This window comes from Ursus americanus, chromosome 11, assembly GCF_024610735.1.
Source record: "Ursus americanus isolate L20-20 chromosome 11, mUrsAme1.1.p, whole genome shotgun sequence".
In the NCBI taxonomy this organism is placed as follows: Eukaryota; Metazoa; Chordata; class Mammalia; order Carnivora; family Ursidae; genus Ursus; species Ursus americanus.
The window spans coordinates 31,689,678-32,138,417 of NC_142137.1; the positions used below are offsets into that span (position 1 = coordinate 31,689,678).

Here is a 448,740-nt window from a genome sequence, read left to right on the forward strand (position 1 = left end):
TTATACGCCAACAATGAATCATGGAACACTACATCAAAAACTAACGATGTACCGTATGGTGCCTAACACATCATAATAAAAGCAAAAAAAAAGAAAAGAAAGGAAATTTTATTTTCAGGTATTTTTCTTAGGTAAATAACTTCCCTGAGTTCTGATTTGGGGTCAGTCCATTTTGAAGTCCATCAAGGAGACTCCAGAAATAAAGGGACAGGGAAGAGGGTCACCTGATTTTAAATTTACAGTTTTGAGACCGTGGAGGTAAGATGAAAGCCGACTGTGAGCCTCTGCCAGCCCCAAGAACACTCAGAAGAAGATGAGGTGATGGAGGAAGTGTGACGAAGCTCACTAGGATTAGAAGATTGCCCCCCTCTTTCCCTCTCCTCTGCAGTGGAGCGATGGTTCTCTTCCTCTTCCCTTATGTACTGTCATTATTACACAGTCCGCGTTTACACCGTGTAATGTATTCCTTCTCACAGACTTTACATCCACGCAAGCAATGAGTGTAATCATTCTGCTGAAAAATGAAAAAATAGTGCAAGTGATTTTCACACATTAACAAGGGACTTAGAGAAGAAAATGAGCCAGAATGAATGAAAACTGGAAAGGAGCTCCTCCCGTCACAGGTCACAGGGTCAGTCAGCTGACTTCAATAATCACCAGGGAGGAGTCAGGCACACCTCAGAGACTGTTTCTTGACACAACCCTGAGTCTGCAGTCTTACATTTCCTGTTCCTTCCACGGGCATCTTGGCCTTTGGCGACTCGTGACACAGCAATGAGTGTTCTCTAGAGCCCAACCCAAGAAAGGAAGGAATCGTAAGGAAAGGAGAGACAGGTTTTGAAAGAGAGAAAAATGCCAGGGTCATGATCATTTGCCATTTCCCATCCAAACTTTTGTTCTGAAGTGTTTTCATATTCAGACTATCTTGTGGTTTGTTAGGAAGGAAGGAAAGAGCACTGCAATAATGGCAGTGAAGATTTCCAAGTACATTTATATTCAAACTAAGAGACATTCTCAGAATCTGATTTGTAAACAAAAGTCTGACCGATGCTCTCAAAACAACACTAAGACTATCAGAAGTCTACACTAATGCTATCAGTTGCTCTATGTGTCTGTTTTCAAGGTTTATACTGTCTTTCAAGCACATGCATATGAAATACTAATAAATATGTGGTTTTCAGCTCTTTATGTCTGTATTTTGTAAGTAGAAGGAGGAGGAATTAATACGTCATAACTAGAGAATGATGCAAAAAATAATTTATACAACTTTCCATGTGTATATATCCTGTACCGTAGAAGAAGTACTAAAAGCTATCTCATCCCATCTTCCCCACTCATTTTAGGTAAATAAATAGCAATAATGAACTATATATTTTTATACAACCTTCCCTCCAAAGACATAACAAAGGAAGTTGTGCCTTGAATGTGGTTAATGACTATGAACTAAAAGTACAAATGAAGAAACTTCTAGAAAATAGGATTGCTAGATAAAATGGAGGGGGCCCAGTTAAATGTGAATTTGAGATAAACGACAAATCATTTTTCAGAGTAAGTACGTCCCAAATATTGCATGGGATATATGTTACTTTTTTAAAAATATAAGTTGTGTTTATCTGAAATTCAAATTTAACTAGGAGTCCAGTTTTGTTTTGTATTTTCCTAAATCTGACAGCCCTATTAAAAATCTGAATTTGGGGCTACACTGTTGTATCTCAGAGAGCCACCAAGACATTGCCAAATTGATCATTTGCATGGGACCTTGTTGCTGTATCATGTGTCTATATTTGAACAGATAGGTTTTATCTGCTCCATCATTTGAAAATCAAACTTCTCTTGAAGCACAGTTTGGAATCAACTCATAGCACCATGCATGCTGTTGTAGGATTAGGATCCCATTACTTCCCATTTCTTTTCCTCTGTCTTCGTACTTGCAAAAATTAAGATAATACATACCTCTAAGTACCATGAAATCATTGAAATATATCCATGTCATGCATAGTACAATACCTGACATGTATGAATTTAGTTAGGTGTAGAGATTAAGACAGAGGGCTCTGGCACTGGGTATCTTGGATTCAAAGCCTGCATGTGTCCCTCCTTAACCACTGGACTAAGGGAAGTTACTACACCTCCCACTGCTTCAAGGTCTTCATTTGAACTTAGGGATAATGATAGTAAATTTTTATTGGGTCTTTATGAAACTTAAAGAATCATTGTGCATACAGCCCTGACTTTGAAGTTTATAATAATTTGATGATGATGAATTTAAATAATTAATACTCTTTAGGAATTTAATAAGTACTTGTTAATTAATGAATTAAATGCACATTTGCAGCCTAACATTACTAAATGCATTGGATATACATTGCATTCACACTCAAAATTATTGTGTCAAAGTTTTGCCTTTTACTTTGAATTTTGTGTTAAAAATCACTTCCTGGGGCACCTGGGTGGCTCAGTTGTTAAGTGTCTGCCTTCGGCTCAGGGCGTGATCCTGGATCCTTGGGATCGAGCCCCACTTCAGGCTCCTCCGCTGGGAGCCTGCTTCTTCCTCCCCCACTCCCCCTGCTTGTGTTCCGTCTCTCGCTGGCTATCTTTCTCTCTGTTAAATAAATAAATAAAATCTTAAAAAAAATCACTTCCTGAATACTAAGCTCTATCAGCATTAGAATAAAAATGCACATGTAAACAGCAGCTATGTTTACTAGAACATTTGAAATATAAATTTCCCAGGATCATATACTCTCTCACTTGGCTTGAAATTAACAACCCAGTCCCTGTTTATAAACTGTCAGATCTTAAAAAAAAAATTGTTCCCATCTCTTTCATAAAAAATGTAGTATCAACCCTGAAGCCTATAAACTGATTTGACTGAAAGATGTTTCTACCTTAGGAAGTAAAATGTTCAGCTGATGAAGTTACTTAAAAAAGTAATGCCCTGGCAGAAGGGTTCACATTTTTACCTGTATCCTGTGGTATTGACTATGATCCCATTAAACAACTGAAACAAAAACAAAAGCTCTAAAATGAAGTTGAATAAAGAGTTAGAAACTGGGGCACCAGGTGGCTCAGTCAGTTAAGCTTCTGCCTTCAGCTCAGGTCATGATCACGGAGGCCGGCAATTGAGCCCCACATCCTGCTTCTCCCTTGGACCCTCTCCCCTCTCGTGCTCTCACTCTCTCTCTCAAATAAATAAATAAAATCTTTAAAAGAAAAATTTTAAAAATAAAAATAAAAGAGTTAGAAACTATTGCAGTTGTCTTCGACTCTCTTCACCTCTCTAAAATATTTCTGGTTTTAAAAAGTAAAATGAAATGCTCCAGAAGATGATAATGGAAAAATAAAATTAGTATAAAGTCCAAATTAACATCTATGTGGTCATGTTAATTAGTATACACCGATTTATGCCACCGTCACAAATTAACCCCCAAACTTAAGTGGCTTCATACAACCAAGATTTACTTCTGATTTACCTAAAGTCAGTGCAAGTCAGTGAAGGCTTCTGCTCCATAGAATCCTTTCCAGGTCCCAGCAGGCCATTTTCCACTTTGGTATTCACAGTGCAGAAGAGTGGAGAACTTATACCTGTCCAAAAATGCCTTGGCCCAGAGTGACAAGGTCACTTCCTCTCCAACCTGTTGGCTAGAAAGTCATATGGTTGCATGTAACTGGAGGAGAGCACAAAATGGGAGACAGCACAAGGATACTTAGTGAACAATAAATGTCCCTGCTAAGAGGCAACTATCATCAAATAGTCAAGTGTAACTCTCACCATCACAGCTCTTCTGAAAGATATGAAGTTCTCAGTAACAAAAGCCTGTCCTTGCTTCACAATATACAGTGTTCAATCCCCCACCCCAGTCAGTCAAGATAAAAAGTGAATGAGCTTATGGTTCAAGGAATTTAATTATTTTCTTCTAACCAGCTGTAGTTGAGCTTGTCAGCCATGTTGATATTGAGTGATTGCCTATATATCTTGTCTTTCCTCACAATTTGATTTCTTTTCATAATGAAAGCTCAAGGAATTTGTTGTTTCCTTTAGTACAGATGTTCCTCATTTGATGTTATAAATGTGCTACTGAAAAGTTGTGCGTAAATCAGATTTTTATAAATCGAATCACATTCCCATTAACTTTATCTTTGCTTCTGCTTCACGGTAGCTCCGGACAATTTATCTTTAAATTAGTCTCAGTTTTATAGAGAAGAGTGACAGGTCAGAGGGTATTTCCCAATAGGCTGGGATAAGAATAGACCTTCCATCACGAGGATATGGACTAGTTCTTCACACTGACATGTTATCAGAGTCCACTGAGGGGAAAGGTGCCCAGTTTTTGAAAACAAAAACAAAGAGGAAAAGGAAAGACTGTGAGAGAAACAGGTATGAGGGGAAGGAATTTCCTTCCACTTCAAGAGTATATCACCCAATAAATATTACCCCAAGTTCAAGTGACTTCTCTGTATCGCAACATGCTAGTACAAAGCATTGAAATCTTTCTCATCAATAATGAGTCCTAGCGTCCTAGTCAAACAAATTAGCAACCCTATTTCATGGACTCACTTCATGAAAAAGAAAAATCCACATTGAAATCAAGAAAAGGAAAGAGAGGTCAAAAAGAAGTGGGCAAGGATTTAATAATTTGCCCAAATGTATGTTCCTGCACTAATTTTATTAACTAAACCCCGAAAAAAAATTGAACAATACTTTTTACTGAAAACTGAACAGTACAATTCTCTTTTCTTTCTTTGCCTTTTTCCTTCAAATGATTTGCTACGGTCTCTAGTGGCTTGGAGAATAGTCAGTACAGCATGAAAGAGCTTTCTTTATCTGTTATGTTATTCTGAGTTGTTTTTTTCTTATAGCTCAACTTTATTCCAATGGTCATTCACTGATCCATAGCAATCACAGACTCATAAAATCTTAGGGTACAGAAGCACCTTTAAAAAACCACTAATCCTCTTTTGTGCATTCTGAGCCATATCCCACAAAACTAAGAGGAAATATCAGTGAAAAATAAAAAGACCAGAGGATGAGTAGGGCAGAGCCCAAATGCCTTTGTGGGAAGAGGGAAGAGCTAAGAAGAGAGTGAATAACCGGAATTGGAATTAGGATTAGTAAGTCTCTGTTTTGCTTTTCCAGTCACATTGTTGTTCCATGTATTTCTCACATCTATATTGCTCACAGAATGTTATGACACAGCCTGCTCTCCAGGTACATGTGCATAAACTATGCTACTGTTTTCCTGTGGGACATATTGCTATCTGATACGTGTTAAATGTAATGCAGATGCTTGAGAATGGGATTGTCTTATCAGGATCAACACCCAGTTTAAGAGATTGGTATACACATTAAAAGGGAGATTAAAAAACAGAGATATCTTTACAAATTAGCGGAAATTAGGCAAATAATTACCAAGGATTAAATTGTTTGGTTAAGACCAGAGATCAGAGAACAATTTTAGAAGCAAAGGAGAGGGGTAACTTGTTGAAGAATGAGAAACTCAGCATGTCCCTAAGGGCCTAAGAAGTTCCCTGACACTCGGGACAATACCTTGAGAACCCTCGGATTTGTACTTTGCTACTTTATTTAAGGAATATAAAACAATACACGTTGTGCAGGAGTATAAACACAGACAGCAAATGCATATTAAACATATGAGAAAGGGGGCAATAAGGGCTCAAAGGCAAGCAATCCATTCAATCATTTCATCCGAAAGGGACCTCCCTGAGTCCTACGGTTGTGGGAGGACTCAGAAACCCTGGTGGCTTCTGATGGCTGAACTGAGCAGATGTGCAGAGCTGTTTGCTGCAGGAGTGATGGCAGATCCCATACAGAATAGATTGCCAGCAGCTTCATATGGGTAGTAGAAAGATCAGGGGCCCTAAAGACTTCAGGGGACAAGAGAACCTGAGACAGAAGAGAAGAGGTGTCTGTTACATGCTCTTATGAACCACTCAATCAATTAGGGGCATATTAAAAATACAGACCCCAACATACTGCTAAACATTCTCATTCGGAGTTTGGGGAGAGCCTAGGAACTTGCATACTTAACGAGTTTTGTCAGTGACTGTGATGAGGTGGTCCATAGAGTAAGCTTTGAGAAGCACAGCTTTGAGGAAAGTGGCGTGAAAATAGCTTCTCACCGCGTTCTAACAAGAGATGTAGGGCCAGAACATAACAAGGGAGAGCAACAAAGCCATGTCCACAGGTAGGCCTGACCTGGATATTTGTAACGAACCAGACTTCCAAACACATTTGCCAGATTTTGTAGATATCTTCAGGCTCACTCAATACTATAATTATATAAATATCTAAACGAACTAGGCAAAGGTATGAAGGGCTTTGAATTTTCCTAACAGTTATATCAAATCTGTTATGACGTAGCTGTAGAAATCACCTAAATTAGGTGAGAATATCACTTTGTATATAGAAACCATTCACACAAATGCGTTTTAAAAATGTTCACATTCTCACAGCTTCAAAAGGCATGCTGCCCTAGTTTGAATTTGTTGAAAAACATGTCTGTGCAAGCGACATTGATAGTCTCAGGAAACATAATGCTATGTGTCCTAAGGTGTGCGAAATATTTTTCTAACTCTATGTCATCCAGTTGTGGGACCTCAAGTTCATGCACCTTCTTTCCCCATCAAGGAAATCTTCACAATACTTCTGAAAGTCATTAAATCCTTTCCATCTTCAACATGACGTCGGATTCCTTCTGCTGCAACAGTCCCGACAAGCGTCAGGACAAGTAGGGCACCTTCTCGGTGTCCCTCCCGCTGCTGGTGCATGGGTCACCCCATGCCAGTACCACGAGGCACAGAAGCTGGCCCGCTGATGGAGAAAGAATCACTTCCTCCTCTGCCCTCAAACGACTTTGTGCCATACTCTGTCCCAATTATGCCAAATGTTGAGGCACAGGGCAAAATTTTTTCTCCAAATATGGTGTGAAAGCCGCTGTTGCTGTTCCTTCTTGCATTTCCACACTCCCTCGGTCTCAGACCAGGAAACATGGAGGTTGGCCAGAAAACTAACCTCAAAAAACACTCCCTTCTCTTCCAAATAGCGCATCCCAGAGCAGAAATTGCCTTTCTCTGTCCTCTTTGCTATCCTTCCTATGCTACCCACATATTCATACCGTCTGTACACGGGGCTCTGGAGCCTTCTGCCTCAGATCTCCAGAGCTACTTGTGAAATAGGCAGACTCCCAGGTCCCACTCCAAGCTGCTGGCTCAGAATCTCTGGGCTGGATCAAGGAATTTGGCTTATGAAAAAGCATCCCAGGTAATTACTCTGCATACTAAATTTTATGGTCCTTTAGAATTGTACAATTAGCTCATTCAACACGAGGGTTTATTTCACTTGGAAGCTTTAGATTAAATGAGCAATTAATGTCTCCTCAAAATTTGAGACTTCAATATAATTGCAGCAGTCTCCCTGAACCATTTAGTCTCAAATGGGGTTGGCCAGGAAGAATCTAGAAATTTGAAAAGGCTTTATTTGTACTTGAAGAAAAACATTATTTTATAATTATTATTTGGTCAGATGTTGTTTCTGTCATATTTGCTTAGAAAAAGTGGTAAAAAAAGAAAAATCTGAGTCTCTCTTTCAGAATACTACAATAGACATGGCATTAGACTGGATTGAAAGTTTGTCTACTTTATTTCTTAGAGTAAAACCACATACCAAAATTAACAGTATATCACCAAGGATGTAGCTAATAAAAGAAAGAAAGCTGCTGTTGGAAAAAATATGGCGTCTTCCAATTAGTCAACAGCATAAATACTGTCCGAGACTGGGGAGGATGTTTATGCCTAAAACCTCTTAGAAAACATGAGTGCTATGGTTCTAGCTCAAGAGAGATGTGGTAGCATTGCTTGATATATAATAAAGCTTCTCCAGGGCTCTAGCAACACAAAATCTAAAGCTCCCTGGGACCACATCAGACAGAATTTAGGAAGATTGAATAAGGTGGACCCTCTTTAGAAAGAATCAGCATTTCATAAATTGACATGTTAAGAGGATGCTTAGCCTTACACGGATGGCATCCATGGCTGATGGACCCCATGTGAACCAGGGCACTGCAGTGGAGGTTCTAGGGCAGGGAAAGATAGAAAATCTCAGTTTCGGGTAGGTATCCAAGGTATGGGACAAGAAAGTTCCAGGTTCAGGGGCACCTGCCTGGCTCAGTCAGTAGAACATGTGACTCTTGACCTCAGGGTTGTGAGTTTGAGCCCCACCTTGGGTATAGAGATTACTTAAATTAATTAATTTTTTTAAAGTTCTAGGTTCAGTTCCCTGACAAGGAAATAAAGTTCATAGCAAGAACTAAATAAAGGGGAACCAGGATGAGGTCCCAATTTCAAATGGAATGAGAAGCGTAAGCAGATAGTCTGTCATGTGGTAAAGGGTGAGTAAATAAGAAGATCTGTTTTCAGAGGAGAGCAAGGAACAGTGGCATAGAAGCAATTGTCTTCTTCTAGGATCTCCCAACTAATGAAGATGGCGTTTCTAATATGAAGCCAAGCACTGTCGTTGCTTTCTGGCTCAGGGATTGCACACAGCTATGCCTGTAGGGAGTGAGTGCTTCATTTTCGATGCTTTGGGGTTGTTAGGAGGTAGGTAGGTGGATACATTATTCGAAATTAAACATAACTTACTGGTGAGAACAAAATTTCCAACACCAGGAAGATTTCAAAGAAAATTTTTTAAAAAGAGAAGACAAGGAAAACTGGAGAAATATTTCCTGTGTGTTGCAATATTGAGAATTGGGTGAAACATTGAAACATTTGTCAATGTTTGCATAACACTGTCCAAAAGAGATCGAGTAGCTAATTAACACAATATTTTTATCATCAGAACAGTGTTAAGACACATGAAAATATTTTTGTAATCTAGAAATCAACAGGTTTTTTAACTATCTTTCATATTGCACAGACTTGTGCCATGTAATAGAGCAAGGCCTTTCATGGATTTCTCAAAATGGCTACTCCCTTCAAATACAAGCTCTGGTTATTAAAGTCTTTTCCCCAGGTGTCTTGTTACTTCAGATGTAGCTAACATTTCTTATGTATTCTTCAAACTCCAGGGATTCAACTAAGGATTTTTATATACGTTATTTCATGTAATATTCTAGACAGTGTACTTTATTATGTATTCTTTTCTATTCTGTTCAGTAATAAGTCATACTCTATATTACAAATTAATAAATTGTCATGATGCTTTATAAGACCGACCTGTTGAATTTGAAAAGTGAACCTGTTCCTTGGGACCTAATTACTCCCTGAAAACTTGTGGATTCTACCCTGTAGGGAAATGAACTCTGAAGCACAACAATGTCTCAAAAACACCCAAACCAGCCCACCAATGATATCCATACTTCTACTATATTTACCCCTACAAAATGTGTCATTCAAAATAAAAGCTCAATTTGTATCAGAATAACTTAAAGCCTATCTTTGAAACATAAAAAAAAAAAAAACCCACTCATCCTTCTTTTTAAAATGGTTCAAAGTTAATTTCTTTTCCAGATAATTCTCTGTGGATTGTATGTTTCCTTTCATCTTCCTTTAAATGAGGAGCAGTGTTGAGTATTTCCCTGAAGCCAACGGAGAAAAATCTTCATCTTGCCTTTACTATCCTTTACTTACCTTTACTAGCAAGACACTATCTTGGGAGAAACATAACAACCAGAGGTAATGCACAGTAGAAGGACATGATAGGATAATGGAAAGAGAAATGTTGTCTATCCATCTCCAGCAGAGAAAGACAGAACATATTAATAAAGCACCATAAAACACTTTCAACTTCTTCAAATGAAAGAACTGTAAGAAAAAAATGTGATTTAACGAAAAATCTTTTAATAAATACCAGCACTGGATTATTAAGATGGCAGATAAGAGCACTTAATAAAACACATGTCAAGCAAAATCCAGGCCAGGATCATTTGAGATAAAATAGTCTTATTATCATACAATCTATAAAAGATTAATGAAACCTTTAATGCAAAGCATTAATGGAGCTGGCTGCATCCTGACCTTACCTAGACTTTCTTAGGACTTTCGCAGTTTTAAGTAGGAAGAATAGCTTTATTCAAGAAGGTTTCTTTTCCTTCTAAAATTTGTTCACATTTAAGAAAATTCAGATATATGGGTTTTTCCCTTAACATATAGTGCTGTTATCATTCATATATAATTGTCCATAAAACTCCTTGAAAAGTCTATTAATCTCTTCAGTATCCATGAACTTAATACCATAATTGTTCTTAACTGTAGCTATAGTGGAAGAACTGCTTGCCTGTTTTCTTGCTAATAACCCACTGGTTTTATGACTGAATTGAAATAAAGCCAGTTCTTCTAGCAATAAAGGTGAGGGTGACCCAGATGAATTAGATAATTGCCTTCACAGCCTATTGATCTTCTATTTGAGGTCCTTTAGGTCTGAATATTTTCTCTTTACTAATAGAGCTTCACATTTTTTTCAGTTGCTAAGAGATGTATCTGGAGTCTAAGGAATATTAGGGGGGAAAATTGAGGGCAGGATAATATTAAAACATGCCTGGGTTCAAAAGTTCTTTCATTTCTGACATCAAGATGGCATTTTCTATTACAAAACATGGGACATATAGCTTAGAAACAAGTGACTCAGTCACTCACACAGGTGAATCATTACCATGTGTTTTTCACTATGTTAGACCTGCAGACTGAAAAAAGAAATCTGTCCTGGAAGAAACTCAGAGTTTGGTGAGAAGAAAGACACATGTATAGATACTTCAATATCAATCATACATAGAAGAATGAGCAGGTTATTATGAGAGCAGAGATGAGAAAAATCCAGCCCAGCCTGAAGGAAAGGAGTAGAAAAATGCAGATAATGCTTTGCAACCTAAAATGCAGTCTCAGGTTAAGATTTTCTGCTACGAAAAGTGAGAATCCATTAAGGTTCCTTGCCTTCGCACGGGAAAAAGGACACCTCATTCACTGAAACTAGAACAACAATAATCAAGATATTAGTGATGGGGGGCACCTGGGTGGCACAGCGGTTAAGCGTTTGCCTTCGGCTCAGGGCGTGATCCCGGCGTTCTGGGATCGAGCCCCACATCAGGCTCTTCCGCTATGAGCCTGCTTCTTCCTCTCCCACTCCCCCTGCTTGTGTTCCCTCTCTCGCTGGCTGTCTCTATCTCTGTCGAATAAATAAATAAAATATTAAAAAAAAAAAGATATTAGTGATGGAAACAAACGAGCAGCTAAAGTGGGCATTTTAAGGAATTAGAGTGCTGGTGTGATAGGAACAAGAGGTAAGAGGGTAGGAATTTAAAATTTCAGGGCAAAATTGCAGAAGAGTAATTGGAATTGGAATCACAAAGATCAATCTAGAAAATGCAGTAGACAGGGTTGTTACAACCAATCTGACCTTCTGCCTGTCAGACCACTTTCCTTGAGATCCGTAATTTGCATTTCTGTTCCAACCTTGATGTCCGTCTTACTTAGGAATTCCTTCCCCTTCTTTTTCTCCAACAATCTACTTCCTGTATGAGATATTGTGATTTATAATAATATAGAGTTGGTCTTCCACCCGATTCTGACATAAATCCCTTGAAATTTCCTAAGTGATGAGAACTATAAAGGTATCTACTGTTATGCTAATGAGGTGACTCTTGGGCCACTCCTAAGGAGGGGGCTGGTTGTCCAAGGAGGCAACCATCTGATTAGCACCTCCCCTGGGGATGGGAGAGGGGCTTGAGGTTAAGTTCAATCACCAAAGGCCAATGATTTAATCAATCCTGCTTATGTAAGGAGATTTCCATAAAAGCCCAAAAGGATGGGAGTCAGAGAGCTTCTGGGTTGGTGACCACATGGAGATTTGGGCAGCGTAGCACGCTCTGAGGGCAGGGAATTTTCACACCCCTTCCCACAAACCTTGCCCCATGCATCTCTTACATCTGCCCATTGATGCCTATATCCTTTTATAATAAACCAGTGATCTAGTAAGATGTTTCCTGAGCTTTGTGAGCCACTCTAAAAAATTAATTGAACCCAAGAAGAGAGTCATGAAAACAACTGATTTAAAGCCAGTCTGTCAGAAGTCCAAGTATCAACATAGACTTGCGATTGGCATCCTGTGTTGGAGGAAGGTCATTGGAACCTCTAATCTATCACTGGTCAGTTGGAGAACCTGGGCTTGTAACAGGTGTCTGAAGTGTGTGTGTTTGGGAAGGAGGGAAAGGGGTCATTTAGTAGGACTGAGCCCTTAACCTGTGGACTCCGATGCCATCCCCAGAGCGGTAGTGTCAGAATTGACCCGAGTTGTAGGACACCCAACTGGTATCTGAGAATGACTTGGTGCCATGGGGATGCTCCACACACACTAGAAACCTGGGGCAGAACCCTTTACTGTACTTGTTGATGACCCAGCCCTAGACTTACCTTTTATTCTGTTTGGGCTGCTATCACTAAATACCGTAGACTGGGTAGCTTATAATCAACAGAAACTTATTTCTCACAGTGCTGGTAGTGCTAGAGGCTGGAAAGTTCAAGATAAGCTTGCTGGCAGATTTGGTGTCTGGTGAGAAGCCTTCCTGGTTCATAGACACCCATCTTCTCGGTACGTCCTCACATGACACAAGGGGTAAGGGAGCAATTGGGATCTCTTTTATAAGGCTCTGCCCTCATGATGTAACTACTTCCCAAAAGCCTCACCCCCAAAGATTATCACATTGAGGATTAGGTTTCAACATAATTCTTGGGGTGGGTGGTACACAAACATTCAGTCTATAACACTTACCGTTCCCACAAAGGCTGAAGACTGTTCCAACCACCAGTGATCTTTCTCTAGGGCTGTCCATACAACCCCGCCATTTGAATCATGAGATTTTAGAACTGGCCCAGGAGGTCATCACATGCAGCCTCCTTATTTTACTCTTAGACTGAGAAAACAGAGTGAGTTTTGATGACTTGTCCAAGACATGCCCAATCCTGCGAAAACCTCCTTTAAGGAAATGTTTTATGTGTTAATTCCTTTGTGGCAGGCTTACAGGGAACTAACTGAACTGAAAAATGTATTTCTCCTAGTATGATTTCATGTATAAGCCCACAGAACAAGGAATATTATGGGGTTCACAGGATCTGTTTAAAAACTCAAAAGTCACATTACATATATACTTGTACACTCTACTAATATCTGTCTGCAGTTTTGGATTTTTCCACCCTCTCTCCAAAAAATAATTCCCAAGTTACCAAGAACTTTATTTTCTACTTTCATAATCGACAGTGCCTGGTAGAGTTAATGCCTAATAAATCAATAATTTTGTTCAACATGGCTTTTAATAGAATAACATGTAGCCAGAAGCCTTAATGTGTATTTACACTTACCTCCCCTTTACCTATTCAGGTGGTTTATTTGTTTAAACACATGAGCACTCACTTTTCTGAAATTAGGAAAAAAGAATTTCTGTAGAGATGGTCAAATTTAATGACAGAATTTCGATCAGAAATTGTTGTCCTCGTGATGGTAACGGTATTATCCTGTTACATTCTAGTTTTATAATTTACTCTTTGAGCCTGTTGCTATCAAGGTCGTTGTGCCCGTCCAGCCTTAGGCCACACTGCATCCAGCATGTCTGAGACCAGTCCACAAAAGGAAGAGAAGAGCAATGCTTCACGAGGGTTTGGAAGGGATGGCAGATAAGAGTAGGAGTCAGGAAAATATGACTTTCTGATGTTAGTGTGGCAAAATTGTACCAACCCCATGTCCCCTGTCAGTAACATCTAGGAGACAATGTGGCCTTATAAAATGCTTAGTACATAAAAGAAATTTAATCAAAGGTAGTCTGTTTTGAAAGTATTTATTATTGAACAAATATTTATTGAGAATCTAATATGTGTCAGACACTGTTCTGGGCACTTGGGATCATCCTTTCAGCTGTAAACAAACGTCCCACTACGTGATGACAGCAAGCTCTGTGAGAGAAGGACCCTATCTGCTCTGTTCCGTGTTGCATCCCCAGCAAACTCACGCCATCCGGAGCACGTTGGGTATTCAAAACACATTTGTTGAGTAAGTGAAACTAATTCTAAATTGTCTTACGTCAGACGGAGTCACTATGTTGTGTAACATGTGAGTTTTCTCCCGCCTCCTCAGATAACGTCTACTCTTATTACCATACAAGGACTCAGATAGAATAATAAGATAACCAACCCCCCTTTTTTTGTTTTTTTTTTAATCAGCTAATTCCCATTCTATATGCAATTTTTAGGAGGAAAAATTTTTTTATACTGGATTTCCTGTCTGCATTCCTAAGATTGTATAAAAAGGGTTAAACAAAAATCTTCACATACCACAGGCTGGTGAATCACAGATACATCTGTTTCACGAGACATTTGATGTAACACACGGTGTCACTGAGTCACATCCTGCACAAATCAGTTAGGTTAAATACGGGTTAAGAGACCTCAGCCATCAGTGGAAGAAAGGAGTTCCTCCACCAAAGAAACCGTTTGGCTCTGTTATCATAAGCAGCTACCTAATCAACAACTAAAATTGTAACATGTTCCATTTCCTTCTAAGTTTTCTCGCTAAAAGAAAGGGTAAAAAGGATGAGAACCACATCAAAAGAGCTGGCTGTCCTCAGGTAATTCCCTCGGGGTGCTGAGCAAGTTAGCATTCCTTGGGAATGACAACAAAGTATCCACTAGTGGCCCCAAGGACTGTTAAACCCTCCAAGGAAAAAAAGGAATTCAACCACTTCCTTTGATGAGAATAACCCTGAAGGAACTAATAATAGAAATTGAGTAAAATATACTACTGATGTCAAGAAATCGATGTAATTTAGATCTTCTTTAAAGAGGAATATTAATAAAATATACCCTGAGATCACAGGGTATATTTTTTATTACTTTGCAAAGTTAAAACTTCATTAACAGGGACATAAAAAACTATAACAACATGTCAAGGAATATGGATGTAATCAAATTAATTGAGATTATTTCACAATAGTGATAAATCAGACACAGAACCTTACTAACCTTCATTTTATTATTTACCCTATATTTTTTATGTACAAAGTCAAAAGTTGCTATTCTCACAATATTTCAGAGAAAGGTCATTAATATTAATACGTTTTGTCAATTGAAAAAAACATATATGCGTTGAGCTTTCCACTCTCTGCAAAGAACAGGGCAAGGTAGTACAGAAGCTTCGGGAAAGAGGAAGCAGTCCTTTTACTCCAGGAGTTTGCCACCTAGAAGCGGGGAACAACCTTTGTGAAAATAAATAAAGGAAACCTCATTTAAAACGGAGTCAGGAGCCCTGGAAGGCGAGCTCTCACACAGTACCAATCATTGCAGCCTGCATAACCAGCCAGAGGAAGGAAGACAATTACTCTGACAAAGGAATTTTCACATAGGAATTTATTTTCTGCCTTGAAGAAAAAGAAGGAAGATCTCTCCCTGCCCCAGTAACAACACGCTAACCACCACTTGCAGCCAATGAGAAATCACTGCTACCTTGAACTCTTGCTCTTCTCTAACAAGACTTTGTTCAGAACGTCCCTCCCCAATTTCTTCCTAAAACCTCATAAAAACTGACCTTTCCCTTGTCTCTTTGGACTTGGTCACGGTTCACCATACCTTGCTTGTCCTGAATTGCAACTCCTCTGCTATTCCCAAATGAACCCTTTTTTTTTTTTTTACTTAAATAGAATTGTTCTTTGTTCTGTTTAAAGTTAGCACTTGTAAACCACAAAAATAATTGCTAAGCAATATCATTTAAAAAAAAAAAAAGAGTAGTACGGATTGCCATAGAAATGTTTTAAGGATGAAAGGAGTACATACAACTAACGAAATTAGGAAAAAGTTTGAACCAAGCGGTGGTGTTTGAGGGACACCTTGAAGTCAGGATAAGATTTTTGTATTCATAGCTGAGAAACGTTCTAGGTAGGACCTATTTCAGCAAACATGGCTTGGAAGTTAAGATCAAGTGAAAGAATAGATGTGAACGTGTTCTGATTCTCCATGCGTTGCTCTTACAGAGTTTGGATTTTACACGCATTGCTTTTGTAGAGCACTCCCGCCTCCAAGAAGTCCGTAGCACATTATCTAATTTTACCCTTAGAATATTCAGGAATTACATGCAATCAGAAATTCGCATCTCCATCTTACAACTAGATACAGGAGACACAGCCAAACCGAAATTCAGAGAGGACAGGAAATTTGCCAAAGGCTGTCATGCTAATGCGCGCACATCCCAGATTCAAAATCCCTATCACTGCCCCTTTACCTAAGTAAGCATGTGTGTGAACCACGATTCTTTGTCTCTTCCTAAAATTTTAGTTGTCACCGAGTAAAAAATGTGGACAGATAAGATAAAGTCATCTCTTATCTTTGCCATGAAAACATTAAGGAAATGCTTTTCCATTTCCATAGTATTGATTTGGTCTTTGTCTATGATGTGAAGGATTAGTTTTATTTTCAAAGAGAACAAAAGTTTCAAAAAAAGCAGCTCAATTATCATGAGAAAGATCATTTTATCATCTATAAAAATGTAATTAAAAATACATTTTTCTCAGCGTTGCTTTGTGGGTTAAATGAGGTAATGAGTGTGAAGATCTAGCACAAATCAATGCTCGATAGTATACTTCTTCTCTATCTGAAGATAGTCTTAAAAAGCAAGTTTCTGTAACACATTTCTGGAGCAGCTTCTATCATGTTATATCTACTAACAGATAACACTTTGGATGGACCTAAATAAAATTTATTACTATGTACTCAGCTACACTGAAAATTGTTAAGAATTCTAGAATATATCAAGGTAATACTCCATTCACTCAAATACAGACCAAAAACTTTAAAAGTTATTCAATTCATTGTTTAGTAAATATCTGAGTCAAAACACTTCTGATAAATTTACAGTGAAATAAACCCTGCCTATAGTGCTTAATTTTTGAGTCGACACTGACAAAGTTTTTGCTTTCCTTTAAAAAAGTTGGGAAAAACTTAAAAACCAGGCAATTAATTAACCAAATAGCAGATCAAATTAATCATTTTATTAAGCTGTCAAAGGAAAGAAATGTAAATCCTTACATTAGTAAGGAGAAACAATGTGAAGGGGACTCTTGCAATAAGGCAAGGAAGGGAGTTATTGCAATAAGGAGAAGGCTCGAACCACAAGATCTGCAAATGTCTTCCCGTGAAAGCAGAATAGGAAGGAATTTCTTTCACGGAGAGAAGTAAAACACCCAGTGGAAAGAGCTGAGTGTGGGGGAATGGAGTGAGCAGGTGGCATGATGAGACAGTTGAGAAGGAAATATTTTTCTCCACAGTCATCAGATGCTCAGGAGGGGCCATTAAGGGAGGGTTACTCCATTTTCCAGTGCTTGTTTAAGCTCAAACATAGACAATAGTTCTAAGGCCTGGGGAAGTCAAAAGTTGCTATTAGCCTGACTAAAATTTGGTCAAGTCAAGTCAACAGGCATTTTATCCATATTGGTCAGTGAAGATAAAGAATTCTACTAATCATTTATAGGCCTGGGGAAGTCAAAAGTTGCTATTAGCCTGACTAAAATTTGGTCAAGTCAAGTCAACAGGCATTTTATCCATATTGGTCAGTGAAGATAAAGAATTCTACTAATCATTTATAAGACAAAGAATGGGAATTTAGGGGGTCTGTGTCTGGCCTCGTCATAGATAATAATCTGTTCACCACAGAAGGCAAGCAAATAAAACTAAACAAAGAAAACAAACAAAAAAACACCAACCATCCATGAAGAAAACATTTCCCAGAATACAAAAGGGTGAGATTTATTAACCATTACTGTTTTCCAAAAGCACAGGGCTTGGGCAAAATTCAACACTTAATGTGCTCATGGACTCAATGGGTCAGGAATCCGGGGAAGATATGTCTATGCTCTATAATCTCGGAGGCCCAGGCAAAGATTCAAAGCCTAGAAGTGGCTTGATGTCTGGGGACTGGAATCATCTTAAAATGTGTTTACTTAGCCTGTCTGGTCCCTGGGCTGCTGACTTGAAGACTAGGACTGACAACTGGAGCTACTCTATGTGGCCTTTCCATGTAGCTTGTTTCCTCACACAATGACAACCTCAAAGTACTCAGACTTCTTACCTGGTGGCTCAGGGGCCCAAGCACCAGAGTTCAGATGAATACACCAGAAGCTGCAATATCTTTTATGACCAGCCTCAGAAATCACGGAGTGTTACTTCCGTAGTACTCTACTGGCCAAGTGGAAGCAAATTAGCCACTCCTTAATAAAGGAATGGCAAGGTCACATCATAGAATAGCATGTGAGTGGAGATTTTATTGCTACTATATTGGAAAATACAATCTGTCACAATCTTCAACTCTATATAAATACCACAGGAATATTTATAGGTAAAATATACAAGAAATTAGCATTTTAGGTGAATATTGGGAAATAGAGACCATTATAAAATGCAATGCCTTTTACCTCAGACTCAATCGAATTTAAACACAATTTTAATATATATTAAATTGTGTTCAATTATTGTTGAATTATTATTTGACTACTTTAATCATTATAATCTGTTTTATAGATATATGTTTTTATAAAAATATGTAAATGTACATTTTCTCCTAAGAATAAAGTTTTACTGAGAGTTAGTATGTCATAGCCAAAAGAAACAGGCTTGGCATTAAGACAGATACAAATAAAAATTCCAGCTTAGTCACACTAGTTATCTCTAGATGCATTTCCTATGAAGAAATAAGGAATAGAGTAGGATGCCCACTATCATCATAATAATTTAATTTTTTTTTGCATTTTATTTTTTTATTATGGAAATGATATTACTCCCTTTAGAAAACTATAAATATGAAAAAATATAAAGAAGATAAAAGTTATATGCAACTTCTCACCATCATTAACATTCTGAAAGCTTTTGCTCCTCCGTTTTCTGTGTATATTTACTTATCACATATTCTCTTTTTTTTTTAATTTAAATTTTAGTTAACATACAGTGCAATATTGGTTTCTGGAGTAGTCACTGATTCATCACTCATATACAGCACCCAGTGCTCATCATAACAAGTGCCCTCTTTAATACCCATCACCCATCCAGCCCATCCCCCACCCACTTCCCTCCATCAACCCTCAGTTTGTTCTCTATCATTGAGAGTCTCTTGGGCTCCTGGGTGGCTCAGTTAGTTAAGCGCCTGCCTCTGGCTCAGGTCATGATCTTAGGGTCCTGGGATTGAGCCCCACATTGGACTCTGCTTAGTGGGGGTCTGCTTTTCCCTCTCCCTCTGTGCTCTCTCTCAAGTAAATAAATAAAATCTTTAAAAATAAAAAAAAATTTTGAAAAGAGTCTCTTATGGCATGTTTCCCTCTCCTTTTTCCCCCTTCCCATCCATATGTTCATCTGTTTTGTTTCTTAAATTCCACATATGAGTGAGATCATATGATATTTGTCTTTCTCTAACTTATTTCACTTAAAATAAGACACTCTAGCTCCATCCACATCATTGCAAATGGCAACATTTAATGCTTTTTGAAGGCTAAGTAATATTCCTTTAAATATACAAAGAAGATATACATCTATATACCACATCTTTATTCATCAGTTTGGCTGTTGTTGTTAATGCTGCTATAAACATCAGGGCGCACGTAGCCCTTTGAATCTGTATTTTTGTATACTTTGAGTAAATATCTAGTAGTGCAGTCGCTGGATCGTAGGGTTTTAACTTTTTTAACATTTTGAGGAACTTCCATACCATTCTCCACAGTGGCTGCACCAGTTGGCATTTCCACCAACAGTGTAAGAGGGGTTCCCCTTTCTCCACACCACCCATTGTTTCTTGTGTTGTTAATTTTAGCCATTCTGACAGGTGTGAGGTGGTATCTCCCTGTGGTTTTGATGCGTGTTTCCCTGATGATCAGTGACGTTGAGCATCTTTTCATGTGTCTGTTAGCCATCTGGATGTCTTCTTTGGAAAGGTGTCTATTCATGTCTTCCGCCCATTTCTTAACTGGATTATTTGGTTTTTGGGTGTTAAGTTTGATAAGTTCTTTATAGATTTTGGATACTAACCCTTTCTCAGGTATGTCATTTGAAAATATCTTCTCCCATTTTGTAGGCTGCCTTTAATTTTGTTGATTGTTTCCTTTACTGTGCAGGAGTTTTTTATCTTGATAAAGTCCCAATAGTTCATTTTTGCTTTTGTTTCCCTCACCTCCAGAGACATGTCCAATAGGAAGCTGATATCGCCGATGTCAAAGAGGTTGCTACCTGTGTTCTCCTCTAGGATTTCCATTTAGGTCTTTCATCCATTTTGAGTCTATTTTTGTGTTTGGTATAAGAAAGTGATGCAGTTTCATTCTTCTGCATGTTGCTGTCCAGGTTTCTCAACACCGTTTGTTGAAGAAACTGTCTTTTTTCCATTGGCTATTCTTTCCTGCTTTGTCAAAGATTACTTGCTCATTTGGTTACAGGTCCATTTCTGGGTTTTCTATTCTGGTCCATTGATCTATGTGTTTGTTTTTGTGCCAATACCATACTGTCTTGATGACTACAGCTTTGTAATACAGCTTGAAATCCAGAATTGTGATGCCTCCAGTTGTGTTTCTCTTTTTCAGGATTGCTTTGCCTATTTGGAGTCTTTTGTGGTTCCATACACATTCAGGTTTATTTGTTCTAGCTCTGTGACAAATGCTAATGGTATTTTGGTAAGGATTGTATTAAATGTGTAGATTGCTTTGGGAAGTGTAGACATTTTAACATTGTTTGTTCTTCCAATCCATGAGCGTGGAATGCTTTCCATTTCTTTGTGTCTTCTTCTATATCTTTCAGAGGTATTCTATAGTTTCCAGAATACAGATCTTTTAGCTCTTTAGTTAGGTTTATTTCTAGGAATCGTATGGGGTTTTTTTGGTGCAATTGTAGATGGGATTGATTCCTTGATTTCTTTTCATGCTGTTTCATTATTGGTGTATAGAAATGCAACAGATTTCTGCACGTTGATTTTATATCCTGCAATTTTGCTGAATTCCTGTATTAGTTTTAGCAATCTTTTGGTGGAGTCTTCTGAGTTTTCTACATAGAATGTCATGTCGTCTATAAATAGTGAAAGTTTGACTTCTTCCTTGCCAATTTGGATGGTTTTGACTTCTTTTCATTATCTGATTGCTGAGGCTAGGACTTCCAGCACTATGTTAAATAGTAATGGTGGGAGTGGGACATTCTTGCCTTGTTTCTGACCATAGGGGAAAGGCTTTGAGTTTTTTCCCATTGAATATGATATTAGCTGTGAGTCTTTCTTATATGGCCTTCATGATGTTGGGGTATGTTCCATCTATCCCTACTTTGTTGAGGGTTTTTATCAAGAATGGATGCCGCGTTTTGTCAAATGCTTTTTCTGCATCTATTGACAGAATCATATGGTTCTTATCCTTTCTTTTATTAATGTGGTGTATCATGTTGATTGATTTGAGAATATTGAACCACCCCTGCAGCCCAGGAATAAATCCCACTTGGTTGTGGTGAATATTCCTTTTAATGTACTATTGAATTCGATTTGCTAGTATATTATTGAGAATTTTTGCCTCCATATTCATCAGGGATGTTGGCCTGTAATTATCCTTTTTACTGGGTCTTTGACTGGTTTTGTAATCAAGGTAATGCTGACCTCATAGAATGAGTCTGGAAGTGTTTCTTCTATTTCTATTTTTGGAACAGTTTAAAAAGAATAGGTATTAACTCTTCTTTAAATGGTAGAATTTCCCTGGGAAGCCATCTAGCCCAGGACTTTTGTTTGTTGGGAGATTTTTTATTACTGATTCAATTTCTTTGCTGGCTATGGCTCTGTTCAAATTTTCTATTACTTCTTGTTTCAGTTTTGGTAGTTTGTAAGTTTCTAGGAATTTGTCCATTTCTTCCAGATTGTCCAATTTGTTGGCATATAATTTTTCATAGTATTCTCTTATAATTGCTTGTGTTTCTGCACCGTTGGTTGTGATCTCTCCTCTTTCATTTGTGATTTTATCTCTTTGGGTCATTTCTCTTTTCTTTTTATAAGTCTGGCTAGGGGGGGTTATCAATTTTATTAATTCTTTCAAAGAACCAGCTCTTGGTTTCATTGATCTGTTCTACTAGGGTTTTTTGTTTGTTTCTATATCATTTATTTCTGCTCTAATCTTCATTATTTTCCTTCTGCTAGCTATAGACTTTATTTGCTATTCCTTTTCTAGCTTCTTTAGGTATAAGGTTAGGTTGTGTATTTGAGATTTCTCTTGCTTCTTGAGGTAGGCCTGTATTACAATATACTTCCCTCCTTTTTTTTTTTAAGATTTTTATTTATTTATTTGACACAGAGACAGCCAGTGAGAGAGACAGCCAGTGAGAGAGAGACAAGCAAGGGGAGTGGGAGAGGAAGAAGCAGGCTCCCAGCAGAGGAGCCTGATGTGGGGCTCCATCCCAGAATGCCAGGATCACGCCCTGAACCAAAGGCAGATGCTTAACGACTGAGCCACCCAGGCACCCCAATATATTTCCCTCCTAAGACTGCCTTTGTTGCATGCCAAAGGTATTGGACTATTGTGTTTTCATTTTCATTTGCTTCCGTGTACTTTTTTATATTTATTCTTTAATTTCCTAGTTAACCCATTCATTCTTTAGTAAGATGTTCTTTAACCTCCGTGTATTTGTGGTCTTTCCAAATTTTTTCTTGTGGTTGGCTTAAAGTTACATAGCATTGTGGTCTGAAAATATACATAGTACGATCTCAGTTTTTTTGTACTTGTTGAGGGCTGATTTGTGACCCAGTATGTAATCTATTCTGAAGAATGTCCTGTGTGCACTCGAACAGAATGTGTGTTCTGCTGCTCTAGGGTGAAATGTTCTGAATATATCTGTTAAGTCCATCTGGTCCAGTGTGTCATTGAAAGCCATTGTTTCTTTGTTGATTTTCCGTTTAGATGATCTGCCCATTGCTGTAAGTGGGGTGTTATTTTTTTTAATAATTTTTATTTTGTTATATTAGTCACCATACAGTACATCCCCAGTTTTTGATGCAATGTTCCATGATTCACTATTTGTAAGTGGGGTGTTAAAGCCCTCTACTGTTACTGTATTATTATCCATGAGTTTCTTTATGTTTATTATTAGTTTATATATTTGGATGCTCCCAAGTTAGAGGCGTAAATATTTACAGTTGTTAGATCTTCCTGATGGATAGACCCCTTACTTACAATATAATGCTCTTCTTCATCTCTTGTTATAGTCTTGTTTTAAAATCCAGTTTGTCTGGCAAAAGTATGGCTACTTCAGCTTTCTTTTAATGTCCATTAGCATGATAGATGGTTCTCCATTTCTTCACATGCAATCTACAAGTATCTTGAGGTCTAAAATGAGTCTCTTATAGGCAGCATATACATGGGCCTTTTTTTTTTTTTATCAATTCTGATAGCTTATGTCTTTTGATTGGAGCATTTAGAATGCAAATGGTTACATTCAGAGTGATTCTTGAAAGATATGAATTTGGTGTCATTGTGTGACCTGTAGAGTTGGTGTTTCTGGTGATGTTCTCTGATCCTTCCTCTTCTTTGTTGCTTTTGGTCTTTTTTCCCCACTCAAAGTGTCTCCCTTAATATTTCTTGCAGGGCTGGTTTAGTGGTCACAAACTCCTTTAGTTTTTGTTTGTCTGGGAAACTCTTTATCTCTCCTTCTATTCTGAATGGTAGCTTTGCTGGATATTCTAGGCTGCATATTTTTCCTATTCAATACAATGAACATACCCTGCCATAGTCTTCTGGCCTGCTGACTTTCCGTGAACACATCTGCTGTGAACCTGATCTGTCTTCCCATTTAGATTAAGGATTTTTTTTCCTTAATGCTTTCAGGATTCTTTCCTCATCTGTATATTTTGTGAATTTGACTATGGTATGCCTTGGTGATGGTCGGCTTTTGTTGAATTAATGGGAGTTCTCTGTGCATTTTGGATTTTGATGCTTGTATCCTTCCCCAGATTAGGGAAGTTTTCATTTATAATTTGCTCAAATAAACCTTTGCCCCTTTTTCTCTCCCTTCATCTTGTGGGACTCCTATGATAAAAATGTTTTTCCATTTTAATAATCTGCTGAGTTCCCTAAGTCTACTTTCATGATCAATTATCTTTGTTTCCCCTCTTCTTTTCAGCTTCATTATTTTCCATAATTTTATCTTCTATATCACTGGTTCATTCCTCTGCTTTGTCCATCCTCATTTTTATGACATCCATTTGGTTTGCATCTCGGTTATAGCACTTTTAATTTCAGCCTGACTAGATTTTAGTTCTTTTATCTCTGTCGTAAGGGATTCTCTAGTGTTTTCTATGCTTTTCTTAAGCCCAAAAAGTATCCTTATAATTGTTGTTTTAAATTCTAGTTCAGACATCTTGCTTACATCTGTATTGATTAACTCTCTGGCTGTCATTTCTTCCTGTTTTTCCTTTTGGGGTGAATACCTCCATCTTGTCATTTTGGAGGGGAAAAACAAAAAGCAAAATAAAACAAAATAAAAATTTTTTAACATTTTTTAAATAAAATGAAATAAAATATATTTTATTTGAAATAAATTTTGATCTGCTTGTTATAAGAACCTTGAAAGAAAAAAAAGTAGAAAGAAAGAGAAAAGAAAAAAATTAAAACTTAAAAAAATATATAAAATAAAATTTTAAAAAATTAATAATTGCTCTTTCTGTATCAAAAAAAAAAAAAGACAAAATCAAAAACAAACAAACAAAAACCCAAAGAACACTGGATCCTGTTTCCCCTAGAGCTGAAGCTTTGCAGCACTCTGTGACCAGTACATGCTGGGGGGGGAAGGGGTTTGTGCTGGTCTTCTGGGGAAGGGGTCTGCTGCTCTGATTCTCAGGTGTACTTACCCTAGTGGAGATGTGATGCAGGGCGCAGAGGGGCGGGCTTGGGGTAGTAGCTCTGTTTTCCACTTGGTGGCGCTGTTTAGCTCACTGAGGTGGATCAACCTGGTGGGCATGAGGAGAAAATGGTTTCACCCCTTTCTCTCCTCTCCAGAGCCAGAAATGCACGGCACCCCTCTTCAGTAAGCCCTCTACAGATGGACAATTACCACTCCTGTGTCCCTGGTTTCTGTCAGATCCTCACCTTCATGCTGCCTGTGTCCAAGCTGTCCACCTGCTGAATGCTGAAGCACTCCTGTGTTTTATCTCAGGCGTGGTTGTGTTTCAAAACCCTACACTTCGGGGATGCCTGGGTGGCTTAGTCAGTTAAGTGGCTGCCTTCACTCAGGTCATGGTCACAGGGTCCTTTGATCCAGCTCCAAGCTCAGTAGGGAGCCTGCTTCTCCCTCTCCATCAATTGTGCACTCTCTCATGTTCATTCTCTCTCTCGCTCTCTCTCAAATAAATAAATAAATTTTTTTTAAAAAAATTAACTGACTAAATAAATACCCCCTCACAGTTCCGAGCCCCCCGCAGCACGGACCTGCCCTGATCCTCTCTGGAGGAGGGTCTCTCTGCACTGTGGCCGGTGCTGGTTTGTCCCAGTAAAGAGTCTCCTGACTGGACAGTGGTTCAGAATTTATGGTAAATTGCAACACACAGCCAGCGCCAAGGATTGCTGCTGGGCCAGGCAGTCCATGGTACCCACAGTCCTTTGCCCAGGAAGAGGCCATATCACCTCTACCAGGAACACTCCAAGCAGGGGAACTGCTTCTCCTCTCATGATCCTGGGTATCCTCAGGCTGCCCACTGCGGGGGCTCTGCCCTGCTTTCCCACTGGAGCACAGCTTAGCACCCCAGGCAAGAACCTGGTTACGTCCCAGACATACCAAATTTCAGACTGGCTCCGCTGTGTATAGAAAACGTGGTATTGTAACCCTCTCCTTTATCCCTGGCAATGGTTTTAGGGAAATAGTTTTCTTGTGCAGTCCCTGCCCTTGTTTTCACTCCCCCCCCCCCCCCCGCCCCGCACTTTCACTCTCTCCTCCTTCTCTCTTGCTACTCCCTCCAAGATCAGGCCTCCCTCTCCAAGGCAGTGCCCATGGCTCTTTTCTCCCACAAACTTCTGCAGTTCCTACCTTCCATGGATCATTTTTTCAGTTTGTAGACGTGCCGCTTTGCTCTCTAAGACTTCCGATCAATTTCTTCGGTGTTCAGAATGATTTGATATTTATCTAGCGGTGTTGCAGAGAGGAGGCAAGCTTAGGGTCACCCTACCCCTACGCCATCTCACCTCTCCCAATAATTTAACACTTTACTGGCAGGAAATGTGTGAGACTTATTGTTCAAAAAATGTAAGTCTTTTAAAGGACAAAAGTAATATTTAAGTAATAAAAAAATTATATCATACTCTCAAGTAGAAAGATGTAATAAAGACATAAATTACCCTAAGTTAATTCATGAATTTAGCACAATAGCAACAAAAATATAAGATTTCAAGGGGGGAAAAAAACTAAACAAACTGATTTGAAGGTCTATGTATAATAAAAAAAAAAAGAATGAGCTAAGAAAAAAATAAGAAAGCTAAAAGCAAAGGGAGAAGAGGAGAATTTGTCCTACAAAATATTAAAACATATTAGAAATCTCCTAATATTAACAGCAGAGTATTAGCTAAGCAAATAGTTCATAAAATTAGACTTTCACCTTATAATAGATTCAGTCAATATAGTTTATTTGGGGTTACCCTGATATAAGATGCAAGATGTTTCATCTATATGCCTCATTTTGAAATTATATTGATATAGTGTTTCTTTATATAAAGAGCTAATGTTGACTAATTTAAGCCACTTTCATTCACAGCTGATCACACTTTCAGCATCCAACTCCTTGAAATATCACAAATTTCTGTTAAATATCCCATACTAAATATAACACTCTCCTACCCAAAATAACAAGGAAAAACTCTCAAATTAAATACATTTGCACTATTTGTAGGTTACCAAATAGCCCTGACAGCTGTTGTAGCTTTTATTTGAAATATTTTTACATAAAAATTCAATACTGGTTTACACTCACGTAGTTCAACATTTCTATTATCGTGCATAGAATATAGTGGAATATATGGGAACATACTACCTTCCTCCCGAACTATTAAAAAAAATTCGACTTTCTCTCCTGACTTCCATATTTCTGTTCATCATAATTACAGTTTTCTAACCCAGAAATTTTAAATTTCTGTTTCATGCCTTCATCTCCCTCACACCATGTCCCCAGTCACTTTGGCTTCCAGAAGCACGATGGACCAGATACTTCAGTATGCTCCCACACCACAGAGCGAGTACCACCTCCATAAAACCCATTCTTTAGTGCATTAGTGAACTGCTCCAAAGTGAAGAAATTTCCACCCCCAAAAGAACAAAACAAAGCAAAACACACACATGAAAAACTGAAACTAGAGAAAGGATTGGAGAGCAGAGAGCAATGACCACTAGGCAAATCAGAAAGGTAGTGCTGCCATCAGTGTGACGCGGTGAGGAAGAGTGGCTGGCCCTAAGACACCCGCACTGAACTCGGGATGCCAGGAAGGAGCTCAGCTTGGCCAAGTTCCCAGCTGCTGTGGGCACATCGGGGATCCTCTCTGTGGAGAGGTATCTCAGTTCTGGCACCTGGATTCCCACAGATTAGGATCAAGTAAACACAGTCTCATCACCAAATATCATGAAACACATGATGAACCAACCATCCTTGGTGAGAGCCTCGGGAAACAACAAACAATGGATCTACACACTAAATATTTTAGATATTTGAAATATTGGGTAAAGGACATGCTTAAAAGTAAACATGTTTAAGGAAACGTTAGGAAATAAAAACAATAAAAAATGAGCGCGCAATAAGAGAGGGTAAAAGTTACCTAGAACAAAATAGAACTTGTAAAAGTAAAAAATAATTTTGCAGTAAGAAAGCTCCCCTTGAAACGCGTCTCATGGCTTACAGCTTCCTTTCCAATATCATTTGTACCTTAGACTAGCTTCTCACTGATTTACCTGCATTTTAAGCAAAGGTATGTTTGCTTAAACATGTGCCACGATGTGCCACCCGGACCCCCCTTGCCAGGACTGCAGCATCCATTCTTTTTTTTTTAATAATTTTTTTATTATATTATGTTAGTCACCATACAGTACATCCCTAGTTTTTGATGTAAAGTTCCATGATTCATTTCTTACGTATAACGCCCAGTGCACCATGCAATACGTGCCCTCCTTAATACCCATCACCAGCCTATTCTTCCAACTGCCCTGAGGATTGGCTGCCTGCAGGTGTCAGCTAATGTCTCTCTGGGACGTATCCTGGGCTGAAGAAACATGCCTCCAAAGGTCACATCCCCTTCTGGGAGCAGCTCATACCTAATAACCTGCTGCTGTCATAATAAAAGACCTACCACCTTCACCCCAAATCAGAACATCCCCGAGGAGTCCTCCCAGCTGCACTCCCCACAGGATTAACTGAGATCTTGGTTGTGACAACTGAGATGCAGGTTAACTTGCTCTCCATGCCCAACCCTGTTTCCTTCACCCTCTCAGTAGGTGTCATTCGGAAAGCTCTCCCCAGTAAGTGGCTGCATGCCATTCTCCTCAGAGTCTCTTCCTAGGGGCCTCGATCATGATAGGGCACACACTCTTCTCCGCACGTCAGCTAGCTCACTCCCTCTGCGCACTCTCTTCCAGCCTGATCTTCACAATTCACTACCTTATCATCTTGACTTACACCTGACAAAAATCTTCAATAGTTACCCATTACATACAGCAAAAATACTACCTGGTATCATTTAAGAAACTATATGGGGTTTGCAGTCATCTTATCTTTTCAACTCTACACCCCTACATCAGGCACCCTTTTCCAGACCACTCATTCTGTTCTCTTCACTCACAAGCATTTCCAATTCTCGTCTGGGCTCATGTCCACTTTCCTACCCGGATTAACGATCCATCACCCCTCCCCCAAAACCTCGGTTCATAGTTTCTATCCCTTCATGCTCAGCCCAATCTCCAATTTTTCCAAACTGCATTTCTTGGCCACAGAGGCACGAAGCAATGTCTGAGCCAGTGGTATGTTGCAGCAACTCTGGATAGATTTGTCATAGCCGATTATAAATGTTCATGAATTTTGATTGGTGGTCCATTTCATACCAGCAGTTTAAAATTAGCTGTGGTGGGAGTATCTCCCACGACAGGAATCAGCAAACACTACCAATGAGGGCGCCTCCTTCCCCCTCCTCAGAGAGCCCTACGTAAAAGATTTACCAACCCGCCGCTGAATTTTCCTTCCTGTTTCACAGTATGGCTGTGCCTTCATCTGGCAATAGATTTGAATCCTGAACTGCTTTCTGACTTACGGGTTTGGGGAGCCGTGATACCCCAACTAGACAGGAGTATTTGTATAACAGAGAGGATATTTTATCCTAACTCATAAAACTTTTCTCAGACCTTTCCACAGTAGTAATTCAATCATTGTTTTTGTAAGAACAATGTACCCTTCAGATTCATCTTGCACAGAAAACTCGGGGAAAAAAACAAACAAATGATAGTCATGTGTATTTTTATGGTCTGAATATCTCTCTCCTTTATCCTTTAAGTTATTCAGTCCCAGCATTCTCCTATATTTTTATTTGAGGCAGCATATTACAGACTCTTCTCAAACCCAATATAAAAGCACTCTACAATTTTCCGTTTATATTACTTTTTCCCAACAAGTTATTTTCTTCGCATATATATTTGCTTCTTATTTAATAATTGAGCCTTCCCTGAAAAGACCTTCCGAAAAAACTTACTTTGTAAAATGTATGACTCAAGGCCTTTTTCTCCCTAGACAATCATTCTTTGCTCAAAGATGTCACTGGTCACACTCCTCTTTCACCTTTTGGGAAAGCCACTTGGGAATAGATTTGTAATACAACTAGAAACATTCTTTACTTATTGTTTAAGAGAATTAATACAAAAGAACAGTTGACTTCAGTTATTACGGCCTTGGGAGAGAACACCAAACAATCAAGAAATGCATTTGCCTTTCTTTCCGCTGACACTCTGCACTGTTGAGCCGGCACTGGGCACTGCGGAGACAGGAGACGGCCTGCAGATCATTCTGGATTCCTGAACCTTGTCAAGGGAGCTGCTTGTGCTGCAGGTGCTCACGCACTGCGGAGTCAGCATGGTGACTGAACGGCTCTTCCTTAGCTCACTCGTGGGACGAGCTCTGTGTGACTTAGAAACCGGGTGGGACTTGGGGCTGCAGGCACCCTGGCAGCTCTCTCTTCACTGGTACTGCGCTCACCTCTTTCTGACTCTGTAGCAGATGACATTACTGATACTCACTGTCTTGCCCCTTAGACAAGCTGCTTGGCCCGTATCCCCGCTTTTCGTACTTAGTTCCCACATTGATGCTTAAGCGCTCACACCAGGTATTAGAGGATTTGCAGGGCGCACTGAGTGTATCAGCGCACATGTGTTTTAAAGCCGCAAGCTGTGTTCCCACACAGCCATGTTGATCAAATCCCCGGTAGATAAAAGTCTTGCTTGAGATTTCACTGTTGTGCTTTTCTGGAACAGCACAGCAGCCCTGGATCATTTGGGATTAGCGTATGAGCAGAGACAATGTGTTAGAATAAGTGGTGCTGTGGGGTGCCTGGGTGGCTCAGTCCGTGAAGCGTCCGACTCTCGACTTCTGCTCAGGTCATGATCTCGGGGTTGTGAGATCGAGCCCCAGCTTGGGCTTCTCGCTGGGAATGGAGCTTGCTTAAAATTCTCTCTCTTTCCCTCTCCCTCTGCTCACACTTTCTCGCTCTCTCTCTCTGTCTCTCAAAAAATAAATAAATAAATAAGCAGTACTGTATGTGTCAAAATTACTGCAGCTTAGCCCAGGGCCCCTAAATCTCACTTCCATAGTGACATATAGGACCATATCTTGCTTGTATTTAGCGTCAGTAAAAATTGAGGGAAAGATTGCATCAAGAAACTACACTTGACTATGTGTTGAGTCTCATACCTGCTTTTGCTGTGATGCTTTTATATCACCTTTGACAAGTGATTTAAGTTTTCTTTGTTCCAAGATAGTCCCCGCTCCACAGTTAGAATGATTTTCTTTAATTCTGCACCTCAGAGTGATTGCAGGAGGAGTAAGATAACATTTAATGAACATTGCTACTGAGCTACTGATATGAGACCTCTGGGAGAAGAAGTTCTCACTCTGAATTTTATTGGTTAAGCCATTTACATATAAAATAGTGTTGGTCTTCTGGTTTTATCTCCAACATGTAAAGAACTTACCAGTTGTCACTCCCATCATTGCAACAAGAAAAAGCTGGATAAACAGAAAATAAATGACTTTTCTTAGACCCGTCGGAGAACTGAGGCTGCAGGGCAAACTGCCACAGGAAAATCTGAAGAAGCAATCTGTCTAGAGTCCCATCTGAGATCGGTTCACATGGCCCCAGAGCTGCAGAAGCCACAGTGGGTGGCAATACTTCAGTGGTAATTTTGATGAATTGCTGGAGGCTGAAATCCTAGGTGCCACAGTCTTAATGGGGCCCACTATGCTGTCATGGGTTTTACCTCCAAGAACCTCTCGGGGTTCATAGTGAATGTCCAAAAAAAAAAAAAACAAAACAAAACCTCATAATGCTTGCAGAAGGAAGGGGAAAATGTTCGTTATGAAACATATCAAAAGTCTATTCTCAAGGGGAAAAGAATTTACTAGAGATTTATCCCATCTGGGGGAAGGGCGTTCTTCCCATTCCATCCTGCTCTAGCTTTCTTGAGAAAAACATACTCAACAGGGGCCATAGCTCAAGGAAATAGATGCCGAATGCTGAAGCCAATGAAGAGAGTAAGGGACAGGAACAGGTTTGGTGGCAACTATAGCACCAGAGACACAATAGTGAAGATCATATTTGCTGTAACTATAGGTGACCAAGGCTTCAAACTCCCTTGGTGTCCCTGCTTTTGTGTCTCTTTGTGTTCTCAGCTTTGGGCTTCCCTAAGTACTCCTGCTCTTGGAGAGTCTGGATCTTGCAGCCCTTTCAACTGTATACTGTGGTATATGAGCTCTGTTATTGTCATGGTAAGTTGTGGCCAGTGCAAAGAGGAGGCCTTCTATAGTCCTCTGGTTAAATCCCAATCATTTAGTCATCTTGTGTCTCAGGACTATGATCTTCACTGCCTCACAAATATCTCCAGTCGGGGAGCCTGGGTGGCTCAGTCAGTTAAGTGTCTGCCTTTGGCTCAGGTCATGATTTCAGGGTCCTGGGATCGAGCCCCGGGTCAGGCTCCCTGCCCATTGGGGAGCCTGCTTCTCCCTCTCCCTCTCCCTTGTGCTCTTTCTCTCACTTGCTCTCTCTCAAATAATCAATAAATAAAATCTTTTAAACAAATGCTCATTTAAAAGGAGAGAGAAGAAGAAGAAAAAGAACAAATACAACAAATAGAAAACAGTTACAAACATGGTAGTCCAAAGTTGAGAAGAGAGACAAAACAAGTTCAGTAAAGGAATTAACTACATCAATAAGTCACTTTAAATGTGAATGATCTAAATAAACCAATTAAAAGGCAAAGATCGTCACACAGAGTGAATTAAAAAAAGCACACCCAAATACATGTTGTCTACATGAAACCCACACTGTATAAGAAGACTAAGGTTAAAAGTAAAAAGATGGAGAAAGATATGTCATGCCAGTAAAAATCAAAAGAAAGCTGGAGTAGCTATTTTAATTTCAGACAAGGAGCAAGCATCAAAACAAAACCAGTTACAGGAATAAAATGGGGTGCTACATAGTGATAGGAGCGAAGTCTCCAAGAAGACCTAACAACCGAGGTGTGTATGCACCTAAATACAGAGCATTATAATGTGAAGCAAAAGATGATAGAACTGAAAGGAGAAATAGACAAATAGAGGATTCAACACCTCCCTTGTAGTAATTGATACATCCAATAAGCAGAAGCAGTAAGAATATAGTTGACATGAATAGCACTATCAATCAATTTGATCTAATTGACATTTATAAACTACTCCATCAACAACTGCAAAATCTACATCTTCTAAAACGCACATGGAACTTTCACCAAGATAGACCACATTCTGGGCCAGAGAACATACCTTAACTTTAAAAGAATAGAAATCATAAAAAGCATGTTCTCTGACCAAATGGAATTAAAGTAGAAATTATATATTTCCTCTTCCTTATGATTATCTTAGTAACATTTTCTTTTCTCTAGCTTATTTATTGTAAGAATACAGTATATAATACATATAACATACAAAATATGTGTTAATCGACTGTTTATGTTATCGGTAAGGCTTCCAGTCAACACTAGACTATTAGTTAAGTTTTGGGGAAGTCAAAAGTTATACATGGATTTTCAACTGTGCACAGGGACAAGGGTCAACTGTATTAGCAAAGAAAAAAGGTCTAAAATCAATAATCATGGAATAGACTTCAATGTATTCAAATTTTTAAAAATCATTTAAGAAGTTAAGATAGAATATAGAATGTGAAAAAGAATCTAACTGTATTATAAATGTATAAAACAACCTCACTGTTAGGGATGGGTAGGGACGGTGCTGACGTAAGTAACTTTGGAAATGAGTGGAGTCTACAAAACTAAAGGCAAAAGGAACTCTGCATCAGCATTGCACTCTAGTTAATAAAGTTATTTCCCATAGGAATACAGGTTAACAATTCTAATACTGCTATCCATATATACAGTAATTAAACAAGTAAACGGGAGGCAAAGGCAAATGGTGGGAGCCATGTTTCTAACCGCTGGAATGGGAGTTTACTGATAAGCAAGGGGAGAAGGTTAGAATAATTCATGTGTTAATGGACCAGAGTTGGAGACATCAATACGAACTAATTTAGTCAATTATAGCTATTTTTGTTTATTTAGATATAGGTAATTGCATATAGAAATGTTTATAAATATACATATACATACAGGTTAGTATACACATATATATTTCTTCCTCCATGAGCTGAGAAGTCCTGGGAACAAGGATATCCCGATAATTACTAGAACACTTAAAGCCCAGATATTTATTTCTAATACCATTCTCAAATAAGAGTAACCAGAGATTCTTGGAAAAAATGACTGAATCTGGAACTGAGGCAAAAATATACAGGATGAGCCTGAAACATCTTGTAATTCCAGAGTAAGGAAGTACTTTATTTTATTTTTTTTTTTAAGATTTTATTTATTTATTTGACAGAGATAGAGACAGCCAGCGAGAGAGGGAACACAAGCAGGGGGAGTAGGAGAGGAAGAAGCAGGCTCATAGCGGAGGAGCCTGATGTGGGGCTCGATCCCAGAACGCCGGGATCACGCCCTGAGCCAAAGGCAGGCGCTTAACCGCTGTGCTACCCAGGTGCCCCAGGAAGTACTTTAGATAGGTAGATGATAGACGATAGATAGATAGATGATAGATAGATAGATAGATAGATAGATAGATAGATAGATAGATGATAGAAAATAGATAGATAGATGATAGATAGATAGATACATAGATACATAGATACATAGATACATAGATAGATAATAGAGAGATAATAGAGAGATGATAGATGATAAATTAGATAGATAGATAGATAGATAGATGATAGATAGATAGATAGATAGATAGATAGATAGATGATAGAAAATAGATAGATAGATGATAGATAGATAGATAGATAATAGAGAGATGATAGATGATAGATAGATAGATAGATAGATAATAGATGGATAATAGAGAGATGATAGATAGATTAGATAGATAGATAGATAGATAGATAGATAGATAGATAGATGATAGATGATAGATAGATAAGGCAGAGGTATATCAGTGACACAAGAGCCACTGAAGGGACTCTCAATAGCTGAGCAACAAAATAGATAAAGTAGCACTGAGTTATAACTCCAAGTATAAAAGAAAAATCCATACATCCATACTGATATAAATGATTGAACAAATTAATAAATGGGGAAGACACAAAATCTCCCATGCAAAATAATTCCACATAATATATACACATACTCCACCCTCAAGAAGGGAGCATAACTCTCTTTAATTGTGTGCTGCTCATAGTAAATAAGTTAGAGAAGGTTGGGCCGGGGGGAGCCTGATCAAAGTGACCTCTGCCAAGTAATTAAAAGTCCACATCAACAATGATAAGTTGTGTGACGATTATGTACCCTTGATGTGATGTGAGGAAAATAGCACTTTATGCTCTGCCTCCCAAAAATGCACAACCCCAGTCTAATCATGAGAAAAACTCAGATAAATCCTAATTAAGGGACATCGTACAAAATACCTGACCAGGACTGCTCAAACGTATCCAGATCATTTAAAAAAAGAAGGAAAATTTCAGAAACTATTAGGAAAGCTCAAACTGCACCAGACAAAGTTAAACAAGCACGAAAGTCTTCAATAGGGAAGAACTCGAGTTCATGGAAACAAAAGGCAGGAGGGTGTAAGCGCTGGAATGCACTAGTGGAAAAGTACCAGAAGACATTAGGGGAGAGATTGATCGATGGGATGTGTCAAGCGCATTGAGTTATCCCTGAGTTTGCAAATGTTTTTCTCTGTGATTAGGCCATCTGTGTTTACTAATTGGCCCCAGGAAGTGAGGTTCCTACCCTCCTAGAGAGGCTGGGAGATAGAGGTGCTGTCTCCCAGCTTATATTTATATATCAGCTTGTCTTCAGTTTATATGTATATTATATTTATATTACATTGATATTCAGTTTACATTTGTATTTTAGTGAATGCTTATATTTCAGAGATGATTCCCAGGTCCTTAAGAAGGACAATACTAGGCTGGGAAAGTGGCAAGAGGCCGGGAGATTTCCATACATCTCAAAGAGACAGGCATATAATTTACAGTTGCATGTTCCCTAAAGAAAACGCTCTAAGAAAAGGGATATCATGGGTTTCCCATCAAGAAGAACCTTGTCTAAAGTATAGTTAAGCTGAGGAGAATGTCGAGGCCATCTGTGTCACTGTCAAAGCCAAGAAGAGCTTATGAAGACATGACAAGTCAATTTAATGTGGTATCCAGATACCACATTAAATTTTGGGAACAGAAAAAAAAAGATTTTTGGTAAGAACTAAGGAAATCTGAGTAAAGATAGGCTTTAATTAATAATATTGTATTGATGTTGGTTCATTAATTGTGACAAATGTATCACAGTAAAGTGAGATGTTAATAACAGGAGACACGGGTGTGAGGTTTATGGAAATCTCTCTACATACTCACAATTTTTCTGTAATTCAGAGACCATTCTAAAAGGAAAAGTTCGTTAAAAAATAGGAATAGCTCTTTACTGTTCTGGACCTGATTTTCTTACTGTTTAAAGAATATGTTTGTTTCATGGCAGCCATTACTGTGGCAGCCACAGAATAATATGACATGGGTTGTTCTCCCTGGGGCAGATATTTGCCTGGTGGTTTTATAAACAGGAGCTTGGAAGGGAAACTGTTGATCAAAGAAGGAAGACTGCATGGGTTGAGTCCATGAGGTCTTGTTTGAAGTAAGCACTAAAAGATAAACTTCATCCTAGAAAGATCCTACGTGAATTTTTGGTCTGTTGAATATTGGGGTGAAGCATTGGCAAAGCAGGATTTTTGTATCCATTCACCGCCACCACCTTTCACCCTGCCTTAAAAACAGACATCCACTGACCCACACCACGGTTGCAGCCCGGGCGGATGCCAGAGCAGTGCTGGTAGCTTCCGCTTCCGGGAAGGCTGAGCTTCGGTTCTAGGAAGCTCAATGAAGACAGACACAGAGAAACTGGAAGGATGCCAGGTTATGTTGCTAGATGCCAGCTGTAGGTATGCTCCGAGGAAGCTTAAGGAAAGCAGAACATGAAACGGATAATTATGCCTAGAGACAAATAAACTAAGAAGTATTTGCAAAAAATGCCTGTTGGCCTGGGCAAGGCTTGATGGGGCTGTACTGCACCGGGGTGGGCTGGGCTGGGGTGGGCTGGGCTGGACTGCCTCTCAGCTCCCCCCGGAGTAACTCCCTGAGCGCTTGAAAAAGCTCAGACACAGGCTACCTCAGCTAAAGTGTTCACAGAAGTTTTGTTTGTTTACTTGTTTGTTTTTAAGTAACAGCACATCGTTCCTTTCAGAGTGTCTCCTATAAGAAATGGTATACACATAAACTGTAATGGGTTTTTGGGGGGAGCGGGGTTTGTTTTTTAAATTTTTTATTATGTTATGTTAGTCACCATATAGTACATCCTTAGTTTTTGATGTAACGTTCCATGATTCATTGTTCGTGTATAACACCCAGTGCACCATGCAAGACGTGCCCTCCTTACTACCCATCACCAGCCTATCCCATTCCCCCACCCCCCTCCCCTCTGAAGCCTCAGTTTGTTTCCCAGAGTCCATAGTCTCTCGCGGTTTTTAAAGAATCATTATATCACAGTCATGTCTCAGGGTTCCATTGCTGACAGCGTAACATGCAACTTTGACACCTTGAGCTGAAGGAAGCTCGGTTGAGGTTAATTATGAAGTGCTAGCAAGTTAAATTTTGTCAACATCAGGACATTGTGATATATTTGCATATGGTTAATGGAGTCGAAAATTATGCACGAGGGCATAATGCAATTTTAAGAAGAGTGATATTTTAGCAGTTCTCCTGTAGAATTCTGATACTATTTGGTCATAATTTGATTGTAGCATTTACAACATTGTGTTTTGCAGTATTCTTTTTTGTTTGCTTTTTTTCTTTTTGTTTTATTTGCTTGCCTCCTGCTCTGAATAGACTATTAACTTTGAGTGGGGCCACTGTCTCATTCACAAAACTGAACATCACAATGTATCTGTTGTTAGAACAAAATCAGAAAAAAATGTGTTCTCGGTCAAAATTGTTTGATATTTAATATTTCATGGAACCTCTGACCTCTTTCCCCTTTTTATATCCTATTCCTCAAGCCCTCTTCTTTCTATAAATATGGTACCAAGTACAAATATAATCTATTAGTTCTAATAATTTTTTGAATTAAATCTGATTTATATCATGACCTTATTTCATATTCCTCCAAATATTTAAAGGTAATTAATTATTTACTGTTTATTAAGCCCTCCTCGTGTGCACACAAGTGATCAGCATTAATTAAAACACACAGGCATCTCAATGAAGTCCATAAGCACTTCACAGAGATCTTTTATCTCCCTCTAAATGATACGCCACTTAATTATTTTATAAGGACACATACTTCCTCAAAAAGTAAGAGTCATCCAAAACACAGTCTTGTAAGAAAGCAAGAAAAATAAAATTCATTAAAACAGAATGAAATTACTATAGTACATGTCAGATTTATAATTTATACTTCCAGGAATATTTTTTAAACTATTTTGGAGATCCAAAGTTTCAATGTTCACATTTCAAGTTTTCATCTTTTCAGAAATCATTTTGAGCAATGCTGTGAGGTTTCTTGTCAAAAAGAAATTGAGCAAACAGGAATTTATATAACAGAATATAATCCATGTGTTCTGCCTCCCTGTTCACCTTGTTTGTTGAGTGTCTTCACTTTTACCAAGAGCTTTCTCATCCAGCACTGGGAGAGAAATCACAGTGGAAAATTACAAAATTTTGACTGTTAAGTTCACAAATGCCTCCATCCAGGCTTTAGGGAGGCAGGATGTGAATGAAATATTATCTAGCAGAATCAACTGGCACTCCCCTCTCTGACGTCCTACCCAGCTAGATATATATTAGTGACAGAAGAAAAAAAAATGAAATACAAAATGGACAGTCCTGCATCCTGCCAGGTACCCCAGGACAGAGAAGAGGGAAGCTGAATTTTCAGATGTGTTTGAGCAATCTGGAGTACAGGAAACCAAATATAAGGCAAAGCAAACTCTTCCCTTCCATGTTGATCTCTGACAAGATAGCAATCTCCTCAGATTCCCCCACTGCGCGCACATTGAAAATAAGAGAGGGGGCTGCTGGGGAGCCATCCTGCCCCTCCCATGGAGCCAAGAACAGCAGAGAAGTGACACAGGGCTGGCTAAAGCAAAAGTCTCCTAGTTGGCACAGAGGGACACTGCAGCGGAACTTGATGTCAGTGTGAGCACCAGATCAGGGTGCAGGACCCCTACGCAAACCACTAGAAGGAAAAGAACAAGACGAGAAGATTGAATATCCCGGTGTGTGACCATGGTGGACACAGGGTACCCACGAACCAGATGCCCCCTCCTCACCCACCGACACACATTTGCATGGCAGAAAGCCTGGCATTCCGCGATGCTTTTGCAGAGGAAAAGGAGGGAGAAATTTTAATTGTCTAAGTTAAATTCGAGATTACTAAGACAAATTTTGAAATGTTGGAATTTCCTCAGGAGATCACAGATCAAGTGTTCTTCCATTAAAGGGAAAGAAAACTCCCGGAAGTATTAAGTTCAGGTGTAAGAAAACAAACAAACTTTGTAATTTTGCTTGTGAGCCTATGCTGTGTAAATTGTAGCCCAGCACTTGCATAGCAATGAGAACAAATATTATGTATTAGAAACACAAAACATTTTAACTATTTAACAAATTCGAGGTGCGCTCTCTCTCTCTCTTTCTATATATATATACATGAACATGTAGCTTATATACATAGTTTTATTTGTTGCTCCTGACAACATGGCAAGGTAATTAAAGAAGAGAATATTAAACTGTGCCCTAGGGTATAATGCAGGGCTAACAAGTGATTTCCCAAAGGTCAATCTGTTAATCAGTGGGGTGAGACAGACCTAGAACTTTCATCTTTGACCACAAGTCTGGTTCTCTTAATACTTCACCAAACCGTCACCTGAATTTGAAAGCTTAAAAAAAAAAAATTCACTGGAGAAAACTGTAAAATAAATTGAGACATATGCCATCCCTGGAGGTAAATGATGCTTCTGACCAACTCCAGGGGGAGATGTCCTGGACACAGCTGTTCCAGGGCAGGCCGGATCTGATTAATCACTGTCCAACTAGGAGTTTAGATCTGCTCATTCATGGCCGGGCACAAGAGCACATGTAATATTTTACTCTTCTGGGTTTCCAAGGACAAAGGAGTGTACAGAAGAATTAATCAAACAAATCCGCAATGAATTATTCATTTTAAGTAATATATTATACACATTAATAGAAAATTATTTCCAAATATATGTTGCAACAATACTAAACATCTTGTCTCTAGAAACCCTAAATTAGGTATATAATTAAATTACAGATTTATTAAAATTGTCTAAAATTACTGCTATTCCAAAGCTTAACAATTTTTCAATTGTCACAATAGTTTCAGTTTCAAGGTCAGCGAATCTATGTGTCCAATTGTCAGACTCAAATCAAGTTCTATAAAGCCACTCCATCACCCCAAAAATCATCTCCCTCTTTCCAAACAGAAAGAATAAAAAGTATTTTCCTTCTGGGAGTTGGTAAGGAACCATACTCCATAAAACCAATTCAACCACAAAAAGAAGTAAATCTGCATATAGTCATAAAACTCATTCAGAATGCCCCCTAAGGAAGATACTGGCTTTGTCAAATTTGAAAATCCTGTTTTAAGAGCTGAGGAGTCCCCGAAGGAGTAGAAATGACAATATTCAAACAAACTTCAAGAGCCAGAATATTCACGTTCTCCGGGTTAAGTTTCTCTTCCTGGGCTGATACTGAAGAGCACTGCCCATGTTGGACTCTGTAACTCTTTTTATTTACGGTCCACTGGAGGACCAAGCCCCTCCTTCAGGTGATATCCCTTCACTTTACATATGTTCATATATTCATTCAGATTACATTCAAATTTTATAGCCTTGGAGATTCTTTATGCTTACACGTTCTGGTCTTCCTGTATTCATTTTCCAACTAAACTCTCAGAAGACAATCGTGTTTTTCTTATTTCCATAGAAAAATCTCATTGAAATCCCCTACACTGATCATGGCAATACTAGTCAGAATTCTAGTTCTAGGAGTAAAAGGTCATCATGGTTTTGAAGAAGAAAGAAGACAATAACAACAATAATAATGGTGATGATGGTGATAACAATATTAATAGTACCTACAAATTATGTTTAGTTCTTAATAATTGATGGAGAGGTATTCACACATTATCTCATTTAGGAGGAATAAAATGGAGCTACAAATCTAAGGACTACTCAGGGCATCCAGTTACCTCAGAACAGTACGTGCTGATTACTGGGAGACAGAACACGGCTGAAAACCTCACCTTGTAACAAGCTAAACAACACCCCAACCTGTGACCCAGGGAAAGGGAAAAGCACTAAGTGTAGAAAATGAAGTCTCCATTTATCTGGCAAGAAAAGACTTAGTAACCAAAGATGCACTTTCCAGTCCTGGTTTGGGCAAAGGGAGAGCACCAGGGTTCCAAGCAAAAAGAATGAGATCTCTCAACACTGGATGAAGCATCATGATAATAGGAAATCCAGGGCAAAAGTACATGGAAGTGCACCAGTTTGAAATGGTTTTTGCTGCAGATAGCAAACCCATGTCAACTATTTGTAGCTCTTATTATGTATTCAACTAGAAATCCAGAAGGAGGCAGTTGAAGTATTGGTTCAGGCACTTGGCCAAGCTGTTTGTCATCCTCGTATTGGCTTGTCATCCCCAAGCTTTCCCTTTCTGCCACCCTATGGCTTCCCCAGCTTCAAATATCATTTTAGTGTTCCAAGAAAGAAGGAAGACTTAGAGGAAGATCTTTTCTTGCTGTTATTTTGGAATAAAATCACCTCAACCGTTTCTGTGCGACTCATTGATCAGAATGAGGTCACATGACCAACCCAGACCAATGACTGGCAAAGGGGAATGAAAGTATTAACTGATTTAAATCAAATATTACTCATCCCCTAGATAAAAGAGGACAGTAGAAGAGTTGAGATAAAAATTGAAAAAAGGAGAGGAGGTGAAGAAAAATCTTTCCCTTTTCCTTAGGACCGAAGTTTTGAAATAGGTGAGCTCCCTGACGTCAGGCTTCCTGCTGTCTCCGTTCCCCACCCCAGTCCCTGTTGTCTGATGGTAGCCGGAACACTGCTCCCTAGAAGTGCAGGGTGGATGCCTGCTCTGGCCCTCAAGGAAATTAATGTTTGGGAGAAGTGGTGACATTTTGGATCAATTTTGAAAGCAGAGTATTTAGTGAAGGATTAGATCTAAGGTGTGAAAAAAGGAAAAGAATTGATGATGAGCCCCATTTGGGGGCCTGAACAAGAAAGCCAACAATGAAGATGGGGTAAATGATAGGAATAGACATTCATCTTTCCCTCCCTTTCTCTCTCTCTCCCTCCTGCCTCCCCCTCCTTCCCTCTTTCTTTCTCTCTCTTTCTCTCCCTACAGAGATATGAAGTTCTGTTCGATTTGTTTTTCTTTATTGAAGTTCACAAGACACCAATCATTTGGGGATGAAACTCAGACCAAGGAAAGCAGCGATTATCTGTTAAGACTGCTGAGACCTTGTAAGCCAAGATTTTGGAGAAAAGAATAATCCATGTAGACAAGGTCCTGAGATGAAGAATAAGGGAAAAAGTGAGTGAAAATATTTAAACTTTCTGGCAATTAGTGGTAAAAATAGACAAAATAATGAATGCACTTAAATTGTTTCAAACTCTCCAATGCCCCGCCGTCAGTTCGGCCTGCATTATTTGTACTCTAAAGGGAGCTCCTTATTAGGCATTTCCTGAAATCGAATCTAAAAACAGGGCAAATAACGTCTTTTAAGGCTTTAATCTAATCTTAAACAATTGAGACTTTTTCCCCCACTATTGTTCTTTTGAAATAGAATAAAAGTGAGGGAAGTCATATTTTGAAGTCCACAGGGAAGCAAGAGGGAAACAATATCCTTTTATCCTTTCTCTATCTTCCAAAAGTTATGCTGTACCTGTTACTTCCGATTCTCTGAACGAATAGCACCAAAACAGGGACTCCATAAAATCAGTAAAACGTACACTGCTTAATTCCTGTCAGAGGCACCGTCAATACAGGAATATATTACCATCCAATGAGGTTTCAACTGCCAGCCACTGAGATGGCCAAGATAAATAGCCAGCATCCTCTTAATCTTCAAAGGTACTTGTTCCTACTGTCATGAAAAACTCCTTCTCTCATCTGATGGAGTTTACCCTGTAAATTAAATCTCTCAAGTAATGGAAGAAATAACCCATGACACTAGTGAGGGAAATTAAATTAGAGTCACTAATAGCAGGTCAGCACAGTCTGAGCAGAGGTAATGGAAGTGACCACATAAATGATAAGCAGGTCCCCACGAGGCGGTGACAAGTGTCTCCCGGCGAGTATGACGAGCATTCATCTAGGTGGCAAGCAATTCACAGTCAAGACACTCACATGTTTATAGTGTGGCTCAGCCCCCATCCAGGCCAGAGCATGTCAACCTTTCTGAGCAAGATGTTCTAATTCCCTCGTGAAGGCCATTAGGAAGAGCTAAAAACGAGGCTCCTTGTTTCCTGGGTAAATCAATTTCTCATCGCCGGGAAACCTTTCTGGCCAGAGCAGATGACCTTTAGAGACAATAAGAATCCCAGAACTATCCTTAAATAACTTTATTTTCTAGAGGGCTAGAGAGAAACGAAAGCAAAATTGTTCCACAGTTGAGCAGTCAGAAAGTGGCTGAAACAAATGCACTCACTGGAGCTTCGTTATTAAGGCGTGGGGAGCGTGGTAATGCCAATGACAAAGTAAGCTATTATGTGGGAAAGGCAAAATGGTACCTTGCACTGTACAGGTAGCCTTTCTTGGATCTCAGCTGTGATTTACTTTCTAATGCCCGATCGAGATCACTGGACTTCTGATATCAACATAATAACCAAGTAAATAATGCAGCTGCTGAAAATGCGAACAAGAGCAGGTGGACAGGTGGTGGCCGGGGCAAAGAGAGCAGTCAAGAGTCACTTCTAGCAAACCACTGAATGATCCGATGGCTGCAATTTAATATAGGCAATTAAAATATTTTTTACTAAGATCTGGGATTATAAATTGTAGGATCATAATAAATGACCATTTTTAAAGAGAGAAATGTCTCTATTGCCTGACAGATTATTTGGAGTATTAACTGAAACGTGCACTTAAATCATTACGTATCTCAGATGGCAAAGCTCTGTTTATTTCAGTGCAAAGCTTTTAAGTGTAATGTCCTTACGGTCACTGACTTACAAAAACAAGTCACCTTCGCATGCTCTCTGCTTTAGTCAGATAGTAATTAGGCATTGTTGGTTGTAATATTCAGCAGTTTTTATTATTTGCATTAAAAAGAGAAAATTAAAAAACACCAAGGATAGAAAGTCATTTGCCCCAAGTTAATTTTCTACTTTTAAAATAGGAATATGTTTCTTGATACATAAAGCAATATGAAAATTATCTTTATTTTCATTTTTAATAACTCAATCTTAGCACAACTAATCAAGAAAAGTACTAACTAGAGTTGGATAATATTACGCTTCGCTGGTATATGAAGTCAAGTCAAAACACAGCCCTGGAGTCAGAAAAAAGAAAGCGAATGGCAAGTTAAAACAGTGTTTAACAGGGTGCTCAGGTGGCTCAGTCTGTTAAGCAACTGTCTTTGGCTCAGGTCATGATCCCAGGGTCCTGGGATCGAGTCCCACATTGGGCTCCCTGCTCAGTGGGGAGTCAGCTTCTCCCTCTGACCTGCTTGTGCTCTCTCTTCTTCTCTCTTAAATAAATAAAATCTTTTTTTTAAGTGTTTAATAGAATAGAAAGCCTAAAGAATATTTTGGAAAACACATGATCTGCACATTCTTTGAAATTTAGTAAACCAGGCAACGTGGGCTTCTGGGAACATGGTGATTTAATGGCTAAACAGTACATGGGACTATGCCTTCCTGCTAAATTCCCATGTCATTTGGTCAAAATATTTGTTTCTCTGGGTCTGTTTCCTCATCTATAAAATGAAATTATAAAAATTAAAAACTTATCGAATGTGTTTAGAAACGGAATTTTACATGGGTTTTATTGGGTGTATTGGATAGAACTCAATCATTTCATAGCTGACACGATGATTAGCAATAGAGTGAAGCTGTGAATTTAAGTGCTGTGAAATGTGAAGGAGCCCACACTTAGCTCCAAACATACACACGGTCAAAATTTTCCCCAAATCTTACTAACTCGTTCTTCTGCTTAATCAAATGAAGGAAGAAAGGGGACCCTATTTAGCAAAGGATAACATAATTTCTTTGAATTATTCATTTTCAATTACTGTTCTGTTTTTACCAAAATAGAATATGGAAAAATGGGAATCTTTCAGATGTTAGTAGCAGTTTTCTTAAAATAGCATGTCTTGCCTTTCTTTCATAGGGTAAAAATATCTCTAAGTCTTGCTTACAATGCCAAATCAAATCAGAAACTTAGTAAAGAATATAGAATGAAGAAAACAAATCTTTACTGCTTCGTGAGCAAATATTTATTTATTTATTTATTATGAATTTTTGCTTTTCTTTATAGATCTTTCCCCTTCCAAATGAACTGAGCAAGACTGACCCTAACCAGATTACTTTTAAAATTAAATGAAATATTGTTATTTGTTATAAAAAAAAAATTCACCTATTTCCTCTCTCAGAAAGGTCTACTAAGTTTAGTGACATAGGAAATTATTGACAACATATTGAAAATGAACAAATACTATTCAAAATACTAATATTAAATGTTGTTTTTAAAAACTAGACAATATAACTATATAATTTTTATGCACACTTGGATATGTATAGTCACACAACACACACAAACCCCTCCCACACATACACATATATACCCACTATTATAATATAGTCAGATTATGGGTAATTTTTGTTTTTCTCTGAATTTTTCTGCATATAAATTTTTCTACTCAAATATGTGTAGAATTTGTAATGAGAAAATGTTACAAAATAAATGTAAATTTTCATTCACCAATATGGAAGAGATATGCTAATATATTCTAATAATACTTTTGCATTGATCATTTTACTAGGCAATCTTAGGTAAAAGAATGTGTCAGATTAATACCACTTAACACAAAATTGGGCCAGTTTTTTAAAAATACAAGATTAATAATATTATCTTGTATTATTGTATAGTTAAGTATCTCAAATTTTCAAGTTACCTTTCAATTTAATTCACAACTGTGCAACATTTTGTGCCAAAAATATACAATCTTTCTTGTTATTAAGATGGGTAGAACAATTTCATATTTCCCTAGTATGAATTAGGTATTATTACTATTGACTATCATCCAGAACAGATGAGATTTGACAATACAATGTATACATGGCAGAGGCAGGAAAAACAAATGAGTGAAGTGAGAAGCTGACTATGTATTGAACAATAGGGGGTGGTGAAGAGATCAGAAATTACTCTGCTCAACTCGTTGCCATGAGGCTTATTGAAGGACGGATATTCCATCTCTTTGAGAGAAGACAAAAATCTGGATTTTCAGTTGCAATCGACCAATTTTTAAAACATTGTGTAAGTTAACCAAAGCAATAGTGCTAACCTAATATATCTTATTGTAATCCTGATCAGTGCTAGACTTGAGTGTTTCAAATATACTATATTTCTGATCACTAATGTTTGTGGCCATGTCAATTAGTTGCCAACTAAGATTTTATAAATCCTCTCACCAACTCTGTAAAGATTGATTATCCATATGATCGATTTATATTTATAAAATCCTTTGATATTTGCCAGTATGTGAATTACTGTTATTTATCGAGAATTAATTTCATTAGTCAGAAAGGATAAATAAACCTCTGGGAGAATCCTCCTCAATGATCCCCAAAGCAGTAACACATAGACACTTCTTTTAAGGATTTTTAAAAAGAATTGTTCAACCTAATTAAATGGTATGAGTATTAGCTTCTTTTATCCCAGTCATTTGAAATAGATAGTTACCATTAAGTGGTTTCATTCTTATTTGTTTCGATATTTAAAATGCTACAGATAATGAATTAATATGGTATTCATGTAAGCCTCAAGGCCTAACCCTAAACATACATTTATCTATGTAACGCACCATCAAGGAAAACACCATCATCATAAAACCTTCTAAATAGGAACCTCTGTGACACATGAAGCAGTCCATCGATCTGGCAACTTCTTTGTTGGCGAATCATTTATTCTTAGTCTTTTCTCTGATTTAGTTAGAACACACTGATTTACTGCCCTTCCAAAAAAAAAAAGATATCAGTTTATAGAAATAGAATGTGCTTCAAGATCCAGACAAGGTCAGAAAATTGAGTCTGCTTGAATATGTAGCTTTCACTCCTCTATTAGCATTAATTCAACACATTTATATATAGTGACTATTACGAGCTAGCCCATGTGTCCAAGTGCTGCAGATAAAGTGAAGGAGCTAATTTCATGATTCTGGCAGAATGAGACAGACAATAAAAACTAAATGAGAAAATGTCCTAGAATAAATGTTCTGTGAACAACTAGAGTAATGTGATATAGTGACAAGGGTTACCTTAGATTGAGTGGTCAGGGAAATCCTCTCTTGAGGACATCTAAGCTGAGACCTGAATTACCAAAAAGAACGCTCACCGTGAATAGATCAGCAGAAAGAGAATTTTAGGAACAGAGAGAAGACCAAAGTTTCTGGGGACCAGCGGCAAAGGAGAGAGTGTTGAGACGTGAAATCCAAAACAGAGGCAGAGATCAGTTCCTGTTAGGCTTTGTAGGGCATGGGAGAAATTTAGAGTTTGCTCTAAGTAAACGTAGGAAGTTAAGCGATCTAATGTCTGTTTACAAAGATCCCTCTGTGGACTCTGTGGAGAATGAATTATACAGAGGCAGAAGAGCAAATAGGGACAAGTATTCCAGGGAGGGGTGATGAGGGGTTGGACCAAGTAGAGGTGGAAATAGAGGAGATATGTTTTTGCAGGTGGAAACAATGTTACTTGCTAATGATTTGGAGGTGGGAAGTGAGTGAAAAAGAGGAAGTCCAGACTCACAGCTTTTGATTTGAGCAATGAGGTGGGCAATACTGTTATTGGCCAAGATAGAAAAATGAGGGAGAAACAAGTTTGGGTTTCGGAACAAGTTAAACATGTGGTGCCTTGTAGACATCCTGAGAGAAGCAGAATGGGCTAGATATCTGATTCTCGAGTCCGTGTAAGCAAACTGTCAAGACTAAGACATTGACCCAGGAGGCATCATCATAAGGATGGTATTTAACATAATAGAGCAGGAAAATATTACCTAGAGAGAAGGTGTCCAAAAGGAAAACAAGAAGTCCAGCCCAAACCCTCAAGTACTCCAACTTTTAGACATTCGAGAGGAGAAAGCAGCAAAAGATAAGGAACATCCAGTGAAGTGGATAAAAAACAGAAGCCAAGGGAAGAAAGTTTCAAGAACATTGCTCAGGTCACGTAAGGTACAGAAGGAGAAACTTGCCACTGGGTTTGGCAGTATGTTGATCAGGCACAGCAGAGTATCCGAGGTGGAGCAATAGGACTGTGTCGGAGAGTGAACTAGAGGGGACTTATCAGAGACAGTTGACAGTGAGCAACGCTTTCCAGAAGTTGTGCCTTGAAGACAATCAGAGAAATAGGGCAGTAGCAGCAGAAAAAAAAGGTTTTACTTTATTTGTTTTCTTCTATGCCATGCTGATGTTACCTGGTGACCACCATGTTTTAAGGTCCCCTCAGCTTGATTAAACTTCAACCTTTTTTTCTGATAGGCCCCTGACCTCCCTTTTCTGAGGGCATTTACTTACACACCCACCCACACACGCACACACACACACACAACACAACACACCTTTTAATTATAATTCTTTCTCTGACCCTTTGAGATATAAATCTTTTTAAAGGGTTCTTGTCAATTTCATAATATAAGATTTCTTTCTCAAGGATCTGGGAGCCAGCTCTTTAAAATGTAATCAAGAAAGATAGTATCCCAGGGCGCCTGGGTGGCACAGCGGTTAAGCATCTGACTTCAGCTCAGGGCGTGATCCCGGTGTTCCGGGATCGAGCCCCACGTCAGGCTCTTCCGCTATGAGCCTGCTTCTTCCTCTCCCACTCCCCCTGCTTGTGTTCCCTCTCTCGCTGGCTGTCTCTATCTCTGTCAAATAAATAAATAAAATCTTAAAAAAAAAAAAATGCTTAAAAAAAAAAAAAGAAAGAAAGGTAGTATCCCAGTCTCCTTAGTTTCCGAGGGGAGGGAATCACCTAACTTTGGTGGGGCCTTGTTCCAAATTACAAAACTATTTCTTGTCATAAAGATACACAAGGATTATTAGCAAATACTGTTGGCCTACGGCCTCTTCCTAACAACCTCCAGCGCTTTTCCAGTTGCTCACCCTAGCCTTTATAACTCCACCTGGCTGGCTCTGTTGGTAGAGCCTGTGACTGTTGATCTCAGGGTCATAAGTTTGAGCCCCACATTGCAGGTAGAGTTTACTTAAAAACAAACAAACAACAAAAAGCATTAAGGGCACCTGGGTGGCTCAGATGATTAAGCGTTTGCCTTCAGCTCAGGGCGTGATCTCCAAGTCCTGGGATTGAGCCCCACATCGAGCCCCACATCGGGCTCCCAGCTCTCAGGGAGTCTGTTTCTCCCTCTCACTCTGCCTCTCCCCATGCTTGTGCTCTCTCTGTCTCTGTCTTTGTCTCTCCCTCCCTTTCAAATGAATAAATAAAATCTTTTAAAATCTTTAAAAATAAAAAGAATAAAAATTAAAAATAAATAAAAAATTTTAAAAAGCATTAAAAAACAAAACCCTACTGTTCTTTGTTTCGGTGGAGTTGAGTTCTAGTCTCAGTCTCCTATTGCAATGGCCTAGAATAAATTCTTCCTTATTTGTTTTATTTTATCTAGTGCAATTTTTGCTTTGACACTGACTCACCCTCCACATTCACTCTTCACTTCCTTCACCTACTGAATGTGCTCTCTTGCCCTCTGTCTGCCGGTGGAGAACACAGACAGGCAGGACCTTCTAGAGGGAAGGAGAGAGAGGAAGAAGGATTTTATGGCCCCAACCCAAACCCTCCCCATGAGGTCACAGGGGTTGACTGTGCCCATCCCTTAAACAGGAAACAGGTGCCCTTTTAGGCATCTTTTTCCACATAGCTCTCTCTCCGACCCCAGGAAATGGCTCACTCCTCTCATCCTTCAGGCCTAGAGACTAAAAGTAGATGTGGGAAGTTGGAAGAGTCTTACTTCACTGGTACCACACTCCCTGTCACGGTGGCCCTACTACACCCTATCCATACCTGTGTAAATAGCCTCTTTATCAATACTTTCTTGAATTACCCACATGAAATACGCCATCTGCTTCCTGTAGCAATGCTAATTGATACGTAAGCTGAAAAGAAAGATCTAGTATCTTTATGATGCTGAAGAGCTATGAGATAATTATAGGAACAAAGTCCTTGAGAAGATACCATAGAATGGGATACAGAACACGTGTGGAAGGACTGGCCTTTAATGGGAGTAGTGCAATAGGAGAAAAGACAGTTTGCAGGGTTAGATGAAGACTGGCCAGTCGGGTAGATCTAATAGCAGGAGATGAGGAAGTTCAAGTCTGTAGACGTGTGAGGCAAGGTCACAAATGGTGAGTGAGTCAGGGTAAAGGTATAGGAGCTTTTAAAGGAAGTATAATGTAGTCTTCATGAGGCATAGAAGGACCAAAGCATGTTCGGCAAGCAAACTACAAATGCAGGTGTGTGTGTGGTGCCCTTTTAGATCTATGTTCACGATTTTGATGGAGGGCAATCAGCAGAATTGGTAGTTTTTTCTCCTGGACATGGATTAGACAGATAGTTGGGCTTAACTAGGGTTCCAGTTTGACTCAAACTAGTCTGATATTAGGAAAAAGAGAGGAGAAAGTTAAGTGGCTGTCAAGGTATTGAGAATAATAACTAGTATCACGGAACCTGCCCTGGATACAGTGAAGGTGAGGACCCAATATCACTAAGGATATCACAGACCAAGTCGAGATGCTTGCAGTTGGATAGAGAAAGAAATAATAAAAGTCTGCCCACAAAACAAACATTAATATAGATTTTCTTATTTCAGGATAAAAAATGAACAAATTCACTTTTTCTTCTAACATGGGTAAGATGTGAAACCAGATAACCCCATATACACTTACTGATCATTTGTGTTTTAATAGAAATGTGCTAAGCATCAAAGCAGGGTACAAACAACTCCAATAAAAGAAAAAGAATATGGGTCTTTCCGTTCTCTGACTCCATCCAACTCCAAAGAAACAAACATGAGTGGATGGGCCTGAGGCTGCTGAAGATACAGAGTCCCAGTTAGGTCTGTAAGAACCCTGGGAAGCCCGATTACATCACCATGCGCCACACCTGCTTGCAGGGAGAGGGCTGGGGGAGGGATGAGGAAGGGCTAAGGCATTCTTCTACCTTTGAAAAACACGCCCTAAGGAAATATGTATATGTGGGTATGTATATATTTTAAATGTATTTTCATATATCTTATATGTATGTGTGTATCTGTATTTCCATACACACATATATGCACACATACATAGACATATGTAAAACAAAATAAAGAACCACCAGAATCAGGACTTGAAGATTTTGTTTCCATGCCCGACAACCAATGTTCAGTGTACAGTGCTCGGATATGATGCAACCGTGCTCTGGTTCACTTCTACCATCTCGATGTAACATCAGATATACACACGTGCTTTCTCGAGGCTTCAGTTCCCTCGCCTGTAAAATAAAAAACTAGATTAGATTTTGTGTGAATTTACTTCCACTCTAAACGCTTGAATTCTCAGTGAACCAATATTCAGAAATGAAGGAACATTGATGTTTATGATGAATGACAACACTTGGTACCTAGGGGTGGCTTAGGCTCAGACTAGAGGTAGGGTCTTTGACCAACTGCATGGGTCGGAATCGCTGCTACACCACTTGCTTGCTTATGGGCTTGGAAAAGTTACTTGACCTAAGTTTCAGTTTCTTCCATTGTAAAAATGGAGTAATAATTATATCATGGAGTTCTAGTGAGCATTGTGTTAGCACATATAAAGTACAAAGAATAGCAGCGTCTGGCACACAGTAAGTGCTCAGTAATATTAGCTATGATTATCACTATTAGTATTAAGTTAAAAAAAGTAGGTATGTATTATGTAGCGATAAGTATTTATGTGGTCATAAAATTTTAGTTACTGTTCAGGGTGGACAAAGCATTAATATTCTTAGAATGGAATTCCGTTTCTGACTCAGAGCCAACACGGTCTGCTGCAGACAAATTACCCTCACCCATTCCAGCTGTTCACCATGTGCTCTCCAGCGATAGCCCAGCGGTATTCAGATTAGGCCTCAGGCATAGTCCGTTTTGGAACTTCTTTCCCAAACTTCTCTTCCCCAATTCCAATCCCTCCCCTCCCCCTTGACTCTAATCACCCTGGAAATTTTACACAGCATCAACCACAAAGGTCCACATTAGAACTGGTTAGAAGAAGTTCAACCACAATTTCAATTAGAATTTAGTAACCCCATTAGCCTTACGATGGGGTAGGATGATGTTAGTCTCTGATCCTGGAGAAGTGATACAGTTGTTTTTATAGCTAAAAACACAAACGTGTTTCAATGCCAAGTGTGATCGTTATCTCCTTCTAGCAACTGAATCCTGAAGTCATACCTTCATTAGGTGAATGTATTGGGTGCCTATGTTTCTCCTTTTTCTTTAAATAAGTAGGTAATTCCTAAGAGCAAGTCTGTGATCTGTTGAGCCAATAATTTTCATTTCTTCTGTAGCTTTTAGTCCACCCACATCAGAGCAATTAAAAGTAGTAGTTTCATAAGAATAGAGAGACAAAAGTAGCCTGGATAGGTAGAGAAATAGCTGATTATAAAGGATCTCATACATCAAGCAAAGAATACGGTTATTTCTGATACTAATGAGCACATAAAGCTATGGTTTATTTTTTTTTAAGATTTTATTTATTTATTTGACAGAGAGGCAGAGCACAAGCAATGGGAAGGGGCAGAGGGAGAGGGAGAAGCAGACTCTTTGCTGAGCAGGGAGCCTGATGCAGGGCTCGATCCCAGGACCCTGGGATCAGGACCTAGGCGAAGGCAGACGCTTAACTGATTGGGCCACCCAGGAGCCCCAGGCTGCAGTATATGCAAAGGAAGTAACACGATCAGATTTTCATCTCAAGATCTCACAGACTCCTCAGTTTTGCAACCCATCTGCATTAAAAGATGCAACTTTGTAGCTAGATGTGTGTGACTCTGAATCACTCAACTAGGTTGCAGATGTCCTTTTCATCCTATCTTCTTCCTCTCACTCCTTCCTGTTAGCACCTAGTAGAGTATTCAGGGAGCACTAATCCACCGAATCTCCCTCACTCTTAAAACCCACAGTAGACCCAATACAGCACCAAGGACACAAAGAAGCAGAAAATATGACTCTTCCTCTAAAATCATTTAAAATGTTGCTGGACATAAAAGATATTTATTGAACTTCTATCACAGACCCAAAACCATCCTCTGGGACAAATATGAATAGAGAACCATCACAAAAAATGAATAAAACTAGCATGGGAGTTTCAACTAGAATCTGGAATCTAGAATCAACAATCTCTCATGTACTTTCCTTATATCCTGATACGTATCGTCAGATCGCTTTACAGCTTATAAATATATTTATGCATTGGTTTGAACTGTATGCATATTAGGGCAAAGAGAGTCTTCCAAAGAAGAAACGCAAATGGACAAAGGTTATGACCGACGGAAAATTCATCACCTCTCCATTTTGCCCCTAAGCCATGGCACGAAGGTCTTAAAGCATTAGATTAGGACCATTTACGCATTTATAATGGAAAGCTGAACGGATACACAGAGAAGGAAATAGAACTAAATGATGGCTAAAGCCCTGGGGAATGAATATTCACAAACACATGTGGGAAGAAGAAAAAGAGCCATCCAGAGGAACAGAGAAAGATCATTTTTTAACCTAAGAATGAAAAGGTAATAACCAATGATTTTACATATTATTTGCTTCCTTTGGAGACCAATTTTGATGTCTTATTTTTGACAGACTATCTCTGTAAGAATTTTATCCAGTCATCAATTGCTATCTCACAAGTTAATATAATACATGGCACTTGATACAAAATGCTAAAAAAAAGACAAGAAAAATTACTTTTTAGATAACATTACAATATTTCTCAATGTTTGTAAAACACCTCTTCTACATAAAAGCATATTGTGACTTTTTTCATCTACACCCTTCATGTGCATTCTTACAACCCATCTGGGACACCATTAATATGGGAATCGTGTTCACAGATCCAGCGATAATACTTGCTTAGCGTCACAACATCTACCCCTCAGGGACAAAAGTGTACACATACACACACACGCACACGCACACACACAGACACACACACACACACACACAGAATAATAGAAGGTGAATGTATTTCTAGCAAGCAGATCGAAAATGTTTTGTTGAACCCAAATCAAATTGCACTGTAAGCCAATACCTCTGGAAACACTGTTTGAAATGCCAGCATTGGTGTTGAAGAAATCATTCTAGAACAGACACAATAAATCTTAAATTGTAGCATCCAGCCTCTTAGACACTGGTCATTTAATCCTCCAGCATGGCATTCTGCTCCTATAGGGTGTCTATCTCTGTGCCCATTAAGTCCCTACCTCCACTGAGCCTGCCACTCTGGATGTCATTTACAGCCATCATTTGGGGGCTTTCCAACCATTACTTACACTAATTTCAAATATCCTGGGACTTAGTCCAATGTTAAAAATGTATTGTTTTCTAAAAGAACCTCTTAATGAGTCATCAGAAGACTAATTCTCTCTAGAAGAATAATTAGCTAGCCCAGGGGCACAGAGCAGAGGTTTGATTCCAAATAATAAAGCAAATTTAACTCCCCAAGCATAAAAGCTGTTGCTGCTTTTGAATAAAAGCACAGTTTTGGATCAGAATCCAGTTGCTAGGGGGCGCCTGGGTGGCCCAGCGGTTAAGCGTCTGCCTTCGGCTCAGGGCGTGATCCCGGTGTTATGGGATCGAGTCCCACGTCAGGCTCCTCCACTATGAGCCTGCTTCTTCCTCTCCCACTCCTCCTGCTTGTGTTCCCTCTCTTGCTGGCTGTCTCTGTCAAATAAATAAATAAAATCTTTAAAAAAAAAAAAAAAAAAGAATCCAGTTGCTAGCCCTTTTTATTTGACCCACTGGCTGATCAGATCTGAATTCCACTGGAGAGACACAATATAGAACTCAATAAAATATGAGCTTAACTTTTCTCCTTCTGATTCAGTAAAAAAAGAGCAACATTTGGTGCCCTTCTGATAGCTGCAAGGCTTATTATGTGGGCATCTCAGGATTTCTACCTTCTGTGTGAGATCCTGGAAGCATTGATCTAGCCAGCAATGGAAATAAGAGCTCTAGATCTGTGAGTGCTAACTTGAAAGTTAAAAGCCACTTGACTGTCACATGCATTTTATATGAATAGCTCAGTGTTCTGGAAAAAAAAATTCTATCCAAAGTTCCATAAATGGAGCACACATTTCAATCTCCAAGTCTCCTCAGTACTTTATTAATTACACGTGCTCGATTATACATGAAGTATTGAGTTTGCAACGATTTGTGTTTGGTGGAGGGAGGAGTACTTACCTGGGTTCTAGAAGGGGCAAAATGTGCAATTGCCACCTGTCAAGTAGGGAGAATCACCTTCAATCCCTGGAAAAGAGTGAAGGCCTTTTCCCACCTAAGGTCTCTGTCTCTGACACTCACAGTTCTTAAAAGAGCTGCAGTTTTCTTTTATTTTAAAAATTATTTAATGTTTGCTCTCACAGGAATCATCTTATTAAAGAAAATTTGGAAAGACAGAAAGGTAAAAAGGAGAAAAGAATATCTACAGCTTTCTTTACCAAATGCAGTCACTCTCAGTGTTCTGAGTTATTTATTTTTGGTCTTTTATTTTATATGCATAGGGCGTGTAATTGACTGTATACAATAATTGTACAATCATACAAATTGTACAATTTTCATCTTGCCTTCTTCATTTACTACCTGTTATGTATTTTAATTGTCTGCTTTCCATGAGCAATATTATAATAAGCAATATTTTTCATAAACATTGCTTTTTATGTGCTAGGCATATGGTAGTTTCCATCAGAAACAAACATTTAGTCTGTTTCCAGTTTTTCGATATATAAACTATATATCCCACCATGCTTCTGAATAACACATTTTTCCATATTTATTTCCTTAGTATTAATTTTCAGGAGAGTGAAAGATCATTTTAAAGTTCTTAACACATGTCACTTGTATTACAGACAGTCCCTGACTTACAGTGGTTTGACTTACAGTTTGTTTTTTCTTTTGAGAGAGAGAGAGAAAGAAAGCACAAGTAAGGGGAGGGGCTGAGGGAGAGAGAGAATTTCAAGCAGACTCCATGCTAAGTGTGGAGCCAGACGCAGAGCTCGATCTCACGACCCCAATCACAACCTGAGCCAAAATCAAGAGTCTGACGCTTAACTGACTGAGCCACCCACGGCCCTCACAACCTAACAATTTTTTGACTTGGCAGTAGTGAGAAAGCCATATACGTTCAGTAGAAACCATACTTTGTTTTTTCTTGTTTTTTGTTTTTGTTTTTTAGTAGAAACTGTACTTTGAATTTTGAATTTTGATCTTTCCCCAGGCTAACCATACGAGGTGTGATTCTGTCTCACGACGCGAGGCAGTGGCGGTGAGTCAAAGCTCCCAGACCGCTACTTGGTCTCTAGGGTAAACAACCGATAACACTTACAACGATTCTGTACTCATAGAGCCATTCTGTTTCTCACTTTCAGTACAGTAGGCAATTAATTACATGAGAGAGTCAACACTTTATTTTATTATAAAATAGGCTTTGTATTAGAAGATTTTGCTCAACAGTAAGCCATTGTGTTAGGTTCTAAGCTCTTTTAAGGTAGGCTGGGTGAAGCTATAATGTTTGTGGCACGTTAGATATATTAAATTCATTTTTGACTTAATGAGATTTTCAACTTACAGTGGACTTATCCAGACGTGACTCCATCACAAGTCAAGGAAGATCCACTTGGACACATTTCCATAAGCACTGATGCATTCTCAGTGCCACTTGCAAGAAGTGCAGTATATACTTGCTAGATACGGGTATTACTAAATTCTAAACATCTTTAAAATGTGATATGTAAGCAGAGCAAATGTTTAATGAGCTATTTTCTTATGTGAACTTCTTCCGGTCTACATTTTTCCAGAGGTTTTCCCTAAATTCAAAGAAATTTATAATTGAGTGAAACTCCCAAAATCATCTATTCTGATGCTTTCATTCAAAGATTTGGAAATTGTAGGCTAGAATTATGAACTGACTTGTTGGATTTGGTCTTTTTGGCTTTATTTTTAATTTAAGATATCAAGCTTCAAAGAGTGAAAAAGGAATGCAAGCATTTCTAGTTCATAAGTTCCAGCTGATGGAATAAGTCAGTGAATTCATTTATGGGAATACCTTTTGTCTAGAAGCTACTAACCAAGCCAGAGTAGGAACTATCACACTGAAATGAGCTATTTTTTCTTGACTCCAACCAGCTCTAATGTTATTATCGGAGTCACCTTCACACAGCTATTCTCAACAGCTTCATTTTTGCTCACATCTCAGGCAACCCACCATTTCTATCTTCTGTCAGCCTCCCCAGTTCTTGGCCTGCTGAGTGTCTTTGCTCTCTGCTTCTTTCTGAATCTCTTATTCTCTCTTTAGTGTCCCAGCACAATCTTGATGAACTTTTCATCAGGTTTCGATACATGACTCAGTCTTCTCTTCCCCCCAACACCATCATCATCGCTGACTTACAATGAGAACATAAAATACACTGGACTCTCCATTTCTTTACTGCCTTACTTCATGAACCTTCTTCCTCCCTTCCACCTACCAATTTTTCTCATGGTCATGCCATAGAACTCATCATCACGAGAAATTACAATACCAATTAAATTTAAATTAAAAACAAAAAACATGTTCTTTGACCACTGCTCCATCTCCTTGTCTTTTTTTTCCCCCATTGTCCTCCTTTAACAGTGATCTCCAATCCATTGACAGACTTCCATCACTTTCCATCAACCTCCTGCCATCTTCAATTCCCTCACTGCTCAGTTTAGATCATATGACATATCATCATAATTAAGCCTTTACACATAACCTCCCTATCTTTCCATCAGCCTTTACTTGACTTTATTTGCCTCTCTCCATTCTTCCATCAGCCTCAAAAACCTGAATCTTGTATAAACCCGACCATCTGCATTCTCCATGCCTGCACCCAAATAGCAGAACGCTACTGGACAAAAGTCACACAAGCAAGTAATTGATTTCACTTTAAATGTAAGGGCATAGCCTGTCCAGACTCTGTCCAGACAACCATGCACTCTTATTATGTTTCTCTGATGAACTCATGTTCTCCCTCTCCCAAACATTTCTTACCTTAAAAGGTAAAGCTTTGCTTAAGTCTCAAAAACCCCTTTCTTTTAGTTCCAGTTTTAGCCAGTAAATTCATATCAGACTTCAAATAGAAAAAAAAAAAAAAGCCATCTAAATCCCAAATCACCAAGATACCCACAGCTGAACCCACCCTCTTATTCTTAGGTTCTTTTTAAAAGCAAATCCATGTTATCAAATGTAATCTCCTCACAACTTCACAAAGACTTTGTTCCTGCAATTATCTCCTCTTTCTTTTTTTTTTTTTTAAGATTTTATTTATTTATTTGACAGAGATAGAGACAGCCAGCGAGAGAGGGAACACAAGCAGGGGGAGTGGGAGAGGAAGAAGCAGGCTCATAGCAGAGGAGCCTGACGTGGGGCTCGATCCCACAACGCCGGGATCACACCCTGAGCACAACGCCGGGATCACACCCTGAGCCGAAGGCAGGCGCTTAACTCCTGTGCCACCCAGGCGCCCCAATTATCTCCTCTTTCTACTACCCTAGCCATCTCCTCTAGTCTTCTCAAACACTTCCATCAACATGCAAATACGTGGTTGTGTTTTACACAAAACAAAGCGGAAGCTTCCTTTAGCCATACATCCTTCTCAGTTACTATCTCAATTTTCTGCTTTGTTAAAAACAAGCATATTTCGTATGCTTCAAACAAAACAGAAAACAATAGATTAAATTCAGAAGCAGATATGAGAATCCAGCAATCTTCCATTAAGCCAGCCTTTAAAGAGATTTGCAAAACTGTAAAACAATGTCATTGTTCTCGATATCTTTTGTTTTGATATAGTTATTTTTCATGAAAGTGTGTTATTTATGTTAATGTGAAATTGATCCATTCTGTTATTTTTAAATTAATAAATAAACACCTTAAACTCTTCTCAGCTTTAATTTCTGACATGGTAAACATTGATAGACATAATTCACAAAATCAGAAGCCCCTGAGGTTCTCCAAAGTTTTTAGGAGTATGAACGATTCCTGAAACCAACATGCTTGAAAACGTACATTGTTCTAACTCATCCTCAGCAATATAACTGACATTTTCCTCCTTGCTTTTATAGCAGCAGGCTGTACTAATTGTCATTATACTTCCCTGATTTTCTCTTTTTTCTATGTAGATGAGATCCTCCTTGTTTACCCAGTCTCTAAATTGCAGAGTTACTTGGAGCTCTATGCTAGATCCTCTATCTTCTCCTTCCATATTTTCCCTCCTACAAGATATTAGCTGTTATTGTGGCCTTAAATTCCATCTTTATAAGAGTAACTCCCAATTTTCAACTTCACTGTGTTGTTCTCCAACTTCCCTGAGCTCCAGATTTGATAAACAACCGCACATGATATTTCCAACTGAATGTCTCTAAATTATCGTGTTCGAAACTTAATGCTTGATTCTATCTCCCCCCAAACCATTTCTCCTCTGATCTTCCCACATAATAACCTCAGGCTAAGGACCTAAGGATGATCCTTAAATTTTCTTTCCTTTTATCCTCCACACTCGATCTAATAGCGAATGCTATTGTTTCTTCCTCTAAAATACAACAAAGAGCTTTCCACTTCTTCCTATTTTCACTCCCACTAATTTAACACAAGTCATCATCTTTCCGGACATGATCCCCCAGGAATAGACTCCTCTCTGTTCACCAAATTTTGACTCTTGCCCTACCTACCTAATGCATTCTCCAGTGTAATCATTCCTCTATTATTCTGTTATCACGGCACCTTATAACTCTCTTTGTGCATTTCAAAATTGTAACCATTTTTGTGTTCTTGTTTGCGGTTCATTTGAGGGCAAGGATCTTGTCTGTTTGGTCCACCGATGTTTCTACATTGGTGTCTGGCATGTGGCCCGCTGTATTTGTTGACCTCAACCATCAGTCCACAATGTCTTGGAAACCCCCTGTGGTGGCTTTAGATCAACCTAGATCAGCTGGAATTCCATTCCCTGTGTGGTTCAGAGTTCGGGTTGACCACTAGGGAAATGTGAGATCTCAAAGGCAGAAGACAGACAGTAGCCATTAAGCTCTGAAACCTGCAGAGAGTGTAAGGCAGCAGCACAGCTCGCACACCCTGTCATGAGCTGATGGCAGCCCCTCCAGCTCCTGCTAGATCCCTCAGTAACTCTGAGTCCTGAGTGAATGGCAAACGAACACTAGCTTTTCCCGCTGGCTATCTGCATACCTGAGGTGCAAGGTGTTGGGAAAAACAGATATAGGGCCAAGTTTGTCCACACTCTCCTCCTGGCTTGCAGCACGTCCTTGCTGTTGCCCGTTTCGTATGCAGCTCTTGCACCTGGCCAGCCCCCCTGTGGACCTGCAGTTACTTCAGCCCATATCAGATGCAGAGACAAGAGCTTGCCAGAGAATTCTTCACCACCTCAGACAATACGTATAATGTGTAATGTCTAAACCGCGTGATAAATTCCTTTCGCCATATCACCCAGAGAGGTTCCGCTTCTTTAACCAGACTCTAACTGATGCTTCCCCCTAACAAAAAAAATTCTCAGATAACCCGATTGGTCTAGCCCGCTATCACCAATAAACTTCAGCAAATTGAAAATTGAGAGAGAGAAAAAAAAGTCTCAAAAATCTCTCTTTATCAATTACTCATTTTCTGAGGCCTTTGGAGGTTTTTGCTCAATCCCAAAATAGAAACAGTGAAAGATAAGAGCCCAAAATGTAAGCATACAGGAAAAACTCCTTTATAACCAGAATCCAAAGGATTTTTAAACGTTTTTTGGGTTTGTTTGGTTTGTTTTTTGTTTTGTTTTGTTTTTTGACAAGCTGACGATCCAGGAATATTTATTTAGTTGTTTGTTTAGTTCTTTTTACCGAAACTGCTACGTCGGCATGGGTTAGTGTGGGAAAGCAGAGCAGCAATGTAAGTCACGTGAGAGACTCGCAGGGAAAGAAGACACATTTGTATTATTTTACCAGCTTCCTCAAATACTAAGCTCTGAATTGAAAAAAGAAGTATAAAATCAGATGTAGAATCAGATAGCTTTTAAAGCCTAGTGGAGTCAGCTCTGCAATGACCAATTTCACATCCATGTAAGAGATTTTATGCTCGAGTCTCCAACTTGGCAGCCATCCAGCAGATACAAGCGAGCCTGCGAGCCCTCACCAGTCACCCTGAGAAAGAGTTGTTCTCCAGGTTCAAATTCTCTGCCAGCCACTGACAACAGCACCAATTATTTTGCTTCCATATTCAATCAGGGGTGTGTGGATAAGCCCGAGCCTCACTGACAGAGCCACAAATGTGTAGGTTGTAAAGATTTCATGGCAGGACCCCGCTAGCGATGGCTCCATGTGTGACACAGACGCTCTCACAAGAGCTGATGGAGGTCTGGGGCTCAGGGTCCAGTTCGGTCCTCTTCCATCTTATCATCAGCCTTCCCACACTGCTCACTGTGAATTCAGGGAAGATTTAATAACAGTATTCCCAGAAATAAGATCGAGTTTAACATTTTCCTGATAGTCTATCCGTTTGGGTTTCACTTTAGAAATAACACTATTACTCTGAAATTTATAGCACTTTTCTACTAAGAGGTAGTCTTACATATTTTCACCTCCTCTGAAACCAATGAAGAGGAGTTATCATAGTTTAGAAATGAGCACTCTGAAATCAGAAGTATTGAGCCGTCTGCCTTCAGTACCGTAGGAGGTAGGATAGAGCGGTCCGTAATGCTCTTCTCTTGAACCCAGTCCTTTTGCACTTCTGCGTTGTTGTTGGTTTGTTTTTGGGATTTTTTGGTTGGTTTTTTTTTTTTTTAAGATTTTATTTATTTATTTGCTAGAGAGTGAGAGTCAAAGAGATCACAGAGGGAGAGGGAGAAGCAGACTCGCCGCTGAGCAGGGAGCCGGATGTGGGGCTTGATCCCAAGACCCTGAGATCATGACCGAGCTGAAGACAGGCGCTTAACCGGCTGAGCCACCCAGGCACCCCTGTTGTCGGTTTTTTTAAGTTAGTTCTCCTCAATCTTCTTTAGCCATAACAAATTGTCATTATCTTCAGCACCGGCATTTAGGGAGTACATGGCAGCTTCCAAGGCCTTTCTGGGTCTGCCCTCCCACAACAACCAGGTGAAGGTTGAATACGTGTTTATCTCTGTGTGTTGTGGCAGCAGAGCCCAAGCATCGAGGGAAGAGTAGGCTGGCATAAACTTGTCTTGGAAGTTTTCACGTATGTTGGACTATCTCTAGAGTATACCCCTGAACAGGAAGATGCCTATTTATTATAGAGAATTGGAGTTTTATCAGAAATCGTCATTTAATCATCACTGTTTACAGAGTACATTCTAGCACAGCGTCCAGCACTGTCCATCACAGGCTTACGATCTCCCACGGAAGCAAAAGTGTACTGCAAGATAACATGCACAGCCAAGGCCAAAGGGCCAAAACACAGAGCAGCCCGGAAGCAAACGGGAATTTGGAGGAAGCAAAGTGTGCAGACTGTTGATCAGAAGAGCTGTGGTTTGGTGAAAGAGCATGGGGTCTGAAATCATAGCAAACCCACTCTGACACAGTGTGCTGGACCTTTGACAAGCTTATTTTCATGTCTGTGCCTCAGTTTACTCACCTGTAAAATGCATCTAATGATAGCACCTTGTGAGGTCACCAGAATTCCACCACAAAACAGCCACGTAAACTGCCCAGCACGGAGCAGGGGCTCTGTAGACCCCAGCCCCGAACCTTGCAGGAGACCGCGTGGAAACTCTCGAACCAAAAACCTACTCAGTCCATGAGTCAGCCTCAGACTGGCAAAATCCTCAGCGTCATAGACGCAATGGATCATCGTGGGTATGCCAGCAGAGTTAGAGATGATTACAGATTGCAAAACAAGAAGAAACCAGTTAATTAATATAGTCAGTGAGCCGCAAAGTGCTGAGAGTTTTAAAAGTCGCAGCAGCTTAGAGCAGAGAAGCTGTGGACACGTGAGTGCCCACTAATGGGGGAGCTGATTGCCGAGAGAAGCCCTGAAACTGGGAATTGCTGTGTTCAGATTACAAAGACCCTCCTGAGTAGGGGTTCGATTGCATGCCAAAAGAATCGCTATGGCCTATAATCAAAGGGTACACTCCCAGGCAAACAGGAAGAACCCGGCTTCAGGGAACGTGCTCTGTTTTATCTGAGAAGTAGAAGGTAAAACAACTCCCACAGTCTCAACTGGGCTATCATGACTTAATTTCTGTTGGGTCTTTACTCCAAGATGTTCTCACCTTGCAGGAAAAATGTAAATGCCCATCTAAGCATAAATTCCTAGACTAGATACCAAGGAGGGAAGGTATGGTAAGCCAAATGCGGACCCCTAGGCCACAATCCCCAGAGCCTGTGCCTACGTTACGTTACACAGTAACGCTCCAGAGTCAAGGTTGGCTGCTCTGTGGCTGGTGTCCCAGCAGCTGCGCTCCGTTGTCCGAACTCCCCTGCCCCTTACCTGTCTACTACAGCTCCAACGTTGGCTGACTCCCCCAGAATAAACCTCCCCAGGCAGGCCTGTGGAGGCCCCCCATGCCAGTCCCATTAACTCTTCAGGATAGAACTTCTGGCTCTTCGAATGGAGTTCATGGCAGACCTTTCTGGATTAGCCAAGTTCTTGCTTTACCACCTGCTGAAGAGCCGCCCTATCTGGCGCTGCCTGTATTCTATGATGGGTGACGTAATATAAAAGTGGTTTAGGGCACCTGCGGGCTCAGTCGGTTAAGCTAACCATCTGCCTTCAGCTCAGGTCATGATCCTGGGGTCCTGGGATCGAGTGTCACATCGGGCTCTCTGCGTGGCGGGGAGTCTGCTTCTCCCTCTTCCTCTGTCTGCTGCTCCCCCTGCTTGTGCTCTCTCTCTCCCTGTCAAATAAATAAATAAAATATTTTTTAAAAATTTTTTAAAAAGTGGTTTAAAATGTTTTGCTATTTCAGTAATCATGCAGCCCACTGGCAGAAACACCTAAGAAGCTGAAGTCCACATGATACAGCACAGGACTACAGGAACTTAGCCTCCAGATCAAAAACCCGACGTGGAACGCATGAACTATGATCCAGACAAAACGATCACGGGAGGGACAGCGATGCTATTCTCATGCAATTGTATTACACAGAAATCCCAGGGCCACCGATGCTGATGAATGGCTCAACACAGCACAAATGGTGAATTGCCATTTGAATGTCAAAATTTCAGGTTCCAAGGCAGAAACTATTATCTCTCTAACTCGTCTGAAGGACCCCAGAGCACCCATCAGACTCACGAGTAAGCCATCATTCCACGGCTTCGGGCTCACAAAGAGCTTCAAGGTTGCTCTTGCCTCACAGAGCGTGAAATATTTCACTGATTATCACTTTGTGACAGATTTAACATTTTTAATGTAACTTCTAATACACAAGATGAATCTTCCACTTTGAAATTCACTAATAGAATCAGAGATTCCTGGCCCTGCAAGGCTCTTAAGAGGTCATTGGATCCATCCCCCGGCCTACAGGCAAGTCCATGCTACTCTCTCTGTCACGTGAAAATCTCCCCGATGTTAGAAGCCCTTTCAGCCAGGATGATTTAATAAATTCTCTCCATGCCCATGAAATGTTAACAGCTCTCACTGCCAGGAAATTTTTTTTGCCTTTAACCTAAAGGCCTTATGCTGCCTTTTCAGCACACAGTAATGAAATTACATGTACTCTGATTTTATGGTTTTCTGTATTCCTTTTTCTCTCTCCACCTTACACAAAAGTAATTTTCTTGTAATTATCAATCTCCTCGTAAACTGCTAACACTGGAGTTCAGGGATTGGATCTCTTTATAGATGCACCTCACTTCTAGAAAGATCCTAAAGCTACTACCTTCTAACACCTTACTTAGTCCCATTATAGCACTCAGGACAGTGATTACAATTCCCTCTTTAGTCTCGTGACACTGTCTTCCCCGTCGCTGTCAGAAATGGGAATGTATACCCAAATATTAACCAAGCCCGTGTATATTTGTAAAGCTCTTAGGAAAGACTTTCTACTTATAGGCTATGCAACCAATAGACACTGCAAATTGTTTCCTTTGGTGAACCCGCAAAAGGAATCTCAAATGCCTTCACGGGGTGGGGTTTGCCCGGCTTCAGATCCCTCAAGACCTGCTCATCGATCACATCCTCTGACGGCAAATGTGACCTGAGCCTCCGGTCAGGCGGCCGCAAGAGGCTATTGATTAAAACAGAGGTAAACTGTTTGAAAACCTGTTTTATGATCACTCATCTCTGACTTAAAATTGGGCATTCTAGTTAAAGCAACCAAACTGATTTATGCAGTTACGTTTCCAAGCAAGAGGAAAAATGACAAACGTTATATGTCATGGTGCTGCTTTGGTGGGCGCCATGTCATTCCAAAAATGATTGACACGACTTGAAGACATTCCTTCCAGGATGACTACATTAAAACTTAACGGGGGGAAAAAGAAGCCAGAAATCCATACAGAGACAGGGACGTATATGGAAATAAGAATGAGAGAATTACTACCATGAGGAATAAATCTAACTCATGGGAAAGTCAAAACAAAAAGCCATAGGTTTAGAATTTCTCAATAGTGGGTAACCTGAACCGCATTAATGAGTGAAGGAAAGCCTACAAGTACATCCTAGAAGAAAATATTTCCCCAGAATTAAATTAGAAGAGGAATCTATAAGGGAATGTCTTATTTTTAAAAAATGAATAAAATATTTGACAACGTTTTCAGCAACTGGTGTGTGGAAGTTGTAGAAATATGCTTCAAATGGTCATTTCATATATTGACTCCCAATAGAAGATAACAAATTCCATTATATTAAAAACATTGGGTTTGAGAATGACTACTTAGATAAAAGGCCGAAAGCATAATCCATGAAAGAAAAATTAATACGTTGGACTTCACTAAAATTAAAAATATCTGCTCTGCCAAAGACACTGTTAAGAAAATTAAAAGGCAAGACCCAGAAAATATTTGCAAAACACATACCTGATAAGAGACTATTATCTAAAATGCACAAAGAATGTTTAAAACTCAACAGTAAGAAAGTAAACAACCCAATTATAAAATGAGTTGATATATAGATAGCAAATAAGCATTTGGAAAGATGCTTTCTGTCATCTGTCATTAAGGAAATGCAGATTAAAACAACAATGAAATACCACTACACATCTATCAGGGTAGCTAAAATCTAAAACACTGACAACACCAAATGCTGACGAGGATATGAAGCAACAGGAATCCTCGTTCATTGCTGGTGGGAATGCAAAATGACACAGCCACTTTGGAACACAGTTTGGTCATTTCTTACAAAACTAAACATACTTCTACCATTTGATTCAACAATCATACTCCTTCACGTTTATCCAAATGAGCTGAGAACTTGCACACAGAAAAAATCCTGCACAGGAATGTTTATAGCAGCTTTATTCATAATTTCTGAGACTTGGAAGCCACTAAGATGTCTTTCAATGGATGAACGGATAAAAACCTGTGATGCATCCACTCAATGGAATATTACTCAGCCATAAAAGGAAATGAGCTATCAAGCCACGAAAAAGGAAGAATCTCAATTGCATAGCACAAAGTGAAAGAGGCCCATTTGAAAAAGCTTCATAGTGTATGTTGCCAACTATATGACATCCTGTAAAAGGCAAATTATGGCAATAGTAAAAAGATCAAAGGTTCAGAAGGAGAAAAGAATGGATGAATAGGTGGAGCAGAGGGGATTTTTAGGGCAGTGAAACTATTCAATATGACACTATACTGGTGGATACCAATCATTATACAGTTGTCAAAACCCATAGAATGTACAGCACAGAGTGAATCTTAATATAAACTATGAACTCCAGTTAATACTAGTGTTTTGCTATTGGCCCATCAGTTGGAACAAATGTACCACATTAATGCAAGATGTTAATAGAGGAAGCTGGGATGGGTGGTGGGCAGGGGTATGAAAAGATATAATGGAACTTTATGTATTTTCTGCTCAATTTTTCTCTAAACCTAAAACTATTTCAAAAAAATAAAATCTATTAATTTTTTAAAAAGTCATTAACAGCTAAGCTGACTTAGAATAAGTACTTTATTTTAGCGGTGCCTGGGTGACTCAGGTGGTTAAGCATCCAACTCTTGATTTTGGCTCAGGTCATGATCTCATGGTCATGGAATCGAGCCCGGTGGCTGGCTCCACACTGGACGTGGAGTCTGCTTAAGATTCTCTCTATCCCTCTCCCTCTGCCTCTACCCCCTGCTCGTTCCCTCTTTAAAAAAAAAAAAAGGAATAAATATTTATCATGATCTAACTTGACACAGAATAAAATTTAAACAACCTTAAAGAATGGCAGTTATGATCTTTCTAAAGAAGACATTCTCAATCTCAGGACTATTAACATTTTTTTGCCTAAGAATTCTTTGTTGGAGGTAAAGGGCAAGGGGTGCTGTCTTGTGCATTGAAGGATGGTTAACAAAATCCCTTGCCTCTACCAGCTAGATGCCAATGACAGGTCCCCATCCCAGTTATGACAACCGAAACTCTCTCCAGACCCTGCCAAATGTGCCTTGAGGGGCAAAATCACTACCTGCTGGAACCCAGTTCTAATGCTATCTCTTCCAAATATCTGTTGTATCAAGCCCACTTTCACCAAGAGCTGAATTGTACATAATTGAAGACTCGGTGGGCAGATATTCTATGCACTTGACTAAAAGATTCATATAGTTTAGATCCTAGACAATCAGATGAAAGAGTTGGCATTCTGTTATAAAAAATAAATAGTTTATTCTTGCCAGTTTCTGCTTGTGTTCTAGTCTTTGCCTCCTTCCTTCCCCCATAGTGGTCATTTGTCCCTCTTCTGTAGCTAATCACCCCTCAGTTTCCCGGCTCCCATCATACTTACTTTGTAGTCTAGACCAATGAATAGGCTTCTGTTCCTTCCTGAAGGAACTTTGCTTAGGATTCCAAAGCTGAGCACAGCCCAATATTTACCCACACTGCTGAAAATATTAACCTGCTTGATAGGTTTATGCATTATTGTCCATTTGCACACTAGAGGAAAGCTTTCTCAAGCAATTTTTAGAAGATATTAAGATCTTCTTTCTGATTATGATAAGTCAAAAGATTGAACTGGTTCCAAACTCCTGATCCTTTTCCTCTGCCCAAAAACAAACTCAATTTTCTCTATACAAGAAAAAATAAATAAAACTCTCCCCATGCCCCAATATAGCCCTCAATTCACTTTCTTGTCTTCCTTATTTTATTTATTAAGACCTTCTTGAAAGAGTAGGCTACTTTACTGTGTCTATGTTCTCAATTCCTTTTGCCCCCCACCCCATTTTATTTGTCATTCTCTTCAGTTCAAGGAAACTGCCTCACAAATATCTTCAGTTGGGATGCCTGGGTGGCTCAGTCGGTTGAGCAACTGCCTTCAGCTCAGGTCATGATCCCAGGGTCCTGCATCAGGCTCCATGCTCAGCGGGAAGCCTGCTTCTCCCTCTCCCATTCCCCCTGCTTGTGTTCCCTCTCTCGCTGCCTTTCTCTCTGTCAAAGAAATAAATAAAATCTTTAAAAAAAACAAAAACAAAAAACAAAAGAACCTCCAGGGGCTCATTTTCAGACCTCATTCTATTCGACCTCCGCCGCTATTATTTTCCTGTCACCTGTGAAACTTTATCCTTTTTTTGGCTTCTAGAACACTATTCTATCGTCCTTTTCCTATTTCTCCAAATATTCATGTTTGGTCTTTTTCACTAATTCCTTCTCCTCTTCACACAGTTTAGATGCTGTCTATCAGGTTTCCACCATTGGTCGCTTTGATCCTTTTCATGCACGTGAGCCTTCTGGGTTAGCTCATACATCTTACTCGATCAGCACCAACCTCATCCACTCTGCCACCTCCCAAACCTGTTAACGATAAAACCACAAAGGGAAAAAAAACTTTGTTCCTTCTTCTCATATCTTCATTCACAATATGGGTTAATGAGGGAGTGCCTAGGTGGCTCAGTTGGTTAAGTGTCTGCCTTTGGCTCAGGTCATGATCCCAGGGTCCAGGGATCGAATCCCACAGCAGGCTTCCTGCTCAGTGGGGAGTCTGCTTCTCCCTTTCCTTCTCTGTCTACCCCTTTCCCAGCTTGTTCTTGCTTGCTCTCTCTCTGTCAAATTAATAAATAATATCTTTTTTAAAAAATAAACAATATGGGTTAATGTTATCATGTTTGCCTAAAATAGAAATGTTTGAAGGTTGGGTTTTCTTTTTTATGTTTTTTTCTCATCTACAACCATCACGCACAGCCATCAAATCCTGTTTCAAAATTCCCTGTTCCCTTCTTTTTGTTTGCATTGACTTGACAGAGATTTCTGCATCTCTTGCCTAGACTATGGCAACAGTATTATTACTTACCATTCAACCATCACATGATCTTGTCAGTTACCTACCAATTGTTCTTCTTTGACTTCCTGTTACCAAGTTCAAAACTTGTATCATGCTACACAAGGGTCTTTGACCATCAGACTCCCGCACATGCAGAGCACTTCAGTCTCCTCCTGCAGCCTTCCCAGCCATGCAACCCAGGCTCTGGTCACATTCTATGCCCTCGACTGGAAGTGCCCTTCCTTGTCATTCTCTTTCAGGAAAATTTCTACTTTTAAGAACTCACATGTTAACTACTCTACAAATAGCGTCCTTTTCCTTACAAAGTCTTCGTTGTTTCTCCTCTGTTTCTCCTCTCTTCCACCACACCATCCCAGACTTCTTTGTACGGTAAGTATTGTCATTTTATTTTACTGGTTGCTTTCTCCCAGTAGAACATGAGGTCCTTGAAGGTTATGTCTTTTTTAACTTTGAATCTTTCTGCCTAATGTGATATCGGATAATACTACCCCCTCAAAAAATACTTGCTGAATAACCACTTAAATAATAACATCATTATAAAGTAAACTAATTTCTCTCCAGCTTGCCCTGGCAGAGGGCATGGATCCAATTAATCGAAAGTGTAACCAAGTTATTTACGCACGTGTTTAAGATATGACAACCTGGGACAAAGTCATCTCTTACTCTGCTTAAGATTGAAGACCACTCCCGCCCACACAAGTTCTATCAATAATTGAGCATAGGAGTCAAAATAAATTTATAATTTATTCTACAACAAGATCATTGGCTTTGGAACATAGACAATTCCTTTCTGTGGAATCAGCAGTACATACCAGATCAATAAATGCAGAAAAATTCTTACCTTGTTTTTAATTGACCTCTCAGAAAGATAAAATAATGTGACAGTGTTCCTCTGGAGAACTGATATACTTACGATGTTCTTCTTCTGCATAAAAGATATAAGACTGAAAGATTGAGTTTTATAAACTGGTAAAATTTTAAGATGTCTAAGCAAATAAGGGGTTACTAATTTTGATCAAAAGTTTCTTCTTTTTGGGGGCGCCTAGGTGGCACAGCGGTTAAGCGTCTGCCTTCGGCGCAGGGAGTGATCCCGGTATTATGGGATCGAGCCCCACATCAGGCTCCTCCCGTAGGAGCCTGCTTCTTCCTCTCCCACTCCCCCTGCTTGTGTTCCCTCTCTCGCTGGCTGTCTCTATCTCTGTCAAATAAATAAATAAAAATCTTAAAAAAAAAAAAGTTTCTTCTTTTGGAAAAGGTGATAAACTCTTCTTCAACTCCATCCCTCACAGATAGACGCTTTGTCTTAGTCATCTTGAAAGGTCAGGGCTAATCAAGGTACATGGAACACAGGAGGGGCTAAGTGAGTGTTTATTGAGTCTGTAAAGCGAAAGAAAAAGAAGTGAAAGTAATTACACTGTGTGTGTAAGTAAATATGTATCCTTCTAATTAAGGTATCAATATTTTGGGTCCCCAAAGATCCTCTCAGGTAGCTTTTTTCCCTTTAACTTATTTTTCAGTCATTCATAGTGAGTCTACATTATGTTAGGTGAAATGAGTCAGTTACAAAAAAAGAGAGCAAATACTGTATGATTTTACCTGTATGGAGTAACTAACATAGTCCGAACCATGGTGACAAAAACGAGAATGTTGATGGGTAGGGGCCGGGGTGGGGTGGGGGTGGGGGGTAATGGAGAGATATTGCTTAATGGGATAGAGTTCCAGTTTTACAAGATGATGAGTTCTGGAGAAGGGTGGTGATGATGGTTGTACATTACAAATGTGTTTTGTATCGCTAAACTGTACTCTTCAAAGTGGTTAAGACAGTAAATTTAATGTTTGTGTATTTTAACATAATAACAACAACAACAAAACTGGCAAAAAATGCTGAACCTTCTACATTTAAGTACTTGCACTCAGCTTCAGCAAAGCAAAAATGAACAGGACATAATCCTTACCTTCAAAAAACTCACACAAACTCGTAAGGGAAAGAAAGGATCAATGCCTTGAATGTGGAACATTTTCCAATGTGTTCTAGAGAACACTAGCTTCTGAGATGCTGCACACCAAACCCCCCCCCCCAAAAAAAACCGGCCCATGCCCTGAGAATGAGAGTGGGAAATGGTCTATACTCTTAGAGGTTCACCATGACAATAGCCAATTACAATGTCTGAAACAACATGCAGCGAGGAAATAATGTTTAACCCCAAAATTCCCAGGCTTCCTTGATGGGGACTTTTCTTTGCATAATGGATATAAATACACCAGCTTCACAGAGAACACTTTGGAAAGTGATCAAACAGCATTTGAAATTTCTATAAGGCAGGAGAGCTTATAAAAGAGAGAGCAGAAAAAAGAGGGGCCTCTAACTCAGCCCGGTCGGGGTGAAAGCTGAGGGAGTTGGGGGGGGGGGGTTAGACAAGCCACTTCACTGTGGGAAAATATCCATACAGAATTCCAGGTTGAGAAAAACCCACAACCATTAAGTCTGAAGCAACAAGTCATACAGTCGCCAAGACAAATTACACTTCCGTCATTCCTGGTTTACAACCCTTCTTGACCCCAGCTACACTTTTAAGCTTTTGAAACTAAGAAATATCACTTCGTATGAGAATATGAAAACATCTGGAACTCAGTTGCAATTCCGTCTAGAGCTAGTTTCGTTGTTCTGATAACCCTCACAGAGCAGGTCTTAGAACTGTACCTTTGCCCTGTCTCTGAGAAGTGAACCCTCATAAGCTGAGTTTAGGGACTTAAATCCTATATTATTCTTTGTGTCTCTGAACCTGGAGTAGTGACTTTCCTTGTATCTTAAAAGGATTTTGACTTTCTTGTAACGATGGTGCCTTAACTCGGCACTTTCTAGCCAAATTCGGACCTAGGCCCCGCTGTTCCACCCCCACCGAGCTGAAACCGTGCCACTACACAGGGACAGAGCTACCCACCAAATGCAACTTGCTTTCTTTTACCTTTTAAAGCCACTCATACCTCATGTACCATCAGAGGTCCTTTGTCCCACTCACAGACTGAGGACCCTGTCTTCCATGCCTCCCTTTCCTTGCTGAATTCCAAGAGCATGTCTTCTCTGTTTTTCTAGGATTTTATTCCTAGCTGCTGTGAGGAGTTGCTGACAGAACCAGTAGAAAAGAACAAGCATGAGATAGTGACAGTGTCTTAAAATTTGTTACAAAATTCTTAAAGTCATAGTATTGACTGTGTGGGTAACAATACAACATGCTTTGTATAGATCATCTGCACACATTCTCAGAAAGAAGCACGTGTCTTACATCCCGGAAGCCAAATCAATGTAGATTAGTGTACATGACGGGACATTTTCAATGACTGAACCAACGGCAATAGAAGAAGACAGGTTATCAAGAAACTGTTGCCAAATAAAAAGTGGCTTAAATAGTAAATATTTTACTTCAATGGAAGTTTGTAAAGTCTGAGTGTTCAGAAAGACCACAAAACATTTCTTATAAAAGTTAAAAGAAAAAATATTAAACCAAGCTACCTTTAAATGTTCAGGTATGTATCATGAATGTAAATATCTCTCTCTCCATGTGTGAGTGCGTGTACCTTATCATGAAGCCAGAGTAAGATCTGGAGAAAGACATCTTATCACACATGGTACAAAGTTCAGAATTAATCCCTCTGTTATTATCTAAAATCAGAAGAGCACGCTCAAATTTGTTCCTTGTGAAGTTGGATTTTCATAAAGGATAGAATCAACTAGAAGCATTGGGTGTAACAGAAACTCATCTCTAAAAGTCAGGACTTCAGTAAACCAGTGATTTTAAATCTCCTTTTCCAAGAAAATATCTTAGTGATTAGGAGGCATTGTTCCAGAATGTTCTCCGTGCCAGTTAAATCCCATCATTTGCCTTTGGGCACTGAGGGTTAAATGATTCCATAATTGCTGATTTTCTAATATTGCCAGTGCTGAACAGAACTAGTTTATTTAGACCAGTTCTTCTTAGGAACAGAATTTATGGGTTTTATATACCAGGCCATCTGATGAAAGGACAAATTTGATGAGGAATCCGTCCATGACAAAGAATTATAAAAACATGAAAATGGCTGTAATGAGTAAGACTGAATGGGGTGAAGATAATCAAGATCATCTTGAAGGTCTGAGACATCAAAGAGGAGAGCTATGTGATGAAATGGGGAGGCGGGAAAGCATTCACAGCAACAAGCTACACTGTATACATAATTATCAAGCAATCGAAGAGGCAGAAACGTCTCCATGTTCTCAAATGAGTAAATTCTGAATTGAAAATTAAATTTAGGAACCAACTATTTAATAATATTTATTAGTTAAAATGCTATCAGGTAGAGAGAATTCATGTCAAAATTAATTAACTGATGCACACCAGTATGTGAAAGCTACAGGAGACCTTACTCCCCGGGGTCCGTGTAACTCACAAGATTCCTGTAAGAGCCAAGATATGGCCCAAATGGGATACAAGAAACCGTGAAGCTTCCCTGTGGCTCATGTGGTTCGTGTACTTTATACATACCTCAGTCCAAAATAATATGTTAAGTACAATCCCAAATTTAGATAATTATTCTATTTTTCTTGAAAATAGAATGAAGATGGGGAGAACACCCCATAGGATGCATTTCAAGCCCTGAACTGAGAATATAAATCCTTTTGATCAGTTTTATCTTATAGACAGGATAATGTGCAAGAATTTTAACAGCGTGGTATGGATTCCCTACTGTTCGACCCTTCAAGGATTTTTACCTGAAGCAACAAAAGTACCTATTCATTTGAACATCCCCCAAAATCAACCTATAAGAGAGGCACCTGGGTAGCTCACTCAGTGAAGAGTCCAACTCTTGATTTAGGCTCAGGTCATGATCTCAGGGTCATGAGATCAAGCCCTGCCTTGGGCTTCTGCACTCGGCCCAGAGTCTGCTTGATTTTTTTTCTCTCCCTCTCCTTCTGCCCCTCCCCCAGCTCAAACTATAAATAAATAAATGAATAAATAAATAAATAAATAATCTTTTTTTTTTTAATCAACTTATAAAAGCCCTTTTCACCTGTTTCTCTCCAAGTTCAGGGTGGAAGATGTTTGGCCATTTACAAGAGGATCTATGAAGATCGGGCACTTTAGTTTGCTAATTTCTTGCATACATAATACTAGAAATATGGCAATAGCATCATTACAGTAATTTTGCAAAGATGTCTTTCAAGTCATGACACTTATTCCTAGGATAAGGGTAGAAGACAATAGTTTAGGAAAACTCAGGTAGTAAAAGGTGTCATTATTCATATGTCAAATGAGACAGCTTTTTAAGGTTTGTGAATGATTGAGAGATAACCATATAATTCTGCAGTGAAAACTATGTACAGCGACGCCTAAAAAGAGAGAAAGGCAATTACTTTATTGTCAACTAGAGTTACAGGTTAGTGGAGTGAGTAGCAGTGTCGATTATTATGTGCTAACACAGCTGTTTAGGGAATGTCTCTCAACCACTGTGCCATTTTATGAAGGATATTTAAGAAATTAATAGGATTAACTCAGCTGAGTGAATAGTAAATAGTAAATAATAATGGTAATAATCATAGTAAGAACTTATTAAAGAATTAAAACAAAACTCCTTTGCCCGGAAATTCAGCTCTAGTCCCTGTCCATCTCTGACTACACCTGACGATAAGCTGTGCTCCTGTCACCTGACTCCCATCTGCTTTATGGCGTCTGCACCCGCTTGCTCACTTGCCTTGACCACGTGTGCCTTCTTACTGCCCAACGCCCTCAGAATCAGTTACCTCTTTATTGAATCCTCCTTGACCCGCAGGCAGAGGGAGTTGTCACTCCCTGCAAGCTCCCATGGCATAATATATTGCAAACCCTTGTATAACTGTGTATGATGATTGCATCATTGTGCTCTCAATAATTCCAGCTAAAAATGCCTCATTTAATTTTTTCCCACTTCTCCCTTTTATTTATCTCCTGTACTCAATTTTTTATGCAGTCCTTCATTCAGCCAAAACACACGGACCATAATGCCTAGAGGCTCTGAGACCTGTGTGTCCTCTACCCAGCTACACCACATCCTTCCCAGTGCACAGCTCCCTCTCTTTCCTCTCTGACTTTAACCCCCTCCTCACTCCCCACGAGCCCACAAGTCCAGTCATCACTTCCTTAAAGTAGAGTTGCTGTCATTTCAATTTTCAAAAAGGCTTAGTTCTTTCCTATTCTCTAAAGAAAAAATTCAGAATTTCCCAGCCTAGCATAGAAGGTTGTTGATGATCTGGTCCTGAATTTTATACCTTTCAAACCCAGTCAAATTCATCTACTCACTTCTCCCTAAACACCCTGCACAAGTCCACACCTTTCATGCCTGCTTATAACCACCTTAATCTGGGCTGCCCTGCTTTCTCTCCTGCTGCCAGATTTCACTGTTCTTCGAGACCCACCTAAAATGCTGCCTCTCTCATGAGGCTTTTCTCTTCATCCACGGTCAAAATCAACCATTCCTTTTTCCATGTTCACAATGTTTTATCACTTCCCTTCTTTGTACCATGTTGTTTGATAAATAAAAGAAATAGGTCTATATACTATACCACCTTCCTCTTTCCAAGTAAGTAATGTGTTAAAAAAAATTTAGTGTTACAATGATTACTGTGATAATAAGAAGTTTATCCTAAAAGTTTAAAAAATCAGATTCTGCAATAATTACAATAAACAGAAGAGATCAAGTAAAGTTTTCAACACCAAAGTAATGTGTTTTGGGTAAGAATTGGCTTTTTTTTTTTTTTTTTTTTTTGAGAGACAGAGAGGAAGAGAGAGTGAGCGGGAGGTGGGAGGAGAGGCAGAGGGAGAGAGGAAGAGAGAATCTCAAGCAGGCTCCGTGCTCATTGCAGGGCCCAGAGCCCAAAGTGGGCTTGATCTCATGACCCTGAGAATATGACCTGAGCCAAGAACAAGAGTCAGATGCTTAACCAACTGAGCCACCCAGATGCCCCAAGAATTGCCATTTAATTCAAATGGGAGTTTCTGTTTCAACAGGGCAGAGAGCCTTCTTCCTAAGAGAGATTCCTAACTCCAGGCATTCCCTCAAGGACAGATAGACACAGACAAAAAATAGATTACACACATACACGACTACACATAATGTGTATGCTTTATGTATGTATATTACATACATATTCAGTCCCAAACATATAATTCATCCCCTCTGGAAAGTCCACACCCACCTCATCTCATGCCTATTAATGGACTCAATCAAGAGCTGGAAGGATGGAAAGAAAGATTCTTGACTGCAGGGCCACCTCCTAAATACGTCAGTCTGGTGACTAAGGCAACCTTACCATTCCCCTCAGCTTGACTAAATTCTAGACAGACTTCTTCCTAACTGTAGACCCCTGACCTCACTTTCCTTAAATCATTTACTTTGGAAAGCTTGCAATTGTAAATTCTTTCTCTGCCTCTTTGAGATAAAATCTTCTCAGGCTCTTGCTGCTTTTACAACCCAGGAATGTCTTTCTGGAGGCCCTGGGAGCCATCCCTTTGAAATGTAATCATTAAGAAAGATAGCACCCCTATCTCCAGGTCTCTGTGGGAGGATAGGAGCCTAACTTAGATAAGTGCCAATTAGCAAACACAGATGGCCTAATCACACTGACAACCTCCCCCTTTTTTCCATTAGCTTCCCCAGTGCTTAAAAACTCTCTGCCTTTTGTTTCAGTCAAGTTGAGTTCACTCTCTCTCCCCTATTTCAATTGTCTTGACCTCGATTGCAATAGTCTTGAATAAAGTCTTCCTTGCCTGTTTGTCTGGTGCAGTTTCTCTTTGACATGACAAGCTGAGCGAGCTAGTGCATTGCTGCTGACCGTTTAAGTGAGGCGAGTTTCAATGTGTCATCCAAGATCATCTTTTGATAAGAGTTAAACTGGGATGACAGGTTGTTAATGTTCCCCACCTTTATGATCCCATGGTCATATGCAAAGGGTAAATGGGAGAAAAGGCATCCTATTTACTGCTTCTGGGGATTAAGGTTTGTTGAAAAAATAGTCTTAAATATATAAGTGGACATTTTTTTCTGAAAGAATTGGTCATTTTCCTCTCCTCCCCTCTAACTTTCCACTGCAGAGTCCGCTGTTAATATAACCATCCATTTCTTATGATGACACCGTAATAATTGTTCACATCCAGAGGCTTTGATTAAACGAAGTTTGATTTACTCTTGACTGGTTTTTGCAGGTTAGGGATGAGAATGACATCATTAATATATCTAGACAGCATACGTTTGTGACTTTTTAGCCAGTCTGAATATCTACAAATTAAGACAAGTATGAAAACCATCTGTAGCTTCCCTTGAACCAGTAGTGTATTCAAGCTTCTAAAATGTATTTTTCCAAACATTACATTAGACTATTCTAGCCCATTTTCTTCTGTCTACTGTATCAAACAAAGAGCAAATAGTAAGTCATGAGAACAGGCGTGTCAATACTAATTACCAGCGATCCGTAGGAGCGTGAGGATAAAACCGACAAAGAAGATGGAGACAAAATATATTCAGAGCGACATTCAAGAAGTCACAAAAGACATCGGGGCACCTGGGTGGCTCAGTCGTTAAGCGTCTGCCTTCGGCTCAGGACGTGATCCCGGCGTTCCGGGATCGAGTCCCACATCGGGCTCCTCCACTGGGAGCCTGCTTCTTCCTCTCCCACTCCCCCTGCTTGTGTTCCCTCTCTCGCTGGCTGTCTCTGTCAAATAAATAAATAAAATCTTTTTAAAAAAAAAAGAACTCACAAAAGACATGTTCTGTGAATCACTTTATGAAATGTATTTCATTCAGATATACTCTCCTCTTTTAAATCATTCTTTGAATGGCTCTCCCTTTGGACGTTTCAGGATAATTTAGCTACAAAACACGACATACAGAGGTGACAGTTTGTGATTTATTGCTTGTGGTGCAAATAAGGTAAAAATATAAAGGGGAGTTGGTTATTTCAGTTTGGGGAAGAAATCCACAAAAGATCTCCCATGCCTCTCATCGGAATTATATGTCTGAATGGGGCTACAAATGTAATTCTACATTGGATTGGGATTTTAAATTTTTAATTGTATTTCTTTTGAATTTGAAATAAAATTCTCATGAAGGCTTTTTATCTTCTCAGAGTTCAATGCTAAGGACATATGCCCGATTACAGTGAGTGCAGTTTTGAAAATTTGAACCAAAAAATAACTGCATGCCAAAATATTCACAGTGGCTGTCTCTGGGTAGTGAGGTAATAGGAAACTGTATATTTCTTTCTCTTTGCTAATTTTCCTGTATTAATATGGATCAATCGTGCAGTGAAAACTAAACATGCTCAAATAAGTTAGTAGAGGGTTATTCATCAAAAAAATTTAGGAACATCTTCTAAAAATTCCTAAGAGGACTCCCGTAAATTGCCAGCTTCCATTTACTATTTAGTACATGAATCATCTTGGTTAAAGTTGCTTTTTATATCAAGTTCACAAGGCCACATTATTTTCTACCAAAACAAACAAACAAACAAACAAGGTATAGTAGCTAGATGAGACATGGTGCTCAGACATTACCTTGAGTTATGCAAAATGAGGGTGATTTTCAAGACATGAACTGCTGACTCAAAAGCAGCTTCAAATCCCACAATGGTTCTCCACTGCGCCCGGAATGAAATTGAGAAGTCCTCACTAAGGCCCGTAGATTATGGTTATTGTAATAACGATAATAAAAACAGGTGCTAACGTTCATTGAATACTCTGTTTCACCTGTTATACCAAGAACTTTGCAAGCATTAACTCATTTAGTCTTGCAAACTGCTCACCGTTGTAGATATTACTGTCCCCCTTTACCAGATGCAGACTCAAGCCAGGGGGATCTAGGTTCTCCCATGCCATTTGTCTGCCAGGATGAGATTACCATGGTTCAGTAACAACTTTTATTCTCTCCGTGATTTGCAAACTCTGGGCCATGGTTACAAATGGAGGAATAAGGGTGAGCTCTCAGAAAAAGTTTTCATATGGAAAACTCTGCTAATAGATACCAATATCTGTACTACTCAATCTCTGTACTACCCGATATTTATACCCAATGTTATGAAAATACTTGGGGCCAACAGGCTGTTGATCTTGTCAATTAATTAACAGGAATATGTTAAATTGCACGGTATTTCACTGTTCACCAATCACTGTCGTTGCATGAATTCATTTATGCCTCACACCACCTACATGAGACAGGAATTACTTTACAGATGAGAAAACTCAAGCTCACAGATTAAATAGTTTCACGGTGGTTATACAGCAGAAAAGCAGAACTGACACTCAAATTCACATTCTCCTGACTTCTTTTGGTGTTTTCACTCTATTAGGCTTTAATATTAACATTTACCCTGATTCACTGTATGATTGTCAGGAACCAAGGAACAAAAGAATTACACTTTGGGAAAGATGCAACAGTGCCCATGAGATGACTCTACTTGTCGAAAGTGAGCTCGTGGCATCACGGCGACATCACATTCAAGCAGATGTCCCCGTCCCCACTCTCCCGTTGATCCACGTCCCGACGGGGCTTTGGAAACTGGAGAAGTCACACAAATGCCCAGGGGGCCAGGCAGAGGCCAAGTTGCCCAGGGCAGCTCCTCCTCGAATACGGAGCCAAGCCCAGCATCCCTGAGGGGGGAATTGAATTATCCTTCTGGGTTATGCGTGTTCTAGGAATAAAAGCAGTGGCATCTTTAGGCTAAAGCTCCAACGATGCATTTCAATCACAAATTGCAGGTTTCCACTTTGTCGTTGGGTCTGAACACTCGATGTGAAGCTAACACCAAAGAAAGCCATCTGGGGACGAGCTGGCCGGCGCTGAAGCGGAGAGCGAGCCCGGAGTGACATTTCAGCAGCTCCGCACACCCATCTCTCCGTAAGGGCTTTTACTGCCTTAGGTCAAGGCCTGTTCCAAATTCAGGTCACCAGAGCCTCCTAAGTGCCAGCGGGACTGAGCGCTGAGTTTCTGCGTGTGTCACTCACACAGTGGCTCCCGGGAAGCAGTCAGAGGAAGATTTTACTAGTTCTCGCCAACAGTATGCAGTGCACTCAACAGCGCCAGAAAATGTGATTTTCTAACTGGCAGCAAATGAAAATATAACATAAAAGCAGCATGTACCCTGAAGAATTTTAAAAGCCCTGCAAAAGAAAACCTCTCAGCTCCTCACAGGATCACGTAAGACCTCTGTTAATCTGAATCTGGTCTGCTTCTCTGCCTTCCTTGCCCAATCCTCCCCGACCCCATGCTCAAGCCAAATGCATATTCTCTCCGTTTCACTTTCTTGCACAACTTGTGCACTGCAGGTGTATCTTAGGGGCTAGTGCCCTGCCGTGGCTCTCGTTTATGGACCTACCACGTTCCATTCCGCAGAGAGAAAATTCCCAGTCTTCTTCCACCCCTCCGTCTCTCCTAGGGCGAACTTCTTTTGCCTGTCACATGAAATCATCATCATTCGTTTACACGTTTGTAAGCACTCCACCAAACACGAAGTTCCACTCCCGGAGAAGATCCTTACTCCTGCCCTATTCGTTTTGATAGCTCCAAGGTCTAAAAAAAGCACCTAACATGGAATGGAATGATTGAAATGAAACAATGAAGAAATAAATCCCATAAACACTTCAGTGATATCACATTACTGGTTAAAAGCACAGATCTGAAGCCAGTGGTTGAAGTTCAAGACCTGGCCCTACCACCTAGTAGCTCTGTGACCTCCACCTGGTGACCTCACCTCTGTGCCTGCATTTGCACATCTGTAAAATAAGCTGCGTGTGACTTCAATACGTTCATAGTAATAAATGGAAAAGCACTTGAGACAATGCCGGGCACACTATAGCTTCTTGATGAATGTGAAATGTCTTCTATCTCATCGTATTCCCATGACATGGCTCTGTAACCTGGCGGCCAGGATTTTGAGGCGTGCAATACCAAAGGGCCACATTCCAATGACGTTCCTCCACCTTCTAGTTCTGTGACCTTGGGGAACTTGCTCAAGTTCTCTCTACTTTGGTTTTCTTATCTCTAGAAAAAGGATAACAATATTTCCTGCATCATAAAAACTCTGATAGTACAATTCAACAATGCGTATTTGCTCCAGAAAAGGAAGCTACTCAGTACTGTGAGGTTTTGGGGGTTTTGGGGGGTTTCTTTAGTCTTAAATCAATATCAGTATAAAATCCCTTGGGTATTGCCCCATTAGCTTTGGCGGAGCAGATAAAGTCACCAAAGAAGTAGAAAATGTGTCCTATTTTGGACAAAAACAAGATATGTTAATACTCCTGGTTCAAGTTCTCCAGAAATAGGATGCACGATTTGCTACTTCTGAACAGGTTAGACCATAGTTACTTGTACCAGTCCCGGGCCTGTATGCCCTTGGATCTGTTTCCAATCTTTCCTACTGTGCTCGGTATAACCTAAGTAGGGTGAGCGGAAAACCAGCGCTTGCAACGGAGAGGCACCAGCAAGAGACTGGAGGGTGAGGAAGAAAGGAAGAGAGAAGCCAAGCTATCCCTCCTCCTCCTTCTGCCCACGGCAGCTTTCTGTCTCCCCCTTCATGGTTCCAGCTCCCCCAGAGAGGCCCATCCTGGTGCCGGCTTCTCGCGCAGTGCCCCTGATCCCTGAGCACCAGGCAATAGCAGCCCTCTCTTTGTCTCCAACTCGGGGTAATGGTTGTTCATCTCTGCTTTCCCTTGCGGTTCTGTTTCTAACTCTCAGCTCTACACATGCCCAGCAGAACCAATGCTCTGCATTTATTCCCTCGTGCTGTCTTCCTAGTTAAACCCGGCTTGATCCAGCGATCCTCTGTATTATTTCCCTCTCTGCCTTTCATCTGCTGGGTTTGGAAAGTGACTCCCTTCGCGCCTACACGCATGGACCCCGATACACCGCGGTGCTGTCTCCTGTGTTAAAGAAACAAAGGCAGGTCTTCTGTGATCTGGAACAAGCTGGCCATGTGAGTTGATTCTGAAGTGACTTTATCATCTAATGCAGGCTTTCAAATGGTGGCTCTTTTGCCCCTCCACCACCTACAGGGAACAATGTCTGGAGACGTACTTGCTTGTTACAGTTGGCAGGGAGGGGGGTGCAGTGATACTGGAATTTAGTGGGTAAAGGCCAGGAGCACTGCTAAGTATCCTCCAACGCACAAGATAGACCTCCCCCCCAAAAAGGATTCTCAGGTCCAAAGTGTCAATAGTCGATCAAGAAACCCTGATCTAATGACACGAAGTCCACACTTCCATAGTGCAGCACACTTGGCTGTAGCTTCCAAGCCACCAGGTCACAGAGAGACTATTTAGGACCCAAAGCTGTTGATGGTGATCCCGGAGCGGAGGTCTTGCCCTTGGTTGTAAGTTGCAGTATACAATTTACATTCCATTGATTTGCATAAACTTGAATGTCACTACAGATTTCTTGGTTTACATGCATACTGAGCAGACAAAGAAGCTACATGTATACAAAGACAACGAATTCTCAGCTAGGGAGCTTTGTGTTAAATAATTTTTTTTTAATTCTACCACTTGATTTTCCCAGCCAGCCTGTGTAGCAAATGATAGATTTTTCACAAAATAGTTTTTCTTTTTTTAATTTACTTATATAGGGCACCTAGGTGGCTCAGTTGGTTAAGTGGCTGCCTTCGGCTCAGGTCATGATCCTGGTGTCCCAGGATCGAGTCTTGCATCAGGCTCCCTGCTCAGCAGGGAGTCTGCTTCTTCCTCTGACCCTCCTCCCTCTCATGCTCTCTCTCTCTCTCTCTCATTCTCTCTCTCTCAAATAAATAAATAAAATCTTTTTAAAAAAAGGATTTCATGGGGACAGCAAAGGACAAAGGGAGAGGGGGAGGGAAACTCAAGCAGACTCCTCACTGAGCACGGAGCCCTATTCGGGGCTCGACCTCAAGACCCTGAGATCACGACCTAAGCCAAAACCAAGAGTCGGATACTTAACTGATTACACCATCCAGGCGCCCCCACAAAGTGCTTTTTTTTAAAAAGAAGGATTCTGGTCCCATGTGTTCTACTAGAATATTTGTAACATTTTCCTTCACAAGGGGAAGCTGGCTAGTCGGCTCTCAACCACACTTCTCCTCCCAGTCGTGTATTAACTCATCTGTGTTCACCTCCAGTGTGGTGTCACACAGACTGAGGGCCTGGGGCTGGGCCCCCCCTAAACTGTGTACCACCCGCTGTGTGGCCTTGGGTGACCACTTCCTTGGCTCAGATCTCAGGCTCCTCATGGGTCAAATGAGGAAGTTGAGCTAGTTAAAATCTCCTTTCCTGTCGTAAAAGTACATTCAATTATAGATCTTCAATACTCAAGTCACATGTTCATACACTGGCTCTTCAGGGAGAAAATTTATACAAATGCAATAAAAGTTTCCATCTGGGCCTGGTTCATTCAACACGCAAGCCCTAATAAATAAAAGTGAAGTATGGAATGTTGTTAGCCCCATGTTCCATCGTCCTAATCCTGTTAAAATATGTATGAGTGTCTCTGAGAGGTGACAAAGGACAAATCTGTCATAAACAGAACCCAATGTCTGCTGCTCTCATTCTGACAATCTGGGGTGAGAATGTACCCCATGTTGCAGAGACTGAGCTCCAAACAGCCCAGGGATTTCCTCTCTGCCCACTGAGGGGAAACGAAAAAATATATCAATCTAGTCCCTCTTCCTAAAACAACAGCTAGAAGAGGCATGGGCAACTATACTCACCTGCATGTAAAAAAAGGTTGATTTCTTTTTTAAGAATAAGCTTAGCCTTAGAAGGAAAAGCCTCAGGGAAGCCTTTCCTTTATTGGTTGAAAATTCCGAAAACAGCTGCTGACAGATGTGTCAGACTCTTTCAGCCAGAGTCCCACAGGCAACCCTCTTCCGTGGTGTTCCCCCTCCACCCTCCACTTTCTAGGGGTCTGGCCTGTCTCTCTGCTCTGATCACAGGGTCGGTGGGGAGAGATCATGTCTTAATTCTGCTCTCCATGCAGCCTCCCCCACACCCCCTGTCCTCATTAGTTATTAAATCAGAAGGTAGCTAAGGTGAAACCCTAACTCTTTTTGAAAAGCTGCAGCAAATCCCACAGATTTCATTCCCAAGGTATCTGTGTCCCCAAATGATCTCTACCCTCTTGGCACACCTCCACGAAGCTGTGGTAAGGCAGGAGTTAGAATCCAGATCCAAGCCGTCAGAGATGCGAAGATATCTCAAGGAACAAAGTGGGGGGGAAGTACTAATTTTTTGTGGTATGTTAATGAGCTCATCCGTTCCTGTCACCTTAAAAAGCCTAAGACACATTTCTCTCTGACTCCTCTTTCTCTTCCCTCTCCTCCTCCTCCTTCACCATCCTCCTCCATATTTAAAGATGAAGGTTAATATTAAGCATCACATTAACAGTTGTCAAATCAATCATGATTTCCTCTGAGTTATGTTACACAGAGCAACATGCTTTATCAGAAATCAAAGAAAGGACAGCGCCAAAAGTGGATGAGCTAATGTAAAATCACTTACATGGGCACTCTGGGGACGGAAACTCGTTTAATATTTAATGTAGTCATTAACCTGAGAATGCGAGGGAGACGGTAATGGATGGTCCGCTCCCTTCACGGACGGGACAGGGCACTGCCGTGAGCTGTCCCTTCTGGGATCAGATCCACACGAGTTTAAAACCCATAAAGTGGGTCACAGGTGAAGGGAATTAGAAAAGTCTCAAGTCTCCCCGATGTATTGTTCTAAAAGCACAGTCGTGCTCGCCTGTCCTGCCTGGACTTCACCGCAAGGCAGGAGCCAGAAGCCGTATCAACTGAATTGCCCAATTAGTTCGTTATGGCAACAGACATGCGGTCCCCGACACATATGGTCAAACCACAGCAAATAATCAATTATTGAAGGAAACCAGCTCCAAGAAACATTAATCTCTCAGGATATTGAAGGGTTTGTTTTTGTCTCGACTTCGAGTTTGTTATCGTTGGAGGTGTTTCTCTGCTTGACAGCTACCCAGAAATGACCCTGAGAGTTCAAATGTCAAAACCAATTGAAAATGAAGTGGGGAAAAAATACAGGAAAACTCTCTACTACTGAAAGTCATCTGAAAAGGAATGTTTTCTACATGTGAATATTACATTGTAAGGAATGTTCTATTTATGCAGTATGAATGCCAGCCAGTATATTCTTTTTTTTTTTTAAGATTTTATTTATTTGCTTCGGGGGTGGGGGGGAATGGGATAGACCGGTGATGGGTAGTAAGGAGGGCACGTATTGCATGGTGCACTGGGTGTTATACGCAAGTCATGAATCGTGGAACTTTACATCAAAAACTAGGGATGTACTGTATGGTGACTAACATAATATAATAAAAAATATTATTATTATTAAAAAGCATAACTAATAAAGGAAATACTGATTAAAATAGTCTAAAAAAAGATTTTATTTATTTGAGAGAGAGAGTACAGACAGGGGGTGGGGGAAGGAGGTGGGTAGAGGCAGAGGGAGAAACAGGCTCCCCACTGAGCAGGGAGCCCAACTCGGGCTCGATCCCAGGACCCTGAGATCGTAACTTGAGCCGAAGGCAGCCACTTAACCCACTGAGCCCCCCAGCCGCCCCCAGCCAGCACATCCTTTCCATCGTCTTTTAAGCAGGTTCACTAAGCAAGCAAAGCCAGGATCATTGCTTTGCTTTCACTGCAACATTAGTGTTTGATAAGATACAATTCACTAATACATTAGTGTTAACCCACACTTACTGTTTTATTGCATTTCATTTCTTCTGTCACATATTATCTTCTGAGGTGTACATTTCCAGGGTCTCTGAGAATTCCACCCTGCCAAGGAAATCAATTACTGTATCTTCATACACATGAAGGACCTCTGTCTCTACCACCCAGCCACCACACTTCTTTCTTTTCTTTTCTTTTCTTTTCTTTTCTTTTCTTTTCTTTTCTTTTCTTTTCTTTTCTTTTTTTTACCACAAGTTAAATCTAAACCCTTTCACCCTATGGAGTTTTTACTTATTTATTTTTAAATTTATTTATTTGACAGAGAGAGAGTTAGTGCAAGAGAGAGCACAAGCAGGGGGAGTGGCAGGCAGAAGCAGAGGAGGGAGCAGACTCCTCACTGAGCAGGGAGCCCCGTGCGGGACTGGGTCCCAGGACCCTGGGATCATGACCTGAGCCATAAGGCAGACGCTTAAACAACGGAGCCACACAGGCACGTCTATGGAGTTTTTAAAATAGCCTTTCATGAAAATAAGTGATTTCTTAATCTGGGAGAAAGTTCCAGGTAGGCTGCGTATCTCAGACTTGAGCATAGATACTGACCTCCAGAGCCAGGTGCCAAGACCCCCTGGCCCAGGGAAGCAGTGCCCAGGCCACAACACCTAAAAAATATTTTTTAATTAGGGACAATGTTTTCATCTAGTTTTTAAATTCACTTGTTAAAAGAACATTTTACTTCATGTAAGTCCATTTGATTGAGTACACCAACTGGGATAATGAGCAGCTGTTATTATCTCCTTTGGTTGACATCAACAACTCTCTTTTAAAGAAAAAAAGTTCTGCCCTGGTTCATCTGGCTTCCCCAAGAGGAGTTAGTTTAAAAGAGCCTACAGTTACAAATAAAGATTTTTAATTTCAAAAAAAAAAATAGGATGCTGTCAGTTGTAATGAAGCTCCTCAGTAAAATTGGCTTCTACCTGTCCTAAAACATTCCCTGGAAGAACACGAGGAAAGAGGCAGTGAGAACTTATTTGCCGAAGACTCCTTTTAAGTCCTTATTAATTGAGCTGCTTGTACTTCTCTTCGCTTTCTCTCTTCTCTCTGAAGAATTCAGACCACTGTTCAAGATGAGAAGCGGCAAGGCCATCTAGCAGGAAGGTAAATTTTAATGCATTCATTGCCTTATCACAGGCATTTAAATATTATACAGGATTTGACCTAGATTTTCCACTTCTGGAAATTTGTCTTAAAGGAGAAAATAATACGCAAAGTTACCTATAAAAAGATGTTTATTATAGCTTTGGTTATAATAATGAAATACTATGAGGTCCATAAAAATATATGTATGAAAGAATATTTGATGACACACTGCACAAGCTGTTCTCCGGGCCCGGAAAGTCTTCACTTGCTGTTAGCCAAATGCCAAGGAGTGACTGGGCCCAGAATGATTTTCAAACTGCCCCCCAATCTTTTTCCTCACTCAACCCATTCCTGACGTGGCCCGTTGATTCACATCACAGAACCCCAGAAGGGGTAAAGTGAAAGGTAGTAGTTACTTCTGATGGTGGCTACGGAGTGGGCTGTAAACTCAATCGTTGGAAGTCTACACTTAGAAGCACTTAGACCCTTAGAAATCCTCCACCTTTCATATTCACATGGCAAGTTCTCTTTCTGCCCCAGCTGAAGACTTAGGGTTTCTCCCTGGAGAGAGGTCTTTTGCTAAGGATTACTAGATTCACCAGACTCAGCTGCACTGAGGACACTGTCCTGAAAAGAGGGGGATTAAAGAAAGAGAGGTATCAAACAGGGAGGTGCTTCCCTCACCCTAGCAGATGATTGGAGGATTTCTGTCTAAGAGAAAGAACAAGCCAAGAAAACTCCTCGCAAATACTCACCATTTAGAGAACCAAAACAAAATGCCCCATTTGGATTACCCGTCTTACAGTGAAGACTACCGACTGATAAACCCAAACTACATAATTGCACAAATCAGCTTTTTAGCACTATAATCTTAAAAATGAAGCAACAGTAACGATCGTCATCAGTTTAGGGAAACTTTTTTTACAAGCAGGGGGAGCAGCAGACAGAGGGAGAAGCAGGCTCCCCGCTGAGCAGGGAGCCCGATGCAGGACTCGATCCCAGGACCCTGGGATCATGACCTGAGCTGAAGGAAGATGCTTGACTGACTGAGCCACCCAGGCATCCAATTTAGGGAAACTTTAAAATGTGGGTCAAGTTTAAAACATATATATATAAGAAAAAAAAACCTGAGAAATAAGAGACACTGCAAGAAAGAGTAAAAAACTATTTTTAAAACTACAAGAATATCCACAGAGAGATAATAGAAGATATTTCATTCATAAAACAAAAACAGAAGGATAATAAAAAGGGCCAATCAGAAAACACAAAAGAACTCTTGGAAATTAAAATTAAACAATTTTTTAAATATCATTAATATAGTTTGAAGATAGAATTAAGAAAATCTCCCAGAAAGAAGAGAAAGGATAAATATAAGAAAAGAAAACAGAGGATCAGGCTAAGAAATCTAACATGCAATTAAGAAGAGTTCCAGAAACAAACATTAGAGAAAACATAGTAAAGAAAATTATCAAAGAAGAATCAGTTGGTTAAGCGACCAACTCCTAATTAGCTCAAGTCATGATCTTAGTGTCGTGAGATCGAGCCCCACCTCAGGCTCTACATTGTGGAGCCTGCTTGAGATTCTCTTTTTCCTTCTCCATTTGCCCCTCCCCCACTTTCTCTCTCTCAAAAAAAAAAAAAAAAAAAAGGATCTATCAAATTCCCAGCATGAAGGATGGAATGAGACAATAGCAAAGGACATCATCGTGAAATTTCAGCGCAGTGGGAACAAAGAGAAGCTTCTAAATGCTTCCAGAGAAAACAATCTGTTTACATGAAAAGAACAATATTTCTCAACAGCAACTCTGGAAGCTACAAAGCAAGAGAGCAATGCCTTCAAAATTCAAATTTCTAAAATCATTCCCAATGTAAAATGTAATATATAAACTTGCTATCTTCCAGTAGAAAGGAGAAGATAAAAGTTAATTTTTTATCAAATAATTAATTTGAAATGTTTACTTCCCATGTACTCTGAGGACTCTGCCCAGGAAAAGGAGAGCATAAGCTAAGAAAAAAGTACGACATAGGTCCCGGAAATAGGATAGTCAACACAAGAGAGAACACACGAGAATCCCCGGAAGGACGGCAGGAGAAGATTCTTAGTGAACGTCATCAGCAAGTCTAGACAGAAGCAGTCCAGACAGGAGCAAGAAGTTAATACTGTCTGAAAGAATATTTCTTGGAAGAAAAATATATCATTTCACATATTTGACAGTATTTGCAGGGATCTCGAGTTCTATCATAGAGTTTGGGGATGAATTGGTGATACATGAATTGGTGAAACCAAAACAGTATTTTTGAAGTGGAAGAAAATTCTTAACTCCTAGAAAACCGAAAGTTTTGTGCGACATAGGAAACCCTATCTTAGTAGTTTAGTATGTGGCTCAGTTGCAAAAAATATTCACGTCATCATGGTAAAGTAGCAGCTGAACACAAATCAGTCAAAGTTGTGATATATCCATCCCAGAAGGGTGGGGGGGGTGAATACATGTGTGTAGGGCGAGGGAGGAAAGAAAGCGAAGTCCTGACCTTCCACAGTAAGAAATCAAATCCAACATTAAAAATTGCAAAATAAACAGTTTTTCTTTTTATTAAGTTGGGGATAAATTCCAGAAACAGCAGACAAAAACACTGAAAATTGTCCCTGAAATTCATCATTAGGGATAGGGAAGGGTGGGTGAGAGAACAAATACTTTTTCATGAAATGCCTTGTAAAACGACTTGACCTTTTAGGTTTAATACATAAATAACTATAATATAAATACAAATTTAATTTAATTTAATAATTTAATTTTAAATGCAAACAAATATATTTGTTCCTTCAATAAACATTTATTGAGACACTAGTGTAGGAGACAGCAAACATAAGTGGTGAGGCAAGCACACTGTGATGCTGGAAATGCAAAGATAACATACAGCCTTCCCCATCTTTATGTCTGTCTAGCTATTTGACCTTGGGTACTTAATCTAACCATGTATGTGCTTCAGTGTCCACATCAGAAAAAAAAAAAAAATAGGAAGGTTAAGCGTGATAATGTCAACAAATCATGGCAAGCTAGAAAAATAATAGTAGTCTAATAAGGAGACACAGAATCCTAACAACTTCAATATGATTTGATCCTTATTACTCTGAAATTACATATCTGGTGAAATCAGAATAAAGAGGAAGAATCCCATTAAACCCATAGGGATTCAATTACCGTCCATGAAAGCAAGGCTTCCAGCAAATGCCAGGCCCTGGTGACAGCAGGACTAGACTACATAAATTTCTAAGTTCCTTTTTAACTCTCTAAGCCTATGGACATACTGTGAAGATACAGCTCAGTGGATGTGCAAACGACTAATTGCTTCAGACAATTCATTGATTTGGAAAGTTAACAATTCTATTTTAGTAATACTCTTTTAATCCTTCCTTTAAAAAAAAAAAAGTATTTATTTTGAATTCACTTATGTGTAGAAGACACAGTCCATGCTAGGCCCTCAAATGAATTTCAAGAAAGACAAGTTGTAGGGGCGCCTGGGTGGCACAGCGGTTAAGCGTCTGCCTCCGGCTCAGGGTGTGATCCTGGCGTTGCGGGATCGAGCCCCACATCGGGCTCCTCAGCTGGGAGCCTGCTTCTTCCTCTCCCACTCCCCCGCTTGTGTTCCCTCTCTCGCTGGCTGTCTCTATCTCTGTCAAATAAATAAATAAAATCTTAAAAAAAAAAAAAAAAGAAAGACAAGTTGTGGAGACTCTCCAGAGAACTACACTAATAGAGTAGATAAGTGTCCTCAAACTATATAGGAAAGGATTAATGAGTATGTGAGCAACCCTATGAACATTTAGAAAAGAACCTGGATTTGTATACCTTGAAAACTATGAAGTAAGAAGAATGGTTGTAGGAATAACTGATATACTGACAGTGAGTCTACATAGAGCTAATTTCAAATCTCCGAAATAGTTGTCACGTGGGAGATGCAATAAGCACAGTCTGCCCGTGTCAGGGCGCCAGACTGGGAGCGATGGGCAGGAGTAGGGGAAAGATGGAGGAAGCTTTGGCTCATAATAAGAAGGAATATATATAACCATGAAATTCACTGTCCCCAGAAGAAATGAGAATCACCATGCTGGAAGTGTTCAATAGAGCCCAGAGAGCGTTTTCAAAAACGTAGAGGGAATTCGTGCTTAGGAAGCGAGTTTTCAAACTACAGGAACTCTGAATTTCCATTCTTCTCTAGGATTCCGTTTACGCTACAGATTACAAGCCCAGCAAAGTTCAAACGAGAAAGAAAATTCCATCAACTGGTCAGCTGAACAAAAGGAAAGCAATCATACCAGTTAGGCATACCACTGGGGAGTGGGGGGGGGAGCCGTCAAACAAGCACACAGAGCAGCGCGCACCTCCAGTGTTAGAGTATTGCCTTTTACATCTAATTGTTTCAGGATTGTACCGATGCAGACATATTAAATTATAATGGAAACAGGTTGCCTTCTTACCCTGAGGGAAAAAGCAAAGAAAAGATGTGTTACCTAAAAATATTGGACTGGAATGCTAGTTAAAGATATTGAACTGTAGAAAGATGAGCCACCTACTGAATCAATAACAGCATTGTAGTTAGGACCTTGAGGGTGTTTGCCACCTTATTGAGTGGCTGGTTCCATTCTCTTTAACCTGTGACAGCTAATGGGACTGGAGCCTGGGGCAGAATTACTACCCAATTCATTCATGATGCTTATTGAGCACCTACCAGTGAACGAGACCCTGGAATGGTCTTCTTAATGCTAAGCTATTCGAATGAGGGAATTTAGTGTACCTATTCTTTTTATATCATGTGAACTTTGGGTCTTTCCAAGCAACTCTTTACAATACTTGACCATAGGAATAGTATACAAAGACAGGGGGAACACTGAGTTAGAAATTACTTTAGAGCCCCCAAAACTGTCATTACATTTAGCCAATACATCTGATGGGCAGTAGGTGGAGGGAACTTCTAACACAGATTCTATCCATTTATGAAGTGTGGTGTGTAAGCCATGGGTAAAGTGCTCTTAAACCAACTGAAAAACTTGTGTAACAATCATTTAAAAATGGATCTGGGAGAGTAAAACTGACTGGTGGATCATAATACTAAAAGAAATGTTCAAGAACAGCTTTTCATCTATAGCCAGAGGAAGCGTTGGTAACAATGAAGTGAAATACTTAACAGGAGAGTACTTGGAGATGAACTCTAGATGAGACAGCAGACCACGGCTGTTCGAGACACTAGCATGATATATTTGAACTCACTTTTTAATTGATGGTAACTTTGAATGCTACGAATGCAGCCAGAGTCTTCTGCTTGTCCAGTTTTCATGGCCTCTTAGCATCCCTATCTGCCCTCACACCCACCCCACCCCTCCAGCCAAAGAGCCCACGAGCAACTTTATTTACAGCATGGTCTCTTTATTCAGTTACGGGAGAAACATGGCGGTCCCAATACTGTCGACAAACAAGAAGCTGCGTATTTAAGTAGAAATCAAGTGAAAACAGAAATAAAAGATAAACTAAAAAATAGATATTTAAGATACTAGATTTTTCATAACATCCAGGAATCTAAAGTCATAGCCGAGGTCCACATTTTATAAGTGAAAGCTGCTTTAATTATTATTCAGTCCTTCTTCTTTTGTTTCAGGCTAATTTTTTTTTTTTTTACCTTGTGGAGAAATGCAAACCCATCATTGTAGAAAAACCACAGGAAACAAATCCTTAATAATTATAGTGTAAATACGCACTCTAGTCTCTCGAAGATGCCAAGCAGTACTTGTGTTCGTTTGCTCAGTGACGGTAAACAAGGAGCATCTGCCAGTCCCACGTTTCGAGGTTCCCATCGCAGGTTGAAAGCGTGCATAATCGGCAGAGAACTACACAGACTCGAAAGTTCTCACAGAAGAAAAATGTTTTTATATTGTGAAAGGAATCCTTTTCCTAAAACCGACGCTACAGCTTTTCCCAGGCATTTTCTTGTGTTGTGGTTTACTCTCACCTCAAAAATAAAACCCAAGGAAGAAAAAAAAAAAAAAAAGCAGTTTATGCTCATAGGTGACGTTTACCTTACATTAAAGTGCTCTTTTCGCGAAGATTACAGGCAGCTTTCGTAGCACTAGAGTCAATATGGAAATGAATTCAAACAGTTTTGAGGCTGAAGTCGAGATTTGGTTTAGTGATACCAATAAAACAATAAGCTCTAATTCTACACAAAGAGAAAAAGTGTGCTTAATGGGAATATGTCCCATTTTATAATATGTTGTATGTGCCATTGGTACCACTGAGTGCATGATCAAACCACTTTCACTTGCTCATTTATGTATTCAAACTGTCTCTGGTTCGGAGTTATCTGCAGGGCACGGAAAATAAAGATGAGATAAACTGGTCATTGCTCTGACTTCCAGATCGGTAGGAAAGTTTACATCCTTAGCTGTGGAGGGAGGCTCTGGAGAGAGAAGTTCAGGATAGGGAAAAGTTTGTCCTCAGAGGCAGTGGAGGAAACTTGCATCGTATCTGTTCTCCATCCCGGGCTGCAAAGGGCGTGACGAGGAAAGACACGAGAGCTTTTGTATAATCCGGTCAGGGAACCGTGAGTCATGGAGAAAAGCTAGAGTCCTACAAAATCAGAACAATGTGTCTTCAGTACACGAGCTCAACAAAGTCTTCAGCGTTGGAAATTAAAAAATATTATCTTTCTAGCCACGGAGCTGTGGGTCATCCATACCTAAGCAGGTGTATTAGTTGTGATGGACATTCCCAGAAGGGGTGTGGTGAAAGAGAGGTGCCTTGCCAATGAGGCAGAGCCAGGAGGAAAAGGGGGGATTTTGCTCACTTGCATGTCAATAGTAGAACTTCCCCAGAAATGGAAACTTCCTGTCCAATTGGCTGCTTTCTGCTGAGAGATTCACAAGAATGCTTGTCATTCACCCTATTTCTCAGCCCTGGCAAGAAGGGATGTTCTAACTAAGTGATCCAGCAGTCAGCAAATGTCTCCAGTCACGCTCAGGCAGAAACCACACTCTCCTGGCCCTCCCCCAGTCCCTCCAACAGCTCTTGCTCCTCCAGCCCCATTGTTGATTTGCCAACATCCTGCTCTTCATTCTCCTTTTTTCTTACCTGAATGCCTCTGTGGACAATCTCAGTAATATCTATGGCTCCCGATGACACCCGCATGGAAATGCTGAAAACTCTCAGCTCCACATCGGCTTCTCAGAGGTCTCTTCTGAGTGAGCTCCAGAGCAATATATGCAACTGTCTACTAAACATCTTTACTTGAGAAGGCAACTGAAGGGGCCCCTGCATGGCACAGTTAGTTAAGCCTCCAACTCTTAATTTTGTCTGGGGTCAAGACCTCAGGGTCGTGGGATGGGTCCATGCTTGGCATGGAGTCTGCTTGGAAGTCTCTCTCCCTCTGCCTCTCTTTCTCTCTCTCAAATAAATAAATAAATCTTAAAGAAAAGAAAAGACAAGAAAAGACAAGACAAGACAAGACAAGACAAGAAAAGAAAAGAAAAAAGAAAAGAAAGAAAAGGCGACTCATACCAAAAAAGTCCAATAAATATACAACCAAAATAATACATTTTCCTCCTTAGCCAGCTCCTTCTTCTGTTTTCTGTCTCAAATAGTGGTACCGCATCCCCCTAATCACCAGTGAGTTCCTGTCTGTCTTGCATCCAATAAGAAACAATATTATACGTCACAGACACTTTTCTAAATGCTTTCACATGTTAACATTTTTTAGATATAAGTGACATATAACATTGCATTAGTTTCAGATGTACAGCATAATAATTCAATATTTCTGTATATGGTGAAATGATCACTACAATAAGTCTAGTTAACATTCATCACCATACATAGTTATAAAATTTCTTTCTTGTGATGAAAACCTTTAAGATCTACTCTCTTAGCAACTTTTAAGTATATAATACAGTATTATTAACTGCAGTGCCCATGCTGTACATAACATCCCCAAGTCTTATTTATTTTATAGCTGGGAGTTTATACCTTTTCACCCATGTCACCCACCCTCCACCCACTCCCATCCCGCCCTGGTCTCCAGCAACAACCGGTCTTTCTCTGTATCCATGAGACTGTTTTTTGTTGTTTGTTGCTGTTGTGGTTGCTTACATTCTCACTATAAGTGAGATTGCACAGTATTTGACTTTCTCTGATTTCTTTCACTTAGCATAATGCCATCAATGCCCATCTTTATAGTCTCAAATGGCAAGATTGCCTTCTTTTTTATGGCTGAATACTATTCCATTACACACACACACACACACACACACACACACACGCTCCTCACAGCAGCACCCCAATGACGTAGGTTCTGCTATTACCCCCATTTGACAGATGAAGAAACAGAATCTCCAAGTTAAGCAGCTGCCCAGGTCACATAACTAATAAGTACAAGAACCAATTTTGAGCCTAGCCCGTCTGACACTACAATATCAAACTACCCCTTTGTAAAGCTCGTCAATTCTACCCCTTAAATATCTTTCAATTTCTTTCTCCATGCTCTCATAACCACTGTTACCTTTTAGTTAAACATGTACCATCGAGACAATAGCAGGGATCTCCTAACTGGTTCCCTTCCCTCAAATTTTACCTCAAACTCATCATCTTCACTGCATTTTCTAAAATGGACATGTAAAAGCATGACTTCCTGGGTGTCTGGGTGGCTCAGTCGGTTAAGTGTCCAACTCTTGCTCTCAGGATCTTGAGTTCAAGCCCTGCATTGGGGCTTGAAATAAATAAATAAGAAATAAAAAATAAATAAAAGCATGACTTCCCTGCCTGGCTCCCCTTAACTGATAACAGTGTTTCCAACTGTTTTGGGCAGAAATCAGAGACGTTGCAAGTTAGGTTTCTAATGTACTAAGTCATTCCTGGTGCTCTACTCCAAACACACCATATGTTTTGGGCTCTTTCATCTGCATAGAAAGCCCTTCTCCCACCTTCACTAGGGCTAATTCCCAATTATTCTAAGAGGTAAATTTAGGGGACAACACAGGAAAGCCTTCCCTGCCCTGTGCTCCCACACACTCCCTTCCAAATGTCTAAGCACACGCTCTCCTTCACTAAGGGAGGGGCTAAGAGGATGGAATTCAGTGTCAGGCACCCTGGGTGTGACTCCTGGCTCTGTCACCTACCAGCTTTGTGACACTGGGCATTCACTACCCTCATCCCACCATACCAGACTGATCTCTTAACTTGTCTTTCTCACCAGACTGTGAACCAAAATGCAGGGCTTTCTTCTCCCTGCTGCCATCTCCAGCTCCTAGTACAATGCCTAGCCCATATCAGGTGCTCGAATAATCTTAAACTAAACTAAAAATAAAACACAGAGTCCTACTTTATACTGAGAATAATAAATATACATGACTTTATACGGGAAGTTTTTGAAGTAATTTCTAAAAGAGTTTGAATTGATCTATGAATGTAAGACATAACAGACGACCGAAAGATGATGGGATTGGCCTCACCTTTCCCAGTGCCATTGGGAGAAGCATATCAAACCCTCTTGCTCAGCTGACAACAGAATATAATATATTTGACTTAGTAGAGCAATTCTGTGCTCAATGTTTGATGGTGCATGAACATCCCAGAAAGAAGCAATCAGACTGAAGAATAAATTTAGAAATGGCATAGAACAATTTGGTATTTCCTTTGCAGGAAAACTGGTTATCTTGACTTCCACTTTATATTTTGTGTCATACTATTATTCTAACAACCTCTGTTCAGGGCTATTTTTCTCCCTGTGTACCATCTTTTTTTGTAATGACCCTTCAGATGGGTTTGGTTGTATGTTAGTGTTAGCAGAGTGGGCAGACATTCAGCTGTCATCTTAATCAGTTTAAAACCAGGGATCCGAAATACAAATACATTGTAATGAATTATACTTTATCACATTATCATTCCATTTTTAACGAAATTGGTTTAATTATGCTTTGGAGCAAATGTTTAAAATTTATTAATCTAAGACATCTTCTCACAAGTTGTAATAATTGTTTAATTTTTAATCAAATAAGCATTGGTTTGAAGTTGATACAAATGTTCTAAATCCAGCCTGGAAAAATAATAGTAGCCACTGAGTCTGAGCCCCACGTCCTAAAAACAATTAGACTTGAAAAGATTCTGTCAGTACATCTAATGAATTTAATGAACTCATTCTCTTACTTTAAACACTATAGTGCACGGGGGTGGCTCAATGGGTTTAGTGTCCAACTCTTGATATCAGCTCAGGTCTAATCTTAGAGTTGTGAGATCAAGCCCTGCATTGGGTTCCATGCTAAGTGTGGAGTCTACTTAAAAAAACAAAAAACCAAAAAAACTATAGTTAGGTATTTTTCACAATTTTTTGTTTTAGTGGAAGGCTACTGGCTGTCTGAGTTTGAAATGTTCTGTTTTCACTTAACATAATTGTCCAGGGAACACCAGAAGTCTGCCACCAAGCAGCCCTTCAGCTATTAGAAGGAGCTGGAACCAAAGGCCGTGGATATGGGAAACAAAGGCAGAAGGAAATGTAGATAAAATTAAACGTCCTTATAACCTGCAGCCCATTGACAAACACTGGAGGCAGGCAGAGTACAACATTCCTCCAGGAAGCTCCCAACTGTCTTAATGTTAATGCCTGGCTAGAAGGAAAAACTACTTTAGTGTGATAATAGCAAGACCTCCAGCATCCTGTAAGTCTTCTTTAGCATATGAAAATCGTTTTGGAAATTCCCTTATCTTACTTTCCCCAACCCCAAAGCATATAATCAGTTGCCTCTCACAATCCTGGGGCGCACAGCACCTCTTTCTGCCCACAGGTCCTGTCCCTGTGCTTTAATAAAACCACCTTTTTGCACCAAAAACACCTCTAGAATTCTGTCGTGGCCATCAGCTCCAGACCCCAACAACACTACTCCAAAATCACACCACCAAGACTGAATCATTCCAAATCATTTCCTACCTTGTCTTGTGTGTCTCCACAAAATGATTTAGATTCCTGGGAAACAAACTGGTTGGCTGAGCCTGAGTCATGGGACTCTCTTTGACCAGGGGGCAATCTCGTGATTTGTGTGTGTGTGTGTGTGTGTGTGTGTGTGTGTGTGTGTGTGTGTTTATCATGCCACTCAGACTAGACTAATGAGATGTACGTCCAAAACCGTTATAGGAGCTTGTGAAAAAGACGTCTTCTCTTTCCACTGGAATCACTAAGCTGGTAGGATATCAACCTGGAGCCACTGGTGGCCATTTTGTTACTTCGTTACCTCTCGGGAAGAACCTCCCTTTCCTGAAAATGGAAACAAAAGAAAGGAGCCAAGAGAGAGAAAGCTTCTGTTGTGAAAGTCTGAGAGTTGGATCCATGTTTTCTACCAAATAAAACATTAACCTTTTAGAGCCTTGGCACATGGCTTCCACTGGAAGAGGCAGGGTTTTTTTTGGGGGGGGGGGGCTTTCAATCTCTCCGAAACATTTGCACAAGTAGAATGTCACCCTAAGATTTTCCCTGTACAAACTATTGGGAGAGGTTGTTACCACCTAATACCTCAATCAGAAAAGAACTTCAGTGAGACCTCTGAACATAAACTAGACCCTAAAATAAAAGGTCTACTTTAATAACTTGCTTCTTGATGAATCATTCAAACAGTAATGGCTCTAAAAGGTATCCTGGCACCAAGTAAGGAATGGTAGATATTTATTTGATTAAGATAACATTTATCTCAAGGAAAGAAGATTCAGAAAGTATCTTAAATTACAATGACCAAAGTGCAAGAGGGATATTTTGGGAATTGGACTAAGGTGGAGGAGAGGGGAGGGTTGAGGTAACCACTATTAGCCATACCTACTAGGAAGTATTATATCTCCAAAGAAATGGCCTGCTAGTTAATGTGCCAAAAAACCACACTCTAAAATTGTATGTGGTCCTATACGATAAAGGTTTTAAGAGAAGAGAGAAGACAGCAAGGAAATGATTAAGCCATTGACAAATGAAATAACGTATAATGAACTCGTTCAAAAATACGAATAACTAAGGCAGAAAAGCAACTGGTGCAAAACTGGTGCAAAAAAAAAAAAAAGGCATTCATGCAGGGGGGAGCATGAATCACTCTCTGCTGATAAGGATACCTCACAATCTCAGTGCAAGGCTAGTGTAGCGAGAGATAACCACACCGGAACCCTCTGAACACACAGCTCCATCAACAAAGATGATTGTGTTTAAACTGTATCTGTGATGTGTTTATTATTGGCTGTGCGAGCTGAGAGCCCAGAAGGTTTTGAGACTGAGCAGAAAGCATCCCCGTCTGGGGGTGGGGGTGTTGGGCAGAGGAGAGAGACCCCGCATTGGAAGAGTTGGGTGTGGCGCTGGAATGCACCTGGATCCACTCACCAGCCTTCCCTCTCCCACCTTTGCAGGACTGTCTTCTTTCCCCTCTTCTTTTTCTCTAGCATTCCTTTCTTTTCCTTTCTTCTCCTACAGCCCAAAACGTCAGAAACGCTGGTCATGTACCCAAGATCACACAGGTAGTAAATAGAAGAGCCAGAATTCAAAACTGGACTGATCCCAAAGCTTCTGCTCTTCCCACAAAATACAAACCTATGTTGCAGACTGAAAAAATTGTAGTGAAATATTATGCAACTGTCGCCGGAATTCACTGCCTTTAGTGCCCACGCTTCTTAGTTATGCGGCTTCAAAGGATGAAGAGGTAGACCAGACGAAGTGTGGTGGACTTCAAAGCAAAGTTTATTGAGTAATAGTGTAAAGCTCCCGGAGGGGGGGGGGGGACCCAAAAGGGTTGCCCCCGGAGTTCCTAAGCGTAGGGGATATCATGAGCTCTTTTGCAGAACCATCTAAGCAGTCCAGGTGTGCTGAGTCTTGCCAATCACGGCTGTGATCACATATCTATCTACCCATTAGGTTAATGTCTCTATGCTGACGGTCTTTTTTGGGGGGACATCTGGGCCTTATGTCTTAATTCCCCCTTGCCTGTGATAGAGACAAATACCTTGTGGTTAATTGTCTTACTTTAGACGTTTTACAGAAGTCACTTCTGCAAAGGCTGCAAAACAGAATGCTAGTGTGATCTTGTCTAAGCTGCAAAACAGGATGTTAGCACTGTTTTGTCTTAGCTGCCCTGACTCCCTATCTTCTTCTTGTTGGGGACCCTGGCCTTGACTACCTAACTGTCCAACTAACTCCTAATACAGCCATTACAACTGATGATATCCATCTCATATTTAAAATGGGAAAAATTAGGTTACATAACTATATGTGTATATGTAATAATTCATTTTTTATAATTATAATCTCTTTTTTTGTTTTATGTACATAAGAAATACATTAAATGTTTAATGGTGATTCTCTCTGGGTGATTGAACTGGGAGTGATTCTTATTGCCTTTACTGTACAATATATATATGATAATTATTTTTGCTACAAACATTCCTTATAGTTACAACTTTAAAGGAAGATACTTTATTCATTTATCCGGCAAATTTTTATTGAATACCTAGTAGGCACCATTGGAGGCATGAGAGCTATAGAACCGGCACATTAAAAAAAAAGCTGTTCCTGACATCTTGGGCCTTCACTTTTGACTTGATTTCTACTTGACTTGGGTGGGAAAGGAAAAAGCAGACAACAAACATACAAGATAAATACAGAATAGCAGGTGGTGATAAATTCTGGGAAGATACTAAAAAATCTGCGTCTCACATTAGCTCAAATATACAGATTCTTTTTGTGAAAGTGTCCTAGACTGCCAAATTCCTAAAAAGTAATTCAAATGCTTTAAATTATCCATTAAATTATTTAACAGCTATTTTTTCTATCTGTCTTACACACTGCACAAGAGTCTTGAAAGTGAAAATAAATAAAATAATTATTGGCCTGAAGGGGATAACAGTCTCGTCAGTAGCAAGTTGTAGAAGGAGGAAAATTGATAGTCCTCAGTAAATATTACGGTGGCATCATCTTTGGCAAAAAGATGCGTTCAGGCTACTCACAAAAGAGTTGACTGCTGTGTTGTCCATCTCCCCCAACCCTACCAAAAGCACTGAGTAGTGATATGGTTGACAAAATACGAAGATGACAGCATGTGGGAAACACTGTGTTGTAAATACGGCACTGTATATATACTTCTGTTACCAATTTCATTTCTTAAACTTAGGATTATGAAAGTATTTCTTTTATAACTATAGACTAGCATCTTTCAATGCTCATGGAGTGGAAAATTTGGAACTGAAAGAAATATTTCTAAAAGCAACAAAATTACCCATAATTTTACCAACCAGAGGCAATCCCTGTTCATACTCAACTTCTTGTCTTCTGGGTAGATGGACAATACTTTTGACTGAACTATGTGACTTGATTGTATGTCACGAAATATAGATACCCAAGATGGTAATTTTTATGAAAAGATAAGTTGGGGTCCCTTTTCATCTATCCAGTTTGGTTTTAATAATCTTCAAGCTTGGCACTCTCATGGTAAAATTTTATTTCTAGTGATCTTCATTTTCCCTGTTTCCTAATCTCTTAATTCATTTTTTTTTCTACCTGGTCCATAAGGTGACACTCCTACATGGCTTAAAGCAAAAGTGAAATGTGAACCAATTTCCAAAAGCGTCTGTCAAGGAGGTGACAAGTGTAATGTTGATAGGTGCAGAGGAGTGACGAGGCTGACAAGATGTGAATGCCCATGGCAGTGCACTTGAAGATGACGAGCAAGTGACGACGGCAACAGACTGTGTGTTGACCAGCACAGAGGGGGCCCGGCAGCTTCCAGCAACAAAGAAGACAGGAAGTTCACGACGACATTGTCAAAAGCACATAAAAAGAATGAGCATCCAAAGACAGTAAATGGTGTGTTGAATATAGGAGCTCCCCAATTTCTTCACCACAATATGTACAGGAAATGACATCTCGCTTTGGGGTTTTTCTTTTTCCCATACCTCCATTCATCCCTATTTCTCTTCCCAATGTGTCCATTCTCCAATACTTGCTCTTGTTTTCTGCTTTGTGCTCTCTGGATGCTCCTTACCAAGCCTCAGGGAAGTCCACACGCCCTCCTCTCGACTGCTCACATGGAAGCAAGAGCAGAAATGAAGGAGATCCACAGTGTCCCCCCTTCCAGAGCACACAGACCAGCAGTTTCTGGAATCTAGTTTGGCAATCCCTTTGGAGGTCTTCGCCAAGTCCTGACTGTCTGTATCTCCTGGAATGACCCAACTTACCACATGTTGTCTGTCATGAAAACTTGCTTCTCCTTTCAAAAGAAGAAAAAGAAAAGAGAAAACAAAAACAAAAATAAAAAACAGATGTCTCTCTCTATAGGCTTAAATTTTCATAACAAGGACTAGATAGAACAGAAGAGATTAATTTAGGGATGTGTTGCATTATGCTAACCACAATAGATTAGAATGCAGTTTGGCTCGGGCCAGGGCTGGGAAAAAAGTTCTGCGGCAACAGGGCTGCTAAATTTGAGGCGATTTGTATTTTGTTCTTCACAACAGTGAGTGAGAGAGCTGTAAGAGCATGGTACGGTGACAGATGGTAGCCGCACTTGCGGTGAGCACGGCGTGATGCATAGACTTGTCGAATCCCTGGGTCGTACACCTGAAATTAATGTAACATTGTGTGTCAACTACACTTCAATAAAAAATTCAATCCATCAATAAATTTAAAAAGTGAATAGAAGTTCCCCGCTACTCTTGAGCAGAAATGGATGTGATTGAATGTTGATTTTACTCCCTGATGTTTAGGTCTCAGAGCTTTACCCTCAGAGCTCTTTAGGAGCCCCTTGTTCGTGAAATTTCTGAAAGAAAACAGTGACTTCATTACTGTGGGTCTAAAGCACTTAGCCCTCTCCCTCTTTTTTTCATTGAAATAATTATTTTTTAGAATGCCATTTGTAATAATTTCTGTTCTCCTGGAAATGCCACAATAGAATTGTGTGAGAAGACAGCAGTGCAGACAGGCTGGGTCACAGAACCCAGGGGAGGGCCCCACAGGATCCACCAAGAGGGTACTTGGCTTTGTGTAGGATATAGAGATCAAGCACAAGCCAGAGAAAGTGGAAACAGAGTTTATTGAATAGGGTGAGTGACAGACAGAGAACAGCAGATGGAACGTCTGGGAAACTCCGAAAGGAAAGGACAATGAGTCTTGTCCTTGCTTGGGGTTAGGATTTATGAAGGAAAGGAGTCTAGAGCATGTATTCTTTGGGAAGTTAGGGTAGGGTCCAATCAAAGGTGAGTGTCAGGTGAATAGGTTGTATTTGAAACATTACCAAAGGTTGGGGTACGGATGCCAGTGTCAGCCAAGGTTTGTTTGAAGCTAATGTCCTGGAACATATTTGGGATCCGGCTCTTCTTAGGGGTTATCAGGTGTTCGGGACCAAGGACAAAGTTCAGAGAATGTTTAACTTTCTTGCTTTCCCCTTGAAGTGGGAGCATAGCTTCTTTGGCTTTATTCAGAGGCAAAATATGGGGCAGGAGTAAATGGGCCCCAGCAGAAAACCAGCAGAGACGGAGCCTTCCTGAAATGGAGACCCTTCAGCTTTCCCACTTCAACAGTGGGACATTTTTTGAAGAATTAGAATTTTTTAAAACACTCTCAACCCAGTTAAGCAAAAAGATTTCACATGTTTATCAAATATTTTATGAGCTTCCAAGAGGAAAGAAGTATTCTTTTTCAAATACTCCAAAAATGTGCCCAGAGTGAGGACATGGAGTAGGTTGTGTGCTCATGGAATTGATAGAAGGTGGCAGGAAGGGCCGTTCCCTCCCCACCGCAGCAGGACCTGTTTCCGTGTGTCATGTGCTCATGTACGTGTGTGTGTGTGTGTGTGTGTGCGTGTGTGTGTCTGTGATTCATTCCTCTTACCTATGTATTGTCTTCATTTTGGTCCTCTTTAACAATCAAAATAATCTCAGTTTCATACCTCCTGTTACTCCTTGTCAGACTAACGTCCGTGTCAGATTCCTCTCTGTGATTTTTAGCACCAAGAAGGTGCAAAGGCAAAAGACATTCAATAGATTAAGAAAGAAATGCAAGGTAGGGGCTCCTGGGTAGCGCAGTCGTTAAAGCGTCTGCCTTTGGCTCAGGGCGTGATCCCGGTGTTCTGGGATCTAGTCCCATATCGGGCTCCTCCGCTGGGAGCCTGCTTCTTCCTCTCTCACTCGCCTGCTTTGTTCCCTCTCTCGCTGGCTGTCTCTCTGTCACATAAATAAATAAAACCTTTAAAAAGAAAAAAAAAAGAAAGAAAGAAAGAAATGCAAGGTAAAAAGGTTTTCTATCTTGGCCAGGCCTGTCTCTAAAAGCAAACCTCTCAGGACTCTATAAGTATGTTATTAAATCTTAGCATATGGGCAACACCACACACATGTTACTTTAAATATCCCATTTTGTTGTGGAATTTGTTTATAAGATCATAATTACTGTTTTATTTAAATAGTGTGTAAGACATTCAAGAAAATAATATAATTAATATGCCTTTTAAAATGTGCGACTTTAAAATAGAGTTGCCAAATTTTAATCACATCTTTGTTACTTCTTTACGATTAGAGCACAAAGTATTTCCCAGAAGAACTCACATCCAATATATTAAGGGTGGACGGTTGGGAAAATAGAATTCAAACCCGAATCTCACTATAGAGCACATCTTTCAAGGGCATATCTGAACCGCATGTTGCTGAATAGCATATGGTAAAAGAAGGAAACAACACAAACATAAAACAAGGAAGAGGTGATACATTTTGATTTAATGAAGGCAGAGGTCCTCGGGCAAGTAAAACCTCCATTGACCTGCTAGGGCTTGTGTGCTTTCGTAGCATGTTGTAAAACGAGAAGGTTAAAATGTATCTATTGTTTCCACATCAGGACAAAATGTTCATCTTTGCAATCCCACTGACACTGATCTCAGCGGGCCCCTTATGCCACCAAAAGAATAGCTCTCTGCCGCCGTTAGCACCTAATTGGCCCAGCAGCTAACCCAGAAGAGACCTTTCCTTCGGTGGTCACTGCATCACACCCGCCCGGACCCCCGCCGTGATTTGCACCCACTGACACCGGAGCAGCTAATTCACCTTCACGACCTGTCAGCTCCCACTCAGGTCACTTTAATTCTGGCTCCTTCATGACATGGATCTGCTTTTAAAGCGGTGATAATCTAGGAAGCATGCCTCTCGGGATTCAGCTGTGATTATATAATCTGTCATTGACCCGAAGGAATTCTAAATACAGGAGGGCATGGAGATTTCACCAGGGAGAAGGCACTGGAAGCCCTTGTGTCAAATAACTTACTTGCTTCCCTTTGGAAGAAATTCTGTATTTTTGTTCCTGCACAAAAGCATACAAGGAGGCCAGCGTTGTTATCAAATGGAGGAGTAGGGGAGAGCCCTTAGCCATTAGCCAAACATCATTTTCCAAGTTACCCTCTGATCCAGGCGCTCAAATCAAAAGCATCCACTTTGGAGTGAATGGTAATTGGAACCCTAAGTGATTTGAACAGTGATAATTGGTGTGTCGTTGCCCGATATAAGCAAAAGGGAATACACAACTAGGACCGATTCAGTGCTAGCCTATACAAATCTCACACATGGAAGTGATGAAGCTACCACTACCCGTGGTCCTGGAGACCCTGGCACTGCGATTACATTTGCTCCCTTCCACACAGCTCCAATTTCCACTCTAAGCTCACAGTTCACTTTCTTGCAATTTTTTAAATGTACGTTCTTCATGCCAGCAGCTCTGTAGATGTAATCTGGTAAGGAAATAGTCATCTTGGCCAAATGCCAGCCACCATCGTATGCTGGCCTGAAACCAGTCATGCTGAAAACGGGTTCTCACCTTGTCTTACACAGGAACTACTGACATAAAGTATATTCGTCTACACCCACCTGCATCCCCACCCCATGGAGTGACAGACACATGCCCCACGCAGGCATCAATCCACATGTACGGATAGGGTGCCGATAGAATAGTGCCTCCCACGGCCAGACACTGAGTATCGATATATGTATGCATGCGTGGCCACACACAGTCCCCTATTGATACGCGCAGAGGTCCTCACACATATGCAACCACGTCTGTTTTCAATCAATAGGACAAACATGGCGTTTCCCAAAATCTCTACCATGGGCCACTGCTATGAAACATTCAAAGCCAGAGAAATGCCCCACAGACAAGATTCCTATGGGCAAATATACGAGGGAAGCCTGGGTGGTGTCCCTCCACCTCTTAGCGTTTCTCAACGTACATTAACCCGTCTTTCATTAGAAGAACACATGTAAATAAGTATCATTCAATATTTCCCACATTGAACTGTTCTTTTCCCCAAGATTCTTCTACTCCTGAAACACTTTGCATATGAGGACAATGCTAAGCCGTGGGCTTTGCCGCCGTCATGTGTTGGATAGAATGAGCAAGTGGGGCCAAAGCAAAAGAAAAGAAAGTAATATATTCCTGGCTGTTGGTAGGATATGGAGTATACACAGAATACCTCAAGAAAACAAAGTATTTATCATAAAACTGCATTAAATCTGTTCAAAACCCATATTTAAACCAGACCATTTTAAAAGCTATTTTTAAAATCTAGTCCTATAACCAGAAGCTCTGTGTCAGAAAGTAGTTTGCTTCTGAAAAGTTTGTGACTAAGAACCTAACTCAGTGTATACGAACTTCAGTGCCAGACAGTAATACACACACACACACACACACACACACACAGAGTCTAAAGATATTTCTTTCTTAAAAAAAAAAAAAAAAAAGAAGAAGAAGAAGGGAGGAAAACTTGGCAGTGACATCCTGAGACACAGAGTTCCACTGAAATGAAGTATCCATTTTGCTTCTAGTTTCACAAGCAGAAAAAACCAAAACCACACCAAGTGGATTTGAGGATGCATTACTAGTGAAGGAGGAGCCACATCCTTCTTTCTCACCTACTTGTGTGCCTCGTGGGGCAGAGTAGCTGAGGGACAAGTGTAATTACAGGGAGAAGTGAACAAAGGACCCCCACACACCAGAGCCACACACGCTCCAACCAAGTTCAACAGATGAGCAACTAAGAAAGAAAAAAGCCCAAAATGTCTCTCTTTGAAGCCAGGAGTGGAGAAGAAGAACAGAAATCTCCACAGTAAAGAATCAGAAAGAAAAGCAGAGAACTGGACAAAAGCTGCTGTTCTCCTTAGCCTGTTTCAAGGCCTGCCTTATTTTTAAAACGTTTGGCAACAATTACATTTTGATACATTTTAATAAAGGATTCTACTTTTTATTTACAAAAGCTACACATAGGGGGAAAAATAACCAGATTAAAGCACGCTCCTTATCAGCTCCATGGCCCAGAGCACCAGACGTCCCCTGTGGCCCCACATCCTTATCAGAGGTTCCGCTCGTGTGGGTAATTCAGCGAACTAGCACACGCGGTAATGAAATACATCCCATGAAGAAAGGCCAACCACAGTATCCATTGAGGCATCTCTCCATTTTCTGTTGACAAGATCTTGAGCATAACCCTGTTGCACAGACCACTGAGCCAAGGGCTGTCCACCGAAAACACACTGAATGATGAGGTCAGGTTATTCTGTGCAGTCATGCTTCTCGGCTCTGATATAATGCTGAATCTCCAGGCAACACACTCTATGGCCTGTTCCCCAGGCTAAGAGTCTGTGCCTCTACAAAAAAGAACATGACGCCATCTCCATATCTCACTTTTGATTTTAAGCAGTACCTACCTAACTCTAGAGGCGCCGGTAGACTCCACATTGTCGGCGATAGGGAGCATGTCCAAACTGCAGTATTTGAGAGTGTAAAAGGATTACAGGGCAATGGGTATCAACTGGAATTGTCTTGGGCAAATGGAGATGTCACCCAATAAAGAGGGGACTGAATCCCAGATCTTAACCCAGCCTGGTACCCCCAAACAATGCGTATGGAACTTCAGATCAAAGGCATCAGGTTAAACTTCCCCTCTGGGTAGTTTGGGAATTCTCCTCATTGTTTCTAGGCGTCTTACACATTCCTGTCCTCTCTGGCTATGATGTTACATGTAGACTCTATATTTCATCCAAGGGAATCATACAATATTTTACTAAGTTTTAGCTAAACTACCCACATAGTCAATTCAAAGTTCAAAAGGAACATCATAAAAAAATTCTAGTAACAAACATGTTTTCAAAAGATGTCATAAGGTCACAGAACAGCTCCGTTTTTTCTACTCAAGCTTTTTAAAAAGGGGAAGCCACGATGTTCCGTTTTTAGATCTGTTCTGATTTCTATTCTAAAAATAAAAAAGTAAAGGCATCGCAGTGAGAACATGTAAAGAACGAAAGAAAAAGTCAGGAGACTTACAGCAAAGAAGTGAAGCCCAAGGTTATGATCATGACAGGTTCTGTTGGCGGTGCTGGCAGCAGACCCAGGGGACACTCCGAAGAAACATGAATAAAATCAGTACTGTGACTTAATGATTTTATTTATTGGCTCTTGTTCAGGGGTCAGGTACTTGAGTTCAAGGTCATGGACTTCAGATAATTTATTTTCAAAGTTCAGTCCTAAGTATAGGACAATTGCCCTCATTGTGTGATTTGACATCTTCCAAAAATTTTCCCTGCTGAAAGATACATCCCTGTAGTTTTTGCTGGAACCTGGTGACCCCTGGTACTATGCTGCCTGCCATCTTCTGTAACAGTGGTTATTACTTGTCAGGGCCACAAATCTCTTTTGAGAATCTGACAAAAGCAATGGATCCTCTCTTCCTTACCCTTACTACCGAAAAAAAAAAATGCACACACTAATTATGGTGAATAATTGCAGGAGTTTTCAGGGACTTTGCCCACCCCTCCCCATCCCCACCCATAGGCAGGTTAAGACCTCTGCTCCTTTAGGACTTCAGGAGAAATATGTTTTTTAAAAATGAACTAGGAATTTTGCCAACTTGAGGGCGATATGTTCACAGGTTAGTCCTTTTTTACAGTTTAGATAATATATTTCAAACTACTACGGTATATTTTCATCTGGTAATTAGTAGCATCTTCAAGAATTAAGACACTGAAAATGTGAAAGGTAATAAAACTAAGAAAGTCCACATTTATAGATAATTCAGACTAAACTTTTCTACATTAAGCCAATAATTATTAATCATCAACTATGTTTCAGACATTGTGCTATGTCCTGGGAATAAAACAAAGAAAAGTTAAAGACTATATCACCTAACGCTTATAGTAAAATGTTAAGGGCTTTGGAAGGAGAGTTGATTTAAAAAATCTTTGAGAACTTGCTATATGCCAGGCTCTGTGATCCAACTATCTTTACAGCCAAATGTAGTATTTTTATTTAAAAATTGTTTTACAATGTTTTATTCTAACCCAGAGAGCGAAGGTCATGTTTGCATTATCTAGTTTTACTTTTTTCAAAGCTAACTCTAGAAGGCATGTGGAGGGTTAGACAGAAGAGTAAGACTTGGTTAGGAGCATACCACGGGCAGTTGTCTGAGTTACTGAAGGTTTGAACTAGCACAATCTTGATATGGTTGAATGGGAAGTATATTTGAGAAATTGGACTTAGTGACTAATTAGCACAAAGAGGTTAAAGGGAAATAAAAACCAAGGATGGTTCCTAGATTTCTGATTAAGTGACTCGGAGAATGTAAGGGAAGCAGCTTGGAGGAAGGGAAGGAAATGTGGTCACTATTCAATTAAGATTCTTGAGTTCACAGTGCCTATAGGATATCTTGTAGACCATTGAATATATGGGTCTACGTCTCAAGAAAGGGTGCAAGCCTTCTCAAAGTGTGGTCCACTGACCCCGAGTGCTCTCTGTGACACTTTTAGGAAACTCACAAGGTCTATTTAAATAACATCCCTAAAACATGAACACATTTGCCTTTTTCACTATATTGGTATTTGCACTCATGATGAAAAAGCAGTGGTGGGCAAAAATGACCCCTTCGCTAAGAACAGCAGCTGATTTCACTTTATTTGAAAATCTAATGAAAGGAAGCAGGCAACAATGCTTAAAAGGGCTCAGCCTGGCACCTACATAACTGCATTGACACTGAATCGTTATAACATTCAACAGCCCTCAAGGATCGAGAGAGAAATAACAAACTGGCATCTTGAATGCAAACCTTTAAAGACCCTGTGGTGATGTTTCTATGGCATCTTGGTGTCCAGTGAGTATTGGTCTGATCTGACACTTGCTCGTCTAGACAGGAATTTCTACACTCAAATCCAGTGATGCAGGGTAACAGTGAGTAAGACACAGTAAAGCTCAAGGACATGTTTCGTTCCATGAATCTTCCTGGGAAAACAAGCATCATTCTGCGTGACCAAAAGCAATCCTTCAGGTCCTAAGTTCATTAAGTTCCACAGAAAGCGTTCTCTCTACTAAAACCAAGTGTCTTCAGGTTTTTGTGAAGGTTTGTTTTAGAATGTGTGTCTGTGTGTGCGTCTGTGTATGTGTGTTTGTGAGTGTATGTGTGTGTGTGCTTGTTTGTGAACAATGATTTATCTTCTGAGTTTGTTCCCCAAACTTAAAATATATGCAGAACCGCTCTCTTTTGTTCCATTAGGACACTTCAAAGCTTAGAAATATCTGTGAAGCATCACTTCCTCCCTTGCAAGCAGGACTATCCACATTCTCCATTCCAGAGAGGCAAGACAGCCAGGCCGTAAACCCACTGTGGGAGCCGGCCATGTCACGCCATTGCAGCTCAATGACACCCTCTAGTGGGTACTCTCCCGCTATAATTTTGATGAGGGCGGAAAAAAATGTTAAGTCTTAGTTTCTACTTCATCTTTAATTGTAATACATGGCATTCTGGAAATGTAGACATTTCCTAAGAATAAAAAAGTTTTTTAATGGCGAATATATTCTTAGTGGAAGACTGAATAAAAAATAGAAATTGGGTGCCTAAGATGGACTTAGAATCCTATAAAATATATTAAAAAGCAAACTGACTTCAGAATGGCAAAAGGAACTTCTTCCTCAGCTGTAATGACCCACTTAGAGCCCCCAGAGATCATTTTCTCAGTACAGCCTGACTGCAGTGACCAGAAACATCCTTCCTGCAGAGACATATTCAAAGTAAAAGCAAGGAAAAGTCTATTAAAAGCACAACTAAGCCAAAAAGTCTATGTGAAAAAGAGAAAGAAGAGACGAAAGGGAGGTATTTTTGTATGTCAATACATCTTTGCTAGGGCAAAAATCCCAGGTGAGCTTTCTTTGGTTAGGATATGAGAGAATACACAGACAAGCTGAGAAGACAAGAGGGTCTGTAAGTCATTCTATCTTGGCTAAAGGGTTGAAGGACATCTGTGAACATAAACCACACAATTTAGGGCATGATAGGGAATAAATGCGTGTTGCCAGTGTGTATGTCACCGTTGTGGGAGTCCATTGATCAAGACCCAGTACTCAGTTCTCTGCAGTTGGGTCCATTGCAAAAGTCAATACTGAAACTTAGTCAAATGCCCTGGAACAGCGCCGACCACACTCCCAGGAGTGGAATCCCTGGAGTACATGGCGGAGGGTCCACGGGACCAGCTGCCGACAAAGCTCAGCCACAAGTGACAAATTATCAGCAACCCCTTTATGAGTAAAAACTGAAGACTGATATCAGAGCTTACTGCATGTTTGTTCATTGTATATGTCTTTTGATTCTTTCCACTTCTCCTTAGTGATTATAGGTTCGGGCACTGCAAAATGATCTTTTGGTAAAATGCTCAAGCTGATACCCATAAATATCTGAATTACATTGACCTGATCTGACTCTGCAGAGACAAGCTTCTGGTCTCCAGGTAAGAAACCATTTCTACACCTTTTTCGCTGTTTTACTTCAGTCTGGATGTGTTCTGTAACACAGTTTATATTCTAGATTAGTGGCACAAGGTCATCTCAAGGCCGTGTAGCGTAAGAGAGGCAACCGGTGAGAACACTCGGATTAGAAGTTTAGATTCTTACCCTGTAAATGAGAAGCTGTGCAGCCTCAGTCAAGTCATTAAACATCCTGGATGCTGTTTCCTTGGCAGAAACACTGGGGAAATTGTCCGTGACCTTTACGTCTAATGAGGTTTGCTGAAGGATTAACAAGATCACGTAAGCAAAAGCACCAAGTATGTATGGTACTCTATTAGTGTTTGGTTTCCTAAGTGATTTTTATAACTTTTTTCCCTTTTTAATAGTTATCTTGAGTTTTGTTTGTTGTGTTTTTTTTTTTTTTAATCGCCAGCTATTCAAGTGAAGGGTCTTTTTCCCAGTTATAAATGGAAAAGTATGAGTAAGGCTGGTTAAGTGCAGGGACTCAAAATCTTCAAAATAAGTGTGTCTCCTTGTTGGTATGTGCCCACCACCCCTTTCCCAACAAATTCTTGTTTTCCCGGAGGTAGGACCACACGTTGGTTCATAATAGTCACCCATCTACCACATCTTACTCTGCAGATGTTCACTGATGCCCAAGAATCAACATAAGTTGATTCCTTTTATCTTGGAACAGGACATCTTCCTTTGCATTCTTAAATAAAAATACAATGTAACAGCATGATGGCTATAGTTAATAATACTGTACTATGTATTTCAAGTTTGCTGAAAGAGCAAATCTTAAAAGTTCTCATCACAAGAAAAAAAAAACTTAGTAACTATAAAACATGTATTCTAGGTGGATTCAGAACCATGAAGTTGGACATGCTTTCGTACTTGAAAATGTTTTGACTTCAAAAAAATTTTTAAAGAATTTTTGTATGTTGTGCTTCCTTTCCAACCAGGGCCCAGCAGAATGGCTCCTGCAAAGAAGGGTGGAGAGAAGAAGGGCTGTTCTGCCATCACCGAGGTAGTGACCAGAGATCCAGAAATTTGTCATGAAGGAAATGGGAGCTCCTGATGCGTGCATTGACACCAGGCTCAGCAAAGCTGTCTGGGCCAAAGGAATAAAGAATATTCCATGTGCAGTTGTCCAGAAAACATAACGAGGATGAAGATTCACCAAACAAACTCTGTACATTGGTTGCCTATGTGCCTGTCACTACTTTAAAAACTACAGTTCATGTGGATGAGAACTAGTCACTGATTGTCATAAAACTAAAATGTGTGTGTGTGTGTGTGTGTGTGTGTGTGTGTGTATCACTTGGTTGTTCTTAATTAGGAGTCTATCAATATCCATAGGGAAAAACCGTGAGCTAGAAAAAGAAAATAACCACCAGTGGAGAAAGATACATTTTTTGCTGTTGTTGTTGATTTTTTAAAGCTGTATTTATTTCCGGAAGGCCTTCCGGAACCAAGGACCACGAACTGGGTGGCATAAAACAACAGAAATGTATTCTCTCAAAGTTCTGAGGCTGGAAGTCTGAAGTCAAGGTGTCAACAAGTTTGGGTTTTACTGGAGGCTCTGAGGAAGAACCTGTTCAGGGTTTCTCTTCTAGCTTCAATCTTTGATGTCTTTTGGCTGTAGACACATCACTCTAATCTCTGCTCCCATCTTCACATGGCCTTCTCCCCTGAGTGTCTCTATGTGTCTGTGCCCAAAGTTTCCTTTTCTTATAAGAATAATCATCACTGGGGACGCCTGGGTGGCTCAGTCGGTTAAGCATCTGCCTTCAGCTCAGGTCATGATCCCAGGGTCCTGGGATCGAGCCCCACATCGGGCTCCCTGCTCAGCAGGGAGCCTACTTCTCGCTTTCCTCCCCACTCATGCTCTCTCTTGCTATCTCTGTCACTATCTCTGTTGCTATCTCTGTCTCTCAAATAAATAAAATCTTTTAAAAAAAAAAAAATAATCATCATTGGATTAGGGTCTGTTCTAATCCAGCATGACCTCATCTTAATTTGATTAACCGTGCAATAATTTGATTTCCCAAAAAAAGTCACATTCACATGTACTAGGAGTTAAGACATGAACATATATTTTGAGGTGGTACGATTCAGCCAACAACAATATCTGACTCAAATATACGGAATAGACTCAAAATTTAAACTCTTGTGTAATCTTTCTGAGGAAATACTTTCCATAAATTTTTCAGAAGTCATTTACTAATTGAAACAGCAGCTCATTTAAAAAGGATAATCTCAATGTAACTTGAAGCATTTATCTACAGTCATTAAGATATGGAAGCAACTTAAGTGTTGATCAGTAGATGAACAGATAAAGATATGGTGTGTGTGTGTGTGTGTGTGTGTGTGTGTGTGTGTGATGAAATATTACTCAGCCATAAAAAAGAATGAAATTTTGCCATTCACAATGACATGGATGGACCTAGAGGGTATTATACTAAATGAAATAAGTCAGACAGAAAAAAATAAATGCCATGTGATTTCATTTGCATGTGGAATCTGAAACACAAACAAAAAACAGACTCATAAAGACAGAGAACAAATTGGTGGTTGCCAGAAGACAGGGGGTTGAGAGGATAGGCAAAACAGGTGAAGGGGATTGAGAGGTACAAACTTACAGTTATAAAATAAAATAAGTCCTAGTTATCAAAAGCACAGCATAAGGAATATAGTCAATAATATTTTAATAGCTTTGTATAGTGACAAAGAGTAACTATATTTACTGTCATTAGCATTTCATAAGGTATATTCTTGTAGAATCACTATGTTGTACACCTGAAACTAATGTGTCAATTATACTTCAATTAAAGAGCATTATACAAATTTTAATTAATAAATACCAAATTTTAAGTAAAATTATTACAATAAAAATGTTTAAAAGCGTTGTAACTTTAGCTAAGTGCTTTAGAATACTGTTTAATCTAGTCAATAATATTCATAGCTAATAAAATAGTATTGGTCACACTTCAGGGGAACAAGTGTATAGGTTTCACATAGTGACTCCTGCTTTTGGGTCACAATTCTCTAGGTCAGAGAGAGAATCTGTAAAATCAAAATTACAGTTATTTGCCACACTTCTAATTTTAGGCATTTGTTTCAATTTCCTCATTAGCAAAACTTTTTATAAAAGCTGTACTAAGGGAAAAGATTGATACATTTTAGATTCTGCCTTGTTTCATTTTCCCAGGAGCAGGTAACTAACAAGAAGCTGTGAGCATGTCAAAAGTATGAGAAACTCAAGCTCTAGAAAATCAAGTGTAGTAAAAATCCAAGTAAAATTGAGTAATGGGAAGGTGAGGGGAGGGCGTCCACTCAGAGAGCTGAGTGCAAATCCCTGCCCATCCTTGCATTAACTGCATAACCTCAGGCAAGTGATTCAATTCATTTAAAACCCTACATCACGGGGGAGATTGCAGAGATTAAAGAGCAAGCAAATACAAAGCAATGGATACAAGTTAAGTGCCTGGTTGGTGCCTTCTACTGATTTTCAAGTGTTAATTATTTCCAGCCTGCTTGGACTTGCCTCAGTTAATGAGAATCTTCATGTCTATCAGCGCAGGCCTTTAAAAACATTGCCCATAAAGCAAATATTGCCGATGATGCAATTTTGCTTCCAAAAAGCACCTTTTTTTATCTACCCGGCATAGTTTAAGAAATGAGGTTTATTGCAAAATATGAAAGTATCATATTCACTTTGTGCAAAAATGGGGAGCAGGTGATAATACATGGCATAGCCGGGGTAGTAGGAATCACAGAATCAGCCCTTGAACTCCATGTAGCTAAATGAACGAGACTTTCTGTAAAAGAATGCGCCGTCAAACAAGGATGTCCTCTCAGATTGGTTCCCTCCTTGCTTGCGTGAGAACCAAGGGCATAGATACTTCCTCCGTGTTCTCACAACCTGACTTTCCCTCCCTCAGACCTCTTCCCAGCCACAACCCCAAGCAACTGACTGCCGCTGACTCCGCCTTCCTCGACTCTCACTTTGGTCTCATCGAAGCGATGATTTCTTCTAGCGAATGGCAAGTGATGCTCGCAAAGTTGATCCCACCGGCCGAACCGCCCCAACGCTAACCCAACTCAGCACCTCGCCTAAGGGGTCATTCTCCCCGAAAGCCATGCATTTTTCATTTCTGGGGATGTTCCCATCTCCTGCTCTGCACCTGTCACCGTAGCGAAGGAGACGGATTCTGTTATAAAATGTGGAAGTGGTATAATAACCCTGTGCAAAACTAGAATATACCAAAGCGATCATGCGCACCGGTGCGCAGCAGAGTAGACCTCCCCCCAAACAAAACAAGCAAAATATAAAATCACAGCTCTTGCTCCTTTCGAGCTCTGCCTTCAGCGCTCCTCCACGGAGGCTTTCTAGACACTCTCCTGCTGGCTTCTCTCCCAGACGTGCCCCCCTCTCTACAGCAGCCTCTCACTTCTGCAGTACGTAGCACTGACTCTGGCTACAGCTGTGGTTGGTGGGCTGTGTGCTTCCATACAGCCTGCAGGTACTTTTCTAGACTGTCTTTTCTACACTGTTCTTATGGACCTTTCCGGACTATCCCCGATAACATGGGAAAAACTTGTTTTAAATTATATAGCTATAGATACCTCTTTTGCCTGTATCTGGTACATAATATTTGCAGATTCCTAGATAATCTGCACCTCTTCTACTGGTTGTTAATGTGCCCAGATAAATATGGGCTGCCCGCCCTAAACGACGTTGATAATCGAATGTGGCCAAATATATTATAAACAATAGGTAGCTGTCAACAAAGTCATTATGTTTCAGTCATAAGTAGCATGTTCCCTTGATCTGAAATAAATCTCTAGAAAGTAACCTCTAAGGGAAAGAACAAAGGAACATAATATTTCCCCATTTCATAGTTTGAAAAGCTGTGCACCGTCTTTCTTTTGGAATTGCCACCCCATCATATTTGAGAAGAGTTGGCTGTTCTGCGCTTAGCTCCATTCATTTCCCTGACATCCTTTGATTCTGGGCTGGCTCCCCAGCCACCATCCTTCCTTGTCACTGAGGTCCTGCCAGTGCAGCTCATTCAGTAGCCATCATCACAGTGAACTATGTCCCAGCAGCTCCAGATGGAAGATGGGGGTAAACAGCTCCCCTAAGAGTGTTCTCCGATGCGGTGCCATCAATCAACTCACAGCTGGGACCAAACCGCTCGGTGACTGAGCCAGCGACTTCCTGCCAAAAGCATAGCACATTTCTTAGTGCCCAGCTTCCTTCAAGAGGGAGATGTCACAACTCCGTGTTTTAGTATTCAAGAAGCCCTTGATACCTAATATTTATGCCCCGTTGTATTTTTTTTTGTGACTGCAACCATTAATACTCTTCATCAAGGTTTAATTTTTTTTTTAATTATAACAGATACCCAAATTGGTAACCATATCCCCTCTGCTTCCCTCTGGGAAGGCAAAGCCTCTTGTTTGCTTGCCTTTAATAAATCACATATAGAAAATGAAACAATCAGTTATTTTACCTTAGTTGAAACGTGAAATTACTTTTATGGCTCATGCCCAGTTAAAGACAGTAGTAACATCTGCGGGCTGGTGACCTGTGGCAATGGTAAGCGGTTCGTTTTTTTCTGCAAGTGGCAGACGGGGGGGTGGTCCTGCTTTAAGCCAAGATCAAAATTGAGAGTGAACAGTTGGAACTGTGCGGCACAGAGATTTGGCGTCCGCATCCTGCAAGATAAACATCCTCGTGATGACTGCCAGGGACGCTTCCCCTCCACCACAATGTGAGCGGGAGGGCGGTGCGGTGAGGCACCGGCGCGGACTCTGTGAGTGACAAATAACCATCAGTGAGATGTAGGGAGCTCCGTTTATAATCACGTATTCCATTATAAACATGGTAAGCTCAAGTCACGGCGCGTGCATCTACTTGGTAACATTATTTCGGTTAAGCTGATAGACGTGGTTTCCTTGGAATAAAGAATGATACTTGCATCGCTTATTTTTAAGAAGGACATCCTCCCCCTCCCCTGCCCCCAAATTGTATATAGTTTCCTATTCTCGGTAACTGTCCTCTCCAAGATACTGTGGGTCTCCCGTGTCTCAGCTTCTTCATTTGCAGATAAAAGGGGAGTTCTCCAGAGCTCTGCAAATCACCCTTTGCTGGTTCAATAAACCCATTTCCTTCTCTTCATTTAGATAAGAAAACTCTGTCCACGTACACGTAATGTCTATTTTTACAAACATCTTTCTTTCCATTTCTGTACACACACACACATGAATGCTCGCACACGCACACACACACTCCTGCCTCTGCCTGATTTCTACTTCAAAGGTGCAAGGAAATTCTAGGGAAATGAGATACAACAGCATGAGAATGGAATAATTTCCCTATGATCTCGTGTGCGTACTCGTGCACGAGAGATTCCGGGTAGGAGTGATGGCATATAAATCAGGGAGCTGGCATTGAGCTGAGTGATGAGGAAGACAAAGGGATCCATTTATGGTAACTTGGGAATTGTCCTTGTCAGTGTCTTCACTTTACAGGTAGGAAACGGACACCGGCAGACATGAAATCCCTTGCCTCATGAATTCACACCCAACAGGCTCAAGAGTTTAGATGGCTTTAAGTCATGCCATCATATTAGCTGAAAGGAAAATATTATGAAAATCATTCAGGAAAGAATCATTCTGTCAAGACAGTACGTGGTACAGTTCCTCGTACAAGTATCTATTGAGCAACTCATATGTTCAAGCAGTTGTGTGGCTTATGAAAACGTGATTGAGGCTCTTGCAGCAAAGGAGAGAGAAGCCCAGAAAGAACCATAACATAAGGCAGCCTGTAAATGCAAGATGTATGTAAGTTAAACCTCAGTACTTACCATCCCCGCATCAAGACAATAACCCATTTAGTAAGGGAGATAATAGCATGATAAGAAATAACACTGGCAAACCTCTCAGACCCTGCTATACACAAACCGTTGAGGTTCAGGTCAATTAAACACACCACAAGATTCGAGTTTATGTATTCAAGTTTATATACTGTTTCCATTATAGACACTTAGTGCCATATATAAAAATAATCTCTATGCAAAGTAAAACTCCAAGTAGACATTCTCAAAGTGGAAAACACAGCCCTCTTAGTGCGTGCTAGATCTTTGTGTTATAAACTCTGAGGCTTTAGATTCTGCACAGACGTGAACCTGCTCTGGAAATTGATCCCCAAAGAAAAGTATATGCTCCTATTTTAAAAAATGTTTACCAAAAGACCGATAAGGCTAAGATTCTTTAAAAAAAAAAAAAAGTATGTGCCTTTAATATCTCAGAATGAGAGTTTAGAAAAGGGTGACCAGGCCTTGGTATAGGGCTTCCTTTTATGGGAAGGAAACCAGCAGAAACGGTTTCTCTTACATAACCCCTTTCATGCTCTTGGACAAAAGATTGCAACACGCTGTGCTCGTCCTTGTTTGGGAGGCATTCTAACATTTCCAGAAGCCGTGGAGTTGTGCTCTTGGACACCCGCTGATTCAGAGCACGAAGGCCTAGCAAGGTGGTTGATAGAGGCCCAAATGTGTGATTCAAGAGTCATTTATAGACTTGAGAGGACCTTCTATTTATGAAACATTTACATACAGCATCTCATCTGATCTTCACACAGTTCCTGTGAGATGTCAGACAAGTACTAGAATTCCTGCCTCCCAGACGAAGAAACAGAGATCCTTGACTCTGATTCCAAAAAAGGTCAGGGACAAAACTAGAACTCCAGTTGAAGCCTCCTGACTGCCAAGCCTTTCTTTCCACCGCATCGTATTTAAACCAAAGGCAAATTTTGTTCATGATAATATACTTTTCAAAGACTTTATTTATTTATTTGAGAGACAGAGCATGAGAGAGAGAGCATGAGAAGGGGGAGGGTCAGAGGAAGAAGCAGACTCCCCGCCGAGCAGGAAGCCCACCCTGGGGTTCGATCCCGGACCCCAGGATCATGACCTGAGCCGAAGGCAGACGCTCAACCGACTGAGCCACCCAGGCGCCCCTCGTGATAATATTTTTAAATCTTAAAAAATCCCTGAGGCTTTATTGTGTCAGATTTACATGAATATATCAAACCGGCACAGAGGAAGTATGCATTCTCTTCTCGGCCAAGACATTTTCATTAAGGCAAGAAGCTATTTATGAATGGAATCCTTAATGAACATTTAGTATAAAATATGTTGCTTATTATGAAGCACGGTGAATAAATCCAATAGGTAAAAACAACTGTGAAAGTTGAACTACCGAATAAACTTGAAGCATCGCCCCCTGTGTGCGGACAGATTGATGGTTCCCACCAGCACTGGAAAACGGAAATGGCTTGACTTTTTCATTTAAGGGGGGAAAAATAGGATGAGAAGTGAACAAAGCTCTAGAGACAGATACGCTCCTAGAAGCCCTATTGCTGTCTGGTGTTTCACTGCTGAAACTTTACAGACACCAGGAAAAGTAGAGCAAAAACACAATGTAAATTATTGACGTGCTCTTGCCGTTTCCTGAAGCAGCTGGGGTAGTCTGTCCATAAAACATGAACTGGACACTTCTGAGCTTTGGCAGGTCGTTGGGAAGAGAAAGGGTAAAGAATGCAGAGTTCCTTCGGTGAGAATGGAGACATTTGTTCAGGTAGAAACAAACAAGCGCTGCGTTTGGTCGGCACACCTGCTTCCACTGAGAAACAGGAAGAGAACATGAAAATGTAAAGCCCAGCACGGAAATGGATTAAACTTGATTGGTTCCCTGTAATATGAAGAGGCAGGATTAGGACCAGCTACTGCTTTTCTCCCCCCCCTTTACTTTCTTCTAGAAAGAAAGACGCCCTGCTGCCTGAACTATTGCTCAGCGTTTAATTTATGCCTCTAGTAAATAATTGAGCTACATGTCCTTTGCACACAGTGAATTAATGTGTTTATCCATCGTGACCGGAGGGAGATACAGGATAAGAAGTATTAGTTTCCTCAGCTGGCAAAAGGATCATTCCTTTTTCTACTAATGGTTTTTTCCACAGTACTGGCTTGCAGGTAAGGCCTACCTTCCTTGCAAGAAGGCCATCAGGAAGGACAGTGGCAGAGGACCACCTGCCAGAGAAGCTGTCCGTCCTCCACTGAATTATCACCCCTAGAAACCAGAATGCAGGCACCCAGGTGCCAAAAAATCCCCATCTTTAATGATAATGTATTTATTGTCAATAACATACCACGGGGCTCTGAGTATGAATTCATTGGTCCCTAGGCCCATTTCTGTATAAATGATTTATGCCCATATATACAAACCAATCATGTTATGGTTTCTCAAAGGAAAGTGTTATTAATGCCGAAGTATCTTCCTTTAGAGGATGGCCCGTAAGAAATGCCACGTCAGGGTGTTTATAGAAACAAACCTGAGGACATGTGGTGAAATAATTTTGCAGATAAATGTGTTGCCACATTGGCATTAAAATGGGCAATAGGGCAATGCGATTCTTCAAGTGCTTCTTACACAAATTTTAAAAGTAAGGCAAAGGAGAAGTCAAATTCCAAATCAGTGGGTTAGTAGTGGCTATGATACTAAATACTAATGCTCTATAGGGAAAAATTTTTATTTTGTTTTTTGTGGTTTTTTTTACAAGCTCACTTAAAAACACAAATTGATAAACTCAATTAGATTCATGGTTCCTCCATTTGGGCATATTTTTCCAAGAGGGACACCAAAATGGATTCATGGGAGGTGTGAGTGTTCCGTAGATATCGGCTCCAAAAATGTCACTGATACATTCCAGATAGTTTCAGCTTCCTTAAGTTACTTACTAGGAATCCAAAATGATTCAACTTATTTAGACTTTATGGGGAGTTATTTGTATTTCATGTTTTCTCTTCTCTTCGAAACGGTAAAGAACCAGGAATGTTCACGAATTGCAGATGCAGATGAGGCCATACTTTTCATCCAGGATTGTTTTCTGTATCATTTCCCGCATTCGGTTGCCTGCTACGGTGGCTCTCCCCGAACTGGACTTGGGGCCAACTACAGCGCACTATACGCTCAGCCCTGCTCCAGCCCAAAGCAGGGATGATGGCATGATCTGGGCACCAGTATTCAGATCCTCAGCTAACCCACCCTGTTCTTGGAGTGTACACTCCAGTGGCAGTATGTACTCGCCTTGTACCCCAGTTCCAGGGCTGGGTCTCCCTGTATCCTTTCCCTACCCAGCTCTCCATTCTCTCCCTTCACCTCTTCCCAATTCTGTCCTGGCCCTGGAGACTCGTTTCTTAACTCCGGTTCTTAGAACGCTGTCTGCTTCTCCTCTGCCAGTAGCCCCATGGAGTGGTGTTGGGCTCACCCAGCTGTAGTCTCACCTGGTACGTCCCATTGGACCTTACCCTCAGCTCTGTCCGAGCTGAGAGGAACCCTCTGGTGTCCAAGTTCCAACCTTCTCGGGTTCAGTGCTGAGACACATACGCTAGTTAGGGCAATGAGTTCTGTATGGACATCACGGACATCCTTCCATCGTATCCTTACATTTACGTGGAACTTCTCGATCAGCTTAAAATGGACAACCCCTTATACCTGGGATTGGAATCTGATAAACAATTCCTCTTCACGTCCTTTAAGGTGTTTTGGATTTGAGCTAATTGTCCTTTCAGGTTGGCTGACCAAACTAAACAACCCCAATTCTTCCTAAGTCCACCCTCCCATCCAGCCCTCTTTAGCTCCCCTTTTGTAGTCCTTATCCAATCCCCTTACGTTTCCTTGAGTTTTAATAGCCAACATTGCACATAAAATCCAAGGACAGATACCCCAAGTATACATGGAAGATTATGCTCCCTACTGCTTGCAACTTACCAATCGGTGTTGCCAAGCACTTCGTTGACCTTTCCGTATGTAGCAGCACATCCGCTCCTCCGATGACTGTTTCCGAAGTAACTGCTATGAGCCAGGCCTTGTTCTAAGCACTCAGGATACATCAGTGAGACAGGGTTCCCAGCCCCAGCAGAGATGATATTTTAGCAAAGAGAGACAGACAATAAACATAAAACAAAAGAAATTATAGAGTAGCGAAAAGGGTTAAGTGTACAGAAAAAAAGAGAAGATAGAGCAGTATGATATAACTGAAAGTGCTGAAGGATGGGGAAGAAATCTTGAGGAGATCAACTGGATTGATCACATATAAATGATATATGGAATACACGTAGTCTATGTACACACAGAGATATATGTGGTATAGTTTTTCTGCTGTCACGCAGATGAAGGCATCAGTGCAGGGTTGGTGTGGAAGCCCTATGGTGTGTTCAGTACCCGAGGCTCTCTCTCTCTCTGCTTGCCGTGCTCATGGCCCCAATTCTCAAAGCCACCTCGTGGTCACAGGTAGTCACTGCTCTCCATTCATCACGTCTACATTCCAAGTCCAGGTAAAAAGAAAGAGGCACAAGAAAGGCTCCTACCGCTGAGTACGCCCCCGGCTCAAGACCTGGGTTTATATCTCACTAACACCTCTATCCAAAGGGAGACTGGGAAATATTTTCTAACGGGGTTGATGGTTATTCATTGATATTGAGGTTCTTTTAATGAAAAAAAGAAAGGACAAGTGGATATTGAGTAGGCAACTCACAATTTCTGCCACAATAGTTTTAATATAAAGTTGTAATTAGTCTTAGCCTCCCCTAAGAGAATCTTAAACTAATAGTATAAATTTTAGTTTTAAGTACTTGGGATTTTTCCCCCTCTATTTATTTCCTTAAACATTCACACAAAGAACCTAAATCGTCATTTTCTCACTCACATGGCCAGTTGACTTCTTGTTGAAGTTTATTCTACTCACTTGGCATTTTGTTCCTGGTTTTCCCTAATCACTTAACTATCACAAACTTTCTATATTTTCCTTTAGTAAAAAACATGGGCGGGCCTGTCATATTACTATCTATTGAATTTGTAACTGATTTTTAACCACAAATATCACTGTGTATTGTGGACATTTTCCATACATTTTTGACATAACATTTATGTAAACGGGGCGAAGTGCCAAGTTTAGTGACTACCAGATATCCAGACTTCTATAACGAAGGATCTCCTCAAATGAATTTTGTCTAACGGGAGGCAGACGTCTTTCAGCATCCCCAGCCTAGATGTTGTGCTTTCTAATTTTCTTATTAAGTGTTCAATTTTTTACGTCCACCTATTATTTATAAGTGTCATTACATCTTTACCTGTGTTACAGGTCCTTGGGGAAAATAAGAAAGAAATTGTTACTTAGATATGTAAAACCAAAAGAGAACTCATCGTTTTCTTTTTCCCATTTTGGAGGAAAGGAGAGTGAAAGCGAACAAATGAGCCGGAGAAGGAGAGAGAGGGAGAGGGAGACAGGGATACATGGATATGTAGATGAAGATAGGGAACTAAAAAGCAAGATGAAGGAGAGGCAGTGCCAGTGGCCCTGGGGATGGAGAGAGAGAGAACCCTGACTGCCCGCCCACGCTAGCGAAACAAGCTGTTGGTAAAAGGAAGAGGTACTACTGCTTGTGATCACTCGACACGGACAAGCATGACATGACATTGTGGCCACTAAGCTCTTGGCTTCTTGACTGTCTGTTAAACAAAGCCCAGGATCCTTTCTTCTACCTGGAGCCAAGGACATACTCTCTCTCCCAGTGCCTCACAGAGACTGACAAGAAAATGGAAAGGGCAAGAAATTCACAGAACCGGTGAGGGGAGAGAGCTGGACGCTGAGGAAAAAGCAAAAGAGAAGGAGGAGTGGGGAAGAGAGCGAGTGGGAGGGAAGGTGGGAGGAGGGACCCAGGGAATTCTGGGGGATTCCGGAAAGTTTTCTTGTCACACCCCACTCCATTTAGGAGGTGGGTTGCTTATCTTTCAGCTTCTCCCCATTTTTATCATGTCTTCCAGAGTCACCAAAAAAGCCAACTCTCAGAGAAATGGTGCTTCCACCTGCACAGCAATGAGCAGAAAATATTCCTGGGAGGCAAAAGGAATCAGTCCAGGCCCACCCCTTCCAGATACTCATCTACTCCCATCTTCCTCTAGAGTCCTTCATTCCTCTTCTCCCCCTAGTTTTAAATAGCTGTACCCGAAGCAGCTGTAAATAGGGAGGACAGTGACCTGTGCCGGCGTTCCTAGTAACTGAGATAAATGTCTCCCCCTCAGAAAAGCGAGAGAGCGCCATGACTGAAGCTCCAGACAAGAAAAAATCAAGGGCCAGCTTCCATCTGCCACCTGCCAACCTGCAAGGCACTCAGCTTCCCTCAGCTATAGAATGAGACTAATTATTTTAATGAGCAAATAACTTCTGTGTGAAAGCTCTTTTAAATGTATATGACGCCATAGCAATTTGATGATTAAAAAAAAAAAGAAATGTTGAGTCAAATAGTGGTTTCCAAATGCATGACTTTTAATCCCTTAGCAGTTGTATAAGGTCTTTGAGGTTAGCAACATGAGAAGAGATAAAACTGAATGTTATCAGAATTACAACCTCAGAAAAACTAAAATAAAAGTTCTTGAAAAGTCATATTTTTTAGACTTTTTTGTAGAACGAACATAGAGAGAAAATTATAGCTATTTGAAGTGAAACCAACTTTGTGGGTTTTATATTTGCTTTTTCTACTAATTTGTTTGAGAGAGAAGTTCAAGAAATTATGGCTACACGGTGACGTTGCTGCAGAATTTGCAAGCGCCGTCACTCAGGTGAGTAGAGAGGAAATAACATACATAAGAGGAAAACACCCAAAATTGCTTAAATTGTATTCTTGGAACCTCATTAATACAGTCCCATATGTGCAGAGTATCGCTGCTTCTCTTAGGAGGTAAAAAAGCGTTCACCTCAAGTGTTTGAGTATAATGACCCACATTCAAAAATGCCAGTAATTAGTATAATCACTTTTGCCAAAGAATGAAACACATGCAAGATTGTTTCCAGTGTATTTATAACTATTCACATCAAAGGAAGTGCGGGCCAGGCGGCTGAGTGCTCTGAGAGACAGCGTCCTGCTGGGAGGTGACAGTAGTTTGGATCTTTCCCTTTCAGGGATAGCTGTGCCCCAGTTGGTATCAGAAGGGTTCCTCATTGTTAGTGCTTGTCCCTGCCTCCAGGACAGCTCCTTCCACAGCCCCCCGCTGTGGGGCCCTCCACCCTGCAATGAGCCATCTGGAGAGGAAAGGCCGGGCCCCAGCTCCCTCTGGAAGTTGTTAGCTCTGTCCCATAGTTGGCACCCAGGGGCTCCCGGGAGTTGACCTCTTCACGGGCTTTCTTCCCATGTCAGGAAGCTGATTGTCCCCTTTTCACTACACTGTCAGCTTCTACCGGTTCTCCAAATTACAGGACAAATCTCTAAAGCAGACATGGGCTTCCCATGGGAAATGCACGCTGCTACCCTGAGCTTCCTTCCTAACAAGCGTGAGGACCTTGTGGTTTAATTTAAGGGGAAAGTATCCCACCTTGTTTCCTTTCTGTAGCTTTTGAAAATAATTAAAATTTGAAAAAAACATAGAAAGAGAATGAATCATAAAACCAGCCGAATAGGTCTCTCATTACTGTAGTCTGTGACCTTGAGCTTGGGAGTTAGAAAGGCTTGTGTGCTCCCCCACTGACTGCCACTAGCCGTGTGATCTCAGCCAAGTTAGCACACCGCGCAGCAACTCAGCTTTTGCACCTGTAAAAGGTGTGTGTGTGTGTGTGTGTGTGTGTGTGTGCGCGTGTGAACAGAGTCACAGAACTGTTAGACATTAGAATAAACATAGAAGACATCGATGCTCCTCTACCACATTTATTTATTAAAAGAACATTTTTAACGTCTCCGCTAGGTAGCGAGACCCTGTGTTAAGTCCTGGGGAGCAAAGGCAAACAAAAAACCTTCCTTCCTCTCCAAGAGATCCTTTCTCTAGGAGTGATAGGAGGCTGTATCGTCCTAAGGCAGATTGAACAGCAATCCTTCACATTACTGAACTCAGGACTATAAAGTTTCATAAATGACCATCTGGTCCAACCCCTTAGAGCAAGCCTAGATTCTTTCCCTTTACTATCCTTACTGAACAACAGAAAATCAGCCCCTTTGTAATAAGACAGATCTATATGACCGTCCTTAGGGAAAATTCAAGCTTCCACAAAATAATAGCTGTTTAATGCTTTGCTGGCTACAAGACCCTTTTCAAATGTGTGTTATCATCACCCTTTGCAAACAGCCATTTCCAGGTTTACTTGCTTCAAGCTCCACCTTCTCCCCACTGCTTAGTATCATGAGGACTCCTCTCTGCTCCCTGAGTGTCATGGCGCCTCTCTTCCCCTGCTAACCAGCAGGCAATGGGGGAGGTGATCAGAAGCAGCACTTGTAGAAAAGAACATCTGCAATTTTGCTGTGTCACGGAACTCAGGTGTAATGGTCCCACCCTCCTTTTTTTCCTGCAATGCAGTTCTTTTAAAATCAAGGTTCTATTTTAAATTTTGAGCCCTGCTCTTTTATTTTCTACAGCACTAATAAGTGGTCCTGTCACCTGCCTGGGCTTGAACGTGAAAACCTTTATTAAGGCGCATTCCCTCTCGAGCTGAGGCAGCCTGTTAGATACATCTCTCTTCTACTGAGTTCAGAGTTGTTGGCGTACCTTTCTTGTCCCATGTCCTGCCATCGCTGCCTGACAGCTACACTCCCACCACGATGAACTGCTAGATGTTTCTCACAACACACTCCACTCTTCTCTGCCCCAAGTCTCTGCTCTCCAGTCCTCTCTCTGCATTACCCTTCCTTTCTCCCTTTCCCTGTCTCCCTTCATCTTAAGATTGAGCTCAGGCCCGCCATTCTCCAGGACACTAACTCTGACCTCCCCGAACCCACACATACACCTTTCTGCAGGTGTCTTCAGCACTCTCCAAACTTCCGGTCTGTCCTCAGCATTGTGAACATTTGCTTAGAACCGTCATGATCTTTGTACCTAACACCCTGATTCGAAACTGTGAACCTCACGAAAACTTCAGCCATTTCTTATTCCACTTGATAATCCCAGTACCTGCTACAGAGTCGTCCCTCCAAAATGCTTCTTGAAAGAACGAACTGGTTTTTCTACCTTCCTGTAACCATTATTCATTCTTTCTACTTGGATCACATAGAACTGAAAACAGGGCTCATTCCTCTTTGAAACAAGAGTCACTCATACATTTAAGGAGAGATGTCATCTCGTGTCATGTCATTCACATTTTCATTCATTCTTCGTTTGACCAGCGAATATTCGATAGCCTTCTACATGGCAAGTATTACTGAAGATACCTATGGAAAAGAACAGAGAAATGAAATGCAAACCCTATCATTAGGAAGAAGATGATTTTGGATAATGTCCCTGGAACTTCTCCTTTGTAAATTTAACCAACCACCAGTGTCATTTTTAAAAATAATTTTTAATTTGGCAATTTATTCATGTGGTCAAAATAAAATGAAATGTAAAAGATTACATTGAGCAACTTTATTCCTCTCCTGTCCCTGCCTACTCCATTCCCACTCTGCCAACTATGGGTAACCATGTTCTTTAATTTCTTTTTTATTATTTTGGAATTTTGTTTTGGAAATAAAAATAAATACGATCATATATTCTTATTTCCTCTATTTCATACATAAAAGGTAGCATGAGACATATACTATTATACACCTTCTTTTTTTTTGCTTAACAATACATCCTAACAATCTTTCCCAATTAACACACAGCATCTTTATTCTTTTTCATAACTGCAAAGTATTCCATTATGAGAATGTATCATCATTTATTTAGTTAGTGCCCTAGTTCTGGGCTGTTCCATCTGTCTCAATTTTACACATTGCACATATCAAATTACAGACTCTCCTGAGCTGGACCCTATACTCTTCCAATTCATTAAACTAGGTTTGTATTGGCTTTAAGGCAGTCATGTTACCCTTCTGGCATCATTAATATGTAAGCTTTTTATCAAGTAAAAGCTAATCCTTTCCACATGAAGAGCTATTAAGTCTTTCTCCTCCCTTCTGTATTTTAAATTATTTACTTTAGTATAAAGGGAAAATTTTGCATTTATCACCACTAAACTTCATTTTGTTTGTTTCAATTCATCACTCCCACATTCCAATATGGCTTCTTGAATCTTAACTCTATTATAAATCATATTAGTGACTCCTCACAGATTAGTAGCATGCATAGATTTGATAAGTGTGTTTTCTATTTTTTATCCAAATAATTTATCCTCTCCCTCTACCACAATAAATCTCTTCCCCAGAGGGTGAGATCTCCTTCTTCATTCCCACGACTTTCCCTTCTTGCTGGGCCCTTGGCTTCATTCTTTCCAAGTTCCCTGGTTCCATATTCCTTAGTTAGTCCTGTTCTCTACAACATCTTCACTCTTTCCTCTCTCCTCACACTATTCCTATGCTGCCCTCAGAATCCTTCCCTTCCCTCTTATACCCACCTTAAAGAGAATCCGCTGGACCTTGCACACACCCTAATGTATTTTCTTCCTGTCACAGGCAAATACCTCAAAGGCACAATCCGCACTTCGGGTCTTTAACCCCCGCTCTTGTCCTGGCTACCATGCGACTGAAACGTGACCGTCCATGGTACCAGTCACCTCCGAGCCACCAGACTCCCTTGCATTCTCCACAGATTTTGAAATAGTAATGATTTGGCAACACGGGGCTCAGAAGTGTCCCTGACAACAACTGGCTGTTGCTGAATAGCAGCTGTCTGCTGACAGGCTCGTCCTTAAACTCACCACACTTCCTGTTGTCTTCTTCCCACCCCAAGTCACTCACTGAGCTAATGGCCCCTGCTCTGTGGTAACGAGACTGAGTTCTACACGAATACACCAAAACACGCCCTGAGACCCCTTCAGAGCCGTCAGCTTGGCATAGTACACATTAATTTCAGTAATTTAGCTACTGCTCAAAATATTTTAGCAACCTGTCTACGGTGCATCCTTCTATGTATTCTTGGTGCTAATACGTCTTTTTCCCCCCTTGGAGGGCATATTTCAATTCACCTTTTCACCAAAATTTATTTGAAAAGGCAAATATTTTAATTTGGCTAATCATGCTTTTGGTCAAAAACAAAGAGTGAGCAATTAACCTTGTAGAAAATTTTCTTGTGAAATTGTTTTCGAAGGCAATTCTGAAAGAGGAAGAAACAATGTTATTTGAAAAATGGAGGGGTACCTGGGTGGTTCAGTTGGTTAAGGGTCTGCCTTCGGCTCAGGTCATGATCCCAGGGTCCTGAGATCGAGTCCCACCTTGGGCTCACTGCTCAGCGGAGAGCCTGCTTCTCCCTCTCCTTCTGCCTGCCCCTCCCCCTGCTTGCGGGCTCTCTCTCTATATATGTTTCTCTCTCCCTCAAATAAATAAAATCTTTAAAAAAAAAGAAAGAAAAGAAAAATGGCATCATCCTTATTAAAATATGCATAGTTTTATAAGGAGACTATCTTGAAGATCAACAACCTTTTAATGTATATGGTTTGGTTTGTTTCAAATAAAGTCTGTTTACTTACCTAACTGGAAAAATGAAACTACCATCCCCAGCTTCCCGAACACCACCTCTAACGGGGACTTATGGATTCAATACAACATATGAAATGATGGCCCTGGCCTTCAGGCATGTCACGAAGGACCTCATGCCATTGTTTTGTTTTATTTTGATTTAAAACAGAACTGAGAGGGGTGGAGAGACAGAGACAGAGAGAGATTGAGAGGGAGAAAGAGGAATTGGCTGCTTCTACAATAATGGGCACAAGCTGGAGACCTAGGGGAGCCAACGGTGTAGTTGCAGTTCTGGTTTGAAGGCCTGAGAACCAGGAAAGCCGATGGCACAAGTTCCAGTCTGAAAGCCAGCAGGCTTGAGACCCAGGAAGAGCTAATTTTTCAGCTTGAATTCTAAAGGCTTGGAAAGATCAATGTCCCAGTTCAATCAGTCAGGCAGGAAGAATTCCCTCTAACTCAGTATCTTTGTTCTATTCATATTAGGGATGGAAATCTGCCTTACTCAGTCTACTGATTCAGGTGTTCATCTCATCTAAAAACACCCTCACAGACACACCCAGAATAATGTTTGACCGAAGGTCTGGGCCCCCCGTGGCCCAGTCAAGCTGACCCATAAAATCAACCATCGCAATACTGAAGATTCATTTATTTTCATTTTAAAAATAGGGGCACCTGGATGGCTCAGTCGTTGAGCGTCTGCCTTCGCCTCAGAGTGTGATCCCAGCGTTCTGGGATCGAGCCCCACATCAGGCTCCTCGGCTAGGAGCCTGCTTCTTCCTCTCCCACTCCCCCTGCTTGTGTTCCTTCTCTTGCTGGCTGTCTCTCTCTGTCAAATAAATAAATAAAATCTTTAAAATAAATAAATAAATAAATAAATAAATAAAAATATGGATTTCTGGCTCCTCAGACATAATTCCAATGGTCTGGCAACACTGGAGACTTGTTCCCAGGTAGTAACAAAAATGGAGATATTTAGAGGTTGTCACAGTCCCTCTCTCTCCCTGTGACACTGTACCCCCACACCCACTTGATTTTCCTGACTGGCCTCAACGCACATTTGAATTTGAGACCCCCTAGCTTAAACTGTATTATCTATGAGAACTGATGTTGGTCTTTGGGACGGGTGTGTGTGTGTGTGTGTGTGTTCCTATAGTTACTATTTCAGACAATGAGAAAAACTAAGAACCACATACACAATTTATATTAACGGAGAGACATCAAAAGAGAACAAAATTGGGGTGCCTATGGCCATACCCATGACTTCTAAAGGACTTGAAATACCAAGATCCCTTCTTCCCCTGACTACCCTGAGATGCAGAGAGTGACAAAAGACACCACAGACTGTCTTACTAGCATTCCAGGGGCACTTTTCTAGACTGAATTATGCAGACACAAGAACATGTCATTGGGGAAAAGGGACTCTATCTTGAGGCAGGACAATCTATCCTAGAGCTTTTGCATTGATTGAAATAGAAGTGATACTGAAAGTGAGTGAATACCCTAGGAAACTGGTTACTATGCACTTTTTTAAAACATTGATTTCTCAATCTTTAATTTCAGACAAATATTGGCTGGTTCTTATTGCTAAGAGGCATAAGTGAAGATTAAGCACTGAGCCAGAGAGCAACTTTGGACTAACAAGAAAGAAACTTAAACTCCATTACAAAGTGGCGAATCTAAGCAGTGAATCAAGGAATGAACAGTTTCTACCTACACCTGGCTTCCTACCTCCTTCCACTGTTCACCAGGAACCCTCCAGGTAACCTGGGGTAAGCTTAATTTTGAACTCTGATGGAGTTTAAGTTCCTGTATGGGGAAAAGCATATATTTTTATATTCCCTGTGACTCTGAAAACAGGATTTTCACATGATAATGGCTCAATAAATACATATTAAATGAATGGACTGAGTGTCCTTAAATATATTCTTCATAGTTGAATATAACATTCAACTGAGCAAAAGAGCTGCTGTAAAGAAAATGAAATTGTAAGAGATAATCACACACACACACACACACACACACACACACACACGACCAGTTTAAACACTCTGCCTTGTTATTGAATCAGCATGGTGGATGCGGGAAGAGGAAGTTAGTTTGCACATTTATAAACATGTTTCAGTCACATGTGTGCAATCCCTTTATAATATATAGTAATTGAATCTTCTAACTATAGATTCCTGAATTAACACATTTTACCCCATAACTAACATGTTCACCTAAGGTATACTTGAGGGCAATGGTACACATGGAATTTCTGATTCCTCCACGTGCAGAAAACAGTAGAGAAATTGGAAAATCAGGTACAGAACACCCACACTGAAAAAAACCAGGAGATTAGGGATAAAGAGCATAGAGCTAGATTGTAAAACACTCTAATGATGTGTCCTTTTGGTTGGAATTATAAGGACTGTAGTGGTATTTCAAAAGGGGAAAAATATGGTGAATTGGTTTTTTAGGAGGAACTAATCTGCCAGCTTCTTCAGACTCTCCCCTTCTAAGGCAAGGAGACAGTCAGAAGACGCTGGAGTGATGTACTGGTCCAGGAAGGAGGAAAGGGCTCGCATGAGAGCATCACTGAGAATGGAAAAGCAGTGACACACAGAAGAGACGTGTTGAAGGGATAATTGACACTCATTCCTGCTCGGTAAAGGGAATGAGAGACGAGGGGGAAAGAATCAGTGCAATATCAAAGTTTCTACCCCATGGAACTGACATAATGAGAATTCCATTGATATAAATAAGACTGATAGAATTAGAAGTCATAAAATTGGTCCTGCCAAGTCCGAGGTGACCATGGGCTGTATCTTCTCTGTGCCACAGCTTCCACTTAAAATGGCATCTGTTTTTAAGATACTCATGAAGATTAAATGCGATCATATAAAGCACTTAACAACAGTGCCTGGCACGGAGCTACGATCCAGGTCTTAGTTCGATACATAAAAATATATATCTATAAACAGTTTCAGATGTAAGAAGAGAATTTAAAGACGAGGCCTTCTACTTAGATAGAGAGGTAAGTATCGCCAACCTCCTTGCCTGCCTCAGGCCCTTTGTATTTGCTGATTGTCTTCTCCTGTCCTTCAAGTGGCTATTATATTCGTCCCTCATTGGCTACCTCCACAGGAACAGATTTTCACGCCTAAAGTAACACACTCTCCAAATCCCCACACCTGTCTGAATGTGAAGCCCCCCTCTTGCTAACATAAATTTTACCACAAACAGTAATTTTTTTTTTCTACTGGCTTACCAGTCTACTGGCTATGCCCACACGCTAGGATGTAAGTTCCACAGAGACAAAAGCATTACCTGTTTTGTTCACCACTGAAACTCTCACACTTAACATGATTCCTAGTACCCAGTGAGAAGCTGTCTCTGTTGGGGTTCAAAGTGTGGGCAGGAGGAAGGAACTCAAAAGACAGAGTGAGTCACGCAAACTGGCAACAGAAGGAAGCTGCATTGATTCCAGATTACAAAGGAGCAGGAGGAGGAAGTGATGTGCTACCCGAGCCCAGTGGGGGCTGCCATGCTAGAGAAGGGCCAGCCAGCAAGAGCTGGAGCCAGAATCACCATTCAGCAGCGAGAAGGGAAGAGAAATAATTACCCAAATTCCCTTTCCTCTCAGCTTCCCATTGTCTAAATCCAACCAGAGGCCAGAGCAAGGAGCCAGGGCGATGCCATCTGTGGAAATCAGCCAGCCCCTCATGGCACAAAGCAGGGCAGAGAAAAGCCTGAGGGCAAGCAGAGAATAACCAGCCCAGGGCTCAGTGAGCACGCACTGTTGTTCACTCTACATAGAGATGATAGTTAAAGCCAAAAGAGTGAACCCAGAACTCTAGCAGAAGTGTCTTTAGAGATGAACAGAAAACCTAGGAGCAAATGGAACGCCTGCATTTAGGGAGCGAGAAAAGAAAGGGAAGTTTAAAAGAAAGGATATGACATTTGCTGAAGGCCACCCCATTCTTTCACTGCGATTTTGCATGTGCTGATCCTATGTTACTAATGAATATTTGCAGTAGCCAACTTTCCTATCCCACATTTCAGCTGAGACAAATTTCTTACCCATTTTGAGGCTTACGGTGTTCATTTGACTATATTAGAATGTAGAGGGGCCCCTGGGTGGCTCAGTCAGTTGTTAAGCAGCTGACTCTTGGTTTTGGCTCAGGTCACGATCTCATGGGTTGTGGGATCGACCCCTGCATCAGGCTCCATGCTCAGTGGGGAGTCTGCTTGAGATCCTCTCCCTCCCCCGCCATGCCCCCCCCCACTCTCTCTAAAATAAATACATAAATATCTTTAAAAAAAATGTAGAGTTCTGCTTTTGTGACCACTGGTAAAAAAATAAATGATAAATAGGATAAAAAGAGGGAAAACATCCACTGGCTGCATTCACCATCACACTAAGCAAATTACTTTATTTTTTTTTAAGATTTTATTTATTTGACACAGAGAGAGACAGCCAGCGAGAGAGGGAACCCAAGCAGGGGGAGTGGGAGAGGAAGAAGCAGGCTCCCAGCGGAGCAGGGAGCCCAATGTGGGGCTCGATCACAGGACTCTGAGATCATGCCCTGAGCTGAAGGCAAACGCTTAATGACTGAGCCACCCGGCACCCCAGCAAATTACTCTATTAAAGGCAAATTTGTAAAGGTAAAGTAAGTCGATATCAACATACCCTGCTTTATGGAAGAAGTCAGAAAAGCAGGGGAGTAAATGGATGAAAGACCTCGATGTGAGACAGGAATCCATCAAAATTCTAGAGGAGAACATAGGCAACAACCTCTATGACATCGGCCAAAGCAACATTTTCATGACACATCCCCAAAGGCAAGAGAAACAAAAGATAAAATGAATTTATGGGATTTCATCAAGATTAAAAGTTTCTGCACATCCAAGGAAACAGTCAGAAAAACTAAGAGGCAGCCCACGGAATGGGAGAATATATTTGCAAATGACACTACAGATAAAGGACTGGTATCCAAGATCTACAAAGAACTTCTCAAACTCAATACACGAGAAACAAATAAACAAATCAAAAAATGGGCAGAAGATATGAACAGACACTTTTCCAATGAAGACATACAAATGGCTAACAGACACATGAAACAATGTTCAAAATCATTAGCCATCAAGGAAATTCAAATCAAATGAGATACCACCTTACGCCAGTTAGAATGGCAAAAATAGACAAGGCAAGAAACAACAATTGTTGGAGAGGATGTGGAGAAAGGGGATCCCTCCTACATTGTTGGTGGGAATGCAAGTTGGTACAGCCACTCTGGAAAACAGTGTGGAGGTCCCTCAAGAAGTTAAAAATTGAGCTACCCTATGATCCAGCCATTGCACTACTGGGTATTTACCCCAAAGATACAGACGTAGTGAAGAGAAGGGCCATATGCACCCCAATGTTCATAGCAGCAATGTCCGCAATCGCTAAATTGTGGAAGGAGCCGAGATGCCCTTCAACAGATGACTGGATTAAGAAGTTGTGGTCCATATATACAATGGAATATTACTCAGCTATCAGAAAGAACGAGTTCTCAACATTTGCTACAACATGGACGGCACTGGAGGAGATAATGCTAAGTGAAATAAGTCAAGCAGAGAAAGACAACTATCATATGATTTCTCTCATCTATGGAACATAAGAACTAGGATGATCGGTAGGGGAAGAAAGGGATAAAGAAAGGGGGGGTAATCAGAAGGGGGAATGAAACATGAGAGACTATGGACTATGAGAAACAAACTGAGGACTTCAGGGGGGGGGGGTGGGGGAATGGGATAGACCGGTGATGGGTAGTAAGGAGGGCACGTATTGCATGGTGCACTGGGTGTTATACACAACTAATGAATCATCGAGCCTTACATCGGAAACCGGGGATGTACTGTATGGTGACTAATATAATATAATAAAAAATCATTAAAAAAAAAAAAAGAAAAGCAGGGGAGTGAAAAATCATGAAAGACGTAACAGACAAAAGATGGATATCAATTTTAAGCCTGAAAATTTTAAGGTGTTAACCTTAAAATGAAAACTGCCAGTATTTTTACCAGCAAAAATGGGTGTATTCGGGAATACAGGTAATCCAGGACGAGCAAGCAACAGCAAAAACCACAGGTAAGTCCGGAGACCAAAAGAGAGGACCACTCTTTTACAGAGGAAAGGAGGGAGTTTGGAGGGGCTGTTAGAAACTAAAAGTCCAGTGGAGCAAACTAGGAGCTGAAGTGGAGTGGCTTTTCATTGGCTGAGTTGGGACTGTCTCTCACTGGCTGGGCTATGGCCTAGCAAACTTCTTCCTCCTGCTGAGATAATAAAGTGTTTCCAGAGCAAAGCCCCTCTCTTCCCCTTGGATCTGCAATTGATGAGCGGTAGGGGATGAGAGCTCCCCCTGCTGGCCTCCCAACTCCATTCTAAATGAGGTTTCTTTTTATTAATTTTCACAAAGGAGATGCTTCTCTACTTGGGAGATGGAGCAAACTATACACTGAGTCATTCTAAGGGAATCATACCTATGGAGCACAATTGTTACCTAGAGTACAATACCTACACAGAGTTAATTAGAACGTTTGCAAAAGTTTGAAGATCCATGATCCAAGGTAGGATTGAAGTCTTGGCAACAAGAAATCTCATAAGGCTCTTCTAAGCTTTGGTCTACTGATCAGATGTTTAAAAGAACAAAGGATTTTGTGGCTGTTGTTGTTATAGCTACAGAAATACTGCAATTGACAAAACTCAGATGGCTTTTCACAGCAGAACTGAGGGAAATGTTTGTCCAGACATCAACGGGATTTGGATTTGCAGTTTCTCTTTAAAAAAAATCTACCATTGCCAACAGTACCTATTGTCATTCCCCTAACGTGAATTATGATAATCTAAGCTTGAAAATTACAATTTTTTGCACAAATATTTAAACGTGGGCACTGAGGTCATTTCATATAAATTCTACCTAAAATGTCTCTAGAAAATTTCTAGAATAAAAAAAAAATCTAGAAATTATTATTTAACTAAGAGATGGGATTGTTATTTCTGTTTTCCAGGCATAGAGCAGTTGAGACTGGCTTCAAAGCATCACCAAGCCTTTGGTATTTAGTTTGAAAAGGAGCTCAACCATATAGCAGCGGAAGTAGACAACTGGAGTCTTTAAGAACTTTGAAGATTAACTACATAATGAGAAGCATTTTAGCTCCATTTCATCCCTATACACCCATAATATTGCCCTTCTGGTTATGGAAACTGCAGGATTCAGGCAGGAATACTGGGTCAGGATAAGGTTAAGGGTGAAATCGTACCTCAAATATGGGACAGAGGCTTGTTCTGTTTTGTTTGCCTCATTATCCCCAGGGACTAGAAAATACCTGGCACATAATACTCGATTACACTATAATATTAAAAATCTGTTTGACCTGAAAATTTCCTTTATGATTCAGGAAGCTCTTCTTCTAGACCCAGCCCTTAGTGTGGAAACTTCTCAGTCCAAGATTTGCCAAAGCATTTCCTATCCTGACATTCAAGTTCCCTCAAATTATTAAGTCACAAGCCTGACAAACTGATCACAACCATAGCAGACTTCACGTGTACTTAATTTTTGTCTTAGCATAGATGACAATTGAGACAGTAAAAATTCGTCTCTTATCTGGTTTATGTGAGATGAGACCTCGTCGTACTAAATTTGGTCTCTATTGATCCCAACCGCGGGTAGCTTCTCTGAGTCTACATTGACAGAAGAGAATGGGGATAAAGAATTCCTCAAAATTCAGTCCTGAAGGAAAATAAACGTAATCCATTCGGTTTTGCTTATTCTGGAAGCAGGTATTCTAATCAATCAATCAGGAACCCTATGCCGTGCTTCTCCGCAGAAAGCTTTCAGGGAAAGATTCAGCACCACGTGAGTTTTTGTAGAAACGGAGTTGCGAGGAGAGGACTAGTGGAGAATACCTTTGGACTTGGCTTCAGGCTCATCCTGAGCATTTACCGTCTGGCTCCCGCGGCACGACAAGCCAGGCGGTTGATGTCTACACGTTTACCTCCTAGCTGGAGACGGACAGTTACCCCACTTGACCACCAGGCACCCGCTGATCTGGGTCTAAGCAAACCATGCAATCTTCAGGGTGCTCTTTGGGGAATGTTTAACTGGCTACCTGCTGAGAAGCCAGAAGCCGTGATTTTCGTTGTGGAGTTTGGGGTGATCCATTCTTTTATTTATTCGTGCACATAATTTATTTTGTGTGCGAACTGTGTGCCAGCACTGTGCTCACATTAAGCATTTGCGATGTAGAAGCCAGCTCCCCCTGCGACAAGCAAATCCTTGTAAACCTCGGGGTGGGTTCTGTTCCTGAGCACGAACTAGATTTAGCTTAGATTGTTCAGAATATTCTGTATGCTGGCCATTTCCATAGTCCTTATTCCATGTGATACCCATATTTTAGAAAGTTTTCTAAATGAGTTGGAGTAATTAATGAGTCAGCTCAAGGTCTCAGAGGTAAGGAACAGGCCTCCTCCTCCACATGCAGAGTTCGCTCTACCAAACCCCATTACGCACTGGAGATACTGCCCTGGAACCAGCCTCCTAAGTCAGTGCTTTCTCTTCTTAATATCTGCCAGACCTGAAGAAAAATGTGAGGCAAATCACTGTATTTTATAAGGCCAGGAAATTCCAACATTCTCTAAAGAAAGAGATTAAACATAGGAATAAAATGCAAAGAGTAAGTAGTAATTTGAGAAATATGGCTAACGAAGGTAGATAAAAATAGGTTAAACATAAAACTAATTTTTAAAATTTTGATAAGATAAAGAGATCCCTAAGAAGCCAAATCTCTGATGGACTAAAAGGGTCAATGGCTAAAGACGTAAAACTAAGTTCTTCCATGTCTTAAGAGAGGGGTCGGTCACAGGTTGAAAACCCTAATTAGAGTTTCTTGGACAAAGAGCTCCTGAGTTTGGGGGCACCTGGGTGGCACAGCGGTTAAGCGTCTGCCTTTGGCTCAGGGCGTGATCCCGGTGTGCTGGGATCGAGCCCCACATCAGGCTCCTCCGCTATGAGCCTGCTTCTTCCTCTCCCACTCCCCCTGCTTGGGTTCCCTCTCTCTCTGGCTGTCTCTATCTCTGTCGAATAAATAAATAAAATCTTTAAAAAAAAAAAAAAGAGCTCCTGAGTTTGAAGCTCAAACACTGTATACCAATAGTTTTTCAGACTACAGTATAGGTCCTTGGCTTAGCACACAATTCTCTTCAAAACCCGGTGTTAACATCCTTTCCCAACTTGGCCCAACCCTCCAGACGAATTTCTGTGTGTCTCCTGAGCCCTTATAAAGGCCCGTGCAAGTTTGGGTTTCCACGCTGTGTTACAGTGATTCATTCCTTACCCACAGTCCCCGTTAGATGGAGGGGACTTGGAGGTCGGAGACCGGATCTTCGCCGATAACGTGTACTGAGTACACAGCCAGGTGCCCAATACTGCTCAAATTGCTCTTCTCACTTAATTTTCAAAACAAGTCTGTCACCTAGGTAACATCCCCATTTTGCAGATAAGAAAACGGATGTCTATGACTATGACATAGTCTATGGACTCTGAGAAACAAACTGAGTGCTTCAGAGGGGAGGGGGGTGGGGGAATGGAATAGGCTGGTGATGGGTAGTAAGGAGGGCACATATTGCATGGTGCACTGGGTGTTATACGCAACAAATGAATCATCGAACTTTATATCGGAAACCGGGGATGTACTGTACGGTGACTAACATAATATAATAAAAAATCATTTAAAAAAAAAGAAAAAGAAAACAGACGAAAGGGATTAAATAACATGCTCAAGGCTAGCACCTAGTAACCCAAATCTAGATTTCAAATCCAGAATGCCTAACTCCAAAGCCTTATCACATAACGACACAAGGTTTCCTCTTTTAATCGTATTTTCATTTCCAAACCCTAACTTGGTCTCTAGCATGGAGCAGATGTCCAATAAGTGTTGAGATGATGATTGAATGAAAGCCCAAAACAGTTGCTCCTCACTCCCCACCCCACCTCCTTGTATCTCAACCTTCATAGCAGAAGATTTACTGTCCAGACTGAAATTAAATTAGATTGCTTTCCTTAACTACATACTGACAAACTTATAAAAGGAGACAGCTCAGAAATATATTATGTGGCAAGAGGATATCCGTCCAGAGCTAAGTTCTCCACACATAATCCACTAAGTGGGATTTGAGAGTTGGCTGTATCTGGTAACCATACTTAGATCCAAATATCTCAAGATCTTCATGAAATATTCATGGCTTTATGTTTCTGAAACCCTCACTGCAATTCATAAATACTAACAATAATATCTTTAAAAGAGCAAAAAGGATGGGGGGAGGGCTTCTGGAATTAAGTGATTTGATTTGGAAAGATCTGTCAGTAAATCTCTGGCTAAGACTGAAATAGATACTATAAATCTGACTATGTAGTCTCAAGAGGGAAGAGCTAGTTTTCTCCCCCTAGCTCACCATCTCGATGCTTCACTACATTATTTCTTCTTTCTAGGTCCCTTTTTTCCTTCTTTCCCTCTTATCTCATTTGCGCCCTCTGCCAAACATAGGGAGTATGAAGTAGGGAAAAATGGGACAACCCCTGTGGAATGCATACAGAAGAAAATTCCTAAATTTCTCAGAGAATATTCACCCTTTTCCTTTCTGCTCTCCTGGTCTTTTCCCGAAACTAGTATTTTATAAAACTGTTACTGAAAACTTGCTTCATAGGTAAATCAAGTGTTCTCTTAAATGGTCCCAGAGGCAAATTTTCTCTGAGCACAGCAGTCTGTCAGAACCATACTGGGATTCTAACATTCTATATTTTTTTCATCCATCTTACTGCAGGAACAATAAGACCAACCAGATATGAAGTCAACCTTCCACTGGCATTCTTCCAACATTAATCAAGTAATGCTTTCTTTTCTTAAAACCTTCTCATTGTGGAAGAGACCGCCAGAATTTAACCAAGGAATGTCAAAATGAAAAAAGAAAATATAATTGTATCATTTACATGGAAAAAGTGCATGAATCTCTCTAAGTCTTATCACAGTATTAGAAATCTGATTATCATAATAGAATGGACCTGAAGGACATAATTTTTCTTTAGTCAACAAATGAACTTAAAATCATAATATTGAGCAGATAATAAAGTACACATCAACTGGTTTTCAGATCCACCAAAAAGTATCAATGTGATTTAGATAGCCTTAAAATGTTAACACAAAATCAATACTTGACATATTAATATATTTAAATTTTATGCTGAAAGTGCATTAAAGATTTAATGGAGGAAAATAAAATTATTCTAAGGTTCCAAATTAAGTGGAGTTAATGCCACAAACAACATATCATTTTCACTGTTTCCTAAACTAAAAGTTCTAAAGCACAGTAGGGGAAAAAATGTGCAATTTTTCACTGGTATAAAAATAATTTAACTCTCCTGTGATTGAAAAAAGTGAACTATGATTAGTTGTCAGTTTTGCAAGGTAGTATTGAAAATGTTTTGCTTTTTGTATTAATAACAATCAAAATGCCTATAATTTTTTAAAATTAATTTCCCAGAAGTCTATTCATACCTCTTTGTTGTAAGAGTGAATAAGCAAAGCAAGCAAGCAATGCTATATAAAGAGTATGTCAATGCTTTTGAATTATAATTGGGCATGTGGGAAGATATTCAGGGTATATCATAAAAATACATATAAAAACGAGAGCTAAAATATTAAAATCTATATATCAAAAAAGGAACATTCATGAAGGCTATGTGCCATTAACTCTACTTTGGTTAGCACTCAAAGTTACTTGGATTATTAGAGTTTGGGGAGGAGTGAACTATACAATTGTGCATTTCTTGAAATTGCGGGATAACTGCATTGTCATCCATAATCAGCGTCTCCATTGCCGGTCTGAGCATAGGGACTTATGATCACGCGAGCTTACCTCCACTATCTTTACGTAAACTAAATATTAGATGAGAATTGTAGATTATTTTCAAGGTTCTTTTCTTCCTTTCCCCTCCAATCCCCAACGGCCCTCTTCAGCAGCGATCTGGGCCCCCATCTGCTGGTCAGCTTGAGAACTCATGAACTTCATTTATCCTGTTGGTTTGATTTCTGCTATTACTTGATGTTGGCACCCATTCCCATTTGCACAAACATTGCACATCTTGCGTGCTTTCAAATATTTTTAATGTGCAGCCACAAAATCAAATCTTGAATTTTATCTTTGGTTTTCTCTAAATTAAGTGCCCTAAGTTTCTCTAAAACACAGGAGAAAGATAATTAACTTGAGGCAATCTTATTTATGCTGAGTCTTTTCTTGAAGATTTGCAAATAATTCTGCAAGGATTTAAAGAGTCTAGGAAGCATTTTCACTTGAAGAAAACTATCTCTCAAATGACTCAATACCCCTTGTTTTTTATTATTTTTGCTTCTGAGTTTTCATTTCAAAAGAAGGAAAAGAACTCCTGTGAGACCAACTATATGATCTCCAAGGTGCCTACCAGCTCTACAATTCTGCAGTTTTATGAAAGTAGGTTGATGAAGATAATGCCCAAGAAAGATTTTATTCTGAAATCACATCTGTCTGACTCAAACCCAAAAACCTAGGGTTTGAACTAAGGATATTTTAAAGCCAAATAAGTAAATTTCTGCATTATTCATTATCTGGTTAACAAGATAAATGAAGAAACATTTCTCCTAAGATTTTGATGATATGTTTTCTTAAAATAGCCTTGCTTTTCTTTGTCGAATTTTCCTTTTGTTTTCCCTTTTATTCTTTCTCATGATTATATTCTTTAGGGGTGGTTCAAATGTCTTCCCCCTGAAATATTAACACTCCAGCTTCTTATCACCACCCTGACATTATTATAACGTGCTCTTAAATGGATTTCATAATTCATCTGCAATGAGCCATAGTGTTTCATTTTGAACAATTAGAACAGACATTCACATCCAAGGAAAATGAATAGATATTTTACTTGGGATTACTTGAAATTTTTTCTTTTTTTGTCTGTTTCTCTAATCCAGTTAAAACTTCTATTTCTAAAGAAAAGCCATCTATCTACTCACAGAATATTAGCAAAGTAAATCAGTCTTGGAGAAACAGGTAAGAAAATTTCACCATGAAATTTTCATTCAAACGAAGTTAAATGGTTCTGGAATAAGAGAGGTATCCATTCAAATATGTTTTTACTACATTCCAGACCTTAGTTCCCTTAAGGCAAAGATACTTAGCTTAACTAAATATCCACATTATAGAATCAGTACACACATTCAGTGAGCAAGGCAGCAGTTACGCTTTCAGATTTATTTTAGTTGCAAAATGTTCCTACACTACATTCTCACTCCTGCTACAATAACCTCCAGAAACCATCCTGACAGCACTCAAACAAGATCCAGCCTCTCTGATTTTTAGAAACGCACACACCCACACCCACCACTGTTCGATACTCCCTGTCTCCTCCTGCATGCACACCGCCCTATGGAGAGACGGTCAGGCCCTAAGTGTCCTCACCCATCTCGTACTTGTGCCTCAGTCTCCTACAGTCTCACTTTTTATCCCACTTCCCTGGTGAACTTGCACTTTCGAAGGACCGCTGTGTTTCTAAAAGCTCATGGAAACTTTTGCTTTCCCAGGTCTTTGACCCCCCATTAAGGTCTAGTACAACCGGCGCTCCTTATTCTCGGATTTCTGTAATAACACACTCCTGATTTTGCACCCACTTCTCTGGCTTCTTCTCCACCCACACTTAAATGCCCCAACTCCTCAGAACTAATCCTCTTTGTTTCTCCTTCTCTGCTCTCTCTGCAGGGGTTCCCTTCCCTTACATGGTTCCCTTATACCAAAGTCCTCCTAAGTTTATGTTTGGCTTCATACTTCACTTCAGGGCTCCAGGTCCAAATAGCCAACTCGAATTAAATCTCAAGTTGGATGTTTCATGACAACTGATGAGCTAACCAGCTCCTCCAATCGTTGTTCCCTCAACATGCTTCTGTTCTACTCTTTCACATCTAGTTGCTCCTAGAGGATACATGAGGTCATCCTTGATACCTAATTATTCCTTCCTCACATAACCAGTAATCAAGAGCTGCTTGTTTTACCTCCAAACGTCTCATGTGTATTCAGTTTTCTATATCTCCTGCCATCCACTCATCTGACCCACTACCATCTCTCTCCCAGAAAATTGGACCTCCTAAATTGTCTCCTCATATCCATTCTCCATATGCTAGTGAAAATAATATTTTAAAAATCCAAAATAGGTCATGCTACCAATTTAAAGATGTCAATGTCTGCCCATTAGGATTAAAAATAAGATTACTAACCTGGACTACACAGCCTCCATTACAGGGATAGAACTTGCGTGGCCGGCCTTAACTTGTGAGCCTTTCCCCCTCACTCCACACAGTCCAGGCACACTGGGTTTCTTTTAGTTCTTCAGTTGTCCCATGTTCTTTGTCTTTGCTGCACCAGCTCTTCCCTGGAGTCAGCAAACACCTTGTCATCCTTCAGACCACAGTAAAATATCATGTCTCCATTTATCCCCAACTCCCCAGACCTAGTTATGGGGACATGTATTCCGTCACAGCACCCCACATTTCTCCTTCATGATACTCAGCACAACCACAGTCAAGTAATTATTTATGTATTTTGTGTTGAATTTGCATGTGTGGCAGGATACTATTAAGATATTAATTTATGTTTTTTCCAGGTATTTTCTATTATGCTTTGGTCCTCCATATCAGGCAACTAGACAATGAGACATTTATTATCTGGGGGGAAAAAAAGATTATTACAGTGGAAAACAGGAAAACAAGAGTCAAATTCTTGTCTTTTAAAATCCAAGGCTTTCAGGGCACCTGGGTGGCTCAGTTAAGCATCTGCCTTTGGTTCATGTCATGATCTCAGGGTCCTGGGATCAAGCCCCATGTTGGGTTCCCTGCTCAGCAGGGAGTCTGCTGTCCCTCTGCCCCACTCCTCCTCCTGCCAGCTTGTGTTCACTCTCTTTCAAATAAATCAACTCTTTAAAAATAAAATAAAAATAAAATCCAAGGTTTTTGAAATGCAATCATCAGCCTTCTGGTCTACCCCATCCAACCCTACTACATTAAAAGACTAAAGATTCTAAGGACAGGGGAAGAATGGAGCCAGAGGGACGCACATGAGGTTTGTAGGGTCCTATTGTGATATGTGAGGAGGGAGTATGGGAGGACTTCCAGGTAGTTTGGGGAATCTGAGAGCAGAATTCCCAAGTAGAGCCTGGAAAGGAGGGAAGCATTGGAATACTTCCTGACACATGTCCTGATGAAGGAGAGAACAGTTCCTGCTGGTGGGAGCATCTGGACAGATGGGTCAAAAGTTTCTTTTAGACCCAGGAAGAGCATGAAAATAGATGAGAAAGAGCTGAGACCAAGAGGTCACCACAGATGGGAGAAAAGATTATCTCAGGGGATGATCACATGGACAGCTGATGACCTGATATCAGCACCAAACAATTACAACTCTTCCCAAACCTTATCCTATCATGAGCACCCAGTACTTAGGAAAATATCCGCGCAATACCCGAGGAGTCATTTTCTAGTAAGTGGTGGAATGGAGGTTTTAAGTAGACAATGTGCCATTCAGAAATTGGCCGTTCCAATCTCTAAGAGTTGCTTATACAGCATAATGTTCTCTTGTTCCCTCTCTCTCTCTTGTAGTTGAATTTCTGAGGTCAGCCATCCAAGGCAAGGATGGCAGCTGCCCTCTTATCAAGAACCCAGACCCTACTGAGAAGTGACTACCATCTATAAGGTTTCTTCATGATGTAAGATGGTTATTGAATTTTAGGCCTAAAATAGTACAAAAGGGGAAAAGACAAGAAAGAACCCATGCCAGTTCTCTGTCCACCTCTTATGGAGTCTTCCTAGAAGTCCCTCTAAGCAATTTTCTCTTAATCTCCTAGCTACAGAAAAGGCTGAGAAATGGGAGCTTTTAGCTGGGCTCCAAGAAAATAGGTTCTTCTATTGAGAAGCAAGGAGAGAACAGACACAGGATAGTAGCTTATAGACAGTAAGTTCATTCTGAGGAAGAAAATGGGAAGGTAAAATTGTGCACATAGATTTGTGAGCTGGGAGTCACATACTCCAATCCATCTCCCCCGATAGACTGTAACCTGAGAGAAAGCAGGGTCCGTTTCTCTCTTGTTCACAATTTCGTTCAATTATGTAGCCCAATGTCTGCTACTCACTGGCAATCTACATTTGCTTAATGAATGAATAAAATAATTAGGGAAAGAAATGAGTAAATAGGTATGTGTGGCCTTCCAACACTCAGCGTCATGTAAAATTTACTTGATGTTCTAATGTGGTGTGATAGTGTTAGTGCCGTTCACTGAGTATTTCTGGTGCCCCTTCTCTGGGTCCGTGGTAGGATTACACATCTAGTGCTCCTTGTGTCTGAGTGAAGCTATGGGATTATGGTCAATGAGTTAGTTGTGGGCAGAAGCAATGTACCTATCTTCTGGGCCCAAGGATTCAACTGCCAACATGAGACCCACCAGGGCTCTCATTCCCGCTGCTAGAGGAACTGACAATGTCAGAGCTGGGGTCTCTCCATCAGCTTGGGTCTCTGATAAACGTGACACGAAGCAGGGGAGTGAGTATGTGGCATAAGCAAGGTCTATTTCCTGGATTCACGACTTACTTTCCCCATCACACAAATGTAAGCCCTTTTAATGTAGTCAACTGAGGAAACATTTTAAATACTAGAAAATACATTAAATTTATGTCATGGGTCCACAACCAACGTGATCTCTGAAACAGTGAAGTCAACTTTTAAAAGTCAAGTTAAAAATAATCATTTTGCTATGACTGGCATAATGAAAAACTCCAGCGCAGATGAAGATAGAACACTTAGGGTAAAATGTATTTTCAAGAAAAGCCTTTGCCTTAGTGTTTTAAAGAACCCAGATACAGAGATTTTTTTTTAAATTAGTTGCATTTAAACCAAGATAAGTCATAGCATTGTAACAAGTGGCACAATTAAGTCTTTTCTTTTTCTTTTTTGTTAAGTAGGTTCCACACCTAACGTAGGGCTTGAATTCACAACCCTGAAATACAGCTGCATGTGCTACTAACTGAGCCAGCCAAGCGCCCCTGAAAGGAGTCTTTTTTATCCTTTTTGGTACATATATTAATCACATGTAAATACATTTGCATGTAATTGTAAAATATAAGTATTATTAAGGCGCATAACATAGAAATATTCGTTTTTTAGAGAAAAACACCTCACCGTGGCACCTTTAAAGTATAGGATCTGGCTAATCAGCTTTGTTTCCCACTTTCTAAATCTATAATTAAATGCAGATTCTGAAAAACGATTAAAAGCTATAATATCCTTTACCCTGAAATTGTGTGTACCATAAACATTAAACGCCAATTTGGTTAATATCAAGGAACCTTATCTTTCACATATAGTACAATCAAACCCCTATTCTAAAACCCCAGAGAATTATTACAAGACAATGTCTAGCTTCTTCCAAACCAAGCAATTCTAGTTGCTTTTCACCATTTTCCCCTAACTTACGATTTCAGGGTTATTATGTTCTATGACTTGAATCCCCTGCATAGAAATATCCATAACTAGATACTTAACGCAGGTTTGAGATTTGTTACCCTTTTCTGGAAGAGCTGATTATATTCCAGGAGGATGAAAAAGATGTTACATTGCAGTCTGTTACTTCCGATGAGGAATGGATAAACTACTCAGGAGAGAAGAGTAAATGGAAATAATTGGGAGTTTCTTTCCTTATAACTGAATCTTCTAACTCCTACGTAGATAGTTCACCCAAGTGCAGATCGAAGCTAAACTTGGAACAGGCTCTGAAATTCAGGGTTTGCATGCTACTTTTATTCTCCGGTTTATGTCTAAATGTAATAAATAATTTAAGAGATTTACCATCACTTCTTTCATATAAAAAAGGAAAAATCTGAAGGAGTTTAATGGTGTAGTGTAGGCAGTAAAAAGATGACACTATGAAAATTAAAATATTACTGGAGCCATGGGTTTAAAAGATTTATGAGTATTCTCTCTCCACCAAACTACCCAGCTTTTTTTTTTTTTTTAATGCTACAACATTAAATTTTTGGATCATGTTGGAAACTATAGGCCAAAACTTCTCCCTAACGATGCCAAGGAAATACCAGAGAGCTGAACATTTCCAGATGAGCCCACAGGAAATTCCAATACCCAGGTATTTGAACCTCATTTACTATTTTCTTGAGAGTAGGTGCTTTCAATGGGAGAACACAATAACACAAGGTGAGTAAGTACCCGTATTATTACCGTTCTAGTTCACAGAATGTATTGTTGCAGGGTCCTTAAAAATCACCATAGACACACTATCAGACAGGCTTTTTAGTCCAGAAACCATATGCTCAACTAGACTATGAAAAACCTTATTGCAGATAGGACATATGCTGGCAAAGCCACGAATCACCAGCTGGGCGCTGCTTCCTCAAGGAAGCTCCAGCTGGGTGACATTATGGCATCCTTCCAAGGGCAATGGTTCCCTTTGGGCCATCAGAGAATCAAAAGAGTTTTGGCCCCTTATGGTTCAGTTGATCCGTGTAGTCACTATGCAGACATGTGTTGTGAGAAGATGTTGTGAATGCACTCAGCCTGATGCTTTCCCATGTCTGTTCTTTGGTGTCCTTTGAGACACCCCCCCGCCCCACGGCCCAGTTTGCAGATTGCTGGTCACTTCGATTTTACTTTCTGTTCGATGATACACTATTCAGTTTCCACAGCTATTACGAATCCACTCTGTGCCTCTTTTGACCTTAGGTAATGTAAACCTATATCCTTCCTAACCTTCTTAAAAGAGGCTTAATGGAATTTTGAATTTTTCCTATTGCAAAAATTCTTAGGTTTTTGTCAAAAGAGATTTGAAATACCACATGAAATGATGTACTCACATCCTTCACCACCACCTCCAAATAACTGAATTACATAAATAAAACATTACATAGAAAGTGCTTTGCTACAATTTATGGGAGGTAAATTTAACAAGAACTGGCTCATTGTAGGAAAATTCAACTTATCTTTTCCCAATCTTTTTATTCTATACAGGGAAAGAAATTTATGTCAGCTTAAAAAAAATCTATTACTGCTTCTCATAACTGAATCCATTATTTTTCTCTATGATCCATCAGGCAAAAACAAGAATAATAGATTGCTTTGACAGAACCTTGAACATAAATGTCTCCAAGAATCAAACGTAGTAAGTTAAACTGGTTTCAGGTGTTATTAAAACAAGAATGGATAACCTTCTCTATACATTTCAAAATCAGGTCTTACTAAGAAAGTTATTATTATTAGCTTCTACAAAAAAGACAGATTATATAGTAGTTGAATTTTCACAATTAGATTCTGATTTAAACAAATAAAGCTGTCCTATACATAGTCAACTGATTTATAAACAATTAGTGTTGACCTTACCTTATAAATCTTTCCTGTTTATAAAAAAAAGTCAAGGGGCTCTATTATCAATAGGTCCACATGACCCATTTCAGTTTCAGAGAAGTCTGAATGTATGTACACACACCTACCTACATCTGGGATTTTCTCCTTAATGGATACCTATTCCAGCATCTAATTTTATTCCAAAAAGCCAACCTCCCAACTTGTCTCCAGGAAAAATGGCCACATTTCTAGCTTCAGTGGCAGAACTTATTCTAAGCCAATCGGCACATAACGTTCACATTAAGTCTATTATTCATCGGCGTATACCCCAATTTGCTAAAAGAGAAAAACGAATGATTTTCTTTAAAGATTTATTTATTTATTTGAGAGAGAGAGAGAACAGGGGGAGGAGAGCAGACGGAGAGAGAGAGAGTCCTAAGCCGACTCCGTGCTGAGCACAGAGCCCAACACAGTTCAATCTCACAACCCTGAGATCACGACCTGAGCTGAAACCAAGAGTCGGAGGCTTAACTGACTGCACCACCCAGGCGCCCCCAAAAAGAATGATTTTTATGCAAGGTGAAAATGCAGAGAGAGCGGTTTCCCATTTTCTGCTACTAGATGAGGAGAAAAGAACAGGGAGCCCCAGCTGCTACTGAGCCATCTGTGACTTTGAGAACGAGGACAATGCTGGTGACAGAGAAGACAGATGGAAGGAACGTGGGTCCCCGTCACTCTCACTGAAGTGCTAATGGTATGGTACCTAGAGCCCTCCCTACCTTCAGCCTTCAGTTAGACCTCACGCATGTATGCTTAATGCTTCATCCACTTCGAATGCGGGTTTCTGTAACTCTTTAGATATGTCCTTCTTCTCCTTTAAAGATGAGAGAATCTTCTGTTTCCTCATTGCTTGTTTCATCCACATTGCTTTACAGTAGAGATCTTTGAATATATACCTGATTCTGAAACTACCTTTGAGAATCTTCCCTAATCATCCTAATGGGGCACAAAATTGATCCACCCGTTGCTAGAGATGACAGTAACATTCTTACAGAGGTTAATGCACATTTAAGATGAGTAAAAACCCTCTTGTCCTACCAGACAGAAAATACAGCTTCATAATCAAGGTCAGACACTATTCCTAGCCTCTAGATTTAAAACTGAGCTTGACCTGTACTGTAATCAATTTAAAACTCCGGCCTATATGCCAAAGGTCCATCTTTTTAAAATTATTCAGAAATACAAGCCATAGACATCCTACTGCTCTCTTCTCATTTTCCTAAACTATTTCATACTTATTTCTCAGATTTTGCAGGCTATTAGGTGTTTCTCGCATACTTCCATAGATAATAACTCATCCGCTTTGCAATCTGATTCTTAACATTAGGAGATTAAAACTAATGTAGATGATTCTCAGATGACACATACTGAGGTACAGAAAATCCCATCATTTCCTTCTACAAAATGAGAGAAATTTTAATTCTTTTTCTCAACAGCTGCTTCATTTTTTTATGCATAGGAAAAAATATGTGCAATTACTCCAAGTACAATCAAGTCATTTCACATGGCTTTACCATCATTGTAGTTACAGGATATTTTAAAAGAGGAAAAAAAAATCTCAAAGCACAGGTCCTGCTGTGCAGCAAAGCAATCAGATTCCTTCATAATAACAGCCTGATGGGATTCAGCAATCCGAGGAATAATGAATAACCACTTTAATCAGTAAACAGGAAAATGCTACAACAGTCACTGAGTAAAAATGGACTATCATCTGTTGATCCTCTTGATCGGTATTGCAAACAATAAATAGAAATGTAAGTATTTTTTAAAAAGAAAAATAACTGTGTTTATGTGTTTGATTTTTGCCAGGCAGTGATAAAATATTATCTTAGACTGTCCTGCAGTGTTGCCCAGTCAATGAAATGCATATATATTTTTTTCAGAATACATGGCCAACTTGACCCTATCACTTGAGTATGTCAAGGTAAGCTCTTCTGGCAGTTGATTAATAAGGTTCTATTTCTGGACTGATTATTGAACTCTCTCGTTACTTCATTATTTAATGTTCTTCTTCAGTGTTCATCTTACGAAGTTATCTGTATCTGCAAACGAAAAGTCTGTTTCAAAATAGTCTTCAAGTTTCCAATGCAGTTTCTCAAATGTTGGCCGTTCCTTAGGCTCTGCGTTCCAACACTCCCACATGATGTTGTAGAATTGTGGTGGACAGTTAGGTGGCTGAGGGAGTCTATAGTTTTGACCCAACATCTGGATTACCTGAGCACCTGTCATGCCTAAATAACATAGAACGGAACCAACAAAAAACAAGGTAAAGATCAGGGTCTTAAATTCATAGATAATTATATTCAAGAGTACAAAGCAAACTGATTTCTTTGGTGGAGCTATGAGGTCTACCATCCCCTTCCCAGGCTGCAGAGATTAAACTAAATCTTGCAGCAAGTAATGTCTATAAGACTGCAATTCAAGAGCAAAGGAGAAAGAGGCAATAAACTCCCTCATTAATGCAAATCATCATCATCAAATTTTATCTATTATGCTCCCACAGGCACATGGTGTGGTCAGCCCCATAACTCTGCCCTCTAAGTCTGGGCAAAGCAGTTAAAGTCACACCTAAGTAAGTGACCTGCAGCAGAAAGGCCCACTTCAGAATTAATTACTCACCACTATAAGGCATTTTGCCATAAGTAATGATTTCATAAAGAAGGATTCCAAATGACCACACATCAGACTTAATGCTGAATTTATTAGCGCGAATGGCTTCGGGCGCAGTCCACTTCACTGGCAGCTTTGTTTCGTGTTTGGATTCATAGATGTCTTCATTATCTACCTGTTAAGGCATTAAGGAATCAAGCCAAGTTCAAGTGACATATATATATATATATTTTTTTTTCTTCTTCCTTTTTTTTTTTTTTTTGCTACCTTGTTCATCTGTAACCTGCTTCACATTAAAATTTAGAGGGAAAAGGTTCAAAAAGAGCTTAGTTCTGGGGCGCCTGGGTGGCACAGCGGTTAAGCGCCTGCCTTCGGCTCAGGGCGTGATCCCGGCGTTCTGGGATCGAGCCCCACATCAGGCTCCTCCCGTAGGAGCCTGCTTCTTCCTCTCCCACTCCCCCTGCTTGTGTTCCCTCTCTCACTGGCTGTCTCTATCTCTGTCGAATAAATAAATAAAATCTTTAAAAAAAAAAAAGAGCTTAGTTCAATTGATAATTATGGTAGCAAATTTCAAATCTTGCTTATAAGACTGAGAAACCTATGAGAAGTCGTTAATAAAATATTATTTAGGAGCCTACTATGTGCTAAAAACAGCACTGACAGGAGCACTCTACTACATATGGGAGAACTCACGTGTGATGGTCTTCAGCAAATTAAAAAAAAAAAATGAAAGCGAAGTCTGTTTCCAGACTTACTGCTGGTATTGGAGAGCCACTGACTTTAATAATTACCATGTTGCCACTTTCTAAAACTGAAAAGTAGGATCCAAATGATTTAAATTAATATATCAAGTCACTGGGGTTCTAATTAACTTATTTAAAAAAGAAATAATGAATTCATGAAAATAAAAAGAGAATTACTTATATGTCGTGTTTCACGTTCCACACCCACATTGTAGGGCACAATGTAGAAATTAAAAATTAAATTCAGAGTAAAAGATTTATTAATATATCACTTATGTCAGTGTCTTTTGGCCTGATGTCATGACACGGGGAGAGGGGCAGGAATTAAAAAGTCGATGATTGCTGAAGAATTCTGGCAGCATGAATATTAATTTGGCAGAAAGTGAGCAAAGGTGGCTGGGGTAACTATACAAAATAATGCTGCTTTTTGTAAGGAAAATGGGGGCGAACCAGCAGAGGCTACTGTACTGAAAAGCAGACCACTAATCCAAGCACAAACTAAATCATGTACTTTTCCATCTGGTTAGGCATCATTTTCTCTGTTTCCTTCTCCTTCGTGAAGAAATAGAAGTAGGAGGTCGTTCATCCATAAGACCCTGGGCTACTGAAGTGCTCTAGGGACCACAGAACTTGGAGAAACATTATTTTGAAGAATAACAGTATATTAGTCTGCTGGTATGTTAGACTTTTGACCCGTGACAAAACCTAATTAAAACAAAACAAAATTTACCTTAAAAACCCTTGCAAGTCCAAAATCTGCAACTTTGTAGATATTATGTTCGCCAACCAGGACATTTCTGGCAGCCAGATCTCTGTGAATGTAGTTCTGGGACTCCAGATAAGCCATCCCAGAGGCAACCTGCGCGGCCATATCTACCTGCTGAGTCAGATGGATTTTTGTTCCAGCGTCATCTGAGCAATAAGAGAAATAAGAGACTGACTGGAGAACATGTGAATTATTGAAGTGAATTCTGAGGATTTTGGTGAATGAGCTGTCAGGGGGATTAAGTGCCATAGCACTGATCTGTTGAGCAAAGAAACATAATCAATACAGACCATTCATTTCCTGTGAAGGGTTAATGAAGCAGCAATTTTCAGAGTCCAAACACATTCCGAAGCTGTGGCCCTCACTCCCCTGAAGGAACGTTACACGGAGAAAGAAACAACAGTACCACATCATCCGAACACAGCTCCAAAGATCTGAAAGAGTCCAGGTATCGCCATTTTCCATAGCACGCATCACTGACTCAACTCTTCATGGAAATTGTTTACTCGGCTGCCTCTAGATTCCTTCGAACATTTCAGAGTTTGTTTTAGTCATTGAAGCTATAAAATAATACTAATTTGCATGGCTGAGCCGATGAAAAGTTCTCATTCTTCCAGTATATTGGGGGTTTTTTTCCCTATCACATTGTTCTTAAAAACTAGCTCACTAACAAAAATGAAGGGTCTATCAGTAGTTATAAAATGTGTAAATTACGTTTGTACTCCATTAAGCCTGATATACTTTTTATTTTATTTCCTTTTTTAAGCCTATTATTCTTAGAAATAATTCGCTCATCTCTCCGGGAATGGACATGCCTTTAATAGACATAGTTTCCACCACTACTCATCCTACGTAATTAAGTATAGGAAAGTTAGGCAGTAGACTCGGTCTGAGCATTAGTAGAGAGGGTAGTGTTATTCTGTGCTGACTCTGTGCAGTGGGGTCAGCCTTCCCTGGATACTGTTTCGCTGCCATACTGTTAGTAGATGTCTTCAGATTTCTGGAGAATTAAAAAGGTCTCCTATAAATCCAAGCTATCATATCTCTGACTCAATAAGCCAAATATTACCAAAGCTGTGTTGAATTCATGGTCAAGAGTCTTAGATGCAACTTGACTTGAAAGGCAACAATAGCTCAGGGTTAGAAAACTGGCTTGAAGCTGGAGTGCCAGGATCTAGATCAGAGCTTTGCCTCACGTTTCTTCCTGATCACAGGCAAGCTGCTTAACATTCTTTTTTTTTTTTTTTTAAAGATTTTATTTATTCGACAGAGATAGAGACAGCCAGCGAGAGAGGGAACACAAGCAGGGGGAGTGGGAGAGGAAGAAGCAGGCTCATAGCGGAGGAGCCTGATGTGGGGCTCGATCCCACAACGCCGGGATCACGCCCTGAGCCGAAGGCAGACGCTTAACCGCTGTGCCACCCAGGCGCCCCAAGCTGCTTAACATTCTTGTGCCTCCGTTTCTTCATCTGTACAGTGGTCATTGTACTTACCTTATGGTATTTGTTGTTAAAATGAGAATTAAAATGAGTTAATACATGTAAAGCACGCAGAGCCTGGCACCTAGAAAGAACTCAGTAAATCCTATTTTATGTCATTTTATTGTCATTGCTGCTGCCTACACAGAGCTAAACAGTGTAGGAATTGTTAAGGTAGAGATGCATATGGATTACCCAAATGGAAATGCCTAAATGAAGACAAACATTTGGGTCTGGCGTTCACATGCCGCTAAAGATATCAACTTAACAGTCATTGTTTATGGGTAGGAGTTAAACATTAAAAGTGGGTGAGACTGTTAAGAAGTGACAGAATCATGAGAAACACCAATATTTAGGGTGAACAGAGGAAAACAAACCTACAAGAAGACTGAGAAGAATCAGCCAGAAGAATGAAAGAAAAACCAGAAGACATCATCCTAACAAAGGTTTTGAGAAAGTCACCACCATTGTCAAATTCCACAAATAAGTCCAGCAAGATAAGGTCTAAAAGGTATTTATTAAATATTACTAGGGAGTCACTGGTGACCTTAGTCGCAGGAAGAGCATTTTTCACTGGAGATGGGGGATGAGGGGTTGAGGGCAGAACGGGAGCTGAGGACATGGAGACGGCAAGAGGAGATGTCAATTTCCAAACCCTAGCCAAGAAGGGAAGACAACAGGGAGCTGGCAGAGTGTAAGTCGAGGGAAAGCAATTAGCAGGAAATTCATGATTGTGAGGGGCTGTCAATGATGTGGTACTCAGGGGGTTTCTGGAGTGCTAGCCACGTTCTCATTCTTGATTTGTACAGTGGCCGTACCGTTGTTGACTTGCTCACTTTTAAGATAAATTATATTATATAATGTACGTTCTTTATGTATGCCATCTTTTCAATAAAAAATGAAATAAATGGGGCGCCTGGGTGGCTCAGTCAGTTAGACATTTGCCTTTGGCTCAGATCATGATTCCAGAGTCCTGGGATTGAGCCCCTCATCAGGCTCCCTGCTCAGTGGAGTGTCTGCTTCTCCTTCTGCCTGCCGCTCACCCTGCTTGTGCTCTCTCTCTCTCTCTGTCAAATAAATAAATAAAAATCTTTTAAAAAATGAACTAAATAGAGTTGAGGACATTGTTTTTAAATGGTATAGAGCTAAGCACTGTGTGTGTGTGTGTGTGTGTGTGTGTGTATGTGTACATACATATATATTTATTTTTTTAACACAAGCAGCATATTTAAATACAACATATGGTGAAACTAAGTGCTCACTGACCCATTTGTCCTTTTCTTCCTGGGCAAACATAGATGACTATATTCTCCATCTTCCCTAGCAGTTAAATTGGGCCATGTCACTAATTCTGCACACTGCAACGTGTGCAAGCGAGGACGCTCGTCACTTACAGGCCTGATCCTTAAAATCTCCCACATTTTTGTAGCTAGAAGAAATACACTTTGAAATAGCAGAGCCACATGATGAAAGGGGTCTAAATCCCTATGTCATCATTTAAAGAAAGCCGTGTAGAAAAGCAAGTCTAATGCATATAAAAAATGCATATTTTTGTTATGTCACAAAATGTTTGAATTATACGTTATAGCAGCTAACAGTGATTATTCAGTCTAAAATGAGATGTAAGCCAAAAGACAAAACATAACTTTTTTAAAAAAGAGCCACCTGGGTGGCTCAGTTGGTTAAGTGTCTGCCTTCTGTTTGGGTCACAATCTCAGGGTCCTGGGACTGAGCCCCACGTTGGGGAGTCTGCTTCTCCCTCTTCCTCTGCCCCTCTCCTCTGCTTGTACCCTCTCTCTCTCTCTCTCTCTCAAATAAATAAAAAGATTTTATTTATTTACTTATTTATTAATTGAGAGAGAGAGCGGAGGGAGGGGCAGAGGGAGAGAGAGAATCTCAAGCAGACTCTGCACTAAGCATGGAGCCCATCACAGGGTTCGATCTCACACCTGAGATCATGGCCTGAGCCAAAATCCAGAGCCAGACACTTAACCAACAGAGCCACCCAGGCACCCCAAAGACAAAGCATAACTTAGTGTGTGGCATGATGGCAAAGCACTGCTGCTGTATTGGCCAAAATAGCTATACCTTTTGATACCAAATTAACTCAATATGAAAAGAAATGTAAAAAAGTTAAGATAAACTAGTTCTAGGTCAAGTGATAGGCAGTTTCTAAAATGGCTTCTGATATTCTCTATCTCCTGGTATTTGTGCTTTTATGAAATTCCCTTCCATTAAATGTGGTTTGGACCACTGACTCACTTTTAACAAATAAAATATGGCAGAAGTGATGGGGCATCACTTCCAAGATAAGCTATGAAGGACTGTGGCTTCATCTTGCAGGAACTCTCCTCTCTCTTGCTCTCTCACTGGCTCACTCTGATGAAGCCAGCTGCCATGTTGTAAGCTGCCTTGTGAAGAGGTCCATGTACCAAGGATCATAGGGCAGCTTCAGGCCAACAGGCAGCAAGGAACTGGCTTCCTCAATCCAACAGCCCCGGAGAAACCAATTCCTGCCAACAATCACATGAGTGAGTTTGGAAATAGATCAACCTCCCCTTGAGCCTTCAGATAACTGAAGCATCTGCCAACACCTGACTGTAGCTTTGTGAGAAACAGACGCAGAAGACCCAGCTCAGCTGTACCTGGATTCCCGACCTCAGAAACTGTGAGATAATAAATGTTTGCTGTTTTACGCCACTAAGTTTTGGGTAATTCGTTGTGCAGCAATAGATACTGAATACAGGTTCGCGTTAAGAAAATAATGCCAGTGCTATGTATACAGTTAAAAGCATAGACTAAGTACAGAGCCAGACTTCCCGGGTTTGAATTCTGGCTCAACCACCTCGGATAAGTTATTGACCTCTCCATCCCTCAGTTTCTTCCACCCTAAGGTGGAAATGATAATAATAATAATAATAATTCTCATTTCATCCTGTTGTTAGAAGAATGAACTAAGTGAATATTTGTACAATACTTAGAAAAACGCCTGACAGGGGCGCCTGGGTGGTTAAGCAGGTGATTAATCTTAATCAGTCGATTCAGCATCCCATTCTTGGTATCAGCTCAGGTTATGATCTCAGGGTCGTGGGATGGAGCCCCACATCTGGCTCCGTGCTCAGCGCAGAGTCTGCTTGTCCCTCTCTCTCTCCCTCTGTAATTCCTCCCCTCCCCCTGCCACTCACGTGCTTTCTCTCTCTCAAATAAGTAAATAAATAAATACATAAATAAATACATCAAGAAAGATAGAAAGACAGAAAGAAAGATAGAAAGAAAGAAAGACAGAAAGGAAGGAAGGAGGGAAGGAAGGAAGGAAGGAAGGAAGGAAGGAAGGAAGGAAGGAAGATAAAGAAGGAAGGAAGGAAAAGAAAGAAGGGAAGATAAATGCCTGGCATATAGTAAATACAGTGTTTTTTTAAAGAAAAAAAATTGAATATATATGCACCTCTCCTACCACTATTCCATATGGCTGATTTTCACCACATCACCTCATTTTATACTCAGAACTCCATGAAGTACTATTGTTATTATTTGCCCCCTTTCATAGGAGTTTCTGCTACTTAGAAGAACAGGTAATAAGTTGTAGAGTGGAGACTCAAGTTCGGTCATGTTTGAGGTTGAAATCTCATGCTCTTAAAAACTATTCCATCCTCCTCCCTAAAACTTACCTTATACATGATTCCTGAGCACGTGAATGTTGGGGCTACAGCTGTAGTCAGCTAAAGAGTATCTCAATGAAAACACTCCTGTCTACTTCAGTCCATTTACGTGAACTGTCCATGAGATCGATGAACAACATGCTAGGACTTTATTTATTTTAAAAAAATACGTATGCATGTAAAAAAAATGCAGATATTTATCCTCTTTAAATTTCAGTAAAAAATACCTGACATCAAATACCCTCAATGCTAAAGTTTTTTGACAAGGCCTCTTCCATTTTGGAGAAATTCATTACAAAAAAATATTTAGCCAAGCTTAGGGACTACAAAGATGGTTCTATGGAAAAATATGTATGTCATTTCAACTATCAAATATGGCATCTAATCCTATTACAGTGATATAAAAAGTTTTCACTGACAGGCACAATAGAGAGGAAAATTGAGTAATAACACATTTTCTGCCCTGAAAGACTGCAGTGGCCTAGGAACTGCCTAAGTAAACCTCAGAACACACTTCTGATACAACAGCCAGTTGTCAGAACTGATATAAAGGTTCACAGGCCTGTGACAATTTACATCTGCAACAAGAAAACATTTTCAATTATGTTCCATTACTCAAGAGTCTTTCATCTTATAACAGGTATCATGATGGGCTGTTTAAGAGTGGCAGACTCATTTTAAGATCACTTTGTTGAATTTAAGCCCTCTTGATTGGGAAGGGATTGTCTGTAACGAGCATCTCTACATTACTCCTCATGGCTACTAAGTATCTCAACAAATGAAGGCCTTGGTAAACTTGACCCTGAGGGTCCAACTCAGAACATGACCGGGTTTGTGCTCATCCCTGAGTAAAACACAAAATCCTCAATGCCAAAGGAGTTCGTCATTAATACGTGGATCTTGTCAAGCTGACACCAAGGGTCTCAAAACAAGCTCAACTCGAGTCTTGATATTAGGGTCAGAATAGTCCCACTTAATTTCTCCATTAATTTTCTCATTCAGTCAGTCAACACATAATTAGTGCACACCTTCTAGGGGCCTGACACTGTTCTGTCACTAAGACAAAGAAAAGTCTCTGTCCTCATGGAGTTGTATTTTAGAAGATACTTACAATAAGCCACATAACAAAGTCATACATTGTAAGATGATGAGCAGTTAAGAAAACAAAAAAGCAGGAAAGAAGTGTACAAAGAGACAGAAGAAGCAGATTACATTTTAGAATTCAAGGGTGACCAGGGAAGGACTCACTACAATGGGAATGTCTGAGGAAACACTTTACAGAACTGAGGAAGTGAGCTACATGGATATTAACGGGGGGCAGGATTTCAGATAGAGAAAGGAGCAGGTGCAAAGGGCCTGAAGGAAAGCACGCGTGGGAGATATAAAGAGTAGCAAACGGCAGTGCGGCTGACACAGCGTCAAGAGAGACAAGGGAGAAGTTGGGGGAGATGTGAAGACAAAGGAGAGAGGTAATGGAGAGCCAGGCCATGTAAGACATTAGAGGTTGGACACAGAGAACCAGTGGGAGTCACTGAGGCTTTGAACTGAGGAGGGACACGATCTGATTTACACTTTAACAGGATCTCTCCGACTCCTGTGTTGAGAAGAGACTGAGAGGAGCAAGAACCAAAAGAGGGAGACCACTTAGGAGGCTGCCGCACTATCTAGGAGAGAGCTGATGATGGCTTGGACCAGGGTGGGCAGGCAGAGAGGTGGCAAAATCCTGGATATACTTTGAAAAAAGTCAATTGGATGTGCTGACTGGCTAGACGGAAGCTGTGAGAAGAAGTAGAGATGATCCACGAGATTAGGCTGAGTGTTGACATCATTAAAGAAGGAAAGACCAGAAGAGTAGCAGATTATTGAGGATAATATAAGATCAGTTTTGGACATGTTGTTTTGACATTTTTAATGGACATATGTGTAGAAATTCTGGCTGTTCACATTTATTTTTTTCTCCTTTCAACTATGTTAGAGGACTGTACTTCCCTATTCCCTCTGACTTGATTTGACCAAATAAAAAGGCACAGAAGTTATCTCTGCATCTCCTGGTGGGAGCTCTAAGAGCCAGAGTGATTTTAGCCCCATCCCAAGGTGATCAGAACACCTGAGCCACCAACCTATCTATTTTGCATATATAGCATGGGCAGGAAATAAATGCCTCGGGGATTTGGGAGAGTGGGTGCTGCTGCATCACACCTATGTTATCCAGAGAAGCAGTCAAGTAGTCAAGAAGGCAGGTGGATTTATGATTCCGAAGTAATGGAGGGATGTAATTTGAGAAATCTTTGATACATAAACGTTATTTAACCCTGAGACTGACTGAGATTAGCAAGGTAACTAGTGATGTTGCAAAATTTCAAGATATTGAGAGGTCTGAGAGATGAGCGAAATCACATAGATGGGAGAAGAACCAACAAGAAAGGAGGAAAAGCCATTGAGTAAAGTGTCCTGGAAGCCAAATGAAGGACGTGTTTCCATTATTTCAAGTCCATTGAAATAAATGCTGCGAATAGGTGTGAGGACTAAGGACTATTAGATTTACCACGGTGAATGTTACAAGCGCCCCTGACAAAGCATTTTTGTTAAAGATGACCCAAGATGGCTACTGTACATTTGTCCCTGGGAATAAGGCAAAAGGGGTCAATGGCTGAGGTTAGTCTTTCGCTGGTGGCTAATATATTCTGATACTGTTAAATTTGATAACTTTATGCAAAGGAGCTAGGCATGTTTTTTAACAGCATTTAACAGGCCCAGTTCTTTGTTCCTCTTCTCCACTTTTGCGATTTAATACCACCAGCTTCACAAGTCACCCTGAAATCAGAGAATACTCTTATCTTTCTAATATCTTTGTTCTATTTTGCTCACCTCCCTTTACCTGTACACATTCTATCAATCCCACTCTGACATTTCAGGAAAGCATAGAAAAAGTCTCTTTTTTAAGCATGAATTATTCTCTCAGTACTTGATCTCCAATACTTTGAACATCTCATTTTAATACTCATTATATTGTTGCGTATTAAATTATTCATTTGTAATAAACATCAAAATTTCACAATGCCCTTAAGTCTTCTCTGACTACAGGAAGCAGATGTAGAAATAAAGCAACAGTACATTTCTGCTTTTTAGTCTGAAAACTCTAATGTTGCCTAGCAGTGGAAGTATTTTAAACACCAACAAGTACGATGCTGTCAAACACTGGCAAAGGAGAAAGAATGAGGGTACCTCTCCCTCTATTCCTCCAAAAGTATTCCACGTCCCCTAATTCTGGACCATAGAACAAACTGGTCCATGACTGATAATGTTGCATTAGTTACTGTAGGAAACAAAACACCATGTAAAACATCCATTCTTCAGTTTTCTACATCACATTTACGTACTCCAATATGTCTATTATGAACAATTTATTCTTGACTACATAAACAGTTTTCCTCCTTTTGGTACACAGTATATATCCTATTAAAGTGTAGTTGAGCCATTCAATGTTAAGACATTCATTCTCACAGATATACACATAGTAAATATCCTTTGGGTTATAGAAGTCTTGCTAAATCGACATTTATAGGACTAGCTAAACTAAATTCCTCTTTTTTTCCCCCATTATTAAGTCTTTAGCTTACTTTGGAGATATTCTTGCAGACTTCCATGTCTCATCAACTCTGTAATAATATAAATTGGATCTTCTAAAGTGCAAACAGCATAAAGCTGGATAAGCTTTGGATGTCTTAGGCTCTTCATTATCTGTGCTTCCCTCAGGAAGTCATTTGGATCCATTGAACCTGAAACAAGAAAAGGAGGAAATCACTTTATGTTATTGAGGCATTCCTATCCTCACAGCAGTCTGCTGGGAATCACCAAGATTGCTTCCTGCTTCTCAGTAAAGTATAAGCATTGGTGTCACAAATCTTCAGATTTATCAAAGAGGAGAATCAGTCCAGCCAGGGCAACCTAATAACTGAAGTGTTGGGGCATCAAGGGGGTGTGATTTATGTGTTATGACCTATAGGTGAAGAGAGGTTGATCCAGATCCATACGAAAAATGAAGGGAAAAGGAGTGACTGACAGTCTAATTGATAAAACAAGGCCAGCAAATTAAGAACACAAAGAGAAGACATTCTATTACCATGAATGCTGGAGGACACTGAATGTTTAATTACTGCAGCCAGGGCTTTTTGGTCCAGGATCCAGAGAAGACTGATAGCTGCCCTGTCCTTGGTACCCACTGTGGGAACAAGCTGGATAACAATCCCGAAGCAATGACATTCTACCATATTTATGTCCTTAATTCTGTAGGGATGTCTGGTATAGGCCAAGCAGAAAACATTCAAGGACCACACCCAAAACTTAGTTGTTGTTGTTGTTGTTTTTACCAGTCTTATATGTCTAACTTGAATTTGATCCTCAACATTTTCTCCTATATTAATACTTCTGTAGTCAGACTCTTACGAGCTTACAAAATAATAAGGGAGACAGTATTGGGACCTATTTTGAAGACTCACCTACAATTAAGTTGTATTTTAATGGCTCAACTCTTACCATGCAAAGTGCCAAGCAGTTAACAACAAAGAGGTCTATAAGAAGGAAAGATACCTGGAGTTTACATTTCATCAGCAATCTTTAAAAATCTTTCAATTTTTTTTTTTTAGGCTATGGTGTTTCAGAGACATTACTGTAACTGAAGGAATACTGTCATTTCACATCTCAGTACTCACTATGGATAGTGCAAATATCATTTCCACTGATGCTCGGAGAGACTGTCTGTCTCATGACGAAGACTTCACGGCTGATATTTGAACCCAGGCATGGATGAGCTTTGACACTCTAAGGTAACACTCCGACTTGTTTATTAATATGAAGTTAAGAAGAGTTACATGTGACTTACAGATCATTTCACAGAAAGCATTTAGGCAGTCCATCCTTTGGTATTCCCTTGTGAGAGTAGAAGTTCAGAACACAGGCTTGGTCAAACTCTGGATTCTGATCAAATCCTAGCTCACTGTGTGATCTTCAGCAAGTTACCAAATGACTCCGAACTTCAATTTCTTCATCTGTAAAACCCTACTAATAACGCTACTGATATCATAATATCATCACCAGGAAACAGCAATACCTGGCATATATAATTCAATGTCTACTGGCCATTATTTGTATTATTGTTAATATGCATCCTCTATGAAAAATCAAACACATCAACGATAAGTATTTTCTCACTAACTGAGGAGAGGAAGAAGCAAGGACTCAAAGAGGGAGAATAGAGAAGAATAACCTATTCTCATTTCCATCATGATTTTCTGTGCTTCCTCCATTCCATCCCTACCATTGGTTTGCTCCACATAATCAAATAGTGGCAAAATGGAGCTGAGAAGAAAAGACGCACCCAAAACATAATAAAGGACTTGCTTCTTGTTACAATCAGTTTGGCCTATGCTCAAATATGGATATAGTGGCCCTACTCCACCCCAAAATAATCTGATTCATGAAGCTTCCAGTGATAAAAGCAATACTGATCACCATTCAGGCAATTTATATATACAGTATATTTCTACCCTAATGCTTTGGTAGACATTACACTCGTGAAATGCAGGACACCCAAATCATTGCCAAATCAGTCTGCGCACAAGAGCTGGAACCCCGGGACATCAGAAGCCTCTGCAGGTGACATTTGCTCAGAGCACTCCATAGCTACGCTGGTTACAGCTGACCAGCTGCACAGCAGAGACCTAATTTCAACTCAGCTAGTAATGCAACATTAAATATTAATTTTTGCCTGTCAAAGCCACTGTGGGAGTTGATTTCAGGCTCGTCTTTATTGCGTGGTAGTCTGCTAAGCAATAAATAGCTGCTAAGATTGATTAATGGCCCCAGTGAAGTGAAGACATTTAACCAATCACCAAAGCTGTTTGCTGCTATTACACTGTAAATCAATAATAATAATTCCTGTTGGAGAGAAAACTATTGTGGCTTTTTTTTTTTTAATATAAGAAATGTGATTTTTTTTTTTTGGTTTTCTTTTGACCTCTAGAAGGCCTTCTTTAATGTTAGGATGAATAGCTAGCTGCTTTGTTTTTGGAAAAGAATGATTAGATTGGGAAATTAAGCTTAGGTTCAATTGTCAACAAGATTAGGATTCAAAATAATATATATGCAGTGATCGGGAGACGCTCAGGTGCTGGAATAGATCGTCCTCACCTGGACGGCTCACGTGACATCTGGCCTCTCAGAAGTGCTTCTCCACCACTTCCGAAGGCAGTACGTAGATGCTGAGAATGAAGTCCTGCCCGAGCGAGTCTGCACCTCAGTGGACACCTGTCGGCAGCCCCACTGAAGCTAACGGTTACTAAGAATTCACTGCATATATTTATACACATGGACTCAATTTGTCCTCATAAACCCCTGTGAAGTAGGAACTATTATGGTTCCCACTTCCAGATGAGGAGATTCAAAAGATTAATAAACTGTCCAACGTCACAGGCCAGAGCCGAGGTTGAACTCAGGTCTAGCTTAAAACCAACTGTGTGCTTCTACTATTACACCAGGGCCGCCCCGACTTTCTCACATCACGGCACCTTCACTGTCTCAGGAACTTTTTTCATGATGCCCCTTAAGCCAATATCTAATGGTTTTATCGATTACTTGGTTAAATCAAAGCAACTTTAAAAGTATTTGTGTCCTAACAACTTAATATCCCTTTTAAAAAGTAATACAGATAAATCAAAAGAAAAAATAATTTTTATTTCATTCTTAACCACAATTACTTACGAAAGAGACACATGCATCTATGGGGCACAGCACAATTCCTCAAGTCTTGGAAGCAGATAGAACATGGCTCCCCTCATTTCCTGCCCCACATGGATTTTTGCTTGGATGTAGCATGTGATCCCAGTGCCCACCAAAAACCCATTTTCACAAAGATATGATGTCAGTAAAAGGAATGTAACACGATCTGATATTGAACTGTGTGGTATTCAAGCTATTTACCTCAAAAACGTTTAAATATCCTGTGATATCCCTGTGAATTCACTGTGGTGTCCCATGTGCCTTGGCACACAGTTTGGGAACCGTGGTGTCATACCAGATTGCTACCCAGCAGCACCCAGATGCTCAAGTCTGCCACCAGGAGGCTTTCCAAACCCTTAAGGATTCTGGGTTAGGTAAAGAATGAAGGTCCAGCAGAGAACTTATATTCTAGCCTCCGGTTATATTCCTGCCTATGTTATTAGAAGTAGATGTAAGGCGACTACAGTTATGTCACAGTGTCATAGAATGTCACTTCCCTGGGGTGATGCAACAGTGGTAGATGTGGGTTCAAATTCCAGCCTTGCCACTGACTGACCTTACAGTACTATAACAATAATAATAATAATAATTAAAATGAGAAGTTTTTCCTGGTCACTTACTATGAACGAGACATTATTCAAAGCATTTGCACCAATGACCCTCTTTTTTGCAAATGATAAAACTGAGACTTAAAGTAGTTTAAAACTTTACCCATGTTTATATGGCTAGTAAGTTTTAGGAAAGTTACTTAATCTTTCTAAATTTTCTTATCCTGCTTTTAAAATGGAGGGCATAATGCCCAGCTGAATAAATATGACTTTAGTGTACTTTTAATTTCCATGACAGGAAAAAGGAAGATGGAAGAAAAAAATAGCTCCTACATTTCCATATATGAAGGCTTTTAGATGGACCCTTTTACCTTTTAATCATAAACAATTAGTATTTCGTAAAATTGTTTCTCCCTGAAGATCTCCAAGGTTCCATTGATTTGTTTTAAGTATTTTCAGTAAAGTCAGTATTTTTAACAAAGGCTAGGAAAAAATGGGAAGAGGGATAATCCTAACTCTGGAGAAGAGACACTTTGTTGAAGTCTTGCACTGGGAATATTTTAAGCATTAGTTGATCGCAGGCACCGGCTCTTGCCTTTACAATCTAAAGTATGTTACACTTTATTGTCACCTGGTCCAGAGAAAGTGATCACAACACCTGCTTGGCGCCTGCATTGGCTCTCCTGTGACCCCTTGGACATTGACAGTAGCACGCTGAGCTTCTAAAAATCAACATCTGACATTTAAGCTTTGACATTCTCAGTCTCATACCTGGTTTTAATGTTTTTACTGCTACCGAAGTGGTATTGTTCCATAGGCCTTCCCACACTTCGCCAAACTGACCAGATCCTAATCGCTTCAGAAGCTGTACGGAGTTGCGGTCGATCTCCCATTGGTCCACGGTTTTATACGACAAATCAAAAGGCACTGGCACTTGTATCTGTTTCACAGAATAATTCGAATAATTATAAGAAAAAGGTTTAACATTTTTTTGGTTGAAAATAGTAGTCTAGGCACTTTTTTAAAAAGACACCGTTTTTTAAAACCAAAATATTGTAAATTTTATTCTAATTACTTTAAAATGAAAAGCAATCATGGCAGAATCTATATCATTGCTCTTTGAGCTGCCCTCCCCCTCAAATCATGCTACATCAGGCACCCTGCGGTCCATCTGCCCCACCCCACACCAATGCTACCCTTACATAGGTCTGGCGTGATTTTCCTCTTTTTGCCTAGCTCAATCCTCCCAATTCTAAGGTCCACTTGAAGTTCCACCTCTTTCACAATTACTCCCCACATTCTTTGGCCTGTAGCATTTATGTATCATATATTTTTGCGTAAGTAAAATGTTCATCCATTCACGTACTTGTTCCTTTAGTGAATACATATTTTTCAAGCACCAGAATGGCAGGTGCCATTCTGTAAGCAAAACAGACAAGACCGCTGCCCTCCTAGAGTTCATCTTCTAGTTCATTACTGACCATCAGAAATTATCTTAGCTCCTCTGCCAAATCATCAGCACGGTGAGTACACAGAAGGTGAATGTTTCTCTGTGAACACTTGTCCCCACCAGAATTCAACAATATTCAAAAACTGAGTATTTTTTAAGCCACACCTTGTATCAGGTAAGCTATTCTTCGCATGAGCCTACATATTTTTGTGGGGTCATGCCAAACCATCCAAGATGCACATACTTATACCAAAAGTGCATATTCACTTGGTAAGATTTAAGTCAATGAATTCCCTACATAGTGGACAAAATTCTTCGGCTTCTCCCTGTCTATAAAATTTTGGTCAGATGTTCCCCGGAACCCTTCACTGATCATCCAGACATAAACCACAGGGCTGGCTGTCCCACTGACAGGACATGAGACCTAAACTCTGATGAGGAGCTGAGGTTTTGCCCCATGACAGTGCAAGACCACTACACAACTTTAAATAAGTGGAGGTAACACATGCAACAACTGAATAATGATAGATGTAGATAGATGCAGAATAATGACAGATGTATAAATGTTGTTTGGTCTGGTCAAACTGTTAGAACAGTTAGTTAAATGACATCTCTATGCGGACAACTCAACCAGATAATGAGTCTAGTAATTTCATATTAATATTCTTGAATACAGATCTAAGTAAGAATTATATTTGGGCACCACTTTTTTTTCCCTCGAGCCATATCATTAAGCGCTCCAGTGGCAGGATACCAGATTAATTTCCTAGTGCAAAGGATGAATGTTTTCTGCCTTTAGTGAGTGCCTTAGGTCAGGGGTTGGCAAACTTTTTCTGAAAAGAATGAGATAGTAAATATTTCAGTCTTTGTGGGCCATGAGGTTTCTGTTGCAACTATTAAACTCTGCTAGTACAGAGAAAAATCAAAGACAACTTGTAAATGAACGCGTATGCCCATGTTCCAATAAAATTTAGTATTTAAAAAATAAGAGTGGGACAGTATGGGCTCATAGGCCATAGTTTGTCTATCCATGCCTCAGGTAATCGAATGGTATTTTTTTTTCCTGAACAGACAGATCACATGAGAGATACTCCAATATCTGAAGGAGAAAAGTTAACTTTAAAATGAAGACAGCTTAAAAGCATTTCACCTTTACACATGGTTTTCCCAGCTGGACACACAGGCCATTACTTGTCTTGGTGTAGTAGTCTACAAATTCATTCAACGATGCAAAGGTTCTTCTCTGGGTAAGGAAAAACCCTCCTTCATCCAGTCTTCTGATTCTGTAGTGTTTCACAACCTTTTCATCTAAAACTGGAACCCAAAATAAGTCCTATTAATACACTTCTTGCCAAAGCCAAGCAGATTTGATTATTTTGCGGTGATAGTTTCAATGCATGGAATAACATTTTCCTAAGTTCTACTTATTTTGCAACTTGGTCTCAGAAAAGACTTCAGGAAGTTTACAAAAGATATACAGCAGAATAAAAAGGAAAAAGAATTGGGAAATCACATTTTAAAGGAAATATAAAACAAAAATAAAGGAGTGAGGTCACCACTAAAAAACCTAGCCTTTGAGGCCTATTGGACTTGATTAAAACAAGCCATAAAATTGACTCTGTTATTCTAGGGGCGCCTGGTTGGCTTGGTCGGTAGAGCATGCAACTCTTGATCTCGGGGTCGTGAGTTCAAGCCCCCACTGGGCATAGAGCTCACTTAAAAAAAAAGTTCATCTATCAAACTAGCAATGCAAAGAAGGAATCATTATCAGTTTCAGAAAAACCATAAGATAAAATCACAAAAGTTGTTTAGAAACAGTTCAACTCTTCCTGGTACAGACACCACGGAGAATTTTCTCCCACGATATCCTATAAAGCGGAAATAGAATAAAACAGTGTCCTCAGTACTACCCGACAATAATATAAGGAATTCTGCAGGGCAGCTCATTATACCGTCTCTAAATGCAGGCCGGTAACAGAATGTCCAAGCACAGTTCAATAAAAGCAATTCTACAGGGCCCCAAATAATGCAATCCATGTATACAACTTTCCAGCACTATTGCTTGATCCAAGGCCAAGTCCTGAAACAGCTAAAGCAATAAACAGACTGCACACCCTTTTTCAAATCATCTGACTTAGAGTAGATATTTTGTTGCTTTTGCCTGCCACCAACCATCCTCCCTTTCTCTGGTAATTGCACCCCAATTTTCTTCAGAGAATCATTGCTCCTCTAACAGCATGTGGTTCAGAGGCACTGGTGCCCACCCTGCGCCAAGGAACCGACAATCAGAGCCAAGAAGACTCAATTCCAGGACTTGTGCTAGAGAGCTCTAGGAAAACAGGAAACAGTCTGTTGTTATGGCTTTTGTTTTGGTTTGGTTTCTGTTTAAAGGCTGGAGTTTCCCAGCGCCTGGCAAAATCTTGCCCCCAGGCAGAGAAAGAGCTTGCCTCAGAAGCTCTTTCCTTCAACTGGAAAGCGAAGGTTAGCCCCTGGAGCCCACAAAGCTTGGCTTCTCAGCTAAAAGAATCAGTCAACTTTTTTACTTAAATTAGTTTGAATAGGGCGCTTTTTTAAAGCACTTGCATTCAGAATACTGTCCAGTGCATTCCATAAGCTTGTCTTTCATTTAGCAAAGTTATTGGTGAGCATTGAGCAGCATTTACCAGGGATAGAGATACTCTGAATTCCCAGCTAAATATAGAAACTTGTGTTCCAGTCATCAGTCAAGCTGGAACAATGCTCTCATGAATGGAAAGAAGACTGAGTAGAAGACAGCTCAATCCCAGCGTGGAGATGTCCTGAGGGCACAATGCTGGTGAGGACAATGTTTTCCTCACAGAATAATCAGCGTACCCCACAACGGCTAAAATAAAAAACACAATAGCAAGTGGTGCCAAGGAAGTAGGGTAACTGGAAATCTCATACACAGATGATGGAAGTGTAATTTTCATAATCACTTTAGAAAACTGTCAGGATCTACTAAAGTTGAACATAATTATCTGTGGTATAGTAATTCCACTCCAACGTATGTAACCAACAAAAGGCACAACATATGCACCACAACACATGTACAGGAATGCTTAGCAGCATTGTTTGTAAGAGTCTAAACCTGGAAACAATCCAAATGTCCATCAACTGTAGAAGAGACTGAGAAATTATGGTGTTTGTCCAGGGAATACCATACAGATATGTAAATAAACAAACTATAAATGCACACATCAACATGAATGAATCTCACAAATGTTATTTAAAACTATTATTTAAAAACTAGCAAAACTATTGACATTTGGAGTCAGACTGGCATGTAGGTATGATTCTCTTTCTTGACTGGGGGCTGGTTTACATGGACATATTCACCTTCTGAATGTTCATCAAACCAAACTCTTATAAATTGTGTACTTTTGTTACATATGTCACACATCCATTTAAAACAATTTTTTTAGGGGCGCTTTTGTGGCTCAGTGGGGTTAAGCGTCTGCCTTCAGCTCAGGTCATGATCCCAGAGTCCTGGGATGGAGCCCTGCGTTGGGCTCCCTGCTCAGCGGGAGTCTGCTTCTCCTTTTCCCTCTGCCACTCCCCCCGCTTGTGCACACACACATGTGCGCTCTCTCTCTCTGTCAAATAAATAAATAAAATCTATTTTTTTTAAAGAACTTCAATGTTCTCTTACCAAAAAAAGGTAAATATGTGAGGTGATGAATGTGTTAATTAACTCAGTGGGAGTAATCATTTCACAAAGTATACGTATATCAAATCATCACATTGTACACTTTAAGTACCTTACAATTTTCTCAATTTTTCCTCAATAAAGCTGAAAAAAAGAATCACATCATCTGCATACAGAAAAATATTTTAGTTTTTTATAATACAGAGGGTGGGAGGACATTGCGATTCTCCAAAAGCCATATAAGTTTCTTAAATCACAATTTTTTTTAAAGATTTTATTTATTTATTTGGCAGAGAGAGAGACAGCCAGTGAGAGAGGGAACACAAGCAGGGGGAGTGGGAGAGGAAGAAGCAGGCTCCCAGCGGAGGGAGCCTGATGCGGGGCTTGATCCCAGAATGCCGGGATCACGCCCTGAGACAAAGGCAGACACTTAATGACTGAGCCACCCAGGTGCCCCTTAAGTTACAATTTTTGAAGGATCTGCAACATACTCTCATACTGTCTGATCTGTCAAGTTACCATTCCCACTGACCGTGACTCTTGGGACAATGTTAGTTGCCCTGTATAATCATCACCAAATGGAAGGGTTTTATCAGGATGTAGTGCTAAACTCATAATAATTCCTATATATGGATTAAAAGGCTAACAGAAAAATTAAGGAGAGCTGTCAACAGTATCAGCCCAATTCATTTCTCCACAAAGTAATAAAAATATTAGAAGTAGAAAGGTAGCTAAACAGAAAGCATACCTGCAATTTATATAAATGATTGGCCTGAAAATTCAAGCTTTGCCATTTATCAAACAGAAAAGTACATAGATTATAGCTGAGATGTCTAGCAAGCTGATAGGATTATAATTGGAAATGATTGCAAGCAATAAAAAAAATTCCCCTCTTTTACACAAGATGGACAATATCTGGTTTCAAACTGAAGGGGAGTGTGTGGAAAATAACCATAAACAGGAATTCCTTTTTGATGCACCACAAAAGACCTAAAGATTTCCAAGCTGGAAACTAAAATCAATAAATGACTGAAGAGTTAAAGGACTCCCTGTAATTTTCTTAATAAGGGATGCAAATCACAATGACTGATACGGCTTTGGCAACTGTTATTGATTATAAAGAAAGCCTAAATAAATGTTTGCCAACTCTGTACAGGTTTCAACTCTCAACTGTAAAAACCAATACTCTGCAATACATTCAGAGTTCTCAAGCACAATAAAAGTAATTTTGTGTAATAGAAAAAGCAGTAAATCTGGAAATGGGAGACCCAGGTTACAATTTAACTTGTATATGACCAAAAACACATCAATCTCACCAGGCCTCAGTTTCCCCACCATTAAAATAAAAGAGCAGGCTTTAAGAAATCTCCAAATTTCCAATTGTTTCCATCTTAGTAATCAAACATTTCTGATGGCTGTTGTTTTCTCTCCCTGAATTCCCATTACTTGCTGTAGTCCTTTCAAAAACTTAAGTAATGGGACGCCTGGGTGCCTCAGTCCGTTAAGCATTTGCCTCTGGCTCAGGTCATGATACCAGGGTCCTGGGATTGAGGCCCACATCGGGCTCCTTGCTTGGTGGAGAGCCTGCTTCTCCCTCTGCCTCACACTCCCCCTGCTTGTGCTCTCTCTCTCTCTCTGACAAATAAGTAAATAAAATATTTTTTAAAAATTAAAAAAAAATAGGGGCGCCTGGGTGGCACAGTGGTTAAGCGTCTGCCTTTGGCTCAGGGCGTGATCCCGGCATTATGGGATCGAGCCCCACATCAGGCTCTTCCGCTATGAGCCTGCTTCTTCCTCTCCCACTCCCCCTGCTTGTGTTCCCTCTCTCGCTGGCTGTCTCTATCTCTGTCAAATAAATAAATAAAATCTTTAAAAAAAAAAATTTAAAAAAATAACTTAAGTCATTCTCCCCTCAGAGTGTTGGACACCACTTGGATGCTTTCCCTACGAATCTGAATCTTCTCAAAGCTGGCCCCTTCTTTCAGATCTCAGTTTAATTCCTCAGAACCATCCCTCTCCACCCACCCTACCGAATGCAGCCCTCTCTATCTCCCTCCTATCACCCAGTTTAACTGTGAAACTACTTATCTCAATAGAGGCAGCTCCCTGATGGCAGGGGCTCTGCTCTTTTGACCCACTATCTAATCAGAGCTCAGCACAGAGTAACAACTAACAGAAACATCTGCTACATGAATGGAAGATGATTCACCAACTCTTGAATTTGAAGTGAAATGTAAGCTGCTGAAATGTCCACTGCAAAATTAAATAGGTCAATACACAAATATTTCAAGACAAACTTCCCTGGAGTTTTATTTTTAAAGGGAGGAAAATACACTTAGCCCCAGAACATAGATACTATGAGAGGATAGTCATTCAAATTTATATATATGTATGTATATATATATATATATATATATATATATATATATATATATATATATATATTTTTTTTTTTTTTTTAATTTCTGCAGCATAGCACAGAAATAACTACTCCATCTCTAACTGACAGCATGGATATTTATATTTGGTTCATTCAAGTTTTCAACCTAAATAAGACTGAAAGACTATCTATATATCTATGTGTCTATGTATATATGTACCTCTCCCTCTCCCCCTCTCTCTACATATATGATGTACAAATTAGACCACAGAAGCTACATCAGGGAAATTCAATACATTTTAGTCAGGAAGAAGGCACTTTTAATATTGTATTCTTGAGTAATCAAATCCAAAATATATGATTGTTTTTTTAAAAGTGGTCTTAAACTGTTAGTAGTGAGTCCAGACATTTTCAAGTTGTCATTCCTAACAAAGGTTGAATTGAGGGGGTCTGAGAACTAGGGAGAAATGAATTTTCTATTCCTTTTCTGGCTCGCTGTGATCTTTATTATTGTACCAAACCTACTTCGAGGTCTACAGACTATAAAAGAGAATCATAATGTTTGTGCCATTCTTATTGTGAATGACTGAGTTCAGACTAATTAAGCATTCTAGTAGTTCATTGGCAAAAACCATAAGGCTAACTATAAAATATAATGGAACCATCCATCAACAAACTCAGGAGCATCATGATTGAATGAATTTAGCTAAAAGGCCAGGCATCCTGAGTTTACATCTTGACTCTCATTTATGCTGTTTGACCTAGGGGAAAATGTTTCACCTGTCAACAGATTAATCTACCGGAACATGTCGAAGAATCAGGATATATTGCAGAGATGTAGGTAAGCATGTAGGAGGAGTACAATAAAGGTCTGAATGTTAAATGTTGAAAGAATTCAACGATTTCTCCCATGAACTTCCGTAAGGGCTGTGACACAGGTCACGTGATTATTTGGCCCCCTTCGCTTCCAGAGTAACTAATTCTGGGGGAATCTCTGTGATAGGGATGGAATCTTATGATTGCAGTCCTGTTTGCCAGACTCCAATGCTTTTCTAAGTGGTCGACAGCAGATACAGAGTCCAGCTTTCTCCTAAGGGGGGGGTTCTTACTTTATATCATCTGTGCTGGTAAGAAAAGTGTTTGCTGTAGGAGGAAGTGCTGTGAGCTTTCAAGGAGTTCTGTCCCCATTTTACCACATCACTAACATAGTATTCAGTGCATATCAAATCATTATGAATTCCAAGATATTCCAAAATTAGATTTTTAAAAGACAGAACCTCCAGAAATGAGATTTAGGATACAATATGAACGTAATGTTAGAGACTATGTCTGCAAGACACAAAGGCAAGCTAGTAGCTCAGTGAAAAATATCAGCGAAATGAGTAGCTTGGCATTTTATAGATAAACAAATGGTTGATTGAGTCGATTTTCATTTTTCAGCTGATCTTCTGGCATCATCTGGGCACAGTCTTATTCCTCTTGACTGATAATAATCTGTTCCCATACTGAGTATAACACTATGACTTAGATGATTGAACAAAGGATTGAAAATCAAGAACTCACTGCCCTAATCTTATTCTGCCAGTGATTTGTTCTTTGACCTTAGGCAAGGAATTTCATTTCAGTTTCCTTATCTAGAAAATGAGAATAATGATCTTATCTATATATCCCCATAGGGATAGTTTGAGTGTCATTATTCACAAAGGATGATAGATATATCTAAATGTGCAATGGATGAGTACTATATTAGAATATCAGTATTATCAAATAGCTTTGTCAACAAAAGAGAGCCACTTCCAAAGTAAAATTTTCCACTCTTTGCACATGATGGCTACATAACATAGTGGGCACCAAATGTATTAAGTGAAGAAACTGCTATTAATTCTGCATAAGAGAGCTCCTGCACTTGTAAACTCCTTTTTATTAGTACTTTGCAAAACTACTATGAAGATAGTCATAACTCCTCCAACACTATTGCCTCAGAAATCACGCTAAGATTGGTCTATAACAATAAGTAAATATACATTTAATTGAGTTATTCTACTATATTCCCATTAAACAATTCAAGACACACACTCGTTTTACACTCTATTTTGTTCTACAACAGATATAGTAGGATCCTAGTGTGAATAGTTTTGAAAGGAGAAAGTACATCTGTCTTAAAATATTAAAGCAGTATCATGCAAAAGAGTCGTTACCTCTTTTTCTGGGAAAAAACACACAATACAACCAAGGGAACAAACAACTATTTTTATGCATACATTTCAACTAGTGGATCCCCTTGGTCACCTGCCTTCCAGCCAGGCATATTTGAGAGTGCTGTGGACATTGGTCAGTAACTCTATTAAACTGGCAGGCTAAGTGAAGACCGATTAAGAGAATGTTTTCATTAGCTGACTCAAAAAAAACTTAGTAAAAACTCTATTTGAGGACACATCCAATCACTAGCTACCTTTATAAGTCAAAGACGATATAATCAGTTACCCTTATACACAAAAGTCGACAGTCTGTCCCATATTATATAGCACAGAAATCATGAGCCTGAACCATATACTGTACAAATACTTAATGAATGACATTTTTGAGAAAAATGTTGATCTTATCCTCAAGACCCCTATATTGTCTGACTCTCTCTAAAAGTAAACCAACTCCCGATCAAAGCTGGCTCTTATATTTTCAGGACAGAATGTCAATTTTACTGCTTATACATGTGTTATCTTAAGAAGATGAATATCTAAGGGCACCTGGCTGCCTCAGTCCTTAGAGCGTGCAACTCTTGATCTCAAGGTTGTGAGTTCAAGCCCCACATTGGGTGGAGAGCCAACTAAAAACAAAAAACAAAAAACAAAACAAAAAAAACCTTCACATGCTGAAACTTAAAAATAAAAAAGGAGAAAAAGAAAAAAAGAAAAGAAATGAGTATCTCTTTAATTAATAGTACATAACTGTAACATTGAATATTATGCTAGATAACCGGGAAGTATCTCCCACAGTTTCACATGAAAACGGCATTTGCAGCAACTAATATTGCAGAGAAAGTCTCCATGAAACAACTTGACTCTTTATTCCTCTCGGGACTCTAACATCTCACTCAGTATTACATCTGCAATAAATCACCAGGAATTTACATGCTTGGATTATATTATCTCAGTTTCCTACAGAAAATCTTTCACTGGTCTAAGATTTAATGTGACATGAGAGCCAGTGCTTCCACTTTTCAAAACTTACCCTAAGGAAATAATCCAAATATTGACATGCATTTATTTAGCTCTATCCCTGCTTTGTTCCAGAAAGACTCAAAGGCTTGCATAAATTATCAAAATAAAAGAAAACTTAGAATAAGTGGGTAAAGGAAAGAGGACAAAAGGTTAAGGGAAGGACGACCCTCTAGGAACAAGGCCGGTATGCTTTATGTAAGGTATTCTTTACATTCCAATCCAGGTTTGCTAGATGTATGCCAACGATTTGGCTCTCTACATTTCTGGCAGCTCATAGGCCTGAGGGAAACACATCCAGTTACCTGATTCCCTGAAGAACATAGTAACATTAACGTTACTCAAAAACAAAAGCAAAAGCAAAACAAAACAAAACAAAAAAAACCACAACTATCCCTGGAATTGAAATGAGACAGAAATTTCTCATGTAGGACCTCATAAAGGAAACAAAGAACGGGAAAAAAAAGAAAAAGAAAGAAAGAAAAGGAAAAAGAAACACAGAAAATGCAATGAGTAATAGCAGCAGCAGCATTCGTAATATAAATACACCGACACATTGCAAAGGGGTGGCTCTTATCATGTCCATTAATGTGGGTCCATTTCCAACATGAAATTCAATAAAAGCATTTATATGGGAAACTAAACGCAGTTCATCATCCAAAAGAGGAAAAGCAGTATGTATAAGGATGTTCACTGCAGCATTTTTACAGCGCTAAATGACTGTTAAATTGTAGTAAATCTGAAAACTGAGAGTTAAAAATATAATCATAAAAATTATGTAGTAACAAGAAAAAACATAATGTGTTAAGGAAATAAGTGGGATACAAAATTAAGAGAATAGTATAATTGCAAACATGAGGATGTGTCTGGCAGCTCCCATATCCCGGGGCCCTTTACCGCTAAGGGAAGCCAGCTGAGGTTCTCTGTGAAAACCATAATTGCATAAGGGCAAAGATGATTACATTTGCCAACATGAAAAGACTGGCAGATCTGTGAGTATTTTACTCCCTGTTTTCCTAACCAACAGTAATAAAGGTACAGTGACTTTAAAATAAAAACAAATACACAATGTTTCCAGCTTCTTTAGAGAAGCCATGTAAGAATTAACTCTGTAAGACAAGGTTCACCCATTCAGCGAAAGACTGTCCATTCTGATACTCGGCAGTCTTTGAGACCCCCATTTCTCTTTGAACTTAATGCTTAAAATGAGAACGCATCTCCTCCCACGGAAGCCAGCGAGAAGTACAACGTGCTTCCCTTTTTGCCTTATCTGCCAGAGAATCCTTGGCTAAACTGATTTCTAAACTGTGATAATTATCTCCCATTAGAGGCTCAGCAAAATCTATTTCTCTTTTCTTTTTCATTGATTTTGTCTTTTTTATGTTTAGCTGTATTTTACCAACTTAAAACCTTTTGTAGAAGTAAGCAAACACATGCACATATGAAATGATAATCAAAGAAATGGTGCATCTACCGAACCTAAGAAGAAATTCCTAAGGAATGAACTGCCCAGCAATGGAATAGGCTAGTTCTCTGGGGTTTCTGTCCATGGGAGGTTTGCAGCTGCTTTTCAAGCTGTAAAAGATTCCTCAGAAAGAACAATATTAGACTAGACAGTCTTTACAAATTCTACTAGTCTTACCAACAAAGAGAATGTGATACGTGAACAAGAAGAAATTTTAAAGGTGATTTAGTCCCAATCCCTCCTTTACTGAGGGGAAAAACAAAGGCCCGAGTTCTGAAATAAACTTCTAGTTGTTTGCAGGGCTGGAAGTCAACTCCAGCCTTCTGGAGTGTCAACGAATGATAGTAGGAACAGCAAAACTTTCAATCTCTTATTTCCTCATTCCTGGTTTTGTTTGTTTTAACCAAGTAATAATTTACTGGTTTCTCAGGAGAATGTTTTAGATCTCAAAGCTTTTTGAATGGCATCTTTCTGTCCCCTCCTCGTCAAAACTCTCAGGAAGCTTTCCCCATGCTGGAGAACTCTGGCCCTGAACTCCTCCTCTGTCTCCCTACCCACTTTCAGTAACTAGCAGACATAATGAACGGAGTGAACATGAAAGTCACCGTGGAATGTAATGAATGATAATTAAAATACTTTGAAATCAATTTTTATCTTCTTGCAAAAATACAAAGGACTTCCTCATGTATTAGCTGATTTATTTTCATAGCAGAATATCGTCTCCTTCCACTTTTTTTTATTGTTTTTACATACGCATGACAACTATTGGTGATTTGCTCATTATTCATTCACATTTCCAAGAGGCAATAGCTCTCATTCTTAGAACTTTGTATTGAATGAGGACCCGTGATATAAGATATGTTCCCGCTGTTTATTTCAGGTAAGTATTTGATGACGGTTACACAAGGCTCTGTCTGGTTACACTTCCTTTGTCATCGCTCAGTGCTCCCATAGTTCAGGTCACATTCAGGTAAACACTTCACATAAAGACAAACCATCCCCTAGTCCCAGGCTGCACTTGGAAGGCTGGCCAACCATCTTCCTGACGACTCACTAGCTCCGAGGTGCAGCAGGTGAACAACTGTGAATACTCAGCATGAGCCATCACGACTCCCGGAAAAAGTTCAAGGCACATGTTCCAGTGCAAGGTGGGCCAACACCTCCATCTTTCTGAACAAAAGGCAGCACTCTTTATGCATAATAACAAAATGCAATTGGATCATTACTGAGCACCTGCCTTAAGCAAGCAGTGTGCTCAGTGTTTTTTTATGTAATATTTTATTTAATCCTGCTAACAATCCTGTAGGATATGGGTATTATTTTCATCATATTACAGAGGAGAAACTAAAGTGTACAGAGAGATTAAGTAATTTGCCCCTGGATACAAAGCAGATAAATATTAGTGCTATGATTCAAAAGCGGGTGATGAAACTCTGAATCCCACACTCTTATACCAACTGATCTTTACACCAACTGTCTCCCTCGATTGTCAAACAGTATTTTCAAGCAGCTCCCAAAAGGCAGTGATCACAGCTCCGGAAGCAAGTAAATGTATTGCCGCTCTTGAATCACGAGATGATGATAATGTTGCAGATAAGGCCTATTTCTGCAATTGACATCTTTTAAAGGGAAACATAGGTTGCACGTTCCCTCCTTGAAACATTGTACTCCATCTAATACCATGATTATACTTTCTCATTCTCACTGCTCCATCTCCATCTGCTCCTTCAACATTGGTTCTAACCCCATCATATCATCTGTCACAACCCGTTTTTGGTGTTACTGCAGACATCTAGGTTCTGATGACTATAATGAGTATTGGTGACCCTCTCTACAATGCTGCCCTCACTCTTGCCTTCTAGATCCCTCAGGCATCTCAAAGGTACCAAGTCGAAATTTTAATTCACATGATCTTACCTCCCAAGTTTCCTCCCCAGCTGGAATACTCTATCTCAGTGAATGGCACTGCCATCCTGAAACCCAGTCAGTTAAACTAGAGATTTGGGGGTCACCCTGGTTTCCTCTCCCCTCCAGACTTCTCATCTCTTACGGAGCATTATGCCTGCCAATCCGTACTCCCCACCACCACCACCTTGTGAAGTGCCCTTCAATTTCTCTCTCCTGGACTACTGCAGGAGGCTCAGATGCTGCTCTCCCTGTCTTCAGAATCACTGTCCTTCTGCCACAGTCACCCCAGTAGTCTTCTAAAACCTAAATCTGAACTCATCATTCTCCTTTCGATAGCTTTTCAAGTGTTTCCCATCACCTAAGTTCAGACGCCTCAAGACAGTTTCCTGCTACACCCTATCTTCAAGTTTTTAACACTTATCTGCAGTTTCCTAAATGCACTACACTGTTTCCTGTTTCTGTGCATTTGTACAAACTATTAACCCCAACTAGAATGCCATTCTATCTATGTATTAGAGACAGATTCATTTTTTAAGGCCCAGCCCAGGCATCTCCTCTTCTGTTAAGCCTCTTGGTCTAAGCAAGCAGAGTGGCTCACTTGGTCCTTCTGTACATTGACTTCTACTATTGAATTCATTCCACAGTGTTACTCCCATATATTGTTGGGGGGCAAGAATTCCTATCCTCTCAAAGGTCCTTCCAGCTGGACTAAGAATCAAATTGACATGAGACAGATTAACAGGAGAAAAACAAATTTAATATCAGCATACATATGGGGAATTCATGCAGACATGGAAATTCCAAAGACAGCCAAGCTAAATGAGGTCTAAATGTCATTCTGAACTGAACTAAAGAGAAGGGGGTAGGGGTCTGGGATTTCAGAGGAAAGAAATGTACTTCACAGGCTGATAAGAAGAGCAGATGTTTAGTAATTAGGTGTTTGCCCTGCCATACAGATGCGTCACCCAGATAAAAAGTACCTTTGTTAATAACCCGTATTGTGGAAAGGCCCTAATTTAGATTCTTCTGTGTGCTTAAGGGAGGGACAAAAGTTTCTCTTGAGCCCGAAGTGTCTCGAGTGCCATCAGCTCAACAACCCACATGCCAAAGTGGAACACTGGGGGCGGGGGGGAGGGGGGGACCTGTCCTGAACCCCTTCAATATTTACAGTGTACCTCTTCTACTGGATTCTGAGCCCTTTGATTGCATTTATTTACATAAGGTATGTCAATGAATCATTCTTTCTTGGCCTTTGCCATGGCTTCCAACAGGTGTAACATCCTTCCCCATCTCACTGACTTCAGATGTGGCTGTGTGATTCCTTTGGAATGGGGGCAACCACAACCTATGGCACATCCTGGCAGAAGCTTTATTATTATTATTATTTTCCTAGCAGAAGCTTTAAACAGTCTGAATAGTTTGCCCTCCTCTTCTTTGCTCTCCCCCCAGCTTCTGCTCTCCACCCTGAGAGTGCCTTCCCCCAGAAAGCCACCGCTGCTCCCCTGTCCTGAGTCCCAGAATGAAAGATACATGGAGCTGAACGTAGGCCTGGTACGACCGACAGAGCCTCGCCAAGTACAACCAACCAACAGTCCTCATGCAAATGAGTAAACCACTGAATTTTAGAGGTAAAAACTGACTAACAGAGGGCATTTTAAAGAAAGCAGCATGATTTCTGAGTAACATTTAAAAGATGTCAGAAGATCCGATTTTAAAGGTAGCTACACATTACTCACACCTACTTGTATTACCGTGGCTGAGTTACTTAGCTATCTGACCTCCAATTCCTTCAATTATAAAACGAGTGCTTTGACTAGATGATCTGAAAGTCCTTTTCAGTTCAAATGCTCTAATTCTACTGTTCTAGCAAGGAGCTTTATAGAAATAAATATAGTCATTGCAACATTTGAATGTGGTGGAGAAAAATTATGATTTCAACTTTCTGAAAGAGAAAACTAAGACACAAACTTAAACAGTTAGATGAAACGTGAAAATCTGGGGGTTCAGCATAGTGACAAAAGCCCATCGAGGGAAACATGATGGGTTATACGTATTTATATGTGATGATAAATGTGCTTGATACTTGAGATCCTACCCTATTCACTGGGCATCCCTCCCACCCCTGATAGCAGTGCCATTATCGTACCTAACCCTTGTTTTTCACAACCGAAATTACCAAAACTAACAAAACAAAATGCTGAAACTACACCACAAATTTTAAAGAGAAAAGAACAAAACCAGTATCTTCTTAGGTCCATCCCACACAGCAATCAACATAGTTTCATGGTCCCTTTGTTATCCCATGACAGCAAGCTGCCACGATGGGCCACGTAATCTAAAGGCTCATTATTGCTCAGGTCTGAATGCTAATGACAATGGCAAATATATTGCTTGCTTTGTGCCAGGCAATGTCCCAAGTACCTTTCCTGTACTATGTTAATTCATCTAATCCAAAGAATAGCACCAAGAGGTAGATACTATATATTTTTTAAGATTTTATTTATTATTTGAGAGGGAGAGAGCATGAGCCATGGGGAGGGGGGACGGGAAGCAGACTCCGCACTCCTCCACCCCCCACTGAGCAGGGAGCCCGATGTGGGTCTGGATCCCAGGACCCTGGGATCATGACCTGAGCCAAAGGCAGACACTCAACTGACTGAGCCACCCAGGTGCCCAGGTAGATACTATATTTAATCTTCATTTTGCTGAAGAGGGAACTGAGGCACAGAGAGGCTGAGTGATTTGCCAAAAGCCACACTGTATAAGAGGAAGAATTCAAACCCCAAAAACAAGGCTACAGAGCTCATAATCATAAACTTTAATACCTTTAAAGGGAGAATCCAACTGAGGTTCTGACGACCTCATCTTCCCAGCCTAGATATTCTTCGCATAAAATTCTGCTTCCGATTTCTTTCAAATTGCCAATGCAAGAAAGCAATTTTCATTTCTACTCCAAACCATCATTATTCCGTTTAGTAAAACAATGCGTTTTCCTTGATTTCAATGTTTGCTTACTCTTGTAGAAACCAGAGTAACACAGCAAATATATAGATATCTTTCCTATGTGCGTGTGCCTTTTAGATTTAGTTGACACTTACCTCCCACTGCCAACTAGACTACATACTTCATGAGGTCAGAGACTGTTTGCCATTGTAGCTCAGCCCTCTGAATACTAACCGCACATAGTGGGCATTAAATAAGTATTGAATGAATGAATGAATGAATGAATGAATCACAAGTTCCTGAAGGCCTGGGTTATCATTTTTCAGGATTATACACATAAGAGATATATAGAAAATGATGCTTACTAAAATTATATAAAAATAGGAATATAATTTTTGTTTTTCTCCTTTTATGCTTTTGCCTCCTTCATGTTTTACTTCTAGCAAAACATTTTTAAAAGCATCTGAAGGTGATAAGGATCTAGTTCTGCAGAAAGAAGGGGCTTAACGAAAGTCCCTGTCCTGCTAACACAAATAGGAAAATAAATTTAGTACCTGCCACACGTAGGCTTTTAAGACAACAGAATACGTTCTCAGGTTGTAGCTCCTGTGCCAAAGTTTCTAATAACATAATGCAAAGCACGTTTCTAAAATGCATTAGAAATGACTTCGTGATTGATGCAATGCTGAAAAATAGTTATAAAGTAGCTGATATGCATATATCATTTTAAATACACAGTTGAAAATTAGAGCTGCTAATTTATTAAATTGGACTGTATTTATTTCATTCACTTATTACATCATGAACACATTTTGTGTAACTATCACCACATAGTAACTAGATATCTGAATCATTAAGAAAATTCAAACCTTGGTCAATTTTTTGACATGAATAAAGAATTTTACTGCCAGTCGGACGTGTTTCCATTTATAGCACAGGATGCTAAAGATACTTTAAAATGGTAAACTTGTTTCCAACTAAAATCAGATATTCTTCCCCTTCCTATAAATTAATGGGTCATGAAACCTAAAAACAAAATCAAAACAAAAATCTCCTGCATTGTTTCTGAAATGGCATGTTATTTCCTGATATGCCACAAGAGGGAGCAAAGCCCCAAAGCAAAGGTCTGATTGAAAGCCCTCCAATGGCCCATAGTTGCAGAGTGTAAGCAGAAAGTAGAAGCCAGCATAGGGTAGACATACAGCATTCAGCATTGTAGCCAATGTGGCTGTTTACAAACACCAGATGAAAGCTGGTTAGGCTTAATTCTACAGGATTTTTTCAAATATTTTTTTGCCACTTATGAGTAACTAAAAGAAATTGATTGGATGCTTAATTGAAGAATCAGGCAGCCTTGAAACGCAAACATTTATTTAGTTAGTTATTGTTTCCCGGAAGTATAAACTGGACGAGAATGCTCAAGACCAGTGGAAAAGAGGAAGAATCAGAAGGCCTGAGGGTCATTTCCAGAGCCAAGATTAATTTCCTGTTCCGTCCAAAACTCAACACCACGCCCTCTCAAATGTTCTCTTTGCCTCCTGCTGTCTTCCACTGCGCAAATTTTCTTTTAATCTTTCCCCTTTTTCCCAGTTTGAGATCATTAAGTTTATGTTATCTGGGCCCAAGATCCAGAGAGACCTGGGTTCAAATCTCAGTTCGGGCACTATCTTGCTACTCAAAACTAAAACTCCTATTGAATTGATCATGATCACATTTATAATAAAGACAATCTACTACCTTGATAGTTATTCAAGCACATGGGTAGTAATATATGAACGATTTACAGATCTCTACTTTGTTTGTCAAAGTGCTCAAAATAATTCCCATTTTCATCTAAGGAGCATCATCTGATTTTTTCAAAGTAAGAAGGTTCTTAACAATGGCCATTATCTGAACAAAAAAAGTAATAATTTTGAGCACACTAGTTTCCGTTTACTTCTACTCACTATTAGGTAGTGTTGACTGTTGTCTCATTATTCCCTGTAATGCCCTCCCTCATTAATCCAGGAAATAATTGTTCTCTTCTCTGGGTTCTAAAAGCACTTTGCCTGTTAAGTGCTTTATATGCATAATAATCAAATGCTTGTTATAATGTGAGCTAGTTGTTTATACAATTATGCCACATAACGTACACAAAAGAAAGGTTCATGATGAATGGGTGAATGAATCAATGAATAAATGATTAAAAATAGTTCAAAATAGGGGCGCCTGGGTGGCACAGCGGTTAAGCGTCTGCCTTCGGCTCAGGGCGTGATCCCGGCGTTATGGGATCAGCCCCACATCAGGCTCCTCCGCTATGAGCCTGCTTCTTCCTCTCCCACTCCCCCTGCTTGTGTTCCCTCTCTCGCTGGCTGTCTCTATCTCTGTCAAATAAATAAAAAAAAATCTTTAAAAAATTAAAAAAAAATAGTTCAAAATAAATATTCCTCCCAATATTTTTTAAAATTGTTTCTCTATATCAAGAATAGCGAAGGACAGCTGAGTGGCTCAGTTGGTTGAGTGTCCAAATCTTGATTTTGTCTCAGGTCCTGATCTCAGGGCCCTGGGATCAAGCCTCTTAGCGGGGAATCTATGTGTCTCCCTCTCCCTCTGCTCCTCCCCCCTCCCCCCTTCACTCTCTCTCAAATAAACAAATCTTTTTTAAAAAGAAGAAAAAAGCAAGGCAAGAAATAGATTAGTAGCAAACTATTAAAACGATTCAACCTTTAGTAAACAAACATTAATCAAAAAATTTTTTCTACATGCAAGACACTGCTAAGTAAGTCCTGAGTACCTTGCTCATTTCAGACAGTAAAAAAAAAAAAAAAAAAAAAAAAGGTTAGGAAGAGGGGAAGTACAAGGGATGGTCATGTAATAGCTGGTGTTCAGCTTGCAGGAAGCACAGTTTGACTACAGAATAGGAAAGATTAGGCTGGGAGATGGCCTTGAGCAGTACTACAAAGGGCTGAAATGTCAAGGTAGATAAGAATTTATGGGGTATGCAAAGGAGAGTAATCAAAGGCTTTGACTCTTCTAGATAAAAGAGACAATGAGATACAATAACCAAATGCAAAGCATAATACTTTACTGCATCAAAACACAAATAAATAAACAAAGAGCTAGCAAGGACATTAGGAGAGATTTGAGTATATACTCTATAATAGATAATATTATTCTATCAGTGTGAAATTTCTTGAGTTTAATAATGGTATTGTAGTAATGTCCAAGTGTGTCCTTATTCCTAGGACATACATACTAATACCAAAGTTTTTAAAGGTGAAGTAACATGATATCTGCAACTTCTATGTAAATGTCTATATAAAGAGAGGTATCAATATATGAATGATGGCGAGAAAATAAATGTCACAAAGTATTAAAACTGGTGAATTTAGGTGAAGGTACACAGTTACCTTTTTAACTTTATCAATAAAATTAGGGGGAAAAAAGACTTTATATGGTGGGATTTTATTTATTTGTCTTTCATCAGTGGTGAATTTTTCTTTTTTAAAAATGTTTATATTGAGTTTGGGTGTGGGAAAAGAAGGGTGTAGAAAAGAATTCTGAAACCAACTCGATTTTCATTCTTTTGAAATTATTTTTTTCCTGGATGCTCACAGAATTCTTCATTTACGCTGATACTAAATTATTTTGAGAAGACACACGAGGTCTGGATCTTTTTGCCGGAAACAATGTGAGTCCTTTTAACCAACAAGCACAGATTTCATTTTTTAACTCAGGAAAGTTTTCTTCTACTACATATTTAACTGTTGCTTGCATTTAATTATTCTTATAAATTTCAAGAAGAGTCTCCTGTTTGCGCATTATCTGCTCTCACAAATTTTCACGTTTTTCTTCTGTTTCTGAGAGCATCTCAAGTCTCTCTTCACATCCCTAAAGTGACAATTCTGCTGTTTGCTATCTCCATCTTTTGCCTTTTTGTGCCGCTTTTTATGCGTAATTTCTTGGAATTTGTATTTTCTTGAATTTTATAATTGCAAATCAAACGCTTTAAAAATTTTTCTTCTGTTCCTTTTAGAGAATATGTCTCCAAAGGATGACAATTTTCTCTACATCTTCAGATTATCATTTATCATCTCTTATACTATTATTTTTTCCCCAAACCACATTTTATAGAAAAAGAAATGGTTCTCTAATCAAGTGGTTTGGGAAACTCTGGGTTGAAAAGCTAAGTTTCTTTGCTGTAGGACTTGTAAGACTTTCATGTGCTTTGTCGAGTCACGGCAGAGACAATGTAATATGAGGTGTTCTTCAAATGCATTTAACCCCTAAACCTGCTCTATGGGCCACTTTCAGCTTATCAAAGACTTCCTGTTCTGCAATAATAAGTTGGGAAACTTTGTTATTGAGTATACAGAATCTCATTACTTCTATTTTTTCCCCATTATACTCAATGAAAAGAAACGTGGCATTTTGAAGAAAAAAAACATATGCACCGGTCCTCCTCTCCATCCAGCTGAATGAGTGTGCATTTCCTTCTCTTAGTGCACGCACAGCAGGGCTGCTAATGTACCAAGCCTCCGAGCACATTGCCAATGTTCAGCAATTGTTCAGCCCCCAAGGCTTTGCTGGAAGAAGGGTGGATCTTCTCCTACCCCTTGGCACACCTGCTGACAGTAAGGAACAGAATTCAGTCCTTGAGTGATGCCTGTCTCCCCTTCAAATTCATCTGCTGAAGCCCTTATCCCCAGTGTGATGCTTTAGGAAGTGGGCTTTTGGGAGGTGCTTAGGTATAGATGAGGCCATGAAGGTGGAATCCTCATGAAGGGATAGGGCCCTTATAAGGAGAGGAAGAGACCAGAGCTCACATGCGATGTCTCTCTCTCTCTGCCATGCGAGGATATAGCAAGAAGGCAGCCGGCTACAAACCAGGAACGCTCCTCATCAGACTGAATCTGCTGGATGCTGATCTTGGACTTCCCAGCCTCCAGCATGGTGAGAAATAAATGCTTGCTGTTTTAAACCACCCAGTCTATGGTACTTCGGGATAGCACACCAAACTGAGACAATAATGCTGAGTTGTTTGTTTAACCAGAAGAAAGTGTGAAAAACACAATCACAAGACAGCAGAGTTCTCATTTCCTTCTTTCTATAAGGTTAAATTCACCTAGTTTGCAACACACTATCATTGCCTGTCAACTTCCATCTTTATAACATTTTCTGTGTGGGAAGCGGCTGTCCCATGTGGAAGCAGAAAAGGAGGGGGCGACCAATGGATGCCAAGGGAAGACCCAAACCACTAAGTCATTCCACTCAGGACGGCAGGGGCTGCCTGGTTTTCTGGTAGCTGCATGTCCTGCCTCTCTTAAGACGGAAACACACACCGAGCACAGGTCAAAGCACCCCCCTCCTTCCTCATGACTAGCCCTGACTTGATGTAAAGTCAAAATCTGCTCCAGCCACTTCTATGTCAGTTCACCTACATTCACACTGAAGTCAGAAGAATATCTACCCAGAGTCTAACAAATCATCAATTGACAGACTCAGTTTACAGAGCTGCTCTGATTCTGTATCTCTTATGTATGTTCTTTTTTAAAAAAAGACTTTAATTTATTTGAGAGAGAGCGACTGAGCATGAGTAGGGGAGAGGGAGAGGGAGAAGCGGGTTCTCCGCTGAGCAGCGAGCACAAAGCAGGGCTTCATTCCAGGACCCTGAGGTCGTGACCTGAGCTGAAGTCAGCTGCTTAACCTACTGAGCCAACCAGGTAGCCCTCTTATATATATTCTTGAATAGAAAACAGGAGGATGCTAACTCAAATAATTCTTAGCTAGCCACTATCTCCAACTAGAAGTACAAAATGGGACAAAATGTAAATAAAGAATCAGTTTAATTTGGCAACTAATGAAATGAAAAAAATAACAGAATGGAATACATCATGAATCACAAAAAAAGTAGCAATTTCACCAACCTCCACATGACTTAGCAACTTCCCACTTATTTACTTAATATCTGGAATTTATTATTACAACATTACATTCAAAAAGCAACAATAAAATGCATCGTTTCTTTTTGTGTGTGTTTTCCTCCAAATAGCTCAAAATATTCATACAGAAAGGTTTTTTTTTAATAAATAAAACAAGGTAAGCAAAACCAGAAATGAAAATTAAGATGAATTAGTATGTGGTGTTCAGAGACAAGTGAAAGAAAAAGGAATAAAATAGAATGCAAGCCCCCTAAAGAATACTGTGGCTTCTAGAAATGCTAGTCATAGATTTTCAATAAGACAGAAGATTTTTCCATAAGCCAGTGCTCTAGAGGAAAGGTTCTTTGCTTGTTCATCTCTGTGTGTGTGTATATGTACAGACATAAACACAGATATATGTACTACATAATAAAATGTTAATTTAACTTTATAGAGTATTTAAAACATTTGAAATATAATTTATCAGTAGTAATGTTAAGAAAAGGAAATGTTAAGAAATGCCATAACTCACAAAAAAAAAGCCACTCGCTATTACAGGCAATGATATTTGCAATTAAGCTGAATACAACTAAATTATGACTTTAATTAAAAGGCATTTTCTAAGATGGCACCAACATGTTTAAAATTTAATATATTTTATATGAGATACTGGAGTTATTAACATAAAAATTTCTTTCTGCAGCATGTGCACTTTTTGAAAAGCAAAACATCTTTAACCAATATCAAAATGCTCCCAGAATCCATAGAAGTTTCATTGCATAATAAATTCAAGGAGCAATTTTTTTCCAATCATTTAATACTGGCTCCTACTTGGGATATACGATGGTATTTACATTCATGGTTAATAGTAGCAGAACTGTTGACACACTCTTGTGGCCACGATGCCCGCATTAATTTTAAATGAAGAATGAATGGATGGCTCAGGGGACTGGAATGAAACACACGGCCTCTTGCCATTGGGCCAGTAACAGACGAGCATGAGTCAGCAGATCTCAAGATGTCTGGGTGTAATAACAGTATCTCAGTGGTCAGTGGAAGTGAGTTTGAGTTTGAACCCTGTGCCAGGCAGAGAGACAGAGGCCACACTACAAGTGATGGCCTTTTCCAATTTTGTCTCGTCTACAAAAGTCTTATTACCTGGAAACAACTAACCTGTCAGGGTGAGAAATAGTCCGTCTAAAATAAGCCTGAAGCACAGCAAATAGGATTCTTTGTGATCCTGCATGGTCCAGACTTCAGAGGTGTAAGCAAGTGACAATGGCCTTGCTTATCTCTGCTCCTGGTGGACTGCAGGGTAAAGAGGTGAGTGTTTGAGCGTCGCTGGCTTTACAAATGATACGGGAACTGTGGAGATAGGAAGAATATAACAGAAGCAAAACACGTGTGTGTCTTCTGTTCAAGGAGTTTACAATCTAGTTTGAGAAGTACATTTTGACCTACAGTGAAAGAGGCGCTCATAAATACAAGTGACTCTTGGAACAGGAAAGTTCAACGTGAAGGACAGACACAAGGGTCAACACCAAAGGGTGCGCATCTTCCCTGACGAAGCTGCTGTTGTTCTCATTAGCCTTTGAGTTACCCTCAGAATTAATTCATAAGACATGCAGAAATATTTACAAAGTCGTATCACTTTGTACCCATGGTATCACTCAGATTCATCATCCATGTTACTCAGAAAGTTGCTTCAGATAACTCCAGCCACTTTCAAGCATCAAAGCTATCCTCAAGGAGCAAATACATAGTCGCCCCAGCCAAGAGCCTTTAACGAAAGTGATATCCTTTCTATAAGACCCTTCTACCCTTGTGCAGTACTTGAAGCAAGGGCAATCTATTACTTTGAAGGGCAAAAACATTGACTTGGTTCTCATTATCTCTATTTACTTTAAAATTAAAATATGTCACTGCAGAGGACTATCTTACATTCTTAAGAAGGGATTTCAGAGCAATCACAAAGTATCATAAAAGTCATGCATATTCCATGGGACCAACATGTTCACCATAATGGAAATTTATCATAGTAAGTACTCTGCTCAAATTCAGCAGAAACAAGTAAAAAATAAATAAATAAAAGAGAGAGAGAGATAATGGCTACTTGTATGTCTGCCATATGTCTATTGCCTCAAACATCTTTAAGCATTCTCGCCTTGGTCTTTTCTCCTCTCTCATTGTAAGCCATCTCCTCCTATATACCTCATCTATGCCCCCCGCACTCAAGTCAGAGATCCGAGAGTCATCCTAGATTCTGCATCCCCACATACCCCATTTCTGATTCGCCACCCACTCCTATCAGTTCTGTCTTCTAAATATTTCTCACCTCCCTTTCCTACTCTCTATTTGCCATACCTCTTCCCTGCTTCAGGCTCTCATCTGTGGAGATAAGCAGAACTCTCTAGTAAAGAACCCTAGAAGCTCATTCTTGCTTGTGTGGCAAGGACCCACTGGGCCTGTTTCACTGTCACCCTCTATCAGGAGGAGGGGCTGCACCTGAACTCAACTTCCAGGAGATCCCATGGTTTCCTTGGACAAAAAGGGAGCTGCGGTTTCCCTTTGCAGTGCCCAAAGCCCATAGGTGTTCAGTTTGCCAAACAACCTGAGAAATAGTTGATATCCAAGCCCAGACTGCACAGCACCAAGACAAAGACTGTTGTTATAATTCCTCGGGCGATTCCCACACTTGCCCCATAAGAAAAGCCGAGCAACAGACAGGCCCTGTGGCTTCTGGGGACGCCCTGTGCCAGAGCAGAGCCTCAGTGGGATGAGCTGAGCTTGGGTCCTGTTGCCCCTCCGTGCAGAATGTTGAGGAACTCTGCTGCCATGCACCTAGGATTTCTAACAGGGACAAGAGATGCCACTGTGTTTGCCCCGTCGCTCCCCTGTGGATTATCATCTGTAAAGCCCGTCCCTTCTCCACATGCTCTCCAAGGTCAGACCAGGTCACTTTCTGCCTAAAACTTCCCCCTGTAGAACAAGGGCCAAATTCCTCACATGGTGCACAAGGCCCTGAATGGTGTAGCTCCAACTTTCCTTTCCAGGCTCATTTTCTACCATTCCTCCTCTCCTCTTCTCCATCCCCACTACACACACACACACACACACACACACACACAGGCATTCAACCCTGTGCATTGCCTTCCCACACAGCTACCTGGTAACAGAAACTGGCCCAGAACACAAATGCTTCCTCCTCTGTGAAACCTCCTTGCCCACACCTCAGAGACCGGGGCCCTGCCCCCATTGCCTCTCACTAGATAGCTGTATTATAATCTTCCTGAAGACTGGGTCCAGGGACTGTGCCTTGCTGTCTTCGCAGCCCTTCACCTAAAAAAGCCTGGCCCATGGTAGGCACTTGAAAGTTTGTTGAAGAAATAAGCAAATGCATAAATAAATGATGTCAACTCCTGAATACTACTGATGAGCTTGTTGGCCACGTGTCCTTGATGTCATCGTTTTTCAACCATCTTCAATCTGTTATCACTTGCTCTTAAGTGTTTCACTGAGGACGAATCTGGAATTCCCTCTACTGCTCTGGAGGTTTTTAGATGCAGAGTTGCATAAAGTAAAATTACAATGTGCAATGCAGAATCTCTTCTGAAAAACCTATCTGCAGCTCAGTGTTAGCCCTCAAAGTATACTTTCTTGTACTTTAAACAATAATATAAATGCTTATAGAACTCCAAACATCAACTTAATATTAATGGTAATAACAATAATGATTGCCTTTAAAGGACTTGAAGTCAAAAAATAGCCAAACAAGTTGACCTGCAATCGAAATTTTGTATTTTTTATCAGAAAAACAATTCACTACCAATGACAAATAACAGTAGGGCTACTAAAACTACCTGTCATGCATCTAATGAAGACAGATTCTCTGGCTACCACATATAATATGTAATATCCAGAAGTGCTGCTGCAATTCACAGCTAATTAGTGTCTTGCCATTATGAGAAGTGTCATGGCCTTAACTCTCTTTCCAGATCTACTCAGACCTCATAAGAGCCGACAGCCACGCAAGGATCACAACAAGCCAATTAGCACCCATCCCAACCTTGGGCTGCTGCTTCTCCAGCCCGCCCCAGCATCCATAAATCATGCTCCACCATGAAGCTCTTCTCTGACAGCTGCAAGCCATTGTCGCCCAAGGAATAAAGACAATACTTTTAAGGAAGACGCATGTGGGAAAGACAGAGATAGAAAAGGAGTATTATTTGCCTTCCTTTGGCAGCATAGCAGTCAGCAAAATGGAAGACCATCAATTCAGACTGATTAAGGGGACAACTGCACTGAGAAATAAATCCATAGTATATCTGAAGATCCTTAGTGGTAATCAACAGTCAGCAGTTGGGTGGGTTGGTTGTTTATTTGTTTGTTTTAATGTGGACATACTGAAGACCTTTTTCTTTCCATTTTTCTCTTGGATAGCCCTCCTTCTGGCTAATAAGAAAATTTTCCTTTCAGTAGAATATAATGGTCTGCATTTACTTTGTCCCCCAGTGAATACACAGCAATCAGATAATTTGTGTGAAAGACTCTAAATTGTTTGACTTCATTCAGGAAGAATCTGTAATGATATGCTGGTTTCCAAGCAAGGCCTACAAAGCTTCCTAAATCCATAAGCAAGCGCTACAGTATTCTCAGCACATAAAAGCCAATATCCTTGTAATTTTGCTCTAAGCCTGTAAAGCTGTTTTGTTCCATAATATTCTACTTAGAGAGTGTTCAGAATAGTCACTGCAGCCTGGGCATTATTCAAAGATATGACTCAAGCAATCCTACTTTTAGTTTGTTTTCCTCATGGAAATATTCTTCTTCTATAAGTTTAATGTTAATCTAAAACATTTAATCTAGCTTTTAGCTCAATAATGATTACCTAATTTTGCATAGAAGTACTGGGAAAGCTAAATAGACAAACATGGATGCATTTAAATAAGGGATTCTCTTCTATCTCTTATTAAGGGTAGAGATTTCCAAAAGACTCGTTTTTCTTCCTCTGAGTACGATATTCTCATGGAAGTCTTCAAATATTTATCTACAAGGATGTTCACTGCATCATACTTTATAACCGCAAAATAGCTAAAAATACCCAAAACATGAAATAGAGTAAATGACGACATACCCATACAATGGAAGGTTATATGGTTTCTAAAATAATGATGTAGAAGAATATGAAAGGACATGGAAAATTGTTCACAGGACACTGAGAGGCAGAATAAGAAAAACGCAGCCTAGGTCCACTGTATACATGTGCACACACAAATATGTGTGTGTGTATATGTAAATATAGATATGCATATATACACACATATTTATATTTAGATATATTTTTTCTTTATAAGATGATCTCCATTTATTTTCCGGACATGAGTGTGTGTTTGTTTAAATAAATATACTTACAGGTGAAGCACAGAAAAAAGCTTTCCAGGAAAGGTATTTTGATATTAAAAATATATCTTCAGAAGGTGATATTTTTTATTCTTCTTTGAGCTTCTCTATTTACATAACAATGTTGATATTGCTTTCATGATCAGAAAAAAGTTATTAGACCTAATAAAATATTCACGTATGTCACCTGGGTGTGTATAGGTGAGCCCTGGTATGAAGTCACAGGCTGATGGGCCATCAATTCTAAGTGGCAAATGCCCATCGTGTATCAGTCTTTGTATTGGTTTATTATTACCTTGGGTATAAGGAAGATTAGCAAGGTCAGTGGCACATACTTGAGCACATTTCAAAAATGGTAATCAGAACAGCATCCTCTAAGTAGGGGTGGAGCTGAAGCCAAAAGATTTGAGAACACCATAATAACTTGGTGCAGGAAGAGGCAGGGGCTGAAGGATGGAGCCTCTGAAAACAGGTGCTTCAACATCACTGCCCTTAATCCTTTCCAGCTTCCATGCATCTGCCTCAGTATTTGGGACTACCTGGTGTAAGTAAGAAAAATGGGTGCCAAACACACACAGTCAGGCCTGAGTTCAGGTCCGATCAAAGTTCCTAGGCCATGTGAACTCAGGGCCTGCTTCCCTGGTGCACCTGTGGAGGCTGTCCTGACTTCAGCTCAGTGAGCCAGGCAGACACAGTAAGGTGCCTGGGCATCGTGTTTGTTTGTTTGTTTATTTATTTATTTATTTATTTATTTTTAAAGATTTTATTTATTTATTTGACAGAGAGAGAGACAGCGAGAGAGGGAACACAGGCAGGGGGAGTGGGAGAGGAAGAAGCAGGCTCCCAGTGGAGAAGCCTGATGTGGGGCTCGATCCCAGGATTCTGGGATCACACCCTGAGGCAAAGGCAGACGCTTAACGACTGAGCCACTCAGGTGCCCCCATCGTGTTTAATAAACAGTTACCGCAGGGCAACAGGGATAAAGGAAGGCAAAATCCCTTCCCCCACAATGTTTGTATCTAGACAGAGTGCACACTTTAAAGGGCATAATAGCACATGATGGGCCTGGGCAAAACAGAGGTCAGAGCAGAGCAAAGGAGAGAAAAAGTCTCACATGACAGATGGTCTGGATGGTCTTTAAGAAAGGACGTTCCGTAGACTTGCAACATACACCGAAAAACAGATTCTTTAAAGATTTATTTATCTGAGGGAGAGAGGGAGAGCATGAGCAGGAGGAGGGGCAGAGAGATAGAGAATCTCAGGCTGACTCCCCGCTGAGTGTGGAGCCTGACCCGGGTTGGGGGAGCAGGGTCGGGGGCTCCATCTCATGACCCTGAGATCGTGACCTGAGCCAAAACCAAAAGTCGGACACTTAACTAACTGAGTCACCCAGGTGCCCCGAGAAACAGAGATTCTTGAAGGCAGAGACATGCATGTAAGCACCTGTAACTATTAAAGACAATTAGTAGGTCTTTCTTCCTTCCTAAGACAATGTAAAGTAAACATGTATTTGACTCTTAGTTAGAAAACTACATTTGGCTAAATTTTATGTGTCATGGAGTTAACTAGATGCAATGGCATCCAGCATTTCAGTTCATTTTCTATTTACTGGGCAAAGACAAATGAAATGCAAAAACCGAAACTGTACTAGGGAAAGATCAATTTTGACAACAGTGTAGTTTTCGCTTTTTGCTTCTCATTTCCCTAGAAGGATAGACTCCTAGATCATGCAAAAGTGAGAAAATGCAGCCAGGTCTATATGACTATCATTTCATAGCCAGAGCGCATGTATTTCTTTACAGAGACTCCTATCCATAGACAGAAATTGCTTGCTAATTTCTGTATTACTCTTGGGTAGTTCAGATTTAATTTGGTACTTATTATGAAGATAAGAAATAAGGCAAATTTCAAATTAACTTGTCCATGTTCACACAGCAGGTTCATTACTACAGACCCTCACACCCACACTTAAATCACACAAAACAATGCCCATACCTGAAAGGGCGAAATCTCCTTTCTGGCTTTCACTTTCTCTGATTAGAAAGGCACCAGTCTGATTTTCTGGATATAATAGTTGTTTTTCTGCATCTGTTCTCTTGATTGCTCCAAAGAACCACCTAAAAAGAGACAGATGTAAACTTTAATTAACCAATCAATAGTCATTTTTTAAGGAGCAGGAAGTTTGGCAAGAAAGTATTCTATCAGAAATGTCTGCTATTCTTTAGTGAAACTATTACAGGTATAAATAGTACCTTTCGATACTCGAGATGATTTTTCTGGATGTCTGTAACCCTCACAGGAGTCTTTTAAAAATTATAGAATAGGAATTTGGCCAATGCCTGGTACGACATCCCTTCTCACATCTGCATTCTATTCTGTCTGAGAGGTAACGTGTCCTCCTTCTGTCAAATTCAAAGCCTCCAGGGTAGGCCCACCACATTAGCCTGCTGGGTTCCATGCTCTATAATTACTTATCATCACCATCAAACTTTCACCGCCTCACCTAACACCTTCTAGGTGTGAGGAGGCAAATGCTCCAATCAAAGGATTCATACACTTCACATTAAAGTGTGAACAATTAAAAATAGAGTTCTCTGGGCATCAATTCCTCCCCCCCCCATCCATTACTACCCAACGCCACCATAATATGAGACGATTTTGCGTGTTTAGGAGGAACTTATCAAATACAAAAGAAATTGTCCTTGGTGGAGAGATGCTGTGAAAAAGATGCTTCCACCTGGGAAGTATCTTCCTAGTGCCACCCTCACTTCTTATCTTTACCCTCCTATCCTGAACATTCCAGAAATATAAAAGTCAGGTACTGAACACAAACGTTTGTGAATGTGACTAACCCCGACAAAGAACTATGGATTTTATTTTATATTTGAGATTTTATTTATTTATTTGACACACAGAGAGAGAGAGAGCACAAGCAGGGGGAGCTGCAGGCAGAGGGAGAAGCAGGCTTCCCGCTGAGCAGGGACCCTGATGCAGGACTCGATCCCAGGACCCTGAGATCATAACCTGAGCTGAAATCAAGAGTTGGATGCTTAACCAACTGAGCCACCCAGGCACCCCGAGAATTATGGATTTTAACATTGGAGCCAGGCTAAGATGTAATATCAAGTCAGTAGACAACAATATGATAATAAGAGGAAGCTGAGAAAACCTGCTTTTCACTGATGACCCCTCTCTCTAGAGTCACAAAGTTGTTCTTTATCATTTAAGATTTTAGGTAAAACATTTATCTTTTCAGCTATCATCTTTAAAAATGTAGACACTAGAAGAGAAGAAACGTAGGCTTGAGGGAAGACATACAGGCTGTGTGAAGGGCTGTAGGCTGAGCGAGGAAATACAGGCCATCAAAAATTGGCTCCAATTGGTTTGAAAGGTCATGGATATTGGGGAGTATGAGTGCACTGAGGGTGATACAATCAGAAGGAAGAGGAGAAAGGAAGTGAAAAGAGAGACATTAAAACATAATTATTACCTTCTAACAAAGGCAAGGTACTTCTTAACCATTTGCCAATCATCAAGTTGCAAATTACACAATATTAACTCTATCAGTTAGGATATGCCAGGTTATATTAGAGTGATGAACAGTGGTAAAAATCTCCATGCTTTAAGACAACAAAGATTTGCTCTTCCCTCAGCTGCATGTCCACGGAAGGCCGCCTGGGGCTCTGCTCTAGGTCTATCTCTAGCTCTACCAGGGCATTTCCGTCTCATGCTTCCAGGATTGCTGAGGCAGGAGTAATGTGGCCAATCACAGGCTGGCTCCTGCAGCTTCAAGCTAAAGCTTCTATACAAGAATGAAATCGCTGCAAATAAGTAATATGTTTGTGCCTAAATGCAAAGAGAGTAGGAAACACAATCGCACCATTTCCCAGAAGGCAGAGAACTGGAATCATCTGGTAGACTGCACTAATGACCACCCCACTGATTCAACATCAGGAACCAAATTGATGTCCACAGACTACCGTTTATCTGATGGAAACTATGGAAGTCATGGAAACATTCCAAGGGGCTATATAATGAATTCACAGAAAAATAGAAATGCATGCTTTCTATGATTACAGAAATAAGTCAATAGACTAATGGAACAAAAACAAAACAAAACCTCAAACAGACCCAAACACACAAATTAGAGATGAAAGTACAGATTACTCAATAACCAATGCTACTACCATGAATAATCCATATGGAAAAAATTAATTAATGCCACTTACAACATAGTTCTACATAGATTAATGACCTAAGGCAAACTTAAAAACTTTCTGAGGATACCAGACTGGGGAGGGTTTCTTAGATAAGAGGAAAAGAAAAAGACATAAAAACCTTAAGGGAAAAGATTGATAATATTTCTTACACCACAATTAAAAACTTCTACAACAGCAAGATTACCATGAAATAAAATTAAAATACAAGCCAAAGACCTGGAGAAAACATTTGTAAAGTATATAACCAATAATAGGAATAGTGTTCAGATTACATTGAGACTTATAATCAATTAAAAAAAAAAAAAGACGGGGCGCCTGGGTGGCTCACTTGGTTAGACACCTGACTTGATTTTGGCTCAGCTCATGGTCTCAGGGGCCGTGGGGTCGAGCCCTGTCTTGGGGTCTACTTGGAATTCTGTCCCTCTCCCTCTGCTCCTCCCCTGCACTGGCGCACTCCCTCTCTCAAAATAAATAAATATACCTATATTTTTTTTTAAAAAAGATTTTATTTATTTATTTGACAGAGAGACAGAGCATAAATGGGGGGGAGTGGGAGAGGGAGAAGCAGGCTCCCCACTGAGCAGGGAGCCCGATGTGGGGCTCGATCCCAGGAGCTCAGGATCAAGCCCTGAGCTGGAGGCAGATGCTTAACCAACTGAGCCACCCAGGCACCCCTACAAAGAATTTTTTTTTTTAGTTTTTATTTATTTATTCGACAGAGATAGAGATAGCCAGCGAGAGAGGGAACACAAGCAGGGGGAGTGGGAGAGGAAGAAGCAGGCTCACAGCGGAGGAGCCTGATGTGGGGCTCGATCCCACAACGCCAGGATCACTCCCTGAGCCGAAGGCAGACGCTTAACCGCTGTGCCACCCAGGCGCCCCTACAAAGAATTTTTTTAAAAGAGACAACACAGTAGAAAAATTGACATCATATATAATTGTACAGTTCATAGAAAAGGAAAATCCAATAACTAATAAAAATAAGAAAAGAAGCACAGTCTCTATCTGTACAGTATTATTATTTATACCAGTAAATATTAAAACAATGAAATTTCACACTTTTCAGGCTAGACAAAATTTTAAACTTTCACTTTCGGGTACTGGGAAAAATCTGAAACAAGAACCTTCATACAAGAGGCAGTATCATGCGGTACAACTACTTCAGAGAGCAATGTGGCAATATCTAAGAAGGCTGCACATTTGTATAACGTTCAATTTCACTGCCAGATTATATACCATATGTGCTGAAGGAAATAAATCACAAGAACATTCACTGACGAATTCTAGTACTAAAAAACTGGAAACAATCTAAATGTCCATTGTAGGGGAATAGATAAACTTAGTTATAGATATGAGACAGAATAATACACAGCAGTTAAAACATGAGGGACAAAAGGGAGTTGAAGAATGATACATACCACTATAATGTCATTTATATAAAGTCTAAGTGAACACATAAAAAACACTGTATTTTTATGGGCAGTTGCACCCTCAATGAAAGCTAATAGTTAATAGCTAATAGCATCTTTTTACTCCATTTCCAGAAATGGCAAAATTTCTTTGCACAAATATTTCAAGCACATTAGGAACAGGGATCAAATATACTGATCAACCCGGGCATTTCCTAGATTCTGAGTGCATTGATTATGCATCAGCATTAAAATGTTTGCTCAAAATATAAATATTTAAACCTTTACAAGAATTACAATTTATCTAGCAGATTAAATTCTTAGAAGTACGATTATATCTCATATTATCTCATCATTCTCAAGAATAAATTCCATTATATGTTTTATACACATACATTTGTATTTTGTATAATCAAATCTGCAAATGATGTATTTTCTCTGCCCAATATATGTATAAGCAAGCAGTTTTTGTAAATCAAAGATACAGTAATTTTACAACATTTGCAGAGAGGAACTCTGTGGTAATTTTTTTAAAATCCTTTTTTTGTCTCACCAATTTTAGATTCTTGTGTAATAGTTTTGTACACTCACTTTACAAGGCAAATCACACCAGTATTGACTCCACAGTAACAATGAAATGGCCATAAACACTTGACTGGATGCATCAGCTCACTTAATACCTGGAATTTTACGTGGCTGAGCTACCACCAGGAAGTGGATATAAATAACAAACTGTTTTCTGATGTAGTGGGATTATAATGCCATCTTTCATACTCAATGATGACGCAACCACTATAGGTTCGAGCGTGTGCTGAATCATTACAGCATGTGCTGCTGTAGAGACTAATTGGAGAACGATAGCTCTGTCCACCCTCTGCACATGGGAAAACTGTTCCTTAATTTGTGGTCTGAGCCTGTGGCAGAACTGTCATTCTTCTCCGTTCGGCCTGTTAGAGTCCCGGTTGGCCCCATTCCAGAGGGTCACGCACACCCCAGGCCTGTGTGCCCACCACAGCCACTTTTAATGCTGTATTCCATGTGTGCAGTAACCAACGAGTGCTGAGAAGTAATCAGGATATCCCAGGATGGATCCAGGAGAGTCTTATAGGGAAGCATCCAGGGACAGCCTTACAGGTTAGTGACCCTCGAAGTGTGGTCCCTAGACCAGGAGCATTGGCATCACGTGCAAACTTGTTAGAAAAGGAAATCTGCAGGCATCCCCCATATCTACTGCACCAGAGACTGTGGAGTCTCTGGGTTTCAATAAGTCTCCAGCTACATCTGAGGCACAGTAAAATTGGAGAACTACTGAGTTATAGGAATAGTAAAAAAAATTTAAAAATTTTTATGAGACAGCTGAGAATAATAAGTTAGACTTTGAGGTCTACATGTGAAAATTATCCAATATAAGGACACTACACACACTTTTATTGATCTTTTATGAAACTAGTCTTTATTGCTATGCCATACTCGCCATGAAAGAGATCTTGATTAAGAATAACCAAAAAGGAGAGGAGATCCATAATAACCTAGGAGAAGGAAATGCTTCAAGTAGATGAAAATGGAGCAAAAAGCATAATGTCTGTTTTGGATGAAAGGAGTATGTGATTGAAGTCTAAGGTTTATTTTGCAAACATCTATCCAGTATCACCTGTATAAATTCTGTAGCACAGACACAGAAAGATCTGCAAGACATACTCCTGAACGAAAAAGAGTAAACTGCAGAGTAATCAAAATATTAGTTTTATTTATATTTTAAAAACCAACAAACCAAAACTTTTATGTGCTTACTTCTCTGGAGATTAGTGAGAGAAAACAAAAACGATGGCAAAAAACAAACAAACAACCAACCACTTCCACTTTTTACTCTGCATTCTTCCCCATAATGTGGATATTTACAGTAAGATGTAGTTTTATATTACTTTGCAATCTACTTAAACAGAAAAAAAAATCTAAGGAAGTTAATTAGAAATATGATATAACAATCTACATGTTATAAGACAGCTGAAGTAGAAACTTTGGCAGTTAGAATTGATAGATACAAGAAAAATCTCAAAGGAGTATGGGACAGGCGCTGATGGATGAGGAGGGAAACTCACAGAAGAGCAAACATGACCCCCGGGCTTCAAATCCGGATGACTGAAGAACAATATACCCCGCAACGCATTAAAGGCAGAGTGCGATACTGAAGAACACTACAGCTTCTCACTGGGAAGGTTAACCTCTCTATGCCCAGATTTCATCATTTGTTAGTGAAAATAATAACTGCCTGGTAGGTTTGTTTTTAGAGTAAAAAAAAAAAAAAAATGAATGTCAAGTGCTGGATGCCTGCCCGCCCTCATGCTCAATAAATAGCACTTATTTTCAGAAAACTAAGGGAGAAATTATATATTTGGCTTTAGACATGTTAGGTGTGAGGTCATGATGAAACGTGAATAAATATGTGAACATGACCTCCCTTCTCTAGATGTGTTTGTATTGGAAGTTTCCTCCCCGGTGATTTTTCCATCCTGCCTGCCCGTTCTTGACTAGGACATGCTGCCACCAGGTGGCGGTAAGCCATTTTACTAATTCAAAAAGGCTAAAGCTGTAGTGTGATAACTGGAGGTTCTTTATTTGACAAAAAAGACAAAATTAGTCTTTAAAAAAACAAAAGAACTTATGCATTGTTACTGAATATCAACATTTAAATAATATAGATATCAATCAAAATTTAGGGAAATCAATATGTAAATAGATGTGGTACCTCCAGGGGCACCTGGTTGACTCAGTTGGTACAGCATAGAATTCTTGATCTCAGCTTCCCGAGTTCAAGCCCCACGTTGCATGTGGAGCTTACTTAATTAAAAAAAATAAATGAACAAAATTAAAAAAAAATAAAGATGTGGTATCTCCATTAATATTTCCTCATTCCTCCTAATAGTCTTATTCTGTCCACTCTGCGTCTCAGTGACTGGCACAAAGTAGGTGTCTCATACACTCATAATTCCGATCAAATGGTGTTAGTTTCCTCTTCCATTTTTCTTAAGTAAGCTCTATGCCCAATGCGGGGCTTGAAATCATGACCCCAAGATCAGCAGATGCATGCTCTACCAACTCAGCTAGCCAGGCACCACTCACCCTACATTTAAGAAAAAAAAAAAAAACCTATTCCTAATAACATTTACAAAATTCAACATATAATTTCTTTTCCTTGTGCCTCCCTAACAAGCAAGACAGCTGGACTTAAACCACAGTAGACAGACCCTGAAGAAGAATGAGTTTCTAAAACCAGCCCCAGAAGAATACTGGTATCTTCCCAGAAACTGCAGAAAGGAAAATGGGTAGATCGGCTTGGCATAGCCACCCATGAGGAAAGTAACCTGGGGTGACTGCCCAGGTGGGAACTCGGGGATAGGTCTGTCTTTATTGTTGTCATCACAGACCCATGTTACAGTGGATAAGACCACCTGTCATCCTCACCAGCGTGGCTTAGGAGACATAGAGACAGTACCATTTGCAGAATACCTACAGTTTGCAGGGTACGCTCATCATCACATTTAGTCATTTACCGTATCTAAATCATTATCATGGTCCCTTGAGCTATGGCAGTTCCATATGATGACAGCCCCTGTGAAGTCCCCTTTCCGTCCAGGTGAGCACGCCCCTCCCCCTCTACAAAGTCTCCTGAGGCTCAGCAGCCCCTTGAGCTCACAGAAAGTGAACCCTGACTCTCTTTTACCACTCACATAGCATGAGAAGGACAAAAAAAGCAAATAATGCTCATATGTATTTTGTTACTCATTCCCTCCTTCTCATTTCCCGCATCACAACCTTTGTCCGCTGTATCACCACCACTTAGATTATGGCAATATTTTACTTTCTGTTCTCATAAACAGCTTCTGCTTATTGATCACGTACAAGCAGCCAGGGACTGATGTTACAGTGTTATACGCATTGCCCTAGATGCCCCCGCCTTGCTCAGGCCATTGCCCCTACGTTAATCATTTGATCATATGATCTGATACATCTCACCAATGCATACACATTAATACGTTTTAAGGGTTCCCTTTGCTTATGGAATGAAATCCTTATTAACCTGGAATTTCAGGCCCTCTGCCATCTGGACACGAGCCATCTCCTGAACAGTGTCTTCCCCACCATCAGCTCTTCGGCTCTCACTCAACTCATTCTCTTATGGCCATTTGCACTGGCATCGCTTAAATCCGCCTCCCCAGAATTCCCGGTCCTCAGTGACCGCCCTTCCGGTTTCGCATGTAGCATACAAAAGTTAGAGCTGCTTTTTATTTTTTAGATTATTCTGCGTTCACTTGAGCCTACAGACCTTCCCCGTACAAAGCCTAACTGAAAACACCCCATATGCCTTTTGGAACAGTTAAATAAAATACCTTTTGATGAAACAATACATAGTACCTCAATGTGGACATTTATATGTCTTTCGATTTATACTGAATGTTGAACTAGATAAAGCTTGTGTTTTCATGTAATCTTTTATTTGCACTTGCCACGTACTTTGGAGTGTTAAGCGCTTATGGGAGAAGACTTATCTGCTCTGGGCCAGTTGCAACACAGATTCACATGTTAATTGGCCACAGACCACAGATTCCAATCTGGCTACTCTCTTCTCCCAAAGAGAACATTTGCCTATGAACGTAAAGATCAAAAATGAAGCTGATTTTCCTGTCCTCCCAAACACAAGCATATCCGGGCTGCACACATGTAAAAAATGTGTGATCACGTGATAATGTCACCTTCAATATCTGAGGTATGACTTGCAGTCACAAAGAAACCAGGAAGCTCCTCGCTTGGTTCATTTGATAAAGCTTTTTTTGTTGCTGTTCACCTGTACAGTCATCGTATAAGGGGAATTTGGAAGGAACTTCTCTAGAAAGGAAGTAAGATGAACTAATTGGTACTGTCACCCCTGGGGAAGGTGTGGTGCTATATGTTTGTAAGGGTATTATAACCTGAACCCACCTGCCAGTGTCTAGTCATCAAAAGCTTTCTATTCCTCACAAAAAGTTGAAGAGCATAACCAAGTTCAGCGAGGGATTCAATCTCAAGGCACTGCTTTGGTCTCACAACCACCTCCTATTTGTATAAAAGGAAACGGAAGCTAATATTGATTTCTCTTTTAAAATAAAAAACAAGGGTGCCTGCTGGCTCAGTCAGTGGAGCGTGCAACTCCTGATCTCAGGGTCATGAGTTCAAGCCCTACACTGGGCGTGCAGCCTACTTTAAATAAATAAAATACAGACATACATACATACACACATACATACATACATACAAAGTGTGTGAATATATAAAGGCATTTCCAATCAAGCCTGAAATATAAGTGTAAATTTTAACCTGTCGGGGCGCCTGGGTGGCACAGCGGTTAAGCGTCTGCCTTCGGCTCAGGGCGTGATCCCGGCGTTATGGGATCGAGCCCCACATCAGGCTCCTCCGCTAAGAGCCTAGTTCTTCCTCTCCCACTCCCCCTGCTTGTGTTCCCTCTCTCACTGGCTGTCTCTATCTCTGTTAAATAAATAAATAAAAACTTTAAAAAAAAAAAAAATTTTAACCTGTCTGTTTTGTTTTTATACATTTGTGATAATGTTTGTCCTAGAAACGAGAGAAATATGGATTTAGAGTTGAAAGCATTAATCATTAAGGAGTTTCCATCTTTGTCACATCCAAAGAAAGTAAACGCAATTGATATTACAATGTCTAGGACCTGGCTGGCTCAGTTGATAAAGCACGCGACTCTTGATCTCAGGGTAGTGAGTTCAAGCCACATACTGGGCACGGAGTTTACTTAAAAAAATAAAGATCTATAAAATAACTTGTTCGCTGGGAACGTCCACAGAATGAACAAGACCAAATGTTCAGTCTAGTGAGCTAGAAGTCCATGTGTGTACCTTCTTCTAGATGGGTTAATAATGTTACACTCTATGTCATCATTTACTTTCATTAAATCCTTTATCCCAATTCAGATAGTATACAACTTGAAGGTATCATAACCTTATTACCCAACATGGTCATACATAGTTTTCTGTAGGCTTCATTTGCTAAAATGTATCAGAAACTTTCACTTCAGACTAACTATATGGAAAACAGATGAAGAAGCATAAGAGCAAAAAAAGGGTCTATTTCTTTGCCTTTGAGAATTTTAGATTCTCAAGGGAGGGATAAGAGATCATTTTAACTGAGTAATAAATAAAAATGACAAAAACAAAAGGGGCATTTAAGTGCTAAGGGAGCTGTAATCCAAGAAATAAACAACCCAACAGTGTGTCAACAGTGGAAGGCATCTTAGAGGAAAGACACTTGGAATAAGGATTTGGCAGAGATGAGAAATCCAAAAAAAATGAAGGACAAGGGCATGGCCCAGGTGAAGAACCAGCAGCACGTCTGTGAGCAGACTGGTTTGGTGGGCAGTGGTGGGGGAAGAGGGTCGACTAAATGAAGAAGAACCAAAACCAGGCCTTTGATGTTTACAGGTGCTCCCATGTAGAAACCACTAACTCCACCGTAGAAGGAGATCTTCGGCAAATATTCAAAAAGTACATTAGGAGGAGGATGACATATTCCATTTAAGATTTAACACAGTAGGGGCGCCTGGGTGGCACAGCGGTTAGGCGTCTGCCTTCGGCTCAGGGCGTGATCCCAGCGATCTGGGATCGAGCCCCACATCAGGCTCTCCCGCTATGAGCCTGCTTCTTCCTCTCCCACTCCCCTCTCTCATTGGCTGTCTCTATCTCTGTCGAATAAATAAATAAATAAAATCTTTAAAAAAAAAAAAAAGATTTAACACAGTAAAGAATTTTGAGTTCTGGTCATACCTGCAAAAATGATGGGAAAATTTGACTTGTTTTTTTAAAAATCATTTAATGAACAAATTTAAGAGATGAAAGTGTGGAAGGCAAGAACAAGGGAGAAGTATTCTACAGGAGGGACACCGGAGAGGTGAGCAGAATATAGAACTAGAAAGAAGTTTTTATGAGGGTCCATGGGTAAACCTCTGAAACTTACTGGAAATGTGTTTTAATGAGTATGTGCATCCTCTGGGAAAGAGTCCAGTGTTTCATTAAATTCTCAATGGTGTCTGTGACAGAAACTACACAATAAGGCTAAGTGGGGTTCTTTTCCCCAGGTTCACGCAAGAGCTGGTAACAAAGCTATAACCCACAGTCTACCACCATAAAATTCCTTCGCTCATTCATTTTTCATTCAACAATTATTTATTTATTTATTTTAAGATTTTTATTTATTTATTCGACAGAGAGACAGCCAGCGAGAGAGGGAACACAAGCAGGGGGAGTGGGAGAGGAAGAAGCAGGCTCATAGAGGAAGAGCCTGACATGGGGCTCGATCCCAGAACTCTGGGATCACGCCCTGAGTCGAAGGCAGACGCTTAACCACTGTGCCACCCAGGCGCCCCTCAACAATTATTTATTGAGCACTTACTATGTGTCAGGCTCTGTTCCAATTGGTAGAAATAGAGCAGCGAAAGGAACAAAGTCCTGCCTTTATGGAGCTCCCATACTCATGGGGGAAGAAAGAAAATAAATAAAATAAATCAATAATTACACAGTGTGTTCAAAGGTGGTAAGTGCAAAAGAGAAATAAAATGAAGCAACATAAGAAGGAGAGAGCGTAGATTTTTAAAATCACTCAGTGGGCAGCAATATGGGGCAGATGGAATTCCAGAGGGTTTGCCTGTGTGTTCCTGAAGTCAAAGTAATCAAAATAAATTCAGCTGTGGAGAAAAACTGGACAGAATCTTCGGAAGGAGTAGACGAGTGAGGACCATAATCCACTCTAGGATTGAGACAATATCCGGATTTCTCAACTGCAGCCTGGCCAACAGCTATTAGCATTTTTTTCTAGGTAAGAAATAAATGATATCCTTCAACTTCATTGTTATCACTGATATTTATGGAAATGCAAAACACCAGAAGCTACAAGTATCCTGCAAGGGTCTCCTAGTAGTCCATGTGCGTACCTTCTTCTAGATGGGTTAATAACGTTACACTCTATGTCATCATTTACTTTCATTAAATCCTTTATCCCAAATCAGATAGTATACAACTTTCTTTAGCCAAAGAAAAATGAGCCATCTCTTCACCAGGAAGAGTACCCTTTTATAAAAAATAACCATATATAGAATAGAAATAATATTTCTGATTATAAAGGAATCATTGAGGTTGGGTTTCTTTATAGATATCTCTTAAATCCATATAAAAATCAAAATGTTTAAGTGAAATTGTCTTTCACATTTGGCAAACACAATGAAAAACAAAATCTATTCTTTTTTTTTTTAAAGATTTTATTTATTTGACAGAGATAGAGACAGCCAGCGAGAGAGGGAACATAAGTAGGGGGAGTGGGAGAGGAAGAAGCAGGCTCATAGCAGAGGAGCCTGATGTGGGGCTCGATCCCATAACGCCGGGATCACGCCCTGAGTCGAAGGCAGACGCTTAACCGCTATGCCACCCAGGCGCCCCCAAAATCTATTCTCTTAACCTACACGTGGCACGGAGATACACGCATATATGCAGATGTGGACGTATGGGGGGTGTGTATATGTGTACCCACCGCTACCATCACAGATATGCACTAGTTTCACTCACTTTTTAGGGTTTAAATGAAGCAGGTGTCCCAAGGCAGTCAAGAGGGGAGATAGAGTCCACAAAGGTCAGAATGGGCATACACATTCTCTTTTTCTTTTCCTTTCTTTTTAATAATTTGATCCTGTGCACCCAGCTACGAACTAAACATTGCTATCATTAATAATTATCAATAATCACACTGGTATGAATAACTGAAGTGTTTATAATCTATGTAAATGCCCCCACTGGACTCCGAAATGGCAGAAGCCAAACCTATCCACAAAGCAGCTTGTTCCTGTCAAAAGGAAAGCCAGAAACAGTGCCAGAAAATACACCTTTCGTTTTCAGTGTCAACAAGCTATTTGTCAGGAAACAAAAGGAAGGTTCTGCCAGCACACTGGTGGATTTTCCTGAAACCTGAAAATTAGTTCTCTGCTTGTTTTTGCTTAGAATTAGAGGAAAGCACCGTTGCACAAGTATTTTACAGCCTCACTCCTCGGAACTGCTGTGGGGAAAGGCTGTGTCCCTCCCCACCCACCGCGCCACACTTCTTAACCTCCTCTAGGGCTTCAGTTCTCAAACTTCAGTTTGCTAAGAAAGCCCAGGAAAGTGTGTGCAAGGCAAATACTCCCAACTCGGAGGTGGGGCTCCGGATGCTGCAGGTTCCCACGTGCCCCAGAGAATTCTGAGACTGGGAACCCAGCACTGAGTTTTGAAAAGCACAGCTGCTCTTTGAAGGGAAAGACTTTCTCTCCTGTCTGCCATCACCCACTCCAAACCCTGGTTCTCGCTGGGCCACTCTGCCCCACACCAGACTCCACTCTCTTATTTTCATCCCAACCGAGAGATTATAAATTCAGTCCAAACTTTGCGTAGAATTTGTGGAGAGCAAAGTACAATCTAGAGTAACAAGTTCAAATACATCAGAAATCTCTGTTCCTCGAAATTTAGTAACAACTGCCCTGAAGAGGGAATTTCCCAAAAACGCTCTTTTCCGTCAGGTCCAGAGCCCCCTGCCAGGTTGCTAAGGCCCCTCTCCCCTGCCCCTCTCCGCTGGACCAGGCTTTTACAAACTACCCCTGATTTTACATGCAAAGCAATTTAGTTCTTAATCTCACCCCCTTTCCGACTAGCATTCTGGGCTTTCCGATGTATACTCCAACAGGAGTTCAATTGTTTTGCTCCAGAAAGGCCCATCCATTCCAGGTCTTGATTCTCAACAACACAAACAACCAGAGCTTTGAAAACGGAATTGCCTTTAGCAAGATAAATCCTTGGGCAGAGCACCTCTCACACCATTCTTCACAGCAGAGAGTAACGAAAGAATTACGCATACTCTTGCTGTCAAAAACAAGTCCACATCTGAGGATAAGGGTGAAGGGGCTGAGTTGGTTTTTTTTTTTCAGTTATATTTATGTTTTCAAGAATGTAGTTTTATTAAAATTATGAATTTCTTGAACTAGGTTAAAATATTTGCTCTCTCAAACTGTCTTCAGAAGAGGATAAACTCAGGGGCACCTGGGTGGCTCAGCTGGTTAAGTGTCTGCTTTTGGCTCAGGTCATGATCCCTGGGTCCTGGGATGCAGCTCCCCCCACCCCCGTCCAGGGGGGGTCTGCTTCTCCCTTTTTGCCCCTCCCCCCAGCTGTTGCTCTCTGTCTTTATCTCAAATAAATTAAAAAATATTTTTTTTTAAAAAAAGAGGACAAACTCTAACGATACACAAAGTAAATATTATTTGTAAGTAGCATGTGAACTATTTATGTGCAAGTTTGTGTTCAGAGAAACTGAAGTATGTCCTGCCTCAATGGCCACCTTAATAATTAGCAAATTGCAATTAAGTAAGTTTTGTTCTATAATTTTGTTAATACAAAAAATTATTCAGGGACGAAAACGCTACCTTATTCGTCTGGGATTAATTGAAGAAAGAACTCAGTGAAACACACAGAGTATGGTAAATTCTGACTTACCAAGTTGTGACCCAGAGAAGAGATTTTTTTAAATCTTATAGATTTGAAAAGACTGCTGTTGGGATGAAAGCACAGGACAGGAACACCCTAGAGCGTTGGAATTGGGACCCGCAAGTAAGCCTGAGAATCAGGTCTTCCTAAGACTGAGTGATGATAGATTCATTACACACCAGAGTTCCCTTCCCTTAACTCCTCAACCTCTGGATTATCTGCAGAGCAGGTGAGACAGAACACACTGTTCCTTTCCTTCACACCCCTTTCCTTGGATTCCTCTTTTTGGTATTATTTGATTAATTCCTACTTCCCAACTGTACTTGGAAGCTCCAACAGCAAAACCCTATCGTTTTGCTCATTACTGCAATTCCCAGAGTCTAGCACAGCACCGGAAATTACACATGCTCTCAACAAATACCTTTGAATGGATACATGAATGAGTTAACAAATGATTGCTTGGGGACGTGGGTCTCACTGTTAAACATTAAAGCTGACCAAATAACTCTAAAAACACAGGACAAGAATATAGAGAGAATCATCTGAGGATTTGGAACAGAGGGTGAAAGAAGAAGTCAGATTTTATGAGTCATCAATATCCTCATAGCCAATCAAATGATCACAGTCCTATAAGGAAGCTGATAGTAATAATAATCACAGTAAGACAAACATTTGGATTCCACTTCATAATTCCCAGTGTCATCATCGACATTATGGCACTCATTCTCATGGCAAATCTGGGGTCATCAGAGCAGGGGCTTCGGTAGCTCCCCTTTGCGGTGTGAGGAACTAGAGCTTCGAGAAGAGTTAGGTAAGCAGAGCCTGTGTGTAGGCAGATGTGCAAGGCACGTACATGTGACCTCTCCACAATTGTGCCGAATGTGCAGTGGGACATATGGAGTTGTCTTCACATCATAATTCCACTCTACAGAGCGGGTCAGAAATATAAAGAAACCATGGCAGAAAGAGGAACACCAGGTTGAAAACATTATAAATAGGTATTCAAGATAGTTTCACTTGGGATGCCTGGGTGGCTCAGTCAGTTAAGCATCTGCCTTCAACTCAGGTCATGATCCCAGGATCCTGGAATCGAGCCCCCACAACGGTCGACGGTCATCGGGTCGGTCGACGGTCATCGGGTCGACGGTCATTGGTCGGGCTCCCTGCTCGGCAGGGAGTCTGCTTTTCCCTCTGCCTTTCCCCTCACTTATGTTCTCTCTAGCTCCCTCTCTCTCTCTCAAATAAATAAAATCTTTAAAATAAAATAGTTTCACCTAAATTCATAGAAAACTACCCCACAATGTGACCATAATAAAAAAAAAAATAGGATTTGGAGGGCACACTCCTTTCATTGTGAGTCGATAAGCTCTCTTTTATAATATCTCTCAGACGGAATACTGAACAGAGTAAACCATTGGTTTGCACTAGTGTAACAAGTCATATAACTTCATTTCTCATTTTTAAATTTCTTTTCAACTTCACTGATTTTCCAGAAAAAAGAAAACCATGAGAAGATTTATCCTTTATTCTCTTTAACATTTTGCCTGAAAAAATATGTACAACACAAAGGATGGATCAATTTCAATAGGTAACAAGCGCCAAATTTGTTTCTAAAAATGTCCCATAGAATAACAAAATATACTTTTATGAAGTCAAACACTAATTCCTGTTTGTTATTTAGAGATAGGCTTGGTTGCACAAGGATCAAAATTTGAAAATGAAAAGCAAAATAAGATTCCAATAAATATTTCAATAAGCAAAGCAATCCCAAAATTACAGATATTACAAATAATGAATTATGAAGCTTAAAGCAGTTTTTTCAAACTGTCAACAAATAATGTGATCAAACGTTTCAAAAGATCAAATTATCATTTATTCTTTACATAGAAAATGGTATCATAAAATCACTGTCACATCAAGAGTCAATCAAAGAAAATGAGTCAAAAATATAGGGGAAAAATTATATAGAAGGCAGTTCATTAATATTTCACTATGGTTATGTTTACTATTTGTCAGCTTCTTTAAATAATTTGTAGTGATTTCTTCTGTTCTAAATATCCCCCCCCTTTTTTTTAAGATTTTATTTATTTATTTGTCAGAGAGAGAGTGAGAGAGAAAGAGAGCACAAGCAGCAGGAGCGGCAGGCAGAGGGAGAAGAAGGTTCCCCGCTGAGCAAAATGCCCAATGCAGAACTGGATCCCAAGACCCTGGGTTCATGACCTGAGCTGAAGGCAGACACTTAACCTTCTGAGCCACCCAGGAGTCCCTAAATATCCCCTTTCTTACCAAATTCTGTTCACATACTTTTGTACTCTTTTTCTTAAAGAGAACCTTCCCCTCCAAACCATATTAGCTGTAGGCCCATGAAACCAAGATCGATTCACGTTTGGAAATATTTTCTTAGATAGGAAATCTCAATGACAAGACACAATATTCCCATCTCCTCGAGTTTCCATACATGCATTCACAGTAGAGATTATTAAACTTTCCATTCATATTCCAAAGTGGAGAGAATAGTATAATGACCCACTTTTATTCAACATCCAACTTCAATAATTATCAACATGTTTCTGATCTTATTTCTTACTATATATTTAATTGATCTGCATTAACGTGGTTTCCAAATCTTAGTTGGAAAACTGGAGTGAAAAAAAAGTACTAAATGATTTCATGTTCATTTTTTAAAATGATATTCTATGCTCAATTAATTTTTAAAATCAGATTCTCATTCTTTAGAAACTAAAAGGGTGGTTTTTAAAATGTTTCAAATGCTGAGAAACATTGCATCTAAAAGGAAAAACACTACAATAAACACTTATTGAAGTCTACAATAAACTATAGGAATAATAATAAAAAAAGACAATATGCTTGCTTACAAGTTTACATTACAACTGGAAAACACACATGTAGACCAGTATAAAAAGAAAATACAAAAGTCAAAAAATATAAGCTACCTAACCATACCATCCATCATTTTGAAGTCAGATAACTGAACAAATATATTTTAAAAGAAATGTATTGTGAGGAAATGTTTCATAATTGACATGTATGTGGTCAATACGTCAATGGTGCAGACAAAATTTCACATATAACAGCTAATAAGGCAGAGACTATGAAAAAAGACCTATGCAGTGTAATTGCCTGAAAAATATAGCTATACTTCTACCTCCACATTAAAGTGCTATTTTTAGGAGTTTGGTTTGACAAGGATTTTCCGCCTCATAATTTCTCTATGTGCCTCAATCTTCATGCCCTTCATATGTAATTAACTGAGATTAAATTTACAAGAATAGTCATTTAACTTTTTTTTAAATCCCCTGATAACAAAAATAAGATTGCAAAATCTGTTCAACATAGATTTACTAAGTATACAGTAATGCAAATCTTTCTATTGCTTTTCAAAACCACACCAGATATTCCCTTTAAAGGAACAAAAAAACAGAAGAACAAATTAAACCTAAAAGACACAGAAGAAAAGAAGCAATAAAACAACAGTGGAAATTGGTCAAATAAAAAAGAAAAATATAAAAAATCCACAAGGACAAAAATTGATTTTTTGAAATGATTAATAAGAGGTATAAGCCTCTAGCAACATTATTCAAGAAAAAAAATAAAAAACAAGTTATCAATATCTGCAATTAAAGAGGGGACCATCACAGATTCCCACAGATATTAAAATAACAATAAAGGAATATTGTTAACAACTATATGCCAATAATTTTTACAACTTGGATGAAACAGACATGTCCCTTGATAAATACCTCTTACACAAACTACCACAAGGAGAAACAGAAAATCTTAATAACCGTAAAGAAGGTTTGTTGAAGAAATTGTATTCATAATTCAAAACCTTCCCACAGAGAAAACTACATGTCTCTAGTGCTTCACAGGTGAATTCTACCAAAATTTAAGGAAGAAATAATATCAATCTTATACCCAAGCTCTCTCAGAAAATTCAAGAAAAAGAATATATTCCAATTTACTTTATGAGGTCAGAATTACCCTGATATCAAAATCAAAGACATTTCAAGAAAATCGCAGATAAATATCGCTCATGAACACAGACACAAAAATCCTTGAAACATATTAGTAAATCAAATCCAAGAATCTATAAAATAAAAAATATATCGCAACTAAATGGGGTTTATCCAAGGAAGTTGATTTATATTTAAAAATCAATGTAATTGACCATGTTAATAGACTAAAAATAAAAACTACAAAATCAAATCAATAGATGCAGAATACTGTTCAAAAATTCAATATCTACTCATGATTAAAAGCAAAAACACAGCAAATTTGCAATAGAAGAAAACTTGCTCAATCTAAAAAAGGGCAACAATGAAAAACCTTCACCTATCATCACGCTTAGAGGAAAAATAAAAACAAAGATACGAGCAGTTATATATCTTAAAGGAGACAAAGTTTGCACCTAGATCCCAGACGATAATCTACTAACCTATCTACAAAAACAGAAAGCCAGTGATTCTCAGAAGAATGTGACAGAATCTAGAGTAGCTACAACAACGTCCTGCATGCAACCCAAAACTAGTAGTATTGCAAAGAAACAGGGAAGTGTGATCCATACCTAGGAGAAAATGCAGTGAACGGAAAGTAACTCCAACTAGGCCCAGATGTTGGATTTTAAAAATGGGCAGAAGACTTGAGCAAACACTTCACAAAAGAAAACAGAATTGGCCAGTATGCACAGGTGCCGAATATCATTAGTCATTCAGGAAATGAGAATTAAAATAAAATAAGATGAAATCAGTGAGGGAGACAAACCATAAGAGAATCTTAACTATAGGAAACAAACTGAGGGTTGCTGGAGAGGAGGCGAATGGGGGGAATGGGGTAACTGGGTGATGGGCATTAAGGAGGGCTTGTGATGTGATGAGCATTGGGTGTTATATGCAACTGATGAATCACTGAAGTCTACCTCTGAAACTAATAATACACTATATGTTAATTAATTGGATTTAAATAAAATAAAATTTAAAAAATAAAATAAAATCACAGTGAGACATATCATACCTAGGAGACAGCTAAAATAAAAAAGACTGAGAATATCAAGCATTGGCAAGCTAGGAAGTCTCTCTCATATGTTGTTGCAAGAGTGTAAAATAGTACAAACCCTTTGGAGAACTACGTGGCAATATTTTATACAGTTAAACACACATTAACCCTATGCCACAGCAATTCCACTCTTGGGTATTTACTTAAAAATGAAAACATATGTCCACAAATAGACTATCACGAGAATGTTGATAGCAGTTTCAATCATAATGGGCAAAAATGGGAAACAGCCCAAATGTCTATCAAGAGAATGAAAAAACAAATTGTGGTATACCTCTACAATAAACTAGTACTCAGCCCTAAAGGGGCTAATGATACACTCAACAACATGGCTGAATCCCAAAACCATTACAATGAGCGAAAGCAGCAAGACAGAGGAAAGTAAATAATGTTAAGATTGCATTTATATGAAGTGCCTGATTAGACAAAACTATTGCCAAGGGGAAGGGAAAGGGGGAGTGTCTGGAAAGGGACTATGAGAGAAATTTCTGAGGGGATGGAATGTTCTACATCTCAATTGTTGTGTTCTTCATATGGGCACATACATATTTATCAAGCTTCATCAAAATGTAAGCTTAAGATCTATGCATTTTACTGTATATAAACTGTACTTCATAAAATTAATTTTTTAAAAACTATACTATGTGGTTTTTACAACCCCACTATATCCTTAGTTAGACTTGAAAATAACTAGGTTGGCATTTGCAAAAAAGATTCAATTGGAAGGTTGGACCTCAGAAATCCTTTCATAAAGTTTGTGTCTATGCTGCCATGGGCACCTGAAAATGTCCCCCATTCCTTCCCCACCTTATTAGACTGCCCCATTTGAACATAACTGTTCTGGCTCCTGCTTCCTTAGGATCCTATACTCACTTGAGGGGTGGGTGTAGAAGTGTGAGTCACTTGAGGATATTAATATCTGCTTCCCCGTTAAGATATTTACCTCTTTAAAAGAGATCTTCTGGAGAGAGGATTTTAACTTGAAGGACAGCAAAAGTTTTAGGCTCCATGAACAGGAGAAATTGGGATTAGTGAGGCCCTGAAACATCTGTCAAATGATACCACACAGACTGCCACTGCTTCTTTTTTTAAAAAGGTATAGACGGACACAATTTTCAGAGGACTAGCTAACGCTCAAAGGCTGGAGTAAAAGAGTAAATATCTAATCTGCAATATGTTACGCAAACTTAGGCTTCTGATTAGCTAGTTTCTAAGACTTTATTTATTTGACAGAACGTGCACGAGCCCAGGGGAGGGGCAAAGGGAGAGGGAGAAGCAGACTTCCTGCTGACCAGGAAGCCCCATGCAGGGCTTGATCCTGAGCCCTGGGATCATGACCTGAGGGAAAGGCAGATGCTTAACCCACTGATCCACCCACGTGCCTGTGGTTAGCTAGTTTCTTGAGAAAAGAAATAGGAAGACAGAAAAATAAACAAAAATGTGTTGTTTTTTAACTTTTATTAGAGAAAAATGACTATAAACATCTTAAAATCTGTATATAGAATCTACATTATATTTAATTGTAAAAAGTTATTTTAAATTTCAGTGTTTTTAAAAAGATTTTATTTATTTATTTATTTATTTATTTGAGAGAGAGAGAGTGTGCAAGCAGAGTGGGGGGAGGTGCAGAGGGAGAGAGAAAATCTCAAGGAGACTCCACGTTAAGCATGGAGACTGATGCAGGGCTCATTCTCACAACCCTGAGATTATGATCTGAGTCAAAATCAAGAGTCAGATGCTTAGCTGACTGAGCCACTCAGGTGCCCCTAAATTTCATTTCTAAAGAAACTCCTACCACAACTTGTGAAGTCACCATGAACTTATTCATGGATTATAAACTTTCAAAGTAAGCAAACTCTTTCTAGAAATTATAAAGCTTGAAGCCACACCTTTATAATTTTGATCTTTATTTTTTTTTAATTTTAACCTTTAAAAAGACCAGACTTATCAGAAGACGCAAATACCCAACGTATGTGGTTGTATCTTCTTAGTTATTGTCTATTTCCCAACAATGTCCTTACATATTACTAACTTTTTGTGTGTTATAATCCTTTGTTAATAATATGAGTCATCTACCATTAGTTCCGTAATCCAGGACGGTAAACGCTCTTAGGAGAACAAATTACAGTTCTGTTTATACTTGACTCCAAAGAATGCCGTTTATTCACCGTAAATGAGTGTGTCTCACATGTTGCATGACCTCCAGCCTCAGTTTCCTCCTTGCCATTTCTATTGGATGCCCCTCATTCTAGAAATCTGCCAATAACTCTGTAAGGCACGTAGAACAGGAGTCCTATCTTTCCGTGCTCTGCCTTCTTTCATGACAGTACCTACAGAAAAGGCACTTTGTGTTTCTTTATAATGCTGGAGCCATCAAAAATACTTTTTAAAGATCCCAGCTATATACGCTATGGCTAATTCATCCATGTATTCATTTATACTGTTTTAAAGTTTGGAATTAAGACTACTGATTTCAGCTGAGAAGAGTACAGCAAGCAATTCTCTAAGTAAAATGCACTGTTGTAAAAAACAAGGAGCAAACCTTCAGGATCTAGAGCTAGGCAAAGAAATCTAAACCTTTCACCAAAAGTATGATTCATCACAGGAAAACATGATAAATTGAAATTGGCAAAATTAAAAACTTGTACTCTGTGAAAGATCCTATTAAGAGGATAAAAAAAGCAATCTCCAGGCTGAGAGAAAATATGTGAAGTATCTGGAAACCACATATGTAGGACTGGTGTCTAGAATAAATAAAGAATTCTCAAGACTCCACAGGAGAAAAACAAATCCATTGTACTCTTGGACATTCATCCCAGAGAAATGAAAACTTACACTGACACAAAAACCTGTATAAGAAAGTTCACAGAAGATTTATTTGTAATAGCCAAAAATATGGAAATCACTCAGATGCCCTTCAATGGGTAAACGGTTAAACAAACTGTGTACTCCATACCATGGAATACTATTCCGTGCAATAAATACATACCAGTAGCAACAAAAAGGAACATACTGATACACACACAACTTGAATGAATTGCCAGGGAATTATACTGAGTGGGGAAAAAAAGCCAGTCTCAAAATGTCTGATTCCATTTATATAACATTCTTGAAAAATAATTAAAGAAATGGAGATAAGTAATTGTCAGGGGAGGGAGGGTCAGGGTGGTGGGGTGGTGGGAAGCAGGGTGGTGGTTGACTATAAAAGAGTAAAAAGAAAAAAAAAGTAAAAAGAGAGATCCTCATGGTAACAGAACTACCTGTATCTTGACTATCAATATCCTGGTTCGATACTGCAGTATAGTTTTAAAAGATGTTATCGTTAGGCAAAAGGGGGTAAAGGGCATACCAAATCTTTCTGTATTATTTCTATCAAAATGCACATGAATCTACCATTATCTCATAGTTAAAAGTTTAATTTTAAAAAAGGCACTAAAGTCTTCAAATCACTCACTCTTCTAAAACTCAGAGCAGAGTCAGTTATCACACTTGATTATGTTTCAATGTGCTTTCTTGTTTAGAAATAAAAGAGCTAGAAAGAAGAAATTAGGTCTATTTTATCTATGCTGCAGGCATTAATGGTTGTAGCAATTACAAATTACCATGGCACCAGATGCCAAAATGTCAATTGTGTCGTATTTAAAAGTAATCAAATTATTAGTTGTAACTGAGTTCCTGCTAACCTCAAGGAACAGAATTTGAGTAGCAAGCAAAAATAACATATCAGCAAATAAAAAAAGAAAAAGAACAGAGAGGAGATAAATATCCACTTCTAGAAAGATGGTAGAGAAAAAGTCACAGGGCACCAATCCCTGTGCCCCAGTTTTCCGGTAAAGGGTTTAAATTCAATGAGATGATAAACAAGACATATTGTTTATAAGGAAGTTCTAAGTGACCAAATAAGAAATGAGCCTAGAGTAATTCTTGAGTTATGGTGCCCAGAAATTTGTTGTTGTTGTTGTTTTTAAGTAGTCCCTACATCCATGGCCAATGCATAATAGGAACAATTAGAAGGGCCAAAGCAGATCAAACATCAGCTACTATAAGAATGTGATAGATGATAGATAGATAGATAGATAGATAGATAGATAGATAGATAGATAGATAGAGATAGGGTAAATAGACAGACTATTAGATTTGTTTTTATTGATGAAAAAGTGTCAGGAATGTGAATAAGGTGTCCTTGAAGAAGCTAAGTTCTTTGGGTTTCAAGTTAGAGCTGGCTGCTCTTCCCACAAGAGTAATCAGGAAGAAAGGTTTTGAGAAGCCAAAAGATGAGTTCTTAGAGAGGTAACTATCACAAATGATTCACCAGAAGAAAGGAAATGCATCATAAAAGTGAATGATGATGCCATGACTTGCGACCTGGAGAAAGAGAGAAAAATGTGTCAAAATGGGGCAAGAAATAGGGTATGGAGTAGGAAAGAGATGATAAGGAGTTCATAATAAATGGCAGAAAGTATTGAACACTGGCCATGATGTTTGTAGTACATAGAATGATGTGCTCCCACAGGGATAAAATCAGGCCTTGAAGAGCTAACCATGGACCATCCAAACTGTTAAATGTGTTGAAGGTAATTACTAACTACTTCACATGGTGATTCAAAGACCAAAGACAGAACATATTTAAATCATCTAGCAGTGTTAAAACATGCTTACACTTTAAGATGAAAGAATATCCTTCCATCATACTAGCAAAGTGAAAAACAAAAACCGTCCCAAATAAAGACCCTCAACAGAAAAGAGACAAAGAGGTCTAATTTTTAACATGTCAAGTAGGATGATAGATAATAATATTTAAATAATAAATATTATATAAGCAAATGAATATTATATAATGACTATAAGCAGTCTAAACAGCCCATCAAGTCATAGAATTTAAGACTGGTTTAAAAAAACAAATCTAACTGTCTGTTTATTACTTGAGGCACTCAAGGTAGAAAGACACGGAAATGGAAACAGTAAAATGTTAGATAAAAACTTATCAATTTGTTTTTAACCTAGAAAAAAAAAATATTAACTTAGAAAAGAGAAAGAAGGTCATTGTAATCGAGAAGTCAAAATGAAGCATTAAAATATGTTAATATACAAAAATAGGATAAGTCAGAATAACATTAAGAACAAACGATTTTAAATTAAAAGGGAAAATGGGAGGTTTTTAATCCATATTATAGGTCTACAATAGATTCAGTTATAAAAATTTTCAATGGCTTAAAGAAGAAAAAAAAGAATATGATTAAAAAGATTAAGGTTAAAGATATTAGGAGAAAACTTGAGGATAGAGCTAGAACTTTGAAGGTTTTTTCAATGCTAATGTACAGGAGTTGGGGGCAGGATTGTTAGAGACACTGGTCAAAAGGGCTGTTGAGAGAGATGATCAGGGCTCAAGAGAGGAGCCAGCCAGCCCAGAGAAGAACACTGAAAATCACTGTGATATTCATGAGAAGCACTGAAGGCAGGAATGGTGCAACCTGATGTCACGAGAAGATGGTCGGCCAAGGCACAGAGCCATTACAGCCACAGGTCTCTTGAATGAAAATGAAAGACACAGGTACTCCGAATGAACAGAATCCACAGACAGCACCACCTGAGGAAGTCAGCAGTCCCACAGTGGCCGGGCTGACCACACCAAAAGAAACAGCATTTTGTGGGACACCTGAGGGATCATTCTCTCTTCCATCTGTCCTTCCCCACTTTGGCACTTGAGAGAAATTCTTCAAGAGGGGCTGTACTGCGGAGTGGCTGGCTCATTACCCTCTCATACTCTGTACTCCGATGAGGCAGGGAGAACCAACTCTATACACACATCCGGATTACATCTTCTTAGGGAGGGTGTGCGGCTCGCAAATAAAAACAGATCGTGGTAGGCCACTAAGAAATCTAATTAAGGTAAGAGTAGGAATTTCCATACTACTTTTTGAGGTGGTCAGAAATTAAGATCTGGAGTTAATGAGCTAAATAAAAACAAACAACAAAAATTAAAAATAACTGGAAAATAAAGTTTTCCTAAGAAAAGTCAGGTTAAAGAGGACATTAAAAATATAATAGTAGAGTATTTTTATTTCTAGGTGAATCATGCCAAACAGAAGAATCCCCAGAAAGTGAAGGGATGACTAACATATCTAGATTTGTTGGGGCGCCTGGGTAGCGCAGTGGTTAAGCGTCTGCCTTCGGCTCAGGGCGTGATCCCAGCGTTCTGGGTTCGAGCCCCACATCAGGCTCCTCCACTGAGAGCCTGCTTCTTCCTCTCCCACTCCCCCTGCTTGTGGTCCCTCTCTCGCTGGCTGTCTTTCTCTGTCAAATAAATAAATAAAATCTTAAAAAAAAAAAAAACATATCTAGATTTGCTTTCCAGCCTGCAGACTTGCTACTTCTCAGCTTCCTTGTCTACGAATTGAAGAGTGTCTCCTTTTTGTTCTGCAGAATTGATGAATAATTAATGTAAATAACTCATATGGTGCCTGGTTCTTCCTTAATGCAATTAGAACATTGGGTACTTTCCCAGGTCACTAAGAGCAATACTCAGAGGTGAATTCATGACTTAGGAGAATTGTTCTTAAGGGAAAGACAGAATTAAAAAAAAAAAAATTGAACTAAGTATTGGTCATGACTACACATGTACTATCTAAATAGATGCTCAAAAAATAGTTATAAAATAAAGAAATAGTGAACTTAAAACCTTAACTATGATAATATCACTTTCAATAGTGCTCCAAAAAATGAAATACCTAGGTACAAATCTTACAAAATACATACAAGATCTATCTACATGAAGAAAACTACAAAACTCTGATGAATGAAATCAAAGAAGAACTAAATAAATGGAGAAATATTCCATGTTCATGGGAAGACCTAACATTGTCAAGATGTCAGTTCCTCCCAACTTAATCCATAGATGCAATGCAATCCCAATCAAGGTCACAGAAAGTTATTTTTTGCAGAGCAACAACTGCATTTTAAAGTTTACGTAGAGACGCAAAAGACTCAGAGAAGCGGACACAATTCTGAAGGAGAACAAAGTTGTGGGACTGACACTATCCAACTTCAAGGCTTATTATAAAGCTACAGTGTAGTATTAGACAAAGAACAGACAAACAGATCCATGGAACAGAACAGAGACCCAGAAACAAACCCTCACAAATACAGTCAAGTGATCTGCGGTAACGAAGCAAAAACAATACAATGGAGCAAAGGTAGTTTTTTCAACAAATGGTGCTGGAACAACTTGACATCCACATTCCTAAAAATGAATATACACACAGACCTTGTACCCTTCACAAAAATTAACTCAAAATTGGTCAGACTTAAATGTAAAACACAAAACTGTAAAACACCTAGAAGGTAACATAAGGGAAAAAAAATCCTATTATGCGTATGGCGATGACTTCTAAGATGTAATACCAAATACATGATCCATGAAAAAACAACTGATAAAGTGAACTTCATTAAATTTAAAAATTTCCCTATGAAAGACAATGTGAAGAGAATGAAAAGATAAACCACACATAGGGAGAAAAAATTTGCACAGGGAACATCTGCTAAAGGACTGCTACCTAAAATGTATTTTAAAAAAGAACACTTGAGTCTCAAAAATAAGAAAATAATTAAAAAGTGGTGCCAAGATCTTAACAGATACCTCACCAAAGATTATGTACAGATGGAAAATAAGCATTGGAAAATAATTTTTCACATCAAATGTCATCAGGAAATGCAACTTAAGTAATGAGATACCACTACACACCTATTAGAATGGCCAAAATCTGGAACACTGGCAAGGCTAAAATGCTGACGAGGGTCTGGAGCAACAGGAACTCTCATTACTGATGCAGGGAACGCACAATGGTACAGACACTTCGGGAGGCAGCTTGGCAGTATCTTACAAAACTAAACATACTCTTATCATATAATCCAACAATCACACTATTTGGGGTTGGAAACTTATGTCTACACAAAGACCTGCACATGAACGTTTATAGCAGCTTTGTTCATAATTGTCAAAACTTGTAAGCAACCAAGATATCCTTCAGTAGTTGGATAAACAGTGGTATATCGAGACAATGGAATATTATTCAGTGAAAGAAAGGAAGAAAGGAAGAAAGGAAGAAAAAGAAAGAAAGAAAGAAAGAATGAGAAAGAAAGAAAGAAAGAAAGAAAGAAAGAAAGAAAGAAAGAAAGAAAGAAAGAAAGGTGCTATTAAGCTATAAAAAGACATGGAGGAAACGTAAATGCATATTGCTTAGTGAAACAACCAATCTGAAAAGGCTTGATACCATACGATGCCAATTCTGTGACATTCTGGAAAAGGCAAAAATAAAGAGACAATAAAAAGATCAGTGGTTGATGGAGGGAGAGGTGGGTTGAGGGATAAATAGGAGGAGAACAGAGAAGTATTAGGTCAATGAAAATACTCTGCATATCGTAATGATGAGTACGTGTCATTATACATTTATCCGTACCCATAAAATGTGCAACAGAAGTAAACATTAATGTGAACTATGGACTTTAGGTGATTATGATGTATTGATATATGTTCATCAGTTGTAACAAATGTACCACTCTGGTGGGGAATGTTGATAATACAGGAGGCTATGCCTGTGTGGGGACAGGGAATATATGTGAATCCCCGTACCTACCCCTTATTTTTGCTGTGAATCTAAAACTGCACTGAAGAATGAAGTCTTAACAGTAATAAAAATGCAGTTAAATAAAAAAAGCTTAACACTGTAGTATCTCATAGCACCTAATCCATTGGATCATAATTCTCTCTTCATTCATTCATTGCATATTGATTGAACAGAACTCTTGGAATACAGTAGTGAATAAAACAAACAAAAATCCCTGTCTTTAAACCATTTGTATTCTAGTGGAAGGGCAAACAATAAGCAAAATATAAAAGTAAATTGTAGACTACAATCTTAGAGAGTGATAAGAAATTTTGAGAAGGTAAATGCAGGAAAGAGAAATAGGGCATGTAAGATGCGTGGTGTCACCCCTTCAAACAGGACAGTCAGAGAAGGCCCCACAGAGCTGGTGACGCTTGCGCAGAGAACTGAAGGAAGCGAAGGAGCAGGCCTCATGGACATCCAGGGGAAGACTATTTCAGGCAGAGGAGAAAGAAAGTGCAAAGTCCCTGAGGAAGCCCATGCCTAATGTGTCCTGAATCATGGGGGAGACCAGTGTAGTTGGGGCAGAGTTGGTAAAACAGAGTGGTAGCATCCACATCGAAACTTCCAGCTCCATGAGGACAGGCACTCTATCTTTCATCTCTATTTCCAATGATTAGCATGAGGCTTAACATTTCAGGGATCACTATATAAATGTTCTTGCCTAAATTATCAATAAATATTATCCGTAAATACATTGATAAGTGAATTATTGAATGTAATGAGTTTATGTCCCCCTCAATTTTACAGGTTGAAGTCCTAACTGCCTGTACCTCAGAATATAACCTTACTTGCAAACAGGGTCATTTCAGATGTAGTTAAGATAAGGTCATACGGAGCAGAACGGGCCCCTAACCCAATAGGTCTTGTTTTATAAAAAGTGAAAATTTGAGACTCAGATACACACACATGCCATGTGAATATGAAGGTAGAGATGGGGGTGAGGATTTTATGGGTCAAGCCAACGACCGCCAGCAAGCCCCCAGAAGCTACGAGAGGGCATAAAACATACTCTCCCTCGTAACTCTCAGAAGGAACCAACCTGCCAACATCTTGATGTCAGACTTACAGCCTCGAGAACTGTGAGATTACACAGTTCTGTTGTTGACCCCCCCCCCCCCCCGCCACTTGGAGGTACTCTGTCACAGCAGCCCTAGCACATGAATACACCGAACCAACGTCTTCCTCGGACGGAGCCCATACGCGATGTTAAGGAAAACATAAGAGATCCAATTTGTAAATGGTCAAAGGGCTGAAAATTCATGAGGGAAATATAATTAGTAAAAGAATATATGGAAAAGTTAAAATTTGTTAGCGTAGAAATTTTTTTTTAATTGTGATTTTCAGTCGCTAGAAAAAATAAGGATCATACTGTGTAGTGACTGTGGTTTTATGAGAATGTAAGCATTCCATACTGTGTCAGTGGAATCCTTTTGAAAGAAATTTGGCAGTAAGCATTAAGAGCCTTAAAACTGTTCATTACCTTTGGCTCTGTAATTTAGATTCTGGGAATCTATCCTAAAGAAATGATACAGAATATGGAAAAATCTTTATGTAGAAAGATATTCCTTGCTATGCTATTCAAAACACTATAAAACTTAAAAATTGGGGGGCACCTGGGTGGCTTAGTCAGTTAAGCGGCTGCCTTCAACTCAGGTCATGATCTCTGGGTCCTGGGATCGAGCCCGGCATCAGGCTCCCTGCTCAAGGAGACTGCTTCTCCCTCTCCCTCTGCCCTTCCTGCCCTCCCCGCCCTCCCCTCCACCCCCTGCCGCTTGTGCTCTCTCTCTCTAAGAGACAAATAACATCTTTTAAGAAAAATTTAAAATGGAAGAAAACCTAAGTGCTAGCTATTAAGATAAGGATTAAATAAATTATGGGTCACTGACAAGAATATTACAGAAATTTGAAAAATTACTATAAAGATTGTATAGTACCTTAAAATGCAGAGAAGTGAAAAAGCAGAACATATACACTGATTCCTCTTATACAGAGGACATATACTTAAGAAAACTTTAAAGATATTTTTATATTTGTTATATATGTATATCACTTGGCAAATGTCTTTAATAATATTCAAGATTAGCAGCATAAGACAACATACGATTAAGTGCCAAAAATAAAAGAATTTCTGAGAAGAGGAAAATAACATCTAGCTGTAGTGGTTAAGGGGAGATGCAATGTAGCAAGTGGGTTTATTTAGAGATATACAGATACATATATATACATAGGGAGAAAGGAAGGGAGAGAGAATTCCTAAAAGACTGATATAGAACAAAGGAAGAATTTCTAAAAGATGATACACATCAAAAATGTGGTCAGTTACTATCTCTGGATGTTCAGATGAGAAGAAATTTTTCTTCACATTTTTCAGTGTTGTCTGAAGTATTTTATAGTAAGCCTTTATGAGTTCCCACAATCAGAAAAAAGTAAACTTATGTCCATTTTGGAAAAACAAAACAAAACAAAACAAAAACCTAACAAAACCAAATCAAAGCCAGATGTCAGCTTTACTTTTCCCAGAACGAACCTCCAATCAGCTTCTCCCCCTAAGGCTGCACCTGTCAATCCTGCTGACTCAGCCCCCGGAGATTGTCCTTACCACCACCTTGTCTTAAGGAAGAAATAATATCTATAGAACGAGTAAAAAAGAAAACTCAAAATTCATGATGGCAGGCATAATAAACTTGTTTAATAATGTGGCATTCAAAAAGAAATCATTAATAGGCATGAGGTATACTGATGAATATACCTAATCTACTCAGCATTGTTATTATGTTCATGTTTAAGCACATTACATTGTTAATTAACATTGGTTAATATTAGAAAACCCTGTTAATTACAACTTAAATGTCAAGTAGCATTACAGCAAACATATTCATTTATATTTCATTTATATTTCATGTCTGTGTTTAATTTCTTAGGGGAGGGGAAAACATATTTGAGGTGCAGAGGGTAATTTTCAACACAGAATTGACTCATAATTTTTTGTGTGTTTACAACTATTTTTAGATGTGTATATATTACATTGAACTCATTAAGAAAAATTCTTCATTAAAGATATAAATAAGAGAAAAATAAATTCAATGTCAAGGATTTTGAATACCTAGAACTGAAATCTAGATATCTTTCTATTAATAATACAGACTTTTGTTGATGTCATTAGAAGTACAAGAGACTATTTTGCTCAACTCCCAGATTTTCCCTTCTTACACTTAACATCCTTGAGCAAGAAAGACTGTGTTCTCAAGACCATGCAATGATACACGGGCTACTGCTTACTAATGGGAATGAGCTTGAAATGCAAAACACAGATGAAACATCAGCATTGGCAAATTAAAAGGCTACTTTTCAATTTCAAGGTCTAAATGAAAATACTAAAGAAGTCCTGTGGCAGAAGTAGAAGAAGCCAAGGACAGACAGATTGGGAATGAAGTCAGAAAGAAAGGTAATAGTGGAAATAGGGGATCCCTCTCGATGATACAGGAAGCTGCTGGAGAATTTTGAGCAGAGAAGTCATTTTAATGTTTTGTCATTCAAACAGAGTCACTCTGCCTGTAGGGTTGATACACTCACAATATACACTCACAAACTACAGAAATGATCCCTGAAAGGATAGTCTTTTAGGGCAACAGTCAAATCAGAAAGGCCAGTAAGGACAGTATCAAACTAAGACGGATTGAAAGATTAAGGTGGGCTGGACTAGATGGTGGCAAGACCTGTCAGAAATGGTTGACTTACGGATATATGTTGCAAGTAGAGGCAAAATGATATGTTGATTGACCAGAAGTGAGGTATGAAGAAAAAATGGGAGTCAGGGTGAGTCCTAGATATTTGGCCTGAGCAAATGGAGGCCTAGTTGCTATTGAGAGAGCAGGGGAAGGTTCGGGAGCTCAGTCTTGGAAGAGTTAGAAATGGCTGGAATTTGGAGAGTTCCATGTAGATACAGAGATGTCCAGTAGATCACTGAACACATGTGTCTCAAATTGAAGGAGATGACCAAGAAAGTGAGGGCAGACAGGGAAAAGGAGGAAAGTTAAAGGACTGGGCACACTGACATTTAGTGGTCAGGGAGAAGAGAAGGAACCAAGCAAAAATGTCTCAGGTGGAAGTACAGGAGGAAACCAGATAAGTGGCTGTCCAGATCAATTAAAGGAAGTTTATTGAGGCTATTGGAGTTATCAAGTGTGTTAAATAGTGTTAATAAAATAATTAAAAAGAAGACTAAGAACTGACCAATGGATTTTACAATGTGGAGTTTTCTTGGTGGCCTTTGATCACCAAGGTCAAATGAGCCATTTCAAGGAGTGGTAAGAGTAAAAGTCTAATTGCAGTAAGCTCAAGAGATAATCAGTTGGCAAAATTCAGATTGTGGGGAACTCTACAGCAAAGGAAATAAATTTCAAGGAAATAAACATAGAGGAGGCATCCTTGTTAAAAGAGATTAAACGAGACAAATTAACCAACTGTAATGTATGGACATTATCTGGATTCACAAGCCAGCCATAAAATAAATCCACAAAATTTTACATTTGAACAAAGTATCAAAAAATGTTTATAAGACTATGGAAAGTTTTTCAGGGACTGAATATTTGATGATATTAGGAATTTTTAAAAATGTTTTAGGAGTGATCATTATGTTTAAGAGTATTTCATGTTGTATACAGATACCTACAGAAAGAATTATGGGATGTTTAGGATTTGCTTCGAAACAACCCAGTGGTGGGGTGGGAGTAAGGGCAGGAAGAACGAATATGAGGATGAGATAAAATTGTCATGTGTTGGTAATTGTTAAAGCTGAGTGAGGAGACATGGGGGGGGGGGATACTGTTTTCTATACTTCTGTAAAATTAAAAATGAGAGAGAAAAGAAAGAAAGAGACCCAAGTATAGGCAATTTTTTCAAAGGAGAGGAGATTTATGTACAATAGCAGGGGATAAGAGTTGTTTTTAAGAGTTAAGAATGTTGATCTTGTTTGCTGCTACATAGCTTTCCAAGAAGAAATTAGGTCTGAAAAATCATTTAATTCTTCACTAACTAGAATTTAAATTGTAGCAGTGAATTTAAGAGAGGTCAATAACTTTTATAAAAAATCAAGACCCAATTATTCAGTTTCAGTTGAACCCCCAGCAAGCTTAAGAATCAGGCTCATCCTAAACTTACTAAAGTTTTTATTCTTTTCCAATATGATCATTTACTCATTCCTACACATCCATCAAAAATATACTTACAGAAATCTTCTACCTAATAATATTGATTGAAAAGCCTGTTTCAAAGTTATAACCTAGTAACATGTTTTGATTAGTAAACTACTGTGCATGAGAGCTAATAAATCTGGATTAAATGTAACAAATGCCTGAATCAAAGAAAGGAAGAAACAAGGAAAATTATCATATAATTCATGTAGCTACTCCTTAAAACCAAACTTTCCGACTCACTGACCTTTTAGTACAATTATTATTAAACGTCTTCCTTAATTCTCCATGATACTGATTATTGTTTCCAATATTGGTGGCTAAGCTAACAAGTACCGAGGTTTTGTGTTGCAACAACTATTCATGAATAAATAGTGAGCAGGTGAATGTCTGTTTCTATGGTTTCTATTTACAGTAGAGAAGAACATTCACCGTGATCTCTGACATTTGTTACTGTCCTTTGTAACAGAAATTTAAGTATTGTTTTCTCCTCCCTCATTCCTATCCTTAGTCTCCTTCATCTTGTCCTCATTTCAACTATTTACTTTTTTCTGGCTCTCCTTCTCAAGGATTATTACCTCTACGTTTCGTTAAACATGATTCCATTTCAGTTTTCCATTCTTGGAAAAGTGTCTGGATAGAAAAGGAACACGCAGTATATCTTTCTGCTCTTTTTTAATAAGTTTGTCTGAACAAATACTTGGTTTCTGAAATAGATCAGCAATTTAAGAAGAAATAACAAAGTTTCCTTCTGTGCTTGGACAAAGCCTCTTTCCATGACAAATCCTCAAGTAATAGGGATAGTTTCCCCCCTCTTTCAGCAGTGGCTGAGATCCCATTAGATAAAGTAAGCTCCAGGAAGGCAGTGAACCTGGCCAATTCCTTGGGTTACCCTCAGCAAACAGACTTACTTTCTGCTGGATTAAACTAAACCATCCATTACTTATACTCTTATTTCTTTACAATGGCACAAAATCATAGCAACCAAAAGTTGCTAAAATATGTTCAAATGCATAAAAACAAAGGTTTGAAAAACAAGTTGGGATCGTTTTTCTCATAATACTCACTGTACTAAACTAAATCATTCAGTGTGCACAGTGAGCTCCATCAGCGATGACAATGCAGTTAGAGTGTTAAACCAAAATGCTGGTTGATGTATTTTATATTCCCTGTACTGCTGAGCAAAGATGCCTGGGAGATATTCCTTCTTTGCATTTGAAGATTAACTTTGCTAAATTACTTTCAAAAATCAAGTAAACTGAAAATATTCCCTTGAAAAAGATTTTTTCAAATTGTATTTTGTCCATTTAATAAATGAAATAGCTTTACAAGATAACTATCAGTCTACTCCACTGTAAATGTAAGTGTATAAATAAGGTGAGCAAAATAAGTGCACTCTATCCCAGGAAAATTTATCACTGGAGCTGTGCAGAAGCTTATGAAAGCTTTCCTCAGTATACGTTCACCTATTTATTCTTTTAATTCCTCAAAAAGCAATTTCATATTCTGCATGTGAACGTCATCAGAAAAAAAAGTTGTTATTATTATTAACACAGCATTTTTTATAACTATTAAATCAACAAATAACAAAGCCTTCAGGTTTCCCGAAGGGAGAATGTAACACACCCAAATGTGTCAGTACTTTCTTTGTGAGACTTTCTTAATCACAGGGAGCTAAGCAAGGCGATTAACTTCCTCTAATTCCCTACAAAAGTCTTTTGTTTTACCACATTGCCTGTACAGTCCATTTTCCATTAGCTAATGTTAAAGACTTCTTACATCACTATTAAGTTGCTTTAACCCCATTTGCACACAGTGTAGGAAGTCAATGCATTTTCAGGTTCCAGAAGTCACTTAACTTGGTTTCACTTTCTGTATAATGTGTGTATTTTTGTGGGTTGTTTTCTTTTTACTCTGTGAAAGATAATCTACACTAAAGTGTAATACATCACTGGGTGGTAAAAAGAAGGTAGAAAGAAAAGGAAAAGGATTTAACTTGCTTTCATTGACAATAATCAGCTTTTTCTTTTTCCCACTGTGGCCCCAAAATGAAAAACTGCATCTTGTTATAGTCTCCTTAGCATAAATGTTTATGTAACACAAATGTAAAAGCCCAGGGATAATTTTTAAAACACAGTTAAAATGACATAAGCCTAGAATCACGAATTTCCCTACAAGTCCGTATTTTTTCTGACTTATTTCCATTCTTAGCAAGGTGTCCTTATCTCGTCTTCCCGTGTTATTATCTACCTGTTCATCAATCTCCTTTCCTACCCCACTTTCTCACACAGTCTCACTTCCTTTAATTCCTTAAACACCAGAATTATATTCTTTTATTTTTGCTTATGGGATCTTCTGTTTTTTCCCTATATCTTCTTTAATGATGTTTATTAAAATTCATCTGCCCTTTCTACCCACATTTTATTTTATTTTTAAAGATTTTATTTATTTATTCAACAGAGATAGAGACAGCCAGCGAGAGAGGGAACACAAGCAGGGGGAGTAGGAGAGGAAGAAGCAGGCTCATAGTGGAGGAGCCTGATGTGGGGTTCGATCCCATAACGCCAGGATCACGCCCTGAGCCGAAGGCAGACGCTTAACCGCTGTGCCACCCAGGCGCCCCTCTACCCACATTTTAAACCACTGACTGCCCTCCTTCCCTTTGTTTCAATCCTTCTCTTCTGTCCTTCTGCGTTTCTCCTCAAAGGCACGTGGGTCTCACACAAGGTTGAAGCCCCTACTGATGGCACTTCCCGGCCTCACTCTGCAAATCAAGAGATAACCAGAATGAATCCAACCTGTGTACAAACACACACTGCCTGCAATCCCAGGAACAAGGAGATAGGCCGGGGAGGTTGTGTCAAGTTCTCCAGCAAAGATGTATGCCTGACTGAAACTAAGAAGGGAACAAATGAGGTAAGAGGCAGGGGAGACAGCACCAACCAGTGTTGGAACCCGGAAAAAAAACTGGGAGCAACATAAAGGAGTGGCGAGGTTGGGTTTTTGTCAACAATCATTAATTGTATTCTGTCCAACAGCTTGTCGTGTTTGCCTTAGAATTAGTCTCTAAATCAAGCTCAGAAAGATGATTTAAAAATGTATTTTTTAATTAGTATACAGATTGAGATATAAAATTACTTTTTTCTTTCTAATTTAAGGTTTTAAAATGTAAAACATGTCTAGAATGATAATTATCATTTATGTATTAAAGTAGGTTATAATAACAGACCCCTATAAAACTCAGTATTTATTCTATAAGAACAAAAAAAAAAGGATTCAAAAAAAGGAAGAGAGAAGAAGGAAGAAAATAAGCCAGACTTAAAGTAAAAAATAGTTATCGTGAACAAGCATTCAACTGGACTGAGCTTCCTAGTACCTAAGAATAAAAAAAAAAAAAAAAAAAAAAGCGATGTGTAATAAAATTCTTATTATCTGGTATAAGGAAGTAAATAACTTTCAAGAGAAACAAACTTTGCCTGTGCTAATTTTATAACACAGATTCCTACACCTTTTTTTTTTAAACATGGTTCCTTTTAGAATATCATAAAACCTATAACCCTTACCCTAAAAAATGCACAAATCTACATCACACAAATTTGACACGCAGTTTCAGAGGATTCGTGGACTGTCTCAAGCCTATCTCTGGAGCCTCTAGGAGTCCAAGGTCTACAGGTTAAGGATTCTTGTCATTGAAATTTGGGGGAAGTGCATCTTAAAAGTCATAGTGGATGATGACAACAGAAATTGCAAAAGCTGTATGTTTTTATATCTTTCTTATGTATGTTAGGAGGGTAATATTAAAGGACAATTCAGGGAAAGTCATTTTATGAGGAAGGTAAAATCATGAACTAGATAATGTTCAATCACAATAAATGTATGTGACCTTTTGGCCAGTACATTTGCTACCCTTTATTTCTCACGACGTAAGTGACTTCTAATCATTTAAGTGTTCTACAAAAGTACAGAATTTACAATACTCAGATGAGTACACCAGATAGCCACTGTTTATCATTCCCTTACTTTACAGTTTACTAACATGTGTGCCTACCCAAACAATGTTATTTGGGTTCCCTTATTTGCAGACTTTATAAAATAAAATCATACTACATGCAATCTCTTGAAATTCTCTTTTCACTCGACATTATGCTTCCACAATTCATCCATGCTGCTGCATGCCATTCAATTAATCATTTTCACTACTGTATAATATTCCACTGAATAAATAAACCACAAATTATCCCCTCCTATTAATGGGCATTTGGAGTAACTCTAGTCTTTTGCTATTAGAAACTGAGCTGCGATCAACATTTTCTAGGAAAAAGGTTTTGCTCTGGGGATGGGGCAGGGAGGAACTCATAGGCCCATTATTAGTAGTCTAGCTCATGGGCTAGCTGGTTAATGGATGTTCATTATTCATTATGTTTTAAAATTTACCATAAGCTTGCATATATTATTTTGTAGTAATGAAACATGTTTTCAAAAAAATGTTTTTTTAAAGCCATTGATAAACTAGAATATTTTATAATATTAAATTTTTTGGGAAATGGGCAATTATGCTTTAAAAGCTATCAGGAAGTTTCATTAAGCACCAAAATAATTATAAGTGAAAAGTCATCTGTTGGGATTCTTTGATCTTCACTAATTATCATGAAACTATTTTGCTTTCTACCACTTTACCAGGACCTACTAAATCAATTGCATGACTTTCCATTTTGTATAACTACTGCTTCCTTAAGTTAGGCTTTTGGTAAGAGCACAGAGTTCAAAATGATTCAGCAGCAAAACCAGTATCTGCCTGTTTTCCTATAAACTATTGCATAATACAGATACAAGATATTGAGTCACTTTTGTATTGCTTTTATCTGAAATACTGCTGTATTCACTGTATTATATAACAGTTTAAAGCTAAACAGTGAATATTCTAACTGTAGTATACAATAGAAGATAGTCAAGGCTTACCTAACCCACTCCTCACCTGTCTTCTAGGAAAATACAAAGAGGACCATATATTGTGTTTTGTATATAAAACATTGCTGGAAGAGATAGATCTAAGTACATTCTTTATTGTGTAAAACAGTACTACTATTATACCATAGAAAATAAGTACTAAATGTGTAGATGCAAAAAAAAATTAAAATTAAATAAATAAAAATAAAAATGTAGATGCAAAGTATATAATGAAGTATTGATATATTCTTAAGGAGCTGTTAAATGACTGAGTTCAATCTTCCCACATGACCCCAAAACTTCCCCCAAAGAGAAAAACTCATTAATTTTTCCAACAATTTTGGGAAGGCCAAACTAACCATGCTAAAAATGAACCCTCAACCTACTCTCGCTCAACCCCAACCACCAAATGCTAAATATCCCAACACACCAGAGGATGTTGAAAAGCTACCAACTTTGATGCCCTAAGAGGGTGAAACCTGAAACCAAACAGACATAGTCCTTAGGACCATGCATGCTCTATTCAGCTGGGTTCCAACTGCCTCTCTTGATTTTGCTTTCCCTGAGGGTCAAGATGGACCCAAGTCCCATGTGCAAAGCCCATTCATACGATATTCTTTCCTATGGCTCAGCCCAGCCTAACCTTCCCAGTGCAGAGTCCTAGAATGAAGCATGAAGTTCCTCGTTAAACTCTCTTCACCTCATGAATCACTATAATTACTTTATGAAACTGCTTTTTAGTGCCATCAATAATCCCAAGAAATGTGAATAGTTTTTACCTCTTTCTCATTACTCTAATCTTTTTTTAGCATTTGACACAAAAATCTCCTTCTTGACATTCTATCTTATTATTTTGAAAAATATGCTGTTTGTTTTTGTTCTACTTTCATGAATTCTTCACTGTTTCTTTCACTGGCTCTTCTTCTTGATTAGTTAGGTTTTGCTTCAAAACAACTATTTAGTTAACTCATGAATCTAGAGGTGAGTGATTTGGGATGGACTCTGTTGATTTTAGCTGGGCTTGACCATGAGTCTCCGGTCAGCTGGAAATTCAGCTGGGACAAATAAGGCCTCTCTTCACACAGTCTCTCATCCTCCAGGGGGTTTGCTTGGGTTTTTCTCATGGTACTTGCAGAAGTCCAAGAACAGTAAGAAAGCAAGTCCCAGGATGCAAGCACTTTTCGATCTCTGTTTTTGTCACATGTACTACTATTCCATTGGCTAAGCTGAGAGTTTGTGTGGGAGGGGACTTCCGAAGTGTGTGGATGCAAGGAGGTGTGAACCAACGGGGCCATTACTGTGATCCATACACTGCACTTACCTAAAATATGGGCATTTCTTTTTTGTTTTTCTTTTCTTTTCTTTTTTTTTTTTTTTGGTTATCTTACGCAAATTTATTTCTTATATTCTGGAGGTCAGACGTCCAAAACGGGTCTCCCTGGGGTAAAAGCAAAGTGTCTGCAGGGCTGCACTGTTTTTTTTGGAGGCCCTAGGGGAGAATCTGCTTCTTGCCTTTCCAGCTTCTATTAACTGTACTCATTCTCTCTGCAGCTCATTGCCCTTTCCTCCATCTTCAAAGCCTTTGGAAACAGAGCTGAGACTTTCCCAGATTGCACTGGTACTGATTTTTCTTTTTTTTTATTATAATATTTATTATATTATGTTAGTCACCATACAGTACATCCCTGGTTTTTGATGTAAAGTTCGATGATTCATTAGTTGCGTGTAACACCCAGTGCACCATGTAATACGTGCCCTCCTTACTACCCATCACCAGCCTATCCCATTCCCCCACTCCCCTCCCCTCCGAAGGCCTCAGTTTGTTTCTCAGAGTCCATAGTCTCTCATGCTTCACTCCCCCCTCTGATTACTCCCCCTTTCTTTATCCCTTTCTTCTCCTACCGATCTTCCTAGTTCTTATGTTCCATAGATGAGAGAAACCATATGATAATTGTCTTTCTCTGCTTGACTTATAAAATATGGGCATTCCTAAAGAGTTGATCTTTGGCCCTTTTTCCTATTTCTTAGACTCACACTGTACGATTCTTATAATCCTTGTGAAGTCTACAATATTCTGCAATTCTTATTCTTGTGACATCTATAACACCTCTGTGTGAATGCCTTCAAAATTCAAAATTCCATCTTTATATCCATCATTTTATTGACAAGAAATACAAAGTCATAGGAAGAATAAATTATGAATTCTTCCAATAAAGGTGAAAAAAACCTTCTTAGAAAAGAGTCTTACGAGCTGAAACCTGAAAGAAGTGTGATTTTTCCCAAACCAGGACTGATCCATGTATTTGTTTCTTCATTCATTCACTAAATAATAATTTTTTTAAGTGCATGCCACATGACAGTTTGTGCTACTCTTATGGCATTTATCAGCACCCGTCTTACGACAGCTAAGAAAAACAGTCCCTGACATCCAAGGGCTGGACTTATGCTACAAGTAGGCCTTGATGTTCTCCTGTTGAACATAACCTCACAGAACATCAACATCAGATGAGGCCACTCTGTGACCATGATGGAGCAAGTCCCACACAAGATCAGATCACTCTTAATCACATCTGAATACCCACAAAGACATGGATATTATCTAGCCACAAAAATGGCCAAACATCCCCTTATCTTGGCTAACACAAGTTACTGTTGTTTCTTTACCAGTTACAGCCTTACCTTGAACTTGTCTTCCCTCCTTCTCAACAAAATTTATTAAAATACCCAATCATACAGTTATCCCCACTAGGAAGTGACAGTAGTCAATCCAGACGACGCCTTGCTTCTTTCAACCCTCCCCAAAAATTACACCCCCAAATTCTATAATGCATCCTTTCTAACATGCTCTTACTGAGATGGTCCATTGTTGTTGCCCATGCTGTGTTCTGCTTCCCCACACGGAGTAAGGAACCAGCACAGGTATACTCCTGGTGATCTCTGGCTGACAGGCACTGACATACATTTTTGGTTTATTTGTCTTACCTCCAGAGATTGTTAAAATTCTCTAGAGAAGAAGCACTGTCTTGTTCATTTTGATATCTCCCATTACACAAAAACAGTGCCTTTAATAAAGTAAATATACACGAAATGCTTACTGAATGGATACACGAATCTCATAGACTCTTATCTTTCTCAATGACTAGAAATGCTGAGGAGATTTTGGAGAAAGTGTCCTGAGTCCTACTTCATAGAAATAACGCAGGCACCCTCCAGAGATGACTTCCTAGAAGGGACTTTGCCAGCAGCACAATTCTGGGGCTTACAGCATGATGTCCCTCCTTAATGAGAATCGTGGTATGTCGTAATTGATTAATATTCAGATATAGAAGAAAAGATATATGTGAGATTGGAATAGCTTCAGAGTGACTTTAAATCTACCAACAATACCGGCCTTTCACAGGAACCATACGGGATTCTTTTAAATCATCTAAATCATGATGCCAATGTGGTATACAACATTTGTGTTAATGGAAATATTTATTTTGATATAAGATTCCAAATGCCTTTCAAAATGGATACCTAATATAAATTTTAGAAGTTCTTGGTGATAGTATTTCTTGAATTACAAAAGTTCTTAGTTACAGCACTTCTTGAATTGCATTCTCATTTTACCCTTCAAAAGGCTCAAAATTCACGAAAAAATCTCTAAGTGAGAAATTTAGTCTGACTTCAAAGGCACTACAAAATATGCATACGAATAAAAAAGAAGACAAATAAAAACATTAAAGAATCTAACACTAAAATTAATTCAATTTTTAAATAGGAAAAAATCTAATTAAAAACTTTGCAGAAAAAAAATGACATCATGACAAAAAGATCATACACAAGGGACAGTCTGTAGGGCATCTGAAATTAGTTAAATAAGCATGAAGGTGTGTAACATAGATCACATGATCTACATTTGCATCTCTATAGTTCGGCAAAATTCTTCTTACATTGATCTTCAAAAAAATCCACATAAACTTATACAAAAGTTGCAGGCTTCAGGAAAACAGCCATAAGGAGGTCTAAAATACCATCTAAGCTATTACCAATCTGCATAACTACCTTCCCCCAGAAAAACTGGTCCAATCTTTCCAGTGCTAATAAGTTTTAAGAACCCCCATTAAAAATGGGAGTCAGAAAATGCTGCAGAGAAATTAGCAGCTAATTAGTAAGAAAACTAGTAAAAAGAACACATAATTATTGTGTTTGGTAATGTTTTAGAATATGACAGTGAAAATCTATTAATATTCAGTAAAGCATCAAACTTTCAGCATGCATAATCTGAAAAATATTTCATATACAAAATAATTTGAAATTATGTCTGTTAAGCATAAAAGCTAAAATTGCAAGTCTGGCCCCACGACATTAATTTTGTAAATTGGGTTTTGGTTTTCTGTCCATTTAAAAGCTCAGGCCAATAATTCCTTTACTCTAAGTATAACCACAATATAGTTTAATATGTATGTATGTGATTTTTAAATACCATTTCAATAAGATTCACAATCTGTTTCTGGCTTGATATTCATTCTACATCATAGATAATATTCAAATCAATCTGTGACACCTAAGTATTTTTTCCCCAGCAGTGGATCAGAGCCACTAATTTCTGGGACCTGGAAACTATGCTATTATGACTATGAGTTTAATCAAAAATTAAGACATGAACAATTCATTGAGAAATGAATGCAAAATGCCCTATGCCTTTAGAGACTCATTAGATATTTCTGGTAGGTAAAAAAGCAACTCAGAATGGAACGGTTAAAAAAAAAAAAGTAGTTTTGTCAGCTGCTCTTTAAAAGATCTGAGATTTGTAGATAAGCAAACATTCATTTAATTATTCATTTACCCAAACAATATTTAGGAGTGCTTACTATGCAAAGGCACCACACTAAGCTCTGGGGCCCAAGCTCTCTCCACCTCCCACACCCAGAGCTTAGTCTCTGATAATAGATAAGCAATGGTGATCAGTGATGTTAAAGGCTCTAAGCATGAACACCTCATGTAGTCCAGGAAGTCCAGAAAGGCTTCAGGGAGGGGCGCCTATGTGGCTCAGTCAGTTAAGCGTCTGCCTTCGGCTCAGGTCATGATCCCAGGATCCTGGGATCAAGTTCTGCATCAGGCCCCCTGCTCTTTGGGGAGCCTGCTTCTCCCTCTCCCTCTCCCCATGCTTGTGCTCTCTCTCTCTCTGTCAAATAAATAAAAATATAAGAAAGAAAGAAAGAAAGAAAGAAAGAAAGAAAGAAAGAAAGAAAGAAAGAAAAGAAAAGAAAAAAGAAAAGGCAGGCTTCAGGGAGAGAGGAACAAACAGGGTGAGACTGAAAATGGGTGAGCATTGGTCAGGAAAAAAGGAGGGAGAGGTTTTTGCAGGCAGGACACCCTGCCCAAGTGAAGCCCAAGACCGCAGTGACGGAGAGTATGGAAAACAGACTAAAAGATGCGCAGCCTGTGAAACCCATTCCAGGGGAAAAATACTGTGAGCTGAGGCTAGACTGAAGACACACGAAGTATGCACTGTTTAGACAGAAGTAAATGGAGAGCCATGCAACTCAATAATAGGTAACATTTATGAAGCCCTTACCGTACGTCAAGCTCTGCACAAAAAATCACATTTATGTCATATCATGACCCCACAAGATAGGTGTCATTCTTATTCCTATTTTACATATGAGAAACTGAGGCAGAGGGGTCAAATAATTTGCTCAAGTTCACACAGCTAAGCCATGACAGAGCCAGACTCAAATCTACATCATCTGGTCACACAGCCTGTGTTCTTAAACACATTAAAAAAAGGGAAATTAGCATTCTATTTTGATTAAAATTCTATGCCACTAACATTTTGACCTAGTTAAAATATACAGCAGAAGAAGCCAAAGATTGCTCTGATCTGTCTTTGTGACATCGTGGTATCTCATGGCAGTACTCTCTCATGGAGAGTTGGAAAGTCCAAAGGGAATTTTCTGAGTTGATAATCAGGCAGAGTTAATTGTTTGTTTTTCTCTTGGGAGCCTCGAGACCTAGTAGACAGGACATAATAGTTGCTTAACAAAAGTTAGCCCTACTTTATTGTATAGAAGGTTGTGTCTACTTTGGCAATGTTAGTTTGGTGAGATGTTTGACCTTTATTCATCAAAAAAAATACCAGGATGTATCTACAGAGGCAAACTAAACATTTAAATAAATTCACATGAATACAAATTCAAAAAAACAATAGAATATTATTTCTTTCAAAAAACGAATCTGATTAAATTGGAATTTAGGCTCTAATCTTTAGGATTGAAGCACAGTAGCTTCTAAGTTAATTCACCCATATAAAAAATTTTTATAGTATTCATATCATTTATTTTTGTATATAAAATTTTTTCCATCATTAGTAATTTGTTGAAAACCTGAAAAAAAAATCAATACTGTTACTAGAGAAAGAGTTGCTTTTTTTGGTTGTTGTTCATACATCGTATGTCAATTATACTCAAAAAATATATATCTATATATGATGTCTTCATTTGTGTATTAATAATAATTTTAATTTTTAAACTACATTGTTCACTAATAAGATTCAAAAGGTGGCTTCATTTTCCAGCTGAGAAAGAAGTCTACTGACATCTAGCTTGAAAATAACTAGGAACACTATGTACAACTTGGATTGGATAGTTATCAAATTCAACAGTACTGAAATCACCAAAAAGAAAAAAAGAAAGAAAGAAAGAAATCACCAAATAGTGAAGCTCCAATTGTATTTTTTTTTCTTCTAAGAGTTTATTTATTTATTTGACAGAGAGAGAGAGACAGCCAGCGAGAGAGGGAACACAGGCAGGGGGAGTGGGAGAGGAAGAAGCAGGCTCCCAGTGGAGGAGCCGGATGTGGGGCTCCATCCCAGGACCCTGGGATCATGCCCTGAGCCGAAGGCAGACACTTAAGGACTGAGCCACCCAGGCACCCTTCCAATTGTATTTTAAAATGGTGGGGTAAAAGAATTCTCTTCCTGAGCATATACCACTTTATTTCTCAATGTTACTTTCTTCAAGACAGACAATGGCAATGACCTAAATTAGATAAAATTTTGATAGAACTCTAGTTTGACACATTAAAGAGGAGCACAATTAGGAAAATATGCCCTAAACAGATGGGGAGAAATTCCATTACCTTTATACGTCATAAAATTCTAACACTTTTATTTCATAGCATAAACTACCAACAAAATTACAAAGTACAAATATTTTTTTTTCAAAGCAGCTCACAAATGGTGAATAAGAGAGGAACTGGAAATAATCTGCCTTTATATGGCAATTGAAAGGGGGAGAAAAAGCTCTCCACTGAAGGCTTCTGTAGTTTAATTTGGTATAAAGTATGTGAGTACCACATAAAGCACACTTAGACAATTAGGCGATTTAAACCCTTTGTAGATAAATGATTTGCTACATGTAAATTGTACAATTGCTGACCATTTTGCTTTCCATCACTATATTGAATTAAATTTTTTTTTTACAGTAAAAACATGGAATTTAAAGCCATTGTTCTTGGCTCCAAGATTTAGATGTAATTTCCATACCATTATTTTCTGGGTGAACTTTATCTCTAAAAACACTGTGAATAAAAAATGTAAACAGATGGAATACTACTCAGCCATCAAAAAAATGAAATCTTGCCATTTGCAGTGACGTGGATGGAACTAGAGGGTGTTATACTAAGCGAGATAAGTCAATCAAAAAAAGACAATAATCATATGATCTCACTGATATGTGGAATTTAAGAAACAAAACAGAGGATCATAGGGGAAGAGAGTGAAAAAATAAAACAAGATGAAAGCAGAGAGGGAGACAAACCATAAGAGACTCTTAATCATAGGAAACAAACAGGGTTGCTGGAAGGGAGAGGGTTGGAAGGATGGGGTAATAGGGTGATGGGCATTAAGGAGGGCACGTGATGTAATGTGCACTGGGTGTTATATAAGACCGATGAATCACTGACCTCTACCTCTGAAACCAATAATACATTATACGTTAATTGAATTTAAATAAAAACAAATAATTTTTTTAAAAAGAAAAAATATAAATGGTGTTCTGAGTAATCAGACTCTAAGAGCAAGGGTTTTGAGAAATTCTTTTTTTTTTTTTTTTTTAAAGATTTTTATTTATTTATTTGACATAGAGACAGCCAGCGAGAGAGGGAACACATGCAGGGGGAGTGGGAGAGGAAGAAGCAGGCTCCCAGCGGAGGAGCCTGATGCGGGGCTCGATCCCAGAACGCTGGGATCACGCCCTGAGCCAAAGGCAGACGCTTAACGACTGTGCTACCCAGGCGCCCCTGGTTTTGAGAAATTCTATGTTGAAGATGTTGAAGCACTTATGTATGAAAGGACCTAGGAGTTCCAACTGAAGTTAAGGTGAATATAGTAATTTTTCCTAGAGATGAAATAAGTCACTAAGAATGGCTTTATTATATCACTTAATGCAAGATATTCAGAAAAGGTATTTCAAGGTGGAGTAACAATCTAGTATTAAATTGGTTTATCTTTTAACAATAGCGTAGTTCTTTTTTTAACATCTCTACTTCTTAGTATTAAAAAAAAAAACAAACAAAAACGCTAAAACCTTCAACTGATTGCCCTGACACTGGTAACTCCAGAAGTATGTGCATTGTTTCCTTATTTCAGCAAGCCAAGAATAAAGATGCAAACAGATAAATACTAACATGCATTGCATTAAACTAGTCTACTTAGGAATTAGATGGCCCAGTTTTCAGTGGTTTCCCACTGCCTCCCGTCTCACACATGTAAATATAAACAATAATCTGTAATACTATATACTGAGCTCATTGTAAAATAAATTACATTAACTTCCACAGTATTTGAAAGGAAAAAATGAAGTATAACATTGAAACACTCAATGACGAAGGATATTAAAAGACATCTTTTGTCATTCCCTGGGTACTAAGGCACTGTGTGGGCCACTTGGGCACCTTCACTCAGAAGACTGTTAACTGCTTCCCTGTTAAGTTTAAATCACTATCACTTGAAATGGACTTGAATTCTAGAGGCTGCAGCTACCTGCACGGAAAGTACTGAAGGAATTTAGCCACTTGGTGGCAAGAACTCTCATTAACAACCTCTGTTCATAGATGAAGGCCATGGGGGACACTTAAGCAAAAAGAAATGGCCCACGTTGACCAAAGGCACAGTAGCAACATCTTCTGGGCATGAAGCTCTTTTTCCAGTGCATGTGAAGGTCCCAAGGGGAGCCTACTATAGGCCAGTAGTGACACATAGGAATACTGCTGAGAACCAATTCCAAGAGAAAAAAGGTCAGGAGTTAGGTGCAGAAAACAAAAAGTATTCTTGGTTACAGATAGCCCATGAGAATTAAAAAAATAGCTATGATATTTCAGTAGTCTTACTTTGTGTCTGTTAGGCAAATATAATCTAAATAAGCAAAGGACACTGCTTCAGCCTGTTACCCAGAATGTTATCACTTCTGAATTGTCTTATTTCAGTTTACTTGTTTTCTTCAGCATTTACTTCTCTGTCAAGGATGAATGTAGCTAAACCACTACATATGAAACATTAAGAGCTCATGTTCCCAGACCATCGGGGAACCCAAAGATCCACATGACCCCAGGGACCTTAGAGATGAGCAAACAGAGGTCCTAAGCAGTTATGTAAATTGAGTACATTTAAAATTAGTAGACTATGGTTTTCAGAGTATAGGTCTTTCACCTCTTTAAGTTTATTCCTAGATATTTTATTGTTTTGGTGTAATTGTAAATGGGATTGTTTTCTTAATTTCATTTTCTGCTGTTTCACTATGAGCATATAGGAATTCAACAGATTTCTGTACATTGATTTTGTATCCTGAGACTTACTGAATTCATTTATCAGTTCTAGTAGGTTTTTTTGGTGGACTCTTTAGGGTTTTCTGTATATAGTATCATGTCATCTGCAAATATAAAACTATAAAACACTGATGAAAGAAATTCAAGATGATGTAAAGAAATGAAAAGACATTCCATGCTCATGGGTTAGAAGAACAAATACTGATAAGAAATCTATACTACCCAAAGCAATCTATGCATTCAATGTGATCTGTATCAAAATACCACAGCATTTTTCACAGAGCTAGAACAAGGAACCCTAAAATTTGTATGGAATCAAAAAAGACCTCAAATAGCCAAAGCAATCTTGAAAAAGAAAAACAAAACTAGAGGTACCACAATTCCAGATTTCAAATTCTATTACAAAGCGGCAGTAATTAAAACAGTATGGTACTGACATAAAGACAGACACATAAATCAATGGAATAGAACAGAAAACCCAAAATAAACCCACATTTTTTAAAGATTTTATTTATTTACTGACATAAACACAGACACATAAATCAATGGAATAGAACAGAAAACCCAAAATAAACCCACATTTATTTTTTTTTTTTTTAGGATTTTATTTATTTATTTGACAGAGAGCAAGAGAGAGCATAAGCAGGGGAAGAAGCACAGGGAGAGGGAGAAGCAGGCTCCCTGCTGAGCAGAGAGCCCAACGTGGAGTTCGATCCCAGGACCCTGGGATCATGACCTGAGCTAAAGGCAGATGCTTAACTGACTGAGCCACCCAGGCACCCCTAAACCCACATTTATATGGTCAATTAATCTTCAACAAAGGAGGAATGAGTATACAATGGGAAAAAGACAGTCCCTTCAACAAATAGTGTTGAGAAAACTGGACGGCAACATCTAAAACAATGAAACTGGACCACTTTCTATCATCATACAGAAAAATAAACTCAAAATGGATTAAAGACCTAAATGTGAGACTTTTGAAACCATAAAAATCCTGGAAGAGAGCACAGGCAGTAATCTCTCTGACACTGGCCCTAACAACATTTTTCTAGCTACGTTTCCCAAAGCAAGGTAAATAAAAGCAAAACTAACCTATTGGGACTACACCAAAATAACAAGTTTCTGCACAGTGAAGGAAATAATCAACACAACTAAAAGGAAACCTACTGAATGGGAGAAGATATTTGAAAATGACATATGTGATAAAGGGTTAGTATTAAAAATATATAAAGAACTGATACAACTCAATACCCCAAAAAACAAATAATACAATTAAAAAATGGGCAGAAGATATGAACAGACATTTCTACAATGAAGACATACAGACAGCCAACAGACACATGAAAAGATGCTCAACATCACTCATCACCAGGGAAATGCAAGTCAAAACTACAATGAGATATCACTTCACACCTGTCAAAATGGCTAAAACCAAAAATACAAGAAACAACAAGTGTTGGTGAGAATGTGGAGAAAAAGGAACCCTCTTGCACTGTTGGTGGGAAGGCAAACTGGTGAAGCCACTTCCTCAAACAATTAAAAATAAAACTATCCTATAATCCAGTAATCACACTATTGTGTATTTACCAAAAAATATACAAAAACACTTAATTCAAAGCGATACATGCATCCCTATATTTATTGCAGCATTATTTACCATACCCAAAATATGGAAGCAGCCCAAGTGTCCATTGGTAGATGAATGGTTAAAGATGTGATAGATACAGACATAGATAGATACTTACATAGATATGTACAGATATATAATGGAATATTATACACCCATAAAAAGAATGAAACCTTGCCATTTGCAACATGAATAGAACAAGAGAGTATAAAGCTGAGGGAAATCAGTAAGTCCGAGAAAGACAAATACCATATGATCTCACTCATATGTGAAATTTAAGAAACAAATGAGAAAGGGGGAAAAAAGAGAGAGAGAGAAGCCAACAAACAGATTCTTCACTAATGACTAGAACAAACTGCAGTTACCAGAGGAGATGAGGGTGGAGGATGGGGAAAATAGGGGATGGGGATTAAAGAGTACACTTACGATGAATAAAAAATAGAATGATAAAAAATATTAGTAGATATGAGTTCAAGACTCTAGTTATTAATATTCTAGTATTCATTCATATAGTATGCATATGTTGCACTGAATATAAAACATCTATAATACCATATCTTACCATACCATACCTGTAAATCATATAGTAGTAAAAACATAAATGCACATAAGTAAGCATTCAATGACTATGGTATTTCCTATAGATTACCACAGAAAACAAATGTTTACGCAGATGATTTTCTCATTTGAGAACAATTCCATTCATCAAAAGTCTAGATTTTAATTTATATCTATTTGGGTATAAAATAAGACCCTTCTTAACATGTATAGGTTCCTGGTGTTGGGAAGAATCTCAAAAATTACCAAACCTCCTTCTGTATTTGTATTTGACTTTAGAAAGCAGCAATACTGTCCCAATGGCACCTCCTTGCCATTTTATTCCCTGGGCTAGTAAAGTATGCCACAGCTCTCATAAAAAGGAGAACCATATGAGAAAATGAGTGAATCCCCAGTGGTTCATTCCTCTACTAAGTATCCATTCTATGAAATGAGTCTTGAGAGACATTCCCGGTCTTGGGTTTCACTGGAACCAGGCAGGGACAAGTTAGGGCCAGTAACAGTTCCCACTTGCTTCTCAACCCACCAAACCTTTTACCTACTTGATATTCAACCACCACTAGTATAACCTCCCTCCTCCCCCACTCACCACACCACTACTGTGCCTGGCACTTGCATGGTTGGATGGATGGATGGATGGATGGATGGATGGATGGATGGATGGATGCATGGATGGATGCATGGATGGGTGGGTGGATGAGTCTATGGATGAATGAGTGGTTAAGTATATAAAATATTCCTCTGTGGGTCCATCATAATTCATAGCATTTTTTCAAATATCAGAGTAGTCTTTATTGCCTCCTCTGGGGAAATACTGCCATTACACTCTCCTTGTTAAAACTTACTAAATATCTGTAGCTGGCCAGTTTCTAATCGTTATAAAAGCTCCAAGCTATCACAATTTGGGTAGCATAAGTCCATATCTGGTACTCAAAGAAAAAAGTCTAGTCATGATTTCACTGGGAAAAAATAGTGAAAAATTAGCATCTTCTAAACGTTACCCTCTATGTTAGTTGGCCCTGTGTGTGCCTAGGAGAATGAAAAAGGATTAAAATTAGAGTTAGGGTTGGGGGTTGATGCTTCAAAAGTTTTAAGAGAGAGAGAGAGAGAGCTGAACTTCAGATTTGAAAGTGTGATTTTAAGGAAGATCTGTGATACACCTGCAAATGAAATGCAGTTCCGTTATTAAAGTGAGTTATGACTTATTTTACAGCCAAAGAAAAGGTCGGGTGTTAAATGCACCATTTGTTTACACTGATGAAGATGCACCCAGGGCCCGTGGGTATAGGTATTGTAATAGAAGTTATTTCCACAACAATTACCTGACAGTTTCCCTTTCACTTAGCTGGAGAGGTGTGTTTCAATTAGAAGGTTCTTGCCAGTACTTCCTCATACTTTCTGGGCAGCTCTTTGGAAATTAGGGGGTTGCAGATAGGTAAGAAGGAAAACTCGACACCCGCCCTCAGAGAGTTGAGAAACAAAGTGTGGGTTTGTACTACTCACGGTTCTGCCTGCAGGCTCCTGTCCTCAGCCACGTAGTTAGAAGGAATATAGCCCTGTAGCGGCTGGCCAGAGCTACCTCCCCTTTTCTCCAAGTGCCTGGCGAACCACCAGCCTTCTCGGGAAGTGTCCAGGACTTGGAGCTTGTCACCCGCGCGGAAGCTCAGGTCCTCTGCAGTCCGAGCCTGGTAATCAAACAGAGCCACGAAGTAGTGGCCATGGCTTCTCCTGGGCTCCTGACTCTGCAGCTGGGGAGGATCCGGGGAGCAGCGGGCCCCTGGGTTCTCAATCACCACCACGGGCTTGTCGGCCTCCTGGAACAAGCAGGGGAGACAGGGCCGCAAGAAAGCCCGCAACCTCAGACAGACGTTGCCCATGGTGCTCTGGTAGGGAGGAGGGGAGAGGGGCTTCTCCCTCTCCCCTCGGTCTCTGCAGATCCACTTTCTCTTCTTCCACCAGGCAACGTGGAAGTCAGCACCAATTCCCTCGGCTTCAGAGAGTGTGCAAAGCCCTGTTTCACAACAACGGGCAGACCTGCCCACAGTGATCCCCGCTTGGGGACACACGCCTGCTTGCTTTCTGTGGCCGGAGCTGCTACCCCAAAGCAAAACCGAGTGGGAGCTGGGAGGCTGCCCGGGGGAAGATGTCCTTTCTTCTTGTCTGCTTAGGAATCCCACAGCAAAATTAAAATTAAGAGGGCTTCATTCAGACAAACGTCTGAGAACAGAAGAGTCATCTTGCTTTATGTCCCGAGGAAAAGTTCCTAAGAGAAAGAGGTGAACTGCAGGTAAGATGCCACCTTGCCTCTGCCAGGAGCTCTCTCCCTGCTTCCAGTCCGTCTCTGTGGTCTGGCCTGTCCTGACCCCCACCGCTCTTTCCTTTTTGCTAATGATTAACCAACCAGCTGAGCCTACTGCCTTTACCATCCTGAGCTATGAGCAGACTGTAATAATTTCTCCTTACTTCCTGGTTTCCTTTTGTCTGTGATTTAAGAGATTCCCGTCCTCTCTACCTTTCCCTTCCCACACCCAAGAGAGACCAGCGCCCTCACCAGGAAGTCAAACTCTTGAAACAGCTGCCAAAGTCCATGCTACTGGACAAACAGGCTAGCCCAGGGAGATAGTCTTGCTATGTTCCCAGCACAGATTTCTTCCCCTCATGAAGATGAGTAGGATTATTTTGCCACCACTAGGGGAAATTAAAAGGATAATCAAAGTGTCTAGTATTTGTTACTGGACAAATGGCAACTGGGAAAGAACTACTTAGTTCCTACCTTTTTTCATCACTATGAATAGATTTTTAATAGCTTCACAATATATTTACAGTCTGGAAAAATACGAGAGCAGCTGACTAAAATGCTGAGAACCTGTAACACGGCTTTTTCCCACAGAGACATTTAATTTCCCATCTCTCATGTACTATTTCTGAAACACACACACACACACAGACTACGGCACCAGTAGAGAGAAGGAGTAGAAGCGCTGCATGTGTGCCGCTGTTGGGAATCCTTCTGTTCAACTTTGGCTCCAGGTCTACAGGAATTCTGACTGACTTCATCGGTAGGACCTCAGGAGCGAATGAGGCTGAGCAGACAGCCACCCTGACGGGCAGTGGGGTTTGCTCTGCTTCCTCTTGTTTGAAACAGCTGATTCACAAATGTGTGGTCTGGATCCCAAGAACAACCAGGCAGAGAATGTGGACAGATCAACACTCTGCCATTTCCACTAGTGGAGACCACTCTTAACTCGTTTACCATGTGTCACTTGTTTTTGTATAAGACATTTAATAAAAATCTCCACTCTAAAAAACAACCTCTCTCTATGTTGCTGGAGGCTTGACCTGGGTAACCAAGCCTCAGCACACTCTCAAAATTCCTGTTCTTTGACAAACAGCAAGGCATTTTTAATAATCAGAATAATCAAATTCAAGGAAAAGGAAAAAGCAAAAAACCCCAATAACCAGAGAACCATGGCCATGGCTTCAGCCCCATCTGCTCTTACCTGGTACTAAAATCAGTCATTCACGGTGGACAGATAACCTGGCTAGAACAAGACCTCATGTCAAATTCCCAGGTTTTTCCAACTGACTTCAGAGTTAGAGTAGAAGTACCACTTTAGCAGGAAAAGAAAAGCCAAGAGACGAGCCAGTTTTGTTTGTCTGTCTGTTTGTGACATGCGACCGAAAATATAATTCTATATATAAGAGAAAATGGCAATTATATAATATTGAGAAGCCATAAGAATATTTTGTTTCAGACACAATATTAATTGTAAAAGTATGGGATTCTATTAACGCCCTCACATAGAGGCATAGGATGCTAGTCTTTCCAGAGACATCTATAGGATCTAAAAATGAAATGAGATTTGGAAGCAGCTAGAGAGAGGTATTCAAAACCGATTTGCAAGTGGAGTTTGAGACTTCAAGAATCCGAAGATTTTAAATTCAGATATGCCTCCATTAAGGTTATGACAAGGCATTCTGGAAAAAGACAAAGTGGCAGCCATGCACAGCACAGTCACTGAGCTAATGAATGAAACTGAAAAACTGGGTGACCATCCGAAGGTGTCAGGCGAGCAATGGTCTGAGAAGGCTGAGCCATGGGATGGGGAGAGAAAGGGCTTCTTTGTGTCAACAGTACCAGAACTCTGCAGTCACCCAAGCTTGAAGCCTTAAAGTCATCCTTTACTCTCCCCCTGGTTTCTCAGAGCTAATCAATCACTTAATTCTGCTCAGTCTTCCTTTTCATTTATTCCACAAATTTTTTTATTCCTTCTGAATGACAGCTGGGTACTGGACAAAAAAATAAATAAAATAAAATATTCTTCCTTAGATTATTCCAGAGGTGTCCTAAGCAGTCTCCCTTCCTCCAGCTTATCCCTTACTTCTGATGCACCTTGCATACCACTTATCAGAGCAATGTTTACAATAGTAGTAATGATATGAGTGCTGGTAAAGAGTAGTCATCAGGTATGGAGAGCTTTCTATGTGCCAGGCCCTGTGCTAAGAATGTTACAAATGGTATTCACTTAATTCTCAGAAAATAAAAACAATAATACCTATGAGGAAGGCAGGGTTTTTGTTTGTTTGTTTTCAACTTTAAAGAAGTAACCCAGGCTTCGGGAGGTTAAGTAACTTGTCCAAGTTCACACAGCCACCAAGTGGCTGAACCATGAGTAACACCCTGGTCTCAATCTGTCTCCAAAGCCTGAGATTGTTAACTTCTCAGTTTTGATGACTCTGAAGAGAAGCTAATGTCATTCTTCTGTGTAAAATCCTTCAGGACAACCCAACATGTCTGGAGTCAAACCCAAATTCCTTATCAGGACACATAAGGCCCTGCTAACCTCTCTGACCTCATGGCCCTTCCCTGTTGCACACACACTGTCATGCAGGTTCCCCAGGCAACTAGTGCCCCTGAAGCCCACGTTCCTGCACCTTTTCTTCCCCCCTCCCCTCCCCGCCCCTCACCCCACCCCGTGACTTCTTTGTGATTTTTCCAGGCTGCGTTCAATTGATACTTCCTCTGCATAACAGATCAGAGGTCTCTACTCTGTGCACCCCTAAAACCTGACACACTACTTCTACTTGGTCACCTGCTGAATGCCACTTGGTTCTCTTACTTGTTTGCTTTCCCCACAAGAATCAGATTTTCTTCTCCGTAAGTATTGAGGAAGGGAGGGAGGAAGGAAGCAAGCAAGCAAGCAGGGAGGGAAGGAGGGACGGAGGGAGGAAGAGGGGCTCCTGGGTGGCTCAGAATGTTAAGCGTCTAACTTGATTTCAGCTCAGGTCATGATCTCAGGGTTGTGAGACCAAGCTCGGTCTGAGTCAGGCTCCTGCTTAAGGAGTGTCTCTCCTCCCTCTGCCCCTCCCCCACCTCTCTCTCTCTGGAAAGAAAGAAAGAACACAGAAGGCAGAGTGGGAAGGAAGAAGGGAGAGAGGGAGGGGAAGGGAAGGGAAAGGGAGAAGGGAAGGGAAGGAAAGGGAAAAACAGAAGAAGAGACAGGAGGAAGGAAGGAAGGAAGGAAGGAAGGAAGGAAGGAAGGAAGGAAGGAAGGAAGAAAGGGGCGAGCTTCACGGGGTGACAGAAACACTATGCAAGTCACTCACATTTGAGAGCAAGAATTCTGTAGTGTGAGAAGTCCTGGGAGCACAGTGAGGGAGACCTTCTGTCCTCTGCCTCTAACCCTCTTTCCTCTCTTACGGTTTCCTGAATGTCGGATCCCTTTGCCAGCCTCCTAGACGAGTTTTCCGGTTTGCAGCCAATCTCCCTCCCATCCTTGGATGGAGCAAACTGACACCACGTTAATCTTATTAAATCATTCTGCACAATAACCTCCATCAGATCCCCACTGCCTGGAAGATATGGCTTGGACTTTGAGGCTAGAGAGTTTGTACTCTACAGTTTGTCAGCTGTGCCCTTTCCACACCCTCCTTCCATTCCGGCCTTCGGTAGCCCTGGCACTCAGCCACATTGCTATGCTGTGTCTTCTAATGTGCTCTGTCCCTTCCCACCTCTGATCGCACCTCCTGTGCTTCGTATTCTCTCCCTTCCCAACAGACTCCTGCCTGCACTTTGAGATCCGAATGAAAGTCCCACACTTTGTCTGGGCCTTCTTTATCCCTTTCTGACAAACTAATTTTTCCCTCTTGAGTTTTTCTAGCTTATGCAACCCCCACACCCAGCACATCCACAACATGAAATGAATTTAACCATGCTCCTGTATCCTATTTGCTGAACACTGCAACAGAAAATCCCACAGCTATTCAGCTTTATACCAAGACAAATTAATGATCTCCAACTCCTGCTAAGCCCTTAGCATAGTTCCACATTCTTTTATATGCTAGTCCGGTCAGCTGCTGTTCCCTTCATTTTCTCGTAACACTATTGCAAATTTGTCCACCACTCTCCTCAGCCTCTCTGTGGGTATCCTCTTTCTCCAGTGATGACCTTGCTGCAGACATTCACAGAAATTCCCAGTCTATCCAACATTAACCAATTCAATTTCCTGTTCTTGCATCAAAAAAATATATCTAAATCTGTAAATCCTTGTACTTTCTTTCCTTTGGGGACAGAAACTTCTACTTCTCTACCCAATACCCAGTTTCTTCTTCCTTACTAACAGAACCTTACTTTTATAGAAGCAAAATCCAGAGATACATTTCTCAGCCCTCCTTACAGGTAGAAGGTCCAGTAAAAAAGTAAGCAGAAGTCCTTAGGTGGGGTTTTAGGACAGTGCCTTAAAGGAGCTGGACTTAGCTGGGAGGTCAATTCTTTTTTCCTTTCCTCTTTTCTTCTTCTGCTTCCCTGGGACTCAGTTGAGATGGCTAGACCTCCAGCAGACATCTTAGACCATAAGGTGACCTTAAAAATGTAAAGAGCAAAAGATAAAAAGGAACTTGTGTCTGAGGAGTACCTACCTTCAGATTTGTTTGCAATATGGGAAACAAATTATCTGCTCTCTACGTGAGGTATAATTATTTTGACTTTTTATTATATGTACCTAAGACTAATTCTAACTGATACGCCTTCAGTGATAGAAAAGGTGGTTACATCTCACGTCTCGTGCTCTTGGTATTATTCCTCTGTAGGATCTGACTCCATCAATTAGCTCTCCTCTTGCCTTTCTTGGTAGGTGCCTTCCTCAAAGCCTATAATTAAGCTTAAGTCTCTCGAGCATTAAAAAGAGAAGAACAAAAGAAAAAAGAAAGGGAAAAAAGGAGAAAAAAAGAAAACGAATGTTAAATTCTTTATCCCACTGTAGGTGCCACTCTGCCTCTCTTCTTCTTTCTTCAGCCACATTTCTCAGAGAAATAGTGAATGTTTCCTCTTTCCCATTTTTCTCTTCCTTTCCCACTCAGAGACTGCAATCTGGCTTCACCTCATGCCACATCAATGAACTTGGTCACTTGATGTCACCGGTATTTTGCCATTTGTCAAATCAAATCACTCCTTTCCAACCTCATTCCATTTGACCACTCTTCACTGACAAAGATGGTTGTGTTAAGCCTCTTACAATGTTGTCTTCTTGATTTTCTCCTTTATTTGACAATTCTTCTCAGTAACTTGCCAGTTGGTCTTCCTCCACCTATTCCTCAGAGTGAATGTTAACTGGGTACCTTGGCTAGAACCCTTCACTGGGTATACACACTATTGGGTGGCCCCACCCTCTGCATCTATGGCTTCAATTACTGATAACTTTCAAACCTCCACCTCCATCCCAACCTTATCTGTTGAGATATCAAACTATATAGTCATGGTCTATATAGAATGTCCAACAAATTGTGCCAGACCAATTGGACATGCACCTCGATTTCAAATTTAACAGATCCAAAATAACCTTCATTATGATTCTCTTAAAACCTTTTTTTTTAAATGATTTTATTTATCCAACTGACAGAGAGGGAGAGAGCCCAAGCAGGGGGAGCTACAGGCAGAGAGAGGGAGAAGCAGGCTCCCCACTGATCAGGGAGCCCAACATGGGGCTCGATCCCAGGACCCTGAGATCGTGACCCGAGCCAAAGGCAGACGCTTAACTGACTAAGCCACCCAGGCGCCCCTAAAACCTTTCATTTTTACGTATTCTCTGCCTCAGTCAAAATCATGTCAAATTAGTACCTTAAGAAGGACCCTAACCTTCTCTTTCTTCATTATCCCCCTAGCTGATCAATGAACAAATCCTGAGAATTCAAACTGTCTAACATCTGCTTTCATTATTGACTTCCTCTCCATCCCACTGATACTGACTTAACTTAAAACATCTTTGGTTCTCTCTGACTCTCTAATAATCTTCCTCTTTCCAATCTTATGCTCCCCCATCCATTCTCCACTCTGTAGAAAGAGTGATCTTGCTAGAGTATAAAGCTGTTCGTATTTAAAACGCCTTGATGTAAAGAAAAATAACATAGGAGTAATCAGTCTACCTGATATTCAACATATTACATAGCTACAGTAATCAAGACTGTGTGGAATCATCAGAAGAAAAGACACATAGATCAGTGGAACAGAATAGAGAACCCAGAAAGAGATCCATGCAAATATGCACAACTGATTTTGGCCACAGATGGAAAAGTAATTCAATTAGGAAAAGACAGCTTTTTCAACAAATTGTGCCAGACCAATTGGACATGCACAGACAAAAAAAAAAAAAAAGACCTTCAACCTAAGTGTTATATCTTACACAAAAATTAGCTCAAAGCATCATGAACTTGAATGTAAAATGTACAACTATAAAACTTTCCGAAAAAAATCTGAGAGAAAATCTTTAGGATCTAGGTCTAACCAAAAAGATTACAGACTGAACACCCAAAGTACTATCCATAAGAGGAAAATTCACAAACTTGACTTTACCAAAAGTAAAATTTTTGTTCTCAAAGGACCCTGTTAAGAGAATGAAAATATAAGCTACAGACTGAGAGGAGATACATGAAGTATTTATAGACCACAACTCTGACAGACGACCAACATCTAGAATATACAAAGAACACTTCAAATTTAACAGGAGTAAAAAAAAACCCAATCCAATTTGAAAACATGTACAAGATATGAATAGACATTTAACCAGAGAAAATATACAGATAGAAAATAAGCACATAAAAAGATGTTCAACGTCATTAGCTATCGGAAAAGGCAAATTAAAACCGTAATGAGATATTCACTACACACCTATCAGAATGGCTAAAATAAAAAATAAGACAACACCCAGTGAGGATGGTAAGGATGTGGAGAAGCCAGGTCACTCATACACTGCGGCTGGAAATATAAAATGGTACAGTCACTCTGGCGAACAGTTTGGCCGTTTCTCATAAAACTAAACATGTAACTACTGTATGAAGCAACTATATACTGTTAGAGATTTATCCCTGAGAAATGAAAACTCATGTTCATACAAAAAACTTGTACACAAATATTTTTAGCAGCTTTATTCATAACAGCTTAAGTCTTAGAGTCCCCAAACATGTCTTGCTTCTTCATACATATTAACTTTTACCCAATCCTCCCCTTCTGCCTAATAATGGCTTCCCCCAGTTCCTTTCCCTTTTTGTACCCAAATGTCCTCCAACTTACTCACCAGATAAATATGGATACTTATATAAGAGTCGGAGAAAGTGTCTCCCTCCTTAATTCTTTCCTGACCGCTTTATGAAACAGAATCGACTACATTCTCATTCGTGTCCCCTTCTACATCCTATAACCATTTCTATCATTTAACTCATATCTGTCTTACCCAATCGATTCTAACCTCTTTACACACTTATTGTATGTAGCCTTCCTTTGCTTCCAATAGGAACATAATGCCTAACACCTAATAGGTACTCAATAATGCATGCTGAGGGTGAACATCATTCATCTAAAACACAGATTGTAATACTTCAAGTCATTTAATATCTGTTTATGTGTAATTGCATTGTTTTCCCCAAGCACATTGCTCTGTCCTTGAAGTTAAGTGTGTGTCCCTCATTTCTTTGCATCTCAAGGAGAATCTAGAATGCCATCCTTTGCACAGGGGACCTCCCTGCTTCCACTTTTGCTCTGCCACAGTCTACTCTCCAAATGGCAGCCCAAATAATCTTTACTAAATTTTTATTTAGTTTCATTTTTTTTTTTGAGAGAGAGAAAGAGAGAGACAGAGAGAGGGGCAGAGGGAGAGGGAGACAGAGAATCCTGAGCAGGCTCCACGCTCAGCACAGAGCCTGACACAGCGCTCGATCTCATGGCCCCGAGATGATAACCTGAGCTGAGATCAAGAGTTGGATGCTTAATTGACCAAGCCACGCAACTGTCTCTGAAATAATCTTTAAAAGTATTGGGGCACCTGGATGACTCAGTTGGTTAACCGTCTGCCTTCAACTCAGGTAGAGATCTCGGGGTCCTGGGATCGAGCCCCGTGTCACACTCCCAGCTCAGTGGGGAGCCTGCTTCTCCCTCTCCCTCTGACCCTCCCCCTCCTTGTGCTTGCTTGCACTCTCTCTCTTTCTCCTTGTCTCTCAAATAAATAAATAAATAAATAAATAAATAAATAAATAAAATCATTAAAAATAAATAAAAATATAACTCAGGAGCACCTGGTTGGCCGAGTTGGAAGAGCATACAACTCTTGATCTCAGGGTCAGGAGTTTGAGCCCCACATTGGGCTAGAGATTACTTAAATAAATAAAAAGATAAACTTAGGGGTGCCTGGGTGGCTCAGTCGTTAAGCATCTGCCTTTGGCTCAGGTCATGATCCCAGCATTCTGGGATCAAGCCCTGCATCAGGCTCTCTGCTCGGCGGGAAGCCTGCTTCTCCCTCTCCCACTCCCCCTGCTTGTGTTCTCTCTCTTGCCACCTCTCTGTCAAATAAATAAATAAAATCTTTAAAAAATTTTTAAAAAATTAAAAAAGATAAAAAGATAAACTTAAAAAATTAAAATATAAGTCAGATTTGTGTTTTTCAATAGCTTACCATCACTGGAAATAAATTCCAAACTCTGTATCTCTAGGTACAATGCCCTGCTGGCCCATCTCCAGCACCCCCCTCCCACTTCCCCCTTTCTCCTTCCTTGGCTCTCTGTGGTCCAGCCACAGTGTCCATATTTCTGTTCACTAAGGCAACAGCCGAGGCCTTTTTCTGACCAGCAACCTTTTACTCACCATTCCCCCAGTCAAGAACACTCCTTTCAGAACCCTCATGCAGATGTATCCTTTACTTTTCAGCCTAGCTCCTCAAAGAGGTTACGCTAACCTCCAAACTTGGCTTCTCTCTTACAGTGTGCTATTGGTTGAATTGGGTCCCTCCAAAAAGATAGGTTGAAGTCCTACCTCCCAATACATCAGACTATGACCTTATTTGGAAATAGGATCTTCAGGGCAAAATTCAGTTTCTTCCTTTGATTCAAATACAGCCTGGTACCCTGGAATCTTTGATGTGTTTCATCTTGGCCTTCCTCAGTCTCTCATTTAGCCAGCTTTGGTGAGACCAGACACTAGCCTGACACAGCGCAGAATGACAAGAACCTGTCAGAACGAACTAAAGAATATGAAATACATTACAGAGAGTTCAAGTTATACATAAAGAAAATGATGATGAGGAAGAGGAAGGGATAGCATTAATATCTGAAGCACATGGTAACAACTTAACTCTAAGTTTGTCCCACTTTTCTCAGCCGAAGAGTACAATGTTCATTTCAGACTAGAGAAAGAGGACCAGACATATTTTCCTGAGACTTGAAATTTAAGAGGGAGTTGTGGTTATTAGAAGCCAAAATGGATTAAAAAAAAAAAAAGGATGCCAAATTAACTTCAATTTCTTTCTTCATATAGAATTGCTATACAAAGGGAAAATTTTTCACTTGAAGCGGCACTCAGGAGATACCAAACCAAATGCTGAGGTTTTATTTTACATAACTGGTTGTTACCAGCTAAAACCTTCATGTCATGGAGGACATGAACCGTGAGGAGCCCGCTTCCCAGATCCTTACTGTCCATAACTGAAATACTTTTCCCAATCAATGACAATGGACTGCGGCAAACATCAGCCAACACTGAGCACTGGCCTCATTCTGTCCCTATCTAGAGGGCATGTTTTCAATATTAAAGAGCATAACCAACAAACCCCATTTCTCACAGTTCACAAACCATGACTCTTCCCTTCAGTGAACTATTCAGTGAATTTCTTTACTGATATGAGTTCCCTTGCTTACAAGAAAATTAATTCAGCTAAAAACCTCTTCAAAGCTCTTCGTTTCATTCTTGGGCACTATTAAAGACACAAAATGAGCAAAGTATATCTAGATTTCGGCAGGATACTGAAACAGTATTCTAAAGAGATCTGCAAAGGGGCTTAGATAAAGAACTTGCTTTCCAAAAGTACGGAGTATTCCTTGTATATACAATCTCCAAGAAGCAGCTGATACGCCTTTTCTAAAATCGAAATAGGTATCTATGGTGCACCCAGGTGGCTTGTCCTTGCCTGTTAAACAGATACTTCATTAATCAAGGTTCTCATCTATCCAGCAGCAAAATTATTTCAGTATGGGCACAGCCTAAAGATACTGCCGGCTCAGTTCCAGACCACCACAATAATGCAAATACTACAATACAGCAAGTCAAATTATTTTTTTGATTTTCCAGTGTATATAAAAGTTATGTTTACACTATACTGTACTCTATTAAGTCTGCAAGAGCATTATCTCTTAAAAAAAAAAAGACAAAACCTTAATTTAAAAACACTTTATCGCTAAAAAATGCTAACAATCATCTGAGCTTTCAGCGAGTAATCATCACTGATCACGGATCACCATAACAAATATGATAATAATGAAAAAGTCTGAAATACTGTGAGAATTACCAAAATGTGATACAGGGACACAAAATGAGCAAATGCTGTCAGAAAAATGGTGCCGACAGACTTGTTTGATGCAGGGGGGTCCCACACCTTCAACTAATTAAAAAAAAAATTATATCTGCAAAGCACAATCAAGTGGAACACAATAAAACGAGGTTTGCCTGCATTTGCAAAATTCCAATAGCATTAATAAACTCCTAACCCAGGGTGGAGGGAGAACATTATCATATGTCCAATCAGCATTTTCCAATTAAAAGAGATACATGTAATAGGTTTATTTCTGTTACCCAAGGTTGTCAAATTTGTAGTCATTACCAATAACAACAAATGTACTGGCTCTGACTTATACATACACGATTTATATAGGAACAAAAAAGTTCTTATAATAAACTTCCCAGATTACAATATTTCAATATTCATGCCAAGTAATTGGGCAGAATTTCAAGAATTTCCTGTTCATCTAGGCCTTTTTTTTTCTGTCTCTTGATAAATAAGTAGTATATTTGGCATTCTTTTTTTTTTTTTAATTGGAGTCTCTAAGTAACCATATTCAGGTTTCTACTGTTCACATTAATGGTCATTGTTTAATTGCCCTCATGTTTTTAAGCATTTTTTTTTCATTCGTTTCTTTTTTTTTTTTTTTAAAGACTTTATTCATTTATTTGTCAGAGAGAGAGCACAAGCAGGGGGAGCGGCGGGCAGAGGGAGACGCGGCTCCCTGCTGAGCAAGGAGCCTGGGATCATGACCTGAGCGGAAGACAGATGAAGACAGATGCTTAACTGACTGAGCCACCCAGCCATCATTTTTCATTTGTTTCTTAATTAAAAAACAAAACCCAAAACTACTAACCTCATAAATACCTACTATTTGAAGTCAAGTTTAAAGAAATATGTTAGTTAATTTCAGATGAAAACCTCCAGTAATTTTTCAAAAATAATGAGGGACTCTTTAGGAAGGTTAGTTTTTTTTTTTTTCAAGTGCTTAGCACCTTAACAACTAACCTTATAATAATTATGTTTTATATTGAAAATCTCCTGTTAAATCATTTATATGTAGAGTTGTATATAGCACTGCAATTTACAGACTTGTGATGGGTGTAATTGGTGTCTGGAATCTTGAAATATTATTTTGGAAATTTAGGCAAGTCTCAGGGGCCTAATGTTACTTGGAGAACCATCAAAATAAATATATTTAATATTCAACAAAAGCCTATTAGACAGTGGTTTTCTCTTCCTCAGTGGAAGTTAAACCACAAGCCACACCTTGTCTTCTGTATACAGAATGATCTATGTGTATTTGGTTCACTTTTACACCAAAAGCATATAATCTGTGTGCTATACTCATCTTTAGAAAGGAGCATTCATTAGAGTTTGGCTAACTGTACATATTTTTACATCTCCTCAGTTAATGGGAATTTCAGGATATTGACCTAAAACAGTATATATGAAATGAGTTACAATTCCATTCTACAAGCCCAGCCCTAAATGCTTCGAATGTGAGACGAACTTCCCTCTTATCATTCTCGACTTGGGTCTCCAGCAGAGGATTTGTCTCCAGCCACTGGGGGTCATGTGCTGAATGTCTATTAATCAGTTCATGTCAGATGCAATCAGAATTTTGTCCAATTACAAAAACACTCATCTGCTAATTTATCAAAAGCAACTGGGTATTACACTTGTGCTTTAGAAGATTAAACCACATGTTATTAATGGACCAGTGGAAGGAAGCACACTTCAGTAACTTATAAAACAGTGGCCTATCAACAGTTATTTATTTCAGTAGTCCTTGGAGCTTATCTCTTTTGCTTCACTAAGTCAACAAGCATTTACTGAGCTCCTACCATGTATCAGGCACTGGGCTACTGCGTGCAGATATAAAATTAAATAAAGCAAGTATAGTCTTTCCTGTGTAAAGACATTCTTGCAAACAAAAACCATGACCACATAAATACTGTCGATGTAGAGGAAGATACAGGTCTAAGTAAGATATAAATCTGTTTGGAAAGAATGTCTCCATCTTTGACTTCCACTGCCATTTTCTTCCTCTATAATTCATTCAACATATAATCATTGAACATTGCCTACAAGCCATCAGGCATGGTGGTTGCTCTTGAGAATCTTGACATGAAAACAGACACAGCCTGCATCCTATATAGAATTTATAAACTAGTAGAGGAGACAGTATTAGACAAATACAGAAATAATTAATAAATAACGGTTATTTGCTAAGAGCTATGGATCAGAAAGACAAGTGCTATAAGAGGGCTTTAGTACTCTATTTATTTATTTAGTACTCTATTCTAGACAAGTCTTTTTAGATCTATACTTGTTTCATCTTTGTATCATCCACAGAGCTTGGAAAAGGACACTGAAAAAACTGACACTAAGACGAATATTTGTTGAGCAATTGAGCCCTGAATTTGAGAACTAGGTCAGAAAATATCACTCTTGAAAAGTGAAAATATTAATCAAAATGACTAGATGTGGTATTTATTATTGCTATTCAAGGATATTTCCAGTTATCCTCTTCCAAGCACGTGGTAGAACTGTACCGTCCTATCCTTTTGAGGATAAGCATGGCCGTATGACTTGCTTTAACCTAGGAAATGTTATTAGAATTGATGTGTATCACTTCCAAGGAAAAGCCTTTCAGAGGAAGCGTGCAATTAAATGCCTTTCCTTCCCTTACCATGACAACAATGTTCCAGATGAGGGATGATCTATTAGCCTACTTCTCCGGCTGAGCAAAACATGGAGCAGAGAGCCTCACCAACCAGGCAGATATATATGAGCTAATTGAGAAATAACCTTGGTTGTTTTAGGCCTCAGAGATTTTTTTTTTTTAAGATTTTATTTATTTATTTATTTATTTGACAGAGAGAGAGAGAGCCAGCAAGAGAGGGAACACAAGCAGGGGGAGTGGGAGAGGAAGAAGGCTCCCAGCGAAGCATGGAGCCCGATGTAGGGCTCGATCCCAGGACTCTGGGATCACACCCTGAACCAAAGGCAGGTGCTTAACAACTGAGCCACCCAGGTGCCCCAAGGCCTCAGAGATTTTAAGGATGTTAAGGATCATAGCATTTAACTTAAACCTAACTGACAGATAACCTAGATAAAGTCAGACATCTATGGAAAGTATAATGGGGGAGGTGGGTAGGGAGGAGACACATCTACAAAAATATAAAACAGACGGCTGCTAAGATTAGACCTCAGCAAAAGACTTACGGTGGTCCTGAAAAAGGAAGTATCCCCTTCAAATGAATCCTAGAAAATATGATACGTTTGTCATGAGAAAGTTTATTATGTAATATAGGATTTGTGTATATGTGACTGATAAGTATTGACAGAGAAGAGAGGACAAAAGGAATGTGTCCCTCAACTGTACTCTAATTTTAACTACCACTCATTATTACAGAATTTTGGTAAGCATGAGAAAGGTTCCCACTCTAGAACATATCAGATAAAGTTACCATCTGCTTAGTAACACTCAATTTCCTTGTCCAGATTCTGTATTCACTGAGCAACTTTCTCTATTCTGGATTCCTGAATATATCTTATTAGCCCTGCCAAATATACCTGTTCTTAGGAATTTATAATTTGACATATATTTGATAAATCATTCTCCTGTGAATAGAACTAGTATATATTTTATAAACTTGACTACTTGGGGATAATTTGATTTTTAAGGTTTCTAAACATGCATTATTGAGAAGCGGGCCCTACATCAGTGTCAATTCTACTAATATACTGATGGTCCAAAACACTCAGTCTGAAATGGCTGTCAGCCTTATGTGACACAACATTTGGTGCTGGAAGACAACACTGTCATTGTCTTAACTAAAATAGCAGCCATGACTGGAAAGAGTTATACAGGTTGAAGTTATGAGAAATAAGAAGCATTTACAATAATAATCTTCAGCTTAAAGGTAGACATGATGCATAAGTTAAACTATTAAATGTCAAATTGTTGAAAAGACTGCTGAATTTTCAAAAACAATCTTTCCAAACTAGACTATATTTTAACATTTAATGTATTTATTTTTTGACATTTGTAAAATATTACCATTATGAATATTTTAAGAATTGTTACTAATGTTATGTATTTTATGAGAAAGGCATAATTTCTCTACTTTATATGATTCATAAGCTTAACCACATACTTAAGTATAATTATTCTCAAAATCCCATTTTCTTCCAGTTAAATTTATTTTTAATTTTATACACAGGAATGTAAGAGTGGGGCAAGAATTCATGTAACAGAAATTTGATATACAATGAACTTGACTACAGAAATATCTATTCTCTTAAGCAATGGGTTTCAATAATTTTCCTCAAGTAATGCCATTTGTACTTACTATAGGACAAAATTCAATGTAGGAAAATCATAGTCAATGATTTAGAAAATCTTAACTGGAAACAAAGAAATGTATTGAACTTAACATGAAACAAAATGCATCAATACAATAAAAATAATTTTAAAAAATTTAGCACAAATCATTGTTAAAAGCATTAAATAAGAAGAGCACTAAACTTATTAAAGATGAAAGGGTTAAGTGGCAGTTAACTGATCATTATTTTAAAACTATTCCAAGAAGACTCTACAGTCCATGGCTTATTTTCCTTTGTGCATAATATTATGGAGGAAACAATTTTTCAATTCATGCAATAATATTTATACTGCACTTTTCCATATAAATGTGTTCATAAATATTAATCAATTCCCACAACAACACTGTGAGAAAGCTAAGAATTATCCAGAGTTGACAGACTGAGAGCTTAAAATGATGTTTGGCTATGATGCCAAGGACTGCTGAGGGAATTAATAAGAGAGCTGACAACAGAGTCAAAAATCCTGGCTCTGGCTGCTGCCAGGGTGAAGGAAACTGTCATAGAGCTTTCTTGTCCTGTCCTGACTCCTGTGCTCCACAGTGACACCAGAAGTCACACGCACCTTCTCCTACATTACCCCTGCAAGGTCAGCGAAGCTATCAGACTCTTCTAGCCTAGCTCTAAGTGTTTCAGAGTTAAGTGTCTCACTTCTCCTTTGAGAACATTAAGAACAATTTCAAACCCTTAATTCGGACACCGGCTTCAAGAAGTCTTCTTAAGTCCGAATAACAGAATCTACTTAGAGCCAAGGAAGAATATCACTGCATTCTACAAAGCTAAAACCAGGATACTGGGACTGACTTATCTGAATTCTTAGTGACAAACATCTTTGCCTGCATGCTTTTAATGCTGGGAAGCTTCAGTATGTACGCGGCATGCTGGTGACTAACCGTCCCAGTTACCCAGCACTGAAGGTCACTAGATACAGACGACTCTCTATGTTAAAACTAGGAAACTCCCAGGCAAACCCAAATGTTGGTTATCTTACCTCTAGGTAATAAGATAGGCTGATACTTCTTTATCTCACGTGACTGGTGAAATGAACATAACCAGTTGTCTTATTTCTGCAGATAATTAGATATACATTGGGTAAAATTAAATTTGAGCAGAAGTTTTCAAAGTATTTTCTAATTCTTTGTGAGTTATGGCCACATTTTCATATAGTAAAATTTCATATACAGTAGTCAAATTGCCATGGGGTGGGACCATCAGTATACAGAAGAATCCATACTGAAAACTTCAGATTCTTTCCTTGCATAGGAGTCAGACTGGAGAGATCGAATTCCCCTGGTCCCACCTCAAGGACTCTTCTCATCTGTGGCCCTTAGCTACACTATTTTAGAGCCCTAAAGAATCCTAAAGAGTCAGGGGCATGAGAAACTTCTTGAGGTTTTCCAGGACACAATAATCTGAACATCTGCCCTATTTATCTGCCACGGCTCCTCCACCCTGTTGAGCCATGCTAGATGAGATCCTCTCTTTGAGATTACAACCTGGCTGGTTACAATCTGGGAAGCCAGAGACATCCCTGCTCTGGGGTCTCCCCATTATCCGCTGCTTTGTGAGTGCTCAGCCAGAGGGACAGAAGTAGAGATCAGGCTCATTTCAATCACCCAAGGAGATCTCAGTTCTCATCCGGGTCCCTCAGATTCTCTTCTTCCCACCTACTTGTTAAATTCTTCTCTCCTTTTGGGAGGGAAACCAGCTGTTATGTCCTCATCCACTCTCGTCTCTGCTGTGGATGGAATACACTGCCAGGTCCCCCAGGATTGGGCTCTTCTACAACTATTTACAATCTGTGTGACTATGAGCAAGTTTGTTTGTTTTTTTAACCTTGTTTTTTCAAACCTTGTTTTTCTTTTTAAACTTTGTTTCCTCATCTGTAAAAATGGGGATTATTATAGCATTTACAGCATATGGGTTGTTGTGAAGATTAAATAAGTTAATAAATATGAAATGCTTATAAAAACTTTGACACAAAGTAAGCCTTCAATAAGTTAATATTTTCAATTTTGTTGTAGTTATTTAAATCCAAGCTCTGAATTAGAAAAACAGTAATAATAACTTCTTTTTTTTCTCTCAGAAGCTGGTTCTTAAAACAGAAAGCCTTTCTTTTAAGACTCTTGTTTCTGATAAAGACTCAAAAGTCTACTTTGAAACTCAGGTGAGAAATTAACGCTTCATTTAGGGATCTTTCGTTTCCTTCTCTCCCTGGGGACCTAGATCTCAGACTTTTGCTCTGCTTCTAACTATGAAAGGAGTGTCCCTCGCACCAAATTAGGGAGTAAAGAGAAGAAAACTACTAGGTGATATTACTGCCCTTTGCCAGCTATGTGACCTTGGGAAGTGGCTTAAATCCTGAGCCTCCGGTTTCCTCATCTATGAAATACGGAGGATAATAATTTAGTGATTGAGTAAATCCAGCAACAAAAATTTACTGAGTACTATATTCCAGAAACGTTGTCTGGTCCTGGAGATGAATGAAAACTTGACCAGACACAGTCCCTGACCCAAGTTTATAGCCTAGTGTGAAAGAGACTCAACCAATAATTACAGACAAATCTAGTAAGTTCCAGTGTGATGAAAGTAATAAAGGGGACCTCAACCTCATCTTCGGGGTGCCCTCCTGAGGCAGGGACATATAAGCTGAGACTAGAAGTGGGGAGGGAGATGAGCTGTGGTAAGAGGGCAGAAGAAGGACGATGTGAACTTAACCAGCTGTCTTATTTCTGTAGGTAATCATGTACACATGGGTCAAAGTTCCATTTCAGGAAAAAATGTTATTTTATCATAATAAAATAATGGCATGTGCAAAGTTGTGACACAGTAAGGAATCTCAGACTGTCCAGATGCTTAAAGAGGGCCACTGTGCCTGCCTGGAATGACCAAAGCGAGGAGAGTGGGAAGAGGTGAGAATGAAGATAGAGGGGCCAGATATGCAGGGCCTGTGGGCTCTAGAATGTGAAAATGTAATGAGATAATGAAGATCAAATTTTGGCACACAACTCTTCACTTAACATGAATTCCTTTATGCAAACGTAGAGTTTACCTTCATTATTGTTTTTCTTAGTTTTCTTCATTGTTTAGTATTTTGAGTCATTTCACTCATACATTCCCATCTCCTAAGTCTGTTTCTATGACGAGTACTCTCATCAAAAGTTTATGACCACAGCCAAATAATGCTAGATTTTTTTGAAATTATTCATTTTTTCCTTACAGTATGTTGATGGGTGTCATATATATGAATATATGCAGATTTATGTGTCCTACTTATATATGCAAATTTATAAATATTAAACAGCAAAAGTCAAAATTACTTACCTTTAAATTATTCTGAAGTAACTGTTCTACTCTAAAAGCATTCTGTATTACCTTTCATTCCACACTTCACATATTTTACTTTCAACTGTGGTGTCTTCTTCTAGATTACAAAAATGATTCCACTATTAGATTTTTAGGCTATTTTTTCTAAAGATTTTATTTATTAGAGAGAGAGCACAGGAGCAGTGGGGAGGAGCAGAGGGAGAGGGAGAAGCAGGCTCCCCGCTAAGCAGGGAGCTGAGCAGGGAACCGAACTTGGGGCTCAGACCTGAGCTGAAGGCAGATTGCTTAAACCAACTGACCCACCCAGGTGCCCTGGGGCTATATTTTTTAAACAACTGAGAATGTGCCATTATTTTTTATCTATTTCAATCTTTGTACAACTACAATGATAAAGAAGCCAAAGATATGAGATAGCCCAGGATAACCGTGCTGAATTGTCCCTGATCGGCCTAAAGACTTCACTGCATTTATTTTGAGCACGGAAACTAGTTAAGTAAACTTAACTGCTCAAAGGTCACACATTTCAGATGAACTTTCATGTGTGTTTTTTCTCAGACTTAAGTGGTACACTGATCCGGCTGCACTGAACGGCCTTGCAGACCCAGCCACTAATGATACATTTGTTGTTATATGAGTGCTCTGTGCACCGATTCTCTAAATTAAAATAATAAGAATAGCAACAATGATGAAATGTCTTTCACTTTGCCACAAACTGGAATCTGAACTTGTCAGAGAAAGGTGTTGATCAGAGCAAAAAAAAAGTAGGAAGACAATATTATAAATTATTTTGATTATATGCATCTGCATTCTCTTGAAAAATTCATCTCCCAGTTAGTAAACATATTTTCAGCTACCCAAGAATAATTCTACATGATTCATATATCAGATTGACTCTGCAAAAAAATATAGGGAATGACACCTAAAAAGGTTTTCATGCTTATCGCATCAGATTAATGAAGTAATTCATACAAAAAGAGGCATGTTACACATTCTATTTTATGTGTTTTTACCTGTGATGTAGGTGCTGTTTTTTTATCTTTATTACAAAATAGAAAGCTGAGGTTCAGAGAAGTTAAATAACTTACCTGAGGTCACACAGTATTGTCACGCCCAAAATTATTGCCAAGGCATCTGACACTGAAGCCCTGGTTCCTTTCCTGGCAGTGGAAGGGTCATTTCCCATAAGACTCACCTGACAGTAAAAATGCAGCCCTCAAACTCCAGTCTTCTCCACCTTGGAGCCCAGGGCCGCCTGCCTTTCCTTTCACGAAGATTCCTGTTGACTTCAACCTGATCCTCAGGCAATGTGGTCTTGAAATCCCAGGGCTTCTTCTCCACTCCCGGCACAGTTATAATTGGGTCTTTGTGGGTAGGCTCACAGCGCGGATTCAATTTGATCTTTCTCTAATTTACGGCCTCTCTCTCCTCTGGCTGAACCTGTAATTACCCCGACTTCTTTCCTGATTATTGTATTCAATTACACATTCCCTTACTCATTGAACAAACATTTCCTGACTACTTCCGACATGCCAGGGACTATGCGGGGCTCCAGAGAAAGCCTGTGCTGCTTTCAGAGATGGGGAATCAGCTTTGCTTGCACAGATCTCCATACCAACACTACCCATGACCAGATGCCTTCATGCGTTCCACCCATCAGATCAACTCATACGCTCACAGCAGTTACACAAAGCTGGACGCTGGTGTGCCTTACAAGATAGTATATATTAGACAACGAAAACTGCAGGAAAGTGTCTTTCTGACCCCAGGAGTTGAGTGTCACATCTGGATACCCTCAATCTTTCAGCAGTTATGAACATGGCATCCCAGGATTTGCTGGACAGAGGTATTTAACTTGTTGGGTAACGTTGTTTATTCCCAAGGTCAAAGACAATAGGACACTCCCATAAGGACAGTCTTGGTCAATCTCTAAAGCCCCTTAACCAATTAAAAAAAAAAAAGAATCTAACCAGCCTGGAGTCCAGTTATTGGACACAAGAAGATCCTAAAGAGTTTGGGATGGATTCCTAATAAAAAAAAGTTGGTTGTGGGAAAGTGGGAGTTACGGTGCCAGGCTTTCTGTTAGGATTTTAATCCTCACAACACCCCATAAATGAAGTAAATACCTTATCTGTTGAACTTTCAAAATTGTGAAATAGAGAAAACACAGAAAAAAGTACATAAAACTTAAATTTACAGCTTAACAAACTGTTGCAAAATGAACACTCAGGTAACAGCTACTCAGATAAAGAAACGGGATATTACGGGCACACTGATGGAAACTCTGCCGGACCCTTCCACATCATAGCTCCATTCACCTCCCACAGCCAAACACTTCCCTGACTTTTAAGGAATTCAACGTCCTTCCATTTCCTAATGGTTTCACAATCTGATTAACCATCTTGAAAAATATCATTTGATTTTGCCTATTTGGGGGGTCATACAGTAACTGTTCAATTCTGCCTGGCCTCTTTTGCTTAACATTGTCATTAAGAGTCATTCATTTTGTGGGGCGCCTGGGTGGCACAGCGGTTAAGCGTCTGCCTTCGGCTCAGGGCGTGATCCTGGCGTTCTGGGATGGAGCCCCACATCAGGCTCCTCCGCTATGAGCCTGCTTCTTCCTCTCCCACTCCCCCTGCTTGTGTTCTCTCTCTCGCTGGCTGTCTCTATCTCTGTCGAATAAATAAATAAAATCTTTAAAAAAAAAAAAAGAGTCATTCATTTTGTAACATACATCAGAAGTCCATTCATTTCTATTGCTGCATGGTATAAACTGGGTTTATTCTTCCGGGATGCAACTCTTGGGTGATTTCCAGTTTGGGGCCAGTTTGAACAATATGATGAACTTATATGCAAATGCCCCTGGTAGAAGTGTACACATCTTTCTCTCTAGTAGTGAGATTCCTGGCTTTGGGTTATGGGCATCCTTACCCTCACTAGCTACTTCCAAACAGGTTGTGCTGATCTGACTTCCACCAGCAGTTCATGAGTTCCCACTGCTCCACATCCTCATCTGGCTTGTATTATTAGACTTTAATTTTTGCTAGTCTAACGAAGTGTAGTATCTCACCAAGGTTTTAGTCTTCATTCTTCTGGATAAAAAGCTTTTGCACAGCAAAGGAAACAATCGATAAAACCAAAAGACATCCGACAGAATGGGAGAAGATACTTGCAAATGACACATCAGATAAAGGGCTAGTATCCAAAGTGTATAAAGAACTTATCAAACTCAACATCCAAAGAACAAATAATCCAGTCAAGAAATGGGCAGAAGACATGAACAGACATTTCTCCAAAGAAGACATCCAAATGGCCAACAGACAAATAAAAAAATGCTCCACATCACTTGGCATCAGGGAAATACAAATCAAAACCACAATGAGATACCATGTCACGCCGGTGAGAATGGCTAAAATTAACAAGTCAAGAAATGAAAGGATGGCGAGGATGCAGAGAAAGGGGAACCCTCTTATACTGTTGGTGGGAATCCACCACTCTGGGAAACGGTATGGAGGTTCTTCAAAAAGTTGAAAATAGAGCTACCCTACAACCCAGCAATTGCACTACTGGGTATTTACCCCAAAGATACAAATGTAGTGATCTGAAGGGGCACCTGCACACCAATGTTTATAGCAGCACTCTCCACAACAGGCAAACTATGGAAAGAGCCCAGACATCCATCAACAGAAAAATGGATAAAATGTGGTGTGTGTATGTACACACACACACACACACACACACACACACACACACACACACTGGAATATTACGCAGCCATCAAAAACCCAAAATCTTGCCATTTGCAAGGACATAGACAGAACTAGAGGGTATTACGCTAAGTGAAATAAGTCAGTCAGAGAAAGACCATTATCATATGATCTCGCTGATATGTAGAACTTAAGAAACAAAACAGAGGATCATCAGGGAAGAGAGGAAAAAATAAAACAAGACAAAACCAGAGAGGGAGACAAACCACAAGAGACCCTTAATCATAGGAAACAAACTGAGGGTTCCTGGGGGTGGGGGTGGAGGGATGGGATAACTGGGGGATGGACATTAAGGAGGGCATGTGATGATGTGATGTAACAAGCACTGGGTATTATGTAAGACTGATGAATCACAGACCTGTACCTCTGAAACCAACAATACATTATATGTTAATTAATTGAATTAAAATAATTAAAAATAATAATAAATAAAAATGAAAGATTTTTTATTTTTTCATTTGAGAGAGAGAGAAAGAGAGACAGAAAGAGCACAAGCAGGGGGAGAGGCAGAGGGAGAGGGAAAAGCAGATCCCCTGCTGAGCTGGGAGCCTGACATGGGGCTCCATTCCAGGACCTGGAGATCATGACCTGAGCCAGACACTTAACCAATTGAGCCACCCAGGAACGATGCCCCTCATTTTCTGGTTTCTAATGATACTGAACATCTTTATTTATATTCCATTTTATGCCCTCTTTTCTGAAGTGTCTACTTGGGTATTTTGTCCAACGAAATAAGCATTCCTATAAGCCAAGTAAGAAAATGTTTACCTCAGGAAGGAGTGATAATATGACAAGTGCTGCTTATGGGTAAAATAAAATGAGGACTGAAGATTAACCATTGGGTTTAGCAAATGGATATCACTGGCGAACTTATCAGAGAGCTGGTGAAATGTTGGAGGGAAAAGTTTGTTTTCTTAAGAGGGCATGAGAGGAGGGACCACAGGCAGTGAGACAGACTATTTCAATCACTTTCCATCAAAGGGGGCAGAGAAATGGAATAATTTGTTTTAAGATGAGAAAAATAACACGTTTGTATGATGGTGAGAGGATTTAGTAGAAATGAAAAATGTTCCAGGAAAGGGGAGAACGTGCTATTTTTGAGAGGATTAGCTACGGTGCTCACGTGGAGGGTTGGCCTTACACGTACATATAGATAACTTAGAGCAGTGCTTCTCAAACATCACGTGAGGAGGTTTTTGTTAAAATACAGATTGCTGAGCCCTATCCACAGATTTCTGAGTTAGTCATTCTCCAGTGGGATCCGAGAATTTCTGTTTCTAGCAAGTTCCCTTGGGCTGCTGCTGATCTGGGGACCACAACATTAGAACCACTGCTCCACAGGAACAGGAGGCAAGGTAGAGTGCCTACATATGTGTGCTCGTTGGTACTGGGTATTTTTCCAGAAAAACAGAATCTTGGTCAACACTTGAGAGTGAAGATGAAGGGACGTGGTAGCAGTGTGACGAGAGGAAAACCATAACATCATCATCTAGGACAGCAGTAGAGTGAATGCATCAGGGCAGTGAAGTATTACTGCCCAGCAGCATTTGGTACTCATTGAAATACATGCGCCATGGTTGTGCGTATTTTCTTCAGCCAGGGTCAGTGGCTCAGGCGTAAATACAGAGAACAAAGAGAGCTGAATTTAACCTGTGTATCTGCTACCTACTGCTGCATAACAAGTAACCTCAAAACTCAGTTGCTTAAAACAGTATTTATTATTGTCCAGGAATCCACAGTCAGCTAGGTAGTCTTGTTGGCATGAACAAAGCTTGGCTGATTGTGGCTGGGCTCACACATGATCTAAGGTCAGTTCATAGGTCACTGGGGACTGACTGATTTTGGATGGCCTTGCTCACATGTCTGGTATTTTACTGACTACAGGATGGATGACTAGAGTGACGAATAACGATTCGTCATCCCTTAGGGTAACCCCACCTTATTCACATAGCAGTAGCAGGGTTCCCAAAATGAGTGTGGTCAACACCTCTTGTGACTCAGGTTCAGAACTGACAAAACGTCCTTGGCTGCATGCTGCTCACCAAAGCAACTCACAAAGCTACACCAAATTCACGGAGAAATCGATTCTATTCCTTACGTGAGGGGTTGCAGAGTCATTGCAAAGGGCACAGATAGATACAGGGAAGGAAGAATTATGCTGTTTTCTGGTTTTGTTTTGTTTTTGAAGATTTTATTTATTTATTTATTTATTTATTTATTTATTTATTTATTTATCTATCAGAGAGAGAGAGAGCACCAGCAGGGGGAGTGGTGGGCAGAGGGAGAGGGAGAAGCAGGCTCCCCACTGATCAGGGAGCCCGACGTGGGGCTTGATCCCAGCACCCTGGGATCATCCCCTGAGCTGAAGGCAGACACTTAACGGACTGAACCCCCCAGGCATCCTGAATTATGTTGTTTTTTAGTATCTACCACTACCAGAATGTGATTTTTCACTAGTTTGAAGAGGTGAGAAAGGAATACAGGAATTAAGGATGTAAATGATTATAATGATTCTCCACGAATATTTAGGGAAAAAATGAGAACATAATAGCAGTGGAAGACAGTGAAAAGGAGGTGGCAATCATTGGGTTGTAGATACCAGTGCATTCAAAGGGTTGGAGTTGGAAACGAGGAAATGAGCTGGAAAAACAGAACAGGGTAGTAATAGTGTGAGTGACAAGATCATCACAGAAGAGAAATTAAAGGAATTGAGAGGCTAGAGTATCATAATTATTAAAAAATAAGAAGTGGGGGGGCGCCTGGGTGGCGCAGTCGTTAAGCGTCTGCCTTCGGCTCAGGGCGTGATCCCGGCATTTTGGGATCGAGTCCCACATCAGGCTTCTCCGCTATGAGCCTGCTTCTTCCTCTCCCGCTCCCCCTGCTTGTGTTCCCTCTCTCGCTGGCTGTCTCTATCTCTGTCGAATAAATAAATAAAATCTTAAAAAAAAAAAAAAAGAAGTGGGGATAGAAAAATTACAGTGAGCTAGGAGCTAAAATCAAGGCATGGGAAATATGAAGGGGGAATGGATGTAAGTTGATAAATATATAAATATATTTGTGTGTAATTATATATATATATTTTTTAGAAAGAGACAGTGTATGCACACACGAGCAGGGGGCAGGGGCAGCGAGAGAGGGAGAGAATCTTAAGCAGGCTCCATGCTCAGCATGGAGTTCCATGTGGGGCTCGATCTCAGGACTCTGAGATCATGACGCAAGCTGAAATCAGGAGTCAGACACCTAGCCAACTGAGCCACCAAGACGCCCCTGAAAATATTTTTTGAAATTATGTATATACATTTTGTATGTAAGGATGGGTCTGTAAGAACATATGTTCAACTTATAGTAGTTACTTCTGGGAAAAGAAATGATAACGTATTGAGTAATGGTGAAAGGAAATTTTCGCTTTTGTTCTATTTGCTTCTTTTTTTTTGGTTTCACCACACACATGCATTATGCAGAAATAACTTTAAAGAAAAAATTCAAATGGAAAAGTGAAATAGAGCTTTAAAAAATGCAAAAGTGGGGGCGCCTGGGTGGCTCAGTCGTTAAGCGTCTGCCTTTGGCTCAGGGCGTAATCCCAGCATTATGGGATCGAGCCCCACATCAGGCTCCTCTGCTATGAGCCTGCTTCTTCCTCTCCCACTCCCCCTGCTTGTGTTCCCTCTCTCGCTGGCTGTCTCTATCTCTGTCAAATAAATAAATAAATAAATAAAATCTTAAAAAAAAAAAAAAAGCTGGCTTCCTGTCACATAGATCAGGATTTGAATTTCATCTCTACAATGAGCGTATTCTTACCTATTTCCGTGTTTTGATGATTAAGTGAGATCATTATTTAATGCCCTTAACACAGTATCTGGCACATGGAAGAGGCTCAATAACGTTGGCTATTTTTCCACTCACTGACAAGTCCCCCCACCCACATGCAAATGCACTGTGTGCACGTGCACTGGGATACAGGCCAGATAGAGAGAGAGATGGGATGGAGAAGAGATTCTGTAGCACGTGTGTACTCTGCTTGGAGTACTTTCATTTTGGGGGGTCAAAAAGAAGAAAGATAAAAGGAGAAAATGGACATGTTGTTTATATTGCTTACCTGGCTAATTTCCAGAAGAGAATAATAATAAATTATGCATAAACTGACAACTTCACTATCAGGAGCATTTATTCAAACATTCTCATTAAGAACTCTTCGCATGTCCAAATGACATTTTTAAAACAGAGCTTTAAGAACAAGACTAAATCACAGTGAATACTTTCCAAGGGTCAACAGGCAGTGTTATCTCAATGTAGACAGAATCTAGAAATAGAAACTAGAATTCTGTGACCCTCATGATAAAACACCAAAGTGTTTAAGTATTTTTCTAAATGATGTACTATTAAAAATTAAGTGTTTCTCATAGACCAATGGAACAGAATAGAGAGCCCAGAAATAGACCCTCAGCTCTTTGGGCAACTAATATTTGATAAAGCAGGAAAAAAAAAAAACATCCGGTGGGAAAAAGACAGTCTCTTCAATAAATGGTGCTGGGAAAATTGGACAGCTACATGCAAAAGAATGAAACTTGACCACTATCTCACACCATACACAAAAATAAACTCCAAATGGATGAAAGACCTCGATGTGAGACAGGAATCCATCAAAATCCTAGAGGAGAACATAGGCAGCAACCTCTACGACATCGGCCAAAGCAACCTTTTTCATGATACATCCCCAAAGGCAAGAGAAACAAAAGATAAAATGAATTTATGGGACTTCATCAAGATTAAAAGTTTCTGCACAGCCAAGGAAACAGTCAGAAAAACTAAGAGGCAGCCCACGGAATGGGAGAAGATATTTGCAAATGACACTACAGATAAAGGACTGGTATCCAAGATCTACAAAGAACTTCTCAAACTCAATACACGAGAAACAAATAAACAAATCAAAAAATGGGCAGAAGATATGAACAGACACTTTTCCAATGAAGACATACAAATGGCTAACAGACACATGAAAAAATGTTCAAAATCATTAGCCATCAAGGAAATTCAAATCAAAACCACACTGAGATACCACCTTACGCCAGTTAGAATGGCAAAAATAGACAAGGCAAGAAACAACAATTGTTGGAGAGGATGTGGAGAAAGGGGATCCCTCCTACATTGTTGGTGGGAATGCAAGTTGGTACAGCCACTCTGGAAAACAGTGTGGAGGTCCCTTAAAAAGTTAAAAATTGAGCTACCCTATGATCCAGCCATTGCACTACTGGGTGTTTACCCCAAAGATTCAGACGTAGTGAAGAGAAGGGCCATATGCACCCCAATGTTCATAGCAGCAATGTCCACAATACCTAAATCGTGGAAAGAGCCGAGATGCCCTTCAACAGATGACTGGATTAAGAAGTGGTGGTCCATATATACAATGGAATATTACTCAGCTATCAGAAAGAACGAGTTCTCAACATTTGCTACAACATGGACGGCACTGGAGGAGATAATGCTAAGTGAAATAAGTCAAGCAGAGAAAGACAACTATGTTATGATTTCTCTCATCTATGGAACATAAGAACTAGAATGATCAGTAGGGGAAGAAAGGGATAAAGAAAGGGGGGGTAATCAGAAGGGGGAATGAAACATGAGAGACTATGGACTATGAGAAACAAACTGAGGGCTACAGAGGGGAGGGGGGTGGGGGAATGGGATAGGCCGGTGATGGGTAGTAAGGAGGGCACATATTGCATGGTGCACTGGGTGTTATACACAACTAATGAATCATCGAGCCTTACATCGAAAACCGGGGACGTACTGTATGGTGACTAACATAATATAATAAAAAATCATTATAAAAAAAAATTAAGTGTTTCTGGGTAAGTTAATTTTCAGGTTCCCAAAATGTTGGCTTAGGCCATTTTTACCCTGTGATTATATAGCCTGCACATGAGCTCCTGGTGTAGACAGAGAAGAGTCTACCAAAGGTCAGACAGAAAATTAATGCCTGATACTTACACTAGTATTTGACAGGACTAAAAATTAATGGTTGTCAGAACACTGCCTGAAAATTGTGGCTCCAAACGATTAAAATCTTTATTATAAACCTGTGAAATGTAAATCCTGAGTTATTAATTACTGAGAATATGGGATTCACAGTCAAACACAGTGCCTCCTGCCTCCAAGTAAGTGCTTCCCAGCACTCATTCAAAATTTCACAATGGATGAAGATGCAGAAATTAGGAAATGGAAATTCATTCATTCATTCAATGGACATTATGGACCAGGTTGTGCGCTAGGAATTGAGATACAAAGATGAACAAAACACAGTCCCCAGTCTGAAATACCTTAAAGCTACTAGAAAAGACTCACACAAAAACAGACACTAATAAAACAATCAAGAAGATATCTCTAGATTCCTGCAGCTAAATGAAATAATGTTATTTCCAAGGGTGATGTGGGAGGTAGCTTGCATGGGAATGGAAATCAGCAAATAAAAGAGGGTATAATGGTTAATTGACTGGGCTAAGGGATGCCCAGATAGCTGTTAAAACATTTCTGTATGAGTCTATGAGGGTGTCTCTGGAAGACATTTGAATCAGCAGATTGAGCAAAGAAGATCGCACTCATCCATGAGGCTGGACATCATCCAATCTGGTAAGGACCTGAACAGTAAAGCAAAGCAAAACAAAACAAAACGCGGCTGGGGGGAGGGGGTGGTGGAGAAAGGACAAATTTGCTCTCTCTGCTTGAGCTGGGAAATCCACCTTCCCTGGCCCCTAGACATCAGGGCTCCTGGTCCTTGGGCCTTTGGACTTGAACTGAATTATCTCACTGGTTTCCCTACTTTTCTACCTTGCAGACAGAAGATCTCAGTCTCCACAACTCCATGAGCCAATTGCTATAATAAATCTCTCTCTCTACACAGACACATATCCTATCTGTTCTGTGTCTCTGGGGAACCCTAATATAGGAATATTTTGGGCAGAGTAGGCAGCATGAGGGTGAAGAAGCCATGCCAGACCAGCTTCTCCTTCTATTTTATGTATGGTATTACAATGATCAGATATGTAATCTCCCTCTCTAAACTGAAGGCCCCTCTAGGGAAAGTACCATTGTCTACTTTTGTATTCTGGTATCTATCATAGTGCCTGGCACATGGTACAATCTCATAAACATTTACTAAACTAAATTAAGAAGCCAAGAGTTTACTACTTCTTAAAATAAGTCCTGATTCAATACAGTATTTCAACTAAAATAGTGCCCAGAACACACTCGGTTATATTTACGCTAAGATATTGATCAGGTCCACCCTGTCAACCCTGGAGGAGGCCCAGAGCTTCAGGAGCCCAGGCTGCCCCACCTATCTGGCCAGAGTCTTCTGTTTGCTCCAACATGCTAAATAAACATTACGATTTTCTATGTGAGCCATGACATGATCAAGTTAGGAAAGCACTGGACTAAAATATTTGTAGGGGTTTCCATAGAGCTTTACTACTTTGCATTAGGGCAGAGAATACACAGAGTAGACCACAGATGAACAGAAAGAGAATACAGAATGAACAGTGGATTGGAGACAGACTGACGAGCAGAGTGACACCACTCCCAGATACTTACAGAGTGGAACAAATTTCACTGACTATACTGAAGTGAATAGCTTTTAGAAGAATAGCCACTGTGGCAGATGGCACTGGTGCCCCGTATCACAATTCCTTAGCCCACTTCTGATTTTAGCCACATCTCATGTGAGAACTCACACTAATAGTGTCTCGCCTCAACAGAGCCATGCAAGGTCTTTCTCCTTTGTGCCTGAGGGTCTTCGCTGAGGTTAGAGGGACTCCGATTCACACACAGCCTGAAAGTCAGGTGGCAGGCAACCCTCAAGTATAAGAGAACAGGAGCCAACAGATACATATTCAGACTTTCCTTCTGGTGTACAATTCTGGGAGGGATCCTGTGTGTTTCATGGAACATCCCAGTGGAATTAAAGCACTGTTGCCTACAACAGTAACCCTGATGTTACCCTTTCGTATTGTTACTGGTTCTTACTCTCTCCTACTTCACTGTTGATTTCTGGGACTGCCTCTTAATAAACCACCCGCAGCCAAGTTTTTGTCTCAGGCTCTGCTTTCAGGACAACCCACCCATGAAAAAAATGCAGTACTTACACTAACCTTTGAGTAATTATGAATTTTCTGCAAACAGTAATAAGGGAACAGACATGAGAACCCAACATTTCAGTGCACACTGGTGTGGAACAAGAACCATAAAATGAATTATGCCAAAAAGAAGAGAAAGCTTGACCTTTTGTTATCTTACTATAACAAAAATTTCCAGTAACTTCTTAAGGACAAGGAAGTTGGAAATAAGGTCGCAAATCACTACATCACTCTCTGTTGCTTATGTTCATGTGTATAATTGTGCACCATAGAGGATGTAATAAAAGTGAAGTCATTTTCAGCTAAAACGTTTAGTAGCTTCCTAAAGTCTCTAGTCGAAGATCTGCTCTTAGGTATTGTCATAGTTCAATTTCTCAAATCTAGCTAATATTGCCGATGGGATTTTTTTTTTAAGATTTTATTTATTTATTTGACACAGAGAGAGATAGCCAGCGAGAGAGGGAACACAAGCAGGGGGAGTGGGAGAGGAAGAAGCAGGCTCCCAGGGGAGAAGCCTGATGCAGGGCTCGATCCCAGAATGCCGGGATCACACCCTGAGCCGAAGGCAGACGCTTAACGACTGAGCCACCCAGGCGCCCCATGCCAATGGGATTTTTGTGCACAGAGCAAGCAAAGCCAGGGACATCTGACAAACATTCAATAAGAATTTATAAATGAATGACTGATTGGTCCTTTAATAAGGTTATCCCTCCTTGTAAACTCATTACCTTGGTTCTCAAATTGCACATGTAATGCTGGACTAAAGAGTGCCAGGAGATGTGTACTTTACACAAGTGAGATTTCTTATTATCCAACTTCATTTCAAACTAGCGCTCCTAACATGAGGTAGAACTCGCTAATGTGGGCAAAATCAACAGAACTTTCCTTCACCTCATTGAAAATGGTGAAAGCATTAAGAAGCATCAACCACAGAATGACCAGACAATTGCTCCCTGAACTGCCCATCCCTGCTCCTGACACACCCAGCCGTGTTTTTGAAGGACCATGAGCCACCTGTGAGTGAGAACTGTGGGATGGAGAAGGGAGTACATGTGGCCTGGGTTGGGACTGTCTGTCCCGTGGAAACCTACATTGGCCAACCAGAATGTGTTTGTGGTTGCTGCCTTTCCACAAATCCCAATATCAGTTTGAGTGGGTAGGTGGGTATGAAGAATAAAGGAGGAAGGTTTAAAAGCAACTTGCAACCAAAGATAAGAGAGATAATTCATGACTTTCTTTTTGTTTCTTAACAAGTCTTTTGGTCACTAAACTGATTTTGTTAGATGGAAAGATCCAACACCACACAAATTTAGAAACCTAAGCAATAGTCCTTTGTTTATATCTTATGTGTTTTTAACAAGTAGATTTAAATAGAAATCATCTTAAAGAAAATTAATAAAGTAGATCACTATATTAAAGTTTTTGATGGGAAATACCTTACACCTCATCTCAATTTTTTTTTTCAAACAGTATTTATTTCTTCATTTCTTCATGAGTAAAGTAGGTTTCTTTAATGGCATATACTTAAATCTTGTTTTGGTCAAGTGTGGCAATCTCTTTTCGTCTCTCTTTAGATCATTCAGATATCGTTTATAATTATCAATATGTTTGTGTTTAAATCTACCATATTGTTATTTACTTTCTATTGCTCTCACCTATTCAACATTCCTCTTTTTTTTCCTGCCTTCTTTTGTATTAATTGGATGCTTTTCAAAAATCCATTTTAGAAGAATGATGGTTAGAATGTTTAGCTGAAACATGGGAGTAGGGCAAACTATGGAAAAGTATGTTAGTACCACTTCTGAATACACACAGATTTCCCACTGGACATAACACATTCCATTGTTCTACATTTTCTTTTGAGAGAGAATGGTTAGAGTCTTACAGTAAGTATGCCCTGTCTGTTAGGTATAGCAATAATCTATCAATCCTTTCACTTTGCCAAGAAAAGAAAAACTGTTATAGTCGTTGTCCAGAACTTATCCTGTTACCTGAGATTTTTCTGGGACAGAAATCTTAGATGCCTAGAACTGGATTAAATATGTCAACAAACTTTTGGCTTTCGGCTCAGAGGAAGCAAAGGTGCAACTGTCTTCGGTTGTCCCGAATCTGAGTTTATCCGACACCACCCACCTCCACCACGTCACCTAAGTTCAACCCCAACGAGAACAAAGTCATGTACCTGAGGTGCACCGGTGGTGAACTCGGTGCCACGTCTGCCCTGGCTCCAAAGATCGGCCCGCTGGGTCTCCAAAAAAGGTTGGTGATGACATCGCCAAGGCAACCAGTGATTGGAAGGGTCTAAGGATTATAGTGAAACTGACCATTCAGGACAGACAGGCCCAGACTGAAGTGGTACCTTCTGCCTCTGCCCTGATTATCAAAGCCCTCAAGGAACCACCAAGAGGCAGAAAGAAGCAGAAAAACATTAAGCACAGTGGAAATACCACATTTGATGAGATTGTCAATACTGTCCGACAGATGCGACACTGATCTTTACCCAGAGAACTCTCTGGAACCATTAAAGAGATTCTGGGGACTGCCAAGTCTGTGGGCTGCAATGTTGATGGACGTCACCCTCATGACAGCATAGATGACATCAACAGTCGTATAGTGGAATGCCCAACTACTTAACTACAAAGGAAAATATTTCAATAAAGGATCATTTGACAACCAGTGGCAAAAATAAATATGTCAACAAATAATAAATCATTTCTTTTTTTTTAAGATTTTATTTATTTATTTTTATGAAAAAGAGAGCGAGCACGAGTGGGCTGGGGGGGTGGAGGCAGAGGGAGAAGCAGACTCCCCACTGTGCAGGGTGCCTGATGCGGGACTTGATCCCAGGACCCTGGGATCATGACCTGAGCCAAAGGCAGATGCTTAACCAACTGAGTCACCCAGGGGCCCAATAAATCATTTCTAAGACTACTGATACTCATTTTCACATTGCTTTTCAAAAAGGCTGATATGGAATATTTTTGTTAAGAGGAGTAAAAAAACAAAAAACAAAAAACAGTGGTGGAGAAGGGTGGATGAGCATGAGATACTCAATTTTTCATGCCTTTTTTTTCAAATATTAAATACCATTACTTTTAAGAAAACTTTCAAATATCTAACTTCACAGATAAGAAAACTGAGATAAAGTAATGAAAGAATCAAAAAATACCAACTTAGGAGAGGACTTGTTATTCATTTAAGATACTCTTGTACATCATGAGAAGTACGTAACTGGAGAAAGATCAAAGATGAAAATACGAAGATGGTGAGATGCATCCAGTCACTGAAGTCATAAAAGTAAACATGCTGCTCAAGCGCCCTGGAGACCACGGATTTATGGATTCTTACCTGAGCCACGGCGAACTCTGCAACTGACTGGATCATAGTTTATAAGGCATTCCTGAAATATGTGCGTATTTGGATGCCCTTGAGGACTCAAAATTTTAACACTTAAATATTTGAAAGTTTGGAATCAAAACATAAATAGAAAAAGAGGAAAGAAGGGCCATGGATGGATGTAATAACCGTTTCACTGTGCTCACATATTCTTTGCTACTATGACCACCAAAATGCTAACCAGCCTCCAAGGATATCTCCTAAATTTCCCATAATCCCTTAGGAATACCACACCCTAGATAAGGTCTGACTTAAATGTATCCTTTACCCTTTGTTTAGATATTCTGCCCATACTAGTATTAATATTTATATATCACCAGATTTCTTGGTTTCAAATTTTCCCCACCGTTTAGAAAGTAGTAGACGTTTTCTCCAGGCCCGGTCCCCCCAGAGGAAGATTTTCTGTAGCAATCTCTTGGTTTTGTATTCTAGCATGGACTCCATACTCTTAAAGTAGAAAAATCATCTCCAATGCTACATTAGTTTTCTAGGGCTGTCATAACAAAATACTGCAGACCTAGTGGCTTAAACAATGGAAATTTATCTCTCACAGTTCTGGAGGTTAGAAATCCAAAATTAAGATGTCAGCAGGTCTGGTTTCTTCAGAGGCCTCTCTCCTTGGCTTAGAGACCGCTGCCTTCTTGCTGCATCCTCACATGGTCTTTCTTCCTCTGTGGTCTTTCTTCCTCTGTGCGTGGCACCCCTGGTATCTCTTTGTGTATCCAAATTTCCTCTTCTACAAGGACATCAGTCAAATTGGATCAGGTCCACCCGAGAGCTTCATTTTAATTTAATCACTTCTTTAAAGGCCCTATGTCCAAATACAGCCACTACCAGTACCTGGGTTTAGAGCTTAAACACAGCAATCTGAGGGAAGCACAACTCAGCCCATAACAAATGCCAGGACACACCTGTTTTTCAAGTTCTGAGCTTTCTGCAAGAAAAAAATTAATCATAAAAAAAATTTTTAAGTTGGTTTCAGAATGGATACAAAGTATATGTCTCAGGTAGAGTTGCCAAAATTTACCGAATAAAAATAAAGTATGTCAATTTATATCTGAGTTTCAGAGAAACAACAAAGAGTTTCTTTAATATTTGGTTTCATGGGATATTTGGGACATTCAAATTTAATTAGGCATTCAGTATTTTATCTGACAATGTTAGCCCCAGGGAATAGGATGGACACCATTAGAGTGCGTCATTTGTATGGGTCCCTGAGAAAGAGACCCTACACCCCATTCCATTGTGAGGTTTAAATCCCTTGCAGGAGAAACTACAGAAACCTTCACGTGAGCTTGGGGATCCCAAAGCAGAGAGAATTGGATCTTGATTCTCATTTGAAATTCTGAGAGAAGATAGCCTTCCAGAGTGTCCTGTGATAACAGAGAGCGATCACTAGAATAGAAACAGTGGGTCACATCTGGATAGAAAGGTCCGAGGTAGCCACCCCACCTTTCCATGCCGAAACACATACCCTTCTTTTCTGTGGCTTCAAGCCAAAAGTTTTCTGTGAAACTTTCCTAGGATTCCTCAAGAGAGGAGCAGAGGCTGGTTGAGTGCGGAATGGAAAGCCTCAAATGGTCTCACGCCTTGGATTAAAACTAAAAATTTTTCTGATGACACTGTAACTAGAGGCGTTGCAGAGTTCAGTGCCCCAGTCACAGTTGATGATGGCGCGGGTACGTGGCCAGAGGTAACCAAATACTGACAGGGATGGAGAAGCAGATGTCTGGATGCCATGAGCCGAGGACCAGAAGTCTGTTCCAAGACTCACCGGCAATATATTAGCCCTGCCGCAATTTGGAACCCCCACGCCTCCCAGGAAGACAGAGAAGAAAAAGGGAAGACTGACGGTCAAACAGAGAGAAACTGAGTTTAACCTAGAACTAGCTGAGTTCACCTTGACTTTATTCACATTGTATTTCCAACTTACCAGCAGGTAAATCCAGATTCCCATAATATGCTGTTAAAGTAGATTAAACCTGACCCCAAAACTCAGCAGGTGTCCTAATCAATTGAATTTTAATCCCCTGCTACATCCTTAGAGATCTTGCTGATCACAATTCTGCCACTTAGTATTTTAGCTCTCTCCGCAAGACGAACTCATTTCATATTTGAAACGTTATTTACTGATGTACAACCTTAATGAGAAGCTTCCTACCAAACGACTTCATCCCACCACATTCTCTCCCTCCACAGTCAAAAATAAATACATCCACACACAAAAATAAAATAAATATATACACACACAAAAACCACAGTAAAAGTTCTAAGTAGGTGTCTCTTCTTGGGGCAAGAGCAGAAAGGGAGAGTAAAAAATCACTTTTTTTTATTAAGAAACTTAAGGATTTTAAAATTACTAAAGAAATCAAACGAGAAATATTCCTAATGCAGAACTACTGCCATCTTTAGGCCACCGTCTAGTATTACAAATCAGCTTTTGGTTCTATTTAGCTAAACGACTAATATTTAAGTGCTACAGAGATTAATTTTTAGGCATTTATATATTTTATCTTTTTTTTTTCAAATTACTAAATAAACTTTATTGTTTCCCCTTAAGCAAATTATATGATCCAGGGAAGATGTGGTGATTAGATGATATAAAAAGTTAACATTACCATGTTTACTTTGGGGAATTTAGAAAAAACACCTTTTTTTTTTTGAGGAGGGGGCAAGAAGAAAAAGAATCTTAAGCAGGCTCCACACCCAGTGCCAAGCCCAATGTGGGCCTCGATCTCACAACCCTGAGAGCATGACCCAAGTTGAAATCAAGAGCTGGATGCTGAACCAACTGAGCCACCCAGGCACCCCAGAAAAACACATTTTAAACTAAAGAAAGAATAAACAGACCTCTCCCCACCCCCAAATAACAGTTTGGAAATAACACTTACAATGTAGATATCAAATTGCAGTATTTTAAATTCACAAAAGATCACTTAGTAAGTTATTTTAGAGTCTAAAACAAGCTAGCTGATCACAAACTTATTATTTAGGTTAATAACAAGTAAAAGCCATACCTACAGTTAAAGTTGCTAAGTTATAGTATTAACTTTATTAAAATATAGGTCAGTAGTAATGATGTAATTCAATTCAAGTAATGATGAAATTCAATTCTAGAAAATCAGCAAAAAATTATTTCTGAGCGTTTCTAAATTATTTCATAACTTTCAAGTTAAAAGGAAAAACTCAGTACACGGAATACTAAAACAATCCTAAAATTCACAACATAGTATTAACATTATACTCAAATAAAAATACCAAAATTCTAAAAACCAACAAATTACCTAAGCAAAAAAACTTAAGCAGAAGCTCAAACTTCATGTCATTCGGGGACCTTTCAAACGCAAATACTATTTGCTGCATTTGACCCAACAACATTGGTTAGGGTCAAATCTCCTTACAGACTGTCTCAGTTTGCTGAGACTGACTTAACAGAATACCAGACTTAGTGGCTTAAACAACTGAAAATTTTCTCACAGCTCTGGAGGCTGGAAGTCCAAGATCAAGGTGCCAGTTGGGTAGGTTTCTCATGAAACCCTCCATTTTGCTTACACACTGAACCTTCTCCTTGTGTCCTCATGTGGCCTTTCTTCTATACATGTGTTTCTCTCTTGTCATTTCTTTTCATAATGACACCATCATATTATATTAGGGCCCTACTCTTATGACCTGATTTAACCATACTTAAAGTCCCTATCTCCAAAAATAGTCACATTGGGGCTTAAGGCTTCAACATATGAATTTTTTTGGGGGGGGGAATCAAGTCTGTCACCACAACACTGTCATATTTAATACATCACTCAAAGAAACTGAAAATAATTGGTCTAAGAACACTTAACTCTTTCTTGGTTCATAATAGAACAGCTGTGTTATTTTATCACACTACATGAGATAAAAGTTTAATGTACAGGAAAAAAGGAAATACTTTTATTTGAAAATAAGCCCTATGAAACAAAGTCAATGTTTGTGTTAAGTTCAGGGTTAGGTAAGGAGTGGGGGAGGGAGAGGGAACCATCCCACATGTTCTTAAAGGAGTTAGAATAAGGTTTGAGGTAGAGGGCAGGAAAGGTGAATACAGTTCAGGGAGTGGTGGTAAGAGCGCCAGGATGCTTGGAGTGCACTGTTTGCTAAATTCTCCCACAAAATGTAAATGTCTAGACTCTAGCACAGAGCTCTCTGACTGGACTTGAGGAATGAAAGAAACCTAACAGTTGTCACTCAGCAAGTAGAAATGTCTGCTGATGAGCCCATCTGGGTCTAAAGGCCAACTCCAGTCCCAGGGGCACTTACATCAGGAAACATAATCCTTTTGTACTCTTCCCTCCAGCAATAAATGCAGTTGTACATTTACATTACTAAGGGAAGTCCCTAAAGTGTCAATGCTGCGTTCAAACAAGATACCCTTCAAGAAAACTTGCAGCCTTCAATGTGGAGTCTACCTGGCAGTTTGACCTTGGCAGGCCTACTGCAGGGGGCAAAGAGGAATGCTAAAGTCAATGCTCCGCGGACAACAGCGTCATAAAAGGGAAATAGGTACAAACTGTGAATCAATCCAGATTCTTCTCTTTTGATTCACAGACATTAAAAACATGGTTGTTGGACTCTTATCAGTCAGTGAACAGCTCAATCTTCTTGAGGATTGTTTCCTCTTCCTATTCCAGAGAGATTTGTTTGGGGCTTTTAAGAGTTATAATGGAACAAGTATTCAATATATTCAAATGGGTCCACTAGGTATAATAAGTGTCTTAGCTAATTGAACTATTTATTGCACTAAATTAATCCCTTGATTGGTCTGTTGGCCTCATAACGGTTAGTATTTGTAAGGGTTAAATGCAATTCTCAATGAATTATATTTTCATTATATCATAACTATTGATTTTTTTTCCATTGGACAATGTTCCTTTAAATTTAACACAGAAGTAGTATAAAGATAATAGACTTAGATTTTCTTTTGTAAAATTATATTGTATTTTCTCTTTTAACTAATTTTAAAGATCTCAAAGTCCTATCCTTTCATATGGGTTCTCAAAATTAAATACCTTAAGCATCCACTGTATGTAACTTATCTCCTATGCATCTAAAATACTAGCTATACACAGTCCTTGAGAGAATTCAGATTATTGTCACGAGTCATTTTGTGCTCTATAAATCTTAAAACCATCTGTTTGCGGAAAGTTTTCTATTCTGTAGCATGTTCTATCAACTTTCTGCTGTCCTTTCATTAAAAAATTCATTCCAACAAAAAATAGGATAATCAAGTAACAAAACAGCCAACGTTGGTTCCCTTAATCAGCGTCATTTTGAAAAATGGTCCTTCAACTCCTTCTAATAAATTTATTTTCTAACGCACTCCAGAAGGGGAAATAGAGGTCTTTTAACTACTTAGGAAGCTAGGAAATATTCAACCCATCGAGAGCACGTGGGCAAAGAGAGTTTCCAAATTCTAGGGTAATTGTGTCAGAGGATAATTATTAGTAAAGTGAATTTACGCCATAATCTTACCTTACTCAGCGCAAGAGCAAAGGGTCGGGTCTAACTTTACAGTGTCCTGGTGTCTGTGGCACCTCGAAAACGAATGGGAGCCCGGTTAATTTTGTGTCAAAGGTTATGTGCCAACGGGGACTCAGCTGCAGCCTCAGGTCCAGCAGCGGTGGCTCGGCTCCCGGTCACCCCCGCCTTCGGGACTGCGGGTCGGGTGGCGTTGCGGCGCCGGGAGCCGGCCGGCGGAGGTCGGCTGGCCGCAGGGCGCCGAAGCGGCGGGGGCGGCGCGGGGAAGCGAGCCGCGCGAGGGGCGGGGAGAAGCGTGGCCGGGGGCGGTGCTCGCGGGCGCGGGAAGCGCTGGAGGCCGACGCGCTGCGTCCCGGCGGTGGCCGCAGCCCCGCCCCGCCCCGTCCCGGTCCCGTCCGGTCCCATCCCGCAACGTCCCGCAGCGTCCCGACCGCCGGCTGCTCGCACCCTCCCGGCGGCCGAGGCGCTCGCCAGTGCTTCCAGCGCAGCCATGGCTCAGCACTTCTCCCTGGCCGCCTGCGACGTGGTCGGCTTCGACCTGGACCACACTCTGTGTCGCTACAATCTGCCCGAGAGCGCCCTGGTGAGTGGCGCGGGCTGCGCGGGGCGCACGGCGTGCACCTCCATCGTGGCCGGGGACTGGACTTTCCTCCGGGGTTGGGCGGCGAGCGCTGCCGGGGGCCTGCAGCCGCCACGTCTCTGCGCAGAACTCGGCCTCCCACCGCGAGGCCGGGCGGAAGTGTGCGTCCCCCGGGCCCTGCCCGTGCGGTCGGCACCGGCTCAGTGCACCCCGCTATTAGCCAACTTGGAGAGCGCGGTGGAGAAGTAAAGGGGCGGAGGGGCAGATCGTGCGGCACCGGGCGGGGGAAAGGGTTCCTGGGACGGAAGGCGGGGCGGGGCCAGGGGATCTGGAGGTGTCTTTTGCAGATCCCTGGCCTTGGAACTTCCCTGCAAGTCATTCTGGCCTCCAGCAGCGCTGCGAGATAGCCATCTGGGCTTGTGTTTTCCTGATGTGCATTTTTCCTTTTGCTTGTCCATGCGACCACCTGTCAGTTTTTAAACACTGCAGTCATGGAAGGATTGTGTGGTGTATTGGAAGGAACGCTAGCCGAAAAGTCATTAGACTCTTAGCCCTAATTTTGTTTTCTACCAAGAAACAAAAATCAACATTCACTGCGCGCTTCCTACGTGCACCATGCCCTTTGAATCAGTTCTAATCCTAACAGCAGCCTACTAAATTGGGGTCCTCCTAGAACTTTGGAAAGAAGGGGGAATGGAGTATGTCTGATTCCACACCCTCAGGTGAATTGCCCCCCAACCTTTCCTTTGGTTTCATACGGAAATTAATATAAAAAGTTCACAGAAATTTTTTAGTCAAAGATCTAAGCATCCAAGCCTTTCAAAAGAGCTAACTAGGAGCACAGTGTTCAGAGCAGGGCTCCACGCCCAGACTGCCCAGCTTGGGGCACCAGCGTCTCCATTACTAGCTCTGTGACCTTGGGCAAGTTACTTTACTTTTTTTCAATCCTCGGTTTCCCCGTTTATAAAATGACACAAATAATTGGATTTACCGCAAAAGGTTGCAAGAACTAAGTGAGTTATAGATGTGTAATGCTTAGAGCAGTGTCTGACCCATACAAGTGCTTTTCTGGTTACCATCCAAACCATTTTTAAGCCTCACCATTTATGGTTAGAGCTCTAGGCCCCTGGTGCAGACATCAGCCAGTTGCTGCTCCTTGTCACCCTGAGGTCAGTGGTTCCCCAACAGGCAGTTCAGGTACCTGTCAAAGGTCAAAACAGTGTTTGAGTTGCTCCTGTGCTGTCTATGCACAGATGATAAAAAAAATAAAAAAGTGTACCGTTCCTGCTGTTACACTTTTCTGCTTTCCTTCTATACAGGTGTTTCCTTGGTCATACTGAAAGTTGAGAAAGCTTTTCTTCTTGATCCTTTGGCTGCTACTTTTTCTAGATCTTTGATTCATATTTTCCTTCCTCATGCGCCTTTCACATTCCCTCCTGAAAATGTGAGTTTTCTTGCATCTCCTCTGTGGCCACCATCATCTGAAGGAAGTATTGTTAAACCACTGATCTTAAAACCCATTTTGTACATGTGTGAGCATCACATCTCAGAATGCAAGATCCTCTGAAAACCTCCAATATAAGGGAGGCTTAAAGACTGAAAGAACCTAGGATGTTACGGATCCTGTTTGGTCCAGAAATCTTTTATGAAATGCCAGCAGTGTGCTGAGCACCATAATACAGTTGGATACAGAGAAAGACACAGGCTTTCCAAGTGGGGGAAGATGCTGAAGCGTTGGTTTCAGCCCCCTGTGGTGAGGATAGTATTGGCCCTTGCTGCAGACTGCCTGCCTGCCCCTCATGCCTCGAGGCCCTCCCTCCACCACACCAACTCAAATCTCATCTGAAATAGCATTCCTTTTGGAAAGCTTCCCCTGGCCCCCTAAAGTTATCGTTTCATCCCCATCCCACCTCCAATTTTCCATAAAACCCCTGAATTTCTCATAGCACTTACACAACGGCTTAAAATTTCCAGTTAACCTGTTGGAATCTTCTCCTTGAGTCTAGAGCTGTGACTCCCTGACGTCAGCATCTCTGACAGTTTCTTGTGTATTCTGGGTGCTGAGCTGAGTGCTTGCCATACACTGGCTTCAATCAGCATTTGTGGAATTACTGAATAAAAAAATCGACATTTTAATAACTGAATATGGCACAGCCACTATTCTAATAAGCATTCAGTTTAAATGAACTGGTTAGAGCTTTACAACAACTGTGTGAGGTAATTGCTTTGTCACTGTTGTGTTTAGAGATGAGGATAACGAAGCACAAAAAAAGATAAGTAGCTTATCCAGGATCATCCAGCTAGCGGGCTTCTGTTCCCACCACCATCCTTTATGTGTGTCATAGAGCCTAGACAGGCCGCCTGGAGTGACTGATGCTTGAGCTGGGCCCCAGTGCAGGAGTGAAAGCCGACAGGTGAGGAGGCAGAGGGGGGCGCTTCAGACAGAGGAAATATAGCCAGGGCAAGGACCCAGAGATGAGAAACAACTCTGCGAAGTGCTGGGCGTCCAGCAGCAGGCAGGGAGTTGCAGGAGAATACGTTCGAGAAATCAGTGGTGACTGCATCATGGAACACTGTGAAGGCCTGTCCCCTCATTTAAATGCAGAGTGTTGTGCAAATGTGGGACTGGTTGTGTCAGCTCGCCTGGGGGTGCAGGAAAGCCATCCTAGAAATGGTGACCCCTGTGCTCCCCTGGGGTTGCAGACTCAGAAGGGGATGGGGCCAGGCAGTTAACCCCCATGTGGGAGTGGGGCCTGGGACAGCCAGGAGAGTGGATTTGCCTTCTGAAGATGCAGCCACACTGGACTCTTGCCAGCATCTATCTGCCATGAGAAAGTAGGGGCTCAGTCTCTTAAAAGATCTAATTCTTTTGAGATAAGTTAGAGATCTGAACTTGTTTAAAAAAAAAAAAAGAAGTCTAACCTTGTATGAGAAGTCTCTCAAGTTTTAGATGTTAGCTCATTTTCAAACAATAGGATTATAGGGTTGCAAGACAGATTTAGCAAAGAAAAATACAGAGCACCCAGTTCAATTTGAATTTCAAATAACATTTTTATTAGATGTGTGTTCTGCAGGGGATGTGCTTATACTAAAAAATTCATTGTTGTTTATCTGGAAATCAAATTTAGCTAGGTATTTCATATTTTATCTGGCAAACTGAATTGGGAACCAAACATAATTTGTGGTCTGCATACAACTTACAGGACACCAATGTGCAACTGCTGGGTGGTGTGTGTTACTAGTCACGTGAGACTGTGAGCGAGGCAGTGGCCCCGAAGGCTGGGAGAGGAAGGGGGCTGCCCATGGAGGTCCTGTGCCATGAAGGTTTCTGGGGTGACTCAACAAAATAGAAGATCCAAGAACCAAGGCCTTGGGACTAGGACAGGTTTCAAAGGCACAGACTCCCTTATGTTTCTCAGCACCACTATTCTCTGGTTCTCCTGGCACATTGACCTCATTCTCTCCTATTACAGAAACTTCTCCACGAGGTAAGGAACACAGCTGTAGACGCCCCTGTTGGCAGCCCTGTTGGAAAAGGCTCCTTTCTCCTAGGAAGGTGTCCAACCTCATTGGAATCACGTGCCCATATCTTTATCAAGATTGCCAAGGGGTGAGAAAGTCCAAGACTGAATAAAGTGCCTTGACCGGAGGCGAATGTAATGGGATGCAGTGACCATTGGTAGCTTGAAAGTAGCCATATTTATACCATGGAAATGGGCAAACGGCACTTATCAGGGCCTTTTTTTTTTTAACCGGCATAGAACTGATAACAACAACAAATACTTAAATTGAATTTACTTGTATGTCAGGCACTGCTCTAAAGCAACTTTACATCTGTTAATCCCACAGCACTGGTTCCCCGCAAGGCAGGATCACGATGTGTATTTTTTATTGTCCGTAGTACTTTGGACCTCAGAATGACTCGGTACATTTTTTATTGTTTTGACTTTTTTTTTTTAATGATTGAATGAAAATCCATGGAACATGGAAAGCCAATGATTTTCAGTCATCTCTGGGCTTCAGGAATCCTGCGTGGCCTCACCTGGACCCCACCCTAGCCTGTAGGCCTGAAATTTCCAGGTGGTTTTAAGAGCCGTCTCTATGGTTCTGAATCACTGCCAGGGTTGAGAAGGGTTGATATATAGTGTTGACATAATGTGAGCTACTAACAATTGACCTGGTTCAGAGTCACGTTGCACTGCATGGGAGTACATGTATAGTGGTTTTAATTAGCTTTAGGACAGAGAACAGCTCTATTTGACAGCTTTTGATTTCTCTGCACTCATCTTCTGATGCTCACACCCAACCCCCAAATCCAGGCATGTGAGGACCTCTGGGTTTCTGGACTTGGCATGCTCCCCTCCCTCCGGATTTACCCAGCTAACTGGTGCAGCCTGCAGGGGTCAGTGTAAACATCATCACCTCAGCGAGGCCTTCTTCCATCCCTTTCGCTGTGTACCTGCTTCTCCCTTGTGCCACCTCACACTGTCAAAGAGGTTACGGGTTAACATAGAGGAGACGGGTCAAGTTGCTCAAGTATGTTCTTGGACACTGCTCAGTCTGACGCCAGGCCGGCATTCTGCCTCAGGTTCAAGTGCATCTGATGCTGGCTTAACAACATTCTTTGAAGGAGAATGGGGTAGAGCCAGTGTGGACCTTTATCCACCTTTTGCCTACTTTTTGCTTGGGATACAGAGTTCTCTAAAAATTTGAGCCAGCTCTACAGAAAAAAATAAGACACATCATTCAAATACTTGGGATTTTGTTGTTGAGAAATCAGAAGATCTGTTTATCTTTACTTATTTCCAGAAGCTTCGTTCGTCCTTTTCCCTCAGTTTTTCTTATGGCAGAGAAATAAGAGCTATTTCCTGTATCTGATAGGAGCTCTTTGATTCCTCCTTCAGGTCATCTGCCTGGTCCTCATGGGTATTTCCCTTTGAGACTTCCCTGTGTCAGTGACAAAACAAAAGTAACTTAGTGACAGGTTTGATGTCCTTTATTCAGGGGAAAATAATCTATGAATTGGGGACGAACAGTGCCTCACAAGCATTGTCTACTAAGGGTGGGCTGAGGATAGAGGTAATGATAGATCGGTTGATATGTTTATCATCATGGTGATGTGTTAAATAAGTTTACAAAGCTTTGTCCAGTCTCAATGATCTCCAACCCTTAGAATTTGGGAGTAAGATTGATAGTCATCCTTGGTTATGTAATTGTATACTGGTGGTCTAATTCTGCAGTGTAAGAAGACACAATAGCTCTCTGGGGCTTTCAGGGATGGATAAATTGCTTGCGTTAAAGGGGGATTAAACTGTAGACCTTCACAATTATAGATATTTCTCTCCCGTCTGCCCTGTGAGTAACTCCAGTAGGTTTTCAGGTCTGTGAAATTAGGAATGAATAGTGCATTTTCTATTTAATCTTTCTTTATTCCTTCCTCTTATTTATAGCTTATTTATAATAGCTTTGCTCAGTTCCTGGTCAAGGAGAAAGGGTATGACAAGGAATTGCTAACTGTGACTCCAGAGGATTGGGATTTCTGGTAAGTTCTTTTTTTTAAGGTCTTCCCATTCCCTCTGATTCTTAAATGTTACTGATAAAATTTTAATGCTTCCTCTTCTATGGAGACATAAAGTAAAATGTGCAACTGAGTCAGAGGATAAAATGCCTTCTATATTAAAAGTTTTATGTTTCATAAATTAAAGCCTTTTCTACTTTAAATTTAGACTAGTTTAATTAAATATGTAAATAAGCTAAAAGCTTATTGACTAATTTAGACATTTGTGTATGGCTGAAGTTTGTCATAAGTTTCAGAGGTTATTAAGAACTGTCTCTAAAATTTATATCCTTTGTAAAAAAAAAGTTTGCTTTATTGCTTTTCAAATACAGAACCGTAGAAGAGGAAGAATCATCATGTTTTGAATGTGTCTGAACTGGGACATTTGGTTTTCTATAATTTGAATAGACTTTCCTATGTCTAAGACTCTTACTGCTTACTCCTTTCCTGGGTTAGGTTTTTCCACTTCCCAAGGCTTATTTTGTCTCTTTTCCTCATTTAAACAACAAAATAAAAATCCTACACTTTGAAATTGTTCAGTTGAAAATTAATAATAAACCTAAAATACACAGAAACACATGCAAAATTAATTCTAGAGCAGTGATGTTCATCTATTGTATATTTCTGCAATATTTGGTTAGGTTTTTTGATGTATCCTTTTTGTAAAAAGAAGAAATAGAAGTATTTTGCGATATAAAACCGCTGACTCTGGAAATTTTACTGTGGACCAGAGTCAGTAATGCTCCCAAAGTGCCCTGTCATTTTTTGTTTAATTCTCTTGGTACTTGGTGGCCATTAAACCTCCTTGCTTTTATTATTCATAATAAAGAATCTGTACCCACTTTTCTCCCCAAATCCCACAAGTCTTTTACAGCGAGGAACCTAAAACTTAGTATTTGATTTTGTTTTAATGGTTTTCAGTAATATGCCCTGCCCAGAGGGCAAGTTTTTATAACCTGACCTAAATGGAGGCAATTTCTGGAGAGTATAAGGAGAGACCGTGGCTAAGAGCTTATCCGGGAGAATATAAATGTGGGCATGCATGTGTGTTTTATTTAATGAAAAACATTTGCACATTTTAACAGAGACATACAGGGATGTTCTTTTTTTTTTGTTCTCTTGAAATTTTAGGTTCCTCTTTATTAAAAGCGTAGGGATTTTACAAGCTGAACATGCTGTCCTTCATTTTTGCACATGACAGTTTTCCTTACATACTTGCTGTGTGGATGCTACTTAATTTTGGGATTCTCGGATATTCTTATGTGTTTGACTAACATATCATTCACATGGGTTGGAGAATCCCTTTTTAGAATATTATTTTTTGGGTTAGCTGAATCTATGAACTGATTGGTAATCAGACTTTTCTGTTTTAGTTGCAAGGGCTTGGCATTGGATCTGGAAGATGGGAACTTCATTAAACTTGCAGATAATGGCACCGTGCTCAGGTAATAAAATTTAGTTGTAAAGTCAAAACTTTTTTTTCCAGGAGACTTTATATAGCATTTGATTGTTAAAGTATGGGTTAAAGAAGGTTATTATTTTTATCAATCAGCTGACAGATCATGTGCCTGTGTTTCTTTGTATGAATTGTTTGAACAATTTAAATACAGCTCTAGAAGCGTTGGACTTAAAGGTCTTGTTGTTTTAAATTTAACTCGCCAGAAATATTTGTAGGAAATCCAGTAGAATTTTAATAGCTTGCTTCATCTCATTGACCACCCCTCTGGCAAAAGGGCCTGGGGATTATGTTGTGTTAGATAAGTACATAGTTGCCTGGAATAAAATTAGATTTCTTTTTATTAAGGAAGGAGAGAATGGATGTTGAGTAGGGGTTGGTGATCTGTGCACACCTCTCCTTCTTTCTCCATTTGTCTAAATTTGTCCCCCATGTGCAGGAGCATTCCAGGTCCTTCTGGAAGTTTTTCCAGTCGGTTCCAACCTTCATCGGTCTCCTCCTCTCACACTCAGTGCTCACTCCCTTTCCTTCCCTCCCCCAGGGTGCACCAGGCACTTTGTTGGAGAGCAGGACAGGCAGTTGAGAAGCTGCTACCGCCACTGCTCTGAGTCCTACAGAGGGTGTCAGGGAGTGGGCATCTGTTTCTCCCCCAATACCAATAGTGGAGGCAAGTCAACACAGTCACAAGGCTCTGCGATTTATTATTTATATTAATGTGATCAGAGTTGAAGGAAAGGACACTCAGCACGAGTTAACCCCTGGTACATACTCTTCCTTTTGATACATCATTGTTTTTGCACAGTACACATTCATCTCTACCTTAGGCCTTATCCTAAGGTGCAGACAACTAGATCAGGTGTGGCCCCATCTCTGATTATTTTGTTATTCATTTGCATGTCTCTTGCCTTGGGCGTCTAGAGCTAGCGTGTATGTATACATGTACACATTTGTATGTTGGTATGTATACATACTCCGTGCAGCTTTGACCGTGACCTTAAACTCAACCATCAGATTCTTAGAGTGCACTTAGCTGTCTTCAATCATTGTTCAAAGAATGTAAAGCATTCTACAGGTCTGGTTCTTTCTTTCATTATTATATCTGTCTGTCCTCCTTCTCAATCCTCCTTCTCAACGTCCCTGCCCTGAGCTCTGACGCCCTCCCTCCAAGTTCTAGCTCATCTGCAGTTTCTCCTGAATTCACTAGCTAATCTCCTTGATGCCTGCTTTCCTCCAGTAGAGCAGATTCCTCGTCCCATCAGGTGCTCCACTCCAGATTCCTTCGTCTTTATATTTGCTTTCTGAAGCGTTGTCCCCTTCATAGAAAGGAGCCCATTTTGATTTTTTCCATTTGTTCTCCCCTCATTGCTTTTCCCCTTCCTTCTCCCCTCGGTTCTCTCTGCTGCTGCTACCCAGTCTGTGCAGTTGTTTTCTGATCATTCCAGTTAGATTACCTTGATCGTCACAGTTAAACAACAACGTCTCAGGAAAGAGTTTTCTTCCGGAGAAATAGTTTAGATATTGTAGGTCCAGAGCAGCTCGCCCAGGGTGGACCTCAGGGTGAGTTACTCCTGATCACTTACGTGCCCATTGGTGGATGAAGTGGATGAAGAACTTAGGGAAGTGCCTTATAGGACCCTCAAGGGGGCAGTCATCCAGTTGAAAACAGAGAAAAGAAAACTGGGTTAGTTTAAGGGAGGACCCCCCAAAAGCAAGGCTGGAGGAGGGGGTATTCAGAGGAGGCGTTGACAAGCATCGTACCCCATCTCCCCAAACCAGGGCGAGCCACGGCACGAAGATGATGCCTCCCGAGGCACTGGCAGCGGCGTATGGCCGGAAGGAGTGGAAGCACTTCATGTCTGACACGGGAATGGCTTGCCGATCAGGTATGGCTCGTGCAGGGTGGTGCGGCCGTGACCGCCCCTTGCATTTTGGACCTTGGACCTGCGGCGCGAGGCTAGGAGGCATGCCATCTGCCTCCTGCGGCCAGGATGCGCGAGGGAGCCGCTGTGGCTTGATAGGAGTAGGATGTGTTTTCCACACGTGTCTGATGTCTCTGTGGCAGTTGATTCTGCTTTATTTCAGGTTTTGTTGATTCTCCTTTTACTTTCACTTGTTCTAGAGTGAAAAGACTAGCACCTAGGAGTAATAATGTTCCTCAGTCGTTCGTATTCTTTTTTTTCAGTTTGTTAGAAGCTCAGTCTTTGCTTTAATTTCTCCATTACCCATTTCTCCTCACATTCATACTACCCACCTTTCTTGTTTTCTTGATTCTCTTCTTTACTGCCAGCCCTAGTATCTTCTGCCTTTATCTTTTCTTTTCCCTTCTTTTAAATAATTTCGCGCATTTTTCCCCACTGTCTTTAAAGAAATTCACCATGTGTAAACATGAAAAGATTTCTCAGGAATGATTTGTAGACATCGATGTGCATAAATTAATAAGGAGTAATTAAGACATTATTATAAACAAATAGACCTTATTATAATTGTTAGTTTTTCATTTGTTCTAAATTTTTGTGCCATCTTCTCCCACACTACACTTTTGAAATGCACCTATACTCCTTCAGAAGCTGTAGTAACCTGAGGAGTGCCTGGCTGGCTTAGTCAGTGGAGCGTGTGACTCTTGATCTTGGGATTGTGAGTTCGAGCCCCGCGTTGGGGGTAAAGATTACTTAAAATAAAATCCTAAAAAAGAAAAGAAAAGAAAATGTAGTAACCTGAAAATAGTTGGCATTATTCCTCATTACAGTTAGATTTGCTGTGTTACATTCACTATCTTTTGAGAGTTTGTTTTGTTTTTGTCCTGAGATGAAAATGTCAGGAAATGAGTGCTCTTGGTAAAATAAGTTGAGAGGAAGACAGATTTCACATTGGGGATCGAGATGGAATGCTTTCACACATCTCGAGTCTCAGTGGCTAGTGGAAGTTAAAAGGGTGTCTATGTAGCCTTTTACTCAGCTGAAAACAGAGAGCGGCTATTGTCTCTCCAGGAGCAGGCAGCTGTAGATAATGTTTTCCCAAGAAGGCCAGGCACGGAGCTAAGGGTTTCACTCTGACATCCATTCAGAAGCAGAGAGTACTTCAAAGAAGTGAAGTATTTCTCAGCCAGGAAAGAGCATTCCCCCAGGGTGACCCACAGTTTGCTCACCACCCTGCCCGCTAGCGAGCGCCACCTCCTGGAATCAGCACCTTACCAGCAGTTTACCCAGGAGCGCTCTGAGGATGAGCTTGGAGTTTATCTCCTCTTAATTGGGTTTGTTAGGGAAGTGTTACCCATTTATGTGCTCAGTGGTCAGATGGTGGTGACATGTAACAAAGGCCTATTGTTTCTGCCAGATCATAAGGGAAAGCTTGATGCCTTTAAAAAGGAATACTATTTTTTTAATGTAGAGACATATAAAAGAAGAAGAAAAAATGGCCTGTGATTCCACAACCCAGTTAAATTTTGTTTACATTAAAAAAATAATGTGAGCATACAGTTAGAAAATTTAAATATTGTGGAAAAGAATAAAATGAAGAGTTAATTATCTGCCACACCTGTTGTCCTTCAGGATCCCCTTTCCTTGAAGCTTATTTCTCAAAAGTATACGACAGGGATCATACATTTCCTGCATTGTGCTCTTTTTAAATGATGTCTTTGAGATCCTGTCACATCAGCACACACACAGATGCGCCTCGTGCTGTTAAATACTGGTGTGCCGTTCCATCCAGTGTCATCCATCAGTCTGTTCACGGGACACGTTTACATTGTGTCTGGTGTTTGGCCATTACAAACAAGCCCGCAGTATTGTTTTCATACGTGTATATTTTGCACTTTTGTAAATTCCTAGAAGTGCTCTAAGGATATATAGGCTTAAAAATTTTAGGGCAGGGGCGCCTGGGTGGCACAGCGGTTAAGCGTCTGCCTTCGGCTCAGGGCGTGATCCCGGCGTTACGGGATCGAGCCCCACGTCAGGCTCCTCCACTGTGAGCCTGCTTCTTCCTCTCCCACTCCCCCTGCTTGTGTTCCCTCTCTCGCTGGCTGTCTCTATCTCTGTCAAATAAATAAATAAAATCTTTAAAAAAAAAAAAAAATTTTAGGGCAGCCCTCTCGGGTCCCTTCCCTCTTTGGGAGCTTTGTACTATCCCTCAATAAACTTTGCTTTACTATCATTCAATAAACTTTGTTTTGCTGCCCACCAAAATAAAATAAAATAAAGTAAAATTTTGATCAGTATGGCCAAATAAGGGCCTTTATTTAAGGAGAGCATTATAAAGTGCATTCCCTATCAGTACATTTAGGGAATTTCAAGCATTGATGGACAGAGACCTTTTACGGACAGTTTATTTGATAATCCTTTTGCAGTTTGTTGCACTGGCAGGAGTATGGTTTCCTTGCCAGCCAGTTTCCAGAGGGCAAGTCCTTTTGATCTCTTTCCCTTAAACTGGTAGATTATGCAGGAACAGCTTGGTAAGGCGGAAACCACAGGGCAGGTAGAGGCAGGTGGTCCTGGATCGTATTGACTCTGTTCCTTGCTGGGTAAAGTGATCTGGTCAGTTACTAAGCCACTGCTAGCATCACTTTGCTCACCTTTACGTGGAGGTGGTATCACTCATCTGCACGAGTGAGAACATCGTGCTAACATCAGCTGTTCTTTTGCCCTCAGTCATTCACGTGCCTCTGTTCTGTTACCAGGAAGAGTAGGCAGTTCGCAAAGTATGTAGTGTTGGCAATGGCTTCCTGGGGAACGGCTTCTCTGTGGGCAAAGCTTAAGGATTATAGGACTCGTCTTTATTTAGTGGCTTGTTTTATTGAACTGAACTCACTAATCTCCTTCATTGCCAGTGATGTCTTTTAAAGAAAGGCTGTAAGAGGGGGCGAGAGTCAAAGCTTTCACGGGGTACAGTCTTGGAGTTTTGGTGGAGGAAGAGGCATTGAGAGCAGCCTGGCCCAGTTCATAGGTCAGGCCTGAACAAGCCTTGGTGTGTCCACGCAGCGGTCATCCAGCCCACGTTTGACAGTCGAGTGAGTCGGCCCCTTGGCTTGTGGGAGGGAGTCTCATTAAACCCCTGAGTTATTTGATTAGATCCCGACCAAAAGTCATGATCAGTATTTCAACTCTTTACCTGGATTTTGTCTGTTAATGGCCACAAAGGGAGCGAAAGGGGAGGGGAAAGCAAGGGCACGTAACTGGCAGTGACGACACATTTGCTGCCACAGTGCCCGGAGCAGCTGGCCACTCTGGTGTCGCAGGCCAGGAGATTAGATCAAGTGTAGGTTCGTGGACCTTGAAGCTGTGCCCACTGTCCCAGTCTCGGGAGCCTGGAGTATTGTGTGGCCTTATAGCATGGCAGTGTGGGCAGAAATGCACATGGGATGTTACCTCCCTTTTCCTCCAGGTGCCTGCTTCCTCATGCTGACAAAGCCATCCTAACCTTTCTGAGGAATGAAAAGTAGTCTAAGATGTTCTGCCAATAATTTCAGCTGCAAGAGTAAAAACCAGGAAGATGATGCCAACCAAACTATTTTTAACTGAGGGAAAAGATACGCAAACCCACACAGCAATTTTGTAAATTAGCAGAAGGAGAACTTTTGACTTTATTTCCTATACGTTCTTAATAAATTGATATGAAGAAGTGCAGGGCATTAAATGACATTTAAAGGGATAGACATCTGGCTCCTGCAGAGGATTTTCTCCTAATTTACCTGCAACACTCCCTCATTCCAAAAATCCATTCCACTGTTAGATCATCCATCCATCCATCCATCCATCCATCCATTCATTCAACAAACATTTGTTGAGTGCCTGCAATATGCTGGGTATATTGCTTAGTGGGCACTAAGGAGCAAGGCTGCTGTGTGCCATAACTTCATATCTAGCTTGCAAATGGGAAGAAGGGAGGACTTGAAATCAGGTACTTATAATATTGCATGCAATAGTAATGACTATTCGGAAAGTACTTTCTTACATTAAACTAAAATCTGACTTCACCTTCAGTTCTGTTTGGTTCCTCTTTGTACAAGGGTGCTCTAGGGATTCTGTGACATTGGGATTCCCCCAAAGCAGAGTGGTTGGTCCCGATCCTGGTATACAGGAGTGAGACAGTGAAGAGGGTGAGCCACAGAAGGAAGGAACAATGGGGGCTGGATTCCACTGGGATTTCTGAGAAGCACTGAGAATACCTCCCAGAGTTGTCAGTCCAAGGGACAGGAGCCTGCACTGCCTCCCAAACTTGAGGCTCACCACTGGCTCCTGGTTGAGGCTTAACCACAGGGGCACATGGACTCCACAGGCTACTGGGGAAAGTGAAGGACACAGGTGTGCTTGAGGTGGGATGATGCCATTAGTACAGTGGTGGCTGGGATCAGACATGAGCCAAAGGGATGTGACATGGGTCATCAGGTGTCTGCCCAGGGATGGCAGATTCAAAACTGACATCTGCACCAAGGAGGGCTCAAGTTTAATTCTGTCCTAGGGCCAAACAGGATAAATTCAATCCCTGTCCTCCCTGAGATCCTGGAGTGTCTGTCCTGTGCTCCTGAGTTTTTCCAAGATAAGTACGTTATGTCCTTATGTGATGTGATTTTTTTTTTTATTCCTCTTCATCACCCTGGTTGTTCTCACATTAAACTGAAGGTGGACCACCCAGCACATATGAGAAGGTGCTGTTGTGCAGATGACTTTGGAGCTCCAGTGTCAGGCTGATTGTTTTGAAATTCAGTGACATTGGTAACATAAATTGTGGCTTTTTCATAATCCAGCTTATATTTAGGGTATAGTCTATTTTAGTTCTTACATAAAATTTTTTTTCATAAGATCCTTAAATTAGGGATATCATTTTTTTAATTTTCTTGTAGCTTAACCCTTCTTTAAAAGACAATGAACGTCTGTAATAGAGCCATTCTGAATTGAAATAGAGGCCCCTCTAAGTGACCAAACCAAAATCTAGTGTCTCTTCAGCCAAGTTTCTGTGTGTCACGTAAATGAGGCGTTAATTTGTTCCTAGTTTAAAATTTTGTTCTTTTTTAGGAAAATATTATTTTTATGATAACTACTTTGACCTGCCAGGAGCGCTTCTATGTGCCAGAGTGGTGGACTCTTTAACAAAGGTGAGCAGGGACTCATTTTTCAGAAATCATGATAGGTGTTAAAGTCATAAATCAGAGGGCTTAATTATATATGTCTTTTGAGTTGAGATTTTACTCAGTTTCCTCTTTGTGGTTTTAGAAGTGACTGAGGAAGAAAAACATAGAGAATTGGGTCAAATATTTTGAGAAAATTAAATAGCCGTGACCGTTTCTCCCCCCAGGGATAATAAACGTATTCTCCAGCAGGGGGTGCAAATGTCTAAAAAGAAAATACAGGAAAAATATTTTCTTGGTTTCATTAGCAGAATGAAAAAAAAAATTAAAGATAATTAAGAAAGTTCCACCTGTCCCTAGGCACTCTAAATAATACAAAATTTAAAAACTGAGATGAAGTTTTTAAAATTCATCTTTTCGAGCAGTTGATGTGTAGAGACTTTATACTGTTTATGAAGATTGAATATACTTAGGGCTTACGATCTGTGAAAAGTCACCAGTTTTGTGTCAGAATTACTCTTCTGTTTTGCATATGTTGTCTTTGAAAATCGTAACAATCATGTTAATAATAGAACCTGGATAACGGTTTACTTTTGAGCCAGAATTAGTCATGTGTTTCTGAGTTTCCATTGAGCATTTTATTATGTAGAAGTTATTATTTACATGAGTTTTTCATCCATAGTGACTTCAAGCAAATGTATTAGTCTTCCGATATTTCCGATTATTACCTGTGTTAATATTTGGGAAATTTTTTTTTTTTTTTTTTAGCAGAACAATGGTCAAAAAACATTTGATTTTTGGAAGGACATAGTTGCTGGTATACAACACAATTATAAAATGTCGGCTTTTAAGGGTGAGTAACGTGAAGAGAGACCTTCTAATCGATGTTTGTTAAGTGCCATACGGCTTGTGAATTACTTTGAAGTTACCTATTTAGTTATGTTCCTCAATTAGGACTTGATTTTATCAAATATTTTGCTATGAAGTTGATACTGCTTATATTTTAAGAGGTTCTTTTATTCGTGTCTGCTTCTTGGCCACAGTTGCCAGTTTTCTGAGCTCTGCTGTCTTGTGCGGGCCTGCCAGAAGGGGCATTCTGTGGGTTTCCCAGAATGGAGGTTCCAGCTGTTTCCTGGCTTGGCAGTGAGGATCACTCACTAGAACCATGGGTGTAGTAGCTATAGCCACTAGGGAAAGGGGGAATTCCATAAAAACAGGACTGGTTGACTCAGAATGGGGCAGAGCCATGGCCAGGTTGCACGTCGGGTCTCACAGCTGCATCTCAGGTTTGCTTGCTAAGGTTCCGCGGGGGGTACTTCTAAGGAATTCAGGGATGCTTTATCATAGGTTACCTCGGGGACTCAAACCAGACTGTGCTGAGTCAACCAGTGGACTGGTAGGTGATCAAGAGCAGTGTTTCTCAGCTTAGAAAAGGGTTGCCTTTTGATTGACATAAAATTACCTGCCTTCCTTTTAACGTAGTTTAAGTCATCAAAATAATCCTAAATATTGTGACTAAAAAACATATCAAGGCAATAAATAGTAACTGCAGAATATTTTTTTCAAATTACATATTTCTCTGCCACCTGCTTCTTTCCTTCCCTGAAGAAATCAGTGATTTGGGGAGATTGTCTCACTTTTCTGTGCCTGGTCACCAGCCCTCAACCCTGGCTGGTAGGTCCCACGTGGTCCTGTGGGTGCCCTTTTGTAGTCTACACGGAGTGCTGGGGGGGGGGGTGCGAATGCCCTTCGCCAGTAGAGGGGAGTATCCATGACAACTGTAAGGGCCACCCACCACTTCATTGTTTTACTTCTATAAACTTCGTAAAGTGAAAAGCCTTGAAAGAATGGTTGAGAATAGAAAATTGCTGCTTTCAGGGGCGCCTGGGTGGCACAGCGGTTAAGCGTCTGCCTTCGGCTCAGGGCGTGATCCCGGAGTTATGGGATCGAGCCCCACATCAGGCTCTTCCACTATGAGCCTGCTTCTTCCTCTCCCACTCCCCCTGCTTGTGCTCCCTCTCTCGCTGGCTGTTTCTATCTCTGTCGAATAAATAATAAAAATAAAATCTTAAAAAAAAAAAAAAAGAAAATTGCTGCTTTCAAATAAATTCAGCATAAAAATCGGTTGATGTTATTTTATTGCATTGTAGATAAGGAGTAGGTAAAACATGTCATGCTTTAATAAGTGAGGCACAGCTTAAAAGTTTTAAGTAGCAATATAAAAATACAGTACAGAGCATAAATAAATAACATCTTTTCATTTCTAGCCAGATTTTGAAACCCTTGACATTAGCTCTAATATCACTAGAGTGGGAGGCTCAAGGTCCGTATGGCAATGGTCTGTAAACCCACAAAATCATAATCTGTAAGACTCAATATGGAATTAAATCAAATTAATCACACTTGTATTAAATAAATAAACTAGGTTAGACACCCATTTCCAAGTTGTGAAGGGTATATAGAAAGCTTTTCTGCAGTCACAGAAAAGTTTGAAAAGGTTCATGGCTAAAGCACCTTGCATTTCAGATTAATTTTAACATCATCTTTCTTTCTTTATTAGAGCTGTAAGACATCTATGTGCACCTGTACATTTGAATAGATCTTGATGAAGGGGCCATGTAAGCCTTTGAGTCATGCACCATCAGAAAGATCTTAGGGTTTACAGTGCCTTTTAAATTTGAATATTCAAGTATTTGAGTTCTATAAAGACAGGATACCCTCTGAATGTTTCCTAGAATTTCTGTTAATCGGTAGAAACCGACTTTTTTTTTTTTAATGCTGAATTTCTGAAATGGAATTTAACATAATTTAGTGTCACATTTCCAGGTTTCTTTGTGATCATTTTATATTTTTAGCTTAGTAGGACTTTCACGGTAAATTTTTAAATACTGAAGGAGTTCACAGAAAACTTTAAAGAGCCTTAGGACTGCCGACTAGAAATTCAAGAGGGTCTTCACCTGTTGTTTACTATTGCTGCTCACTTTCTCAGGGGGGAGAATTGGTTGGTCTGAAAGCCCAAATTTGTATTTGGAAAATGAAAATTCGTCACATCTTGTGGGCCTACCTCCATATGCATTTTGTGGGGCGCAGTGGAGCTGGGGAATGGCTTTTCTAGCAGATTTACGTTGGCTCAGTGGGAATGTGCTCACATTGGTGCCACCAAGAACCCTGAGAAGGAGGAGTGGACATACTCGGAGGAGTACAGCCCACTTGATCCAGTGCTGGGTAGCTGGAGCCACACCTGGTCGTTCTCCGTGAGATCGAGCACGGCGCTGCCCGAAGCCTGATCCAGGTAGCCTTTGGTGTATTCGTCATACGTGTACATTACAGGGGTGCCGTTCTTATACAGGCCCACCCAAACATGGGTCCCTTTCACATGCACGTGGTAGGAGAAATAGTATGTCCCTGGTGTCCTACAGGTAAAGATTCCAGTTCTTGGGTCATAATGCTGTTGCCTGTTATACAAAATCTTATCAAATGGGATGGGAATACCTACAGCTGGGTAAGCTTTGGAGAGAATGACGGTGAAAGCAGACATAGGCATTCCTGTGACTCCCTGGTTGGCGCTAACAAAAGGCCTTTGGCCTGCCTTTATAAAGCCCTCAGATGGGGCTGCTTGGCCTGGAGGGCCTGGGGGGCCTGGAGGACCTGGGAGACCAGGCTCTCCAATGTGGCCTCTTGGACCTGGAGGCCCTGGTGGCCCAGTGGGACCATTGAGCCCCTTAGTTGCTACACCTGCTGGGCCAGGAGGACCTGGAGTTCCTGGATCCCCTTTAGATCCAGGGAATCCTGGAATGCCCGGTGGCCCAATGGGGCCTCTGGTTCCTGGTATTCCAGGGGCACCTCTTGGACCAGTCTCACCATTGTGTCCAGGCATTCCCTTAGCTCCTGCTGGGCCTACAAGGCCTGGGAGACCAGGAGGTCCTCGAACTCCAGCGTCCCCTTTTGGGCCTGGTAACCCTGGGTTTCCCTTAGGACCGTTGCTGCCTGGTTCTCCTGGGTACCCTGGTTTTCCATCTAACCCAGAGGAACCCCTTTCTCCCTTAGCCCCAGGGTGTCCCGCAGGCCCCACTGGCCCCATCTCACCTTTAGGGCCTGGAATCCCTTGGTTGCCTGGCATGCCTTTTGGTCCTTGGGGTCCCATATTTCCAGGGGGTCCAGTCAGACCTGGTTCCCCAGGATGACCTGCTGGGCCTTGTTCCCCTTTAGCACCTGGACTTCCTGGAAGGCCAATAGGTCCTCTTTGTCCCTTCAGGCCTGGCAGCCCCGGTTTCCCAAAGCCAGGAGCCCCTGGAGGCCCAGCTACTCCTGGAGCCCCAGGGTGACCTTTTGTCCCAGGAATCCCTGGCTGGCCTGGGGCTCCAGTGGCTCCTGGCTTTCCAATGCCTTCTGGCCCTCGTTCCCCAGGAGGACCTTGGGGGCCTGGCGGGCCAGCTGGTCCCCTCTCTCCTGGAAAGCCCCGATCGCCTTTGATGCCTGGCTGTCCTGGAAACCCATTTTCACCTCTTTTTCCCACTCCAGGAGGGCCAGGTGGTCCCATGGGACCCTGAGGGCCTGGAAGGCCCTTCTCACCCGGGCGTCCAGGAGCTCCATACCCTGCTTCCCCTTTCTGTCCAGGCGCACCAGGGACTCCTGGTGCGCCCTTTTCTCCAGGAAGGCCCCTGGGTCCTGGGGCTCCTGCAGGTCCTTGTTGTCCGGGTTTTCCTGGAACAGTAATTCCAGCTGGGCCGGGGAGTCCAGGTGGCCCTGGTGGGCCCCGTGGTCCTGGTAAACCAGCTGGGCCAGTATCTCCTTTTGGTCCAGATGGTCCTTTCTCCCCTGGTTTTCCTGGGAGTCCTGGCAAACCTGGCTTCCCAGTGGCCGATGGTCCCGGTGGTCCAGGCAACCCTGGCTCTCCTTGGGGTCCGGGACTTCCCTGGCCTGGTTTTCCTGGTGGTCCAGATGGACCTGGGTGCCCTCGAGGTCCAGCGGGGCCTGGTGGACCGGGAATACCTTGCTCTCCTCTTACTGATACACCTAAAAGACATGCCCGACACACACACCCAGAGAGAGAGATGATTAGTAATGACCTTGCACTGTCAGTCAGTCCATTTGGGCAGACTAGTCTTAAATGGTTTCAGATAATACATTTTATATTGTGTTTAAAAACACTGCCAGAGAGGATGGTTTCCTCCTCCACGGTAAACCATGACTACCATAATACTTTCATTACATCCTAATTATCCATGAAAACACACTGGGGTTGAAGAATTCATCTAGAATAAGAGTACAGTGGAGGTATTTACCCCATTTATTTTGAGAAAATCATCTACCTCGAGAGGAAAGGGACAAGATGATATTTAATAGGACAGGAAGAAAAAGACAAATGCAGAATAAATGGGAAAATATTTAAGAACTGTAACAGTTTTCTCTCTCAAAAGCTATCCTATCAGACATCAGTGAGAAAATCTGCCATGCCCTGCTGAACACAGTTTAGATGTATGTTGATTTTTTTTTCACCCTCAGTACATACCATGAACTCCTACATCCTCCTTTCATTGACTTAACATTGAAACAAAGAATTAGAGAATCAGAGCCAGGGGGCAGAGTATATAAAAGAGTACTAAAATGCTTATCTAAAGTTTTCTTTGATTAATGCACATAGTTATTGTTGATTTCATAGAGCGGTGGGTCCATTTGAACCAAATATTTCTACTGGTATAGTGAATTCAGTTCAGAAATCGCTAATTTACTGCCTCTGATGTGAAAACGGCTCTTGGGCCACAAGTGTGGGGAAGCAGAGGACGCATCTTTTAAGAGCTTCGGTCATGAAGGGAGTAAAACAAGTGTCCCTGTGATAGGAGGTGCCCAGTGTTTTGGTTTTATTCATTCGAAGTTGGGATTTAGCAGAGCATTCTGGTATTAGCATATATAATCGGGGAACTATTACCATGTCAAAGAATCTTTAGACAGCAATCGTCATAAGCATCTATTATAAAATTCTCTTTTCTTTCTCAGAGAAATTCTTTAATAGCTAGCAAAAATGGTAATAATTACATATCATTTAAATGTCTATTTGCAGAATTTATATTAAAATCATTTCGTGTTTAATAAATCTTTAGGAAGATGGCTGGAATGCCTGTGTATACTGTTTAGATTCTTTTACTGTTGGAAAATGGCTCGTAGTTATGATAGATTTAACAAATGGCATAGATACTGAATGGTTTTTGGTTAAAACCCTGAGAATAACTTATGGCTATGACTTTTGAGCCACATCTTTTTTGTGCAAAAGTGATTAATTAATAAACTTTATCTAAATCTTTAGTGGCTTTAGGAATCAGAATGAAGACTAAATTAGAATTAATATTAAGTGAATTGTAAGTCACCTTTGAAAACATATGCTTATGGGTATAGTTCACATTAACTGTTAATTGTTGGTACATTATTATATTTTTAAAAAGTCTTTCATATTAACTGGGATAAGTACTCAGCCAATAGTAGTTACTACTGTTATTCTCTTGGGTAGAGATATTCCTGATATTTGAAATATATTTGGTGACAAATGAAATATAAAGTACATATTAGAATCATTAAAATAGATATGCTAAAATAGGAAAATTATTTTAGACCTGGATATTTATATTTTGTACTAATTAGAGTTATATTTCATTTTGCAAATATTTAAATGTATGGAGCTTTAGTCACCCATGGATTTTCTGAAAATGACATCAGTAAGAAGACGATGAGAAAAATTAATTTATGCAAAAGATCTCCAGATACTCATACATATCATTGACAGATTGACCTTTTAGTGTACATATGTTACTTATCTGTAAGTATCAATGGGTGTAATACATTACAAATACAATAGATGAATAAATAGAAAATAAAATAGCACTTTTTTTTTCAAATGCAAACTATGTTAGATTGGGGTTTGCTTCAGAATCTTATTCTGAATCTCCTATCTGAACCTCTGATCATATCCATACTAAAAATGATTATCTTAGTCTGGTTGGAAGTCTGTTTAACTGTTAAAATAGGGAGGAAAAACACTCTTATTGAAAATGACAACATAGTGGGGCGCCTGCGTGACTTACGGTTGGTTAAGCGCCCGACTCTTGGTTCCAGCTCAGGTCGTGATCTCAGGGTCGTGAGATCAAGCCCTGTATGGAGCTCTGCGCTTAGGTTCGGAGTCCACTTGGGATTCCCCCTCCGCCACACCCCCCCACACTCTCTCTTTCTCTCTCTAAAATTAGTAAATGAAATCTTTTTTAAAAAGAAAAGAAAATGATTCCATAGAGCACCATTTGAGACTGGAAGTCCAAGGACAGGGTGATCTCAGTCACTTGGAAGGTTGCCCTCATTGGTCCTCCACAGCTTGATGCAAGAAAAAATGTGAGTTCTGTTGTGTCTTTGGGGAATAGCCCCTCTTTTTTGCTTGCCAATTGAAAAAAATTAAAGATTAGGGTGATACCATCCTCAAGGAAAAATGATTACCCAGCAGAAAAGTTTCTGCAATGCCCAGAAATGGAAATAGTGGTTGATTATGTCAGAATATGGCACCCATGGGGCCACCAGCTCTGCATTCTTTGCAGCATAATTTGGTGTGTTTTGACTGCGCCCTCTTTGAGCCTGTGTTGAACAGATGGGCCTAGGAATTACATTGACACTCTTTGTATTTCCGTTATCACCCTAATGGTATACATGTATACATTGTGGGCTTTTGTCTTTCTTTTAGCGCATTAGTGCTGCCAGTGAATGATAATGTACTTGAGTTTCCACCTTGTATTATCAAGTAGAGACTGCCGTGGATTTGCAGTTAAAATGCAGCTTCTAAGCTTTTCATGTGTTAGTAAGATATATGTTTTCATTTCTTCTGCAGAAATAGCCAAGATGATGCAGTACAGTAAGGTGGGAAGATAGAAATACTTTTAACCTTCTACAAGTGGTGCATTTGATTTTTAACTCGAGGCTGGTTCATATGACCTTGGTAAACTATAAAAAGTCTGAATTTGTGATCATGTGATGCATGTCCTAGCATTTCACATTGCCATTCATTGCTTCAAGGGGAGTAGCAGGTTTCCTTATCTTTTATTCTTTCTTTCATAACTTTTCCTGTATTTTATTTGTATTTTGAGACATTCAAGACTTTTTGTTATGCACCTGTGCATTTATCTTTAAACATTAAGCTGCCTTTCATGAAATGTTTTAAATTTCATCTTTCTTTTTAAGAAGACAATCCTGTAAGTTTAATTTGCTGAAAATGGTTGTCTCCAAAAGCATTATTTGTAAAGTTAGGCAAGTATCCTTAGCATTCTTTGCAAGGTAAAATATGTAACTATCATGAAAAAATACTACGGAAAGGAAATTTGCATCCTACAATCTGTTCAGATTATGCAGTTTAATTCAGTAGATGTTTTGCAAGTACTATGTGCCGGATGTCTTTCAAATGCAGTTAGTGAATGTGAAACCTACTAATTGCCCTTCTTTGAGGATCTGTTAGTAGTGTGCATACATTTTCTCAATTCTCTTCACAATATCTGGAAAAGCTGAATAGCTGGGGAAGAGATTCAGGAACAAAGCTAAAATGTATCTAAGGCTACCCCCCAGTACTACCACAGTGTGAGGAGGAGAAGTACCAGTAATACAGCTAACACTTGAGTACTTTACAGCTGGTAACACTTAAACTTCATTAACAGCCCTTTGAGATAGCTGCTGCTGCTTTTGAATGAGAACAGGAAGGCACAGAGAGGATAAGTAACTTACTTGAGGCCCCCAGTTAGCACATGGCAGTTAAGTCTGTGTACTTGACTACTAACCCATACAAAAATGTATACATAGTTACAGAAATTGCTGCCTCGTTTGCCTATTAAATTTCATGGAAAAGCGTTAGATTTTATTTGATAATTAAGACTCAATTTTATATATATTGGTGGACTGTCTGAATTGGTTGTACAAGTAAATGATGGTTAGTCTAAACCTGCTACTCTCTTTGTATAATTGGTACTTATTTCTCGTTAAGACATTTCAAACTTGATTAATCTGTTTGGAATTAATATTTCTACATTATGGTTAATTATCTGTGCAGAAGGATCATTTGAGGGAAAGACTTTCCACACATAAAAGTTCTTAATATTCTTCAGGTCCATCATTCTACTCTACTCACTATGTAAAAGATGTTAATGTTCTGGAATAGACTTGTTTCTTTCCATAAATCATTTTAATATTTTGGACAAATCCAGGAGTTTGAAGATAATTTAACACCAGAGTTAAAAGCATTTTGTTAAAGAGATCATTAAGATTGTAGAAAGTAACAACCATTTAGTTAATACGGCAGGATATATAAAGTTTACCTTTACTCTTTATGGCATAGGGAATGAAGAACTGTGTCTTGGTGTTGGATGGTGGGCCTTTGATGCCTGTAGGTGTTTGGTATTGCTCCACATAAAATCCTCCATGTACCAGGTGCAAGGAAATTAGCAGCAAAAGGGCTGCTCGTGACAGCATGTTCTCAGATGGCTTCTGAAAAACAGAAAAGCATAATTTCTTGGTATAGACCTGTTTTATTTGTCTGATGTTGGACACACGAATTCTCTGTTTTGTTAACTACCTTTTTTACCTTATCCTATTTGTTTTTAATATATTCCATAAGCCAGAATTAGACATTTTCAGTTATATGAATATGTGACTTAGTTGTTAGTGGAAACCACATTCAAACAATCAAGTAAAACTGAAGTGATTTTACTTTACAGAAACCGAATTGGATGCCTGTATTAATAATTCAAGATCTTTAACATAGTTTGAAATATCTGGTAGTTTCAAAATAAACTAAATAGGACATACTTTTACAAGTATGGTTTTATTAGGGTATCTTTTTATAGAGACTACTACAGATTAAAGTTTCTGAGTACACGTTAGTGGAAAGTCACTTTTTTTTAAATGACAAAAAACAGTTAATTTTTCAAGGCTCATTTCCAAACAAGCTAACATGGAAGTCCACCAGAGCATCAAGTCATAGACTTACCTGGGTGCCAGGAGTTCCTGGAGGTAGTTTCTTGGCAGCTTTCTGAGCTCTCCTGTGTCCAGGTGAGCAGTGCAGAGGGTACCCTCTCCAGAGCTGTCCTGCAGTATTTATACTATTTCTCCCTTACTTTGTGAGGTTACCCTGTGTTTAAGCTCCTCCCCTGAGAGGTGGAGGGTACTAATTATAGTGGAAAGTTCTATTGGGCAGGCATACAAGATCAGGTTGGGCTCTCTTTCCTTGTTTTCTTATTGAAAAATAAACTCTTTGTCTTAATATATATTAATAGTTTTAACCATGCACCATCTTTTTCTGAGTTTTTATTTTAGAAGTTATTACTCAAATGTTTAGGTTGGTTCATGATGGAATAATACGCCCTTTGTATTTTTGAAAGCACATTCTTGTGTTATTTGGTTGAAAATATTTGGTAGTAGGAGAGGAAGTCCTTTTTTGGGGGGGTGTGTATGGATTTGAACCATCTCTAAATTCTTCAGTTATGACATAAGGCCGTCAATGTGTCCATTAAGGAACATTATGTTCCTAAATTTTTATGCAGATAGCTTACCCCAATTCTTACTTACTTTTGAGCTTGAGAAAAACAATTAAAATGTAGGCATGTTGTTTTATATCTTAGGGTTTTAGTGTGTAAGTCCTCAGAAGTTAATAAGAGAGATTTTAAATATGTTAATATCTACTTTGATTTTTACTTATTAAATATTTTAGTTTTCAGACAGAGGCAAGACGTCCATGAATTTGATAGTAGAGTTAGCAATACAATCACCCTGAAGGATTTGGATTCTTTATTTACAACACTACAGTAAGTTCAGTAAATAGCTTCAGGTTTTATTGCTTAATTTTGGATCTTACTTTAGAGTTGCGGTAGAAATGGCAAAAGCCTTAACTGATAATGTCATATCGCGTCTAATTAAATGAGATTGTTGTGTTCATTTCAGAAGAAAACAATTCCTCAAACTTTGCTTTCAGCTTTTTAAAAATAGCAGTGCCTTACCTTAAAATTTCCTTCAGGAATCTTGATTCAGCCTAATTAGAAACATTTTCCCCCCAAAGATAAAAAGTAAACATTATCTTTGTCATTTTCAATGCTTAGAATTCTCTTTAACAAGGTTAGGAGACTTTTAAAGTCAGTTTTCAGGATCCTAAAAAATCTATTAAAAACAGGAAGTTGAGAGACCAAATTTTGTATCTAATTTCATTGTTTTGGAGCTAAATGAAATCAACTGTACAGGTAAAGTAGGTGAGAAGGAAAATTCCGTAACAGGCATAGATACAATGTTTTTAAAACCTCTGCAGAATTAAAGTAGAATGGTTACAGGACTGATCGATGAAATAATTTAGTGTTTGACCAGTAGATGAAATAAAGGTTTGTTCTTTCTCTTGTCCGCTTCTCCTCCCCTGCATATACTTTTCTATATTTTTTTAGACTAAGCCTTTGTAGAAATGTAAATGGATAGTTCATCTCACTGACTGCCTTTCTCCTAACTCTCCCTTTTAAACCTTTCATTGGTTGCCATGTTTAAAAATCTGCAGCGTCCTGTTTCTATATAATATTCGTAGATACATGTGAAACATGACTTTTACATCAGTTCAGATTAACAGGAGAATTCAAAAATTTATATTCTAATCATTCTTTCATCATTTGGAGAATGTCTGTGGAGCGGCTTTTGTGATTATAATATGTGCTCTGCTGTGTCTGTAAGATACCGCAAAAGCTTAGTTAAGAGAAGTGGCTGCCTTTCATCTACTTCGGTTCATTTGGGTAAGATTTTGAAAAAGTAGGTGAGGTCACATGGATGCTCTTGAAGGCTAGGCTGTAGAATTTGGTTTTTTCGTTTTGTTTTGTTTTGAATTTGTTTTAAAAGGAATTATTACAAGTACGTATTCTGGTATTTTGTATGTCTATATGGATACACACACACACATTTATAACTGAGACTGTTACTCTGTTAGATACCATTTGTGTGGAAGTACAGAAGATTAATTCTCAGCTCTTCACGCTGTGCACCTGTGTAGACCGTTTGTTCATCTGTGGCTACTCCAGCTATTTTCAGAGCCTCTCACCTCAAACTCTCTAGGTGTCTGTTACACAATGAAAAGGTTGGTCTAAGTTTCTAAGCTCTCCCAGCTTTAAAATTAGAGTATTCTTGTGTTTGAGGTATTTTGCTGTTCCCCATGGTGAGACAGTGGGCTTGGCTCCGTTTAGTACTTATTAGAGACAAAGTCCATACCAGCTGGTCATATGCCTTCTTTTGGGCATATGTAAATACATGTGGGTATTTGTCAATCTATATTCCCCTTTAACTTGGGAAAATGTGGTGTCTTTATTGGATAAGGCTTGGACATTCAACCCGTTTTGCAAACAGTGTACTTACTTCAGCACAGGGAATCTGACTGCCGTTTGCTTTGTTAAGTCACATAAGAAGCACTGTCTTGTCCAAAACAGATTGTAGAATCAGAGTATTTGCTAGCCACACCCCACCCAATTGTGTATTTAAAACTATTTTTATTCTGGGAGTTTACTTGTAGCTGTTTGAAGTGAGTAATCTGTGGCTTTATGATGAACACCCATTCCATTTAAAACAGAAAGCCATGCTCTCTAAACTCAGTAACCTAAGTGCATTTTTATAATATCAAATATGAATGTTTTTTGCACATCTAGCATTTAGCCGCTCTAAGCCTGTCTGTTCATTTTCACTGCCCAGGGTCAGTCAGTCATTCACTGAATATTTTTTGAGTACCTCTTAACGTGTCCGGCATGGAGATAAAAAGTGGGTGAATAATGTGCAGCCCGCACCCTTGTTGGGTTTGAACAGTGGTCTGCAATCATTTTTCCCCGGTCCTGCAGTCCTGAGTGACATGACACGGTTCCTTCAGTCTTGAAGGGTCGGTGATGTAGTGGTAGTTCTGAGACTATATTGTGAAAAAGCTCTTGAGGTAATCATAATGGACTCCTAAGTTGGAATGTCTTGGTCTGATTTCATTGTTCTATTACCAGCTTGTTAATATTGGCTACATAGTTTTTTGTCATTTTTGTGTCTATACTTTTTAACTTTATTGTGGAAAATTTTAGTCTTATATAGAAGTAGAGATTAGTTACAGTCAGTGCCTAGGTATCCCTCGCCCAATTTAAACTAATCTCAACTTCCTACCACTCAGTTCTTCCATTCACCATGCCTCAAAATTGTGGACAAATAGGGGAGTCTGGCGGGCTCAGTCGGTTGACTGTCTGCCTTTGGCTCAGGTCGTGATCCCGGGGTCCTGGGATTGAGCCCCATGTCAGACTCCCTGCTCAGCGGGCAGTCTGCTTCTCCTTCTCCCTCTGCCCCTCCCTCCCTGCCCCGCTCATGCTCTCTCTTGCTCTCTCTCTAATTAATAAATAAAATCTTTTAAAAAAATTGTGGACAAATATATATTGTTCCAATTCACCAATGAATATATCAGTATACTTCTCCAGAAAATTAGTCATTTTTCTCTTAAACAAAATCTTTATCATACCTAAAAAATTAACTCTATCTTAATATTATCAAATCCTTTAGTCCACATTCAAATTTTCCCAGTTATCTTAATGTATATGTACACATGCATATATGCTTACGTAAGTGCATGCATATTTACACGTAAACATGTAGAGATAAACCCACATATGTATAGTGTGTGCATATGTGTATATATATATATACACATATATATCCATATGTTTTTATTGATTGATTTACTGTTTATTCAAATTAGGTCCATGAATTGTCCAAATTTACATGTTCCTGTTAATGTTGTTTTCTCTCCATGTTTCTTTATTTCCTTTGCAGTTTATTTGTTGTAAAACTGGGTCATCTGTTCTGTATAATTTCCCACAATTCGGATTTTGTTGTCACTTAAATTACTTTTCTGTACCTTATATTTCCTGTAGATTGGTAGTTAGATCTAGAGGTTTGATATCCTTCAGGTTTGAGATACACACACAAATGCTTTTTCAGCAAGTGCACTTTATAGACCACGGAATGTGGTATGTTTCAATCAGGAGGCCCTTCATTGCTGGTTGTCTCTTGTTTTGTGGTGTTGACAGCCATTGATTATAATCTAGATTCATTATTTCATTGGAGGTTACAAGATGGTGGTATTTGAATTCTATGATTCTTCCTGTGTTTATTAGCTAGAATACGTCCATAAAGAAAAACACTCCTTCATTAACTACGTGTTTACCTCAAAGTGCATGGAAAAAAGCAGGAGAAATGCCTTTATCACTGTGCAACCTGATAAACTTATTTTCCTAGCATCTTCCAGAGGTGAGCCCGTGAGGTGTTTGAGAATCATTCTAAACTCACGGATTTAAACATATTTTATGTGTTTAAAATCCATGGCAGTTATTATTATTGCTCAGATTTTTTCCCTGTCTTTGGTCAGCAATGTGTACTGACCAATATACTATACTAAAATTCCCAATTCTCATGACAGTAACAGAGTTACTCGTTTGCTTTGTTCCATAACACTCACAATTTCTCAGTAACAATACCAACATTCACACCACAAAATTGAAAATAGTTTAAAATTATTTTTGCAGTTCTTTTAGTATTTCTACCAGAGCTATATAGTCAAATTACCGTGCTTTCGAGTCAAAACAGCTCATAATGCTACCCACTCAATTCACTGTTAGGTTTATTTGTTTCATTTTGCTTTCAATTTTTAGAAACATTCTTTTTTAAATTTAATTTTGTTTTATACTTTGCTAAAATACTCATGTCTCCAATAGTATGCTGGTAAGTGTTTGACAACTGGCTTGGGGGTTCGGGAGCTATGTTTGCTGATATCCATGATGTAATTCCTTCCACCGTGGCCAATTTCAGGCCACCACGGTAAAGACAGGTGACTCACAAAATACCTGAACTTTTATCAAGAGCCAGTACAAGCCAGCTTCAGCTTATATTGCATGTTTCTCAAGTCAAATTTATAAAACCAGGAATATTCAGAGAAGCCCGGCTCCTGTTACTGACCTGTCCACCCTGTTTCACCCTCCTTCTGTAACCTTTTTTAAAACTCTTCTTTGGTTTATACTTTTATAATTTTTTAAAACAGATACTCATTCATATCCCCTTCTGACTTCTTAGATAAATGGCATCACAAAATACATACTGCATGCCGACTTTTTTTATGTAGTAGTTTGTTTTGCAGATCATTGCATAACATTATGTAAAGATGGTCCACATCTCCTTTTTCCAGCTGCATAGTACTCCACCGTGTGACCGTACCGTGGTTTCACACACGCTTCCCTGTGACGGACATATGTGTTATTTCCTCTCTCTTGCCGTTACAAATATTTCTACAGTGGATTGCTTTGTATGTGTGTATTTTTTGGCTGGATATCTTCAGGAGAGATTTTTAGAACTGGGAATCATAGGTCAAAAGGTAAATGCATATGTAATTTTGTTACGTGTCATCACACTCCCTTCTATAGGTGTTGTGTCATTTGACTTTTCCACTGGCAAAATATGAGTGTCTGTTTCCTTATAGCCTCACCAACAGGATAGGTTTAGATTTTGTTGCATTTCTAGATTTTTGCCCATTTTACAGGTGAAAACTGGAATCTTGGTCTAGTGGTGATTTTGATTCTTCTTATGAAGCACATGCTTCAGCATCTTTTCATGTAGTTAAGACCATCCTTCTAGCTCTCTTTTCCTGGAGTGCTCTCTGTCTTAGTAATATAAACCTCTTTTCTGTGATAGAGTTCACGCATATTCTTCCCAGGTTGTCATTTGTCTTTTTTGCTTATGAGTGGGTTTTGTTTTTTTTTTTTTTTACCATTTGAAATTTTCTTTTAAGATCTATACACTTTTGTTTCAGAATAGTATTTTCTTTCATAGACTCAGAGCTGTGAGGAACATGAGAGGTCATCTAGGTCAATCATTTCATTCTTCAGATGAGGAAACTGACTCCTGTGTTATGAATGTCTCCTTCCCTAATGTTTAATTGAGTTAAATTTCTGAGGTGAAGAGCTGTTGACGAGAGAGCCTGTTGAAAGAGAATGCCACCGACTAAGCTAATATGTTCATGTCCTTACCCAAGGAGGATACTGATTTTCCTGTCTCCCTAATCCTTCAGTCTTTCAGCAGTAGAAACAAGAAAGGTACCCAGAAGCGTAGTTTAGGGCACTGGGAGACCCACAGTGTCTGCCACCACCTCACGGTACCTCATTCCTCTTGAAAAGAATGTAGAAGAACATTCGTAGGTGCTATTACAGTGCCCGGGAGCTAAAAATGATCTATTTGTGTAAATAGTCTAATGTGGCTTAGTGGTTAGATACCTGCTACAGGCTTGAAAGGAGAGATTCATGCAATAAAAACAGGTGTTTATGAAACCCCTGAAACTTCAGGCCAGGTCAAGAAAAACTGAGAGTCATTTAAGGAGTTTAAACAAGGGCTTTATATTCTATTTTCTATTACACATAGATTGCTACATTACTTAAAGAGCTCATAGTTCTGTGCCACAGGCGCTTTAATGACCTCACCATCTTTCCATAGTAACCTGCTGAGTTAAAAATATAGAGTGTCGTGGCCCCTCGACCTCCAGTCTTGGCCACCCAAGAGGCTGTCAGCTATTCAAACATGTGCCTACTCTGTTGGCAAGTTCAGCTTTCACGTGCACTGTGTCCTAAGTTAGAAGGAGAAATTAGAAGTGTAAGCGTCGAAAATTACTGTTTTAATCGGGGAAGACACTTTCTATCTGAATCTTTTTACTCCCCTGCTTTTTATCTACTTTGAACAGCTCCACAGTCACCAAGTACCTGTGGGTACAAAGCAAGGCGTTTGCGCGTGGCAGCATGCAGCCGTCAAGAACCCCACGCCCAAGGCTGTTGCTCGGACCGCTCTTTAACAGACTCGTAGTAACAGTTGAAATACATTCCAGAGTTTTCAGTTTCAGTAATGCTGGGCCCTACTCTACGTAGCCTCTGAGCAAACAACTTTGTTACCTGCCTGACAGACCTCTGCCCCTAACTGTGAGCTGATGCTAAGGGACTCCTCTTCCTGCCATCTCTGGCCCACCGGTTACCCTGGCCAGGTCCCCTGGCCTTCTCGCACCTGGTTTCCTCATCAGTGAAAGCCCTAACATCTGCTTACTTGCTCTCAGATTTTTTTGTTTTTTAAAGATTGAACTTATTTGAAAGAGAGCACACAGGAGAGAGCGTGAGCAGGGGAGAAGGGCAGAGGCAGAGGGAGAAGCAGACTCCCCGTTGATCATGACCTGAGCCGAAGGCAGACGCTTAACCGACTGAGCCACCCAGGTGCCCTGTGGCTTTCAGATTTTAAAGGTAATCACTATTTAGAGAAAATGTAGGAAATAGAAAAGAAAATTTGTGCACCATAGAGATATAATGACTGTTATTAGTGGTTTTTCCCCCAGTGACCTTTCTGGTGCTAAAATTATATCATTTATCTTTAATCACCTGAGAGTCAAAGTAACTCTTGCCACTTCTGCTGGACAGTAAGTCAGAAATGTAGATGTGCTGCAGTCCTGTCCTGTTTTCTGTTGTTGTTATCGGTTAGGAAGCTTGGAAGGTGAGATAAGATCTATGTGAAGTGGTGGAACAGTGCCTGGGAACGCTCAGTAGATACGAATGATGATGATGTCAAAGAAGTAAATATCTCTGATGTTATACTTGGTTCCCTCTATAGCGTCAGTCTTCTCAAAGGTTTGCCAGACTATTTTTGAGCCTCTGCTGCGTGCCAGTTGCTAGGTTAGACGCTGCTAGCTGCCACTGGTGCTCTTAATCATGGGGGACACAGACAGCAAATACAGCCTCTTACGGCCTTTGCTTTGGCTTCTTTTAGAATCTAGAATTCACGGGGCTCCTGGGTGTGTCAGTGGGTTAAGCATCTGCCTTCGGCTTGGGTCGTGATCCCAGGGTGCTGGGATCGAGCCCCGTGTCGGGCTGTCTGCTCAGCGGGCAGTCTGCTTCTCCCTCTCCCTCTGCCTGCCGCTCTGCCTGCTTGTGTGTGCGCTGTTCTCTCTCTGTCAAAATGAATAAATAAAATCTTTAAAAAAATAAATAAAATTTTTAAAAAAGAATCTAGAATTCACAGGTTCTGGCACGAAAGGAAATCCAGGTTCTCATCATCAAACAGTGTTCTCTCATCATATTTCATGCTCATTTCGGAATGTAACTCCAGGACTCTGGGTCACTTATCATTGAAACTCCACTCTGTGCTGGTAGTGCCTGGTACAAAGCATGACCTTCGTAAATATTTGCTGAACGAAGGGACTGAGAGCTTTAGGACACCAGATTTCAATATTTATTGAGTGTGGGCATTTTGCCTCGCACTTGCGGGCACCCAGAGGTGGGGCCTTTTGCACAGTGCTGGTTTGGGTCTGGGTCTTTTCAGTCCATGTCCTACCTTAAAATAACTCTGAATTCTTGCAAGAGGTCCCAGCATGAACCACTGCTTCCCAAAACAGCTTGCACAAAAGATGGTAACTGTGGCTGCTGTTCTGTCCAGTGATTCTGTCCAATTCAGTTAGAATTTCGGAGTTCGATTTTCCAAAGACAGTGTTTCTCAGGGTAACCATGACAGGGGTATAGTTAAGGGAGGGGTCCAAGACAGGGGCTGAGATGGAGAGAGAGAAAAAGGAGAGGAGCCTGGACTCTGGCGAATTTAAAGGGATTTCTTTAAATGTCTCAGAGCCTGAATGTTACCCGTTTCAGAGCAACTTTCTGTATATGCTTGTGCTTCATTTTCAACATTTCCTCACTCATCCGTACCCCATCTACTTGTGGCTACATCAGTTCATTCAGCTTCTCAATGTATTAGACATATATTCTATGACAGGAAATAAAAATAGTCTCATAGCCTCCAGACAGCATTTATTGATTCTTTCCCTTCTCAAAAACTACCTGTTAGCACCTCGTCTTTTGAATGAAAATACATGACCTTTACGGGGGGAAATGTTATTATTTGGAAAGAGAGTACTAGATGACATTTTAGATAGAACAAAAGAGTTTATAAAATGAAAAATTTGAGAATCACATTCAGCATCACTAAAAACTGAATTTTAGGGCTGCAGGAGACACTAATCTCAAATTAAGTACCAGAAACTGATATTTAAATTTTGTTCATAGCAGCCTTAAACCTCCCCCTCCCCCACTTTTTTTTAGCAACTTCATGTAAGTCCTGTAGATGGCAACAAGAGAGCTATGGGTTATACCTGCTACTTACAAAAGTATATTTGGGCAGAGTTAACGTTTTCCTATTAAAATCTTATGCAATAGGTCATCTGATTATTTAATGAACAGTGGAACTTCTATTACCAAAAAGTATTTTTCATAAGTTATAGTGACCATACTTCAATTCAGTTGAAAAAAAGTTTTTTAGCTTCACATGCTGCTCTAACTTGTGGATCAACATACCCATCCCTGGTCGTGGTTTTACAAATATTCTCATTTACGAAACCAAGATATCTTTTATAAAATGGATGTGTGCAATACATACAAGTTTGGATGCAAAGCCAGATGCCTTTTAGCGTTGTGAAATCTGTCCGGAAATGTCTAGCTGAATAGCTCACATTTCTTAAGCTCACCATGTGCTAGGTACAATTCACCTTTATTTCATTTATTCCCTTGTGGCAGCCCATGGGATAGGTACTATTATTATCCCCATCTTTAGACATGAAAAATTGAGCCCAGAGAAGGTAAGCATCCTAGCCAGGATCACAGGGTGGGTGATGGTGGCGTTACGGTTTTCTGTGGATCTATCTTAAGGATTTATGAAGAATCCAGTGTCATTCTGCATATATGACCGTTTAATTCAGAACTACTGTGTGGGCTGTTCTTCGTCAAAAATTTGTGTGCGAGTGCAGTTCCATTGCACTTGCTTTCTAGATCATCATCTCAGATTGGTGGAAACTGTTTTTCATTAATTCAGCTTAATTCAGATTTTGCTAATTAAAAAAGAAACTTCAGTTAACGCTCCCGGTGCTTATCCTGAAGAAATGTCAATATGCTTCATTCATAGCACATCATGGCCTTTTACAATGACTGAAAGAGAGGGTGGGTTTACCAAAAACTTCTCAATGTTTTGGGAGACATTCCACTTCTTACTAATATTTTAATCCTAACAGTGGATAAACCATAGTAAAAGTTAAGAGATTGTTCTGAACAAAGAGATCCCATTTAAGAAACCTTAATGTGGCATTCTCAACTTCAGAGAGTTTGATGGTTCTGGGAGGTAAAAAAAAGCTTTTTATGACCTGATCTATAATTTGAATTCTCTTGCTAGTATATCTTAGTGACCTTTGACCTACTTTTTCAGATGCTAGTATTTCTTTAGGATCAAAACAACTGGACTTTGAGCTTATGATTAATTCCCATGTTTAATTCACTTCTGCCCTTCAAATGGAAAATCTGGCAACAGAAACCTTAAATACATTTAAAATTTAGTATTACCCTGTTTTGAACTAGGACTAGAACACAAAGAATCTTTTTCCCTCCAAATTTAGGTAAGTTCAATATTGTGTGTAATATAGAAAGTTGTGTTCCAGTGTAAAGTTTCATTAGTATAACACCACTTCTTAACTTTGAGTTCATAGCAGTTTCATTAATTAGAATTAGTTTTTAGACATAATTTCTAAGTGGAGTTGATCAGGTGGAATTAGAATCTATATTGGATTTTGCAAAACGTGGCGCTGACTTACAAATGCTAATGAGATACATCTAGAATTTCGCTTTTGGATCCTCATATTCTTACAGAATTTTATAATTGGCACAAGTTAAAAATGACAGAGGATTGTCTTTTTTAATATTTATTTTAGAGAGAGAGAGAATGTGGGGGGGTGGGCAAAGGGAGAGAGAGAGAGAATCTCAAGCAGACTCCTCACTGAGCGTGGAGCCTGACATGGGGCTTGATCTCATGATCCTGAGATCATGACCTGAGCCAAAACCAAGATTTAGAGGCTTAATCGACTAAGCCACCCGGGTGCCGCAGGATTTTTCTTAATTACAACTATGATGTTAAAAGAATAAGAACAGATACTTAGATATTTTCCATTTTGCCTCCAGTACTGCTTTTGGTTTTATTTCCCCTAAACCATAGTTTCTCACATTGGTAAATACTAGTTTATAATTGCTTTTTTAATTTTGCAACCAGTAGGATTTATGTAATTGCAGCCAAGAAAAGCTTAAAAGCTTAATTTAGGAAAAGGCATATTGATCATATATGACAGATAAAATAATGCATTACAAAAGATAGATGTGTGCTTCTAGTATATAGCACAACTATAAAAAATGCAGATACAATGAGAAAAGAATTATTATTATTTTTTAAAGATTTTATTTATTTATTTGAGAGAGAGACAGCCAGCAAGAGAGGGAACACAAGCAGGGGGAGTGGGAGAGGAAGAAGCAGGCTCCCAGTGGAAGAGCCCGATGTGGGGCTCGATCCCAGAACTCCGGGATCACTCCCTGAGCTGAAGGCAGACGCTTAATGACTGAGCCACCCGGGCGCCCCGAGAAAAGAATTATTTGACAAGAAATTCTAGTAGGAGAATTTAGGAGGGAAACAAGAGTTTTGTAGCCTATGGGAAATAACTGACCTTACTTATTACCAAATGAAGGTTTTCGGGGGTGGAAACTCTCATTCTGTTAACTATAACAGTTTGTGGGTAATTAACTTAAAGGCTCAAAAGTCTGTGTTATTTGGTGCAAATGTTGGTTAAACTTGTATAGATTTTAGATAATAAAATTATTATGTTTAGGAGCACCTGGTTGTCTCAGTCAGATAAGCATTATTGATACTTGATTTTGGCTCTTGATTCTGGCTCAGGTTATGACCTCAGGTCGTGGGATCAAGCCCTGGTGGGGCTCCTCGCTCAGTGGAGAGTCTGCTTGAGATTCTCTCCCTCTCCCTCTGCCCCTCCCCCGGCTCTTGCCCATGCACACACCCTCTCTAAAATAAATTGTAAAAAATTGAAATTCTAAAAAATAATAACAAAATAAAATCATTATGCTTAAATGATGCTATTTAAAAGCTGATTTCACAATAATATTGAAAAATATTGCATTCGAAAGCCATCTATTTTTAGATCTTATTTTACCCTTAATATTGATACAAAAATTCTTGAATATTTTAATGCCTGTTATATGCTACAATGTAGCAGTACTGGAATGCTTTTAAAATACACTCAATTCTGTTAATGCATTGTTAATAAATTTATCAGCATTTTAAAAAACGTCTCATGTGACAGTAAAGAGCACTTCCGTATTTTTCAATTTCACTGTATAGCACTTCAGGATCTAGTTTTTCAAGTGAGAAGTGTAAATGGGGACCATGTTTATGAGCTATGTGGTTCTTTAGATATTTAACTTGGAAGGGAAGAGGGAAATAAGACTTTAACTTTGTTTTGCTTAAGAGACATTATAAATACTAAGTCGTCTTCTTCACAGTAAGGGCCATGTGTATAAAAGTTATCTGTCTTCGAGAGCCTAGTAAAGCACTTGAGTCTTCTGTTGGTCATTTTTAAATATCATTCTGTGGTTATCACTGTAATTAGATCCGATTCGACTTTGTCTTCCTGTTGGGCTTGTATTTATTGACCCATCTTCTGTGTGTTAGATGCCTTACTTCTTTCGTTTGGCCCACAAGAACCTTACGTGGTAGATACTAGCCTTCTTGTTTTGGGAAGCCCGAGAGCTTGACGGAATTATTCAGGGTTCCACAAGCCAGTAGGTGACAGAGCAGAGAGTTTGCAGACCAGGTTCAAAGGCCGCATTGGCATTTTCACAAGAGCACGCTATCAGGTATTTTTAAATACTCCTCTTTTGTTTAATTTCCTGTGATTGTTACTGAAATCAATCAACTCTTGCCCAAGTTCCACCTCTTATAAACTGTAGCTGAAACACTAACAGAGCAGTTTATTTGGCTGATACACTTTCTCAGAGTAGAAGCAACTCTGCTCTTGTGACCACATCGGGCCTCTCTCCCTCTTCTGCCTTCCATTGTTGCTTTCCATTGTTTTCAAGAACAATGACCCCTTTTTTTCAATATTTAAAATTGAGAACACTTTGATATATACATAGTAGACATGATTTTTTTAATACAGAAGAAAGCAATAAAACTAACACAGTGAGCATACATACACCTGCTACCCAGCTAAAGAAATCTCCATTATTACTGCTTTTGAGGGCTGGTGCCCACCTCCTTGACTGTGTTCCCTGTGTTTCCCATGTAGCTACCTCTGCAGAACTGTCCGTCTGCCCTTCCCTCTGTCTTCATAGAAAGTCTGCCGTCCCACATCCCATGCCCAAAAACACACATGTACATATCTCACAATAACTTTTGTTGTCACGTTTTCAGATTATGTTTAAAGGTATTATACTGTGTGTGTGCTTTTGCAGCTTGTTTTTTTGATACGTTATGTTTTTGAGATCTATCCATATGTTGTTTTTGAGATCTATCCATGTAGTAGTTGTTTATTTCTTTTTCACTGCTATACACATCTTCCCATTATGAGTAATCAGAATTTATTTTTGTTCATTTGATAATGGATATTTTAGCTAAGTTTTGTTTGCTGTTAAAATAAGGCTACTTTTGGGGCGCCTGGGTGGCACAGCGGTTAAGCGTCTGCCTTCGGCTCAGGGCGTGATCCCGGCGTTATGGGATCAAGCCCCACATCAGGCTCCTCCGCTATGAGCCTGCTTCTTCCTCTCCCACTCCCCCTGCTTGTGTTCCCTCTCTCGCTGGCTGTCTCTATCTCTGTCAAATAAATAAATAAAATCTTAAAAAAAAAAAATTAAAAAATAAAAAAATAAAAAGATAAAATAAAATAAGGCTACTTTAAACATTCTCGTACATGTCCCCTGGCTACCCACAAAAGAATTTTTCTAGTATTCTCTAAGAGTGGAATACTGAATATGTATATTTTCTGTTTTACTGGCAAATGCCAGATTGTTTGCTAAAGCCCTTTTATGCCAAACAGGGCATAAGAGTTACAGCCACCTGGGATTATCTAAATTTTAAAGTTTGCCAATCAATAGTTGTGAAACGCCATCTCATTAGATTGTTATTTGTATATTCCTGATTTCTAGTGAGGGTGAGCATAGTTTCATATATTTGTTGGTTGTGTTTACTCTTCTCTCAATGTGTGTTTATATCTTTGCTCATTTTTTATTGGGTCGTCTTTTATTGTTATTGATTTTTTAGCATTCCTTACATATTTGGATATTAATTTTCATTAGTTGTGTGTGTTGCAGATATATGGTACCTTTTGTGTTAGCTGAAGCTATCATCTAGCCAAGAAAGACTCTATTTTTAAAAATAATTCATTGAGACCAAGTTAATTATTTATATTACTCTTTTCCCAACTTTCCAGTGGGACTTCAAGCTATTGTATATTCAAGAAAAGACTTGGCATCTCTGTAAAAGACGGTGGAGAAAAATTTTGCTTTTGATGACTTTCCTTTCTCTAATAAAAGTAGATGATCGTCCCTTTTATAGAATTTGCTATTCTAAGATTACTTGTAAAGATTCTGTATAAATCACTAACAGAAGTTTATGTTCAACATTTGAAATCAAGTAAAAGTTATATTTCTTCTTGTGTAATAATAACTAGCATCACGTTTTCTGGATTGGAGTCCTAATTATTTCAGTAAGTGATTTTTCTGAGACAAACACTGTAAATGTGAGATGTTTCTAGTCTAGAAAAAGTATAGGAATTACTTCTTCAGGAAAAATTTCAAGTTACTTGGATGAAAACTCAAAAAAGATTTATTACCTTTTTTTTTTTTTTTTTTTTTTTTTTAGATTTTATTTATTTATTTGACAGAGATAGACAGCCAGCGAGAGAGGGAACACAAGCAGGGGGAGTGGGAGAGGAAGAAGCAGGCTCATAGCGGAGGAGCCTGATGTGGGGCTCGATCCCATAACGCCGGGATCACGCCCTGAGCTGAAGGCAGACGCTTAACCGCTGTGCCACCCAGGCGCCCCAATTACCTCTTATTTTCATTTAATAGCTGATTTGTAGCGCATGATACAAGGGGCATTCATGCTAGGATATTATTCCATTTTACTTTGACATTTGAACAACTTTTCGTGGGGGCTAAATGGATACTGTTTCTAAAATATGAAACTAATATTCACAGGTGTTCTCATTTATTTTTAGAATTTGTGGGACCAATTTTAGTTATTTAAGTTTAAAAGACAAGAATATTACAAACTCCGTTTTATTACCACCATTTTTGGTTTTTTTAACCTTAAAAAACGTTACCTGGCATATTCTTAGAAGAAAGTAGGGGTTGCATTGAGTTGAAAAAAGACATTTTTTTGATACCATAAAAACCAAAAACCACGTGCAACCTAATTTGGCTACTAAAAAAGCATCTCCTTAGTTTCAAGTTTCATGTTTTATATTTATTGACATGTTTTATATATCGTCAATGCCAGTTTTATTCAAACTCATTTTTCACTCTTAAAATGTTAAATGAGCTTGTAACTTGCTTCTGATAATTTTGTTGAAATTTGTTGGAATCTGAAAATAAACATGTACAGGAACAGGAGATCCTTTGTTTATAGTGTGTGCTAAAAATCAAGCTTTGTATTCAGAGTGAAGAAATGTCTTTAGTGACCTAGGCATCTTGATAGAATGGTGGTTCAAAGAGGTTCATGGAGTGGCTTGGAGTTCAGCAGGAAGGAATCAGAAATAAAGTTATAGTGTTCTTCCACCCTTGAAAATTAGAACTTGACACTGCTTTTCTCATTTCTTCTCATTTCTTACTGCCTTCAGACGGCAAAAGATTCAAACTCCTATATTTACCAGCTTCTAAAAGAGATTTTTCTTGTTGTGAAGGCCTTTGTTTTGTAAGTCCCAGAGTCTTCATACGAGTCAGTCTGAATACATGGGAATCAAGCAAATGCCCCCCAATATCTGGATTAACTGTTCTCTGTGTATTAGGGTGGGAAAATTTGGTGAATGAAAACATAGATGTTACGATTTATATTTTATTTGGAAAAAGCTATGGTTTTGTCATACACATTTTGCTATTGCTGTGAAATTCCTGGAGACAGGATTTTATTCTTTTAAATAATTTTTAGGACTAATAACAAAATTCCTGATACTTATATTAAATTTGTCTCTGTCATGGATAATATTTGAAAGAGTTTTCACCAATATAGATAATGTCAGAAGAAATAGTCGTGTTACATTTTCCCACATTCTTATTTTCACTTTTTGGTTCAGAATGAATTAGTTCTACTACTTACAGATTTTTTTTCCCTATGAAAACTGCCAACAAGTCACAGTATCCTTGTTTAGCCATAGTTAAGGTATGGGAATGTGCCATTTTGTTATGGCTATAAATTTGGCTATAAATTTGCTGTGCTGCATATTTGGATATCTGATTACATATATTTTTTAAAGACAAGTTGATCATTTTATGGATAAGCCTAGGAAATAAATTATTTACTGAAAAAATGCATTTCATTATAATCAAGAAAGATTATTAAATGCCATTAATTACAACATGGCTGAATTTCTAATAGTGTTTGGTCATGATGTGTTTTCTGTATTAGATTTTAATCTATAACAATTAGTAAGATATTTTTTAAACTTTATAAAAATGTAGATGTGAATGGAATGTCTTAATCCTTATAACTTGAGAGAACATTAGAGATTAGGAGCCTTTTCTTTATGATTTTTCATATAATGCCAAATAAATACGGTCATTGAGCTTTTTTTTTTTTTTTGTAATGAGGATATCCAGAGCTCATTTATTACTGGCCGTTTTGGACTTGGATATTTGGATTTCTAGAGCTTTATATAATTGGAATCTCTTTTCATAACAAAAACTACGAAAGCAAACCTTTATTCTTGATACGATGTTGAAATGTTAAAGTTGAGAGCACCAACTTGGATTCACATATACTGAGCTGCTAAATACGTTTATTGAACTTGTTTTTCCTAGTTTTCTGTATTACTTTAAATATAAGATTCTAAGTTTAGAACTTAAGTATTTGGGTATATTTAATTTAAGTAAACCTTGATGTCCAATAAACTAGTAAATGGACTCTTAGAGTTTATTTGTAATTCACACCAGACTTTGGGACAACTATTTCTTAGACTTCACGACAGTAATATAATCTTTAAGGGGACCGGGTGTGATAACAGGAAGTAAACCATGCATGGTGAGCCAGTGGCATTTGTCCCTGATGACTTTGAGCTAGTTCACCATATGCCAGCCACAAATGTGTATGATAGGAGAATGAGACCTCTGTTTGGCATGTAGTTCACAATGAGATTTCTTAAACAAGGGATCGTAGACTGACAGTACTGACTGTTCTCTGCAAAACTTGGTTCAGAGTTACTGGATTTATTTCAAAATGTGCTGGTTGCCAGCAGTGGAGACAAAACCTGTGGGAAAGGATTTGGTTAGTGGATGATGTTGAAATACTGTGAGGGAGTGAATGAAGTAATCATAGATTTGGTTCGTGCATCAGACTGACACATGAGAAGTGGCATGCCTTTCAGATCTAATGCATGAGCAAAGTTATGGGCATCAAAGCTTCCCTTGGGTTTAAAGCATTAGAATAGACTGGAAGCTTCTTGAGGATCTTCTCCTCCCTCTACAAAGAGTGTTGTTTTGTAACGGAGGACAGTTGGTAACTGCTTACTATTAAATATCTCCAAATGAATTTGTTTTGAAAGATGAAATGTGATGAAATGAATTGGCAACAAAATATTTGGATTATGTACATCATAAGAGTGGAGTTCAATCACTCTTCATTGTAAAATTCTATAAAAAATTAAACAATAACAAAGTGGTGAAAAAAGGAAGACTGATTTTCAAAATGGAAAGTGTTCTCTTCTTTATTATCTCTTAGTAGAGAGATTGGTTACATCATTACTTCAGGATAAATTCACAAGCTTCCCACTCACTTGAGGTAGTAAAATGGATCCTATATTATTTTATTAGAGATCCTGATCACTATTATCTTATTATTTTCTCTTCATCGCCAATATTTATGTATTTACCATGTTATAATCTACTCTTTTTTTCAAGTTTTTATTTAAATTCTAGTTAGTTAACATATAAGGTAAAATTGATTTCAGGTGTGGAATTCGGTGATTCATCACTTAGAGGTAACATTGAGTGCTCATCACAAGTACCCTCCTTAATACCCATCACCCATGTAGCCCATCCCCCACCCACCACCCCTCCGGCATCTCTCAGTTTGTTCTCTGTAGTTAAGAGTCTCTTATAGTTTGCTTCCCACCTCTCTCCTTTTTTTTTTCTTCCATGTATTCATCTGTTTTGTTTCTCAAATTCCACATATGAGTGAAATCATATGGTATTTGTCTTTCTCTGACTGACTTATTTCACTTAGCATAAGATACTCTAGCTCTAACCATGTTGGTGCAAATGGCAAAATTTCATTCTTTTTGATGGCTGGGTAATATTCCATTGAATATATACACCACATCTTCTTTATTCATTCATCAGTCCGTGTTATAATCTTCTACTCTTACTATTTCAGAGCTTTCTTTTAGGTCTTGCCAATGATCTAAAAATCAGATTTGTTTTTTCCATCCAATAAAATGTGAAAATGGATTGTTTCTTTTTTTTCTGTAACTTACTGTTTATTTTTAGGTGTTAGCTGTCCATCTTAATATTTAGAGTATGATTCAGTACTTGTGTAGCTGAGTCGAAAATTATATTTGTAAAGTAATCAAATACAGTTTTTGGTACCTTGTCACCTTCTTTTAACATTATGCAACAATATTTAGGAGCAGTAAACACTTGCCCAGAATTTTGTGTCTGGTAATTATTTTAATTTTAGTATATGGTCTAGCTTTCTTGCAGAGCACTGAGCCGGGAAAAGTCTTCCCCTATTTATTTCCGGAGAGTCACATGGACGTGGAGAGAAGTCCTCCACCTCCTAATTCCACACAGGTACCAGGCACGTGTCGCGCAGCCCACTTGTTGACTATGGTCACAGTTAGTACTGATTAGAAGAACTTCCATACTTTGTGTAGTGGGCAGAATTTGAGGCAGGGAGAGTCCCTAGGATATAATAAAGGAATGTAGATATTCAGACATTTGAGTCCAGCTTATCTTTAAGAGGGAATCAAGCCAATAAAGAGTTATGCAGGCTGCACAAAAACTTTGGCTTTGTACCTTTTTTATATGTGGCATCAACCTGTGATGCTAAATAGCTTTCTACCTGGACTTGGTCATACTTTGACCTCTCAATTTCAAATAAAGGGGGGAAGGGGAATTTCTCTGAAGCTGCGTGGCTTAAGTAAATAATTGGGAGTTGCTTCACTCAAAATGGGGGAAAGAAATCCCTCTGTGTTAAAGCCAGGAAAATTCTCACTTGGCCACTTGGAAGCTTCCTCCTTAAAGGAAGTGTGTGCCAAGGGTGAGGAGAAGGATAAGTGAATTAACAAGTAACATTTAAAGCTAGAATAATATTTCTTTCATCTGTTATAGTTTCCTATAATTATGACACAACATATTTCTTAAGCTTCTTGAATTTTCTATGAATTCTTTCTGGTCTACATTGTTTAAAAGTCAGTATTAAAATTGACTAGAAAGTCCAGAAATAGATACAAAGGTTTGGGGAAATTTAGTTAATTTGATAAAGATAGCATTTTAGTCAGTGGAAATGGATTACTCATGGATAGTCACCTGAGAAAATAAAGTTGCGCCCTAATCTCATACCTAACACCAAAATAAGTTCCACAAAAATCAAAGATCTGAGCATTAAAAAAAAGAAGAAGAAGAAAATTGCCATCAGAAAATGTGAGAGAAATATATACTTGTTTAATCCTGGAGTCAGGAAGCCTTTCTAAGTATGACCCCAAACCCAGAAACCACAGAAGAAAAGATGTACAAATCTGGTAACATTAAAAAACATTCTGTATATGAAGAAAAATAATAGGCTAAATTAAAGACAGATGAAAAACCAGGGGAAAAATTTTCAACTCATGTAATGGATAAGGTACTAATAGTCTTAATAAATAAAAGAGTTTCTTTAAAAATGTATTAAAAGCAAAGCAACCCAGTTGAATAGTGGACGAAGGAGTTTAAACAGTTAACAGGAAAGGATTATAAATTAATGACTTTAAGCTTATGCAAAGACGTGCATTCTCAGTCATGATAAGAAATTGCAAATAGACACTGCTGCAGGAAGTATAAATTAATAAAATTAAGATTTTTAAAAAAAATATGCGTAGTTTCTATCCAAGAATTTCATCTCTATAAATTGATCCTTCAGATATATTTGCATGTGTGCAGAGAATGTGCCTACGGGATTATTCATTGCACCATTGTTTGTAATAGCAAAAGAAGGAAACTGCTCAAATGTTCATTCATAAGGACTAGGTACATTTTTGTACATCCGTACAATGGAATATTAAATAGTCTTTAAAAAGATGGAGGCACCTGGTAATGGACTGATAAGGAAAGACCTTCAGAATTTATTTCGTAGAAAAAAATGTGTGTAAAATTGGGTATGTGGTAAACAGCACTTGTGTAAAATACGCATAGTTGCATATGTGATACTATATCTCATATAGTTTATGTAGGATAGACAAGGAACTATTAAGACTGGTTGCCCCTTTTGGGAGAGAAGGGGGTGGGTTGATGGATGGGGTGGGAAGGAACCTGATTTTTCACTGTATGCCAGTCTTTATGTACAAGTATAATCTGTTCCAAAGTATAACATATAAAAAGACTAAAAGCAAAAGAGAAAAGAATATAGCTTTTGTTTTCATTGCAGTTTACTATACATGCCATCCAAAGCGCATACTTTTCTGAGCACTTGAATACAGTGGTAGACAACTATAATCCTTAAGCTTAGTATTTTGTTTGTTTTTTGTGTTTTTTTGGTATGTTTGGTTTGCTACAGCTACTACTACTAAATCTTTCATTGCCTTATCAATTTTCATTATCCTCTCAAAGTGTGGACATATTAATTATACAATTGTTAATGATACTGCCAGAATTTATTACGTGTATTTTTTCAGCACTAAAATTTGAGTTTTTTTGTTTTTTTTCTTTTTTTTTTGCTTTTCTCAATGGGAAAGAAACATATGAGAGAAATAATGCTTAACATTCAGATATACTTAAGGCTGACTTAAGTTTTTTTAACCATATTTTGAGTGGTTAACTTTACAGGCAGTCATTTCTATAATTAAATCAAAATGAAAGCTAAACAGGAGAAATAAGGATGTAGCCAGATAAATATTTTCAATAAATATATATTACATGCCAGTGGTTTCTGAATTACAGCTTATTCTATGGAGTCAATCCTTTGTTTTTTTTTTATCACTAGAATATACTAAAAATTTATATGACGGAAATTTACCATGCTGCTCAGGCTCTCCTAGACATTTGGATTTTTAGCCAATTTATGTGTTTATTAATTTTCTTTTCTCTTTATTGTAAGGCAGGTACATAATCCATGGATAAACACAGGTAGACAGTAAACCAACAAATTTCTCAATATGTTTTGTCTGGCAGAACATCTTGGGGTAATTACACATTTGGTTCAGAATTCGAAGGTTGTGGATGATACTGTTTAGCAAATTCACACAATTTATATTTCTCAGTGACTTTTAAATATTAAATTAAGAACTTTTTCATCATCAATGGCTTAAGTAATTGTTTTCATCATTGCAAAATTAGAAGAGCAGTATAAGGCATTTCTATATATTAACTTATGCTTTTTCCTACTGTGCATGACAGGAAATTGAATAGACAGTGTGTTTCTTCGCTAGACTGACGCTGCATTCTTAGGATTATAATCTTCTAAATTATTTCCTTGCCAGTATTAACAGAACACTGACCTATTCAGAGGTTACTCTAGTAGGATAAATAAGTTGAGTCTCAGATGGAGCTTTCCAAACAGTGGTATTTGAATAGTGAAGTATATAGCACTGTTGGTTTTAACAAAGGTAAACCAAAGGACAAATGTTGAAAAGGGTAGCTAGACTTGAAATTAGAGAAATAGTTATTTTCCAAAAGAGCCCCTAGGCCTAATGCAGACGCTGAATTAAAAATAGTTGAGGGGCACCTGGTGGCTCAGTCAGTTGAGCGTCCAACTCTCAATGTTGGCTCAGGTCATGATCGTAAGATCAAAACCCGTGTGGGGCTTGTGCTCAGTGGGGAGTCTGCTTGGGATTCTCTTGCCCTCTCCCTCTGTCCCTCACCCCACAGACATTCTCTCTCTATCAAATAAATCTTTAAAAAAAAATAGTTGAACTTAATGTTGACGTACCACATCAGTGTAGAGATTGAGGTAGAACCTTTGAATCTGGACTCTCCATGTAAAATAACTGGTGAAAGAATTGTAGACTCGGGGAGCCTAAAGATTCTTAGCTTTTTGGCTAATCTTCTTTCTCCAGAGATGAGGATATTAGGAAGAAATTTGATTTACATAAAGAATCAGGATTAGGACTCATGGCTTTTTATCTAAAATCTAGTATTCCCCCTCACAGGTAAGTATAGTTGAATGTGTTGGTACAGGATTTTACCTATACTTTCTGCGACAGCTCCCTTTGAGGTCTGTCCCACAGTTCTGGTAGAGGGTCTGAAAGAAGGCTTGCAGGCCATGAGTGAGGAGACTTAAAGCATAGTAGCTAGATCATCCCTGGTCTGGTCTTTTACAAGGTAAATGAAGCCAAGGCTTGAAGGGTTTTCACAGTAGCGTGACCTCATTAGTGTGTTTTTAAAAGATTACTCTGGCTGCAATATGCAGCACTTTGGGGAATCAGTAGCCACTGGGAGATCAGTTAAGAAAATCCTTACAGATGTCCAGCAGACACATGAAAAGATTCTCAGCTTCACTAATCATCTGGGAAATGCAAATCAAAACCAAAGTGAAATATCACCTTACACATGTCAGAATGACTAAAATCAAAGAGACTGGTAACAAGTGTTAGTGAGGATGTGGAGAAAGAGGCATCCTCATACACTGTTGGTGGGAATGTAAATTGGTAGAGCTGCTATGGAAAACAGTATGGAGGTTCCTCAAACAATTAAAAATAGAAATACCATATGATCCAGTAATTCCACTACTGGGTATTTACCCAAAGAAAATGAAAACACTAGTTCAAAAAGATACGTGCACCGCTATGTTTATTGTGGCATTATTTACAATAGTGAAGTCACAGAAGCAACCTAAGTGTCTGACAATAGACGAATGGATAAGGAAGATGTTTATTTATATATATGTTATATATATTTTATTTATATATAGACATAAATGGAATATTACACATAAAAAGGATGTGATCCTTCATTTGCAACAACTTGGATGGATCTAGAGGGTATTATGTTAAGTGAAATAAATCAGATTGAGAAAAACATACCATATGATTTCACTCATATGTGGAATCTAAAAAAAAAACAAAGGAATAAATAAGCAAAAACCAGATCCAGAGCTATAAATACAGAGAACAAACTGAAAGTTGACAGAGGGGAGGATGGGGGTTGGGCAAAATGGGTGAAGGGGAGTGGGAGACACAGGCTTCTAGTTAGGAATGAATAACTCATGGGAATAAAAGATACAGCATCGGGAATATAGTCAGTGATACTGCAGTAACGTGTGGTGAGCGCAGCATAAGGCACAGAGAGGTGGAATCACGAAGTTGCACACCTGAAAGTAATGTAACATTGTGTGTCAACTAAAGTAAAAAAAAAATTTTTTTTTAAGGGAAAAAAAAACAAACCAAAATGGTGTCCTGGACTAGAGTGGTGTGGTGTAGACGAAGTGAGGGAGAGGGATAAAAGTGATATTTAAATACGAATTTTTAGAGATCGGGGCATTAATCTAGCAATATTTGGTAAGCTTACTTTTATCTGATGTTACCTGCTATTGTTACTCTCTTTCGTGTACTCTTGTCATGTAATATAATATCTGAATGTAAGGGGGCTGGAGAGTCTTGGAGTATTGTATATGGTAAACATCAATTGTGAGTTTGGGAATATGATCGGTAGGAGAAGAAAGGGGTAAAGAAAGGGGGGGTAATCAGAAAGGGGAATGAAGCATGAGAGACTATGGACTCTGGGAAACAAACTGAGGGCTTCAGAGGGGAGGGGGGTGGGGGACTGGGATAGACCGGTGACGGGTAGTAAGGAGGGCACGTATTGCATGGTGCACTGGGTGTTATACACAACTAATGAATCATCGAACTTTACATCAAAAACCAGGGATGTACTATATGGTGATTAACATAATATAATAAAAAAATATGTTTATAAAAAAAATCCACAGATGAGTGAAAATATTAAAAAAATTATATGTAATGCATACAGTGTTCATATTTAAACATTACATAACCTTTTTAGGAACTATGAGGATATTTAAGTTTTATAAGTAGGAACGATTTCAGATTACATGTGATTTTAAGTTTTTTTAAAGATTTGTCTATTTGAGAGAGAGAGAGCACACAGGTGCTTGCCAGGAAAGGGGCAGAGGGAGAAAATCCTCAAGCAGACTGCCCGCTGAGCCTGAGCGCGGAGCCAGAGGTGGGGCTTAATCCCAGGACCCAGGAGATCACGACCTGAGCCAAAACCAAGAACTGGACATTCAATTGACTGAGCCACCCATGCGCCCCATGATTTTATAGTTTTTGATAAATGAGTGAATAAGATGACATTTACAACTTTTTATAGCACTTAAAAATGTTACCTTTTGTAGTTTGAAGTCTTGACCATCTCTAGATTTACATATCTTTCTAAATTTGTTCAGGGATTAGAATCTGCAGCTCCTATTAGCAGTTCCTATCACCTGCTTAGTCCTTTTTTTCTTTTTCTTCTGTGCAATTATCCAGCCCACCTTCCTGCTGCCTTCAGTGCTGCACCATCCGCTCTGCTCTCCTCCTCTCCCCCTACTTCATGAAGGTGCTCGTATCAGGGTGGCATGCCTTCCGCTGAGCCTGTCAACCATCTTAACTTCCCTTCATGCGTGCAAATACATTTTTACTGTATCTCCTTTTCTTGGCTAACTTCTTCATAAAATAACACAGGAAGAAAAATCCTCAATATTTTTAACTTACACTCTTTTTGGTCTATGCCCTGCAAATTATTGTATGATTTAAAGTTATTTGTAGAGCAAAATTTCATTCTATTCATTCATTTATTTATTCACTTGAAATATTGAGCATTTGCATGCGGTTCCGTTTTTAAGTTTGTTATACAGCACTATTTAATTTAAATAATTTATATATGGTCTCTTGGTATGCTTTTAAAATTCACAGTGTTACCAAGAACACAATGCGTATTGAAAAATGTGATATTCGATATTGAGTTGTTAAATTTAGGGTTAGGTTTATAGGTGTGTGTTAGAAATTATCAGGTCGTATTCCTCCTTCCCATTTATAACAGGAATAAAGTCTGTCCATTTTAGCTTTTCTACAATAAGTAACAGCTTTAAATCATACTTTAAAACTTTAAAGAAAAGGCAGCAACAACAAAATAACTCAGTACAGCCTATAAATAATAGCAGCTCTTTTCCTGATTATTGAGACATTTATAAACGGTAATTTTGTCTCATCAAATATTCTTCTGTTTTTGCAGCACCAAGACACTTATTTTAGATTCTGAAGCTTTGTAAGGACATGTTATTTGGAGAGTAAGTGATGCCAACTTTATTGAAAACACCTATTTTGTTTTACTAAGATAATACTTCTTTGACGGAGATGCAGGATTACAGTGACCTGGTTGATTCCAGTACACCACTCTTACAAAGGAGAAGGAGAAATGGAAATTTTGGAGGAGATGGGGTTTGCATTTCATAGTCTACTTTAAAAGGACGCACTGTCTTCATTCTCATGATACTTTCGGTACAGTTGACTTCTGAAATGCAAATGTAAAACGAGATTAAGAATTTGAAACGGGAATATATGATGGGAAAATACAGAAGCTGTTTCTTTTTCATCGGTTAATGATTAGAGTTTTGTCACCTCAAAGTTGCACACAACATTTGATTATTCAAATCAAATAACTGTGCTGCTTAACTTCCGTCCTTCCATCCTGGTCCCTGCTTCTTTGCCAGGAGATAGATCTCTTTGCCATTTGTTTCAAGCATTAAAGAAAATGCTAGATAAGGTTTTTAACTGCTCTCTCTCTACCTGCAATTTCACCTGTTACGGTGATTATCACACTACCATGTTAGAATGAGCTGCGTCACTCTTTCTCCCGGCAGCCCATCTCCTATATACTGGATTCATCCTCTTCTGTCTCACTTGGGACGCCCAGTCTGCCATCTCCTTCCCATCATGTCCTCACCATATCCTTGGGTAAGCCCTTTAACATATTCAAGACTTTGCTATAAAATAAAAAGAGAAACCTTCTGACAGCCCTGCAGTTCTTTCTCTTCTCCTCTTTCCCTGTTTTCCTTCACAGCCATACTTCTTGGATAATTGTCCCATACTTTTCTCTTTCCTTTTACAGTTTGAATACAATTCTCGGCCTCATTCTGTTGTTCTTGATAAAGTCAACCAGAAACTCCAACTGGCTAAGTCCAGTGATCTATTTTCAGTAGTCATATTACCATTCATCTGAACATCTAACTCTGTAAATCATTCTTTCTCAAAACTCGTTCTTCTCTTGGCTTTCTTACTACTTCTCTTCCTGGTTGCCTTGCCAATTTGGACTGTCTTCCTTGTCTTACTCCTTGACTTCCTTTTTCTGCTTCGCTCATCCCTTGAATGTTGAGATTCCTTAGGTCCTATGTTTGGTCCTCTTCTTTGTACTGCAGGGGCTACTTGTATGTTCACGCTTACTGTCATAACTTCATTCACCATTGATTTATGTGCTGCTTTCTCCCCAGACCCATATTCCCAGCACCCTGTTGGAAACTTACTAAGTACCAGGTGTTAGGAATCAGGAGACTATTGAAATCATCCTCATAAAAGATGATATTGAACTGAACTCAGGAGGGTCAGAGGGGATAGAGAAGTTAGGTGTTCACAAAATATAGTAAGGAGGTAGAATTTCAAGATCTTACATTTACATTCCCTTTTATCGGGAGAGTGGAAGTAAAGGAATGAATTTGAGGATTTAGGCTTGGTCATTTAGAGGTTTGTGGCTCCGTCCATTAAAGATTCAGAGTATAAGAAAATGAGCAGGGCTTTCAAAGATGATGGTTGTATCTTTGAACACGTAAACTTGGAATTATCTGTTGAACTTCAGTTGTTCATTTGACTTGTAGGAGTATAGAGTGCCAGGGAGAGATCTGGTATGGAAATCATGGATGTAGAAGGAACCCATCTATAGTGGACACTGAGGACACGAGAGAGGGTAGAGAGCACAGAATGTTGCAGCTTATCATAAACACTGTCACATTCCCAGCCCTTCTCTGGCTGTTGTTTCTCATCTCCACACGTAACCTTTGTTGTCACTATGGCAAATTATTTGATGTTCTCTTAATGTGCCTTGTTTTTTCTTTGTGTTACTACTCGTTGATCAGTGTCTGAAAACCCTGTGCTCATCTATGAATTCCCTTCTTTATCTCCAAAATTTGGCTCAAGTAATATCTCCTCCAGGAAGCAGTAATTAGGCTTAAATATTTCTCTCTTTCTGCTCCCACAGTGCCTTAGGATAGCACATAGGACATCCTTCTGTGACTTACACGTATGGCTCATTCCCACTAGACTGTATTTTCTACTGGCTTAAAATTGTGGTAGCAAGTTTAGGAGCCAAATTTGCTTATTTGTTAAGGTAATAGAATTTTTGGTAGGATGTTTTGTAATTCTATGGCTCATTAAAGTATAATAAAAATAACTTAAAAATTAATGCTTGGCCACCTTAATATTTAAATGTGACTTTTTAAAGGTCCACTAAGAAAATGCCTCTGAGTTCTTGATTAGGCTCAGAGAAAAGAAACAGAAAAATTTCAAAAACCTGTAATTTCCCTCCATGCTTCTTGTCTTGTTTTTATAGCATAATAAAATACAGAGAAATGATTGCTTTATACTTTACCACTAGATGGCTGAATTACATTGCTTTTGGAAAAGAAGTAAAATCTTAATCATTTGAAGTAGGCTGCTAGATAACATTTAATAAAATGTCTGATATATAAATATACATATGTACTTAAACATTCACACACACATACATACATACACACACACATAAATAACTTACTCTGAATAGTCAGGTTAATTGGAATTAAGAATGGTTTCTTAATCGTTAGGGGAAGGAAGGGAAGAATGAAGGGGGGTAAACAGAAGGGGGAATGAACCATGAGAGACTGTGGACTCTGAGAAACAAACTGAGGGTTTCAGAGGGGAGGGGGGTGGAGGATTGGGATAGACCAGTGATGGGTAGTAAGGAGGACACATATTGCATGATGCACTGGGTGTTATATGCAAATAATGAATTATGGAACACTGCATCAAAAACTGGGGATGTACTGTATGGTCACTAATATAACAAAATTTAAATTATTAAAAAAAAGAATTGTTTCTTAAAAACTTACAAAAATTATAACCTTGTGTGATTTCAGCTATGATTTATAAGATGTATTTTGATGAGACGTATGAAAGATCGGCATATTTTAAAATCATATCCTTGCGTGGAATATCGAGAAACATCAGTGCTAAAAGTTTCACACACCCCTTGAGGGTGAATTTAACTCTGTAAGAGAAGTAGTATCTGTTGTCAGATGAGTACATTCGGTCTTTCTTTAAGCACAGTGTTTCGTAGAGTTTCTGTTCAACTGGCATTCAAAATGATAGAACACGTAATATACTACTTCATTTAAATTTTAGGTGTAAGACATTTCCAATTTTTCAGTCTCCTTAAATCAAGTCTTGGACATAGGGGCATCTTTTGGTCAAGATTCAGGAATGCTCTGTGAAGTTGAGCCATATAAAATTACCATTTTTGAATATCAAAAACTCAAACATCAGATGTCTCATGTAGTCCAACCTAATAACTTTCTTTTAGTAATTTTCATTTCTTACAGTTCATACAGTGACCTGAATAATTGCTGTGATTTGGGGCTGATAAGCTTTGGTAAGCTAAAGGTATGACCTTAAAAGGATGATTTCTTTACGTTATCTGTAGGATTTTGTGGAAGGTACATACACAGAAATGCAGTTTGGCAAAATGACGTTCGGTTTAATAATAGGCCTTACTGAATGCCAGAAGATTTTCCAAGTACCATTTCAGTGTAAAGGTACATGTATTGTATTCAGAAAGTGCAGGGTGCGGGGCGCCTGGGTGACTCAGTCATTAAGCGTCTGCCTTCAGCTCAGGTCATGATCCCAGGATCCTGGGATCGAGCACATCGGGCTCCTTGCTCCACTGGGAGCCTGCTTCTTCCTCTCCCACTCCCCCTGCTTGTGTTCCCTCTCTCGCTGTGTCTCTCTCTGTCAGATAAATAAAATCTTAAAAAAAAAGAAAAAAGAAAGTGCAGGGTGCATCTTTGAAAATAGGACATAGTGTCTAAAGGGAATGTACCTAGGGTTATTTTGGTTATGTACTAGTTGAAGTGATTGACCAAAAAAATGTTAAAATGTGGGTCTCAGGGGCGCCTGAGTGGCTCAGTCGATTAAATGTCTGACTTCAGCTCAGGTCTGATCTCAGGGTCCTGGAATGAGCCCAGCAGGGTCAGGTCCGCTCCACGCTCAGTGGGGAGTCTGCTTGTCCCTCTCCCTCTGCCCTTCCCCCGCTCATGCGCGTGCTCTCTCTCTCTCTCTCTCTCTCTCTCTCTCTCTCTCAAATAAATAAATAAAATCTTTTTTAAAAAATGTGGGTCTCAAATCAGCATTGATTTGTAATGTATCTTTTAGCCTTGGAATACCATTAACATAATAGTCTACTGATTTTATTTTGGGTTACCTGGTGGTAATGTTAACATTTAACGACAATGTGAAATTTTTAAATTGTTGATAAACGCATTTAACATTGTAACAAAGCAGCAAAATACCTGAAGTGATGTTTTTGGCTAGGTGAAGACGTGCTGTCAGTGAGGCCTTGATCTCTCTTTCCGTTCCTATATCCTAACACTGTCCATGGTAGTCCACTTTTTTCTTGGGCAGGCATGGTTTTGACATTTTTTCCCTGAACTCTGACAACAGATTAACCCAAACATGGTGTACCCTTTGCTACAGGTGATCATGCTAGTGTTTTGGAACTTTTATGTCAACTTTATTTTAAGTCTTCCAGCAAAATGTTGATTTAAAAATACATAAAACCTTGTATTTGCTCTTTTAAAAAATGCCAGAACAGTGAGGTAGTGTTAAAATAGTTTGAAAGTACTGTTCTTGTTGTTTATTTGGTAAACTTACAGGTTAATTTAATTATGAAAGGGAGAGGTCCTCTCTGAGAAATATTTGGGTGTTTTGATGAAATTAAGCAATTCCTTGTTTGTCCTGTTTTATTTCACCCATCAAACTAAAAACAAAGTAATGCTTGACTGTTTATGCTTCAGGGGTAAGAATTAGGAGATGATTCTTAGCAGAGGCAATTACATTTCTTGACTTGGCTATCACGTCTTGGTGATGAAAAATAATGAATTGTTTTCAGAATAAAATATAACTTTTTTTTATGAGGTCAAAGTAGAAAACATTGTTCGGGATTTTTTTAAAAAAAAAAACCTACCACCACATTGTCTTTATCTGTTTTGTTTTTACTTCCTGTGCAGATTTGAAGTCAGGCTGTTAGAAAGAACTCATTTTGACGGGAGTGTATAGACATTATACATGGCCGGTTGAATACACTATGGCACTGGAATAGTTCTCCCTTTGGATTAATGAAGGGTATAGAGATTTAACATGATTCTAGTGCTCTTAAGCATTGATAGAAAACATGCAGTGATGATAGTTACACATTACACCATCTCCTAACTACTCCAAGGATCTGGGATAATCCGTTAAAGGATTACCAAGCTAGGGGCGCCTGGGTGGCACAGCAGTTGGGCGTCTGCCTTCGGCTCAGGGCGTGATCCCATCATTACAGGATCGAGCCCCACGTCGGGCTCCTCCACTATGAGCCTGCTTCTTCCTCTCCCACTCCCCCTGCTTGTGTTCCCTCTCTCGCTGGCTGTCTCTATCTCTGTCAAATAAATAAATAAAATCTTTAAAAAAAAAAAAAAAGGATTACCAAGCTATGTATAGTACAGAGTAGGAAAGAAGAGGTCATGAAGAAGACACAGATGAAGGAAGGGAAGGGAAATTACATTTGCTAATTGGGGTTGGGTGGGGAGAACATGAGGAAGCCTTCCTGGAGGTCATGATAATTAAAGTTGCCTTCAAAGATGAATTTGATCAGTAGAAACAGGAGAGAGAAGCTGCACTGCAGCTGTCCTTATCCTGCTTTTGTAATATTTGCTTTTAAAATTCATTGTATCTTAAATAAGAATTGTGTTTGAGAATTACATCAAAGGTATCTATGGGGGCGCCTGGGTGGCTCAGTCGGTTAAGCATCTGCCTTCAGCTCAGCTCATGATCCCAGGATCCCGGGATCGAGTCCCCACATCGGGCTTCTTGCTCAGCGGGGAGCCTGCTTCTCCCTCTGCCTGCTGTTCCCCCTGCTTTCTCTCTCTCTCTCTCTCTCTCTCTCTGTCTCTTTCTCTCTGTGTCAAATAAAAATTTTAAAAATCTGAAAAAAAAAGATATCTATGGATATGAAGACAATATAGCTCAGATGACAATCACTCTGGCTTCCAGTCCTTTCCCCCTCTCTTGCTCCCCCACCACATTCCATCACAGCACAACGCTTGCCACCGTCCCTGTGCTCTTCTCAAGGCTTTGGTCCCTGCACCCAGCCCCTGGCCCATGGAGAGCCACGTACTCCCTGGAAGAAGGCTTGCTGCATCTTTTCTCATGACAGCTTGTTCATTCTGTTTTGTTTTTCTTTTCTCTTTGCCAAAGTGTGCTCATTCCATAACACCACCTCCCCTCTACCAAAAAGACAGCGAAGGGAGGAGATTAAGCTTTGGGCTGCACATTACCTGGATTGTTTGGGGTGGGAATGGGGAAAACAAAACTAACGTTTACTTAAAGCTATCTCAGATATTTGCCCCTTTTCCCTCTGTCTCATGTTTTCTTGATTCATGGGGTCTAAGAATGAGGACCCCCCCCCCCATCTTTTGAATTAATTGCAGTGCTCTAAGCCTCTGTAACGATGTCAGATTGTGCAGGACCACCCTGTTGTTAGTGGAATCCTAGACAGCTAACTTCTAGTGGGCTTCCACACTCATTTCATTCCTTCCTGCTACCTTAGAAGCTCCGACAGTAGGAAATGAACCGTGGGGACAGCTTCAAAGGATTGAAACTACATTGACAAAGCTGTCCGCCAAAAGCCAGTGTCAGAGTCTTAAACAAAATGTTTTTCTTGTAATTCAAAAAATATTGACATGAATTGCTGAAGAGATTTGAGTCCCAAGGGAGATCAAGTACGTGTGAAATTGCATTTTTTTCTAAGTTATGCTTTTTCAATAGACTGTAACGAAAAAGCATATGAAACCACAAATGAAGGTGCCTCCACATCTCCCCAAATTTGGGCCCATTTTTTAACAAAGCAGAACAGACTGAATTAGATCAGTGAGCTGATGAAGAGGAGCGGAGAGGCGGCAGGCGGGCTTCTGTTCACAGGCTTTCCAGAGGGAACGCAGAAACTCAGGGTGAAGACCTGACCCCCACCTGTGGAGGCTTCTTCTGAAAGCCACGGGGCCCTGGATGTGTTCATCTTTTAGACTACTAACAGAATTCTTTTCTTTTTTTTTTTTTTTTTAAGATTTTATATATTTATTTGACAGAGAGAGAGACAGCCAGCAAGAGAGGGAACACAAGCAGGGGGAGTGGGAGAGGAAGAAGCAGGCTCCCAGCGGAGGAGCCTGATGTGGGGCTCGATCCCAGAACGCCGGGATCACGCCCTGAGCAGAAGGCAGACGCTTAAGGACTGCGCCACCCAGGCGCCCCTACCAACAGCATTCTTAACACACAAAAGCAAAATGCCTCACAGGCATTACAAGAACATAAAGAAAAACAAAAAGCACATATCTCCATTATACCTTTTTATGCTTTTCTTTCTGGTCATTCCTCTCCATCTTCTATTTGACACTTAACCCTTCTTAGAAAAAGCGTCACACTGGCAGCTTGAGCTCGGAAGGCACTTCCTCTGAACTTGCAAGGACTTTCGAGTTTCTTTTGCTCGCTGTACTGAGTGCACAGTGCCCCACTGCAGTTCTTACTACGGAGTAACTCTCCCTAACGGTACCGATTCTTCTCTTGTTGGGAGGTATTGCATTTTACAAAAGTGAGTGCAGGTCTGCTTTTAAAGAGGACGCCTCACACGAAGAGACATGAAATTTCAAACACCAGTTTTGGTGCGTCTCCGTGGACGCTTTCCTCCTGCTGAAATGCCCTCCCCCGGCATCTCTTCATACCGAGGGGAAAAAATACCGTCGTTCGTAAAGGATTCACTTTTTAATTTAACCATTGCTTAAAATGAAGACAAAAAGTTACAATCTTATGAGACACAGAAAAAAAGTATCCTGTTTTCTGTAAGTACATTTTATTATCTCTTCTGAGAGATAGCCGGAACAGTCACAGCCAGTGTCCATGCCCTGTTTTGCATTTAATTACATGATCCGTCACAGCAACCTACTGTCACACGTTTGCATTTCTCCTACCTGTATTTGCTGATAAGATCCCTAAGTGCTTGTTCTTGGCTGCTCTTTAAAAGTCACTACTTTGTCATCCCGGTGTATTCTTCAGTTACACACAGGCAGGAGTTCATAGACGCTGCCAGTAGGAATTCCAGGAAGGGTAAAACCAATCCACTCCTTCCAGAGCCGTTTTGGGGTCGTTTTTGAACTTTGTACTTTTTATACAAAGCTCTGCTGAATCATATGCTGGCTACTGAATGATGGTCTGCCTTCTGATTCATTTCCAGGAGAGAATAAATTTCTGTTGTTTTCCAGCGGTTAGTGACTTTTTGAGACGTGGATGGGAATTGGGGAATTTGTGTTAATGCAAGAATGGAATGACACCTTGGCATGAACATTTGCACTGGGATGGCTCAGAAAACCAATCCTTCAGTAGTTTTAATTAATAAACCTAAATGATGTGTGCATTTTAGAAGGAAAATTACTTTGCATCTATCTCCCTACTAACCAGTAACATGAGGAAGTTAACACAGGAGACTGGCTTCTTAATGTCCTTCTTTTGGGATCAGTGATATTTTAAAAAATATACAATGTCTTTTTTGATATTTATTCTGTCTTACTCCTTTTTAAAATTGACTCAGCTGCATGTTTATTCTTATCGAAAGCCAGAAAAACTTAACCTTCTTTTTCTATAAAGACAAAAGAGAGACTTCATACCAAATCTTCAGTCCTATTCTCTTTTTTGTTCACATCCTTTTTCCTAATTACCCAGTTTTGACAATTTACACAAATATGACTGTTCATTTTTTTTGCCCACTTCTTTGTTCTTTATTGCCCCCAAGTCAGGACGTACTATGAATTATAGACTGTCCTAATTGTTGGAGACCCTTTCTCAGCATCATGACTATGTCAGATTTTCTTGACATCACGTAAATAATTAATTTACCCACTTACTGAATCTTTGTGTTGTAGCTATGACTGGTATTTTTTGTTATGCTCCCTAGGGCCACACAACACTGATGACCTTATCTGCATGCTGATAAATGGAAAAACTCCCCCCCCCCCCCCGAGAGAGAGCATGAGTTGGGGGGGTGTGGACAGAAAAAGAGAACAAATCTTAAGCAGGCTCCAGGCCCAGCGTGGAGCCTGACACAGGGCTCAGTCCCACAACCCTGAGATCGTGACCTGAGCTGAAATCAAGAGTCAGACACCCTACCAACTGAGTCACCCAGGTGCCTCTGGAAAAACCTCTTAAAACCAAGTCGACGATATAGTCGGAAAGTAGTTCTGTTATAATCTACATCTGTGGGAAACTTATAAATTTCCAAAGGGACCTCCTTTCATGTTATACTTGGTTGTTGCTTAAATCTATGTAAGGGAAGAGCATGATGCCAGGAAGTCAATTTCATTATGGTTGTTTCTATTTAAAGGGGAGAGGGCTGAAATTGTTACATATTCCAGGTCTAACTTTGAAATGAGAATAATTTTTTTCTCATTGGAAATTGAGCTGATAGAAGTGTCTTGCTTTTCTTGTCTTTCTGAATTCTGCTCAGTAAGTAAATTATTTGGGGGGGCCTACTATGTGCAGAGGTAGCTGCGTGTTAGGCATGCGATAGGCGTTATGAAGATGGTTAAGACATAGTTCTTGTCCTCAAGAAAATGAAATCACAGATGATTTAGAGCATTTGATGACTTTGGAAAGATCTTTATAGGCTTTTATCACAATGATCTGTGTACCTGTGATAAAATGCAGCCTGTATATAAGTGATATACCTTATACTTCAAAAGCATTTGTAAAATTAGTTCAGAGAACAATGCTAAGGCAAATAAAAATAAAGATTTGTGACATTGACTAATTGCACTGTTTTCATTTGATGAAATTCAAACATTTTAGATTTATGAATGTTGTTTCATTCTTTTCTTAATCTTTCTACCTCCCATTGGTTTCTAAATTGATTTGAATTGTTTGTAAACAGTATTTGTCCTCAGTGTCTTAGAAAGTAAAGCTTTCTTAGAAGGGACAATAACTGTGGCCGTCTTTGAGTAATTACCTTGCATAGCTCCCAAGTTGTAATGAGTACATATGATCATTTAGCTCAACTGAAATGTAAAATAACTTACCCTGTGTATTTGGTGTTTGTTTTCTGAAAATGTTTTTATTTCTCCTTCTATGCTTGAAGGATATTTTCTCTAGGGTTAGAAGTCTAGGTTAGTGGTGGTTTTCCACCAGATCTTCTGCTTTCTGTTGTTTTGTATTGGGAAGTCAGTTGTCAAATTGTCTTTTAAAGGGTAATCTGTTTTGTTCAGACCACTAAGAAAAATTTCTCTGTTTTCTGTTTTTAGCCTTTTGTTTATGATCCTTTGTATAGTTTTCTTTTTCTTTATCCTCCTTGGGATTTGCAAGACTTCTGAAATGTGTGTTTAATATCATTGGTTGGTTTGGGGAAATTCTGAATCTTTATCACCAAAAATATTGCTTTAGCTCTTTTTCTTTCTTCTCTCTGGAATTTCACTTACAGATAGGTGTTTTAGAAGGTATTTTTACTGATGCTATATATCTCTTCCCTTGTCTTAAATATTTTCTCTTCTGTTTGTCAGTTTTGTTCTGATCTGTCTTCTGACCTCTTTTCTAATTCTCTCTTTAACTGTGTCTAATCTGCATATCCATTTAAACTTTAATTTTGGTTACTGTATTTTTCAGCTCTAGAATTCCATTTTGTTCCTTTACTATTTTACAGTTCCCTGACAAATCTCAATTTTTATGTTGTAGCTCCTTGCATTTATTATGCATGTTTTCTTAAGTCCATCTCCTTATACCATAGGACGCCCTCTGGATCTGGTTTTATCATCTGTTTTTCTGTGCTTTTTTGGGGGGGCGGTTATTGTGTTTTCATGTTATATTGTCTCTGTGTATTTGATAATTTTTTATTAATAGCAGCTATCTTTTAACAGTTATAGAAGAAATTTGTGGACTATGATGGTGATGTTAACCTTCTAGAGAGAATTTACCTTTGCTTCTGGCAAGCAACTAAGGCACTAGCAATCCTGCAATACTTTTAATTCATTTTTCAAAGATTGAGATGATGTGAAGTTGTGCTTCAGATCGTTGAGAACTGTATCATGTCTGGTTCATACTTACTCATATAGTGTAGTCCTTTGGGTTAGCACACAAATTGTGGAGGGTTTATTAGCCTCCAGCCTACCTGGGGAGGCACTCGACTCTTTTTTTGTGCCCCAAGCTTCTTGAGGCTTCTTAGACTTTCCTTTACCTCTTTTGGAATCAGCGTTGCCCCTGATTCCAAAAAGAGGTCCCAGGTTTCAGGCTCACCTCTCTGGGTTTGTGCCTTCCTCATCTTGTCCCCTTAAATCTTCATTGACTTTTTGGCTCTCCAGTGCTTTTAAGCATATATTTTTTTAAACTTTGTCCAGTTTTTCTAGTTATGGGGCTTGATCCCACAACCCTGAGATCATGATCTGAGCCGAAATCAAGAGTCGAATGCTTAACCACCTGAGCCACCCAGGAGCCCCCCTCTAGTTATCCTTCTGATTCAAATTATAAAGTCCTCCAAGACCGGAAGAAAAACGCAGGGCTAAGAGAAGGATAGCCCAACGTTGTGAATTCCTTCAGGCAGAAGGGGAATTGAGAAGAAGGTCAGATAAAGGAAGGAGAAAAGTAAAACAACGAAAATAGGGGAGAATCATGTCCTGGGGCTAAAGAAAAAAGCAGTGACCTGTTGAGCTCTCAGGTATTGTAAGGGCGGTTAGTTGGCCACTCTATTAGCAATACAGAGGCCACAGCTGACCTTGTCCATGGCAGATTCCTGTTCTCTTCAGTGAGAAGACTAGTTTGAAAGAAGAATGGAAAGTAAGGAAGTGGATATGATTAGTGTAGACAACTCTGTTGGGTTTTGCTATGAAGCAGACAGAAAGGGAGTGGTAGCTAGAGGGATGTGGAGTCAAAGGAGGTAACTTCCTGCTCCCCCCCCCATGATTGGGGGTGTGATCTGAATGAGAAGAAGAAAATAATGGTATACATGTATGTACTTTTTTTTTTTTTTTAATTAAAAGAGAGGGTCCCTAGAACACAGGCTTAAGTTAAACCAAGTGTGAATTTCATCCTGCCACTTAATTGGTGTGTTTGGGGCCAAATTACCTAGCCGCCATTCTCTGATAGAAATAATTCCTATTCTTACAGTTGTTATGAATACAAACTTAAATACGAAATGTATATAAAGTGCCTGATTCATAGTAAGTAATAAATCCACTGCAGTTCCTGATTTTGTTGCGCCTTTAAGTTCTGAGAGTCTATGTTCAGAAACAGTTAAAAACTATTTATTTGCTTATTTTTCTGAAGAACTCTTTGTGCATACAGACCTGTTTATTAGCAGTAGCTAAGCCCTGGCTGTTGCTGGGCCTCCCGTCCCCCAAATCCAGCTTTACCAAGCTGCTTGCTTGTCGTTTTCCAGTGTACTTACAATCGGTCCTACTTCAGCTGATCAACCTGGAAGATCTTGCTCTCCTCCCTTCCCACTCCCCCCATTATCTTCGAAGGCCAGCTTGTCTTTCAGACTCCCAACTCAAGGATCGCCCCTTCCCAGAGACCTTTCCTGGCACCTCTGCTTCCCACGTAATTCTGTGGTTGGCCCCTGCCTTTCCTCCTCTGTGGCCTCATTTTAGCCTTTTACTACCCTACCACTCTTCTTTTGCCATGGTTCACAGAGCTGTCGGTCTCTGCTGGCCTGTAATATCCTTAAAGTAGTAAACATTTATCTTTGGCTGTTATCCCCAACATAATACGTGACCCATAGTAGGTGTTCACTAAGCTGTTGTTGAATAAATTAATACATGTGTGAATGAACGGTTAAGATAATCATCACCCCTGTTACAGCTTTGCATATTTTAATGCTTCAATCACTTTATTTATTAATTACTTGCCAAAATTATTATTTTACAAAGAATACAATCATAAAATCAAATAAATATGTGAGATTTGGGCTTGTTGGGGTTTTTTCCCCCCTTCTAGCTTAGAAAAGCATTATTTTGTGAAAGAGGTTTGAGACAGAAATTGCAAATAGACACTGTTGCAAAAGGCCACTTACACTTAAGATATGAGAAATTTGGAATATGCTCTCTAAAACAAGTCAAGCTTTGTAAGTGTTAGTGGTGGTAAAGATGATTATTAAAATAAGAGTAATTGGATTTCAGATCTGTACTTACACAATGTTTGTTTAAATCGTGATGTCACATAACCTGAGAACTAGTGTCTGGGGAAACTTGGAATATGGCAGTGATGAGGCAGGAAGACCACTTATTCCACCTTCGTTGTAGCTGAATATTCCCATGGAGATCCCCTGTACCCCTTTGCTTTTCTCTGCTGTTTTCTATTCTATTTTGAATTGTAAAGATTATTCCAGAACTCTAAATTTTTAACTTTCCTCCTATAGTAGGAATAGTGGGGCTGTGCTGGGTAATTGGGATGCAATGAGGAGCCTTGCGACAACCATTTGTATGAATGTGTAATTTCTACGACTCGTGTTTTGGTGTTCGAGATGGGCTTAAAGAGTTGCCTTTAAATCCAGTTCCTATATCCAGGGAAGTCCAAGGATGAGAGGCTTCTGACTTACTTTGCATAGTGGGAAGGATTTTGTTAATGGATAGCCACCCAGATGAAGGTTCCAGTGTCTTAAAGAAGAAATTATGTTGTGGAGGGATGCCTGGGTGGTTCAGTTAGTTAAGTGTCTGCCTTTAGCTCAGGTCACGATCCCGGAGTCCTGGGATCAAGTTCCTCATCGGGCTTCCTGTTCAGTGGGGAATCTGCCTCTCCCTCTGCCTGCTGCTCCCCCTACTTGTGCTCTCTCTCTCTCTGACAAATAAATAAAATCTTAAAAAAGAAACAAACAAACAAACAATGTTGTGGAAAGATTGTGAGGAAGAAAGAGAGCTAGGTTCTTGTCCTAACACTATCACTTTCATCCAAACTGTGTAGGAGTTTAAACAAACTTTGGGCTTCATTTTTTCCCCTCTGTAAATCAAGGTGATAAAGCATTTCCTGACCTGGGTGGCTCAGTCATTAAGCATCTGTCTGGCTCAGGTCATGATCCCCCAGGGTCTTGGGATCAAGCCCCACATCGGGCTCCCTGCTCAGTGAGCCTGCTTCTCCCTTTCCCTCTGCTGCTCCCCCTGCTTGTGCTCTCTCTCTGTCAAATAAATAAAAATGAAATCTTAAAAAAAAAAATACCTTTGTAAATTTGTGAACCCTTTTCTAAGTAATGCATGATTCCCTCATTGAAATTTTGAAAATTATTTTGTCATCTTTATATAGTATATGATGTGATCTAATATTATATATTAAATATTATATATTATATAAAGATTATATAAGGTTTATTTTATTATAACCCTTATAGTTATAAAGAAAAATTTTGTTTTCTCTGTATAACAGGTAATGTATTCTGTGTAATTACATAAAAAATTATAGAGAAAATTTTGAGTGTTTATTATGTTTCTTTATGTGTTAAGGCATCAAAAATTGTCAAAAACTTTTCATGTCTGGATGTCTGGAATTCTTGGATTTTGACCGCTAGGAAAATCTACTGCCTTTGTTCCTGTTTGGTTTCTAAAGAATAAGATAAGAGAGAATGTTTCAGGGTTCAGTTTGCAAGCACTTTTCTACGGTCTCTCACTACAGATGTGGAAAACCACCTAGGATAAAATTACCTTTACATTGTTTCTTTTAACATTTTTTTTTCTGAAATACCGGATATCTTGATTTGTTTCATAAGAAATTTGATCACATAAATGCAATTCACAGAAAAGTTCAAAATTTGTCATCCTTATGCTTCCTTTTTTCTGTAGTCCATCATGTGAATAAATTAAACACAATATGCTGAATATAACTAAAAACACTATGTAAGTGTCAAAACTACAGCCCCTTAGCAATGTCCATCTGAGTGATAACCTGACTATGTACCTGTCTAGCAGGCAGCTTCTTTTTTTTTTTTTTAAGATTTTATTTATTTATTTGACACAGACAGCTAGAGAAGGAACACAGGCAGGGGCAGAGGGAGAGTGAGAAGCAGGCTCCCCGCTGAGCAGGAAGCCTGATGCAGGACTCGATCCCAGGACCCCGGCATCATGACCTGAGCTGAAGGCAGATGCTCAACCGACTGAGCCACCCAGGCATCGCTAGGAGGCAGCTTCTTGCCACACTTGAAATACGAAATTTTGTTTTAAAGGGCTACCCAATTGGAACTTCTAACTGTAAGTTTAAAAATAGGCAGAAATTGGTACTTTTGCCTTTAGCAACCTGAAATCGAAATACCTGTACCTAGGCTCGTGGTCAGATGACCTAGAGAAATAATGAAAAACTGAAGGTGTCTCCTAGCTGCATGCTTTTTGGCCACCAGGAAAGAATATTCTAGTGTTGTGGTATGAGGAGATGAACAATCTGTCCATGCAGGTTAGAGCAGTGAGCTTCATTCACGTGGAATGTTCCATCTGAGCAACAGTGGCAGAAAAGATGTGTGATGGCAAGTGCTCCTCAAAACCACACAAAGATCAGAGAACCCCCTTGGCCTCCTCTTTCCTAGACATGTTACTTAAAAAATTTTTTTGTTGTTGTTGGTTTATAAACTTTTTGTTTCGGAATAATCCCTAGATTGACAGTAAGTGTCAAAAGTAGGATGGTGAGGGGCACCTGGGTGGCACAGCGGTTAAGCGTCTGCCTTCGGCTCAGGACGTGATCCCGGCGTTGTGGGATCGAGCCCCACATCAGGCTCCTCCGCTATGAGCCTGCTTCTTCCTCTCCCACTCCCCCTGCTTGTGTTCCCTCTCTTGCTGGCTGTCTCTATCTCTGTCGATTAAATAAATAAAATCTTAAAAAAAAAAAAAAAAGTAGGATGGTGAGATCCTGATAGCCTTTGTCCAGTGTTTTCTAATGTTACCATTTTACAATACCATGTGATTGATTTGTCAGACCCGGGACTCCGCATTGGTGCATTACTGTGCATTAAACTCAAGCCTTCCTTTGGATTTCACAAGTTTTCCACTTACGCGCTTTTCCAGGATCCCATCCAGGATACCACGTTGCATTCAGTCTTCGTGTCTTATTATTAATCTCTTTTGGTCTGTGGCATTTTCTCAGTCTTTCCTTCTTTCCATGACTCTGACAGTCTTGAGGAATATTGGCCAAGTATTTTGTAAAATGTCCCTCCATTTGGGTTTGTCTGATGTTTTCCCCATGACTGAGCTGGGGTTGTGGGTTAGACCCCCCACACAGGTGAAAGGTATTCATGTCATATCAGGGAAACATAAGCTGTCACTGTAGTATCAGTGGCAGTGTTAACCTGGATTACTTAACTAACCAACATAGCAGTTGCCAGGTTTCTCAACTGTGGAGTTACTGTTTTTCCCCCTTTCATACTCTCTTCTTTGGAAGCAAGTCACGAGGTCCAGCCGACAACTTGGGATTAGAGGATTGAGAAGCAAACTCCCATACCTGGAACAGGAGGAAATATACTTATTTGGAATTTTGCTGTAAAAAACATTACAGATAGATCTGCTAACAGGACTTTCTTCAGTGTTAGTTCTTTTCTTCTCTCCCAAGGCAAAACATGGTAGGCATGTTCACTGAAATACCCGACTCAAATTATGCCCATGCCTAGATTGACTGGATTTTCACCACTGACTAGAAAATTCAGACTGCAAATGTTAAGTGAATAAAGTATTCCTTATTGTTTGTTTTCATGATACAAGTAATGAAGAACAACTTAATGAAGAGTAGGCAAACTACAGAATTCTGGCATCTTTACTATTTTAATAAAGTTATTTTGTTTTTTTAATGAAAACCATCTTGAATCTTTATCCAGATAACACTTGGACTGCTTCTAGTTCCCATACTTTTTTTTTTTTTTTATTTGTATTTTGCTTTTCCTGTACTCTCTTTTGAAGGTTGCAGTCACCAGTTCTACCACCTGCTTCGCAGCCTGCTGGTAACATAGGACATGGTTAGTTCAATCTAACAGGATTATTAAGATTGTCGCTTATAACCTCCACAGAAGCCATATTAGAGTAGCATAGGTTTCCTATAGTTTCAAAATGCAGGTAAAAGAGTTGTGTTTTGTAATAAACTGTTTTGATCTTTTCCTAACGGTCAGATTATTGCATGAGCACCATAATTATTTGAAAGAGAAAGAGAATGTTTCCATGAGCAAGATTATTTGGTTTTTTTTGAAAAGTTAATAAAGCGGTTATAGATTTTAGAAATTTAACTTTATGGAGATATATTTTATACACAGTAAAACGTACACCAGTGTGGGCCCTCTTTCAGGTACCCTGCGCATTCCCCAATCTTATGAGTACCCAGGGGAGGCGTGAGGGAAGACCTCGCAGGTGACTGCAAAGACCCCTTCGGTCAGGTGTTCTTAGCCACATCAGCCTGACGTGCTGTCCCACACGTGGCCTGTGGCAGATTTTTGTAATTGTTGCCAGCGTCTTGCCAGCTTTGATTGCGGCTGGCCCTTGACCTCTAGCCCACTGCCACAGGGAAGCTAGGTCGTGTGTCCTCTCTACCCAGCCTCTAGTGATTCTTAAAATTCCCATGTGTGGGACAGTGATTTACCAGAGAGGATTGCCCTTCCAGATTTAAATCTGGCAAGTGAGCCCACAGACATATCCAGAGTCGGTCTGGTTTCTTCTTGCCTGACAAACTGTCCTTCTCTGGGGGCTCGTTCTCCAATTTCAGCCAGGGGTCCAAGATACAAAAGTGACTTCTTCCTGTTTCATTCTTTCACATTTCTCTGTGTTCACAACTCTTTTTTTTTTTTTTAAGATTTTATTTATTTATTCGACAGGATAGAGACAGCCAGCGAGAGAGGGAACACAAGCAGGGGGAGTGGGAGAGGAAGAAGCAGGCTCATAGCAGAGGAGCCTGATGTGGGGCTCGATCCCAGATCGCTGGGATCACGCCCTGAGCCGAAGGCAGACGCTTAACCGCTGTGCCACCCAGGCGCCCCTATGTTCACAACTCTTAGATGGTGTTTACAGAAATGTGTCCTGTTGAGGTTCATCTGGGGATTTGTTGTGTTCTGGGCAAGAGTGAAGATCTCCCACATCCTTCCTCATCCAGACCAAAAGCAGAACTCGCTTGTTCGTTTTTTGCTATCCCATATTCTGCCTAAATTTTTTCTACTAAATAAAGATACTCATTTGCAGATTATGTGAATTCTTAGAAAATACCTACTTAGTGTTTATGGTGCAACATAAAATCAGTTTTCTTACTAAAATTGGGTAGAAACTCTTTAATGAGTGAGCAGTGCAGGATTGATAGTGTTTTCAGGAAGAGCGAGAATTTTACAGATTTAAGTACAGTAGGCTTAGTGAAAGGAGAGAATTTACTCTTTATTTGTGCTGCTTTTTGCAACTTCCCTGTTGTTTCTGCCTCCATATTTTACTGATCATCAGTATCTCTCAGGTCATAAGGAAAATTAATTGATTATACTCTACTTATTCTAAAATATTCTATTTTGAGATTTTGCTGGCTTTATATTAAGCAGTGTGCTAGAGGTACTTTTTTTTTTTTAAGGCAGACCCTCTTTTTTCTCGTCACTTTATTCTTTTTTTTTTTTTCTCGTCACTTTATTCTTAAGCTTTGGAAGTTAACAGAATCATAGCTTTATTTTCATCCTTCCTTGGATATTTTCTTAAGAACTACTTATTGGAAAATTATGTATATTAGAATCCTCTTAGACCTATGCTACACATTATTATGGTGCAGCTATAAAATGGAATGTTCACCATGAAGTTCTCTCCTGAAGTATAATAAGATAAAGTGTGTCTTTTGTTAACAAGTTCTCATAGTGTTAATGAATTTCTCAAGCATTTAGTCATTTTTTTAATATATCTTAGTATTATTCTTGGGATTTCTTTTTGGAAATATATATGTAATTAAAAGTATAGAAAAATGATATCCCTTTTGGAGGAAGAATTTGTTTTAACAAAAAAGTCATAACCATAATTTAATTCACATAACCAAGTTAAGACATGTGGTATACTTTGAACAAAGCACACTCTAAACTAGAAATTTTGGCTCCATATTTGACTTCTTGAAATAAACTATATAATGAAAACAAGTGAAATTATTAAAGACTATAATAATCTTCTAGTGGTTATTTAAAACAGAATTATACCTTTGGGGCTGTTCCGATTTTTTAAATAGGGGCACTTATCTAAGAAAAGATGTTATTATATTTTAGAGATGTATTTTACTCTGAATTGATATCTGAAAATTCTTCAGAGGGCTTAAGATTAACACTGCCCCAGAGAAATCTTGTAGCTGTTTAGTACTGATGCTTTGGGAATGGGAGTATTGGAAATAGTTAAGAGTAGCAAATGCGTATTAGTTCTCATATACAGTAAACTTTTAGAAAAGGAAATTTAAAGAAATTGAAATAGAGAATGAAGGTAACACTGCCACAGTTGATTTAGAAATAGAGAGTAATCAAGATCTTGACTTTTTATATGATTTGCTTATATGTTCTGACACAGTTTTTAGAGACGCTAATATACAATGTCATCATTACTATTGTAATACTTGGGGCTTGCCAAGCACTGTGCAGAAGTAAAATCTACATAATAACATTTCAACCCACAAGAGCTTAAAATATAGAAGACAACATTGGCAGCCATCTGAGTACATGGCTTACAAACAGATGAAGAAAAAACAAGAACTCTATTGCTGGGAAAAGGGGAAATTGAATGTCTAGCAGCATATACTGGAAATAACTACCTAGGTTTTGGTAAAGTAAGGCACAGTATTTCTTTTTCTTAGATTGGAAAGTCTCAAGTTAGAATATCAGATGCCGCTTTTTTCTAGCTCATTCGTGGAATTTATATTCTGACAAGAACTAATCGAAACTATGCCTGCCTTTCTGTCTGGAACTTCCGTCTTTCACTTGCTACTTCCCCTGGAATGGAAATACCAAAATGTTTCTTGAAAATGGTAATTTAGTAGTTAACGTGTGTATGCTAATTTGTATGATAACACTTATTTTAAAAATGTGGGAAACATGGGGCGCCTGGGTGGCACAGCGGTTAAGCGTCTGCCTTCGGCTCAGGGCGTGATCCCGGCGTTCCGGGATCAAGTCCCACATCGGGCTCCTCTGCTATGAGCCTGCTTCTTCCTCTCCCACTCCCCCTGCTTGTGTTCCCTCTCTCGCTGGCTGTCTCTATCTCTGTCGAATAAATAAAATCTTAAAAAAAAAAAAATGTGGGAAACAGACTGAGGGCTTCAGAGGGGAGGGGGTGGGGGAATGGGATAGGCTGGTGATGGGTAGTAAGGAGGGCACGTATTGCATGGTGCACTGGGTGTTATACGCAACTAATGAGTCATCGAACTTTGCATCAGAAACCGGGGATGTACTGTATGGTGACTAACATAATATAATGAAAAAACATTAAAAAAAAATAATAATAATAAAAATAAATAAAAAACGTTGTAAGATATGTTTAAAAATTTGTTTGTGTAAGAGACTGTACATGTGCTACAGAATACTTCCCCCGTCCCGTTAACTATTCTCAGCTTGTTAAGGGTAAAGCTAGTAGGAATGCTAGAAGTTCAGAGCCATTCTCATCCCTTGAGAAAAGTAATAAAAATCCCAGTCAGTCTTCACCAGCTACTTGGTTTGCTTCACTGGTGCTAATACTTCTTTTTCTCCCTATCAATTCATATGTGATAGATTCTCTGAATTGCGTAAAATTGCCGATGCTTTTTAGAGCTTTTCACTTTCAGTAATAACATGCAAAAAAAACCTGGAATAGTGAAACCTTTTTACATAATATACAGATTTCCTTCAACCAGTACTTTTAGTTTAATTTAAAACCATAACAGCCTTTTTTTTCGACGTAGGTTTTCAACCTTGTTTCAAAATATTGATATACTAAAAAGGAAGTATATAAACAAAAAATTTCTTTTAGAGACTTAAGTACTAGCAAAAGTCATTAACTTTTCTGTAGTAGTTGGCTAATAAACTGATAGTACAAATTCCTCTCTTTTTTTCAAATTTCTTTTTTGTGTTATTCTATGTTTTTCATCTTTCCCCTTTTAAAACACTGTTTTCTTCCCCCCATATAATTTTAGAAAGTTAATGGGAACTTTAGATACAATTTTAACATAATTCCTTATCTTACTGAATTGAATACTGGGACCCATGTGTGTTTAGAAGACGTCTAGAGTACCAGAAATAAAATCTGAAGTTCCCATTTGTGATGCAGTTTCTTAACAATAGAATATGTGACATAGTTTAAATATAGATATTCAGCAGTGTCTGACAGAATGAGTTCATGCATACAATTATAACAATTCAGTCTTATTACATGAGCTTTCCATTTCCAGCAAATTCTCAGTACCAGTAATGAAGTTTCGCTTCAGCTTATGTTCTTTTGCTATTTCCCTTGACTGTTGATAGCATTCATGACATACTTTTCGATTAACTGTGTTTTGCATTCCTGGGTGTTACAGACTTTAAGGGCATTACAGATGTTAAGAAGCTGGGTAGGACATATCCAAGGACAGGTGCCACTGTAAGATCTAGACTTTATTATATCTGTGATTGAAACTCAGCACTTTCTTAATACCGTGCATGGCTTCCATTCTGTTTCATTGTAAAGTGGGTTAAAAATATATTCATGAACTTTCCGGTCTTTAATAATAGTTTTTTAAAGTATGAACTTTATTGCTTAATTTAAAATGCTGTGACTTATTTAAGTTGTCATAGACGAGAATGTGTACTGTTTTTTGCTAGATATACTTTTGGGATTAAAATAAGTACATATACTATGACCTCTCCTGCTGTGCTGCACCTCACAGTGTCCTACCAGACATACCTCTCATAAAGAGCATGCAGTCTTAGAGACTGAGATTTGCATAGAAATTTTATCTGTTTTATAAAATACTGTAAATTGTATTCAAGCACTGTACTTGTTGGTGCCCTTAGACGTTTTAACTCAAGGAATTTATCCAAATATTTATGGGAAAAGAAATATAATACATTAAAATACAGTCAAATCTTCTAAGGTTTATTAAATAATCTAAGTAATTAATAGTATTCTAAATGTTTTCTAGTATTCTGACATAACAATGTGAAAGGGCATTAAAATTCCATTTATGTATTTTCTCCTGAGAAAAGAGATGGACTTTCTGCTGTGTTTTTTACTAGAAAAGAGCTAGTTCCTTAGAGTTTGGAGATTGTTTTTACAGTTAATATAAAAACTTTACCTATTCACAACAGTGAGTTTCCGTAGTGAAACTTTTTTTGTCCTAAATATCTAGTTTCTATCAATTGTTTCATAGATAATGAAAGTGTGTGTGTGTGTACAATTGGAACCTGGCCTAAATTTATGAGATCTAAGTGAAAGTGAATTTGCTTGAAACTCCTCATTCTGTAACAAGCTGAGTATAGGCTCAGAATACTTTCCTTACTTAACCCTTTTTTTTTTTTTTAAAGATTTTATTTATTCATTCGACAGAGATAGAGACAGCCAGCGAGAGAGGGAACACAAGCAGGGGAAGTGGGAGAGGAAGAGCAGGCTCCCAGCGGAGGAGCCTGATGTGGGGCTCGATCCCAAAACGTCGGGATCATGCCCTGAGCCGAAGGCAGGCGCTTAACCGCTGTGCCACCCAGGCGCCCCTCCTTACTTAACCCTTAACTTGAAGTCTTCCTTTCTTGATTCATGGAGGGGTAGAATGAATCTATAGCCATCTCTATGTTTTAATGTCCATGCATAAAAACTCTAAAATTGGACAGTGAAAACCTTGGTCAGTTTCATAAAAAGGGATTACTGCAATGACGTAGAAAGCTAACTACTTCAAGTCTTTTGTCCTCATGGTACACAGAAGGCAAATTACCAAGTGCTCCCACCTCTAATGATTGAACTTTTCAAACCCAGTACACACGACTATGGTATTGGTAAAGATAATTTCGTTGAACAGTCTGAAATTTTATCTCACTTCTGGAAAAATAGAACAGATTTTCTCTAATAATAAACTCTTTGATTGATCCCCACCCAAAAATTTGAGCATCCCAGAATGGCAAAAACAAAAACAAAATAAAAACTCCATGGATAGATTCTGGTGAAGACCAAAAAATGCCTGCAACTCCCAAGAGATCTGTTTGAGTGTCCATTTTATAAATCATCATGCCTTAAGCAACACTTTCTTGACTATATATGCACTTCGAGCTCCTCAGTTCTTTTTTTCTAGGTATCTGGGGGCACAGAGCTAATTAGCAGTAGTAGAAAGAAAAGATGTTCATAATCTTCATTTTTATGATTACACAAATGATTAATTCTTGGCCCTAAAACAGTCAAGGCGACTGAAATTGTAAAATAAAATGTGTTAATCCTGCTTTTTCTTTTCTTTTGATTTATTTAGCATTCAGTGGAGATACTTAGCTTGAGGCAGTATGGCTGTGAGGACAGGGATGCAATTTATTTCAATGTTGTATATATTAAGTATTTTCCTACTGTTTGTGTTTCACTGTTAATGTCAAAATACTCCTCCTCTTATGATATTCAAGTGGAGAATTCTGAGTACTGCATTAGCATGAAGATCGACATTCTTTTTCTTTTCTTTTTTTTTAAGATTTTTTTTTTTAGTTTATTTGAGAGAGAGAGAAAAAGAGCGACAGAGAGAGCACGAGAAGGGGGGAGAGGGAGAAACAGGCTCACCACTGAGCCGGGAACCCAATGTGGGGCTTGATCCCAGGACCCTGGGATCATGACCTGAGCCCCAGGCAGACACTCAACCAGCCACCCAGGCGCCCTGGAAGTCATTGGTGAGGATATAGAGCAATGTGAACCCTCCAAACTGCTGGTGGGAATGTAAATTGTTTGAGCTAGTTTTGAAAATTTGGGGGTATTATCTTGTAAAGTTGAAAATGAGCTTTTTCTATGATTCAGGCATTCCATGCCACAGTATATACCATACAGAATGTTCTTACTGGCATTCACAATAGCCCTAAATTAGAGATAATCCAGATGTCCATCAACAGTACAGTTGACAAGTTATATATTATACAGGGCAATTCTTTTTTTTTTTTTAAAGATTTTATTTATTTATTTGACAGAAATAGCCAGCGAGAGAGGGAATACAAGCAGGGGGAGTGGGAGAGGAAGAAGCATGCTCCTAGCGGTGAAGCCTGATGTGGGGCTCGATCCCAGAACGCCGGGATCACGCCCTGAGCCGAAGGCAGATGCTTAATGACTGCGCCACCCAGGCGCCCCTATACAGGGCAATTCTATTCACAAATGAAACTGAAGAAATTCTAGCTATTCCAACAATGTGAATGAATCTTAAAAACGTAATGAGAGAAAGGAAAAGCTAGATACAAGAAGTATGTATTCTATGATGCAATTTATGTAATATGTAATTTTATGTAATAAATCGTAGAGTGGGATAAACTAGAGCGTAGGTAACTGATAAAACCAGAAAAGCAAAGGTGTGAGTACCATAAATATCAGGACAGTAGTTACCTTTGGACAGTGGTGTGGGAGCGTTTATGGGGCCCTGGACGCATTTTATTTCTTGACCTGCTCAGTGATCACATGAATGTTTACTTTATAATATTTCACTGAAGTATGGTTTTGTGGGTTTTTTGTTTTATGTGTGTATTTTTTACAGTAATTTCTTTCAAGAAACACCTGTAAGTTAAGACTTAAGGACATAAGGCCCATTTCATAGCTAGTACCTTGTTTTTCATTTTGTTTTGCTTTTATTTGTTTAAAATTCTTTATCTCCATCATCTTAAAGCATGGAGTCTAAGTTTGTAATTGCAGTGGATAAATAGAACATTTACATAGATTCACATGTTGGAACCTTATTTAAAACAGATCTTACATATCCTAGAAGTTGTAGCCTTGCACATTCTCATCTTAGAACAACGTCTTCACTCACCATCATTACATTAGTTTATCCGAAGATTCATCAAACAAATTTGGTTGGAAAAGGACATTGAGGAAAACCTTTCCCACTTGAATTTTGCTCGCTTTCACTTTCACTCTTGGTGTAAAATTGTGGTGAAAGCTCTTACTTCAGTTCATTAGCTAGAACTTACTTCTCTGTTAGACCATTAGCATTGTGTAATTCTCTATCTATCTAACTTTCCCCATCGAGTGCCAGTAAGCTCAGAGTCCGAGTTGTGACTTCTGTGTAATCCCCGTATCGCTATATATTTGCACGTTACTTTTGGGCGTTGTATTGACATTTAACTCACATTTCCTTTGATCGTGATGTTTATTCTTGACAGATCTCCACTTATTTGTAAGCATTTTGTAGAAGTACTTCAGATCCTTTGCACATTAAGATGGACACGCGGATGAGCGTACAAGCGGGGGGGTGCGGGGCGACGCGGGGCCTCCGAGACTGCCGGCTCTCTGTAGTTTTTGTGGATGAAGTAAAGTTCAAAAGTTGAAGCCTGCTCTGCAGACTGTTTTTCTCTCCCTTGAAAAGGCTCTTGCTTGTCAAGTGAAAGTAAATATTTATCGTTGGCTACGGTAAAATGTTCTGAGGGTGAAGAAAATGATTTTAATAGAACTGTATCCTTAACAGGAGTGGGTACAAAAATCCATTCATATGCAGAAGGTGGGGCCGGGGATGCGGGGCAGGCAGCAGTGACTTAGTGAAGGGCCAAGTGCTTCTTACCATCCATTCAAAGGAAATACGTAATTATTTTGTTGGATGCTAGGCTTTATGTATGCGTGGGCCTTTCGAGATTTTTTTCCCTTGAATTGCTGAGGTACTTTTGTGGAAACAGTATTTTTAAACTGATTTCAATGAAATATACGTCATTCTTTTCACAGTTTTCAGATAGCAGCCAAGAAATGTAAGCAGCGTGGTATCGTGGAAACTGCACGAGCTCTGTTGAAATACGGGCAGATTAGTTCATCTCTGCATCAACCCCAGGGCTTTTTTCAGCCGTCCCATGGGGATGGAACACAGGGCTCGTAGTGGGAGTGAATTGAGCGGCGGTGTGGGAAGAGCCTGGCACGGAGGAGCCAGTCTGTATATGTTTATTTTCTCCTTTTCCTCTCACCACAGTTTCAGCAAGCAAAGTCAGCCTCCCCTGAGACAACACAGGACTTTTAAAAAATTATCTTCCTAATTTTTTTTTCTTTTATTATCATGTGAAATCCTGTTTTTTCCCCTGAAACGTGAGGTTATTGCCGCATGACGCAAGGAAGTAATTTCTGGTGGTTCTTACTTTGAAAGAGAAGGCAGGTTCTGTCAACAGGTGGGTATAGAAAGAGAGAGGGAAATGTGGATAGTAGTTTGGATGAGGGATGAGAGGTGAGGGAGACAGTAGGTGGGATAAGGAGTTAGGGCCATTGTATCTTGAGAAAACACAAACCAACCCCCCATCACGTTAGGTGCTCTTTTTACGCAGCTAAATTTAAGTCAAGAGGAATGAAAATGACAGTGGTTGTGGGGGTAAACATGCAATGCAGAAAGCCTCACCTTTTGCACAACTACTTGCCTTATTGGGTCTTGAATAAAATCAAACAGGAAAGACTTCAGACCTGCAAAACTGCCAAAAATGCAGTGTGGTCTCTAGATCCTTGACAGCTGAACTGCCAGAATCATGCGGTATGTAAAATGGATGGAAAGCATCGTTCTGCTGAGAAGCAAGTGACAGGTCTGGTGGATTTCAGTAATCCGAGAAGGTACCAGAACCTTGCTTTTACAGCTTCACTGGGGCGGGTTCCATGGACAGCTTCTCCACGGTTCCCAGTAGTAGTTAACCCTGTTTATAAAGACCAGTAGATGGAACTCCTAGAATTTCAAGCTGGGCAGGCTTGAAGAATTGTGTGACTCCGGCTTTGCATTTTAAATTAGGAAACTGAGGCTCAGAGGCCTGAAGTGACTTCCCCAGAGTTGCATCGTGAGTGAGCATCAGAACTGGGGGCAGGGCTTGAGTCTCTGGACGTCTGAGCTAAATGCTACTAGCAGGAGAAAACATTCTTTAAAAATGTGTGTTTCTACCCACTTAACATTACTTCACCCTGAAAGTCAGTATCTTACAGAAAGAGAGAAAGTAAACAACTCCTACCCTTCCTTTTGTGGTGTGGCGAGAATTTATGCTAGGAGATAAAAAGCGAGAGAATCGGAGGCCTTGCAGAAATGTGAACTGTAAGTAAACAAAAAACCCTGCTGGGCTTACTGTGCTGTATCTCCCATTTCTCTGTGGAAGCGGAAAGTGAGAGGAGCTTCAAAAGGAAGAAAAAGGCTTTTTAGTGCAAGTGACTTGTACTTAGTAGGAGCTTCATAAATACTTACGGACAGATTTATTATTTGTTGATAAGATGAAATAGCCTACAGCAATCACTGTCTAACACAAAAGGATTTTTATGTATGTGATTAATTATCTGTAGGAATAACCACATCTTCGTTATGCAATCTGCGTCATACCGCCAAGTATATGGAACGAAGTCAGTAGGAAAATTGTGTGTGTAAACTACCTATAAAGAAAATCTTCCTATTGCTAAAAAGAACCTACAAAATTGTCTAAACGCTGTTGTGTAATGTAGGTTATACAAGTTTCTAGAATCACCATCTAAAATTTGAGGTGTTTCTGGTACTTGGGTGCCTCAGTCGGTTAAGCGTCTGCCTTCAGCTCAGGTCACGATCCCAGGGTCCTGGGATCGAGCCCTGCGTTGGGCTCCCTGCTCAGCGGGAGTCTGCTTCTCCCCCTGCCTCTGTCTCTAGCTTGCTCTCTTAAATAAATAAATAAAATCTTAAAAAAAAATAAAATAAAATTGGAGGTGTTTCTCCTAATACCTAAGTCCTTAAAGTATGTTTATCAATATACAGTTATTTCTGTATTTGTATTTCCTGAACCTTCTGGCTGCCAGGGTCTTATTGTCTGTTTCTGTCGTCACCAGCAACGGAGCAGGAAACATTATCAGAGATGAATTCAAATCAGTTTGGCTACTTGTGAGCTATGTTGATTGCCCCCTTTTTTTTTTTTTTTTGGACAGAATAAAAATGAGGTAAAAGAAATCAAAAGAGGATGAGAATTGAGGCTTATCAAATGCATCTAATTAATCTCCCTTTGTCCCTTTCCATCTGAGTAATACGGAAATTTATAATCATTAATATCATGGTAAGAATTTGTCACATGGACTTTCAATCCACTTAATTAGGTATGTAGAGAGTAGGAGTGTATGTGATATTTAAGAGATGAATGTGAGTTTGGACTTAAACTGTGTGACTTTGGCAAATTAATTAACCCCTATAAATCTTCATTTGCTGATATTTAAAATTGGGATACATCACATTATTGTAAGATAATGCACATAATGTGTTAAGCTGAGTGCCTAACATGTAGTGAGCTCTGAATAAATATCAGCTTCTATTATTTAGGAAAAGGCGTGATTCTCTTTTTTGCATATAATCACATATTCTTATAAAATGCATTTCTATTTTACAGAGTTGCACACATTTCCCCCTCCCCCATCATTTGAAACAGAAAATTGGGACTACACTTTAAGCATATACAAATAAAAAACCTGAAATGGACATTTCTTTTTGCTCAAATTGGAGTCTATATTTCTGTTAATATTTAAGTTTATAAAAGCTTTTTTCCTGAATTTTTTTCCTTTTGAAAAAGGAAAAAATGTAAAGTAAAAATAAATGTAAAGTCAAAAATAAAATCTTAACATGAAAGAGTATTTTGTGCATCATAAAAATAAATATGACATTCAGAACTCTGACGTTTAATTTTCAGATTTTGCCTCCTATCTGTGTTGAGAGTGCAAAGCTACCACTAACCAGAGTGTGTCTGGTGCAAACACTAGTGTCTCAGTGTTTCTCAGAGCACATTTCCTCCTGGTGTTAGGCTGAAACCTGCTTCTTTGTGCTCATACTATCACGGGGTGAGAGCCTGCTTCCTCACACAGCGTCTTGAGACCCCATTCGCCTCCCGAGTGGTCTCTGGTTGCACTTGACCTTTGAGAGTCAATGCCTGGAGTTGTTCCTAGGAAGCTATTAGTGAGATATGCTTGGTTGGCCAGAGTATGATTGGGGTCGCTGCCCCCTTTTGTACGAACGCTGCATTATTAAAGGTGAACAGGTAACCCAGTGCCTTACCGACTCTAACGTGTTACTTGAGAAGGCTAGCGCTTATGAGTCTTAGGCCTTCCTTGACTATTCAGTTTGTTATTATAGCAGCCCTTTGTGTAATGGCTTTTCGTTTATTTGTATTTTTCTCCTAGTTCTGCCAGCTTTTCCAGTGGTTTATTTACAAAAGCCCTGCCCCGTAGCATCTAGTAATAAATAAAGAGTGAAAGTACTATCTTTCTTTCCATAGGAGTGTTGTCATTGATAACAAAACCTCTACAAAAAAAAAAGAAAGAAGGAAAGAAAGAGTCCCTGTGTTAGGCAGCTGTGGTGGAAGCAAAGAATGTGGACTTTTGAAAAACAAAAACTTGGTTTCAGATCTGAAACTTGTCACTTACTTGCTGTCTGATCTTGGCTAAATCTCGCAGTCTCTCTAATCTTAAATTGTTGTCTTTGTGAAATGGAGAAGAGAGCTTCCTTCATGGGGTGAGAGCATAAAATAATAATGCCCAAGCAGAGGTTTTATTAACTGAAAGTACCGAATAAATGGAGCTCATGAATCATGCACATGGAATACATCTCATCTCTGTGCTAAAGGACACATAGCAAAAGGTTATCTTCGTTCAGGCATTTAACAACAAAATAGCGTTTTCAGAAGTTTGTTTATTTATTTGTTTTGAGAGAGAGAGAGGGAAAGCAGAAGGGGGCAGAGGGAAAGGGAGAGAGAGAATCTTAAGTAGCCTCTATGTCCAGCACCGAGCCCAGCAAGGAGCTTGATCCCAGGATCCTGAGGTCATGACCTGAGCTGAAATCAAGAGTCAGACTCAACTGAGCCACCCAGGCTCCCCTCAGAAGTTTAATTCTAACTCGCTATAATAAACCTTGAAGTTTTCATCTTTGTGTGTTGAACCCAAATGTACAATTTTGCTATAAAAATTTGAGGATTTGGGATACCTGGGTGGCTCAGTCGCTTAAGCGTCTGCTTTCAGCTCAGGTTATGAGCTCAGGGTCCTGGGATCGAGTCCCGCATCAGGCTCCTGGCTCAGCAGGGAGACTGCTTCTCTCTCTGCCTGCCACTCCCCCTGCTTGTGCTCCCTCTCTATTTCTCGCTCTTTCTCTCTGACAAATAAATAAATTAAATATTTTTTAAAAATTTTGAGGATTTGATGAATAACAAAAAAGTAAAAGCAATTAGGAACTCTGGATAAAATGTTATACAATGATGTCATGGTCCAGTCACAGTGCAACAAAAATGTGGCATGATTTTGAGCATTTATGAAAACTAACAGAAGGAAATCGATTTTCTTCATTCTAGTAATGTGCGTTTTTGAAGACATCATAAAAATGGACCTCTAGAAATAGAAATATAATTCTAACATATTACTCATCTCTGCTATGAACAATATTTATATATCATAATATAGTAAACAGGTTATTTGCCTTTAATTTTTAGAAACAACTTAAAAACAAAGCATAGAAAGGTGAGTAGATAATTGGAAAAGAAAAACTAAGATGATGGGGGCGCCTGGGTAGCGCAGTCATTAAGCGCCTGCCTTCAGCTCAGGGCATGATTCTGGCGTTATGGGATCGAGCCCCACATCAGGCTCCTCCACTATGAGCCTGCTTCTTCCTCTTCCACTCCCCCTGCTTGTGTTCCCTCTCTCACTGGCTGTCTCTCTGTCAAATAAATAAATAAAATCTTTAAAAAAAAGAAAAAAGAAAAAAAAGTAAGATGATGGTCAGAAGTTAGGATGCAGTAGGAGGTTGGTGACTTGGTGGGAAGAGAGGTCACTAATCATCTGGGTTATGTGGTGGGGAGTTAAAAACTGATGTAACAACAGGTGGAGCTTGAAGTGCATTATTTAAAGTTAAAAGTGACCAGTAAAGAATAAAACTAGAGTCACCCAGGTGGCTCAGTTGGTTAGGCATTTAACTCTTGATTTTGGCTCAGGTCATGATCTCAGGGTTGTGAGATCAAGCCCCACATCGAGCCCCACATCGAGTCCCGCGTCGGACTCCACACTGGGCTTAGAGCCTGCTTAGATTCTCTGCCCCTAACTCTTCCCTCTCTCCCTCCCTCTCTAAGAAAATTAAAAAAGAATAAACCTAAATATAACTATAAAAATTATAAGCAGGGAGACAGATGATAAAGGGTAATGTGAGTTAAGTTAATCTTCATTCTTAGTTGGAGGTTGGTGGATGTTGCCTGAAGCTCATGAACTAAGAACTCTGACTGCATTACTTAGATTTGTGCATCTAAATTATCAGGAATGTTAAAAAGAAATGGCCAAAGATGATGACCTTTCAGAGCAATATTGAAGAGGGGCAGGTATGGGCTAGAGCCCATCGTTTTTCATTATAAGTCACTCTGTGTAATTGTAATGTTTTTACTAAGTACACATATTACTTTGATACAAACATTAAAAAAAAAAAAAACAGTACTGACAGCAAAAAGCCCGTTGGGTGGGTATTGTGGTGTATGTTACCCCATCCACAAATCTAGAAGACACAGGGTGATTCTCGAAGCCTGAAGTCATCTCTTGTCCCTGTCATCCCTCTCACCACTCTCTCCAGACTTTCTTTATCTTGCTTTTAAACTAGGCAGCACAGAGTGTTTTTGCCTTCTAGCCTAGGCTCAGCCTGTGTCATACTAACTATTATATCACCAGTGGCAACTCTTAGTTATCATGCACCAAAATGTCAAGATAGTAAATTTCTATTAAAAAAAAAAAAAACAGACTCAATGCACAATGCAGGTGTATGTTAGTAAGTAAAACAATATATCTGCTGTTTAGAAAATGGCTTGTCCTATACCAGGATTTTATACCAAGATTTCACTCATGTGTGGACATTAAGAAGCAAAACAGATGAACATAGAGGAAGGGAAGGAAAAATAAAATAAGATGAAAACAGAGAGGGAGGCAAACCGTAAGAGACACTGAACTCTAGGAAACAAACTGAGGGTTACTGGAAGGGAGGTGGGGGAGAAGATGGGGTAATTGGGTGATGGGCATTAAGGAGGGCACTTTATGTAATGAGCACTGGGTGTTATATGCAACTGATGAATCACTAAACTCTGTCTCTGAAACTAACAATACAATACATGTTAACTAAATTGAATTTAAATTTAAAAAAAGATTTCACTATAAAAATCATGTAGGAGAATGTTGATTGTCCTAAACATTAGAAGTTTTATGGGTATAGTTCCTGTATATTTTTATTAAGTTTACCTTAAATTTTTATTAACCTTTTTTTCTATTGGAGAGGTAGCAGTAGTTTACTAGATTAGCTTGGGCATGGCCAGATTGTGACCAAATCATTCCTAAAATACTCATTCTTAAGAATAGCGCATTGCAGGGGTGCCAACAATAGTTCAAATATTCTGCCTTTAAATACTACTGCATTTGAAATTAGTACTTTGGTCTTTCCCTGCCCCCTCCCCCAAATGTACATAATTAAGGGTTAGAAAGATGGCTACCAGCCATCTTCCAAATTTCTGGATAAGGAAGGTGCACATTCTTTAGAAAACAGTAGACTCAGTTGTTAATCAGCCAGATGTGTTCATTGACGAAGACTCAAAGTGTAGGTAGATTTAGATCAGTAGCAACTTATGGCGATTGAGCCAATTTGATGCGCACAGAGCAGACATTGGCATCATGGCTGAGGATTGAAGACACAAGAGAAGCTCTTTTCTAGCACTAACTTTAGGAGAGACTAAAAAGAGGTATTTTGACCCACAGTTTGGGAAGGAGGAGAGTGGAGATGGGGTGAGAGATTCGCTGCTCTCTAGCCATACTTGGTAACAGGCATTTTGGTCACCTGCTTACTCATCCTTCCATCCACCAGCCCTGTATTTGAGCACCTCCTATAAGACTGGGGTTGGTGTATGGGGTTGTTAAGGAGCTAAACTTGACATTTTGTTGTCCCTGTGATCTCCTGATCTCATGCCACCTCCAAGAGTCAGCTTGTATCACAAAAGGACAGTTTTCCTTTGCTTGCCAGTCGTATATTCCATAAGTGTCTGACTTCCTCGATGGCTTAGACCTCAAATCCTCCAGCAACAGTTTATAGGAATTACACTTTTAACTGCTTATTTGTATTTTCCAAATCACATCTGTCATTTTCTAGATGTTAGTTATATACCTTAATTTTTCTTTATATTTTTGCATCGCTCTAAAAACAATGACCCCCCCAAAAAAACTAGGAAAGAGACCAGTTAATCAAAATCTAAGCCTATTGTACTTAATAGCACTTAGATATTTCCCAAATGTTTTCCCCACACTATAAATCAACCCATTACTGGCAGTTAGTTTGATTTAGAAGACATAGTTTTCTCTTTTCAGTTAGGTATTTATTTTACTAGCAAATCATATAAAATTGTGTCCAATGGTAGCATATGGAAGCTTGAGGTCGGGGGACAGGCAGTGTAGCTTCATTACACCAAACAAAATAGCATGTATCCCTGTCTGCTGTGACATTTTATGAGGATTTAACAGTGTTGCTGACTTCCTGGGTAGGACACATTTGCTGCCTTAAATTCTGCAGGCTCAAGAATGCTGCGTCAGTCTCTCCAGCTTTTCCTCTTCTACTTGCGTGGCCTTGTTCTAACAAATCCACAGAGCTTACCATAAGCCAGGTACCATTCTTCATGCGTCAGGGAGGGGTGCTTCCCATTCTGCCCCTCTTCTACCCTGGGGTTGGTGGGATCCTCACAGGGAGCTGCCATGTTTTCTCCAGAGTCCTATCTGGTAACACCTGATAAGCTCTTCTTCCTTCTCATTTCTGAAAGGCAGACCTGGTCTCTCGTAGGTCCTCACTTTCTTACACAGCTGTACATGTTTGCTAGAGCCACGGGGTTGTGGGAGGTAGGGTCTCGTCTCCTTCCTGCAGGACAGGGTCTCCTGTCTACATACCTCCTTTTTCCATTTTTAATTTGCCTGCTGTCCTCCTCACGTCCACCATCTCTCCCTGACTAGGGCCTGACTGGGCATGAGTCTTCACAGGCATCTGGGCACTGGTGTGCCTCGCCTGGTTAATGATACAGATGTCAGTAACCATGATTTGCAGACAACATTTCCCCTCACTGGGGGGTCACTAGCAGCTTTGGTTGCAAGTCTTTGGACTTTTTACAAAGCCCACGGAAGGCCTTGATTTTTCCCTACCAGGTCTCTGGTTACCATCTTGTCTAATTTGAAAAGGTAAGCCGAATTGAGTTCTTAGAAAAACTGGGTCAAATAACTCAACGTTCTTGACCCCCACTACCTTTACCTCCGCCCCCAGGTCTTCAGAACAAACAGCCATGTGTGCTGGTTAATAATTTTGGTGGCTGTGATGAAGGTGAAGGACAGTATCATACAAAGATTAAGGTACCCAAGTTTTGAAGTTAGAATATTAAAGATTCAAATCCCAGCTCTACTACTTCCCAGTTGTTTAGCTTTGGCCAGTGGACATGATTACTTTTAAATTCCACATATGAAAATGAACCTGATAGTGGTACTTATCTCATAGACTAGTTGGAGGATTTGATGAGGTAATGTGTGGAGCACTTTGCACAGGCCCTGACCCATAGAAAGCACGAAGTAAGCGTTGACTTTTTCCTGCTGCTGCTGACAAGCATTTACCATGTACCAGACATTCTAGCGCATTGAGCACTTTACGTGCATGTGTCTGTGTCATGAGGAGCTCCCACAGCAGAATCCCCTCAGTTACACTGCTCCGTCAGCTTTTCTGCGTTTTTTTCAGAGGCCATTGGCAGTTTATGGCCCCAGGGCACAGGTAGCTTTGCTCAGAAAATGTCCTTTATTGACTTGTTAGTCGCAGGAGTGAGCAAGCTTTTTCTGAAACTTCCAAGAGAGCTCCTGGTAAACAAAAGGGTTCCTTCTTCTGTCGGACTGCTGGGTGGTCACCAGCTACATCAACAAACAGGGATACAGTCACTCACTTCCTCTCCAAACTGCGGTCACTGAGCAGTGAACAGCAGTTTCTGGGTTACAGCCATCTACTCCATAAGGTTCACCAGTGCATTGGCAGATTTCCCCGGCTGTCCTGCTGATCTGCTCACTGTGTCCCTGAGCCCGAAGACAGCGGACAGTGTGGCCAGGTAATGATGGCGTACATGGAGCTAGGCCTTCCCTTTTCAGGCTGATGACATGTGATTCTGCTCATACTTGAGGAAAATTATTGTTCTGTTCATGCCCTACTTAACTGAAGTGACTTATTTTAAAGTGTTCTCCTCTGTTTGTCCCATACATGAGAACCAGGGAAGTCTCTTAGCTGATTGTGAGCCATATTCCTTGACCAGAATGGGGGACTTTTTCTTCTGATTGGCTAACTCATAAGGTTACAGAATCAGACAGTTTCTCGTTATTGTCCCTCATAGCCTGCAACAGAGAAATAATTCAGCAAAAATAGAAACTCTGTAAAAGGGGCGCCTGGGTGGCTCAGTTGGTTAAGCATCTGCCTTCAGCTCACGTCATGATCCCAGGGTCCTGGGATCAAGTTCCACAGCGGGCTCTCTGCTCAGCGGGGAGTCTGCTTTTCCCCCTCCCTGTGCTGCTCCCCCTGATTGTGCTCTCTCTGTGTGTCAAATAAATAAATAAAATCTTTGAAAGAAAAGAAAGGGGAAACAAACAAACTAACTAACTCTGTAAAAATTATGTGAAACTCCTGTAGTGGTCATTCTTTTTGCTACAGGGTCTCTCATTCTTAGTGCTATTGTCATTTTGAACTGAAAATTCTTTGTTGTGGGAGATACTGTGTGCATTCTAGGGTACTTAGCAACATCCTTGGCCTCTGTCTACTGGGTGCCAGTAGCAGCACAGCCCCTACCTAGCAAAAATGTCTCTAGACACTGCCAAATATCCAGGAGTTGGGGGGTGGGGGTAACGAAATCAACCCCGATTGAGACGCACTGCTGTAATATGATTAAAGACCTCTTTCTGTATTGGACAGAATCTCCAGGGGTTTCTTCTGGATGAACAGGAGAGTCTGTCAGATATCCCTGCTAAGTTTTTCTTCCCGAAAGGACTATCTTCTTTCTTTTTTCCAACAAGTTGTTATTCTGGTCCTTGATGCCATGTCCTTATCTACAAGACATCAGGTTGTGGAAAGAATATTGAACTATCATCAAAAGACTGAATTTTCCCCAACACTGCCATTATTAATTAGCCTTGATCTTAAGCAAACCCTTTAATTACTCTGAACCTTACCCATCAGTCAAAAAGGTTGTGGGGGCACCTGGGTTGGCCCAGCCGGTTGAGTATCTGACTCAGTTTCGGCTCAGGTCATGATCTCAGGGTCATGAGATTGAGCCCCAAGTTGGGCTCCGCATTAGGTGTGAATGGAGCCTGCTTAAGACTCTTTCTCTCCCTCTCCCTCTGCGCATCCCCACTCCTGTTCACTGTCTCTCTCTTAAAAAAAAATAATAAGGAAAAAGATTGTGGAAATGAGATAAGTGTATATTTGAAAGCACCTTTAAAAATTAAAGAAAGCATCCAGCACCCAGGTCTTGGTTTCTGATATCATTCTTCAGTAAAGTGAACCAGGGCTCTTTGGAGAAACGTCTGACTCTAGGACAGGGGCAGGCAGTATACAAGATAAGCCTGTCAGATCTTATAGCCTTGGAGTCAGAAAGTAAAGAGGTGCTCAAAAAACGATGATGATGATGGGGTGTGTCAGAGGGACACAGGAATCAACTAACAGCTTCCCATGGCAAAAGCTGGAGCAATTTGAGAACAAAATAAATAAAGTAGTATTGGATTATAACCCAAAGACCCAAAGTATAAAACAAATATCAGTGAGTAGTGCTGATGTAAATGATTGAACAAATAAATAAATGGGGAGAAGGAACTGCTTTCCTATGCAAAAGAATTCCAGCTAATTTATGCAGACACTTTGCCCTCAAGGTGGTGAAATACAACTCCTTACTCCTTTATTTGTAGACTGCACGTAGTGACTTCCTTCCAAAGAGTGCAGTATGGAAAGGGGGCAAAAGCGTAACTTCACAGTGGAAAAACCTGACTAGCATGGCCTCAGCCAGATGACCAAGTTGAACTCATATCGATAGGATGGACCCTTGATACGGTATGCTCAGAATGGCATCTGACCTCTGCCATCTTCCATCTGAAAACCCATAACCCCTGTCTCACCATGAGAAAAACATCAGATACGTCTCAGTTCAGGGACGTTCTCATAAAATAGCTAACGAGTATTCTTCAAAACTGTCAAGGTCATCAAAAGCAAGGGAAGTCTAAGAAACTGTAACAGCCAAAAGGAGCCTAAGTAGACATGACCACTAAATGTAATATGATATCCTAGATGGGATCCTGGAACAGAAAAAGGACATTAGGTTAAAACTAAGGAAATATGAATAAAGTGTGGACTTTAGTTAGTAATGTATCAATATTGGTTCATTAATTGTGACAAATATATCATAATATTGTAATATGTTAATATCCCAGAAACAGTTGTAAGATACACGGGAATGCTCTGTACTATCTTTGCAATTTTTCCATAATCCAAAATTATTTGGAAGTTTAAAGTTTATTTAAGAAGCCACAGCTAAATTAAGATCCTCTTATAAGTCATGGCCATTTTATCCAGAAGATCTATCATCAAGCTCTAGTATATGTCTAGCTTAGTTTTAAAGGTTATTCATGGAGTCTGTCTCCAACTTCATTCTCATGGTGATGTTTAGCATCCTTTCTCAGTCATACTTCATCCCCCCTCCTACTAGCTTGGAATAGTTAGGTTTCTAACATGGAGGCTGAAGAGTATTCCATACAGTTCTTCACCTTGTTGGCGTGGATCCCATGCCAGACCAGGCTTACTTTCTCTTATGAGGAAGTCTGCTGTTGGCTCCCTTTTCCTCCTCCCCCTGGTAAGAAGAACAGCTGCCTTTATAGTTTACATGTGCTTTTTTTAACCAATGTTTGGAAAGTTCCCTGTTTGGTTTCTGTTATCTTGGGTGAGAATGAAAAAACAGTGAGGAGGTGCTCTGGCAGCACCACCCCTTTACCGCTGTGGAAGGAAACAGATCTACCCAACAAATAATGCCACTGGATAGGTACAGAACAGGAATGGAAGAGGGGGAGATCCTTCAGAACGGTAAGACCTCAGAGGAACAATACACTAGAGGATTAACAGTTTTAATGTAAGTAACTAGAACTGTTTCCTCTGTGACATTCTTGCCTTTCTGGCTTTAGCCATGATACTTAACCATGTAATTGGAAGTTGTTCCCACCATCTTTAATTTAGTGAACAGTATTGTTTTATTCATTCTGTGCATATAGCACTATATGTAAGTATATATTTGAACATGGTACATATAGAAACTGAATTCAGAATTACTGTATTATATAAAGGACAGTGTTCTATAATCTCTCAAGTGGTAATAATCTCTTAGTGATAATAAATTAACCACTCAGGTTTCCCTGATACGACCAGTGACTATGGTATCAACTCAGTAGTGCTTTTCAGCTCAAGCTGAGCATTTCCCTTAGTCAAGTCTACTGGTGATCTCCAAAGTAGGTGTTTTACATGACAATAATAACATAAATCATATGTGCTTAATGTCTCTCCAGAGACTTCTCGTTTAGGCTTATTTGTCATCCATCCCACCCAAGAAGTAGGGAAGGTAATACATGGCCACAATCTGACCAGTGAGGACAAGGACACACAGCCGAAACACAGGTGTAAAGCCTGAGCCACCTGATTCTGGGCAGTGTTTCCCCTTCTAGCCCACACTGCAGCCTTGGCATGGTTTCATGATATAATTACTATTTTTACTTTTAAAAATGCTCTCTCTGGACCAAATCATGTTTGTTTGCTATTTTGATCCAAGGGCACACCGTCGCTGTATGCAGCCACGACTGATAATTTTAGGAATGGTGGACTGAAGTTAACTTAGAGGAGCGCTAACCAAGAGAACTTCCTCGGTGATGGAATGTTCTATGTCTGCGCTGCCCAGTGTGGTGGCCACTAGCCACGTGTGGCTGTTGAGCACTTGAAATGTGGCCGGGGCATTGCAGGAACTGCAAAATTTTATTTAATTTTAGTTAATTTAACTTTAAATAGCTACACGTGGCTAATGACCACCATGTTAGACAGCGTGGGTCTAGACAGTGCAGGGATCCTCCATTATGACCAGGTTCCTCTTACACATTACCTCTCAGCATTGCTTGGGGACACTTGGCCGTTCTTTGCCATTCTTTTAGAGAAGAATTATTTTTGAGGACCTTTTTTTCTTACGCTTAGGATATTTGGAATACATAAATAGGCAGCACAAAGTTTCTTCTGAATTATGACCCACTTAAATTTAAAGCTGTGAGATCTCTGATCAACACTATAAAGTAAAATTCAGGTTAGGGGCACCTGGGTGGCTCTGTTGGTTAAGCATCCGACTGTTGATCTCAGCTCAGGTCTTGATCTCAGGGTTGTGAGTTCAAGCTCCACATTAGGCTCCATACCCCGTGTGGAAAAAAAAAATTCCCTGAATTTAGTTCACCATAGTCTTTTTGGTAGAAATGAGAAGACAGTGATCCGTATGTCTTTGATTACACCTCTAAGAGATTGAACCTTTAGAAAATTATTATTGGCAAGAGGTTTATTTAACTCTAAAAACAAAGGGCTGTTTTCTTTCACAGATACAAATCTGTTATTTGATGCCTGCAAAGTTCAGTGGCACTTTAAATCGGGATTGCGTGATATTTACAGAGCCCAACAAAAATCCAGTCGACATGATGTTTCCATCAGATTCAATGGAATTCTGAGATTATAGTCGGGGAGAAGGGGAACTGTGGTTTAGAAATTCATAATGCATTGCAGAGCGACATTATAATATTAAAACAGCAGCCGTTTTCATTACTCTTGTTAAATTGAACAACTAAATTTAGAAGCTCTATGGAAGAAATTAGAGTGACATTTCTTTTTTTTTTTTTAAGATTTTATTTATTTATTTGACAGAGATAGAGACAGCCAGCGAGAGAGGGAACACAAGCAGGGGGAGTGGGAGAGGAAGAAGCAGGCTCATAGTGGAGGAGCCTGATGTGGGGCTCGATCCCATAACGCCGGGATCACGCCCTGAGCCGAAGGCAGACGCTTAACCGCTGTGCCACCCAGGCGCCCCTAGAGTGACATTTCTTAATTATCCAGCAGGTCCTTGACTGGAAAATTTCAAGGAATGAGGAAAAGACAAAATATAACAGATAATACTAGGAGTAATATAAAAATTCAGAAAAGAAGTAGGGGTGCTATCGCATCAGAGGCTTTTTTTTTTTTCCTTCTAACATGGCTTTTGACTTCTTCAAAGAAATGCTTTTTAATTAGGCTTAAGAGACAACTATCTTCCACAGATTATGATATTAGAAAAACACTTTTTATGCTGGGAGACAGGAAATAGTGAAATTGATCTAAAATGTTATGTGCTGTAAATTTGAAGAAAGTTACCAAATGCTTGCTTTTTAATCCTGAACAGTCTTTTGATGTTGCGTTACATAGATTCTCTTTTGATCTGACCTTCTAATTTCTAATATCACATTTGTTTCTGGTTTCTTGAATTCATCGTTATGGTCATGAAAATATTGTGTCAGTTTTTTATAATTACTGTTGTCAAATACTGTTAAACATGAACGTATTTTCAGCTAATAGAATATTTTCAGTCCCCATAAGCCCTGCTCATGCTCCCTTCCAGCCAATATCCCTTGCCTGCGGGGACATCTAACAGCAAAGACCAATTTTGTCTGATTTCTAACTTTATTTAAGTAGAATTAGGCTCTGTGTGCTCTTATGTCTGGCTTCTTCAACATTATGTGTCTATAATTCATCCATATTGTTGAATGTAACAGTAATTTATTGATTTTCATTACTGGGCAAGATACCATTATGGCTGTACCACAGTTCATGTAATCATCTAGACAATTTATGTAATCATTGATAGACATTTGGGTAAATTTAAATTGGGGACTATTACAAATAATGCTTATGTACCTGTTTTCCTCTTCTTCTCAGATCTATACGTAAAAGGAGAATCACTGCATTGTATGGTAATAAGTGTGTGTATGTTTAGTTTGGGTAGACACTGCCAAACAGTTTTTCAGAGTACTTGTATAGTATAGGAGAGTTCCCGATACTTTATATTTTCAGTATCCTCACCAATGCTTGAGATTGTCAGGATTTTTTTGTGGAGTGGGGGGAACCACTTAACATCTATAATAATAATCATAATTTTGCTTTTGGAAAAAGCTAGTCAGGAACTGCTGGCTTAACAGTTTTAGGCCACACACACCCCTGCACGCGCACGTGCACACCCACACACACACAGACACACACACACACACAGAGTGAACATCAAATGCTCCCACTCCCAGCTTGCCATAGACCCATCCAGAAAACACGTGGAAGTTCACTTTGGGCAATATGATTGCAGTTTGGTCCTGCAGACAAGCCGTTGGGTAAGACACAACGGTGCACTGCTGTGAGCCTGGAGACTTTTGGTGGAGTAAGAAATACTTGAGGAGGTAGTAATACTAGAATTTGCCAAGTGCTCTTAGGGTGTGTCTGGTGAATTTTCATTTTAAGTAGTTTGACACAAATAGCTCTCAGTTCACCCAGTTGAATTCAGCAAACTTTTTTGGTGAGTGCTTCACTCCCAACCTTGAATGTTACAGAAATGCAAAAGGAATGAAAGATGATGACTAAAAAAGATACAAAAAGATGCTCTACTTTGAGTCAGCAAAATGCACAGTATAATAAATGGATGCCCATTTGCATTTGGTGGATTGGCAAAAATGATGTCCGATGACTTGCTACAGTGAGAGTAGTGTACGGGTGTGCAGCTATGTACTGCTAAAGTGTCATAACCACTCTGGAAGGAAGCTCGATGTAGCTATGGAAATTAGGAGTGTACAGAGGCGGCTGGCTGGCTCAGTCAGAAGAGCATACAACTCTTGATCTCAGGGTTGTGAGTTTGAGCCCCATGTTGGGTGTAGAGACTACTTAAATAAATAAAAGTTTAAAAAAAAATTAGAAGTGTACATCCTGACTCAGCAGTCTCATTTGTAGGAACGAGCCCTAGAGCACAAGAAACCATCCCCAATGATGTTGACCCTATAATTTTTAATCATGAAAAAAACTCTTCAATAGAGGACCGGCAGGGTGCCTGGGTGGCTCAGTCAGTTAAGCGTCTGCCCCTGGGCTCAGGTCATGATCCCAGGGTCCTGAGATCAAGCCCCGCATTGGGTTCCCTGCTCCGTGGGGAGTTTGCTTCTCCCTCTCCCAAATTGCTTTCTCTCTCATTCTCTCTCTCTCAAATAAGTATATGAATTTTAAAAATTCTTAAAAAAAAAAAAGGACTGGCATAGCCGTCTGGGGTATATTCATACATGGATTACTGTGCCATAGTTAAAAAGAATGAAACATCTCTAGGATATAAGCTCTGGAAGGGCAGGGGCTTGGCTTTTGTTCATTCCCGTGTCTCCAGCCACTGGACCGATGCATGGCAGGCCTGTGGTACATGCTTAGGAGTTATCAGTAGAATGCATCTCTAAGTACAGGGCTGACCTCCAAATCCTGCTGCCGAGTGAAAAAGCAAGTTGTAGAAAATCTGTTTTATAAAATACATATGCATGTATGTAAGTTCATAAAAACTTACTGGAAAAGTATACACCAGCATGTGATATACATATGTGTGTTCGCGTGTCTATGAAAACTTGCATGGAAAGACATACACCAAAATGACAACAGTGTTACCGCTTAAGGGCAAACAAAGGGAAGGGACAGAATTTGGGAATAGTATTCAGTGAAGACATCAGACTTTTCTAGTGTCTCAACTTTGGAAAAGGATACTATTTTCTCCACGGAAATCTTTAGTAAAAGGCGAAAGATTTATACGATCTGAAGAGAAACCAGAGTATAGGATACTATTTTCTTATATGAAATAATTACAAGATAATTTTAAAATGACATTTTACTACGGAAAGATGATTTCCTTGTTGTCTGGCAGGTTGAAATACGCTGGGTAAAGAGCTCCTCCCTCCAGAGCCCCACAGCCTACACACAGCCATACAGAGTGGCCAAGCTTGCTGGATTTAGTTTCCCAAAGGGAATTCCTCGAATATATGGATAAATTGGAAAAAAAAAAAAAAACCCACAGTGATTCTACATATTTAGGAATCAACCAGCTATTTGTGTTTTCCTCTTCATTCTGATTTTATATTTGAAGAATACATTAAAAAGTGTTTATTTGAAAAGAGAAGCATTTATTTGCACTAACTACATTCACATCTTTACAAAAGGCTTTAAAATACCTTAAGAAAGGGATAAAGAAGGTTAATAGAAGCAGACAGTAAGAGATGTGGAATGGAAGGATCAGGAAACCGGGCAGTTCTGTGATGCCGTGTAGCTCATAGCATCGCACAGCTGGCTGGCTGTGCTTAAGCCGGGCTGGTTAGCAGAGAGGGCCTACTAGTGCCGAGCACTGCCCTGAGGGCTTCATGGACATTGTCATGTTTAAGCCACATGAGAACGTTATGGGATGGCTTCTGTTATTATCGTCTCATAGCCAACAAACAACCAGGTGTACGACTGAAACTTGAATCAGGACTAATTTGGATCTGGGCTACCCAGGACCACATGCTGTAAAGTGTGTGTGTGTGTGTGTGTGTGTATCTGTGTGTATTTGCTCCATACAAAACTGCTCTGTCCTTCGAAGATTTTTCAGCAGGAATGAAATTGCCATTCTCCTTAAGTCAACAGCAATAGCTATTAACTTAATGAAGTTACCTGCAAATCATGAATTCTTTTTTCTCTTCCCTCCTACTCTGTTCTAAAAGGATTTTATTTGCTGGCATGAGACATTAAATTAAACTCCTTTTGAGATTTTAAATGGAGTTTTTATCTGGAAGGAAGAATGTTTATTGTAGTTTTCAGAGAAATTGAGCTGCTTCTGGTCATCTAAGAGGTCTAGTGAGATTTCCTTCCATTCACATTTCTGTTCATTGAGTGCACGTAGTTCATTTGGTTTTTATTGCTGACATTTGCCAAACACCATGAGTAAAATATTTGCTTCATTTAATTTGAATTTTGAATGTTTCCTTCTTGGTTATTGAGTAATTGCAGGCTTTCGGGTTCTCTGGATTTATGTTGACAGACGCCTTTCCTTCCAAAAAGAAATAGTCTGATCACTTATGTCATATGCTTTCTTAACAAATTTTTTCTAGGTCAAAAGAAAGGCAGAATATAATTTTTCATCAGTAAATAGTTTATTACAATGTTCTTTTATTCAGGTCTTCTGGGAACTTATAGTATCTGCCTTAATAGCTAGACCTATTTTCTGCTTCAAGCAGATTTGTTGTACCTTGTTCTCTGAAAGGTTGAAGATATACACTAAGTATACACCAGCATTTCTACTACTTCTAAGACCTTTTAGCCTTGAGATTCCGTTTAGCTAAAATTTATGATAAGTAGGCCTTATCATAGATTTAGCTTAGATTAGCGAAAATAGTTTACATTGAGCGGAAATAAAGTTTACCTTTGACTACAGAAGAAATGGCTCATTTTATTAAACCATATAATACTGTATACTAAGATTTCAGATGAGTATATCTAACTTCCTTGAGGGAAGTTTTAATTGCATTGCCTTTACTGAATGTCATCTGTGTTCCTAGAATCTGGTTACTGTAATGCTAATCACTATAATGGCACAAAGAAAATCGCTTTATGGAGCGTAAGGGGAAGGTAAAAATCTATTATGCAACTAGCGAGCTGTATAGAGTATGTGAGCAAGAACACAGTGGTGGGCATATTCAAGGGAGAGAAAAAATGAGAAAAAGCAGGAATTGAGCAGACTCCCAAATGCAAAGTGGAATTGAGAAAAGCAGAGAAGGAGTCGAATTTGAGGTGAAGAGTGGGAGGGGCCGGACAGCAGACGTTCTGGGCGGAAGCACGGGGGCAAATCCGTCCTGTTGTTGAGGCAGGAAGACGACCCGTGCCCCCCTGCAGGCTTCCCAGACTGCCCTGAAGTCCATGCTGTGTCGTCTGCGTCTGCTCTCTGCTGAGGTGCTCCTGCTCCCCTTCCCCACATGCTGACTGCCCCTCACGGACCCAGGCCAAACTAAATCTCAGCCTTCTCTCGAGAGCTCACCTTGCCTGCCTGAGAAGTGGCTCTTTTCCTCGCCAGCAGCGCTGGCCGGCTGGTCCTCTGCCTTGCCCCGCGCACTTTGGGCTGCATTTCAGTTCCAGTTGTCCCCGCCGCACTGAGGCCTTCTTGCAGGAGGGAACCAGCCATCTCGGTGTCCTGGATGCCAGCAGGGTGCCTGGCCCCAAATAGGCACTCAGTAGGTGAACTGTGTGTTTTGGGAATGAGTGAGAAAAATAATTCTCTACCTACATTTCATATTAACATCAATAGCATCCATAGTCGTAGAAATAAAGAGAGAAAGCAGAAAAATATCTTTTTTGTAAAACCTTTACTAATATATGATTAGATATATGTAAAGAATGAATCCTTAACATTATTTTTAAGATTTTTCATGTTAACCCAGCAGGATTGTTTTTTGATTTTTGGTTTTAAAAGTCTCCTATCATAAGTGTTTAAGGAATACATATGATTATCGTCTTAATAGGACGGTAGGTTTGTTAGTTCAGAAAAATAGCCAAGATATAAACTGGCTGTGTTTAGCAAAACTGGAAGGAGATACAGTGAAAGAAATAAAAGGAATCCGGCTAGAGGAGAAAATAGAGAAGGTAAAGATTGCTGCCTAGAGTCAAATACCCTCTGGAAGCCAGCCATACCCAGCGTTCCTCACCTGCGAAGCCTTCCTGCCCAGGTTCCCGCTGTTTTCTCCCTGAGAGCCTGCCCACTCTGCCCGAGGCTGCCCCCTGTGTTAGGTTCGAAGCCCTGCCAGCCGTGTCCCCAGGCTTCCTCTCCTCTCTGTCTCCTGATGGATTATTGTAGCCATGGGGCTGCCTCCCCATCACGAACTGATTGTTTATGTTCTTCTGGGAGCTGGATTTAGGGTAGTGTGTATATACTAAAATGCTGTCTGGGCTTTCTTTTCAACTGTATACTTCAGGAGAAGGACCAGGTTAGAAGAAACACAGTGAAAGTTCTATTTGAGCACTTGAGTCCTCAGTGGGAGGCAGGTTTTTTTTAAGACATTTGTATGAAATGTACCCTATAATATCTACCTTCTGACTCCTTCGTACCTGATTGTTCCTGAGCTCTGCGTGCCTCAGACCTAGAGAAGTCTATGGTAACTCTTTTTTTTTGTTGTTGAGAGAAAGTGTGAGCCAGGTGGCCAGGGCAGCCAGAAGGAAAGGGAGAGAGAGAATCCCAAGCAGGCTCCATGCCCAGCGCAGAGCCCGACAAGGGGCTTGATCTCACAACCTTGAGCTCATGACCCAAGGCAAAATCTAGAGTCAGCTGCTTGAAAGACTGAGCCACCCAGGCACCTCAATGGTAACTTTTTAAAAAGCAATAAGCATTGGCACCTCTCTGAGCCTACTTTGCCCCAAGCTATCCTGTTTTAGTTCTCATTTTTTCCAGCTTTCTTCTGGAGGAGGTGAAAGGTTTCAAATCAGAATCATCAGTGGGCCTGCTTCCTCTGGCGAAAACAAAACCTTTTAGATGGCTATGTACCTGGCAAATACATTTAAAAACTATCTGAGACGAAACTTACAGTGTATCTCTTTGAAGCTGGCCCCTGAAACTGGTTCCAGTTTTGACCTGGAGGCATCTTTACTTTGCTGTACCAAGGAAAACATTCTTGTTTCCTCTGCAGCTAATTTGTAAGGCTCTGTTTCGGCAACAGTGCCTTTATTCTCCCCAGGCTACAAGCTCTTTAGGTCCTTCTCATGATGTCATCATGTCATCATGTGCATTTCTTGGATCTTTCTACTTCCTCTGACATTAACCAGGAAAATATTACCAGCCGTTAGCTTTCAGCCGTGGGCTTGCGGTGTCTTGCTGTGACCCGTGCCCTTTCTCTATTTACAAGCAGACCAAATGGGCCTGAAAACATTCTATTCAGAGACTGAAAAAGTCTACCAGAATCATAAAGACAATGACAAAGGCGTATTTAGATTTGTTTCAGCAAGGAGAACCCTCTTCTGGCCCAGTAGAACGGACTGTTAGAGGACCCAGGCCAGAGAATAATTGAGGGGCAAGTACAAAATGCCTGGGGATCTGCCATAATGAAAAAATACGCAAAGGTGTTTATATTATCTTTCAAGAAGCAGTTTTACCACTAATGATTTTTGAATATTCATTTTGCTTGAAAGACTACATAACCTTAAAACAGTCTCTCAAGGGACGCCTGGGGCAGCTCAGTCGGTGAAGCATCTGCCTCCGGCTCAGGTCATGATCCCGGGAGCCTGGGATCGGGGCTCCCTGCTCAGCGGGGAGCCTGCTTCCCCCTCTGCTCCTACCCCTGCTCGTGCTCATTCTGTCTCTCACAAATAAATAAATAAAATCTTGTAAAAAAAAAAGTGTCTCAGATTAATGAACTTAGTAATTATTCTCAGTACTTTCTAATACTAAGTTATAACTGTCGTTTATTGTTCCTGTCCTATGATTATGAAATACCATATTTATATCAGGAATCAGCAAATGTTTTCGCAGAGGACCAGGCTTTATGTAGATACTTAGATAACCGTGTTAAGCTGTAAAAAACTTTTCTCAGCTGGCAAGCTGTGGTTGGCCAACTCTGGTCTTTATGATCACCTGGTAAATTTTGTCCAGTAGCTCTCCCCTCACACACAGTTCGACCATTATTAATCCTCTACTGTTTGCCAGACATCAGGAATGTAAAAATTGTAAAGACAGTTCATTTTCTGAAAGATCACACAGTCTTGGGAGGAAGAAAAGTATACAGACACACTTACTACAGGTGTTTACTAGTGTGTAGTGCAGTGCATGTCGTCAGCGGTGTTCAGAGGCATTGGGCCTGGGGAGGGCTGCGTGGAGAACATGGTCTGGTGACGAGCTGCAGACACGCCTAATCAGCAAAGGGAGGACAGTGCATTCCAGGAAGGGCAATACTGTCTGTCCCTTAATGTAATACGGTTGTTTTGTTTTGTTTCCTATCTCAGTGTAAGATCTCTATTCAAGGATCGTTACATGGATAACTTCAGCTTAGTAACTACAAAGTACTCCGATAGGAATTCTGAGGAAGAGCCCATTATTCAGTAATTACATAGCAAAATAGGACGACGTTTAAGGACCTTGACCTCTGCTTTTTTTTTTTTTTTTAATTTTAGAGCAGGGGGTGGGGCAGAGGAAGAGAGAGAATCGTAAGCAGGCTCCATGCCCAGCACAGAGCCTGATGCTGGGCTCGATCTCACAACTCTGAGACCACAACCTGAGCCAAAACCAACAGTCAGATGCTTAATCGACTGAGCCACCCAGGTGCCCCTCTGCATTTTCTGAATGTGTTATTTTACTTTCATAGACACTGATCACCAGATAATTTAGATCTAAAACAAACATGTAAGCAATGAGGTTAACATACATTATGTAAGTGAGGGGGGTTACATAAGGTTTAGTGAACTAGGATTTCTGAGCACCGTATTCTATTCCCAGATTTGTCACTGACTAGTTTCGAGCAAAATCTATAGTCTCTACTCATCTTTAAAATCTATGAATTAGAATCTATTAATTCATCTGTAACAGGACAGGGTTGAAGTAGGAGATTTCTGAGGCCCCTTCCAGTTCTAGATACTGTAACTATAATTAGAGTGCATGTCAATAGATACTTTTTTCCCCTGTGGAAATCTTAACTTGATTTGTCCAAATCTCAGACTCTCACTTATTTGAATCCCCATCGATCCCAAAGGCCTTGAACTGTGGTAACTATGTAGTCATGTACCATACGCCAAACAAGAAAAAAAAGGGGGGGGGGATTTTTGGTGTCCTTGAAGTGATAGAGTGCCCAGACGTCGTACCCTCTGGAGAGGGAGTACCACACAAGTTCTGAAAGGAGACTGGCTACATTCAGATCCTGGCTCTGCCACATTCTGGCTTTGTAGCTTTGGGCAGGTTCCTTAGCCTCTCTGCATCTCAGTTTCCTCAACTGCAGAATGGGAATAATAGAGGGCCCACTTCACAGGATTGTTATTATAAGTATTAAATCCATTCATAGTTGTAAATGTCTTAGAATTGTGTTTGGCAAAAATAAGCACTCAAAGTATGTCAATTATTATTATCAAACAGATAACTGTATATAAGTCCATTTATAAAATTTGATATTAAGACCATTACAATTTTAAAATAAATGATAATGCCATTGGAAATTGCTCAAATATGATGGTGAACAAAAAAACACAGGTAAAAAAAACTATATGTGGTATGCTTAAAATTACCATAAAGTTGCATATGAATAGAGCATATCCTGGCAGGAATCACACCAAAATATTTGTATGTTTGGTAGCTGGTCTGAAAAAAGAGCCTCTAATGAATTATGCCTCCCAGACTTCACACCCATCTGTTTTCTTTTCCTCAAAAACGAGCTGGCCCCGTCTAATCAGTAAAATACAGCAGAAATGACCCCATGAGACTTCTAAAGCTATGTCATAAGAGTCCCTGGAGGTTTTACGTCAGTATTTTGAGGCAAGTCGAGCTCATCCCGAGACTGGCACGCTGTGGTAAAGCCCAGGCTGGCTGAGTAGAAAGGTGCTTCGCCAGCACTCATCCTTCCTGCCATCCCAGCCCAGGTGAGCCAGTGAAGGAATCCTTAGATGATTCCAGACCCAGTGACATTTGAGTGACACACCCCAAGTGAGAGCCACCCAGCTGAACGCTGAAGCCCGTCAACCCTCAAAACCACGAGATAGGATAATATACTGCTGTTTTAAGTAAACCGTTGTGTGAGGTGGATTTTTATACAGCAGTAGAAAACCCAGTACAATGAATTTTCTATACCAAGAATGTATCATTTAATAAAATCAGTAATTTAATCTCTTTAAATAATGTTGTTTTCAACATCAGTGTAGTTTCAATGTTAAGAGTATTATGTTTTATATATGTTTTTAAGTTGTACATTTGGTAATTTTCAACCCACAAACTAACAAGAACAATACTTTAGCCACCCTAAATAAATGTATGTTTATTGGACTTCACACATGTAGCAAAGTACAGGGTGGTCCAGGAATTATATTTATTTGTGTAGAAATTCTCTATCAACTATTACAGAGAATCTCCTTTTTTCTAAGACCTATGTGTAAGATTTCTCTTAACAATGACAAACGGGCCATATTGAATGCTTTTTTTTTTTCTTATATTGGATTGCTCTCGTCTGGGAAATCTAAATCTATGGTTCTTAACTCCTCGGGCGCCCTGTGTCCCCAGCCCCAGGAATCTGATGTAAACCAGAGCACCCGGAGCTGCTCGGCTCCCTCAGACACGCACAGAAACAGTGAGCAGCACAGTGTTGCAAACAGTGTGAGGATTTCATTCACCCACTGAAGCCCACGTAGGTACTTTGCATTAAGAATTCTGATCTGGGGGGGCAACTAGGGGGCTCAGTCGGTTGAGTGTCTGATTCTTGATTTTGGCTCAGGTCGTAATCTCGGGGCCCTGGGATTGAGCCCCGTATCAGACTCCCTGCTCAGCAGTGAGTCTGCTTGTCTCCCTCTCCCCTCCCCCCATTCACGCACATTCTTCCCCCCCTCAAATGAATAAATAAATCTTAAAAAAAAAAAAGGAATTCTGATCTAGGGCATTATTATTCCTCAAGACCCCTCAAGCAGTAATGCTGAGCATTACACGTGGATCCTGTGTAGTTGTGTTTGCTCTATTAAAGAGATGTTAACACTTCCCTATTTTATCAAGTCCGTAATTTCATGTTTTATATTACAAAAGTACAATTTCTGCCAGAATAATTATCTGAACTAAAATGGCTCACTAATTTAAACTTTAGTATTTTTTCCCTTTTTTTTTTTAATCGACGATGGAGTAACTGTCCATGTGGCATTTTACAAAAACATACAGAGGATACACTGACGCAGGCCAGATTTGGGTGGAACGTGTGGTGGAAAACGGAGTAACGCCTCATGAAAAGAACTGCTTCCCTAAATTCTGGGGGTCCTGGGACTCCATACCTAGCAGGGCTTTCCCATTTGTATCAGACCCTGTGAGACCAGATACTGGACAAGTAACCCTTGGTGACTATAATCCTTATGTGTGCGCGGAAGTGGAGTTCCTCCCAGTCAGTCATAGTTCTGCATACTTTTGGCTTTATGAGTAAGAAAAGATACTTGTGAAGACAGAGGATGTTCCAATTAAAGTAATTAAGGAAACAGTGCACCCTTGTGATAAAATATAATCTCTACAATGAATGTTTCTTTGAAGACCAATTTGTCTTTTGAAGAAACCTCAAATGTTTTTGATTTGAGGTTAATGGGGGGAAACATCTCAAAAGACTTAATTTTTTATCTGTTGTAACCTGTAGGTATTTCAGCAACTGGTTTTTACTGTCTCAGTTTCTAAGTAGCTCACATTTAAAGTATGTGAGAAGTCAGAAGTGCTATGTAGGATTTGTCTTAAATACGACATTATTTTAGTTTTATTTAAACCATTCAAAAGATTTATATTAACATAAGCTATACAGATATTTATGTTTTGTAAATATATATACAGTAGAAACCTTTGAGTTATTCTTTGGAGGTAAACGAAAACAATTTAGAGCTGTTTACTTTTATTTCAGATATTTCTAGAAGCATTTGTGAATTTTTTCTCATTATATCTTGAATCGCAAAGACGGAATAATTGGAATTGTGACACTTTTCCTAAGCATCTTGTTTTGGTTCTCTGTTGGTTCATGAGAAACCACCACAAAACATAGCAGCGTGAAGCCACAGTTTGTTATTGTTAATGATATTCTGGACTGAGTTGGGTGCTTTGCACCTGGCGTCTCCCAGGTGGTCTCAGGAACACAGTCATCTGAAGACTTGACTAGGCTGGATGTGTAAGGGGACGCACTCACAGTTCTGGGAGTTCATCTGACGCTCCTTCCAGCGTGGTGGTCTCAGATTGGTTGCACCTTTTACATGACACCAGCTTCCAAGAGACAGAAAGTTAGCGTTTCCTGACCAGTTCAGGGCCACACCTGGAACTAACACAGTGTCACTTGTTCCACATTCTCTTGGTCAAAGCAATGAAAGGCTTGCCCACATTCAAAGGATTGGCATGATCCACTCCCAACTCCGGACATGTGTGAAGTAGGAAAGACTTCTACAGCCATTAGTGGCAAACCTGGAATTCAGACTTAGGTCAGTCTAACTCCAACGCATCGGCTTTTCTGCTTTGCCTGCAAAATTACTACACTCATGATTAATAAATGGAAAAGAATGTGAAATAATACTGTGAAAAAAATCCCATCAGATATTCACCCTTGAATATATCTTTCCATTATAAGAAATAAAAATAATTTTTAAAAACTTAAAACCTTGTTAGTTTAGATTTATTTTAACATAAGGTACAGGTTTGAGAATTTTCATCAGGTAACATTAAACATGCTTACTCTGAATTTGCGCTTTTAGCCAAAATGGTGAGGATCGAGTTCTTTTATGAGGAAAAGGATTTTTAAAAAGTATGTGGTTTTGGGGCGCCTGGGTAGCGCAGTCGTTAAGCGTCTGCCTTCGGCTCAGGGCGTGATCCTGGCATTCCGGGATCGAATCCCACATCGGGCTTCTTCCTCTCCCACTCCCCTGCTGTGTTCCCTCTCTCGCTGGCTGTCTCTCTGTCACATAAATAAATAAAATCTTTAAAAAAAAAAGAAGTATGTGGTTTTGTAAGGGTTTTCTACGGAAGCCATACTTAAAGTGTGGTCCTTAGACTATCAGCTGGTGTAGGAAATTGTTAGAAATGCACATTTTCAAACTCCACCCAGACATACTGAATCAGAAACTCCGGGAGTGTTTCAACTAGCCTTCTGGGTGATTCTAACATACCCTAAAGTTTGAGAATCACTACCCTACAGAAGTCCTGAAAGAACTGAAAGATTCTTTAAAATCACTTTTTGCAAGAGTATATACATAAAGCAGAGAGATAATGTGTCAGAGAAGGAGAGACGCTGTGGAAATGGGTGTTCATTGTGACTAAAGTTCGCGGGCTGTGACATCACCTTGGAGGTGTAGATGCAGGTGTAGACTAAGATTAAAATGGTCCATCTCCACCCCCTAGTTCAAAGGTTTGCCAGTGTCCGATTGGCCAGGTGTGAGTCTTCGTGGCCTATCGGGGATCTCTGGGGCGGGGCGCAGGAATTGATGGTCGGTGCACGTGCTCCACAGGCGTCATTGTGCTCCCAGGTCTGGGAATCACAGACTCAGGCATTGTAACTGATGAGCTCCTCTATTCCCCTATCAGGTCAAATGCACCAAGCCAACCTTCCTTAGCATTGTCTGTATTCTTGCATTTCAGTGTTCAGCCCTCGTATCCCTTCCCTTCTCTTCATTCTCGTCCCCAGCACAAGCTTTCTCTTTATCAGAGAAAGTCTGATTCAGTGTTCATGCCTGCGTGTGACATCACACATCAACAGCAATTAATATGTATTGATTGCCCATTATGTACAAGACTCTGTGTTAGGTGATAAAGTAATGTAAAATTAAGAAGCCCTTGTCCTCTGAGAGCCTATGAGCTACAATGAGGCAGGCAGGATATACAGATAATAATAGCAAGAGTTCTAGTATTTAGATCTTAGAGCAATAATCCTTAAAATTACTTGGGGAGTTTTTAAAGAATACCAATGTCATCACCCAGCCCAGGCCAATTAAATCAGAATCATTTGAGTAGGGCACAGATACACAGAAGTAAAATACTGTTAAAATATAAATTTTATAAATTATGTTTTTCAGTATATTATATACTTCATTTTCCAATTCTTATGTGTTGTCCTTTTATATCTAACATGTAGATTTTTCACTTTACTCAATCTAAATATTCTAGATTTCTTTATTTACGAATATATTAGATAGAAACAAACCATATAGGGACCATAAACAGGAAATCTATCCTAATATTAAATTTGTTTCATCTTTTGCCCTCTGTAAATAAAAGTAATTTAGAACATACTTAACCAATTGGTTACCTCTCTCATCCTTCAAAAAATATTTTAGTATCTCTTGGCCCAAAATAAAGTATATATGTGTATATTTCAGAAAATTCATTCTATCATCTCTTACAGCAAGTGCATTTAAACAATTTAGAGCTAAACATTTTAGCTATCCACTAGCAGACTGTTCTATAACTTGTAAAGGTTGTAAACATCTCAGTCTCTCTTATATTATGTTCTGCATTGGAAACAACCTTAATTGGAGTCTGATGGTGGAGGTGTTGGCATCCTGGCATCTCTAATCCCCTTGGCCAAGAGCTTTGAAAACTCCAGCCACAGAATCACACAAAAGCTAGTGACACAGTTAACGAGAAAAATGCTTGCTTATTCCGTGATGATAGAAAGAGTGATGTAGCACAATTGTCTGTTAAAATTAAAAAGTAAATTTTTAATATTCAAATTGTACTTTTTTTTTAATGACAAAAGGTCCTTAAATCCTCAGTCACGTGTGATACGTGCAGGCCATTTTATGTGCATATCAGACTATTCCAGCACTTTGCTATTATTTTCATGACTCTGTATTAACCAGTTTTTTAATATAAGAGAGGTAAACTTCTGTTCTTTAGTACTAGCTTTTTAAAAAATGTACTTTTAATCCCATCTGGATATAGAAAATATCAGCATCTAAGGATATAAGAGGGGTGGAAAGGCCAGGAAAATGAGTTACACGAAGTGGCCGTGAAATAGAATTCCTTTGAAGTTAAGTGACAACACAAGCTCCTTTGTGAGTTGACAACGAACAAGACCGCCCCTTTCTTTCTATCATAGGTCTAAACTCCCTGTCTTGTCCAGTCAATGTTAACCTATCAGTATAAGAATATAATTAAACAGGATTATTTTTTTCAATAAGGGTAGGAAAAAAACGAAAGGTACTCTCGATAGGATGACTTTGACAGGGCATGGATAATATAGTTTGTTGTCACAGGTTATATGTTACAATGCATATTGTTACTTTGACTTTAAGTAAACATAAATATTCCTGTGTCTGCCCCCACACTGATTTAAGTAGTCATTCATTGAATGACTGCTCCATGCCAAGCAGAAAGACAGGCTCCCTACCTTTAGGAGTTTACAGGCACTGCAGGGAGATAATTTGATGGACAGTTATAATCCAGTGTAGTATGTTCAGCCTAACTCCTTTGGTTTAGTAGCTTGATTTATTTCAATAAAAATATGAGTGTGTATTATAGACAAGAATACTATAAACTTCAAAATTGCTAACTCAATCTTAATTGTTCTCACCACAAAAAAAGAAACTTACATGCCATGATAGAGGTATTAGCTAACACTAGGGTGGTAATCATATTGCAATATATAAATATAGCAAAGCAGCACATCGTACATCTTAAACTTACACAGTGCTGTGTGTCAGTTGCATCTCAATAAAAATAAATTTTAAAAAAGATGAGTGTGTACTTGTGTGATTATATCCATTTCTTTAATGATTTGAGGTTACAAGAGAATGAAAATATATTCCCCAACAAGAGTTGGTGATCGTTTATAATAAGAGCAACCCGTAGTCTGCCATTGGGTATCTGTTTGTACAGGACTTGGCTATTTTAGTTTGTTCATTCTAATCGGGCTTGTGAACAAAATGAAGGCACCCATATTATTGCCTCAGGGAGTAATTCTCCTACTAAAGTATTATGTTTACACTCTTTTGAATTAAGCTTATTAAAGAAAACTAGTAAAACTAATGTAGGCAAGAAATTTCAAAAACAGTATTTAAATGCATGTGCTCTATTTTTGTACTCATTTGGAAATGGAATCGTTTCGTAGCAGTAATTTATATTTTGATCACTAGGTGGCACTAAACACATAGCTATGGAAAACAGCCTTTTTCTCAGCTGTTGGTTCTTAATACAGGCACTTTAAGTATGTAAATGTTTTCAGCGTTATATACCACAAATCTTTTGTTATCCATCCCATAATATTTCTGTTGCTGCAAATCTTTTTCTGGGTGAAAGAATCTCACATATGACTCCCTTAGGTATAATAAATTCTGAGAGAGACACAACCTCTGCCATTTACTTTGATAGCTAAGAATAGAATAGTTTGATAAATGACTATTTGATTTTATTATTTTCTCTTTCTTAAATTAGCCCTTTCTTACTAGTACCTTCTCTTTGAAAAACAGATTTTTTTTAAGGGTCGCTACATAGTTGTATGATATTAAGAGATCCTAGGAATGTATTCAGTGTTTCTGTAGGGCAAAATACAAGAAGAGCATGGACTCTGTTTTTGTTCTAGGTCTCCCGATGTATGAATATTATTCTTACATTGTAACATGGTTTTTTTCTTTTGTTATTTTTTGATCTGGTTGTGATTAATACTTGCAGTACACCCTGTTCTGAATACAGATGCTGTAGGCTGCAAATAATAGATATCCTTGATATTTAAGGTGTTAAATTGAGTTATGTGACCAGAAGTCCACAGTTGGGGCGGTGTCTTCAGCAGTGGCTAGTTAATTCACTGTCCTAATTAGAGATCTAATGATATCATCGGGGGACCCGGGTTCCTTTCAGGTTTCCCCCTGGCAATCCTGGGTCTGTCAGGCTTGTGCTTTGTGTTGGGGATAGCGGCTGCGGCTCTAGGGAGGATGTGTAAGCGAAGTCCAGCGTGGAGGAGGGGCTGAATACTCCGCTATGTGGATTTCTTCTCTGCGGCGTGTGCATGACTCCAGAGACCCCCAGCAGAGCTGTCAGGTCCCATTGGCCGGCCTGGGTCTCTAGCACTTCCTAAGCAATCCACTGCAGGGGGCGGGAATTCCCGGGGCAGGTTAGGCTGACGGAGACCCATGCCCTCCCTGAGCACTCGGGCCCTCGGAGGAGGATGAAACCTCAAAGAAAATCAGTATCTCCAGCAGAGAAGAAGGGGGGTGGATCGGGGCAAGCAGACAGTGGGGTTCGCTACCATTCCTGGTTTTGTTGCGTTTTGCCTTTTTGCTTAGAGACTCTTCTGTCTCCCGCTTTCTTGAGGTGTTACTCTCACATGTGTTATGTGAAGCGCGTGAGATTGTCCAGCATTACAGGCATAGCTCATATCTGTGGCAGAGCTCAGCGCTCATTACAAGCTCTTTCTCCTGTGGTTTTGTTTATGCTTGTGTCCTTTTCTTAGCAGTTAAAGAAAGTAGGAACTTGGGTTCTCTTCATCTGCTTATGAGTGCTAGCCCCCAGAGACAGTATCTCTAAAGTACTTTATGAATCTAGTAGCATTTCAGTCAAATCTGCAATTGTCTGCTAAGTACACACAACTTTCAAGGCACCCTGTCAGGCAGCGTGGGTGCGTCTGACCAGAACTTTGGAGATATTGGCACCATCTGCCTCAGAGCTCAGACTGACTCCTTGGAGTCTCCAAAGACCCAGAAGGGCAGAGCCAGCAGGCCCACCTCAGGGATGAGAAGCCCTTCAGCTTTTTTGCTGTCCACGGCAGTACCTTCTGGCCTTTTCTACCTGGTTTTTCCGTTTGACATCCCAGCACCTCTCAAAAGGCCGTAATAGATGGGCCTTCTGGTCTGTGCTCCGTCTGGAACACTTCTGTGACTGAGGAATCCAACTCCCCTCTCTGTTGCTTCATGCCAACACATTTCTGGTGCATTATCTGAATATTTATTCGTCATTTGTATTCAGCAAATACGTGTTGAATGATTGAAAGAATATTTATTCATTGACATTTCAATAATGCAAGGAGGTTTTCTCTGATTTAAAACTGATCATATTGTGTTTATTATGTTATCTGCTTTAACAGTGTATCCGTTCCTATCAGATAACCAGCAGACATTGTCAGCTGGCATTTTCAGTCATCATATTCTTAAGAACAGGAAGTATTCTTAAGCAGTTAATAATGGCATCATTGCTATGTCTGATCCAAGTTTGTTTTTTTTTTAAAGATTTTATTTATTTATGTGACAGAGAGACAGCCAGCGAGAGAGGGAACACAAGCAGGGGGAGTGGGAGAGGAAGAAGCAGGCTCCCAGCGGAGGAGCCCGATGTGGGACTCGATCCCAGAACGCCGGGATCAGGCCCTGAGCTGAAGGCAGACGCTTAATGACTGCGCTACCCAGGCGCCCCTGATCCAAGTTTTTATCCATTTAATTTTATCTATAGCTTTGAGAGAGATGAACTTCTTTGAGAAATCACTGAGTCAAAAAAATTCAAAGAAAAAATCTCGACATTTTTATTTTTCAGAAAACTGTGGAATATATTTTCCAGAAATAAAAAGAGATCCAGGCAGATATTTACACACTTGCCCTGAATCTGTGAAAAAGTGGCTTCAACAGCTAAAGAATGCTGGGAAAATTCTTTTGTTAATTACAAGTTCTCACAGTGATTACTGTCGACTTCTCTGTGAATATATTCTCGGGTAAGTGATGAGTCGTTCCATTTTCGTGGTCTTAGGAAATACTGATGACGCACGAGGCCAGTGCTGCTTTAAAAGTGCTCGCCCGGAACCATATCCTTATATTACAGAACGCTGAGTGACCAGTGGTTGTTTCTCAACATCTGCTGACGGCAACACCCCCAAAGCATAGTTTAGCAAAGAAGTATTACTGGGGCCAGTGTGCTCGTAGCCCGCCGATGGTCTGGACTTAGAGGTTCTGCAAGGTTGCTGGCCAGCATGTCCTTCAATCAGTGCCCCATGAATTCAGTTTCTCAGCTTTGGATGATCACTGAGGGACATTGAGTTGTAGATTACACTCCCTGACACCTGCCTGGAGGACGGCCTCTCTGGCCCTTTCGGTGTGGAGCTGTGTACTTCACCATTCAGCACAGCCAGGGATGAGACTGACACCATGAAATTCGAGGCAGTATAAATGCGCAGACTTCAGACAGACATGGGTTTAAGCCCGACCTTGCAACTTCCTCTGAGCCCTGAGGTATGTTCTTTAACCACTCTCATCCTCGATTTCATTCTCTTAAAAATGGGACAGTCATACCTCATAGTTGTGAGCAGGGAGTTTAAATACGGTAGCACAGGTAAAGTGCTCGAGTAGTTGGTAAGTTTCAGTAAGTGTCTATTTATGTCATTCTTGTGAGCAATACCCGAGAATATCCATGGTCGGAGCCTGATTATAAAATGGGCTGTTAGATCTCCCCCAGTGTTTCCTCAGATTTCAGCAGATACCGAATTGCTGAGTATGAAGCAAATTTCACCCTCGACAGTGACCTCTGGCTGACTTCTCTAGCCCCCTCATGTCCGTGTTCCTCAGCACATGTGGGTTTAGATTGGTCTGCGGCATATTTACGATCTACCAGATTCTCTGCTTTCTAATAGTGCATAGGCCTGGGATCCTTGCAGTGAATTAAGGCAGGAGTCCTGGATGCCTTGCACGGTGCCTCTTAGACCGTGAGACTCTATTTGCTGTCCTCATAGTGGGACCGTGCTTCAGAATAAGCACTCCGACTTTCTTTTTCACTAGCATAGGTAACCTAACTTTTTCTTCCTACCTTTATTTCTCTTCAGTTTAGATTCGTAAATATTACCTCCCCCCATGCTGTAGGGAGTCCTGTCTTTCCTGTGACATCCTAAATGATCCCTAATGTAGTATTAAATACAGACTAAAAAACAATTATTGTTGTTATCCAAAAATTACCACATTGTAACATCACACTGATTTTCAAAATAAGATATCTTCTTCCTATTTGAACACTCTAAAAGATGTCACCTGACTTGATATAATGGTAGCTTTCTGTAGGATCCATGTAACATATGAAATTATTAATAACTTCATGCTAATAAATCCAAAGTTTAGGCCCCACATTTGAAGACCTAGTTCGTGAATATTTTTGTTGTTAAAAGCTATTGAATTCATTCACTATAACTATTACCATCATGAGAAGGCCAGCTTAGCACCCAGTTAATGAGTTAATGTTCATTTCTCCCCCCTATGTTTATACTTACTTCAAAGTGTTGTCAGGAAGAGTAGTGCTCAATCACCATCTATTTCCACATATAAAATATATAGAAAGCATGTAAAAGTTAATCAAAAGTTAAGAAATGATTCTGTGGTCAGATAGGTAAAGATTAAGTTCTGTTTTATATGGACTTTTCCTAATTCATTAAAATCCAGACAAATATTGTTGCTTTTTAGGAATGATTTTACAGATCTTTTTGACATTGTGATTACAAATGCATTGAAGCCTGGTTTCTTCTCTCATTTACCAAGTCAGAGACCTTTCTGGACACTTGGTAAGTTGCCATTTTGTTTCTTCCTTCTCTTATTTAAGATCTGTTCATTCAATTACTTAATAAATACCTGTTGGCTGACAACCATGTGCAAAGTACTATGTTAAGTACAACAAGGGGTATAAAAGTGGTACCAAGTCTTCTTTCCCCTGGTAGGAATACAGAAACACATAAAGCAAGTCAGTAAATGCATGGGGATGATTACAGGCCACAGGCCACGTTAGCTGTCATGAAAGAAGCGACTTCCTGATGAGGTAAACCAGGAGGACACCTAAGATCGGTTGACCAGGGAAGGCCTATCCAAAAAGGTCAGGAAGGGTGACTTACCAGGCAGGACCTGAGGGACAGGTAATGAGAAGGGCAGTGGAAGAGTGTCACTGTCAGCAGGACAAACATGCACAGGCCCAGTGTGGGAGTAGTTTCAGCAAGTTCCAATGACAGAGAAGAGCCCAGTGATTCATGGGGAGAGGGGAGAGGAAGTTGGGGAGGCAGGCAGCCTCATACACTCTGGAAATGGTTTTGAGTTTTATTCCACAAGCTATGCGAAGCTATTCAGTTGAGGTGTAAGAGTAACACGGAGAGCTCTTTGGCTGTGCGGTGGGGAACGGACTGAATGTGGGAAGATGGGCACTGAGTGTCCCAAGTGAGAGCCTGTGGTGGTTTGGTCTGAGGAGGTAGCAGTAGAGATGGAGAGCAGTAGACATATTCAAGATGCATCGTGGAGACGGAAAACAGGACTTGGTGATGCTTTCAGAAGCAGAGGATAAAAAGAATAATCAAAAATGACTTGTTGATTTTTCTTTTTTCTGAATGGAGCAAATGGGTGGATGGTGGTACCATCTAGAGCCACGAGGAAAAATACAGAGGAAAAGTTTTTGTGGGGTGGGGGTTATAGCTATTAAGAAGTCATTTTTTAACATATTAATCTTGAAATGCCTATAAGTTATTCAGCTGGGACTAACAATTAGGAAATTGTATAAAGGAGCATGGAGGCCAAGGGAACAGCTTTAGGCTCAGGGTATAAATTTGGGAGAGTCATCAGCGCATAGGATACAAGCATGGGCTTGTATGAGATCAAATGCAGAGAGAATGGTGGAGATAGAAACCAGATTGTAGGTAGGTACTTCCACAGGACAGTTTTTTAACAGTTCATCCTTCTATCTCTTGATACTTTTCAATTAAACAGCTGTAGTGCGAAAAATGCAGTAACTTGTTAGCGTAAGTTCATGCATTTGTGGTCTCCATATGTTAAAAAAATTGGCATATTTTTAAAGTGCATTGTTTTCCATTACTGGTGTGTGTGTGTGTGTGTGTGTGTGTGTGTATGTGTGTTTGTGAAATTTTAATAAAAATCTCAGTGGAACATGGGGCACCTGGCTGGCTCCATCCATAGAGCATGTGACTCTCAATCTCAGGGTTGTGAGTTCAAGCCACACATTGGGTATAGAGATTACTTGAAAATAAAATCTTTTAAAAAAATCTTTGTGGAGGGGCGCCTGGGTGGCACAGCGGTTAAGCGTCTGCCTTCGGCTCGGGGAGTGATCCCGGCATTCTGGGATCGAGCCCCACATCAGGCTTCTCTGCTATGAGCCTGCTTCTTCCTCTCCCACTCCCCCTGCTTGTGTTCCCTCTCTCGCTGGCTGTCTCTATCTCTGTCGAATAAATAAATAAAATCTTTAAAAAAAAAAAAATCTTTGTGAAACAGTTTAAGGACGACTATAGATATAGAACAGGTATAGATTTTCTTGGAAGAAAATATGAAAATCCCGCAGATAAAAATAAAAACAAACATTTGTTGAGTAGTTACGTATTTAAATATAAACTTATGAGGGGGGAAATAGTTTTTTTGTTTAACACAAAGAGTATTATTTGAATCCCCAATAACGGGTTATTTCCTAACATCAAGGATTTATAGGAGACATTAAAACAATATATAAAAAATATCATCACTGTCTCCCTTTCTGCTAGACCAGGGTTTCCTCACTTTAGCACTTTTGAGATTTGGGGTCAGAGAGTTCTCTGTTAGTGGTAGCTGGGGTGCCGTTCTGCGTGTTGTAGACTGCTAAGCGGCACCCCTAGCCTCTCATCACCAGATGCTAGTAGCATCCCACATCCCAAGTTGTGACATCCAAAAATGTCTCCAGACATTGCCGAATTTGCCCGGAGGAGCAAAACTGCCACAGTTGAAAACTGTCAAGACCGTTCTCATGGATATATATATGCATGTTCTCATATCTTCAGTTTAAAAAAACATAAAGTATGCCCTGATCCTACATTGTCTTCCAGCTAAAACCTCGCTGACTACCTTCACAGCTAAAATTCTAGAAGAGTTTGTCTACACTCACTGGTTCCACTGCCTCCAATGAACTCTTCAATGAAAACACTGCAAACATGCCGGCCACCTTGTATTCTTTATGGTCATTACTTGCCCTCAGCGACAGACCCCCGGTCCCTTCCCCTCTCACATGCCGTGTGGTGTGCGTCACGTCCTGTTGAAACCGCCTCATCTCTGCTCTCTGCTCCGAATAAGTGGGATTTCATGCTTTCGTGTAGATACGTTGAAAAGTGTGCCTCCGTGTTTTTCGCATCCAGAAGTGATTAGACTAGAAGATCTCTAAAGTTCTTTCCAGCTCAAATTTTCTGGGTCTCTGATTTAAAATATCTCAGTGGGGGGCGCCTGGGTGGCTCAGTCGTTAAGCGTCTGCCTTCGGCTCAGGGCGTGATCCCGGCGTTCTGGGATCGAGCCCCACATCAGGCTCCTCCGCTATGAGCCTGCTTCTTCCTCTCCCGCTCCCCCTGCTTGTGTTCCCTCTCTCGCTGGCTGTTTCTATCTCTGTCGAATAAACAAATAAAATCTTTAAGAAAAATAAAAATAAAATAAAATAAAATATTTCAGTGGAAGATACAATGAATCCTGCAGTTTTTAGAGTTAACACAAAATACTTTATTCCCATTTTGAGGGCGATAAGATTGCCAGAGCTGTTATTAATAAGAGGATCATACTAACATGAAGGAGCCTCTCATTCGTGGTGTTCTGTTGTAGTGTTCATTTGGGGGCCAATTCTGATTCTTCGCCTACCTCTAATTGCTCTGTTTCCATTGCTGGTTTCCCTTCACCTTTCTCTCTCTCTACTAAAATGTTTTATTGCAGTAAAATATTTATTGTGCTCAAAATCAATACGAAGTAAGTTATCAAAATATTTTCATACAAATGAAACTGCGTAGTTAAATAACAGCTATGAGTAAACAGCATTAACACAAATTTAGCTTCTAAATCAGTATGTAGTTTTCTAAGAATTGTTAACAATAGTGAAGGAATTGTTGATCATCGTTGTTGAATTCACTGATTTCCATAAAAAGAAAAGTCTTCCATTATGTTTAAAACAAACAATTTATTCCTTTGAAGAGTAACCAGAGGAAAGTCTGATTCAGTCCTGTCTGAATACTGCAGGCCAGTGACCTTTATGATTACACAGCATATTTTCCAAACTTCACACGTATTTCTCTAACAGATTTTTCCTCAGTATTAGTGTCAAACTGTAACATTTCATATATTAAAAACTATCTCCATTAGTTTTTCGTCAGTTTGGAACTCACATCCATTGTATCGTGTTTCTCTTTAAAGGCTAACGTTCTCCAGCATTCCGTATTAACCCTCCTTTCTTCGGCCCTCGACCACTGTGATGGTTTCAACTATCACCTCTGTACTAATGATTCCCAATTCCTTGTCTCTGGGCGTCACTTCTGCCGGACTTACGGATTCTCCTCACCCCGCAGCAGTGGAGTGCATGGATGCACTCATTAATTTCCCCTCCCGTCGTGGCATGCTCCCCTCCCGCACTCCGTAATTCCATTATAACTCGTCCAGTGGATCTTGCCCAAGCTAGAAAGATCCATCATCTTCTGTTCCTCTCTCCTGCACATCTAACCTGTCCTTCAGTTTTCTCGGGCCGGTCACTTCCACATTCCTGCCCCTGCCCTTACCATCGTGTGTGAACTGGTACACTCCCATCACCACTGGGTGTGACGGCACTTAACTGATCGCCCGGCCTCCGTCAGCCTGTGGCCCTCAAACCGTCCTCCGTGTGGCAGTTAATGTTACTGTACCACGCAAGTCATGTCAGTCGGCTCTTACAGCCTCCAGGGTCCTGTCAGTCAGACCAGCGCTCCAAATGGATTAAAGGCAGAAGTAAAAGTAAGGCAAAGGACCTTCTGGGATGGAAGGCTCTGGGCTAACCAGTCCTCAGGGGCAGGGTGTCCTTGCAACTGTCGCACAGGCCTGACGTCAGCCGTTGTCATGGAGACCAAAGGGGAGAGTTGCACCCGTGCCCGAGTTGGCGGGAGCCGAGTGCCTCCTGCCAGGATGATCCTTACCAAACCTGCTTAAGGATTGTTTGGGGGGCGGGGACCCTCTTCTAGGCAAAATGCGCAGCATCCCTCCCCATCACTGGGTGATTCATCTCGTCGCCAGGGCTAAGGGCGGGGGGGGGGGGGGGTCCGTCTTGCAAGATTGTAGATTCATTGAGGAGAGCGACCATATCTTTTTCACTGCTGTGTCCCCCGTGCGGCCAGCTGCCCCTCCCCCTACCCCCAATTTAGGAATCGTGACCCAAATCGCCGTCATTGGTTTCTTGGCCTGAACTATCACCAACACACTGACTCCCCCATCTTTCCCTGAGACCTCTTTTCTAGAGCCTAATACCCTATTTCCTCCTGCACACAGCTAGCTCTACTCAGTATTCTGAAATCAAACTGCATATTCTCCTTCCATCTAGAAGCAATACAACCAAACATGCTGGGCGCTTTACAGCCTTTAATCTTCGTTACTTGACTATCCACTGAATTGGCCCCAGCGACAGACCTCCGGTCCCTTCCCCCTCTCACATGCAGTGTGCATGCATCACCGCCTGTGAAACGCCTCATCTCTGCTCTCTGCTCCCTTCCCATCACTCTCTTCCCTAGGAATCTCTTAACTCCTCCCCTGCACTCACTTGTACCTCTCCTTCCCTGTATCTCTTTCCCGCTGCCCTCAGATACAAGGCATTTGTCATTTCCTTTAAACATATTGTATGTAACTCACTTATTACCGTTAGGCATACTGTACAGCCAGTCACATACACACAGAATCTCCCCGTAGCCTCCTGAGGCGAATTCCAAATCCGGTTGCTAAGTTACCTTTTCGTCTTCACTCTGTCTGCTCCCTACGGATACCCAGTAGTCTCTCCTTGCCGGGATGAATGTCTTCTATTCTTCCATCAGGTTTTTGTTCCTGCTGTCCTCTCCACATCAGTGTTTCTCAGACTTGAGTGCGCACTCACACCGCCGAGGGATCTTGTTAGAATGGAGATTCTGATTCAGTAGGTCTGGGTATAACCTTAGATTCTGCATTCTAAACAGATTTTCTGGTGAGGCAGATGTTCCTGGTCAGATCACCAATGACAGATTTTAGTAACCCAAAGAGAGAATGTCTTAGTGCAGTTAATTGAAGATTGTTATTCTGAAAAGAAAGAAACGTCCCAGCATATTAGGTATGGAACCGAGCCAGGTAGTTAAGCATATTGCTGGGCGGGGAGCCTGCTTCTCCCTCTGCCTGCCACTCCCCCTGCTTGTGCTCTCTCCTGTGCGTGCTCTCTCTCTGACAAATACATGAAATCTTTGAAAACAAACAAACAAAAAAAAGGGGGGGTATTTAAACTAAAGGAAAAGACTTTGAAAGAATTAACTGCTATTAGTTATTAAAGAATTATGAATATCAAATGAATAGTAAACCCTCAAAACCAAAGTGGATAAGGGTGTTCCTTTCTATTCTATTAAATTTGCTCCAACTCACTGGTATTTATTTCTCTTAATATGTAATTTTCTTTTTATGGCTCCCAACACAGACGAGCATTTTAGTAGACATTTTACATAAAAAATGTCTTATTGGGGGCATCTGGCTGGTTCAGGGGGTAGAGCAGGTGAGTCTTGATCTCAGGGCCATGAGTTCAAGTCCCAATTTGGCCTGGAGCTTACTTAAAAAGATAAACATTTAAAAAATGTCTCACGGGGTGCCTGGGTAGCGCAGTCGTTGAGCTTCTGCCTTTGGCTCAGGGCATGATCCTGGCGTTCTGGGATCGAGCCCCACATCAGGCTCCTCCGCTGGGAGCCTGCTTCTTCCTCTCCCACTCCCCCTGCTTGTGTTCCCTCTCTCGCTGGCTGTCTCTCTGTCAAATAAATAAATAAAATCTTTAAAAAAAAATTTTCTGAATATGTATTTTCATTAGATTTCTTAAATGAATGCATTCCACCCAGTCCTTAAGAATGTGTTAAAAGCTGTGACATAATTGACTTGTATGAAAATAATACTGGTTTGCATCTTTCATAATATAGTGCTGTTTCATCAATCTGAGGGAGATCGTAAAAACAATAAACTTTATAAAATGAAGTTCAAAATGCATTCTAAAGTCCACCTTTTTTTTTTTATCCGTTGCTGATCTAGTCTTAATTATAATGGAAGAGCGTAAACAGCACTGCATTTGGGCATTGTCGAGGACGCCAGATAAAAAATTCTCTTTTCCTGTAGTTGTATCTTGTTTATAGTTGTATCCACGAGCCATATCCAGGTCGAGGAATCCAGATTTAGAGATGGTTTATGGGTCTGTCTGACCCGCTTGTCTTCTGGCCCCATTTTGAAGTCCTAATGTAAACTACAGAGTTTGGTTAATAATAAATCACTTACCAGCTTTGAGATCTTGGGCAAAATAACTTCCCTGAGCTTTCTTTTCCTCAATTAAGGAAATTGTTGTGAGGATGAACTAATATATACCTCCCCCATTATCAGCATCCTCCCCACAGAGTAGAACATTTGTTTCAGTTGACGAACCTACATTGACACATCACTGTCACCGGTAACGGGGGAGGTTAGCACTTGCAGAGCCAGGGAGGGGGTGTAGTGGAAATCTCTGTACCCCTCAGTTTTGCTGCGAACCTAAAACTGCTCTAAAAAAATCATTTGAAAAATCCTATATATATGAAAAATGATAGATCTGTAGATGGAGATCTCCATGCAGGACTTGGGATGACATGGGTGCTCACTGCATGCGAGCTCCCGTCCCCACGTGGTTCCTTCTTGTGCATGTCGTGCAGCCGTGCGTGGTGTGGTCTGCCCAGTGGGCGCTGTCCCTTGGTTACACAGTATATGACTGTCCAGCTCTGTTTTCAGAAAAGGACGAGGAGCAGGAGGCACTGCCATCTCTCAATAAGCCTGGCTGGTACTCTCAAGGGAACGCCGTCCATCTGTATGAACTTCTGAAGAAGATGACTGGCAGGAATGAACCCAAGGTATTTTCTGGTTGAGGTGGGGTTCTTGATGCCCACTTGCAGACATGAACCATTACAAAGTAAAGCCATAATTCTAAATGCATTCAGCTTAGTTCTCTATGGGGAAATCATCTGCCTCTGCCTGTCTGCCAGTCTTTGACCTCTTCTGCTTAAATAAGCCTTTTCTCTGCGATTGAGACTGGACCTTTATCTGTAACAGAGAAGAGCAAAGATTCCAAGCAGGGAGCCACAGTTCTAGGGGATACACTAGATTAGTGTGTGGGGTACCTGAGGAATAATATCCTGATAACAGTTCATCACACAAATTTTATATGTAAAACAAACCTTAACTGAAAGTACACCACAGACTAGCCTAAAGACATACTCGCTTTTGATATCCTGGCCACATTGTTGATGTTGGACATTGGTGCATTTTTTACAGCAGGACACTTTCTTCTCAAAAATGGGTAACTGACACCTGCTCGTTGGCTCCCACATTGCCACAGCCCCCTGGGAACTCTTGCAGGGTTTAATAGAGCATTCTGACTTGGACGTTCTAGTTCATACTCCCTCAACATCGTTTCCTCGTGTAAATTGAGGGGTATGGATTAGATCTGTGGGGCTTTGCCTCAGAATACCTGGGGAGCCTCCCGGAGTCTGCTTGCCCAACCCTGTCAGAGATTCTGTCTCAGCCGGTCTGGGTAGGTCCCAGAAACTCTCGGAAAAGCGGTTGTGATGTGTACTCCTGCGAAATCTAACCCATTGTGAAAGTCATCTCTCTAACTCTCCACCAGTTACTCAATTCTAAGGGCAGGCTTAACTGTAAACATATAGACTCAGACTTCTTCAGAAAACTCAATAAAATCAGTTAGCCTCTGCCTTTCTTCTGCCTGCAAATGCATTGTGTCACTTCTTACAACAAATCTGGTGCCCCACAAACCAAAGGGGGCAAGTTGACAGTCATCTGTGATGCTATTCAAGGAAGTTTATGATGTTTACGTAACTTTTGTCCTACTCTGATAGGTGTTGAGGAATTTTTTTCTGCTTCAGCAAATGAACACCCCTTTCTTTCACACAGTTCTCATGCCTCAAACAGAATTTGCTGTCTGACTTACAGGTTGTTTACTTTGGTGACAGCATGCATTCAGACATTTTCCCAGCCCGTCATTATAGTAATTGGGAGACAGTCCTCATCCTGGAAGAGCTCAGAGGGGACAGAGACGGGAAGCCTGAAGAATCAGAGCCTCTTGAGAAAAAAGGAAAATATGAGGTAAGGGTTTCCTTCAGCTCTTTCCTGGAAAGAAAAACCTTTATGTTTGACATATCTTAAAAAGTGCTCGTTTGTGCCAAGAGTAATGACATCTGTTGGCACTTATGGTGATCTTCTTGCCATCTCAGCTCTGTTGTTAATCTTGTTGATAATTTTTAAATAATGCCAAGATGACACTGACCATCTGTCTTCCCAGCCCTCTTGCTTTCATCCAGTGCTATGACACCATGGGTGTTTTTGGCTAATGCTGAGGCAACCAGATCCTGACTCACTATAGCCATACCTTATGTCTCTTTTGCTTGGCCATGAAAGTGCTTCTGCTCTTTCTTCATGTGTATAAGTTAATAAATTGGTAGCTCCTTTAGACTTGCTCCTGAGCTGCAAGAATAAAACTTAGTTGAAGACTTGAGGTAAAGAAAGTAAAACATGTCATAAATCTGAAAAGGGAGAAAAGTATATAAAAGCAAAAAGAAGCAGAAATGGATTTCTAAATTCATTCCAGTGGAACAACTATAAAGAAGGAAAAACTCAAGAAACAAAAAATAATAAAATGAAATGAGCTATTAAACCACACAGAGACATGGAGGAACCTAAAGGGCTTACTACGAAGTGAAAGAAGCCAATTTAAAGAGGCTATAGATTATATGATTCCAGCTATATGACATTCTAGAAAAGGCAAAACTACAGAAAGTAAAAAGACCAGTGGTGCCAGGGGTTCAGGAGGAAGGGAGGTGAATAAATGGGGCACAAGGGATTTTTATGGTCGTAAAACTCTTCTGTGTGATACTGTAATGGTGGAAACATGGTATTATGCATTTGTGAGAACCCATAGAACTATACAACATAAAGTGTTAATCCTAATGTAAACTTCAAACTTTCATTAATAATAATGTATTGATACTGGTTAATTGGTGATAACAAATGTACCACATCAATTAACACAAAATGTTATTACTAGGAGAGACAGTCGGGGGGAGGGGAGGCGGGGGCGGGGACAGATGTATGCGAACTTTCTGTACTATCTGCTCTATTTATCTGTAAGCCTAAAGTCTATTTACTTAACAAATAATAATAACTATAAGTAGACCCAACAAAGTGTTAGAATAAAGGGTTCAGGTTTTTATGAGGTTTCCATTGAGTAGCATTTAGTCTTGAACATGACATTGGAAGTTCTTTGGACTGAGTTAAGAAGAGCTTTAAAGCAGTCTTACAGGAGGTAGGCCTTCTATCCTGAGTGACTTTGGAGGTTTTCACTAAAGAGAAATTAGGAGATTTGGTTTCTTCAGTATGATTTGAGAATACAGGTACTGTATTAAGAAAATGAAGAATCCATGGGAAAGTTTCCTCCAACATTTATAATGAACAGTAGCCCTATCCTTTTCCCACGATTCTCATGTGTTATAAACACATGAACAAGTTCATAATTGGCTTTTGGACAGGAAATGAGGAGTCAACAGCTTGAAAGTTTTATTTCCTAAGACAAAATCGAAATAATGTTCTTTCCTATCAAACTCTGCCTCCCCAACCCACCCTGCTCCACTGAACATGGACAAGGAAGCAAGGAATAGGAGGGTTTGGCCAAGTGACAAGGTTAGAATAAAGCCCTCAGAAGGTTCCAGTTTTACCCCTGAACTCTCCTTCCATCTCCTACTGTTGAGATTCCAGGAAAAGTAGAGTTGTGAAAGATGGGTCCCCCTGTTCTGCTGGGGTCTGAGGCAGGTGTTTTGCTGCAGGATCCTAGCTGTGGCCCAAAGCATTATGTTGAGAAAGCAAAGTGTTCTCGTACTACTTGACTCCAGAGTTATCCTGGTCAGATCGAATGCCGCCATGTTTCTATAGTTTGTTTTGAGGCAGTATTTGTATTGATGGGCTTATCCTCAGCAAATATTTCAGGACAACTTTCAGGACAGTTTTCTCTACTTTAAAGAGAATCCTCTGTCATACATCTTTCTGCTTATATTTAAAAGCAGATTTAAAATTTAAAAACAATTGGGTGGGTTGTTTTTTTTTTTTTTAATTATCTCGTAACATAAACCTAGGACCACAACTTCTAAAAGCCAGACGGCTTTCATATTCACCTCTATTCCTATACACAGAACCCTTTTTCCACCAGCACATCAAAGCCTGGTGTTAAGTACAGCATGTCATGAGAATTCAGATTCTTTCCTGCTTCCCTGTGGAGGAAACAAGAATACAGACATCCTCAGTTGCTACAGGAGGAGGGAAACAGTCCATAAAGGGAGCTAAACAGAAAGCGTTGTGTGAGGGTTCTTCTGTTGATTTTGTGATTATTAAGAAAAATGTATTTTCATTTTTCTAACCAAATGTCATACATAGACTATATATCACATGCAGTGTTTTAGTGAGTACAAAACCTGAATGCAAAGGGATTTAATTCCTTATTTCTAGTTAGCTTTATGCAGCTTAAGTGAACTTTTTTTTTTTTTAAGATTTTATTTATTTATTTGACAGAGATAGAGACAGCCAGCGAGAGAGGGAACACAAGCAGGGAGAGTGGAAGAAGCAGGCTCTAGCAGAAGAGCCTGATGTGGGGCTCGATCCCATAACGCCGGATCACGCCCTGAGCCAAAGGCAGACGCTCAACCGCTGTGCCACCCAGGCGCCCCAGCTTAAGTGAACTTTTAACAGTGTAATTTAAAAACAAATCAGATCATTTCAGGATAGATGCACTCACTGACCAAAAACATTTACTACATTCTGTAGAGATTAGCATTTTGTTTCACTTAGGCTTGAATTCAATTTCTCAGATATTTAGAGTAATTTCACCCTCCATAAAACTATCTGGAATGTGAAGATCACTTTTACTTCCCTTCATTTGTGACAGGAAGTTCAAGATAATGGCAGAGAACATCTCAAATGGTACTTTAAAGGCTTATATAAGAAATTTTTTCTAAAAACTTACTGCATCTGTTTGATTATCCACTCCACTATGTTGGAGCATGACAGATAAGCAAAAATGGCCCATTTTAATGATTAAACCTAGTTAAGGAGACTAAGGAAGAATAATTTGTTTTCATTTATCTCTGTGTTGTGCAACAAATCAAAAGTCACTTCGTTAATCTTGTAATTACTTGGACAGTCTTAAATTTCATAAGATTAGCCTCTAAAAGGATCTCTCCTCTTTAGCTTTCTTCATTGCTGTTCTCATCTGTTTCTTCATTTTAACTCAAAACAAATAAAAATGTATTCTTCAGCTTTTTAGAATGACATATTATGAAATTTAGGTGCCAAAATAATTCATTTTAATGATAAAAATTCTCAGCAAACAAGATGCCAGCCTTTTACTAGAGAAAAGCTATCCAACAAAACCCAGTGAGAATATAATCTGTAATGGAAAAATTGACTGGGGAGAAAGCCATACCTAATGGAGACACGTGCTCTTCAAGGTTCTGAGCTAGATAAAGGATATCTGTTATTAATTATATTGTGCAGGAGAGGGGTGGCCAACACCCCAAGAAAAAGAAATACAAAATTAGGATTAGAAGACACCAAATTGTGATTATATCAGACTTGTATGGTCATTAGCATAGACCACCCTAGGGAGTCAACAAACTGTTATAACTAAGAAGAGAGTTGTGACAGTGCTGGATCCAAATCAGCACTCAGAAATCAGTAGCTCGGGGCACCCAGGTGGCTCAGTCAGTTAAGCGTCCGACTCTTGATTTCGGCTCAGGTCATGATCTCAAGGTTGTGAGATCAAGCCCAGCATCAGGCCCTGCATTGGATGTGGAGCTGCTTAATTTCTCTCTCTCCCTCTCCCTCTGCCCCTCCCTGCTTGCATTCTCTCTCTCTCTTAAAAAAAAGAATCAGTAGCTTTTCTCTGTACCACCAGTAAGCCCTTACAAAATGTAACAAGAAATAAATCATTTATAAAAGCAAAGAAAATATTACTGTCTAGGAATACATCTCATAAGACCTTGATAGAGAAATTTTTAAGTCTCTATTAGGGTTTCTGAATGGGTGAAAGGAATCAAAAGTACAAATCTCCAGGAATAAAATAAGTAAGTCTTGGGGACTTAATGTACAGCATGGTAACTCTAGTTAATAATACTATATTTCATATTTGAAAGTTGCTAGGAGAGTAGATTTTTAAAGTTCTGATCATAAGAAAAAAAATTGTAATTTTTTGTATGATGGCAGATGTTAACGAGACTTATTATAATCATTTTGTAGTATACAGAAATATAAAATTATTATGTTCTGTACCTAAAACTAATATGTCAGTTACAACTCAATTTTAAAAAAGTTTCTAAATACAAATGAAAAAATGGAGAGATATATACCATATTTTAAGATTATACTGATACCTATTTGACTCAGATTTATTTATAAAGTCAATATAATGTTATACAAAATCCCAGGAGGATTTTGGTTGGACCATCACAAACTGATCCTGCATTTAGGCAGAAAACTGAAGGCCCACAAAAGCTAAGATAATTTTGTAAAAAAGGATAATAAAGGGGAGGAATCTCTCCCTGTTCGATACCAACCATGTTAGGAAGCTACAGTAATTTTTTAATATAGTGCTACTAATAAAATATATAAAAAGGTCAGTGAACGGAGGAAAAAGAACCCAGGCACGTTCCAAGGTACCGTGTAAACGTGATGCACGATAGAGGATTATCAATCAGCAGGAAAGATAGTTCAGTAAGTAGTAAGTAGTCCCAGTATACGGAGAAAAATGAGTCCCTTTTCCCCTTATATAAATTCTAAATGGATTATAGACCTGAAAATAAGAAATATATCTATAAAATTAATTGAAAAAATTATGAAAATATTTTTGTGGTCTTAGAGTGGTTCCTTCTCAAGTTAGAATCCAAGTGGGCAACAATAAGTAGAAAAAATGATGACTTTGTATCAGTATTAAATATTTTTGTTCAAGACCTGGAATACTATTAACCAGTGGGTAAAAGACAGGGAAAAGGGTCTTACAACATCCATTTAGATGGAACATTATGAAATTGCCCTTTTTTGTATATCTAAAATAGATGAACATCAGCACTTTCATATGGTTGAACCTAATGAAAACCAACAGTGAATTTATATCTATTCAGGTAGGAAATTGGATAAAAGGGACCCAGCAGTGACTGATGGGGAAAGCTTACATCGGGGGAGATGCCTGTTCTCACTGGCAATCCATGAAGCACAAATTAAAACAATGGTGATATTGATACCACCTACAAGCAATCAGATTGATACTGAGTCTGGACTTTTAAATTGATTTACTAATAAAATAGTCTGAGATACATTTCTATGAGTTAGATTAGAAAAACATAAACTGGGACGAATATTGTTCACTAAAGCTTCACTCCATTAGACAACTCTACTATAATGAAAATAAATTTTAATCTTTATTTTAGTAAACAGTTATTTGGCATTTCAGTCAGAAACAAACACTTTTATTAAGAATTATGCCTGCGGGGCACCTGGCTGGCTTATTCGGAAGAGCATGAGACTCTTGGTCTTGGGGTGGCGAGTTTGAGCCCCACATTGGTGTAGAGATTCCTTAAATAAATAAAACTTAAAAAAAAATTATGCCTGGAACATAACCACTACCCTTTAAAAGGAATTCCCAGAATGAAGAGTATATCTGCGGCAGGGACTGTGGTTAGACCTACTAGACATACTTATCTCAGTACTTCCAGTGGGTAACTAAAAAAGAAAGCACATTTTTTAAAGAACCAGTAATTTGAAACTTTCTATCAGTTTGTTGGCTTTATGTTCCAGATACATTAAAAGCAATAAAAAATAACTGTATCCTCATTCCCTTCAAAAAAATTCTTCCAAAAAAAATACCAAATAAGAAAATTAGACCAAGTTGTTTTTTAACTACCCATTAGACAAAATAATAATAATAAATTAGGGAGTTAACTGTGAGGGAAAAAATTTACCTTTCTAGATTGCTGTGTTTGGGGTAGTTTTTATTTTTTTTTAATATTTTATTTATTTATTTGACACAGAGAGAGAGAAAGCACAAACAGGGGAGCAGCAGGTAGAAGGAGAGCAGGGAGCCCGATGCGGGACTCAATCCCAGAACCCTGGGATCATGACCTGAGCCAAAGGCAGACGCTTAACCAACTGAGCCACCCAGGTGTCCTTGCACGCACAGTTCCTTCCTACAGAATACATTACAGTCCAAGGATAAAGGAGAAGGGGAGCTTGAGTATGTAAATAAAACATAACAGCCTGGAGAGAGTACAAGTTAAAAAAGAATTTCAGACAAAGCAGGATGCATACTGCATTGAGGAGGATTACAGAATACTTCATAATGGAGCGCCGGGGTGGCGCAGTCGTTAAGCGTCTGCCTTCGGCTCAGGGCGTGATCCCGGCGTTCTGGGATCGAGCCCCACATCAGGCTCCTCCGCTGTGAGCCTGCTTCTTCCTCTCCCACTCCCCCTGCTTGTGTTCCCTCTCTCGCTGGCTGTCTCTATCTCTGTCAAATAAATAAATAAAATCTTAAAAATAAATAAATAAATAAATAAAATAAAAATAAAAAATGTAGAATTTGAGGTAAACATTAAAGCACCAGTACATTTTCAACTGATGGAAACAGCAACATATTCTTGGTTCAGGAAATAATATGAGTGAATGTATGGAGATTATAATGTACAGACAAATGTATAGGTTTGTCAGCCAAAGGAAGTTTTGAAGGTGGGAATGAACAGGGTTGAATGTAGCTATGTAAGGGCAGACTTGAGTGGTGGGAAGGGATACTGTCGGAAGCTGTTTCAGCATCCCATACCAGAGATAATACAAACATGAACAAATGGATAGTCGTGAGAAAGAAATGGAAGGAGTATGTGGGCAGGTGATAAGCCTGTTGCTGGTGGACGGGGTTGGACGTGGAAACAGCTAGTTTTCAAATATAGGCAACTGGAAATAATGGATTTTATCCATATAAATACAGAAGTCAAGAAAAGAGCTGGCTCTGTGAGAAGAAAGATATGATTGATTTAATGTTATATCTTATTTTCCTTGAAATATTTGGAGGATGAGATCAAACTGGCTTGAAAGATAGGATGGGCCTAGTGAGGAAAATTGAGACACAGCTAAATGTCTAAGGGACACCAGAGAGAGGAAGGAGAAGTGAGGAAAGAAACTTGGTTTCTTATCATTAAAAGATGATACCTACAAGATATAAAGCCCTAACAAAAAAAGGAGTACTCCTTGTTGATGTGTTCAAGAAATGGCATGATTCTTTTGATTAGTGATATATATATTAAAATATTTGAGAAAAAGGGTTATTAAAAACTCCGATATCAGAGTGAACAGAGACTGGTATCTGTCTTCGTCCTTTTGGGCTGCTGTAACAAAATGCCGTAGACTAGCTATCTCATAAACAACAAACATTCATTTCTCACAGTTCTGGAGGCTGGTACGCCCAGGGTGATGGTGCCAGCTAATTCGGCATCTGGTGAAGATCCAGTTCCTCATAGACCTTCATCTTCTCACTGTACCCTCACATACCAGGAGAGGGAAGCTAGCTTTTTTATAAGAACACTAATCCATTCCTGAGGGCTCCACCCTCATGACCTAAGCAATCTCCCAAAGGCCTCACCTCCTAATACCATCACTTTGGGGGTTAGGATTTCAACATACGAATTTTGGGGAGGCACAGACAGTTAAACCATAGCAGCATCCATATTATATTTAACCAGAAAGGGTAAATAAGTCTATGTTTCTATGTTCATAGAGGTAGAAGCAGCCTAGATTTTACCACTCAGTGTTTGCAGAACCATTGTTTACACACAGTATATGTGATGTGAATCATCTCAGACTCATTATTTTGGAAACGATAATGAACTAAATAATGAAAAGTTATCCTATAAACTGTGTGTTAAACATTGAGAAATTATATTCAAATGCACCTTAAATGTATACACAGGATCACAGATACTCATATTCTATACTGCTCTTAAATATCTTTGGTGAAATCCAGAGAGGTTCTCGCTGGGTGGTTTCTAAATGCCGTCATCTGAAAACATCCTCATCTTGCTTCACAAAATGAGTTCCAGCACAAAGAATTATGAATCTGGAGGCATTTTTGAGACTCGGTGCTGCTCCAAAATGAAGTTTTCATCAGAAAAAGAGGACAGATTTTATAATCCAGATTATATGGATATGATGGGAGCTTTACAGTTCTTAATTTTATACCATATCCAGAAAACACTGAGAAGTATTTTTTAATGAATCTTTTATTTAGTCTATAATTTTTGTATCTCTGCTCTGACCTAGACATGAACCTTTGAAGTTACACTAAGATATAAGGAAGTTCCTAACCTTCTGTAGTTCATTGTCTGCCAAAAGTGAAAAGTAAATAGTATGATAATTTAAAGACAGCATGAGTAGTATATTAGGGATAAACTCAGGGTGGGAAAATGGAGAAGACCTAACCTGAGGGTGGGAGGTTAAGGAAAATGTCCTAGATGGCATCCAGGCCAAATCCCAAAGGATGAGAAAGGGTTCCCAAACAAAACCAGGGGAGGATACTTTTTTTTTTTCTTCTTTTTTTAGGGAGTGAGCCTGGTGGGTGGCAGAGGGAGAAGGAGAGAGAGAATCTTAAGCAGGCTCTGTGCTCAGCGCAGAGCCTGACACAGGGCTCGACCTCACTACCCTGAGCCGAAATCAAGAGTTAGATGCTTAACCAACTGAGCCACCTAGGTACTCCCAGGGGAGGAAAGAACTTCTAAGCTTTGTTTTCCTTTTTATATAGCATACAGTTTGGTTAAAAGTAAACTACTGAGGGGCGCCTGGGTAGCGCAGTCGTTAAAGCGTCTGCCTTCGGCTCAGGGCGTGATCCCGGCGTACCGGGATCGAGTCCCACATCAGGCTCCTCCGCTGGGAGCCTGCTTCTTCCTCTCCCACTCCCCTGCTGTGTTCCCTCTCTCACTGACTGTCTCTCTGTCACATAAATAAATAAAATCTTTAAAAAAAAAAAAAAAAAAAAAAAAAAAAAAAGTAAACTACTGAAATTCCTAGAGTTTTTCTATTTTGATTTACTTAATGGGAAAAATTATGACATTGAAAATTAATCATAGTTTTCATTGTTCTCTTGTTTCAGGGACCAAAAGCAAAGCCTCTAAATACATTATCTAAAAAGTGGGGCTCTTTTTTTATTGATTCAGTTTCGGGACTGGAAAATACAGAAGACTCACTGGTTTATACATGGTCTTGTAAGAGAATCAGTACTTACAGCACTATTGCAATTCCAAGTCTTGAAGCAATAGCAGGTAAGTGTAAAAATACTTATAAAACTTAGTCGTTACTAGCCAGTAATGACTGTAAGCACTAGAATTCTTGCCTTTGAAAAAAGAAAATCTTCCCATGGCATTTGTTTTTCTTGGGATACACCTAGGTTATGGCAACCTAGGTAATTAGGACCTGCCTGTCTCCTGGAGCCAACTACAAAAACTAGCTGCTTTTTTTTTTTTTTTTAAGTCTGCTTGGAGTCATACAATGAAAGGAAAAATTACCAGGACAGGAACGTAAAGAAGCCAAGTAAGGTGAACCTGACTTTTGGAGCTGCTTTTTCCTTAGTGTTGGCTAATTCTAGAGAGGGCACCAGAGAAAGAGAGTGGAATTTTCATTAGCTTCCTGAGCCTACAGGCATAGGAAGTGGAAGGTACGGTCTGCCAGAGAGGAGGGTAGACCTGATGGACTCTCTTAATTTGTGTTGAGACCCTGAATTTACCTTAGAGTAAAGATAACTGAAGCTCAGTGTTAGATCAGCTAAATCCCTAAAACTGGATTGAGAATATTTTCTTTAGAGGAAGGTAACATCTTCTTGGACTCAAATTATTTCTAAAAACAATCAGTCTAAGGTTCAGCACATAATGAAAAATAGCCAGGCCCACAAGGGTATGAGACTACACTAACAGAAATAATGAAGTTTACTCTTGCCAAGTAGTACAGAAAAGAAAGGACTGAGAAATTTAGTAGAGACATAAAAACAATAAGGAGAATGGATGTTCTAAAATTGAAATATTAGAAAATCAAAATTAAAAATGTAATGGATTTTATAAAGCAGATTAGACAGTTAAAACATAAATCAGTGCACTGGAAGACAAGCTGAAAGAAAATATCCAAAATGAAGCATGGAGGAAAAAAAAAAAAAGCAAGATACAGAAAAAAGGAAGATACAGAAGATGGACTAAGCAACATAGGAGATACACCAAGAAGGAATAAGATTTCTATAATTGGAATCCCCAGAGATGAGAGAATAAGCCAAAATAATAGCTACAACTTTCCAAAAATGATGAAAAGAAATAAGCTAAAGGTGTAAGAAGCCCAAAGAACTGAGACAAAATAAATAAAAACAAATCCAAAGTTAACTGCTAAAAACCACAGGTAATTAAGAAATATTAAAAGTAGCCAGAGAATTAAAAACAGATTGATTTCAAAGGAGTAAGAGTTAGACTGACATCTGACTTCTCCCAAAAACAAAAGAAGCCAATACAGTAGAACAGTATCTAAATTGCTGAAAGACAATGACTATCAATCTTGATGGTAGTCTACACCCAGTAAGGATAATGTTAAACAATAAAAGACAGACAACAATGGAGGAAATTTATCTCCAAAAGACCTACACTACAGAAAATGCTAGGGTACTGTTCTTCAGGCAAAAGTATGAATGATTCCTGTTGGAAGACTGAAGATGCAAGAAGGAATATATAGCAACAAAGGGATAGATATGTGAATAAATTAAATGAACATTTTCTGTTGGAACAATAAAAAAAAAAAAGCCCTAAGATGTTTAAAGAAAGAATTTTTTAAATTTATTTTTATTTATTTTTTTAGAGAGAGTGAGTGCATGTGGGAGTGGGAATGGGGTGATGGGGATGGAAGAAGAGAGAATCTTAAGCAGGCTCCACACCCAGCTTGGAGCCCAACAGCAGACTATATCTCACAACCCTGATCAGGATCATGACCTGAGCCAAAATCAAGAGTCAGACACTTAACCAACTGAGCCACCCAGGTGCCCCTAAAGAAAGAAATTTTAAAACATGAAAGACTCCATCAAAAAATTGCTAGAACTGATACAGAAATTCAGCAAAGTCACAGGATATAAAATCAATACACAAAAATCAGCTGCATTTCTATACACTAACAATGAAGAAGAAAGAGAAATCAAGGAATGGATCCCGTGTACAACTGGACCAAAAACCATAAGATACCTAGAAATAAATCTAACCAAAGAGGTAAAGAATCTGTACTTTGAAAACTACAGAACACTTAAGAAAGACACAAAGAAATGGAAAAACATTCCATGTTCATGAATTGGAAGAAAAATATTAAACTGTCTATGCTACTCAAAGCAATCTATACATTTAGTGTAATCCCTATCAAAATACCATCAGCATTTTTCACAGAGCTGGAATAAACAATCCTAAAATTTGTATAGAACCAGAAAAGACCCCAAATAGCCAAAGTAATGTTGTGAGGGTGGGGGGACCAAAGCCGGAGGCCTTACAGTTCCGGACTATAAGCTGGTATTACAAAGCTGTAATCATCAAGACAGTGTGGTACTGGCACAAAAACAGACCACATAGATTGATGGAACAAAATAGAGAACCCAGAAATGGACCCTCAACTCTATAGTCAAATAATCTTCGACAGAGCAGGAAAGAATATCCAATGGAAAAAAGACAGTCTCTTCGACAAATGGTGTTGGGAGAATTGGACAGCCACTTGGAGAAGAATGAAACTGGACCACTTTCTTACACCGTCCACAAAAATAAACTCAAAATGGATGAAAAGTGTGAGACAGGAATCCATCAAAATCCTAGAGGAGAACACGGGCAGCAACCTCTTTGACCTTGGCCGCAGCAACTTCTTGCTAGACACGTCTCCAAAGCAAGGGAAACAAAAGCAAAAATGAACTATTGGGCCTTCATCAAGATAGAAAGCTTTTGCACACCAACAGAAACAGTCTAAAAAACTAAAAGGCAGCCAGCCTACAAAAAGGAAGATATTTGCAAATCTCTTATCATATAAGGGGCTACTATCCAAAATCTATAAAGAACTTATCAAACCCAACACCCAAAAAACAAAAAATCCAGTCACGAAATGGGCAGAAGACATGAACAGACATTTCAACAAAGAAGACATACAAATGGCTGACACATGAAAAAATATTCAACATCACTTGGCATCAGGGAAATACAAATCAAAACCATAATGAGATAACACTTATACTGGTCAGAATGGCTTAAATGAACAGCTCAGGAAACAATATATGTTGGCGAGGATGCAGAGAAAGGGGAACCTTCTTACACTGTTGGTGGGAAAGCAAATTGGTGTGACCACTCTGGAAAAAAGTGTGGAGATTGCTCAGAAAGTTAAAAATAAAGCTACCCTATGACCCAGCAATTGCACTCCTACGTATTTATTCAAAGGATACAAAAATAGTGATTCGATGGGCATATGCACCCCAATGTTTATAGCAGCGTTGTCCACAATAGCCAAAATATGGAAAGAGCCCAGATGTCCATCAACAGATGCAGGGATAAAGATGGTCTACACAATGGAACGTTACTCAGCCATTAAAAAGAAAGAAGTCTTGTCATTTGCAAAGTCGTGGATAGAACTAGAGGGTATTATGCTAAGCAAAATAAGTCAGTCAAAGACAAATACCATATGATTTCACTCATATGTGGAATTTAAGAAAACAAAACAGATGAACATAAGGGAAGGAAAGGAAAAATAAGATGAAAACAGAGGGAAGAAAACCATAGGAAACAAACTGAGGGTTGCTGGAGGGGAGGTGGATGTGGGGATGGGGTAATTGGGTGATGGGCATTATGGAGCACACTGGAAGTAATGAGCACTGGGTGTGAAATACAGCTGGTGAATCACTAAATTCTACCTCTGAAACAATAATAGAGTATATGTTAATTAAATTGAATTTAAATAAAATTTTTAAATGATGCCAGTGGCAGTAGGACAGCTGTAGTTAAAATGTTCTAGCATCTTTGTATTATATGGTAAGGAATAAGAGTATGTTAGGTATTGATAAGACAAAAATGCATGTTGTAATCTCTAGGATACTACCAAAGAACCTGTAAGAGATACATACTGGGCTAATTATGTAAAATAATTTTAAAATCTAAAAGGAAACAAAAATGGAAAGAAAAGAGAGTATGAAAAATAAACAAGACAAATGGAGAATATTCAGTAAGATGACAGATTTAAAGCTGAGTAATTATATTAAGTATAGATGGCAAAAATCTCTGATTAAAGGCCTGAATGAAATAACGAAACCCAACTATGGGCTGTTTAGAAAAGACATCTCTGAAATATAAGGACACAGAAAGTTTGAATATCAAAAGATGGCAAGAAATATGTTAACCATGTTAACAGTAACTTAAAAGAGTTAGTTATATTAGTGTGAAACAAAGGAGACATTAAGGAAAAAATCCATTATTAACATGAAAGAGAATTACTTCATAATAGTAAATTCAATTCTCAGAATTTGAAAGCCTGAGGTATTCACAGGGCCCCTGATTAAGATCAGAATTTAATCCCTCTGTTTTCTTAAAACCAAGAAACTGCTGAAAAATCCACTCTGCTTTGCAGAGGTATATGCTTTGGCTTGCTTAGTTTCCTGAATGAAGTTCCCCTCAGAATTTGGCAACAATTTTCTCCTGAGGAGAAAACCAGCAGAGTCCAGTTCTCCACCCATTCCTTTACAGCAGATTCCTAGCCCCTCAATTTTTGACTGCACCCCTTCAAGACTGCCAAAAGCTCTGTTAGTTTTCCTGCTGCTAGTAACCGCCCCTGCCTCCAGGACAAATTCAGGTGCCCACGGGAAAAAGCTGTGGCAGAATGTCAGCTCACTCTCTGCTTGTTACGCTGTCCCAGGATCTGGGTCCTCAGGTATTAGTTGCCTCTCAAGTGACTTTACTCTGATGTTTGTATTTTATTCAGCTTTCTAGTTGTCCTAGCTCCAGTTTATAATAAGCAAAAGTCTACTTAAGTTTTTTGAACCTTAGATTCTTCTTTCATTTAATTGGGGCTAATACCAAACTGCATTTCCTCCCTCACAGGATGGATGTGAGAGAAAGTAAAGCAAAATATTTATCTGAATTATTGATAGGGTGATGGCAATGATGATGATATGACAACAGTTGCAACCCTAAAATACATATAACCTTCCAAAAAGTCCATTCTCTATGCCAGCATACAAATCCAATATGTCAGTGTATCCTCATTAAAATAATATCTCATTCGCATTAGTTCCAAAAGAATAGTTTAATTTTCATTTTGTTCCATGCTTATACACATAAAATTAAAGAAAGATAACCTCCTTTTACAAACAATTTTCCTGTAAAAGAAATGGAACTTGTAACTTGAAGTAAGGGACTGACCCAGAATTAAACTATTATTTTCAATTTTTCTATTTCACTCCTCCTTTATTTCAAAGTGACTCAAATTTATAGTGAGAGAATAAAGTAATGTGATAATGGAAGCCAATGAATTATTATAATAGTACGTGGATAAAACTGGTTCAGTGGGATAGGGTTATGAAATAGTAAGAAAGTCAAAGTAAAGTGAATCTTCATTATTCTAGGATTTAAATATTTCTCTGAAGAATGAGAAAATAACCCCCTCTCCATCTTCTGGGTCTCCTCAAAGAACGCAGTAATAACATTAGTGCAGTTCCAATTTTCATTTCCCAAAAGCTTTCTTCCACAGCCCCCTGGAAAAGAACTTGGCACTGGGCTTTTGTCTTCTAACTTTTCTCAGGAGAAAATATTAAGAAGGACTTAACAGTAGTCAAATAAAGCTAAACATGTACCGATTTTTTGTGGGGAAAGGAGGAGAGTGTTGATAAGTCATACTCAATTGCTGATTTTGATGTCCAGGATACTTCCTCCAAAAGCAAAGTGTTAGTCTCTAAGTTAGCACTCTGCTGTGTTCACATTCTCATAAAGAAGTTCTATCTCACAGAAAACTTGAAATTATTTCAGTAACATATTCAGTAAAGTCGGATACTACTGTATAATTTACCTTATTTCTCAAGTAAGAAAAATGGCTGAAAGAAAAATACTGTTGGCCATAGCTTCAGACACGTTGAAGACAGAATCTGTATATACATGTTACCTGCTAATACTTCTAAAAAAAAAAAGATCCAAGAGTTGTTCTGTTTCTGTTATATTTTATGTTGAACTTACTGTTCAAGAATATTTGTTCATTTTGGCTCACTTCATTTAACTGCTAGATAATATGGTTGACATGATAGTGTATTTAATACACAGAGTTTAATAGGATATTGTTGTGGTAAATAAGAATTAAGTTTTGTCTGCATTTCTCTTTTCTTCCAAAGAGCACCAGAAATGACTTTCCTGTAACAACGATGCCATTCTTTCCCTTTTGTTGAATCCCCAGTCTAGAGATCCTTGTTTTAACACAAAAGTCTTCAGATCTCACCTGGTTATAAAATGCCCAAATTTCTTAACAGTAGATCTTTTCTGCTACCTGAAAGAGAAAATGTTTGCTTTAAATAAGATAGGAGGTGAAAAACAAATACTCCCCCTTTGCCTCTTAAAACCTTTTTGTATTCATGAAATGTTTGTTTCTTAATGGGTATCTTGTTGGAGTTGGTTATCTCATTGGCATTTAAATACAAAGACTCATTTTTATAGATTTTATAAGTTTGCACTTGTTAGCTGTATACATTACAGTGATGACTGGTTTATAAGCATTGTGGTAATGTAACCATTTTTAATTTTATAATAATAGCTACGCAGAGACCTAAACATTTACTTCAGCAAATGTATAGGAAAGACAGAAAAAGATGACTGGTTGAACTCAGCCTGTATCATTTTCACGGCTTATCAGAAATCCAAGTCCTCAGATATATGATTTTAGAAACTCAGTGTTAGCGGATTACTTTCCAAAGCCTTTTTATTTTTTTAAGATTTTATTTATTTATGTGAAAGAGAAAGCACAAGCAGGGGGAAGGGGAGAGGGAGAGGGAGAAGCAGACTCCTCGCTGAGTGGGGAGCAGACATGGGGCTCGATCTCAGGCACCCCTCCAATGCCTTTTTAATGTGTGGCTCAAAATATACCACAGCTAACTGAGCAGTCAAGACCAATGAAATTCACTAATATTGAAAGTTTTTCTGTTTACAGTATCTTAGGTTTCTCAGGCATCAGAAAGGCAGTGTTCCTGCTTTCCAATCTCTAACACTAGTTTTTTTCCTCATAAGGATTAATTACTTGGGCTTGATGATTCTCACTGGCATTTAATATAAAGTATAATTTTTATGCTAGTGTCATTTTCAAAGTACTCAGTACTTCCAAATGATGTTATACTTGTGAAGTTTTTGAAATAAGGATGATTGCCCGTTATCTGCATGTGGCGTTAGTATCGTAACATGGCATATATTATAACATTTCACTTGTAATATTTCTGGTAATGTTTCCTTGGAAGAAATTTGGGGAGAAGATATCTGAAGGCTAGCTTTTGAGAAACTTATAAAGATGTCACAATGTCTCACCATCAATAAAGTATGCATTATATAAAATGTTCTCTCTCCCAATTTCCCTTGTGGCTGTGCGTGCACGCGTGAGTGCGTGTGTGAGAGAGAGAGAGCGAGAGAGAGATGATTATCATATGGAGAAAGTTGCCACATTGTGTATATTAAAATCCTTATTTAAGCATTCAAAAATTATTCTTAGTAACACTCTTCTTACTAAGAGCCAAGAAGATTATTAGTTCTCATTTACCAGTTACATAATGCTCTGAGTAGAGCCTGAGAGACTTTTAAATAAAAAAAAAAAAATTAGATGAGCATGCCTATTTTATGTGTTAGCTTTTGTACAGTTTAAAATTAAACTCACTAGTTAGATCTCTGAAGATGATTTACAAAACTCTTAGATGTATCTTGACTTAAATATTATTGTAAATTTTAGAGAAAAACATCTATACTCCTCATGTTAGGTGCAAACTATCCAGGTGATAAAAGAAATATTAAAATCACAAAACTCTAAAAAATACGTTTTATTAACAATGACTCAAATTTTGATTTGTTTATATTTATGAACGGCCTTTCGAGATCTGCAGAATAATTAAATTGTTTTTTTTCCCCAGAATTACCCCTGGACTACAAATTTTCGAGGTTCTGTTCAAGCAATTCAAAAACAGCTGGCTACTATCCGAACCCTCCGTTGATCTTATCAAATAATGAGACACTGACAACCAAATAAACTGTCTTTACTGAAAAACGAAGTGAAGAACCACATATGCAGCAAACGTACTGTAAAAATGTTATTTTCAAAAAATACTGTAAAATGCTTTATAGGAACAAATTCTTGATGATAACTGACCAAGAAATCGATGTTTTTTCCATAGGTCTCCTTTCTGTATAGACAATCTTGATGCCCAGCAACTCTCATTATATTAAATCCCAGTATCTTAGAACTTAAAAGAACCTTAGTATTTTCTACACCAATAGTTCTGAGAATAGGATTCACCTGGGGATTAGGATTCACCTGTGTAATAATATACACATATTCATACACACACACACACACACACACAATTTACACATGCCTAGACCAGTGGTTCTCAACGTGTAGTCCCCCAAACCACTAGCAGAGCATCACCTGAGAATCTGATAGAAATACAAATTTGCAGGCCCCACTCAAGGCCTGCAGAATCAGAAACTCTGGGGATGCAACCCAGCAACCTGTGTTTTAATATTAGTGGATTCATCTACTAAAGTTCAGGAATCACTAGCTAGACCATAACCTCCAGAGACTGGTTTAATTGGTCTGGAAATATAGATGAGCATTGACATCTTTTACCTGCCCCAGGAAAATGCAGCCAGAATTGAGAATAACTCATCTATACCTGTCCCTTCCAATTACAACCAAAAACACTGAGTTGAGTGAGAATAGACTATCCAAGCTATCAGATTTCATGCTATTCTTATGTTTTCCAAAACAAGGAGCTAAAGAGGATTTCTTGTGAGACCATACAGCCAGTATGGGACAGAAATGAGATAAGAAGCCAACTATTTCAACCTCTAATATTACTCATAAGGGTTTTTTTTCCTCCCATTTAATAATGTTAAAGGGTATATAATTAATTTTCATTCACTTTAAGACATACATTCTCAATGGGACAAAAATTGGTTCTTGGGGTGAAAAAAATATTAGATAATACAATGGATTGTGCCCCTCCAAAGCTCAACTCTACCCAGTAAATGTTATTCTTTAGTATTAATTTCTCTCATTAGGGAGAAATAGAATTTAAAGTTAAATTTATTAATTAAATTTAATTTGGTTGAATTTAATTTTTCTCGGGGGGGCGGATAGTAATGGAAAAAAGGTTGAGAAAATGCTTATAAGAGGTTTATAGCTATATTACAATCTGGGATTATTGTGCTCCATGTGCTTTGTATGGTCCTCTAGTAGTAGCTACTTGTGGCAACATGTCTGGAGCCAGATGTTTACAGTAAATTCCTGGCTACTCTTTGTTATAATTTCGCTCTGTCAGAAAACGCAATGGTCATTATCATTATTTTACCTGGACTGTAGCAGAGAACTTAACATACTGATGCATGCAATGAAAAGATAAATATTTCATTAATTTTTTAAATGCTCAAATAATCCCAAATGTCCTGTGGGAATGAATATCTCAGGGTGGGTAAACAGTTACTGAAATTTTTTCCTCAATGTCAGTAGCTTTGTTTGATATCTACTAATAAGTATATGGTAATGTATTTGAAATTGATTTCCAAAATCTTATTGGAATATGATAACGAACACACAATCAGCTTAGGGCTAAATGAAAGATGCTGTCTCATGTATACAAATAGATATTTAATTTCTTTAAAAATAAAGCTATTTTTCCTTATGTGGATTTATTTTATCAATGGGTAAGAATAATGTATCTTTAAATGGTTATAAACTGCTATTGTTATTAACAATAACCAACCCCAAAACATGTTAATTGTACTTTTTTGGTCACTAAGGAGTGAAAAAAAAAAATGGACTCAAGTCAGAAGTTCCCATCCTACTTTAACCTGTACTTACCTAAGGGATCTGAACAAGTAACCACCTACCTAATCTGACCTCAGTTTTTTCCATCTTGTCAAGAGACAAGGTTAGAATTTATTTCCAAGTTTCCTAATACCGTTCTAGCAGAGTCAGTTCTTCTAATGAATGTTGTTTTTCTGTCGGACTACAATTAGACTTTTAAATTTTTTTATTTCATTGTTTCTAAAAAGTGCCAGTGTTTCTAACTGGATAAGAAAAGTAAAAATAATTTTTAAATGGCACTATAAAAATTAAAAATAAGACATTAGAGAAGAAAAGCTATATATTCTTTAATAAAGTTAAATGAAGCAAGAAGGCCAGAAAATTGTGTAAATGGACCGAGGACTTAAGTTTAATATTAGCATACAGGCAAATGTTCATCATCTGAAAGATAACTGCAAATAAATGCAAGGGATTTTAGATTTCCTTTGCTGGCCATTGTTGATCTCATCAGCAGAGGAAAGATCTGAATGTCACAGTGGTAACAGTTTGTCAGAATTTGGTTTTTGGAATATTAAGGTAGTAGAAATTTCAGTTAAACCGTGTATTGCAATCTAAAATCAACTAAAGTTGACTCTTGAAATTCATGGGTCTGAGCTGCACAGGTCCACTTATATGCAAATGTTTCGTGATACAGTACTGTAAATGTATTTTCCTTATGATTTTAACATTTTCTTTTTTCTAGCTTACTTTATTATAAAAATATAGCATATAGGGTTGCCTGGGTGGCACAGTCGTTAAGCATCTGCCTTCGGCTCAGGGCATGATCCCGGCGTTCTGGGATCGAGCCCCACATCAGGCTCCTCTGCTGGGAGCCTGCTTCTTCCTCTCCCACTCCCCCTGCTTGTGTTCCCTCTCTCACTGGCTGTCTCTGTCAAATAAATAAATAAAATCTTAAAAAATATATATATAGCATATAATATACAGAATATGTGTTAATGTTATCAGTAAGGCTTCCAGTTAACAGTAGGGTATTAGTAATCAAGTTTGGCAGGGGATTCAAATGTTACACATGGATTTTTGACTATGCATGGGGGAGGGGGCCCTAATCCCCACATTGTTCAAGAGTCAACCGTACTTCTGAGCTTTTTAAACGTGAAATCGGGTATTATTTCCCCACCAATTTTTCATATCCAACAACTTTAAATATATGTATTTAAAGCAAATAAATATAGATATACACACACATATGTATATATACACACTTATATATGTATACCCACACTTATTGAACTGGTTTGAATGAAAATCAAATCTATTGTATATAGCCAGCATAAAATAGAATGTCAGACTACCTCTTTGGATATAATAACCTTGACTATATTAGAATCACGTGGATAGCTTTTTCTTAAATGTGATGGTACAGTAGCGTTCCCTCACCTCTTCTCAGGGTCTTGAGAAGAAGGTTATCATAAGAGTTGACTTCCAGATTAGTGCAGGACTGGGATATATTCAAGAGTTAACTCACCCAGTGTGCTGCCCATGAAAATCCTTGGGCATGGTCCAGTCCACATAGGGTGAATTCAGAAAGGTGTCTCGTTTGTCTCTAGAATCATCCTCAGAAATAATGGCAAAAAAATAATGGCAGTGAGTGCTAACTCTTCACCAGGCTACTTCAGGTTCCTTATTTATCCCCTACCGCATCCCTATGAGGTGTGTATATTATTAAAATTTTACAGATAAGGACACTGAAATTCATGGAGGTTAAATAACATACTTGCTCAAAATTGTACTGTTACTAAGGAACAGTCTATACATGAGCCCAAGTTTTACCCCAAAACTCATGTCCTTAGTTGACCTGACACATAAAAGTCTTCCAACACTGGAAAATATTGGGGTAAATTCTCAGTCTAAAACCACACTTCAATTTAACACTCACACCACGCTAGGACATGTGAGGGATTAGAAATAAAGGCACAGGCTTTGTCCTAAAGTAACAATTTAGTAAAAAATATTAAAGCAAAGATCTATAACACAGAACTTACCTGGAAGAGTAAAATAGAGAACCAAGAACCATGGGAGTCCTAAAATGTATAATGAAGTCTATTCTTGTTGGAAGCCACATACACTAAAGTCATCAGTAAGCAGGTCTACTCTTTCTTCATATTCAGGTTCAAATGTTCACCTTGCATAGTTAGCAAATTTCCCCTTTGGTGCTGAGGAAACCAAAATGAAAAGGAATAATGAAAACCGATCCAAGTAAACTTAATGGGAGATGGGCTCTCTGGGCCTACTGAAAGAAGTTGGGTCATTAATTAGAATGACAACTACAATACCACATAGACTGCTTGACAGTCAGGTTTTTATACCATGCAAGTGTTCTTAGGAGTCCTAAAAAAACAACAAAAAAACCCCACTCTATTTTACTTTATTGGTGCTTTGGCCTTGGCACTTTCTTGGTAAAGATTCAAGCTTAATAAAGTTTAACAAAATTTAATAAAGAGAAGAATGGGGCACCTGGTTGGCTCACAGTCGGTAGAACATGAGACTTTTGATCTTGGGTATGAGTTTAGCCTCACATTGGGGGGTAGACTGTACTTAAAAAAAAAAAAAAAAACTTTAAAAAACTAAAGTAGAGAAGAAATAAATTACTAAGTGCCTATTAAAAGCAATCACCATGTTGAATCAATTAAAAAATACTCAAATTCTCTAAATTTAATACAAATGTCAACATTTCTTTACAGTTCTTAGCAACTAAATTTCATAAATATAATATTTAAAGTCCTTTTGGTACATTTACGCCCTTTGATGAACGCAACAAACTGCTAATTTCATTCATTTTTGAAGCAATTATCAAGATTGCATTTGTAAATTCCAATAGTGTTTTAATCTGTGACTGTATGGAACCGTGCAGTAAGTGATAAAAAGTACCCCTTTCAAAGACTAATCATGAATGAAGGAAGAATAACCTTCAACTGAGTCCTGATTATTCACATAAATACAGTTTTCGTTTTGTTTTATGCCAAATTTAGTACAGATGTTTATAACAGTGGAAGATACCCTAGGCTTGAAATTAAAAAATACATGTCTCTGTGACTTGCTTCTTAGGCATATTTACTTCAGCTTTCTGAGCCTGTTTTCTTAACTATTTAAATGGAGGAGATAGTAAGACCTGTGTCAGGATTACAAAAGTAACATGAGAACACAAATGGAAGTGCCGGACATACCTCAGATTTCTTGAGATTGTCAAACCAGAGACGGTATCTCTGATGCAAATCAGATATCCAAAGCTCAAACTGTGACTCTGTGGAGCAGGGGATTCAATAAGAATACAGGTAATTTTTGTTTGTTTTTATGATAAACACTGATTACAGAAACTTAAGTCAACTAGAGATAAAGGAGAAGCAGTAGCAGCAACAGGAATAGTGGGAAGAAGGGACCCGAGTAAGGAAGGTTAGAGAAGGCTTTGTCATTGTCTGGTCTAAACTGAATACCCAGAAATGGAAAAGAAAGCCCAAGGAGATTCTGTTATGTGGGGACCAGGGAAATTATGAAGAATGACCCTACTAACAGGGCAATACGGCCTGAGCAGACCAAATGATACTTCTTTGGTGAACAGAGGATGAGAGAACCTCGTAACTGATTTGGCGCTCTGCACAAGGAATAATTTGGGTCTAGAATTGAGGGGAAAAAAAGGCAATGAAAAGAAATGGAGCAGGGATATAGGAATAAACTAATTGGTAAGTGAAACATATAATGTCTAATTGAGTCTAATTTTATTAAACAGAACAGAAACCATGATAATCTAACAAATGAGTGGCCCCAACCTACTAGAAAAATACTATTGGTTGAAACGGATAATAAACCAAGGGCAACAAAAATGACATTTTTCTGACCATGTCCAGAAAAGGATAAGAGAGAGAATGCTTGAAACAGGTGTTTGACAAGGCAGAAAAAAAACACTGAATTGTAAAGGTAAAATGAACACTAAATGGAAAATTTAGGATTAAGTTGGGTATAGAGTTTGCAAAGAAAACCTAGCTCTCTAAAACTTAAAGTTCTTCAGGCCTAGAAAAAATTATACTTAAGCAAGTAAAACTTACAAGTATGAACTGCATCAAGAGTCAGCAGGTCTGTTTAATAATTATTTGGAGCCATTTATGTAAAATTTTTGTTTAGATGGCTAAAAATACCATTCATTTTCACAGGTCTTGCCATATCCATAGCCCTGTCAACTCCAGAGAATGCAGAAGTATTTAGCTCCCAAACCTTCACGTGACAGCTGCCGAAGAGCAAAACATTACTGATGACTGGACTGAGATGTCTGAGATCATTTGTTTCTAGACACTCTATGTCAGTCACAATTTTTTTTGTTATTTTTTTTAAAGCACCATACTGTTGTAGGAAAAGAAATTAAGCACGTACAGATTACACAATGATTTCTTCCAAAAGTGTATCTTAAGCTCACTGAGAAAAGAATAAGATCAGTTATCCTGAATGTAGTAAACAAGAATGGTGCATTAAGAATAGTTTCCCACTAAGCGAAGTAAGTCAGAGAAAGACAAGTACCATTATGATTTCATTCATATGTGGAATTTAAGAAACAAAACAAACAAGGAAAGGGGGGGGATCAAGAAACAGACTCTTAATTATGGAGAAGAAACTGATGGCTGCCAGAGGGGAGGGGGTAAGGGGATGGGTTAAACGGGTGAAAGGGATTAAGGAGTGCGCTTGCTAAGATGAGTACCGGGTGATGTATGAAACTGTTGAATCACTATATTGTAGACCTGAAACTAATATAACACTGTATGGTAATTAACTGGAATTAAAATAAAAACTTAAAAAGCCAAAAATGTTTTCCACTGAAAGCAGTATTTTAAGCAAATGACTAAAATCAAGAAATGGTGCTTCAGTTACCTTCAAGAACTGCACTGGTTGAATAGGAAAAATTATGTTCAGAAGCATGGACTTGGTTAGGCTTCTTAGTTACCATTCTCCAAGGGAAAAAAGGTCTTAGAAATTTAGTGGCTTTTTTTGTTTGTTTGTTTTGGAGCTTCAGGACAATGCTTACTGTGACAATTTGATAACTTTAATGATTTCCCAACCTTCTATTAGCCTACACAACACAGAACTTTATTTTTATATTTTGGTGAAAACAAGAAATACAGCAGAGTGACAGACTTTATTTTTCCTTTGAGCACACAGAAGAAGACTAAAGTACTTAACGATCCTTGTTTAGTTTGACAGAGCAATTCTGTAAGCACTTACACTGGTTAGGAACATAAAATGTCAAGTACAACATTACTATTAGGGCAAGAAATATCAAGACAATAGAGTTATGTTTTTCTTTTTGAGATTACTTTCACAAGACACAGCAACAATTTGCAAAATTTCAAGAATCACACTCAAATTATATTTCTAAGAATAGAACTATATATGAAGACAGACCAGAACAAGCTGATATATTAATGAATATTCACAAGTTTCATACTGCACAGAAACAAGTTTGATATTTTTGCACACATTCTCAATTACAAGCAAAAAGCAGGCCTGTAAATGTCAATTTTGCCAGCAAGCAAAAATAGAGAAAGGAATTAATAGGATTTTACTCAAATACAGTGAAATAAGGAGCATATACCATTAATCTTCCACAAAGAAAAAATCACTCCTACAATAATAGAAAACATACAGACTTGCATTTTTGTGTACAAAAATCTACTGGTGAATTCAAGAGAATTAGGTAAAACTACTCCAAGCATCCTCTTTAAACATCAACCACTCTGATTCTCCCACCTCTCCTGGGAAAAGCTTCGGGGACCCCTCCCCACCATCCCCAACCCTACGGGGTTCCAGTCTTTCCTGTGCCTTTCTAAGACTACTCCACAGCAGGTTCATTTCTCTTTCTGGGCTTTCAGGTTCCTTGGCCTAGAGCACCCTCCCACTTGCTGTGCCCAGACCTCCCAACACACTCAGAGCATAGGGCAAGGCCTTCAAGAAAAAGGAGAAAGGCAGATAGTCATTACTATCACTATTTCCACCCAAGTAAGACAGCCCTGACAGCACGGCTCTCCCACCTACTGGAACCTGTCCTGGAAATGCAGACAGATAGCACATATCCCCATACCCCCCTAGGAGGGAAGCCTGGCATCTCCCACAATGTAGACTGCAGCCTGCTCCCTCATTTTTTGGCATAGAAGCCAGGAAGGCCAGGCAATAGGACGGAGGCCCCTGGGACATCAGAGCAGTAACAAAAGAGAGGACAGAGGTGACCCTCAAAATGCTGCCCTGGGGTTATTTCTAAGTGATCCAAGGCCACACACCCCCCCAAATTTCCATGTTTAAAAAAGTTGAGTGAGACTAAGTTTTGGTTGCTTTAGACCACAACCTGCTGTGGGTCTGCCTTAAATCCATCACTGTGCGGCCCCCTATCTTTCCCCTCTGCTTCTCAAACTAAACAAGACACACACAGGTTTTGGTAAATGGACAGGGGAAAAGGGTGGGGCTGTCAAAGTTGGCCCAAAAGAGCACTGCTCATAACTAAACCTACAGGTCTCCCTTGGAAACTTTCAGACCCTAAGGTCTGGAAAGGAAATAGGTGGGGAGGCATGAGGGCAGAAGAGCACAGTAAGAGATCTGCAGTCTATTGTACAGTACCTTTCTCTCTCTGGACACAATGAAGGTGAGAGCAAATTAAACAAAAAGCCTGCTTTTGTCAGTTTGGTTTTCTGTTTCTGAGCTGTAACTGTTTCAGAAGGAGAGGGAGGGAGAGGGAAGTGGAGGAGAGAACAAGGTGGTAGGGGGAGGGGAGACAGAGAGAAAGATAGAGATACAGAACAGGCCCCACAGACCAGAAGCACCTCTCCCTCAGTACCCCCACCCTGGCAACTTTTTCCTATCATTCTGAGAATGGGTGCAAGAGTTAGGAGGGGGATGCCTAACAACGTTGCCCAGATCAAGGGTGGTTTGTCGGCTATGGCTCAGAAAGCCTGACTGCTGGAAATGAACCATTACCAGCCTTGCTCTGGGCACTATCACATATGACTGCCCAACCTGCCCAACAGCCAAACGGGTTTACAGATAACCATTTGATAGGGTAGGGAGGTTGAGAGGGAGTTCCCCATGTGCTGCCTGGGATCTTAGGTCCACAGATAGCTGCTGAGGAAGCAGGCAGTGGTGCCTATGCAAAGCACATCCAGAAGGCTGAGAGCAGGTTTGGGTGGGCCACAGCACAGGCCATCATACTCACCAGTACCTGTTCACAAAGCAGAGTGCCCAAAGGCAAAAGAAGACTAATGCAGTAACACTGAACACCTCTCATCTGTTACCTCATTCGTGTCTAGTAGCCACCCACCAGCCAACTTATTCTGCCAGATAACCAGCTAGGTGGATGGCACAGGCCAGGGAGGCCGCTGGGAAGCAGTCAGTGGTAGCCAGAGTGTCCGGTTTGGGTTGATGGCTGGCATCATCTAGAGCAGCTTCATCTTGCAGTGGTGAAATTCAAAGAACTTGACATACAATACATGAGTATCAGGAGGACAGTCAGCATAAAGTATGAAGCCCAGCTAGTTATTTGCAAAGGTATTTCAAGCTTCTTTGTGGTAAACACTTAAAAAACTGGGAGAAGGCCATGGTCACAGACAGGGCCCAAGGCATGCAAAGGAAGGCAGTGCCTATCTATCTACAATCATGTGCTTGGCATAGAAGCAGTGCAAGGCCATGCACTTGGAACATGTAACAGGATACAGAAGAGCATGAAAGTCCAGAGGAAGAACACAAGCATGTAAGAGTCAACCTTGCAACTGATTGTTGAAGATTTAGAAGAACCAAAGGATAAAATACTCCAGTGTGAAGAGAAAGCAGATAGAAGATTGCATGCTGTTGGCTAAGCACAGGTTTAAGGGGAGGTGGTGAGGAGACTTGTGCATGAGCTTCTCACAAGGTCATCAGTTAGCCAGACTGGAACCTGAAGGACCTGGGGCTCTCCACTGGCTGCCTTGCTGGGTCTCGAATTCCCCTGCGAGGCCCTTCACCCATCAGGTAGTATTGTAGGGGATTGGGCCACAGTTCTGCTTTGATAATCTCAGCAATCCTGTCGAATTCTAGGAGGCTGTGGTCTGAGAACCAGTTAAAGAAACTGGGGATGGTGTTTCCTTCCCGGTTCCTGTGGATATGGGACTGGGGGTCTTGGCCCCTGTGCCAGCGGATTGGAGTGGAAAGAGACACCACCCTGCCAGAGGATCTGCGCTCATATTCTTTGACGAGCCCCTCATTTCGGAAGTAGGGGTTGCTCTGAAAGATGAACTTGAATTTGCAGCCTGCTCTGGGGTGTTTGAGCTCCTCCACCTCCAAATTGATCATGTACCTCATCATGTCTTCATCTTGGCCACTGATCATAGGTGACAGCTGGGGGTGGTTCCGAAAGGCAGTGACCCAGAAACCTGGGATATTTTGGATAATGAAACTTCTGCGCTGCATATGAAGCCTTCGCATGCGGCCAAACTTGCGCTCCAGCTGAAGGAAAGCCCTGTCAGCCTGGGCATTTACATTTGACAGCTCCTGATCGATGGCCTCCAGCGAATCCATGCAGTTATTGATCTTCGGGGCCTTGCCCCGTGTCTCCTCTTTCACTCCTCCTACCACCTTTTTATCCTTCTGCATCACCTTCTTTTCTTCCACCACCTCCTCCGCTCCTCCCTCCTTTTCCGCAGCCGCTGAAACGGCGCACTTTTTTGTCGTCATTTCCTTGGCCTTCGCCCCAGGCATCATCTGAGACCCCAACCCCCCTGCGCCACAGGCTTCTAGAGCTTTCTCCCCAGCAGGGCCCTGCGGCTCTCTACGCTGACAGCCATTTTCCTGGCTATTGTCCGTCGCCACCGCGGCGGAGGCTGAGGCAGGGGCTGCTGCCAAGCCTTCCACGGGAAGCAGAGCCTCTTTCTGGCCCGATTTGGTCGGTACACGGCCGCGACTCCCAAAAACTCGAACACGGAGCACCGGGGCACAACTAGCGGGGTTCTGGGGTGCGCCTCCCTCCGCGGCGGCCTCCAAGCTGCCCTCACCTGTGTCCGCCATCACCGGCGTCGCCTCGGTTTCCTCGCCCTGGCACTGGCTTAGGTCCGGATGTCCCGGGGCATGGTCGGCAGTAGCTAAGCCGCAGTCTTTAGCTACAGGAAGATTGCTGCCCTCATCCAGGCTGCTCATTTTGGTAGAAGGCAGACCTGCAGGAGGAGAGCGTCCCTTGTCCTCCGCAGAAGCCGCGCTCCGCCCCAATCCGCCCCTCTTTTCCTCTCTTGGGGGGGATGCTGCTATGGCAACCGGTGACATCACGGCAGCGGTACGTCACATCGCGCGAGAATTCGCTGAGCCTTGAGATTACGACAGTCAAGGGTATGCCTTTGTCTTTGTGTGGTAAGATGTGAGTTTTGTCGATCTGGAAAAGATTTCGTTTCCGTGACTGAGTGCAGACCAAATTCAAACATGTGAGAATTGTGTTAATGTGCATTTCTAAGGCTCTGAATGAATTTCTAAGCCACCTACGCTGTTAATTTTCTCTTAAAATATTTACTTAAAAGGTAAGAAAGGTTAAGTAATTGTTCAAGTCCATCAGCTCATAGGGCCTTTCGTTGATGGTTAGGTGGATTCAGCAATTCACATGCCTGCTTTTTTAAATGTACAGATTCATGACTATTACCAAAGAATTGAGATGAGCAGAGTTTCATCTTTAAGAGAAGTGTCGATTTAAAAACTTAGGAGCAGTGGAAAGGGAAGTTTCTCTCATCCTAACAAGACATAATGAAGAATTATTTCATGTGTTTATGTATGTTGGCTAACACCTATGAAGCGACTGGACAATAGTTCCTCTTCGCTTTTAACTAATATAAGTAGCAAATGTATTTTCCTTACTTAGAGTTGACCCACACATGCGTGAACACACAAATTTAGCCTTTAAGCATTGCTGGAAAAGACATGAGCTCAGATTTTATTTTCCAAAATTGCGCATATATGTTGTTTATCCTCAGGTTATAATCCTAATCTAAGAGGAGTTCTTGCTTTATAATGCCTGTGGGCATGAAGCCAGCAAATATTTGCCAAAATCTGCCCCTGTAATAATTTACTGCAGGGCGGAAGCAGTAACTGTTTGCAGGCACCAAAACTATTAATTGTCCAAATTAAAATATTTTAAGTAACATTTAAAATGTTAATGTTAAAATATTTACTTAAAATTTGTCTTTTCAAGTGAGCTCATACAATTCATCTAACAGTGATGTTAGTACTGTTCTATGTGTTGTTTGCTGGAGTATGGAAATACTGGTGTTGATCCTTAGATAAATGCAAGAATGAAGGAAAACTTAAATTTTGCATGTTTATTTTACATCTTAAATTCATATTAGAAAAATGTTTATGATTATAACTCTTTGTAATAGAAACAGAGCACCCCAGATTATGATCACTTTTAAATTAGGACTCAGAAGAGGATCCAGTGAAAAGTAAGGATGTGGGTGAAACAGATTTACAAAAAAAGTAGCAGGTATATTGAGGGAAGTAGTGCAGATCCTGTGCAATTAAGAATGAGTTGCTGATAGAAAAACACTGACAGACATTACAGAGAAACAGCCTCTCATGCAGCTTCATAGTTTAGCTCACAAAGGTTTACTAGAGAATTTATAAACAATTAAGGTATTTTTGTACCCCTAGTCAGCCTACTCAAGGACGCTGGCTAATCAGATAACCCTTAGAAACTGTGCAAACAAGATTCACTCTTCTCAGACTACAATTACTTTTCTCTCCTTTTTTCCCCTCTTTTAATAAATCCTATTTTGCCTCCGTGGCATGAAATCAATCTACTGATTTATCCTCTTTGTAAGTAAGTAAACAATGTGCTATAATTAAGTGACTTTATGACTTTGGGCTATTCTTTGACACTACTCTGCCTTGTTTCATTTCTTAAGGAATCTTTGCAGTGTGGAAGGATTAATTCTCTAGGATTTTAACATGAGCCAAGAAGCAGAGAAGCAGCAAATGTTTAATGAAAGTTCCTTTGCTGTACAAGAAAGAAAGAATTTGCTATTTGCAACAGAAAATTAGAAAATTACATAAGACTGCTATTACCTGTGAACCTTTTTTCTTGTTGCGTATACAAAACTTTTTAAAAGATTTTTATCTCTACCACTTGACACATCCCCATCCCTAGCTTTGATTATTCCTGTCAATGGAATCATTTTCCACTAATAATAACCTGCCTATTCTTGCATCTGCATTCAGGCCTACCTCATGTAGATTGCATTAGGCTTTTAATGCATTTGATATCATAAACAAGGACCCAGGATTCACAGAGCAGTTAACTCACTCATGGTGAGATATTAATTGCAAAACTGCTTCCTCTCATCTCCTATGCATAACCTTCCCTTATCACCTTACCGTTCTGATAGTCCTCTGAATTTCTGTAGCTCTTATGACCTTCGCCATGCAAATTAGAACTTATCTTTTATCTTTAACTTTCCTGGTTGTTTTATGCAGATCAGTCTCCTCATCAGCTAGACAGAGATGGCCACATAGTGGCTTTTTCCTTGGCATCGACTACAGTATAGCCCAGTGACTATCTCACTGAAGATTGTAATGAATTTTATTATTTGACTTAAATGAAAACTTTTAAATGTTTTACCAAAATGAATAATATGACTATGCTAGTATTTCATTTTGAGTTGAGTGGATATATATTATAGGTATGAATCATTTTATTTGCATATTAAAATAAAGGATTTTGGGTACACAACAAAACCTGTTCTGTTGGCAATTGGCAGTATGCCTCACTACAAAGAAGAAGATATATCAGTAAAATGATCATATGGAAAAATAGTCGCAGGAAATGCCATGAAAATCCAGGAGGTAATTTTCATTTGCTAAGGACTAGGACTTTAACAAAAGTTCAAACATAAATTAATACAGTCAAACAGGAATGACTTTACTAAAGTATATAGTAAATACTGGAAAACTTAGGAAATATCCACTTATTAATCTTGAACAACAAGTTTGTTTTTTCAGAATGATAGGGTTTCTGGTTATATATTCATTATAGTCTATATTTTATTAAGTGTCTTCTAAATGTGTTTTTTAATCCTCAGAGCAACCCTGTGAGGTAACAATATTATGCCCTCCATTTTACATTACCTCAGAAGGAACTCAAGCACAGAGGAACTGAGTGGTTTATCCACGGTCAAATAGCAACAATAGACCCATAATCTGAACGCAGGTAATCTGACTCAAGAACTACACACTCTTTCATTATATTGTCTGCAATTCTACACAACATAAAATGCAAAAGCGCTTTCTTAGAAATAAGACCACATGACCATCCCAATATAATGTTAAATCTTATCATCCTATTCCCCTCTGCCCATCGAGAAAGATTCTAACAGAGGCACCTGGGTGGCTCAGTCATTAAGCATCTGCCTTCGGCTCAGGTCATGATCCCAGGGTCCTGGGATCGAGCCCTGCGTCAGGCTCCATGCTCAGCGGGAAGCCTGCTTCTCCCTCTCTCACTCCCCCTGCTGGTGTTCCCTCTCTCGCTGTGTCTCTCTCTGTCCAATAAATAAATAAAATCTTAAAAAAAAAAAGAAATCAAGAAAGATACTAACAGTTGTTGGGGAAGTACCCAATTACGAAAAGGAGAAACAGGAATTCATGTTCCTGGATTCAGTGCCATAAGTCAACAGTTCTCAATCCATCAGATGTCATATTCCCTTTGTTCATTTGTTATTTCTTTATTGATATTGCATAGACCCACTCTTATTAGAGGAGGGCAAAAGACATGGGCCACTTTTCCGTCTCTGCCTTCATGAGCAATGGAAATTTGGGCAAGTGGTTTAACTTTTTTAATCTCAATTTCCACATTCTATAAAATAAGAATCATAAGGGGCACCTGGCTGGCTCAGTCAGTGGAGCATGCAATTTTGATCTCGGGGTTGTAAGTTCGAGCCCTATATTGGGCACAGCCTACTTAAAAAAAAAAAGAAAAAGGGAATAGTAAGATCACCCAACCTGTCTTTATCACTTCTCAGAGTAATGGGTCAATATTGTAACATAGGTGAACCTTCTTTGTAAGTTGCTTTCCTGATGTTGCTTTTCTCCTCCCTCACTCCCATCTCCATCTTTTTTTCCTTCTTTTCTTTAGCAGTTATTTCATGGACCATTACAGCCAAAAGATACCGAATTTTCAAACGATTTCCCTTAAATGACCCTTAACATATGGAAGGAGTTATGTCACTGTGACTGAGTCACTTCTCCAGGGCTCCAAAGCCCTAAATTAAGTTGAGCAGCAACAGAAGCATTCTATGGAAACGTTTCTCTTCCTCAGACAACACAAAGGCATCTTTAGCAGACAGACCCTGTGTGTCCAGGGCCAGGCAAAATTGCCATTTCTAACAGAAAGCTGTCCTGCTTTTTGGGAAAACAATGGCTGAAGAACAGCTTCCTTCACATTCAAAGAAAATGCTGGTCTAATTGAATTTTTTGCAGGCAAGAGTCAAGGGTGGATCTGGCTTTGGTACCAATTCAGTGTGAAGTTTGACATGGTGGCCATGAAAATGCACCTCCCAGTCTTCCAAATACAAGGAGAGTAATTATTCAAGAGCCTGAATGCTGTACCCTGAAATCTATAGCCTCCTTTGCACTCTGGCTATACCTCCTATGAGCTGCTCCAGCCAGTGACTGTGTGTGGCTAGGATACAAGGCAAGACCATTCCTAGAAGATGTGGGACTTAGCTGACAGCTGACTCTGGCTGGCTTAAGGACTCCCTATTGGCCTTCCTGAATCTTCCTTGGATGGCGCAGGAGACTAAGACACTTCCACCCAACTTTCTCTGCTCTCCTTTTCACTCAGAATCAGATTTGCTTTCTGGTCAAATGGCTCTTCCATCTTTTTTCTGGCTCCCTCCCCATTTCATTCACTCACACAGTCATTTTCCCTAATAAAATCTGCACATTTAATCCCACCTTGACTTCTGCTTTTCAGAGGATCCAGAATAACATAATTAACAGATCATTTTAACCTCTTAGTTTCCATTTTTATGTCTTGCAAATTGAGAGTCAGGGGACAGAGAGAAGAGCTAGAAGCAGGGAAAGACTCAGAGCAGTAAGGTCATGCCTGCACTAAATGACATAATGAAGTAGTTAGATGGCTATACTTTAGAGTCACTAGTTCCTTATATATTTTGGAGATTAACCTCTTCAGATATATGGTTTACAAATATTTTCTCCCATTCTGTAGTTTCCTTTTCATTTGATTGTTGATAAAATAAAAATTATAAGTATTAGAAAGTCTTGTGTCAGAGTTTGATTGGCAATTGTTTTCATTCTTAGTGTTAGATGATGATGTATCTTACAAGCAGTGTGGTGGCCATAGAGTTTAGAGGAGATGAAATAAGTTGCTTTCAAAAACTACGGTGTTTAAAACAGTGGCGCAGGAAGGAGGGCCTGGCTGGCTCAGTTGGTAGAGCATATCACTCTTTTTAGTTTGTTTCAAGTTTTTATTTAAATTCTAGTTAGTTGAAACACTGGGTAGCTCAATTGGTTAAGCATTTGACTTCGGCTCAGGTCATGAACCCAGGGTCCTGGGATCGAGTCCTGTTTTGGGCTCCTTGCTCAGCAGGGTCCCTGCTTCTCCCTCTGCCTGCTGCTCCCCTGGCTTGTGTTCTCTCTATCTGATAAATAAATAAAATCCTTTTTAAAAAATTCTGGTTAGTTAAGATATAGTATAATATTGGTTTCAGGAGTAGAATTTAGTGATTCATCACTTACATATAGCACCCAGGAGCATGTGACTCTTGATCTCAGGGTCTTGAGTTTAAGCCCCACGTTGGGAGTGGAGTTTACTTAAAAAATAATAATAATAAAATAGCAGTGCAAAATGTTTTCATATGTAAAATGGTGCTAGGTTCTAGGCTTAAAGAATAAATAGATTTTTCATCTATTTATGTTTAGCACTGGATAATTACTTTATATGGGGCACTATCCCTCACATTGCAGGATATCTAGCTTCCCTAATATCCCTAATGAATACCAGTAACACCTACATTCATTGCAATAAACAAAATAACTGTCAAATTTCCCAAACACGGCAGGAGGAAGTCCACATACACATTGATAATCGTTTGTAAATACTTGTGACTACGATATAGTATTCTCATTCCTAGCCACTAGAAGGAGGTAGTAGTCTGACTACAACAGCACCTAGACTAGCATATACTAGACCCATCTCAACAGAAACTCTGTACTGTGCTAGACAAGTTAGAGCTTGGTGAAGAGGATGACAAGTATTAAGTGCTGTTATAAGTAATCACCCAATTGACTCAAATCCCAAAAATTCACATTCTCTACATTTCACAGTGATATTTTCAGTTCTGTAACATTTCAGCAGCCAAATTCCGGAAGGATATCAGAACATTCCAGGGTGCCTGAGTGGCTCAGTCAGTTAAGTGTCTGCCTTCAGCTCAGGTCATGATCTCAGGGTCCTGGGATCGAGTTCCACGTCAGGTTCCCTGCTCAGTGGGGAGCCCGCTTCTCCCTCTCCCACTCCCCCCGCTTGTGATCACTATCTCTCTGTCAAATAAATAAAATACTAAAAAAAAAAAAAAATTTTAACTATTTTAGCTAATTCTGTTCTTTTTTTTTTAAAGACTTTATCTGAGAGAGGGCACATGCGCATTTGCGCTCGCGCACACACGAGGAGGGGGTAGAGGGAGAGGGACAAGCAGACTCCCCGTGGAGCAGAGAGCCCCACACAAGGCTCCATCTCACGACTCGGGAATCATTACCTGAGCTGAAGGCAGACGTTTAACCTACTGAGCCACCCAGGCACCCTGCTAATTCTGTTCTTCTGAAGAAAAGTAAAACCAAGCAGTTTAATTTAGACAACAAATATCAAGAACTGCATTTTTAAATACAGGAAATAGTTATAATCTGACAGAGCAAGATATATACATCCCTTTTTAAAGCCATTCTTGGATAGATTGGGAATAATGGTCAGGCTAATAAATATATACTTAATTAGGATTTTACATGTTTTTGTGCCAAAATTATAGGTTGCTGCAATATGGTGGGATGTGCTCTAGCTTAAAATAAGAAACCCTACTTGAATACAGCCTGTGTTACTTACATCTAAGTTAATGTACTTCAATTTGCTAAACCTCTATTTCCCTATCACATGGGGATAGTGATACAAAGACTGTAGGAATACGAACATAAAATGAAAGCATATGTGGAGATTTCTGATATTTTTAACAATCCTCTGAGAAGATTTTGAAGACAGAGATGTGTACTCGGAGCAGAATTAGATACCCAAGGCTTAAATTGTGACTCCATGAGACAGAGAACTCAAATGTGATTAAGAATATAGGTAAATATCTTGTTTTGTTTTTATAATGAAAACCCAATTCAGGAAACTAAGAGATGAAGCAGGAGTAGCAATAGGGTTTAGGGCAATGATCCCCAAACATTAGCATGCATTCACCAGGAGTGCTGGTTAAAATACAGTTGCTAGACTCCACCTCAGAGTTTGATTCTACAGGGCAGGAGTGGGGTTCTCGAATTTGCATTTCTAACTAGATTCAGGTGAACCTCATGCTGCTGGCCTGGGGACCACCCTTTGCAATCTACTGCATTAGGATAATGGAGAGTAGTAGGTTGAAGATAAAGAGTCCGATAGAAGGGTCCAAGTAAAGGAGGTTGAAGAATCATCTTGTAGGCATCTGAACGTGCAGAAATGAAAAGGGAAACACAGGAAGATTGTTGGGTAAGTATGTCAGTACTACTTATAGGTCAGTATATCCTGAGCAGACTCAGCATCTTCAGTGATGAGAGAATAACGGAACCACTTAGTTTGTAAATTAAGAAATCTCTAGAGAGATCAAATTTTCCCTGGAATTGAAGGAGAAAAGTAACAAAAGAAAAAAAGTAATTCCAAAATTGGGATTATAAATGAAATCATACAGCAATAACAAGAACTGGCAAATAAAATCATGCAAGTAGAGTCAGCAACTTTTTTTTTTTTTTAAGATTTTATTTGTTCACTTGAGAGAGAGAACAGAGAGCAGGAGCAGAGAGGAGAGACAGAAGGAGAAGCAGACTCCCCGCTGAGGAGGGAGCCCGACCCGACCCGGGGCTCAGTCCCAGGACCTGGAGATCACGATCTGAGCCCAAGGCAGATGCTTAACCATCTGAGCCACCCAGGTGCCCCAGAGTCAGCAACTTTTATTTAAGCACAGAAAAAAACCCAAAATAGTAGAAATGGGCAAATGCAATTCCAATTTTTGAATTCATGACAATATTTTTAAATCTGTTTATTGTTATAATTTACATACACTAAAATGCATGAATCTTAATTGTACAACTTGATAAGTTTCAACAAATGGATACATCCATGTTATCATCACCCAAATCAAGATACGGTGTGTTACTATCACCCCTGAAGTTTGCTCATGCTTCTTCCCAGTTACTCTACCAACCCTAAGGCAACCATTCTTCGGATTTCTATCAACATAGGTAATTTTCCCATGCTACTGAACTTCAGATATATGGAATTATATAGTATGTACTCTCTTTATTATTTATTTAGACAGAGAGCATGCACCGTGAGGTGGGGGGGCAGAGGGAATTTTAAGCAGACTCCACACTGACCCCCGAGCCCAATGCAGGGCTCGATCTCACTACCCTGAGACCATGACCTGGGCCAAAATCAAGAATCAAATGCTTAACCGACTGAGCCACGCAGGAGCCCCTAGTATGTACTCTCCTATCTGGCATCCTTCACTCAAAAATGTTTTTGAGATGCATCCATGTTGTTGCGTGATCAGTAGTTTGTTCCCTCTTGTTGCTGAGTCATGTTCCATTGTATGAATACACCATAATTTATTCATTCACTTTTGGTGGACATTGATTTGAGTCTAGCTTTGAACAGTCATGAATTTTTTAAAAATCTCAACAGCAAAAAACTGTTATGAATATTCTTGTGCCCTATGTAAATTATACTTTAATAAAGAAAACAATGACAAATTCCAAAAACAAAAGAAAATCTATTTTTAGGTAGACCTTTGGTCACTTAAATGAGCAAAGAGAGAGGGCTACTGCACAACCAACAGTGAGGTGGTAGGGATTAAATATTTATCACTCAATGTTAGCCACTATCAATGTGATCAAGAAAATGCAAATGGATTCAAACTGGATATGTATATGGACTAGAAAGCAAGTGGAGAACACATTTCCCAATACTAAGCTGCCATAAATTCTGGAATCAGTTTGAAGCTTAAAGAAATGAAGACTTGGAAGTGAAGTTACTATCTCAGAAGACCCTCAAAGGCTTATAAGTATGCATCAGTGGCTGTGGCTGATTCTGCAATGCAAACCTCTGCTGGATTAGTGGACCTCAGCCTTAAGAAATGTGGCTGAAATCAAGCCCTTAATAAGACCCGTATTTCTAGAATTTTGTAGAGGAGTACATAAATCTTAAAATAAGTTTCTATGTATGTGGTCAATTTGGGGCAATGTCCCAACTGGGTCTACATCTAGAGCTGTAGGAAATAATCCAACATCACTGATAACTCTTCACAATAATATGTGTGTCCTACTTACCTCCTAAAGTCTCCAATTATAGAATCATCTTTTAAATATTAGTATTATTACCTTGATGGAAGTTGATCTATATTTTCTATTTTTGGTGACTGATAAAAATAAGCTATATTAACAGTTTAAATATTTCTCCTTTTTGTTTTGAAAAATTTCAAACCACAGTGGAAATAATATTAAAATATTAATACCGCCATTAAAATATTAGTACCGCCATTAAAAAAAAAACAACAGTGATCAACAAGGTAAAAAGATCACTAAGAAGTCATTTCCTTTTTTTGACAAGGGAATTTGAAAGACAAAGTACGTCAGGTATTATGGACTGCATCTGGGAGGAATTGGCACACTTTCTAATTCCTCAGCCTGGAGGGGGCATCATTCCCTAATTTCTAAAGAGGTACCAAGTTTGTTTGTGGGTGCCCTAGGACAAAGTTAAACTGGGGATTGGGGTGAGGAGAATAGGTGGATCCATAGTTTATAGAAAGATCCTAAAGATGCTGTGTCACTCTGAAAGGAAGCTTCCAGGGAGAACTTCAAAAATGACCTGGCTATAGATTAGATTTGCAAATGACATGGAATTAGGAGGTAAAATTACTCATTAGGAATAATTAATGATCCTCCAAACACAAACAGGTTAAAAAATTAGCCTAATTTAATAAAAATTAATATAGATACATATAAAGTGTTGGACACAAATTTCAGTGAAGTATAACATGAAGACGCCTAACTCAGCAGCACATGAATATTTTAAAAGTATTTACTTTGGTAAATTTTAATATTATTAGGAGTGAAAAGGGTAATATTGCTGCTCCAAAAGCTAATGTTCTCCCAAGATCCATTTAAAGAAATATACTATGTAAAATATAGATGGTAAGAATCTCATTCTATTTTGTTATCTGGATGTTACTTTGTTCAGTTCAGGGGAACTGACTTTAGGGAAAACACTGGCATAATAAATCTTCTTTATTAGCATACACAATGGATAAGGAACATTGGAGGAATTTATATATAGCCAGGTTGATAGTGGTGGTGGTGGAGGGTGTGGAGAGCTACTGAAGAGAAGGACGGGATGATCTTCAAGTACTTATCTCTTTTGTGGACTCAGGCTAATTACATTCTGCAAGACTACAGGGGTCAAAACATGGAGATGTGCTGAGAGCCTACTATATGCCAGTTCCTTTGCAATAGCTGGATGTTACAAGGCCGTGTGTTTCTGAGTAAATTTGACAAAAGTGGGAAGGGAATGAATATTCCCTCACTTGAGGAGTCCAAGGAAAGGTTATCCATGATCCTCAAATCTGTCTGCACCTTTGTATCTAATTTAACTAGTTTGAGGGTAGAGCCTAGGTATCAGAATTTTTTCAAAGCTCCCCAGCTATTTTTTTTTTAAGATTGTATTTATTTATGAGAGAGAAAGAGAGACATAGGGGGCAGGGGGAAGAGAAGAGGGAGAGGGACAAGTAGACTCTGCTGAGCGTGGAGCCCGAGGCAGGGCCTGATCTCAGGACCCTGAGATGATCTGAGCTGAAACCAAGAGTCAGATGCTTAACCAACTAAGTCACCCAGGTGTCCCACTCCCCAACCATTTATAATGGGCAGTTGGGTTTGAGAAATATTAGGCTACATAGCTGTCTGGATGCAAATTAAATGTGAAATTAAAATGAAGAGGAAGGTAAATGGAAATTAATATTACATATATGCCAGGCATTGTGCTTGGCATTTTCACATTCTAACCTGTATTAACTATGTTAATACCTGAAATCTTTTAACACAGTGCCTGGCACATAGTAAGCTCCCAAATGTATGCTTTCTACAATCTTATAATGGCATTCTCTTAATACATCCTGGGAGAATATTAGCTTACAATACAGGTATTATCATCCCTGCATTATGGACGAGGAAACCGAGGCTCAGGAAAGGCATTTATTTTGGCTAATGCGATAGGTAGTAGATTGTAAAACTGTGATTTATTCCCAGTTTAAAGCTAGTGTGTCCAGGTACCTGGCTGGCTCAGTCAATACAGTATGTGACTTTTGATCTCAGAGTTTTAAGTTCAAGCCCCATGTTGGGTGCAGAAATTACTTAATAAAATATTTGAATAAACAAGTAAATAAAATAAAGCTAGTATGTCTTCTGTCTCTTCAGGCCACTTATTAGACATCTGGGTATTTATAAAAATTAGCAGCTTACTTAAGCGGCCCTTTTTATTTTTAATAGAACCATTTCTTCCTGACCTATTCTCAAAAAAAATTATATTAAATACAAATCCTGAAAAAGTGAAGCCAAAGAGTAGACATTTTCCTAATGTGGCCTGACAGAAACTCTTCTTTAGTCTTGAGAACCCCAGAGGCCAAAGGAAATGTATTAAAGTGGCCCTTCAGAGCTGAAACAAAGCACTTCAAGCAAACATGGAGAAAGTACTGCTCACAAATGAAATACCTCCCCTATATATAGTGAATGGATAAATATTATATCTGTCACATTCATAGTCTAGGACTTCAATTATATATTAATATTGAGGGAGGGAAAGTTAGCCCTGAAAGGACAGTCCTGATCATCTCTGACACCTTCTTTTTGCCACGTTTCCTGAGTTTTCTTATGCACGTGACTGGTTTGAGTAGGTGAATTTGCTGGAGAAGAGGAAACATTCAAAGAAAGACACCCCCTCAATGAGACAGTGAGTTCCTCAAGAGAAAGGACAACCTTCACTTTACTATCCCATATTATAATCCTTAATAACCAATACAAAATAATAATTGCTGCAAGACTGCACTGCAAGGCTACACTATTTTTCAAAAATAAAATATGCTTCAAGTGGTGAGCACTGAATTGACTTGATGCAATGCTAGATTCAGATTCTTTTTTTCTGTTGCCTGGCAAATTGTTAAAATTTAGAGCCTATGTTAACATACACAAAATGGTATATTTGATAACTGAAATTTTCTTTTCTGAGCTTCACGTACTTCTGTAAACCAAAAATACAGAAAATTTTATTCTAGAAAAATGTCAAGTTACAGATCCTAAATATTGTTAAGGGACTCCTTTAGATAACCAATAGAATAACTACCAATGCCAATCTGACACCCAGATGTACCCTACTTATATCCAGAAACATAATTTTACACATTGTTTTGCAAAGTACAGAATATATCCTTTTTTTAAAAGATATTATTTA

General features: G+C 39.6%; 4 protein-coding genes and 2 pseudogenes across 6 annotated transcripts; 2 read left to right on the top strand and 4 right to left on the bottom strand.

Annotated features, from left to right (window-relative positions):
- Window positions 1-150,701: 150,701 nt before the first annotated feature.
- FRK (fyn related Src family tyrosine kinase) lies at window positions 150,702-288,967 on the bottom strand. Of its 2 annotated transcripts, XM_087865413.1 has the most exons (9): window positions 288,700-288,967; window positions 248,878-249,637; window positions 197,312-197,433; window positions 169,589-169,752; window positions 167,760-167,928; window positions 163,284-163,442; window positions 154,491-154,672; window positions 153,027-153,192; window positions 150,702-152,638 (listed from the first exon to the last, which is right to left on the bottom strand). In XM_087865413.1, the coding sequence occupies exons 2-9, from the start codon at window positions 249,249-249,251 to the stop codon at window positions 152,427-152,429; spliced, it is 1,548 nt and encodes a 515-aa protein (XP_087721539.1). In that variant the 5' UTR covers window positions 249,252-249,637; window positions 288,700-288,967; the 3' UTR covers window positions 150,702-152,426. The 2 variants fall into 2 exon arrangements, with proteins under 2 accessions (XP_087721539.1, XP_045654465.2); XM_045798509.2 differs by lacking the exon at window positions 288,700-288,967 and having other exon boundaries at window positions 248,878-252,289.
- LOC123792975 (large ribosomal subunit protein uL11 pseudogene) lies at window positions 281,843-282,435 on the top strand (annotated as a pseudogene).
- Window positions 288,968-289,068: 101 nt separating the features above from the next.
- Window positions 289,069-426,828, top strand: NT5DC1 (5'-nucleotidase domain containing 1). 2 transcript variants are annotated; one of them, XM_045798510.2, is made up of 12 exons: window positions 289,069-289,288; window positions 294,736-294,827; window positions 296,216-296,287; window positions 298,075-298,181; window positions 303,306-303,385; window positions 304,127-304,211; window positions 397,375-397,549; window positions 399,279-399,376; window positions 406,575-406,693; window positions 407,790-407,942; window positions 417,025-417,193; window positions 425,059-426,828. In XM_045798510.2, exons 1-12 carry the CDS (start codon window positions 289,196-289,198, stop codon window positions 425,172-425,174), a joined length of 1,359 nt encoding a protein of 452 aa, XP_045654466.2. In that variant the 5' UTR covers window positions 289,069-289,195; the 3' UTR covers window positions 425,175-426,828. The 2 variants fall into 2 exon arrangements, with proteins under 2 accessions (XP_045654466.2, XP_045654467.2); XM_045798511.2 differs by having other exon boundaries at window positions 304,130-304,211.
- COL10A1 (collagen type X alpha 1 chain) lies at window positions 306,484-312,844 on the bottom strand. The gene is made up of 2 exons (XM_045798512.2): window positions 312,691-312,844; window positions 306,484-308,374 (listed from the first exon to the last, which is right to left on the bottom strand). Exons 1-2 carry the CDS (start codon window positions 312,842-312,844, stop codon window positions 306,504-306,506), a joined length of 2,025 nt encoding a protein of 674 aa, XP_045654468.1. The 3' UTR covers window positions 306,484-306,503.
- On the bottom strand, window positions 381,886-381,994 carry LOC123793016 (U5 spliceosomal RNA; annotated as a pseudogene).
- Window positions 426,829-432,113: 5,285 nt separating the features above from the next.
- TSPYL4 (TSPY like 4) lies at window positions 432,114-436,345 on the bottom strand. The gene has a single exon (XM_045798525.2). It carries the CDS (start codon window positions 436,269-436,271, stop codon window positions 434,898-434,900), a length of 1,374 nt encoding a protein of 457 aa, XP_045654481.2. The 5' UTR covers window positions 436,272-436,345; the 3' UTR covers window positions 432,114-434,897.
- Between the last annotated feature and the right edge of the window lie 12,395 nt (window positions 436,346-448,740).

Excerpts from the sequence above, each read along its gene's own strand:
- FRK (XM_087865413.1), bottom strand. The coding sequence starts at position 249,251 with ATGGGCAACGTCTGTCTGAGGTTGCGGGCTTTCTTGCGGCCCTGTCTC. Across the intron at positions 163,443-167,759 it reads AGTAAAAACATTAAAACCAG|GTTCAATGGATCCAAATGAC; the intron begins GTATGAGACTGA and ends TTCTTGTTTCAG. Across the intron at positions 153,193-154,490 it reads GACTTGCAAGGGTTTTTAAG|GTAGATAATGAAGACATCTA; the intron begins GTAAATTTTGTT and ends ATGCCTTAACAG.
- NT5DC1 (XM_045798510.2), top strand. The coding sequence starts at position 289,196 with ATGGCTCAGCACTTCTCCCTGGCCGCCTGCGACGTGGTCGGCTTCGAC. Across the intron at positions 304,212-397,374 it reads TAAAATGTCGGCTTTTAAGG|AAAACTGTGGAATATATTTT; the intron begins GTGAGTAACGTG and ends TTTATTTTTCAG. Across the intron at positions 397,550-399,278 it reads CTCTGTGAATATATTCTCGG|GAATGATTTTACAGATCTTT; the intron begins GTAAGTGATGAG and ends GTTGCTTTTTAG.
- COL10A1 (XM_045798512.2), bottom strand. The coding sequence starts at position 312,844 with ATGCTGTCACGAGCAGCCCTTTTGCTGCTAATTTCCTTGCACCTGGTA. Across the intron at positions 308,375-312,690 it reads CTATGCCATAAAGAGTAAAG|GTGTATCAGTAAGAGGAGAG; the intron begins GTAAACTTTATA and ends CATGTCTTTTAG.
- TSPYL4 (XM_045798525.2), bottom strand. The coding sequence starts at position 436,271 with ATGTCACCGGTTGCCATAGCAGCATCCCCCCCAAGAGAGGAAAAGAGG.